Source organism: Pipistrellus hanaki, assembly GCF_964339955.1.
Source record: "Pipistrellus hanaki genome assembly, chromosome: 7".
Classification (NCBI taxonomy): Eukaryota; Metazoa; Chordata; class Mammalia; order Chiroptera; family Vespertilionidae; genus Pipistrellus; species Pipistrellus hanaki.
Genome location: NC_140509.1, coordinates 71,431,626 through 72,008,341, shown reverse-complemented (window position 1 = coordinate 72,008,341; position 576,716 = coordinate 71,431,626). Strand labels below are relative to the sequence as shown.

Here is a 576,716-nt window from a genome sequence, read left to right as displayed (position 1 = left end):
GCAGTTTTCTCCTCTTATTTCTAAAATCTTGATGGAGTACCTCACAACTATTCCTATATTATCACTCATAATATTTATATGATACACTGGTAACTAAGTATGGGTTCTATATATGAAAACACTATTCTATATTCATTTACTAAAAAAAAAAAAAATGATTAAGCTTCCATTGTATGTCAAGCATTGAAATAATTTGTCCATTCATCTTATCATTTATTAATTCCTTAAGGCATGCTGTATTTATTGAGCAGGTACTGTTAGTATATATTACCTTAGGAACTATGATAGAAGCTTAGTATTCCACAGTGAGTAATCAAGTGAAAAATAATCACAATAGTACTGGTAAGAGATAACACAGATGAAGTAATAGGGTCTTATGATAATAATGATGCACAAATATAGTGGTTTATATTTTACATTTCAGTGGAAATCTAATTTGAACAAAATGTACAAAGTGACCCAAATAGATGAAGTAAGAAATTAAAATGATAGCTAATAATAAAATAATGAAATAGTTTAAGTCATCTGATTGCAATTGCTGGGCTGAAAATTTTGCCAACTTTTTTTTAATGAAAGAAGAAAAAAAAACTTTATCCAGCTTTGTTCCCTAAGAAAAGGAAAACCAAAATTCAACAACAGTCTATGGAAAATCAGTCAAGAATAAGGCTAAAAATTATAACATTCCTAAGTCATGTTGGAAATGTGGAAATCAACAGTAGTTTGGCAGAAAGACAAATATAAAAATTATAACCTACAACAGAAAAATGAAGTCTAGATATTCATGAAACAAGGCCTTAAAGGGAGAGTGTTAATGTTATAAAATCACAGAAAAGCCTAAAAGCTTAGAATGTTCAGATTCCTAAAGAATATATAGTTTCCACTGAAGCCGGTTTGGCTCAGTTGTAGAGCGTCAGTCTGCGGACTGAGGGGTCCCAGGTTCGATTCCGGTCAAGGGCATTTACATTAGTTGCGGGCACATCCCCTGTCGGGGGTGTGCAGGAGGCAGCTGGTCGATGTTTCTCTCTCATCGACATTTCTGGCTCTCTATCTCTCTCCCTTCCTCTCTGTAAAAAATCAATAAAATATATTTAAAATAAAAGAATATATAGTTTCCATCATAGAGATTTTATGGAGCATTTTGTTTTCACCATAGTTGGATACTGAAGATTATTCCTCTCCCCACCACCCCACCCCCAAAAAAAAGAGAGTCTACCATATAACAACTTGTGAAATAGCAAGTAAAACAGGTAAAATTGGATAAAAGACTCCAGCTTCTAGCAGTCCAGGACTTTACCCTGTAATTTGTCTTTAAGTTTTTTTCTTAGCCTGTTCCTGAGTGTCTCACATAACAATTGGTTTGTAGATCATCCTATCGTTGAGTAGTTTGTTCCTGAATCATAGGCCGGGAATGCTTACAGAGAGTCTATTTTCCTGACTCTAGGCCCAATAGCATTAAATATAACCTAAAAAACATCAGTCTTTTGGTTCTCAAAATCTTTCTTGAAAGAAAGGCCACAACCTTCCCTTTATAAGCCCTGTAGGAAGCATCTAATTATTAGGCTATTTTTCTATACATTTTCAAAGATTATGCTTTTTTCCAAGTATCTTCTTAATACAGTACTAGCACACATGCCTACAGCCCATGCTATTATCATGCCACGCTAGTCCTTTAATCAATAAGCCCCTAGGGGGGAGTACAATGAGTTTATTAATTTTTTAGAAATACCTATATTTTCTTTCTTAATTTTATCAAGCATGCAAACTTATATACCTAGATTATGTCCTTTTTTTGTATTATACATAGCACTCTCTTTCCTGTTAGGCAAGATTTAGAAGAACATAATGAAGAATGTTTAAAAAGGTAGTAAAATTCAAGCTGAACGAGAAATTTGGGCTGAGTGTAGAAGGGCGTGAGCAGGCAGTTGCTGAACTAAGAGGAAAGATGGGACTTTGTCTTCAGAGGAGGTTTCTTGGAGAGGCATTGTAGAGAACATTCTGGAACATCAATTCAGACTGGAACAGGACTTTGAACATAGCTGTGATTATCTGAATTTGCAAATTGAAATATCTCTCTGTGTGTTTTTTTTCCACTCTCCTTAGGAAGATAACATTATGTTTGAAAATACTCATCTGAATATGTCTGTTGCTTGAACTCTGCTACCTTTGCCTATAAAAGCCTCTTTTACATAATCCTTTCTTTTGGAAAACTATCTTGCTCCCACATTTATGGCTTCTATTTTAAAATAGATGACCACCAACCTGGATTCAGATAAGGCTCTGATACATGACTAGACAATGGGCTTTATTCAATTTCTTTGATTATAGAGAAGAGTTGATGAGGCCTGGGTTGGGGGTGAATCATACTTTTCAGAGCACTCCTAAGGTTTGAACTATTTCAAAGGATGAGCTCTTTCCACTGTGATTGCTGATGGTAGAAGATGCAGGCTAGAGCTGTCTCTGCTATCTTGCTACTCCCTGTGATAAGTCTGCCTGAATGAAGCCCATACAGAGAAAAGCAGACTTGGGAGAAGATACACCAAATCCTTATTGATGTAATTTGAGCCACTAAATCTAGTGCCTTCTAAATATTCAGCTTCTTGAGCATATAGATCACCCTATCCCCCCTTTATTCTTTACAAACTAAGAGGTGCATTTTTTTAGTAACTCATATTAGAACAGTCCTAGTAATAAAATGTATTTTGTGTCCACACCCCTAGAAGGGTTTGGGGCTTCTATATTTCCCATGCTGAGAATGCTACATGGAACCCACTTCCTTTCTGTCTTGTTTTACCATCTGAGGAGAGGACCATGAAGGCAGGCGTGAGTGGCCAGCCAGCCAGGCACATTACATAAATGGCTGCCATGGGTGACATCTCTTAAGTAGATAGCAAAATAATAAATACTTCCTTTGTTAGGAAACAAAATGGATTTATCTTCATCTAGAGTTTCTTTTGTAGCACGTAGCAGTGAAAAGCTGATATTTTACAGAGAGATCCCTAGGATGCCCAACTAGAATCCTAATGTTGAAATTGTTGCCCTGAAACCCTTTTCATCCTATCCAGCAAGGCTCGAGTTGCAGAGGATCACGGACATTAATCACCCGTTCTTGCTAACCTTCAAAGAAGTGGGATAGAGAAAGAAACAGCACAGAAATGGCCTATAATATCAACAGCTGAGTTCTTGCCCTGGAGGAGAGTGTTATTATGAGATACTGGGATTTTATAATGCTATTCCGGTGGCTAAAGACCCATAGCACTAGATATTAATTATATTAGATGACATGCACCATTTGTAATACTAGGATAGAAAAGAGTCTTATTTTCTTTATTAATTTTCAAGTAGTTACATCGCTTCTTTCTTCTCAGGACTTATACAGTCCATTTCTGTACTGGCAGATGAAATGTCAAGTTGAGAAGGCTCCAAGGCATTTGACAGTTGGGAAAGTGTTGGGTTTTTAAGTTGGCAGCAGATTTTATTTTATTATTTTTAGAAAACTTAAAAAAAATATATATATATAGCACACAACTTGGAAAATTGCACACATTTTAAGTGGGAAACTTGATGAATTCTCACAAAGTGAACATGTCAGCATAATGAACACCTAAATCAAGAAACACAACATGACCAGCATCTCAGAATCCTTAGTTCAGTCATTGTCTACTTTCTTCTCTCCGAAGGCACCTGCCTTCCTGACTTCCAAAACCATAGATGAATTATTGACATATTTGGCAGACCATCCTCCAGAAATGTGAAAGAAGTTTCTCTGAGGGGATTAAACCTAAAACTATATGAATATCAACAGTACCTGTTTTCCTTCAACCCATACAAAAAGCCATCCGTGTCAATTCCACATGTCCTCTGGAGTATTTTTCAATAGCAAATTTTAAATCTTGATATAAAAGGCTTTTTCATAAAGAGCTATATAACATTCAATGAGGTTACCATGGGCGTGTTCAGGTCAAGGAAGCTCCTGTAATAGTGCTTGGAAAAAAGGGCTATGGTGGAGGCAGCCCTGTCCTCTCCTCCCCACTCTTTCCGTGCTCCATAATGACCATGATTTTCTCTTTAAATAAAAGAAAAAGGAAGAAACCAAAAATGCCATTTAAAAGGTTTCAATTTATGGTTCTTCATTTATTCTTAAACCCTGCTTAATCTCTCATGGTTTCAATTTAAGGAGTACGAATCTCTCTTGGTGATCTCTACCTTCCTTTCAAGGGACCAAAATTGGGCACACCAGTTCAGATAGTCCAGGAGTGCTGGCCACCCTGTGCTCTATAAGTCTGGGTTAAGTGAAATGGAAAGATGGCTTGCTTTGGAAGAATAATGGTCATTTCAATATACTACTGGTTGTTCTTGGTTTCATAATATGATATTTTGTTAGGTAAGTGAATTTCTTGGTCATTTACCAAAGGCAATGTCAAATGTTTAAGAGAACATAGTACTAATGCAGGTTTACTCTTCCCAAACTGGTAGGCGTTACTGATCACACTGAGATACCAGGAAAATTTGACTTTTAGAAGCATAGAAATTTTTTTTTTTTTGCTGTTGTTTAAAATCAGAAATGCTAATTACTCTAACATTAAGCAAATTCAGAATTAAAAGAATGTGCTTAAGTAATATTTTATTCTTTCCATTGAATAACATCTCAGTAATGCTGACAGTGAGGCTCTATGAATTTAGCTCTTTTCAGAGTAGTCATTTTTAATTGTATTTTAAAAGGATATTATGCTGTATAAAACCCTCAAAATATTTTTATGCAGCAGTGCTGTGGTTGATTATGTAGAACTCACTTAAATACCCACATGCAACATATTATTACATTAGATTCTTATAATCATATAAATTATACATATTTCTTCTTGCAAAGAGTGATTTCTGAGAAATAATGAGAACTGTTGAGAGCCTGATTTTGAGAGTTTAACAAAGAAGGTCTCTATCCTTAGTAGCTTATAATCTTCTTGAAGATAAGGATTCAGAGTCTGTGCTTTGGCTTAGTGTCATCATTGCCTGAAATAGTATGTGGAAAACAACAATAACAGGAAGAAGCAGAGTGTGTATTTGAGGGAGGAGTAGGCAGGTCAGTCCAATTGAGTGCTCTGTGTGTGTGTGAATCAAGTGTAAAATAAAGTAGGAGTCATAAAATTGGACATATAATAATCTTGCATAGTAAGAGACACAATCATACTCAATAAATGTTGAATGAATGAATGAAAAAGAGCCTTGAGTACCTAAAAAAGATCTGAGTCTTCATCCTGTAAGTACCAAGGAGATATCATGAGTACAAAGCCAGATCTATGACTCTTAAAATGTAAGCCAATTTATTTTATTTTGTTTGATTTGTTTGATGTGATTAATTGTTAGTAATGAGTGCTATCAAAATGGCTTTGTTCATGGCACAGATTATGTCAGCATATTACTAGCCAGATTTGGAGGGCATCTTGATCTCCAGTCTTATCATCAACATTGTTACCAAACATAAGAGGGACAATGAGAGTTGTCCATTAGTTTCTCTTCATTACAGACTGTATAACTTGGATACCCCCTAAATACAAACTTTGTAAATAGTGTTGGATTGTTGAAAGTAGATTGGGCAGATGGCATATGGAGAAAACATTTGCCAATTTTTACCCACGTATGTAACAGATTCTAGTATAAGATTTGGAAGTTTCTATGGCCAGCATGATATTTGCTTACATGTTTCCAACAGAATATAACAAAACTTAAAATAGGTGAGAAAAATAAAGCTTTAGCAGTGTTTCAGCTTGCTCTTTGGAGGGAACAAATGGAAGACTGGTCATCATTTCATTTGGCATTTTTGGATTATTTTAATGGATTATTAAATTCCAGATGGGTATTAGCATATTGCTAGGGCATGGTCAAATTCTTTTAAAAAGCAACAGCTACTGGATTGGCTTGAACTGTTTCCTTAAAATGGCAGATTAGTTTTACGCGTGGTGTTTTTCATACAGCTTCACAGCAAAGCAGATTTGTGTAATTTGGCCACCTGCTATAAACATCAATTTTAATCAATCATGCATATCCTTGCCAATATAGTTTATCAGTGGTAAAACGTTTGAAATTTGGAGATAAATTTCAGGATAAAATTAAGCAGCCATCTGGAATTGTAATGTAGTTTTTCTTTAAATGATTTGCAAGGCACATATTTGAAATATTGTGTATAGAGAATACACATAAAGTGTACAACTATTGTCCCTCTTTATGATGCTGTTCGTGAGGACATTTTATTGTGAATAATGCATAAAATTTACCTACTTAATAGGCCTTTACACAGCCATGGGCAGAAAGATGCCTGGGCTCTGCTGGTCTAGCCTGAGTGCTTAGAGCATGAATCCATCTGCTCTACCCAGAGTCTCGGGGATGACGATCCAACCTCTCTCGCTTTTCAGTCTGTGTAAAAGTATTGCAAAACACACAATCTGTTTTCTGCTATTTATTTTGAATAATGTTTGCTTTAATAATATAGCCCCAATCCAAATACAATTTATGGGGAAAATGACAAATTTATCCTGCATATGCAAGTTAGATTCACCCCTGCCCCCATCCCATTCTCTGTAGAAGAAACTTTTTAAACTGTTCAGGAAAGACAAATGCAAAGAATTTGCATAAAGATTATATTGCAATCTGGATCTCTGAAAGCGAAGATATTGAATATTTAAATCAGTAACAGTTTCTGCATTTAACCCCTCTATCCACTTATTTTCAGGGACATAGCTTACTTTCGGTTTTCTCATTCGAGGCTTATTTTAGGTTTAGTGATTTATTCATCACTAGTAGTAAAGAATGTGGGGGTTGGTTAACATATTTTCTGTTTCATCTTTTTTTAATACTCCTTTTATTACTCATTTGAGTGGGCCACAATATGGGGGTTTTTCCTTAAAATAACTAGTATTGCTCCAAATAAGGACATATTTTATTAGTTTTACAGCTTATCCTGTCTTTAATTCAAAATTATAGGTCTCAGAGAAGACTGGATACAAAATTAAAAATATGAAATCTGAGCAAAAGTATGTTTAAAAAAAAGACAGGATTGCTAGTAAAAGACCCATTATTACCACTTAAAAACAAAGTATTTTTAAGCCATTAGGGGTAACATGTTATACTTTTAAAAAAATTCAATTTATTGGGGTAACATTGGTTGACATGATGTGGTCTACTTTTAATTCCTATGGCATTAGGGTCAATATGTGAGATATAGAATCCCTACTTTATAGAAATTAACCTTGAACATGTAAATAAACTGAGACTCATATAATCACTCTTGTGTGTTCTTTTAAAAACTTTCATTTAAAAGTAAAATATTTTACACTAGGTTATCACCTCATATAAAGAGAGGCCAAAGTGTTTATGACTTACCACATAATGGGCTGGGTACTTACCTACATCATCTGATGTAAAAACCCCGTGAGGTATCTTAAGCTGACTCTGGATGTCAAACTGTTATCAATATGCCACATTACCCATCATGTAAACAAATATTCATGACCCAACTTGATACACATATAATTATATTCATATAATTATGAATAACTATTTGAAAAGCAAAACAGGAAGTAACTTACTCTTCCTTGAATAGTAGGGAATGATTTCACAGAGGAAGTGTCATTTATATTGGGCCTTGAGGGATGCATAAGAGTTTACCAGGCAGCGGAGAGCATTCCAACAGAAAAATAGTATGAAAAAGTAGAGTGTGGTAAACAATGGCTGAGAACTTGAAACCCATAGAGTTTGGTATGGAACAGAATAGTGAACTAGGTTAAAGGGCTTGGAAAGGATTAGTCACATTATTAAGGCTCTTATTGTCATGATAAAGAATTATTCTATAGGCATTAAGAGCTAGCCACTTTAAAAGCAGAGGACTGATAGAAAGGCAATGATTTTTTATAAACATATATAAAGTGATAGTGTGAAGGCTGTACCAAACATAAACAGACCAGTAGCAGAGCCAATTGTCTAAAAACTAGAGGCCTTGTGCATGAAATTCCTGCACTCTGGGTTGGGGGGCCAGCCTGGTCTGCTCCTTTTTGCAGTCCAGGAGCTTAGGCCCATTTCTTGCACATCCTTTGTGCTGCTATGGAGACAGGAAAGGCTCCCGCCACCTCGCCATCTCCTCTTGTCAAGCCCAGATTCTGGCTGAGCAGCGCTCCAGCTGTGGGAGTTCACAGACCACAAGGGGGCAGCTTTTGCATTGAGTGTCTCCCCCCTGGTGGTCAGTACATGTTAAAGTGACCAGTCATTCCATTGTTCGGTCAATTTGAATATTAGCCTTTTATTATATAGGACTAGAGACTCGGTGCATGAAATTTGTGCACTTGCGGGGGGGAGGGGGAGGGGTCCCTCAGCTTGGCCTGTGCCCTCTTGCAGTCAGGGATGTCTTCCTGCTGCTCCTAGGGGGATCGGGCCTAAGCTGGCAGTCAGACATCCCTCGCACAGTCCAGGGCTCTCATAGTCCGGGACCCCTTGCTCCTTACCATCTACCTGCAGTGTAGGCAGGAGAGGCTTCCTCCACCACTACTGCACTAGCCAGCTGTGAGCCTGGCTTCTGGCTGAGTGGCGCTCTCCCTGTGGGAATGCACTGACCACTAGATAGCATCTCTTGCTTTGAACGTTTGACCCCTGGTGGTCAGTATGCATCATAGCTACTGGTAGTTCTGCTGTTTGGTCAATTTGCATATAGGATGAGCACAAACAATTGGCTTGTGTTTTATTTCTTTTACTTGACTCTTCTTCAAAAGCAGACATAATGTAAATTATTAGATAAATATATAGTAGATGGCTTGCTGAAGAGAATAAGAAAAGAAAGTGTATGAATAAGGAACACACCAAAAGATAATTTAATTCTTGCATAGTTGAAAGTTGAAAATGTAAGATATCATAGGCCTTGGAAAGTAGGAACTCTTATTATGAAGAAAATTATTATTATTGCTGTAAACAATGTCTTCATTTTTCACTCTATTATTTACATTGTTTGACTGGTCACTCTGATGCGCAATGACCATCAGGGGACAGACACTCAATGCACAGGATTGGGCTTCCTCCTGTCTGGATTGGGTCTGTGGAGATTGGGCCGAAACCGAGTCCTGGATTGTGAGAGGGCACAGGCCAGGCTGAGGAACCCCACCAGTGCATGTATGCACTGAGCCTCTAATAGATTATAAAACAGAACTCATATGCCTGGGATTGTTTGACAATATCAAGTATTATTTAATGCTTTTGATTTAATAGGTTAGGTCAATCAAAACAATGAAACAAGCTCTATACTATTTCCGGTCTAATTATAATATAAACACATAGCTGTTTTGTAATAGTAAAGCATATTAATTGTTTGCTGCAAGGAGTGTAGGCCCTTAGCTGCTCTTTTAGCATGTAAAATGTTCACTTTGGCAAATATGTAAAGGAATAGTTGGATTAAATTTTGAGCAAAGCAATTTATTTCCTTACTTAATGCAAGACTAGTACTAATGATTCTTGTAACAATTGTCATAAAGATGATTCATATTTTTCTATGTGGCTTTATAAATGCACCATCTAGCATAAGATAGAAAATTCTAGTTTAATTGCTAACATTTATCTTTTGGGTCTCATTTTCCCCCTGGAGTAACATTCCTAGATATGTTAAAAAAATAAATCATTACTTAAAAGATTGGGCTTTAAAAATGAAAGTCAAGGCTATTAGATAAAAGTTTTTTATGGATCTAGGGGGAGGTACATGTATTATTATATTTTTTTTTGTTAGTCCACTGATATAATTAAAGACTTAATTGTTATAATTGTCTTTTGAGGGTCAAAGTTCAGACTAAAAATATAAGAGCAATAGAAATTTGCTTTTGGTTTATCCTTGTAAATAATACCTTAAATGAGTATCTCTTTCTATGTCATTCTTCATTTCTATTCCTCTTCCTCCCTTCACCTCCATTACTTCTTCTTTACTTCTTTTTCTTCCACAAGGATTTACTGAGAGCTTAAGAAGTGAGTATAAAATGTGTTAGTGTAATACCAAATATGTTGCTGTATAAACAAATGCAAAGATTTCTTAGATTAAAAGCACTATTAAAATTAGTCTTCAGCAATATTTGAAGAATGTAAAAGCCACACTATTAGATGATATCATGAGTGGGCAGTGACTGCATAAGGGCAAAATTAGCTCTTTAAGACCAGCTCTAACATTCTAGGTAGGAGAGCTCTCCCAGGCATTGTAGGTCTAGCAGCAAGAGGTCATGTTCCAGCTAGCAGAGAGACAGGTTCTAATGACTCATGCATGGATAAAACAAATTACAATTCTACGCGGCCTTGTAGCAAACCCTGTGGGGGAAAGTGCATGGTGCAGAAGGAGAACCTGGGTAGTCTGGAGGAAGGAGACAAAGTAGTGGTTTGGGTCATAAAAAAAAATAATTCATTATTAGAGAAACCAAGTCATTTTGTCTTCATCAGTGAGCAGTATCTTGACCATAGTGGGGCTGGCCAAATAGGGTGGGCCTGGGTCAAAAATATGAATTTAGGTTGATTGGCCAGATTTTCCCCCCCTCATTGCTCTTTCTCTATAGGGAACACTATGACAATTAGAGAATCAAAGTGGTATCTATGGGGGATAATTCCAGAGACTATAGTGATTATGAGCATGTACTTTGGAGTCAGACTGAATTCAAATCTCAACTTCTCTACTTAACAAACTATTGTGGCCTGGAAAAAATTATTTAACCTCTTTGTGCCCCAATATTCTTATTTTTAAAATGAGGAAAATTACAGAACACATGGGTTCTACTGGACAATGACTCATGTAAGGATAAGACAAACAAATTACAATTCTACATGACCTTTATCAATGTTTTGCAAAAATTCAAGAGCACAAACAACTGGCTTGTGTTTTATCTCCTTTGAACTGAATAATATTTGCACAGTGCTAGACTAACACTTGGATGAGAGTAAATGGTTGTTAAATACATTTTATGAATTAGGTAAAGCCCCTATGCATAAATAGCGCATAACAGAAGTGATAAATAATACCATTATGAAAATAAAAGGCCCATGTGAGGTAATGGCAGTTTGGACTAGAAGTATGGCTTGTGGTTTGTAAAGGAAGGAGTGGACCTAGAATGTATTTCCTCTAGTTTTACAAGGCCCAGCCAGGTTTGCCCAGACATGTAAAGTTAGCCCAGATGTCTTATAAAATCAGTCATCTAAGTCTTAAAATAATCTAAGATTTTACATTCCAATCTGAAGAGACAAGAGCTATTCAGACCCCAAATCCATTATTCAGATAGCAAAATTTGAACCAAACTTCTCCTTCCTGGAGACTTAATAATCTTCAGGCCCAGAAACCATAGGCTTCTTAGAAAAATACCATACACCAGTCCACATGAATCCAAATATTGAACAAACAGGTCAAACACAATCGCTAGAAGATTTTAGCGCTGGTTCAGAGGTAGTTACACATACCGGGCTCATTCGTGGCTAGCTGGTTCTTTTTGGTTTGTACAGTTATTTTGTGTTTGTGAAACTGGGTATCATATGAGATTTTTTTTTTTGAGATTTAGAAGTCTCAATCCATTTTTCAGTCCATAAAGTATCTATTTGAAGAGTCCTCAAAATGTAAAGACACTTTGTAGAAGCTGAAGGGAATGCTGATTAAGAAATGATTAATTGTCCTATAGAAAGATGATTCCTATTTTCTACTATTCTAAGGGAAAAGTTCTATCAAATGGCAAAAAATGTGAATTTCTATGTTGCTTTGTGTGGTCTGTTGGGAGCAAGGGATTATTCTTTGCAGTATGTTTTGCAAAGATTTGTCCAAACTAATTTCGTATTCCATATTGCTCTTGAGTTTTTCTCACCATATTTCCCCCTAGTGGATTATTTATACTTTAACAAAATGATGAATGGTTTTTTTGTATATTCTAAATGTGTTTATTTCCTCTGGAGAATCTGAGTGAAACAAGTACATTCTTGCAAATGAATGCTAATATGGTTACCTATTCCTTTGAAATTGGCTTTATCTTTGATTCTAAGAATTCTCTACAAATTGAATGCTATATATTAAAAAGCTACAATATTTCATATTTCTAAGAGTAAAGATAAGATAATATGGAAGGGATTTTAGTTTCTTCTAGAAAAAAGTATTTCATAACCTAAAATAAATCCATTTCGGGATTTAGAAATGTATTTTCTTTACATTAAACTTAAAGACATGAAATTATTTTCTCCTTCTTGGAGATCCTTTCTTTCTCTCTCTCTCTGATTTCCTTCTCTTGTCCTCTTTACATTTTTTCTCATTGGCACTTAAGCATTTGACTAGAATTTTTACTTTAAAAATATGTATCTATTTGTTTTTATACTGTACACGCACACACACACACACACACACACACACACACAAACACACACCACATGATGGTTGATTTTGGAGAAGAAAGAGTAAGTCATCAGGAAAATATGGGGTAACTAAGGCACAATATTTTTCCAGAGAACTGTTTTGTTTTGTTTTTAATCAAAATGTTATAAAATTTTTCTAATTTCTTAAATTGGAATACTATTAAATATCATTTGGAGAGTTTTTATAATAAAGTTAAGAGCACATGCATAAGTAATTGTGCAATACGTAGAATGATTGGTTATTATTGATCTTACTGAAAATTGTTTTTCTCATAAATAATTGGAAAGGTCTTCTCAGCTAGATGTGTGGATATAGGAGCTATAGATATATTCATTTGTCCAACGAAAAATGATTGAGTGCCTATACCATGAGCCAGGCACTGTCCTAGGCACTTGAAACTGATCAGTGAACAAGGTCAAGTTACTGTTCCTGAGATGTTTACATTCCAGGAGATTATACAGAAATCCTAGTGAATAGGACAATTACGGTGGCCCAAAATGCTAGCTGTGAAAGCAGAAATGATTACAGAGTAGTGTAGCTATTTATAAAATTTTACAGAAAAACAGTAGGCAAGAAATATACTCATTGGAATTTTGAAGAAATAATATTATTTGTTACTTAAATTCCATTTTTAACTAAATTATAACTTATCTAAAGAAATAAACATTTATTTTATAAAAAATCTTACATCATTTATTTGAATGTTCTGCTCGGGGCTGGGGGCGGGGGGGGGTAGTGGAAAGAAAAAAGAGGGAACGAAAGAAGAAGGAAGAGAAAGAGCTAGAAAAATAGCAGCATTGAATTACTGGGTATTAAACATACAAAACAGTCTTAAGTATATGGCCCTTTCCATTCATATTCATAATAGTGAGACTTAACCATGAGAAATATATTGCCCTCAAGAGTATTTCTGTCAATGAGGCGAACTAGTTATAGTCTTAGTAAGCTCTGAAAAGGGATTGAAATTAAGGTGCTATAGTTCCCACAGGACACTAGCTCTATAATGATATTATAAATATTCTTTGGTTGGTATAGATTTATGTGCAATTCAGAAGTTTAATTTAGCAAATATTTAATAAGCACTTTCTATGTTCAAGGTACGGTAAAAGACAAAAGAAATTAAGAATAAAAAACAGGGGTGTGGGGGCATATGTAGGGAGGGGTTGGGATGGGAATGGGGGATAAGGACAATTATGCGAGACCATAATCAATAAAATAAATTAAAAAATTAAAAAAATTTTTTTTAAAGAATACAAAACAGAATCCATGTTCAAGAAATTCACCATCCAAAAAGGAACAAACATGTCAAAGAACCAAAACAAAGTTATGATAAAGCATGGTTTAAAAAGCTTAGAAAAAGGGTGTCTGATTTTGCTTGAAGCTCTCTGGCAAGCTATGCTCAAAGGTAGAATGCTTATGGAATTGTCAAAAGGCATTACATGACCCTGAAGTGTGGCAAAGGCCAGTAAATGAAAGTCCTTATAGCACCACATCATGTGCCACATAACCTTCTGAAGTAGAAACCTTTGAACCCCAAATTCTAGGAGAAATAATTTTATTATAACCCCCAAACCTAATTTCTTAAGCAATAATGAATATCTATATAAAGTATTATGAAATAGGAATGTGTAGTTTAATGGGATTTTGTTAATGTAATACAGTTTAATGAAAGTGGTCATTGTTGCAGGATGAATCTAGAATCTCTGGGGTGAAGGAAAATCAGACCATAAATAGATCTAGGAGATTTAATGAGTTTCCAAAAGGCAATTTTCATCTTGTCAGACTGTAGAAGAAAATCACAAAAAGAATAACACTAATTTATTAATTTATCCAATAAATCTTTATTAACTGCTCATAGCATATCACTGTGGGAGATGAGTCTTGCTCCTGAGGAATTTATAAGGTACCACAAATATCATGATCTTGGAGTCTGAAGAGCTAAAGTAATAGAATCTGCTGAGTGATGTTGTGGCTAGTTCCTGCCCCCCTCCCCCCAGGTATCTTCAGTGAATTATGTTGCTGATCTTCAAAGATTAGGAAGGTTAATGGACAATTGCTTTTCTTAATGTGCTGGTAAGTGCTTCTTTTGTGAAATGAAGGCTAGCCTATTTATAAGATATGCCACAAAGTGGTCTAGTGGGAACTCTTTAAGCCTGTGCTACAAAATTGGTGTTGTGAAATATAAAACAAATAAGTCAGTATTTTAATTATGCTATGAAAGCAGGAAAGAAATGAATGCATGAGCAGAACAAAGAGATTGCAGTAGGGAGCATGACAGACAGTGTTGGTTGGTGGCCTACACACAAGCATTCACTGATTTTGCTCATGCTCTGCCTTGGGACGATGAGCATCAGGAGAATTTGGCTTCTTTTCCAACTCCAGGGGTGAAGCTTGATTAGTCCAAACCAATTATGGTCATTCCATACCCCTGCCGAGTGATTCATTCTGACATAGGCATGTGACAGATATTTGGCAAGTGAGATGTGAAGGGAAATCAGACAGCTTCTAGAAGGTTTAACCAGTCTTATTTAAGGATACAAGGAAGTTAATATGACTTCCATTCATCCTGGCTTTTGGATATTGCTGTGTGAGAATATAATGTTTGTAGCTACCACAGCAACCTTGCTATCTGGAAAGGACAAGATAAGGACATATGCCTACATTCAAATTATGGCACTATGGGAGAGATGGAAATACCTGGGTTCTTCATTGTATAACTAGAAGCCCAGTGCACTAGGGGTTGGGAAGGGTCCCTCAGCCCAGATTGAGAGAGGGAGCAGGCTTCTCTGTGAGGTTAAAGAGACCTAAGGACCTAAATCTGGAGTCCTTGTAGATTGAAATTTTTCTCCTTTTCTTCTTCTTCTTCTTCTTCTTCTTCTTCTTCTTCTTCTTCTTCTTCTTCTTCTTCTTCTTCTTCTTCTTCTTCTTCTTCTTTTCTTCTTCTTCTTCTTCTTTTTTTTTTTAAAGATTACTCTCTCCTATTTCTTCATGTGTTGCTGCATACTTTACTGATTCATAGTGCCCATTGATCTTCTAAAGCTAAACCTTTAAAGATTAGACTCTGGCCAAAACCAGTTTGGCTCAGTGGATAGAATGTTGGCCTGTGGACTGAAAGGTCCCAGGTTTGATTCTGGTCAAGGGCATGTACCTTGGTTGCAGGCACATCCCCAGTAGGGGTTGTGCAAGAGGCAGCTGATCGATGATTCTCTCTCATCAATGTTTCTAACTCTCTATCCCTCTATCTTTCCTCTCTGTAAAAAAAATCAATAAAATATATTTTTTTTAAAAAGATTAAACTCTGTAGATCTTGAGCTTCCTTCAGTCTAGCTAGCTCCATGGTACATTGAAACCAGATTTGATATTACGTATTTCTGACCTTTTCTAAGCAATCATCAGAGGTACCTAATAGCAAAGGATAAAAAATAAATTGAAGAGGTAGTCTATGACTTTTTGTCATTCTCAAACCACTCAAAATTGCAATCTATTTCAAGAAGGAAAAAAAAATCCTAGAGCTCCCTGTTATCCTCCTTCATATCAGACAAGCAAATGCTCTGACATTCTAGGTTTTTCAATAACATAACACAAGGAACTGAAAGGTTCTTTTGATAGAACTTCCAACTGTGATATTTATTTCATGCCTACACATCACTCTCAGCAGGTCAAAAATTATCGTATTTGAACATCTACATTGGTTCTTTAATATGTTTATGGTGACAGCAGCACATCTCTTGAGAAGCACCACTCCATTCTATAGATATAAGGGCAAATTGGCATTGACATCTGTCAGTCCATTAATTGCTAAGGAAGATTTGGCTGAATTAATTTGTTTCCTGGTTAAACCCTTCTCCTCTACTGCTCCATTTGTGTCCTTTACCAGGTTGCAATTTGGGCAGTTTAACGATATCTTTCAAGGTAGAAAATGGTTTTCATAAAATAACATGAAGCCCAACCAGCATGGCTCAGTGGTTGAGAGTCGACCTATGAACCAGAAGGTCATGGTTCCATTCCTGTTCAGAGCACATTCCCAGGTTGCTGGCTCAATTCCCTGTGTGGGGCATGCAGGAGGCAGCCAATCAATGATTCTATCTATTATTGATGTTTCTTTCTCTCTCTCCCTCTCCCTTCCTCTCTGAAATAAATAAAAATATTAAAAAAGAAAAACAATGAAAATCAAGTACATAAATATAATACAATTTAGTGCAGTCTCATAAGTAGAAAACATCATTAGACATAAGGAAGCTTTTTGTACGTAGCACTCCAAATTTAAGAGCATTTCTTCAGACACTTACTGACAGTTTGCTCTATGCCTCTCTGTAACATCTGAGCTCAGGCTGGGAACTGGGGGTGAGGACATGACAATGAAAACAAGTGCAGAAACACACAAAGAAGGCACTTTCAGGTCCTTTTAATTCCTTATCATTTGCCTGTATTTCTATTCAAACATGAAACATTTTTTAATCTTTTTTTTCGAGAGGAGTAGTCTGTCATCAAATAAGACTGATTATTTTCTCCTCTGTACTCAGAACGATCTTCTTCTACAGCTGATAGTGTCCTATACTCTACATGCTTGTTTTCTAAGGGTTTCCCACCTGGATATCCTTGTCTCTTTTGTGTTTTCAGACCATTTTTCTTTTCAGGGAAAATTGAAAGAAAATAGAACAGAACAATTCTGTATTATTTGTGCTCTGTGTTATATCTCATATTTTCATCGCTTTTTTATACTACTTTGAAAACACACATGAAATAACCTGTATTCATTATTTTCCTTCTCTTCTCAATGCCTTTCTCTTCTCTTTTGTTTTTCTTGTCTTAGTTAACTGTATGAGCTTTCTAAAGTATTTTTAAAGAAGTCCTGCTATATTTGTATTAAGTTTCTCTTCACTCCTCCTGTTATCCCACCTTCTAGATGACTTTAATATGATCTCTGCCCAAACAACTAGAATAAGTATAGCTATTATTTCTGCATAGCTTCCACAGCTTGAAAAAGACTCTGTCCTTGTAATTCTCATCTAAAAACTTTTAGATGTATTGCAATTTATGTTTAAGTGTACCAACACTGTACATAGAGCTTTATTTCAGAGTTTGCTTATTTACTCTAATTCTTCTTTATCTGAGTAAGGAATCCATCTTGTGACTCCTTTCAGGGTTTGGAGACATTGGAAGACTAACTCAGCTGGAAAAAAAAGTGAGGTGACAAGTGTTGACATTTGGATTTCTGAAGAAAGCACTTAGTTGTGTTTTTTGTTTTGTTTTTATTTATTTATTTTTTTCAGAGAATAAGGGGGAGAGAGAGAGAGAAACAGTGATGAGAGAGAATCATTGATTGCCTGCCTCCTGCATGACCCACACTGGATATCAAGCCTGCAACCCTGACATGTGCTCTGACCAAGAATAGAACCATGACCTGTTGGTCCATAGGTCAATGCTCAATCACTGAGCCACACCAGCTGATTGAAAGCACATAATTTTTATCAAAAAATGATGGTGCCAATTAATATTTTATACATATTGGTTCATTTTCACTGATACAAAGAGGAAAGCTAAAAATTGAAGGTCTTTGTGAAAGTTATCAGATGATAGAACTTGGAATTTATGTAAGAGATGAAGCAACCAAAATTTAATGAAAAAAAGAAAGCTGAATTTGGCACTATCAGAAATTCTACACTGGAAATGGAAAAAATGAAATGATGGGAAACGCCTTTAGTTATTCCAACTCCAAACTCCTTATTTGAAAGTAATCTTTATTACATATGTACAAATCTTGATATAATGAAACCACTGTCTATTTTATGTCAACTCTATCAAAAATGTCATTATCACTGTGATCATCAGTTCTTACTATGTAAGATTATTGTCATTGAACACTCATTCTGTACAAAATAGGATGCCATATAATATTTGTAGATAATAGCTGTGATCACAAGAATGCTATAACCTAGGAATGAAGGAATGGTAATCAAAATTATTAGACATTTAAAGAATCCCCAAAATTTGCCCAAATTGTGATTTTTTTATTTACATTTTTATATGTAATTCCTCTAACCTTTGTAAATTGATTAACATTGAGTTTTTATCTACTGGTTTATATTTTTAAAATCTGTAATTCCAAACATGATTTACCCTCTTTAAAAAGCAAATATGCTATGGAGTATATTTGAATCACTAAAGAATATAGTGATTCCTTAAATGATTGATACCTGTTTGTGTTAGTGTAATTAGTACTTACTACTAGAACAAGTAACCTTACAAATATCTTTGGATTAACTTAAAGTCTGAGTGAGGTTTGTTTGGGCAGAGGTCTTTCTTGGGCTATTCATTTCTAAGCAATGACTCAGGGATGCATCCTCCTTCAGTTGTGTAGCCCTGCCATCTTGGAGCTCATTGCCTCCTGCCTCAGATATAGAGAAAGTGAGCTATCAAGTGGGACCTAATAAGAATATATCACCCTAACTGGTTTGGCTCAGTGGATAGAGTGTTGGCCTGCAGACTGAAGTGTCCCGGATTCAATTCCAGTCAAGGGCACATGGCTGGGTTGCAGGCTTGATCCCCAGTAGGGGTCATGCAGCCGATCAATGATTCTTTCTCATCATTGAGGTTTCTATCTCTCTCTCCATTTCCCTTTCTCTATGAAACCAATAAAATATATTGAAAAAAGAGAATATGTCACTTTTGCCAGTGTTCCAATAGCCTGAATTTAGTCACATGGCTTTAAGTTAAGAGTAAGGGAGGCTGGGAAATGTGTTCTTCTAATATGACCCCCTCCCAAAAAAGAGAATGGGTTTAGTTAGTACATGGCATTGTCTCTGTTGTACTGTAGAATATCCAAGGAGAAATGAAAATAGGATTTGGAAATCAGGAATTTAGGAGATAAGGCTTAATGGTGTATGTATACTTGGAAGATAGTGGCAGTGATATAGGGTTGATTAATGTTGGATAATGAAAGCCATTGTACAAAAAAAGAACCTATAATAGAAAATAAGTAAAGGGATTCAAATAATGGTTTTAAGATTGAGGGATCAAGCATGAGCCCTGGTGTGCTATAGACTTTTAGTCACCTCTTAATGACCATTTCTTTTTCTTCTTTTGTAACAAAACTCTGATTTGCTGCCCAGATAAAAGAGTATTTTGCTCCCTTCCTTATAGTTGGGTATTGCCATATGACTAATTTCTTTCCATAGATATGTAAGTGAAAATGGTATGGGGGATTTCTACAAAGTCTCCTTTAAAAAGAGAAAGTATGCATTTTATCATCCTTTCATCTTTCTTGAGCCAGAGTTGACCTTTAGTATGAGAAGCATGTACTAGAATGGCAGAGAAGGAAGATAGGAGAAGTCTGGGTGTCTCAAAGCTCTGGATGGCTTCCTCCAGAATTCTTTTTTTCTGAGAGAAACTTATATTAGTATTATGTTCAAGCCACTGTTAATTTTTGTTTTCTCCCTCATGCAGCTGGTCCAAATCCTAAATAGTAAGCTAAGGCATACCAATATTTAACACAAAGACTCCACAGCACACTGAATCTAGATTTAATGCTTGATACTTCTGGTTCTTTCCAGATAAGCATTAGAGTTTCATGATAACAATGGCACACGAAAACTCATAGAAAATGTAACTTTTGACTTTCTGTCATTCTCAAACCACTCAAAATTATAATCTGCTTTAGTAATGAACCTTTTAAAAATCTATAGCTCTCTGTTATTTTCCTTTCTATAAGTTAAGCAACCTATCTGACTCTCTAGGTGTTTAAGACACCTATGTCTTTAGAAAAAGAACAATTCAAGAAAACAGAAATATCTCTATTTTTAAGTCTTTATCTATGAAATGCATAGATATTATGGAAGATGAAACAAAAGGAGTATGTGAATTGGAATTTGGTAAACCTGTTCTTCTTATAAATTGCTATCAACATAACATCTTGGAGAATTTAGAGGCCAATGAAATTAATGAGCAATAATTAAAATGGTCTTATAAATCATCAAGGATAAGTCATGTTTAGATTGATAGCTTCATGTAGAATTACCAACTTTGAGGATAGAGGAAAGGCAGTAGATACAATATCTATTTCCCAGAATTTAATAAACCATTAAAAGCACCTGAAGAAATATGTAAAAAATTAATTTGAATTCGCACTGTCATTTTGGTTGACAAATGAGTGGCACTGAATGAATTAAAAACTGCCTGATAGTAATAAATCTATGGTAAGATTAATGACATTGCACTGAGTTATGGTAGGGCTGTCCTCAAACAAATCAGTGTTGTGATGATTCTTTCTTTTTCCTTCCTTCCTTCCTTCCTTCCTTCCTTCCTTCCTTCCTTCCTTCCTTCCTTCCTTCCTTCCTTCTTTTCTTTCTTCCTTCCTTTCTTTCTCTCAGCATATTTTTATTAATCTTCTGAAAGAATAATATTACATAGTATTCTAGCCAATTACATAAATCTGTATTGCATGTTAGACTGTGCAATTCAATAATTATTATGAACTACATGAATTGATTATATATTGGTTGTTTTGTTTTAATGTTTTTGCTTTTCATGAAGCTGCATTTCACAGGTCTGGTGATTGCAGGGTACTTTCACAGACTCCTGATCTACTTTTCTTTTCATTCATTTTTTTTAATCCTTACTAAAGGATATTTCTTCCATTGACTTTCAGACAGAGTTGAAGGGAAGGCAGAAGAGGGTGAGAGAGAAACATCAATGTAAGAGAGGCACATTGATTGGTTGCCTCCCACATGATCGAACTAAAACCCAGGTATGTTATGTACCCTTGACCTGAAATTGAGACCGGAGACCCTTCAGTCCCTGGCTGACATTCTAACCACTGAATAAAACAGGCCAGGACTGTGTTCTTTATTCTTAAAATCTTTTGGAAAGGGCACAACTTTCTTCTGGAACCTCTCTCTTGCTCTCTTTGTTGAATGCTTTTGCCCTTCCCCCACTGTTTTTTCCTTTGCCATTTTTTCAATGGCTTCAATGCTCTCACTAAGATATTAGATTTTTGTGTTTTCACTGTCAAAAATGAGTAATAAGATATTAAGATTGTGAATACAGAAAGGAGTTCCACTGAGTTAGGTCTCATTTAAAATTACTACTCAAATTAATCAGTTATTCTTGGGCAGTTTGCTTTAACAGTTTCAGGCATTCTTTTTTATTTATAAAAAATGGCATACAAATACATCTGTTATAGGTAGGTTGTGAGAATAAATGATTAGACACATATAATTGGGTAGCAGGTGCATCTTATCCATTTTTCCAGCCCTCCCTTTTCCCCTTCATCTCTTCAAAATAAGATGTTTGTACTTTAAGAAAAGCAACAGAATCCTAATCTAAGGTTTACTTTTAGTATGCCTCTTCAGTCACACTTGACTAAAATTTTATTTAATCAACAGAGACTGAGATAACCTCTGTAAGAAAACAAAAGGAACAAACAATTATCTCTGATTGTATTTTTATTCTGGCACATTCAGTGAGAACTTGGGGGAAATGTTAGCGTTGGCTGTTTTCTGAATCATCTCAGAAGTATTTTCTTATTCCCCTCCTGATTTCACTCACCCACACATTCTGATTAATGTCATAGCAGAGACAAGCATGCAAATGACTAAAAATGTATAAATAGTAAGAAAGAGGCTGTTGCAGGGCAACATTTTGAAGTGGCTCTTTATGTGGAGTTAACAATCTCTCTCTCCTGCAATAGTTCTACACTTCCCTTATAGTTAGTAGCTAAGAGTCATCCCACAAATGAAGAAATAACAGCACTGGCAATAGTTCTCCTAAAAGTCCTCCCTGCTACTATAGAAATGCCTAGTGCTTCCCCTCATGTCCCTCCCTTTCCCTGACCTTCCTTCACACCGAGTGGACAATCTTTGTTTGAAATGGTAAGCACCGACACAGTTCCCCTCTCTCCATTCACTCTCTTTGCTCCCTTCCTTTCCTTTCCTAAATGCTTCCTGCATTGTAACATTAAACTATTAAGCAGCTAATGGAGACAATTAAAAACTGATAAATTAGTTCATATTTTCTTAAGAAGTAAAACTAACTATTGTGGGTTGACTTAGTTTGTAGAAGTAAATGCTACTCAGCAGAAGGTCAGTTGTGATGGTAGGAACTGGGTGTTTAGAGAGGAGTTGCTACTTAAATGACCACTTTGAAAAGGAGGCACAGAAATGTTTGCCCCTTCCAAGGAAACACAGGTCCTTTTGTGTTGATGTGCAGCTACAGATATCATTTTAAATATCTATGTTATGAGTAGGTGATGTGGATACAAAGACATACCCATACTCAGTATGGAATTAAAAGGACAAGCACTTTGTTTTCCAAAAATCTATGAATATACCCTATAATTCATCAGAAACAGCAAGCTCACAAACACAACATTGACAGACATACGTAGAACGTTTCCAATAGTTTACTTTTGGCTACATTCTAAAATATGACAGAACATAATAAATTTTGTGTCATTTTATTTTTCAAGGGAAGTGCTTTATTGTAAGCCCCAGATTATCTTCAAAATATGTTTTGAAATTATTTCTTTTTGAGCTAGAATTTTGAAAACATTACATGTTTTCTTGAATATTTTCATCCAGTTATTTAATAAGGATGCTGAAGAAATGAAAACATAATTTTCTAGGAATCACTTATCACTTTTTAAAGTTTTATAGCTCTTGAACTAGAATCTGAAGATTGAAGTTGGTTTAATATTTAGTAGAAAGAGGAGAGTTTATTATTTATAGCTCTGATATTAGAAAAAAACATATTTTATAAAATGATTCTTAAAAAAGGTTTTAGGTGAAAAAAAATTTATGCTGAGAAAAATTAGACCTTTCACACTATAGCTGACCTAAATACCTTAGCTAAAAGTTCTTAGACAATTTTATTTCATTTTCCCATCAATAAAGAGAGTGATAATAATACTTAATTATTTATTGCACAGGAGTCTTGCAATAATTAATTAATGTCTTAGAGCACTTTGAAGATAAAACAATTTATAGGCCCCATTATTAAAGGTAAATGTTTATGGTAAATATTAAACAACCAAAGCCATATATTTGGTCCCCTCAATATATTTTACATGCTTCATTTGGATCCCTATATTAATTAGGAATTTAAAAAAACAATTCTTATGAAAAGGATGTGAAATACTTCTTTGAATCTTGATGTTTACACTGTAAAATCATGGATACCTTGTGTTTCTAAACTTTATTTTTCCCACAGTCATAAACCTCTCATATTGCAGCAAGTGAGCAAGTATTTTTCCCAGTTCTGTATTACAAAAAGAGATTTGTCATGTTAGAGCCATGTTGATTCATCTTTTCCTAAATATCTGTACTTAATACAAAGAGAGATCATGCCTATATGATGACAGTTCTGCATATGGAAAATAAAGATATTTATTTATTTAAAAATTACTTGTTGATATTATACTGTGGCCTACAAAGATGCATCACCAGGTACATTGGGGAAGATGCAATGTTGTCATTCTCATGGTATTTTCATCTAATGAAAGAATTCAAGAATTTAAGAATTTAAATTTGGGCTGGAAGGTGAAAAATGCTATAGAAAAGGTTAAAGTCATTCTTCCAGTGGCTGATAAAAGGGAGACATCATATATAGTTTCAGGAAAAATATAATCCATGTAAAGTTACATCTTAGAGGTTCCTTTATATTTAATTTAAAAAAGGGAGACGTGTTATTTATTTAATTTAATTTTTATTGAATTTATTGGGGTAACACAGGCTAATAAGATTATATGGGTTCAGGTGTACAATTTTACAACACATTATCTGCACTCTGTAACACTGAATTGTGGGGGAAGTGGTATTTTAGAACAGTGGGTGTCTACAGGGATAACCACCCTCGTTCCTACCCTCTGGGGACATTCAGCAATGTCTGAAGACATATTTTGTTGTTGTTTTTCACAGCTGAAAAAGTGCTTCTGACATCTACTGGGATGTTGCTAAATATCCTACAATTCAGAGGAAACCCCCATAATAAAGCATAATTTTGCCTAATGTCAAGTAGACCAAGCTTGAGAAATTCTGTTCTCTTTTTTAAAATATTTTTTATTGATTTTTTACAGAGAAGAAGGGAGAGGATAGAGAGTTAGAAACATCAATCAGCCGCCTCCTGCACACCCCGCACTGGGGATGTCCCTTGACTAGAATTGAACTGGGGACCCTTCAGTCCACAGGCTGAAGCTCTTTCCATTGAGCCAAACCAGTTCCAGCAGAAATTCTGTTCTTGATAGAGAACACAGGACTATCAAAGCTACCACATGGAGAAAGTGTCAGGAGTAGAGAAATAGATATAAATAATATTGGAAATATTAATAAGAGAGCCTTGGATATTAGATTACAGCTGATTCCTTCTTCTAGCTTAGTAAATGTTTATATCTCAGGCAATGGGAACAGAGAGATGAAAGATACAGTTCCTACTCCCAAGCGTACAACATGGAGAGAATCAGGCAAACTGTACATTGTACCTTTAGTATATCTTTGCTCTATAAGCACCTGTGTCTTTAAAAAGTGCTGATCAAAAATGAAGTTTTAAAAACACTACATATTATATGTTTTCTCATACCCTGGAACTATGTAAAACAGATATAGATGCATATATCTATGTCTATTAGGCTTTATTTCAACCAGCAATTATTTTTTCGGCGTACCTTTCTTCTCATATAACAACTATTAGCAACCTATGATGGGTTGGATAGTTTCCATTGCTGGTCTCTCCAGACTCACTCACCACTCTCCTCCACACAGTTCCATACCCCAGATGATGATCTTTATGGATTTTATGTCCAAGTGCCCTGCGTTTGGTTTTGGTTATGTTCGGCATCTGAGGAGGGAAGATTGAGAGGATAGAGCAGTTAGGGCATTTATTCCTTAGCTCCTTCGTCAAAGTTAGAGGTCACCACAAATTGACTGCATCCCTCAACCTAAGACCACAACTAATTTCTGATGGCCCTTTCCATAGAGAGACCCCTCTGCATTCTAGGGCTGGCAATGCTCCTCACCTGTTACAAGTCTTATGACTCTATACTGTTTCTCTTTATGACCCTATCTACACATGTATAAAAAGTCCTTTAGTTAGCTCTTCTCAATTTACCCCTCTTCGACCTCATTGTAGATGTATGTAACACATGACTTGTAAAATGCTCACCTGAAGTTGCTTAAAGAAAGAGTTTTGCATAGGAAAATGTGTAGAAAAGTTTAAATTTCATATTATGGTCCATGAGAATCCATTGAAGAATTCATCTGTTAGCTTATTTATTTTTACTTTTACTTTTGGTTTGTTTATTTTTAAATATGGCACACCTCAGAGATTTGGCTGTATCTCAGAAGCATTTTGGTGTTCTCCAACTAATTCCACTTTTCGTGTATTTGATTTCAGAGCAAACTTAAGGTTTTGGAAAAGTGACATGGGTCAAAAACAGTTGTGCTGCATTCTGGCAGGTGGATTGCAAAGGAGGGAAGGAGGCAATGAGGCAAGGAAACCAACTGAGATGCATAGTCAATGCTGAGTACTTACTATTTTATTAATAGAGACTAATGTAGAAAATTTGATGCTAAAATCACTATTGCAGCATCAATATAATATCTGATATTCAGGCAGGAGCACCAGTGGAGGCTAAAATCTTTAGCTGATAGATTGTTGTGAAGCATGATAGTCTCACGGTGATAAAATATCACCACATAGATTGCTTAATAATTGTAAAGGGTAAAATGTACCTTTGCTATGGAAAGATCTGTCAGTCAATACCCAACCCAAGCAGGCAATTATAGCAGATGCTAATAATAGGATGAGCTGACAGCTTGAGTTACCTCTGCTCTGCAATATAAAATATATAAATCATTACCAATAAAGTGGTCTTGCCAATAATGTTTATTCTAAATAAAGCATCTACCGAACTTGTTGCTTACAATATTGTAATTAGAGAAACAAGTTAAATGGCACTATTATGAATCAATCAGACAAGTTTGTACTTTGAAACATTCTCAAAGCCAGGACTTTTTCAAAAGTCAATGTCAAGGAAAAAGAAATAATACTCTCTAAAGAGTAGAAAGACTGTTTCCCTGGCCGATTTGGCTCATTGGATAGAGCGTTGGCCTGTGGATTCAAGGGTCTCAGGTTTGATTACTGTCAAGGGCATGTACCTTGGTTGCAGGCGCATCCCCAGTTGGGGGTGTGCTGGAGGCAGGTGATTGATATTTCTCTCTCATTTATGTTTCTAACTCTCTATCCCTCTCCCTTCCTCTCTGTAAAAAAGTCAATAAAATATATTTTTAAAAAAAAGTAGAAAGACTCTGGAATAAAAGTAATTTTGAAATATAACAATATTTCTGGCAATATATATCTCTTTATATGATATCAGAATTTTAAAAAAAACTATATATTTTTAACATAATTGGGAAAATTTGAGTAACGACTGAAATAGCTGACGTTATGTCTAGGCAGAACTAACAGAAGTCGGCTATTTCCCACCACTTAGATGCCATTAGGTTGTAGTCAATAAAATAAAGATTGTTCAATAGTCTGAAAAGATATAATTTTAAAATATTTATTAAAATGTATATATTTACAGACATATATACAGTATATATGTATAGTCTGTTTGGTTTCTTTTTAGAAATTATATATTTTATGTAATAGCCTACATTAGCATATGTAATATATTACTACATTATTTGAAAATAATTCAAGAACTTTTTTAATTTCTTAAAATATCTTTGCCATTTTGTACTTGCTATGCATTGTAAGAATTTCATGAACATATAAAGTAGCATATTATCTAGAGCTGTGGTTTGCAAACTGCGGCTTGAGAGGCACATGAGGCTCTTTGACCCCTTGAGTGTGGCTCTTCCACAAAATACCAAGGCCTGGGCAAGTCTATTTTAGAAGAAGTAGCATTAGACGAAGTTTAAGTTTAAAAATGTGGCTCTCAAAAGAAATTTCAATCGTTGTACTGTTGATATTTGGCTCTGTTGACTAATGGGTTTGCCAACCACTGATCTAGAGTAACTCACTCTCCTCTCCTCACTCCATCCTCCCATTGGGGGGAAAAAAAAGTGATTTACTGATGGTGAAAGATTAGGGTATAACATCATTGCTCAATGTTGTTGGCTGTTAGGTTACTTACCTATTTGACATCTACCTTTGCAACACATTAAGTCAGGATTCTGCTCCCAGGCTGGGCAAGGTTGTCTGTTTCCAGAGAACAGAATCACTTTCAGTGGAGTCTCAAGGTCCATACTTAGGACCCATAGAGTTACAGGTGTAAATCATGTCCTCCAATCTAGCACTGTTGACAACCGTGCTGATATTTTGATATCCATCTTTTTGATAAATGCTTCAATGTCTGAATTATTTAGAACTTGAAGAAGGAGCCAGTGTTTAATTTAGTGTCTACATTCCAGTCTTCAATATTTAGTAATGCAGAGATTTTATGTCTTTTTAGAATGTGTTTTGGTAGCCAAAAGAACCCAGAATGGCTTCTACAATATTGTTTATTTTAGGCCCTTTAGTCTAAAGCCAATTTAAATCACTCACAATAGATTTGTTTCCTGCCCTGCATGCTTTTTGGCCCCTAAATAATAAAATATCCCACCATTTACTTTAAAATCCGTATTCTGTAGCATGATTTTTGAGCTTCATGAAGGCTTAGGAGAAAGACACAAATGTTAGTGATATGGTGGTTAAAGAAGCAGTTCATAGGGTAAAGAAGTTGGCTTTAAATCCCAGCTCGGCCTATATTAACTGTGTGAACAGGTTGAAGTTACTTAATCTCTCTGTACTTCAGTTTCTTTATATGTAAAATTAGAACAAGAATAGTATGTAACTCTTAGTGTAGTTGGGAAAATTCAATGAGCTAAGACATGTGCAGTGCTTACCATGGTGCCTGCCATATAATCCTCAACAATTTAACTCTTACTTTACACACTTGGTTGATACAGAAGAATTAACGGGAAAGCTGGAAATTCATTCTTGCAATAATTATAGTAAATGATGATTCATTTTTAGAGTTTGTGAAGAAAGTGAGGCTATATATATTCTAAAACAGAGAAGTGAAAGACCATGATCATTGTCTTAGAGAATTAAAAATAAATGGGACTGACATTCCACTAATAATCTATATATATAAAAAGCTAATATGCCAAGTGTCCCTCCGCCTATCCAACTGGTCACTATGACAAGCACTGACCAATAGGGGACAGATGCTCAACACAGGAGCTGCCCTTCACTTGGCAGTGGTGGTTCTAGGGTGATGCACTACAAAACCAGAGAGGAGGAGCCCAATTCCTTGCGGGGTTGCGTCATTGAACCTTTGGTCGTGGGTTATGTTGTTGCTGGGGCATTCTAGGCCCTGAATCTGGTTTATTGCACACTTGCATTTATGTTCCACACCCTGTATAATAGCAACTTCGCAGAGTGCCCTCTTGTACTCCAGGACACCTCAGGGAATGTCTGAGAGGCGGTTTCGCAGACCAGGCCCAGGGACCCCACCTGTTGGAGGAACCCTGCTCACTCTGCAGACCAGGCGCCTGGGACGGACCATGGAAGATTGGTTTCAGGGCATCCTGCCCTGCCAGCCACTTTCTAATTAATTTCCTTTCAATATGCACAAATCCATGCACCAGGTCACTAATAATAATAATAATAACAACAACAACAACGACAATATCTGAGGGGAAGGAAAGAAAAAGTACAAATTATCATTTATGTGGGGGAGGGAGGGGAGAAACAAAAAGAAATCTCAAGAAAGGGACTAAAGAAATATAAAGGTGATTATTTTTAATTGATCCACCCATCACCAGTTTGATTAAACAGCATCTGTAAGATTGTAAGGTAAAGTATGCGAATTTTACGAACCATTATTTACTTAGGTGCTTCCTCTGCTTAATGACAACTACAATAGGCAATTGGAAGATGCCACTTAGCATGCCCAGCTGGACCTTTCTTAACTTCCATGGAAAAAGCTTTGTCTATATGGAAACCACATATTTTATCCTAGATATCAAACTGATAACAAGTAAGGCATGCATGTGCTTTGGAGTTTGTAGTTTTCTATCTAATTTTTTTGGTTGGTACTTTGTAGATTTGGAAGGACATTTGATGACTAAAACATTAGTGTATAGCAAGAATCAGCTGCTACCTTTAATATAAAAAGAGTTTTGCTTTTGAATTATTTTAGTGGTAATTGGTTGTACCTATAGCATTTTAGTGGTATTTAAGTCTCTAAGCCTGACAGTTCACTTGGAAAAATGCAAACAATAGTGATCAGTGGTTTTCAAAGAATTAATAAAAATAATTTAAATAACAAATTAAATTTTTGTTTACAAAAATCTAACATTTTGGAAATATTTATTTACATATTACAATGGCATTTCTTAGAATAACATGATTATTTTCAGAGGCTTATAAGGATACAATATACATAATTCTGTTTATTTCTTTTTTAAATCCTCATCTTAGGATATTTTTTCATTGATTTTTAGAGAGAATGGAAGGGAGGGGGAGAGAGAGAGAAAGAAACATGGATGTGTCTAGATAGGTTGCCTTCCACACGTACCCCAACCAAGGCTGGGTATCAAGCCTGCAACCAAGTTACCTGCCCTTGACAGGAATTGAGCCCGAACCCTTTAGTCCATGGGCTGACACTTGATCCATTCAACCAAACCAACTAGGGCATGATTATGTTTAATATGCATAATCCTTCAACAGACTTAACATTGGAAGTTAAACACTTTCTTTTGGAATTTGGATTTTTATTTTTTCTCTCTATAACAAGACAATTTTAAGATATGTGTGAGAAATATAGATTGAATGGCAAAATGCTATGATCTGAAGGGAAATTTGATGAAAATATAATTTACTAAAAGATTTTTGTTGGACAAATGAAACCAAAGATTTTTTTTCCTCCCAACATCACAAAGGAATTGCATTTTTTCCTGATTTCCTTGGAGATACATATGGAATGAAATGTAATAAATACAGTACTTGTGTGTTTACTTGCCAGAATGTTCTTTTCAGAAAAAGTAATGATACCCTTTCATTGACATCATCCAAGAGATAATATGCTTTTGTTTCTGTCATTGGAGTAATAATAACCTTTCAACCACATCACTACACACTGCTTCTTTCTTTTATTGTATATAATGCATAAAAATAAAAAGGCTATATTATTTCTAAGGGAAAAGATTGTTATTTAAATAAATCTACAGACATCTGAAAACTAAAGATTCTTGTTAATGTGTACTAAAATTTCTATAGATACTTGTAACTTTGTACAAAAGTTTAATTTTAATATCCTTTTAGTTGTCATATAATATGTAATTGCAGGTCTCTGCTGCTTCACATCTCAAAAACCAGTTTTAGTTGCTTATATCACAATGGTAATGAATTAGGCTTTTTTGTTTCAAACTTCTCAGACTGTTTCAAAGTTAGGTTTGCATACATTATTATTGGTAGATTAATTGTATGTTACTCAATGAAAGAGATGTCCATGCTTGTGTTGATGGGTAATTTTAATTCAGTAAGGGTTGATACTACTCATGATGAGAATTTAACTTTTTCTTTTAAATTATTTTAATCATTTAAATTAACTTACAGCTTTAATGTAAAGCATTGATACATTTAATAGAGTCCTTTATAATTTGCTTCCTATCATAGTAAATTATATGCAGTGTGAAAAAAATTGTTACATTGATCTTTTTTCTTATTAACACTTAAGAATGTAAATTATTTGTTTTTGCTTATTAAATTTACTTTACTTAATTATAAATTGGAAAACAATTATTTATTTATTTATTTATTTATTTATTTATTTATTTATTTATTTTTGCTAGATGAAGGAAATCCAAACAGCATTACCTATAATAATAAAAGCATAATATGCTAATTAGGCCGGACAGCCAAATGCCTTCCAGATGTCACTCTGGACATCCTTTGCGAGGCATAGAGGTTAGGGGTGATCAGGCAAGCAGGTGAGTGGTTAGAGGCAATCAGACAGGCAGGCAGAAGCAGTTAGGGGCGATCAGGCAGCAGGCACAAAGGTTAGGGGTGATCAGGCAGGCAGTCAGGCAGGAGAGTAGTTAGGAGCAATCAGGCAGGCAGAGGTTGTTAGGGGCCATCAGGCAGGCAGGCAAGTGGCTATGGGCCATCAGGCAGGCAGGCAAGTGGCTATGGGCCATCAGGCAGGCAGGCAGGACAGCGGTTAGGAGCCAGAAGTCCCAGGTTGTGAGTGTGTTGTCTGACCTCTGTGGGATTGGGCCTAAACTGGCAGTTGGACATCCCCTGAGGGGTGCTGGATTGTGAGAAGGTGAAGGCTGGGCTGAGGACCCCCTCCCAAGTATGAATTTCATGCACCTGGCCTCTAGTTTTATATGTAAGAAAAATGAACCATATCTTCAATATTTAAAATAAAGAACTAATCTTAATTGTAACAAACTAATCAGAAAGTTTCCTCTATGCACACCTGAGTCCAATAAATAGGTGAGAGGAATTTTATAACAATTATTACACACACACACACACACACACACACACACACATATATATATATAATTTTTTTATTTAATATATATATATATTTATTTTTATTAAATATATATTTATTTTCTTATATAATATATATAATTATATATATATATATATAATTTTTTTAAAGAAAAAGGAGAGAAGAATTTTAAAAAATGAATGTGGTCAGAAGACCAAATATTAAAAAAAAAATTATAGTCTAAAACACTTGCCAATTAGGCATTAAGTCCCGTGTTGGTCAGTCTCTCACCTCTAAATTTATTTTTTCTCATATTTAGTTTGTTCCTGAATGATTCACTAATATCTTCACAAATCCCTATATTAAAACTATTTTCCCATTAGACCCAAAAGGGGAAATGCTTAGAATATAACATATTGCTGAATTCATACAGCAGTAATATTTACTATGAAACTCTTTAAACCAGACATAGTTAGAAAGTTTGAAGCTTTGTAAAAATAACTCAAACAAGTCATTACATTGGATTAAAAAAAAGAAACACCAAAAAATTTGCTGATTGTAATGGATGCTTTCTGTACAAAATATTAAGTATGAGTCCTACATGTCTTTGTAATCTCAGCAAAATAAAATATTTTAATTTACTAGCTCCCAGGTAACTAGCTTATGAGCAAATAATATAAAAGTAAAAAGCTTCAGGCACATACCCAAGCCTTCTCAAATAATAGTTTAAGATGCTATTAACTCTGACCCAGATATAGTCTTCAATCTGAATAAATGAATCATTGCCTACCATTTTTGGCTTTTAAAAATGATAATAAGTTAAACCTGTCCTCAGATCTGACAATGAAGCTTGTTTTTATTAAAACAAGCCTACTCCTTCATTATGAAGTCTGATTCTCTAAAGCTGTTGATATATGTTTTTAATCATATCAGCATTAAATTTTAAACAGCCCATTTTCTTTATTGTTTTATTTCATTTCTTACATCTTTTCAGGCATTAAGTTTTGGGGGATTGGCTGTTGGTAATGCAATAGCTTTCAATCATTGCCTTGTGAATAATATTTTAAAATTTCACTTATGAAATCATCATTTAGAAAATTTGGAAATAATTTCCCACTGCGACAATACTGAAAGAGTGGAACTTGGTCCAAGAATGATCCCCAAATTGATTTGTTTATCTCATAATAAAGTTGAAATGCAGAAATCTAGACTCTATCTTGAATGCATTGTTTTCAGACACACACACAAAAAAAATATTTGAAGAGCATTCTTGATTTTCTAATTTACCATGGTTTTCTTCTGCCTTTGAAATTTGATTTTTTATCTGTGGCTGCGCAACTCTATACGGAGAACACAGAAATTTCTCAGATCTTACCAAAATGTTATGCTAATTTTAATGAAGTCCTTAGTAGTGTTCCACAGCCCTCCCCTTTAAATATCTTACTGGTTCTCTAGAGAAATATTCAGAAGATTAGCTATTATGCATATTTTGTTGTCTTTTCCCTTACTTTCCCAATTCCATATTTTTCTCTTCCTCAAGTGTTATTCTTATTCCTCATCAAAGATTATTCTTCCCATTTATTTGAGATTCAGGGCACTTGCCATTCTCAGCTTGTCAATTTGGGATTCCCTTCAATTTTAGGGGGGGAAAAAAAAAGAAAAAAGATGTTTCTATTATAAAACAAAGTTGTCTCTTTGTCCTTGACCCAGCTTTTCCTGTTATATAAGTGATATTATTCTCAAAGATATTATTTTCCAGTCTAGAATCTCACATCCTGCTTAACATATACATCTATTCTCATATCCTATTCTACTTCTCTCTGTCCTTTTTTTCCTTTATTGCCAAACATCTTTAGTTCCCCTTTCATCTTTATCTATGTGGTTTTAAATCCATTAATTGTTTTGTATCTTTCTCATTCTGTTGAGATTACCCTCGTAAGATCTACACATTGTCAACTTTAATAGCCATTTATTCACTCTCAATCTATTTAGTTCTTTAATAGATTTTACCCTTGAAATTTCTTCTCCTTGACAGCTTGGAATGCACATTACATTGCTCTGAAATACCCAAAGTTGTCTCCTATTCTTATATCCTAAATGCTCAGTATTTTATAAATACTCCTTTTCATTTCTCTGTTGTTCTCTTTATTAAACACTATACCTCAGAAATCTCATTTTCCCCAGGACTACAACTCTCCCTTCTGTGTGAAAAATTATGGAATGGCAATGGTTTTGTGTTTTCAAACAGTTTTTGCTTGCATAATTATATGTAATCTTTAATATGAACTTTTGAGGTAAATATGCTAACTTTATAGGTTCCTAAATTTATATTTTTCAGCCTTTGGCTTTCTGCCTTCTTTCCAAAAGTCAACTAGATATGCACTGTAGGCATTCCATATAGCACAATAGATTACAAAATTAAATTTACAATCTATTTTATGTTCCAGTAGTGTTCTCTTTTGACTTTCCTATTGAGGTTAATAATACAATTATTAGCCAAGTATCTAGTTAAAAATCTTAGGATTAAATTTTATTTCAAACAGTAGAGATTTCCAATGGGTTTTAAATGGATCATTATATTTCACCCCGCCCCCTAAAATTTTAATTTAATTTAATTTATTTTAAAATCTTTATTGTTAAGAATATTACAAATATCCTATTTTCTTCCCCCATTGTTCCCCTCCACCCTGTTCCTACCCTGCCCCAGGTTTTCATCCCCCTATTGTATGTGTCCATAGGTAATGCATAAATGTATATAAATTCTTTGGTTAATCCCTTTTCACCCTTCTCCCCTCTTCTTTCTGAGATTCATCAGTCTGTTCATGTTTCCATGCCTCTGGTTCTATTTTATTCATCTGTTTATTTTGTTCATTATATTCCTTGTTTATTTTTATTTTTAGATTCAATTGTTGATAGATATGTTTATATTGCCATATTATTGTTTATATTTTTATTATTTCTTCTTCTCCTCCTCCTCCTCCTCTTCCTATTCCTTTTCTTCCTCCTCCTCTTTCCTCTTCTTCTTGAAGAATACTCTTCAACATTTCATGTAATACTGGTTTAATGGTGATGAACTCCTTTAGCTTCTTCTTGTCTGTGAAACTCTTTATCTGACCTTCAATGCTAAATGATAGTTTTGCTGGATAGAGTAATCTTGGTTATAGGTCCTTGCTATTCATCACTTTGAATATTCCTTGCCACTTCCTTCTGGCCTGCAAAGTTTCTGTTGAGAAATTACCTGACAGTCATATGTGTGCTCCTTTGTAGGTAGCTAACTGCTTTTCTCTTGCTGCTTTTAAGATTTTGTCTTCAATTCCTGGGATTTTAATTATGATGTGTCTTGGTGTGGTCCTTTTTGGGTTCCTCTTGTTTAGAACTCTCTGTACTTTCTGGACTTGTAAGTCTATTTCTTTCACCAGGTAAAGGAAGTTTTCTGTCATATCTTTAAATATATTTTCAAATAAGTTCTCTCTCTTCTTCTGCTAGTAACCTCATAATGCAAATATTGGTAAACTTGAAATTGTCCCAGAGGCTCCTTATACTGTCTTTATATTTTTGGACTTCTTTTTTCTTTTTGCTCTTCTAATTGGTTATCTTTTTATTTCTTCATATTCCAAATTGTTAATTTGATTCTCAGAACCCCCTACTCTACTGTTGAATCCCTATAAATTATTCTGTATTTCAGTTAGTGTATGCTTAATTTCTGACTGTTCCTTTTTCATGTCTTTGACATTCTCACTAAGATCCTTGAAAGTTTCACTAAGTACCTTGAAGCTTTCATGAATATCTTGAGTAACCAACCATATAACCATGGTTTTGAACTTTGTATCCAGTAGTTTGCTTGTATCCATTTTTCATTTGTGACATGTTTCTTTGTCTCCACATTTTGGCTGCTTCTCTGTGTTTGTTTCTCTCTTTTTGGTAGATCTGACATGTCTCCTGGAATTAGGTATCCTGTAGGGCCCAGTGGCTCAGTCACCTGAGTGGGGCACTCTTGCTGTGCATGTCTCTGTGTGGGCTGTGTGCACAGTCTTGTTGTAGTTGAGCCTTGATGGCTGTTGGCATCACTGGGAGGAATTGACAATTGGATCATTATCTTTCGTTAGCTGCTATCATGTTTTTACCCACAGCACTTCTGTCATCAGATGTGTGGGTTCCCCACATCATGAAATTTCCGATTTTCTGAGGATATCAACTGGCTGTTCTATAGTTTAATTTTACCTCAGACACTGATAACCCAGAGTTAACAGAACTAGCAGTTTAAAAGTTCAGTCCCACATGACTGCCCCTCACTTTAGATAGCAATCACATGTAGCGGGTCTCTTAGTTTTCCACACTTTTATCCAATTTGACTATAAAGCAGAGGTTCTCAGGATCCCCTTCTCAGGTTGCTATTATGGCTCACAGAACTTAGGGAAACACTTCACTTACTATTAAGGTAATTATATTTATCAGAATATTATAAGTAATACAAATGAACAGCCAGATGAAGAGGCACATAAGACAAGGTCTGGAAGGGTCCTGAAACAGGAGCTTCTGATTTTATGAATTTTGGGGTATGCTACCCTTTTGGCACACAGATGCATTCATCACGCTGAAAGCTCACCAAACTTTTTTGTTTGGGTTTTTTTATGAAGGTTCCACTATATAATTATGATTAATTAAATCAGTGACCATTGGTGATTAATTCAACCTCTAGCACCTCACTCCTGCTGAGAGTTAGGGCATGAAGTAGACCTTAAAGCCAAACCCTTCAATCATATATTTGGTTCCTCTATCAACGAACACCCATCTTGAAGCTACTTAGGAGCCCATCAAGAATCACCTTATTGCCCTAGCCAGTTTGGCTCAGGGAATAAAGTGTCAGCCCATGGACCAAAGGGTTCTAGGTTTGATTCTGGTCAAGGGCACCTCCCAGCCCAGGCCCTGGTTGGGACTCATAAAGGAAGCAACCAATTGATGTGTTTCTTTTACATGGATGTTTTTCTCTGTCTTTCCCTCTCTTTTACTCTCCCTGAAAAGCAGTGGAAAAATATCCTCAGGTGAGGATTAGCAACAACAACAAAAACCAAAACAAAAAGAATCATCTTTTTAGCAAAACTCAGATATTGTTGAAAGGGACTCTTTATGAATGATAAAAAATACTCCTCTCACCCTTATCTATCAGAAAATTCTAAGGATTTTCAAAGCTCCTTGCCAGGAATAGGAATGAAGACATTATATATCTTATTATGTCACAGTATCACAAATATGATTTATTCTTCCCCCATTTAAATTTTAACTCCTTCACAAAGTCTTTACGTGATCCCAGTGTCAAGTTTTTCACTGGTCTCTATTCCTGTAGTACTTGTTTGAACCCATGCTGATATTGCTCAATGTTGTTGCTATCAGAGCTCAGGTATTTTTGTCAGGCAGACCTGTTCTCTAATCTTTCTGTTGCTATGTATAAAGTAAATGACTTGTTATAAGTCACGTAACTTCAATTTTTCATAGTGGTAAACAATGTCAATAGTAATAATGCCTAATTTGTGGAATGCTTCAAAAGATTAAATGAGGTCATAAGCACATAAGCACATTCAAAAAATGTCTGGCTAACTCACCTTTATAATATTGTGAAAAATATGCGGAATCTGGAGTTCAAAGACTCACTTCCCAGTATTGCGTTTTGGCTTTTACAGGACTGTGCCCTGATCATAACACATAAATTCATAGTACTTTTATTATCTCTGCTATACAGTGGAATGAATTATAATTCAAAAATGTATTTTTTGGATGAGAAATTTTTCTGTAAAGATGTTCATAGCATATAAGATTTTTGGTAAAATGTAAACAATGATTAAAATCAAGCAATTCAGCCGAGACCGGTTTGGCTCAATGGATAGAGCGTCGGCTTGGGGACTGAAGGGTCCCAGGTTCGATTCCGGTCAAGGGCATGTACCTTGGTTGCGGGCATATCTCCAGTAGGGGGTGTGCAAGAGGCAGCTGATCGATGACTCTCTCTCATCAATGTTTCTAACTCTCTATCTCTCTCCCTTCCTCTCTGTACAAAATCAATAAAAATATTAAAAAAAAATAAAATAAAAAAAAATAAAATCAAGCAATTCAACAGAGGATTCAGGTTTTATACATCTTTGCATTCATACATCTTTGCATTTTTAAATTAGGTAAACAGTCATGAATTACATGAACAAACATGAATAACAGAGAGGCTTATATGTAAAAAGCCTTTGAATATTGGTCGATAGAATTTACTTTGATATCAATTCTCCAAATCTCACATACAGACACTTTCTAAATCCTAGTGATTAAAATACAAACAAACAAAAACAATCCACAAATATAAACCCAAACTTCTTACCTATTTCTCCCCCACTTAACCCAAAGCTACTCTCCTAATCAGGACTCAATTTTCTTTGAGGAAAACTATAAGTACTACCTAATTGACTGTCCTGCCTTCAAGTTTCAGCTCCATTAATATATTCACTACAATGATGTAGGATAATCCTCCTTCAACATGCATCTGGTCATACCACTCCCTTGTTCAGACCTTCAAAGATTTGCTTTTTCCCAGCACAACAAAGCTAAACTTCTCCCTTGAATTTTAAAACCTTTCATCTGTTTCCACTCTTCCTTTGCAATATCATTTTTCGTTATTTCTTAACAAGCATCCTATGTCCTACCGAGACAGGTAGATTTTTTGTCTCGAGTAAACTAGACCCCAAAGATAAAATTTGGGTAAAATATTCAGTAGCATGTTCCTTATTTTCTTCTCATCTTCTATGAAAATACCCATGCTGTTTAAGTCTCCTAGAATGTCTTCTTCTCTCCCATCACCTTGCATAAATCTGCCAAAGCTCCATGACCTATAAATCTTTCTTCCAGTTCTCATTAACTTTCCCCTCTCTCTCTTAATGTCATTACATAGTCTTTTAACATAGTGTAAAATTTGGTCATTTGGGATAAGATTCAGAAGGTAGTATGGGACATATACAGTCTCTGCCCCTCAGCAGTTTTCCATTTCCATACTCTCAGTTGGGTTCCCATCCCTTCTCCTCCCTCTTTGAAATGCAAATAACAGAGACAACAAGGAAGCTTTCCCAAAGGAAGTCCCATTCCAGCAAAAACCTGAATGAAGTGGTTGAGCAAGTCAGACTGGCATCTGGGGAAAGCAATCCTAGGCAAAGTAAACAGCAATTGCAAAGTCCTCCACTTGGCAACAAACTTATGCTCCAGAAAAAGCAATCTGGCCAGTATGGTCTGATTGGGAGAATGAAGATGAGATCACAGGAGATAAGGATGGAATGGTGTTGGGCCAAGTTGAGGGGAGTGATCTAAGTCATGCTAAGGAGTGAGGAATTTATTCTAAACCTGATGATAATCTATTGTAGGATTTTGAACAGAACATGCCTATTAATATTTTAAAATGCTCATTATGGATACTCTGCTGATATATGAAAATAGGAAAGTACAGAACACTCAGGTAAGATATTAAGGGTCTCAGCAAAAGGAAAGGTATGAAAATGGGTCTTGACATCGCAAATTAAATTGAAATGACATGCTATTTAGAAAATAATGACATTACAGTATATTAAAACCCAAAGGCATAGTGCTACTTGAGGGGAAATTCATAAGAGGAAGCACATCTATTTAAAATATTGAAAGCAAACAAACTAAATGATCAGGATTAAGAAAATAAGATAAAATAATTTATGTGGAAAGGATGAAGAAATCAATAAGCAGAAGTGATATATAATAAATTAAAACTAAAAAGTGGTTCATTAAAAAAAAAAAAAAAAAAGTGGCCGGAACCGGTTTGGCTCAGTTGATAGAGCGTCGGTCTGCGGACTGAAAGGTCCTGTGTTCGATTCCAGTCAAGGGCATGTACCTTGGTTGTGGGCACATCCCCAGCAGAGGGTATGCAGGAGGCAGCTGATCGATGTTTCTCTCTCATCAATGTTTCTAACTCTCTATCCCTCTCCCTTCCTTTCTGTAAAAAATGAATAAAATATATTAAAAAAAATAAGTGAATATGAGAAAATTGTCAAGTTTGAAGGAAAAGAGAATAAACATTAATACCTGTTATAGATAACTTTTGTGAGGGTGGTACATCTCATAATTCCAGCTTTTCTAGAGTTGTCTTGAAGTTGAATTTGGGTGCCCACCCTCCATCCCATCTATGGAATGTGGTCCTGTCTTAGTAGCTGCCATTCATTGAGCAAGGACTGGAGAATTCACCCAAACGAGACCAATTATGTATTTTTCCTGGAAATTTGATATTTGAAATTGTGAGATACACAGATTGAGTGGTTAGAACATAGAACAGTGGTCTTGAATGTGCTTCTACACATATGTGTAGAGTCTCCAAAAGTTATGTGGACTCATAGATAAAGGGTAACAATTTCCACATCTTTATCATCCATATGTACTCAATTATACTTTTCTGATTTTTATTTTCAGAATAGCCCTTTCTTCTTTACAAAAAAAGGCATACAATTCACTTGGGCTTTCTGAGTAATTGCATCAGTGAATTACACCAGTGTGTGAAAACCACCAAAGCTGTCAAAGATCAGTTGGAAATATTGATGCTGGTGTTAAGAAAGTGAATGCCTAATGATTGGGTAACAAATTCTTTTACAAATCAGGGGACTTCTTTCTCACTGAATCAAGTAAAATTTAAGGAGAACCTAATAAAATTTCCATTGTTTAATCATTAAAAATAACTTTAAAAACATTACTAATTAATTTCTGGCATATAAACAATGAGTTCAAAGAATTTAATTACATTGCTATATTCAGTTATTACTTTACTAGAGGCCAAGTACACAAATTCATGCACCAGTGTAGTCCCTCGTCCTGATCTATGGGATTGGGCTGAAATTGGCTCTCTGGAGAGAGACATGGAAGGTTGGTCAGCTGGGGAGGGCTCTAGGACATGTCTGGCCCATCTTGCTCAGTCCTGATTAACTGGACTCCAGCAGCAATCTAACCTACCAGTAGTAGCATCTGCCCCCTGGTGACTGTCTGCACCTGGTGATCAGTGCATGTCATTCAGAGTGGTTGAGCAGCCTTAGCATATCACTAGCATTTTATGCTTTATTGGTTGAACCGATGACGGGATGACCAGACACTTACCATATTAGGTTTTTATTATATAGGATATGAATGAGCTTTCTCAGCACTTCTATCTATGAAAATTAAAATAGGAATATTTGAGCAATAATAACATTCATCTTCCCAGCTGGTTTTGTTCAGTGGGTAGAGCATCGGCCTGCAGACTGAAGGGTCCTGGTTCAATTCCAGTTAAGGGCACATGAATGGGTTGTGGGCTTGATCCCCAATGCAGAGTATGCTGGAGGTAGCCGATCAATGATCCTCTTTCATCATTGATGTTTCTTTCTCTTTCTTTCTCTCCCTTCTTTGAAATCAATAAAAATATGTTTTAAAAAATAATAATAACATTCATCAATGAGTATATAAATTAATAAGAATAAGTAAATAAAAACAGAAAAGATTTGGTCCCAACTCTTTCACTATGAAATGCATTTTCAATTAAATTTTATATTTTTAGAAGGATAATTGTAAAAATTAATGATTTTGTTATTAAATCAACTGAGAACAATTAATGATAATAATTCAATTAAAAAATAATTTAACACAGAAACTTATAGTGAAAAAATTAAACATTAAACTAACAGTTATATTTGTTTTATAGAAAAATATTAAAGGATAACAAGGATGCTCAAGCATAAAAATTGAAGCTTTATGGTGTCAAGTGAAACATAAAAAAGAAATGATGCAAATTTTTTACTTATAGAAGCTTTTTTAAAATATAGATTGTGGTAGGTGTCCATCATTATGGTGTTTAGATTCCACTGGAAGTGATAGAACAGTTTCCTTTATAAGTTATATATTTACAATCAACAGAAAAACATCTCTTTGCAGCTACTTAAATTTACAAAACAAAACTTTAACTTTCAACTTAAAAATTCTTCACAAATATCAAATCATTATGATGTACTTCTGAAAAAAAACAACAACACCAACAATGTAACTTGTAAATTATATCTAAAATAAATACATTCCTATGGATATATATAAGTAAAATACTTGATTACCTCTATTCTAGGGAGAAGACCCAGCCCTGAATCCTGTGCTGCTCAGGTCTGGGAAGAGCTTCCTCCTTTTACAAAGTAAGTTAAATTTGCTACTGAGAAACCTTAACAATTGCCAGATTTTTATAATGTTCAGTTTAAAAGCATAGACTTTGAACTTGAACCCTTGATAGGCCATATGTTCTCTGCATGATATTGGACAAGTAACATACTGATTTATGCTTCAATTTCTTCATCTGAAAAATGAGGAAAATATGTTACCTATCCCAACCAAACATTGTCACAAAAATCTCTATAATACCAAAGGCCTTGGGGAAATAGCTTAAAGCACCCTAGCAAATTTCTTTGCATGTCCCATGCTTTATCTCTATAATGAAGCATTGCTAAATTCCACTTCATAATATGTTTATTTTAATATAAAATTGTGGCTTCAAATATGGAATAAAATTAATTATGTGTTCCACCAAATCCTTATAAAATTGATTCTCCATTTCCAAAAAGATGTGTTCTGCTTTTATGATCACTCTGCAAACTTCCTGCACAGCACCTCCCAATGCTCAGTATTTACTGCTTGGCTTCCATGTAGGCCTGGGCTTGGGCATGTATGTGTGTATTTGAACAGGGCCTCATTTTGTAGTATTATTTGGCAAGGAAAGACCACCTTCCCAACATTTCTTAGGAGCCTGATCTGCTTACTTGTAGGAGTTATGTATGAAGGAAAGCATAATGTGTGCATAAGCTCCTTCCTAGTATTCTGTGCAGCTTTCAAAAAAGGTGCATTTCAAAGAAGCCATTTCAGTATATTGTGAAATTAGTCACTGGAAGGAATTGATGCAGCTTTTAAAAGAAATGAAAGTTTCCAGAGAGTGTTAGTGCTCTGCTAGAATGAGCATCAGTAGGCAGGTAAGTCAGTCATACAAAATGAAATTATATATGCACCTATTAAAGATTACCCTCTTGCTAAATAAATGAAAAACTTGATGAGACGTATTGCTTGTAATTGAAAGCCCTTGATTGCAGGGGTATAATAGTAACAGAAACTTGAGGCAACTTGGCCGAATTAATTCCTTTTACAAAAATAATGAAAATGCAGATTTAAAGGGGTATTTTACTTTCTTCCAAATGTTTGAGATCAGAAATATGAAAGGAACGAAATGAATCTTTTAGTACTAAATCATCTTAGAGGGTAAAATCTTGTTCTTTTGTTAATATAAATGCTATTTGTTCAAAATAGTGTTTTAAATAATTTAGCCTGTGTTATCTAAATAATTTACAGTTAGATGACAGATGTTTATTAGGACCATTTATATAAAACAAAGAAGGGGTATCTTTCTTGTAAAGGTGAAGGGCAAAATCAGAGGATATACAAGAAAAATAAAAGGGAAATCCACAATGAATAAAATTTCAGGACTTTGAGGCTTTCAATAACTGGTAGAATTTATTGACGGATAGAACTGGCACTTAGAAAGTTTAAGAGGCCAACTGTGAAGGTCCCACCAAGCCAAAGTTTCTCTATTCATGGAATCATTAGAACAGTTGCCAAAGTTCTGTTGTCCATTTAAGTTCTATCTCTCCTAGTAAACTGGCAGTTTCATCACCATATTCAGTTTTGTTCTTGTGCCTGTATCCCCATCAGTCTGTCGTTTTCTGCAGTGGGCTGTTTCTCTGTTTTCTGTGTCCATCATGGAAAACAACAGGTTCCTGAGTGGAGGAGCTGGGGATTAAGAAATTAGAGAAAGAAAGAGACATGGAGGCAGAAATAGATTCATCAAGCTGGGCACTGGGTGGGCGCCATCTCTCTGATGGAGCGGCAGCAAGGGACCCCCCCTAAGCCACGCAGGTTTATTTACAGGGTCCAGGGAGCTTATTTGCATTCTTAACTAGGCCCTAGCATTACTGGATTTACATATCTAGACTGGCCCCTGCTGACACCTGGACAAAGGTACTCTGCCAGTGCCCTGGGTTCAGCTAACAATTTAAAGAATGTCCATGTGCCTTCTCAGGCGGCCCTCTACAGTTATCTTCATCAAGTCCGCATGAGAAAAGGAAGTGGCAGAGCTGTCCTCAGCACAGACTTTGTCTAGGCAACTCTTATGTCACTTTGGCACCTGCACCTTAAAGGACAGCATTACATGTCTAGTTTTTGCTTAGCTCTGTGCTGGTGCCGAGCCAACGCCAGTCAAGGGCTTTAGTAAATCAAGGCAATAAAACTTAATAGCAAAGAACTTCAGGGCTGTATGTGTTTTTTTCTCCAGGAAGAATTCCCCTTCACATAGAAGGTGTCCCTTCCCCAGCATGTCTTCTTTTTACCAAAGCCCCCTCGTATTGAGTAACAATGGGTTCACATGATACAGTAAGTCACTTTTGACCTCTTGCTTCATTTCATTTTGTCACGAGTGACAGGTGTTTCGGCTGAACTGATTCCCTTCTTCCTTGCAGGACTGGTGACTTTGAGTTTGCTGAAGGTGAGCTTTTCTGTGCAAGAAATGGTAAGGAGTGTAAATGATTATCTTGAGATTTCCTTACTAAATACTTCACACAAGTTTAATGCTGTGATTTAAGTATAATTTGTCATTTTCAGTGCAATGCGAAGTTAATGTTTAGGCTTTATTTTTCCCTTGGCTAGTTTTCACTTTGCTCATTCAAGCAAATCTCGTGCCTTTTCCTCTTTATTCTTTTTTAATTTGAACACTTACCGTGAGTGAAAGGGAATTTATGTAGAAGGAATTGTGTTGTCATTGGAAATATTTTCTTCAAGTATTTTAATAATATCTGAAATAATATTGATTTATGTGTCTACAGACCATGAAGGTGAGTAAATTAGGCATTTTGACTTGTTTTATAATGCATGTTATTGAATCACCCCCACCTTTTAGAAGCTCTGTGTTTTACATGAATTTGCTTTCTGAAGGCCAACACTAGGGGTCACCCTTCCTTATTTTAAAGTTTTAGTCATTGCCCAGAACCCGCTGGCAGTCCATTAATCTCAAAAGTAAGCAACATTGTAAAGGAAACCAAAAGGCTCTTGGCTCCAAGAGTGCTAGGAACTTTGCTTTTTGTCTTTGCCCTGCCCTAACAGGTTTATAAATGAGGAAATGCCATTGAGTTTTGGGGGGCTAAAATTATTTTGAGAATGAAAATTAACTCAGTTGGTCTGAAGCAGGACTCTTTGGGGTATAATATATAGGGTAACACTTAAAACCCGTAAGTTTAAAAATGAGTTTTTCATGTGACAATTTACTTACTGAGAGGATAATGATTTTGCCTAATAATAGAATGCAAATATTTTCATAAAGTGAAATGGGAAGAGTTAATTAATGTTAATATATATCTTAGCTATGAGTTTATAAAACTTATCTGAGATTGAAGTTGTAGATTAAAAACACATGCTGAGCTACATAATGCAGCTTGTTCATGTTTTCTTTGCTGTGTGCTTCAGTATCTGATTAAAAGAAAATTTCCATTTATAATAATGCAAAGAATTTGTAGGGTTGCAGTCATTAGTTCATAGATTTGCTGCACAGTTCAATTTTTGTAGATAGTTCTTATAGTTTTATTAGGAAGCTTGTATCTCTTCTCAGTTGGAATACTTTAAACATAATGTGCCTCTAAAGAAGATCACTCAGAATCCCAGAGAGCTCCTTCTTTCAATAATTCTGATCAACGGCCCTCAATTCTTTTTTTTTTTTTTTTCCTTTACACACTCTTACTCTGCCTCCTTCTCCCTTATACATTTTCCTGGTTTTTAATAGATTTTCCTTGATCCTTCATTTTAGACATCCAGATAAGAAAGATAATACTTTCAGTTATTGAATGCTTAGTGTGTGCGAGGCATTAAGTCTTCACATCATCTTTACTTTCTAGATAAAGAAATGAACCACAGCGTTTTAAGTAGAAGTGCCAGAGGCAGGATCTGAACCAAGGCTGCCTGACCACAGGAAACATAGTCTGGGCTATGCCGAGGTGGCCAGCTGACCATAACTGTATGTCAGTTACATGTGTAGAGCACATACTTAAACATGAGATTTACGTATGATTTTCTGTAGCCCCCTGAAGGTGGTGATGCAATGTCAAAGAAGTGGTTCTAACAGTGGCATTTTGGACACAGTGGTGAGATAGGTAGGGCAGCTCTTTGGGCACAGTGAGGATCACACAACACCCTCATTGTCCCCACAAAGAGAGCCGCATCAACTTTGAGGGAGAATTTCATTCAAATGATGAGGGTGGTGGTGGTGAGGGGCAGCAGTCTCCATGCCAACGTCAGGTGAGGCATCCCTGCCGCTCGTTCACAGCGATGATGTTCCAGTGCACTGAACAGGAAGACGAGGAGTGGTTAAGTGGGGATTGAATTACATTAAATTAGTTCTTTAGCTAATTTCCTCCCTGTATATGGGTTTCCCCACATGGAGAAGAAGAACAAATTTCTCTTTTCTCTGTGTTATCTCAATTTGTATATATATATATATATTACTGTAGTTTTTTCATTACCTCATGATTCTATTTTTTAGCTTCCTGTTTCTGTGCCTAATCTACAAGAGCACTGAAGGTGAGACAATGTCCTATTCTTTGTAGGGTGTCCGACATGTATCACAATGTTAGACATAGGAGGACCAGAAAGATGCTTGTGAAGAAAGGAGCTCCCCATTTTTATTTATTTATTTTTTTAGGAACTGTCAATTTTTAAAGTACACTTTATTTTGCAATACGAGATTTAAATATTGTCCAGGACTAGTTAAGATGGAGATTAGGGCTGGGAGGTGTGAGTATCATTTGCTAGGAAGATGCAGCAGGTTGTAGGTGATTAGGGAAAAGGGAGAGAGAGCGAAGCAAATTGAGTTTCCAGAAACGAAAGGGAAGAGATGAGGTTTGCACTACTCATGGGCCAAGGTAGCTGTTCTGTGTCAGTTCCTACATGGCATTACAAGGTTAGAATAATATTTTGCAAAATTAAGTTTGGTGCCAGCAAATATCTTTCCCTCATATTGTTTTCAGAGCTGACTGAGACTCGGTTTGGAGCCCAGGGAAGCATCCTCTTGCAACCTAGAAGCCCGTTGAGGATCTGTGTCACTGCACCCGCAGGTGCTGCTGACAGCTTTCTAGTTTAGACCTCTCCTTAGGGCTGACGAGCCATAGAGGGCAATCAATGCCCACCTCTGTACTGGCTCTGCTATCCTCTGAGCCCAACCTCTCTCTCCTCTTTCTCTAAGTCAATCCTTCTTCCTTCCTCACAGCCTAGGCACTAGCTGGTGAACAGAAGAAATGAGTTGGGAAGGTCTTACCTGACTGATGCTTTCATGACCTGGCATTGACCTTCTGGGACTTGAAGACATTGTTTCAAACAACCTTTTCTCATAAGGCACTTTTGTGGGTGCCTCACAGACTCCCCTCCTCCACCTTATGCTGAGGGTCTCACCCCTGTGGTTTCCTTGTGAGGGAGAGTTCTTTTATCACCATCATATCTAGACAGACATCATTCTCTCTAAATGGTTTCTTCAAAGGCTCTCCCTTTGGTTTTGACATGAAAACAAAAGAACCCCTAGTTCCCTTTTCCTTTCAAACAACTTGAGAAATGGGCAAAATTATGAAAATAAATTAGAAAAGTCAAACAAACAAATAAAATATCAGATCCCTATTTCATGCTTGCCACTAAAAACAAATGACTGAGCCGAAACTGGTTTGGCTCAGTGGTAGAGCGTCGGTCTGCGGACTGAAAGGTCCCAGGTTCGATTCTGGTCAGGGGCATGTACGTTGGTTGCAGGCACATCCCCGGGAGGGGGTGTGCAAGAGGCAGCTGGTGGATGTTTCTCTCTCATAGAGATTTCTAGTTCTCTATCTCTCTCCCTTCCTCTCTGTAAAAAATCAATAAAATATATTTTAAAAAATCAATAAAATATATTTTAAATAAATAAATAAATAAATAAATAAATAAAAATAAAAACAAAAGACTGAGATAAGGTTTTAAATATAGGGAAAACAATCAAGAAGAAAATATAGACGTATGTATATTTTTTCTAATCTTGGGGTAGCAAAGATTTTTCTTACCATAAGAACCATAAGGGAAAAGAGAGTCAAATTTGACTACCTGCAAATGTAAACAAAATGAATAATAAATAATACTTAGGATACATTTTTAATACTTAAAGACATAAGTATAACATTTAAAGAAAAACAGAATTCAATAATTGGGAAAAAGGACAACAGGCAAGTACTAGAATAACACTAAGGGCAATAAATAAAGATTTAGCCTCAAGATAATCAGATGCAAAAGAAGATAAATTAGCCTCATTTTTACTCTTCAGGCCGATAATGACCAGAAGATGTAATAACCTCTAGTATGGCATCTATAAAACAAAACAGAACTTTTTAATGCACTATTGGTAGGAGCGTGAATTGGTAAAAAATAAAATAAAAAAAATTTGAGGGTTGGGCAGAATATTTTTATGCATTCAGTAAAAAATATTCATTGAGTGCCTACAAGATGCTCAGTACTATGCTAGTCCTTGGGGTTAAAGCAGTAAACATAATAGACAAAAAATCTGACCTCACAGAATTTTGTTCTATCAAACATAATGTGCAAACCCTTTGACACAATAATCACATTTGCAGAAATTTATTTTTAAAAATGTTTGCACAAAATACACTGAGGTTTGTGTAAAATTATGTTCATTATAGTGCTGTTAGTTATAAGAAAAATTAGAAACAAGTTAAAAATTCATCATTATAGGACTGGCTGAATACATTATGGCATTCATTGTGTAAAAAATTTCCTGTAGCTATTAAAAATAATGAGGTAGGTTTAAGCTTATGTGTTTAGGCATAAAATATGTTTATTTTTGTATACATGCATATTTGCATAGGAGAAATCCTGGAAGTATATACATAAAATGGTTTCTTTTGAGGTGAAATTATGACAGACTGTCCTTTTTTGATACATTTCTAAGTGGTGAATGTGTTTTCTAAAGATTATGTTTTGTTTGTGTAATCAGATTTTTAAAATGAAGTATTTAAAAAAATATACAACCTCTTTAGTTATCAAAGATGCCCTAATTAAGACAACATGGGATACTATTGCTGCCTTTCAAATTGGTTAAAAAAATAAAAAGAAGAATTAACGGTGTTAGCAAAGGTGTGGAGAAATTGACACTCTAACACACCAATGATCTATAGACACCATCTTTGCTAGAGGGCAGGCAGTACTTAGGCAGAGTCAGCTGTCAGGCTGCCTTGTGGTTTTAGACAATACTGTCCCCTAGTGGTCATCATTATCTGGTCATATATATTTTGCAACTTCCAAGAGACTAAAAAAGAACTAGGGAGCCGAAACCGGTTTGGCTCAGTGGAAGGATCGTCAGCCTGCAGACTGAAGGGCCCCAGGTTCGATTCTGGTCAAGGGCATGTGCATTGGTTGCAGTCACATCTGCAGTAGGGCGCGTGCAGGTGACTGATTGATGTTTCTCTCTCATTGATGTTTCTGGCTTTCTACCCTCCTCTCTTCCTCTCTGTGAAAAGTCAATAAAATATATGTTCATCTAAGAGTGTAGTCCTATGCAGAGTCCATGCATGGGCAGGCTTAACCATTCAAGAAGACATACATTTGTCTACTTCCAAATCCTGAATTTGTTGAAAGAAGAGAACTATCTTCAGGGGCCCAATGCTATGAAAGAGTTAGAGGAGAATTCTTTTGTTGATTAAATGAAAAACACATACCAGTGTTCAGAGGTCAAGAAGAGGGTGGGGCCTGGCTCAGGGTGGGCCTGGTTCAGGGAGGAAGAGTAGGTGGACTGCAAGATTAGAAGGTCACCACCAGGGGACCTATAGAACTGTCCACATCTCCTTTACTCTTCTAGCCCAGAAATTACAGGAGAGTAAAAGGGAAAAAACACCAACTCCTTCTTGATTTGTAAGGTAGTGTTATCACACTATCTTAGATTTGTATTACCAGCAGGAGACCAGTGAAGTAAATCCACTTATCAAGACCAAAAAGTATATCTATTCACCTAAAAACTCAACTTGTAGGAATCTGCCCTAAGGAAATGTACTTGACACAAATTTATGCACCAGAATGGTTATTACAAATAGTAGATATAATCTAAGGTGCAATAATAAGGGATTGCTGAAAAATATTGATGATATTATCATGTGATTGAATACAGGGTAGCCTTCAGAATCATCTTGAAGAAGACATACTGTCAAGGCACAATATTAAAATATTTTTATTAAGTGAAAATATCAGGTTGCAAAACAATATATAATTAATTTTGTAGGAAATCTAAAAAGCATGCATATAATCATATGATTGAAAGGATACATGTACCAAGATGTTAACAGTGGTAATCCTGGGTAGGTAGGATTATTTTATGATAGATATTTTCTTCTATTTTTGTATATTCCTGAATTTTTAAATGAACATACATTACTTTTATAATGTCTATATAAAATCTTAATATGCAAATAGTCTGAATGGTGGAACAACTAACTGAACAACTGATTGCTATGACATGCACTGACCACCTTGGGGCGAGTGCAGAACATAGCAGGCATCAGCTGCAGGTGGCAGAGCACATAACATGGAGGGCATCAGTTGAGGCAGGAAGATGGAGCAGGTGAGCAGGGTGCCAGACCAAGAAGGGGTGCTGGTCGCTGTCATTGGGGCCAGCCTCAGTGGTTTCTGAAAATTCTTTACTCCCATGTGCTGCAGTCCCACTGGGCAGTCGAACCTGCTGCCAGCAACTGGCACAGGCCCAGATTGCTTAGCAACATGAGTGGGTGCGACCAGTGGCTGCTGGCCCGAATTGCCCCTGAGCGCTTCTCCACCTTAAACCCTATTTCAGAGGGGCATTCAGGATATCAGCTGCTGCTTGCACCTGCTGACAGCGCAAGCCCAGCTCACACCCACTCCTGGTGCCAGCCCCAATTGCTGTGTCTTCAGCAGGTGCGAGTGGGATTGGCACCATCAGTGTGAGGGAGCAGCAGTGGTGGGAGTGGGGCTACCTACAAATGGGACTGGGGTTGCAATAGAAGGGACCATGTGAGGATGCAGAGGGTGCCGAGACCTGCCCCCATGCCCACTGCAGCCTTGTGGCCCACAGTTTCTTTCAAGGTGCATGAATTTGTGCCCCTAGTCTAGATCATAAAACTCTAAGTGACCTTTATGGCAGAACAGTGCATTATGATATGCAGTGACAATCAGAATGCAGACACTCAGTGCAGGAGCTGCCCCTGTTGGTCAGTGAACTCCCACCAGGGGAGCGCTGATCAGCCAGAAGCCGGGTTTTTGGCTGGGGAGTGCAATGGTGGTGGTGGGAGTCTCTCCTGCCTCCATGGCAGTGCTAAGGAGCAGCAAGCCAAGGAGTAAAGAGTAGCGAGCAGGCAGGCAGTAAGGGGTGAAGGATCCCAGACTGCAAGAGGATGTCCTACTGCTGGCAGGCAGACATCCCTCGAGGGGTCCCAGGATACAAGAGGGCACAGGCTGGGCTGAGGGACTCTCCCTTTCAAGTGCACGAATTTCATGCACTGGGCCTCTAGTAAGAAAATATTTAATCTAGAAAACTATACCCTCTTGAATTGTAAGTGCAATTCAACTTCTTTCTTTTAAGTAACTTTTATCATAATAGATTTTTACTGGCTTAATTTATGAGTTAGTGATTTTCTTAAAAGTGTATAATCAGATATGTTTTGACATATTTGCATATGCACCATGAAAACCAATACCACATCAAAATACTACACATATCCATCACCCCAAAAGTTTCCGGGGGCCTCTTTGTGATTCTTCCCTCCTACGCCCTGTCACTCATCCTCAGGCACCTGGTAATCTGCTGTCTGTTTATGCAGATGAGTTTGCATTGTCTGGATTTTTAAATATATGGTATTATATAGTATTAAAGAGTCATTGATTTCAGTTGGGCCAGTGTGGTTCAGTGGTTGAACATTGACCCATGCAGCAGAACATTATGATTGGATTTCTGGCCAGGGCACATTCTCTGGTTTTGGGCTCAATCTCCAGTTGGGAGTGTCCAGGTGGCAGCAAATCAATGATTCCCTCTCATCACTGATGTTTCTATCTCTCCCTCCCCCTCCTCTCTCTGAAATCAATAAAAATATCTTAAAAAGAGTCAGTGATTTTATGTAGACTAAAATGTATCTTTAAGATTGTTCTCTTATTATTTAATCACAAATAATATCATGATATGTATAATGTGGTTTTTTAAAAATAATTAAGTCTTTTTTAACTAGGGAGCATGACCTGTATAGGTTGGAACTTTTTCTTCTATAAAAATAGAAGAAAAATAGTGTCTATCCCACTGGCTATTTGAGATGTAAATGAAATTGATTTATGAGAAAGGCCTGGCTCATAGTAAATACTCTGCAATTATTATTATCATCACTAGCAACTAGAAACAATAATATGATAGATGTAATATTCTATATTCTATGTGATATTGTGATATCATATCTATTATATTTTTGTCTCTTCCTTTGCTTTTAGCATTTCACTGATCATATATGCGAAGAGTTCTAGCAGAACCATTCAGAGAAAGAAATCCTCCTTATCTAAGTACTCTTAAGGCCTGACAAAAATATATTTTTGATAAAACTTTAGTCAAGCTCCTCTGAATTCTTTTCCCAAGTAGGCCTTAACTTCCATGTCCTTCTTTGCACTGACTAATATTAGCAAGAATCCTGATAAGTTGGCTTATCCAGAATCCCCTACTCTCAGTATCCCATTACCCTTGATATCTGATCAGGTTCTTCATCTTCCACCATCTCTCAGGTTATATCGGCGATACCTGTTTACCCCAGCCTGCCTTCATGAAGAATCCTGTTAGGTCAGTTGAGCTAAAATCCTTCCTTGTGTAACTCTCATGTTTCCTCTTAGTAATTTTTTTATCCACTGACCATCCCTCACCCCCACCCCAAGCTCCTTGGCTATACTAGTATGAATGTTATATTTGGAATTGAGCCCACTTCTGTATAGAAGTATCTTTCCCTCTATTACAATAATTCTGAATAAAATCTGTTTTTACCACTTTAGTGTCTAGGTCTGGATTTCTTTGACAGTCTCTTGTTCGTTTTTTTGTTTAATTTAAACATTATAAACTGCTGTGGGGGTGGGGTGGGATGGAAGAAGCTAGTCTCACAGTGCCGTCTTTACAACCCATGTTGCAATTTGCTGTGGGCACAGACAAGCCTCTAACTTTCTCTTTCAACCTGGACTTTATGAGTTGGTTCATTTTGTTCTAGCAATGGTGTAATTGCCTGGTGTGTTCAGGGGATAGAACACTATATCTGTTTGCTTGACTTCTGAGTCATGGGTGGTATGGTTGAAAGCTTCTGAGTCATGGATGGTATGGTAAGAGGCAGTGATACCTTATATGACTCCTTCCTCCTCCACCTCTTTTTGTACAGTGATAAAATAATTATTTAATGGCAAAAGTGATAAATGTTTATAAGCATAATATGGATGCATTACTAACTTTTATAATACTTCAGCTAGCAGGAGTTTTCTAGTTTCCTCTTTTCTTTTTACATTCTCTGTTGTTTTTATTTATTTTTATTTATTTATTTATTTATTTTTGGCAGGGAAGTCACATTGATTTCTCCTATAGAAAGAAGGCTAAAAACTGTCAAAAATGACTAGACAAGGCAATTTAATCTTAATAATCAGCTAGCTGAATGGCTATCATTCAGAGGCAAAGGTACCACCAAACAAATTCTAGAGCATTTAAACCCAATTTATTTTTAATTTCTTAATAGGCAAATATTGAAACTGGGCACTAAAATCTCTAAAGTAAAAGAGAATGCTTTTCATGGCTTTTGGGAAAAGAAGAAAAAAAAGCCACTGGAGTCCTTTGTCAGTTGTTTCTTTTTATCCTTTCAATTGGCTTATTGTTTTAGGCTTTGTACCTCACTCAGAGGCCATTTAATCAGAAATTTTTCATTTGCATATTCTGTTGAAGGCTCTGAAGCTTGTTTCCTTGGAAACTTTGATTGCATGAACAGTTATTTACATAAACAATGTTCTCATCAAAGCTAATGATTCCAAAGGAATATTAATAGTTGGCCCCACATAAAGCATGAATTAAAACTAAAATATTTTTTATGTTGAGATTCATTATGATTAGCAGAACTTGGTAACCTTCATCAATGACATGAAAGAATTACACACTCAGAAAACTTGCCAAAGGATGTACATTATATAAAGACTAGAGGCTTGGTGCATGAAATTCGTACACAGTGGGGTCCCCTCAGCCCAGCCTGCACCCTCTCCAATCCAGGACCCCTGAGGGGATGTCTGACTGTCAGTTTAGGCCCTATCCCGGGGCTTAAAGCTACAGTTGGACATCCCTCTCACAATCCTGGACTGCTGGCTCCTAATCGCTCACCTACCTGCCTGGTCACCCATAACTGCCCCCCCTTCCAGCCTGATTGCCCCTCTACCTCTGCATGCCGACCTGATCACTCCTAACTGCCTCCCCCCAGCCTGGTCACCCCCAATGGGCCCCTCTGCTAGCCTGGTTGCCTATACCTGCCCTCCCTGCCAGTCTGGTCGCCCCTCACACATACCCCCTTCAGCCTATCAGGTGGCCTGGTCATCCCACACAGCTGCTGTTCAGTTATTTGGTCATCCCTCACTAACCCCCCTGCTGACTTGGTCGCCCCATGCAGCCTGCTTGTTCATTTGTTTGGTTGTACCTCACTAACCCTCCTGCTTGTCTGGTTGTAAGCAGCCACCTGTGGGGGCGTAATGGTCAATTTGCATATTATTCTTTATTATGTAGGATATCTCTTTTACTCAACTCAGGTCTTAGAGGTGAATAGTTATTTGAATTAGAATATAAGGGGGGGGAAATTCAACATTTAACACTATTTGTATTTGTTTGTTGATGGAGGCCCAAGACCTCTTACTTTGATGGGTCAGCTGAGAGAAATTATACTTTTCTTACTAATACCATCACATATATAATGTATTGTGGATCCAATACTCATTGTGGGGCTTGCAGAAGGAAGCTAATCAATGATTTTTTTCTCATCATTGATGTTTTAATCTCTCTCCCTCTCCCTTCCCGTCTGAAATCAATAAAAAGATATTATCAAAAAATTGAGTGAAAATGCGTTGTAGAATTTTTTCAAGTTTCCTGTCAACTTTTTACAGTTTTTTTTAAATTTATACTTTATACAACAGAGAATATGTTAGTAACTCATAATTACTGAATCTTTCAAAACATTTAACTTAGGTGAAATAGCATACCCATCATCAATCACATGCTTTCAATTTGCATAAAATTTATTGACGTAATTGTTGGACAAATATAACTGGTTTAAAAAGGAAATTCAACTGAATATTGGAAAGCATAAATACTGCTTGGGAGCATATGCACTCAAAATTTACTGAATACTACAGGGGAAACACTTTATACTTTCTTAGACTCTGTGACTGGCCTGAAATTATACTGACATGGACATATTAACAGGAGAAAAACACATATTTTAGCAATATGTTTACATGCACATGAAAGTTTTCGAAGGGGGAAAAAAAAGACTCAAAAAGCTGTTAGGCCCAAGAACTCATATATGTCTCTAAACAAAAAATAATAGCCTTAGCTGGTTTGGCTCAGTGGATAGAGTGTCAGCCTGAGGACTGAAAGGTCCCAGGTTCGATTCTGTCCAAGAGTACATGTCTGGGTTGTGGGCTCGATCCCCAGTAGGGGGCGTGCAGGAGGTAACCAATCAGTGATTCTCTATCATCATTGATGCTTATATATCTCTCTCTCCCTCTCCCTTCTTCTCTGAAATCAATAAAGAAATATATTAAAACAAAAAGAAAAAAAAGAATAATAAATTGTGGGTTGTGACAAGAAAATGAGCCTTCGGCGAGGGGCAAGGGCAAGAGTGTTGCTGTGACTAGGAAATGTATGGAGAAAATAAATGGAAAAAGGGTTGTTGTTTTTTAAGTAGGTTTGTGTATATAGGTCCAATTTGGTGTCTGGTGATAAGAAAGTTCTTTACTTTCTATAAAACAAAGAACACCTTTGTCCTGGGAAAATTTATGACCTGCTTTTAGGTAGAAAAGGGGAGGAGTGGTCAGAGAGCCCTCCCTGCATCTATTTCTCAAGTGCCTTGAGCTCCAAATAATCACTGTGCCACATATTTTGGGATTGCATGCTCTGAACCGTGTACCAAGCTGTGTGTTTTGTGGTGGAGCTACAAGAGTAGGTAAAACAGATGATAATCTCTGCCAGCAAGGAGAAATAAATTAGTAAATAGGTTAGTAAATGACTATAACTTGTCTTTTGTCAAATCAGAGATGCCCTCTGCCTGAATACCTTTTTACTGTCACAACGCCCGCCCGTGGTCCTTTCCCTGCCTCAGGTCCATAATACTGAAGTCGAAAGCTTATGGCCCTTCTCACATTCAGTGCATTCAGAGGACTTTTCTTCAGTGTTAACTCTTTGAGGTTGAAAAAGATATGTGATCTGTCTGAAGACATGACCAAGTTTTTTGAAACCGGAGGCCAATTGAGTCCAGAGCTCGTGGTGCCTGTCACCACCCAGCCAAATAGCAGAGACAGGGATTGGATTATCAATGCACATTTAATAATATCAGATGCTGGAAATCTGGGAAGGAGACAGGTAAAAACCCTATCAGCCACCGTCCCCTTAAACTTGTTTGGAGAAAGATTATCTAGGGGAATCAGGGGAAGGAAGAGAGTATGGCATACAAAGGGGGTTCTGATGATTTACGGCCCTGGAATTTAGCCCCTGTGGGGATCTTGGATCCTATGAATGTTTTCATTACTGGTTCCCCGAACAGGATGGTCATCGTTCTGAAACCAGTCAAGTGGTGATTGGGTGTGGGTCTTCCCAGTTTCTGAGACCTAATCGATCAGCCTCTGCCTTCCTGGGGGCCAGGCATGTAAGTTCAGGGCCGGGTTAAAAGTCTCGTTGTTCTTGCCTGGTCAACTGAAAGCAGCAACAAAATCTCAGCCAGAACATAAGATTAAATATATATAATTAATTAGTCAATCACACATTCTGTTAGTAAAAAGGTAGCAAAGGAAAAATAAAAATTAAAAAAATCATATTTTTAGATTACTTTTGTATCCCTTTCATTTTCATTCACCTTTTACATCAACCATGACTTTTTGTTCCTCGTACTTTGAGCAAAGTATACACTTTGGCTGAAGATTTTCTCCAGCATGACCTCTTTGAGTAGAAGTTTAAGAACCCTTAGAGAATAGTTGGCCACATTCAGGATGTAGTAGACATCAGTCAGGATTTTTATGGTAGAAAAGGTGAGAGTAACTTACTCTGTTGAGCCAATCAAATAGACTGAATCTTCCTTATATATTTGTTAGTGCATTTGATATTTGGCATGAAATGCAATTAAGCATGCTATCATATTTTTTGTCTAATTGGCACAACGAATATGTTTTCTTGCAGAAAATATAAATGTTGAGGCTTTAACCCTATTTTGATATATTAGTATCATTTTATCTAAAGAGCAATATTTTAATAAGGATTATGTTTACTTGTAACAATTTTTGTTAGTACCACATACCAACTTTCAAAACATTTTCTTTTTCTTTTCAATGGCAGGTTTATTAAATCTTTTCAGAACTTAAAAACAAAACAAAACAAAAAACCCTATTATGAAATAGTACTTCAGAGAGAAGTCCAGAAGAAATAAAAAAAATAATAAATTTTGTTTTATTTTACCTTGTGAAGAAAAGAAACAAAAAGACTGTGGCTCTTTTTAAGTAAATACTAACACTAAACATATATAATGTGATAACTAATTCATTAGAATACTCCCGCTGTGTCAGTAAATGAAACACTATTTTTCAACTTTGCCTTTTCCTATTTGTTTACCAAAAGCAAATTCAACTTAATTGCAGTTTTCCTTTTGTTGCTATTGTGATTTCTTATGAAGCAATTTTAAGCAAGGAGAATCACTTGTATATATGAAAATTAAGTGATGGGACAATCTTGGAATTCAAAAGAAACAGATATTACATGCTGTGTGATGTCTCTTGATCTTTTTTCTTTTTGGATAATAATGAGCAATTTAAAATTTTTCTGTTTTTTAGAAAATATTTTGATAATATTTTCAACTTGAAGTGAGCTTTTTTTCATGTACTAATAATGTGTTTAATAAACATTAAGTGGCAGGCAGTGTTCTAAACATTTGGGATATAGCCTATATAATAAAAACCCAGGTGGCATCACACCCTAGCATGACATCATCACAAGATGGCTGTCACAAGATGGTTGCCACAAGATGACCACCCTCACGTCATCACATGATGACCACCCTCATGTCATCACAAGATGTCCACCACAAAATGGCTGGCACGGGAGGACAGTTGTGGATGATCAGGTCCAAAGGGGAGAGCAGTTGGGTGTGACTAGGTTGGATTGGGAGGGCAGTTGAGGGCAACCAGGCCTGCAGGGGAGGGCAGTTGGGGTGACCAGGTCAGCAGGGGAGGGCAATTGGGGCCAATCCAGCTGGCAGGGGAGCAATTAGGGGGCAATCAGGCTGGCAGGCAGAAGTGGCTAGGGGCAATCAGGCAGGCAGCCAGGTGAGCTTTTGGGAGCCAGCAGTCCCTTATTGTAAGAGGGATGTCTGAGATTGGAGAGGGTGCAGGCCGGGCTGAGGGACACCTCCACCCCTGTATGAATTTCATGCACCAGGCCTCTAGTCTGTAAACAAAACATCAAAGATTCTTGACCTTTCTGTGCTTTCCTTCCAGCAGGGAAGGCATTTGATAAAAAATAAATAAATAAATATAAGAAATAAGTGAGTTATATTTTGTTAGATGAGAAGCACTATGGAAAAGGAAGCAGAGGAGACTAGGAAGATTGGGTGTCTTAGGGGAATGCTGGAGTCAGATAAGTCCCATTTGGAAGGTGATTTGGGGCAAAAGCCTGACAGAGAAAGGAAGTTAGTTTGTAGGTATGGTGGAGAGAGGAAATTACTAGAGCTTCTGAGGTAGAAGTGTACCTGGTGGGATGGAGGATGGAAAGAGGGCCAGGAGGCAGGATCTGAGTGATTGAAGTAACTATCAGAAAGGGAGTTCGAAGCAGTGGAGTCATCTTATATGAAGGTTTAAAAGGATCAGCCTGGGTTCTGTGCTGAGAATAAAATTTATGTGGCCAGAGGATGAAGTAGAAAGAATGGTTGGGAGACTATTGAAGTAAAACAGATGAGAAATGATGGTGGTAGAGACCCTAGGTTTTGCATGGTAGGATTCTGGATATCTGTTAAAGGCAGAGCCCTGAAAACATTTTTTAAAAGGTGTTCTGTTTCTCTGCATAGAATAGAAATCATTTATAGCACAGATTCTATCATTGCTTTATAATATTTCTAGATGAAATTTACTACTCTTCCTTATCATAAAAAAGTGCTAGAAGTCTATCTGTCTTATACTCACCCACAAAACATCAGGGTTTTTTTTGTTTGTTTGTTTGTTTTTTAGTGGGAGTGATAGATGCTTGGAGATATATTTCCCAGATTGTTTATGGATTAGTTTTTAAAGATGAGCTTGGCTCTACCACTGTGTATCATTTCTTAGTGCTTTGAACATAAACACATCTACTAATTATAGAAATACTCTAATTCATGCCATATTTTAATTTTAAAATTTATTTTCAAAATAAAAACCATAGATAAGAAAGATGATATAGATATACATACATCATATATATTCTGTCTTTTAAAATGGACATCCCTAAACTAATAATAACTTTTTCTTTTCTTACCAACTTATTTGAAATGAAAAGACTGACCTTTTGAAATGTTCACAGGTGTATCTTACATTTTTCCCCTTTTCTCTAAGTGCTGGTTCTGGTCAGAAATTGAAAAACAAATCAAGTATCAGCAATCTACTTAACATTGTTGTCAGAATCATTCAACGTCACATAAAGCTGCTCACTAGATCTTTGACTTTCTGTTAAAAGAAGGTACTCATGTTTTCTTTTTCAGTCTTTTACCCTAACCTCTATTTTAGCAGCTTATTTTCTTTCCAAACAACAAAAAAGTATGTCATAACTAGTTTATTGCCCTCTATAGACATAAGGACATGTTGAAATTTCTTAAATTGAAAGAAGTGATGTGATAATGGAAAAGACGGAGATGGAAATGATACAACTGAATACAACTGTGTGTACAATCATGGTAAAATCCAGTCATCTTCTTAGATAAAAATCATATTGTCCTGAACATCTTTTAATCTTTTACATCAATTTGAGTTTGGCAACCTCAGTCTTACTGACAGTTGAAAAATATGTGTTGAAAGTTTCATTTTTCCCCCTTCAATTTGAGTACTGATTAGCTCATTTCTTCTGGCAAAGCCCACATTCTCTTTATTGGAATTTAGGCAACTATCTCAGTTCTTCATGAACAACATGGCCTTAAAATGATAACAAAAATGGAGAAAAAAATATCTCATGATAAATATCCCCAGTTCTCAGTTTGATTCCATGTACTTAGGGTTGTTTAATGTTTTGTTTCAATCAATTTCAGTTGCTAAATACCACACACAAATTTCTCTGACCAGCCAGACCTTTCCCCTGATTATGAGGCTTTATATCTATTTGCCTACAATTAATGAATCCAAAACTGAACTCCCAGTATGTCCTTGTTCCTACAATGTCACTCTTTCCAAACTCCATAAAAGTCCTCTTTATTTTAATTGATAGCACATAATTCTTTCAGTTGCTATAGCCCCAAGTTTGGATTCAACCTTGACTCTCGTTTTTCTCCCTTTTCTCACATTCAGTCATCAGGAAATAGTATTTGCAGTAATTTTAAAGTATACAATCTAGCTCTTTCTCTTTCTGAACCAGCGTATATGGGTTAGATGCTTTTAACAGTCTTCTAAATGGTTTACTACTTCTTGCCTTGCTTCTTTACAATTCATTCCCATTTAAATTGGATTAAAAGTTCTTAAAGTGGACTATAAGTCTCCATATAAGCTGGCCTATCGTTACAGAAAAATTGGGTTCAAGGTCCACCAGCAGAAGAGGCCCCAGTAAACACACCTGGATCCCAGATGAATATACTGAGGGGCTCACTTTAGGAGTCAGTAAAAATCAGAGGTGTCTTCACAAAGCTATAATCAAATGCTACTTAACTCAGTTCCTGTTTAGATGAATATGATAGTTACCCCATTTGACTCTATCTGCTAAGCAGAGAGAATAAAAAAAACCTCGGTAGAGAAAGTCAATATTATCTGGAGCCACTACTTTGCACAACATTTGTGCTATTTCATTATTAACTTTAGGCGTGTTTTGAGATAGGCTCATATAATCAGAAATAAAAGAAAAAAAGTAGATTCACAGGTGATCTAGTCATCAGAGTTAGTAGGTAAGAACATTAACATAACAATAATTAATATGTTACAGAAAATAGAGGAAACAGGTGAAAATAAGAAAAGTTAGAGAATGTTACTTAGATATTAAATGACACTCAACAAAATTTTATCAAATTGCATAAAACAGTACATCAGAAAGATCATACACCATGACCAAGTAGGATTTATACCAGGAATGCAAGGATGGTACGATATCAGCAAATCAATAAATGTGATACATCACATAAACAAATTGAGAAATAAAAATCACTTAGTCATATCAATTGATGTAGAAAAAGCATTTGATAAAATCCAACACCCTTTCTTGATAAAAGCTCTCAGCAAGGTGGGAATAGAAGGATCATACCTCAATATAATAAAAGTCATATATGATAAACTCACAGCCAACATCATACTCAATGGGAAAAAAATAAAACCATTTCCCCTAAGAACAAGAACAAGACATGGATGCCCACCCTCACCACTCTGTTCAACACAGTACTGGAAGTATTAGCCATTGCCATTAGACAAGAGCAAGAAATAAAAGACATCCAAATTGGAAAAGAAGATGTAAAACTGTCCTTATTTGCAGATGACACAATATTGTACGTAAAAAAACCCTAAAGACTCCTTCAAAAATTGTTAGACTTAATAAGTGAATTCAGCAATGTAGCAGGATACAAAATTAACACCAAGTAATCTATGGCATTTCTATACACCAATAGTTATCTTATAGAAAGAGAGACTAAAAAGGCAATCCCATTTATCATCGCACCAAAAAAAAATTAAGATACCTAGGAATAAACTTAACTAAGGAGGTAAAAGACCTATATACAGAAAACTACAAGACATTGAAAAAAGAGATAGAGGAAGACATAAACAGATAGAAGAACATGCCATCTTCATTGATTGGTAGAATCAACATAATTAAAAGGTCCATACTACCCAAAGCAATCTATAGATTCAATGCTTTTACCATCAAAATACCAATGGCATATTTCAAAGACCTAGAAAGAACTCTCCAAAAATTCATCTGAAATAAAAAAATACCCTGAATAGCCACAGCAATCCTGAGAAAGAAGAACAAAGTAGGTGGGATCTCAATACCAGATATCAAGCTGTATTACAAAGCCACTGTTCTCAAAACAGCTTGGTACTGCACAAGAACAGACATATAGACCAATGGAATAGAATAGATAACCCAAATATTGACCCAAACCACTATGCTCAATTAATATTTGACAAAGGAGGCATGAACATATAATGGAGTCAAGACGGTCTCTTCAAAAAATGGTATTGGGAAAATTGGACAGATACATGCAAAAAAATGAAACTAGACAACCAACTTACACGATACACAAAAATAAACTCAAAATGGATACATGACTTAAACATAAGACAAGAAACCATAAAAACCCTAGAGAAATCCATAGGCAGAGAAATCTCAGACATATGCCGAAGCAATTTCTTTACCAATACTGTCCCTAGGACAATGGAAACTAAAGGGAAAATAAATAAATGGAACTGCACCAAAATAAAAAGCTTCTGTAAAAGAAACAACCAACAAAACAAGAAATCCTACTGTATGGGAGAACATATTTGCAAATGTTATCACTGATAAAGGTTTAATTTCCAACATTTACAGGGAATTCATACAACTTAATAAATGGAAGATAAATGATCCAATAAAAAAAAATGGGCAACAAAACTTTTTTAAAGAAGACAGAAGGAAGGCCAAGAGACATATGAAAACATGCTCAAAGTCACTAATTATCTGAGAGATGCAAATCAAAACAATAATGAGGTACCATCTCAGAATGGCTATCATCAAACAAGTATTATCATCAAACAAATCAACAAACAAGTATTGGCAAGTATGCAGAGAAAAAGGAACTCTCCTGCGCTGCTGATGGGAATGTAGATTGGTGCAGCCATTGTGGAGAACAGTATGGAGTTTCCTCAAAAAACTAAAAATGGAACTCCCATTTGACCCAGTGATCCCACTTCTAGGAATATATCCCAAGAAATTAGAGACACCAATTAGAAAGAATATATGCACCCCTATATTCAAAGCAGCACAATTTACCATAGCTAAGATTTGGAAACAGCCTAAATGCCCATCAGCAGATGAGTGGATTAGAAAACTGTGGTATATCTACACAATGGAATACTATGCTGCTATAAAAAAGGACTTCTTACCATTTGCTGCAGCATGGGTGGATCTGGAGAGCATTATGTTAAGTGAAATAAACCCGGCAGTGAAAGAAAAATACCACATTATCTCACTCATTTGTGGAAAATAAAGAACATTATAACCCGATGAACAAAAAGATAGATACAGAGGCAGTAAAGCATCGAACAGACTGTCAAATTACAGTGGGAAGGTTGGGGAATGTTGAGGAGGTGAGGGAAAGAGATCAACCAAAGGACTTGTATGCATGCATATAAACACACCAATGGACACAAGACACTAGGGGAGGGGTGGGATGAGGGCATGCAATAGGAGATAGGAGAGGCTGGGGGAAGGTCTATGGGGGGGGAGATATATGTATTACTACGTATATGTAATACTTTAAACAATAAAATAAATAAACAAATATCAGTAAAAAAAAAATAAGGTGATCTAAGCTATAAAAAAATAAAAAATAAAACAGTCATGCAACCACTCTACAATATGTGTTGAACAAGTACTCATATTTACCTGAAAAGAACTATTTGTGCATTTTAATCTACTTACAATGAATTTAACTTAATTAAAAGACTCTAGAAATTAAAAGAAGATATTCGTAAGAGTGTTTTATATATAGATCTTTTTTAAGTTCTCTTTTAAATCTGCCTGCAATAGCAATAAAGTCCTAAAATTATGCAAACTTTTAAGATTTAGATTAGTCTTTCAAAATGTACTATTCGTAAACATAAGAGGGTATAAAACAAAAATGTGTGTAATTAAAGAGATTGTGCTGAATGCTTAATTGCTCAAAATCACACGCACTTTAACAGTGAAAGAAACAAGTGACAATTATAGTCCTCTCATTTATGACCTCAGTTCATACCTGCAGAGAGATGACTATTTTAACAATATAAATTCAAACTCACCGGCTGTTTGTATGTATTAAGTATATGCTGCAGTCTCAAGCTCCATTAATTGCACAGCATATTTTGTGAGACTCAGTAACAATATAACACATAAAGTATGTCTTAAAATAGTAATTTAAATTAAATATCTTGATAATTTATACTAGCCATTTGATATGAAATCACTATGTCTCGTGTTTTAATTTACAAATAACAACATTTGAAGCAAATACTTTCATATCTGGTTATATTTATTTTCATCTCAGTCAAATAAGATTTCTGTTTAGAAGCTGCCTGATCTTATATACTAAGATTATGCTTTTTATTATTTTAGTGAACCCATTTAGATTTAAAGAAGACCTCTCACCAGTTATCCATTCTTAATATATTATTAAATTAGTGTCTATAAAGCTTTGAGCTTGTTTACTTTTACCTGTTCAAAAGGCATCTTCCAGTATGACACAATAAAGACATAATTAAAAATTTTGATACATATTAAATGCTAATTACATATGATCAAATACATACTACATTTTTATTGTATTTCATTTTGTCCTTGATTTATTATTTAATATAGTAGTTGCATTTTTAACTTAGCAAGTGAATTGATTTTAATTTTATAATAATTAAAATTAAGACTGCAATCAACTGGTTGATTTTGTTTTGTTTGATATAAGACTTTTTATATTCCTTTTTTCTTTAAATTGATTAAGGTATTATATATAGGTCTTATCCTCCACTGCCCCTCCCCCCCAGTCATGCCCTCACCCTCCTGGTGTCTGTGTCCATTGGTTAGGCTTATATGCATGTATACAAGTGCTTTGGTCTCTCCCGCTTGCCCCTACCTTCCCCTACCTTCCCTCTGAGGTTTGACAGTCTAATCGATGCTTCTCTGTCTCTGAATCTGTTTTTCATCAGTTTATCATTCCACAAATGAGTGAGATCATGTGATATTTATCTTTCTCTGACTGACTTACTTTGCTTAGCATAATGCTCTCCAGTACCATCCATGTTGTTGCAAATGGTAGGAGCACCAAATGCAAAATTTAATAAGAACACATTAAACCCAGTTACTAATTCTACAAATTTACTTATACCAACAGGTTTATTTTTTTCTCTTCAGATCACATTTACCTACTGAATACCACAACTTCCCCATTATTAAAGTAAGCAGTAAATCATGAAATGAAATAGAATATAATTGGCATTAATAAAAAATAAACTGCAACTAAAATTATTCATCTAACTAGATGAATTTTTGCATTTGGAGCTAATAGGAACTTTTTATTTATAAGTTTGATTTTAAGTTGATCCTTTCAGAGGATCCGATTTCCATTTTAACTATTGGAGTGGTTCCCCCAAGGGGTGAAAATTTAGCATCTTGGAAAAGAACTAAAGAGGGGCATGAATAATTTTATAAAATCCTCCAAATAATTCTGATATGCTTATTCCTTCCTTAAGAATCTAATATAATGATTTTTTCAATGGGAAATTGAAAGTCAGTTTTATCCAACATTGTTCATTTCTATCTCAGAAATGAAACCCATATTTTCCATTTTCAAATGCATCATTTTACTACACCTTCTTAAAATTATCTTAGTATCAGTAACGATTTATCACTTCAGTTCAAAAGTGAACGTGGATTCTTTGACCCTTCTTTTTTTTGTTTTAAACTGATTTTTAAAAATTATTGTAAAACAGAGTCTCCGGCAGAGAAATACGAAAATATGAATCGACTGAGTTATTCTTAGCTTGATGCTTTTTGACAAACTCAGAGGTATCAATACAGTTCTACCAGTTTTTAAGCAGATTTTGTCTTTTTTTTTTTTTTTTTTTCATCATCTTTAGAATTTGGGACATAGTGTTTGAATGTTTAACCAAGGATGAAAAATGTCAGAGTTCTTTCCCTAATGTCTAATTTTGATGAACTCATCCAACCATTCTGGTTTGCATTTCCATACTGTGGCTTCACTAATTTTATAAGTTCAGACAATGCTGTAACTGGGAGGATAACTTTAGGGGACAGCACATGATGATGGTGCACATGCCTTTCCGGCAGTAGAGATAAGTAGGTAAATAAAGCTGTGTTGTAATGCAGCTGGGATTTGACAGTCCCCACTCAAAGCACCTCCTTGGGTGAAGCTTCAGGATCTTCATTCAGAAACAATCTGATCAGATCAAAATGACTCATCCTCTTTCATTCACATACGCACCATATAAATCCTTTCATGTTCAATTGAATGTCTGAGCTTTGAAAGGTACACTTATTATTTGTTATGTCTTAGACTTTCTTTTTATATATTTATAATAATAAAAGCATACTATGCTAATTAGACTGGACAGCCTAACAACCTTCCAGACGACCTTCCAGATGATACCGGGCCTGCGAATTTTGTGCATCGGGCCTCTAGTTATGTATATAAACTCTTATCAAGAAAATCTTTTATTAGATGGGAATTCATTTATTAAAAATATATTCATTGATTGCCTACTGTGTGCCAGATACTGTCTAAATCATGTGCACAGTCAATCAACAAAGTCTTTACTCTCATGGAATTTATAATCTTGTTGGAACTTACAGTTTTATAGTCTGGTTGCTAAAGATTACATGAGTATACATTTATCACACATATATACATGTTTATATACATATATCTATGTATGTGTGTGCTGGTGGTAGGCACTAATAGAAAATAAAACAAGCAAAGGGACAGAAAATTTCACAGGAGTGCTATTTTAACTTGTCAGGAAATGCCTCCCTGATGAAGGAACATTTCAGTAGAGATATACATTAAGAGATGGAGTGAGCCTGAGTGATATCTGAGGAAAGACATTTCAGGCCAAAGGAGGAACTCGGTTCACATGTTTGTGGAATTAGAAAAAGGTGGTGTGGCTGGAGCACTGTGACAGAAGAGTGACAGGAGACAAGGTCTGATACATTGTGAGGAGCCAGGGTATGTAGAATTTGTGGGCCTTAAGAAGGACTTTGGAATTTATTCTTTATAAAATGGGAATATACTGACGAGTTTTGAGTTTAGGAAGGGCATAATTTGGCTTATGTTAATAAATGCTATATATATATATATGTGGTATAAAGAATAGGCATATAGTGGAACTCACATAAACATAGGCAGACTCATTGAGAGGTTATTAAAGTAGTACAGGAAAGGTGATGATCTTTGCACTGATGAGGGATTGCAGAGGAATCAGATTCACAATATGATTCAACAGTAGAACCTAAGGCTTTGCTGATATTTTCTATATTGAATGTGAGAGGCAGAAAAGCTAAGATGACTTCCTCATTTTGGCCTGAGAGCCTGAAATAATAGACATCTCCATCTCATTGAGAGGGAAAAATGATATCAGGTGAGTAGTGATTCTCAGTCTTCCCTAGATTTGAAACAATTCTCAATGAATATAAGTAAAAACTCCACCAAAAGAATTGATTCAGGACTTCTTTATGTTACTTCACAGGCATTTTTAACTCTTGCTAATGATGAAAGCTTAGGTTGGCAGCAGAGATAAAAATGATTGGTGGAGCTATTTGGGGAAATATTCACAAAGGCTAGAACTATTTTGTTTGACAGGCAGAAACAATGACTACTAAAGTGGCTTTGGGGACTGGGGGTGGCCTAAAAATATTCTAGTTTAAAAGTATATCAATCTTTCCACAGATCCTCTGACTTCATTATCTTTTTGCTGCTGCTAGAAAGACAGGAGCTCCCTGTTGCGCTTAGTTGGGTTTTAAATCAGTACTAAATGTTTAAATCCTGAGATTCAATTCAATTTATTTATTTATTTATTTAGTTTATTTTTTTATTTTCAATTATAGTTTACATTTAATATTGTTCTGTATTAGTTTTAGGCATACAGCATAGTGGTTAGACGATCAGATACTTTACAAAGTGATTCCTCTGATGATTCAAGTACCCATCGGGCCCCTCCCATAGGTATTACAATATTATTGTCTATCCTTCCTATGCTGTAATTTACATCCCTGTGACCATTTTGTAACTACTAATTTGTACTTCTTAATCCCTTCACCATTTTCACACAGCCTCACAATCACCCTCTCCTCTGGCAACCATTAGTCTGTTCTCTGTATCTATGAGTCTGTTTCTATTTTATTTGTTTGCTTATTTTGTTTTTCAGATTTCACATGTAAGTGAAATCATGATGTGGTATTTCTCAGTCTGACTGTTCCATTTAAATAGTAGTCTCTAGATCTATCCTTGCTGTCTCAAAGGGTAAGATTTTAATTTCTCTTATGGCTGAGTAGTATTTCATTGTGCATATGTACCACAGCTTTTTTCTTACCCATCTGCTTGATGGGCACTTGGGTTGTTTCCATAGCTTGGCTATTGTAAATGATGCTGCAATGAACATAGGAATGCATATATTCTTTTGAATGAATATTTTGAGTTTCTTTGGCTACATATGCATTAAATGCAATCACTGGGTCATAAGGCAATTTTATGGGTTTTTTTTTGTGTGTGTGTGTATGTGTTTGTTTTTGAGGAAACTCCACATTGTTTTCCAAAGTGGTTACACCAATCCTGCATTCTCACCAACAGTGAACTAAGGTGCCATTTATTTGTTTGTTTTTTCACATCCTTGACAACATTTGTTGTTAGTTGATGGTAGTCACTCTGAGAGGTGTGAATTGGTATATCACTGTGGTTTTGATTTGTATTTCTCTGATGATTGGTGAGGTTGAGCAACTTTTCATATGCTTATTGGCTATCTGTATATCCTCTTTAGAGAAGTGTCTGTTCAGGTATTTTGCACACTTTTAAATTTGATTGTTTGATTTCCTGGTGTTGAATTCAGTTCTTTATAAATTTTGGATATTAACTCCTTATTGACTGTATCATTGGTGAGTATATTATTCCATTCAATATGTTTTATTTTCATTTTGTTGATGGTTTCCCCTGACGTACAAAAGCTTTTTATTTTTATTTTTTTAATAAGTTTTTATTGTTCATATTATTACAAATGTTCCTTTCCCCGCCCCCCCACCATTGCTCTCCTCCACCAGATTCCCACCCCACCCTCTGCCCTTTCCCCACTCCCCATTGTCCTCATCCATAGGTGCACAGTTTATGTTCAGTCTCTTCCCACGCCCCCCTCTCCCCTTTTCCCCAAGAATCATCATTTCACTCCCTTTCCATACCTCTGATTCTATTATATTCAACAGTTACTATTGTTCATCAGATTTTTTTTTTTTTAATTTCCTTGGTTTTTAGATTCACTTGTTGATAGTTACGTATTTGTTGTTCATAATTTTTATCTTTGTTTACTTTCTCTTCTGAAAGAACCCCCTTCAGCAATTCATATAATTCTGGTTTGGTGTTGATGAACTCCTTTAGCTTTTTTTTTATTAGTGAAGCTCTTAATCTGACCTTCGATTCTGAGTGATAGCTTTGCTGGATAGATTATCTTTGACTGTAGGTTCTTACTATTCATCACCTTGAATATTTCTTGCCATTCCCTTCTGGCCTGCATGGTTTCTGTTGAGAAGTCAGCTGACAATCGTATAGGTGCTCCTTTATAGGTAACTACCTTCTTTGCTCTTGCTTCTTTTAATATTCTCTCTTTGTCTTTTGCTCTTGGAATTTTAATTATGATGTGTCTTGGTGTGGTCCTCTTTGGATTCCTTTTGTTTGGAGTTCCTTGCGCTTCCTGGACTTGTAAGTCTAATTCTTTCACCAGGTGGGGGAAGTTTTCTGTCACTATTTCTTTCAGTATGTTTTTGATATCTTGCTCTCTCTCATCTTCTGGGACCCCCATAATTCTGATGTTGGTTCGCTTGAAGTTGTCCCAGAGGTTTCTTACATTATCTTCAATTTTCTGGATTCTCTTGCCTTCTAGCTTCTGTGGAGGAGTGTCTTCTGGCTCTTTATGTTCCAAATCTTTGACTTGATTCTTGCGATCTTCCCTTCTGTTTTTAGGACTCTGTAAAATATTTTTTATTTCAGACAATGTATTCTTTATTTCTTGTTGATCCCTTATCATTTCTTGATGACTCCTTATTAATTCTAGTTGATCTCTTTTCATATCCTCATAGGTCTTATCCATCTTTTCTAGGAAATTCTTGAAAAACCTTATAAGCGTAGATTTGAACTCTATATCCAGATGCTTTTTGTCCTCCATTTCTTTCGTTTGTGATCTATTTTGTTGTAGCATTTTGCAGTTACAGATGGGACGGGGTTTCAGGGTGGAACCTGCAGCTTTGGCTTCCGTCAGCCCCGCCCTATGCGGGTCCTTCAGTGCTCGCTGCCGGCGCCTCTGAGAGAAAGGTGCCCTCGATTTTCGCCTGCTGCCAAACAGTCTATGCTCTCCCACAAGGAGCCCGGTATTGGGGTTCAGTTCAGTTGGAAGTGGAGTTGGAGGTGCGTTCAGAGCAGTCTGGAACCCCAGTCTCCTACCCATCAGGGCAATCCCGCGGCATAGCCGACCGTCCCTTCTCTGCGCACAGTGTGCGTGCCTCCGGGACCTCCTTTCGCCGCTCCCCGTGGTTCCTCCTTACAGCCCGGCTCCCTATGGCTGAGCCTGAGTCCCCGGGGTCTGGCCTAGAACTGGGGTTCAGAGCAGTCGGAACTGGGGCCCAGCACAGTCGGAGTTTTATCTCCTTTCCGCTAGGGAACGCCCGCCAGGCACTCCGCCTCCCCCTCCTTTCTGGCTCCGTCCTCTCTGTGTGTTGTGTCTCCGTACCTTGGGCTTTTCCAGCTCCTCCGCGCCTCCTTCTGGTTTTCTCCTTGCTTCTCGCTGTAGAATTTCCAGTCAGTCAACCTTCCTGTAGTTCTGGGCAATGTCCGTTTTATATTTTATTGAAATTGTTGTGTGTGGCTGCAGCTAGGTGTTCACCTGGGCGCAGCCATCTTGGATCCGCTTTTTATTTTTATATAGTCCCATTTGTTTATTTTTTTTCTTGCCTGAGGAGATATTTCAGAAAAAAATATTGCTAAGAGAAATGTCAGAGATTTTACTGCCTCCGCTTTCTTCTAGTTTTATTATTTCAGGTGTTACATTTGAGTCTTTAATGCACTTTGATTTTTTCTTGTATATGGTATAAGATGGTGGTCTAGTTTTATTTTTTTTACATGTATCTGTCCAACTTCCCCAACATTTATTGAATAGACTGACTTTACTCTGTTGTATGTTCTTGCTTCCTTTGTCATAGATTAATTCGCCAGGTAGGTGTTGGTTTATTTCTGTATTCTCCACTCAGTTCTATTGACCCATGTGTCTGTTTTATGCCAGTTGATTACTACAGCCTTGTAATATTGTTTGATATCAGGTAGTGTGCTTCTTCTTCAAGATTCCAGTCACTGTTTGTGTCCTATGTTTTCTTAATAGAAATGTTATATATTTAGGTTTAAAGATTATGTTTATAATTCACTTTGAGCTAAATTTTTGTATGCTGTAAGGTAAGGGATACACTTATGTTTTCCATATTTATATTCAGTTGTTCCAGCACCATTTGTTGAAAATACTATCTTTATCCCATTAAATTACCTTGTCAAATTTGTCATAAATCAATTAACCACACATGAGTAGGTCTCACTCAGTACTCTGTTTTTGTCCCTTTGATCCATAGCTTGATTTTTATATCAATGACAAATTACCTTGATTTCAGTAGTTGTAATTAAGTCATAAAATTAATGCATGTTCTTCAACTTTTTTTCAACTTCCAGCATCATTTATTTTCCTAGAATTTGGATACAATTAACTGTAGCAAGACAATGCTCAGGACTATTTAAGCCTCACTTTACATTCTTAAACTACCTCAGCATTTGTAAATGTGAATTCATAGTCTAGTAAAACTGAAAAACTAAAAAAAACAAATAATAATAATATTTTTTTTATTGACTTTAGAGATGAAGGGAGAAAGAGAGAGAAAGATAGAAACATCAATGATGAGAGAGAATTGTTGACTGGCTGCCTCCTACATGCCTTTTACTGGGGATCGAGCTCACAACCCAGGCATGTGCCCCGACTGGGAATCGAACTATAACCTCCTGGTTTATGGGTTGGTGCACAACCACTATGCCACACCAACTGGGCTGGAAAACTAAAATTTGACATACCCATAAATTTATTCAATATTGATATAACTACAAAATTTTATATATAACATGTGAACTTTTATATAACAGAATTTGGCCTTTAGAAACTAGCTTACACATTAACCAAGTTACTCTTTGCTTATCTGTCCTAAACGATTTAATTTTCACCAGCAGACCATTCCCTCCTCCCATAGCTTTTACCATGTACAAACAGATTATTTCTCCCTAGACAAAGTGGGGGGGAAACACAAAATTTTCCACCCAGAAAAAAAGTTAACAAGTTTATTTAATTCTAAAGTATCAGCAGATATAATACTAGAAATAGGACCTGGGCAACTCTGAAGTCTTTTATCTAAGTAATATAACAGAAACTTACAGTGTTGACTAAAAGAACACACAGGTTTCTTATTAAACGTAACTTTAATGGGTCTCAGATTCTGTGACAGATTTTTGGTCAAGTTGTTTCCATGAAAAAGCACTGATTTTAAAAACCAATAATTTAAAAACTGCTGTGCACACACACACACAAAAGAACCAAATGGTCCACAAAACATTTTCCTTTCCTTTTGAAGTTTTTATGATGCATTGTAATCCTTAACCAATCTTTTACTATTAAACTTAAGTGGCCAATTGAGACCAGTTCTGAGACCATTCTTCCACCACTACTTAAAACTGGGGTGGCAGTAATTGGGGATAATATTCACTTAGACTTCTGAGCTTTCTGGGCAGACTTGGTGACTTTGCCAGCTCCAGCTGCCTTCTTGTCTTTGCTTTGATGACACCCACAGCAACTGTCTGTCTCATGTCATGAACAGCAAAATGGCCCAGAGAGGGGGTAGTCAGAGAAGCTCTCAACACACATGAGCTTGCCAGGAACCATATTGAGAATGGCAGCATCACCAGATTTCAAAAACTTAGGGCCATCTTCCAGCTTTTTCCCAGAATGATGATCAGTCTTCTCCTTCAGCTCAGCAAATTTGGAAGTGGTATGAGTTGTGTGACAATCCAGCACAGGTGCATATCCAGCACTGATATGGCCTGGATGGCTCAGGATAATCACCTGAGCTGTGAAGTCAGCTGCTTCCATTGGTGGATCATTTTTGCTGTCACTAGCCACATTGCCACGGTGAACATCTTTGACAGACACGTTCTTGACGTTGAAGCCCACATTGTCCCCAGGAAGAGCTTTACTCAAAGCTTCCTGGTGCATTTCAACAGACTTTACTTTAGTTGTAATGTTGAGTAGAGCACAGGTGACCACCATGCTGGGTTTGAGAACACCAGTGTGCACTCTTGCCCACAGGGACAGTACCAATACCACCAGTTTTGTAGACATCCTGGAGGGCCAGACACAGGAGCTTGTCAGTTGAATAAGTTGGTAGTAAGATGCAAACCATAGCTTCAAGCAGCACGGTTCCATCTTTACGGATGACTTTCCATCCCTTGAACCACAGCATATTGGCACTTGGCTCCAGCATGTTGTTACTATTCTAAACAGAATTATACTTTAGAATCTTATAATGCTATGCCCTTTAATTGGTTTTCTTTTCTTGTATTTGAATATGTATGATATGATGATAATGTAGGAATATAAGCTTATGTATATTCATTTCAATGTCATTAATCCATAAAATTCTTTTTTATTTAAAAATGCAATTTAATCCTACTTTGATAAAGTGTAATATATTATTCTGACTTTAGTTACTTAGTAGTGTTTAGATTTGATGGACAAGAACATATTAATCTGAAGAAATTACTACTTATTAAAAGTTTTATTTTCCCCATGCTATATTGTAGATAAATGGATGAACTTGTAAATCTAAGCTATTAGTAAGAAAACTTGTACCAATTCAAGGTATTATTCATAACTTTAAACATATAAATGTGAAATATATAATTTAGTGGTTTAAGATGAATATTTGACCTAATAATTGAGAATGGCCTTTCTGAGTCCCCCTTTCACTGAGGAAAAAACATGAGATGAAATTGAGAACTTGATTTGACTCAATCTTACAGCAATAAAGACTGAGTAATTTATGTAGGTTATTGAACTGAACTAAGTAAATAAAACTAAATTCCAATAAAAGTATGAACTTTTGAAATAGAATATAATATTGTATAGAGATATAAAATACATATATGGGAGCTACAGTTAAAATTAAATTTTTAGAAACAATAACTATTGAAAATCTTATGTAAATGCAAGAGACATGTGAAAAAAGATAAATTGTTCATTTGACTTGAAGGATTTGTTGAACTGTGATAATTTATTAATTTATTAAAATCTACAAATATTTATTGAAAATCTGCAGTATAGCATATTGCTTTTTGTTCTGGCATAGAGTTCTATAAGATCTTCTCTACCTTCAGTGAAATCACATGTTCATAAAGATCAAATTAATTTGATACAATGTTAAAAGTGATGTTAAGCTAATACAGCACATATGCCCTTAATGAATAGATATGTGAACTATAAATTACATTAATAATAATGCTAATATTATGAGATATGCTAGTGTAATATCAATTTTTAAAACTTTAAAACTACTGCTTTATTATATACACATCAAGCAATCAATGTATCAAGACTAATGACAGAAAAATGTTGTCATGAAGGTCACCAAAGTTTCAATCAATGAGAAAACAGAACCACAGTTTGTCCCTCTGAATTTGCTTTATTTAAACATGAGAAAACAAGTATTTTACCTAGTTAAGGGTTTGAAAAGTAAAAGTTATTGGGTAGCAAAAGAAATTATGAAGGGGTGGGGGAGACTGAAGAGTATCAAGCAAAGTCCTATTCTAAATTCATGGATCCTGTGTATGTCAGGAGTTCAAACCACGACTGCTACTTCACACCCAAGGTACCTACATTGGCCCTTTGCCTTTATTGTGCCGTAAGCATTCACTTTCTCATTTTTTATCCTCATATCATCTCATGCTTCCTTTAGTGAAAATGGGTTTTGGGAGTGCCATTCTAGAACATTTGAGAACACAGAGCATTATGCCCACTGGTTCTCCACTGCAAACCTTCATGGTACCTGTAAGAAACTGACAGATCCTCCATGAGAAATTCTAATTGAGGATTACATGCAGCAAAGATCAGATTTACAGAGTACACCTCTCTTTCTATATATAAAAGCCTAATGTGCAAATTGTCCCCATGGGAGTTCGACTGGGAGACCGACTGCTTGCTAGGAGGTGTGATGATGACCATAGGGTGGTGCAGAATGAGGGAAGGCCCAGGCAGGCAGCTGGCAGCCAGGGAAGGGAGACCCTGATCAGCAGCTGGAAGATTCCAATTGGCCCTGATCACCAGCCAGGCCTACGGACCCTACCCATGCACGAATTTCATGAACTGAGCCTTTAGTCTATTATAAGTTCTTATTATCAGTAAGTTTGTATTTTATTCATTAGTAAGCATTGGCAGAAAAAAACAAGTATCCCACTGTTCTAGATTATGGAGTCACTGCCGGTCTGGTACCTGGGTTATTTATTTGTTGAGAAAGTTTAACTTACTCTCTTATTTAAATAAGTCTCTGAAGGAACTTTACTCTCACCTTCTCCCTTCCAAACTTCAGTATTTTTGTTCCCATCTTCTGGGACAAATATTGTGACCCTTCTCAGTGTCTTTTTGGTGATGATAGAACTCATTCCAGCCCCAGTAATCTTGAATACCCTCGTATCAAACTACAAAATCTTTCCTGATGCCTTTGAAACAATATATATATATGAACTAACAAATATTTAAGCCTCTAGCTTCCTGGAATTATACCTCTCACTGATTTCTAAGTCAATTCATATATGTATTCTTCATGTGAGCAGCATGATAAAGGCACAATGCTGGTGCCATGCAAAAATTCTCCCACTTTCAAACTAGGAAAATAATATAAATGGGAATTAACCATAAAGGAAAAGTAAAACTGATTTTTATGGAATGAATTTTTATTTCTTGAGCCACATTTTCTAAAGCAAGCCTCAGAATATCGTGTGAGATGATTCATAAAATACAAAGGGTTTTATGGCTTCATAAATTCAGTGTAATAAATATAAACTATATCTCATGTTTTATATTCAATACATTTTAACATAATGCTCTCTCTCTCATATGTCCTATTGAAGAAATCTGCTTGACATAATATTTCCCAAGTTTATTTTGAAGTGCATTAGTGAGGAGCTCAAGGTCTGCAGTCAGATCATATCCTGACTCTGGCAAAGCTATGTGACCTTGGACCAATTATATAATCTCCTGTTTCTAAATTCCATAATCTACAAAATGGAAATAATAATAACAATAACTGCCTCATAGTTTTCTTCTGAGGGTTGAATAAATTAATGTATATCAAGTGCTTTGAATAGTCCTTATAAGTAGTCAAAATTATGTGTGATTTAAATTGACTTTGATATTCTTTTTTACATATAGCATCTACTTTATATATATTATTGAGTTCAAAGAGGAAGAGAGAAGGAGATGGAAACATCAATAATGAGAAAGAATCATAGGTTTGCATGACCCCACTAGGGATTGAGCCCATAACCCAGGCATGTGCCCTGACCAGGAATTGAACCCTGACCTCCTGGTTCATAGGTTAATGCTCAACCACTGAGCCACGATGGCTGGGCTACAAGTAACGCCTATTAATAACTTGTTATTAATAATTTATTTATTACTATTAAGTAATTATGAAATGCTGGTTATGCATTAGCTGTTGTTTTATTCAGTTTGAGCTGCTAAAACAAAATACCAGAGACTGAATGGCTTAAACAACAAACATTTATTTCTCATAGTTATGGATGCTAGGAAGTCTAAGATTAAGGTGCTGGGAGACCCTGTGTCTGGTGAGGATCCACTTTCTGCCTTGTAGATGGCTGTATTCTTCTTGTATCTTCACATGGTGGGGAGCAGAGACCAAGTGAGTGAAATTCCATATATTTTTTAGAAGGGCACTAATCACATACATGAGGGCACCACTTTCATGACCTAATTACTGCACAAAGGCTCCACCACCTAATATCATCACATCAGAAGTTAGAATTTCAACATATGGATTTTAGGGGAGGGCATACAAACATCCAGTCAATAACAGCTATACTACCAATTATTATTCTAAAGGTAAACAAACAGACATAGATTAAATCATTTTATCCAGTCAGCCAATATTTACATAGCAAGATGAAAATAACAGACGTATTTTGTAGGTAGAAGGTACACAGCATAGAAACTTTGGTCAGTCTGTCTGACTTCAAGGCATTGCCAGCAATGGATGGACTTAACAGTATTCTTGCATTTATTTAAGATACTTGAGGTATTTAAACATGACCGTCAGCTATCAAAATCTTAATTGCAGAAGGCAAATCTATTAAGTTTGGCAACTTGGCACATATAAGAGTACTTATTGTCTATGAACAGATTTCCATAGCTGATAGCATCAGGATAAATGCCTGCCCCAAGGATGGATGGTCAGCTGCCCGATGAGTTCTTTCAATAGGGTTAATAGTGATAAAACAAACAGTTATGAACTTTCCCTTAGGGCATCTGAATATCAGACATACTGAGAAGGAATCTTCAACCTCATGAATTCAGTATGAAGAATCAGAACATTGCCAACTCACCACAAGGTTAAGTCACATGCTAAACACACTCCTGATAAAACAAAAAGAGTCAGGTGTATATGATTTTTACTAGAGCTACTACTATATTCTAGAAGATTCTATGAAATCTGATTTGTTGATGTTCATGTTTTTCTTTTTGCCATGCATGCTTTTGGGACAGGGAAGTTTTGACTAGCTAAGATGGTGCAAAGATGCTAACACTTTCTCTGATACTGCTTATCACAAATATCAGTATTCATATATGTAAAGTATCTGTTTTTTAATTAGAGAAGAAGGAAATAATTTTAGTTATGGGTAGGAATTTTTTGAAAGAAAGAGGATAGAGAAAAAAGCTTCTTTAAGTTTGAGCTCATTACTATTTAACAGGGAACTAACTCAATGAAAGGGGTTTTAAAGACATATAAATTCCTCCATCCTATTAAAAGAACTATGTGGTATCCAAGGTAGGAAATTATGATGAAATTTGATGGAACTACTTGTGTAGGTGCCATGAGTCTAGGGGCACTGCAGAGCAGGGCCGATGCTCACAAGTTGTTAGTGAAGAGGTTATTTTTCCCAGATCTGCATTCAACGCAACATCCTTCTAGTCTTTAGAAGTCAGTTCTAAAGCTTGGGGCATTGGATTATAGTGGCTAGAAGCTGTGGCTCTTTTCCAAGGCTTTTTGCGGTCACAGGTATGGATATCAAAAGCCCAAAGGAGAACTGAAGATGAATATAAACATGACATACTGACTCCGGTTGACAGACTGCTTCCTAAGCACAATGGAACTTTCTTTGAACACTTCCAAAAAACAGTTAAAAACTTAGAGAACAAGAGGAGGAGAGCTTTCTTCTGATTAGGCAGAAAGGACAGAGGATGATGATTAAATAACTTTCCATTTTTAAAAATAAGTCTGTTAAGACTTGGGAATACTAGTTATAATTAAAATAAATCCCTATCAACTGAGATAATATCAGCATATCCTAAAAGATTACTTCCAACCTGAAAGAGCTTAACTAACATAATTATATGGTACATTGCCTACAAGAAGTGACTACAGACAGCAGTATTGAGAGTATTTTTCTACTAAATTAAAATGGGCATTGAAAAGACGGAGAGTTATTCATTGATTGATTGCTATTCAAACCAGAAAGAACGGCAATCAAAGAAATAAAAAGCAAAAAATCACGTGATAGAAAGTCTCATAGAAATAAACATTTGAATTTGTACAATTTAACAAATTAACAGTTGCTATAACTTCTTTCTACTTACCCTTTTGTTTTGAAAACAACAACACTGTAGACTCACTAGAAGTTGCATAAATGAGGGTCCATGTATCCATCATCCAGCTTCTGTCAGTGGTGACATCTTACACAGTCCAGTATCCAGACCAGGATGTTTATACTGGCAAAAAAAAATAACTAAATCAATTCCTCAAATACCACAAACCACTCAAGCTGACCAAAGTGTAAGTAGAAAATTTAAATGCTTCTGTACATGTTAGAAAAATTTATGTGTAATTTAAAAGCTTCTGGAAAACAGATTTTCAGATGATTTTATTGAAGAATTCTACCAAGTGCTGAAAGAAGAATATCGGTTCTACACAATCTTCTATAGAAACAGAAGGGGACAATTCCCAACACTTTTTATTGAGGCTAGCACTACTCTAATACCAAAAGCAGAAGATGTACAAAAAAGCAAAAAATTTCTTATGAACATAGACACAAAAGTTCTCAAAATGTTGGCAAATTGAATCAGCAATATACTTAAGAATTATACACAATAATCGGTTGGATTTTATTCCAGCTGTGCAAGTCTAGTTCAACACTCAAAAATTCATCAGTGTATCTGTATGCTAAAAACTACAAAACCATGTTGAAAGAAATAAAGAAGATCTATATAAAGGGAGAGGGAAACTATGTTCATAGATTGGAAAACAACGTAATAAAGTTATCGATTCTTTACAAATTGACTTATAAACTAAATACCATTCCCATCAAAGTGTCAACAAGATTTTTTTTGTAGACATAGGCAAATATATCTTAAAATATCTTAAAATAAGTTTGGAAAGACAATGGAACCAGAATAGACCAAGCAGTTTTGGAAAAGAAAAAATAAAACTAGAGGAATCACATTACCTAATTTTAATATGCTGAAATATACATATATATTATATATTATATATTACAAATATAAGGGTGGGCAAAAGTTTATTTACAATTGTTTCTATAAAAATAATACAATAATCAATAAATAATAAAACAAGAATAGCTGTTTATTTTTACTCACTACTGTAAGCCTACTTTTGCCAACCCCTATATATATTTTAATACACTGTAAAAATATACATATACTTTCTGTGTCTCAACCTAACTTGCTCAGTCTTTCTAGATTTTAAATATATAAAAATACAATTATAATGATGAATGTGTTTCATGTTCTGTCTACTAATTTTAACATCTAATCCAGTTCTGGGTCAGTTACAATTGATTGCTTTTTCTCCCAACATAATTTCTTGGTTCTTTGGGTGCTTGTTGAATTTTTTAAATTGAATGACAGGAAACATAAATGTTATTTGGAAATATGAGTATTACTTGGCTATATACTTCTGTATTTTTAGAAAAACTTGTGCTTTTTATTCTCAAGCCAGTTAAGATACTTGGACACAGTTTGATCTGTTCTGGTCTTGTTTTTTAAAATTTGTTTATCAAGACAAGAGCAGCATTTTTCTCCATTACTGAGTCAAAACCCTTCTGAGTACTCTTACACAATGCACCTTGAGATTTTCCAGTCTGGCTGGTGGGAGCAGGCACTACTTCTGCTCCTGGCTGAGCATCAAGTACTGGTCCCTGTAATTATCAGATGTTTTTGTTCTCCTGGGCCTTGGCTGTCTCCTCACATTCATGCACCAGTGAGTCCTTGTCAGGATACTAGAGGCCAATCCTCCACAGTACTCTGAGGTTCACTCTCTGTGAAGTTACCATCTCATGGATACTTTTTCCTTTGACTCTACATCATCTTGATCTTTCTGGATTTTCAGCTCTGTTTCTCCTCCACCCAGGAGGGTGTCAGTCTCCTTCTGTGTAACCCCTCCCTGCACAGAAGAAGCCAGGAAATTGGTTCAAGGCAGCAAGCTGGGGCAGTAGAATTTATTATCTTCCATCTCTCAGGAATCACTGCCTGATATATTGCAATATTGTTTCATATATTTTTGTTTGCTTTTATAGGTTGTTTTAAGTAGAAGAGTGAAGTCTAGCCCTGTTACTTCTGGTTCAGATGGGAGTCAGTACCACCATCCTATTTTTTACCTAAACATTTAAAAAATATTGTTTTATTGATTTCAGAAAGTAAGGGAGAGGGAGAGAGATATAAAATCAGTGATGAAAGAGAATCATTGATAAGCTGCCCTGATTTGTCATCAAACTGCAACCTTCCAGTTTATAAGTCTTTGCTCAACCGCTGGGCCACACCAACTGGGCTACCTGAACATTTTTAATGTTTTTTACATCCACTCCCTTCCTCTATTTATAATCTCTTCTAGAAAATTCCTTTAGGTGCAACCAAAGTAATTTTCAAAAATATGTAGTTGAGCAGAACTCTGCTAAAATATTCTTCATGGCTTTTCATAACATTTAGCATGAAGAATAAGCTCTAATAAAAACTTAATATGATTTAGAGGTCTTCCATCCAAATCCGGCCTTATTCTTCCCAATCCAATACCTCCCACGACTTTCTTTCATACCCTGTCCTCCAGCCATTTACCTTGGAGCTCTTCAAAAGTGTGAGACAGCCTTGTATCGTTAGATGATGACACATTTTAGTCCCCTTCTCCTAGCTCTCCCTTACTCATTATTTGCTTCTTCAGTTAAAGTATACATTCTCTAGATTTAACTCAGTACTTAGCACATAATAGGCATTTAATATTTCCTATAGCATTTTAGTATTTGGGGTTGCTATGGTGAGGATTAGGTTGAAAACAGAGAGCAATCCTCGATACTTTTGATATTTTACTTTTAAAAATTAAATGAATTCTAAATAAAATTATGTTACCTAGGCTTATATTCTAAGTGTCTTTTATTTCTACTGAATAGTTCTGAGTATAGCTGTTTTCAACAACTCGGGTTTGCAATGGGGTTTATCCACCTTCTTTCTCATCACTCCTACTGAGTCATCTGGCCTTTTCTCCAGGGCTTTTTATTTAGTTCCAGAATTTACCCAATTCAAGGTTGGCATAGCTATTTAATTTTATTTCAGGAAAGGTCCTTTTACTCCTTTTCCAGGCCAGCTGGCATCTTCTTAAAATCTTTTCCAGCGTTCCTGGCCTATCTCATGTTCCAGGTTCCTCTTCCCTTGGCTTCTTCTCAGAACACGCCAGATTCTCTAATGAGGCAAAGGCTATTCTGTCTTGCCTGGTGGCGGGCAGAATTCCTAGTCTTATTACAAACCACCAAGCAGAAATTATTTAACGAGAAAAAAGAGATGGCACTTACAACTTAAAAAAAAAATCAAAGGATCAAAATAAAGCACGAATATTTCATTTCTACACTTTAGATAAGAGGCATATTCTTATAAAAACTATAATGTTAATTATTGACATATAAAACTATACTTTGAAACCTGTTTCAAAGGTATTATTTTTTATTTAAGTGATTTTAAAATATGCATACAATGATGTTTGGGATTTTTTTGGAAAAATTGTTATTTTTCTCTGTGTTTAATATTTGAATATAATCTAGATTAATATTTGAATCAAATATCAATTTATCATGAAATATTTGATAAGTATTGCTATCTGCAAAGCACTGGGATTAATTTGGGGGGCATATAAGGGTCAACAGTTGATCAACATGGTCTCTGCCTTATGTACTTACGTGTGAATAGATCACCAGAAGGTCAGTTATTGGTACAGAGCTGAACTACAAAATTTTCGAACATCTATAATACCTAGCTATGTTATATACCTATTAGGGGCCTGATGCATGAAATTTGTGCAAGAGTAGGCCTTCCTTCTCCCTGCTGCTGGCACCAGCTTCCCTCTGGCACCTGGGACCTGGGCTTCCCTCGCAGCCCTGGCTTCATCCGGAAGGCCACCAGAAGGATATCCTGCCTAATTAGCATATTACCCTTTTATTATTATAGATCATATCATTTCTTACTTTTAAGAAACTGATATATTAATTAAAATTTGTCTTCATTTGTATCCTTTTGTTTGTTTGTATTCCAGGGTACAGATCGGATTGCTATTTTTCTTTGTTTTATCATATATCATCATCCCTGGCTCTTGCATAACTTGTTTGTTTTTCTTTTCAAGCAATCATATAACAGATGCCAGTTCACCTAACACCCAGCTTACAAACCAGAACATTGAATGAACTGGTTTCTGCCATCACTAACCCCTACCTAATTCTCATTACCTTCTAGTCACTATTATGTTGGACCATATGTGGATATTATCTTGCTATTAAAAAAATGTCTTAATCATCACTAAGTATCCTAGCAAGTAGATTTTTTTGTTTTAATTAAATTTTATAAAAATACATTATATAGTATTTTAACTTTTGCACTTACTTTTCCCATTTAAATTTAGATTGTTTCCATTCATTGGTGTTGTTTTATGTAATATTTATTCATTCATTATTTGACATTATGCATTGTGTGAATATACAATTTGGCTATCCATTTGCCTGTCAGTATACTTTTGATTGTTTATAAGATTTGATATTACAAACATTACTGATATAAATATTCTGCATATATTTGTGTTTTACCTTTGCAATAGATATCCTTTGGTATAAAATTATCTGAGTTAACCACAAGTTTCCTAAAAGTAATCAGGAAAAATAGGAATGCTTTAGATTGAATTTTGCTATTATAAGAAGTAATGTGTATCAGATGAATTCTATTTGCTGTGATGTATATATGTATAGAAATGTAATATTAATACTTCCTTTGGAAAGTTATTTTTATCAGAAATATCACATTTGCTTTCCATGGATTAAACTTACCCTGCAAATGTTTTGTTGTTTTTAACTTACTTTATTTTCAAAGCTACACTTAGTGCTCTTTTACCTATTTTTTTTTTTAACTTAAATACTATGTTGTGTCTCGATATCAGTTGATGTGAACACAGCGTCCATTTCTGCACAGGACAAAGACATCTCTTGTTCAGCTAAAAATAGTAAGGCAAGAGTAGTGACTAGATTTGATAAACTGAGAGAAATGAGGAATCATTGTTCAAACACCATTTTTTCATGTGATAAAGCATAAGGGTTAAGCAATTTGGTGTAAATGAATTCAGTGATATCTGGTTAATGGTGATATCATTTTCCATGGCCTGTCTTATAAACTTAATTTGAGATTATCTTTTTGTTCTTACCTTTGTATTCAAATCATTTATCTTGTATCTTCTTTTACAAATTAAACTCACTAAATTTATTTCTCATGATCAGGTAGGACATTTCCGGTGTTTCCTGAAAGGACTGAACAGATGCTTCCTCTAGGGCTGGCTTTAGGCTCTGAAATTTTTAAGGTTGCATCTGTAACATTTCTTTACCACAAGGGTGCACTAAGAAGCCCATTAACACAAGAATCAGTTATTTAGTTTTCTATAACTGCTTTATCCAGAGCAGCAAAAAGTTCCTGTTGGAATCACATGAAGGTGTTCATACTCAAAGAACTTTTCCTGCATTGTTAGAGATACTGGGCATAGGAGCAAAAAATGAATTCCCCTCACAATTAAATGCACCAGAAAAGAATTTACTTATAAGAATTAATTATTGTTTTAAAATCTGTTTCATAGATTGTTTTATGCATGAAAATGAATTTAGTCAGGCTTTTTTTTTTTAATTCTTTGGTACTTAATAGTTTTTCTCTCTAAAAATAATTTTTAATTATTTGGGAGAAATAGTCATTGGATTTTAGCATATATTCTAATTGTGAACTGCAAAACTTCAATATATTATGTTAGCATTGTTGTTTAATTTTTTTTTTCTTATTTAAACATAATAAAATTGTATATTGGGTTTTTATGAGCCTTTTATTAGCCAAGAGACACTTTACATACTACACATACCAGCCTGAACTACTGGAATTGAGATTTGTTTTGTTTCTCAAAATAAACAAACAACTAAAAAATTATACCAATTTCCCTAGCTGATTTTGCTCATTGAATGGAGAGTCAGCCTGCAGACTGAAGGGTCCAGGGAGGTGGACTCTAGTCAAAAACACATGCCTGGATTGTGGGTTGGATTCCCAGTAGGGTGGGTGCATGCATGAGGTGGCCAATCCATGATTTTCTCTCATCATTGATGTTTCTATCTTCCTCTCGCTTCCTCTCTGGAAAAAGAAATTATACCAACAATAGTGTCCTATACTTAATTATGTCAATATATTAAAAACACACCACATTGACAAAAAGTGGCATTTTGCTTTTAGATAAATCTTTGCATTTATCTAAACATATAGATCTGCCACATCCTTTATTCTCCAGTGAGCATTAATTAGCTGCCTAGTGTATGTCAGGCACTGTGAAAGAGCTTGGGGAATAATCATGGTTAATAGCAATAGCAGATACAAAGGCTCCTTTAAGGCATTCACCATACATTAGGGAAAGATGGAATTATTAGAAGAGAGTGTAGGGAGTCAAAGCTTTCTTCAATATTCATTGGAGAGTTTTCATTAGTAACAAACAGAATTATTTATTTGAAAGATACGCTATCTTATTGCATATTTTTTAGGTTGGGCAGTAAAGAAGCACTAGGCTGGAATGGGGAAGTTCTGGGTTTTAGTCTCAGCTCAATGAATAATACTTTGGGGGGAAAAAAGTCAAAATATTCTGCTTCTCATTTGTTAAATACAAAAGTTAAATGACTTTTGAATTTGTAAAAAATTTAACGCGCTATGATTCTACTAAGGTGACTGCACAGTTAAGAGATTTTTTTCTACTAAAATGCAAAACAAAAACAAAAACAGCAAAAAAAACAAAACAAAACAAAAAACCCTGGATTGCAAGCAATATTTGTAGTAATATATTGTGGGCTTTGTATTTTGAACATAAAGACATTCATTTTTACAGTTTAATTCAGCAGTAGGCATTCTTCCAATGTGATAGGCACAAAATGACCCTTTATATACAAAACAATCCTTTGAATATCACAACATTCCAGTCTACTGCTATGCATCACTGTAAATTTCTTGGTAGGCTAATTGGGTTGATGATGAAAAATAAGGAATATCATTCCAAGAAATTGTATTTCATGTTGAAGATTTAATATTGTGGGATTTTATCAAGGACTTTCTTATTTCCTGTCACCTGTCATCATCTTTAATTTATAATAAAAATGTTTATTATTAAAAAAGTCAAACACTAAAACAGAGAGAATGATAAAATAAATTCCCATGTATTCATCATACTGTTAATAATGATCAATCCATGAGCAGTCTTCCTATCCACTCATGATCATTTGAAGTAAATCCCAATATTGCATCATGTCATCTATATAACTCAAGAGAAAAGCCTTAATGGTATTATATAGAGTTTACATTACATTTATTAATTAACTTAGGGAGTACTGATGTCTTTATGGCACTGAGTCTTCCTGTCCAAGCTTACTTTTGTGGCTTGAGTGATTTCAGTTTGTAAGGTTTTGTGTATTTCTTTTCTTTTCTTTTTTTAAAATATATTTTATTGGTTTTTTACAGAGAGGAAGAGAGAAGGATAGAGAGTTAGAAACATAGATGAGAGAGAAACATCAATCAGCTGCCTTCTGCACACCCCCTACTGGGGATGTGCCCACAACCAAGGTACATGCCCTTGACTGGAATCAAACCTGGGACCTTTCAGTCCGCAGGTCGACACTCTATCCACTGAGCCAAATTGGTTTTGGCTTGTGTATTTCTTAATGCCTTGATACTTCTTGATGTCTATATCTATGTGAATATGGGAAAGTATATTAATATACTGAGTGGCCATATTATTATGATCTCTGAATGCATAATAATCTGGCCACTCAGTATATATCCTATATAATAAAAGACTAATATGCAAATTGTCCCCTTGACCAGGAGTTTGACCAGCAGGCAGGCCTGCCAACCACCCATATCTCCTCCCGCTGGCCAGGCTTGAATTAATTCTTGTACCGGGCCTATAATACACACACACACACACACACATACAAATTACATCTATTGTATATGTAATTTGTTAATCTAAGTATGCACATTTGCTATAAATGGGATCAGCTAGTTCTTGTTTGTTTTGTAATGTTTTATTCTCTTATCTAGAAATAACCTTGTACATTTTCTCCTTAGCACAAAAGATATAGGTATTATATACAGATTTTCCTGATCTGGATCTTAAAATTAACCTCACTTTCTTATGCTATATTATCTTTATTTTTATTTATTTTTTTATTGATTTTATTTTTTTTATTTACATATTTTATTGATTTTTTTTTGCCCCCCTCCCAATGCTATATTATCTTTAATACTAGAGGCCTAGTGCACAAAATTTGTGCACTGTAGGGGGTTGTCCCTCAGCCTTGCCTGGGACCCATTGGAGATATCCAACTGCTGGTTTAGGGAACTGGTGTAAGCCAGCAATAGGACATCCCTCTCACAATCCAGGACTGCTAGCTCCCAACTTGTTGTCTGCCTGCCTATCTGATTGCCCCTAACCGCTTTTGCCTGCCAGCCTAATCACCTCCTATAACTGCTCCCCTGCTGGCCTGATTGATGCCTAACTGCTCCCCTACCAGTCCAGTCGCCCCCAACTGCCCTCCCCTACTGGCCATCTTGAGACAATGTGGGGGCAGCCATCTTGTGATAACAGGAGGGTGAGACACCAACTAGGCTTTTATTAATATAGATGATTTATATTTTTTTGATAATATGTTTATTTCTTATTTTCTTTGCTTAAGTATTTGCCATTGAGATGCGTTGTAGTGTGTGTGTTTTAATTGTTGCTGTTGGGGAATCAATTCTATACTTATTTTATAAAATTAATTTAGAAGTTTTCCCCCCTATCATATGAAATAGTTGCAATAGAATAACTTCATGTTTTAAAGAACTGGTAGAATTCCTTGTTTATTTTTGTTGTTTGTTTTTGTTTATTTAGCTTTTAATGGGTACCAACTGAACTTGAACCATTTCTCTTTTATATTTGACAAATTATATGTTTAAGCTTTCTAACAGGGTCAATTTTGCTAAGTTGAACTTTTGGGCAAGAATTATTCTTCTCATCTAGAAGAAATACATTAGCTCAGAATTGTGCACATTAATCACATTATTTTTTTAACATCCTTAGTTTTCACAATATTTCCTCTCTTATCTATGTGTCACTTATGTCTCTTTTTTTCTTTGGTTATTTCAGCTAGTGTAGTGGCCCTCGCTCTTTCACTTCTCACTCTTCCACTCCCCCCTACTGACCTTCTTACAGGTTATCCTACATGCCACTCTGTGTTTCCATCTGTGGCTTTGTACATATTGTACCTGCAATATTCATTAACTACCCTACCCTCTATTTGATTGGGTTACTATTTTTTCCATCTTTCACATCCCAGTTTAAAGTTTTAGCTTCCTTTAGAAAGCCTCACTGGCTTGGCCTGTGTGGTTCAGAGGTTGAGATGGATCCAAGAACCAGGAGGTCACAATTTGATTCCTGGCACATGCCCAGGTTGCAGGCTCAATCCCCAGTAGGAAGCATGAAGGAGGCATCTGATCAATGTTTCTCATCATTGATGTTTTTTATCTCTCTTTCTCTCTCCCTTCTCCTCTGAAATCAATAAAAATGTATTAAAAAAAAAAAAAGAAAGCATCACTGAACCCTGAAATCTTAAAGCATTGTCCTGTCCATGTGCTCTTATTGACCTTTGTACATTTTCTAATGTAAGAGTTAACACTATAAAGTAATTGCTTCTATCATCTCTAAAAGAATGGAAACGATGGGAGAAAGGACTTTTTACTAATTTTTTGGGGGGGCGGAGGTCTGGCCTATATTTATCACCTGAGTAAATAATTATTGAATAAATCAATAAATAAATGACAACATAGGATAGCTTTGAACCCAGGTAGCATGCTCAAAGAAAGCTTTATGAATATCACAGTGACACTGATTATTTTCCTCTTCCAAAAGAACTCCGTGCCACATTTTCTGTTTAGCCTGCATTATGTTTTTGAGACCCACAGTTACTGTGCACTTCCTCTAACATTTCAAAAAAAAAAAAAAATCATGGAATCATATTACAAAAAATTCTTTTATAAACATTTGTGAAATTCACCTTCCTTCTGGCACAGCAATATGGACTTCTGCCTAGGACCTAATTAAAGCCAGGCCCTTCCAGCCTTATGATTTTATCTTAAATGAAAATAAAATGTATTCTATTGACTGATATGCTAACATAGGAGGCCGATTTCCTGGGCTCCTTTCCCAGATCAACCTCAGACTTTTTTGTATAAAAAATGCGGCCCAGCTTCTTCTATTTAAAGTGGGGAGACAATTACTTTGCCCATAATTGCTTAATACGGTTGTTGAGAGGATTGGCATCATGCAATATGTTCTCCTCTTTTTATTATTGACACTAATAAAAAAAAATCAGGACTGTCCCTGAGTGTACCTTCACATTAGATGGAAGAAGAGCTAGCATAGCCAAACCTGGCTGGTGGAAAGGGTAGGTCACAGCAACTGGGTAAAGGAGAGGACAAAAGTAATTCCACTTCTGTCACGTAACAAAGTACTGTATGGGTTTTGAAAGTACAGAAATGAAGTTGCTTTAAAGTGAAAACAAAAATTAAAACGAATGTGTGATGGAGACAATTGTAGTTCATTAACAAGTAAAAGTGATTTGCCAAAGTTTTACTCGTAAAAGTTAAAAATGAAACCTTGAATGCAATTATGAGATCAAATAGCCAGTTACCAAGTTTAACCTTTAGAGAATTTGACCCAAAACAGCTGCATTTTGACTGGGAGTGGGAGGCTGGGAGTGGGACAAGATGGCTTTAATACTAAATCTTTGGCAGTCTGGTTTAAATACAGCAGGAACAACTTGGAAAAGCTAACAGGCACACAACGAGGGAATTATATTTGAGAAGGAGATGCATGCTCATTAATGAGACTGAATAGCTAGAAGGGGTGTCAGACAGAAGTGCTTATTTTTGATTAAAGATTTATGTCATAATTATATATTGAAATTGAACTAGCACGCATTTCAATATAAGGTGACTAGAAAAAATACAAAGTAACATCAGTCACGTTGCCCCAGAAAAATAATGCCCTAAAAATCTCTATTTTTGTCATAGTACCTTTGCCCCCCACCTGAGGGGAAGAAAAGGTGATGAGCAGAACCTGCTATCATCCCCCGCAGAAGATTGGGACTCAGCAGCTCAAAGTGACAGATCAAGTTCCAGAAAGTTAGTGGAGATACAATTGGATAAATAAAAGCTGTTTGTTCTTTCAGAACTTAAGAGTATGTAAACTAAGAAGCAAAATTTTATAAAGCCTAAAATCTCAGCCAGAGAGGAGAGGTAAACAGAAGCGGTTGATTTAGAGTAAAAAATAAAACAAAAAGAGTATAAAGAATGAACACATAACACGATTACTGATGTTCTTTGTTCTCTCTGGGTCACTTCTTAGCTTTCAGAGATGAAAGACTGATGTGTTAGGAAGTAAGCAAAATAACAGCAGTAAGTAAAAAACTAGCATAGCCACCAACACCAAACAAAACAAAACAAAACAAAACAAAAAACCCAAACAATTAAGTTGATATGATTATATATAAAGAAAATACTTGAGAGGGAAGACAGAATTAAATAAATAAAAATTAAGAAGCAAAAGATTTATGATTTTATATAATTAATGAAGTATTTATACAGGGAATGTATCCTTAAAAGAAAAATAGTAAACTCGTTAGTGTTGGGTTTCAGGAATAGTGTATTATTAAATTTTGGAATATAACAAGAGCTGGTTTTTTAAAAGATGCTATCATAATAATAAAATCCTTTAGATATATGAAAAAGTCAATTTATTAAACATTGACTGATGATACTACTACTGCCCTTGGGTGTCAAATAACAGAACTATGTTCCATGCACTATGCTAGGCACTAGAGAGTCTCAGGTGATGGTCTCATATCTCCTATTAAATTGCTTATAATATAGTGATAAAGAGACATAGAAACTAAAAAAGCATGTGTGCATGGTACAAACATAAAACATTGATTAAACAACTCTTAAGTTGTGAATTTTCTGAATGAATGCTTACTTTGTAGAGCAAAGAGATACCTTACTTGTTTAGTTCAGCACTATATTTTTAGCTCTTAGAATAATGATTAGCATAGAAGAGTATTCAGGATTTTTAAAAAGAATGAGAAAAAAATCTGCCTTGCAGATTGTTAGGCTAAATTTCATAGTGAAAGTGATGCATAAACTGCTTCTTTAGAAAAAATAGACATACCTATATGTCCAATGATATAGAAAGATAAGGATGCTTGATTGTTTGGTCCCTTGCCAATGTGGCTGCCAGCCTTGTAGGAGATGAAGTTTCTACAGGCTGACGAACCTGGAGAGGAAGGCAGGATCATTTTGGATGCATTAGGAGGATATTGAAGATTTGCCGAGATAATGGGGTTTTGAAGTTCTTTGCTGAAGGAAATGTTTCAATAGTTTATTAAATCTGGTTTGGACAGGGTTTGGACAGGTACCCCAACTAGGGCAGAGAGATTCTGAGACTGAGATGCCTCAGATGCCAATTCTGAGGATGGAGTCCAGGTTGCCTCTGGACATGGAGAGGAAGGCCCGTAGCTACTCTATATCATAGTGTAAGTCACTGACTGATCAAGAATTCTCCTCCACTCTTACCCAGTGCTTAGTGGGAGATATATTCAAAGTTACAGCCTGGTCTTGGTTGACTATGGAACATGAACACAATCCCATGGATTACTATCGGGAATATTTGGAAAAAACTGCAATAACGTGATTGATGCCCAATACAATTGTACTGTGGTAAGACACTTAGCACTTTGCTTCAGCATAAGAGTGGTGCATAAATATTAGTTGACTTTATCTCCTTTGTTCTGTATTATTGAATCCTATCATCACAAATATTCACTTGTCTCTCACTAATCTGTATCAGTGAGCTTCTCATTTAGTGTTTGAGTTTTCTCTTTTCCTCTGTAGACATTTATTCATCTCCTTTGTTTCCTAAAATGCTTACCCACATTCTCTTGAATAAGCTCTGTTAATCAATTCCATAAAAAAAATCTGACTATTTTTCTTTTAGCAGAATAACTAGCATCAACCTAATCCTATGTGTTTATTTCCGGTACTTAAAATTAAGTTGCCTTTAATCTCACAAAATCTTAGCTAAACCTTAAGTCCCACCATGGACCCTACTTAGTTCATGAAGATATACCAAGTTTGTTTGGATTCAAACTACTCTTGCCCTTTTTTTTCTTTTTTTCTCTCTCTTTTTTTTTTTTCCTCATCCAAAGATATTTTTCCATTGAGTTTTAGAGATGGTGGAAGAGAGAGGGAAAGACAAAGAGAAACCTTGATGTGAGAGAAATACATCGACTGGTTGACTTCTGCATGCACCCTGACCAAGACCCAGGCCAGGGAGGAGCCTGTAACCAAGGTACATGCCCTTGATCCAGAATCGAGTCTGGGACCATTTGGTCCATATAGGTTGACATTCTATGCATGAGCCAAACCAGCTAGGGCCAAACTACTCTTGCCTTTAGATTAGTAGCACTCCTTAGGTCTTAATGATTGTATGTGTTAATGTAACTATTGCACCACGAATAGGTTACAAGCTCATTGACCATCAGACCTTTATGTGTTTTGATATCCCTCACAGAGCTAAATCCAAATCTAAGCACATGACATATACTTGCTAAATGCCGTGTGCTTGCTGACAGAGAGGCCACGTGTGGGTGGAGAAAGGATTCTTGAATCTCTGGACAGTACTAACACTTGCACCTTTCCTAACAAGGAGTAGCTATCTGATTATTCAGTGTGGAGAGGTGCCTCTTCTTCTTCCCTTTCTAATCAGGCATCTTTAAAATCTCTCTTCTGTCATTCTATGTTTTCCTACTACCATCAAAGATTTGCTTGCCTTTGCATCCATGGTATCTTTATTGTTATAAAACAACATGAAGTAAGCATGGAAAGAATTTGTTGCATATCACTGAATAAGAGGTGTTGCTCATCACGAGGTAATGTGATATGGCAAACCCCTGATCACTGGAATGTTCTGGGTATATTAGTGAACACAACAAAAATGGAATAGTTACACCATGCACAAATGACTGGGCAAATTTATTCTCAGAATTGGTGAAGCAGTAACCATAAATAGCTGCTTATATTTTTCTCTGCAATATATAAATGGACCAAGTAACTGTAGACCTATCTCTAATGTCTGGGCTAGTCAACTGGTTATCAAATAGCTAAGGATTTTTGCTGTTACATAAATACAAGATTGAATAGTGCTTGGCTGAGCTTTTCTTTTTATGCTCTATAAAGGTAGAAAAAATAAGCAAGAACATTGGAACATTAATTTACTATATCAATGTTGCACAAAAAATATCTGTACAGTAAATGGGACCGTTGATATAAAATTGTTATTCTCAATATTTTTATTACAGAGTTTTGTTTTTTTTTAACACATACTTTTCTATTATTCTAAATAGCAAATACGAATTATGTACACAATGAATTGACAATTAACTGAATTATGGTAGTATTTTTCTAGCGAGTAACTTAGAATATTAGAAAAGGCCAGGTGATGTATTTCCTGCATGTGTTCTTCAAAGAGCTGTGTTTTTACTTTTATAGCCCACAACAAAGTCTTCTCCCTGAGTTGTGACAGAGAAGGGAAGACAGTCATTTTTCTCTAAGAATCTCTCTGGTTGTTATTCTCAAGAGAAGTTGCCTAAAGGGCCTCTCCTCCAGTTATAAGCTTTCTGAAAGATAAAAAACAAACAAACAAAAACACAAAAACACAGTCTCCTGAAAGCCATTGGGAGTTGTGAGCAAATGAAGCCATTCCCGTGGGCTTGCCGCAGTTTCAGGTCTACTGCCTCAGCTGTGCCCTCTGAACCTTTAGACTCTTCTTACTTCCAAGTTGAATGTGTTAGAAATTGTTAATACTAGCCAGACTACTTGTAAATCCTTATTGAGATCAATTTTTAAGAGTGACCAGTATGCAGTCACATGCTCTCTAAATGTCAACTTAAGTTGATTAAATAAAGCAAAGCGAGGCAGAACTCTAAAAGGAAAAGATTCAGTGTGATAGACATACACTGAGTGACCAGATTATTATGATCTTTGAATGGTGAGTTTTTTATATTGGCAAAGAGGATGAAGTGAGGTGTATGTGGAGATTTTGTGTCGTGCATGTGCACGTGCTTTGTAATGTTCACAGTTCACTCTTCAATTAATTATCAACTATTTCCTTTTTAAAAAAATATATATATAATTTTATTTATTTCAGAGCGGAAGGGAGAAGGAAATGGGAGGGGGAGAGGGAAACATTAATGATGAGAAAGAATCATTGATTGGCTGCCTTGTGCATGCCTCACCCTGGGGGTGGAGCCCATAACCTGGGCATGTGCCCTGACAGGGAATCGAAGGTTCCAGGTTCTTAGGTCAACAATCAATCACTGAGTCATGCCAGCCAGGCTGGTCCTTTTTTCTTTTTTCTTTTTTAAGAACAATCACATCACCTTTCTAATGGCTGACTTCCTGTTTGTGGATCTATTTTAAAAAGTCAGAAAAGAGCCTTTTTTTAAAAATATATATATATATTTTTATTGATTTTTTACAGAGAGAAAGGGAGAGGGATAGAAAGTTAGAAACATCAATGAGAGAGGAACATTGATCAGCTGCCTCCTGCACACCCCGCACTGGGAATGTGCTAGCAATCAAGGTACATGCCCTTGACCGAAATCGAACCCGGGATCCTTGGGTCCGCAGGCTGATGCTCTATTCATTGAGCCAAACCGGTTTCGGCAAGAGCCTGTTTGAAATGAGGACCACATTCTCTAAGAAACAAGACTGGTGCTTGTAATTCATTGCTAGACTATGGGGAATTAATTCTAAGACCCCAGTGGATGCCTGAAACCTTGGTTAGTACTGAACCCTACATATACTATCTTTTTCTCTGTACATACACACATACCTATGATAAAGTTTAATTTATACATTAGGCACATTAAGAGATAAACAACAATAACTAATAAAATAGAACAATTAACATTATGCTCTAATAAAAGTTATGTGAATGTGGTTTCTTTTCTTTTTTTTTTCAGTAAACCATTAGAAATTTCTTTTTTCCTTCTTCACAATTTCACTGCTAGAATCATACCTTAGCATATGATTTTACTATTATTATTATTAAGTCAAGAACCTTCACCTTTTTTCCACTTAAAGGAAAGACTTTATGTTTTCCAGTTAGTATATGTGAATTGCCATCATCACTACTCTTGCACTTTGGGGTGAGGTGTGGCAAAGAGGTGTCCATTATACCTTCTCCAGGAGCTTCATCATCAACTAAACTAGGTTAAATTTCTACTATCTTAAGGGCTTTTGGCAATTTTTCATCTTTAAACACCTAGTTATTAAAGGAATTCTGAAATCAATGAAATGATCAAGGATGGATCATGTTAAAACCGTGTGCCCAGTTTTAACAACTACCAATATTCTGTTATTCTTATTTCATCAATCCCCTTCCCCTCATTTGAATCCTGGTGTATTTGAAGGCAAATCCAAGGTGACATGTTACTTTTCATCCATAATAAATTCAGTATATATCTCTACTACAATAGATGGGAATTTTTAAACTTAACCATGATATCATAGTTCTACTTAGGAAAATAAATTTAATTTAACCTGGTTGAAGTTAATTTTTCTCTTACTGTTCCCAAATGCATTTTAAAGTTGAACGATTTGAATTGAGATGTTAACATTGCATTTGGCTGAATGTCTCTTAAGTTTAGAAATATCTGTTATATATCATATATTTTTTGAAGTTATTGGGGCATATGTCCTGTGGAATTTCCCACACTCTTTCTTGACTGATAACTTCATGGTATTGTATATCTCCCCATAACAGAGTGCTTAAATGGGTAAGGGATCCTTGATTTACATAACTCAGGAAGTCTGTTAACATGGACTGGGCAAAAAAGACATCTTTGTAAACCCTAACACTAACAGAAATTTAGCATTTCCTTCATGGTAAATATAAGCAACAAATTACAAAAGTATTGCAACAGCTATACAGATTTTTATTTTTATTGCTCACAAATAAGTCTTTATATCATACTAGAGGCCCGATGCACAAAATTTGTGCAAGGGGCTTTGCACTTGCAGCTGTGGCAACTTGCCTCAGCCCTCGCAGTCCCAGCTTAATCTGGAAGGTTGTCCAGAAGGATATGCAAAAGATTGTTCAGCTGTCTGGTCTAATTAGTATATTATGCTTTTATTACTATAGATTATAATTACAAAGAACTTGAAATATTGTTTTAATCATTACTCTAAAATTTTACTGTGGTTATTAGGTAATCTACTAGACCCCAAGTAATCACAGTCTTCTTGTCCACTGGCTGGACAATTAGGAGACACATCTGGGCCTCACAATACTCAGATGCACCGACTTTATGTGATCTGGACAGGCCACATGGGAAATCTCAACTCTCAGTCTGTTATGTAAAGATTAGAGGCCCAGTGCACAAATTTGTGCACAGAGAAGGTTTCTTGGCCTGGCCGGCAATTGGGCTGATTGGGGATAATCAGAGCTGGCTGGCTGGGGGGAAGGACCATGGGAGATTGGCTGTGGGAATGTACTGACCACTAGGGGGCAGCTGCTGAACATCTGTCCCCAGTGGTCAGGGTGCATCATAGCAATTGGTCATTCAGTAGCTTAGGCTTCTATAAAATAAAGAGGTAATATGCAAATTTACCATCACTCCAACACACAAGATGCCTGCCCCATATGGTTAAAGATGGTCTCCCCATGTGGACACAAGATGGCTGACCGGGGAGGGCAGTTGGGAGGGACCAGGGGAGGGCAGTTGGGAGGGACCAGGCCTGAAAGCAAAGGCAGTTGGGGGCAATCAGGCCTACAGGGGAGGGCAGTTAGAGGGGGGACCAGGCCTCAGGGAAGGGCAGTTGAGGGGAACCAGGCCTGCAGGGGAGGGCAGTTGGCAGGGACCAGACCTTCAGGGGAGGACAGTTGGAGTCAAGATCAGGCTGACAGGGGAGAGCAGTTGGGGGCGAAATCAGGCCAGCTGGGGAGCAGTTAGGTGTTGATCAGGCTGACAGGGAATGATTAGGGGATGATCAGGATGGCAGGCAGAGTGTTTAAGGGTAATCAGTCAGACAGACATGTGAGCGGTTGGGAGTCAGCAGTCCTGGATTGTGAGAGGGATGTCTCAGATTGGAGAGGGTGCAGGCTGGGCACAAATTTTGTGCACCAGGCCTCTAGTTTAAAAATACAGATGCAGCCATTTTGTAACACAAAGAAATACACAGGCTATGACTGCAGACCAAGCAAGTTTAAAACATCTTACTGTTGAGATAAATACAGTATTTGCTATTTAATTTAATTTATTATGACTATAAGCAGATGTAGTAGATTATTTATTGGTTCTAAGTTCTGTAATAGAGGTTCTTTTGTTTTTAATTTTCTACTACCCTTTAGGTAGTAGAAACACTGTTTATATTATGAATTAAAAACATTCACATACTGAAAAATTAGTAGTGCAACGATTTCAGAGAGGCTATTTACATACGTGAACTATTGGGTCGGCAACTAAGTAATTGCGGGTTTTTTAAAGAAAATCAAAGACAATTTTTTCATGGAACTAAATAACTTTATTCTGTAATGTATTGCCCATTTTGATCAATGACCTTTTGCCATATTTCAGGCAGCATCATAACCCCACGTTCAAAAAACGTCTGGTTTTTATTAGCAAAAAACTGAATCAGGTACGATTTGACATCATCATCATTATTGAAATTTTTACCATTCAAGGAGTTTTGTAAAGATCGAAACAAAAAGTAATCAGATGGTGCAAGGTCAGGACTATATGGTGGATGTGGCAAAACATCCCAACCAAGCTCCATTAATTTTTGCCGAGTGACCAAAGATGTGTGTGGCCTTGCATTGTCATAATGGAATACAACACCTTTTCGATTTGTCAATTCGGGCCGCTTTTCTTCAACTGCATTGTTTAATTTCGTTAGTTGTTCAATGTAGACATCAGAATTGATCGTTCGGTTGGGTGGTAAGAGTTCAAAGTAGACAATTCCTTTGTAATCCCACCAAACTGATAACAAAACCTTCTTTTGATGAATATCAGCTTTTGATGTTGTTTGAGTTGGTTCACCTGGCCTGCTCCACGATCTTTTCCGCTTGATATTGTTGTAAACAACCCATTTTTCATCGCCAGTTATCAGTCGTTTTAAAAATGGATCATTTTCATTACGTTTCTTTAGCAAATCGCAGCTGCTAATGCGTTGCGTTAACTGTGATTCTTTAATTTCGTGAGGAACCCATGTATCGAGTTTTTGAACATAGCCAAGTTGTTTTAAGTGATTTTCAATGCATGTATGTGATACATGAAGCTTCTCTGCAATCTCACGTGTTGTACTGTGACAGTCTGAATTGATTATTGCTTTGATTAGGGCGTCATCAACTTCAACTGGACGACCAGAGCGTTTTTCAACTTTGAGTGAAAAGTCACCAGAACGAAATTTGGCAAACCAATTTTGACACTGCCGTTCTTTTAAGGCTTCATCACCATAAACAGCACATAACTTTTTATGAGCTTGCGATGCGTTTTCCCTTTGCGGAAATAAAAAAGCAAAATATGACGAAAATGTTCCTTTTGATTTTCCATTTTTCAACGAACGCCAAACGAAAACTACAAAACAGATCAAAAAACTTTTTTTACTGATTAACAGCTGAATAGCCAACTATCAAATAACAAAATGTGTTTTACATTTGTACTACGTCTGCAAACCTAAAAATTCAACTGAAGCCATATATGTGTGAAACCCGCAATTACTTAGCTGCCGACCCAATAATTCTTAAAAGTGTGTTAAAGTGAGCCAAAACCTGTTTGGCTCAGCGGTAGAGCGTTGGTCTGTGGACTGAAAGGTCCCAGGTTGGATTCCGGTCAAGCGCACGTACCTTGGTTGCAGGCACATCCCCAGTAGGGGGTGTGTAAGAGGCAGCTGGTCGATGTTTCTCTCTCATCAATGTTTCTAACTCTCTATCCCTCTCCCTTCCTCTCTGTAAAAAATCAATAAAATATATTTTAAAAAGTGTGTTAAAGTGGATTCTTATGTATTTTTTTTTTTCAAGTCTAAATCAGTTAAAAATCAGTGCTCTAACCTCTGTATCTTGTAGATGAAGAAAATAATGAACAATGAAAAAATTATGTTAGAAATAATGATTCTTTACAATTTTATTTTAAGGTTAATTAAAGTTCATAAGTGGTTGAGGATCATTCATTGAATTATAGGTGACAAAAAGCATTAAGAACTCACTTTGTGTTTAAGTTTTTATGTAATTATATGATGAGTAATATTGGATGAACTTTTAATGTCTCATAAGTGCTACTAATGGTACACTGTATTAAGTGTGACATATTAACTTGTATGTTTTTTGAAAGAGCACCCTAAATATTTTAAATGTTACTTACAATTATATTTTAAATAGTTTTAATTTATTAATATATTATTAATATTTAAGTACTATAATATTAATAAGTTCCTATTTGCAATACTGTAAGATTTAGGATTCAAATAATAATTACTGAAATACTTTCCATTTTAATAAATATCAACTGTTAATACAATGATATTTGGAGGAGATAATTCAATTTGTTTCTGAGATTGTGTACTTTCTCCCTACATACTTTTCCAAAGGTATTATTTTAATGTTGTAATAGTCAGGTTTATAGTAATGTACAATAGTGTTTCTCTAACTTTAGCTGGCATCAGATTCATCTCAAGAGCTTTAAAACAGATTGAAGGCCCTCACAATTTCTGATTCAGTGAACTATGAGTTTAATTCTTCCTTCCTTCCTTCCTTCCTTCCTTCCTTCCTTCCTTCCTTCCTTCCTTCCTTCCTTCCTTCCTTCCTTCTTTCCTTCCTTCTTTCCTTCCTTCCTTCCTTCCTTCCTTCCTTCCTTCCTTCCTTCCTTCCTTCCTTCCTTCCTTCCTTCCTTCCTTCCTTTCTTTCTCCTTCCTTTCTCTTTTTATATAATCAGTCCCTCTATATCCATATATTTAGGGATGGCAAGATTTTCAGGACTATAGTAGAAGCAAAGCTAATAAAGGGAGCTTACTTTGCTTTTAAATTTAATGGTTATTTCGCAAAATTTATTTGTAAATTTGTCTATTTGTAAATTGTGACACATAGTCCTATAGAAACAATACTTTGGTTGAGGGTCAATTTCCTAGAAGAATTCAAAAATTCAACTTAGTTTATATTGAGATTGAACAACTGTGTAATCCAAATGTAAATGAATCTAATTCTAATTTTCTAAGTATAATTCAGGTAGTCTATTTTTAAAATAATTTATGTATATTTTTATTTATTTTTAAATTGAATTTATTGGGATGACATTGGTTCACAAAGCCATACAGGTTTCAAGTGTACAACACAACAAAACATCATCTGCATGCTGTACTGTGTTCCCATCCCCCCAAGCAAAGTCTCTTTCTGTCCCTATTTCCCCCCTTTGTCTACTTCCCCCTCCCCCTCCCCACTCTCTCTCTGTCTGTCATCACACTGTTGTCTGTATATTTGATTATATCTTGCTTTTGCTTAATCCCTTTTTCCCTTATCTCATCCAGTCCCCACCTCCCTACCCTCTTACAGCTGTCATCAAATATTCTGGATATATTTAGGGTCGGCAACTAAGTAATTGCGGGTTTTTTAAAGAAAATCAAAGACAATTTTTTCATGGAACTAAATAACTTTATTCTGTAATGTATTGCCCATTTTGATCAATGACCTTTTGCCATCTTTCAGGCAGCATCATAATCCCACGTTCAAAAACTTCTGGTTTTTATTAGCAAAAAACTGAATCAGGTACGATTTGACATCATCATCATTATTGAAATTTTTACCATTCAAGGAGTTTTGTAAAGATCGAAACAAAAAGTGATCAGATGGTGCAAGGTCAGGACTATATGGTGGATGTGGCAAAACATCCCAACCAAGCTCCATTAATTTTTGCCGAGTGACCAAAGATGTGTGTGGCCTTGCATTGTCATAATGGAATACAACACCTTTTCGATTTGTCAATTCGGGCCGCTTTTCTTCAACTGCATTGTTTAATTTCGTTAGTTGTTCAATGTAGACATCAGAATTGATCGTTCGGTTGGGTGGTAAGAGTTCAAAGTAGACAATTCCTTTGTAATCCCACCAAACTGATAACAAAACCTTCTTTTGATGAATATCAGCTTTTGATGTTGTTTGAGTTGGTTCACCTGGCCTGCTCCACGATCTTTTCCGCTTGATATTGTTGTAAACAACCCATTTTTCATCGCCAGTTATCAGTCGTTTTAAAAATGGATCATTTTCATTACGTTTCTTTAGCAAATCGCAGCTGCTAATGCGTTGCGTTAACTGTGATTCTTTCAGTTCGTGAGGAACCCATGTATCGAGTTTTTGAACATAGCCAAGTTGTTTTAAGTGATTTTCAATGCATGTATGTGATACATGAAGCTTCTCTGCAATCTCATGTGTTGTACTGTGACAGTCCGAATTGATTATTGCTTTGATTAGGGCGTCATCAACTTCAACTGGACGACCAGAGCGTTTTTCATCTTTGAGTGAAAAATCACCAGAACGAAATTTGGCAAACCAATTTTGACACTGCCGTTCTTTTAAGGCTTCGTCACCATAAACAGCACATAACTTTTTATGAGCTTGCGATGCGTTTTTCCCTTTGCGGAAATAAAAAAGCAAAATATGACGAAAATGTTCCTTTTGATTTTCCATTTTTCAACGAATGCCAAACGAAAACTACAAAACAGATCAAAAAACTTTTTTTACTGATTAACAGCTGAATAGCCAACTATCAAATAACAAAATGTGTTTTACATTTGTACTACGTCTGCAAACCTAAAAATTCAACTGAAGCCATATATGTGTGAAACCCGCAATTACTTAGTTGCCGACCCAATAGTAGTAAAATGAGACTTTAATCATAGCAACAACATTTTATTCCTTGATCTTTAACAAAAACTTCTACCCATTCATTCAACAAACATTTTATTGGACCTGTTCAGGGTACAGTCTCAGAGCTTAAAAGACAGCACTGAATATATAGGACAAATCTGTGACAGACATAGGTTATAGTAGGGGATGATTAGGAAGTGAATGTATAACAGTAGAAGGAAATGAAGCTATGCACCACAATACTGGGGAGAACAGCCTAGGTGAGCAAGTGGTCCTGTCAGGAAACAATTAACCCCAAATGACTTAAAGGAAAGTTCCTCTATAAAAGAACTACTTAGGGAGGTGTGGGCAAGTTTGAACAAAGAAACAAGGTGTATTGAGATTGTCAGAGCCTAGCCATTGCAATCTTTAAATTTGAAGGGTCCCCAGAAGGGAGTCCTGGTATGGACCCCAATGAGAAATGAATTCATGAAGGGACATACAGTGGGAGCTTAGAAGATTTGGAGATGGGGAGAGAAAGCTACTGACAGGGATGTCGCCCAAAGTAAGTAAGTCGTGAGAACAAAACATATCAATTTTCCTTTCCTCTGCTCTCTGTTCTCCTGGTGATACCTTTCCTTGCCCCAATCCTACATGAGGCCAGACAGAGAGGGAACTTGAAGGATATGGTCCACTGGCATTGGCAGAGAAGAAGGAGAAAGGATGAGGTTGTGGGAGGGAGGGTCATCTGAGGGATAAGAGCATGTAACCAACAGAGAGGCTGCAGTGGGACTGAGATTATAGTTAGACAAGCACTTGGACGTGCTTTTTACAAATAAGAACATTTGTATGGCAAGCACTGTTGTCATGAAATAAAGTTCATATTTTGCCTCTGAAATGAAATAATGAAGACTAAGTAACATGCAAAAACTCAGAACCATAAAGAATAACAAACAATCATGAGCTTAGTAATGCACCACAAGTGGAGGCAGACAGAAAGATCACTGGGGGGTGAAAATTTACATTTTATCAAAAAATCAGTATTGAGCAACTGACCAATTTATTCAATGATGTCCTAATTATTTTTCCTGAGCTTGTGCTCAGTAATTCCACGGCTGATGCAAGTTACCCTTCCAATCTGTGCGGTAGCTATGCCCTACTGGAATCTATTTCTTTGAGAAGATTTTGACAGGAAGGCCTTGGCAGTATTCCCAGGGTGACAAAGTCTTTCTATCTTTGGAAAAAGTTGTACAATTTCAGAAACTGCTAAGGTAGCTGGTGGTACTTGGATTCAATATAATTGGATAGTATTTTTAGGGCATTGTGTGAGCATGAAATATATTAAGAGAGAGGGTAAGCGAATCCTTATAAATGATAGAAAATCACCAGATATTTATGTACACAAAACAGTTAACGCTATACATAGTATTATGAAATATTTTATATCATTTATTAAAATAATTGGTATAATTATAAATAAGAAATCTAGCATCTGATCAATCTACCCCACCTATGTATAGTTTCTTGGCTTTTAAAAATGCAATATATTAGGATTGATGAGAAAATTCATCTTTTAAATAGATTTTAAAACCATATCAACTCAGAAAAAGATTTCTAAGTTCAACCTATATGAACGTATAAACTCAGTAACTCGTGATTTCCTTTGTGTATCATTTGCACATAATATACATCACTACTGAAAATAATTAGCTTGCTTACTTGCAAGATTTAATTCTGTTCATTGACTGTTTGTCAGCTATGTCCCATATATTTGCATTAATTTAAAATTTTTTATATTACTAAACTTAAAATTGGAAAAGATATATGCTGTGGAGAATCACACAGTGATGAAGTCTATAGGCTTGAAGTTATAGTGTATGGATTTGAGCCTCAGCTTCTCTGCTAGTTTTTACTTTGACCAAATTATTGAGGTTCTATACCTCAATTTCTTTCGCTATAAAATGAGGAATAATAACAGTATCAGCCCGCAAAAAATATTATGAATACATGAAACTGAATTGCTAATTAGCAACCAATTAAAATCTTAACATATTATTGTTAGTAGTAGCAGTACATATATCTCATATTATAGACATTTAAAGTAAATAATGACAATATTGAGATTTGTATAATTTAATATTATGAATCACAATATAATATACAACATTCTTACACTTTTGAATATGGCATGGTTATATAATTCAGTGTATGATATTCCTAAGAATAATAGTAAATTAGATATTTTAAAGAATTACAATTTCTCTTTTAAATAATTGGTCTCTTAAAATAATTTATTATTGATAACTTTTGATAAATAAGTTTTTAATATTAAGCAGTCCATTTCTTTATTGCAACACATAATATCTTAGTAGTTTGGAGAAATAATATCCCTAAATGTTTGGAGTTGTGTCTAGTAAAATTCTAAGATATTCTAACTTCTCCATCTGTTTTATCTTTCATTAGTGAAGCAGGTGGTATATTTAATCTCCAAGGTAAAGCAAAAGTCATGTGGCTTTCGACAACTCTGATATGAGTTTAAAATATAGTATTATCATTTCCATTTATGGAAATATTTCAAAAATTGAAGATATATATATATATATATATATATATATATATATATATATATATATATAATAGCCTTAACCCCCTTCCATTTTTATGGTATACATATATATACCATAAAAATGGAAGGGGGTTAAGGCTATTTTTACCTAATACCATATTTTAAAATTAAAAGCTTCAGAGAAAGAAATGTCTAGAGATCAGAACTCCATATCTATAGCGAATATGCCTTGGCTTGTCTACTACACTATACTATATTTTTTATGTTGCAGATAACAAAAACAATCTGAGTGAAAGTGGCCTAACCTTTAAAGAGGACTTATTGGATTTCATAAATATATAAATATGGAATCATGCTTAGTTCATCTTGATTCAGCAGCTTAATCATCTTTAAAAACCCAAATTTTCATTGTTCCTTCCATGGTCAAGGTCATTTTAGAGATTTTTCTCATACTGTCCAAACAGCAGCAGCAATTCCAGTCTTGGTAACCACATATCATCCAGAATTAAGAACGTTTCTTTCTCAGAGTACTAAGCAATAGTCTTAAAATTTACTTATTGAAAATCAATTTCTGGTTGGGTAAGCAAAGGTCATATCCATGTGCACAATCACACATAGAAATGTGCCCAGAGGCTTGGGTCAACTGGATGCTATTCTCTCAAAGTTAACTTTCCCCAAAAACATAGGCTGCAAGGTGAGATTATAGATACCCAAACTGAAATTAAAATAATACCACTGAAAGGAAGAAGCAGCCAGTAGATGCTGACTGGGTGACCAACAAATCCTCTGCCGGCACTTTTATCAAAGTCAGCAAAAGAATTTCAAAAATCCTGGAAACTAGTCCTGGGGAGTTTGTAAATATAACTATACAACCTAAATTATAAATACAAATAAATAACAGCGCACCTAGAAACCATATATCCAGATATTACAGTAATTGCTGAACTTTTTCCTCAAATAAAACCTCTATTCCCAAAGGTTTTATCTCTTTTCCTCTACAGATTTTATTGAAGTTTATGGATCTGAAATCCAAGAGTTATAAACGACTATGGCTTTGTATATTGCATAACGTGTCCCAAACAAAAAACATCCATTATAAGAAATGAACATTTGTTTTAAAAACATACCTCTTCCTAACTTAGCTCTTTTAAAATTTCATGTTATTATTTATTTATTTATTTATTTATTTATTTTTATTGAATTTATGGGGGTGACATTGGTTAATAAAATTGGTAATTTAGCTCTTAACAACATCTTATCTTATGGTTTCATCTTGTTTATTTCAGACACCTTCTTACCTGGAAGAATAAAAAATAGTGCATTTTTAGACCTCATTAAATGCTGAGAGATTTAAGAATGCTAGAGTACAGAATATATAACAGTTGTAGATGGTTTTATCTCTCTCATTTCTGTGATTCTGGCAATAACCACACTTTCTTATTGCAAAGAAACTTCTAGAACTGACAACTGTGTCTGAAGAAAGAAGAATTAATGTTTCTCTTCTATCTGTTGGTTTTAGCAAATAACTGTGGGTGAGCTGAGGCCCAACTCCAGTTAGAATGAGCTTGAGAAAACTAGGCCAGTATTACAATATAAGCTCAGGATTGTTTGTGTTAAAAGTTGGCAAATAGTTTAAGTTCTTTAGGGACTGAAAAGGCAATTCTATTTGCAGTTCAAATGCATAGATATAAGAATTTGTTCTAAACTACTTAAGGTCTTAGAGTCAAAATTTATCATTTTTGTATACATTTTTATTCACATGTAACAACTATACAGAACAAATAAACATGGATTTGTATATGATTTTCTTGGAGAAAAATATTAGAAGGATCAGGAATATAGTAAACATTATGTAGCCTACATAAGAATTCCAGAGTACCTCTATGATGTACATAATTTTAGGCTAAATCACACCATATATATATATATATATATATTAGATTCTACTGGACTAGGGTGGGGGCTTAATTCAATGACCGGTGACCTTGTCAGGCAAAGCAGGAAAGAATCCTCCCCTCCAGGCATCAGAGTATAGCCCTGGAAAAACAATTTCCCTCAAAAGATTATGGTTCCAGTATTTCTTAAAATCCTCCGGAAGAGCATGCTCTGCCAACAACTCAGTAGTCAAAGTACTGTATCCTATATGTTAAAGGAGTTACTACTTAGGCCATTCATTACTTTCTTTACATGAAGTAGAGAGAGCACGGAGGTGGTTGTGTCTGGTTGCAGTGGGAATGTGGAGAGGTGCAGAGAGAAACCTATGGATTCTTTTCATAAAGGACTTTGTGAGATGAGTGGGCTTCATCAATGTCATTTCACTGATCTGGTTTAAAATGTGACACAGAGAGATACATTCCACTTGCTTATTTTTTATGAGCAGCACATCAAGAGGGAGACGTAGTGAAGACTAGAGGCAATCAGTGTCATTTTGTACTCCACAAGTTTGTAACTTTTAAGCAACAGGAGAAGCTACCCTTCTCCTGAAATTATATTTTCATAGAAGGCACAGACAGCAGGAGCAGTGTGAGGGGCCACATTCAGAGAGCCTAGGTAGATAGAAAAGTTCAGGCAAATGTTGAGCTAAACCAGAAAATTGTCCTTGAGCATCTATGAGATGAATAACAGGGTGCGGGGTGCTGAACGTTTTTCAGACATAAGGAATCATAACCCAGTGATAGTTGAAGTATTGCTAATAAAAATATTTCATATTCGTAAGTGTTGCAGACAATAGCTCATTTATTAGCTCTGTGATCTTAAAAAATGAAACAAACTAAAAGAAATGATCAAAAAAAGATGATTAACAATTAAGAATGCTATTCCACAAATGCTTTGTCTTAAGAGCCATTTCCCTTACGGATTTTCTCTTTCTAGAATGACCTTAATTGCATTGCCTGAAAAACTCCCATTCCTAGTTCAAGGCCAAATTCACCTTGGCTGGTAGCTTTTCTAGTGAATGTTCTTGGTGTTTTGCCCACATTCCCTTTATTTTGCTATTTATTTCTATGCCCGATGGCCTGATTTGCAAGGGTCTAATGGCAGCCCTTGGGCTTTGAACCCATTTTGTCATCCTGCTACTGAATCTACTTCACAAAAAAAAGAGTTGGGATGAAGAGATGAAGCACAGAGATACTTGGCAATTGACATCGATCTGGCTGTGCGTCTTATTTACTAAGTATCACATTAATGCCGTGCAGTGCGGGTATGTTTTTCTGGGATAATTTTGAGGCATGTGTTTTGCTTTGTTTCATGGAGTTTATTTTTCCCCCTCTAGGGTGATATCATAACAATGTACCCTTTAATGGCTCTTTTTCCTTCCCTTAAAAACTCCTTCATATGTTTTTTCCATAGTACTTTATACATGTTCTATGGTTTTGTTATAGAACATTTATTAGTTTTTGTCTGTTCTGCCACTTCTTCTGGACTCTGAGATGCTCAAATCAAGCCATATCTCATTTATCTTTGTACTTTCATGACCTTGGGCTGGATTTCGCCCATGATGGCCCTTCAATAAATCCTTGGCTACTGAAACAAACAGAGATTATCTTTTGTGTCATCAAATTCCTTAGTCCCTCTTTTTAGTCTACTGGCTCCTCTAGGATCTTTGGAGTGTTTGACCTTGCTGCTATCTTAAGTTCCCTTCAGAGAATGGAATCTGGTTCCTTGTGACCCAAACTTACAGCTTTGACTTCCATTTGACACCAATTTTTTTTTTTTTTTTCTGGTTCTGCTTTCCTGAAGAAAAAGAAAGGAAGAATGAAGGAGGAAGAGGGGAAGGGAGTGAGAAAGAGAAAATGCATGTAGCCAACACTTGATTTGGAACAATGAGATAATGATGCAATATGTGTATATATGTGAATCTGTTTGGGGTAAGAAAGAAAGACTAAAGAAACAAAAGGAGAGAGGAGGAAGAGGAGAAATTGAAATAGAAAAGGATGAATGTTGACAGTTTATGTTATATGTCCTTCCTCCTTTTAATAAACTTGAAGAGGAAATCAACTACTGAGATAAAGGAACTAGAAAATGCAGGATTGAGTGAGTAGAAAAGAGTCTTGGGAAACCTGATAAGAATAGGGTAGCTAGCCGAAACCTGTTTGGCTCAGTGATAGAATGGTCTGCTGACTGAAGAGTCCCGGGTTTGATTCCGGTCAAGGGCATGTACATTGGTTGCGGGTACATCCCCAGTAGGGGGTGTGCAGGAGGCAGCTGGTTGATGTTTCTCTCTCATCGACTTTTCTGGCTCTCTATCCCTCTCTCCTCCACTCTGTAAAAAATCAATAAAATAAAAAAATAAAAAAAATAAAAAGAATAGGGTAGCTAGAGGATCAGTAATGAGTCAATGTATTGACATTCCTTTAATTGATGAACAATGAGAGCACTTATTTTGTTTCATGTCTCTTACTGGGCAGGATTGAGGCCATTATATCTGACAAATAATACAAATCTATTACCTTATATTTGCCTTTTTATTCTAATTATTTTTTACTAAGCTACCTGAAAAGCATATAAACAATGCTATTAACCTAAAATATAAAAATACTCATAAACAGAAAAAAATATGTGAAATAAATTATTTAAACCTTGCAAATAGGCATTTCTCCATAACATAGCTGCTACCAATGTCAGAATTTATTTTGCTATTTTATTGTCCAGTGAAGAGAAAAGTATCCTCTGGCAATATCACTTTCTTTATTATCTTTGCCAGTGTTATCCAGAAAGCAGGATATTGAGTCATTGTCCCAAAGCAGAAAAATGCCTGCCGAGGTCTACACAGAGGTTTACAATATATTCTGAAGTAGAATTTTATAACTGGAATCTTCTGACCCAATTTTACAATCCTGAGATTTTAAGCCTATGGCAAAAGTCTTAATCTAAAGAGTCAGGTTTTAAGTTCAGCCACAATTTTACATTCAACTAAAAATTCTTGACTTTAATATACAGAAGCTTAAATGACAAGTATTCGTGATGCTTGCATATGTGGCTTCTCTGGGGTTGGAATTGGATACCACATGCATGTAGCCAACACTTGATTTGGAACAATGAGATAATGATGCAATATGTGTATATATGTGAATCTGTTTGGGGTAAGACAGAAATAATGGTAGTAGCAACAATCACCTTCCAGGGGCAGCAGTAGCAGCAGTCCTGACAGTGACGTCCAGAATTGTAGCAGTGTTTCTTGTGGCTTTCATTCAGCAGTAGCAACAGAAGCCTAAGGAGTTGCAAATTTGTTGAGTATAATTTGGCTTCTGCTCTGGTTGTGTGGTCTCTGAGTCTGGTTGGTCAGCCCCCCTTGGAATTTCTTTTAAAACATTATTTTTTTTGGACTCAGCCAGTGCCAGTGTTTGTTTCTTTCAGTGAAGATCTGGGACCAATGTAAAATTAGACCAGGAATGTTTGCAACCAACAAGCCTAAGGGAAAACGGGGTCTGAAGAAAGCAGGTAAATACGCACACGTTGAGAAATCTGGGGTTGTTAACTGGCCTAAAGGCATAAAATTCTTGCAAAAATTAAAGATTAGATCTTTGGTAGCCAATGGCATGCGGTACCTGAGCCATTAATTAAATTACCTCCTGACGTCATCAACTGTAAAATAACAATTCAAAGCAAGGCTATGGGGACCAGTGGCTGGTTTCAGTGGCATAAGGAGGTCAATTCAATGAATATGAGAGGTTCTTTTCTTTTTCTAAATGCATGGGCATCTTAAAAAAAAGAAAAAAAAAGAAAAAAGAATGCTTTGATAAAATTGTAATTCTTGGTTTAAGGCACAGGCTGTAAATGAGATAGATAATATCTATGTTCACATTTTTTTAAAACTATATTTTGCTGCACAGAGATAGGATGCTGAAAGTCTAATACAAGTTTGAGTCTGTGCATTGCTAAATTATGTTGGGTGAATTTATTGCTTCATTGATCTTCCTAGATGAAAACTAGAGTACTTATTAGCAAATAAGTACCCCTGATTGAAATTGAGATATATGACAACTTCAGAGAAGCCTGCATTTCCAGTGCTTTCTGAACCTCCTTTGCCTCCAGAAAGTTGCTGCTGGTCCCTTTGGGTGAGATTGCCCATCTTGCTTGGCTCACTTAAGAGAGTTATTTGGAGGAAGCCAATTCTAACCATGCCTTACTCCTATAGTTTCCTCATCTCCAAGCCAAAAGGAAGCTAGATTACAGCATTCTTTAGGGGCACAATTACAAACTCAAACATGGTAAAGTACATGCACACACACGCACACACACACACACACACACGAGTTCCAAGAACTTACAAATTTATATGAGTAAAAATCTGAAAAATATATGTAGGATTGTTTTTTGAGGGACTATATCCGGGGTGGCCTTTGGACAAAATCTGCTCAACTTACTGTTTATCACAAAATTTTATTGGAACACAACTCTGCTCAATCGATTACAATTATTTATGACTGCTTTATCATTACCATGGCAAAGTTTAATTGTTATGAAACAGATTGTCCCATGTTGCAAAGCCAAAAGTATTTATTACCAGATGTTTACAGAAGAAGTCTACTGCCCCCAGTCTAGGCCAGGGAAGAAGGACTGAAGTTTTGAATCAGTATAAACTTACCCATTTGATTTGAGCATACCAGCAATTCCGGAGCCCAGGTGCTGTTTGAGCTGGTGAAAGTGATTGGAATTTCTCATTTTTACTTTGTATTAGACTCAGTATTGTCACTACATTAATTAAGGTGCAAGAAATTCCTTAGTAAGATACGGAAGAAAAAAATGTCAGTATAGAAGTTAGACATTTTGGAGTGGATTTAATGTATACGAAGCACCGATTTCTCTTCTTAATTTGTCACATCCTTCACTCCTTAATCGATAGAGTATTTCATTTTCAGAGGTAAAATAAGGGTGGTTACCATAAAAGCATTAGGGCTATCTTGGAAATTATATGCTCACACACAGAGGTGTTTTGGTGTTGTTATTGTTGTTTTTCAGTGGCTAATTGACCATAGAATTTCTAGCATTTAAAGAGATAGATTATCCCTTAAGGCCCTACTTTATTAATACTATACACCAAAAACTATGGGTCTGAAGAACAGAGGCCTGGCTTGAACTCTAAGACCTCAGTCTCTTCCCAGGTCCTCAGCCCCTGGATTAAAGGTGGCTAGACCCCAGAAAGAAAGACTTCTCAGAAAAAGTACAAATACACAGTGTACCTTTAATCAGGATAAATGTACCATGTGAAAAGAGAAATTCCCTTGTGAATTATCAGGAATGATTGGACAGTAGCCTGAATGAGCACTGGTTTCAAGGGAGTAAGTATGATGATGAGCCGCTGGTAAGAGCTAAGACTTAAGGTTAGGTGATAAATAGAATTCTCACCCATGTGAGGCTCCCATAAGGCCCAGATGAGCCCATCTGTATTCATTAGGATTATATATGCCTACCAGCAATAGAAAATCCAACTAGTGTGGTTTAAATAAGCAAGAATTCTTGTTGCATCTATGCCAAGAGGTGTGGAAGTAAGCAGCTGTCAATGAGTCCAACTGCTCTGCAGGGTCAGAGCTATGTTCTGTTTCTCTCTGCCATTCCTTCATGTTAAATGATGGTCATTACAATTCCTGTCTCTACATTCCTGTTCAAGATAGGGTCAAGGTAAAGAAAAAAGGCTAAATCTGCTGCCTATCTCTCTTTTTACAAAGCAATAACATATATATATATATATATATATATATATATATATATATATATATATATATATATATAATTTTTTTTTTTACAGAGAGGAAGGGTAAGAGATAGAGAGTTAGGAATATCAGTGAAAGAGAAACATCAATCAGCTGCCTCCTGCACACCCCCTAATGGGGATGTGCCTGCAACCAAGGTACATGCCCTTGACTGGAATCAAACCTGGGACCCTTCAGTGTGCAGGCTGATGCTCTATTCACTGAACCAAACAGGCTAGGGTTCAAAGCAATACTTTCATAAGAAATAACATCAAACTGACACATTCTACTAAGATATCATTGCTAGAATTTTGTCATATGTGTCCACCCTGATAATAAGAAAGTATAGGAAGACAAGGCAGGTTTGTCATGATACATTCACTTGGGCTGGGCACAGTGCTCTCCTGAATTAAAGTGAGAATATTAGCAAGGATGGAGTGGGGAATAATCTTTGTCAATCAATAAGGTCTGCCATATCATCTCAGGTTTATCCTGCCAGATCTTGAGTGTATGATTAGAATGCATATATTGCCAAATACATATGTTTAGTACTAGCAACAGATGCTATTTACTCATCTGAACCATGAATATAGGATACTGTGATAGGGCCAAATGAAAGAGGGGGACGACTCCTTTCCTGGCAAGAATACCAAGAAGCTCACCAACCACTGTGCTTTCTTTTTTAATGTTGGAGGTATAAGATGCAATGTCTATCCAATGACCTTCCAATGTCCTTGGATTTTCTGGTATGTTGCAGACAAATGACCCCTAAATTTAACTCATATAGTAGGCCACTGAATTTTCATAGTTTATTTTACCTCTTCTGGAGCTTATTTGTCATACAAGATTTCCGATGTAGTTGTAGCTTATTTCCTTTGTGGCCCCTTTGGCACGATGCCATCAATAGAGAGGGGAACATTATGCTGTTCTGTGGAATGTCCAGATGCTCCAGATCCCCTCGAGCTATATTGTAATACACTGTATGTGAGAGAATTACTATAGATGAGGGGCATGCTTGTAAATGTACATGCTAAGAATTAGACCAGTGTCCTTAACTAATGCTCTTTAGATCTGAAAACCAAATGAGTCTTAACACTGTGTGTGTGTGTAAAGACAATTCCATAAGAAAACAGATTTATTTTTAACAATTCATTTATAAATTATTTTTTTGGATTTCTTAACAAATTTGAGAGAAATTAAATAAAATGAATGTTAAGTTTGATTATAAAATTTAAAATTTAATAATAGGTAAATACCTAAAAATTTAGAGCAAAATAAGTATTTGTTTTTTTCATTCAAAGCTTGATATTTTACAACAGCATCCTTATTCTACCATTTTCTAGGAATGTGAACTGGATAACTGTCTTGAATGCCTTCATCTTTAATTTCCTAAATTATATAATAGAGATAAGTGTATATACTTAGTGGTTATAAAAAATATGTGTAAGACATTTAAAAGATTTAGGAGAGTGACTGGAAGCTAGTAAGCTCACAATATAAATTTGTAATAATTGTTATTGCCTATATTGAAATCATCAATTCTATAACTACTTGTTTTACCACTGAAAATGTGAGTAAATAATTTATAAGACTATAAAAAGAAGTAATGAAGAAAAATTAGGACATCGAGAATACTTTAAAGTCAAAACACAAAAAGGGAAACAGATGGGCAATATCCAGAAAGAAAATTTTGCTCAGTATTTCCCATCTGTTACTCTTTGCCTGCACGCTTTGCAGTAATATAAAATTTCAACCAGCCAAGCAATATAATATCCAATCTCGTTTAATTTGTATCTGCACCTCATTGGCTGCTGGCAAGGGAATGGTTAGATTCAGATTTGATGATAAAACCCCACAGTCCTCGTGTTTATCCCATGAGAAGCAAAGTTGTACAAAAGATTAAAATTAGTGGGAAGCAATTATTCTCATTAATAAATTCCAGACATATTTGGCAGTGTTTCTCCTGCAACAGAAGTACAATTCAAATAAAGGTGGTAGAGACGGTTTTTAAGTGTTTCAGTTGAAAGCATTGAGCTCTTTGTAGTAGGCCATAATCTTCTTTGCCTAAGAAAGTGTTAAGATTAGTGTTTCCATTTAAAAATGACATAGTTTTCTAAAAACACCATCATTCTTCATTCTCATAATTCAAAATATGCTTGTTCACAGTAAAAAGAAATAGAAGCTTCTTTGATTCAGAATCAGAGAATAATGCATTTTTCTCCTAGTGGGAAAAAGTGGGTATTATTTTGTTTTCTTTTAATAAAGAAATCCAGATCAGATATCAAATGGTCGTTTTTTAAAAAAGGCAAGTTTCTATATTTAGTATGCAATTACCAGCTTTTAAGAAAAAAAAAAAAATGGTAAGGGATTCAGTCTAGAGATTACTAAATGAGATGATCATTTTTCTGTTTTAGTCAATTCAAACACTTAGGAATAATTATTAAAAAGTGTTTTCTTTCTTACTTTTTTTTTTAGACTTACTTTTAATCTGGAGGAGGAAAGTAGACCAGAGGCTTTTTTTTCTCCTTCCTCTTGGGATTCCCGATTATCTGTAAGGATAGGTATTCCCTGATGCAATCAGCAGCAACTTCAATTTCTCAAAACCATGGTCTGCAAATGAGCCACAGGCGGCTCTTTGGCCCTTTGAGTATGGCCCTTCCACAAAATACCACGGCCTGGGCAAGTCTATTTTGAAGAAGTGGTATTAGAAGAAGTTTTAAGTTAAAAAAATTTGGCTCTCAAAAAAAATTTCAGTCAAAACCGGTTTGGCTCAGTGGATAGAGCGTCGGCCTGTGGACTGAAGGGTCCCAGGTTCAATTCTGGTCAAGGGCATGTACCTAGGTTGCAGACATGTCCCCATTGGGAGATGTGCAGGAGGCAGCTTGCGATCGATGATTCTCTCTCATCGATGTTTCTAACTCCCTATCCCTCTCTCTTCCTATCTGTAAAAAATCAATAATATATATATATATATATATATATATGAAATTTCAATTGTTGTACTGTTGATATTTGGCTCTGTAGACTAAAGAGTTTGCCGACCACTGAGACTCAAGATATTATCACACAATGTTTATATCTTATCTACATTATGTATCATTGGAAGAACCAGGCCTGCGAGTGCTCCACGTTGGGCTGCCAGTTGTGAGTGTTCCCCTCCACATCTCACATGGTTCAGGGTTTGGGCTCTGGAGGAGGCCGCACACAAATGAAAGAGACTAGACAAGAAAATATTAATTTGGGAATTGGAGGCCAGGCGGAAGCCCAAGAGAGGACTAAGCCTTACTCTGTCCTTGCCATGCCTTTTATTTAGGTCTGGGGTACACCCATAGCCCTTTGGCAGGCAATTCCAATAATAGCTCAATGATAAGCCATCAGCAAGGATTTACATAAGACTAAAAGGTGGAAGTTGCTTCAGCTCCCTTTGTCTCAACTAAACAATGGGTGTATGGCTCTGACCTTTACCAGAGCCTCAAGGTTGACCCTCCTTGTCCACCTCTTTCTGCAAGTGAAGAAAATGGGCAGCTTCCAGCACAGGCCCACAGTATCGAATTCTCTGGAATATCGTTAGTCCTTATGACAGAGTGGGGGGGAAAGCAAGGTGAGGCACACAGAATGACAAATATCAAATATTGCATTTCTTGTTTTACTGGCTAAAGTAAGTCACAGGGCAACCCTCAATTCAACACAGTGGGGAGGTGATTCGCCCACTGGTAGGGCCTGCATCTGAAATATGCTAGGAGTGAAGATTTTTATTAGTTAAGTTGTTTATTTCTCTAGTGTTGGAACAGGAAGGAAATATCAAATAAGTAAAAAAGTTAAAGTTGAGGCTTTTCCTGAGTATCACCGCTAGCCATCCCCCAAATTAGTCCAGTTAGAGTGTTCTGAGATGTGTGTTCTGATAAGAACAGGGTGTTTGAATTATGTAAGGGCATTTTGCTCACTAACTGAAAATTAAGAGAGTCTGTCGAATCATTTTTCCTCACTATCTCTTTTGATGTAAGGGCTCCTTCAGTTGAAAATTACCGTAGTACTACATTAGTTACATAATGAATCTACAAATACTTGGTCATACTTTTTTTTTTTTTTTTTTCAGTGTAAAATTTTTATATTTAGAATTAGGCAGCTGGACTCAGTTTAGATGATTCCAATTTTGTTGGCAACATCCAAAGCATCATAGTCAGGAGCCAGTCGAACATATGCCTTCTTCTCGCCATCAGGCCTGATCAGGGTGTTGACCTTGGCCACATCAATGTCACAGAGCCTGTTTGATCTGGTGCTTGTTGGCCTTGACATCCACAATGAACACAAGTGTGTTATTGTCTTCTATCTTCTTCATGGTTGACTCTGTAGTCAGGGGGAACTTGATAATGGCATAGTGGTCAAGCTTGTTTCTCCTGGGTGCGCTCTTCCGAGGATATTTAGGCTGCCTCCGAAGCCTTCCTGTCTTTGGCCGTCGGAAGGTAGGTGACCTGTGGATCTTCTTTTTTTTTGTGGCTGTGGACGCCTTTCAACACTGCTTTCTTTGCCTTCAAAGCCTTTGCTTTGGCTTCGGCTTTGGAAGGGGCAGGGGCTTCCTTCTTCGCTTTTGGGACCATCTTCGTCCTTGGTCATTCTTTATATATTCCCTTTTATAATTTTTGCCTTTGCGTAGATCACGGCAACATTTTGATCTATTAAATTATGATATGATATATGATATGAAGAAAATAGATTGGTGGAATATTTGGATTCTATAGAACACTATTTGGCACGTAATATAAATTTCAGCCCTGGTTTTCTCCTTCAGAAGAGTGCTGATTGGGGAACATTCTATATTCTTAAAACTCTAACTCAAGGTTAATGATGCATTTTATGTTTCATATAAGGGCTTTAAGTTTATCTACTGTAGAAATTCTGTAAAATAATCTGAAAGGAACAAATTTTCTTTAAAGGGGTAGAAACTGTCTTATCGTATGCTTGATAATTTATATTAATAACTGCAAATTAATTGTTCTTTGAAATTTTGTTATCTCTTCTGTGGTAGACTGACCCTGAAGGCTTTTAAATATCCAGTTTTTTGTCTTCTTGTCTTCTTTGTGTAAGAAGGGGGGGTGGGCCGCCTCCTTTCTCTTGTCTTCTTGTTCCCATATGAGGGACATGGTTAACACTCCTGCCTCTCTCTCTCTCTTCTCCATGGGAGGAGGAGTGGATTATCCGGGTGATAATTTGCGGAGGATGAATTGGAGGTGATAATTTGGAGGTGTATGAAGCTAAGGCTTTTTTCTATTTTAGGTATTTGCCTGTTGCTCAGGTTCTCCATCCCCCATAAGTAATTTAATTGGGTGGGCTCTGTGAGGATGCTTCCACTTGTAGTTCCCCCAAGTTGACTGTAAGTAGGTGGATAAATATTTAACTTTGGGGTTGGGAACTAAGAGATTCCCATGGATACACCATTATGTAGTAACTAGAGGCCCAAGGCCCAAAATTCGTGCAAGAGTAGGCCTTTCTTCCCCTGCTGCCAGCTTCTCTCTGGAACCTGGGGCCCAGGCTTCCCGTGCAGCCCCAGCTTCATCCGAAGGCCATCCGGAAGGACATTTGGAAGGATGTCCAGTCTAATTATCATATTGCACTTTTATTATTATAGTTAGGTGATATTCTCCAACAATACTATCAGATAAGCCAGTCTTCATTTAATGTTGTTGATAGGTTCTTGAAACAAGATACAACAAATCAAATTTTACAGGATAAGTGTATAAACAAAGTTAAGTTCCTATGGCATCTCATCAATGTTATAATGAAATGACATTGGACAAAATGACGTTATTTGAGGACATGCTGTGTCTCCTCTACCTGACTTCTTTGTCTATCTTTAAATGATTCTGAACAGAGACAAGGAAAATAATGCTCTTCTTCCAACTTTAGCCATATCTCCCTCTCACCCTCCCACCCCAACACACCCCTTGCTCACTGCCACTGGTTAATCACCCTTCACCACCGTGTTATTCTATCCTACTTTTCTACTTCTATCCTACTTTTCTGTTTTCCTCATCAGATTGAGAAAATGATCTGACCCCAACCTGTCTCTTACCACTTTGCCTAGTTCTTCCTCTTTCTGTCACTGTCTTCAAGTGTGCATTGACCTCAGTTTATACACTCCCCACATCTGTGCACATGCTCTGCTTTCTAACCAGAGTAGTAGCTTGCTCTGTCCTGTAGGCCTGGAGCCAGCTGGGTTATGGCTTTGACAGCTGCTTCTGCTTAACATTGGAGTTTCCACTGTATCTGCTGCTCCTGATCCCTCTTTAATGTTTTGGTGCAACCTTCCTCCCTCTTGCCTCCTGTTTTGAGGTTCCATGTTACCACCGACCTTCAAGATATGGGCACAGCTCTCCATTTTACTAAGCACCCGCACATGTGTACCTTGGAAGTGTGAGAGGCTAGTTCCTAAATGGCAAACATTGACTAAAAGGGATGGGAATGAAGGTGTAAGTTCTTTTTTTTTTTTCTTCTTCTTCCTTTTGGAGGCAGAGTAGCTTCATGTGATCTCTCTGAAACTGTCTTGCATGTTTTTTGACAACAAGCTGTGTCCAGCTCAAAAACACTCTGCCCCTGCTTTACTCCATTTTCCCAGTGTTCCTGTTTCCCTGGGATTGGACTTCCCACTAAAATGTTAGCAAAAACATCTGTTCTTCAGAGTCTGTTTTTTTTAGAGACACAGGGATAAGACAGATCTCACTTTATTTCTTATTTTAAATCTTTATTGTTGAAAGTTTTACCTATGTCCCTTTTCCCCCATTGACCTCTTCTAGCCCACCAACCACACCCCGCCCCAAGCCTTCACCACCCTATTGTCTGTGTCCATGGGTTATGCATATATGCATGCAAGTTCTTTGGTTGATCTCTTCCCTTCTATCTTCCCTCTCCAATCAAATCTCACTTTATATGTCACATTTTCACAGAGGGTTACCCTAGGCACTCACTTCCAGCCCCAACCCTATATCTCTTTGGGCACTGCATTTATTATTGCATCTGTTATCTAACATATTGGGTCGGCAACTAAGTAATTGCGGATTTTTAAAAGAAAAAGACAATTTTTTCATGGAACTAAATAACTTTATTCTGTAATGTATTGCCCATTTTGATCAATGACCTTTTGCCATCTTTCAGGCAGCATCATAACCCCACGTTCAAAAAACTTCTGGTTTTTATTAGCAAAAAACTGAATCAGGTACGATTTGACATCATCATCATTATTGAAATTTTTACCATTCAAGGAGTTTTGTAAAGATCGAAACAAAAAGTAATCAGATGGTGCAAGGTCAGGACTATATGGTGGATGTGGCAAAACATCCCAACCAAGCTCCATTAATTTTTGCCGAGTGACCAAAGATGTGTGTGGCCTTGCATTGTCATGATGGAATACAACACCTTTTCGATTTGTCAATTCGGGCCGCTTTTCTTCAACTGCATTGTTTAATTTCGTTAGTTGTTCAATGTAGACATCAGAATTGATCGTTCGTTTGGGTGGTAAGAGTTCAAAGTAGACAATTCCTTTGTAATCCCACCAAACTGATAACAAAACCTTCTTTTGATGAATATCAGCTTTTGATGTTGTTTGAGTTGGTTCACCTGGCCTGCTCCACGATCTTTTCCGCTTGATATTGTTGTAAACAACCCATTTTTCATCGCCAGTTATCAGTCGTTTTAAAAATGGATCATTTTCATTACGTTTCTTTAGCAAATCGCAGCTGCTAATGCGTTGCGTTAACTGTGATTCTTTCAGTTCGTGAGGAACCCATGTATCGAGTTTTTGAACATAGCCAAGTTGTTTTAAGTGATTTTCAATGCATGTATGTGATACATGAAGCTTCTCTGCAATCTCACGTGTTGTACTGTGACAGTCTGAATTGATTATTGCTTTGATTAGGGCGTCATCAACTTCAACTGGACGACCAGAGCGTTTTTCATCTTTGAGTGAAAAATCACCAGAACGAAATTTGGCAAACCAATTTTGACACTGCCGTTCTTTTAAGGCTTCGTCACCATAAACAGCACATAACTTTTTATGAGCTTGCGATGCGTTTTCCCTTTGCGGAAATAAAAAAGCAAAATATGACGAAAATGTTCCTTTTGATTTTCCATTTTTCAACGAACGCCAAACGAAAACTCCAAAACAGATCAAAAAACTTTTTTTACTGATTAACAGCTGAATAGCCAACTATCAAATAACAAAATGTGTTTTACATTTGTACTACGTCTGCAAACCTAAAAATTCAACTGAAGCATATATGTGTGAAACCCGCAATTACTTAGCTGCCGACCCAATATAATTTATTATTCATTATGGTTATTATTTTTGTCTTTTATCCTTCCCCATTATAAAAGTTTGAAACCTATAGAGAAACAGATCTTTGCTCGTTTTGTTGACAGCTGTATCTTCAGCACTCAGAACAATGCTGAGCACATAGTAGGCCCTCAATAAATATCAGCCTAAAAAATGAAAGACTGAGTGTTTGTAAAAATTTATGGTGAAATGAGGATATTAGTTTGTATACTTCCACTTGTTTCTAGGCTAGCTATGTCTTCTTATTATTTCTTTTTATTCCTCAATAGAGAAATCTATTTTCTTGACTCTAGTTTGTTCATGAGATGATTGACATGCATGCCTTCAAAAGAACTAGAAATAACCAGCTGAACATCTCCCATGGCTATTACCTCAACATATCTAACTCAGACCTGGCAGTCATCCTGTATTTCCTATCTCAGTGATTAATACTGCCAGACTGCCAGTTGCTCTAACCTGAAACTTTAGAATACATAATCCTTAAATCCCCATATCCGGTTGGTTAGCAAGTCTCATTAATTCACTCTCTCAAGGATCTCCAAAATATTTCTCTCCTCTGTATGACCCTGATTCATGGGAGTCCTGTGCTCTGTCATATCTCAGCTTAAGTGTCACCTCCTCAGACAGAGTTTCCTGACACCCTATTTATAGAGCCTTCACCTTGCAATTACTGTTATGTCACCTTGTTCGTCCCCTTCATAAGTGTTATAACCATTTCTAATGACTCACTTAACATTTTATTACTTTATTATTTGTTTCTCCACTGGAATGTAAGTGCTATGAAGCAAGACTTTGTCTACTTTGTTTTTTTATAGTAGCCACACTGTCTAGTTTCTAGCTCATAGCAGGCACTCTATCATGAGCTGAATGAATAAATGACACAATACTCTTTTACTAGATTCATTTGATTCTACTTTCCTTACTCATCTTTTTCAGTCAACCCTTTATAGTTATAGTATTGTTATAAAAAACAGAGAACTGATTATATCACTGCTCATTGTAAAAACTTTCAGTGTCTTAAGTATATAATTACATCAATTCCCTCAACAACAACAAAAAAAAATTGTAGAACTAATTTCAATAAACTTTAAATGAGTTTTTGAGTAGAATTGAATGTGTAATACTAGGTCAAAAATCTTAAATTTTATATTTGTTCTTAAATTCTGCATGGATAAAACAATTCTCTTTAGAGATAGAGTTTAAAAAACCCATAAATTATTCTACATTATTTTTATTATTCATAGATTATTTTAATTCTTTTTTCCCATATATTAAATTTTATATTTTTACTTTCAATATTTCTTTTGTTTTATTTTACATTCTAATTTTTAATTTTTACACATTTTAAAATATTAACAGTTAAAAACTACCTTTTTCTAGATAGAGTTATAGAAATTTCACTTAAAATAATTGTATTTTGTGATTAGCATGTGGGGTTGATATCTCATGTCATTTACTCTTCCAAAGATTCTATGTTTTTGTATGAAAGTACTCAGGAACTTACATTTTAATATATTTTTCTCACTAAATAAAAAATAATTTTAAAATGACACATAATTGACTTTAAAATTATGTATTGACCATGTAAGTCATTTTTTAACAGATTTTTATAATATATGTACTGTATAATACATTGGAAATTTTTTTTTTAAACTAGTACATTTTTTTAAAAAATATATTTTATTGATTTTGTACAGAGAGGAAGGGAGAGAGATAGAGAGTTAGAAACATCAATGAGAGAGAGTCATTGATCAGCTGCCTCTTGCACACCCCCAGCGGGGATATGCCCGCAACCAAGGTACATGCCCTTGACCGGAATCGAACCCGGGACCCTTCAGTTCCCAAGCCGACGCTCTATCCCTTGAGCCAAACCGGTTTCGGCTAAAACTAGTACATTTTTATAAAGTTTAATAATGTAATTATTTTCTCATAAGGTAAAATATAAAACAATGCTTCAAAGTTTTTGCTCTTTTTGCAATAAGCCAGTTTTTTAAATTACATACATTTTTTATATAAAGACAAGGCACTCTTTTTGGGGGGATTTTCTACCTGTGTAAATAAAATTTTTAATTTTCTAGTCTTTAATAATGTTTTAAAATAAAAATTTTGATGTTTATTGCCAAACTAAAATTTTGTGATTAATTATTTACAGAATGTATTTTAGTAAATATGTCTCTTTTTTATTAAGTAGTGCTATGACATTGTCATTATTAAAAATGTCAATAATAACTTAATCTGACATAATTTTATAGGTTTGTAAGAACTGTTAATTGGATTAACAAAAATTATTATTCCTGTTCTTAATCTCATATTTCCTGAAAGTACCACTTGTGAGGACTTATTAAAATATAAAGTATAATTGGAAAATTATTTTAAACACTGTAATCCATTTCAAAGGTGACATTATTAATGTGAAGAATAATAGAATATTTTAAGCCCATGATTCTCAAAACTGCTCTAGCTTATTACAGCTCTTAAATCCTTAAGATAAATTATCACTATATCTGTATCTAGTGTTTTTTATTATTACTTAAAGTGTATAATTTTGAAACTTTTACTCCCAGCCATGAAGAACTAATTGGCACTGTTTCTTTTTATGTAAACTATTAGAACACTGCAAAAACATATAAAAATGCTGTTTTAAGATATTGGATAATAGTACAAGTTTGTTTAAAAAAATCTAAAACATTAGATTAGTCCAGAGATTTATCCAACTTTCTGCCTGGAGACAGCTTATAAACTCAGTGCAAGGGGAAAAATCCCAAGCAGAATATAGCAGTTCTTATTAGCTGCAGAGGTGGAGATGGGTTTGGGAGGCAACTTAAATTTATGCAGGATGATATGGGAGGAGGGTAGTTATGATGGACAAAGCTCCAGGAATCTATGTGGGGGTCCCCTTGAAGCTTTATGAAACCATGTCAAAATAAATATATAAATAAAGGAAATTGAAGTTGAATGAAAGGACTGGGAGATATATCATTTCCAACCAGTTGCAGTGAAAAGATATTATTATTATTATTATTATTCTACAATCCTGGAGGAGTCATTAATTATGTAAGTCATCCTTAATAGAAGAATTAAACTAGACCCAGAGTAAAAGCTACTCTAGTTATACACTAACAGAGTTTAAACTAACACTGAAAGGATCATGCTAATCCAAAAAACATGATCATCATTCTTGAAAGGAGGATAACAGATAACTCAACACATAAAATTTATAATATTTAATACTCAGTAAATAATTGCTAGATACACAAAGGAGTAGAAAAATGTGACCACTATTCAGAATAAAATATGTCAATAGAAACAGACCCAGAGATGACAAAATGTTTGAATAATCAGGTAAGAACTTCAAAACATTTAACTATTGTAAAAGAGTTACGGTTAAAGTTGAATATGAGAAGGGAAAAGGAAACCATAAAAATTGAAAGTAATAGAATTTCTAGACTAAGAAAATGAAGTACAAAAAATTTACTGAATGGGCTTGAAGGCAGATTAGACACTACAGAAGGAAAGATACATACACGTAGTGGTACAGACTAAATGTTTATGCTGCTCACCCCACTCCCCAAATGCATATGTTAAAGGTCCACCTCCAGGTATCCAAAGGCGATGGTACTTGAGGTGGGACCTTTGGGAGGTGCTTCGGGCAAACCCCTCATGAATGGGATCAGTGCCCTTACAAAAGTGACCTTGGAGAGCTCCTGCCTTTCCATCATGCAAGGGCACAGTGAGAGAAAGGCAATCTGTGCTTGAGGAAGTGAATTCCCAGTGGCCATTGAATCTGCCAGTACCTGAATTTAGCCTCCAGAACTGTGATAAGTAAGTTTTCATTGTTTACCTGTACATGAATTCGTGCATCAGTGGGGTCCCTTGGCTTGGCCTGCGGGATCAAGTGGAAACTGACTCTCCAACATTCCCTGAGGGGTCCTGGATTGCCAGAGGGCACAGGCCAGGCTGAAGAACCCACTGGAGCTGTGAAAGGACACAGGAGGTTGGCTAGCCAGGGAGGGACTGTGAGAGGGCTCCAGGGCATGTTCATCCCATCCTGATCAGCCGGATCCCAGCAGCAAGCTAACCTACCAATTGGAGTGTGCCCCTTGGTGGTCAGTGCATGCCACTGCAAGCAGTTGAGTGGCCTTAGCATATCATTAGCATATTATTTGATAGGTTGAACTGATGACTGGACAACCAGATACTTAGCATATTAGGCTTTTATTAAATAGGACTAGAAGCCTGGTGCATGAAATTCGTGCACAAGGGGGGGGGGGGGGTTGTCCCTCAGCCCAGCCTGCACCCTCTCCAATCTGGGACCTCTCATATCCCTCTCACAATCCAGAACTGCTGGCTCCCAACTGCTTACCTGCCTGCCTTCCTGATTGCCCTAACCACTTCTGCCTGCCAGCCTGATCACCCCCTAATCACTCCCCTGCCAGCCTGATTGATTCCTAACTGTTCCCCTGCCAGCCTGGTCACTTCTAACTTCCCTCCCCTGCAGGCCTGGTCACCCCCAACTGCTCTCTCCTGCAGGCCTGGGTCCCTCCCAACTGCCCTTCCCTGCAAGCCTGGTAGCTCCCAACTTCCCTCCTCTGCCAGCCTGATCATCCCTGACTGCCCTCCCCTGCAGGCTTGATTACCCCCAACTGCCTTCCCTTGCAGGCCTGGTCACTCCCAAATGCCCTCCCCTGCTGGCCATCTTGTGGCATTCATCTTGTGTCCACATGGGGGCAGCCATTTTTGACCACATGGGGGCAGCCATCTTGTGTGTTGGAGTGATGGTCAATATGCATATTACTCTTATTAAATAGAATTAGCCATCTAGTTTATGGTAATTTGTTGTAGCAGCTCAAATGAACTAATAAACATACATATATCAATGGAAACTAAATAGACTAAAGCACAGAGAGAAAAATAATTTAAAAAATGAACAGAATAAGAACTGATCATAGCCCTGTACATGGAGGGCTAGGAGAGACTAGAAAAAAAGGCAGACAACTCTGTTTTGGTAGATGGCAGATTTAATAAGCAAGGACACTTATCTAACAGGCTTGTCATGTGTGGCCACAGGACAAGTAAATCTCTGTACCTGCCCATACAGAGAATCTTAAGTTTATATCAATGCCTTCACTGGGTTCTGTCACAAATACTGTGCAGATGATTTCAACAACACACTGTTCTCTCAAGGCTGTGTCCCAGAAGCAGCTTCTAGTCCAGGAAGGACTAGAGAGAGTGTGGGGAGGGGTCTGGCTCACAGGTCAACCTGCAGTCAGGTCCTCTCCATGACCTCCTCCAACAGCTGTCGAGGAACTGAGCACTGAAGCCCCAAACTGAGAATATGCACTGTATAAAGTATATTTCACAAAGGACTTTTCTTTATAATAGATACATTTAAATGTTCCAACTTACAACAAATAAAACAAATAGGAAAATGAGCAAAACATCTGAGCACATAGTTAGTTCACAAACCAAGTAATAGACATGCCCAATAAGCCTATGAAAACATTTTCAGCATCTTTGGACAAATGCAAATTACAATACCAGTGAGATATCATTATGCGAGTTGCTAAAATTAAATCATGTTCAGTGTAGGTAAAAAATGTGAAGCATCTGGAATTCTCATATTATTGAGGGAATTTAAAATGATAGCCATATTGAAAAACAGTTCCTGATAATTATATATCCACCAAATAACCCCATATCATTCTTAGGAACTGAGGGCTATACATATATGTCCACACACACTGTATTCAAATACTCATAGTAGCTTTATTCTTAATAGCTCAAAACTGGAACAACACAAATGTACTTCACTAGGTAAATGTATAAACAAATTGTGATATAGCCACACTATTCAGCAGTGAAAAGGAATAAGCTACTGATATAAAGCAAGAACTTGGCTATACCTTCAAAGCATTGAGCTGGAGTGAAAGAAACCAGGCATAAAAATGATTATTTTATTATTCCACTTATATGAAATGTATGAATATCTAAAATCTATAGTGACAGAAATCAGAACAGTAGTTGCCTGTTTTAAGGGGTGGAGTTTGAGGGAATTACTTCAAAGAAACTTTGGAAGAATGATAGAAATAGATTATTATTATTATTATTATTTTTTATTGATTTCAGAGAGGGAGAGGGAAATAGAAATAGAAACATCACTGATAAAAGAGAATCATTGATTAGCTGCATCCTGCACGTCCCCTACTGGGGATTGAGCCTGCAACCCGACATGTAGCCTTGACCAGAATCGAACCTGGGACCTTTCATTCTGAAGCCGAGGCTCTATCCACTGAGCCAAACGGGCTAGTGATAGATTATCTATCAATATTAATTGGGGATAGTTATCAAATGGAAGTTTACATTTTTTAAAGTCATCAAATGGGTGCATTTGTTTTGTGTCTATTGTGCCTCCATTAGGTTTATCTGAAAAATAAATATAGCTTTGATAATACTTATTCTGTATCTTACTTTTGGTTAAATAATTTTGTGATTTTCCCCTGTGTTGAACCTGATAAGTAGAGTTGACAGTAGAGATTATAGTCTTAGTCTTGAGTCCTGGGCCAGATTTTGTTTGGCAATTTCCACAATAAAGGAGGAAAATGATTATAAATTTTCCTAGGACAAGCATTAACAGAACTAAGGAACATAAATACTATTGCGATATATTTAATCACTTCAGCAGCATCTTGCCAGTGGTTCTCAATCAATCTCATAATGAATTTCCTTTCAATAAAATAAAGGCAGTATTTTAGATAATTACCGAACTTCAATATAATATTTTAAAAAATTGATATGATGTATTCAGTATAAATAAAAAAGGAAATAAATCACCTATACAAAATAATTTGTATTTCAATATGTAAATACTTGTGCAACATGATCTTAGTAGGTGAAATGAAATAGAAGCCCAAACCTATTCCCAGAGTCACCGTTAATGTGACAGATGGGGTATTAATTGTGTCCTGGAGACAATGCCATGGACAGAGTTGTTATTAGTGATGTGATTTTCTGAAATGATAAACAAATCTAGGTAATGTTAAAAAACAAGTACTTGTGTATTATTTCCTCAATGTATATAGTAGGTGCATCCTAGAAAGTAAAATCCATGCAAAAGTTTTTATGTGCAAAATAGACTTAAATTATGCTTGATGAAATATAATACATGTTTTAGTGTTTGTTTGTTGTTTGTTTGGTTGTTGTTGTTGTTGTTGTTGTTGTTTTTTAATAAATGAATGCCCAGGGGCCCATTCAGAAGTCCCCACAGGACAATTTCTGGTGTGGAATTGTCCCACCCATTGTGACACAGCTAGCACTCCGCCCTCACAGCACACTAATGCCAGTGGTCCTGTCAATCACGGAATAAAATGAAAAGACAGCCTGCCTGCAAGTCTCATAAAAACCCAGTAAGAAGCATTTTCAAACCCTCTGCGAATCACAGACACAACAAACAAACGACCACACATCTAGGAAGGAGTGTCAGCTGCTCCTGGAGTGACAAAACATATTTGCAAAAATTACATTGACTAAAGGGAAGAAATTAGGATTGGAAGGGAGAAATTTTTTAGTCTGAAAGGGAACACGTGCAAAGATCCCTTTATTTTCTTTAAATAACTGGAGATTGAGCTGAACGCCTTAATCTTAACATGCACATTGGTCATGAGAACGGCAGTGGAGCCAGGGACTCTGTTTTGTCCCCCCTTTGCTGCTTGGCCAGCATTCTGCGAAGCAGTAGCCCCCTGGCCTGATTTGCAGGGAACCAGGGACTACCTGGGGCCCTCAGGTAAGAGGCCATCTGCTCTTTGTCTCCTGGACACAGGGCTCTGCCAGGCCTTTCCCAGGAGCCACATCCACCGGGCCTCGGTCAAGTTCCCAGCTGCGCAGACTTTGCACAAAGCACGCTTTGCATGCGCAGGGATTGCACAGATCACGAAGTTCTTCCACATCAATGCCTTTCTTGACCCTAGAAGTTCAGGCAGCAGAGCCCGAAAGGAAGGATCCCCTTCTCAGAGGGCCAGACCACAGCATGGGAAAGACCTTTGCACCGGGGACCCTTTAAGTGCCTGCGCCGGCCCCTCTGCTGGGCGAGGGCGCGGGGGAGGGTGGGGAGTGTCCTCCTCCCCCACCCCCCCTCCTCTGCTCGGGGCTGGGCCCCGCCAGTGGGGCTGTCTCCTCCTCCCCAGCAGCTGCAGCGCCCTGGGCTCACACGCCGGGCAGGGGACCGAGCAGCAGGGACTCCTCCGGCTCCCCGAAGTGGATCCGCTCGGGGCCACCGCGATGCCTGGAGCCGCCGGGCTCCTGCTGGCCCTGCTGCTCAGCGGGGGGCTCGGGGGCGGCCAGGCGCAGCGGCGGCAGCGGCTGCCACAGGCGCATCAGCAAAAAGGTACAGTCGAGGCACGGGCTGGGGGTTCCATCCTTTGTGGGGCAGGGCCAAAGGCTCCTCACGGGTCCCAGAAAGTTGCTGGCCTGGGACCGCTTTCTCCCTCTGCCACGGGGAGCGCGCTTTGGGGCGAGAGGGGCCAAGTTTGGAGCAAGTTCACTCTGCGCGCCCTCCCCGGAGTTGGGGAGAGGGGTTTGCCTGCCTCCCCTGGCCAGAAAAAGGACGTGCTTTTCATTGTTCCTTCCTTTCGGAGAGACCTTGCCAGCACTGGACATCCTGCAAATTGAGTCCCAAAATCTCCCCAAGAGGCAAACTTTTCACCAATTGACAAAAGTTTCTTCAAATCAGACTCCTTCCCTGCAGAGAAACGTTTCTCAAGCAGTGAGTGGCTCATCCTGGAACTTGGTGGAAGGCAGCTGATATAAATATATACAAAGTCCCTTTAAATACATATATTTAAAGGGACTTTGTATCTATTTGAGCAGTGCTTATAAAGTAGTGAAGTGTATGGATTTTTTTTTCTTTCCTGGCAATGGCCCCTCCAGCCTCATATTTTCTTTACCCACATCCTATCTCAGGTAACTTATTATATAGTGGGATTTCCCCTTTTGCTTAAAATGCAGGGGAGACTGCTGGGCCACCCTCTTTTAATTAAGACCACAACGGCCAGACTTATGCTTCAGGGGACTTTGGAAAACAGTTGTATTTTAATGCAACTCAAGCTATTCTCTTCAGAGAGCCTTAATGTTTATATGCATATCATTTCTGAAACTCTGGGGAGCCTTTGAAGAGTTACTTTATGATCATGAATTTTAAAAGAAGCACAAAATGCAGTATTTTAAAAGACAATTTACAGTACATTCTTTCAGCAAACAGTTCTGTACGTTGGAAACTATGCATCAAAGTAAAATAATTAAGAAAAAATTAAGGTTTGGTCTCAGATATCAAAGTATTTATCCAGATGCACAAAAGCTGGAGGTTAGCAGCTTTTGAAAATGTTGATGAGGCTGAACCTGCCAAATGTTTGTAATGTCCTGTTTCCTCTTTGAGTTAACTGTAATAAAGATATGTCTAATAGTTCTGATAGTTTTTCCTCTGATAATATAATGGTATTTCTAGCAGTGCTACTTCATTTAAAAAGGAATAAAAAATACCCTATGCCTCTTGCTACAATAATAACTCCTTGATTAAAATGCCGAGAATAAAAATGACCTAAGTTCACTATATGATTTTTTTCTTCTTCTATTTTTGCATTTCCTTCTCTGAGAGGTAAAACGAGGTCAGTGTGGCTTAATTAATAGAATGCACGAGACAATGCTTTTGAGAATATCTCTGACAACAATTTATAAACATGTGACTTTTCAGTATTATCTGCTCAGTTATATGATATATTTTAATAACACGCAATACTTAATACTCTTAGGTAGCTGGGCGTGAAGAGAGGCCAAGAGTACCACTCCTTCTGTTTCCTACAGCGGGGCAGAAGCTCAAAGCATGCAGAGCAGGGACCAAGTGGGTTCATGAGGATTTTCCCTAGCTTGTCCCTATCCCCTTTCTCTCTTATTTTCCACCACCCTCTGACCCCCTCTCACCTCTCCTCTCCCCCTTCCCCATCCCTTTCATTCTTCTTTCCTTTCTTTAATCCTCCCTCCCTCCTTCTCCCCTTCCTCCCTTCATTCCTCTTTACCCCTCCCTCCCTCCCTCCTTCTTCTCTCTCTCTCTCTCTCTCTTTCTCTCTCTCTCTCTCTCTCTCTCTCTCTCTCTCTCTCTCTCTCTCTCCATCATCGGACAAAATTAACTGACTTCTATGGTCTAGGTACAGGTTGAGGTGGATACAGAGGGAGCGTTTATAATGCCATTCTGTTCAGAGAAAACTTGGACACTATATACCTAAGAGATTCTATGCAAAATAACTACAGCACTGAGAGTACTAAGAGACTGTTATATTCTTCATTCTAGAATATGTTGTGTATTTCATAGCTCATATATAGTATTTATAGGATTCATTCAAGGATAAAATGCTTAAAATCTGCTAATATTAAAATATGTAAAATTTGTTTCATAATATCATAAATTTGTATAATGCTTCATGATGTAAAAATGCCTTACATACATGAGCTTATTTAACCTTCAGCTGTAGTTATTCCCACTGAACAAACCTGAGTCTTGGAGGAGCTGTGACTTAAGTGGATGCAATTGACAATAACCTAATTTTTAACAACTGAAATAATTTAGTTTTGTTTATGCTATGCTAACATTCTCTTTTTATGGTACCAAGATTTCTTTCCATTTATTTTTTGAGGCCTGTATTCTTTCCAATGTTATAGGCTAAATCAAGTTCCCAGTAAAAGTCATTGGCTGTGAGTTCAATACAAGTATTTTCTTGGTTATCTGACCTTTCTGGCCAAGTATTAATTATTTAGAATGAGTTCCTGTTTCCTCTTTTAGTACAGTGCCAATTTATTAAGAATGTTAACATAAAGTAATAATTTTTAAATGTTGCATTGAGTTAGAACCTTAACCAGATATTTTATTTGTTTTTTAAATCTTGTGTAGTTTCTATAGTATGCAGAATTGAAGTATGAATAATGCTGATTCAGAAAGAATGATATTCCAAAAAAACCCTTTAACTAGTTTTAAGATTGACAAAATAGGAGAATGATAGTCAAAGTGGTTTTGGAATTCAGTAAGGCCATACATATAATCATTCCCTGACATGCTTGTGAATAGTATGTGGAAATGGAATGTGGTGGTAGGTAAATCACAACTGATTACAAGTAGCTACCAAAGAATATTGCAGAGTGGATCAACGTTAATCTGGGAAGATGTCTCTAGAAGTGTGAGAGAGGTTTCCTTATGTTCATTTGATTCGGTAATGGCTTGATAGAAAGCATAAAATCCAAGATTATCAGAACTGCAGGTGGTCTGAAATTGATTTGGGTAGCTAAGCTGGTTTAAAAACAGATTCAGGAACTTCAAAGGACTCTGTAGCATAGACCATGAACAGGACATACTGAAGTTGCTTAATATTATTTGTATCTAGATGTTAAATAATATACCCTATTCTGGAAATTCGTTGTTTCCTTTATATAAATATATTAGGGGCTCAGTGCACAAATTCATGCACCTTAAAAGGAACTGTGGGCTATGAGGCTGTGGTGGACACAGAGGCAGTTCTCAGCCTATCCTCCATGCCCCCACTGGCAGCCCTGCTCCTGCCACTACCGCTCCCATGTGCTGATGGCACAGAGTGATTGGGGCCTACACCATCAGCAGTACAAACGGAGGTTGCTACCCTGGTCACCACTCAGGAGCAGGGGGAGGTGGAGAACCCCTCAGGGCTGATTGGGCTAATGTCAGACACCAGCAGTGGGTGCAAGTGAAGGCTTTGGTGCTGGCAGTGGGTACAAGCACAAAGCGGGATCGCAGTGAGCAGGAGCAAAAAATTTTCAGTAACTACCAGAGGCTTGCCCCAATGACAGTGACCAGGGCCTTGCCTTGGTCTGGCACCCCCGCTCACCTGCTTCAGCATCCCTCCACAGCCAGTGCCTGCCATGTTCCACACATGCCCCCTGGTGGTCAGTGCATGTCATAGCAACCAGTTGTTCCATTGTCTGATTAGTCCACTGTTTGGCCTATTTGCATATTAGGGTTTTATATATATATATAGATAGGAATGACACAAAAACAGGAATAGGAAAGACAAATCTGAATTGCAGTAAGTTCAAAATGAATAGATAGTGTGACTTGGGGAAATCTGAACTGGCTTACTTTTATTAAAACTCATAGAAGCAGAAGGGTCTGGTTGTTAAAACACAAGTGCTTCGTTGACAAAGGGATGTAAATTCTGAGGAGGTGGAGTACACTTAGCGATCTGAAAATATTGTTAGAGGAGGGCTATTCCAAGAAGAGTCTGTAAGTTTAGAGAAAGACCTAGGAAATCATAACAGATATTCTCAGGGTTTTGTGAAGATTGTTGTATGGAAAAGAGACTAAATGCCTTTCCTAAAGCCTGAACTTAGGTAGAAGTATTTGGCTATGAGGAATGTCCAAAAAAATGGAGAAAACGTGCTCCCTCTCTCCATCCTGAGCCGTTCAGAAATAGCTGCGTTGAGTTGGAGCACCTGGCTTATGGAAGTGTCCATACAGTGAGTAGAGATACAGTGGTGATTTGGTCTGAAATGCCTCCACAGAGAAGTTAGAACTCATCAAGTCTCCAGTCTTTTTCCAAGTCCAATATTCTAGGATAGCATTCTAATATTTTTTGGAGTTCAAACTTGCATTTAAACTTTTGAATTCTTAAAAATGTCAAGAAAATATTAAATGTATGTAAGTGTGTTTTTAGATGCCTTTTGGGATTTAAAATAAAGACATATTTGAGACAATCTTCACATAATTTTGGCACACATGTTTAAAATGTAATGTGGAATTTCCACTTCGCCATCAATTGCAGTTCTAAAACATCCTGTGCTATAAAATGTGAAAACACTTTATAAATTACCTGAGAACATTTCAGGGGATTTACTATGGCTGTAAACCTGAAATGAATTTTTGGGGGTGTCTTCTTTTGCTTCATGTGTAACTTGTTGGTTTGTTCACTACACACTGATCTAATAGTTTAGTAAAAATTATTCATAACATATAAATGTATGGCTGAGAATAAAAATTTCAACATTGATTAAAATGTTATAGGTGTAGTAGAACTTTTTAAGTGACATATTTTATATATAATATTTATTCTTACACATCATTGTATACAAATTGCTGCTATATCTCATTTCTAGAACTTTTCTATGCTAGGATTTCATGCAAAGTAATGAACTCAAAAGTTGTTAGGGATTATGTACATGTTCTACCAATTATTCTATAATTCACTTCAGTTGCTGAAGCTCCTAAAATATGGAATAATTGTCACCTACACTAATAACTACAATGTTTACCTCCTTTATATGTAATTATCTAAAAACTCAAATAGGTATCCCAGGAGTTATTCCTAGGTATCCACACTAATAAAAGAAAAATGTGAAAATTGACCATGCCTCCACGATGCCCATCATCCAATCAGGAGTGAGTATGCAAATTAACCCAATAAAGATGGCGAGTTAATTTGCATATGCAGGTGCCGAGCTGCCAGCAGGGTGGGATGCCTGCTATGAAGGGGAGGATTGGGGTTGGAGGGAGCTGGCGCTCAGGCTGGAGTGGAGAAGACTGAAGGCTCCAACCAGAGCGAAGACAAGGCAGTGACCAGAGTGAAGGCTTGGGTCCCGTGTGCCAAAGGAAAACCTGTGCCGGCAGCCAGGGGAAGGAAAGCCTATTGCACAAATCTTCATGCAATGGGCCTCTAGTTGTGCTATAAGAGGGCATGAGTCTATATTTTATAGGAAGGATTTAGTTAAATAGGAAGAATTTCTGAAGTAATAGGATTTGTAATTCTTATAACTTTCAATTATATTGCAAAGGTATGATTCAAAAAAGTTTACTTTTTGCTAGATTTTACTTTATAGTGTTTCCTCAGTCTCTATTTATATAAAGCAGATATTGTCAGTTTTTTATTCATACATTTATTAAATACTGATTATTCATTGACAATGACTAATGTGCTAGACATTTCTACTTGGACCTCAAAGACTAAATCATTGTGCTTTATTTCAATTCAAATAGCTTTGGCAATGAACCATAAGAAAAAAATTCACTTGAACTTTATATAATATCTCACATCTCCTTTCATAATCTGCTTTACAGTTATGGGGCCACAATTTAGACCACAATGGAAGAGGAGGAATTGGGACCCAGTGGGCACCAGAATAGGGAAAATTAACTTTAACCCAGCCTATACATACATGGCATGATCAATGGGATGACTAGCTGTCTAAATTACAAGGTCCAAAGGATGTATGGACTGTAAGGTTATTTCTAGTCAACATAACTCTCCAGTAGGATTGTTCTATGTGGGCACAGCATGGCTGGAAGAGTTTCCAAGCAGGGTAATAATAATAATAATAATAGTAATAGTAATTATTATTATTATTATTATAAAGAATGGCAACCCCAGGTCATCTGTCTGGTTTGCAATAAGTCCTTATTTAGCAACTGGTGTCTGTGGAAAAAAAAAATGAGAAAGAAAGTGTTGTCAATGGCCAAATTATTTAGCTTGTAAAACAAGATTGAGGTTTAGGATTTGTTTTACAATCACAACTTTAAACTGGGAAGTTAAGCAGGAACTTAGGTAAAAACCCTGTTGTAGCGAATGAGAAGATAATGGAGAGGTTAGAGAAAGGCAGAACTCAATTGGTTCTCAAGACTAATTCCAGGCTCAGTATATACTAGGCAGACAGAAAGGATGCTAATTCTGGGCTGAACCAATTAGTAAGACTCAGTTCAAAGGTCAGAATTCATGCAGGAAATTGGTGGGGTTGGGCCTATGTGTATTGAAATGTGGTTAATGAATGAATGTGTTCAATGAGTAAAACAGAACAAAGAAGACCCTGCTCTTGTGGAGTTTACATTCTAGTTAAGGAGACATAAAATATGATGGATCTATAATGAATCAGTAATGTAACGAATACCTATGTTCCATATAAAATGTACTTATATGGAATATAGACCATGAGATTCCTGGATAATCAAGAATAGCAGGAATGAAGAGTCAGGAGTTCTCAGAGTGGAGGGAGGTTGGCTGCTATTTTCAATGGAGTGATAAAAGTTGACCTCATTGAGCAGGTCACGTTTGAGCAAACACTTGAAGGTGATGGCGGAGTGATTCACACAGATAGCAGGTGGAAGATAAGTACTCTCACATGGAGAACAGGCTTACACAGGTCTAAGGCTGACACATAGTGAGAAGGTCAGAGAAATAAAGGAGAACGGGAAGAGCTGGGTCATTGTAAAGATTTTTCCTTTCAGTATGAGGGAGATGGGTGGTATTGGAGAGTGTTGAGCAGAGTTAATGAATGAATAAAATACTACTTAATATTTATTTTTTTTCAAGCAGACTCTAATCCATTGGACTATACCAATAGATCAAATGTAGGGTTATTTTAGATTTATCTCCTGGCCCAAACCTCTCATTCATAGACCATATTTCAGTAATTGCATTCCAGAATATTCTACCTCAACTGTCTTATCATTGGAAAGCTCAGTTGCATCTTTGTAAAACCTTTCTTTTCTTTCTTTCTTTTTTTAAAATTTAATTTTGGTATCTCAATTATATTCCACAAATAAAAGATCACCAATACCTGAAAACAACTCAGGGCACTGCTACATATCCTTTTATATTTCCTCATTGTTCTTAGGAAAATGACATAGGTTTCTTTGAGAAATTTAAATAAATGTGCATATTAAAAAAATAAACTATTCATAATTCCATATGAATATGTGTGTTTGTTGCTATTCTCTTTCTTATTGTTCATTTCATTATCAAAGCTAAAGTTTAAATACTGTGTTGAAAATGACACAATGATGTGTTAATCTGATTACTTCTTTTATGAAATAAACTTTGAAAGGTTGCCTATTTTTTAAAAATATATTTTATTGATTTTTTACAGAGAGGAAAGGAGAGGGTTAGAGAGTTAGAAACATTGATGAGAAAGAATAATCATCGATCAGCTGCCTCCCCCTACACCCCCCCACTGGGGATGTGCCCGCAACCCAGGTACATGCCCTTGACTGGAATCAAACCCGGGACCTTTCAGTCCACCAGCTGACCCTCTATCCACTGAGCCAAACTGGTGTCAGCAAAAGGTTACCTATTTTTACAATCAGAACTTAATCTGTGCTCTGTTTCAATTTTTATAACCTTTGGAGTAAGGTAATGCAATTTTGGCCTGACTAAATTCTATTATTTAAAAACTAATTTTAGGCCAAAGCCGGCTTGGCTCAGTGGTAGAGCATCAGTCTGCAGACTGAAAGGTCCCAGGTTTGATTCCGGTCAAGGGCATGTACATTGGTTGCGGGCACATCCCCCGTGGGGGGTGTGCAGGAGGCAGCTGGTTGATGTTTCTCTCTCATCGATGTTTCTAGCTCTCTCTCTCTCTCCCTTCCTCTTTGTAAAAAATCAATAAAAATATATTTTTAAAAAAATAAATAAATAAAAACTAATTTTAGGTGAAGAAGATTGCAGAGTCTCTCTCTCTCTCTCTCTCTCTCTCTCTCTCTCTCTCTCTCTCTCTCTCTGTTTCTCTCTCCTGGCATATAGAGTGTGCACACTAAATAGTGAATGATAGAATGACAGAGCTAACTTTTAGAAAAATGCATATACTTTTAAATGTTGAAAAGTATGGACAAAGTTAAGAGCATGATGCTATCCAACTCAGGCAGTTAAAATCTCTACTCACCTACCAAAAAAAGAAAGCCAAAGATAGAATTAGCCAGGACATGAAGAAAAGGTATAAGATCTTAGAATGCTAAAACATGATGTTCCCACTGAATGTTTCAGTATAAGTGATGTTTCCAGGAGACCACCAGCTGTCGTAGAAATAAATATATCATACTGTGTTTCCCCGAAAATAAGACATCCTCCGAAAATAAGACCTACTTACAGGTTTCCTTCTGAGTGAAATATAAGGCATCCCCTGAAAATAAGGCCCCCCTAGGCTAAACATGAGAGATTTGGTCCACTGATTCTGAAAGAAATGGAGTCACAAGAAATTCACCAGGAAATTCAGGAATTGGATTGTTATGATGATGTTCCAGAAGATGATGACATGATTGTCATTGAATAAATGAGTAAATTCTTGATACTGTAGGATTCACAGTTTGTCTGGTTTGTGTTGACAACTACCGTACTACCGTACCATATACAGGTAATAAATTTCCTTTATTTTCATTTAACAATAAATGTGTACCGTATTCTTCTTCATGGAAAAATAAGACATCTCCTGAAAATAAGACCTAGTGCATCTTTGGGAGCAAACATTAATATAAGACACTGTCTTATTTTTGGGGAAACAAGGTAGAAGCTAATATTCAAGACTCCCCACCAGTTTTCTTCCTCCTGCCTCCATACATTTCAGGCTTATAATGTGAAAAGGATTCCCACATTATTAACTAATACAACTTTCAGATAGAGCAGAGTCTATAAACTAAATATGTAAATTTAAATTATTATAAACATAGTTATCTTGATTTCCATGGAGAGAGAAAATCAAGTCCTATCTGATTGTCTCAATTACAGCCTCTTTTTTTTCACCATGCTGCTATCATATGTTTTACATTTGTGTAACATCTGGCATTCTAGGAAGTTTTATTGCCTTTACCACCATTTCCATTCCTCTATGCAAAGTTTTTTTTTTCTTTTTCTTTTCATGAAGCACTACAGGATACTCCTGCTGTTGGAGTAATGGGTATCCCCTGAGTGGCTTAGCCTGATAAAAATAGGAAGTGATAAAATAGAATCCCGGGTTGTCTAAACCCAGACATGCATTCTAGTTTTACATAAATTATCTCTAATATGGAAAGTAGCAATTTTTATTTAGAAAAGGAGAGAGCTAATATAAAAATAACAGTATTATAACAATATGTAGGGATGGTAGGGTTATAGCTGAAATTTGAACTGTAGGTTATGTAACATGGTTTTTTATTTAGTAAAAAAAAAAAATAATAATAATAATAAACGATGTTTCTCATGTTTTCCAGAGGAAAACATCCATTTATTTTTTAGTGTGTTTCAGTAATTCTTGCTTCTTTCTCCACTTAATTGAAGTGTATAATTAATTTTCTATTCTACTCATAATTAAGACTAGACACAACTTAGAATTTGCATGTGTGTTGTTTTATATTAATAGCACAGCTATTTTCTTTTTTCCTTTTTTTTCTTTTTAAATATATTTTATTGATTTTTTTACAGAGAGGAGGAGAGAGGGATAGAGAGTCAGAAACATCGATGAGAGAGAATCATCGATTAGCTGCCTCTTGCACACCCCCTACTGGGGATGTGCCCGCAACCACGGTACATGCCCTTGACCAGAATCGAACCTGGGACCCTTAGGTCCGCAGGCCGACGCTCTATTTATTGAGCCAAACCGGTTTCGGCTAGCACATCTATTTTCAATCTTTTAGATTTTATATGCTTTTATCTATTAGGGACTAAAAATTTAATTTATTATAATGCAGTAATTCAAATATTGCTGTTAAAATCTAATGTTATTTTGAATACTCCGTTTAAAGAATCTGGGAGACTTACAATGAAATCCTCATTTCACCAAGATTTCTTTCTAATAAGACATTCACCATTACTGGAATTATATTTTGTGCATTACATTCCATTGACGTAATTTCAAACTTCCATTATACTTCACTATAAATGGAATTTCATTTTATCCAACTCCATTCAAAGTGGTTTACAGTACTGTTGACATTTACAGATCTTAGTGTCTTGGCATACTCTGCATTATAATGCATTATGTGTGCCTTTATTTCTATTCTAGAGAAAGCACTATTGATTTACATAGTTGTGCAGAAGAGTTTTGTTAAACTCCATTGCTTGATTTCATGGTGGCTTTCCCCCCCTCTCTGATATCATTTGAAAATATGTCTCAGTGCATTTTGTCCAATAGTTATTGGATGAAAATGAGAGAAAACTTATGGATTATAAATATGTTTTTGTGAGTTTTCTCTAACTCTTTATAAAGCCTATGTGGATCTTAAGCGATAATTGTAGCTTTCTCTTACAACTGTCATTTATTCTGTTTTTATTGTGAAGCTCTTGTAGAAAATTACTTTAAATAGTACTTAGGACACCTTTCTCTTTTAAATAGTGAAATTAACGGGACTACATCAAACTGAAAAACTTCGGCACAACAAAAGAAACCATCAACAAAATGAAAGGGGAACCCACTATCAAGGAGAACATATTTGGCAATGATACATCTGATAAGGGGTTAATTTCCAAAATATATAAAGAACTTAAACAACTCAACACCAGGAAGTAAAACAATCCAATTCAAACATGGGCAAAGGATCTGAATAGACACTTCTCCAGAGAGGACATGCAGATAGATAGCCTATGACATGAAAAAACGCTCCATGTCATTCATCATCGATATAAATTAAAATCACAATGAGATATCACCTCATACCTTCCAGAAAGCCTATTGTCAATAAGTTAACAAACAAGTGCTGGCAAGGATGTGGAGAAAAGGGATCCCTGGTGCATTGTTGGTGGGAATGCAGATTGGTGCAGCCACTGTGAAAAACAGGGTGGAGCTTCCTCAAAATATTTAAAATGAAACTGCCTTTTTGACTCAGCAACCCCACTTCTGGAAATATATCCTAAGAATCCTGAAACACCAATTAGAAAGAATGTATCCACCCATATGTTCATAGCAGCATTATTTACAATAGCCAAAATCTTGGGAGACAGCCCAAGTGCCCATCAGTAGATGACTGGATAAAATAGATCGGTACATTTATATAGTGGAATACTACATGGCCATAAAAAAGAAGGTGCTCTTACCTTTTGGAACAGCCTGGATGGACCTAGTGATTATTATGCTAAGTGAAACAAGCCAGTCAGAGAAAGACATATACCGTATGATGTCACTTACATGAGGAATCTAATGTACAAAATAAACTGACAAACAGAATAGAAAAAGAGGCCTGGCTACATGGAATAGACTGACAACTGTTAGAGGGAAGGCATGTCGGGGACTGAATGAAAGAAGGTGAAAAGATTAACAAAAGAATATGTATGCATAAAGCCCATATACACAGAACAACTGTGTGGTGGTGGCCAGAGGGATGGGGGCTTGGGGACATCTGTAATAGTGCCAACAATAAATATAAAGTCAAAAAAAGAAAAAAGAAAGAAATGCCCTTTGCAGCAGTTTTAATAAGCATTTTTAATTCAACAATAAAGTTATGTGGAGCCTAATTTTTTGTTTGTTTCTCTATAAGAGTACTGGAGGCTAGATTTCCTGCTAAGTTCCTTAGCATTATTGCCAGGTCAGAACCCAGGCATATTAACATGAAACATGTTGTTCAGCATCTGGAAGGCAGAATACAATGAGCATTGTTAATTTAGTTGAAGAAAAAGACAGCTGTGTAAGATTAGCTTTCTTGTGTGTGTGTGTGTGTGTGTGTGTGTGTGTGTGTGTGTGTGGGAGTGAACAGAATAATGTCTCTTTCCAAAGATGTGTGTGTTTTTCTTTTGCTTATATGCAAATTTTAATTAATGAAGGAATTCATCAGCTAAATGAAACAATAAATTGTTTTATTGTTTAGATGGAAATTGGTTGACAAGTTGTCTTCTGAGAATGATATAAAGTTCTAGAAACTAGATAACTTCCAAAATCTCTCTAGCCTAGGGATTTTCAACCTGCGTGCTGTGACTCACTGGTGTGGCACAGAATTTCCAAAGCGTGCAATATCTAACTATTTAATTTAATCAGGGGCATGACCTCTTTTCCCTTAGATTTTCAAGAAAAAAAAAAAAAAGACAACAGCCAACACAACAATAGCAGTCTGGTGTGAACAAATCAAAATTCAACCCTGTTATTGTCAGATTGGCAAAATATAGCATATAATTTTTTGTTGTGTCACAAAATTTTAGCAATCTATTTGTGTGTGCCATGAGGCGAAAGAAGTTTGAAAATCACTGTTCTAGACTATGCACTATATTCTGGGTCATAGTTTCCTGTAGAACAACTCTTATTTCCAAAATCAACCTTTATGGTAACCATTATTTCGAGCCCTGGCTGAACTGATGTCTTGCAACTAAACTGCCATGGTTCTTCAATATGTATTTCTATCATTCTCTAGGTTACCCACGTTTATGTAGATGTGTGTAATAAGATTCCTTTGGAAAATAGAGTATGTACATTGAATTTAAACCTCTTATTTTTATTTAGCAATTATTTAGCTTTAACTGATTTTGTGTTCTTTTACAAAAGGGGTACCAAGTCTATGTGAGACATTTATTCATTTTGTTTCTACTTTTCCTGAGACCTCTGAGGACCGATACTATCATGGCTGCCATTCTATAGCTGAGGAAGTGAAGCTCCTCCTGGACTGTAAGATATTTACAGCATCCCATAAAGGCAACATTTCTTTTTTTAAACAATTTTTTGAATGATAACTTCCATACAATAAAATGAACATATAAGTATACATCTAGATGACATTTAACAAACATATGTACCCCTGTAAGTTCCACCACAATCAAGTAAAAAACAAACAAACATTTCCACTTGCCCGGAAAGTCCCCCACCCCCCTTGTTCTTTGCAGTCTCTTTTCACGCCCCACCCCTGATCTGATTAGTTTCATCTGTTCTAGAATTTCCTTTATACGAGTCACCAACTATGTGCTTTTGAATTTCTGCCCTTTTATGCTCAGCCTAATGTTTTTAGAAACCATCCTTGTTTTTGTGTTTATCTATGTTTTGCTCCTTTTAATTGTCAGGAGTTTCCAACCCATGACTGTATCTCAGTTTTTAATTTAACACCTGTTGATGACATTCAGGCAGTACCCAGTTTTTAAGCTATTATGAATAAATTTGCCATATTGCCATATAAAAGTCATGTACAAGTCTTTCTATGGAATGTTTTCATTTCTCATATTTACCCAGGTGTAGAATTCTTGGATTGTATGGAAAATACTCTCCATGTAATAGTATAAAAAATGGGGAAAATTGTTTTCCAAAGTGGTTGTTTCATTTTATTTGCCCAAAACAAAGGTATCATATGATCTTAATCTAGTGATTTCTTCTAGCAACATAATTTTTTGACGAGCTAACTTTTGGGATAAACAGTGATGATATAATTGGTCATTTTTTCTCTCTAATCCTTCTTTTTTCTGTGTCTCTCTTTTAGAGAAGTAGAAGATTAATAATAAAAGCTTGTTTTATATGGGATGATTTTTAAAATATATTTTTTTAATGATTTCAGAGAGGAAGAGAGAAGGAGACAGAGAGATAGAAATATCAATGATGAGAGAGAATCATTGATAGGCTAAGAAGCTTTCTGGCCAATTTTCTATTAAAATTTTACATATGCAAACAAAACAGAAGAAATAGACTGTTCAACTTTTAGAGCAGATTTTTAGTCACTTTTTAGAGAATTGTTCTGTTGTAGAACTAACATCATTTCTTAATAAAGCAACCGTAATAATAATGGGGAAAGAAAAGTCTCAATTTATTCATCAAACAAGAATGTGTTGAATACATACTATGAGTAAGAGTTTTCTATACTGTATTTACAAAAATGAACAAGACATTTTTTTTGTCTGAGCAAGAATTGAATAAATGTAGACTAAAGTAATGCATATATACAATGAAATCAATATAGGCAGTCTGTATGTGGAAAGAGAGTTTTACTCTGTACAGGCTTCTTGTTATAACTTTTCATATTGGAGAAACATCTACATAAACTTAAGTCATTTCTGTACTTTAGTTGTTTGGCAACACTAACAATTTTGTTTTACTTATTATTAACTAGATGTATTTAATGCAAAATTTTAAAATTTCTTTTAAAATTGTATACTTGTGGCTTGTTGCAACATAGTAACTAAAGCTACTTTGCTTCTATATCTGGAATCTGATTTGCAGGCATTGTCTACAGGATATTTTATAACTACAGTAATAAAGCAATCAGAGTTAAGCTCTCATAGCAGATTAGATGTGCTTATTAGCAATAAAATATAGTCAAAATATGCCAGGCATACACATATTTTTAGGTAATGGAATTGCTTCAGCACATAGTCAATCCAAATGAAATGAGTTTTTAATTGAGGGTTATGTGCAAGAAAAGAGAAAATTTATCTGTTATGTACACTATAGATGCTTTTAATATCATAGTTGTCTTAAGAGATCTCCTGATAGTGAGTGTAAGTACCATTAAATGCAGCTGTTCTCTTCTGCTGTGGGTACAAATATATGGCAAAATTAGACCAACATTAGGAAAATCAGAAGGGGATTGTGGGGAAGTGGAAGAGAAAAACAGTACAAGAGGAAAGCTAACTTCCTCAGCCTTTCTTTTCTCAAGGTTGTTAACCAAGATAGTTTCTAGCCCTAATAGTGACGGAAACATGGGAAGGGATTTTATTTCTATTTTAAAAATAGCTTGATATGGCTCAAGGTTTCCTTTGTTGTTTAGCTGTCACGACTCCCAAAAGCCACATGTTTTAGGATGTTACGTTAATTTGATACTTTAAACCAAGGCTTGTGCTCCGTGGCTTTCTGGTGTACCTAGGGAGACAAATGCTGCTTAAATAGCATTTAGGTACATTTAATTTTGCTCTTTAGAGAATACATGTTTATTACAAAGGGAATGTGGAAAATAGGAAACAAAATGTGAAATGAGAGAAGGAAGGGGAGGGGATGAGAAGGGAGGGGAAACATAGATTGGTTGCCTCCTTAATACACCACAATGGGAGATGGATCCTGCAATCTAGGAATGTGCCTTGACTGGGAATTGAACCCTCAACATTTTAGTGTATGGGATGGTGCTCCAACCAAGGAGCCACCCATCCAGGACAACCTATATTTACCTTTATCAAAAGACTTTATAAACATTCTGCTTAGATGAATGAATAAGACGGAAAAGATGATGGAAAAAACATTTGCTTTCCTTTCAAAAAACCACACACACACACACACACACACACACACACACACACACCACACACACAATTCCTTATGCAAACATACCTACCTACACACTCACATATTTCCCCCCTTTGGATGGCTAATCTATTTTTTAGATTAGTCTGTGGTTGCGTTGTGGGAGTGTAGGGTTAAGAGCTAAGGAAGGAATTCCACCCAGAGCATTTCTGATTTCCTCAGTATTGTGTGGAATGGCATGAGAGATCTCTTCTAATTGTGTAGGATAAATACAGCCCACTGAACTGCTTAACAGCAGTTTACCACAAGCCAGTTATAATGTCAAAGACATCGGAACATTTTCTTCTATATTTGAATAATGATAAACGCCTTCGCACTCTGTGAGAACTACTGAAGTGTGCTTCTCTGCAGGTAAGCTTGGCAGTATCTTACAGAACTCCACTTAGAGCATTTCTTAAACAGTGTGAAATACATTGTCTGACAAGAATTGCATCGCAATTTGGAATGATGTGTATGCAAGTGGATAGCCTGCCAGTTATTTGTAGTTTAAAAAATGGACCTCTGAGGCCACAATAGAAAACCATCTTTATTTGGATATTTGCAGTGAAAACCATAATTGTTCCTTGTGGAAAAGTAAAGTAAATTCAATCATTTGGCCACAGTCCATCAAATATGTATGGTGAGAGACATCTTGCTTACTCTTTATTTCTAAAATAAGATGTATAATGCAATATCTCACCATTATTAAATATAATTTTCATCGAAATTGAAATACTTGATTGCATGTGTATCTAATGCTTAATTAAGTCTTTTTTTGTCTGTTTTATTTATTATCTAATGATTGTGCTATTATTATTTGCTGCTACTTTGTCACCATCCATCACCCTTGGTAATGATAGTTTTTCTTGTCATGGAAAATGGCAGTAATGGGTTCATGGTCCTAGCTGGTCAGCAAAATAGCCGGGTAACCAAAGAGCTATTTGGCTAAATGGGGATATGAAAATGGTGGCCAAACATGTCAAAGTCCTTGGCAAATTTTTGAAAGACTCCAATTCTGTCGATTCATGTTCTCACTCAGTGAGTCTGTAGGCACTCTAGAATAAGTGCTGCAATCAGAGCGAACACTAGGTATAGGTACCGATTTTAGCAATTGAGCAATTGGTATTTGAATCACTGAGTTTCTGATATGTGAATACTCACTAGTTATATGACTCCATTTGAATTGGAGTATGCAATGCTCTTTAATTTTATTTTTTGAGTTACACTTTTTATTGACTGTGTTAAAAGACGTTTAGTCAAAAAGAACAAAGCCCGTGTCATCATCAGATTCCTCTTTCTTTGCTTCTGCTTTCTTCTCAGCTGGCGCAGCAGCGGTGAAGGGGGAAGGACCTCCTGCAGGGGCCACACCAGCTGCTGGGGCAAGAGCACCAGCCTCTGTATTGTAGATGAGGTTCCCAATACTGACACTGGCCAGAGCCTTTGCAAACAGGCCTGGCTAGAAAGGGCCAATACTTACCCCAGCTGCTGTCTTATCCTCTGTCATGGTCACTGCATCTTCATGCAAGATAAGGGCCCAGTAGATGCAGGCAACCTCCTAGACCAAGTCCATGGTGTGGGCGAGTGCTAGGCAAGCACTGCTGCTGCTGGAGCCCTGCTAGTTGTAGGTGAAGTGAGGACCTCACCCCCAAGCAGCCTTAGCTTCTTTGGAAGGACCGAGCACCTTAGGGGCATCTAGGGAAAGGGGTGAGCATGCAATGCTCTTATAATTGTGCTTGGCAATTGAATGCTGAAACCTGAAAAACCTCAACACTCTGGTAATCTTTCCATAAAGAAACTAGCCGTTCAAGTCTATCTTCCCTTGTGAATTATTTTTCTTTTATCCAACAATTGCTTTTAAAGTTAGAGTCTGGATGCATACAACTTTAAGATCCTTCCCAAGAAGGGTGGGGTTTCTCAAAAGTGTGGACATAGAGAAGTCTAGGAGGCATCAACTTGGAGAAGCTGTTGTGTTCTGTCAACAGTGGCTTTGATGTCAGCCCGTGACTTCGAGCTAGAGGTGATCCATAGCCTTTCCACCCAACGTTTTTTTTTTTTTTTTTTTTTTTTTTTATCTGAGCAGTCCTGGAAAGTTGGACACCCATTGGTCTTCAAACTGGATTTTTTCCTCTGTTTTAATAGGATCGACATAGGTAAGTTATGATGCGAATGGTAAGGTAGGATCTGATAAGGTGGAGTTTGGGGGAGGTAGAACCTCTAAAACATTAGTTTTAAGAGAAAGCATTTTGACTATTCCCTTCCCAGAATTATCTTTACATTTATGTTTATTATCCCCCCTTCTTTATTGCAAACCACCTATTCTTGTTTTTTCCTTTCCTCAGTCTCTTTGGTTGCACTTTTTAAATTTATTCTATCTCATGATTTCTACTCTATCTCAGTGCCTTTCCTTGTTTCTCCCCTTCCACAGATAGAATGTGGAATTGAAGCCCTCCCCTTTAAAAAAGCTTGATAATAGAAGCAGTATATGTTAATTACTTTCTCATTACAATTAAAAACTACATGGAAGCAAAATCAAAGTGAAAAATTATATCATTTAACAGCAGATGTTGACTGAGCATCTTGGATAATTGTAATTATATATAGAACAATTTATATTACCTTATTTTTCTTAGCTACTGAAGAGTTTGGTCTATGCTCCCAATTTTAAAAAGCCATTTTTTAAAATTTTACTTACTACTTTATCCCTTTTTCCATGCCACATAGGAGAAATTTTATTTGCTTTATGTATGGACTGTTAACCTCAGTGGAGAAAGAGGTTTCCCTGACCTCCTTTAGAATTTATGTGTTAAAATATTTAGTTATAAAGGTAAGAACTCAGTATTACTTATTCTAAAGGGAATTTTCAACCGACCATAACTTCTTTATTGATTGTATACAATGTTGAGTGTTATTTAATTTTCGTACAGCTATTTTCTTTTACTTTATCTCACTATATCTGTTTTCCTTTATTTTTATCTCAATATTCTTCAATTTTCCCCTTTATTCATTTTTCTCTTAACTTTATTTTTATAGGTGTGGGTCAACTTGGAGTGATAGAAATGTTAGTTTTGTCATTTTCTGCTGAGTGAAGGTTTGCAAGAAGTAAACGTAATTATTTCCCCCAACTTGATATTGTTTGCTAAAAAACAACAACTGGTATTTATTATTATAAAATTTCTAAATTTTCAACTCAATTTAGTAAGGTAGAAATCCTGGACTTGGTGTTAGACATATTGGAAACATACACTCAAAAATCTAAGTAAACTTGCTTGAGTAAATGTACACACATTTGCTGTAGTAATAGTTTCATTTATCTGAAAATTTAATAATTTTTCCAAAATTCTCTAATCATAAAAATCTACATAATGCTGAATTATCTAAAGAAAGGTTGGAATTGATAAAAAGAAATAAAAGAATGTTGGAAGTTAGAATTTACGCATTTATTGTCTTCTACTTTTCTTTAAGCTCTTCTTCTCCAATAAATATTTAGAAAAGCACTCTCAGCCCAGTGTCCAACTAGAAACCTAGCAGTCATCCTAGTCTATGTTTTATTTATTTTCTCTGTTACGCCCAACATTCCCTTTTGTAAGAGGCATAATATTCCAGTGTTATGAATTCTTCCAGGGACCCTCTCACCTCTGCCAATTCTTCTGTCATCAGTGGTCCAGGGGCTGGTCTAGTCTAGGAGTTGGTTATGGTGGATTGTGGAGGAACTAATTCAGTGGCAAGCACATTCCATTTACTTTCAAATACCCCGATGGATTCTTAACTGAATTCTGACCTTCTGGTTTCAGAAATCATAGATTTCAGATCTTTATTTGTTGTTCTCTTCCTCCCCTGCCTCTACTCTCTGATTCCTTACAATAAAAGGATACCCTCCTAGTCTAAGATTCAACCAGTACTGGTCACATGAGAAAAAACATAACACATAAATATTTCAAATTATTAATTTGTCTAGCACACACTAAAGTCTAGTCAATCCTATTTCGTGCAAACCTATTAGTTGAACCTTTTGAAATGGTTTGTAGGTTAAAAATGGTGAGCATCAGCAATTTCATATAGTTCAGCCTAATATTACTTCATCAATTTTCTTACAGATTCACAATTATCACAGTGATTCAGGCCACAATTGTCTCACATGTAAGAGTCATCACAGTCTTAATGGATCTTCCTGCTTTCCACTCCACCTTCTCCCATTTGTTTATTATACTTTAGCTGCTAGAGCAAGCTTATTAAATGCAATAGTATTGAGCCACTCTTCTCTATAAAATTTGTAATGATCTTACTATTTGTGGTTTAAAAGTAATGTGGCTACAGTTACTCTCTTATAGCCAAGGTTTATACCTGCTTCCCCCACCTAATTATTAAAAGTGCACCTTTTTATTCTCATAGGTGGCCTGGCTGGTAGATGAATTTTATTTATAAGGTACTTCCTGACCTGGCCTCTGCATTTCTCTCTGGCCTCATCTCTCACATTTTAAATTGCAATCTGAGCTCTAGCCATTCTGAACTCCGTTGGATTTATGGAACATGTCATGCATTCTCTCAGTTCTGAGCTTGGCCCCATGATGGTGTCACTGCCTGCAACACCCTCTGTTAACCTGAGTAATTTCTGCCAATTTGTCATGATTGCACTATGTACTTCCTGCAAGAAATACTTTCTGATCTCCAGACCAGCTTGGATCTCCCTGTTTCTGTGCTCATGTTTGTTCTGTATATCCCCACTCAAATCCTCTTCCAACTGAACATGTTTGTATAGATGTCCTATGCTTTCTTCTAGACCATCAGTTCTGGTAATACAGGACTTGGTTTACTCACCACCAATGCTTATTAATAAGCATTTACTACCTCATTGGTGTTACTAAAAATACACATATGTATTAAATGAATTTGTGAGACAAAATTAATTTTAGTATGATGTGGCACTTTGACATCTGCTCCTGACTTTTTATACTGCAAGAGGAATGTTAAGAGAGTATAAAGCACTATAATGAGGGAGAAAAAGGGGCCAGAGAAGAACAAATGGGGAAAACATGGAGAGGCTTTGAACTGACAGTTTGGGTGGACACCTACATTCTTTTTCTATCATCTTATTCTGTCCGCACTGCTGCTCCCACTTATCCTACCAGGGGCACTTAGAAAGCCCGAAAACCATTATATTTTGCCTGCAGTGTGCAAACTTATTAGAGTATTTTACATAGTAACATAATTTTCAGTAAGTGCAGAAAGTAATTATCTTTGAATTTGAGCAAGTATTAGACTAAGATAATCTCTCCATTTTAAAGTTGGCAACAGTTATTATATATTAAATAAGAACAAAATAATTTCTGAAATGGTGTCCCAAAGTAAGGGCTATTTCAATCCATTTTATAGCATTTACTTCCAGAAAGTGAAAAATGAAAAGCTGTTTGCAAGCTATTGTGGGTTGAACTGTGTCCTCCAAAAAGATATGTTGAAATCCTAACCTCAGTATCAACGAATGCAATTTTGGAAACTAGTGGCCTGGTGCACAAATTTGTCCACATTAAAAGGAAATTAATTGTAAGAAATATTTTAATATCACTGTTCGCCCTTTCTCTATAATAGAAGTGTCAACCAAATTCATGATCGACAATAACAGATCAAAACACACATGTGCAATTGGCGCCAGCGAGAGGTTTATATGTATTACACATGCATGAGTCAACTTAGCCTTTTATAGATACAGAATAAACTTACTTAATTAGACCTGCTTTCTGATTCCTGCCCAGTGAAGCACCCCAACTTCTCTTTCAGGTAATTGTTAGCAACATAGCGGTAAATATTAACATGAAGCAGACTATTATTGTAGGTCACTCAGGGAGAACAAAGGGTAAAATATTTAACTGCAGTAGTGTTTGACTATATTCTGTGCAGTAAGAAAACCTGAAGTCATTTCCAAGGTCCACCATTTATTACTTTTTTTTTTTCAGTCTTACTTCTTTTCTAAGCTTTCTACATTTCAGTTTTCCGGCTAACAAAAAGAAAATAGGATTTCACCGAATCTCCTATCTACCCACTCCAGGACTTCTGCTAGGATCAAATGAGCTGAGGCACAGGGAAACGCTTCACAGACAACTGGTTAGAGTGTGAAATGTTTGCACCTGGCTATAAAGCAAGTTGTGTTCCTGGGCTGAAGAAACTGCAGGAAGGCTAGTCGTCGCTAGGGAGAGGAAGCTGGGCATTGCTACATGATGTCATTACTGGGCACCCACAGCCACTGCTTCTGGCCTAGGCTGTGGGCTGCATTTTGTACCATGGGGTCTTGGCAGCATCAGCTGCGATTTAGTGAGGTGTAGCTCCTGGGTGGTGATGGGGCCTATGTCCCACTGAGGGAAAGCCAAGTGTTGCTTTGTGGGAGCCAGGTCTGTGGTGCTGTGTCTCTGTAAATGTCCAGTGTGTGTCATGGCAGCTCCTGCATTGAACGTCTGCCCCTGGTGGTCAGTGTGCATCATAGCAACTGGTCAGACAGTCTGACACTTAGCATATTAGCTATATATATATATATATATGGATTCGGTCTTTGCAGATATAATTAAGTTAAAATGAGATAATACTGTGTTGGAGTGGGTCTTAACTCAGAACCATTGGTATCTTTATAAGAAAAGGATAGAGACAGAATCAAGGAGAAGGCAATAAAAAAATGGAGGTAGAAATTGGAGCGATGTCTCTACAAGTGCAGCAATGTCAAACATTGCTGTGTACCACCAGCAGATCTTTCCTCACAGTGCCTAGAAGAAACAACTCTTCTGAGACCCTGATTTTGAACTAGCCTCCAATATATGAAATGATGCAGCAGCTATAAAAAACACACACAGTATGTCAGTTTCTCAAAACATTAAAAGTAGAATTATTATATCATCAGCAATGCTTATTCTGGGAATATACCCCAAAGAATTGAAATCAGAGTCTGGAAGAGGTACTTGTACACTCATGTTCATAGTAGCATTATTCAGAGTAGATAAAAGGTGGAAGCAACCCAAATACCTACATATGGATGAAAGGATAAACAAAATGTGGTATATACAGAAAATGGGATTTTATTTGGCTGTACAAAAGGATAGTCTGACACATGCAACAACATGGATGGATCATTGTGTTAAATGAAATAAGCCAGTCAGGAAAGACGATACTGTGTGATACCTGAAGTTAAATTTGCAGAGATAGAAAATAGAATGGTGGTTGCCCAGGGCAGGGGGAGTTATTGTTCACTGGGTTCAGAGTTTCAGATTTTTAGTTGAAAGAGTTCTGGGGATGGATGGTGGTCATAGTTTAATAGCAATGTGACTGTGTTTCATACTGTTCAAAGTGGTCAAGATGGTACAATTTAAACATAATATCCTCACTTCTACTATTCTACCCAGAGTAAGTCTCTCTTCTTATATGTTTACATAAACACACATTTTCATATGGCAGATCAACAAATGGTTTATTTTTTGATGCGTTTTTCATATAAATACTATCTGACTGTGCATCTTATTCTGCATGTGCAACAATGTTAGTTATGAGAGTTGGAGGCAGAAAACATCCTGGGCTCCAACAGAAGTGGCCTTTCATTCCCTTGTCTGCCTCATTCTTTTTAGTCTTGATTCCTTTGCACTGAGACTTTCCATCAATCCTTCACTAATGAGCCATTCTTGAGGAGTTTGTAATTGTCCAGCAGATCTAGGATTTCTACCGGCCCCTCATCCACTTCCATGTAGCTTCTTCTAAAATTCCCTATTCTCTATCTGGATATGAGTACAGTGTTGGACTTCAAAGGTAAAGTCACAGCTTTCCACACACAGCTCTTCAAAGTGTATTAGCTTTGAGTCTGTTTGGAATGTCTTTAAAAATCCTTTTTTGTGGTGGTGGGAATGTGGGGTGGGGGTGTAAAAATATTAACTCTCCTCTAGGTACCCAATCTTTAGATATGAGAAGTTTACAGTTTTTAGAATCAGCATATATTGTATCCCAAATTTATAATCCCCAGAGGTTGCTCAGATACTTCTGTGATACTTCAATAATATGATTTGTTCTCAATATTTAGGGTGAAACAATGATGAAGAATTGGGAAGAAAAGTTTTGAAACTCAAATGCTTTAATAGGCTTCCAAACTACTGACAGCTTAAATCTTGTTTCAACATAGAAAGATCTAAAATAACAACGTGATATTTTATATCTAAATAGTGTTTTATAGTGGTATTGTGTCTTGATTAGTAATTATTATAGGCCATAGTTAGAATATTTACACTCCTTTTTTAAAAATGGTAATTGTTTCAAGCTTATAATTCTATTGAAACCTATATAATTTTATTGACCAATGCCACCCCAATAAATTCAATAAAAATTTAAAAAGTAAATGAATAAACTGAAGAGGAAAAAATGTTAAACCTCAACAGGACCTGATATTTGTGAAGAGATATGTCCTTATAATGTAAAGTGATGTGGTCCTTTCTGTGCTCACTCCCTCCTTTTGTTCAAATAAAATCTTGTCAAATGCCAAGATTGGGGGTGGGGGGAGTGGTAATTATTTTCTGAGATAATTCACAGAATCTGACCTATTTTCTAAGCCCCTTTCTTTGTCTGAAGCAGATAAGACTACTTTACCAATTAGAACTATTTAGTATCATAATAAATCTCAGAGCTGATAAAGTGGTTTAGTATTCAACAGATGTAATGTTGTAGTATTATTGGTAAGACTGTGAGACATATCCCCGTACACTTAAGCTCCGCTAACAAAGAGGAAATGGAGCATTAAGTGTGTATATGCTGAATCTGATTAAGGCTGACATCCAGTTTGAATACATTCATTCTCTAAGGTGCAGTTTTGGGTATAAGCCATCAACCAAGCACAAAATGGTAAGGTTGAAAGCAGCGGGACTCAAAGACGTGGCGGGTTTTAAGGGACTGAGAACATTCTGTAGCTATTGAAATGAGATTCATAGCTGATAATTTGTCTTTAACTTCTAAAATGACTAAAGCATTCCCTGGTTAACACACCAGTCTCCCTCCTTTTTCCTCACTCCAGCTTTCAAACTCTTCTCTTGGTAAGACACATACAGGGTGGGGCAAAGGTAGGTTTACAGTTGTGGGTACACAAAACATGGGGTTTACCATTAATGTGTTATTATTTAGTAAATATTGTATTTTTTTTATATGAACAACTGTGGCCCTGCTTTTACCCAACCCTGCATTCAATTGTTACCAGTTTTTTTCTCCAACCTACACACACACACACAACATGCACACAAATGATAATGTCATAAAATATCTTCAAACAATACTTAGACTTATTGCATTCAGTGCATTTTTGTATTTCTATTCTATATTCTTAATTTTCAATACTAGTTTTTTGACTTTCTAAGTTGATTTCAGTATCTATTTTCAGACTGTAATACTTTGAAAAATCCTCTCCAGAGGATCTTACTTTTACATATTTAACTGCATTTTGAGAATAATTGAAAGTGTGTTGACTAGAGCCAAGCCTGACAAGATCAATGATTTTCTTGTTTCATTGCTGTTTCCTTATGGTGGTACCCAGTAGCTATTCAATAAATAATGTAGAACGAAAGCATGAATCTATTTATAACATCCTGTTCTTCAAGTGACTTTGAGTTTTATAAGGGTTGTAATTCCTTTGTCATTAGCAGAATATCTGATACACATTACACAACTTAAATATATGAATAAGCAAGGAATTAAATGCATGAATATTTTTGAGGGAGGCAGAAAGAAGATTTCAATATTGAAGAAGTCCACCCAGAGATGAGGAAGCAGGGGAGTATTGTGGTTACACATCCGAAGTGTAGCTTATAATCAAGAGCAGAAAGGAGCAGAAAGGTCAGCAAGAAGGAAAAGATCTAGCGGTTTCAGTCAGAGACTTAAATACCCATTCCTCCATTACCTTATTAACTAACGCCTACTCTTCAGGAGACAATTACCATGAGCATTGTCTTCTAGAAACAAGTGTTTCTCCTGTGCAGACTGAGTGGTCCTTCCTGGTTTTCCCTGAACACTCTGCACACTCTAATCTGTTCTCTTCACCGCAATCAGAGCTGTTTGTCACTCTCTACTTTAGAGTTTATAGTGATCTACCTTTGTTTCTATAATAAAGACCAAAGAAGTCTCCATCATTCTTGTCCAGTGTAAATTTTGCCACTATAGTTCAAGTTATCTTTTGTCTATACTGATTCTTTTCTTTTCTTTCTTTCTTTTTTTTTTTTTTTTTGCTTAATATGGTTATAAGCTCTCAGCAGCCCGCTCCTGAGCTCTGAGGAAGCTTGCTTGCTTCTGAGCTACCTGATCTTTCTTCTGGGTAAGAGACATTTTGGGACGGTTCCACCTCTTCTTTTTAACTTCTTTCTTAGGCTTCTTTTCATAGACTGGATTCTCTCGTATAGCAGTGTGAGCTTTCTTATACATCTCCTCCATCATGTATGGAGTTATGTTGTTCTTTATATATTGAGAGAACTGTTTCTTGTAAGCATCTTCATCTTCTTCCATAAGATAACGCATATAATCTGCAACGTTCTGACCCATGATGTGCTTCCGATGTACTTCCGCATTGAATTTCTTGCTTTCTGAATCGTAACCAGGGAATCGTTTGGTACTGTGAGGGATAGATAGGCCTCCATCCACAGCTCCCTTCAGGGCCCCAAAAACTTTATTTCCAGTAGTAGTTCTGGCAAGCCCTGCATCCATATAGCAGGTGAAGGCACCAGGTTGACCATCGATGCTTTCCACGTTGTATTCATTTCCAGTCACCACCTGGCCTTCATAGATCTTGTCCAAGCCAAACCTATGGAGAAGCCTGCGGGCCAGCAGCAGGCCAGTACAGTATGCTACAGCATAATTTGTCAGGCCAACCTTCACAACATACTTTGGGAGTTCATGAGCCTAAGCTGCACAAACTATCATATCTCCTTCTATACGGGCGTAAGCGATCTGACAGATGATATCTCTGTTGGTTACTCGAACTATTGATATCATACTGTATTTAGGTGTGTTGTACTTATTTTTATCCTGGATTACCAAGCGTTTCTGGGCATAGTAATCAGTTTTACCCTCTCGCCGTCTCCTGAATTTCACTTGGTATCGCTTGAAGTAGGCCTTGTTCTTGACAACTTTCACAAACCCCATCCTGCGGAGGAGAGCCCCACAGCCACGGCTTGCCACAGACCTCTATACTGATTCTTTTTGATTTCTTGAATGTGTTCTCTTCGCTCCACTGTGTTAAAAAGCCCTTATCTCTGATCCTTTTTTATTACTTTAGATCATTCCCATCTAGCCTACACTAATAGTGGATTATAATTGTTGACTTTTTGTATTAAAATATATTTTATTGATTTTTCACAGAGAGGAAGGGAGCGAGATAGAGAGCTAGAAACGTCGATGAGAGAGAAACATCGACCAGCTGCCTCTTGCACACCCCCTCCCGGGGATGTGCCTGCAACCAATGTACATGCCCTTGTCCAGAATCGAACCTGGGACCTTTCAGTCCGCAGACCGACGCTCTACCGCTGAGCCAAACCGGCTTCGGCAATTGTTGACTTTTTGAACAAGTTTAGTATCGCCTCTTTCTCTATTCTAAGCACCATAAGGGAAATGTATTTCTGTTTTCCTTATATTCTCTCTCTCTCTTTCTCCTCTCTCTCTCTCTCTCATGCTTAGCACATTATTTGGCACCGATTGACATCCAAAAATATTTGTTGTAATGAATGAATTTTGAGTGTGGGAATACATGGATAATGCAGTCAAGAATGAATAAAGAGTGTATCACATTTTTGTGGTTAATATTTTGTTTACTTCCATGGCTAAAACTAAGTGTTATATCATAAAATATGACATGAAAGCCAAGGAACCAAAAGGCATTTTTTATAATGCAGAATGTTATTTTTAATACTAATTAGAGATACTTAGTATTTACAGGGGTACAGAACCATATATTGTATTAAGGAAGAAGCCAAGAGAAATGACATAGAATAAGCATGAGATTTTTAAAATAAATATCCTGAGCAGAAGGTTTTCTTTGGTCAGTGTTGAAAATTAAGGCTTACTAGGGTAGAGCACGTGAATGGAAAGCCTTCAGAATCAGGAAGGACAATTTAGACAAAATTGATTTATCTCAAACTTTCAACAAATACTAACTTAATATCTACTAATTACGAGCCATATAATATTAGGTGCTAGGGAAATTAAGGTACAATGAGGAGGGAGAGATTTATTATGATCTATTGAAAAGTAAAGAACGTAATGCTGAAACCAGTTTGGCTCAGTGGATAGAGCATAAGACTGCAGACTGAAAGGTCCCAGGTTTGATTCCAGTCAAGGGCATGTACCTTGGTTGCGGGCACATCCCCGGTAGGGGGTGTGCATGAGGCAGCTGGTCGATATTTCTCTCTCATCGATGTTTCTAGCTTTCTATCCCTCTCCCTTTCTCTCTGTAAAAAATCAATAAAATATATTTTTTAAAAAAGAAAAAGAAAAGTAAAGAACATAAGCAAAGTTTGTGTTAAGAAGATTAATCTGAAAGCTTTGGAAAGATGGATCAGAAATAGGGAGGATGTATATTGAATGAATGAATGAATGAATCAATCAATCAATCAAAGAAATAAACCAGCTATGCTTTTTGTGACTATTCTGTGCATTCCCCATTTAATTTGGTTCTCTTGACTGTGAGATTTGACTTTACATTTTACTATTTATTTGGTTCTCTTACATTGAGTTAAAGAGATTAAAAAATAATTTTCAAGATTCAGAAATAAAAAACAACATGCTAGATAAACAAATGAGCTTAGAACTAACAAAAAATAAAGATGGTAAAAATATGTGAGAAACATGATAATGAGTTTCATTACTAATTTACACTATTGAAAGCAAACATCATCTCATGTGGTGAATGATAGTTTTATTCTCTGCTCAGTGTGCTATAATCTACTGATGATGATTTTTAAAATATCCCATAGCAAAGGGCCATCACATAGCCCACATGCACCTCTGCCACTGAGAAGTTCAGAGGTAGAAGAGGAAGGGGGATAGGCCAGCCTCCGTTCATCTGAGTCTGAAAAGAGCGTCTCTGGAGAACCCTCTGAAAATTGCGGTACGGTTCAAGTGCTCCACCACAGAAGAACAGCAAAAAACACTCTCATTGTAATAAGCCCAGAAAACAATCCCAAGATATACGATTAAAAGCAGACCAAACAACTGAAGCACAAGTAGTGTGACCTTCTCTTGACTTCTACGTTCACAGCTCTCCTTATCCGAGTTCTGTTTTGAACATGAAGCACTGTTCATAGCCATAACTCTGGTGCTTATTTGCCCATCCTATCTATTATTTTCCCTTTCTATTTTTATTGAATTCTTTCAGGAGAAACTTGAAAAAAATCTTTATCCACCAAGGTTTGCACTCAAGTGCTTTTAAAAATATGATTGCATGTTAAGTACAGAAGCATTTAAAAGCATCTATTCCATTGTCATTCAGGTTACTGTTTATGGAAACGTCATTGAAGACTAGTGCAATCCTTTCCTTCCTGTTCAGTTTAAAATGAAAAAAAAAAAAAAAAAGATGGCCAGCAGCCAGAAACATTGAGCAAATTATCCTTTTTATTAAATTTTCAGAACTATTAATTGACTCATTTAAATAGATGTTAAAAGTTTGCATATATGTGTCTGAACACTGTTGTCATGGAGATTAAAACTTTTTTTTATACTGGGAATGGCAGATTTTTCTAGTTGATGCTTCTGGGGAATAAAATAAGAGTTTCTGTAAAATTCTGTGGAATAAATCCTTTTATAGAACAAAGTTTAGTTAAGAAAGATATGTCTAAATGGGCTTATTAATAGGCAGTGCTATTTTGGGTAACAATTTTAAAATTCTATATATAGTTTTACGTACATAAATATATGTATATATGTATATATTTGTCTGTGTATGATATTGAACAATTATTAATTCTATTGGTCACTGCCTTGTCTGCAGGTAAGCCAAGTACTTACCGAAGGGTGTGGGAGCTGAGGGACCGTCCTGGTGATCTGTGGACAGGGTACTGGCTGATTGTAGACTGGACCAGGAGTCCACCTCCACCAGTTTTCCTCAGATAAGCTCTATAGGACCCTCATTGTCAAGCCTTTATACATATTCAGATCATTTTTCCCTTAAAAAACAAAACAAAACACACTATTTTTTTTAAGTCACATAAGTTTTATTTCTGTTTGATCAGAGAATATGTCTTAAGCAATTTTTGCTTTTCTAGAAATAACTATTATTTTCTATGTGGATTTGTATATAATACATTTTTCCAAATGACCAGATAACAAGGAGAATTTCATACATTTTTTTCCCTACATGCTAGTTTATCAGAGAAAATGGTGTAAATAGCATGTTTAAAAAATTACTATTCATGAATAATGTAGAAGAAAGTGGTGTGATTATATGGCAAAGGTAAAGAAGAAAAGGAGAAAAATTCCTGGTTTGTGAGAGTACCCCTCTAGGTCAAGTGAGAGGCTCTGGGTTAGAGGCACCTTGTAAAGACTGAGCCACTGACATTTAGAAAGATTTACAGAGACCACTTATAAAATATATCTGATGGGAGGGTGTTTTTTTTTAATATACAAACATGTATGACAAAAATCAAGATTTCAAAAGATCTTCATAGGTTAGAGTGCTACATCTGTTATGATGTAATTTAATAGTGATAAGTAAAAGATCTTGTGATTTGTTACCCCAAATCTGATAGTCTGGGAACTCATATGTGTAATCTCAAGGGTTTACTGAGCAGGAAGTTCACTAGGTGTCAGTCTTCTGATAGGATTTCAAAGTAGCTAATGGGATCTTAATAATTTTAATAGACATGGCTGCTCAAACAGTGGTCCATGGCTCACTAGAGTCTAAATCACCAAGGGTGTTGAACATTTATTTGTGAGAGTAAATAAATTACTCAGACTAAATAAATTAATCAGAATCTGTGGATTAGGGTCTAGAAATTTGCATTTTTATAAAAATACTGACCCGTACCCCAGAGTTGGCAAACTATTGACCTAAAATAAGAAAGGTGATAGCCCTATTATAAGTTCTATTTGCAAAGTTAAATCTGGAAAAATGTGTATTTCAGGTGCCATAGTTTAGATGAATATAGGAAAGCAGGTTAATTTTTGAGGAAAAGGGTGAATGTGCCATTGAAGGTTTGTGGGATAATGGCAAACATTTATCATATATTAGAGCAGGCTCAGAAAAGATATACCATTTGTCTTCAAACACTTGAGAAAATATCAGTAAGAAAATTATTTATAAATGTGCCGTATTTACCCTAAATCTTTAATAGATTTATTTGTGCTTTTTTCCTCTAGTGACCATCTGTTATAATCTTGAAACCTTAACATGCGAGGAAAAAATTATGTCAGTAAGGCACATTTGTTACAGTAAATTTCTCACTTCTGAAGTTTTTAATCATCATAGCTGCCATCAGACTGACCAACCAGTTGCCTGATAATCCATCTGATCCGTGTCATACTAATCCAACAGCCAGTGGAGAACAGCTGCTGTTCTTATTTTATTCGCCTTCTTGCTTTCCTAACATATCAGTGCCAATAACTTGGTAGGCATTGTACCAAAAGCAGTTGTTCCAACAGCTTGAATTTAAATCCCAACTAATTTCCCACAAAATAAAGATAAAGTTGAGTGTAAATTTCAATAGTGGCATATAGATGAGATATTTGGAGTTGGTAATTACTTTTAAACCATGCAAATTTATTTTCTCACTTCTGAAGGCCAAATTTTAAGCGTATCATGGGTCACCAATGGATATGATCATTTCTGAAAATTCTGTGGATAAATCCACTTCCAAACTCATTCAGGTTGTAGAATTGTTTTATATGTTTGTAGAACTGAGGTCCAAATTCCATGCTGATTGTTGGTCAGGGGTCCTTCTCTGTTAGAAGCTACTGTAAACTTTGGCTCCATCTTTAAGTCACTAAGTTTGTACTAATTTATTACACAGTAATGAAAACAAAATACTTAAAAAAAAATAATACCATCAGCTAACAATCCATTTCTCAAACATTTAACTTTTTCTCTCTAGTACATGTAACTTCTATTTATATGATATATGATTATTTATTTAAAAGAGATTCAGATGATAACATAATAAAAAAGTTTGATTTTATATATATTAAATTCTCAGGTTGTTAATTGTTGAAGGTTGAGGTTTACTTGTTGATAATTCTCTAGTAACATTTTATGAGTGTGTTTGTCATTGAATACCAAGATTAAATTATTTAAGAAGTTTGGAAGACATACTTTTTAGGCATAAAATGATGAATCATGGAAATTAAATAATCATTTAATGGTCTGCACTTTCTGTGGCTGGTTAAGTTGTTTGACATGTAGCTGGAAAATTCAAGTGTCTTGTCACAGATAGCTTTTCAAATGATAAGCTATCGATTTCGTTTATTCATTTATTCATCAGTCATCTTAGCTTGAGCTAGATGTGGGAATACAAAGATAAATAAGATCCCTGACCTACATAGAACCTTTTAGTGTAATGTTGAGGAGAGAAACATAAGTGAATGTACCAAAGTATTTTAGCTACTAGGTTTGCACATTTTTTCTTTATGCTTTTTATTTTCTGAGTCTTCAATGGTCCCCATTTTTGTGTAAGATCAAGAGTTAATTCTTTCATTAAGATTATTGTTTCTGCCTGGCCACTGTGCCTCAGTGGTTGAGCATCAATCTATGCACCAGGAGGACATGCTTCGATTCCTGGTCAGGGCTTTTTCTTGAATTACCAGCTTGATCTCCAAAGAGGCAGCTAATCAATCATTCTCTCTCATCATTGATGTTTCTATTTCTCCCTCTCTCTCTCTCTCTCTCTCTCTCTCTCTCTCTCTCTCTCGATTTGATTACAAGGTTAATAGATTTTATCCTTGATGAGATTATGGATGATTTTTAAAAATAATATTTTCCTGTATATAATATTATTATAATAAAAATAAATTTAAAAATGAATTTAAAGTGAGAAAATACCATGTTCTTATGCTTTTTTTTTTTTTTTCAGCTTGATTATGATGGGGAGAGATTGTAAGAGACAGAGGGAGAAGTTGACCTGAGGAAGTTATAATATTATGAAAGAAAATGCTTAAATATTATTATAGTACTAGATGCCTGGTGCATGAATTCATGCACCTGTGGGATCCCTTGGCTTGGCCTGCAGGATCAGGCCAAAACAGGGTCTCCAACATCCCTCAAGGAGTCCTGGATTGTGAGAGGATGCAGACCAGGCCGACCCCACAAGTATAATTGGGGTTGGGGAGGTACTGTAGGAGGGCTTCAGGGTATGTCTGCCCTGTCTCACTCAGTCCTGATAGGCCGGACCCCAGCAGCAAGCTAACCTACAAGTCAGAGCACCTGCCCCTTGGTGGTTAGTGTGAGTCATAGCAACTGGTAATTTCACTGTTCGGTTGATTTGCATATTAGCCTTTTATTAAATAAGAGGATGACCTGAGCTTTCTCCACCAGTGAACTTGAGTGCAGAGAAAGGGAGTGAGGGCCTGCAGCCAGGGGAGAAGCTTTGGGATTGACATGCCAGGAGGCACATGTACAAAGCAGCTGGGGAAAGGCCAAGAAAAACGATGCTCTAGGAAAGACCATAGTTTCTAAAGTAACTCATCCTGAAGGAGCCAGGAAAGGAGCATACGGGATGGAAGATGGGTGAGGAGCCAGGCAGAGCAGTGCCTCCATGGAGGCTGTAGGTGGAACCTGATTATTCGAATGTTCCTCCATCTAATTGTGAGAACAAACAAGTAATCTTTTCTGTCAAAGAATAGTTTAGGCAGCTGCCATTTTGGCTGCATGACTTGTAGCTCCCCTAGGGGCCGCCATCTTGAAACAGCAAAGGTCAACCCCTTCCTTTGAATTAGCCAATTGCAAAAGACTGTGAGCTTGAGCTCCAATCAAGAGGAAGGGACAGGTCACCTGTGTCAGGATTAAAAAGCCGAGCAGAATGCCTGCTCACTGTGCCTGTGTTCCCAGGCCATGTGCTGAACACCCTCCTGCAGGAGTAAAGAAATTTGCCTTGCTGCTTGGCTCCTGAGCGTGCTTTTTGTTCTACCCCTAAATTTGGGGTCTCGCCTTATTTCTAACATAAAAATCTAGTAGCACTAGGATTATTATAAATCCTTCACATATTTCATTCATTTAATTTCCAGTGGAAAGTTTTTAGCTTTCCAAATATTGCCCAGTACTTGGGCAAATAGTGACCCGTGGAGCCACGGTTGGGATTGAGGTGGGCTCAGGAGCCACCTTGCCTGGGGTTGAATCCCCATTTCCCACAGAGTAGTTCTGTGACCTCAGGCAACTTGCATAACCTGTCTGTACCCTGTCTGTAAATCAGGGTAATAACAGTGCCTACCTCATAGAGCATAGTGAAGATTATATCCACATATATTGCATACATGCAGATTTATAGATATATACATATAAGGTGATTAGCAGAGTCCCTGGCTCCAAGCAAGCACTGAATTAAATATTAGATGTTACCATTTGGCTCACCTGGAACACTCATGGTATGGCATTAAAGGCATGCAAAAATAACATAAAGCTCAACTATTGAAATGATACCAGATTTGTAGGTAACTATGATGGAGGAAGGGAGTAGGAATCTAGTAGCACAGTTTTTGAGATTTACCAAACTTTTTCAACAATAATGTGACTACATTTTGTTATCTGTGTGAAATTTCACTGATAGTAATTTCCATCGAGTCAGTAAAAAGCATCAACTTTGGAGTCAGTCAGGTATGAGTCAGAACTATTAGTTTTTCCATCTTCCAGCCGTTTGACCTTGTGCAAGTGCCTTTAACTCTCTCTGTTTTTTAAAATCTATATGATAGAGACTCTTTCCTTGTGAGGTTGTCAAGAGGATTAGACATGATAACAGGTATAAGTGCCTAGCAAGTGACTGGCACAGATAAATCCTCAATGAATGGGAGCTGTTCTTAGGAGGAAGATATTAGAGGAGATAAAGCATCATTTCCAAATAAAAATCCTGGTTAAATCTTATGAGGAAAATCCTTTATAAGAAATCTCCTTCCAGCATGATATCTAAAATTAAAAGTATTCATTTGTAATGCATAATAAAGGAATTATTTTAAATGAGGTCACTGACATATCAAGCAAATCCACCAAGGTAGAACTTAAAGTCTGAATTACAAGTAATTTACTGTGATTCTAGGGAATGATGCAAACCCTAAGGCAATGATTGTAGGATAAATTCTACTGGTGTTCTCAATCTAGTGTCATCAAAGTTGGTTCTCCTATACAGAGGGAAATCTTATTTCCCCAAAGTTGTTGAGATTGAATTTAACTCAGCATGCCCCAGAAATGCTGTTTATCCATTTTGGCTTTTTCATTTAAAAAATATTTCATCCGTTTTCATTTTTAAAAATTCCTGTATTTCATAAACAACCCTAAACCACAAACCCAGTTAAAAACCATTTCAAATCCTGAAAATTTAATTTTCTGAGATGGAATAAAAACATTTCTTTAAATATATGGAAAAGTTAATGTCTTTCCCATAGTGCATTATATTATATCCGATCTTGAATATTTACTTACTAGTAAGTAATCTAGTGCTTGTGGTTATCTGGATATTAGCTAGCAGGAGTAGAAATTAATTTCATACACTATCAATAACAAATAATGTTTAAACATCTACCATAAAGAAAGCACTGTATTAGATGCTCAAGATATAAATATTGTTGAGATATAATTTCAACCCTTGGGGATCTCAGTTTATTGAGAAAAATAGGCTATTGTTGAATTTAACAAAATTATCCAGAAAGCAATTGCATTTATGTTTGGCAGATGTTTATAGATGCTGAGTTTTACAGTGCAAAATCTGAGCACACTCCTTATAGAAGTAAATGGAGCACCCTCTTGTATTAATACTCATTACTAGAGGCCCAGTGCGTTGGCCCTCACAGCCCCGGCTGGCTTCGTCCAGAAGGTTCCCCAGACAATCGTTCACTGTTCTGCCGTTCCTTCTATTTGCATATTACACTTTTATTAATATACATAATTATTAACATTGTTGTATATCTTTTATGTACTGGTCTAGACACTTATTCCTCTATGATTTAGGTAGTTTTTCTTAGTCTTCAATAGCAAGTGATAGAAATCCAAATTTAGCCTCACTTGACTCCTCTGTTAATTTGTCCAGAGAGTGCAAAGAGGCTGATAGCTATTAGATGGGAGGGGTGTTGAGGGGCTGGGTGAAAAAGGTTAAGGGATTAAGCAACAAAACAAAACAAAACAAAACAAAACAGCGTTTTGTTATGATTACCAGCGTTTTAGGAAGGTGGGAGCGGGGAAGGCAGAAGAGGGTAAAGGGGGATAAATGGTGATGGAAGGAGTCTTGAGTTTGGGTGATGAACACACAATACAATATACAAATGATGTATTGCAGACCTGAAACTTACGTAATCTTATTAACCAATGTCACCCCAATAAATTCTATAAAATTATTTTTTAAAAGACCTTACTTAGTCACCTGTGACCAGGAGCTGCAGTCCCTTAATCAGGACTCTCCCCAACTTCCTTTCATTTTCCCCCTTAGTTGTTTTTAATTTCACTTGGGCTTTGTCCACCAGGTCTCTAAAGGGGGACATTAGAAGTTACAGGGTTAGATAGTCCTCAGTGCTTTAAATCTCCTCTCCCAGAGAAAGACCTCCTCTTCCAGGATTGCCATTAATCTCCCATGGCCCTGAATGGATCATGTATCCAACTATGTGTTCCAAGGGCCCAGACATCCTGGCCAGCTTAGGTCACATTTTTCTGAGGATTTGAGAGGAGAAGTTGCCTGATATGTATTCCACAACTGGTAGATGACAGCAGGATTGGAATCCAGGCTCCTTTCAAACAATCCCTCTGCCTTTACTTGTACTTTTCTATTGAAATTGCGTCCTGGTTTATTTCTTTAATTTGCTGTGAAAAACCTATTATCCTCACTTTTAAGTAAAAGCAATAAAACAAAAAGGCCTTGTAATATTTTTTTTTCCCTTCCAAAGAAACTAGCTTTTACATAGAGTGTGTTTTCTTAGTAGATATAATCTTTAAGGAAGAAAAATGGAGTTGTATAAAATAGATAGTAGAGTATCTTGTATTACTTAATGCCTTCTAAACCCTTATGAAAACAAAACAAATGAAATACACCACAAACCTGTGCCTGTAGAGTGTTTGCATACAGAATGCGTATGCATATGTTGTGTGAATGTACCAGTATATATGTATGAGTGTGTAGTGTGTGTATGTGAGAGGCAAGGGAAAGAGAGAAAAAGAGTAAAATGTTAGCTTATTGAGGCACTCTGATAATTTGGTTAAATGTTTCTTTTTGACTCTTCCAGACTAATAAAAGTACACTTTTCAATGTGATGTTCAAAATCCCCCCCTCCCTTTTTCTGAGGGTGATTTTAAAAGAAGCTCAATTTTTCAGATGTTTCTGGTCAAAATGACAAACCTGCAGAGTACATTTGCATAATTCCAGGTATGTTTTATTGGCTCTATCCTTTAAATCTTGAATCCCAGTTGATTTTTCTTGTTGATCTTTAAAAAGTTCAGAGACAAAATATATCCTGCAGGTCTTTTTGTCATTGTGCAAAATGTTGGGTCTCATCTCTCCACTTCAGTGGTACAGGGATGTTAGATGGAGCTTGTCTGAAGGTAGACTTGAGTCCTAAAGTTTGTCTCCTGACCCTGGGTGATTTTCTAATTTTGAAAACATGTAGCGTGCACATTTAAGAAGATGTTTATTTTGAGTATTGTGTGTTGTCACTGTTAGTAGCAGAACACATTCTTCAAAGAAAATATATGAACTTCGTAATGATGCCTTATAATATTACTTTTGAATGTGGCTCTTTTTTTAGCTGTTATAAAACAGAAGAAACATCGCAGAGCATTAAAATATAATATCCATAGTCTTCATAGCATACCATTAAACAAAATGAATAGAAGAATATTTAAATTAGGATTTGTTTTTTATGCTATATTATTTCAGGAAGAAATTGCAAGCTCTGGAAAGTCTTTGTATTCTAGTGAAAGAAGATTCTGTGTGTGTGTGTGTGTGTGTGTGTGTGTGTTTTAATAGCTCTTTAAAAGGATTATCTACATCAGCAGAAGAATGCTAACAATCATTGCATTTAATTTTATTTAATATTTCTTAAACACATACTGGTTGTTTTTATGAAGGGGGTTGCTGTCATTTTACTTTACTGGTTCACTGATTTAATTTTTATTTTCAGTGCTGACTTGTCATATGGGATAAATCTACATAACAGCATAACTCTGTTGTGTTCAACCATATAGCTAGATATAACAAATTTAAATTTAAAAAATTAGAAAATCACAGAAGGGGGGTTTACTTAAAAACTTTAAAAATAATCCTTTGTTTTAAGGAAAAAAGTATTCTACTATCAAACACAGGATTGCATAAGACGAATCTCTGTGTGTTCCAACTTAATTTTCTTTATCATTCGTAGTACTCACCACAGGAATTTAAATCCAATATTAATGAGCATTCTTCAGAATATTATCATGAACTAGATAAAACTATAAGGCATAAGTATAAACAAGGAAAGTATTATGAATAAGAACCATCTTCTCAAGGAAGTACTAAATTAAAAAATTATTTCACAATGTATTATCTATTATCTATGGGACTCTTGGTTTTATAGAACCTCTAAATTTTTATCTTTTCTCTAATATTTTTTTTTCTTTTTAGTCTGTTTCTTCCCCTGGGAGGCTTTCTCAACTTTATCTTACAATTTATTAAATCACCATGATTTTATTTTTTAAAAATAATAAATATATCATTCTCTACTTTACTTATTTCATACATGCCATACATTTTTCGAGTTCTCTGAAGGTACTGAAGATTTTTAAAAGTTTTTATCTTATCTTTTTTTATTTTCTGGGTTTCTGTGCATTTCTCTGTTTTGTTTTCTATCTTTAATGGTACATGAAAAATGTCTGAAGAAATTTAGCTATCTAATCATATTTATCCAATACACTTTAATCATTAACTCTGTGGGTGTCAAAAAATCTTAACTTATGAGAGTATTATCCAGCTGTTCTATAATTGGGAGATTCCCAAATATACCTTCTCTATAGACTGTTATCATGGACAGGTATTTTCCAATCATTTGTCTGTTTAGCCTTTCTGTTGGGAATGAAATAAGGGTTATAATAAACACAATCACACTATTCAGTAGGACACATTTTGCTTTTTCTGTTTTCAATATTGCATCCTACCCTCCCCCTACACTTTGCTTCATAAGAATGGAGATTTTCTGTTTAATTTCTCTGAAGATTAAACCTCTGACTCCTTCCAGGTATTCATGGGGTAGTAGTAGAGTTAATAGCATTGGTGAGGGCATCCAGTGATCTAACTTTTCTTTAAAGACAGATATGGAGCTTCAATCCTTACTTGCCTTTTAAATTATTTGATGCCTCAAATTTTAGAGACTTTCTGGGGCTCAGTAGCTCACACTGTCCTTCAGGCTATAGTTTCCTCCTCCCTCTTGCAGACACATGCTCACTCAGCTTTCTCTGCTCTTGGGTAATACCACTCACTCTGTTTTCTCTCCTCTATGAGGTAGTTGACATTTCTGCTGTCATCTTGTGGCTAGTTAGCTAGAGATTATATATCTTTATATTACTTAACTCTAACTTTAGAAGATTCTATAGGTTAAATAGGATTAAATGTCAATGTTTGTGGCCATCCTTAAACAAAAACCTTGATATGGGTACTTTAATGTGAAATACAAACAGAATATATTGCTTCCATTCATATTATTTTTGAGAGTCTATGTTTGTAATCAGATTACATACTAATAGTGTTAATTTGTTTGTTCAACTCTATGTGCATTACATTAATACAAAGAATTATATTGTAGATTAATAGATATTTCAATTTTATGACCATTGTGTGTGGAGGAGCCTTTTGAGTGATTCTTCTTTTGCACAGTTACAAGGACAATGAAAATTTAGTATAACTATGTTGAGTTTTGTTGGAAGTTAGGTAGTGGTTTTTAATCACTAAACAATAAAATTTATCTTTAGCATCTCATATAATAAAAGGCTAATATGCAAATTGACCAAACGGCAGAACAACCAGTTGCTATGATGCACACTGATCACCAGGGGGCAGATGTGAAACACAGGAACTGCCCCCTGGTAGTCAGTGTGCTCCCACAAGGGGAGCACTGCTCAGTCAGAAGTCAGGCTCTCAGTTGGTGAGCACAGCAGCAGTGGGAGGAGCCTCCCACCTTCGCAGCAGCACGAAGGATGTCCGACTGATGACTTAGGCCCCCTCCCCCAGGGAGTGTCAGTCATACATCCCCTGAGGGGTCCTGGACTGTGAGAGGGTGCAGGCTGGGCTGAAGGACTCCCCGCCCCAATGCACAAATTTCATGAACTGGGCTTCTAGTATGTTTATAAAACCACAGTATTCTGAGTGACTTAGTCCAAGGCTTCACCATTCATGTGATATGGACCTCTGGGTCCTATGTCTATAAATCTACATCATACCCAGAGTTAACTTTTAAGTTTTTATTTAATTAATTTATTTAGATGATGGCAGAGGTAGAATTGATTAAAAATTAGTTCAGGTTTAATAGTTTTATTTCTCTTTACTTGAAAGCACAATCTTCAGTATTGGCAAAGAGAGTTTGTTATTAACGAAAGGTCAACAAATACCCACATTTCCCTTCTTCCTGAATAAAACTAAATGACAGGAGATTAAGCTAATTATTTTAGTGTCTTTGTTGTCTTTCAAATTGTCATTATAACTTTTTTGAAAAAAAAATACATGGTCGTTTTAGGAGAAGAATATTGACCCGAGAAATGGCCACTAATTGTGATCTGAAGTATGATCAGATCACTATAGGACTAGGTCATCTTCAAAGTCCCCTTCTTCCTGTTTTCCCTCTTTTTCTGTGTTTGTTTTTGCCTTTCTTTGCTTCTTTATAACAAGACATGACTCTTGTTCTCAACTGATTCACATACTAAGAGCGAAAATGTTGGTGCACATTGTTGACAAACATTCAAATAATAATAATACCATATGATCATATTACTACTATAGAAAAGTACATACATAATGTTGGGGAAATGTGGACTATTTTAACAGTCTTATTTTTTAACCTAGTAGACAATTAACATTTCCAGTCATGGAAATGGTATTGAAACAGTGTCTCGCATGATAGAGATCCTGCACATTTCTTTAGACCCTATGTTATATAAAATTCACAGAGTATTTTTCACTAAGTTCTTTGTTTGATCTCATACAATTTTAAATGAAAAGGTTACATCAAAGGAGAACTTTTATCAAAAGAACCTAAATGAAGCCTCAAAACAATCAAACACTCCACTCATCTGTTTAAATCATTAGCAAAGACAGAACTGTTATCCCAGCTTTTAAGCTAATTACACTCATCCTTTTGGCCCATTCATATATGCTTATCCCATGGCCAACATTCTGCAAATTACCAATAAACACTGGCAAGGAGAGAGGTTAAAACAGGCAGGCTATTGCATTTTAACTGACAAAACATTTATTGAAACGCTATCTGTGTGAAGCCCTGGGAAATTCATCATCTGAATAGTCTGAATGGCCCACCAAGAATGTAATCCACTTGGGGGCCTTACCTTCAACATTCTTCTAAGTTAATTTAAAGCGATGGTTTGCATGTGTAGATTACGTTTTTATTTTGAACTTTAAATATGCTGAGACTTGTATGCATGCATATAAGCATAACCAATGGACACAGACACCAGGAGGTAAGAGCATAAGTGGGGCTGTGTGTGAGGGGGCAATAGAGGGATAAGGACACATATGTAATACCTTAATCAATAAAGAAAAAAAATTGAAAAAAATACTGATCACCTTTCATAAATAGTGCTATTCAATGCTCTTTAAAAATAAATAAATAAATAAATAAAATCTGTTTCTTTGGCTGTGGGCAAGAGAAATCATTAAAAATTGGAGTGTAGAACCATTACTAATTCAAAAGATGACAAGTGAGTTGAATGTTTTATATTTTTAAAGTGGAAGTGATCTCTGTTGTGACTAAAACAATCTGCATTTTATGCGATACCTGACATGGGAAAGGAATGCTTGATGAGTGGCCAGTGATGTTGAACTTGCTGTATTTTCCAACTGACTTGTTTTTCTAACGAAGGCGGCATTTTAGTGAAATTGTGTTTGTTTTTCTTCCTGATAGGTCCTAATTGAAGTTTGAAGGTTCATTACACAATTCCTGGGAATATGTTGTCAAATACAATTCGCCTCTCCCATGGTTAGCATAATTTTATAGGACAGGAGCTCCAGAGTGCTCAGCTGTCATCGTATTTGGCTCCAATTTCATTCATCATGGACAGAATTTCTAAAGTGTTTTGAATCTCTACTTTCGATGTCAGTACACTGAAGCCACTACTAAATACATTTGAATCTAAGTAGATGAACATTGGCATTCAAACAATGCGTTATAGGATAGGTCTTATGTCTCTTTCAATTATGCTGAAAAATACAACCTTAAATATTTTACAGATGTGTTACCTGAAATCCAAAATTCATGCTACTTCATCAAAATTCATGCTACTTTATCAAACTCATCTTCATTGAAGTTTAATAAGAAAAATCAAAATCAAAACTGTTTGCTGTTATTACAAATACACACACTTCTCATATGGTTGGTCATTTCTAATTTTTGGAAAATCAAATATATCTTGTGTAGGTATGGGCTACTTTGTTGATATGTCTACTTCAGTGTGAGAACTGTTTTTTATTAACAGATTTTATATACTAGCTTGGTAGTTTTCAGCTCTGTGGCAAGAACAATTTATCATAAAAAACCTGTAACATAAATGTAGAGGATACACTCTTATTTCAAGAGTCTATAAGAGGAGTCCCCTCATGAACAATTTATATGAGAGGGTCATAAAATGAACGTCAGCAGTAGCACAAACAACTGCAATGAATGGTGTGTTGTTAATATCCTTTAACTGTTGAAAAAAATACTTTTAAGGATTTATTCATCTTATTCCAAATATAATATTTTTTATTAATGACCATGGGGAGGAAGGGTTTATATTTTCTAGGAGTACAGAGCTGACCATATATTAGAAAACAAAGTAAAGGAGGGCAGTGATCTCTGTTCTGAGTGAAATATTTTGTTCAGTTTGAAATTTGGATGCAATGATAGCTGAACCTGTATCATTTTTTTTTCTTGTGAAAGATTGATAAAATGCATTACAAATTAATTTGCATTGTGGGAAACACAAATCATGTTATATTACATCTATAATAATAAAAATGTAATATGTTAATTAGACCAGACGACCTTCTGGATGAAGCCTGGGCTGGGAGGGAAGCCTGGGTCCTGGTGCCTGCCAGCAGCTAGAGGGAAGCCCAGGTCCTGGTTGCTGGAGGGAACACGTTCTGGGTGCCAGAGGGAAGCTGGTGCTGACAGCCGGGCGAAGGAATGCACAAATTTCATGCATTGAGCCTCTAGTTTAGAATAAAATTGGCCTGAGGATATGAATCAGCATTGATAGCATGGTCATCAGTTGTACTGTGCTATTTATTTAATTATTTGAAATTGGTACCTCTGTGAAAGAAAATTGGGATTTGTCAATTTTTATCTTACTATCATATTGTTTCTTGTTTATTTGAATCCATTCATTCTTCTTTCAGCCCAGAGGGGCTAATATTGCAAAAGCAAATGAGAAGTCATTTCAAGTGTATGAGATTTTTGAGTGTGGGTGTTTGTAAACAAACAATATCAGTGTCATTATTTACGGAACCTTAAAAATCTGTTTAAACAGTTTAAAAAGTCTCTTATAGTGAGTTACATGTATTGTATAATGTTTAAAAAAGAATCTTTGAAATGACTTCCAGTATTACTCCTTGTGATAGCAATATTTGATTTTATCCGAAGTTATCTTTTATTCTACTTTCCCCCTTTTTAAATTTAGAGGCAACAAATTAATATGCAAAGGCCTACACTTCTAGTCCCATAGTTTTTCTTTTTTGTTGAAATATAGCTAGATAGCTTGTTCTTTGGAAGATTAATATGTAAACCAGCTTTGTTTTGTTTTTATGTTTAGGACAGTCTATTGTAAAAACTCTTTGTAGGATATTTATTGTCAGTAAGGAATGTTGAGTTATTTTTGACATTTAATAGTAATAGATCAGAAATAGATTAAAAAAACAAAAAGACCTCTTCAATGAGTTGGATTTCACACTGGGTTCAAACTGGTATCTGAAATGGAAATGCTTTGATTTGCTTTTTTGTTGAACAGTAGTCTGTGAAATTGGCCAATTTTAAAGTGTAACTGCATTTATGTTCTGCTTTATATTCTGTGTTAGTATACCGTTAGAGGTTAGGAACTTATTTAAGAGCAATTGAATATCTGAGTTAAATCATTCTTAGGAAATACAAGTTTGCACTGTAATTTTTACCTTCTACCCTGTTTCCCCGAAAATAAGACAGTGTCTTATATTAATTTTTGCTCCCAAAGATGCACTAGGTCTTATTTTTAGGGGATGTCTTATTTTTCCATGAAGAAGAATACTGTACACATTTATTGTTAAATTAAAATAAAGGAAATTTATTACCTATATACGGTATGGTAGTATGGTAGTTGTCAACACAAACCAGACAAACTGTGAATCCTACAGTATCAAGAATTTACTCATTTATTCAATGACAATCATGTCATCATCTTCTGGAACATCATCATAACAATCCAATTCCTGAATTTCCTGGTGAATTTCTTGTGACTCCATTTCTTTTAGAATCAGTGGACCAAATCTCTCATGTTTAGCAATAGCATTCTGAGACAGAGCCTAGGGGGAAGGGCCTTATTTTCAGGGGATGCCTTATATTTCACTCAGAAGGAAACCTGTAAGTAGGTCTTATTTTTGGAGGATGTCTTATTTTCAGGGAAACACGATATGGACAAGTTCTTGAGGTCTCTTCTTTTGTTCTTGTCCTCACACAGGCCCTTCAATAAAAAAAAAATAAATAAACTAAAACAATACATAAGAACAAAAACTGAAACATAAAAATAATTTGAACTCAAGGTTCTTGGGCAAGGCCTCAGTGAATGTTCAAGCTCTTTTTTTTTTTTTTTAAGAAAGGCATTGTCTTTTAAGGGCACATTTAACTGAATAGATTGAAAAATCCTTGTTATTTTGATTAGTGTTTCCATTGTTATCTCAATGCCAAATCCTCATAAAAAGTATCTATTCACTCACATTTTAAAGTGAGGTGAATGAAAGAAAAATAGGTCAATGTGCTGGGAAATGGGCATTTCTTTATCTAATAGTTAATTCTGTATTCCATAAGAAGAGCAAGGATCTGCTCAGAAATTAAGATACTTGTGATAATGAAAGTACAGTGCCCAGAACAACTTTCCTTTTGTTTTTAATCTAGAATTGATGGACTGAATTTCATTGCTGGCGCATTGCATAAAGCACATTTCAAGGTAAAACTCTACCTCATTGCACACTAGCGAAGGTCCAAACTTCAATGACTCACTCAAGTGTAGGTGGGGAAATGTGCTCACAAACTTTATGCAGATTATTAGAAAAACTCACTTAGGATCCTTGGAAATACAGAGCAGAACAGGATGTGCCCAGGTGTCAACAGCCTCTATCCATTGTTGTTTCCGCAAGCTTTCAGGCCCAGATGCTGCACAGAGAACAAAAGAGGCATCAGGGAAGTTTCATTACCGCTATGTCTCCTGCGGCTTGTCTTACCAGCTGCTAAAAAACACATCAATGCACGCTCTCTACCTTCCCCCCAAATACAGAATAAAACACTCATAAGAAGAGAAGTATTAATGAAATCCATTTTTTAAAAAATATATTGTATTAAATTTTTACAGATAGGAAGAGAGAGGGATAGAGAGTTAGAAACATCGATGAGAGAGAATCATCGATCAGCTGACTCTTGCACACCTCCTACTGGGAATGTGCCCACAACCAAGGTACATGCCCTTGACCGGGATCAAACCTGGGACCCTTCAATCTGCAGGGCGACGCTCTGTCCACTGAGCCAAACCGGTTTCGGCTGAAATCCATTTTAAAAGAAAACATAGAAATGCTATTAAAGGTACCAAAGAAAAACACAATATCGATTATTTTATTATGTACGTATTGAGTAAAATATCTACCTGGACACTGCTAGATTAACCTCATGGCTTTGCCTGGACACCCACTTGCTCTGAGTCACACCCCTGACCACTCTTCATGCTTCTCTGATTCCTGTCTGATCTTGTACTGAAGAGACCACCAGAATCTGTATTGACCAATGCGTGAGGGGTGTATTTGCCAGACTTTTCAAAACTATCTCTGCCCAGGAATGTAGCGGAATCCCTGCCAATCAGAGGCAAGTTTGCATGGCTCCACAGAGGGAGACCCCATTCTCTCACCAGGGAAGCATATAATTTAGTGCTCAGTGGATGATGAAAACTTGAGTCTGAGCTTTGCATCTCAGGTTATTTCTAAATTACTCAATCTCTAAAGATTTTAAGACTTATATAGTGGAGTTTGAGTTTAAAACAGCCCCAGGTCCACTGTTGCTCCAGGATAGATCCCAGACCACATGCCTGCATTAGTTTCCTCCAGCCCAGACTGTGAGAGGCAGTGTTACTCCTTAAGGATTCGCATTAAACAAATAATTCATCCTGTTTTCTTTCCCCAGATGAAACTAGGTTTATTCAACCCAATGAAAGGAAATCAATATGAGGCAACTGCTTAAGAAGGGCTTTCTCTCCAGCCTGGCGAGCAGCTGCTGTGCTGGCTGTTGTGGGAGATCTTTACATAACCAAAATGAAGTTGCAGCAACACTGACTCAGGATATCACTGTCTGTTCTGGGGGAATATGGCTTAGTAAACATATTGGGGTCTAAAGCATATTTATTCCTTTTTCTTCATTCATTCATTCATTCATTCATTCATTCATTCATTCAACAAATACTTCTGAGCTTCTCTTATGTGCCAGTCACTGCCCTAAGCAGTGGGAAAACCAGAGTGGACAAGTCTCAGTTCTTGAGATGTCTTCATTTTAGAAGGGAGATGCATCCAGGAAAAAACAAAACAAAAAACAATGAACAAGGAAAAAAATTAACAATTTTACATAGCAATGAGGAGTCAGAGGAAAAGAAAACAGGTGTTATAAATGGCAAATAGCTAGCATTATTGGAATTACAAGTTACCAAGTTTAATTTTTATTAAAATGGAAATAATCATCTGAATACTATTTTATAGTTTAGCCATGTCTTTGTTTGCTTTGTTTAATAATCCATTTTTGAAAGAATGAAACTTACAGTGACTGTTATTATGCTGTAAGGTATTTTTAAACATTTCCGTTTGAATAAAATATAGTGGAGTTTGAATTTAAAACATAAAAGTAGAAACTAAAATGGGAAGATCCTTCAAATACTCTGTCACTTTTAATAGTTCTCTTCTATATTACATAACCTACTAATGTTTAGCATCTGCAAGTTTTTTTGCAGCTGAATTTGTGTTTATCAAACCATATCGCTACACTTAAGAAGATGACTTATTTGGAGGTTTGCAATTGAAATTACATAAAGTTCAACAGTTATAAAAACATTTAATTAAGAATAAATAATTCATATTTAAATCGCTCAAGCAAAATCTCTTTAAAATTCATCACTTAAGGTGAACAAGTAAACTTGCATCAGAAAACAGCGAATTAGGTTGCTGGAAATGGTATTCTGTTTTATTAGGGTAACTTGATTCTCTTAACTTGTCATGATGCTCTGTCTTAAAATGTATTGTATGATCAGTGATAAAATTATCATCACTAAGTCGATTATTCCCTATTGGGTTGTCTACAGTGGCTGTCTTTGGTGAAATGAGCTAAGCCGTCATTTGGAATGACTGTGGCCTTTACCCATGAATGCTGTTAGCTAAATGTGCCTCTAGTGAGAGGTGCTAGTCTCCTTCTGTGTGTCTCTCAAAGCAGGATTCATTTGCCATAGGACTGGTTTATTGATGGCCACATGGGAACATGATAATAGACTCCCAGCTGCTCCTGGCATGTGGTATCCTCTTTTCCTGCTCTGCACCAGTCTTTCATTTGACTGCAGAAGGATTAAGTGCCCATGGCTTTCTCAATCAGAAAGAGCCCATCTTGGTTGCCCTCCTGGGCTGGGCACTGAAATGGCACAGTGTAGACTGGAGGAACAAAGACATATGTTCTTACCAAGAGGAAGTGTTTTCAAAGCACCTGTATTTATAATTTAACACGGCACTTATGCTGGTAACTTAAACCCCAATGTATTATTTTTGCAGGTGATTATTAATATTTTGTGTACTTGGTGTTGTTATAGATATAAATGAAGTAGAACAACTTTCCCCAGAAAAGTCTATAATCTTATTACAAATAGAAATAAAAAATGAATGTTTCCATAGAAAAAAAAAATCTGCAGCAGCTGAGGTGGGAGTGCTCAGGCCTGGTGAAGAGTTCTGGGCACAGCACCAACCGAATTTCCTGCACAGGGGAAATAAACGTTGGGAGCATAGAAAGTTAGGTGTGAGAGACGAGACCAGCTTGCTGGGCGGTATTCATTAATGCAGATTTGTCAAGGCTCCTAATTGGTAATACTTTATTAACCATTAGACACTGCTCCTTTTGGGTGTTGAATCAAGGACACTTTTAAAAAACCTGACTTTGTAAAAGATCTACCTTATTCCTTTCCTTACATATAGGACAGTGTATTGATTAAAAACATTTGATATGGATTCAGACAAATCTGACCTTCGATCCTGGCTTTGCACCTTGCTGTTTAAGTGGTTTTGTGAGTTATTATATTATTCACAACCTCAGATTCTATCTGTCATATGTGAATAATCATATCTGCCTCATGCTTGCAGTGAGTATTAAATTCAGTAATTCATGCGAAGCATTCAGCACAGTGCCTGGTGCACAGTAAATGTTCAATGAATGGTATTTATTACTTCATTCCATATGAGGAAGACTTTTACTCTTTCAATACAGAGTATTTGGGAGAATTAGTATTTGTTGATTCTTTTTGGGGATTTATTGATGGGGCTGGGACCCAGGTGAGGGGAATGTGATACCTTGGGCACACTTTCATTTGCTTGACCTGAGCCTGAGTACATTCTTCAATGTTGTGCCCTAGGGTACCTCCTTCACCTCATCATTGGAAAGTAAGTCTTTATACTGAATTAGAAAATATGATATTGGAAAGGATGTTTATTGATACACTGACCATCAATAAAATTTATTACAATAGATATATTAGTAACAAAATTATTTTAGTAATACCCCAAGAACAGCTCTAATTCCAAGTGATTTTCATGTCTCTTGTCATGGTTTTCCAATATTCTATAAAAAGTATTAGCATCATTTTAGTTATGATATTGGTATTTCAATTTAGTTTTAATATCCTTTTAATCTTAACGTGCAAGAACTGAAAATACATAGGAAAACAACAAATTAGAAATCTATCAACTTGCTTATTAATTTAAAAGCAAGTTACTATTTGCAATGGATAAAAAAAAAAAAATTTCTAAGTCTGATAATTTAACAATTGCTGTCCCAATAGATGAAGTCATTTTTATGTGGGACAATCCTAAATCAAAACCAATGTAAGAGGCTACAGATCTCTTAATAGCTTGACTCAGATGCTAACGAGCTCAGGACATTAGAGCTCATTTGAGGGAGGATTTGTGATTCTTTTTTTTTTTTTTTTTTAAATATATTTTATTGATTTTCCACAGAGAGAAAGGAAGAGGGATAGAGAGCTAGAAATGTCGATGAGAGAGAAACATCGACTAGCTGCCTCCTGCACACCCCTTGTTGGGGATGTGCCTGCAACCAATGTACATGCCCTTGACCGGAATCGAACCCGGGACCTCTCAGTCCGCAGACCAACGCTCTACCATTGAGCCAAACCGGTTTCGGCAGAAATTATTTAAAAAATAGAAACTTGATTTGAAATATATTGTTTTATGCCTTTTTATTATTTTCCTCAGAGCACTTTTAAAAATGACATTGATAATCAAACTATTGAATTTATAACAGTATTTATGGCATGCTTTTAAAAATACTTCTTTAAACGATGTACTTCTCTAGCTCTATGGATTATATTTTATTTAATTACCTTTAGACAATATTAATTATAGGAGTTTGTCAGGTTTCTTTGTGGGCGTTTTGAGGATAAAGGAGTGAGGGAAAAAGAGGTGGTGGAGGAAGAAGAGAAACTGATTTTTTAATCAGCTGAAGGGGCTTTAGATTGCCAGAAGGCTGAAAATTAGTCACAGAGATAAGACTAATCACTTACAGAGTTAACCCTGTTGCTTTACCTGTCCCATGAATACATACGGAGATAACACTTCAGATGGTCAGCCACCATAGGAGTGGATGGGGTTCTTCCTTTGTGGTGACCATGCTGTGACACCTTGTAGCCTGTGTCTCCTCCCATAAACAAGCCTGGGACTTTCTTTCTAGCACAAATGCAGGTGCACATCTATAATAATGAAAGCATAGTATGCAAATTGATCGAACAGCTGAACAACCGTCTGGACGATCACTCCAGGCCAGCCAAGGTGGGTGCAATGTAATTGGTTGGAGGCCCAACCATTGCTTCATGATCGCCCTGTAGAGGGAGGTCCAGGTCACTGGCCAGTGGGGTGACCAATCCAGAATAATAAAGGATGACTACCATGTGTTGCCAAATAAGAGATAATCCCTATTTGTCTACCTTCTCCTCTTTGAGTGTACTCATAGGTGGCCTTTATTCTGATGATATCTGTGATGGATATCTTTTCTGGCCTGTAGCCTTTTTCTCTATGATCACCTTTGGTTAGATAGAATGTCACACAGCTACATGAACAACATGCAGCCTCTCCTCTCAATGTTCTTCTTTTCTTTTGAAAGAGCGATTCTTAAACTGTATGAACTAAATTGTACTTATGCCGGTTACATGCTGGTTCATTAGCTTCAATGCTGCTGTCAGCCTCTGCTACTTCAGAGGAGTGATTATATATATATATTTTTTGCATTTCACCTGAATTAGGTTTCTGTTGAAACGAGTATTTTCTGAGTATGTCTTCACTTCACAAAATTAATTTATTTTCAATCTCTATCTAGTTTTACCACTGCTTTGATAAATAGTTTTATAGTAGAGGAAAGCATTTGAAACAATTTCAAGACTTTTTAAATTTTCTCTCTTTTTTTGCCTCAGAGAATATGGTTGATTTATTTTTCTCCCTAGATTGAAAATACTGCAAAACCAATGTATTACTTTAAAAAGAATTGAAAATGTATACATTCTAGCTATATTAGTACCTTCAGCTATATTAGTTGAATTTCTTTTAAACTTGTTTTTATTAAAAAAACAACAACAACAACATTGCAAAATCATTTTTCTGAGTTTCTCTAAAAGAGAAAAGGAATATGGAGCACCAAGCCTGCAATAAAATAAGTATCCAGGGTGCCCACCTGATTTACAGACTGACTAGCTGACTCAGATATTAGCCACACAATTTTGAGATTCAAAGCAGTCTGAAGAGAATTACCAGTGCATATTTGTAATGAATTTTGGGAGCTTCCAGTGAATAGTTGAAAATTCAAATTTAAGTCTCCATATGCCAAGAATCCAATTATCATTTCAGCGTTTTTTCCTGACCATCTATTCTATGCCTTAGGCACAGACACTGGACAAATACAGACCTGTGCTGTCCTTAAAGACACTCGCAGTCTATGAGGAAACAGACTTTAATCAAATAATCAAATCACCAAGCTAACTTAAGTCTAATTCATCATGAGGGTAGGTAAGGCACGGGCTTCTCCATAGTGTGTCATCAAGGAACTCAATTTTTGGGACAGACAGCAGTCAAGAGACACTTCTCTGAGACACTGACACTTGGAAGGTTGAGTAGGAATTAGGCTGGTAAACTGGGGTGGGGCAGAGAGTTGGGGAAAGTGTTTAGAGAGAGAGATCCACATAAACATAGTCCTTCTCCTGGAGAAAGCATGGGCCCTCAGAGATCTAAAATGTCATTGTGAGCACAAAGGCGAGGGAAGAAAGTTGGCATTGAGGAATGGGCCAGATCATGCAAGGCTTTAAAGGTTATATGAAGGACTTGGTGCATTATAGAAATGAAATAATCGTGACTATTTACTTCAGGAGTTGATAAACTTATTTTGTAAAGGGCCAGATAGTAAACATACTATTGCAGCTCTTCAACCCTGTGTTGTAAGGAAGAAGCAGCCAGAGATAACATGCATGTGAGTGGGTGTGGCAGTTTCAATAAAACTTTTTATAGAGACAAGTTAAGGGCAGTATCTTGCATCAATCCTAAAGTTTCTGCCTGATTTCCAGATTTCTCCACATGAAATAGTACAAGAATATTTGGGGACTCTAAAAGTGCATAGTCAGCAAGCAAAAATTGGGTTAAGAAAAAAAGTTGGATCCTTTGATTTTTTTCCCCTTTGAAGTCATGTCACAAGAAAAGCAGCAGGCTGGTTCATCTGCCAAGAGAAAGAGCATATAAGACAAAATGAAATGCCAGGAACTGGGTTACTGAAGGAAATGGGAGCTAAGAAAATGTTAAAAAGGTTTCTTATAAAGCAAGGATCACCTGGGAGGTGAACTTGTTCAAAGCATGCATTAACTTGCCTCTTGCAGAACAAACTATTACACAGTTGTGCTACAGCCCGCCTGATAAAGCACCTGTGGTCTCTGTAGACAAGAGACTGTCTATTGGAAAAGCATTGAGCCCAGTGCTCATGCTGCAGAGGATGATGTACTGTCATAAAAGTGTTCGGATGGAATCTGGAAAAGCTAAAGGGACTTTTAAAAGTGGATCAGGCTGCTCTTTATGATCATTGCATTAACTTATTTGAGTAATTTAAATTTTTTTATGCTGAAGTGACCTGTTTGTCAAAATCACATAGTGTATTGGGGATTATAACACTGGACACAATTTGAAGAAGACATTCAAGATGGGCTAGGAGGTTATGCTGTAATAATGAGCAATCCCAAATTACCAGGGGTTGTAAACAACCAACACTTTTTTCACTCACAAGTGGTCATCAGTCAGCAGGGGCTCTATGAATTGTAGGCACTGATGAAACAGTCATCACAAGGTTAGTGGTGGCCATCTTAGAAGGAAAGAGATAGCTTTGAAGCAATTAAATGCTTGGCCTGAGAATGACATATATTCGTTTTCTCACAAAGCGTTAGCCAGAACTAGTCATAGGCAATGGCCTCCATTCACCCATAGTGGGCCAGGACATCCAGCCTCACCATCCATGTGCCCAGAAAGTAGAAATCTGGGGATACTTGGCAAACAGGCAGTTTTATATTTGCATGTATAATTGTTTTATTAATGCTTACTAGTACTTCGTCAATTTGATGGGGAGAAACATAGAGCATGAACTGTGATTGTTTTGGTTCAGCTTTCTCCACTCAGTGCCTAAAACATTGCCTGGCTCCATGAGAGACTCAAATAAATATTTGTTAAGCGGATGAAGCTATCTAATCTAGCTCTCTGATGATAGGCCCTGCAATATAATGTGCACCTTCTTGTGATCAAGATCTTTAGGAATGTGAGTTCTATATAATATTACTTTAAAAATATATATATTTTATTGATTTTTTACAGAGAGGAAGAGAGAGGGATAGAGAGTTAGAAACATCGATGAGAGAGAGACATCGATCAGCTGCCTCTTGCATACCCCTCACTGGGGATGTGCCCGCAACCATGGTACATGCCCTTGACTGGAATTGAACCCGGGACCCTTCAGTCCATAGGCCAACTATTCACTGAGCCAAACCAGTTTCGGCTATAATATTACTTTTGAAGTTATGTAAAATCACTATTGACAATTACAACCCCCCAAATTTCTCTTTGAAACAGATACAGTTTAGACGGAGCTGAGGCTAATTTTTTTTTGTTTAATGGCCACCTTTTTCCTACTGTAACGGGAGAAAGTGTGAGGAGGTACACACTTGACTTGGTGACACCCTGTTGGTTCATGTTGTACGTAACAGCCTCCCACAGACCTGGTGGCTTCGTACAATGAGGGGTTATCTCTCTCACATTACTTGCCCAGCATGGATTGGTATGGAGACAGAACAGGGGACCCTGCTCTAAACAGCCACATTAGGGCAGGACCTAAAGGGTGCTTTGGCAAATTGCAGGTCACCTTGACTGTGGTATAGACACCTGGAGGCCCCCCTGCATCCTTTCGTGCTTTGGCCTGGATAACATATGCCAGTGTTACTTAAAGGTCATTGGCCAGAACCATCACACAGCCTCACCTAGTAAAAGGTATATGAGTGATGGGAAGAGCAGATGGGATGTTTGAAGGGCACCGCTTTTTCTATCGCACAGATAATCTGAACCGAGATCATTGAAAGGCCTAAATATTTCTATGTAGATAATGTAGGAGTGCCTCTTTGCAACGGTGTGTGTTTTATCCTGAATATGGATTTTACTAGAAAGCAAAGAATGTTGAGACCATGTGGGATAGCATAGCTCAGTTATGGTTTGAAAAATCTACCAATGTAACTGAGATGATGATAAAATAGTAGGAAAGAGTATCAGAGAAGAGACATATTGGAATTTTAGCCTCTGGATCCAATAATTTCAGGCTGTTTCTGCTTTTATAGTGCAACACAGGGAAGGGTTTATCTACTATTAGGAGGAACATTTCATGAATTGATGTCAAATGCCATTTCTGGTATCAAATATTAGAACAGTGCAAGAGAAAAATGGTCATTTCACTTTTTCTACACTGATATTGCACACACTCTAATTTGATGTATATTTAAAATTTTTTTTTACTGGTTGTCCTGTAATACTTTACACAAATGAATACCCTGGTGACCATAAGCCATCAGGGTCTAGATTTTCATATAAATTGTCTTAGCACAGTGGTCGGCAAACTGCAGCTCGTGAGTCACATGCGGCTCGTGAGCCATGGTTTGCTGCTCTCTTGACTAATGAGTTTCCCAACCACTGACCTAGACTCTTGATTCCAATAATTACAGGCTGTTGTTGTTGTTCCTTGTGATTAAGCTCCTATGCAGAATGTCTAGGCTCAGATTTTGTAGGGTATGCATGTTAACACTCACAGGAAGCAAGAGGTTCTCTTTAAAAGTTAATTTTTCGAGGGGCATTTCTCACTGGGTCATATTAGGTTAAGTTTAGGAAAGTTGTGTTCATTGAACTGTCCAGATGCCTATTAAAGGAATCTCCCATTTATAAATAAATAGACTTAATTTTCCATGGTGCCAGAGATAATGAGACCTTTGTATAAAAATATTTCTACTAGCTGAAATATCATGCATAATTGTTATTCTAATATTTCATCCCACAAATACTTAGAAAACTGTGTGTCTGTTTTAAAAAGTTGGAATAGATATTTTAATTTTTTTCTTGCTGCCTGAGAACTACTTTCAACAACTGCAAAATAGATTTGATTTTGATGAGTGTATCTTAAGATATTTTTGGACCAATACTAATAAAATGAAAACGTATCTGGAATATCAATCATTTGACAAATGTGGGCTTTTCAAATGTAATTTAAACTTAAGTCAGTGTAAAAAACATTGTTCAAAAAGTTTTAGTACTTATCTCTCCAGTTCCATTGAGATTGTCACTGGCTCCGAACTGCTTATTTTTTCCCATTTTTTCTAATTATGTAGATGGCTAAGGCAGAAGCCCAGAGTCATCTTTTCATGTTTTCTGTTCCTCACAATCACATGTAATGAGTCCTGTAGTTTTCAGTCCTCAAATACTTCCTGATTCTTTTTTCTCTGTTTTATTGTTTCTCCCCTAATTCAAGCCATCATCTCTTTTCTACTAGCCTACTGCAAGATCAAGGCCTTTGGTCTCCCTGCAGTGTTCATTCTATAATTCACACCTGGTAATATTTGCCTAATTGCAAGTCTCATGGCTTCTCATCACCCAGGATAAAGTTCAAACTCCTAAGAATTGTATATACTTCTTTTCAGGATCTTACTCTTGCCCGTCTATCTAGTTTCATCTCTCCCTAGTCTAACCTCTGAACCTAAGACATTAAACTTGACTTCTAGTTCCTGGAAAATAGCATGATCTCTCTTGCTGGCTTGCTTTGTAAAGACTATTCTTAATGTGTTCAACACAGAAACGCAATCCTCAGCCCCCAGTTCACTGTCCTCTACTCATTTTTAATTACCAGTGAATCCAGTGGTCAATTAGCCAACCTCTCTGCTCTCACCACAGTCTATTCCTCTAACATAGCACTAGTCATACATTATCAGAATTGTTGCTTTACTTACTTGTTCTATTCAAGGCATTTCTCCTTGAGAATAGTAACTGTTACTCATTTTATTCTACTGAGAATAACTTTAAAATACAGAAAAAAAGATAAATTCCCAAATTCCTCTCTTAGCATAACTTTCAATGTGTCATGTTTTATCTTTCTTACTATTAACTTCTACTAACTTCTATCTCTATCCTAAGTCCTACTCTTCTGACTCTTTTATAGGAAAATGCCATCATGGGTTTGTTATCATGTTCCTTTCATTAAAAATGCTTTTGTATTCATATTATGTATCTATAACCAATATTGTTTATGTTGTATATCTATATTTTTTCCAATTTCTAAAATAGTTTTATACCCTCCATAAGGTACTATACATTTTATGCCAATATCTATATATATAAAAGCCTAAGAGACTGTCTGATTGGTAGCTATGATGCACACTGACCACCAGGGGGCAGACGCTCAACACAGGAGCTGCTGAGCTGTGGTGACTTGGCAATTGCAGTTCTAGGGTGATGCACCTGGAATCAGAGAGGAGGGAGCTCAATTCTGGGGTGTGTCACCTGAGAACTGCCCTCTTGCAATCTGGGACTCCTCAGGGGGGTATTGAAGAACCGGTTTCAGCCAAATCTTTGTAGGCCAGGCCAAGGGCACAAATCTGTGCACCGGGTCTTCAGTGTATAGATAAAAAAAAAAACATAATATTGAGTGAATATGTCAAGAGGTAGAATATTATATGAACTTTAATTTTTGTCAATTTTATGAGTAAAAATGGTAAGTTGTTGCCTTTATTTATCTTTTAAAAAAATTAATAGTGCTATAGAACTTCTGGAGGGGAGGAAAGAAGGGGATGAATTTTCTGTAAATTCATCCCACCCTCGCCCCCCTCCAGAGAATGAAAGAGTGAATGCCCAAAGGCTTGAGGAAAATGGAGTATATTCTTTTAAAAATATATATATATATATTTTATTGATTTTGTACAGAGAGAAAGGGAGAGAGATAGAGAGTTAGAAACATCGATGAGAGAGAGTCATTGATCAGCTGCCTCTTGCACACTCCCTACTGGAGATATGCCTGCAACCAAGGTACATGCCCTTGACCAGAATCGAACCCGGAACCTTTCAGTCCCCAAGCCGACGCTCTATCCACTGAGCCAAACCGGTTTCGGCGAAAATGGAGTATATTCTAAGATTCATGGCAGGCAGTGTGATTAGTACCCATTTTATTATGAAATAGTGGTAGAAGCATAGGATGGAGAGGAAAATGGAAGAACACAAAGCTAAGAAGCTTGGATGTTATCCTCTGGTGATGGAAACTTATTGATGGGCTCTAACTATCGAAAGGAAGCAATTGCTTCAGAGCTGAGTTTTAAAGAATCAGCTTGTGAAGGATGCTGAGGAGGTCAGGGCAGTAGAGAGGAGAAGATTTGAGAAGGGAAATGATTCAGAAAAATACTATAGTAGCCAGACAAAAATAGTAATGGTTGGAAATGAGCGGGGAGGGTGGAGATGAAGAGAAGTGGCTGCATTTGCCATTTATTTGGGAAATTGAATTTCAGTGATTTGGACTGGATCAAGGACAGAGTTAGGTATTTTATCCACATAATGTAAATGTTAATGATGACATTTATTTAATGTATACTGCTGATATTAGTTATTTTTCCTTCATTAGACTGAAAATTAAAGCTAACTGATCTAATTAAACATTGTTCTCTGTTAGCCGTTGTATAACCAGTGCTAATGCCTAAAAAGTGTATAATGAATAAATATAATAGACATCTTTATATGACTGCCTGCATTTGGTGTAGTGTGGTCATTCTTGCAAATCCCACCCTAATCCTTTTTATCTTTCAGTCATTCTCATTTTCCCATGCCCCAGATATGATTTAACCACCTTAGCTTTTTGTTTCCTGCTGTGATACTGCAGTTCAGAACTATTAACAAATTCTCCTCTTTAGTTTGATGTGATGTTTTCCTGCTTATCAGTGACTGATGTTCTTGCTGTGCTGTAGTCACTTATGTATAACTGAGTTGATTAATGCCTCTTCATTCATGGTAGATTTTTGAAAACTTACCTCTCCTTGGGGGCCCATTCGGATGTATTTAAACATGAAGATCGTTAGAGACAGGTATCCTGAAGTGAACTCTCCTTATCTCTAAATCTCTCATTGTTACTGTTCAAAACTATGTCCTGTCTAACTTTCTGGACACCTCCAAAGCAAACAAACAAAAGGCTGTGATTTACAAATTCTGCAGGATCTAATTATAGATGACTCATGCTAAAAGGCATTTTCCATCATAGCTGGTTTGGCTCAGTGGATAGAGTGTCAGCCTGAAGACTGAATGGTCCTGGGTTTGATTTCAGTCAAGGGCATATGCCTGGGTTGCAGGCTCGATCCCCAGTAGGGAGCATGCAAGAGGCAGCCAATCAATGATTCTCATCATTGATGTTTCTATCTCTCTCCCTCTCCCTTCCTCTCTGAAATCGATAACAGTTAAAAAATTTTTTTTGAAAGGCATTTTCCTATGGAAGAAACAATATTTCTTTGTAGAGATAATAATTTAAAAATATATATTTCTATTGATTTTTAAAGAGAGAAACATTATTGTGAGAGTGGAACATTGATTGGCTGCCTCCTGCACACCCCCTACCAGGGACTGAGCCCATAATATAGGCATGTGTCCTGACTGGGAATCAAACTAGGAACCTCTTGGTGCATAGGATGATGCCCAATCAACTGAGCCTCACCAGCCAGAGCAGTAGAGATGAGAATTTAAAGGCAGTTTTTTTTTTTGCAATGGGAAAGGAAGATAGTGCTCATTGAGTCTTACTGGTTTTCATCTGAATTGCACTATAACTTGGTCTTGGTTAGTCACTTTGGATGGCTACAGACACATGTTTTAGTTAAATTTTATTACATGTCTAGTTTTTCTGAGGGAGTATACCTGTAGCCGTGTTTGTATTCCAAATGAACATAAGTTGCCTGTACACACCTTGGGAATCACTTGACTGCATTGAATCAAGATAGAAAGTAAAATAAAGATTCATGAATATTTTAGTTTGCTAGAACTCTCAGTTTCTTACCCTTCTGTGTAGATCTGCAAATTAATTAATCGGTAAGTGTGCAATGTATGACTTTATTATGTATTCAAAGACTGTATTACTTTTTATTCCTTTGATATAAATTGTAATATAGTTTCTTATAAGAAGAGCTAATAATAATAATTAAAAAAAACCTCTTGCGCATAGCCTGCTCATTCTTTTTAGATTGATGTCTATGATGTGCGTGGTCCTGAATGAGGAATGGGTTTCTGTGAAGCAAAGTGGGTCAGAGGGTTGCTGAGCAGATTGAGGAGAAACTGGTAGCTTCCTGGGCTCTTTGGAAGGACACTGTTTAATATACAGATAGGTCAGGATTTATGGTGCTGCTGCCAGCCTGTAAATTACCACCACATAATTTCAAACGATTCAATGCTTCTGGCAAAACTCCGGTCTTTTGATATTGGGGCTGGAGGAGGCATTTTATTGGAAAGTGAGGCAAAAAAGAGACACAACATTGGATGGTGTTTTTGAAGGTGTGGACTTTCCTTCCACTAGAAGTTTGTACTCCTTTAAGGTCTATCAATGTCAAACAAAATGGGAAAAACAAATTCAGTTTAGAGTCCACTTATGATTAATCCTCCAGTATTTTAAAAAAATTATTATGGAAAATTTCAAACTTATATAAAACAGAGACTATAGTATAAAGAACCCATCGAGTACACATTAGTTTCTTCAATAATTTCTAACCATTGCCTAGTTTTTTCACCTGTAGTCCTACTGACTCCTTTCTTCCTCATTAGATTCTTTTGAACCAAATCTAAGGTATCATATCAAATAATCTGTAATATGCAAGTATACATCTCTAAAAAAAAAAAGAATTCTTGTTAAATACATAACCTCTAAATCAGTATACATTAGAAAATGAACAAAATTATTTCATATTACCAAATACTCAGTAATGATCTAATATTTTCTTTTTACTTATTAGCTTGTAACCTTACATAAATAAAAGCTTTCCATCATTAACTGTTATTTACCCCCAGGCACAATTCACACAGGAAAGCAGAATAAATATTTATTATTCTGCCTTTATTTCCCAGGTTTTTGAACAAAATGAAGTGGTTCACTGGTATCTTTTAATGATACTCAATTTATTTTTGTATCTTTTTGAACTCATGGATATTTAGCATATTTGATATGCTTCATTTCATTGCAGTTATTATTCTTTTCATTGCTCAAATTCTCCCATCTTTGTCTGGTGGGAGTGCCTGCAACTTAGTTTCTTAATCTTTTTGACTCATTGTTCCTTCATATTGTCTGTGCTTTTTGGTATATAAAGATGTTGCAGGATTTGCCTTGCATTTATCCTACCTTAGTTTTAGAAACAGCCATTTCACCGAAAAACTCTGATTCCTTGGAGTGGAAAGTGAGGGGAAACCACCTCTCAGCCTGTAGGGCTACTCACTGTTAATAGGGGATATTTCTTACTGGCCAATCATATTAGGATTAAAATTATTTGGGTATCTAGTCATCAGCCTATATCCAATGATGAATTCTGGTACCACTTCTAAAGGGTAAACATTCATGTGTGAACAATAATTATTATAATAGTTGATATATATTGCATTCAAGCCAATATGCCTAGCACTTTACCTGCATTAATAATTACATAATTATAATGATAGAAAAAACTATGACATAAGCATTTTTACATGCTCTTTATCAGATAAGTAAACTAGGGTAAGAAAAGCTTAGTAACTGCCCAGGATTATATAGCTACCATGGTTAAGTGAATATTTGGAATGGGCAGTCTGCAAGCATGTGTGTGTGTGTGCGTGTGTGCTTGAGTGTTCGGGTTGGAGTCAAAACAAGTTCCGTGCTTTATAGATAGTTTGAACTATCTATTCTCATATGCCCAGGTTACCCTTGCTATCCTATATAATTGCTGGTAGCACCAACTTTCATTTTAGGAAGTCACCCTGCTTGTGGGTAAAAGAAAGCTATAACCTGTAGGCAATTAATGAAGTTATTTAATGTTATTGATGTTCAGTGTTTAGTGGGAACATCTTCTTTTCTCAATTAAAGAATGATCATTTAAAACAACACTCTCCTGGTGTGTGGTCTGCCAAATTCTTTATGTTAGCAAGGGACTGCGCTAGCCTGTAGTTGTGGTAAATACCAGTATGTGGTCTGGGGCTGCTCTGATTCCCTGCATTTTAACCATCCATATGTTTGCAGGGCCAGAAGAGTGCCTGGCACTAACTGGTCACTTATTATTTTCCAGATGAGGGAATTCCCCCTGATTGGTCTATTGCCACTGTGGCGGAGTAAATAAAATTAGCTTAACCAGAGGACTCACCTGAGTTGAGTACTCAGCTAAACGTTTGTGTTCATATTATTTTACCCTTTTCTTTTTGAGAAAAATATCACAGACTTGAACTGGGAACTTCTTTTTCAAATCATATCAGTGTTTTCTTGTGTGTGTGTGTGTGTGTGTGTGTGTGTGTGTGTGTGTTTTAAGTGAAATCGGGTAAATGGTCTATGGACCTAAGTCATATCTTGGTTTTATTTCATTTATTTATTTTTGATTTGTGCACATGCTGCTGAGCATTTGATCTGATAATCAGCACCTGAGATCTTCATCCAGATAGCACACCATGGGGGCACAAATTTTAAGAGTTGGTAAGGCCAGTACAAATTTACTGGGGAGGGAATGCTCACTTGACATTAACAAAATAGGCATGCTAATGTCAAACCAACACAAAGGCTATGAATATGGGCAAGTAGCATTTTACTTTTTCTAGCCAGAGTTTTTCAGTGAAAATAAAACATATTAGGTAAAAAAAAAAATACTTGTGGACAAATGTTGTTCTAAGGGAGTTTTAGTTATTAAAACCTGCTGAGCCTGTAAAAGACGAAGGTATTAGAATAACATGAAGCACAAATGCTACTGTGCATGAGGAAGGTTCAGCGGGCAGGGAGCCCAATCCTGGGTAAGCATTTCCTAGACAATTCAATGGTCTATTTATTGGGATTCATAAATTATTAGAATTTAGACTAAATTAGGAATATTTTTTTCTTTAATTCTTTGACATAACAGGACTGAAAAAAGTTTGGTTCTTTACATATATTTTCTGTGCTGATGGAAAGAGTTTCATCTGAGACGGACCAAATAAATTAAAGCTGAAGCATTTGATTTAGAAAACTCGGGTATTTCTTCAGGCTAAGATTTTTCATTTAAACAAGTCTATTAGATTCAATTCAAATTAATAGGATACGGAATAAAAGTGAAATTATCTTCTCTCAGACAATTAAAGAAAGGAGGACAAAATTATTTTATAAAGTAATACATTGAGTTCCTAGAACAGCAAAGATTATTTGTCCTCATTAAATGCACAATAAAGAATGGCTCTGGTGGAGGTATGTGGATGTAAGTTGCTTAAAAATGATTATCTACAAGATGTTTTGATTATGTTTGAGTTCAGCTACTCTAATTCAGTGATATTTAGTTGAATAGACTTATTGATACTTTAGTTAAAAATTATTAAAAGTGATTGAAGAGAGAGTTACATTTTTTAAAGTTCTAACAATTTAATTGTAGTAAAGAATATGCAGGTGAAACATTTGCTTTTATGTTTTAAAAATTATGGCCTGGCCAGGTGTTTCAGTTGGTTAGAGCATCATCCCATACAATGAAAGGTTGTGGGTTCAATCCTTGGGTGGGGCACATATGAGATGCAACCAATTGATGTTTCTCTCTTGCATTGATGTTTCTCTCTCTCTCTAAAAATCAATAAAAACATCTTCAGGTGAGGCTTAAATTTTTTTTAAATTATAATAGTGAAATCTCTATATATAAAACCATAACATGCAAATAGACTGAACAGTGGAACAACCGAACAACTGAACAACCAAACAACCAAGCAACCAGTCGCTATGACATGTGCTGACCACCTGGGGTGTGTGTGGAACATGGCAGGCATTAGCAGGAGGCATTGGCAGCAGGTGTCCAACTTGGCAGGATGGTGGGACAGGTGAGTGGGGGCGCCAGACCAAGGCAGTGTGCCAGTCTGGGTTTATAAAACATTAATTTACAAAATAGCATTGGAATCGCCTACATAGACTGTGTAAGCATCAGCCTTTGAATTTGTGATGAAATTCTTGATGTACATTTTCTACTGGAAATCAAGACACTTTCCCCTGGTGCCTCAGGTGCTTTATCTACATCTCTGCCTTGCAGAGCTGCCCTAGTGATGAGAGATAATGCATAGAAAGGGCCTGGCACATAGTAAGTGCTCATGAACTGTAATTTACTATTTTCCACTTCATCAGGCTTCATTGACATTTATAAAACCCATTTTCCTAGATAATTTGCTGAATAGAACTAAGGTTAGCTATAAACATATGTTATTTTAAAACGCTTACTATTTATTAGGGCCGCTGTTAAGACAGAAGCAAACAGAAAGCTCCAGAACCAGCCAGGATAGCTCTCATAGCTTTGTTCAGGAGGAATCTTTATCAGGCTTTGGCTTCCGCAGCAGAAAACATGTGGTTAGCTTTTTCAGTTATTCAGGATCCTGGCCTGCGCTATTTCAAAAAAATATATTATTATTTTCTTTATTTCCTATTCATTCTCTGAAGGAAGCAATTGTTTTAATTATTGATTATTTATGGGGACCGTTTTATTCCAACTCATAGAAATAAAACAAAAATAAATGGGATGCGTGTGAAACATCTGATAAATGTGTATCTAACAAGGAACACATACATCTTCAAACATGAATATGCATTTAGAGATTTAGAGCCTGGCTTGCTAGCCAAGATCCTAACAAGTTGTTCTGTGCTTCAACGTCCTATTAGAATAGATTCCACAAATGGAAGCTCTGAGCCCACAGCGAGAGGTAGCAGCACCCTATAAAGTTTTGTGTTTGGGATGAGGTGGACTTTTTTGTGGGAAGGTGATTAAATATTTATCAGTTTCCCTTAAGCCAAGTACATGGTGAAAGACTAGTTTGTATTTTTGTTTTGTTTTGTTTTCAAGGAGGCCACTTTGACTCTTCCCTTGCCTTAATCAGATAATTCATTGTCTGTTGAAAAGATTTCATCTGAAATAACTTTTCATTGTGCTATGTTTGTTACCTAAAACAAATGAGCTAAAAATATTATTTTTAATCAACTTCAAGTCAGTACACACGTCAGTACATACTTCATACAGTAGTGTATATTTCCTTATATGCATAAAGGTGGTATTTTAATCATTAGGTGTCCCTATATTTAAAGGTTGAAAGAACTACTCTTCAGAGCTAAGGATGCAGGTATTAAATGTTTTCATTATTGTATATGGGATAATTTCATTGTTATTTTTTTATTGTTGGATAGAAGATTGTGATGCAATCAATTTAAACAAATATAAATATAGAGATGATCTTTTGTATTGAATTTTGATTCAAAGAGTGCATTCTTGGGATTTGGAGTATTGCACAATCTGTTCCCTTCAAGGGAAAAAGCACCTTCTTGTGATTTTGTTTATTTATTTTTCCCCCCTGTGAGAAAGATGTTCTGTTGGGAAGCTTATTTTATTCTCCTTGATTTGCTTCTTTCTATTATTTCCCCCTGACGATGATGACTGATTTACGAATAGAAATTTGTATAATCTCTCACAGTCCTTTTCCCTTCTATTGCTGATCTCAAAACTGCTCTGTGGTCATGAAATCTGAAACACTATTGCTGTTTTTTGGTATAGCTAGTTCCCCAAAATGTAAATGGTTGAAAGTGCTACAATCTATTATGGAAGCAGAAACATCTTTATAATTGCTTTACAATTTTTTGAAAGTAAAATGCAGTCATGTTTGTAACTGCGAAAAACCCATTTTTGAATTACTTACAATAAATTGAAGAAGATAAAGCAATCTGCCTCTCACTAAACAGTGAAGTAAAAGGAATGATTTTTAAAGAACTAGTCCTGTTTTGTTAGGAAAGAAGTCCATGATAGTTGCTCCTTTAAGAAACTTTTTAGGTGAAACTTATGGTTGGCTATTAAATCAATTTGAGGACAAAACAAAATTATATAGAATTATGTATTTAATTAAATGATGAGATATTTGGGGACACTGGCCATTTGAGTTAAATTTTCAGGGGTATTTCCTATGTACACCTGATGTCTCTACATGTGATAAATTCCCAATGAATTCGAAATCCTGTAGCAGTCTTGTTTGAGTATCAACTTAGGAGATATATTCGTAGGCTAGTAATTTTCTTTTATGTCTATCTTATTTTAAATCGGAGCACAGAATTGCCACTGGTTTTATGGCCAGAGCATATTTATTTATTTATTTATTCATTCATTCATTCATTCATTCATTCATTCATTCATATTAAACTGTTGTTATATTATATCATACAAGAGACCTGGTGCACAAATTCGTGAATGGATGGGTACACCCCCTGGTCGAACTCCTAGTTGAGGGGATAATTTGCATATTAGCCTTTTATTATATAGGATAGTATAAGACAATGGATATGAGCCACAATTTAAAAATTATAATGTAATCATAGAGCCTTGGCATTCATAGATTTAGTATTTACAGTTAAACCTTTTTTGGTTTCAGACATTTATGAGAACTCATAGGTGTGTGATACAGTTTGAAATTTGTAAGGACAGAAATTTGGACTCTGATTCTAGTCGAAAGCAGCCAGTAAGTGAGCCCAGCTGACTACCCAGTACCAGCATCCTAATGTGGTAGTCTATTAATTGGTGCTTTATATTAACTTTTATGAAGTGCTAAAACTTTATTTTATAGCAGCAACTGGTGCCTAAAATGAATTTCAACTGTGAATCCTTTTGGGTTTTTAATGTATTTGGAGATGTTTAGTCTCAAGATATATCCCTTGAGAATGTCATTGTTTTACTGAAGTTAAAGACATTTCTTATTTCGTGGTCAGATTACTTTAGTAGTTAAGATGTAGTCTCCCATGAAATGAGAACTGTTGCAAATTAGAAATAGTTTGTAATTGACATAGCAATCAAATAGTTGTCATTTTTGGTAAAAAATATATATTTTTTTAATTCAGGTCATCTGAGTATGGGACCAGAAATCAGAATTTAAAAATTACACACACACACACACACACACACACACACACACACACACACCATGCTTTCACTTTTAAATTTAAATACATGTCTATATTCTATAGCAGAGGTGGGGACACATAAGGCCTACAAAACCATTTGGTCTGGCCCTGCCAAGGCATTAGGAGTGAGTTAATTAAATGTTTGACCAAATGTAGCAGGCTAATTCTTAAGCTGAGAAAGTTGTATGGCCTGAGAATGATATTATAAATATCCAAATGGCCCTTGGCACGAAAAAGGTTCTCCACCCCTGCTCTGTAGTATCTAATGTTCACTGTATAGTGGGGGGGGAGGGGAGGAGGAATGAATAGTTGGATTCTTAATTAGTTAGGTGTCAAGCTAGGAGGAGACCAACTGGATATTCATTTTGTGCAATGACATTTCCCTGTCCCACATAGTTTGTCCTTTTGATTTTCACTTCTTATTGGTGGTTTTGTTGTAGATACTTTATGTATGTCATCTCATTGAATTAATCTACTGGTTTGAAGATGAAATGATAAAGTTGGGACAATGTCAGTGTAGGGTCCAATTCTCAGTTATGTACAGGGTTATTAAAATTAAGAATGAAAAATTTATTTATGATAGTTAAATCTTTTGTTCTGAGTAAAAATATTTAGAGTTTCTATGACCGATACATCACTGGTGCTATTTAATTTCTCTACCTGTCAGTAAAAACTATCCCTGAGATATATTGCAAAATATTGCTGTGGATGAAGTCACTTAACCCTAAGAGTGAATGCTATATATTGGATTTATTTTAAATGACAACTACAATTCTATGCCCATACAATTTTAAATGACAACAACTACAATATATATTGATCATGCCCAAAACATTCTGACTGGAAAGCTGAAAAGAAAAAAAAAAAGAAGCACTCTCTTTTTTCATATGAAAACATTACTGACCACAGAATTATCTAAGAAGAACTTAGATATAGCCTGGCTGGTGTGGCTCAGTGGTTGAGTATTGACCTATGAACTGGAGGTTGCAGTTTGATTTCTGGTCAGGGCACATGTGGGCTCCATCCCCAGTGTGGGGCGTGCAGGAGGCAGCTGATTGATGATTCTCTCTCATCATTGATGTTTCTATCTCCCTCTCCATCTCCTTTCCTCTCTGAAACAATAAAAAGTATTTTTTAAAAAGAGTTTAGATATAATGTAGATAGGTACTGACTTAACAAGGAATGAGCAGTTACTTCCTGCAAATTTTAGTAACAGTATCTTGACAGTGATTCCTGGTGCCTCTGTGTTGCTAGGCAACTCAAAAGGGGATGGAAAATTTACACTCAATTTTACTTATATGTTAGATTTTATACATATTATATTGAGAATGTCTTCCACACATTGTTACAGTGTAGTTGTACATTCCTATTCTGTCTTTTGTGTGAGCTTCTCAGGATATATGAAAGACTCCATCTGCATCCTTGCTTCCCTTTTTTTCTGAAAATTAATATAGCCCTAAGATATGCATTATTATGGTTGACTGTTGTAGGTACATGAAAGAAAATATGTAGCCTTTTTGACACAGAAAGAATGATTGTTTTAAAATATATATAAGTTCTCTGAGTATGAGTGTGTGTGAGAGTGAGCGAGCAGAAGAGAAAACATATTGTAAAGCTTATATATTATTTGAAACACTCATTCTTTCTGCATCAAAAAGGCTGCATACTGTGTGTGTGTGTGTGTGTGTGTGTGTGTGTGTGTGAGAGAGAGAGAGAGAGAGAGAGAGAGAGAGAGAGAGAGAGAGAGAAAGAGAGAGAGAGAGAGAAACTTTCTAAAAGAAAAAATCTGAAAAAATGGAATAGTCTTTTAGTACTACTTGGTTCTTCTCATTTAATTACTATAATTAACAGATACAGAAGAAAAATTAATTGGATACTTAAATCCAGTGAGATATTAAAGGTCCAAACTGTGGATATTTGAATTAAAGACTAATCAACTTGGGCTTTGAACAATACCCTCTGATATTAAAAAAAATCAGTAGCATAATTTCAAGTGGGAGTTTTATAATTGAGAACCAGAGAGGTTTTTTTTAAATCAAATTTTAAGAGTTAATGTTATGTCAGTGCCACAAACCAGAAAATTAGATATGTATAACAAAGGAGCTTTAGTGAATGATGGGTGATGTATTGTTATGACTGAGATTGCTTGAAAATTCAAATCAAAAGGATGGATGAGAAGTCTTTGTGAATAATGACACACCTGTAATTTTGCAATAAGGGCAAGAGGATAGGTACCGGGTTAAGAATAGTTTTGGTGAGTTCAAGAAGTAGCTAGTATGTCTAGGGTAAAGGAAGGGAAGAATAATATATGTCAAGGGTGGAGCTGTAGACCCAGTCTGACTATTCAAGAATATATACTGGTTATATGCATTCCATTCCCTAATGAAAAGTGAGGGAAAGGAACCTCTTTTGCCAGTGTTTTTCTGATGGAGGAATACATCAGAAATATTAAAAACCTGCTTTCTCCATTCTGGGCTGCCATTTTTTCCCTAAGAGCTGCAACACATTACACATCCCCAAATTGCCTTTCTGAAATGTGGGACCACAAGTGCATTGTCCGTAAAATGGTCTGTGCTGATTAATTTGTCTTTGGTACAGTTGATTCATCATCACATGATGGAAATCCTGCAACCTGGTATGGTATGTAGGCTTTGCTGGCTTCTTAGCAGCAGCACTGACATGTAGTGTCAGATTTTTATGGGTTTTTAAACACAATGAAACACATCCTTGAGAAACTTCCTTCCCTATTTTACTAGCTGTACAACTTGAAAGAAAGGAACCAATGCACACAACACAGGATAGTTCAGGACTGAAATCATGGGAGATGATGACAACATGTTTATTTTGCTCTTGCACATGGTGCCATTAACTGCACGGTGGGAGCCTGAGGCTGCCTTGGAGGCTGGTATTAATCTTCGTGCCAAGCCTGCGGAAGCCCTGCATGCATTCATGGATGTAAGTGGTGCTGTCCGTCTTTTTTATCACAAGTTTATTCCTTTGGGATATAAGGTAATGTAAGACTGCTGAACTTAAAAAAAAAAGATTCAGAGTTAGTGACTGTAAGTGATGTTCATTTCCTTGCAGTACTGACAAATTAAGAGTACAAAGTCACACAAGAGACAGGAGTCCTATCACTGTTGGTAAATTTACATATGGCATCTAATTCAATCAGAACACTGGGAGAGTAGAAATAGCATTAATCCCATTAGGCCAATGAGAAACTAAAAGATTTGCTGGCATTTGATCCCAAGCCTACCAGAATCCAAAAATGTATTGATTAATACTTTATAGAGTCTCCTATCAAAAAAGTTTTACTCTGCTGAGACCGGTTTGGCTCAATGGATAGAGCGTCGGCTTGGGGACTGAAGGGTCCCAGGTTCGATTCCGGTCAAGGGCATGTACCATGGTTGTGGGCATATCCCCAGTAGGGGGTGCGCAAGAGGCAGCTGATCGATGACTCTCTCTCATCGATGTTTCTAACTATCTCTCTCCCTTCCTATCTATACAAAATCAATAAAATAAAATATTAAAAAAAAGTTTTATTCTTTACTAAACCTAGATACAAAAAATAAGTAAAATCTTTCCCAAGTAAAGGAATGTTGACAAAAATTTGTGTTTAAGAACGTTTTATTCTTGCACTTTTTACCTCTTTATTTCTGAAATGGTGATATAGTCAGGATCTGTATATTGCCAAGAACTTGGGTAAGAACAGATTAGTTTTTGGATAGAATCCCTTGTAGGAATTTTCCAGATGATTCACGTAGACTCAACTTAATCTGGAAAACATTTTTGGGACCACAAATACACACTGTACCCAGGATAGAGTGCTTACTGCAGTACAGTCTGTGATCTCTCTCTTGGCATGCATAATCTACATCTAAAGACCTAGAGAGAAATGGCTGATTGTAGCACTTCCGATATAAAACACTTTCCTACAAGAGACTATCCTCATTCATATTAAACATACTTGTGTCTCTTCCAAATACAATTGAGAAAGACATTATACCATTGGGATCTCACCGGGTGATAGTGCGAAATGATCCTCTCCCTTGGGTGTCTTTAGAGACTGTAGATGTTAACTCTTTAGTAACCTAATTATTTAATGAAAAAAAGTCTATAAAATGCTTGAGCCACTTTGTAGATCATAGTTAACTATCTTCCTACTCAGACCATAATCTCTCAAGGAAGTATTAGGTATTTTTTTTTTTGCTTTCAAGAACTTTGGAATTATGGCTCAGATTCTTTAAAAATTGAATGATTGGCTTTTTTAAAAAAACACCTCAAAATATAGACAAATATTCCACATTTTCCTGTAATTAGGATAGTTATTTTTTAAAGTCACAATGTGCTTAATCCTTAAATACAGGAAGAAAGTAAACATTAGAATGAGTCCAGGAAAAATATATATTTTTTAAAACAGAAAGTCTTCCATTAAATACTTGACCTTTTACAACATCTCAAATGTCCATTTTCAAAAAGATAGAAGTAGTTCAAAAGCAAAGATGTAAAAGTAGATTCAGGGCCAGAAGACAAAAATGGCTTAAATCGCCTGGATAGATGTTCATAGCTTGCAATTGAGCACTACTTAACAGCTAAACCCTTGAATATGATATCTCAGGCACAGAGTGAGTTCTGTAGATATTCGATGTGATTCTTATTGCCTACCAGCTGTGTTCTGATTTCAGAAGATGACCTTCCCTGTAAGTTTTATATGTAACTCATACAATGTATGGCTCAGGAGAACAATTATCATGACAGGGAGTGTGCTTTCTTGATTATACAGTGGGGTCCTGTTCCCACTCTGTTTTTTGAAGGATATTAAAGGTAAGATTAAAACTGCTCCAGTTCTGCTTTGCTGATTATAACAGTGAAGAAGACAAAATTGATTCTGGCTTCTGGCTGGGTGTTCCAGTGTTATTCAGCAGCACCTGTTGGCCAGCAGCTGCTAGGGATTATGGCAGATTTCTTTGTCAGGAACAGTGTGGCAACAATAATAAATCACATTTAAAGTAGTTACTGAATGGGATTTATTTAAAAGACTTAAAAGTATTTTTCTAGTCAAAATCTTCATTCTAAGCGGTGAATCGGAATGAACCTGCATGTACCTTGGGACCAACTTAAATTTTCTGAGTCTGAGTAATGATCATATCTGCACTGAAGCTGGGATAATTTTCTCCCAGAAATACAGCCACATTGAAAGCCTCCCTTTTCAGGTCTGAAAAGATAGGGAGGATGCAATATGCTCTGGCTTTTGGTCCAGTTGAAATGGAGGATACAGCTCTGATCATTAGAATTTCATATGGCAAATGCTCACATACATGGTGGATTTGAGGCAATAAATTTTCACTAATATAAAAAATATCCTCCTCCAGAGAGAAGTGATTTAAAAACTCCTATGATCTATTTAAATTCAACGTCTCAGTCTCCTACTTTGAACGGGAAAAAATGACTCTCAGGTCATAATGTTGGATGGACTTCTCCCTTCCTAATATATGACATTTCACATTAAGGACAATTAGTGAGAAATATTCATGGATGAGTAGGGAAGAGAGAAATGTAGTACTTTATTATTTTTCACGGCAATACATATTTTATATAATACATAATTCCTGGTTCTCTAGATATGTGTTTTCTCCCAGGTAAAAGATCAAAAATTCAGAAGGTGTTTTGGGGGTTCGGTCAAGGAGGTGAATGGTATAGAGCTAAAGCAAGGATAATGTGACTTTTTATTCAATCTTTTACTTTCTATACCTATATCTTTACTTGTGCATACATATACATTTCTATCCATATAATTTGAAGTTTTCATATTCCAATTTTGTTCATAAGAAAAGCAGATTCATTCTTTTAAAATTAAATTTATTGTGGTGACATTGGATAATAAAGTTACATGGGTTTCAATATATAATACATCATTAGTATATTGCATTTTGTATTCACCACCCAAAGTCTAATACCCTTCCTTCACCATATATTTGACCTTTTTCTACCTCCTTCCCATCCAGCTTTTCTCCTGGTAACCACCATATTGTTGTCTGTGTCTATGAGTTTTTATTTGTTTGCATTGTCATTTGTTGCTTCCAGTTTTATATCACACATATGAGTAAAATCATACGGTTCTTAACTTTTTCCATCTGACTTATTTTGCTTAGAATGACATTCTCAAGATCAATCCATGTTGAAGCAAATGACAGTATCCCATCTTCTCTTTTGGCTGAGTAGTATTCCATTATAAATCTGTACCTCATCTTCTTAATCCAACCATCTATCAAAGGACACTTCAGTTGTTTTCATGTTTTGGCCACCATGAATAATTCTGCAATGAACATAGGGATACATCTATTTTTGTGAATAAATATTTTCCAAACTTTTCAGATAGATACCCAGAAGAAGGATTGCTTCTGAACAGATACTTCTCCCAAGAAGACATACAAATGACCAACAGATATATGGAAAGATGGTCAACTTCCTTAGCTATTGGGGAAATACAAATCAAAACTACAATGAGATACTGCCTCACACCTGTTAGAATAGCTGTTTTCAGTAAGACAGGTATAACGAATGTTGGAGAGGTTGTGGAGAAAAAGGAGCCCTCCTTTACTGCTGGTGGGAATGTAGACTGGCACAACCACTAAGGAAAACAGTATGAAGGCTCCTTCAAAAATTAAAAATAGAGTTACCATGCGATGCAGATTTATTCTAAATCCTATTTATGTGGAGAATAGCCCATCTTGCTTTGTAAATCCACTCATTATTCTTCTTACCACCCCCCTTCTCTTTCATATTATTCTTTACCTATGGAGCCTCTGGCTATGAAGGCATACAGGACCATTTTATGAAGAGTAACTGACATTAACCACATACGTCATTTGGGTAGCAAGCTTGGCATCACCTGTCATTTTTAACACCAAGTTTCTACTCTTTTGGTAATGGGGATAAGAAATGCCACACAAGCCGAAGTCGGTTTGGCTCAGTGGTAGAGCGTTGGTCTGCGGACTGAAAGGTTCCCGGTTCGATTCTGGTCAAGGGCATGTACATTGGTTGCGGGCACATCCCCAGTAGAGGGTGTGCAGGAGGCAGCTGGTCGATGTTTCTCTCTCATCGACGTTTCTAGCTCTCTATCTCTCTCCCTTCCTCTCTGTAAAAAATCAATAAAATATATTTAAAAAAAGAAAAAGAAAAGAAATGCCACACAAGCTCCTCATTGAGAAAGATCTGGTGGTTCTATTTGGAAACCTTGAGCTCATCCTTATCCCCTTTATAAAATTACTGTGACTTGTTCTTTATGTCTATTCAAGCATTCATATAATGAGGGGCTCTTGGCTAGGGGTTGCTTCTACTCTCTGCTGGGGGAGGAGGGCTTGTCCATCACTGAGTCTTCAGTCATTGGAGGCGGTAGTGTTCTTGGCATCAAGGTTGAGCCAAGAAAATACCCTTAAAGAGATTACTCCCGAATCTCCTATTCTGAGAGCACCTGTTTCCCCCAGAGCTGTTTACTTCATGACTTTAGGGGTCAACAGGAAAGCTTTTCAACAAATCTCGTTTCTTTTTGAAATTATTTTCGGTAGTTTTGTACATGTGCCCTGTGATTCATGTTAAGTGGTAAAAGGGCGAGGATAATGGATAGGTAGAATTCTAAATGCTGTAAGGCTCCTTTGTCATCCAAATGTTTTCATAAATTTTGTCTGCTAATATACAAAAATTGTAAAAACAAATATAAGCTTAACATTGATACATACAATTTGTTAAAAAGGGCAAAGGCACTGGGCTCCTCTAATGTTGCTTATATTCTACACCCTTTTGCTCCTTCTTACCCAGGATTCAATTGTAAACTCTCAGCATTAATTTTAGCCATTTCATGCAATTTCATGCTATACCTGTCTTTCTGTAAAGCAAAGATAATATTGTAGTTCAAAACTCAACCATCCACAACCCTTAGGGAATTTTGTAAAAATTTTTTCTCAGAAGGAACATTTAAAATTTCTTTAGCTAGATTTTGCACTTTACCTGCATTCTTAAACATAGAATATAGATAATAAATCTGCCTATTATTATAACTCATCATCATTGTATAATTATAGTTATTATTTGAATACAATGAAATATAACTTAATGCTAATTTATTTAGAACACCTCAAACTCCTATACTATCACCTTTAATTTGTTTCTTCAAAACCACTGCAATTTGGAATTAAAATTATTAAAAATGTAATTATTTATGAAATAAAAAGTATTGTCATAAAATGCACACTTACTTTTAATGTTAAGAAGGCTTTTTGTTTATTTTCAAAATACTTTCTTTTTTTTAATATATATGTTTTTTTCAGAGAGGAAGGGAGAGGGAGAGAGAGAGATAAAAAAATCAATGATGAGAGAGAATAATTTTTTGGCTGCCTCTTGCACACCCCACACAGGGGATCAAGCCTGCAACCTGGTTATGTGATCTCCTGGTTCATGGTTGATGCTCAACCACTGAGCCAGGCCAGCAAAACCAGAATACTTACTTTTTTTGACTATTCATTGGAAATATCAGTTATCATTTTTACATGTCTCTCAAAATTATTGTAGTTTTATAGTTAATGGGTTTTGTCCTAGGCAGTGGTCAGCAAACTCATTAATCAACAGAACCAAACATCAACAGTACAACGATTGAAATTTCTTTTGAGAGCCAAATTTTTTAAACTTAAACTTCTTCTAATGCCACTTCTTCAAAATAGACTCACTCAGGCCAGGGTATTTTGTGGAAGAGCCACACTCAAGGGGCCAAAGAGCTGCATGTGGCTCGTGAGCCGCAGTCTGCCAATCACAGTCCTAGAGGAAATAAACTATTGAAAATAATACTTGTTCACTGGAGAACAAGGATATGCTGTATTGTTGTTTTGGTTTATTAAAGTAATGCTTCATAAAGAATAAATAACTGTGCCTTAGCTGGCTTGGCTCAATGGATAGAGCACTGGCCTGTGGACTGAAAGGTCACACATTTGATTCTGGTCAAGGGCACATGCCCAGCTTGTGGGCTCAATCCCCAGTGTGGGGCATGCAGGAGACAGCCAATCAATGATTCTCTCTTATCATTGATGTTTCCATCTCTCTCTCCTTCCTTCTTTGAAATCAATAAAAATATTTTATTAAAAAAAGAAAGAATAAATAAATGCTCCATTGACAAAGTTTGCCATATATTTTAGCTTATTAAGTGAATTAAAAGACAATGAAAAGAAACCCATTGTCAAACCCGGGTGCAGCCCTCTTTAATTATGTTTTTGCCTACTGAATATAGATTTTGGAGTCTGTATTTAGAATCAGTGACACATACATCTTTGATATATAATAAAATGTAAAATGTTTATCTTAAATAGGAAAATTCACTTAATATAATAGTATTTACAGCATTTTACAATGAGAAACATTAAAATTTTTAAATACAGAATATGAAATATACCCTCTTTATAATAAGTTTTGTTGACCATATTCTTGCAAGCTCATATATTAGGGAATGCAATACCCTAACACTCTAGAATTTAAAAAGCTATTCTATTTTTTACTGCCCAAATGACTTTTGATGGAAGGTATTACTTTGAATAAATATAGTATTCATCATTGTTCCTAATCAAAGGATTTCTTTATATGTAGTCTGCACAAGAAATTGGTAATGATGCATAAAAATACAGCTTTGTAACTAGCAAAGTTGTTTATGCCTTTTGAGTTTGCTTATTTTTGCAGTTCTGTGCATTTTTAAATCACCATTTGTACTTTGTATTCTGCAGTAGAAATTTGGATTGGAGACAATGGGAACTTTGATGTACAGAGCATGTGCTTGTATTCAACTGAGAAAAACCACCACTTTTGTGTGTATTTCAGTTGGCAGGAGGTTTTCTTTTACTTTGCTTAGAAGAATCAGGTACTGTCATCTGTGTGGCATACAATATTTAACAGAAAATTTTCCTTTTACCTTTTGTGGCTTAAATGCTGAATGCCACAGAATCCTGCTTAGCTGAAGAACAATTTAAGGTTTCACTTGTGGACAATAATAACAATAAAATCAAATACAATTTTAAATGATTATGCTTGATAGATTAAGAACCATTATCAGGCTACCAAACAGAGCCAAAAAATTCTCTGTGATTAAAATTAGACATAAAAATACTTAAAACCAGGTATGTTTTATTTATTTTTATTTATTTACTTTTTAAATCCTCACCCGAGGACATTTTTTCCATTGATTTTTTTAGAAAGAGTGAAAGGGAGAGGAAAAGACAGAGAGAAATATTGATCTGAGAGAAATACATTGATTGGTTGCCTCCTCCCTGGGCCAGGGAGGAGCCTGAAATGGAGTTATTGCCCTTGACCAGGTATGTTTTATAAACCACTTTGGAAAACTCTTTGGTTTACTCTAAGATGCTGCAATTTAACTTGTAATTATATACCCAAGAGAAATGAGGACACTTGTGCACCATTCACTCACCTCAGAATTCTCAGCAGTACTATTAATACTATTGATATTAGGTTGGATAAATACTTTATAGTATAGTCATGTAAGGAATACTATCTATAATAAGAAAAGGATAATATGCTAATTAGACTGGGGCCAAGACAGCCACCATGGCAGTGGGGGCCAAGCCCCTTGCATGAATTTCATGTATCCAGCCTCTAGTAAAGCAATAAAAATGAACAAAATATGGCAACACCTGACAACAGAGTGAATCCTCAAACATAATCTTGAACAAAAGAAAATAGACATAAAAGAATACATGATTCTATTTATATAACATTCAAAAATAGATGCAACTTAACTGTCATGTTAGATATGAGAACAGTAGTTTTGGGCAGATAGTTGGAAAATTAATTGAGAAGGAGGTTTCTTGAACATGGGAAATATTCTCTTAATTTGGATAATGATTATATGGGTTTTTATTTATAACAATACATTGATAATCTATAATAATCCTAGTAGATAAAATCCCTGGGTCATAATGACCAATAACAACTGAGGCTTGACCAACCAGAAGTCAGTCCTGACTACTTCTGCTGTAGGCACAGTACCCCAGCACTGACTGCGGAGGGGGCTGTAAATTAGGGCCAAAGAGAGGCCTGAAGAGAGAAGCAGGGACTGATCCTGCCTCTATGGCAACTTTTGATCAGCTCTTGCCTCTCTTTCTCTCCCAGTCTGGCCAGCAGCCACAGCTCCATTTCTCTTCAGGTCTCCACAGGGGCTGCTGATCAGCCCCACCTTTCTGATAAGGCCCTGTTGATAGGCCCAGAGTTGCTGACTGGCATAGGACCTGACCAATCAGAACCAAATCTGGGTCAACTGTGAGGAGCCAATGGTTGCCTAGGAAGTGGAGCTTTTAACACTGACTGGTATAGAAAACTACCAGTCAGAACCAAATAGGCCGGCAGAGGAGGGCAGCTGGGGGCTAGATCAAGCCAGCAAGGGAGTGCAGTTGGGGGTGAGATCAGGCCAGCAGAAGAGGGAAGTTGGGGATGACATCAGGCTGGCAGGGGAGGGCAGTTGGGGGCAAGATCAAGCCTGCAAACGAGGGTAATTAGGGGTTGTCAGTCAGGCAGGCAAGTAAGCAGTTAGAGCCAGTGGTCCCAGATTGTGAGAGGGATGTCTGACTGCCGGTTTAGGCCTGATCCCACTTAAACTGGCAGTCAGACATCCCCCAAGGGGTCCCTGATTGGATAGGGTGCAGTCTGGGCTGAGGGAAACCCCTCCTAGTAAAAGCATAATATGCTAATTAGGCCGAACATCCTTCTAGACGACCTTCCAGACAAAGCCGGGTCTGTGAGAGCTGAGCCCTTTGAATGAATTTCTTGCATCGGGCCTTTAGTATTATGATAACACATTAAGATTTTTATTTATGATTATACATGGAAATTTTACAAATATAATAAGTTTATTCATTTTTCTATACATATATTATGTACACACAGTACATGGCATCTATAATGTATAATATATTGGTTTATAGCATATATCATTTTTAAAAGTATTTTTTAATGAAGAAGAAAAAAATTCTGGAAATAAAAAATACTCCATTTCCTCTTCCCTAAGAGATAAATGACTCAATTATGTAGAAGCTGAGTGTGTAGTATGTAATGCATATGCTAAAATATATTTAGCCTTTCCTATGGATGACAAAACACAATTATGTGTAGTTACATGTTATATAGCTACTTAAAAGATTAAAATGAAAACTGTTATCCTCCCCCAATAATCTTTGAGTGTATTAACTGTAAAGTACAGTTAACATGAGTCATTATTTTAAAGATGTCAAATTTACATTTTTTATTGAATTCATAATTCACTTCAGTTTAAACATTTTATTTTGCTCCTACTCTATGTGAGTCAATATGTTTTATATAATAAGTGTTCCTATGATGGTTCCCAGTTAGAAAATTTTGTACGTAACAATAGTATTGATTTCAGCAAGTGCGTGCATGTATCAACCTACAGATAACTTACCTATGGCCAAAAGAGCCTTATGAAAGATAGAAGAATTAGCAGCAGCTATGCCAAGGAAAGTTAGGGGAAAGAATGCCCTGATCATCCCTTTGAATAGTTTAGGCAAGAATAGGTGTCATTATCCCAGGAGGAAACTATAAGTAACTTTTTTTTTTTTTTTTTTTTTTTTTTTTTTTGTCATTGGAAGTATGCCCTGCTCTGATAACTTGTGGTTAAGGAACTAAGGAATAGCAAACAGCCAAGGGGAAGAAAGCTGGTAAACCTTCCTTGTTCCCCCACTCAGAAGTACTTTTTAAAAAAAAAAATATTTTTATTGATTTTTTACAGTGAGGAAGAGAGAGGGATAGTCAGAAACATCAATGAGAGAGAAACATATATCAGCTGCCTCCTGCACACCTCCCATTGGGGATGTGCCCACAACCAAGGTACATGCCCCTGACCGGAATCAAACCTGGGGCCCTTCAGTCAGCAGGCTGATGATCTTTATTCACTGAGCCAAACTGGTCAGGGCCAGAGGTACTTCTTTAAGGACTGCGGGTTTTAGGAAGAGAAGAGGACTCATTTGGGATGTTTCTTACCTCTGCAGACTCCTCTAGAATGTGGCTTTACATAGGCTATGGACCAAAAGTAGTCCATAAGACATATAAGAGCTTTATAAACTTCAAGGTTTTAGACAATTTTTCCCATTGGAGAGTGCCCCTGTGTTTTCAACAGCATTAGAAGGGAAACAGCATAAAAATTAATCATGCAAGTAAAATCACTCCCATAAGAAATTATTGGAGTTTTGCTATTTTCTTGTTGGTTTGCACTGGATATTTGCTTACTTCTTTGCTTATTGATTTTTACTATATAAATGAAGCTTTGCAAGGCCAAAAAAATCTTTCAGGAAGTTTTAGATAATATACCATTTTGAGGTTTCTATTTTGTATTACTTAAAAGGAATGTTATAAGGCTCCACGGTTTTGCTTATTCTACATTTTTGCTTATTCGTGAAACTCAAGAAGAAATTGTGTCCACTGACAATCTCTCATTGTGTATTCATCACCACTCTAAACCCTCATTTACTCTAAAATTAAGTGTTCAATGATATTCATGTTATAAAGTCATTCTCAGTTGCAAAATGTTCTTGGTGCTTATGAAATTGTACTTTAATCACTTCTAGTCAAAAGTTTAGCAAAAATAGTACTTTGACATACAGTGTCAGCATGTTCTTAGATTTTGATAAATGTGGACAAAATCAATAGATGGATACACAAGGAGAGCCCAAATGAAATCCTCATACTTCAAATGCATTTCTTAACATCACTCATAGCTCTAGACTTTCTCTTTCAATAATAAAAGAAAATAAATAACTCATGGAAGTGTAATGTACAACATGATGACTATAATCAATAATAACACTGAAAAATTGAAATTTGCTAAGAAAGTAAATCGTAAAGTTCTCAGCACAAGAAAAATATTTTGTATGACTTTGTATGGGGCAGATGATCTTTTTGTAGTGTATACAGATGTCTAATCATTATGTTGTACACCTGAAACTAATATGAATCGATTACAAGTCAATTAATAAAAGGGGAGAAATCTATTTTGATAAGTAGAAAGCCCCTACCTAACTTTCTATTCAAAGAGGACTTCTCTGGTCCTAGCTGGCTTGGCTCAGTGGGTAGAGCATCAGCCTGCAGACCAAAGGGTTCTGAATTCAATTCCAGTCAAGGGCAGGTACCTTGATTGCAGGCTCCTCCCTGTTAAGGGGCGTGAAGGAGGCAACCAATGTGTTTCTTTCACTTTAATGTTTCTCTTTGTATTTTCTCTCTATTCCACTCTATTTAAAAATCAATGAAAAAATATCCTTGGGTAAGGATTTTTTTTAAAAAAGGATTTCTTTGCAGGAGGCAGAATAATAACTTTAATAAACAAATAGAATCAGTAACTTTAAAATACAGTTGTACTCAAAGGTAATGTGAGTTTTAAAGTTATTTAGTACTCCCTGTTTAGATATTTGAGAACACTATATGCATCATCAACAGACACTTTGAATTTGAATATAGCCCATAATGGGTCTCACTTCATCCATTTTCTTTTAATATGCCATCCTACTAACTCTTTCCCTTCAGCATTTCACATGCTTAATTCTTTCCTTCTTTAAAGATAAAACAAACAAAAAAGTGTATACTATCCTCCAGTGTATCCATGCCCACACCTGTTGCCTTATGTCCATTCTCATCTCACCTGGTGACAATCTGCACTCATCTTTCATCTCTCTGTGAAGCTGTTCTCATGAAATTAGCCAGTAAGACCCTGAGTTCTGAATTCAGTGAAACACATTCTTTATTTTTCCTGAATTACTTGTGACCTTCACCATGTCTGAACACTTCTTTTTCTTTGAGAACTCTCTTTCATTGACTTCTGAGACAACACTTTTCCTAAATGTTTTCCGCTCTCTTGGGTTTGTTCTTTCTTCTGGGTAACTTTTATCGGTGCCTCTGTTAAATTTCATGTACCAAAATACTTATGAGTTCCATACTGCTTCTCTCTCTTTTGATTCCAAAGATTTTCTCTATGCATCTGCATTTTCCTGGCACTCATTCCAAGTGTATGTTGGAAATTCTGAGGTCTAGACCAGTGTTTTTCAACCTTTTTTGGGCAAAGGCACACTTGTTTCATGAAAAAAATCACGAGGCACACCACCATTAGAAAATGTTAAAAAATTTAACTCTGGGCCTATATTGACTATATATAAAGTAATCCTCTTGAATAGGAATCAAATAAACACAAAGAAAGTATTTTATAATTACTTTATTATGAAATATTAAGTAAACAAAATAGTGAAAAATTATAAAATTCTTGTCTTGTCTGCACCTACGGCACACCAGGCAACATCTAGTGTGCCACGGAACAGCGGTTGAAAAACGCTGGTCTAGACCTTCAACCTGCCCTGTTTTCATTTTATTAATCTCTACCTGAGTGCCAGCAAAGCCACCTGGGATCTTCAGTGAGCCCTGCTTCTCTCTTACCCCCAGGTTTAAGGAGGTATTAATCTCTTTTGACTTTTAGCTTTTAAACATCTTTTAATTTTTTCCTCTTTTCTCTATCATTATTGTCAGTACTCTTCAGTCATGTTATATCTTGCCTGCAGTGCAAGAATAGCATTCTAATTTGCTATGTTGCTCCTAGTCTTGCCAACCCCACTTAGTCTACTCCTCTAAATTCTTTCCCTTTTAACATTTACCATATCAGTTATCAATTTGTATTATAATGTGTCATGATAATAATGGCATGTGCAAATGCCTTCACTTGTTTTGATTAGGCAGAAGTGTGCTTAAAGTTAGTCAAAAAATAAAAAGTCAAGGGCCGGCCCAAACTGGTTTGGCTTAGTGGATAGAGCGTTGGCCTGCAGACTGAAAGGTCCCAGGTTCGATTCTGGTCAAGGGCATGTACCTTGGTTGCAGGCACATCCCCAATAGGGGATGTGCAAGAGGCAGCTGATCTATGATTCTCTCTCTTCGATATTTCTAACTCTATCCCTCTCTCTCCCTCTGTAAAAAAAATCAATAAAATATATTTTAAAAAATAAAAATAAAATGTCAAGGGCCATAATGAATGCTTTCTTTTAATATCAAACAATTTAAAAAAATAGTGCTATGGATTTTGGGAGTTCACAAAGCATAGAAACAAACCTTGCAATTATAATTATTTCCCATTATACATAGTAAATGTCCATAATGGAAAAAAAATCAGTTGAGGAGTTTAATTTAATTTGAATGAATGGGAAAGGAGAGAACTGAGGTATTATAAAGTATGAAAAATTAAATGTGCATCTCTGCTATTTTTGCATAAAGTAGACCTTTCACTTCTAATTAAAAAAAAAAAAAAAAAAAAAAAGGCCTTTTTTTCTCCCCTTACTCCTGGGTTGCTTGTTTGTATAGTAAGTAAATTTCTGAGAAAAGGGATTACTTTGCCTTTGCATTTGAAAGAACCATAATTTCACTCATATGTGGAATTTAAAACTCATAGATAACAGTATGATGGTTATCAGTAGGTAGTGGGTAAAGGGGATTAAATATTTGGGGCTGGAATATTATTTTACTTAGGGTAGTGGACACACAATGCAATGTACAGATCATGCATCATGGAAATATACAGTTGAAATCTAGATGATCCTGTTAACCAATGTCACCCCAATAAATTAAATTTTACAAAGAGTATGTTCTAATACATAGTCTACTATTTTTAAAAATTCAAAAGTTTAAATCATGAATTTTGTTTATCATTAAGAGTTTTTTAAAGAAATAGTTATCTGAGAAGTTATTATTTTCATAAAGGTGGAGGTATTGGAGATTTCATATTTTGCTTTAATATAGCTATAATTACTTTTTTCATGAATTGCTTTGTTAGTAGGTCAAGGAGAAATCATACCTAAGAAGAGTCCATGGAGAAAAGAGACCAGAATTAAAATTAAATTGAAAAAATTTAAATCAAGGAAACCATTTTTTTTCTGCTTTCAGTATATTGTGCAAATTCATACATTTTTAAATGGGAAATAGGAAATGTCATAGCTGCTGAACTATAGCGATGTGAGTTCTGTGGTCAGGGTGGAGGCAGGGTCCAATATACCTGCGCAGCATTCGCTCAGGAAATTACACTTAAAACAGTCTGATGACATTATGGAGCCACCAGAAAATTTACAGTCATTTCGTTTTAGTGGAACAAAGTATCTGCTCTTTTTCAGCTGAAAATCCTTTTCCAACTATGCCACACTTACCAGGCAGTGCAGGTTCAGGCACAGAAATGAGTTTGCCCTGCACACACCTGCACACAAACTCACACATACAAAATGTTGCCAACTATCTATTATTTCTTTGTGTGTATCAAGTTAGCCATCAATTACATTTGTGTTTTAGTTTGAATATTAATTTATCTTATAAAAATGCCTTTCACTTAATCTCTCTGAGCACTGCTTTATCTAAAATGTGTTCATAATTTCATATTTAATATGATATGGAATAGGATAAAAACTAGTATGAAATTAAGATTATATCAATTATGTTTCATGCGAAGTGAAAAAGGTATTGTGACCAGATATAAAAAGTATCTATGTAAATAATACTGCAACGAACAAAGGGGTGCATATATTCTTTTGAATCAGTATTTGGGGCTTTCTTTAGCTATGTAGCCAGAAATGGAATCTCTGGGTCATAGGGCAGTTCTATTTTTAATGTTTTTGAGAAACCTCCGTACTGTTTTCCACATGGCTACACCAATTTGTATTCCTACCAATAGTGGATGAGGATTTCTGATTCTTCACATCCTCATCAACACTTGTTGTGCATTGATTTATTGATGGATAACCATTCTGACAGGTGTGAGGTGATATCTTATTGTGGTTTTAATTTGCATTTCTCTGATGATTAGTGATGTTGAACATCTTTTCATATGGTAGTTACAAAATAGTTATGGAGATATAAAGTACAGCATAAGAAATATAGTTAATAATCCTATATACAATAATAAAAGGCTAATATGCAAATAGACCAAACAGTGGAACAACCGAATAACTGGTCACTATGACATGCGCTGACCACCAGGGGGCGTGTGAAGACCATGGCAGGCATTGGCAGCAGCAGGATGGTGGAGCAGGTGAGGTGGGGCATCAAGGCAGGGTGCCAGTCACTGTCACCAGGGTGAGCCTCTGGTGGTTACTGAAAATTCTTTGTTCCACCTGGCGCTCACACCTGCTGCTGGCACTGGCCCTGCTCATATCCACAGCAGCACCAGAGCCACTGCTCACACCCGCTTCCAGTGCTTGACACCATCAGCAGGTGTGAGCAGTGGCTGCTGGCCCTGATCACCCCTGAGGGCTTCTCCATCCCTCACCCTGCTCCTGAGGGGCAATCAGGGCAGCAGTCGCCACTTACACCCACTGATGATGCCAGCCCTGCTCATGCTGCTGCTGGTGCTGGCCCCAATTGCTCTGCATTATCAGCAGGTGCAAGGGGGGCTGGCACCTTTAGTGCGTAGGAGCAGCAGCAGCAGGAGCAGGGCTGCCAGAGGACCAGGGGCAGTGGTGGGAGGGGACAGGCAGGGGTGTGGAGGATGAGCCTAGGCCCACCTCTGTGCCTACTGCAGCCTTGTGGCCCACAGTTCCTTTCAAGGTGCACAAATTTATGCACTGGGCCCCTAGTATTATAATAACTATGTAGGGTGCCAAATGGGTACTGAAATTATCAGGGGGATCACTTTGTAAAGTGTGTGATAGTCTAACCATTACGCTGTACATGTGAAACTAATACAAAATAATGCTGAATGTAAACTGTATTTGAAAAAATATAAATAAATAAATAAATCCAGTCCAATAAAAGTATCTAGACTAATCAAATACAAACTGAATTAATTAAATTTGTAAAATATTGATTTCTCTGTTAATTTATGTAGCATTCTAATTATAATTCATATATTTTAGAGTTGCAAGTAGCACAGTGGAAAACATTTTTCATTAGGCAGTTGCATAAATGCCCACTAAAATTGAAACAGCAAAGATGAATGTAGTAACTACAAACTTAGGAAAAAACTTCAATAATATAGCTGTTTACAAGCAACTAGTATACATGTGCTTTGTTAGAGGAAGGATAATACATTGTGAATGGAGGATGCATTAACTCTTTCAGACATAAAGATTATATTTTTCAAATAACTTCATTCATATAGATGATTCACTTTGTGTACATCAGAATTCAGCTTCCAGCTGTTTTCTAATGTTGAAAAGTAAAACACGGAGGTTTAAAATGGTTCTGGGGACACAGCCTTCCCTGTCAGGGATTCTAGCAGATGCTGGTATAATTTAATATTCGTGGAAGACAGAGCAAATATAGAATAGCATCAAATTGCTTTTGCAGAGTTTTCAAGCCAGATGTCCCTTGGCATTTACATGGAAGAAGTCTACTGTGTAACAAGTTGCATAATTTTGTGTGCAAGTTCTCTGCTATGGTATGTAGTCACTGGTGTTTTGACAGCCATCTGCTCAGGCCCTATTTTCTCTACTTAGCCATAGCTAAATTAGAACATTTTTCAAAGTGGAAAAGTCCAGGTAGTTTTGAGTATAAGAGAACATAAAATTAGTACTTACTATTAAAAAATTTTAAAATAATACACATCTTCTGTTCAGTAATAACCCTGTGTTGAAACAAAATATCTTATAATTAGCTTTCCAAATAAATAAGGTCTTTGAGAAGAGAGACCTCATCCTCTTGTTGACTGAGTTTGTTTTAATTGTGAGCAAGGTTCTAGCTAGACACTGAGGGAGTTGCAGAAATTAGTAACTCCACAGTGACTGGTCTAAGGCTGGCCTTCTTTGTATACACTAACCACTTTATAAATTTTGCTGAATGAACAAATGAATATATTAGAATCCTTACATAGTAGCCTGTTTATTTGTAGAAAATTTCTGCTAACAGCTAAATAGGTTTTAATATGTTGAGATGTGCACGCACACACACACACACACACCCGTGTGTGTGTATGATATATGTATACATATGTTTATACACTGTAGGTGAATAAAGAGTTTATTAAAACTTTTGAGCATTAACTATGCAATTACTGATATGTTAGGCATTCTGGAGTTTCAAAACAACATCTACATAAAAAGAATAAAATAAATAACATTTAAAAAATTTATATATTATTAGATTAATTGGTAAATAGTAAAAGATGGGGATTTTTTTTTACCCGGAGGATGTATTTTGAGCTGATTTAGAAGGAAACATTAAATTTAGACCAATGGAGAATAATTAAAGTAGGGAGGTTAACACAATATAGATGGGGTGGGTAATGTTGTATTTGTGCATTAATTGAGTCATTTATCAAATTATTTTAATACTTCTTTTGGTCCAGCATTACATTAAAAAGATATATTATCAAACTAGCTTTCAATTTAGCTTACAGAGATAGAGACATAAACAAATATTATGAGTATCTAGAAATCTTAAAACCCTATAGCTATCAGTTTCATAAGCATGATTTACCAGCCTGATCCATTACTCACAGTGTCAACAAAATATATATCTCTAAAAATAACACTTTACTGGGCATATTTATTGTAGCCAAGCAATATAAAACACTCTGAAAATTTTATTTGACTCTCTTATTCAACAGGCTTGGGACCAGTTAATGTTTAGAGTATATATAAGTCTATATGCTGAAAACATTTCATTCAATAAGTTGACCTTGAGTTTTGGATAAATTTTATAGCCTGAGGGCATCAATATGGTCCTTAAATTTAATATTTTATGTGTGTCTTAATTTAACCTCTTAGTATTATCAACTCTTTATCAGTAATTTAATATTTTGAATGAAATCATTGGCTTTTGGGATATTTTACTCTGACCAGTATTTTTTAGCCATAAGCCAACCTAATGGCACTCACAAAATAAAGTATCGATAAGAAAAAAAAATGACCAATCTTTTACTGTCTTGTCATGATTGAATTCACCAAATATATAGTTCACTTCCAAAATAATCCACGATATACTCTCTAGATATGATTTTAGATGATACACTGCATTGTTAAATTAACCAGTAGTGCAAAAATAAAATATTATTTCAAATACAAGGAGAGAACAAGTTAGAGAAATGGGCAGACACAAATCAGAAGCTTCATGTATAAAACTGAAGAGCAATTTGCTCTGGAAGCAAAAACCTTATGACACTAAAACAAGATGATGAAGAAATTACTCTGCATGCAATTGTGGAGAAAAAAATAGCTTGTGATACCCTCGTGATCTGGGAGCTCATTATCCAGCAGAAATGAAGAGCTCTAACTACCATGCAATTAAAGTACTAGAGAGTATAAATAAGAGTGTATCGTGTGGTGGCTTATAAAAACTCAGAAGTGGGTAGAATTTTAGTAGAGTGATACTCTTAAAAAGGAAAACTCATTAGGAATATTTAATTAGAGAGCAGTAAAAGACCTTCTGCAACATCTTTCAAGAAAGAATGTTGAGCCCTAACTGGTTTGGCTCAGTGAATAGAGTGTCAGCCTGTGGACTGAAAGGTCTCAGGTTCAATTCCGGTCAAGGACATATACCTTGGTTGTGGGCACACCCCCAGTTTGGGTGTGCAGGCGGTACCTGACCCATGTTTCTCTCTCTCTCATTGATGTTTCTAACTCTCTATCCCTCTCTCTGCCTCTCTGTAAAAAATCAATAATATATATATATATATATATATATATATATATATATATATATATTTTTTTTTTTTTAAAGAAAGAATGTTGATTCTGGATATTATACTTATTGTAAGACTGGCATCCCAAAAGCTTATCATCCCTGGACATTATGGAAATATTCTCCTTCATCCCCACTAATACATAGCCTAGACTCCATCAACTTGGTTGCCAAGCAGGAATGGGAACTGGGTAAGTTTCAGCATGGACAGCTAATAACCACTCCAAGTTACGAAGAATTATATTCTCTATTTGTGTCTCAAACTCATTGACTTTAATGAAGATAAAACACTTTTTGAAGATATGGAAACTGTTGTAATAAGGATACTTATAATGGTATTATTCTGGGGAACTTGAAAGAAAATTAGGAAATTTAAAGGGACTGAAGTTATTAAAGAACCTAAAAGTGGCGATGTTACTTCCTTAATGCCTACAAATGGTTGGAGAAAAGAGAAATGCTTTCAAGTACACAAGTTGTGAGAAATTACATGAGTTGTGAAAAAAATACATAAAGTTGTGGGGCTGGGGGCAGAGGCGGGAGAAGACCCTTCAAAATCAAGGGAAACTTTTGAAAATGGTTTTAGTGAGAAGTAGTAACTTATTTTGTTCCCATTTTGAAAGTAACTGCATAGTAACTTACTTTTGACCACATTTGGAAAGTGGTTTCTCAAAAATTTCTAGTTTTAAAAATCATAAGTTAACTTTTAGGAGTGGAATGGTTACTTCTTCCTCATATTTCTAGGGCAACCAGGTATAGAGCCTTCTTGCCTTTGCCATTGCCTCAGAGCTGCTTGCTAAAACCCACCACTGGCTCTTGGCTAGAATATAGAATTTTCCCCTATGACAGCAGTTGACTCGGCATCAGATCCTTTCTCTAAGACCTTATCTTTAATTTATCTCCCTACCTAGATTCTAGATCTTTGTGTAGGCTTATAAGGTAAACATTCCTTGAGTCTGGTTTCTCTGGACTTGGACCCACCCTTACCTTAGCTCACCCACTGGACTTGACCTCGGGCCAGACTTTGAGTGTCTCTCAATTTTTCTCCTGCTGCTTACTATCCACCCATACTTCTGATCCTCTATTTACTCTCTCCAATATTTTATCATATAATTCTCTTGCACTCTTTTAAGCTCTGTTAAGACAGGGCCCCTAACTGCTGTGTTCATTCTTGTATAATTACTGCCTAGCCAAGTGCCTGGACAGTTAGAGGAATTCAATGAATATGTGTTACATATAGTCAAAGAAGAACTGGGATTGAATTTGAAAAACACAAGTTCCAGATTTAGGAAATGATCTGTCATTATTTATCTTTAATTTTTTTATCTATAAAATTTAGGTAATAAATGTCTATCCCATCTGTCATAGTTTCATTGTGAGAATCAAGCTAAATGGAAATACATTTATTTGTCAGTGCTACACATTTATTATGATCAATGAATTGCACTACTCAGACATTTACAATATATACCCTGTAACAAAGGCTCCTGGTTTTGGTTTTGATTTTGTTTGCTTGATACAGATCAACTAAATTAGAATAAATATATTTACTTGCAGTTTTTTTTTTTTAAGAAGTTGGAATTGGTGACTAAATTAATTCACAGAATCTCTGAGGTCATTTACCTTTTTTATGAATATTTACTGAGCACATATTTGAAGTCAATGACTCTAATCCACCATGAGAATAAAAAGATTAATAAATTATGACCGCTATCTTCAAGGAACTTAGAGGTTAGTGGTCATAATAGAAAGTTGGTAAGAGACTAAAACAAAATTATGATAAAAACTCATTATGTCTGAGAGTTTTATATATTTTTGGTAAATGGAAATTATTATTAGCAACACTATCCTAAATGACTATAAAATGCTGATTTTTCACATCAAGTATTTATAAGAACAGAATATTTGTGAGTTTTTCTTCATATTTATGTGTGTGTTCAAACAGCTGCTAGAGAACAAAGTGTTTTGCTATAAACACTGTCAAATCTCACTTCAAAAAAATATTTGTCTATAAAACAAGTATTTCCATAGATATATTGAAGCTTCATAGAATGTGCTTTCAAAGCATAAAACAGAATTAGATGCTTGAGTCAGCTGTGGAGTATTCTTTTTTATGTATCTCTCATTCTAAGTCTTCACTCTGTGGATCAGGCTAAGACCTGGTACAATTTGAAAGTAATAATGGGATATAAAAGTTCCTGAAGCAGTCCAGCGGTGAGGATGACTTTAACATTTTATTTATTAGAACCATACATTTATATCTTCCAATGTTTTATTTTTTGAGGGCTCTTCTGGAAGAGAAGTGTGTATTAGGAAATCCATCCAAATACATCTAATGTTTGATTTATCAACCAAACCAACTTAATCACAGAGAGAATTCAAAGTGACTCACAACAAAACACAGAAGACATTTTTATATATTTTCCAAAACAGAAGATGAGAAACTACTCAGAGGGTAGGGATTTGGGCTTAAGAAGACGATTAACGATAGTTTTAAGAAAATATTGGTTTTAGTCATTAATACTAACATTATCTTTGTTTCTCAAGCCACTAAAACATCAAATAAATATATCTGTGGGGTTTTTGTACGCATTTTTTTCTTCATATTTTAACAAAAGGAGGTTTTCCACTTCTTCCAAACAGGCACACAATTTATGTACTGAATTCTAAAATGAATTTCTCATTGGAGAATATTTTTAAGCACCTTTATGTGTTTAGCCCTGGCAAGGCTCCGAGAGTACAGTGGAATCCAAAATTAATAGAACATCCATGGAGTTCCTATTCCAGCAAGGAACATAGTCTTGGACACATGATCATTATACAAAACTAGAAGCCCAATGCATGAAATTTGTGCACTTGGGTGGGAGGTTCCCTCAGCCTGGCCTGCACCCTCTCATAGTCCGGGAGCCCTCAGGGGATGTCTGACTGCCATAGAGGTGGGAAAGGCTCCTGTCACCCACACTGCACTCTCCAGCCATGAAACCAGCTTCTGGCTGAGTGGCAGTCCCCCTGTGGGAGCACACTGATCACTATGGGGCAGCTCCTGGGTTGAGCATCTGCACCCTAGTGGTCAGTGCGCTTCATAGTGACTGGTCGTTCCACCATTTGGTTGATTTGCATATTAGCCTTTTATTATATAGAATTGTGCATTGCAATCAGTGATACACAAGAAAAGTGAGGCATAATTAGGGATTGTGATGGGGGACTATTTAGAAAGGGTTAGGGAAGATCTGAGATGAAATATGATATAATGAAGAAACACTTGTGAAAGATGTGAAGGAAGGAAGGGGGGAGGAAAGTTAAGGAGCAGGGATTTTAGGCAATGTCCCGAGGAAGAAAAAGGAAGAACCTTGTTCTAGAAACAGTTCAATAGCAGTAGTCTTTGAATGTGATGAGGATATTGTCAACCAGGATAATAATTCTGAATTTTAACCCAGATGCAATTATAATCCAGTCAAGGATTTTGATAGGAGTGACCTGATCAGATTTACATCATAAGAAAACCCATGTTGTTAAAAATGGACTGAAGAAAGGCAAAGGGCAATCAGGAGTCTGTTTAGTATGCTATTGCAGAGTCCAGATGTTAAATACTTGTAATGTGGACCCAAGTTTTGGCTGTGGTGCTGGAGAGAAGCAGATGGACAAAATTATTACAAAATAATTTTGGAGTTAGAATAGTATTTAGTGATAGACTGGCATCCGCAAAGACTCCTAGTTTTCTGTAGGGGATCCTGTGTGGGTAAAGTAGAATGTGTTGAGCCAGAAAGAACCTAGGAGTAGTTTGTTTGGGGGTGGAGTGGGGTGAGATGGGAGAATGACAGTGGTGCTGGAACCTGGAAATCATTAGCTCTGTTTTGGGTAGATTAAGTTTGAGATGCTCAAGAGACATCTAAGTGGAGGTGTCAACCCAGCCGTTGGATAAGTAAGCCTGGAGCATCTGAAAGCTATCTGGCCTGGCGATATAATTTGGGAATTGTTGCCTATGCAGATGGTATGTAAATGGTTTTAAAAGTGCAAGAGATTATCAGGGGAGGAGAATGAAATGAGAAAAGGATCTGAGATTATGCCCCAAGGAACTCTAAATCTAACTGATAAAAGCAAATGAAAAAGAGCAAGTTAATGAATATAACTTCCCTTTTCCCTTTTGTCTAGGCCTTTTAAACCAGGGGAAAAACAATGTAAAGCATTGTTGTTGTCCTTGTTGTTCTATGTGTGTTTCATCATAGGAGATAAGAAATTGTCTAGCAGTCCTTAAGGTGCAGGGCCCATGGGGACAGTGTCTTTTCTGCTGCCATTGCATGCACCAGAGCTTACATGGGCCCCTTCTGATATTTTTATTTGAGGGATGTAAATATAAGCTCATGCTCCTTGCATAGCAATTAGCTTAGAGATTTATTACAGGTTTATTTTCATATTTTCGATTGTGAGCAGACACGGCGTTTTCGATGTATTCCTATATTACAAACAACTCTGTTGTAGAGTAATTGCCTAATTAAGACTATGATTTCATTTTCAGTGACTTAAAAAAAAGTGTTTTGCATTTTCTCTCCTTTGCCTTTTTTACTTCTCATTTTGAGTTTTCAGGCAGACCTGCCAGAGACACATCTAGCTTATAGGCTGAGTGTTGGAAGCCAGGCAGAAGAGAGCAGATATTGAACATATGTTCTGCTGATATTGATGAAGTGAGGGTGGAGAAGCTTGGAAGCAGTCTATTTCTCCCCTACTGCCACCCTCTCAATGCATCTTCTGGGTATTCTGATGTTAGAGCATTTTAAATAAGGGCTCATACGGTATTGAAAACCTTTAGGATGCCTCAAAATTGTTTTATCAGTGGTACATAAAAAATTATAAAAAGCAGTTTGACTATTCTGATTTTAAATGGATAATGGATAAGAGTTCCAAGAAAATTATAAGGATTGAAAATGTTGCCTAAACTGGTTTGGCTCAGTGGATAGAGAGTCGGCTTGGGGACTGAAGGGACCCGGGTTCGATTCCGGTCAAGAGTATGTACTTTGGTTGTGGGCATATCCCCAGTGGGGGGTGTGCAAGAAGGCAGCTGATAGATGACTTTCTCTCATCGATGTTTCTAGCTCTCTATCTCTCTCCGTTCCTCTCTGTACAAAATCAATAAAATATATTAAAAAAGAAAAGAAAAGAAAATGTTGTGACTAGAGTGGTGCCCATCAGATAATAGCAATAATGGAAGTAAGAGTAGTGGGGACCTGTATTCTGGGAGATGCATCTGAAATTAGATGAATAATCTATTCAGTCTAGCCATAGAGATAATGTTTTTGCAAAACTTGTTTGTTTTTGTATTGTTTTTCAAAAGTGTCTATTGGTCTTCCTATCCTTTGTGAGAGGTAGCATGGTCAACTTCAATTTAGCAAACATCGGGTGGTGAGAGTTGCTTTCAAAAAAAAATTTGGAGGAATTTTGAGTACAAATGCCTACCTTGAATTCACTGCTATAGAGATGCACTATTATGCTCTTCTTGTACCAGAAATATGGGTTATAATGGCACTTATTTTCTTATGTGTGTTTAAGTTTTAGGTCACTGCAAATTTATAATGTAATCCTGTTATAATAAGATCAATGATGTCAGGAATTAAATAAAATTTATTTGTCAGGAATTAAATAAAATCGTACATTACTTGACTGAGCAAGTGGCTATGATGCCATTTGAGTTCACAGTGGTCCTCATAGTCCTAATTTTAGTTAGAATGTCTGCTGTGTAGAGTAAGTATTGACATTCTATAGGCAAACCCCGATTAAGATCCATTGAAGTATGGTTACGTCTGGTTTGTTTCTGATCATAATAAAAAATACCTAAGTATTCATCTTAATCTGTTTGGAAAGAACAAAGTATTTTAAAAACTAGTTCCACAGAAGACCACTTTTTCCGATTACAAAAGAAGAAAGGAGACCGAACAACCCATAAACTCCACCCCTCCTCCCCCACCCCAAAAAAATACCCTTTTATTTTGGAAACTGAAAAGGGCAGAAAGAGGCAACAGTAGGAGACAAGTTTGAAAGGCCTATAAACAGGAGTTAGGAGCAGAATATGTGCTCTTCTTGTAGCTCTTTGTTATTATTTCTTTTTGCTTCTGAACAACTGGATCCAACATTATTTTTTTTTCCAGCTTACAATCATTGTTGTGTCTGGACGGCTATTAGTTCAAATTGGACTGATTTTCTAGTTCTATAAAACTCTTCGTCTGCATCATGGATCGAGAGCACGGAGTGACTTCCTGCAGTGCACAGCTGGGAACGAGTCTCGGCAGCAACATTTTGTTTTGTCCCGTTTTTGTTTTATGCGGATGTGTTGTGCCTACACACCCACATAGCTCAGAATTTCAACAGACAAGTATCTCCTTTTCTTTCTTGATGTGTCTTAGACCATTTTAAATTGGCAGGTTCTCTTTTGTCTTTCGAATACTGAAGAACGTGCAAACAGCTCTGTTTGCTTGCATGATTTTTTTTTTTTTTTTTTAATGCTCCACAGACAGAGAATGCTGAAATGGAAAGTTAGAAACATTCAAACAGACAGTTTTTTCATTCTTTTGAGAGGTGATAGCTGCTTGGCATGAACAAGCAGGAGAAATATTGTGTACCAAAACTAGGATGACAGAAGGAGAGAGAGAGATAGAGAAATAAAAAACAGAGAGTGAGGGAGAAGTGTAGTGTATTGTGAACAATAGATATGATTTTTAAAAGTTATTAAAACCACATATACTAAATAGAATTGTGTTATTGTCTGATGCCTTTCCCATAGCAAGTCTTCAGTATGATCTGTTATTAATTCTATGAATGAGGGTCTTTGCATGCTGGATGATAGATATTAACCAGAAACATTATTTGTGATATTATAATAAGTTTATTGTGTATACCAATATATATAGACATATATCATTATCTATGACAATGAATAAAAAATATTATAATATACTAGGCACAGACAATGAAGACAGATACTCCACAATGTTCATTTAGTTTAATATTTAAATAGATGAAAATAAGAAAATATATTTATAAATTCTTCTTGCCAGACTACATTAAAATATTTTCTTTAAATACATGAGTTAAATCATGGTCATTTTAGAAATAGTGATTTACAGATAAAGGTAATCAAAATAAAAAGTCCAGTGAAACAAAAATTCAACTATAGGGAAACAATCACTAAAGAGGAACATAATTTTTAAAGTGACACTGTGGCCACTTCTGATCATTATGTAGGCATTGGGTCTTCATATAAGAAGTTGTGATTGTTGCTACTACTATTGTACCTTCACATTTTACCCTCAATATGTATAAAAGAAGCAACTGTATACATATTTATTCTTTATTCAATTATAATAATGTTGCCTTCTCAATCTTCCTCTCTTCACTGTGTAGCTGTGTGTGTGTGTGTGTGTGTGTGTGTGTGTGTGTGTGTGTGTGTATGGCTCTGTGGATATAGTGGTATGATCTTTATATCCATCTGGCTAATTGATTCCAAGCAACAGAAATCACCAATGGAAGAAATATATTTAAATTATATCACATAACTTTCAGAATCAGTGGGAAGATTTGAAAACCAGGCTCAGGACATGACAGACCACAAGGCCATTTCTAGGTTTCACTGTCTGAATAAGCTAGTCAGGGCTCCTTTGCAGACATTGCTGTCCCCTCTCTCTCCCACCCCAGCTGGTTCTAGTTATCTTTCACTAGCATGATCTTAGTTTCCTTATCTCCCCAATCTTGTACTTCAAGTACCCAACATTCTGAGTCTACAGCAAAGTCAGGTGTACATGCTCACCATGCAAAAGGGAGCGGAGGAGAAAGTTCTCTTTACCTCTATTTCTTTGGTTAGGAGGTGGGGTAGTGAATACCCTCAGTGCTATATACAAGGCCAATTACCCAGTGATAGAAATGGAGGCGGGATGTCTGGACTGCCAGGAAGTGGTAAAGCTCTACTACATTTTCAAACAGTTTAGTTGGTTGTTTTTTTTTGTTTGTTTGTTTGTTTTTGTTTGTTTGTTGTGTTTGTTTTTTGTTTTGTTTTTTTGTTTTTTAATAATTACACTGATCTATAGTACCAAAACAGAGCTCTACATTTTCACTAAATTAGTTTAATGGCTTTTATGTGCCAGATTTCTTTGTAGAAAGATTACACAAATGCATGTATTTACTCTTATTCAATAAAGTTAAATTTCAGTGCTATTAGATGTTAGCTGGTATTATTTTTATACTCATTAATGTTATAGATTAGATGTATTGAAGTTTCTGTGTGATGAGAATTATAATAAAATATCAACTAAGTACTGTGTAGACACCAAGAGGGAAACAACCAATTCTGTGTAGCAAAGCCAGGGAGCCCCTTCACAGAGCAGGAAGAATTTTAGCTGAGTCATGAAAGATGAGTCGATGACCATGTTTGAAAAAAAAAAAAAAAAAAGGAAGAGAAACATTCTATAGAATGGACAAGATAATATTATGACACACACACAAAAAAAAATTTCAAGCATCTGATATATTTGTAAAGAGTAAGATATCACTACACTGAATATGTAAGACGACATGAAAGATGTTGGAATCAGATGAGTTTAGAGAGGTAGATGGAGGACCTGATTATAAATGTTTAGATTATTGAGGAGTTTGGCTGTTATGTTATAGGCAACAGCGAGTGCACAGAGGTGTTTAAACAAGAAAGTGACATGATCAAATTTAATTTCTAAGAACATAATTTCTCTGGCAGTGGGAAAGATGAACAGAAGTGGATTCATGCAGGGAAAACTATCAATAGGTAGGATGTCTTTGCAGTAGAGGTAAATTAGAATAGGACATCCTTATATAAAAGGATAGATAGATAGATAGATGATAGATAGACGATAGATAGATAGATGATAGATAGATATTGTAGATAGATAGATAGATAGATAGATAGATAGATAGATAGATAATGTTAAGCTAGAGATTAAAAGTTAGGAAGCAGAAATCTTAGGATGGTGAAAAAAGACATAAAAATACGCTTTACCTTTTCTAGTTTTTGTGGAATAACAATTTTTAATGCTGGGTTATATTCACCTGTTTAGTAAGAGTTGCAGAAATTTAGGGGATAAGGCTGGCAGTGAATCAGTTACCAATATTTTTGTTGTTGGTCTTCATGAAGCCAGTCAGTAGTGGACATGAGCATGTGGTGGGTGATTTGGACTTAAAAAGAGACGTTATGATTCACAAGAGGAGCTGATTATAAGCCGCGAGTGGAAGCCAGAAGATCACTCCACCCCTCCCAGTGATTCTAGGATCCATTGGGGAAATCTGCAAAAGTGTCACTGTGCCATTTAGGTTCTGGGGATTATTTTCTTTATTTGTAAAATTGTAGCCGTGCTTCTTTGAACTGCATTCTTTGTGCTGTCAGACAACCACCTCCGAGTTCATCACCTTGAGAATCATTGCCTACAGCCCAAGGAACCCTCCACACAGCAGATCTCTTACTCTTAGGTTAGACACGGTTCTCTCTGACTCACCTGTAGTTCTTCAAAAGACAACCCTTATGTATTAAATATGACTCTAGTCAAAGTTCTCCATTTTTACAAAAAAATGGACTGAAAAGCTGTATCAGGAAAATAGAACCGCCTGCTGATTTCTGGCCTGCTGGTGTCTTGAAGGGACTTCAGCTGTTTTGCTTACCCAGTGCTTTATTATGCCTCCTTCTTCTGACTGTGAATGGGATTGAAAAGATGGGGGTTTTTTGGTAGAACTTTTTCACATTTGATTTAAGAAATGTGAATTTAATATATTATTGCTACTGATATTGGTAATTTATGAAAGCCAAAGAATGAGATAACTTACATATATGCCCATATATGTGCACATGTGTGTATATAACCATACAACAGATTTATACCTATACATATATGTGTAATATTTCTGTAGATTATGTGCCAAATTTTATTTAAAAATGTTCTGGAGTGGCTCAGTGGTTGAGTGTTGACTTCTGAGCCAGGAGTTAATGGTTTGATTCCCGGTCAGGGCACTTGCTCGGGTTGCTAGCTTGATCTCTAGTGTGGGGCAGGCATGCGGTAGCTAATCAGTGATTCTCATCATTAATGTTTCTATCTCTCTATCCCTCTCTCTTCTTCTCTGAAAAAAAATATTTATAAAGTTCCTGCATACAGAATGTTGAATCATATAATAAATGCCCATATACTTATCACCTATATTTAAAAATTAACATCTTGCTGTATTTGCTTTATCAGACATATGAACATCTGTAGGAAACTACCCTTAAGTCTATCTTAAACTTTGATCCATTGGAAACTTCATGCCTAAGCACCTCATCAGATCATTAAGTAGAGTTCAATATTTTTTTTTTTTATGGTAAAATTTGCCTACAATGAAATACTCAAGTCCCTACTGAGTGTAGCATTTACTCATTGAGTGTAACATTCAAGTTTTAAAAATGAGTATATTTGTATTACATAAACTCCTATTGAAATATTAGCATCATCCTAGAAATTTTCTTTATGCCTCTTCTTAATCAATCTCTACCCTTAAGTAAACTATTCCCCCCCATTATTTTCCCAATGGATTAGGTTTGCTTGTTCTAAAAGTTATATAAATGAATAATAGAATATGCATTCATTTTTGTAAAATATTATTTAGCATCACGTGTTTAGGAGTCATGCTGTTGTTGCATGTATCTGTAGTTTGATTCATTTTAGTGTTCAGTAGTGTTCCATTGTTGAATACATCATAGTTTCTGTATCAGTTCTTCTGTTGAAGGAAACATGGGCTATTTTCATATTTGACTTATTATGAGAGAAGTTTTTATGAACATTGTAATGTTATGTACTGTTGTTTCTATTGGATAGTTACCTTAGAATGGGATTTTGGGGTCCTGAGGTAGGTCTCAGTTTAAATTTATCTAAAAATGCCTGTTTTCTAAATTGGTTATATTAATTTGCACACCTAAGAATAAAGAAGTAGAGTTTCAGTTGCTCCACAAACTTTTAAACATTTGATGTTGTCACTCTTTTCAATATTGTACCACTTAAAGCATAAGAACCTTGTAAATTATATATAATATATATATTTATATATATTATATATTATATATATAATCTCTCCACCCTCCTTTCTTTTGTTACAATTGCCATATGTATTCAATCAACATACATTGCTCCCACCACCAAAACAATGTCATACATATTTTTTGTTGACATTAATATGTATTTAGAGAACATAGAAGAAAAGTTGAATGATTTATATTCATGGTAATTTACACATCTGCTAACTCCAATTTTCTATTAATCACATGCAGTACATTTTTTGTACCTTGTATTCCTCTACTGAGATTTCCTATTTGTCTTTTTATTATAAATATATTTTGAGTTATCCTGGATCATAGTTATAAAAGCTGCTTAAAATATTTCTGTGCTAGTTCCAAAATCTGGGTGATATTAATGCTGATCTCTAGGCACTGCCTCTCTCCTAAATATGGGTGGCATTTTATTGTTTCTTTTGTATGTATAGTATTTTTTTCTATTGCATTATGGATGTTGTGAATGATATATTGCAGAAACTTGGGATTCTGTTATGTTCTTCTGAAAAATAGTTAGCCATCTTTCATTTTTGTGTCACATCAGTTGATTAACTTATCTGAATTCCAACTCCAAACTATTGTCTTTCCTGTGGAATACATTAACCATGATCTCTGTTTTATCACCAACTTGGGTACTTGGAATCGGGCATAGGTAGGTCTGGCATCTGTGAGGGGTTTGGGAAAAGTTTGTACATATATTGAGGCTCCCTTTCTGTGGCTTTGTTTCTCACAGTATTGTTTCCTCATTTTATAGCAGCTCTTAGTTCTGTTTTCTGGTTCTTCAAGACATCTTTCTTTAATAAACTAAAACTGTGGGATTCTATTTGAGTTTTTAGCCACTTTGCACGGTACAGTCTGGAGCACTTCCACTACCTTCATTCTTCTAAGCGTACACATTCCTCTGGCTTATCTTCTTTGGGTTGGTCTTCAATGTCTTCAGCTACTATTTGGATTTTTAACAAATATATTTTGTTAATATTTTATAGCTGTTATCAGTGAGAGGTCTGGTCCAATAAAAGCTACTCCACAATTACTAAAAGTAGAACCTTCATATGCAGTTTTAAAAATGCTTCTGTCATTTGTCAGGTTGAGGGGTTTTGAAAATGAAGATCATTGAAATCACAAAAACTTGTATAGATATACTACAGTATTTGAGCAAGCTTATATAGAATAAAGACATCCAAATAAAAACAATAAAAATGTGCTGAATTTTTAAAATGTTTGCTGTATTGTAGCAAAATTTTCACTTTTTACATTATGTAGACTTAGCCTTTTTGTAGATCATCTATTTACTAAATATATACATATTATAGAAACAACTATATTATTATCTACATAGTGTACATATTTTATTAATCTTTAATAAAAATGTATAACATGGAAAATAAATATTATTTATGCTTTCTTTAGACTTTATTCTTTAAGCCTCAGATCTAACAGTTTATTTAGTCTAGGTACTATTCAGGAAAAAAAAAAAGTCAATTATAATTGTATGGATAATGATGACTGACTTTTATGTTATTATCATTACATGACCTCAAGTTGAATTAAGAGGCTGTAAATCAATACTCTATAAAGGTTCTCCAGCTATTTGTAATTCTTTTACACTTGTAATGTTTTTATAATCTTAACCAAATAACCCAAATTGCATATGGCAATAAGTATTGCTCTGCTGCTTTTGAAAGTGAATAAATAGGCACAGCCTAATAGATCTAAAATATAATGAAAATGGGCTGCAATCGATAATATACTCTGCTTAAGATTCAATAAAAACTCAGATATTGACTAACTCTTCAAATTGGTCATTAGCACCTAATTGGGGCCCTTCCCTGACCCAATACATGTTACTGATTTTTAAAAATAAACAGCAAAATAGCTGATGAAATTTCAATAAGTAACTGTTTTCTGATCACCAAGCAAGGCAATTAAATTAAGAAAAGGTTATTTTTAAATACATGATCAATAAGCATAACAGAAACAAATCAATGGAAAGACCCAGAAAAGTAAATATTGGTAATGTTTTTAGTTTATGAGTCAAGAACTCAATAAAGCAACAAATGGGTGGGGACTGAGTATTTCTTTTATGAAATATTGAAACTAATAAGCTTCACTGAGAATTAAGTTTTGGCATCTACTTCTTCATGCCTACTAAGAATAAATCTGAGTTAAAGAGCTGAGCTCAAATTTTAGTTATCAATCTAATTCATAACTTTTATGCATTTTGTTTGTCTTTTCTGAGCTGTGCTTTCTTCATTTGTAAAATGGGACTAATAAAACCTGCCCCCTGGGGTTACTTTCAGATTACACCATATTATTTAATGAGTATGAAATAGCTTTGAATCAATGTTACTTCCATGCCTGTAATTCTTTTATAACTTTGTCACCTTGCTCACATTTTATTTATCTAATTCTGTGGGGAAACCAGGATGTCAATCAATTCTATGTTTGTGGGACATACAATATAAAATAAGGTCATTTTCACCATCCATTGATTTCCTACTTTTTGTCCCCTCCCATGATTACTCAATCTAAGAAAGTACAGGCTTGTTCAAGTCCCATCAGATCCAACAGGCCTGCATTAAAGCAGGGCATAGAGGCTCTTACCCACACCTACAAAACAGATTCCAAGGTCAGGGTCAAGGTTAGGACTAGTCAGAGTTGACGGGGGAGACAAAGATCATAGAGCAAAACTGGCAGTGTCCTGGTACAGGGTGAGAAATATTGGCTCCTGCCTGAAACAGTGTTTGTGTAAGGAAGTTTGCTTTGTTTGAAGAGGCTGAACTACTCACACTGATTCCACATGCCAGCAAGATGGGAGCTAAAGTTTTTGCCTTTTAACAATAGGATTCCCAGCGTATCTCATTCTTCTTACTACCAATGTTTTTTTTTTTTTTTTTTTTACACTATATATTAAAATTTTATAAACCTAGAATAAATCCTAGCTACACAAATTACTAACAGTGACAAATAGGCAGTGAGGTGTGTGTGTATGTGTGTGTGTGTGTGTGTGTGTGTGTGTGTGTGTGAGAGAGAGAGAGAGAGAGAGAGAGAGAGAGAGAGAGAGAGAGAGAGAGAAACATCAATGTAAAAGAGAAACATTAATCAGTTGCCTCCCAACAGGGGATGGAATCTGCAACCTAGATATGTGCCCTGACCAGAAATACATTTTTGGTGTAAGAGACGACACTCCAACAAACTAAGCTACCTGGCCAGGCCTATTGATATACTATTGTTTCTTTCAATTAAATTCTAAGGGTAGCCATGACCACAGAGTGGCATAGATTTACATCTGTTTCATATGGTATTTGTAGAAACCATGTAGTGTAATGATTAAGAAGATAGACTCTGGAGCCAGATTGCGTGGCCTTAAATCACAGCTCTGCTGCTTGCCAATTGTCATCTTGACAAGCTGATGAACTTTTTAACAAAGTAACGATGATAATAGTGTGAATCTCATATATTTATGTTGTGTATAGCAAGTTAATCCATGCAGATGTAGAGTATTAGAACAGTCCCTGACAGAATAGTATCGGGAACATTATAACATTAATTAATGCTGGATACTATTATTGTTACTGCTATTTTTAAAAAATATATTTTTATTTATTTCAGAGAGGAAAGGAAAGGGAGAGATAGAAATATCAATGATGAGAAGAGAGAGGACATTGGTTGGCTGCCTCCTGAATGCCCCCGCTATAGATCCAGCATGAACCCCACCATGCGCCCTGACGGATTCAATCCATGATCTCTTTATTCATAGGTTGACACTCAACCACTGAGCCATACTGGCTGGGCATTATTATTATTTTTAATATGATTACTATTCAGAAAATGCAGAAGAAAATATTCATGAGGCCAGTATTTATAATTCATTTATTTTATAAATATACCAGAGGCCTGGTGCATGAGATTCATGCACTCGATGGGGTCCCTTAGCCCGGCCTGTGCCCTCTTAAAGTCTGGGAGTCTTTGAGAGATGTCCAACTGACAGTTTAGCATAGTCAGATATCTTAAGCACTGCCACGAAGGCAGGAGGGGCTCCCGTCACTGCTGCTGCACTTGCCAGCCTTGAGCCTGGCTTCTAGCTGAGTGGTGCTCCCTCTGTGGGAGCACACTGACCATCAGGGGCAGCTCCTGCATTGAGCGTCTGCCCCCTGGTAGTCAGTGTATGTCATAGTGACCGGTGGTTCTACCTTTTGGCCAATTTGCATATTACCCTTTTATTATATAGGAATGAGTGGTTACTCTGCACTCAGCATGTGCTTAGTTTTGAAGATAATACAGAAAACACTTTATGAATTAAAAAACTCTAGGTTTCTCAGTAAAACATCAGGACATGAGTTTTAGTCAGTAAAAGGCTTTTTTGTCAGAGGTTGAACTGATATAGACCCGCTTGGCATGTGCATAGAACAGAAACTTTCTAAAACGTTAGCATGTTCCTTATATAACGTGGGTCAAATGATCTGTAATCTCAAATGCTCCAAGATGAGTCTTTCAGTTCAACAGTGATTTATGATGAGTGACGTTACTATTGAAAAGAAGTCTGTCAAATACAAATACTAGACATGTAGGAAGTGGAATTGACAGTAATTCACAGAAAATAAAGGGCCTAAATGGCTTCTCATATGGCTTGAAAAGCCTCCCATCCCTGAACTGAATGGGGCTCTCAGATTGTTTCTAAGGAAGCCAAACACTTTCATTTTATCTAAAAATGACTTCTGGTGTATGATCATGGATGACGATGATTGCTTGTTTCTGGTAAGATACTGCTATATAATGATGCTGTGTAGTACAGAAGGCAGTAAAGAATGGTTTTCCAAAATCTTTAATCATTCTCTATCTTTCCCAGTTTGGATATAAAGAAGTTACAGTAACCATTTACATTAAATGATAATTGGAGCATAAAAATTGACCATGAAAAACAGACGCATGGTTGTATAAAATCTTTACATATGGTTACAGTTCACTACTAGATAAGCACTTTCAACCATTTTCATCTCATGGAACACATTAATTCATTACTAAAAGTCTGCAGCACACCAAAAATATGTAATTTTTGCTGATCTGACAAAAATAATTGGCATTATTTTGATTGATCAAAAAATAATAATAGCAATTACCTTCTCTTTTTTGCTCAATGTGGCTTTTTAAAAAATTAGGTGCCTATCCTTGTAATAAGGATATATGATGCCAAGAATTAACCAACCAGACAGAAACTTATTATGCAACATGACCAATAAGATGCAACTCTCATATAACCTATGTATTTTTGGTTCTACACAGGGTATTAACATCAAATGGCAACTGTTGTGTTGTCTGTTGTCTTTGCATATATTTATGAGTGTGTGTGTGTGTGTGTGTGTGTGTATTTTACAATCTAAGGGAAAAGAGATCAGTGCCCCTAACTAAATAGTCAGGCAATACATGCTTTTAAAATTCTTATGGCGCACCATGAAAATCACTATACTAGACAATAGCTTAACTGGAAGATGGATTATTCAATGAGATTTTTGCCAATAATAACAAAAGCTTTTTTAAAGAGTGTGTTAGAGACAGTACTTTCTAATTAAGTATTAGAGGTTAATAAATTAAAAAGATTGCTTTAAATTCCATATTAAAGATGCAAAAAGAAAAAAAATGTTCATTTGATAACACATGTTATTTGTATTGTACTAAAGTCAAATATTTATCATTGATAATTTCTTTTTGATTGATTTCCTGTCTGAAAAATGTCCTATCTTAATTTTATTTTTAAAATGCAGCAAAATCATATCATATTGTTTCTGGCCCACACAGCTTCATTTGTCCATCTCTTTCAGGTTTATTTCCTGCTGTCTTGAATCTTGCTTCTAATGCTATCATCACCACGAATGCAACATGTGGAGAAAAAGTACCCGAAATGTATTGCAAATTGGTAGAGCATGTACCTGGGCAGCCTGTGAGGGACCCCCAGTGTCGAATCTGCAATCAAAACAGCAGCAATCCAAATCGTATGTATTTTAATGTTTCATTTGGCAATTGGCAGTACCTTTAATTGAGAGATTTTTTTAGGAGACGTTTAAAAGTTGAAGGGCTTGTGGTCCCCCAAATTTCTAGAACTTCTTTTTCACTCTAAGCTCTTTCATAGCCTTTCTCCATCACTTGACAAACATTGGATTTCCTTATGTTAGAACTAGGAACAGTCTTTGACCAGGGTTTTCTAGCTGAAGACCTGTGGCAGGTATTAGGTTTACTACCTCCAAAATCATATTCGAGGATGTGGTTGCTAATTTAGTCTTTAGTCATTCATTGATCACTTATGTGCCAGGTACTGTGGTGGGGATCCAAAAAGAATAAGGTGTAATCCCTGTCTTCAACTAATGAAGAAATGGGCAAAAGTGGACTATTACTAGATAGTGTGGTAGATACAAAGGAAAGAATGAGTATAGGGCCCCGAGGGAGAGAGGAATGGTCACTAATTCAATCTTGGTGTAAATGATGGCTTGTCAGATAAAGTGATATTTATGCTGAGATCCAAGATTGGACTGAGTAGGTAAAAAGGAGAGAGAGGGAAGAGAAGAAGAAATGCCAGAAAGATAAATCAGAGTAAGACAGAAAACCTTACTTCCTCTGGGAATGGCCAGTAGTTAGGAATGGCTAGAACTGAGCATGTCAGAGGGCAGAGGGTAGAGAGGAGTCTGGTGCAGAGGCAGGAATCAGATAATGAAGGTGAATCAGATAAGGACAGGCACCATGCAAAGCCAACTTGGTGGCCTCTAGGAACAGCTCTGATATCTCAGATTCATTCATGTATTTATTGGGCAAGCATCTGAACACCTGCCATTAGTGATGCATTTTATTGAAACATAATGTGAAGTCAAAATAGCCCTTGACTTTGGGGGTTTCAAGGAGAACAGAGGAGAAATGGAAAAGTAAATCAAGTATTAAGGGAGCATCTAGGGATTCCTGGGAGAAAGTGACCCATGCACTGAAAAACTAAAGTTAGTAAGATGAAAAAGAGAAAAGTATTATAAAAGAAAAAGCAAACATGAATCTTGCAGGTATAAGACAGTATGATATAGTCAGAGAACTGTAAGTAATTTAGTTTAAAGAGTAAAGCATTTTTATGGAGAAGGGGAGAATGGTGGGATATGAAGGCTGATTAGAAATGTGCATTGGGGAATCATTAAATATATATATTGGGGAAGTTAATAAAGTGAATACTTAATGTCAATGAGGTGAGTTATAATGGGATTAAACTTCACAGTTATATTACTTTTAAATTTTCTTAGTGTTCCTTCTCTTTTTGTTTTAAGTTGTAAAACATATAAAATGAAAAATAGCTTTCTTCATAATTTACATTTTTATATCAAAAGAAAGTTGGGAGGCATTGAGCATTCTTTCTTGCAGCTGGTTTAAAGAAAGAATGCTGGTCCCCTCTCTGTTACTAATTTAGAGATGCTAAAAACAGTATATCTGGACTTTTGAGATTACAATTGCTGGTTTTATATACGAAGGAATGTTAAAAAAAAAATAGTTAAGAAATCAAAGATGGCAACCACCAGAACCTTCCTTGCTTTATAATGATTCTGATTCTGTTCTGTGATGTAGACTGTCATGGGAGGGTGTGGGATAAGAGTGATGGAACACATCCCATCTGTTTGCTATTCCTCTATAGTGCAGGGTTCTGGTTCCAGCACTAAGAAGGGTTCAGCAATCTGGAGAAAGTGCTTAGAGTAAGTAGGAGTCTAAAGACAAAAGATAATTTTGAAAGGCATAGGAAGTCAGAGTAGCCTAGCTGAAGAAGCCAAGTTCTCCTTGTCTCAGGACCCTTGCTTTTTATTAACACATTTTTTCCTAAGGCAAGGTGGAGATAATACACTTCAAAGGGTTGGGTATAGAAGCATTGTCAGATTGGGGAATAGCCTTCGGCTGTTTGGGTGTTTGGCCAGTAAGAGGCAATAACATGTAGATTAAGATGCCCTGGGCTGTCTGGCAGCAAACAAACATCCTTTTAGGTATGAGGGAAATACCCTCAGCCATTCCAACAGGTGATAACACTTGTGACTCAGCCCTTGTTGACTCCCCAAGTTCCATCAACCTTTTGATGAAACTCTTGCAATTATGACATGATGGAATTGGCTTCTGGCAGTATAGCATGGTGAGAGCAAAGGATCTAACTTGAACCATGGGAAAATATCAAAAGCAAGAAAATTGAAGAAAAAATAAAAAATAAATCAGCTGATGGACTACCATATTTTCCAGAGTATAAGGCAACCCCCTAATTTTACAGTTAAAACATAGGTTTAGGCCTATATTTGCTGTATAAGACTACCCGCCACTTCCGAGTTCTTTTTTTAATAGACCGCCTCTCTGACTCTGGCCAATCTGAGCAGGCTTTTTACTAGAACACAGTGTAGCTTCGGGTACAGAAAGTGCAAAGATAGGGCTGGAGGAAAAACTGATTGGAGACTTGGTTGGAAAATGAATAAGATGTGTTCACTAAATTTAGTCCAAGAACAGCTTTTACTTCCCTCTTTAAGTTCCATATTCAGGGTCTCTTTGTTTCAATGGAAGACATCCATAGTTAGGCAGTCTACTCCATATTTTCAAACTGGGACAAAAAAGCAAATAAACTGCTTCAGTAAAGCAGGTATAGATGAGGTATGTTTTGTATTTCCCATTTTAATTTATTTGTAGTGCTTTTTAAATTTATCACAGTCTAGATTTAATTTGTGCAATTAATTGTAAATTCCTAGCTACATTATATTTTAAAATCCTGTTTTAGAAATGGACATTTTGAAAGAATACCCTACAAGAATAAAAATCTAACAATTACCCACATGACTATATTTTAGCAAAAGTCGGAGCAACAGATGATAAAATTCCACAAATTCAGTGAACAGCTAGAATAAATGTGGAAGCCTCTACTTAATCACCATACAAAGGAGAGGAAACTCAAACTTTCTACTATTAATAGAATATGCTTCCCAATTAAAAAGAAATATTGGAAAGATTTACTTTATTAACGATTTCCTCATCAAATTTTAGGTGCTGTTAGCTTTGGATTGACTTGTGTAGCTATTCCTGTTAAGAATGTTATGTTTCCATCTCTTTCAAAGAAGGGAAGTATGCCAACAATTAATCAGCTTTTGCAAATAAATTATGATTAAACTTTCATAATGGGGATTATGGTTAATTATTCATTCAACCCCCAGACTTCCTTTTTTTTGTGTAAGTCTCATATCAATTTGACCTGAAGTGGCAGATATCAAAATTTCCAATTAGACAGCTCCTCTCACAATTACTTAAGAGCCATGAATTTGATTTGGAAATGTGGTTTTGTGTGGGTGTTTTTCTATCACACATTAAACCCACAGTCTGTAGAAGATTCAAGAGGATGTTGAGGAAATGTTTGCTGTGTTATTTATTTTTCTTCAGAAGAAATGCCAGTAATGATTCATTTATGAATTCTGATTCCTATGGGCCAATTACATCACTCATTCACACCACCAAGAGCATTTATTTAATATTTAGTTATGCTCTCGTATTTGTCATTATAAAGAACTGACACCTTTCCTAGCTTCAGCAGAGCAAGTTAACTAGCGTTAATTATTCAGTATATATAGCAAATTTACTTTTCATTAATAAGATTGGGTGCCTCATCTCAATGGATTGCTTATGTAAAAAGACCTGATACAAAACAAAGTCCATACAGCTATTTAGTTGAATTAAATAATTTACCAATAAAAATTATTTTTGTCCTGCCCTATAACTCATTTTAACATAAGTTACTCAAATATATGTCTTGGTTTTCAGTTTAACAGGTTTTAGCAGATTACATTAATAAAACTATTATGTAATAAAAGTGTTCATAATCTAAAAAAAGTGTTCATAATCTGAAAATAGCGTATTTATTGAATATTCAGCATTTAATATTTCTTTCTTTTGAAGATGATTTTACTATTACACTTCTATTGCAATAAGGACTTCATTTGGCTTGATTTTTATGTTAAAATTTTTTGTTAAATATAATTTGTCTCTAATTAAAATTCAGAACAGTATACATTTTGAATACATATATAATTAGTTTTATGTGTATGCATATTAATGTTAATAATATCAATAGTTGTCATGTTTCTCAGCTAACTCCCCAGTAAGTTGAGAGTTCCCATCCAAGATATTTTTACTAGTCAATGGCAAAATGAGGAAATGAAAACCAAATTCCAAATTTTCTATGAAAAAAAGGAATACCTTAAAAACTATCTTTTATTTTAGTATGATGGTTTTAAAAAAATCTTTTGTTGCTTTTAGATGTCCTTTATTTTATGAAACAATAGTAATGTTACATTAAATGATAGTAAAGTAGACAAGAGGCTATCATAACCTGGAGAAATAAAGAGCTTGAACTCATCTATCTATTACCCAAATCTTTCTCTCACACATTTTTTAATTTGTTTTTTCCTGAAAATTAAGAATGTGGAACCACTGCTATGAATGGACTTTTGTTATTCCTACCTCAGATATGGCATACAGAGTTTAGGTGCCTTGTTCATGGCCAGTTCAGTACTGTATGGTGGAACCAGGTGGACTGTCTCACTTCTTATTCTCCAGCTCTTCATATGCCAACCTGGGTGCTTTTTCATCACGTTGTCTTTGGAACACCTGGTGGGATTACTGTAGGCCCACCCCGAGTCCAAGTCCATGTTCCTCCTAGTGATATGGTTTGTTCTTTTTTATGAAGTCTTTCTTGAATTTACCAAAACAACACATGTGTTCTGATGTCCCAAATAGGTCCTGGGAAAGGATCCAGGGTGTTTATATAAGTCATCCCTTGAGATAAATTTGAACCGTGCAGGTGTGGGACACTGAAGTAGTTGCTAGCGAAGAGACTGCTCTTACACAAGCAGTTCCAGAGTGGCAGGCTTAGGACCAACAAAGACCAGAGGCTTTAATTTAAAGTTTAAGCATATGCAAATTAATTCAATTAACTGCTGGAGAAATTACACCATGTGAAACGAGAGCTTCTTCATTCATCTGGCAGGAAGAGAGAGGAGCATGGAGTGGAGTAGCTTGTCAGACCCACAAAGGGACGAGCCTTTGTAATGTCTCCACAAGACAAGCATCATTGGCTGGCAGGGGTCCATATTTAAGGCTTGTTCCTACTGCAGCAGCAGCCCAGGAGCTATAGATGATTTTGGTCAATGCACATATGTTAGTCTTAAACACGGCGAGGGGGCTAAGGAGAGTCCGTCACTGAGGCAAATGTTTATCTTGACACAAGTCACTCTGCATCAGTTCAAGTCCTTATGTCTGGGGTACACACACTTCAGGACAGTGGGGAATCACACTTTAAGTTTCAAGGTAATTTAAACATTTTTAAAACCTTCTTAATATGCATTTTTAGGCATTTAAAAACATTTCTATATTTACTGTGACATCTGATCTAAAAGGTTATTGTTAGGTTATTCATTAGAAACATCTTTGCAGAGAATTAGTGTCATAAATGTTCTTGAGACTGAAACCCCAAGGCATCTTATATTCATAAAGAACAGAAGAGCAGCAAGGAAGGTAACCCCCACTTCCTTTACGTTTCTATGGGAAAATAGGCTGACTTCTAAAGGAGAGATTGGGATGCTAAGTACCTTTAATTAAGCCCTGGTGATAGAAATAGAAACATCCCACAATCTCCACTCCTGCCAGTCTGACCTGTGCACAAGCTGGGCCTCTTTAGAGGAAGAGAGGAACAGAACTTTTGGGAAAGGAGAGGCACAGATTTGAGACCAGGACCAATGATAGAACCCAAAGGGAAGGAGGGCTGCTGTGGTGAGATGCCTGGAGCTCAGTTGGAGGAGATGAGGAATCTAAGGAGGAAGGACTGTAAGAGCAGCCTGTGGGGGTAAGGGACAATGATTGTCCACACCTTTTATTAATTTCCTATCCTCAACCTCCCCTTTATCCTCACAATAGGTCCTGTCCTCATATCGGAGTAAAGACAAGAGAAATCCATGGTTTGTTGGCAGGATGTAGTTTCATGTGCAGTCTTCTTCCTGCTTGCTCTGATTGTATGGACTTCTCCACTGAGTTAGGAATCATGGGGACGGGTGAAAGCTGGCTGGGAGGCTTGGAGTATCTTTCATTATACTCTTAAATAGCAGTAGAAAGTTGGCAAGTTAAGAACCGCATAAGATGGATTTGACAGCCTTTTATATTAAAACCAGACACACATTGGATTGCCCAAGTCTCAGTAATGAATGTGTCAGAAGGACAAATCTTCAAGTACCTTGAAGCCACTATTCAGGATTTTGTGTTCCTGTTAACAAAGTTGATGGCATACGAGAGCCACTTCAAACAGTGGAGGTTTTGTTTCTTTGAAGGATTGACACATCAATTAGATTTCAATATTATGTATTTACACTTAACTTCTGTAGTTATTAAATTTGCCGGTTTGAATTGATGGCCAGAGTACTGAGCAGCTTCTTATTTTATAGCCTCAGAATTTAGCCATTTCACTTTGTAGAAAGTGTTATGAAAACGCTGATGTTAAATAAATTATGTTTGAAAATATATGAATCTTCATATGATGATGTTTTAACTTAGTTTTTACTTTTTTCTTTAAAGAAACAGCTATGCATTTTTCATATGATCTTTTCTCCTCCTTTCACATGCTGCTGCTGATTCAATAGAGAGACACCCAATTACGAATGCTATTGATGGAAAGAACACTTGGTGGCAGAGTCCCAGTATTAAGAATGGAATTGAATACCATTATGTGACCATTACACTGGATTTACAACAGGTACAGTGCCTCCTCCTTTAAAAAAAAAAAATTCCCTATGCTGTACTCTAAATCCCCATGACTATTTTAACTAATAATTTGTTCTTAATCACTTCACCTTTTTTTCTACGTTGGATGTAAAACTTCTTCATCTTTTCCGTAATTATTTTCCACTTTGAAATTGTATCTTGGATTTGCTTTTAGGATCACTAGTAGTTCTTTGGTGAGGAAACACTCCTTTTTTTTCTAATCACTCTCCATTATTTTCTTGACATAATGAACAAAGTGGCCTATTCATTTAGTATGTTGTTGTTTTAAAATTTGGGGCACTTTTTTTTTTTTTCTAAAGCACAACTAAAATGAATTCACAGAAAGAGTTTAGCACTGAATTGTAAGGTTTGAGGCGCAGGAAATGAGTCAGAGACTACGAAGACATATTAAAGGAAGGTTTATTTCCCAGTAACGAGCAGGACTCATTATGGAGGTAGAGAAATCAGAATTAAAGGACGGGGGAGAGGAGAAAGGACCCAACGGGCTGACTCCACAGACGGAGATGGAGAGCAGCAGCATGTGGAGAGGTGGGGAGCCTTTTGAAGGGAGGAACAGGAAAGAATTGGACCCAGAGCTGAACAGGAAGGGGTGGGCTCCAGGGCATTTCAGCATGCGCTGATTGGTGGTTCAATGTCTTGGGGATGTTTTGGTGGCAGATGCCAGTAATGTCATAACTCCGCCTACCAGTTAGCAGGAGGGAGGATCTCACATGAATAATGAGCTAATTCTGTCCTGACTAATGAGAGTTAATGAAGAAAATATAGATCAACAACATTTTACAGGGTCAAGATGACTGCTGTGGAAGATGGTTCTTGAAATCAGGAAATAAATTAGAGAACTGTTTATTGAAAAACAGAAATAGCAATACAAAGAAAGAGATCAATTCAAAATCTGTGGGGAAAAGATCTGCTAACATTTTCATATCATGCAAATTCTGTTATGGAAAGTCTGAACAGCACAGCCTGAAATAGATAAAATGTGGGCAGTTTTTCACAACTATCCAATGGCTTCCACACATAAATCACAGCTGCATTTCATTATGTAGGTGTGATATTGTGTATTCTCCCATTTTGTTCTTTCAGTGGTCAACTGTGACTGCCAAAAAAAGACTAACTAAACCACTTAGTTATTGGAAATACCAGCATACAGCAAAAATATATTCAATTTCAATGAGTGGCAGTATTGTTTCTTATAGAATATTTAAATAAAAGATGCATGGCTCTAAATACTGAGATTTAATTTGGAAGCTCCCACTATGAGTTTCAGTTTATTCTTTAACTTGCAAATGTTGATTTTATAATTTTCAAATTAAGGTAACAGGTTATAATAAAACTGTACAGACAAAAACATCATTCATCCTTATTAGCCAGATTGTGTCTAAATATTGAAAGTAATATATTTCCTGTCAAAATACCTCAGTTTTGTTTATTCCTAAAAATAGTTTAAACTAGCTTTTCAGCCAAGTTTGCTGTCAGGAGGTTTTATAGATTAATCTCAAATTGACTGAAACAATGAAGAAGCATTGGCCTTGTAATGTAGTGCAACCAAGAAAATCAGGCTCAAATACTAATGAGCAGTTTTTCTCTGCATTGGGTCATTATGATTATATTAATTTAATAAGTCAAGTTAGGAAACAAAGATAAATAATCTTCAAGATACAGAGTAAATATTTAATTTAGCCTTCTGTCTTCATACTGTTTACTATTTTTGTGCTAAAATCTTGCAATATGGCATAGATATGTCATTTTCTCTATCATACAATTTAAACAAATTTTTCATTTTTGCTTTATTATCATCCTCACTGCCTCTTACCTTTATGAATGCATTTCAGATGATCAGCTTTTCCATCATCAATGTTGTTATTGTTGATAATTGCCATCCCAATAGGTGTGAGGTGTTAATGGTTCAGATTTTCTTTCATGATTTTCAAATCTTCCTTGAGATAATCTGGGGTGAAACATTCTGAGAGATATATAACTTTTAGACCATATGCTATTGAAAAGAATAGCAGTGAAGAGTGCCTATATAAAATCTGAGAATCTTGAAACATGACAGATACAAGCATTACATTATATGAAGTTAAATTCTGGACAGTTTTGCTCAGCTTGCTAAAATGTATCATCAACAAAAAAGCCATGATATGTAGTCAGGTAGGGAATGAACTGCTTTATTTATATAAATTATGTTTTTATAATATAAATATATGTTGAATACTAGTGTCAAGAAATTCAACAGTCATTTTTGTCTCTAGGGAGTTACTAATGACACTTTTCGAAATTTATTTTGTACTAGGTACTGGGCAAAATGTTTTACATGATTTATCATAAGGAATTTTCAACTCTCTTAGAAAAATATAACAGATGAGAACATTTTGCTTCAGAGAGATTTAGTAACCTGCTTAAAATTTGCAATTGGTAAGCAATAGAACCAAAGTCAAAACCCAGTTCTTTTTTTTAATTTTTTTATTTTAGAGCCTGCCCTCTGTATTCCAAATAGACATTCATGCAATTTAATTAATTCCTTGCCTGAATGCTAGAGTACTTAAATTCTTATGCAACATATATTGTATAGTGCTTCTCTGCACTATACAATATATGTTGGCATATATACATGCTAATAATTGTGCTGTCACTAAAAATTAGAATGGATGAATATAAAAGCATTAAATTAAAAACCCTACCTTGAAGTTAAAATTAGGACTAACCTCTAATATATATGAATAGGAATAATTTGAAATACTGACTTGACTATTTAAATGTCTCCTCAAAATGTCTTGGAGAGAGTTATTGCTTTATTAAATGCTAATCATCAGTCAATTTAAGTACTTTTGTTTTAATAAATCATGTAGCTTGTGGGCCTTTGATAAGAAAATTTTTTTGGACAATTACAAATGCAATTGACTAAACACCATGCTAGAAGATTTGACAAAAATTATTATTGATCCAAATTGGTCAAAAGGATTTTCAGAGTGTAAATCCTTATTTCTTCATTTTTAGTGTGGTTAATTGATTTTCCTAAGGAAGCACATTTAACTTTTTTCTTGTAATCATAATGAAAATCTTGCCTGAATATTTACATATCAACACAACCTTTAAAGTCCTATTTACTCATAGATATTAAATAGAATTCCATTCTTTACATAAAAGAAGCATTTCTGAAGACATAGAAAATAAGCATATTTTTTAAACACTAAAATTGTGTCTTTTAAATAGCATTGCCAAATATAGATTCATAATGAAGGTTAGGGTGTTAAAGAACTTGTTAGAACAAATGGTTTATTGTAAACTTGTTTATTCCATGTTAAATATCTGTAGTTTTTAAAAGTTTTTATATCTTAGTCAAATATATATAAAAATAGTGAGAAATTTGATAAAATAAGATTTTTTATTTGAAGTAAAATTAGCACTGCTGATTGGATTAAAAGTCATAATTTCATATTTTGCTATTTATATTATGTATTTATTTTCAATTTTAATATTTTAATTCTTTACTATTTTCCCACTTAAATGTAGAAATATATAAGAGCTGTTGGTAATTTCTTTTCAAATTTTATTACTTTTCCAGCATCTATGTGGATACTGGTGACTGGCAAATAATAGGTGCCCAATAAATAGCTATTGAATAAATGGGCACGTTGGCTGAATCTTCTTCTCTCTGATCATTCTTCTTGCTGCTATTATAGCATTACTTTATCATATTATCTTTCTCCTCTATACTATGATTATATAAATGATTCCTTGCTCAGAACAGTATAAATGGCTAATCCAACCCTCAAACTTAAATCAACTTTTTAGTAATATTAGTTTTTTAAACATCCAATAAAGTTAAGATGGAATGTGTGGCTTCTCCATTAGGAGCCAACTTCCAAGTTTCCAAAAGGATTCAGTTTCAACGAAAAGCACCTTTATCTATTGATAACATAATGTGGAGATTCTGTTTTAGCAATACATGAATTACATGTTGACATAAAATTACATTTTATTAAAAATCTTATTGTAAAACTGACCACCAAGGAGTTTTAAAGTAAAGTTTATTCCCCAGTAATGAGCAGGACTCATTACGGAGGTAGAGAAATCAGAATTGAAGGAGTTGGGAGGGGGGATGGACACAGCCGGGCTGCCACCTGGACATGAAGGATCAGCAGCATGTGGCTGGTCTGGGGGTCCTTTTAAGGGGAGGAACAGGAGAAGGCTGGACCCAGAGCAGAACAGGAAGGGGTGGGCTCCCGAACACTTTGGCCCAGGCTGATTGATGGCTCAATGTCTTGGAGATGTCTCTGTGACAGATGCCAGTAATGTCATAACTCCGCCCACCAGTTGGGAGGAGGGAGAACCTTATACTTATTATTTATCTCTTTAAAATCATTGCATTCTATTTCCAGTATGATTTTAAATGAGTACTTTTAAATTTTATTCTTGAAACATTTAGTTTGTCCATTGGTACTTTCTTTTTTTTAATATTTTTTTTATTGATTTTTCACAGAGAGGAAGGGAGAGAGATAGAGAGCTAGAAAAGTCGATGAGAGAGAAACATTGACCAGTTGCCTCTTGCACACCCCCTACTGGGGATGTGACCGCAACCCAGGTACATGCCCTTGACCAGAATCGAACCTGGGACCTTTCAGTCCACAGACCGACCCTCTACCACTGAGCCAAACTGGTCTCGGCATTGGTACTTTCTTATTGGTTGTTTTTGCCATATACATCTAGACATTTTTACTTGGGTTAAGTAGCAAAAACTACCGTATTTATGGATTTTTTGTGAACTCACTTTTTGATATAGATTCTACTTTATCTTATAAAAGTTCACAGCATTAACATTTGGGTTTATTGCAGTTCTTTTCAGCATACACACACAAATACACATACATTTTAAATTGTACCCTAAACAAAGTTTTATGTTTTTTTTTAACTTTATGTTTGGAATCATCACAACTTTATGATGGAAGTGTATTATTATTTTATTGTCCAGATGGAAAAATGAGGTGCAGAAAGGATATGAAACTTTCTAAAGTGGCAGAGGCCATTGAATATTGCACACTGCATTTGTCCCTCAACCAACATACTTGCACATTTAATGGAACATTGCAAATCTTATGGCTTGAAATAAAAGTCCTGATGATTTACCTCACCCAAAAAGGGACTTCTCAGCAATAGCACCACTCTTAATCCAGTTGTCAGACAAAACAATGTAAAGAAACAAAAACCTTGGGAGTTATCCTTGATTATTTTGTTCCTGCATGCCCCTTATCTAAGTCCTGCAAACTGAACCTACAAAATATATCCTGAATCTGACACTATTACCTGCATCATCACCACCACTTAATCTAAGACACCATTATCTCTCACCAGGCTACAGAAGAGCCCCTGACTAGTCTCTCTGTATCTTATCCCTCTTTCTGGCCTTCTCACCAAACAGCAGCCATAACAATCTTTTAAATATATATATTGGGTCTCACACCATCTCTGCCCCAAATGCTCCAATAGCTTCCTACCATGCACAGATGAAATCCATACTCCTTGCTACATCCTGTATAGTCTGCATAGCCTGGCCCTTGTGTGTTCCCCCAACAGTGTAGCTGCTACTCTTATTCTAGACATTGACCTTCTTGGGATGAACAGAGTTTGTTCTTGCATCGGGCTGTTTACACTTACTATTCCCACTACCTTAAATGCTCCTTCCTAAGATTTTCCCAATATCATTCCTCATGGAACTAGTAAGTGAGGTATCTGCTCACATGTCACCTCAGAAATTTCTTTCTTAGTCACCATCTATTTTAGAAACTTCTACCTAAAATTGCACTATTTATTCATTTACCTAGTTTGTTGCAATGGGAGACCTAGAAAGTATTTAACAACTGGCTCTCCAGAGGGTAAAACAAAACAAAACACCCTGATTTGTACTGTTATCCAGTTTTCATGGTGTAAATATTCCCACAAGGGCTGATTTTTAAGTTACCAACATGATGTCATTCAAAACAGGATTGGGAAGAGATACACCAAGTTGGTTTTTTGAAAGCCATTGCAAGCTGGTTCCAGCACACCATTGGTGTATTGCCTATTTTTCTAAATATAATCCCCATGAGAGAGTCACTTTCTTATCTTCACTGTTGTATTTCATGACTTAGTTTAAGCACTGGCAAAATAAATAATGCATTGTGCAATCATATTTGTAGAATAAATGAATCAGTGAACTAACCGATATATTACTCAGTGGTACTTAAATATTCTGTAGAAGTGCAGACTATTAGAATCTGTATTAGGAATGATGAAAAACACAAAGGTAAGAGTAGTACTAGTAAAGCAAATTTGACCAGAGGTATAACTATCCTTCCCACCCTTCTTAATCCTGGAGCTGCCTCAGTCCCTATTTAAATATTCCCCTTCAAACTGTCCTAAAAAGGTTATTAAGCATGTGAACATTCTTCTTACTTCAATAATTTCCTGCATGCTCAGGCTGCAAAAATTGATCTGAAGTTAGTCTAGTGTGCTGTGTACTTTAAACATTTGATGCATGTCTAAATTATTAATGTCAAGAATATCTACAATTTAAATTATTACCTTTTATGGTTTGTATTATAATAATAAAGTTTATGACCTAGACAAAAAAAGGACTACATCAAGAATTTGAAAACTCATGCTACAATTCTGCATTTCCATCTGTGATGGTACTTGGTAGTATATTATGCTGAACAGGCAAAAACTCGAGTGTCTCATCCATACAAAATATAGGTTCAATGCTTTCAACAAGTGACTATACTTACTACATTCTGTTTATGGTCACTATTTGTAATACCATTCTATACTGATTGCAGATAGAAAGCCTGGGATAAGAAAAAGTTGAACCTCCATCTTTTATACTTCTTATAATACTTTGTCAGTAGCTGCAGTTCTCTAACAACAATCCACAGTTTCTTTGTTTATATATTTATTTTTAATACTCACCCAAGAATATATTTTTATTGATTTTAGACAGACAGAGTGGGTAGGGGAGAGAGAGAGAGAGAGAGAGAGAGAGAGAGAGAGAGAGAGAGAGAGAGAGAGAGAGAGAGAGAGAGAGAGAGGTGAGAAACTCAATTTGCTGCCTCCCATATGCGCCCCACTGGAGATCAAACCAGTAACTCACAAGATTTATTTATTTTTATTCAGAGAAAACCAATTAGTCCTACATGGAGAACTTTGGAAAGTGCAGGAGCAGTCAGACCCACTAACAGTGCACTTGTTTTTGAAGGCCACACAGAGGAGACAGAGACACTAAAGTGTCCTGTGTGTACTGCAGATCCTTCTGAAAATCTAGATCTTAGCACCTCATAAATTATTTGACTTGACATCACCACCAAAATTATATTATGACTTGGTGGGTTTCTAGCAAAAATAACCAGGAGAAATCTAGGCAGACTACCAAGAAGGTAGAATTTGCAGGGTGGTTATTGTAAGAAGTTGATCACATCTCCTCCTAAAATAGTAGCCTTTCAAAATAGTCATCATAACTATTTGGCACTCAGTCCTTAGGAAGTGTTTATATATTATAGTTATATGAGTGTTGTCTACTATTCTTATTTTTAAATTGTAGCCAGAATGACATCAGATTCTGAAACTTTCTCATTGTTCATTTTATTTACACTCCTCACCTTCACTGACAAGTGAGGGCACCTCTTTGAAATTTAGGTGTAAAGGCCAGCTTGATAAACCTTGGCACAATGCTCTCATTTGCAAATTTTCATTTCAGAGGGAGAATATGTGATTTAGACATATTTAGGATTGTTAGCTCAGTAGAATTTCCCCTCTGTCTATGATGAGGCATGTGTCATCTGTACTTATTAATGTTGCATGGTGTTTAGGTAGGTTCACCCTTTAGCTACTTGTAGAACACCTCACTGAGATAGATTGACTCGGTAAAAGATCCATAGACATAAGTCTACAGGGGCTAAGCTGGCTACAGATCATTGTGGATGTCACTCATTCACAGGGTTGTCAGGAGTTGGAACCAACTCTTTGGTGCACAGAACATGCATAGAAATTACCTTGAGGTTTCTTAAGTCATTTCTGAGTTGGCATTCTATTTTTTATCACCTATCCAATTAAATTTAAAAAAATTTAATTGAGAATCTATTATGTGTTAAGACATTAAAAGATGTTCATAGAATATTCTATAGTTTCTAATGCTAGCAACTTATAACTAATTTGATGGTAAAACAGGCAGAATTCCTTCTTTACAAAGCAAAATTAAATTGTTATGAGATGTTCAGTTGTTTGTTTGCAATGTAAAATGGTATATAAGAATGTGATTAGGTTAGAAATTAAGATGTGCGAAATCCTAATATATAAAAACCCTGGGTTTGTCACATCCTCAATGACTGGGAGGCTCAACCAACCAGAAGTCAGTCCTAATGTTAGTGCCATGGTGACCCAGCACTGACTGCTATGGCTGCAGGCACAATGACCCAGTATTGACTGCTGAGGGGATTGCGAATCAGGCCCAGAGAGAGGCTTGAAGAGAGAACCAGGGTCTGATCCGTAGCCTCTGTGGCAACAGTTGATTAGCACTTGCCTCTCTCTCTCTCTCTTTCTTTCCTGCCTTGGTCCACAGCCGCACCTCCATTTATCTCCAGGCCTCTGCTGGGGCTTCTAATCAGCCCCACCTTTCTGATCAGGCCCCATTGATAGGCCCAGAGATGCTGACTGGCATAGAAGCCAACCAATCAGAACCAAATCTGGGTCAACTATGAAAATCCAATGGCTGCCTAGGAGGCAAAATTTTGACACTGACTGGCATAGAAACAGACCAATCAGAACCAAATTGGCCAGCAGAGGAGGGCATTTGGGGGCAATTAGGCTGGCAGAGAAAAGCAGTTGGTGGTGAGATCAGGCCAGCAGGGAATGGCCATTGGGAGGCAACCAGCCTGACGAGGACAGTTGGGGGCCATCAGGCTAGCAGGGGAGGGCAGTTGGGAGCAATTGTGCCAGCAGGGGAGCAGTTAGTTGTTAATCAGGCTGACAGGGAAGTGGTTAGGAGGTGATCAGGCTGGCAGGCAGAAGTGGTTTGGGGCAATATGGCAGGCAGGCAAGTGAGCAGTTAGGAGCCAGCAGTCCCAGATTGTGAGAGGGATGTCTGACTGCCAGTTTAGGTCCTGTGGAATGTGGGATCAGGCCTAAACCCACAGTCAGACATCCCCTAAGGGGTCCTAGATTAGAGAAGGCATAGGCTGGACTGAGGGCACTCCATTCCCCAGTGCACAAATTTCATGCAAAAAGAAAAATTAGACAAAACTAGATCTTATACTGCTCTCTTAATTTACTAGCCATGTGAAGTGGAACAAGGTACCTTGCATATTATGTTCCATTGTAGCCATAAAAGATTACCAAAAATTTTATGGCTTAAAAAAAAAGACAAATTTATTATTTTACAGTTTAATAGGTTAGAATTCTGACTTGAGCCTTACTGGGCTAAAATTCAGTTGTGGATATGGTGGTAGTCCCTCTGTAGGCTATAGAATTCATTTCCTTGATTTTTCTAGCTTCTACAGGCTGATTGCATTCCTTGGCTCATAGCCCCTTCTTCCATCTTCAAAGCCAGAAATGTACTTCTCATGTTCCATCACTCTGACATTCTCTTTTGCTTCCCTCTTCTATGTTTAAGGATGTTTCTGTTTACATTGGCATCACCCAGCATTATCTTCCTATCTCAAGGTCTTTAAATCATATCTGCAGTCCCCTTTGCCATAAAAGGTAACATATTCACAGGTTCCAAGGATTAAGATCTGATCTTAATTTTAGAGGGACCATTATTCTTTCTGCCACATTTACCCTCTGTCATTTCAACTTTCTAATCAGTTCCTACTTATGTCATAATTTTTGTTAGCAGAAATAAACCTCTAAATGCTGAACTGCCTGGTTAAAACTAGGCACTAAATAAAATGTTTATTTCCGTATGGAAAAGAATATCAGGAAATGAAACATTGAACACATCTTTGTTAGGGAAACTTGAGTTGTGAAGGACCAGAGCCAGCCTTGGGGAGGAATTCAGATAGTGCTATCTTCTGAATACTCCTGCTGTTTTCACACCTTCCTCTGCCACTGTTTACTTTCCATTTTAGGCAAAAGCTGTATTAAGAAAACATATTTTACTTTAAAAAAAATCCCTGAATTATAAATAAATACAATTTTTCAAAGGTAGTTAAAGTTTCAGAAAAGGGGGGAGCAGCATAGTCAGAGACTTCAAAGAAGATGGAGATGGATGTAAAATATGAATTTTTCAACCATGTTTCTTGTAATTCTGAAAGCAATTAGGGTGGTGTGTGGGCTACAGGGGTGGTAAAGTAATAGACAATAGTGGGTACAAACTATTTTTAAGAATGTCCCTAGAGAAGGACAAGAAAGTGGGGCAATATATAAACATGGAAATAGCTGATGCTATTTCATTTGTAGTAGCTGAAATTGAATAAATGTTAAGTGACTAATCTGTTGAAAAAATTCATGAGCCAAGATCACAAAGTTTCATTCTGTCTTTGATTTGCTATTCTGCACTGTTAACATTATATGTCTGACTCTTCCCGTCACCACAAATCTTTGCTATTATTCCCCAAAAGCTTTGAACTAGAGTGATTCATTCATGTCTGCAATGTCATAAATTGGAGGACGCGTAGGTTTTTACCCTGGTAACTATAGAAGCACAAAAACAAAGGCAATGCCAGCTATTTCTCCAGGGTGAATACATTTCACAAGGCAAGCTTTAAACCGTCACATTTCTGATTGTCTGTGATTCACACCAATATTGTGCTCTGTGATGGCTTCATTGAAAGGACTGTCATGTTCTATGGGGGACTCAGCCTACCTGCTCTTTTCCCAGTAGCTGGTGTGAAAGCCCTGCTGTGCCAATGGCTTGTTCACAGAAGACGGGCCAATCTTTTGAACCATAGATTGTTTCAAATGGGAGAGAAATAGGTGAGGCTAGAATAGATGTCAAGGGCAATGCTAAAGAGATGGAAAAGGCTTGTCTGAGTTTTACCTGCAGCGAACATTGTTAAAAATGATAGCTGGGTAATGAAGCATGGAGGACTAAGTGCATTAATAAGCTCAGGGAGGACTTTATTCATACCAATTTGGATTCGATTCACTTCTATTACTAGTTTTCTTAAGACTGGACTGAAATTTTGATACCTTCTGGGCCAGCAATGCCCTTAAGATTTTATAGTTAATTTGAAAGAATTATTGAGACCTATTTTCTTCAGCTCAAAATGCAGTGTGGCCACAGTATTAAGCAGAGTAAACCATTTATCAAGATAGTAAAGAAAAGGCATTAAATGTTTTTAAGAGCAAGCACTAAATTACCAGTAGTGGTAAAATCATTATGTCAAAGAGATTTATTTATTTATTTATTTACTTATTTATTTATTTAAATGAGATGTATTAATGATCTTTTTATTCTGATTATGAAAATTTCACAACATACATATGTTATAGAGAGTACCATATATTCAGATGTACCCAATGTCTACCTGTATGAATTAACTCATGAACCTTCTTGTATGGATTCTATACTTATCCACACCTCCAGATAATTTACAAACAAATTCCATATATACTCCTTTCTCTTTAAATATTTCAGTATGTATCTCTGAAAGATATGACTCTTCTGTAAACAAAATTATTGTCACACCTAAAACTTAACACTATAACTACTACTTTTTTAGTACACAGAAAATATTCAAATTCATTCCATTCACTTCTAAATTGTTTCATAGTTTTCCAAATATTTTAATGGTTGATTGAATCAGGATGCTCCTGAAGTCATATAGTGCATTTATTTGATATAGTTCTTAAACCACTCTTAATATATAATCTCATTACTTATTACTTTCTTGCAATTTGTTTTTTTGAAGAAACCTGATTTGTTGTCCAATAGAGCTTTTCATATTCTGAATTTTATATCCCTGTGACGTATCCTTTACTACTGTATTTTGTGTAAATGATAGTTTTATTTAAGAGACTTGCTCTGATTTGGCACACTGCTTTATAGCTTATTCTGTGTGGATCCATTACCCTGCAGAAAATGTCCAGGTGTCTCTCTTTTGAAGATGTTGGTGGCCATAGGACCATCATTTGAGAGGTCCCATTCATTGTAAACAGTGGCATGCTATAGAACCGCAACTTTTTCCATATTTTTTTTTTAAATTTAATAATAGAACCCTCTGCTCATTTCCCTTCCATCTCAGATTTCCTTGGCTATTCTTGCTTATTAATTCTTCCAAATCAACTTTATAATAAACATGTCCAGCTCTAGGGGGGAAAAAGCTAATATTTTTAATGGAAAATGAAATTGCTTTATATCTATATATTAACTTAGAAGAGCTGAAAATTAATGATATTTTTCAGAAATAGAAGTTGAGATTTTTTTTTCTTGTAGAGTAAGGTAGGGAAACCCTTCAAATACTTTCCCATGAGTAGTTAGGCAATGATTGAAACACTTAAAAATATAATTTCACCAAATTATTGAACATTTTATCTTCCAAGCATTATATCATTAGTTATCCAGTTAGATTACTGTTTCTTAGAAATTCTGGAGTGGTAGAGCAATTCATTTTCAAATGTATAAACTTCACATGAGTTTAATGTGAGCATAAAAAATCTTTTTTAATTGAGGGCAGAATGTTTTTGTTTCTCTGGCAACACGGGAATCATTTACCCTGAGGTGAAATATCTCGTTTGCTTACCTGCAACTTATTAAGTTCACACTCAGCAACTGTAGGGGTGAGGAATAAATGGATCACATGTTATACCTGGGTGACAAATACAGATCATTTCAGTATATGAAATGATTGCATATGGACTTATCTGGAAGAAACTGTGTTTCTTGATTCCCCGTTACATTATTCTATGTTTTTCGAAGCAAGTGTAAATTTACAAAGGGCCATGAAACTCACCCAGAAAGTAATAATTGGATCTATTTCCAGGTTATTTTTTAAAATTTAAATTCTCATTTAAACACTTGTTATTTTGGAGCCAGATGTAAACTTAGCTTCCAAAATAGTATTATTAAACTCTGTACAATGATCTCTTAAAAGAATTTTTAATATTATAATGACCTATTTAGAATTCTAATGAGCCATGTAAGATTATAATGAGCCCTTGCTCAGAAATGTTTGCTGGGAGGAAGAGCTTGCCTACATTCAGCCCACTGCTCAGCCCTGCTTCTGGTCAGACCTGCTGCTGTGAGGTCCTACTGGACTTCCTCCCAGGCAGTGGCTACTTTGAGTACTTATTAGGCCATGACCACTGCTCTTCCTCATTAGCCAACTCCTATGGACCTTCCAGAAAAAATGCTGAACTCTCCTCATCCTCTTCTCTTTGTTAGTGGCTTCTTCTTTATTTCTTTATTCTCTCTTTCGAAGTCTCAGGTAAAAGAACAGATAATATGAATTACATCCATCAACTCAAACACGGAGGTTTACACACATTTCTGTAAAGCTCCCCTGATTATTCCAATGGATAGAGTGGGCTTGAAAATTAGCATTTCTAGGATCCTTACTGGTTCTGATATTGTATAACTCTCTTTACTTTCCCAAAGCCAATTTACCCTTTTGGTTAAATATGAGAATTTGATAATGCAATTTTAGAACTAGGAATACAGATGAGTTTTCAATGTATATTAGAGATGGCATGACAGCACTTGAAAATGTTAAAATTCATATTATGGATAAGAACAGGTGTTAGAATATTGCCAACCCTCTCAAAATGAAACAGTTTTGTTATGTGGACTTGATATAGGAAATTCACAACAGCCAACCATGTGGGGAGAAGGTAGAGCTCAACAGTGGGCAGAATTAGATGGCCACATAGGCTTTGAGAGATTAGGATAGAAGAAATAGAAGAGATAATTCATGTCTTATGTGAAGGATGAAGTGCCATTTTCCATATAGAGTGGCCTTCATTAATATTCTCATGGTTGGTGTTTTTTTTGGAGATCAGCCTATAGGAAAGAGATTCCATAGCTTTGTTACATCATTAAGGAATCTTATTTTGGCCTGGCTCTCTTAACTGCATGCTAGTGACACTCAAAAAGCCTCAGTAAAATCTCTAAATCACAATCTATTTTGGTAACATTTTTCTAGATCTGCAATTCTTCTAAAAACTAAGAAATTAGGATAAAGTGGGTTCCTTAGAGTCCCAGCAGACAATATATATATATATATATATATATATATATATATATATATATATATATATATATATTTAATCTAGATCTAACAATACGTGTGAGAGAAATTGGTTCTGGGTATGGGAACCAATTGGTTATAGGTGAGCCAAGATATTCCGCCCCTGGGCACTAGACAGGCCAAAGCCTCTAGGATACTCACTTAATGCTATGAGGTCTCCTCCCTTTACTCCAGCACTGTGCCAATATATCACACTGTGCCATGATGTAAAAAACATTAGGAAGCATCACTCTATATGATGGTCATTGTATGTAACTTGTTACTTTGGGACTCAAGGATTCTTTATAAAGACTCTGTTCTCCAATTCCACCCTAAAAGAGATTAAGTTGTTAATGTGCTGCTTAAGTATAGCAGGAACATCTAATTCAGTTCTTTATCAGTGAACTAATTACATAATATTTTGTTAGGTGACATACGAATGGATTATGAAAGAGAAAATTCACTTGTTTATGTATAAGATGTCAAACTTATTTCAAAAAGTCATCTTGGATTTTTTTCTTCATGCATCAGGTTTGTAAAAAGTACCTTCCAACAGAGAAATATTTGGGAATTATAGGTTGATATTTAAGGTCCATCAAACCTAGATGTTACATTTTTGTACTTCTCATTATGAGTTTTCTTTTCTTTTCTTGTTGCACCCCATACTGATTAGGGTTTTATTCATCTGGAAATATGACTACATAACTACTGATTTTGAAGAGTTTTTATGCTGAAAACAGAAGACATAGTTAATAAAAGTAGCATAGGTACCTAAAGAGAATTATTCTATTATGGTCATTAAAATTGGAACACTTAGAAAATCTCTGTTAAAATTTTCACAGCCGTTCTCTGATGTCTTCAAAGAATACTTCTATTCAGTGTGATTTCAATAATGCTGTCTGCCACATTTTTAACAGTTTATTCAAAATAATACATGCCAATTAGTTTAATTAATTTTGCATGGAGTGTGAAAGAATCCATAGAAAATAAATGAAAGAGGGATATTGTTTTGAAAAGGGCCTCTTCTAATCTCTTGGGCAGTGGTTGCTTTTTCATGTCACTTAATGCTGACCATTATATTGAATTACAGAAGGAGTCTGTGGGGTTTCTAGTATGACTTTATTTCATGGAGTTTATCTATTATTCCGGAGCCTACACAGAAATTCCTAAGTCATATATATATCCACATTCTAACTCGAGAGAATTTGGCCTCTTATACTGGTTTGCTGACCTGCTTTCTAAACAAAATTCTGTAGCCTCAGTGTATCTTTATTTCTCTTATTGCGTACATATGACCTCTAATTACTCTTTGTTATATTTTTTATTTATTTTTCTATAAGGAAAGATACTAATATGAAATATTTATGTAGACTCTATTTTTCCAGAGAGCATGCAGTGTTTTGTATTCATTATCTTAATATCTCTTCCAGGGTTTTGGCTTTGAAAAAGATACATTTGGATAAAATAAAGGATAAAAGGTTTAAGTAATTTTTTCAGTTCACAGAGGCATAATAGGACAAACACTATATATGTCTTATTTCTTATAAGTGATAAAACAGGCTAGTGCTGACTGGGATTGAAGCTCAGACAAACAGGCATGTACACACACACAAACACACACACACACAGTGTTATGCTAATAGAAGTAAGAAGGAAGCCTATTATAATGATTTTTATTATTCAATTAAATCTAATAAATATTGAATACCCACAGTATCAAACAAATTATAATAAGGATTGTAGCATCTATGCCCTTTAGAAGCCCTTTTGTTATTTGTATTCTTTATCATTTTAGTAATGTTGTCACAAATACTGCCAGAAATTAGGATCAGAGTGTTATACTTATAATAGAGACATCTCTCTGTGTTTCAGATTAATCAATAGGCATGTTCTTCAGTGAATTTCTTTATAAAGAAATGTCATGTGAATGAGTTGTTGAATATGGAGTGTCTAAAATATTTCTTTATGGATAACACCTTAAAAATGTAGAAACAGAAAATATTTTGGATAATGATTGATGAAGTGTATATATATATATATATTAAAACAGAACAAAATACAGACCAATCAGAAGAGATAAGAGATATCTTGGCTAATTTTTGCGATGCTGAGGTTAATCAGCTGGTCTCAGGGGACAGGAATTATTTGGGAGGCTTGGGCTGCAGCAATTCACCAGCAAATTCAAATATTTCAGTATGTTTACCACTGTTTTTGTTTTTATTTTTTGTTTTTTGTTTTTACAACTGTGTCTAGAAAGGAAGCAAATACCAGCCTCCTTTCAGTCATTTGATGGCTGGTGTTCTTTTCCTCACTATACATAAGTGTTCCCACCTTCTAGTAAAGATCTCAGACCATTTCAAAAGACCTGCATCACTCCTATTGCCCCTCTGAACCAACCTTTCATATTTTTAAATTCAGTCCCTAGAGTTTACCATAAAGACTGTTTATGTATTCATTGAGGTCTCATGTCAAAACTGAAGCAGATCAAGTTTATTTCTAGAACATTTCTTGCAGTATTTTCTCTGCAGCCCAGCAGAACCTTTAGTCACATTAGCGGTTGTACCTTTCCAATGACCTCAGTTGCTTAAAGCTTAGAGCTATTAAGCTTTCCATATCTCAGAGCATAAACATATATTGTTGCTTTATTAATAGTATATTTTTTGTATGTCTCATTATTATTTTATCAACCCATGGATGATGGGACTGTAAATTAAATTAGTTTGTATGTATCTTTCTACCCAAAGCATTGCACATAAATGTGACTCAATGTTTGCACATGATTCTTTTAGACTTTGGGACTGCATTGGTGAATGCACACATATGCACTCTCACAAAACATCCAAGGCATTTTTTTTTTATATCTCCAAATTTGATTGTCACTCTGACGCCCCTTTATTTTTATACATTTACCTCTGAGTTGGTTTTACTGCCCCACACTAACTTTAGAGGATTAGGTAATATAAATAAGCATATCTTTTAAAACATCAAGCACTATCATTCACACGTGGAATTCTAACTCATACTTTATACTCAGTAACACAGCAAGATGAGTAAATTGGTATGTAATGAATGCTTTAGGTGATCATGATTATAATGGAGCTTTAACAATCGGGTGACATGATGCCAATGAGTTGTGAGAAAGCTAAAATCCGAGCTTCATTCGTTTCTTTTAAATGCATGGCTGTCAAAATGAAACATCCCATCTTTGCAAGAAGGTATTAAATATGAACAGGTAACAGTAATATCATTTCACAGAACATAAAGAGTTGTGGAATAAAATCTGAAATAAAATCCACTGTAGCATCAAGCCTCCTATTTGATTTATAAAATGTGAGAATACTTTGGAATTCAGTTACACACTGTTGTCACCCTTCCCCAGGTGTTCCAGATTGCGTATGTGATTGTGAAAGCAGCTAACTCTCCTCGGCCTGGAAACTGGATCTTGGAACGCTCACTTGATGATATTGAATACAAGCCCTGGCAGTATCATGCAGTGACGGATACAGAGTGCCTGACCCTCTATAATATTTACCCCCGCACTGGACCGCCATCATACTCCAAAGACGACGAGGTCATCTGCACCTCATTTTATTCCAAGATACACCCCTTAGAAAATGGAGAGGTAAGATGAGAAAACTCACCATACCTATATTTCAGATGGCCAAACAGGCTTGTCAGGAAGACTTGAGTATATCAGTAATTAATGTCAAGGGTATTTTAAAATAGGATTTCATAGAAGTACATTAAATGAGTTATTAAATAAAAAGGAAAAACCCAGGGTGATTAGAATTTTAACTACCTTCATCTAGTATATACCTCCCATCTCCAATAAAGATCAGAGAGGAGGAAATGGGTTTAAGTTGGAAAGTCAATGATTAATTTTACATATAAAAAGACTTTTCTGACAATGAGAATTGCTAATGATTAAAGAAGGATTGAGACCTTAAAAGAAGTCTTAGTTCTGTGTATGCTCTGGTCTGAAGATGGGGACAAAAGAGGTGAATTTGGAAAGAAGTAAAATTCACACAAAGGACCTAAAAGAAGAAAATTATTTTATGGTTTTTTTGTTTTGTTTTGTTTTTTTTTTTGTTTTTTTGCTGTCACCACATAGGGCTACAGTGCGTTTCTTTTCTTTGGTCAAACTTTGCTTATCATATCCTATATAATAAAAGGCTAATAATGAAAATCAACCAAACTGTGGAATGACTGGTCACTATGATGTGCACTGACCTCCAGGGGACAGACACTCAGCACAGGAGCTGCTCCCTGGTGATCAGTGTGCTCCCACAGGGAGAGTGCCTCTCAGCCAGAAGCCAGGCTCTGCAGCAGCAGTGGCGGAAGCTTCTCTTGCCTCCGTAGCAGTACTAAGGATCTTTGCCTGTAGGCTCCTCTGTGGGGAGCAGGTCTAAGCTGTCAGTCAGACATGCTCTGAGGGCTCCTGGACTGGACTGCAAGAGGGTGCAGGCCAGGCTGAGGGGACCCCCCCCCCAAGTGCACAAATTTTGTGCACCAGGCCTCTATTATTTAATATATGCTGAATTTGAAGTATTCTTCTTCTTGGTGGCATCTTTTATCCTGTGATTAAGATTCTAGATTTATTCATTGGATTTAAGCCAGAGATTCAAACCATGGCATTACCTGTGTGATTTGAGCCATCTCTGTGCCTCAGTTTTGTCTCCTATAAATTAGGAATGGGATTATAGTTCTTACTTTATATGATTGTCAAAAGATTGAATGGATTATATTTAACACATTAGAGTAGTGCTGGCATATACAGTAAGTGCTCTGTAAGCATTAATTATTTTTGTTATTACTGAAATAATAACTATTGTGTAGTTACTATTATTGTTATTGTTATTATTTTTATTTTCCTCTCAAATACCCAAACCTTAGCTAAGTGACTTGGACTCTCATTATATTTCCCTAATTTATCTCTCTGGCCTGGCTGCTTTTGTTCTACCTGCTATGTACATCTCTGTTGATATTCATGTCTGGTATTCTCCCCTCAGTAAGCCATATACCCAAAGCTAGTATCATTTTTACATTCACATTATCAGAAAACCCATATTCATATTCTCAGCCAATGTTATTGTTATTGGAGAATTAAACTCCCGGTCACTCTCTGGCTTGGTACCTTCTCAGCCCTCCACCCCACATCACCTGTAGGGATCATTAAATGTTCATTGTGTAGATATGCCAGAAGGTGTTTTGAGGCAGTACCCTAGCCCCTAGATAACTAGGTTCAACTTCTTCCAGGAAAGGTTACTCCTGCAGTCCAGCATCCGGGGCTTGCACTCAAGGGAAAAAGAGATGGTACACAGAGCTATGATCAAGTCTCAGTGTCCGCCTGGCAAAGGAGGGGGAACGGCGGCAATGCAGGGATGATAGCATGGCCACTGTGCTGTCATCCAGCCTGTGGACAGAGGAGGCTTTGAGCTGAAGTCTTCAAGGAAGACGTTCATTTCCTATCATTACTGGCAAGAGAGGGCTCAGCAGGGACTCTGCCTTGCCTTGCTCTTAGAGGATGATTCTAAGATCCCAAATAGGAATTACAGGGTGTGAAGCCACAGACTGCAGGGGGCCTCCATCACTTTGGTGGAACAGATACATCAGTAATTCCCAACCTTTTTTTGGCTATGCCCCACCTAACCATCTCTAAAATCCTGATGTCCCTCCCCATCCCCCCCACCCAGTGACATATCATTCTTATTATTCAAAAAGTGAACTCCTATTCACGTGGAGGAAGCCTAAAGACCATTAACTTGGTCTAAACAAGCTTCCAAAGAACATGGCATCCATGAAAGAGAAAAATAAAAGAACAAAAGAACAGTTGAAGTACTGAAGAAGAAATCACTAAGAAATTGTTAAAAAAAAAAAAAAGAAGTGATATGAAAAAGTAGCAAATAAAGTTTCAAAACATATAATAGAGAACCGAAATGCATAAATATGTGACAATGTGCATTTATATACTGCTTACGAGGCCCCTATAACCATAAGAAATGCAAAATATTCACTGTTAGTAACTCATTCTCAAATTTCCCCTCTTAAAAAATCACATTGCCCCCTGTGGGGTGTGTGCCCCATGTTGGAAACCACTGAGCTACATAGACATCCCTCTCTAGCTGTTCTGCAGGGAGCCAATTCCATCTGGGCTTCCATCAGCCCAATTGCTGCCTCCACAGAAAGCAGTTGCCCTGAGACCTGCTGACAAGAACTGCCACTTGGGGGCACCACTGAGAACTATGCTTGCAATAGGGGTTCCTCCCAAACTTGACTTAGAAATCACAAGGGGCCTTTGAGAGATAGCTATTTCTGGGAACAGGGCTTTTAATTTAGTAGAATTGGGAAAGGCTCAGGAAGCCAAATGAATGATTTTAATATACTTTGATTTTTTACAGAGAGGAAAGGAGAGGGATAGAGAGAAACATCAATAGGAGAGAAAAATCAATAAGCTGCCTCCAGAACACCTCCCACTAGGGATGTGCCTGCAACCAAGGTACGTGCTCTTGACCGGAATCAAACCCTTCAGTCAGCAGGCCAATGCTCTATCCACCAAGCCAAACCAGTTAATTTTAAATGTATGTTTTAAACAATTATTGCTGGGGATTTTCATGTCTCTCCTTTCAGCTTATTGTTCAGATATTTTCAGCCTTCCCAAACTTTGGAGAGGACCAGGTCATCAGTTATTAAGAGAAAGAGTATCACTCATTCTAACTACTTGCAACTGAAAAAAGAGACTAGCATTTTTCTGTCAAGAAACACGATTGGCTTTGGCGAACTGAATATCTGAGTGGGCTTAGTTGAATAAATAAATGTTGCGCTTTAACTAGGTTATCAATGGTATGAAGAAGTGGCTTTAATAATGTTAACAAGGATGGGATGTATTAGTGGCACTGTTTTAAGGGTCCTGGAGTTAAAATTGTAATAAATGTTTTGTTTTTCTGTTATATGAGATTCTTCCCTTTCTGTGACTGGGATTATTACATTTAATTTCTTTGGCTTATCACTAGACTGCTAAACTAAGCATTCATGATTGCCATAGTGATTTTTGCTGCAGAGAGACCTTTAAGTTATTTACATATGATTTCCTTTCCTTCTTCCCACAATCCCTCACATTCTATTTGACTGTCTCTCAAATGGAACCTAGAGATTCACTTTGATTCTGCTTCTGAAACATGGCAGGCTTATATCAAATTCCCTGGAGAACCCATCATTAATTCTTGAAGACACCCTTTTTTCTTTAAATTTTACATAGAGCTTTGATATTATTTTGATTTCCTATGTGACCGGATTTTATAGAGAGAGACAGGATTTTTTTTTTCTTCCTCTTTTTATCACCTGGCATTATGGCGAATCTTAGAATTGAAAATACTGGAGCATGGAGAAATAAACCCAACACTGAATTAATAAATGTTCCTGAGATCCTTCTTTGATGTAATATTGTTAAGGGGCACAGCGTGATCGCCTGTGTGAGTATATGTGGAAATGTGGGGATGGCGATGAGGAACCAGCATTTCTCCATTACCTGTGGAGTTGTTCCTCTGCAGAGAAGCAGCAGGGTAGCACTAATTTGTATCCATTTTGAAAAGAGAGTGAGGGAAATAATTATTTGGGGTTTCAGGCATTCTTTCTCTGAAAATAGTTCTTGGATTGACCAACCTGGGGCCAGAGAATACCAGGAACAACAGCATGAAGTGCCTCATTACAAGGAAGTTCACCTGACATCCTCCAGAAAGCAGAATGCTTAACTCCAGTTGAAATACACAGAGCACTTGATGTATTTTGGAGACACACACACACACACACACACACACACACACACACACACCCACATTCATTTAAACTCTCTGTATTTGAAAATGCCCCTTTATAAATAAAATAAAGATAAAGTTAAGAGGATTTCTGTTGACCAGTTTATAGATTTCCTTCAACAATATTGTGTCTCCAAAGTATCAATAAATCCTTGTTAAATTAATGCAACATTGCTGAAAAATCATGCAGGCCACAGAAACCAAAGGAGAAGGGAATCTTAAGGAGATGGCACTAGTATGTAAGACCTGTTAACTTTGTGTTGTAGAATAAGATCTACCCAAATGTACTAAACTGGAACACAGGATAAGCTTCTGTAGAGCTGGGTATGGAGCACAAAGTTGTTCTAGAAGGCCAGAGGCACAGCTTGCTGTCTTATAGGGTATTCAATCAAATATAGCTCTGCCACTGATTATCCATGGGACATGGACAACAAGTAAACTATCTATTTTACTTTCCCCATATGGCGATGAAGATCCAATTAGGTCACTCATGGCAATGCATCCTTATGGGCTATATATATGATAGCAAATTCTCTGGTTCAATAGCTAGCATTGGCTAAGTCCACCCTTATTGCAGGATGATTGAGGCGGCTTTGCCTGAATTGAGATTTGGGCCACATGAAGTGGCAAAGCCATGTCATGGTGTTTTGTGGGGTCAACAACCCTAGGGAAGGTTAGGGTGACTAGACAGGACTGAAGGAATAAGCAAAGCAAAAAACCATGAGCTTGCTGATGTTTAAAGAGCCAAAGGAACAGATGAAAGTTATGGGTTAACCCGGGGCCAGGAAGGTATTAGTAACCAAAACTAACATTTATTGCACATCTGTTTTATGGCAAGGCACTGCCAAAGAGTTTACAAGTATAAATTCATATTTAAAAATACTTGTCTCATTTTACAGTTGAGGGAAAGAAGTCAAATAACTTGTCCAGAGTTCCACAAGCAGTAATTTTTGGAGCTGTTGTTTAAATCCAGCGTGTCCTCTGAATACCAGAAAGGAACAAGGACACAGCTTTCTGCTATGTCTGGGGTTTTCTGGAAAATCGGCTGGGCAACCCAACTCACCTTGTTCGTGACTTAAAATCAAGTCTGAAATCCTGAGCAAACATCCCATGATGGAATAGCAGGTCATGCAAGATTTGAAGTTGTTTTGTCATTTCCCCTCACCCCCCACATAACAGCCTTTCAGTGAAGATGCAAATCTTATGAAAATGAAGAGGATTAGTGGGTTAAGTATTGTGATTGTTATAGATATCATTGGTGATAACCCTACTGTGTACTATTTGTCTCATCAATGACAAGTCACATTCCTACATTCTTTTATCTTATCGTTACCAAAGTTTTGGAGGCCCTTGAAGCTGAAACATTTATCATTTTACAGACTGAGGTTATATAACTTGCCTGTGGCCACATAATAAGAGATGTTCAAAATAAACCTTTAGTCCAGGTCCAATTCAGATCTCCTAATGGCAAAGCTTATCATCATTTCACTTCATAAGCTGAATCCCATAGGTCCAATCCTACATCTTCTAGATGTGTATTTACCACTGCTCTCAAGGGCTGCTTGACACTGGGTGGATAATTAAGTGCTACCCAACATCTCTACTGCGGAAATCCTGAGGGTGTCAGTTAATCAATCTCACACAGGAAAGATAATGTCCCAGTGTCTTTATTGCAGAAGTATACTCAAAAATACAACAAAGGATCTTGCAGCTATTAAAATAAGCTTCTGATCTTTAGGGAAACTCTTAGAACACTAGAACTATCATCAAAAGTCCTTGAGACAAGTAACCCTGGAGTAGAATGGTTATGATTATACTTTACAAGCAAACTTAAAAAGATATCAGGAGCTGCTTTGATTGGTTCCCTGCTAAGAAATGAAAACTGGGGGAAATCTACTATAAAGTATTCTAGCCTGAGGCTGTGTACTAATATGCACTGTGGCAGACCAACTGCAGCCAAATATTTTCATTGGCAATACGAAGATGAATGACTTTGCTGGATTCTGCTACCTGGGAACCATGTAAGACATACAATTTAAATTCTAATTGTGTGTAGTAAAAATCTTACGATACTCATTCTGCAAAGCAGAATGGCAACCCTGGCAAGATTACAAGTTGGAAAATTGCATTCCTCTTGTGTAAATTTGTTCTTAAGCTTTGTGCAGTAATAAGAATTATTTATTTTCTTATTCAACAGATAAGTGCCTTCTAAAACTAAACCTACCATTAGGTTGAGCTATATGAAATTGCCAATATTTGACAATTTTTAGTCAATAAAAATGCAGCTTCCTATGACTTAGATTAATATATGCCAAGGCATGAATAGAAATATCTGCTGGAATTTAAACTGTTCTAAACCTAACCTCAGCCCTAACTGGTTTGGCTCAGTGGATAGAGTTTTAGCCTGCAGACTCAAAGGTCCCAGGTTCTATTCTGATCAAGGGCAGTACCTTGGTTGCAGGCACATACCCAGTAGGAAGTGTGCAGGAGGCAGCTGATCGATGTTTCTCTCTCTCATCGATGTTTCTAACTCTCTACCCTTCTCCCTTTCTCTTTGTAAAAAAAACAAAACAAAAGTCAATTAAATATATTTTAAAAAATAAATAAATAAACCTAACCTCACGTGTACACATTATTTTAGCAAAACCATTAAAGGGAAATCAAGTTTCTTCACTGAAACAACAATCCCAATATATAAAGAGCCAGGGTCTGTAATATCCAAAATGACCGAATGGACAACTGAATGCCAGGCTGAATGCACAGCAGGCTCGGCTGAGCAGGGACTGGTGAGTGGGCTGAACTGCTGACCTCTCGGTCCCTCCTGTGTTGCAAGTACCCAGCACTGACTGCGGCCGCCAAGGCAGGTGCAATGTACAATGCATTTGGTTGGGGAGTCTCACCATCACCCTGCAGAGGGAGGCCCAGGCCATTGGTCAAGGGGCTCCATGATCGTCCCAAAGGGGAGGCCTAGGCTACCTGGCTGCTGGTGGTGGGCGGGGCCTCCCTCTGTGGGGTGATCAATAGTGAGGCTCCCAGATTGCGAGAGGGTGCAGGCTGGGCTAAAGGACACCCTCCCCGCCCCCCCTCAGGTGAGTGCACAAATTCCATGCACCAGGGCCTCTGGTTATAAGTATAATAATTTATACTAGTCATTTTGTGAAGGTCTTGCTTTACTGTGTTAGTGATATTCACAAGCTAGAAAAGAGCATTTGACTGCATTTGTTTTTAATTTTCAGTGATGGAGAGAATATCAAATAGTCTTTTCATATGAATAATCAGGCATTACACCAATGTGGAAGCTGCAGGTATATTGGTTACTAGTCATAAGCCTGGTAACTGTGTTGCTCTACATGAACACATTCCAGTACCCTTATAAATGCAGCATAGTCACTGGTGGATGTTAACTGGATCAGAAGTGAAAGCTGCTGTCTTCATGAAGGCATTTCAAGTAATTTTAAACCTGGCAGCCACTTTCAGCAGCTATCCACTACTCTTCTAATTTCCTTATTGAAAGGCTATTGGTGAACATCCTTAAACATTATGTTAAGGAAGGAGGAAAAAAACTTCTTTGATGCTTTTTTAAGAAAAAAAAAATTATAAGCCCACCTAGGGTGGCTAAGTGGTTGAGTGTTAAACTATGAACTAGGAAGTATGGTTTGATTCCCAGTCAGGACACATGCCTGGGTTGATCCCCAGTGTGGGACATGCAGGAGGAAGCCAATCATGATTCTCTCTCATCACTGATGTTTCTATTATATCTCTCTCTCCTTCTCCCTTCCTCTCTCAAATCAATTCAAATAGAAAAAAAAAAAGTAGAAAAATATAAGAATGATTTCATGTTGTTTTCTTATCTCTACATTTGTCCTTTTTATCATCAGATGAAAAATACTGGGCTCTTTTTTACAAATTTTTATGTTGCAACCATTTGTCTTATAACAAGATAAACGTTTGTGTTGAATTAGAACAACTCCCACATTAATCACTACTAAGCAAATGCATTGCCCCAAAGACAGGACATCAGAAATACGGCCCAGATATAGTCTTAGTTCATTAACCAATGATTTGATATTATGAATACATTTTATGGGTTTATATTCTATATGGCCATTGAGTAGTCCTCAACATAAGCTGTATTTTTCCATTAACAAATATTGAAAGACATTATATTTTGGGGGGATACGAGATTAAATAAATCAGGGAAGATATCTTGGAGTCTTGGACACGATGATAAAGACATGCCTAGCATAGAAAAGGAGAGGGGGGGTAGGTGGGAGACACATAGTAGTGACCTTTTTTGGGAACTGCATCATTGCCACACAGAAAATCAATGCGGGAGGGAGTGATGGGAGATAGGGTGCCTTCACAGAAATTGCTTTGACTCACCATGATTACTTCAGCTACTGCATAGCTGAGTAAATTGAGTAGGGAGGCTGTTTTTATTGAGTTATAAAACAGTTTTAGGATGAGAAAATTGAATTTTAAGCTTACACCTAGGAAAAAAATTCCAAGCACCAACCTGGCAGAAACATGTCACAGAAACAGATTTTAGAGGAGAATGCTTACCCTGTACAATAATTATGATTAAGGGCTGCTTAAAATAGAATAATAGGGCTGTTTATCAGAGTAAGGCATGGAAGCATTTCCTTTTGGGTTCCTTTTGCTTTAATTTAGTATAATATTTATTGTTTTGTAATTTTTTTTTTCTCAACAAGAGTCACTTAACAAAGAGTTCACTCTTTAACATGATGGAACTGTTACCACAGTTGCAATGTTTTAGCCCCTTATTTTTTTCCTAGTGATTTTATTAGTCTTCCCATTGAGAGGTGAACAGTGGAGAGAAAAGCCAAAGGCAAAGCAGCCTGTTTTGTCAGCACTTCTGCTGTGTTGTCCAGGTGCTATGACCTAGTCTGTACTCTGCTAGTTAGCCCCATTAAGCATCCCGGTGCTTGCTAACAAAGCTAAACTATTTACAGGGACTAAGTTCAATGTAGGCAAACAAGCAGACAAACAAGCACACCTCTCTGAGTGCAGAAAGTATTTGAACTTGTATAGAAAATTGTGATGTTCTCAGGAAGCCAAATTATTAGGACAGTAGCAATATGTCCTAATTTGGAGGAACCGGTGTCTTGGCAACATAATGTGTTTACACCTATCTTCTTACCCAAAGAACCACTCTTAACATTAGCCAAGGCTCCCCAGTGTCAGAGGCGCCCCAGGGAGGGGAGTTTAGGGTGTGAGTCATGCTCAGCCAGCCTTAATTAATGCCCCGAATTAGGGCTGAGAGAAGAGATGGTTCAGGGCATTTTATTCCTCTCCCTGGAAAAGCAGCACAGTTGGTGTCTAACTTTCCTTTCTGCAAATAGCACAGGTAATTTTTACCAAAAGAGGAAACAAAGGGAGAATGTGAAGAATGTGAAGAGCTGATGTCATTGTTTCTGATGACATTAAAATTTGTTTTAAAATATTAAACAGTATCTCCAGGTGTGTTAGTGTCTCTCTCTCTCTCTCTCTCTCTCTCTCTCTCTCTCTCTCTCTCTCTCAGCATAAGGTCAATTCAAGAGATATTGAAAGATATAAAATAATTAGGTCAGGAGCGATCCGTAAAATATATGCCCAATGGAGCAATGTTTTGATATTCTGGCCTGGAATGAGGACTTGGGGTTATTTTGAAAAAATAACGTCACCATGACACTCTGTCCAGAACTCGCAGCTGCAGAAAGAGAAGTAAACAAGTGATCCTATTAGAAGACTGCAAGGTTAAAGAACAACCAAAGACTCAAACCTTAATGAGATTTTTGCTAGTTCCCAGTGATATGATTATAGCTCATACAATTCCCTGAAGGAAAACTACAAAAGGATGTTTCTAGAGATAGGAATACAAATACCTTTTGCTTGTTTGTTTGCTTGTAAGTCAGAAAACAAGAATTAAGATTAGGTAAGATATGTTTTTTATATTTGCTTTTAAAATCATCTGTATATTTTATATGCAGTCATTTAATATGAAATCTTTACCCACTGTCTTTTCATAGAATATTACATAGTTCAAAGATGCTGCTGTTTACTGGGCATTGATAAAGGCTATTGAATTCCATGAGTTATGGTTTTTGCATTCCCCCACTCCTCATTTTACATCACACAGACATATGTGTAAGGACTTCCATGCCAACAGCCAAATCATATCACTCTTGCCTGAGACTTAGCAAGTTTGACCATCCTAATCAATGAACCAGCTAGCTTTCAAATTTGTGACAGGAAGGTCACACCTTAGAGTTTGCTAGTGTTTGCATGTGTCATTCAGTTATGTGCTAGAGCTATACCAACCTCCCAGGAAAATCAAGGACAAAAAGGTAATCAATTATTTTGAATGCAAATTTAAACATTCACATAAGAATATTATTAGGCAAAATATATTTGTATGACAATAATCATTATTTTGGATATCTCACCTTTTGGGGTACCTAAGAAATTCCTACATTTTCAATCCAAAAGTAACACATAAGCAGAATGTTCTGTGGGCCCCAGAATATTATCCTTCAGACAGTGCATTAGTCACTCAAGTCAGGAAACACTTAATTTTGCAATCCTATGCCATTAAAAAGAGAGGACTTTCTAAAAAGTTGAGACATCACCAGTCTCTGGAAACTTAGCACAAAACCAAATTGGTGTTTCCACTTGGAATTCTCTTTTGAAATTATTTTCCAGTTTGGTTTTCTTTTGCCTCTGGCATTCTGGGTGATCATTTTGTAGCATATGGATAATTTTATGTTAACATCTGGAATTGAGATTTTTAAAAATTTGCCTGATGCATATAGAATACTTCTGTAATACTTGTATTTTTCCCAGCTGCTGTTTATTCATTTCAAAGAGACATGGTTAAGTGAGTGTAACAACCTCTAAAATTCCTGAGGAAACACAAAGCATGTTTAATACAAAGTCCCGTCAGTCTATTTTCTCTCCTACATGCTTTTCCCACGGCAGTAGTTGAGTCTGTCTGGAAGGAAGAGCTTTGAATGGTAACAGGTGGTGTGGCTGAGCACATGGGCCTTTGAAATCAGGCTTGGTTTGGAACCTCGGTCTGGCAGTCAATAGCTCTGTAACCTTGGCCACCTCTTTGAAGTCCAGCTTTCTTATTTCAAACTGGAGAGGTCTAAATGCATCTCCCAGCGCTGATCATATTAAATGAGATGATTTATGTAAAAATAGTTGGCTTAAGGTGGGAACTCAATACATGTCAACTGCTATCATTTATTTCAGTGTATTCAGAATGCAACTAAGAATTTCTCTTCCTGACATCATTGTATGCAACTACCAGTTTGGTGATTTGCACAGTTTTTTAGAGATCTGACTGAATCTTGTCTTTGAAAAACTTGTCCTGTGTGTGGAAGGAGAAGGAAGGAATCAAGCTGGCTAAAGACATTATACAGGAAACCAGAAAATACTTCCATTCTGAGCTTCTATAGTACAGCCATGGCAGTGTACTTGCAAAATAATTTGAATTTTTAAAATTTATTTTTTTTAGAATTACATTTTTATTTATTTCAGAAAGGAAGGAAGAGGGAGAGATAGAAACATCAATGATGAGAGAAAATCATTGATCAGCTGCCTCCTGCATACTTCTTACTGTGGATTGAAGCCACAATCAGGGCATGTGCCCTGACTGGGAATCGAACCGTGACCTCTTGGCTCATAAGTCAACGCTTGACTACTGAGTCACACCAGCTAGACATAACTTGAACTTTTAAGCAATGCTTAAGAATTAACACACTAAGTTAATATCTTTAAGTCCTAGCTATTGTGTTGGCAAAGATAACAGTCCTACATTTTTTATTATGAATGAAAAGTTATTCATAATGTTTTGGGATTTCTTAGAGTCCATTGTTTTTATGTTGTTTACTTATTCACCAGTCTTAACTCTAAATGATTTTTGTTCATCCTCACCCCAAAATTATTCACCTTAAAGGATGAAATTTTACAATATTGAGTTAGAGGAATGTACTAAAGGTTTAGAAAACAGCTCTAATTATTTCAAAACTCTCTTGCATGTTGTTGGGATAAGTGTAAAACTAAGGCAATTAATGTAAAGGGTTTTTCATGTATTTTTCATGTAATCATGTTTTTGATATCTTTGTTAAAAAATTAGAGCTTCATTTTATATTCACCAATTAAAAGGTATTTTTCAAAGGAACATGAGTGAACAGAGTTTCAGAGGAATGATTTTAAGTACATGGATTTTGCACACTGATTCTGAAAACCCAATAATTTTCTTAAATATTCGTTATTGAGCACTTGTTACCGTAATAAAATTGAGGGTTTGAAACTTGTCTAGTTTTTTTTTTCTTTCCCCAATACTTAACAGGATTTATGATCAATAATACTAGATGAGTGAATGAATGAAGAGATGATAAAATGAATGCATTTATTACCATTTTTTTTTATTAAAGAGATATCCTTTCTTATACCTTCAATTATTTCCAAGAAAATTGTCAAATATAGTACATAAAAAATTATATTAAATTGACAAAACATGAAAATTCAACTGAACAAAAAAAAAGAAAGAAAGAAATGAGCACATTTACTGCTCATCTGGAATGAGTTATTTTAGTTGAACTCTTAATTTATTTAAAAAATTTTCAGACAATTGGGGCAAAAAAGGAAAATGTTAAATTATATAGTTTCCTGTCTGACAAAAAAAGCTTCCAAATTTTTAAGACAAACATTTTCTTGGCAATGAATTCTCAGAGAAAAATTTAATGCAGTCCTTATGTAAAGACTTCAGATAGCAAAAAGTATAAGATTTTCAAGCTTAACTAGTACAGAGGACAGTATCACTTGTTTATTTCTACCACATAAGAAAGCTAAGGTTATAAACTTCAAATTTTTACTCAATAATGATATATGTGTCTTTGGGAAACTAAAATAATATGATTCAGTCTTATAATTTTGTGACAATCTACTTAACCCAGGAAGGAGCCCTGGGGATGGATGTGTGGTGTGCATTGATGTTACTTGTTGCTACTTTCAAATGTCAAAGGCACAGGCAAATTCTTTTGTTTGAATTACTTGGGGCGCACTTAAACATTAATATTTTGTTGTTGTTGGGTAGTCATCTGTGTGATCAACATAGAATATGTACTACTAACCAAATGGAGAGCTAGCCTGCCACACAAAAGTGTATTATCAGATGACCTGTAATTAGAACCAATATATTTTTTTCCCAACTTACAATTTGAGTTATAACTAACATTTATTGATATCTTACAATGAGCTATGGTAGATGTCATTCTAAGTGCTTTGCATTTGTTAACTCATCAAACTTTCACAGTAATCTCATGCAGTGGACACTATTCTTGTTCCTATTTACAGATGAGGAAACTTCTGGGCAATATTAGCCCAAAGTGATACAGCTAGTGATTGAAACAGTCAGTTTGAACCCAGGTTGATGCAGTAGCCTATGTTCTTAGCACATCATGAACTTACCCTCAAGCTCCTCATGAATTTGTATTAGCATGTGGTTTTACAGATTGAATATTTAAAAGGCTTTCATATAATATAGAGGGACTATTGATATGAAGAGTGTTGAGGAGAACAATAACTAAAATTTGCTAGCCTTAACCTTGAAAGAACATCAATGTGACTTCCTGCCAAGTATCTGATTATGAAGAGAATTGCATTGTGATAGCAGGCTAAAAGGAAGAAAGTAAAAAAAAATGTATCCTGAAGTAATCCAATGAATGGATTAACCTATTTCAGGGCATCAGGTTAGAAAACAGTGCTCATCTTATAGACCTGGTCTAATGAAATGCACACTGGATTTGAAGTAAGAATAAAAAACAGAGTTTTATACCCAGCCCTACCACTCATAGTCTCTTTAACCTCCTAGTGTTTCATTTTCATGGGATCTTTAATGAGTCATCTTAGAAGCTCTATTTTCTTAATAAATTGGTTAAGGTTTCTGTTTTTTCTACCTTCCAGGTTTATTGGGAGACCAAATAAAATACCATATGTGCTGTAGATTCTAAAGCAATCTACAAATATACATTATCCACACATACTTACCATAGGGAAAAGACATGTGTCCAATTAATGCACAAATTATACCAACCTATTTGGATGCATTCCAAAAAATCACAATGACATTTAAATATACAAAAATCCATTCTGTTTCTTTTTCTCAATCCTTAAGAATCTCTATGTAAGAGCGATAACATGGATACAGAAAAGTAAGGTAGAAAATTGAGTTTTAAATGTTTGGGATTTCTGAGCACAATTAGTAAAAAAAAAAAAAAAAAAAAAAAAAAACAAAAAAAAAAAACCTATAGTGTAACCATTTGTAAAATCTTTGAAATTTATCATTAAAAAGAAAAGTCAAGTCCAAGTGAAATAAAACAGATACGTTTTGCTTTGTGGAACACCAACATGCAGAAAAATTGGCATGATTGGATTAATACATTTCTGGATTTACAGTATATAATGAGGATGATTCTTACTTAAAAATGAATAATTATTTTGTAACTAAAAATACTATGGGATTTCAGATTCAAAACTCAAGAAAAGTGAAATAGTTTTACAATGTTTACTTAAATATACTGTGATTATTATGCCATAAAGTATCTGGATTTTAAATATAACCTTTATGGCCTTGAGAAGTCAGACATTTCTTTCACAGATAACTTCCTTTTTGTCGCCAGAATTATTTTGTTTAAAGCCCTATTTATCCTCCATTAAGTGATCTTTCTAAAGCTTTTCAGCATGTCTCTTCCAATTGCATTAAAATATATTTAAGGAAATTAGTATCCTCAAGAGTTGGCATGGTCTTTTGCTATTGCATTTGCTATGATTTCATGTGAAGGCAAAATATACAGGAAAATCTAGAAGTGAGCACTCTAGATAATTCCAAATGCACCTAATGTCTTCTCATGCGGCTCCCTTATTGCCTTTAATAAAAAATAGCTTCTGAATGGCAAGGGTATTTTAAGACACATGAATCACTATGCCCCTTCAGCTGGATTTCTCAAGGAGACTTTTCAAATGCAGAAATGATTAAAAGTATCTGAAGTGAAACTGCAGACTGTGTGGTGTGGTCCTAGTGGGTGGGAATGCCTGTTAGTCTAGAGGTCCCTGCTGTGTGCAAGACAGACACTGCCTTCTCCATTGTCCCTCATCCATGGTGGGCCTGGAGTGGATTTTCAGAAATTATTACCTACAGAGCACTTATAAAAGCTAATGAATTATCTTCTTCACTGTGTTTCTTACATTTTTTTTTGAAAGTCTGTCTACTAGGCTGTAAATTGGGAGATTTACCAATTTAATAAAAAAAAAAATAACTTTATTTGAAGACCTTAGAGTCTTCTGCAATTGCACTTCCAATTTTTATTTCAAACCCTGTTGATGCTATTGTTTACCATGTGATTTTACTTAACTTGAGTATTTTAATTTAGCACAAGTCAGCTCTGTCGATTAAAAACTTTTCATTCTAGTTATATCTTTCATATATTTTTAGTGGTGTGTCTGCTATTCCAAAGATCTCCTTGAATATTATACACATTAGAACTGGCAGAGCCTCTTGACACCTCGAGTAAAAGCTGGAAGCTCTGGAAGGAGGTGCTAATAAATAACCTCAAATCTGGAAATTGTATGCTTTGAAAAACAAAATTATCCTGTAAGTGGAGCTAGACTAAACTTCCTAATACCATTATTAATCAGTTTTAAAAAGATATATTCTGAAAGCTATGGGAAAGGCTGCTGTAGCTCAAAGAAACTATTAGGCAGCAGCAAATTGTAAACAATATATTTTGAAAGTATAATTAAAATTATCCAGAGTCAATTTTCTAAAGCATTGAACTATTAAATATTTTTGAGTTACCTAAAATCTCAAATTGCCCCTGAGGTAATCACTTCAGATGAAATAAAGGTATCTTATCTGCTGCTTCACATGAAAAAAAAATCAGCTTGAGAAAAAAATTAAATTTATAGTTTATAATTTTTATTAAAAAATTATGGTTAATCAAAATTATTTGCAAAAAGACCACTAACTGTTTCAGGCTTTCCTTAAGACTTAAAATAAACAGAACATACACGTCCCTAACTCTGTTAATCTTCCTTTGAGTATGTATCTAAATGCCCTATGAAAAATTTAAAATTCTATGTAAATCTTTCAACATGTTATGGATGGTAGTGGAATCCTTCGGGTACCAAGAGGAAAAGAATGTCCTGAGGGTCCCACAGGAGGATGGGTTTCGTTAAAAGGTTTATTGACTGTGTAAAAGTAAGAGGGTTCCCCTCAAAGGTCCCATCTCTGTCCATCTTGCCATGGAAGAAGTCCATTCTTGTCTTCAGTAGCACCAGAATTAAGGCCACTGCCAGAGTTTCTGCTTCCTATTGAAGCACAGTCCAGTCCAACATCTGGCTAGCTTAGCTTGTGTTCCCAGCTGCTGTCCATGTGTGTGGCTGCGTAAGGCCACGTGGCTATTGAGGGAGTGCAGGTCACAAGAGCAAGAGGGAACAAGAGTGAATAAGAGCCAGAAAGCTTCTTTGCTGGGGTTTTACTAAACAGGAGCTTAAACAATTAACTTTTTAGGATTCTGCACACTTCTGATGGGGTCCACCCCCTAGCCAATACAGTACTCCCCAGACTAGACTGGCAGGCAAGCCCCTTCCCTGCCCCATCTCGATTTCCACTGTGCTTGTGTCTATCGCCCCCCTACAATCTGGTACCAAATGGGAGAAAGGAGGCGTGTTAATCCTTTTGGAGGGAGAACACTGTGTGAAGCTGTAGCTTCCTGGTGAAGCTTCCCAGGTGACCATGCTTACATTGTCTGACTCCTTTTTGCTCCCTTTCTTTTTATTAATACTAACTAACTAGTTATGATGATAACAATATCAATTGATGATTTATAACTGGTTAACAGAATATTTTTCTAGCCAAGCTGATGCAATCAACATTTATTTTTGGGAAAAAATCATATATCAGAAGTCTTGCCAATAAAATAGTACATATTCAGAAAAATAATGAAGCAACCACCACACCATTCATATTACATTCCTCTCCACTTTAATGGGCCAGAACTCAAGAAATATATATTTTTTTTATGTCAAACTAAAGTGCTGTCTTACATGATGACAAACATCTGGGTGAAACTGAAAAGTATAGTGTGTTATCAATGTTGATTATTATCTGGATATTTAATGTCATCAAAAGGATAAATCATAATTGGCTTTTCAATTTATTGAACAGATGTTCATTGAAACACAAACACAATCGATTTCACAAGCTGGAAGAACATGTGATGATCCATAGTTGTTCTGCTTATCAAAGTTAAAGACAAACAAAATCTATTAGTAACATAATCCCTTCAATGATGTGTAAAGATAAGGTATATAATTTATAATTATGAGAATTTACACTAAAATTATAATGTGTTGAAATTTATTTAACTTGTGTCTTAATGATATTAATGATTGAAAACAACAGCAGTCAGAATTATAAATAATATTTAAGATTCAAGCATATTCTTTTACACAGTTTTTAAAAATATGTCCTTTTTTATAAGTGACATTGACATGGTGAATGATTGTCTTCAGTGGATAAAAGGATTTAACTTTATAATGAGTGAAAAGATTCTTAAAGTAATTTATCTTTGGCTTCCAGTTCCCCTCTCAAATATTTAATATGTCCCAATATCACCTTGTAGTTGATTCTTAAGGAATACTGAAGCTTAAAGGAGACTTGGATAAAGTGGGTGTGCAAATTCTTTTATCTGCCTCTGTTTCCAGCTTGAATTTTTCTATTTATATTCTGATCTTTAATTTTCATGACTTCTTTTTCCCCAAAACATTTTTTTAAAAATAGCCTTCCTTCTACCACTTAAGAACATTTCAGGAAAAATGAAAAAAACACAAATAATATTAAAAAGGTGGAAGAAAAAATAATATTGTTCTCTCTACTCAGAGTACCCCAGAATAATGACTATGAGAAGACACACTCATGTGGATGTGTAAACTGTGGAATGCTTGTTTTGAAATTGCTCATTAGTTGACATGCTTATTTATATTTTTTTATGTAGAAAAGACAAGATTGTGGGTGGTATACTAGTATGTGTATTCTGTACAGATTGTAAAAATTTATGATGATGATGTTTATGCCATTAGAGAATGTTTTCCTTTCTCTTTATCAGTACCATCCTGTTTTTAAATATACCACTGGAAGAAAATAGAAATATAAATGTGAGGGAAGAGATTCATGTAAAAATAAGGTGGTGAGTTAAAATTAAGAGTAATTTAAATTTTATTTTAAAATTTAACATAGGAGACCCAATAAAGGGATTTTAGAGAAGCAGGGATATAGATATAGCCATTAAGAAAAAGGATTATTTTTATTTATTTTTTTATTAAATATATTTTATTGATTTTTTACAGAGAGGAAGGGAGAGAGATAGAGAGTTAGAAACATCGATAAGAGAGAGTCATCGATCAGCTTCCTTTTGCACACCCCCTACTGGGGATATGCCCGCAACCAAGGTACATGCCCTTGACCGGAATCGAACTCGGAACCCTTCAATCCCCAGGCCGACGCTCTATCCATTGAGCCAAACCGGTTTCGGCAGAAAAAGGATTATTTTTAGCTAAAGTGCAATACTGGAGGACAGGAAGGTCATGAGATAGACCAGTGAAAGTGCTTGCTTATGATAGGGAAGAAAGGGTCAGGAACAGAAAACAAGATATATTATCAGGAATGAAGTTAAAGAAGGGGCTGAATATTGATCAGATTTTCAGAAAAACATACAAACAGATCCCAGTCCATACTAATGTTAGGCATAGGCCTTAACGTTCTTAAAACCAACTTTCTAAGGATGTACCCCTTTTAGTGTGTATAACGGTGGGTTTTGGAGCATGGCTATTGTGGTCTCTAGCCCTGGGTGAAATGATTGGGTTAAAAATGTCTGTACATCATCTTTAAATGTAGGTAATAAGCCCTTGGGGATGCATATAACTAGGATTTCAGAAACTCTTGTCTTTCTCAAAAGACTGCTATACCTAGCTATCTACTAGGGAACTTATTGAGTCTGTGTCTTTAAATAGCAACATATCAGACTGAAGGAGGCAGAAGACAGCAGATGCTGATAGTGATAGGACATGAGAGGGCCCAGAGGAAAACTACAGGGGAAGCTAAGATGAGAGAGAAAAGGTGATTTTAGAAATTAGGGAGATTGGAAACATTGCTTTCTGGCCAGTAAATACTCACTGGACTTACAGTGTACCTCCCCCCGCGGCCCCCCCCCCCCCCCCCCAAGGAAACAAGTTCAGGGCTGTTATAAAAGCATAGATACTAGTAATCACCACATATGCTTTTAAAAATATTTTTATAGGTGTTATTAGTATAAACTGTTTCAAAATAGACATTATTGTTAGCATCTTATTTTTAAAATAAATACCCTGAGAGGGAAGAAGAAATGAAACAGTTTTATTGCCGTTTCTCATTGGAATCAGTTTAAAATGAAAACAAACCAACCAAAAAAACTCTTAAGCCCAACAGCAACGTTCATAGCAATTTTCCTAATTTAACTCCTTTTCTTTTTGCTAAGGAGGAACAGTTGTATTTTTGTCATTAGTGAAAAAGGGACCGGTGCCTAAACAGCCCATTATAAATTCTTCTGGGAAAGCGTATTACAAATAATTGAAAACAAACCTGATTCTGTGAACTTGGCAGCAAATGTATAACAGCAAGCAATTTAGCCCTGGCCCCTGGATGACTGATTAAATGTTTTCTTTCCTTTACCTTTCATTCACGCTGTGTTTGTCAAGAGGAAAGGGAAAGGGGAATGTGGGGAAACAAAATCCACTTTAGACAAGTAACTTACGATAATGATCAATGACTTCCAATCCGCTGCTTATTTATTTTCCCCAAGTTTTCATGTTTCTAAATATTTGTTATGTGCATGGGTCCCTGCAGAAAATGAGGCCTTGAATCTCAGCATGTCCTTCAACCCCCAACCCCCCTCCAGCTAATCAACAACACAAGCTGTATCTGAGCTTCTTTGAGGGCAGGCCCTGCAGCTTCCTGTGGTCAGTTACTAGTGTGAGTCCAGCAAAGGAGCAAGAACACTGTGTACTCAGTAAATCGACAGATATCATCTTCTCTGGTGTGGGAGGAGAGGTCCCTTGGTGCACTCTGATTCTTTGAAGCAACTGGAGATCGGCTGGTGCCGTACAGATGTCAGGGGTGTGTAGAGCTAACATCCTACAAACCTAATAAATAAATGATTACGATCCAAGTCTGTACTGAAGAATGCAGGACGCTGAGCTTAGAACACTATTCACATGGCTCACATTTGCTATTGTCACATAAAGCATGTGAAATTAACCCTGAACCTCAAGGAACCACTTCCTTGAAACCTTGATATGTTTAATGGTATTTAGCCATCAGTGTACATCAAGCGAGATATGCTTGCAAGCCTGGTGACTCAAAAGAAAAAAAAATTATAAGTATGAAGTTAGATTTATAGCAAACCCCATCCCACATCACATTCTTTTTTTAAAATTAAATTAATTGGGGTGACATTATTTAATAAAACTATACAGGATTTAAATGTACAAATCTATAATACACAAACTACTGTCCAGATGTCAGTTCTACAGCATCCTCTTCCTGCAGCCCTGTGTTGGCATTTGGTCACTTACTCTGTCCTTTGTCCCAAAGACTGTCATATAAGGGAATGGGAATATAGATCATCCCCAGAGCAACAGCCCCAACACAGAGCTGGAGGCTCTTGAGCTAGGAACTCCTCGGATCTTTGCATTTCTTAATTGCTTTCTGAAAATGAACATGGATTAGAAGGTAAAACCCAAGCACAGGTCCTTCTTTCCTGATGCATAGTCTCCCACTGATGCTTAACCTTCAAAATATTTTCAGAATCATCTCCCCATTGTGGATGGGAACTTTGTAACTGCTACTTCTGTCTTCCGAGGCTGTCCAGGTTGGCAATAGATAACTATTGTATAGGCTGCAGCACGTCTTGCTCAGCAGAGAAACACGCAACCACTTGTAATAGTTTTCTTGCTCTCTCAAGACTCAAGAGTAACAATAACAACAGCTAACCCAGTATTTTTTCCTGTGTGCTAGGCATTATTCTATGCAGTTCATGTGAATTATTTCTTTTAGTCCAGCAAATGGCATGATAAAATAAGTATTATTATTAGCAGTCTTTTACAGAGGAAACTGAGGCATGGAGAGATTAAGTAAATTGCTAAATTCACACAAATAGTAAGAGGCAGAATTTGAACCCAGGTAGCCTGTCTCTAACAAGTATGATCTTAAACTGTAATTAACAAGTACACACCTACATGCACACAATTATATAAAGCATCAGGCACAGAATTAGCCAAAATTAGAAAAGCATATGTGTATGAACATCTTTGCAGTCTTACACACAGACCCATTGCTACTCAGACTTACGAACCCACTGAAATGAAAATTCCTCAGTTATGGAAATATAAAATTTTGCTCTCTAAAAAACCCACATTTTTATTTATTGATTTATTCTTTGTACAATGAAAAAATTAAGTTCAGAGAGGTAAGATCTATAGTTTGCTTTTACAAAACTATAGAGGTTATATTTACAGTAATGGAACACATGATTTCACTTAAAAGCATAGAAACTTGATCAACCTTAGATGTACTATTGCATTCTAAAGATTAAATGAAATAGAGCAGGATAGATAAGAATGAAAAAAACATTAGAGGTGACTGGAGAATAAGTAACGGTATCAAAGGAAACACTAAAAAATTATAACATAAAAGAAAAGAGAGAGAGAAAGGTGGCAAAAGAAGGGAAAGTGCAGAGAATGAGGGTGACCTTATATTGGTGAGAGTAGGGAGTGAGTAGACACCTGCCAAAAGGTAGAAATGTGTGGGGCACTCTAGTTTGCATGCACATGTGTTAGGAATATTAGAAATGCAGGTAGCCCAGGATCATGCTCAATCATGAGGACCTTGTGTCTAAGAATTAGTATGTCTTCATAATTTAAAATTTCAGACATCTTGTTTTAAGTTGAACTTTTGTGAAAATTAAATTAGTTTAGTTTGCCAATGGCCATCCCAAAATGCTATTCTACATAAATGAGGGGGAAATCAAGATAATGTATTTATCCAGATTTTTATTATATACTTACAACACTTTCACATACACACAGAGAGAGACTTTTTCTCTGAAGAAACTTTGAGTCAGAGAATGAGAATGAGAGACTGATTTGTTCCAATCTAATGACACAGGATCTGGCACTGTATTTAGACCTCATGCTCCAAGATTTTATTTTAATTTTAAACAAGTGTTCCCACACAGGGACTAAAAACAAAACAGGAAAATGTTGCTTAAGTTTTCCTTTGTGCTGGTGTCATGTCTTTCAAGTGTACTGATTGTTCTGTCCTACTAATGTAGGTCAGTTACTTTTATTCTTATTTGAGGCTGAGGAAGAGCATTTAGTTTCACAGATATTTATTTTTGGTATTCACGTATTATTTCCCTTTCTCCCTATAATTTGAGGTTTTAGTATTTCCTTTAAAACTTGAATTTTAGAAAGAGAAAGAAAGAGAGAGAGATTTATTGTTCCACTTATTTATGCATTCCTTGGTTGAATCTTGTATGTGCCCTGATCAGAGATTGAATGTACATCCTTAGCATATAGGGGCAATGCTCTAACCAACTGAGTTACCCAACCAGGGCATAGTATTTTCTTTTTAGTAGAATTTTCCATAAGTATTCATTTTTGCACACCAGTGAATGATTTTTACTTACTAAAGTAATTACGTATTAAACCCATTATATTATAACCAATTATGAATATTATGTTGTTACTAAGACTTTAGGGATTGTTGGTTCTTTTAATGTTAATTGATGCTTTAGCCTTTTTGGACATGTTCCAGTTCTGGTTTTGATCAATGTAGAGCTTTGATTCTATTTATATGGAAGATCTCTGCTAATATGGATCAATGCCAAAGAGCGTTAATCAGGTCAGGGACTCTCCCTTGGCTTAGGGCCACTAAGTGGCCCTCTGTGCTATAATATAGCTCACACCTGTTCTCAGGGAGCCTCGTCACCATCTGATCTGGTGCTTGGTCCTGTGTGGTGACGTTCAGGCATGTTAAGCAGTTTACCCAAGGAAGTCTAGAATGGATAAAACTAGTAGGATAAGTACTACCAAAATTCATGAATAAAATCCAAGAACCAGGGAAATCAAACCATACAAATAATTCTAGAGCAAGAGCAGGATAATGAAGAAAAACTAAAGTTAAACTACTAGGGTTAGTTACAGACAAGGTTGGAATGGAAGAAAGGCAAAAAAGAGAATGAAGGGAGGCTGCATGGATAAGGTTCTCTCACTAGTGCTGAGCTTCATGATGCAAGAAATCTTCAAGCAGTGCCTAAATGACCCACTGTTACTCATTCACACATTTAGCTTACTAAAACCCTCTTCTATGAGGCAGTGTGGTAGTACTGAGCTCAGCCAATGCAGTAAGACTCAACTTGGAACATGTCCTAACTATATGAACTTAGCCATATTTGTTAAAATTTTTTATGTATATCACTTTTTTAAAAGGAGATAATAATAACCTATGGGATTGTTGTAAGCATGAAATGAGTTAATGCTGAATGATTAATCTATTTATTTTAAAAATATTTTTATTGATTTCTGAGAGGAAGGGAGAGGGAGAGAGAGATAGAAATATCAATGATGAGAGGGAATCATTTATCGGCTGCCTCCTGCATGCCCTACACTGGGAATTGAGCCTGCAACCCTGGTATATGCCCTGACCAGAAGTCTAGTCGTGACCTTCTGTTTCATAGGTCAATGGTCAGCCACATCAACTGGCATTGCTAAATAATTTAGGACACAGAGATCACATGAAAGAGTATCTGATATCCAATAAAAACACAGTAATAACCACTATTGTTTTTACATGCCAGGTCCTGTGTATTGCACAAAAATTTCTGAAATAACTATGACGTTGGAATAGATGACTAATGATTCTGTTCTCTTAGTCTGTGTCTGGTTGAGTCACACCCAAAACAAAATTTGGAACAGTGGAAATGTGTGAGGGGAGTAAGAAAATCTGGTGATTTCCCCTCGTGATCTATTCTGAAGCTATTTCTCTTAAATTATTTCCTGCTGTGAATTTCAGATGATGTTTATATCTCTATAGTGTCTTAGGTGACAGCACAAAGATTTAGAAATGACATCTGCATTTGATAAAATTTACATGAGAAGCTCCCAAAAGAGATTGAGAAAACCTATTTGACAACACTTCTTTTATCCCTGCAAATATTATATACTTTACCTGGAGAAAGAAAAACACAAGTGATAAATGAAACATTTTCAACTTGGAGTACTTTTTAAAATTATCATTTGAAAATTAAATTTTAAAATAGATTTAAAATGAGCTCCCGTGTGTCTAGGTCCTTTTAGAGAAAAGAAAAGGGGGAGGGGGGTGATATTTGTATTTAGAAATGATTTTATCTTTTTTGAAATATCAGGGACTTGAAATATCAGTTATCATTGTTCCTTTTATACATCATGACCATTGGGAATGATACAAGATCTTCTGTTCAATTATGATGGATTATAAGTCACCCATCTGGGCCTGTTCTCTATGAAACTAACCTAGGCTCAAGGGGCTTAGAAATAAATGGTTTGCTGATGGCTTTGACTTGTATGAAGCAAGAAGACCACCAGAGCTTTTTGAAAAGAAAAACTGTAACAAGCTTGAGGTGTTGAGAAAATCAAAGCCCCTAAAGCTCTATGACTTCACTTCTATTTTTGATCTTTTCAAAAAACTTAGCCTTTCTATGTGTTAATTTCATAAATGTTAGAAAGCATATTTCATGAAATCTGCTGTTGGTACAAAAATAAATAACTTTGATATAAAATGAAACAGAGAGAGGGACAAGGATGCTCTTATTTGATCAAGAGAGAAGCTTCACAAATCTTTGAAATAGTATTTTAAGTATTTCTACTTTGAGAAAAGAAAAAAACAAAAAGACAAATAGTCTTTGAAGAGAACTGATTTTCTTATTACACTGCAATTTATTAATGACTTGTTTTGACAGTGAAGAATATGTTTAAATATTATATAGAAGGAAAAACTTTCAGGAATGACAAAGGCAAGAATTATAATTCTAAAAAGCAAGAAAAACAATCTAAGTTTCAGGGACAATGGGATGATGTGGGTGTCAAAGTGAAATACCACCTTATAGGAGTGTCAAGTACCTGTTAAGACAAGCTCAGGGTAGAGTTGTCAATGATACAGTCCTATTTGTTAAGTAGTTCATTAGGTTGACATTTTATGTATTATTGGAATAATGAACTTAAGGTCACTCAGAGTCTTTGATATTTTATTAATTAAAATACTACTTATTAAGCAGATCAGTAATCATTATCCATGAAGGAGAAGTTAATTTAGTTGGGTTTGTATACTTCTAATGAGAGTGCAATATTTATTAAGGACTTTCCAAATGAATTCAGTGCATTCTGCATAAAAAGAATGTATTTCCAGATTTGGTAAGTAGGAATACTGAGGCACCTGAAAGAATGTATCCATTTATACAAGTATATTGCATTATTTTTTATCTTCAGAAATGACCCTACTAGTGTATGAAATACTTTTTTGTTTATTCTTCCAAATATTGGGACTACCAAGATCTCCATAACATGACCCTTTAAGTCAGGGGTCCTCAAACTTTTTAAAGTGGGGGCCAGATCACGGTCCCTCAGAGAGCTGGAGGGCCGGACTAGATGAACTACTAATTCCTACTGTAACACCTCGGCTGCGCTCACTGCCCAAAAAACCTGGCAGGCCGGATCAGACTCCTCTGCGGGCCACATGTGGCCCGCGGGCCGTAGTTTGAAGACCCCTGCTTTAAGTACTTGAATTGTTACAGCTGTAGTGAGATTTAGTTAATTATTCTATATAATAAAAGACTAATATGCAAATTGTTCCCTCAGAAGTTTGACCAGGAGCTGGACGTTTAATTGCTTGCTAGGATGTGTGCTGACAACCAGGGGTTGGTGAAGAACATGGAAGGCGACTGGCAGCAGGGAGCTGAGGGACTGAGGGAAGGAGGAGATGGCCCTGATCTCTGGCCAGGCCTAGGGATCCTACCTATGCACAAATTTCATGCACTGAGCCTCCAGTGGTAAATAAAATTCATGCCAAAGTTCTTGTGTGCATCCAATCAATAGAATTAGAAATATAGGTAAAATATATTTAAAAATATACAAAGCCCTTTTTTGAATGATATATAAAAATTGGGAATATTGATTGGGGACAATAGTTAATTTGCCAGAAGATCTATCACAGCCTATAATATTTGGACACTGATATTGATTTATTCATTCAGCTAGTAATTATTAAGAATTTACTATGTACTATTCACTTTGTTGAGCATTAAAATATATTTTATATAAGGCAAAGTTTCTATTCTCATCGAACTTACAGTCTAGTAGCAGACACATGCAAGTAAATAGGCTATGATAATAGAGGAGCTCAGAGAATTCATAGGAAGAACTTCTGAACAGAACATGGATGTATTCATGGAAGGAACGAATTGACATCTCAGCTGAGGACTAAACGCTGTATAAAGTGCAAACAGTGCAGACACAGAAAAGATGCTTGACAATGAAGCCCTGAGGTATGATAAACCATGACACAAAAAAGAGAAAGTGAGCCCTGGATGGTTTGGCTCAGTGGATAGAGTCAGACTGTGGACTAAAGGGTCCCAGGTTCGATTCTGGTCAAGGGCACATGTCTGGGTTGTGGGCTTGATCCCCAGTTGGGGGCATACAGGAGGTAGCCAATCAATGATTCTCTCTCATCATTGATAATTCTATCTCTCATTCCCTCTCCCTTCCTCTCTGAAATCAATAAAAATATATTTTAAAAAAGAGGAAGTAAAAATGATTCAGTAAATATTTTTGATTGAATGGGTGACTGATTAAATAAATGAATGGATAAAAATATTCAAGTATGAAGAGGCAGACCAGAGATAAAGCTTTCTATGCATGTGTTTTAAGCCTTCCGAATACTTCATTTTCTGGATGTGCAAAGGAGCAGTATTTGAATTAATGAAAATAATCATAAAAATGACAGCTGTTAATTTGGAGAAAATAAAATAGGAGGTGTAGGAAAATGCAAAGAAAACTTTAATAAATTATGTCTGATATCACTGAAAATAATGGACTGGAAAAATATTGATTCTGTAATACCCAATTTCCTCATTATGGCTATAAAATTGATTGGTTAGGGAAATATCTAGTCTGAAATGTTTACATATTTAACCTGTATTTTAAATGACATATAACTTTTATTATTTATCTAGTTATTTTTATTGCTCATGCATTAATATTTAGATATGCATGTATTTTTATATTTTTAATACTTTTAAAATTTCCATTGATTTGAAAAATTTAAAAAATTGCAGTGGAACTTTTCTGATGAGGTAAGGAAGCTTATTTTCCAATAACTATTCTGTTACATATAATAAAACTAATGACTGTCCATAAAGATGATAGCTTTTGGGAAAATTTTTTCTTCTAGTAGCAAGATACTCTGTTAATTAGCCTTATTGGTAGTTATTGTGTGTCCATAGAATTTAAGAAATTTACTCTATAATTTTAATAAGCTTATTTTTTATGTACTCATGCAAATAGTAGCACATCTAATTTATAGATTGGACACTGAAATAGCCAGAATATGATTTGCACAAAGATGGAGCTAACTATGGGTAAGGTTCACTTTGGTCTGCTTAACAAAATTAATTTGAGTAGTTCTTAAGTTCAAATAAAATGTCTTATAACTGAGAGAACACATTTATGTGTTCTTCTCAGCTGAAAGTAGCCTGTCAAAATGAACGTTGGTGTAATAGAGAATAAAGTTAACTAATGTTTAACTAATATTAACACGCATAGTAGACTTGGATATAAGGAAGTCATGGATCCAAGCTGTTAACTTCCTAATTTTCTTTAAATCAACTTAACTCAAAATTCTTGGATAGAAAATGATATGAAGGATTACTGACTTTAATTTCATTTTGTGGAAATAACATACTCAAAGATTTGCTCATATAATTAGAGAGAAAAAATTTGATTAACTCTATGAAATAGCTTTTAAAGTAGAAAGCTAGTTGAATTTGCTAAATAATTTGAAATAGATGATAATGTGAGCATTGCAAATCTGGGAGGGAAACATTCTGGTCAAGGGACCCCAAGTTCAAAAGCTCTGAGGGAAATGAGGCAAGAGAAAAGTGCCAAAGGAGAACTGCATTTTCATCAAGAAAACAAAAAATAAGACTGCAGGAGAAATATGCAACTTTAGGCAATGAAGATATCAAAATTGTTAAAGATTTTGCTTAACTTGATTTGGACATCCATTTAAATGGATGCTGCAGCCAAGAGATAGAGAGATGACAGAGAATCAGAAGGGTAGCAGTGAAAGAACTAGGAAAGATCACCAAGAGCAAAAATGTGTCATTGGAGATCATCCACATTCTCGTATTCCCAATTCTTAAGTATAGATGAAACATTTGGACATTGAAGCCGGGAAGAAAATATTCTTCTGAAATATGATGTTGGAGCTCTATGGATACCCTGTTACCAGGAAGATGAACAAGTATGTCCTCAAGAAAAGGGAACCTAAAACTTTGCTAGAGGCCAAAATGACAAAACTAACGCTGCCCTGCTTGGGCATATCATGAGAAGGCAGGATTCTTTGGAAAAGATAAGAATTCTGGGGTAAATTGAAGGCAGCAGGAAAAGAGGAAGACAATATATGAGATAAATCAAGTCTATAAAAGCAGCCATAGGCCTGGGTCTACATTGTGGACCTCACTTATTCATAAGGTCACCAGGAGTCAGAGCCAACCCAATGGCATGTAACACACACTTGAGTTGGAATGGACCTCCTTTGCTATGGTTCACACTATTTTCATAAAGTTGCTAGCCATCTTTTAACACTCTTCCATATAATATATTGATGAAGAATCTCTTTGCAGAAATTACTAAAGATCATCTGGCAAGCAGAAATAAAAGAACATAGACCAACTTGCAGCATGAATGAAAGTTGGCTTTTTTTTGGGGGGGGGGTGTCTAATATTTTAAATCTTTAATAATTATGATTTTTATTTTAAGGAACACTGAAACTAAATTGATGGAAACATTTACTAATTTTTTTAAAATCTGCTATATTACAAGTAGGCCATAGGGAGTTAGGTGTGGTAGCATGAAGACCTGTTCTGATCCCAATGTAGTGCCCAGGCAAAGGATGATGAAAGCTTGGGCTAAGATGGTTTTAGAGAAGTGTTTAGATGCTGGATATATTTTGAAGGTAAAGCCAATAAGATTTTTAGACATTTCAGATATAGGAATAAAGAAAACAAAAACAGTCGAGATGACTTAAAGTTGTTGGTCTGAGTAGCTGAAATAATGAAATTATTTAGTGAAATTGGGAAGACTGTTGGGATGAAGAACAGGAACTCAACTTGAGATATAAATTTGCAAAACCTATTATATAGGCAAATAAATGTGGGCAAGAAGACAGTTGAATTCTACATTCTGACCTTCAGAGGAGAGATCTGGCCTGGAGACATAGATGTGGAAGACATAAGTATAGATAGTATTTAAAGCTGTGAGTGTTAATGATATCCCTAAGTGAGCAAGTATAAATAGAACAGAAGAAAAGACCAAAGAATGAACAACATGGCACTCTAAAATTAGAGTTAGAGAGGAGAAAGGGTGTTAAGTAGTGAAGGAGATAGCCAGTGAGGTAGGAGGAAAACAAGGACAGTGTGGAGTCCTGGAAGTAGGTGGAGTGTTCAGTTTTTTCAGATGCTTTTAGTAGGTCAGTTATGGTAAGGACTAAACAGTCATAATTTGAGGGTTACTATTGGTGATATACTGTATAGACAGGGACAGAGCCTTTGCCTGGTGTCAGAAACACGATGACAAATTGTTGTGCTGTCCCTTTTCCTAAGATTCATGCAACTTATCCCCTTTCTCCAAATATATGATATTTTCCCTATTCACACAATAAAATAGAATTTATTTGGCTAATTTTTCAAAGTTACTCTCCAACTAACATGCGAATTGACTGTCACTACAACACACAAAGATGGCCGCCCCCATGTGGTCAAAGATGGCTGCCCCCATGTAGACACAAGATGGCCACCACAAGATGGCCTGCAGGGGAGGGCAGTTGTGGGCAATTGGGCCAGCAGGGAAGGGCAGTTAGGGGTGACTGGGTTGGCAGAGGAGGGCAGTTGGGGGAGATCAGGCCTGCAGGCGAGGATAGTTGGGGATAACCAGGCTGGCAAGGGAGGGCAGTTAGGGGTGACCAGGCCAGAAGGGGAGGGCAGTTTGGGGTGACCAGGCCTGTAGGGGAAGACAATTACGGGTGACCAAACTAGCAGGAGAGGGCAGTTAGGGGTGATAAGGCTGGCAGGGGAGGGCAATTAGGGGCAATTGGGCTAGCAGGTGAGCAATTAGATGTCAATCAGGCTGGCAGGGGAGTGGTTAGAGGTGATCAGGCTGTCAGGCAAAAGTGGCTAACTGTAGGCAGGCAAACAGTTGTCCTGGATTGTGAGAGCAGTCAGACATCCCTCGAGGGGACCCAGATTGGAGAAGGTGCAGGCTGGGCTGAGGGACACCCCCCCTACCCCTTACATGAATTTCATGCACTGGACCTCTATTAATATATTAACCATGATTATATTTAAGAGACTCCCACAAATCTCAATTACTCATTTATATATGTAATTACATATACACCTATATGTTATTTGGCTGCACCGACATATGTGGATTTTATTGTTTTATCTCCTGGAGACACCTTACATATAAGTTGTTTTACATTCTTAATTGGCAAATTTAGAGATTAAAAATTCAAATGGGATTTTAAAATGCTCTAAGGGAGCACACCACACATACATTGTCACCTCCATTTGTTTCCACTGCTCAATTCAAAATTTCTAAAACTTATTAATGATTTCTAAGCAGCCTACATTCTCCCATCTATGCACCCACTCAAGAAATTTGTGTAATTGAGCAGGGTATTAGGAGTATAGCTGTTTTAGAAATCTAAAGTAGTTGTATTAATATAATTAGAAAAACATCATAAGGGATAATTATTTATACTAGAAATCTGTGGGAAGAGACTGAACATAAACTGTGCACCTATGGATGAGGACAATGGGGGGTGGGGAAAGGGCAGAGGGTGGGGTGGGAACCTGGTGGAGGGGAGCAATGGAGGGGGGGAAATGAGGAACATTTGTAATAATATGAACAATAAAGATTTATTAAAGAAATCTGATTATTTGCTGCATAAACCATTTTAAAATTGTATTCTGATTATAGAAGTAAAACTGCTAGAGAGTCACAAATGTTTCTCCATCTGCAGTTGGAAAATGATATATATATAGTATGATTACTAATAAAAATGGAATTATTTGGATGAATAGAGGGAAATATTGATTTGGTCATTTGATCATAAACAAGGTATTTTCCTCTTTATTTTTCTGCGAGACTAATTTCAAAGAAGAGGGTAATTTAAAATTCTACAAGACCGTTTGTTAATCAGGATGATATTTTCAGTTGGAATGAATTCCTTTGACAGAATGAACATACACCCACCAACATGCCTGTAATAGAAATCATTGCAGAAGATTCTAGACTGCCACAGGCTTCCCGCAGCCTCACAGCAAGGCAGTGGCGGTCTTGAGGACTGACACTTTTCATCTCTTTTTGAAGATAGACACCCTCCAGTTGTCACCCCACAGGAAACCGGGAAGTATGCTAAGCTATCCAGAGGACTGGGAATTACACAGCGTCATGTCAGTGGAAATATCCTAGCCAATATTATGATTTATTTTGAAGGGGGGTGAAAAAAAGAAAAGAAAAGAAAAAAAAGAAAGTGATGGAAAGAAGCTGCTCACAACATGGCCAAACAGCTGGCTGGTTTTATAATCCAGAAACAGCTTGGGACGAACTCTGCTCACAAGCTCTCTTGGCAGAGTAGCTTGATGAAAATACCAAAGCTGTGAGAAGTGTTCTTTTGCTGAATCCTTTATGTGGCTATCATATGGTTTATGAACCTAAATGAGAAACATGTATAGCCATTCATTTTAAATTTCCCGTGTGTTTCAAAGAGGAACTTACTGATTTTATTATATGTACAACCACAAATAATGGTTCGCCATAGAATAAACACCAAATAAACCTTAATAATTTTCAGAAACTTGTATCCTAGACATGCAGTGATTTCCTCCTTTCTTTCAAATAGCATTTTTAGGAGCACTCAAGGGAGAGCTTGATGAGACAGAAATTAAGCATGAATTCAAGGGCACTTGTGATTTTTTGGATGCCAAAATCAATCGGCAGGGGGAACTAATTTTAATTGCTTCATGTATCTTTTTATTCATCCTTTTAACATTTAATTGATACCTTCTTAAGTAATAGAGACTACTTAAACGCATTTCTGGTTTACCCGCTAGATGCCAGATCTGTGGAATATACAAGATCCACTTCACTCCTTTAGATTTTTTTTCTTGACATTAGAAAGTACCCAGCATTTTCAGATTCAGTATATTTAGCAGACCTTGAATTCTATCATCTTCAAATGTGGTAAATGAATTTATTCTTATTATGTATCCAAGGTAGACTCAATTAGCTGGGACATTTCATATTTTTATCATGAGGCATTTTGAGCTTATGGTTTGTGACATCAGAATTAGTTTCTCATCTCAGAGTTTGCTATAATTATTTCTCTAGTGACTCAGTAGTTTATTGGCAGTCAGTTTGTAAATGCTCTCGGAGATTATCTAAATGCAGGATGTTCAGAATGGAAACACATACCATTGCCTCTCCTGTCAAAAAATGTAATTAACACACATGATATATGATCTTGCAAAAGTAGGTGAAAATTCCAGTGGTGACCTCAAGTCAGTTTCCCAGTACATGCATGGACTGTTGTGTTACTGGACAGCTTCCGGCCCAGCACAAGAATCCTTTCTTTTTACATTCCTGTGTCTTTAGCCTCCTGTGCATGCATGCACAGGCTTGAGGGTGGGGTGAGAGTGAGGGGGTGATTCAGTCCAAAACCTACCACAGATTAATTAATTTTATTTAACAACTTTGATTTGATGTAATTTATTGCATAGGCCATAATGTATTTACAAAGTACAAAGAGTGAAAGTACTTTTTCCTATCAGTATATTCAGTTGCCTCATTCTTTTTTATGGTGTACTAATTCAGTATGTAGATATTTATTTAACCAGTTGCACATTGATGGATATTAGATTAAAAATTGTATGCATTTGTAATTTTAAAAAAATATATATTTTTGTTGATTTCAGAGAGGAAGGGAGAAAGAAAGAGAAATTGAACATCAATGATCAGAGAGAATCATTGATTAGCAATCAATGGTTGGCTGCAATCATTGATTGGCTGCAATCACTGATTGTATGCCCCACACTGGGGATTGAACCGGCAACCCGAGCATATGTCCTGACTGGGAATCGAACCATGATCTCTTGGTTCATAAGTCCGCACTCAACCACTGAGCTTCAATGGCTGAGCTGCATTTGTTGAACTCACTTTCATAGGGGTTATGCCATTTTGCACTCACACTTGTAAGTATATGAAAATGCTTATACCTCTTCAGTCTTGCCATCAGGGAATGTTATCAATATTTTGGGGTTTTGACCACCTGAAGAAAATGGAAAAAGTTTATTGTAGATTTAATGAACAGCCCTCTTTTAAATAATTGGTGAGATTGACTATCTTATAAAAAATTTAACAGCCATTTTTATTTTCCTTGAATAGTTCCCTTGTATCTTTTGTCTGCTTTTTATATTATGTTGTTGGTCTTTTTCTTATTGGTTTATAGTTCTTTAGGAATGAGGGGTAAAAAAATCATTTATCTGTAATAGGTGTTCTTTTTATCTTATCAAACTGGTTTATTTCTCATTAAAATGTTTTGCTATTGTGAAATGCTTGTGAGAGTATGTGGGATTCATGCACCTTTGAAGGATAGTTTCTTTGCAATTTCTCTATTTTGATTTTATTAGATTTCATTTCTTTTAGTGTCAATTGTGCTAAATTATTTTCCTAACAAATCTACCATTCCAACCAAGTTTTCATGTACTTTCATAGCCTGGGTTATACCTCTGATCTTATCGATCTAGTTGCTAAAAAAAAACAACTAACTGACAACAAATGAACAACTGATTGAAATCTCTTACCGTGGTTGCAGATTTGTCTAGTTTTCCTTGCAGTGTGTCATTTTTTGTTATTGTTGTTTCCCACTGTGTACTAGATTCTTAAATAATTTCAGACACAATAATTTTCAGATAAAAATTAGTGATTTAAACATTTATGTAACCCCTAAGAAGGTCAAGTAGATGCAATGCCTTAGAATAGAGGATTGTGGGTAATTACAATATATAGAGAACACCTAAAATGTAAACAAACATATTGCATATACATGTGTTAAAAAGTCCATAAAGTCCCCCAATTATTTTATTTCACTATACATGAAGCTGTCTAATTAATTAAGAGTAGAGAGCTTATCTTGATTTTCCAAAAGAAAAAAAAGACACATACAAATATTTAGTATTTGGTGAGTTTAATCGTTAAATTTTCTCTCACTTTGTGCAGATTCACATCTCTTTGATCAACGGGAGACCAAGTGCGGATGACCCTTCCCCTGAACTGCTGGAATTCACCTCTGCCCGCTATATTCGCCTGCGGTTTCAGAGGATCCGCACCCTGAATGCGGATTTGATGATGTTTGCTCACAAAGACCCAAGGGAAATTGACCCCATTGTCACACGAAGGGTAAGTTATGATGTATCATATTGTAGGCTGTGAATGATATTGCACCCTTCTTTTTAATCTTCTGATAAATAAGTTTAAAATATATCTTTCCATGATTTGTAACAGTGGTTATCAAAGACTTTAAAATTTGGTAGACCTTTTATTCAAATCTAAGCTCAGCTACTTGTTAGATGTATAACACTTATCAAAGTTTTGACATTTCTAAACTTTGATCCTCTCTTTTGCAAAATGAAGATCATAATGCCTAGTTTATATTCTGATTTTTGAGAATTAAGTTTTGAACTTTGTGTGATCAGCACTATTATATTGGCTTTGAAGAGTTACTGTAGGAAATTGAAACATTTTTGGCTGCAATCAATAGTAAGAAATACATTTTATAACATGACTAGTATACACACACACACAAACACAGAGCAATTAATCATAAACCTTAACGTGCACAGAAGTAGCTGTTGATACTGTGAAAATGCAGGTTCTGATTCAGGAGGTCTAGGGCTGAGTTGAGAAACTGCATTTCTATCAAGTTCCCAGTAATGTCAATGCTGCTGGTCTGTGTGCCATTTTGTCCAATTAAATAATTTAATTTTATGCTTTATTAACAAATCAAAAGCCATAGTTTTAAAAAGTACTACTTACTGTAGGGAAAAACTGATTTTATATCTTTTATTTTCCTTCCTGATAGAATATCAGAAAAAAAATGCTTATGGCATTCTTTCAACAAATCTTTAAAAACAGGAGCTAATAAACTGGAATTTATGTGTATGACATAGATGGTCAGTGGAGGTTGCTATGAGCCATAACTGTGTTTCTTTCTATCTATCCCCCACCACATGCACTGGATTGTGCCACCTCCCTTACACACTGTTACATAACCAACTTTATTAGCAAGAGGGGCAATTCAACTATAAACCCATTAAACAAATCCATGCTAAGAGAATATCTCCTGTGTGTCCAGAAGCAGAGGTAAAATGAGCATTTAGGAGAAGCTAAGATTGTGGAACAAAACTCTTAGTTCTAAGATGATCTTCCTAAGGTCAGATTGTTGTCAACAATTGCTGAACATTGTGCTGACTATGGAAGGGCAACACTTTTCATGGTTCATGAATACCCTCATAAATTTTCTCTTCTCTACTTAATTTACCCTTCCCAAATCTCTCCATCATAAAATAACTTTTAAAGTTTTGTTATCCCCATACAATACATGCTTCTTGTATTAGTGCCCCGTATTTTCTAAACCTAAAATAATTTTACCATATGTTACATATCAGCCTATTGTAAATTATTTTATACAGAAGTAATGATTATTTCATGGTGATGTTAGATTCTTGTTTTAAATAATCCCTTTTAATTTTAATTTCAGCATGACTTAAAATATATACTGGGAAAGACTAAATAATCTTGAAGGGAAATTTAATCTTTCTTGACAGTATATCTATCAGATGGGGATGGGGAATCAATGGCAATAAATGTGTTTCTTTTATCATCTTTTAAGAAGGCAAAATAAAGGTTGGGGTGCCCATTAATTATTTAAAATTCATTGGACATGAGCCTTTAAAATCGTGCAATAAAGTTCAACATTTATATGTTTACTGAAAGTAATGTTAAGTAAACACTACATGTAAATTTAAATATATAAAACAGGGACATTGAATTTTAGCTCCTTTCAATGACTCAAAAGTGAAGCATTATATATTTGTATTTAAAACAGATTTCCCAATTTAAAAGCATCTACAAAAACTACTGTATCAGCTGGGCAAGCAAATATCCCTATTTGTGTCTATATTACTACGTGATGAGGTTAGTGAAAAGCAGACTTTTAATCTAAATTTCCTAGCAAGTTTCATAAGTTCGAAGTTCAGATATATCAAGTGAGGTGATACAACAAAAATATTATAAGAGATACTATGTATAAACAAAAGCAAGCAAAGAAAAAGAAAAAGTAAATGAAAGGGAACTTTGTCATTGGGGAATTCAGATTTTTGTTTACCTACTTACTTTCTCTAAATCTGTTTTTATAATGGGAATGATTAGAATAATACAACTATATGCCACTGCGACAGTTATTTGGATTGCACATGACAATGTGAAGTACTCTCAATTATACAATATTTTATATATATATTAATTAAAATATAAAACATAATTCAGTTCTATAGTTATAAATAGTCTTTGAAAAGCGGGGTAGATTCAGGGACCTAGCCCTATCCTAACTTCAGAGAGGGAAATGATTGCGGGGGCTGGTTAACATCCTCATGAAAAGAGGCCGCTGTTCTGCCCATCTACTTTGCTCCTCACATTGTTAGCTCAGTCCTGCAGTTAGTCCCATTTCACTTCCTTCTGTGTGTGTGTAAGAAATGTATTGTTAGGAGCACATTCCCCTAAATTTGCTGATTCTTTTCAAATTCACCAAACAAAACATTCTCCATATGGTTCGTGGATACTGAGGTTTCTCTAATGACAATAAAGGAGGTTTTCTTGCAAGAAACTAAAACAATTTTAATGAAGAGTTATAACAACTTGCCCTCCACAACAGATGCTTCAGCTTGGCCTTTGTATTGTCTGTGGGAAAGACATTTCTAGCATGCCCACCCAACATAAATCAGACGCGCTCTTTCTCTGGGCTATTGTTAGCCCTCGGTTGTCCTGGAGAAACACAGTGTGCTTCACACTAAGGACAAAAGCGGAAAGTACAGTTTTTAATTGAAGGTTCCCTTTGTTACTCTCACCTTGCAGTCTTCTTGACAGGATGTCTCTCTGATTGCTTTTTGCAGTATTACTACTCGGTCAAGGATATTTCGGTTGGAGGGATGTGCATCTGCTACGGTCATGCCCGGGCTTGTCCACTTGATCCAGTGACAAATGTATGTATATTTATAGGATGCTGAGGCAAAACGAAGCTCTGAACTGAGAATGTTTCACAAGAGGCTTTGCTGAGAGGGACCCTGGGAGCGGGTGTCAGGTCTCGGCTTAAACGGTGTAACAGGAAGCTGTGCCAGGGTGAAATAGAGCTGGTGGTTAGGATGATAGACTTTGAAACAGCCATCACTGTATCATAAACCAAATTAGTTTTTCCCCCTTCCACTCCCCCAAAAAGGGGATAGGGGGCTCCAAACAGGTCTTTCTATTTTGAAACCTCTTTAGCTATGACAGCCTACTATATGATTTAGCTTTGGAGAATGCCTGCCATCAATCAACCAGGCCATTTCTTTAAAAAATTTTCATCAAAAAAGTTAATGAAAACAAATGAAAAATGTCCATGGAAGTGAATATAAATGGCATGGAACTGGAGACTGAGGTGTGGCAGGGGCAAAAAGGAGTGGGGTGGAAGAGGGTATTCAAGAGAAAATTGAAATTGCTAGGCCAGAAAATGTTGCCATGCTTTTGGGTCAAATTTTTCATTAATGACAATGTATTAAGTGAATATAAACTAAAAGGAAGATAAATGAGCATCATTCTTCTCAATCATAACCAAACTGGTGAAATATAAAATCATTTGTTGATAGTATATGGAAGAAATATATTGAGTAGTAAGATTGGTGAACATAGCTAGCTAGGCATAGATTTTTTTTCCTCCTACCCAAATTGTAATACAAATGGCATTTCTCTAAAAGCCAGTTTTCTGACCAATGTATCATAATGTTACCTCTTGGGGGAGGTTCAAATGCCCTGGTACATTTATCTGGGCACATTAAAGGTGCTGCTTTTAGTAGGGTGTGTGTCTATCAGGTGTCATGATGACCAGTGTTTCCCATGCTTTGGGAGCCCACAAGGCAGTCTTGGAGGGTCAGCTCCATGCAATGAATGAAGACTGAACTCAATAAACTAACAAATAAAATAGAAATACACTCTTAGATACAGAGAGCAGACTGACAGCTGTCATAGGAGATAGGAGTTGGAACGCTGAATTAAGCAAAGAAAACAACCCCATAGACACAGACAACAGTATGGTGATTACCAGAGGGAAAAGGGAATGGGGGAAGTAGGAGACAGTAAAGGAGGGGGTAAATGGTGATGGAAAGTGATGGAAAGTGTGGTGAATACACAATATAATATAGAGATGATTGTAGAATTGTACATCTGAAGTCTGTCACCTCAATTCAATTTTTAAAATATATTTTTATTGATTTCAGAGAGTAAGCAAGAGGGAGAGATAGAAACATCAATGATGAGAGAGAATCATTGATTGGCTGCCTCTTGCACACCTACTACTGGGGATCGAGCTCGTAACCTAGGCATGTGCCCTTGACCAGAATCGAACCCTGGACCCTTTAATCTGCAGGCCAACGCTCTATCCACTGAGCTGAACCGGCTAGGGCAATTCAAAATTTAAAAAAAGAAACAAACAAACAAAAAAACTGTACTTACAACATAGAGACAGGACTGTGTTCATGTGTGCGCGCCCGGGTGCATGCTGGGACATTTGATTTGTTATAATTATGCCTTTCAGTGCCTAGGGAGCAACTCTCTCCCTGTGTTCACACTCCCAAATGTTAACAATCCTCCGAGGGAAGCCTTAAATTCAAAGAAGAAGGGATCTTAGTCTTAGGCCCAAGATTGCCCCAGCTGGGGCCTCTACTCTCTTCCAAGCTGAAGCCCAGTGATCCCAGAACTGGACTGGACCTCCAGAATCTGGTGCCCATCAAATACCTGCTTCCAAGACGAGCACCTCTTCCTTCCCAGGCTGACAGGACTGTTGTGTTTTGTCCATAGTCTGGGAGTTTTCTCTTCTCTTCACTCTACCTTCCAGGAAAAACCTTTCGTTTGTGGTTCCAAAAGCAGCTGAAAGCATGTTTCCCCCCCCTTTTGACTAGAAATCCCGCTGTGAATGCGAGCATAACACGTGTGGTGACAGCTGTGACAAGTGCTGTCCGGGATTCCATCAGAAGCCTTGGCGCGCCGGGACTTTTCTGACCAAAAGCGAATGTGAAGGTATGTTCCCGAGAAGCCAACAGCATGTGGAACTAACTCTTCCTTGTCTGGGACATGGGTCATATAAGCATGTGGCGATTTTAGGGAAGCACTGCTTCCAATTTCTATGTTTTATCCAAGGCAATAACTGGTCATCTCTTTTACACTATTTCGTTTCTCGGCTTTTTTGTGGTGTTTTTTGTTGTTTTGTTTTATTGGTAAATATTTACCAAACACCAATGGATTTATCACTATGTTAGGATTATGATAAATAAATAAAAACATAGTATACACATATTGTCACTAGCCATGTAGATCTTTAAAACCATTGAGTCATAGCAAACTTTAATCACAAAATATTCCCAACCATAAAATACTTTCCCCCCCCCCCCCCCCCCCCCCCCCCCGTTTAAGATTCTGTATATGCTATCCATCCATGTCTGGAGTCCCTTCATTTTTCTGCACTCACTTTTTTTTTGCTTTTTGATTTGTCTCTGATATCCTTTCATGCAGTTATAATTACACCAGAGGTCCGGTGCATGAATTCATGCACTGGTTGGGGTCCCTCAGCTTGGCCAGTGATCAAGCCCTAAGGGAGGGAAGGGGGACTGGCTGGCATAGGAGAGGGGCTGTGGGCAGTTGGGAGGGGCCAATCGGGCCCAGTTCGGGCCAGTTAGCAGCCACAGAGGGCGTTATAGTGACTGTCATTCCATCTAGAAACCCTTTACCACTCTCCACTTGTGTGTATATGTTTAGACAGGAAACAAAAAGATTAGGTCAAACTTGTTAGCAACAGGGATGGGCAAAGCAACGTGAAAGGAGTTTTCCACTTGCTACTGGACATATTTTTTAAAAATAGTGCAATTACAAAAACAGTTTTATCTTCCTTTATGGGACAAATGAGAAGTTGTATTTCCAAATAGAAAAATAAATGTATTTTTTAAAACCTAATTTAAAGATAGGGGTCTTAACCATAATACCTTACATAAATCAAACTTTGGGCAATGTATTGCATCCCTAAAAGCTTATACGAAAATGTTCTTTTCCAAGTTGCATTGTGTTCCAGTCGCCTTAGTATTTAGAAAAATCCTTTCATGGCATGACAAATCCTTCTATAAGAAGAATAATCACCTTTTAATTCATTTGAATTCAATTTAGACTTTCATCAGTCTAATTTATTTAAGTCATGATAAATCTCTATAGAACAAAAAATATTTATTACATTGCTGGGCCTGTGCTAAAGGGCAGTTTCAGTTTTTTGTCTTGGGCATTCTGTGAAATAGCAAACTGCTGATGGCAGAACAAACATGGCTCTTTGGAAGTAGGTGCTATGCACATATGTTCTCTGCGCTGTGCAGGCATGGCCTTTAAACAGCAGCCAGGACTGCAGGAAGAGGGCCCGCTCTGCATGAGCTGTGAAAATGACCACTGCTCCAGCCTTGTGTGTTACACATTAGTTCATGGTTATACCGGTAAACACTCTCAGTAGCATCAATGCCAGTTAGTGTGAGAATAAATTTGCATTACTCTCTATTTCCCTCTACTAATACCGATAGCAGAAATCTTGGCTGTTTCTTGCAGTATATTTTTTACAAGATTTTTAAAGAATTGTGCATTATCCTAAAGAGATAAAACTTTTTAATGCCTGCTGATGTGTGTTTATTACTGCATGTTTTCTAGAATAAACTTTGAAAACTCTACATCAATATAACAAAAAATACTATATTCTAAATCAAAACCCAACAGCCTTAGAAAGCATTGGCAATAAATGCAACTATATTAAGATATCTTGCCTAGTTATAATAAAATGTCACTATACCTGTTAAAAATGAGAAAAAATGAAAAAAGACATTTCTCAGGAAAATGACTTACAACCATATAAAAAGATCAGCACACTTACTCATAATTAAGGAAGTACAAATTATAACAATAAAAACATGCTAATTTTTCAAAATGTTCATTCTTTCTTTCACTCAACAAATGGTTGAATGCTTAATATATCCAGAAACTGAATTAAAATATTTGTTAATATGCAGTGTTGGTGAGGATTATGGGAAAAGAGTTCTATCATATCTATTGGATGGAGAATAATTTGACACAGCATTTTAGAAGAATTTTTCAAGCTCACTAAAATTTTGTGTGTCCTTTGACTAGAATTTAGGAATCTAGACTATAGATATACTCATAAAGCTGTACAGGGCAGATGATCATAATCCTTGCCATTAGTATACAATTGCTCACTCTACTTCTCCTCAGGCAGCGTGCAATCATAAGAGATAAGTACTGCAATGATACCGGGGCTTGAATTTTCTGCTCAAAGTTACTCAGCTGGCATGTGAGGCAGCCTGATACTATGAGAACACTACTGCTACTCCCACCTCCGAGTCCTCCTAGTGTGTACCAGCATTATTTATAAAGGCAAAATTTGGAAACAATTAACTGCCCATTAGAAGTGGCCTCATTAGTTGTGACCTGACTGCCTTTTAATAAATAACATTAGAGGAATCATATGTTTTTTTTTTGTTTGTTTGTTTTTAATATATATTTTATTGATTTTTTTACAGAGAGGAAGGGAGAGAGAGATAGAGAGTTAGAAACATCGATGAGAGAGAGTCATCGATCAGCCGCCTCTTGCACGCCCCCTACTGGGGACATGCCCACAACCCAGGTACATGCCCTTGACCGGAATCGAACCTGGGACCCTTCAGTCCGCAGGCCGACCGGTTTCGGCATAGAGGAATCATATGTTAATAGAGAAAGAGCTATGATATTTACTGTTGGTAAAATGAAATTATTTAGAGCAGTATTTAAACATCTCCTCTAGCGGAAAAACAAGATTGAGCGTGGGCATACACACACACACACACACACACACACACACACACACTTATATATGTGGAAATCAATGTAAGGATACCTATGAAACAAAACATCTGAGGAAGGACATTCAATCTACTTGTGTCTTATACCCCTACTCTGCAAACTGTGTCTCGTGAGCCACATGCTGCTCTTTGGTCCCTGAGTGTGGCTCTTCCACAAAATACCATGGCCTGGATGAGTCTATTTTGAAGAAGTGGCATTAGAAGAAGATTAAGTCTAAAAAATTTGGCTCTCAAAAAAAAAAAAATTTCAATCGTTGTGCTATTGTACTATTGATATTTGGCTCTGTTGACTAATGAGTTTGCCGACCACCGTATGGAAACTGACCCTTACTGAAATTAAGAAGTTCCCTACACCACATGACTGCTAACTATTGGAGAGGTCACCCAAACCCCAGTCTGGTGAAAATAGCTTGATCTCAGCCACTATGCAAACCTCTCCTTTTGCCCTGATTGTTTGGCAGAACTCTCTATCTCTCTCATCGGATGGAACTTGAGGGGAATGCAGCAGAGGTTGGCTCTGCAGAGTCTGGAGCCTGGTTTCCCAGTAGTTGTCAGTACTGATCTGGTTTCGTTTTACAAATTATTTCACTTCTCTGTGCCTCAGGTTACTAATATGTGCAAAAAGGCCAAAGTACCAGACTCATAAGCTATTTGAAAATTAAAATCAGTGTTAATAAATATAAAACACTTAAAAGAAAACATGTCATTTAGAGAAATGCTAAGTTTTAACTATTAATAGTAGAAAAGGAAAAGAACTATATTCTAAACATCTGTTTTTACCCAGAGGATGTAACGTAGAGATTATAGTAATTATTCATTATGGATTCACTGGATCTTAATCATCCAATGTCACAGTTCAATACATTTATTTTTACCACAATAGGAAATTGTATGTTTAATCATATAATATTTTGGTTTTGTGAGATCAAATCAGTCAAATACTGGCATTTCATATGACTCAGTTTAATTTATATGTTTTGATAATTTTAATCTCCATTAAAAAATGTGAATTTACTAATATAACCAATAAATCCAAGTAATATTAGATACTTTTATATTGATAATATGCATAATAAATATATTTTCTCATATAGTATAAATATATAATAGAAATTATATTTAATTATCTCTGAAACTGGAAAACAACATCTATGAAATTTTTTCTTAATGCAGCATGCAATTGTCACGGGAAGGCCGAAGAATGCTATTATGATGAAAATGTTGCCAGAAGAAATCTGAGTTTAAATATACATGGAAAATACATTGGAGGTGGTGTGTGCATCAATTGTACTCAAAACACTGCTGGTATAAACTGTGAGACATGTATTGATGGTTTCTTCAGAACGAAAGGGGTAAAGTATGCCTTTTCTTTCACAAAGTGTTTTTTTTTTTTCATACAGAGTTGTATATATAGAAAAGTAATTTTGATAACTTCAAATTCTTAAAGATGACCAAAACATTTCATAATGAAAACATACAAATATTTAAAGATAAAATATAAAGCAATTCTATCTCTTCAGAAAGTTCCATAGTGCCATATTTCAGTCAATTCTACCCCCAGACAAACTCTAATTTTTATTCTTATTTTTAGAACACAAATTAATTTTGCCTCTTAATGAATGTCATAAAAATAAAATCACAAAGTAGATACATGTGTGTGTCCTCCTCCTTTTATGCAACATAGCATTTTAAGATTTATTCATGCTATAGGCACAACTAATCATTTTTTAAAAAATTGCTGGATAGTGTTCATTTGCATAAATGTACAATAATTTTTAATCCATCCTCCTGTTGGTGAGTATTTGGGTCATTTCCAGTTTTAGGTTAGCTCCTATAATACAATTTTATATGCATTTTTGTGATCATGCTTTTTTTTTTTTTTTTACCCTGTGTAAATATCTAAAGAAAATAATGCTTTTTTTCACAGAATAGGTATGTTTTACTTTATAAGAAACTGCCAAAATTTTGACAAATTAGTGATAACATTGTACATGTTCACCAAAAATGTATGGAGGTTCCAGGTCTTCCATATCATCCCGATATTTGGTGCTGTCTTTTAAAATTGGATCTTTCAGTGGAAGTGGGTGTAGTGGATGGGGCATGTAGATGTTCGCAATCACTGAGCAATCCCACCAAAGCGTGGTCCCAGAGCAGATCTTCTATTGTGAATTCATAGTCAATCTCACTACAAATTTAATTTCCATTGTGTTTATTGGCTAATCCTATATCTTCTCTTGTAAAGTGTCTGCTACATCAAGATGGGGGGAATCACTAATTTTGTAATCTATTGTAATTTAAAAAATAAAACTAGGAAGATTTTACTAAGGAACATATATGGAGAATGTTAAGCAAACATTACCTTTGTTTGTGATCATGATACTGTGGTTATAAATGAGAGATGCATACTGAAATGTGGAGGGATTGAAGTACACTTTACTTGGGATATTCTTTAATAACGACAGCAAAGGATAAGAATTGATGAAACTTACATAGCAAAATCTTGGTAACTTGCTGAATAATTAATCTTGATAATTATTAAACCTAAGTAATAAGCATATGAGTTTATTGTACTGTCCTCTTTACTTTCATTTATCCACTTAGAAAAAATGAATTTTAGAAATTATAAACATATTGAGGGTAATATCTTATATCATAATCTTCCCTATATAGTTTATTACTATATATTATACTAGTTAATTTGCCAAAACTTTGATGAATTTAAAACTATTGGAATTTTATTACACTTGATTAAAAGGATTTTAATATTTTTGTTAGGTATCACCAAATAATGCAAGACCTTGCCAGCCATGCCATTGTGATCCAGTTGGTTCTTTAAGTGAAGTCTGTGTCAAGGATGAAAAACATGCTCCACGAGGTAAGAGCCATTGTACAGAGTTGTTGTTCAGATGAAAGAACAACTAAAAGACAAATATAATTTTATGAGAATATTTTACAGTAAATTTCACTCATGTAATTAATTTATTCTTATATCTCTCAAATTTCCCTCCAAGAAGCAGTTTTTTATTTATCTCAGTAATTAATTTTATGTTTCATTGTAATGCTTTAAAAGCAAGAGTTGAATAATTTGTTTTGCATTACATATGTACATACATATTTCTTTATCTATACATATGCATCTTCTGTTAATCAAGTCAGTGGTATAGGTCACTTTTTATGCCATCATTTATTAGACTGTTTTGTAGCTTCTTTCATTTTTATCATGAAATGACAGCATCCACTGAAGGATATATATGCTATAATGGGGAAAGATTAGGGAGATAAGATGGAAAATAAGATGTGTACATAAAAGTGTTCATAAAAAGTATTCGTCCTGATTTTATGAAGGGAAAGAGGCTGACACCAATTTGACCCAAATACTTTCTTTGAGGATTGAAGTTCATGATGAACTCCAAACATTAAGGAATCAAGTGCTATGATAACTCCTCATTGTAAACAGTTGAGGAGCCACTGGAGAGGTTAAGTAGAAAATTCATAGAATATATCTGAAGCAGTTTCTTTATATTTTTAATTCTTCTCTTCTTTGAAGGATTAAGATAGATTATGGCTATAATATAGGATTTTCCTACAAAAACTTTCAAGTTAAAGGACTGGTAATGTTTCACTGGCACAGTTTAGCTTACCTGCTTTCCTCAAAAAACTGTAGGATTATCAATTTAAGCCATATAGTTTTAAATGCTAAATGATTAAAAATATGATTATTTTAACATTCAAATAATGAATTATTAAGGTCATTTTATAGTCTCTTATCTTTTTATAGTCACAACTAACTCACATTATTTTCAGTAATATCATAACTTTCTCCCTGTTTTTAAAATGTGTATTATTGTTTAAAAGTTTAAAAAAAAAATAAAAAAGTAGAAAAATAAGTATGTAATGCAGTGGTAATTCAGCCCAGATGTTGCTATTAACTTTTTTTTGTTAACTTTGCATAATGAGATTTCCCTGATATGTATTAAAACTTTCAATGAAATTTAGTTTGAGGACCTGAACAATGCACCATTATGAGTGTACAATACATTATGTACCCATTCAACTTTCTATAGACACTAGAGGCCCCATGCACGAAATTGTGCGGGTAGGGTCCCTAGGGCCTAGCCTTCTGTGATCAGGGCCAGTCCCCAGGCCAAATGCCACTTCCGCCACCCGGCTGTTAGGCCATTGGGATTGCCAGCTAATCCCAGGCTGCTCGGGGGCTCAGGCCTGTTGGAAAGTGGGTGTTGGCAACTTCACTTCCATGGCATGTGCTGGGCTAGCCGCTGATGGAATGCACTGCCCACTCGGGTCTGACCACGTGGGCCGCTGCTGCTGGAGCTTGAGGTGCTGACGGAACGGTGGGGCGCACTTGTGACCTATCCACCCAGCATATATGGCCCCGAGTGGGCAGCACATTCCATCAGCGGCTGACCCAGTGCATGTGCATGGAAATGAAGTCACCAGCACCCACTTCCCCACAGGCCTGAGCCCCTGAGCAGCCAGGAATGTGCTGGTGATCCCAATGGCCTGACAGCCATCCTGGTCCTCCTGCCACCACTCCGATTCCCCCATTCACCGTCACTGTTACGTCAGAGTCTGCAGACTGGGGGCAGGGACCAAGAGGTCAACTGTTCAGCCTGCTAGCCAGTCCCGAGTCCCACCCCATCCCACTCTTGGGGTGGGGTGGGGGAGGGACCAAGAGATGCTCAATGCCCTTCATGGTGACATGTCATTTGGTCATCACAGTCGTCATGGACACTGGCTTTTTATATGTGTAGATTAAGACTGTTACTAATTTTTATTTATTATAACCAATGCTTTAATAAAGATCTTTGCATAAATCATTTTTTTATTATTATAAAAATTATACATAATATGCTACAAATTTAACAATATGTAAAGGAATAAAATAAGTATCAGTAGTGCCCTCTTCCACCTATTCATTTCAAATCTCATTTCCAAATTTAACCACATTGAGCCTTTTCTCTTAGTAAGTTCTTTTGGAAGAATTTATCTTCCAAACAATATCTACCTAATATTCCTAACAATATTTTTACTCACTGTTAAATATTGCCTATTGACTCTTCATCTTTAAAGACAGAGAAGTGTCATCCATACCACATCTTTTATTCACATATTTTTATTCTGTATTTGTTTTATGGAGTCGTTATTATGTTAAATATAAAGCTTAAATCTCTTTCATGATCTAGTAAATTTAGACACCATCTCTTGAGGTCATAACATGCAAGCTAAGAGAAAAACCCTCCCTATACTCTCCACTGATTTTTCTAATTCATGTGGCAATGTCTGTCAATTTCATTTGTATGTTTTCAAGCTTGCACAGTTATAATTGGTTCTAGACCAATAGTTTTTTTCTTTTAATTTAAAAATGGAAATACAATAATAGAAAATTATATTATAATTATGCACATGTTATTCAGTATAGACCTTTAAACATGTTAAATATATTTTATCTTCTGAATCTCTTAGAAACACTGTGTTATCTATATGAATATGAATCTGCAGTTTGATTTTTCTGCTCCGATTCATTGGGGCCTTGTTTTCTTTTGTGTTTCATAAGTATGTTGTGTGTGTATACTATTATGCATATTTTCTAATTTACCCATTTAGGAGCTTTGAATTTATATGAAGTTCTTTGCTATGACTTTCCAACCTGAGCAGTACCTAGAATTTGTCTTTTGATTCGTAAAACCATACTCCACATTCTAGCTTATCAGAATCAGTCAACTCCAGGAAAGATACTGACATAAGGGCTGGAATGTTATTCTTTTGCAGTTTCTAGTCTCTACCAGGGGTCTCTTTATTTCATATTTGCACAACTCTTTCTTGCTTTCCACTTATCTATCACATCTATCTATTATCTATCTATCTATCTATCTATCGTCTATCTATCATCTATCTATCTATCTATCATCTATCTATCTATCTATCTATCTATCTATCTATCTATCATCTATCTATCATCTCTCTAACTTTAATTTTTTACTGATTGTCAAGTGTTCTGAACAAAGGAGGGGGTCTTTAGACATCTAATTCATAGTATTTCCAGCAACAAAGTTTAAGCTAGATATTTGTTATTACATGGAGTACTTCTACACATAGTCCCAATGTCTGAAGACTTTAACATGAGATGCAAATGCTAATTTTTTTGTAATGACTTTATATCCTATATTGAAATAATCAGACTTCTTTTCCATTTGACCTATGAGTGTGGTAAGTTAAAATAAATGTATTAATATTAAACATATTTATAATAAAATCATCTTGGTCACCACTGAATGTTCTTTTAATGTATTTCAGGATTTAGTTTGGTTCACTTCGGTGTTGTATTTAAGATTCTCTCATCTGAATTTGATTGATAAAATGGTGTGGTTCTGACACGTGTCAGCTTTGTAAATTTAAACTGCTCTCACTTTCCTGCTCTATTTTTTATCCCTCAAATACTCATTCCCATGGATGCATGTAATCTTTTCTCAGTTGTACTATATATTGTACTTATGTTGTTACTGTTACTTTTTTTTAAGTAGCATAATTTTATAGCGAAGGTACTTTTTCATCTTGTGTTTGTTTGAAGGGTCATGAGTCAACAAGTATACATAGGTTACATATTCTTAATCTAGTGTCATCGGTCAGAGTTATGGAAATTCTTCCATGATCATTGCAGTGGTTTTTCTGTAGCTTTGATTTTGGTGGATTCTATGAGATTTTATCTTTTAAAAAATTCTTAAATATTAAAAAAAATACTTAGGAAATGCTATGTGTGCATCATAGCCAGCTTCTAATTAAACCTTATGTTCTTTGGTTTTTTTAACTGTTCTTTTTGGATGTACATCATGAATTTTATTTGTGTGTGAAAATAGACTTGCAAATGTTACTATAATTAAAAATGGAGGAGCTAAATTATATATTTCTCTTAAAAAGTTGACATGTGACCCGGCCAGCATGGCTCAATGGTTGAGCATCGACACCTATGAACCAGGAGCTCATGGTTCGATTCCAGGTCAAGGTGTATGCCTGGATTGTGGGCTCCATTGCCAGTGTGGGGTGTGCAAGGAGGCAGCTGATCAATGATTCTCTCTCATCATTGATGTTTCTATCTCTTTCTCTCCTTTCCTCTCTGAAATCAATAAAATATACCATACTTTTAAAAAATTTTAAGAAAAAAAATTGATATGTGGCTCACCTTTTCTTAGGTCTGGAACCTGGGTCCTGTCATTGCAAAGCTGGCTTTGGAGGGGAGCGATGTGATCGGTGTCTCAGGGGCTACACTGGCTTCCCGGACTGCAAACCCTGTAACTGCAGCGGTGAAGGAAGTACAAATGAGGACCCCTGTGTTGGACCCTGTAACTGCAAGGTACATTGTTTATTCCAGTAACATCCCACTGTCAAAACAGAAGGTCATGTTCCTTGGCTTCTCTGATATGTCTGCTAGCATTAAGCAAGCGTTACAAGTTCCGCAGTACATATCCACTACCTATTCTGTATGTGGCAGCCTTATAAGTGTCTTTAGATACCTGGTTCACTGCAGCAAGTCACCTGCCATTTGTCTAAAAATCCATAGATACACAGAGGACAACTCACCTTAAGAATCAGTGTCATTTTATAACAATAAAACTGGTTGCCCATCATCATTCTAGTGTAATTTCAAATGATAAAAGTAGCAACCCTTTAAAACTACAGCACACTCAGAAATCTACTCTAGCTTTGTCTCTAAGTCTGAAAATAGTGCCGTCTAGGGTTTCATTTTGAATTTTTAATCTTCTGAAGTTTGATCCCAGATAGGTCGGAAAATACCATCTTCAAACTCTTTCGTTTAATTACTAAAAATGTTAGAAGCCCTAGTGGAATTGATTAAAGGCTCAATATTTCCTCCCAAGAGTACTTTCAGAAATGCAACTTTATTTGCTGTACATGCTCAGCTAATGGTTCATCATGTTAACACCAGAGGGTGAATTACACCTGCAGTTCATACGCATAGAGGAAACAGGGACATGGACGAGTCTTAAATGACAAAACTGATTTCCCTTAGCTATAGTAATCAGTACCAAATGTTTGATTCAGGCAGTGTTAGCTAAATTAGCTGAGAGAATAAAAACGTAGCATGCCATCTTGATGTAGAATTTTTTTTTTCCTTTTATTCTACATTTTTCTTTGTTCTCAATCATTATTAATATATTTCCTTTATTAATTCAGTTGTCTTATCTAACCAGTATGTATGATATGATTATATATATGTGTGTGTGTGTGTGTGTACCACTATTAACCATAACACAATAAATAAATATTAGCTTTAATGTTAAGTGTATATTCTTGGGACAAAAAATCTAAAATATTAAGCTAAATATTACAATATAATATAGTTACATAGTAGGTATATGCTATATACCAGGGGTGATTTAGGTACTTACCTTGGACAGTAAACAAGCAGATGTCCACAATTTATGTTAAGGAATTGTCATATATTGCAACATAATACATTTTTAGATCCAGTACATTTCATTCAGATATTACCTGATATGTAAAAATTGCTCTAGTAGAACCAGACTGCAGCTGTCTGTAGGTGATGGCTTGTTAGGACACTTACCCTCTTCATCCTCTCTGTCTTTTGGAGGAATCTTATAGGCTCCTAGTAAATCTTCTCTAGTATTTACCAAAATATATCCTGTGTGTGCTTTATTCTTTTTCCAAAACTCTATGAAAATCTTGAACCTTTATCATTTGCTCAAATAAAGGACAGGCCAAGTTGAGTGTAAAAAGGAAGATAAGCTTTCCCAGGTTCTAGAAGATAGGGAATCAAAATGGAAAAACAAAAAAGAAAGAAATGTTTTTAAACACTTGCCATTTATATATACAGTGGAGATGCCTGGAATTGGCAAGGAAAGAGTAACATGAGTGAGGGAGGCAGGCCTCATTTGGCTCATTCTCTTGGGTAACTGCAGTGAGAAAGGTTAGAGCAAGAGGGCTGCAGCCATTAGCAGAGCAACGAGGGAAAGCTGCTGAGCTCCTGCCTGTGCTCTGCCTGCCTCCGTATTGCACAGAGAGTGATTACAACCCTAATAGGAAAAATGCCTCCTACAAAGACACTTGAAGCTCTACACAGATAATTAAAGCACAAAGACAAATAGCAATTAAAAAATCATAAAAGAGAAGGAAAACGAGGTAATTATGATTAGTTACATGTTTACATGTGTATACAAACATTAACCATAATATAAGAAATAGTTGCCCTTCAAGTGTATATTTTAAATTAGTTCATATAAACTAATTTTTAGAATAAAAACTTGCAGAACAAAACAGATTTTATTAAATATCTACATAATTTTAATAACCATAATTTGTACACATACAGCAAAAGAATTATATCACAATATTTGTGCATCTAATATGCTATAATTAAATGGCTATAGCCCCTTATTAACAGGAAAAATAAATATCCAAATGTTCAACAAAATACTCATATAATTAAAATACTGAAAAGACATTAAAGTAGAGTACAATGTGGTAGCTCATTCTGTTTTACAAAAACATGACTTGGCATAGGTGTCGAATGATTTTATCAAACAACATGGGTCAAAAGCTACTTAATAAGCAAAACTTCATTGAGAAGCTAAGATACTGGAGATTTAAATTGAAATAAAAGATATCCATATAAGTGTTTATCTCTAAAAATATTAAAATAAATAATTGGATTGATAAAAGTTGCCCATTTTAAATGCTGAGAAAGAGAATATATTCACCATTTTGTTTAAAGCTTAAACAACTTTTAAAAAATGTATTAAGTTATAGGTTAATACAACTGATTCTTGAATAATACAGGGGCTAGGGGCATTGAACCCCTCATGGTTGAAAATTTATGTCTAACTTTGAGTCCCCCAATATTACAGTTATCCCTTGGTATCTGTAATATATTGGTTTCAGAAACCCAGCTAATACCAAAATCTGCAGACTCAGTACAACGAAGTGATAAAATAGCAGATAAAGGAGAGAGAAATCTCTTAATGAGTAAAGTAGCATTTGGTCTGGAAGCTACAAACTCTCATTATCATTATTAGATTTTTAAGATCAATTATTTTTACATTTGTTCTTTACAAACTGAGTTGGATGGTGACAGGTTATAAAATATGATATTTGCCCTTGAAAACCTTATAATATAAGTGACAAAAAGTGATGTAAAAATGATCATCTTACTGTATATATTTACTTATTTATGTTAGTAAATGACCTCTGTTAGGCACTCTTACATCTGGAAAATTACAATTGGAGAGAATAATGCTGCAGCAGCCTACTCCCTTCATGCAACCCTTGGGATACATCTTTTTCTTTCAACCTTATGGCCTTTGTTTTATTTTTCCTTGAGAGGAAAGGAGGACTGTGTTATGAATTTGGTGTTAGACAACAAAGAATGTACTCAATGACTTCCTCCTGCCTTGTATTATTCTTATTTACCTATACTTGCACTTCCTTCTGTGCAATCCTCTGGCATCTCCTATAATGCCTTGTATTAGTAGCTCAGCTGTGATTTGATGAATGAATAATTATAGAGAATAAAAAAAAACTGTGAAGAATAATGGAAAAAACATTTACTAATAATTTGACATTGATACCAAAGGAAATTGCTCTAAGAACCTACCCATAAAGCAGAAGGTTCACCCTTGCAAATTTAAATTCTTGTATCAAGATGATTTTCCAAGAGTGAATCATGAACACAGTATGGGGATGTTTCATGGATGACAGTTGTTGATGAGTCACAGAGAAGTTTTGAAAAAGCAAGTATCCACCTGGGTATCCATAAAAAGAATTGATACCCGAGCTGCCAAAGTCATTAGCAAACTAGGTGGGAAACCTTTGTTTCTCTGAATGTGCAATTAAAATCCTGACTGCTGTGCTTGTGTGCTTGAATTGTGCCACTCTAAAACATCTCAAATATACTATCAAATTGTAATGTTATCTAGTAATCACTGTTTTAAAATTACTCTTTATGTGTTACCTGAATCAATAAAGAAATTAAAATACTCAAAAAATAAATAAAATAAAAAATAAAATAAAAATAAAACTACTACTTTTTTTCAGATACATTTTGGAAACACAATCCTAAAATAAGAAATTGCTTTGATATATATTCTCTCCAGGGAGGTTGTAAAATGAAATAGGAAGCAGAACCTGATATCAGTAATTAATTCTATAAATGTTGAGACATGTCCAGAAGCAGGGATTGAATGGGCTAAGCAGATTTTCACTTTCCTACCAGCATCAAAAGGCACTTTGACTAGGGCATAAAGACAGATATGTAAGTAGGTACTACATCCACCATATTTGCTATTTAGTTTTGGCTTAATATTTGTCTGTGGTAGAGCCTGAGGGAAAAAAAAAAAAGACCAAGCTCAAAAAAGACTCAATCGAATGAGTCTCTCAATCTGCTTAGGTGCTGCCACTCACTAAAGAAAAAATATGGTACAGACTCAGGACTGAAAAAGTAGGAATCTAGAGACTAATTGTTGTGACTTTTAGCTGACATGCTTTGCAATTGTATGTGAGGTTATAAAGTCTATAACAAATCTTATGAGTTGATGATTATTTGTGAAGAGGCGTGCAGTGAATGGGGTATGGGAAGGTAGAATAGGATTAGTTTGAGGATTTTTCACAGGATCTAAAATATTTTGGCTCAAAGGTTGTCATAATAAACAAAGCAAAACTACCACTTGTCTAACTTGTATGTATAGCTATGCACAGGCATTCTGTTATCTTTACCATGGTGTGTTGGGGTTCCCCAAGACCACACTAGTTTTCAGTGATTCACTGGAAAGACTTATAGAACTTTGAAAAGCTGTTATCTTCATGGTTTTGCTTTATTAAGTGTAAGGATACAGATTAGAATCAGCAAAGGCAAATGGTGTGTAGGAAAGAGTCCAGGAGAGGCCAAGTGCAAACTTCATTTATCCTTTCCTGGTAGAATACTGGTAGTACAAATAGTGCTTAATTTTCCCAGCAGCAATGTGTGGTTACATGTGAAGTGTTGCCAACCAAGGAAACCCACCCAACTCTGGTGTCTAGAGTTTGGGGTGTGTGTGTGTGTGTGTGTGTGTGTGTGTGTGTGTGTGTGTTTTCCGGGGGGAGGTTAGTCATATAGATAAGGAGCAGTCTTATGATTGACCCTAACTATTCAGTATCCAAACCCCCCAGAGGTCAAACTTATACAATGTGGCCAAGACCTCAGGCAATCATCATAAATCACATTGTTTGCATAAAATATCTGCTATGACCCCCTGGACCCAGGTATAAAAAGATACTCCTTTCAGGCAGTATAGTCTAGGTTACCTTCCAGGAAAAGGACAAGGAACAGTCTTTCAGTTTGGATTGTGAGAGTTTGAGCAGTTCCGCCTGCTGTATTAACCCTTTTCTGCACCATGTGGTAATGAAAGATTTCCTTGTTCCTGTGTCCTACATTTCATGGACATTTTAACTACTACCATCAACTTAAGTATCTCAAGTATAGTTCTGTTTATTTATCTCCTGCTGAATAATCTTTAATGATTTACCAATTGCTAAGGGGGAAAAAGCCAAATCCCTGGTTCACTATGTGAAGTCAGAGACCCTGGAACCGAAGTACCAAGTGAAGTTTCTATTAAATATTTTCTAGGAAATTTAATACATGTGTTATGAAAAAAAATGAATGAATCTTCTATTATTTGTATTATTTCTTGGTCCCAATATCTTTGCTAGCATGGCTCTTTCATTCTATCTCTTGCTACAGATTGAATCCGTTAACCATGTTTTAAGGTTTTGTCATAAACCCTTCTCAAGCTTTCCTAGCAGGCATTAGTCTCTTCTCTTCCGTTCTTCCCTAATTTAATTTTATTTCTGAGATGCACTTATCATGGCCCACCTTGCATTACCGTTGATTATGAGTGTACTTTTTTACCTAACTCTAGATGCTGGCTTTTAAATACAGAGACCTTGTCCCATCATTCTTTATAGTTCCTAGAATTCCTATCCTAATGTGTTACTTCAATCCATTAGATGCAATTGAATGTTGCAATTATTTAATCATAATTTTTTCAAGCTCATATTGCCAGGCTAAAATGAGGCTAAGGAAAATGAAACTACTGTCCAAAAATGTCTTGTTGTTGAACTCAGTCTGAATTTCAGAAAAGATGGCATTAAAGCTTTCAAATTAGAGTAAATGAAAGGTACATTAGACCAAAAACACAAGAACACAGTGTACAAAACAGCTGTACTGTGTCCTCAACGGGCTAAGCTAAATTAGAATTATAAATATGTTTCATCTTTCCTGCCTGTGTACTCTTCTGAAGATGCTTTCAACTTCAGGGCTTTGGGGATTTACTTGTCACCACAGGTCTGAAATTAGTTTGATTAGTTTTGCTGACACATATTATCTCAAAGTATCTGAAATCTACCTAATAAGGAAGAACTAGCAAGAATTTCAATGACAATAAATGAATTTGTGCACATATCAGGATGCCAAAGTTTGACATGTAAAACAGGTCTGGAGACACCCTTTGTTTAGGCTCCAGTGGATCATAGAAATTAAAGAGTCCAAAAGTTAATTTCAAATAAATTATTCTCTCGGATATAAGGAGAACCTCTTTATTTGCTTATTTTTGTATATTTATTTCTTTTTTCATGTTATTCTTGCCTCTTTTATTTTTTGTCTTATATTATCAGACTTTATCATCCCTATCTTCTGCCCAATATTGGTTTATTATCAAATATTTTTATTAAACATCCACTATGTGCATAACATATTACTATGCATAAAAAAATACAACCACTAAAAGATTAATTTAAACTTAATAAACATTTATAAGCTGGTGTTCAATATTCTACCAGGAGCACTGCCATTTCCTGGTACTCAGAGATAAATAAGGTTTCTACCTCTGGATAGATTATGGTATACTAGAGGCCCAGTGCATGAAATCTGTGTACTCAGGGGGGATCCCTCAACCCAGCCTGTGCCCTCACACAGTCCAGGAGCTCTCAGGGGATGTCTGACTGCCAGCTGCAGGTCTAAACCAGCAGTTGGATATCCTTAGCACTGCCACAGAGGCAAGAGAGGGTCCTGCCACTGCTGCTGTACTCACCAGCTGTGATGAGCCCAGCTTCGGACTGAGTGGTGCTCTCCTTTGGGATTTGGCTGAAACCTGCTCTCTGAAACCCCCGGAGCAGTCCCAGATTGCGAGGGGATGCAGGCCAGACCAAGGGACCCACCGGTGCATGCTCGGGGCCCGGGAGAAACGTGGGAGGTTGGCCAGCCAGAGAGGAACCATGGGAGGGCTTCAGGGTATGTCCAGCCCATCTCACTCAGTTCCAATCGGCTGGACCTCAGCAGCAAGCTAACCTACTGGTTGTAGTGTCTGCACCCTGGTGGTTAGTGCACATCATAGCAACTGGTTGACAGGTCAACTGTCTGCCAACTGTCATAGCAGCCTTAGCATATCATTAGCATAGTATGCTTTGATTGGTTGACGGCTGACCAGTGGACCACACACTTAGCATACTAGACTTGTATTATATAGGACAGCTGGAGAGAGTGATCTGAGAAGAAATAGCTATGCTTTTCCTGTGGTTCTAATAGAGCAGTCTATAAAGGACTAGGAAAACAGTTGAGTGAGAAGTTCTCTAAGGAAAAGGAAAGTTTCTGAATTGAGGTAATAAGGGAATTCAGCAAAGAGGAAAAATGTGGAGCAAATGCATGTATAAGGGATATTAAGAATCTGTTTCTTGGAAAGCAAGGAACTTTCATTTAGAAGTTATTAATCAAGTTTAACCACTCTTTAAATTGAAAGATTGCATCATTCCCAGTCTTTCATCTCATAGCTTTCCCTAGGCTGAGTTCACACTATAGGCCCACCTATACACAGATAATTTCTCAGTATACTGGGACTAGGATTAGCGAAACCATTTGGGAGAGCAGTCACCAAATGAGAATTATTTTTTCCCAAATATCACCATATGATTAAGTGACTATCTACCATTGTATTAAAGAAAACACTGTGAAAATTAAGTAGGGAAAACTTTCCTCCTTTTCTATTTTGTCTCACCAGGGTAATACTATGACTATTTGCCTGAATTTCTCTACCTGTCTTGTTCTTATGTTTCTTTAAATATATGTACTTCTAGTATATAATGTGAAAAGCATTTTATCACCTGTAAAATATCAATGTTGTGTTATACATTCTTGTATTATTTTAATACCTTTAATTTTTGTCACATATCATGTGTTCTAAGACAAAGTAGTTAACAATGGACAATAAAGAACCAAATGGATTTTAGTTAGTTTAATTGCTGTATTTATCATAGTATTATATTTACTGCATGTTCATGACATTCAGGAAGATAAAATTGTAACTTTTACTACAGCAGATTAGTGTCCAAAATTCTCTCCCATCTGTGCGATTAGAAAGGATATAGTTTACTAAGGAGCTTTCAAGCAGATTTTTAAAAATATCATTATATTGATATTTTAAAGGTTTTTGAGTGGTAAAATGAAGGATATACAGCTTATATTTTTCTTAAAGAGAGAGACAGTTCTTAAACTTAAAGGGCACCTCTATTTCTAACACACCTTTCTATTTATAGGAGAATGTTGAAGGAGGAGACTGCAGCCGCTGCAAATCTGGCTTCTTCAATTTGCAAGAGAAAAATAAAAAAGGATGTGATGAGTGCTTCTGCTCAGGGGTTTCCGACAGATGTCAGAGTTCCTACTGGACCTACGGCAACGTAAGCAGCAGCCTTTCCATTCTGTATGCTGTTCCACGGGCCTTCTTGATATTGTTGTTGTTCTTTTTGTATGAAATTATTATTTTTTTCTTACCGCGAGCTTCTACTTAAAGTTATTATACAGAAGCGATGTGATTTTCTTTCAATGCTATATGCGTTTTTTATCAAATCCTTTAACTTTTTTTTTTTTTTGTAATAGTGTATAGATGCGAACTTCTTAGAATAAATAAACACTAGCCTTTCCAGTGTCCATGATTAATATGTGAAGCAGTAATGAAATTAATGCTGTTCTAGCCCAAGGGACCATGATTCAAGAGAGAAAGCATCCGATTGGGAAATGAAAAATTATATTGTTCATTCACCAATATTTTCGATAAGTTATATGTTGCTTTATTACTTCTTTATAAAATGCATATTACCCACCAACCTTTAGCTACTCTTTGATGCTGCATGGGCCCTTTCATTGTTAAAAGGGGGCCACTAAATTTGAACAATACATTTATTCTTAGTCAATTTTTAGAAACGTTAAATTATTGCCTCCGTAGTAGTCGCTGGAATTTTCTTCCTCTACTATAAATGTAAACATGTTTGCCATCCTTCCTCCAGTGCCTCCCTTACTCCCCACTGCCTTTTCCACTCTGATTTGTCTCCTTATAGAAGAGGAATGAAAGGAAAATCGGGGCCTTCATGGATTTCAAATAGCCTGAATAGCCACTTTTGACTACAGAAAGCAGGAAACAGGCTAGAGAAAGAGAGGCCAAGAGGGGAATGAGAAACTATGCCAGTCATCCAGGGCTGGGTATGCTAAAGAGGTTGGGGTCTTATACTTAGAGAGTCATGAAGGATTTTAGCAGAAGTGTGATGAGAGTTGTGTTTTACCAACATCACTGTTTCAATAAACTATCTTCTTTCCTTTCAACTTTAATCAGCTAACTAATCCTCAATATAATTGTTGTTTATTTTTCTCTGCCTATATTGCTTTTAAGTCAAGTCTGAAATATCACGAGCAGTTTCTGATTATTCTGTCGTGTCTAAAATTGGACCTATACATACTTTATCAAATGCATTGCCTCTGGAGCTGAATACATAGAACCAACAGCACATGGAAATCTAGTCTAACTTCCTCCTTTTGATTCTAGTACTCTTGCCCCCCACTCTTAACAGCTCCATTAACATATCAAAATTGAATAGTTAGCAGGGGAGGCTCTCAGCCTGGGTCTTCAGAAACCAGGTCCAGGGATATTTTCAGTTCAGTGAGTCATCTAGGGAGAACTTCCTCTGAATCTCACTGAGCTGTCACAGAATTTCTGGAGGGTGGTGTTGGAAAGGGAAGAAAAGAAAGTAATATATATCTTATTGTCTAGCTACCCAGTAAGTTTTTACCTGGTCTCTCTCTCTCTTTTGACCAGCGCAGTCCCAGCAATCCCCAGCTCTGGGAGATACAGAATCAAATGACTTCTACATAAAGAAATTAAAAAATATATTTCATCTGCAATAACCATTACCATTCTGCTGTTTATCACCCCCAATACCAAGCTGCTCACACAGGTCTAGTGCTCCCCTGGTAGCTGTAAACCTCAGTAGCCAGTGTTTTATCCTAACCTGACAGTTTAAATTACAATTTCAACTGTATGCCCACCCCTGCCTGGAGTATAAAGTTGGAAAAGCAAATAAATCATCATGGGTTCCCTAAGTCCTTCTTTAAGACTTCTTCCTTTTCTGGGACAAGGAGCTAAGCCCTGGGTTCCTGAAGTACTTCAGATGCCCTGGGAAGGAGTAGGTACAATATTCTGAGCTGTGGCCATAGCAACAGGCTAAGCTGGTGGATTAAAATGTTTTTAAGTCTCAGTGTTGAACTTTAAATAAATAGGAAGAGAGGAAACATTGAATGAAAAACCCTCTTTCAGACACTTGCAAATTTTATTCTTCTTCAGCTTTACAAACGTGAAGGCAACACCTTTTAAAATAATTTATTCCATAAACAATAGGAAATTACTAGTAGAGTGAAAAATATAAAATTCAAAGTCAGATTAGTTGATGTTAATATAACATTATAACCATTGTATAATTTTGAATGAATTTCTATTTTTAAGAAAAGTATTTGGAATCATGATTTTTTTAAAATGAGCTTTGAACCAATGAAAACAGATTTTCGTGTAATAAGTATCATCCAAACTCCTAGAAACATAAAGAAAAAAAATAGGAATCTATGAGTACATATGATAAGTTTAGTAATATTGAAAACTCTCATATTTTTGTAAACTTGTGTAATTTCTAGTGGTTTTTTGCTGTTGTTGTTGTTGTTGTTGTTTTTATTTCCAAATACATGGACTTTAAGACTTAAGGAATAAAAAAGAGAACAGAAGTGGGTGGATTTTATTCTCCCTACATAATGATGGTTGTGTGCTTTTGTTTAAGATAAAAGACATGAGTGGCTGGTATCTGACCGACATCTCTGGCCACGTTCGAGTGGCTCCCCAGCAGGACCTGCAGCCACCTCATCATATCAGCATCAGCAGCGGGGAGGCCCACCGCGCCCTGGCCCAGGACTACTTCTGGAGCGCACCGGCTCCGTATCTAGGAAACAAGGTAAGTCCATATGCTGCTTGCTTCTCGCCACTTTGCTTTAACAGATCAATAAAGGAATGGGCTTTATTTAGTATTTGTTTAAAGAATGATAAGCATATCAAACATATGCCGTATCAGATTGCCTGAAACAACTACGGTAAATCAGCTTGAATTTGACATTTTTCCCATGTTCCATGGGCCATGGCATACCCGGTTCACAAATGCACATAGCTGACCATATATATATATATATATATATATATATATATATATATATATATATATATATATATTTAATCAGCAAATAAATTAATGAAGGTTTGAAATATGTCTGCAAAACAAAATTGTAGACATCGGAAGAAACCGTGTTGGGTTTACTTGAAATAGATGTTTTTTCATGAGTTGTCTATGGTGGAATACTTACTGAAGTTTTCCTCATCTGTTTCTACTTCATTTCAAAACTGACATTCAAGAGAGCTCCTTTTTCTATCTGGTATGAATGTTAATTGGAAATGAAATTTATTACCTAACTAATGTAATGCTTGCCATGAAGCTTATGTAAACAGCATATTTCCCGGAGCTCAGACAGAGCGCTGAACTATAAGAAGTGCCAGATTGAAAGCACATGTGTGTTTTTAAAGCCCACTCACACACGAAGACAAACATACACAGATAAACAAATCTAGGAGCCTCAGAAGGGCGCCGCTGTTTTTTGTGTTTTGTTTTTTCCTCCCAGATGTGGATGAACGCCAGCTAGACAGGTGCCTTGGTTTTTATCATTTTATTTTGCACAAAAACTTGTTGCCAACAAATTTTAGTACACTGATTCCACATGTGAATACTTGCTGGTTCTGTGAAAGTTAATACCTTGTCATCTGATATTAAAATTAACCTGATCAGATCTCTTAGCAAATTGATGCTACTTAAGCCTAGTTTTTCCCTATAAGAACATAGTGTCACTTTTGAAGGCATCTTCACTGGTTCAACAAGTAAAAAATATATTTATAGTTAGTGGTTCTCTCACTACGGCATGTGAGTATTGGGATAGAAAAATTTAATAGCAGTTTAGATGTTCCTTTGTGAATGGGAATTAGTGGTTTTCACAGATTGAAGAAATTTTAACTCATGGCCAGTTTTCTTAATTTTAACAGGCTTCAAAATGCTACTATGAAAATTGTATAAATGATTCAAGTGTTTTCAGTGAATATGTATTTTAAAAGAGACAGTATATGTTGCACAAAATTATACAGCTGCAATAAAAATCTAATTAAACATTTATTTACAAGGCCCATTACAATAAGAAGTCATTCTATCCCATTCTACTTAGGAACCTCCTGTGTTCCCAATAAGAATAGAATAGCACATGAAATGTGAATGCCTACAGCTTAAATTCGCCAAAAATAAACTGTCAGGTGTTTTGTTGTGTTTTCTTTTCTTTCTTTTTCTTTTTCCTTTCTTCCTGCTTTGAGGAGTTTAGAAAAGAGCTTTGGGTCAATATTGGATGGGTTTCAGGGGCCTTATTTTTCTTGCTATAGTGAAGTTTATTTTAGGTTGGCTTATAATAGAATACTCTTTACCATATTTTTGATAATTTCTTCCTTGGTCATATGCTTTTTCTTTCTCTTGGCTGAAAATCAAACTGACAGAAGGAAAGCAAGCAAATAGGATATTAAATCGCATCAGAGCAAAGAATTTGGACATCCTGTTCATAGCTGTTGGTTCCCAAAGATAACTTTCCTTATCCTGGCTGAACTGTTGCTTATAACCACCCACAATGAAGCACTTCATGCTCCCCCGCAGACCATTTTCACATCAAGAAGCTGCGCTCGCCTGTGCTTCGATTTCCATTCAATGAACAAAATAATGGCAACAGGGTGTGCAAATTGTTTGAATATGGAAGGCATTTTTTAAATGTAATGTGGAAGCCCTCGGTGGTTTCCTGTCAGATATCTCAGTATGAATGAAACAATTTGCCTTAATAACTGAACCATATAAATTTTTGATACTACCAATAATACTGCAAGCTCTCACAAATTACCACAGTACATCTTAACTGTCATGTCGGATCACGTAAATTATAGTCGTGATGACACGCTTAGCTTGGCTGATTTAATATCTTGCTAAGGAAATGGAAAATTGTAGGGACTTGTTTGTAAATTCAATAAAGCCGCTTTTCTAAATAGTTGAGGCTAAATTCTTTACCAGTAATTGCTGTTCGAATCAGAGCCTTTGTCAGAATCTGACAGAAATAGTCTATCAAGGAGCTCGTGCATCTGCTTAGATGCTGAAATTCATTTGCATCCATGACCAAGAGGCTGTGGGTACATAATTCCTCCTCCGCCTTTTTAGTGTTAATTCCTAAGTCAGAAAAATATTTATGAGATGCTATTAGCATTTCTTAAATATTTATATAACCAGTTTTCAAACATTTTTTTTTTAAGTCAGTCCCTTGGTCATAAGGCTCCTTATGACAGAAAGGGGCCATATTGTGCTGTGCATGTTCTATTGTAATGAAGATGCCACCAGCCATCCTTCCTTTTTAAAGGAACCTAACCAAAAATAATAAACCTCTCTGACATGGGATACACTTTGCTAGCACAGAGGTCCGTCTTATTGTAATAAAACTCAAGAACAGTAGGCAGTTTATCAAAAGAACATTTTTTTTGTCCTAAGAAACATTTTTATTGACTGCAGTTATCTTTGGAGTAATGAGGATTCCCTAAGTGAATATGTGTGTGCGTGGATAATAGATGAGACCTAGCAAAACTTACCAAAGTTTTATACTACCCCTTTAAAAACTTTACATGATCTTAGCTATGAGTTAATTCCCCAGTGGCAATCTTGAAACAATGTGTGTTTTCTTCTCCCATGTGAGTGAATCTTTAGCACCATTGGCCCAATCAAGGGCTGATTTTCTCCCCTCATCCTAGATAGTCGAAGAGAAAAGAGTCAGGTACCCACAGGGCTGTACTGGGCAGCACTTCCTTTTCAAAATGCTTGGCAAATGTCAGTGCTTGGCTTTAGGAAATTGGTTTAAGCATGGAACTGGGCTGGGATGGAAGGAGCTGGAGGACAGTCCTGCTGGTTTGCTACAGGCTTCCGCTATTCAGACTCAGTTTGGTACTTTGGAGTTGGGATAATTTACTGCTTTAGTAAACCAAGTGCAATTGAAACATTATAATAATCGCTTAGGTTACCCTAGTGGTCTGAAATAGCGCAGCTTCCAGAAGCAATTCTCAGCCCGTCTGTAAAGCTCCCAGAGAATCTGGCATGGCCTGTCTGCTGTTCCTGTCTCACCATTAAGGCTGGAAATGCTGTCTCTGGGCATCATTAAATTCATCCTGTGTGATTTGTTCTTTATGAAACAATGCTTTTTCCCAAAAACATTGGGTTGTCTTCTCCTGTTTCCAGTGTAAAGAAGCGTTTAAAGTATGCCATGTGGTTGCCAAGTGTACCTATAGCCTAGCTTAAAATGCACATTAGGCGTCTGCTCACAAAACAGCATCTGGCTCCTGAAAGTAATCTTGGTTGTGCTTGCTTGACTTTCCGTTCTACGTCTCAGATCTCAAATGAAAGCTGTGGACTTGAAGGAGACTGATGTTTGAGGTTTTATGGGACAAGGTAGTTCTTATCACATAAAAGGAGCATAAACATACTTTGTGATTGGTGCTGCTTACTTAACAACAACAAAAATGGTTTTAATAATGTTGCTCAGGAAGGATTCTTGAGATGGGATTTTTGTGGAAGCTGTAAGACGATTTCAATCTTGGCTTAAAAAAATAAATAAATAAACAGCTGGCCCCGCCAATGTGGCTCCGTGGTTGAGTGTGGACCTATGAACCAGGATGTCCAGGTTCGATTCCTGGTCAGGGCACATGCCCGGGTGGCTGGCTCTATCCCCAGTAGGGGGCATGCAGAAGGCAGCTGGTTGATAATTCTCATCATTAATGTTCTGTCTCTCATCTTTCATCTCTCTCACATCTCTCCCTCTCCCACCCTCTCTGAAATAAATAAAAATATATTTTAAAAATAAATAAATAAATAAATAATCCACTAGAAAGCATGATCCACTCTCCTTTAAGCAGTAGAATTTGTACTTATGACTTGTTTCTTTTACATTCCTCGAAATAATACAAAAGTAGAAGTCAAAGCCTCTCTTTCATCTTTAACTTCTGCCAGTTTAAGACTTGGATTAATTAAAGTGTCATGTCTGCAGAGAATGGCATGAAAGTAAATGGCCATAAAAGTAAATAGAAAAAATAAACTAAATGAATTTCTATTCCGTGAATCAGATCTCATCAAGAATGATTTGGTAATGGAGTAAAACCAAGAAAAAGATCTGTCATCTACAACAATCCAAATGATTTGTTTAGAGTAAATGAGAAAATATACTTATTAAAAATAAGCAAAATACCCAAGAACCCATTTATTGACAGTAGATTTGAACTGCATGTCAGAGCAAATCCTGTTACTATTTAATTAATTACAACAAAATCCAGCACCCAAAAATGTAAAAAGCATCACTTTGGGCTTCAAATAAAAAGTTGCAAGGCATGTAAACAAGCAGGGGCATAAGAACCATAGCCAGGAAAATAAATTAATCAAGTAAAACAGATAAGAAACTCAGCCAAAGTACATCAAAATCAAATTATTTAAAATAAAGGAAGAAAAAAAGAAAGAAAACAAGTAGTGGTAGAGATAAAGAGAAAACCCTAAAAGCATCAGAGAAAAAAGAGGCATAACGTGTACTGAAGAAGAAAGAAGATTCTTGTCAAACGTGATGCAAGTCCAAATATAGTACAGAGATATTTTAAAATATGTTTAAGCTGGGAAAAAGAAAACAGCAACACCCAGAAAAATACTATCAGTCTAGAATTCTTTACTAGGCCAAAATGTCTTTGAAAAATGAAGGCAAAACAAATAGTTTTTAGTTTAGAGAAATAAATACTGAGATACTTTTTCATCAGCACATCTACACTAGAAGAAATGTAGAAAGCTTTTTCAGTTAAGGGAATAAGGTACTAGATAGAAATTTGTTCCTAAAAAAGAGAAACAAAAAGAAATTAAGAGAATAAAAAATGCTAAATAATAATGTTTTCTCTACTGATTGCCACCTAACACAGGACTTCAGACTGATCACATCTTTGGGTCTAGGATTTAACACAGTAATTATTGAATGAGTAACAAAACAGCCAAGCTTCAAATAGCATGCAAGGTTCTTTGTATTAATTTTTCTTTGAAATTGTAAAAAGGAAGACTATGCCATAACAAGAGGATTAAAAGCCCTTCTTTCTATAACCTCTATTCCTTACCTCAAAACTGAAGAAAGCGAAACCAGCACCAACGTAAAAGAGTTCCAAACAAGTCTTAATGTAAAACTTTTTTTTCTGTATTCTTTTCAGTAACAGTTTATAGTCATGTTCCATGTGCAGATCACCTTAGGGAACCCATGTATTGCTGGTTCTCGTGCACTAGCCAAAGTCCTTGTTGAGACAAACCCCCAATATCTAGGCCTCTGTCTCTTGCAATAGGTCAGAATCAGTACCTATCGTAGCCAGAGCATTCTTTGTGTGCTGGTGTTAGTTTGTTTGTTTTTAAGTTGTTAATAGTGGGAAAAGAACGAGGTGGTAGGAAAGAATGGGACACAGGTAGGGATGGGGATAATAGGGCCTGAAGACAGACAAAAGACAGCCAGCTATAGCCAAGCAAGAAGCCTGGCACACACCCTTCCCTCACAGCCCTCAGAGGGGACCAGTCCTTGGATACCTTGATCATGGACTAGCAAACTAATACATTATCTCCTTTAGAATTGATTGAATGTCATTGTTTATGCAAGGGGAGGCCCTGGTCATTTATTTTTGCTGTTTTGGTCCTTATGTCTTTTACAGATCTGATTTAAATGCTGAATTGCTAGCTTATTGGTTTTGTGATCTTGGACACATTCCATAATTTTGTTGAGTGTTACTTTCCTTATCAGCAAAATGAGAATTCTAGCATTCCCCCCAGAATGTTTAGAATTCTCCAAATGCCCTTAGCACACAGACGCTGTTCAATAAATGCCTATTGCGTTGTGAATTTCTCTAGTTGTGTGCTGCGATAATTTATATTGTAGATAGTCTCATGTCATTAAAAGATATTTATCAAAGAACACATTGGCCCCTGCCTATTTTTATTGCTATCTGACAGAGCAACTGGACAATCACAGAGAGTTAATTTTAGCAAGTAACTAGAGTAAATGACTCAAATAGTAGCTTTGCAGAAATGTAAAAAAAATTAAATCAGTTAGCCAGTTTTTGAGAAACCTGCAGAGTGTTTTGCACTTTATCTTGCAGCTGCTTCATGTCTTTCCAAGCAAATGATGTGATAAGTATTTCACTATTCCTGCTTCACTGAAGACCTGGTATCTAAAGGAATTTGAGATTTCTGCCCTTCAGTAACTCATTAGAGAAGTCAACATCATAAGCATAATAAACATAAGCAATACCCTGCAGCTATCATGTAGCAAGTTAAAAATAAGGTCATGAAGGGGGAGACCAACCTAATATGACTGGTGTCCTTATAAAAAGTGCAAATTTGGAGACTATGTTAGGAAGAATGCCTTGTTTTTATGAAGAAGGCCGTCTACAAGCCAAGGAGAGACTAAAGCGAATCCTTTTCTCACAGCCCTCCTAAGGAACCACCACTGCCAACACTTCGGTTTCACACTTGTAGCCTCTAGAACTGTGGGACAATGACATTCTGTTGCTTATGACACTCAGTTTGTGGTACTTTGTTTTGGCAGCCCTAGAAAACAAATATAAATAATAAACTATCAATTCTTTTTAAAATCCCATATGTCTAGTTGTTGTTATAATCAATAGCAAATGAAAGGCTAATCTCTCTAGTACCTAAAGAGGTTATTGAAATTGATGAGATAAAGGCCAACTGTCCAACAGAAAAATGGACAACACTTATGAATGAGCCCTTCACAGAAAGGCTCTTTAAGAAAATACAATGGTTCTTCAATATATGAAATTATGTTCGATCTCTTTCTTAATATGATAACACCAAGAAATCATTTGTAATCTATCTTAGGAAAGTCAACAAAATGGATAGCATACCATTACTAAGACTTTAAAAAGACCAAGATGCTTACATGTTAATAGTGGGGATATACTTTGATGCAATCCAAGAAAATCAATTTAGAAATCAAAGTTACAAATACACATCTGATTACATATTTCTCTTCTGGGAACTTATCCTACAGGTACAAATAAATATGTAAAATGCAAAGTTATTCATTCATAAATGTTTGTGATAGCTGCAAAAATGTCTATCATTGAGAGACTGAGTTTGGGGTATATACATGCAATCTAACTCTATAAAACTATAAATCAATAAGAAACATTCTTGGTATACAAATATGGAATAATCCAAGGTATATGATTAACCTAACCTAGAAGCATCTGTGTAAAAGATAGTGAAGAAAAATAACATAAATTTGTAGTTAATAGGTTATTTAGCTATTTAGAGTAACAGCTAACATTTGAATTGTGAGTTTGCTTCAGAGACTATCTACTAGTTCTCTCAAGAACGGAATATTATCAACTTTGTAGAATAAGATATTTTAACTAGAACAGTCTTTATTTTTATTTTAATATATTATAAGCTATTACAAACTTTCATTTTCTAGACTTCATTGTAAAAATCATTGCTTCATGTGATGTAATTGAGTAATTATGTGATTACTCAATAATTAGTAAGTGCTCCAATCTTACAAGCTAAAAATTGGTTGGCATGCATAACTTATCACAAGGATACAAATAATACTCTTCCCTGATAGTTTCAGGAAGTTTTATTATTGTCAACAGATCCTGTTGGGGAAGCATAAAGTTTAAATGTTTATTCCTGAGGTCTTCTCATCACTTCCAACAGGAGCATTTGAGTCAAAGCAAATGGTCTCTCACCTTATTTTTTTCTGAAACTCTCCTTCTATTACCTGGATCTAATATCTGACATTTGCCACATGGAAGAAGGAACTATGTGATAAGGCCTCAATCAAAAATGTGATGAATTATTAAACAGATAGTTTGTTGGGTGATTGAAAATTACCTGCAAAAGAGTGCTTATCTCCTTGAGGCATGTCAAAAGCTAATGGAATTGAGCCAATTAGACTGACTGTCTCTTCAATGAGTTGTGACCTCTCGATGGTAATAGCTTATTATGAAGATAAATGAACCCATCTCTCCAACTGAAGCCTAAGTACACACTTCAGCAGTTTCCTTGAATCATGAGGCCATTACCTCTCAACTCCGGATCGACAGCAGTGACAGCCATGAGAGCAGAGAGCATGCATGACTAGACACAGATGATTGTTTTACTCAGATGAATATATTTACAGCTATTTCCAAAGAAGCAAGACCTCCTCATGCATTGTGTGCTCAAACCCAAAATACTCACCATGTGACATCTCACTCCTTCCTGGCTACATAAATCTGAGATAACTCCGCCCCCCCTTCCCCTCACCTCCCAACTGTGAATTTGTCATTCTTGTTGGTCTCCTGATTGAGTAAAATTTAAGAATAAAAAATATTTTCTTACGTTGAATTTGTAATATATAAACAAGTGCATCTTTTAATGAATTAATTTAATCCTGTTAAACTCCAGAGGATTGGGGGAGACACTCAGATACTTCCTTTTATTTATAGAGAACTTTTGTAAAGATTATTGTTTTAAGAATCACACAAGTGCTTTAGTTTTTGATTTTTTTTGTCTTAAGGAAATGTCAAAATTATTTATCTAAGTACTTACTGAAGTTTGATATCAACTTTCCTATTCTGCTATAGTGGTACAATTTTTTATTTGAGGAGAATTAGAGGATAAAGAGTTACTTAAAATATAATCTTTTATTTCCTCATAAGTACTAGACAGATATCAGCTACCAAATATATTCTGGAAATAGCCTATTGACCAAGTAAAACTAAGTTTATGAAGTTACTTCAGTAAGAAGAACACCAGCCACCTTGATGGAGTCTTAGTAGTGTCTTGGAAAGTCAAGATCAGGGGAAGCTACTCATGGGTTTTAGGGGCAAGGCTGGGTGATTTTAATGCAGATATTTCATTGCAAGCAATTGGGCTGAACTTATGAATACCATAGCCTTGTATATGTCCCAAGTATAAGGCAAAAGTCTTGGATCGGTTATTGAAGAACAAGCAAGTCTATACATAAGTTAGTTTACACAGATCACAGTCCAAGAACCAGCTTTGCTCAAACTACATTTTTAGAATTGTTAAAAATAGGGGTTGAATCTATGATTGCTCCCAGCATTGTTTAACACTGAAACAGGGAATTGTGTTGACTTATTTCTCATAGACAATAGCTATGTGATTATAGTATGGTAACTTAGTTTTCCCGTGTCACTGTTTCCTCATGTGTAATGCAGAGATAATACTGAAAGGAATTTTAGAGATAAAATAGCAGGTTGTGGGAGTCTTGGGAATAAAGAGTCCATGGGGGAGGAATGCATAGGTGAGGGCTTGGAGCCTCCAGAAGGTATACATTCGCAAAGAATAGCAAGGTTCCACAGGATAAGGGGCAAGGAAAGCAAACTTTCACAGCGGATAGAGAAACATGGACAGATGGCAGAAAGAGGGAAACAGATTTTCACAGGAGATAGAGGAATGTTACAAGATAAGAGGGAGAGAGAAAGGAAGGCACCATGTGGGTTTGGACTTTGAAGCTAATATTCTGCAAAAGAGTGACCAATCAGAAAAAAGCACAGGGTCATAAAATGGGGAAGGGGGCCAATTGGAAGGGAGCATGAAGACACAAAGAACTACAGCATTTATAAACCTTAAAAAGGGGGGCTTAGTGGGTTCCCCTTGGGAACCCTCTCCCTATGTGGGAGTCTGTATTTGCTTCCAATAAATTTACACCCTTTTACGAACACATCCTTTTAGTCCTCAAATTTTATCCTTCAAACTTGGTGAGGCAAGAACGTGCAAGGGGGAGATCCGCTCCCTGCTCCCCATGCTTCAATACTAATACCCACTTCACAGAGTTATCATGGGGATTAATTGAATTCATAGATATACAGCATTCAAGACAGCCCCTGATACATATTAATTAGTTATCATTACTAATTCCAACTGGATCTAATTTGAGGTCAGGCATTATCCCATTGAAATTTTAGAAAGGTTCCCCGTACACAAGAATAAAAGAAGGAAGGAAGGGGGGAGGAAGGAAGGAAGAAGAAAAGAAAATCAATAAATAGATCAACAAAGAGAAAAGGATAGGAAGAATCTGCTCCTATCTATTAAGTTTTTATAGTACGTATTTTGACTTAGAAAGTAACTTTCAATAGGACCCTCTCTCTTTTAGTCTAAGGTGTGTCTGGTCAGGGAGTAAGTGCCTTTTCTCTAGTGTTCACCTGCGGCTGGGTGTGAAGTAATCAGCCTTTGTGTTCTGGAAGTAAGTTCTTTATAATGAAATGGGACCGGAAATAACCCACAAGCAAAAAGCTTTGCAGGCAGTTAAAGCTCCTTAAGGCCGCTTACTGCCTTAAACCTTTTAACTCATTATCACAGGGGGAAATGAATAGGGCATATTTTTCTTACATCCAGTAGTTTTAAATTAAGTGGTGATGACGTTGTATAAAAGTCAAAATGCTTTATTTTGCTTTTATTTTTTTTCAAAACAAGTGTAGCAAGAAAATTTGATTGTTATCATATAATACTAAGTTTGCACTTGGTTAAAAACTATTTTGAAACTTTACACAGGAGACAATAGGACAATTTAATGTATCTCATTATCTAGCAGTTATTTAGATGATGGTGGTAGAATCCGTGTTTGAAAAAAATAATTGACTGTTCTGCCAGAAAGACACATGAACTTTGGGTCTGGTGAAAGACATTTAGGATAATATAAACCAGGGGTCTTCAAACTACGGCCCGCGAGCCACATGCGGCCAGCAGAGGAGTCTGATCCGGCCCGCCAGGTTTTTTGGGCAGTGAGCGCAGCCAAGGTGTTACAGTAGGAATTAGTAGTTCATATAGTCCGGCCCTCCAGCTCTCTGAGGGACCGTGATCTGGCCCCCACTTTAAAAAGTTTGAGGACCCCTGAACTATGCTTGGAATGAACCCCATGACAGCTTGATCCCATAAGACTTAGTAAGGCTAAAGATGGATTCAATGTTCCTGGCTCATGTAGTGCAGTATTTTTACTTAAAGGGTACAAGCTATGGTAAAGGGTTCAGCAGAACCATTAAACTAACCCCTTCTTTTAAAGTCTACTTCTAGCTACAATAGTCTCATTTAGAGTCACCCGGTGACTTTATTGAAAATAGAGATTACTGACTCCTATTTGGGATTCACTTAGTCAAAAATCTGGAGGAAATATGTGGAAATCTACACTTTTAACAACCTCCCCCAGTGATTTTTTTTTTACCCATATAATTCTGAGGGCCACTTTTTACTCTTACTTTTTTTTAAAGTAACTGATGATTGAGAATTTGTAGATGATTCCCAGAAGTTAAGCTTCTCAACGCAATATATATATATATATATATATATATATATATATATATATATATATATATATATATATTTCTACAGCATTTCTTAGCCTGAACTCAGAATTTGACTTTCTTATTTTTTTAAAATTTTTTAAAATATATTTTATTGATTTTGTACAGAGAGGAAGGGAGAGAGATAGCGAGTTAGAAACATTGATGAGAGGGAGTCATCGATCAGTTGCCTCTTGCACACATCCTACTGGAGATGTGCCCGCAACCAAGGTACATGTCCTTGACTGGAATCGAACCCAGGACCCTTCAGTCCCCAAGCTGACGCTCTATCCACTGAGCCAAACCGGTTTCGGCAGAATTTGACTTTCTTAATAGTTTAGCCTATACCAAGGAACCCTAGAATAACCCTTTTTTAGCCACTACAAAATACATAAGTCCAAATCTACCCATCCATCTCCTGGCAACAGAAACACAAAGCACACAAATAATACACATTTATATAGGAAGAAAATGAATCTTTTTAAAAATAAGAGGTCTAACATGCACGGTCATTCATATCTGGAGTAAGGACTCTTGGCAGGACCTGCGTATTACATGGGGGTTTGGGCCAGTTTCAGATTGTAGAAGAGGTTCCAGCTCTTTCTGAATATGTGTCAGCGGTTTTGCCATTTGGGCTCTGCTGCCCTCTATTTAAGTGTAAGTTCAGCCAAGACCCTTAACTTCACTGGGCCTCAATTCTTCATGGGAGAAGATTGCAAACAAAATCTTAATTAGAACATGCAAAAACAAGAAAAGTGGTTCATGTGGGCGACAGGGCCAGTGTGCTTACAGCGGGAGAAGGCCTGAAAGAGAACAGTGGCTTTCAGGGCTGGTTCTTGTTAGGCTGGGAGTTCTTGTCTCTATTATCTCCCCACAGCCTCATTTGTGGTAGGGTTTGGAAGAAAAAAAAATCTGGTATGAAAACAGATCACATGATTTTAAAGTTCTCCTACAAATGGCAATCTTATGATTTTAACACAAAATACCATCAGCTGACAACTAAGGATGAAATGATAACATGGCAAAAGTATGGCAAAGTGACTGCTTGCCTCTTGAGAAAAAAATGTTTCTATTGTCCGTAGTTGATGCTACATCAGCCCAGCCATAGAAAGTGAGGATGTGTCAGAGCAAAGGAAATAAAATGCATCCAATCACTGAGCAGTTGGTGTTCAGCCAACACTTCTCCTTACCTAGCTTTCATGAAAAGCCATCTAACTTTCTTTTACCTCCCACCTCCCCAACCAATACTACTTCATTCCATACCTGATGGAGGAATATCTTTTTTAAAGCTCAGCTTTGATTTCCTCAGTCCTCAGTTTGAAATCCCACTGTCTTGATGCAGTGAAATCTCTGAGGACCAGCCATAAGTATGTCTCCCATATATTCCTATCTCACAGTTGCCTTTTGTCTGAGAACATATCTGCCCTTTTCCTGAGTGACTTCTATTCAACCTCCAAAAGGATGTTGACTTGATATTTGAAAACGTGTTGTTACTTTTCTGATTACCCCATCTCCCAGAACATGCAGAGTTTGGCCTCCCCTGTGCTCTTCCCCTGAGACTTGGCCAGCCTCCTGAAACAGTGCTCCCTGGTCTGGGATTTCCCGAATGCAACGGGTTCTGTTCAACTTTGTACCTCTAAGGCCTAGCACTCTTCTGGACAACATGAGAGCTTAATAATTTTTCTTTGAGTGAATAGATGGACGCTCTGTGTGAATAATAATTATCTCTGTTTTTATAGAAGATGAACAAGAGGCATTATAGGTAGAATTCTCCTTTAAAAAATAAAAATAAAAAAGCACCATTAGAGCAATTGCTTGGTTGGGATTTCTTCAGAAGTGCCTGTTTGTATTTTCTAAATATTAAAATAAAATAATTCTAGGAGCATTTAAGGCCACATCTATTCAGAGTGAGGCAGACAGACTAAATAGTCTGCCAAATTCTTTTCCAGCCCTCAAATTTTATAAGCCTGAGCAGCATTGTTTGGGTAAAAGTCTTGTTCTTTGTGAATTTGGAGGAAGCTAAGATGTTTTGGATATTTACATAGAAACAAAGAATTTCAGAACTGGAGCAGCATTCTATTAAGTGGTTTTCACACTGTGTTCTGTGTGGTCCTCCTGTGCTCGCACAGGAAGTGGGATAGAGCAGATAGAGAGCCCCTTTCCCTCTTCAAACCAGTGTCTTTATCTGTTTTGCATGTTGAGAGTACCGGCAATGGAATGTAGAAACAGACCATGAAAGATTAAGTCACTTAAACAAAGATATACGGCTTCTCCAGAGACCAGGCTAACGTTAGATTTATGACACCCTGATCTGTGCTGCAGATCTCTTCCCATTTTTTCTGTGCAAGACATTCAAAAAAGAGTAGGCTATTTACTTTACGGTCAAGGTAAGTTAAAATCGTGTCACTTGTTTTCAAACATCAATGTAGAGTTCATGCCATCAAATTAAAGAAGTTTGTTGACTACGTTTAATTTGCTTTTACTTAGGAAGCAGCTGCCTTTCAAGATAATAAAACAAACAGATACAATACTATTTAGGCAGCTGTGGCTTTTAATTTAAATGTTTGACTTAGTGCTGTTTAGTCTGCTGGATGGCAAAATGTTCTCTGCGAAAAAAGTGTATGCATTTTAAAGCATTTCTAGTGATTATTGTGATGTCCTAGGTTTGGCTGTCTTTCTGTCATTAAATCCCCTGGGCAGATATGACAATTTAAAATTAGAGTGACAAAGATGGGTTGGGCCATTTTCTGCTTTACCATCTCCATAATTTTGCCTTTTGCAGAATGTCATGTACTTAGACTCATACAATATGTAGCCTTTTCAGCCCTAGCTGGTTTGGCTCAGTGGATAGAGCACCAGCATGCAGACCGAAGGATCCCTTGTAAAACTCATCATGTAAAGACTGAATAAGCCTCTGAGGGGTTACTCAAGTCAGATATTTTTATTCCAAATGAATTCCTAAAGGGTTATGTATAATAATTTAATTATAAATATAATCCAACACTAAAACTTCTGATTCAGACTGTCTCCTTATATCTAGAAGGCTCTTTCTTTCCTCCCTCCCTCCCTCCCTCCCTCCCTCCCTCCCTCCCTCCCCTCCCTCCCTCCCTCCCTCCCTCCCTCCCTCCCTCCCTCCCTCCTTCCTTCCTTCCTTCCTTCCTTCCTTCCTTCCTTCCTTCCTTCCTTCCTTCCTTCCTTCCTTCCTTCCTTCCTAATAAGAAGTAATTAGAGATACTGCTTTCCCACTCCATGTCATAGTCATGCCTTTCTGGAGAATGCTAGGATGCCCAACACATATATATTTCCCATGGCTGTGTGTTATAATATAAAAAATGATGTCATCAAATAGACCTGATTATGATTTCAAACCTATAACACTTACTAGCTGTGAAATCTTAGAGAAATTCTTTCACCTCATATTTTTAGTCACTTTAACTCTGAAATAGAGTCTGAAAATGCTACTTCATAAAATTATCATGATGATTTTGCTTAATAAAACATAAAACATCTGGTTTGTAATGGGAACTGTATAATTATTTATAGCCTTGTTTTTTTATATTAAAAAAACTAACTTCATTCAATATCCAAAATTATATGATAGATTCCATTTGTTAACTGAATACTGGTGTTTTATAACTTTTTCCTGTTGGTTTTTAAAAACAGCCTATAGAAAAAAATAGAATCAGTGACTACAGACAAATTTCTGCCTTCTGTGCACATGTGTCAAACACAAGGCCCGCGGGCCAAATCCAATCCGCCAGGCCTTGGAATGTGGCCCGCACCGCGCTGTCATCACTGCACTCCGCTGTCAGTTTATGACATTGTCAGTTTATGACTGTTCAGTAAACCATTCGGCCCACGATTTAGGCTGGATTTTAGATTTTGGCCCCTTCTCTGATTGAGTTCGACACCCCTATGTTAGAGTATGAACCACGACAATAATGGTCGATTATGCCCTATTGTCTAGAGCAAAAATTCGCTCAATATATGATAGAAACCAGAAATCAAACTTTGTTTTATAAGTAATGGATAATCACAAAGCAACTAAGAAACACAGTGCCAGGTTATATAACTAAAGTCACCAGTAGCTCTCTATCACAGATTAAACACCATTGCAGAGACGGAAACTTTATGTTTACACTAGAGGCCTGCTGCATGAAATTTGTGCACTGCGGGGAAGGCCCTCAGCATAGCCTGCACCCTCTCTCAGTCCAGGATCCCTCAGGGGATGTCTGCCTGCTGACTTAGACATCCCTCTTGCAGTCCAGGACCCCTCGCTCCTTATTTGCCCACCTTAGACCCTCTCCTGCCACTGCCCCTTTGCTCGCCAGCCATGAGCCCAGCTTCTGACTGAATGGCACTCCTTCTGTGGGAGCACACTGGCCACCAGGGGGCAGCTCCTGTGTTGAGCATCTGCTCCCTGGTGGTCAATGTGCTTCATAGCAATTAGTCATTCCTCCGGTCATACTGCGCTTGAGTCCATTTACATATTAGGGTTTTATTATATAGAATTGTGAAAACTGTTCTCCTTTGTTTTCATGTCAATTGAGGAGAAAATGATATCCTTGAGGGCATAGAATGCTATTCATACAATAGGGCTGCCTAGAGCATATTCTGGAACATTGTATAAATGTTAAGTAATCCCTATAGTTAAAATGATGTTCCTTGTAATGAGCATAAAGACACATGCTTATCTGAATAGCTTTGAACTAGTTTTGCAATAAGTAGATTTTCAGTTTTCAAGAATATGTTATGAATAATTCTATTGTACAAGTAGGTATTAACTAATGGTTAAAATACAAAGGGCATTTTCTTGGGATTATGTAATGATCTACATGACAGCTAGAGTTATTTATTATGACAAATGTTAGCTAGTATTGAATCATTGAGGGATATATGAGATCCACATTCAGTCTTAATAAAAATTATTTTATTTTATTAATACAGTGAATATTAAATTAATAACACTAATAAAATAACATTAATATAAAGTACAGTATTTAATATTCTATTTATGATGCATGATTTTTGTTGCACAATTAGAAAATACTTTAATGTTATTAAGAATATTTTGAAGAGGTTGTAATTATCAGAAACAAATATTATTCCCAAACACATAATAAGGCCTTTGTTTTAAAATTAGATTTTGAATCTGGAAAGTAAGCAATATAATTATGTTCTTAAAATACAGAGAGTGTGATTTGAATACAAAATATCTATTTTGCATAGGGAATACAGTCAATAGTAACATCACAACTTTGTATTATGATGATGATTACTAGATATATCAGAGTGATTACTTCATAAGGTATATACTAGTAAATGTCGATTAATATACTCTATACCTGAAAGTCATATAATATTGAATATCAACTATCTTTTAATAAAGAAGACCTGGGAGGGGGTTGTGGGGTGGGATATGTCAATGTGAAAACAAATAAAGCGACATCTGTAATATTTTCAGCAATAGAGATAAATTACAGATATATATATACATATATATATGTATATATATATATACATATATATATAATCTTAAACCCTTAAATTACTTCTCTTCATATGCAATATCCAACATCTGGTTTTTATAATTAGTTTATGTTTGTGAGGTTTGTAATTATGTTAATTTGCAAATGCACATGACTAGCAAATAATTTGGTCAATTTTAGAAATCTTATTGGCAATTAGCTATTCTCCATGGGGTTGAATTTAGCCTTTCGTTTAAATGAGATTATGAGTGTCAATGAACTACGTTAAATAAGACCACCATAGTAATATGGAGAGCTATCTATTACTATACCCTAAGAATCTTTCCCCTGTAAATGTTCCCATAATGCTTTCCATGATAATCATCTGTCCCCACGTTGTTAGTAAATTCAAACCTTCCTTTTTAAAAATTATTATTTCCTCCCATGGACCAAAATTGTTAAAAGATCTAATTGAGCTAAAACCAATTTGGTTCAGTGGATAGAACGTTGGTCTGTGGACTGAGAGGTCCCAGATTCGATTTTGGTCAAGGGCATTTACCTTGGTTGAGGGCACATCCCCAGTAGGACTTGTGCAGGAGGCAGTTGATTGATGTTTCTCTATCATCGATGTTTCTAACTCTCTATCCCTCTCTCTTCCTCTCTGTAAAAAAATCAATAATATATATATATTTTATAAAAAGATCTAATTGATATCCTTTTAAATATCTTTCATAGAGAAAAATGAATATAAATTTAAACAAATGTTACAGTTTCTGAGAAACTTCAGATGTGATCTATTCTACACTGTCACTTATGGACAAAGACAGCTTCAAGGGGATCTTGCGAAGTTTCACAACATGTTTGTGAAAGTCCCTTAAGAAAAATAAAGTTGGGCCAGGAGCCAGTCGTTTGTGTTTCAGAAAACTCCATGTAAACCTAGCAGAGTCAAAAAGTGTCTTTCTTTTTTTTGTTCTTAGGACTACACGAAGGAAGAGACTTTTGTTATATGTAGGCCAACCAGCTCCATCCCAAAGCCAAAAGTTCTTGGCTCACATCCCCAGCACTCACCAGATTTGATCGTTTTTGTTTTTTCCCCCCAAATATCAGAAACACTGAATTTCCATTGCCATGGGGTCATGACATCTTTTAACGAATCAAGGCTTAAAGCACTGAAATGTAATGTGTAATGTGTGAACTAAATTAAGACAGATAATATCCCCAAATTTATTACTGCAAATGACATTAAAAACAGCTTTGCATGTTTTTAAGTTTGAATTTACTAACAACGTGGGGACAGATGATTGTCATGGAAAGCATTATGCGAACGTTTACAGGGGAATGATTCTTAGGGTATAGTAATGGATAGCTCTCCATATTACTATGGTGATCTTATTTAAGGTAGTTCATTGACACTAATACTCTCATTTAAATGAAAGGCTAAATTCAACCCCATGGAGAATAGCTAAAAACCACAAATGGCATGACAATTGACTCAATGTATCTAAACCACAAGTATACTCTATAAAAGCTGTAATATGACAGTCCAATGGAAATGTCTTATTTTATTGTGAAATTATTCATTTGTTCACAGTGTACACAGTGTTTTTCCTCCTCACCACTTTAAACTTTGTTACTGGAGGAAGAGGATTTTATTCATCTTGTGCTGAGCCCCCCTTCCATGCTGCCTTAAACTTAAGCTGTTCAACCATATTTAGTGCATCCAATTGAATTGTATAAATCTGGGTTTAAAATGTTTGATATACATTCAACATACTGGTGCAAATTATAAAGCCTTTAAAAAAAACTGGATAGAGCATATTTAGTGATTAAAATTCTTGGGGGGTGGGTAATAATTAGGTGTGAACTTCCTTTATAACATAAAACATCAATAGGCTCTAAGTTAAATTAATTATTTTCTCATTTTTGCTAACATTTATTAAATGCCTGTTATAATTTGGTACTTTTCGAGAATTGCTTATAATGAAAAGATCTTGGCCATTATAAAATTGTCATCTAGTTTTGGTAAAATAAATGAATTATATTGTATAGGTAAAATAAATGAGAGAGAAAGATAATATTTTCATTTGCAGATACTTAAATTTTTATATATATCTAACACTGTAATCATTTTTATTAAATATGTCAGGTATTTATATGTAAGGCCTCAAACACATATAACTTAACAGTGCTAGTGATAAAAGTATAGTAGATATTTGCCAATTATTCCATTAAGAATTTCTAGTAAATTGCTAGTTTGCATGACTTTGAGTTCAAACTAATAATTTTCTAAATCATGGATGTCAAAAACAACACTTTAAGTCTATAGTCTTCAAGAACCCAGGAGTATGCGCTCTCTAGAAGTGTCTGTAGGAGGAACCCTAGGACTTCTGTATATGTTTTATTTAATCTAAAAGATAAGAAAGAATAAAGTGGGAACCAGGCTTAAGATGTTCTAAGGGAAAAATTAGCATTTGCAAAGTGGCTGGATTTATAACATCACTTGTTCATAAATTGAGGAAAAGTACATTAATTTTGCTTAGCCAAGTTGATTTACGAGTTACATCATAGTTCTTTTCAAGCAATGAAGACTCACCAAATAATCACATGAATTTAATATATCCCTTTAAAGAACTACAGTGAAGATGGAATTAACAATGTATGTATAAGCAAAGAACAAGAAAATGCTAATGCTTAACATTTCTCTGTGTAAGAGCTTCTCCCCAGCCACAAAACAAAGTGCAAGTAATAACATCAAACCTGAAATAAAATGGGCCAATGAGTGAGAAATTAATTGTCTTGCAAAAGCAACTTTTATTACACAGAAACAATTTTGAAAGCAATTGCTCAAAAAGTTTCTATCATTTTGCGGCTCAAATTAATGTTAGTCTATCAACCAAAAGTACTCTTTCCTGTATTTTGGAAGTAGAAAACAGAATTATTAACCTACTTACACAGACGCAAACCCCAAGCCAATCACCATACAAAAAAAAAAATATGCCAAGGAAGAAAAAGTTTAATAGTTTGAAATTATACTTTCCTGGACACAAAATATATTTTACAAATGATTTAAGAATTGTCTTATTCCTCAAATATATTAATAACAACATTAATTGAACTACATTTAGTATCCATATGTATACCTGGAATGTCTTAAGTATTCTCATGTATACCTGGCACAGTGCTATTTGTTTTATTTACATTATTCAGTTTGGTCTTTACATAGTGCTCTGACGTACATATTATTAGGCCTATCATATAGAAAACCATATAAAAACATATTTATTACTTGGAGAATGAAGGAATGTTTTGCAGTATTACAGTACAGTTGTTTACTTTCCATCCCTATGTGTTGACATTGAAGAGTTTCAGGGCTGCTACGGAAGCACTATAGCATCCACCTTCCCTCTCTATCCCCCCAGACATAGACACTTTTCTAGTATTCCTTTGTCCTTGAGTTCCTCAAACTGCCCATGAACTTTCTTCTCCTTCACTTTTACATTTATGATGAAAACAGAGAGCTTGGACTTTTTTTTTTTTTTAACAAAACAGCAAGCCAGTGGAACATATGCTCTCCAAAATATTGGTTGGTACATTTTATGCATGAAATGATTCAACCACTTAAAAAAAAATTTTTTCAGCTCCTGAAGTAGCATGCCATTAGATGTTAGTGACATCTCCAGAAATAGATGGCCTCTACCTCTATGTAGTTACCATTGCTATATCGACACAATATAGATGGAATTCCAAACTTTATTGGAAAAAATGATATAGAAATAAAAGTTGTCACTAAGGTCCTCTTGATTGAAACTGCATTATGCGATGTTCTTTCTTCTCACTCACTAACCTGAAAAATATAGCTGTCTATTTAAAGAAGGCATTTTCTTGTTTGGCAGAATATTATCACCATTCAGCATACGTACAGGATGGTCCTAATTTGTGTCTATATGTGCTAGGCTTAGAAAAGTCACTTTAAGTTTTCCTTAATTTATTTTGGAGCTTAACTATTACTTTTGACATGATTTATATTCTAAGGAAAGCTGAGCTTCTTCCTGCTTGAAACTCAGCAGAATGGCACTGGCTAGATAGAGAACATATATGCTCCTATTATAGCTATGTCGACTAGGCCTACAGTTCTGTTAGAAACCTGTCAGCATATGGAATGTAAGCCTTCCTTTTCTGGATGTGATGATTTAATCTGCTAATTTCTGTCACTCTCTGAAAACTGCAGCCATCCTGATTTTAGAAAAAAAAATCTATATATGCAACTCATTTTACCTTCTCTATACCTCCTCTCTCCAAAAATGATCTATTTTTTATTATTTAAAATTATTATCACAGCAACTGATTCCAAATTAGAATTCTGGGTCTGTTTGAAGAGGTGGTAGCTGGTGACCCCTGAGGAATTTATTTATATTGATTGATATATGTGATAACTCCTTTAAATATGTCCATGTTCTAATCCCCAGACCCTGTTAATATGTTAGCATACATGGCAAAAAGGAGGAGGACGGCAAGCAAGGGAGATGCTTTTGTCAAAAATGTGAGACAAATTGTGACACAGGGTGGAGAAAAGGCTATTTTATCTTCATCTGACCAAGAGCAGGTTTGAAATCTGAGGGGTGAGGGCAGCTTTGCATGAAGTTGTATTTCCCATTATGAACACCAGCAGCCAATGAATGATGAAATGTCTAGATGAGGGACCAGAACAGATTTGCTTTGGAAATGTAAATCGGCTTAAGAATGATCCTTATTGGCCGGGACCGGTTTGGCTCAATGGATAGAGCGTCGGCTTGGGGACTGAAGGGTCCCGGGTTCGATTCCGGTCAAGGGCATGTACCTTGGTTGCGGGCATATCCCCAGTAGGGGGTGTGCAAGAGGCAGCTGATCGATGACTCTCTCTCATCGATGTTTCTAACTCTCTATCTCTCTCCCTTCCTCTCTGTATAAAATCAATAAAATATATTTAAAAAAAAAAAAAAAAAAAAAAGAATGATCCTTATTGGATACTGATGTCAGTGGGACTTCATTTCTATCCATAGATTTGTGAGGGCTGGGATTATGTGTTTTGTGTTTTGTTTTGTTTTTGTAAAAAGGCTATATTTATTATTATAAAGGCCGGAAGTAATCAATGTCCAAATATTCAGCCATTTAAAATAAAATATGCATAATGCCACACATATACTAGTAAACATGAAAACTCCCCAAAATGAATAATTTATCATAACAATTCTACCCATCTAGCTGTTTCTTATTATGTAGAAGACCCTAGTTTTGCTGACTTTTTTTTTTTCCTTTGGCGTTTTTCTCTTAGAAGAACACAGTCAGGATGTTCAAAGTATAACAAAAATGAAAGGTAAATTGAAAAAAAAAATGTAATGATGCAATTTCTTCTCCATTCACATGTTATATTAGAGCTATTTTATAACAAGAAATCCATTAACATTAATATGTTTTAAATTGAATAAGTAAATTTTATTAAAGCAACAAAATGTTTATTTGGGGGGATAAATTTATGAACAGTTACAAAATCAAATAGCATTTTTTAAATTAAGACATTTTGATGTAAGTCAATATTAATATGCTCATTCTTAATTGTATATGTTCTTTTATGCTAGTTCTAAAATCCAATTACATGGAATGTGTTTTAAATATCCGATGTTATACCACCTCAGTTATATAAGAGGAAGCATAAAATGAATCATCAATTGTGTGTCTTTACGAAACTATACTCTGAGTGGCCAGATTATGATCTCTGAACCCATAATAACCTGGCCATACAGTGTGTGTATGTGTATATATATATATATATATATATATATATATATATATATGTGTGTGTGTGTGTGTGTGTGTGTGTGTGTGTGTGTGTGTGTGTGTGTGTATATATATATATATATATTTTTTTTTTTAGAGGCCAGGTGCATGAATTTGTGCATGGGTGGGGTTAGGGCAGCCTGGCCAGGGGGAGGGGACATGGGCAGTTGGCCAGCCTGCCTGCTGGTCGAACTCCTGGTCGAGGGAACAGTTTGTATATTAGCCTTTCATTGTATGGGATATACACTGAATGACCAGATTATGATGTGTTCATAATTCATAATAATCTGGCCACTCAGTGTATATAGAAAAGAAAAAGATGTCTATGAATTCAACTGAGTTCATCTCAGTAGCCTACTACAAATTGTGGCCTGTGTAATTAAGTGAATGAAATGCAGTAGATTAAGTTATTATTATAGTTGCTTTTAGACAAATGTATGGTTTCAAAGAGCTGGAAGTAAAATCTTAAAACCCTGAAGTGTTAAAAAGGTAATTTCATAATTTGAACCTTCATAAGAACTTATTGAGTCATCTGAGCATGTTGTATAATTGAATGCTCATGTTAGCATGAATGACAAGCAAGGAGATTCCAGGAACTGGGAAGCCTAGAACCACCTGAACTAGAACAAAATAAACATTAAGTATTTAGATGTATAGAGTTTGTAGAAAAAAAGAATGGGATCTTCCCAGTTTTTAAACTACTAGGGTAGGGTACCCAGTGGTTGGATTTAAAAAAATATATATTTTTTACTTAATATATATATTAAGAGGAAGGGAGAGGGATAGAGAGTTAGAAACACTGATGGAGAGAGAAACATCGATCAGCTGCCTCCTGTACACATCCTACTGGGGATATCCTACTGGGGATGTGCCCGCAACCGAGATACATACCCTTGACTGGAATCAAACCTGGGACCTTTCAGTCCACAGGCCAATGCTCTATCCACTGAGCCAAACTGGTTAGGGCTATTTTTTTTTTTGAGGGGGGGGGGGGGGTTGAGTCTTTTATCAAGTCATGGTAAGGAGCCAATGAGCTTTAACAAGATTCAAAGACCCTTTGGTGCTCTTTCTGAGCATGGTCAGCACCTCCACAAAAGAATAAGCTTTGTTTTACCCTACCTTTCCCATCTATTCACAAAGCTAGCTACAAGCTTTTCTTTCTCTCTATATATAAAAAAAAGATATTTGTATTTGTGTAAATTATACCAAAAGGAGAAATATGTTATTCTCTTTGCTATATCTTTATATTTACATTTGTTTTGCATAAAGGCAAGCTTAACACCAAGTCATATATTAAAATATGCTTATTGAATTACCTACTAATAACTAAAATTACATCAGAATTATATTTGGTTCAAAAAAATGGTCAAATTTTCTTGAATGTCAGGTGTATAAAATAAGATATTAGAGAAAGTTAACAAAATGATGAATGTTCTTGCCTGACGATTATGATACACATTAACATTTCTTCAGTTCTCATTAGTTAAATATAGTGTAGCTCTAAAAATGTCTATTATGGCATTAATTTGTTGAAAATGTATTATGCAAATTACCTAGCATAAAGAACACTTTTCCTGGATTTTCTTTTTACTCTTATTTTTGAACTTTCAATGTATTTTAAAATACACGATTTGATAACTTTTTTAAATAGTGAAATTCCTTGCTTATTTTATGTTGTTTAATTTATTTAATTCTTAATTTATTATATTAAATTACATGATTAAACTGGGATACAAACTTTTCTTATTAGTATATTTTCTTAAAATTAGTTGCTAATTAGAAATGCTCCAAATTCTGCCTGATAGCTATGAAACGATTCATACCACTAGTTCTCCCCAGCCTGTATTTATTATAATTAAAACCTATGCCAATTTATCATGAATTTCTTCTTGTGTTTGAGGAATACTCATTGCAAATTCCATGCTACTTTTGTGTCTATGTGCAAGCAAATAGTTACAGTAATGGTAGACTTTAATATATGAAGCAATCTTTGAAAGGTAAGAAAAGATAATGTAAACATCTACCAAATAAATCTTATTGAAGATATAAACATAAAAAATACATTAAGTGGCCAGATTAGTATGATCTCTGAATGCATAATAATCTGGTTGTGTGTATATATATATATATATATATATATATATATATATATATATATTTAGAAGCCCCGTGCATGAATTCATGCATGGATGGGGTCTGGCCAGCCTGGCCAGGGGGAGGGGACATGGGCTGTTGACCGGCCTGCCTGATGGTCGAACTCCTGGTCAAAGGTACAATTTGTATATTAGCCTTTTATTATATAGGATATACACTGAGTGGCCAGATTATTATGTGTTCAGAGATCATAATATTCTGGCCACTCAGTGTAATACTTAAAAATCCTCTTTATTTCATAGTGATAAGCAGGACCTATCCCAACACAATATTTAAAAAATTAGTCTCACAACAAACAACACAAATACACTCATGTATATACACATATCATATATAAATTCTAATACCAGAAAATGTTTAGTTTTTGTTCTCTGACCATGTCATAGTCAAGTGTAAATTTTAAATAATAAATAAATAAACCACTTAAAAACTTAAGAGCATGCTATATAATAACTGTTATGGCAAAAAGAAATTAAAGTTACAACTATAGTATATAAAATCAAAGTATCATAAAGCAGAACTCTGAGATGAGGCAACAGTAGTATTCAGGTGTAAATCTAAAGTCCTAAATGTTTTCTTATAAATGAGAAGAGGAGGAAAAAGTAATCAAATAGTTAACTCAAGAATCTAGAAAAAAGTATGACACATAATAGTTATCACATAATTTGTGACTAATGACCCCTTCTCTCCAGTCCCCTGGAAAGCAATTTTTAAATTCTCTTTATATCTTTCACATCGATCCATTTTTAAAACATGGATTATATATTCAATAAATATTTAGTAATGAATGAATGAATAAAATTTTAAAATGTAATTGTCCAGAGAAAGCAATAGCACAAAGACACTTTATTGTGTTCTCATAAAAAATAATATGTGAAAAGATGAAACAATGGTATGTTCAAATAAAGATCATTTAAGGTAAGAAAAGTAAATCTATAAAACAACATAGCTTTTGACAGGTAGTTGCTAAACTGATCAACTTAGCTGGTATACTGAGCTCATATGGGAGAAAACGAAGATCAAAGAATTTTTCACTTATCTTTGCTAAGTTACAAAGCACTTCAAAATTAGTAGTGTAAAACAACATTCAATACACCAACAAATTTTTCAAATAAGGAATTGGGATAAGGTATTTCAGGGATGGGTAGTCATTGCTTTGTGATATCTTAGGTTTCAGCAGGCATATTTGAATTGTTGTGGGTGAATTGAAAGTCTGGGGTCTGGAATGCTGTAACTCAGAGGCTGGACTCACCTGAGACAGACATCCAGGTACTCTCTGAATGACCAATATATTTAGGTTGGGTTTCCTCAAAGCACGGTGACCACAGGGTAGGGAGACTTGCTTCATGGAAGCTCAGAACTTCAAGAGAATATGTACCCAGGAAACAAGGCAAAAAGTTCAATGGCTATTTTATGACCTTCCCTCAGGAGTCTCACACAATATTGCATTGGTCAAAGCACTCATAAACTCACCCAGATTCTAAAGAGGGGACAAAGACCCAGTGACACTCAATGGGATTTTAAGCCATCGTATATCCTATTTTAAAATGATTAGGACATAATAAAGTAAAATATGTTTCCCTAAGCAAATGGTCAGTTGTAGAGATGTAGGACTGAATACCAGGTCTCAGGATCTCTGCCATTGTTTGCAATTTGGCATTGGGCAGATAGTATATATTCTCTGGCCCCATGTCTTCTTTTTCTTTTCTTTTTTAAAAATATATTTTATTGATATTTTTACAGAGAGGAAGGGAGAGGGACAGAGATTTAGAAACATTGATCAGCTGCCTCCTACACACCCCCTATTGGGGATGTGCCCACAACCAAGGTACATGCCCTTGACCAGAATTGAACCTGGGACCTTTCAGTCCACAGGCCAACACTCTATCCACTGAGCCAAACCAGTTTCAGCTGGCCCCATGTTTTCTTAATGATAATATAAGTGCTTTGGGGCTAAAAAAAATGTCTATAGTTCTTTGATAGGTGAGGGAATAAATGAAATATTTAAGGTTTTCAGTCAACTTCATTCATGATAACTTTGAGAAATATTGCTGTAGACTCTAAAATGATGGAAGGTTGTTCATATTATAAAACTTCTTATTAACCATTAAAAAAGGACTATTAAAGATCAGGTGGTGGTGCATGTAAGCTTTCCTTATTATCTAGTTTTAGTGAATTTTTAAGAAATATCTAATATTCTTAAATTAAATCTATCACTTCCAAGAATTACATTACTGACAAAAATGGTTTGGTTCAGAAGAGAAATAAAGATCAATATTTTTATGTCTTAGTGTTCAGGTATAGACTAACTTCAAGATTTTATATATATATATATATATATATATATATATATATATATATATATATATATTATATTTATTGGAGTTGGGTCTTCTCTACCCCACTGGATTAAATTAACTTTTCATAAGCATGGTTTTCACATTTTCTGGGACCCTTAGAAATTTGCTGTTCTTTCTTTTGTATGGCCCCTCCCCAGGTGGCCAACCTCCAGAGTCCTTCCCTGGCCTTGATCGTGCACTAGTGGGGTCCCTTGGCCTGGCCTGTGCCCTCTCACAATCTGGGACCCCTCAGGGGATGTTAAAGATCTGGTTTTGACCCACTGCTGCAGGCCAGAACGAGGGACCCCACTGGTGCACAAATTCAAGCACCAGGCCCCTACTTTATATATAAATAAAGAGAGAGGGGAGTTTCTGGAAGAGTGATGCAGAGAAAATACAAAGAAAAGGGAATTAGGAAACTGAGTGTTAGTCAACCCTGCTCATACTAGACTTGTGATTTTACAAATGTTTCTCTCTTTTTGTTTTTAAATATATATTTTATTGATTTTTTTACAGAGAGGAAGAGAGAGGGATAGAGAGTTAGAAACATTGACGAGAGAGAATTATCGATCAGCTGCCTCTTGCACTCCTTGTTTTAGATATGTCTTCGCTTCATTTATTTTATCTTTATTAGGTAAATCTTAGACTAAAATAGCCTCACCAGAATCTATAAATTTCATCAACTACATATTAGAAGTAGGTCAGAATACAGCCTCCCTAGCTAAAAAAACAAAAACAAAAAACAAAAAACACACAAAAACAAACACCAAAAAAAAAGAACACAAAACAAAACAAAAACACACAAAACCAGAAGTGAAAACAAAACACAACAAAAAGTATAAAGTTTCAAAATAAAACTGAACATTTTTTATAAACTATAAGAGTAAGTATTTTATTTTTCTACTAAGTTCCCCAATTCCCCAAAACCACAGGCACCCTTTCATAAGAAAAGGAGTACAAACAGTATTCTTTACTATTTTCTAAGAAAACAGAGTTTCTGCCATAGAAAGGCGGACTGACCCTCAGGAAACTCCAAAGTTCCTGCTAAGAGTTCAAAGTGGTACATAAAAGCGTCCTATCAATCACCACATGAAACACATACATTCTCACTCTATCACAAGGGAGCAATATTTATGTAGCTTTGGAGACTTATTTTCTTTAAAAAAAATATTTTTATTGACTTCAGAGAGATAGGGAGAGGGAGAGAGAAAAACATCAATGATGAGAGAGAACCATTGATCGGCTGCCTCCTGCATGCACCATACAGGAGATTGAGCCCACACCCGGGCATGGGCCATGACTGGGAATTGAACCATGACCTTCTGGCAAGACCTGTTTTCCTCATGCATTTTCACATCAGCCCAGCAACCGTATACTTCTTGGGGAGGGGAAGCCTTCATGCATTCTATAAACTTTAACATTTTGTATTGAATTTTGTAATATGTACTTTTATATACTACTTCTTTAAAGTTTTAAGATTTTGCTTTTGTTTTGTTTTTTTTCTTCTCAAACATAACTAAACATCTCTCCCACACAGACCAGCTGTTTCTTTCCTTAAAAGAAGGCAAGTAATTTAACATCATAAATACAAAATTGCATCTCAAGATCACAGTCAAAAGCTTTTATGTTTCACTAATTTTCAAAGCTCCTTGTCAGCCTTTCTCACTGAGCTACCATTCAGATGCTAGTATGTGGAAATGCATGGGAGCTGTGTCAACAGTTGAAATACAGTCTATCTCCCGCTATTAATGACTAATATAAAATATTTCCAACTCAACAAGCAATACTTCTTATACTTTGTAAATGGCAACAGAAAAACGTCCTAGGATTTCTGGTCCATTTAACAGCTCCTTCCACCAGAAGGGAAGAATGTTTATCCACAGGAGTCACAAAGAAGATGAATGCAACTTTCCTTACCTGGGTATCTAATAACACGGGATATACCTGTTACAGGTGGTCTGTTGGCTACATGTACTAACAAAAGCCATACAAAAGAAAGAACAGCAAATTCCTAAGGGTCCCAGAAAATGTGAAAACCATGCTTATGAAAAGTTAATTTAATCCAGTGGGGTAGAGAAGACCCAACTCCAATAAATATAATATATATATATATATATATATAAATCTTGAACCTGGGACCTTTCAGTCCGCAGACCGATGCTCTACTACTGAGCCGAACCGGTTTCAGCGAGAGCCAAATTTCTTAAACTTAAACTTCTTCTAACGCCATTTCTTCAAAATAGACTCGCCCAGGCCGTGGTATTTTGTGGGAGAGCACACTCAAGGGGGCAAAGAGCAGCATGGGGCTCACGAGCCGCGGTTTGCCAAACACTGTTCTGGTATATAGAAACTGGCGAAAAGTAATGACATATAGTTTCTTTATGTGTGCAAATGTCTAAAGCCTTAGAGATTGAGTTTATCTTTTAATTGCAGATCTAAATTCTTAAACGCTAAAGGTTTCTTAATTTCAAACTAACACATTTGTGATTTGCCAGTCAGCAGTACAGTAATTTCCTGTAGTAAATTTAAATAACCGAAAAGCTCAACTAGACATTCTTCCTTTAGGCTGTTTTTAAGGTAAGAATAGAGAAAGCCAATCAAGACCCATTTTAATAAAACCACAAAGTATTTCATGGGGGTGGGACAAATTTGCCCCAGGTTTTTATGCCCTCTCCATCTATAATTCATTGAAATAATATGTAGTGTTGCATTTGATTAACGATCAGCAGATATTTATGCAACATATACTGTTTGTAAGATGCTTGTGCAAAGTACCTCAAGGAAGCATTAAAACACGAATAAGATGTGAATTTTGCCACCACTGGGATCTCTTCCAGAAACTCTTAAGTCTTTAAACTGCATTTAGAATTTTGAAATAAATATCGTTATGATTGGTTTTGTGTGAAGCATGCATGGTGTTTTTTAAGTTTGCAAATGATCCTTATTAAAACCATATAACTTAACACATTTATTGAATACTAGAGGCCTGATGCATGAAATTCATGCAAGAGTAGGCCTTTGCAGCCCCGGTTTTGTCTGGAAGGTCTGGTCATTCCGCTGTTTGGTCATTCAGTCCATTTGTATATTATGCTTTTATTATTATAAATAGCCTATGAGTTAGGTACTAGATGAGGAATTTTATGTGTATTTTTTCATTTCATCCTCAGTGCAATTCAGCTCATTTTAGTGAAAATTAACTTAGACTCTGAAAAACATAAATCATTTAAAGGCAGAAACACAGTCGAAATTCAGGTCTTGAAAGTCTTCAGGTATGAGCTTGATCTTTTGTGGGTTTTATATGTGATTCCTTTATTAATAGACATGTCAGAAAACAAACACAACTCTTTATCTGTTCCTTATGAAAAAATTAATTGGCCTGTTGATCCTCTTCTGGGGTGAGATTTGGTTTCTATTGTACATTTGGGAATTTTTTTCTTCTGAAATGTACAACCAGCTTCCACTGCTGTAATAAAGAATCACCTGCAGAGTTCATGAATGAGAGGAGAGAGGAAAAGGAATAGTGGCAGGACCATTTAGCATCAAATCAAAATAGTATTCCAAGATTGGTGTTCTGGCCACTGCTTTTGTGGAAAATAGTTGGCTGCTATTTCAAAATAATCTTTATTTAAATAATGAAACCTGAAATTAACTGACTCATTTAAACATACAGCTCTTCCAGTCATATTCAGGGTCCTTAAGGGTATAAACATTGAGAATTGCCTCCGGGCAAGAAGAGAACTCTGCTTTCTACACTCTTTTTCATACATTTTTTGCAGTAAGAGAAGGAAAGGCTATACACTAGCTGCATTCTATCCCAAGTAATGAATATCTCTCTAAGGCAAAATAATTAAGCAGTAAGAGAAAGATTAGTTAAAATTCTCATTAAAATAGAAAATAACAACGCTGGTATCTCTTTTTACAGTGTCCTTATAAATTTCCCATGAGAATAATGTATTTTGTTTTTATTCATTTGTCATTAATGGGAAAATAGTTAAGTCTGTTTCTCTTTAACTTACTGGAACTTGGATTAAAATGTGTCCTGTTATTTTAATCATCAATATGACATATCATGAACATGCAGTTTTATTTTATTTTTGGCAGAGAACTTAAAAAAATTTAAGGTCTGGTCAATAAGAAACATATGTATATATAAAATCATAATTTATGATTTTATTAGATCATTGTTTAATTAAGTATACATGTGTTATTTGTGCTGAATATTTGCACATAAATCAATACAACCCTCAGCAAAAGTAGTAATGGAATGTTCTATCTAAACATAAGTTAGTAAACAGAAAAGAAACAGCTGTTGCAAAGACCCTGTTTTTGAGCCTGGGCTTGATAACAAATAGCAATTCTGAGAATTTGGCTGCTGCCATTTACTCACATCTGTTGAGATTGTACTATGTTTATGTGGTGTTTTTAAAAAAAATATTTTTAATTGATTTCAGAGAGAGCAAGGGAGAGGGAGGGAGAAATAGAATCAATGATGAGAGAGAATCATTGATCAGCTGCTTCCTGTATGTCCCCTTCTGAGGATTGAGCCCGCAACCAGACATGTGCTATGACCAGGAATTGAAACGTGATCCTCCTGGTTCATAGGTCAACACTCAACTACTGAGCCACTTTGGCTGAGGGCAACTGTACTATTTCAACTCAATACTTGATAATACAAGTCACAGAGTAGCCCACAGTTCTCTAAGTCAGAAGACCTACAACAAAACACTAACTACTAATTTATTGTATGGGATGTTGTACTTTTAAGCACTTTATCCTCTTCTTTTTTAGCAAATCTATTCATGCGGTGTTTATATACTTAAGTGCCCCAAAAGGATCTAAGTGTTTGTAAAAAAAAATACATGAAATAGTAAAAAAAATAATTATTTTGTTATATCTTAAAATTTGATCTGTCTAGCTAGCTCTGGACCACTTATTCCTGAGAAGTTCTCATTATCTGATTTTCTGTTGCAACATTCTTATCTGATCAAACCCTTGTAATTCCATTTGCTTTGAACCATAACTGACTATAAGGAGAGTATAATTGGAGATAGAAACTTATGTTGAAGTTTTTGGTTGGTGTGATTCAAGAGAATAAATAATTGATTTAAACAAAAACGTATATAGGTAACTCATGTTGACTTCTCAATTCCCCTAGATATGTCTCTCATAATGACTTTTGTTTTCATTCTGCCAAACAAAATACTGTAAAGGATATCTCTTGGCACTTCCAGTAAGAATCATTATGTATAAATATTGGCTAGAAGGCCAGTTGTGAGGATTTGAAAAGTCATGGTGAAAGTTAGGAACAATAAATAAGGTTGAGAAATTTCATACGCAGGAGGGCCAGGCTGCAAGACACTGAATGGTCAGTTAGTGTTACACTGAAAGACTGGCTGCCACAAAGCTCTGGCCTTGGCCCTGTCACATTCATACTTTTCATCACTACTTTGGATACTTATGAAATTCAGATGATAAAAATGCCAAAGAATGCAATATCATCGTGTCAGATTAGAAGTGGCCAAATCTAAAAGGGAAAAAATCCTGAAGATAGCCCTTTCCTTAACTTATTTCTAATAGTTGCATGTATGAAAAGGACATCGTTGTTATTGCAAAGTAAATACTGTCAAAACTCTACTTAGAATACTAAAAAGAAAGAAAAGGAGGAGGAGGAAGAGGTAGAGGAAGAAGAAGAAGAAATAGAGGGGGGGAAAGGTGAGTAAAAGGAAGGAAAGAAAACAGGAAAAGCAGGCAGAGAAGGAAGAAAAAAAGAAAGGGAGAAATGAAGGCAGGCAAGCAGTTGCATTCTTCAAGATTTTCTTTGTATCTCTGTACTATGGAATCTTTCACCTTCCAAATCAACCTTCTAGAATGCATTGTCTGTTTGACACATACAACTCCCAGTCCATTTTCTATGCATTAAAAGTGATAGAACTTTAAGATCTCTCATGTAAATTCTGCCTATTCACTAATTCACCATCACCTTGCATCTGTTCTATTCAAATAGTTAGGAACAATAAATAAGCTTTGAAAGAAGAGAAACGTGCTCTTATTTCAGTGTTCTAAATGTATAGAAAAGCATGGCCTGAAATGGAACGCTGTTTTAAAAGAGAGCGCCATGAATAGATGCATTAATAAACACTTGTGTGGGAGGAGCATCTTTTCAGAGTTTAAGGCTCCAGGGGTTTGGAATTTAAAGAAGAGAATCACTTGCTCTGTTTGTGATGCTAAATTGAAATTGACAGGTATGTTTTATTTATCTGGCTCAATATTACATAGCCTTTTTCTCGTTTGATTTTAGTATATTCCCCCTGAAATATTTACTCTGGTAAGCAAAAGCAAATATTAGGTTTTAGTGCAGTAAGAGTGATGATGTCCTGACATCAGAGAACCAAATATTCCAGGCTTTTTTTTTTTTTTTTTATAAAAAGATTTCCCCCCAGATGTATTGTCCTCCATAGATCACTCATCCTTTTCCCTTCAATTCATGATTTTTGAGAATGGCAGGGGGAAAAAGAGAGAGGCTAGAGCACAAGTAACCTAATTCTAGTACTTTTATAAAGCTTGGTTTTATGAATTACCTTTTGTCTTTTCCAATCATGAGGGAAAACTTTTCTGCCTCATTGAATCTTTAATGCAATATGCCACATGCACACTACATTACTACATGTGACATTAGGTGATATATTGCAGAGTAACTATAATATTACGTGCAAACAAGCTGTTTCTTTCCCCTGAAGGTAGAATTAAACAGGTACTCATGGGAAACAGCTACTTGTATTGCTCTTTTCTTAATGGAGTAAATTGAGGATCGGGATAGTAAATGGCTGAGCTCTGAACCATCTTCAGGAATGAATGGGTGCTGCTACTTTCCCTGCAGTGTCTTCTCAATTTGATATATGAATCCCTCTGAAAAGAATTTTGCTTGATGTAAGGAGAAACGTAAAAGGCTGTGTCCTTGGGGACCCATTAGAATGAACTATTCTCATTTAATGCACTTTCTCTTTGTATTGAAAAGGAACACAACTTCCATTTCTAGTAAATATAGTCTAATCTATTCCGTAAATGGAAGGATTGCCTTAAAGGGACCTGGAATTCCACTTACTTTTACTTGGGGAGAACCATATTTCTCTAGCCAATAGAATGATAATAGTTTAGTTTCAAAAGAGCACAAGAAAATGAAACGTTCTATTGGCTGTACATGCAGTGCTCTGTAAAATTACGGTAATCAACATTGTCCCCAAAAGGGAGGAATTTGAAAGTCTCAGTGATAATATTAATAAACAGAGTCTACAAAGTCCAAAATTGTGGCAAATTAAAGTTATGTGTACTGCACATACTCTAATGTCATGTGCTATATTGTTAGACTTCTTCAGTATTAATGGCTAAGTTGGTTTATACAGAGCTCTACCCATATGTAACTCTCTTGTCTGTTATGGTTGCCACTGACTTCTTGGTAGACTTTGGGAATATTACTAGAAAACCTATTTTTGCCCCCTCAATTTCTGACCAGTGGGACATCAGCTGGGCAACAAATAGCATTTAAATAGTCAAAGCGCTAACCCTAGCTGGTTTAGCTCAGTGGATAGAGCACCAGCCTGCGGATTGAAGGGTCCCAATTTTGATTCTGGTCAAGGGCACATGCCTGTGTTGCCAACTTGATCCCCAGTAGGGGGGCATGCAGGAGGTAGTCGATCAATGATTATCTCTCATTATTGATGTCCCTATCTCTCTCTCTCTTTCCTTTCTCTTTGAAAAAAAAAAATATATATTGAATAACTGGAATGCTATGGGAATGATAGTTTATTATCATTCCATAAACAAAAACAGCTCAACATTTTGAGAACATTCTTAAAAGGAATATAGCATTATCTAATGTTAAAATTAGGAACTAACTTGACTAGTTGTTTGTGTGGTGTCTAACAGATGTAGAGTTCTGCTGTATTTCTTTTGAACATTTATAGTATCCAACAGTGCCTTTGTGAACAAGAGGCTGCATAGATCATAGAGGATATTTAAACTGCACAGGAAGTTGAATTGTATTATAGATCCCAGACTTCTGGAGGTTCTTCATCAGGGAAGTATAAAAACAGAAGTAATAATACTAAAACATTCCCCAACAAGAAGACTGAGGTCAGAGAATTGAGTTCAAAGCTTGATGGGGCATAGTAAATGTGATGTGGCAAAGGAAATAGCAAGTTCAATAAGAAGCATTTCAAGAGAATAGGATTGAGAAAGTAATCTGATATAAATAACAAAGTGAAGATAATATTGTATTGCACCTATGATTTCCAATTTGAAATAGAGAAATAAAGCAATTGGCTTGATCAGATCATGGAAGTTGGGGAAAATAATCAAGTTTGTTTCCTAGGAAGATCCAAATAATGAGATTAGCTTTGAGTACGCTGAGTGTTTGAGACATTATTGAACAATCACTCAATATAGAACTGTTGAAGGCGGAATTGTATCTATCCATAAATTTATATGTTGAAGTACTAACCCCCAGAATCTCAGAATGTGACAGCATTTGGAGAAGGGTTCTTTAAAGAGGTAATTAAATTAAAATGATGTAATTAGGAGAGTCCTAATTCAACATTCTGGTGTCCTTATAAGAAGGGGAAATTAGAGCACATACAAATTCAGAGGAAGAGCATTTGAGGACACGGGTCAAGACGGCCATTTCTATGCCAATGTGAGAGGCCTCAAAAGAAACCTACCTGCTGATACCTTGATTTCTGATTTCTATTACTTAAGCCACCAGTCTCTGGTACTTGTTATGGAAGAATAAGCAAACTAATATAGGGACATAGCAAAAGATGGAACAAGGAACAAGGTATAGCCATAGACGATGAAAGGACTGGAAAAGTCAATAAGAAAAAATAACTAAAAGGAAGCAGGAGTCTTGGAAACATCTGTACAATGAGAATAGGATAAGAAAGAAAAATGTATTTATAAATGAAATGGGGGTATAATCAGGGTGAGGCAAAGGAATCTCTGGAGAGTTTAATGCAGTAGAAGACAAAGGAGCTAGGAATCTTAAGAACATGTCACATAAAGATTAAGAATAAAACTGAACAAGAGGCCCATTAGTGGTTGCTAGATAGAGTTAATAAATTACCTTTCAATGAGTATTTTAATGGAGTAATAGGGGTGAAAGACAGGTTGCAGTAGATAAAATAAGAAAAGGTGAATGGGTAGGAATGAAGAAAATGAGTGAAATACCCCATGTCACAGAGTTTGACAGTGAAACTAATACATAAGCACAGGTAATACCTAGAGCGGGAAGCAAGGACATGGAGGCCAGCAAAGGTGGCATTTGGGAGATGGAGTAAGAGATCTTTGGAAAGAAGAGGCAGAGGATTCTTTATCCAGAGCTATAAGAAGGGATAGTTGACACTCTGAATATTCTCAAAGTTGTTTGTCTTCCCCTCCCCATCCCCAAAAATCACTATCCCCCAGAAAAGAGGTATTATAACTGACTGTTACAAAGGATCTCTTACAATGGTATGTATTCACTGGGGAAGACAGATTAGCTGTAAACAACAGCAAATATATGCTTGCTTTTATTGCTTATGACGAAGTTATGGAGTTAAAGGGAAAATAGAGGCAAAGGAATTTAACAGAGAGTAAGTGATTATTTCTAGGAATACAACCTCTAAATTGCAGGATGATATCTTAAGCAATTATTTTTTAATTACTTAATTAAATATTTGACTAAGTAGTTATATAAAGATTAACATAAATATTTGCCTCTAGGGTGAGTAAAAAAAAGATGATTCTAATTTAGAAATGCATACTTGTGGCTTGAGAAGAAAAAAAGTCTGGGAATAGTATGCATCTTTCAAAAAATTGTCTTTCACATAATTTAGGAAAAAGAAGAATGAATTCAATCATGAAAATTGTTAGATGATACAAAAACTGCTTCCAATAATGCCAAAGTATGAGTATCAAAGATGAACAAAGGAGTTGGGGGGATTGCTTTATGAAATATGAGTGAAAAAACAATTTTTAATTCTTATTACTATTATTATTCTAAGTCCTCAGGATACTAGATTGAATTAGTCTTACCCTTAGTTCATGCTTTATATTATTATTGATCCACATGATAGGAAAGCAAGATCATTTCTAAGGACAGGAATCATCATTGGAGCCTGAGTGACAGAGTCAATGCAAATGCTATAGTCCCTTTAAAAAAATTCCACTGCAGCATTGAAAATGAAGATATTCATAAAACAAAGCTGATGATTTGTATTCTGCTGTTTCCTCCATGCTGTCAAAGCAGAGAGACCCAGCTTTGCAGCCTTGGCTCCCCGTGGCCTCCCAGGGCAGAGCCTGATCACAAAGCCCTTCCCGAGATGCACTGGATGGAGGAGGAGGAACCTGGTTCCTCTCAAAGTGGTTCCGCTGGGAATCACACAGTGCTCCCAGTGGCTGATTAAAGCAAGGGTTTTAAATTGAAGCTCTGCGATGTCTTCTAAGGGCTCATTACATGGAGCTCTGCAAGGAACTAAAATTCAGAAAACTTTTATTCCCCAGCGCCGCTGAGAAATAGCCTTCCTCTAATGCCTCCTCACATATAAAACAATAAATATCTGCCTGGACTGGCGCACTTGGCATTATTGTGAGTAATGAGGGGTGAATCTATGTAAAAGGCTTTTGGTTCTATTAAGAGAAGCAGCCACAATACCACATAGCATGCTTGTTCAAAATCATCCAGACATGTTCTCAATGCGAGGAGTCTAGAAAGGCAGCAGAAAAAGGGACACTATACATTTCAAAGAGGACTTTAGAATTTTCTAAATTGATAAAATACCTAGTAGGAGCTAGGAATTGAGTTTGGGAAGGATATTGGGATATAAATCTATAATGTTGAAAACTTTTGAGCTTCCAATGTTACTATCAATGTCAAGAGATGTAAACCTCAAGCATACACTGTATGGGGCTTTGCAGGCATATTGGAAGAAAAGAAGTTTGTTTGATGAAAAGGGATAACATTCATTCAAACTAAGCATATTTGATGTTATGCAGGAAAATGTATTTTCTTTGGGAGTTTTGAAGAAATTTTATCATAATATAAAATTTGATGCTACTTTTTTATTTTTCTTTGACCAGCAGAATTTCTCATCTTAGCGTATAGTCTATGTAAAGTGCCTGTCAAATGGAGTGATGTCTTTGTTAAAAGCATTTAGACCCACAGAGAGTGAGTGACCCTCGGGGATGGCTAGACATCTCCCCATTTTGACAAAGATCCTTTTCTGTTTGGAAATTATAAAGCTCAAGCTATAGACTTGGAAACTGACAGGAGAGGCTGTGTTTGGTTTCTTGGAACCTAACGTATTTTTGCAAGCCTGTGATACTGGGGAAAATAATACCTGAATTGATATTTGTGTCAGGCTCGTCCTTGATTGCTAAGGTTCGTATAAAGGTTACTTCTAAAGAAATGTCTGTCATTCTTACTCTGTACTCTTGGAATTTCTGCTTCTTCCAAATCCTGCCCTCTAAAACAATGAAATTATTTTAAAATGATAAGCAAAATATGATATAACAGCCCATCTCCTGTCCTGTAATGATTATATATCTCCTCTCTTATAGCTCACAGCGGCTGGAGGACAATTGACATTTACCATATCATATGACCTTGAAGAAGAAGAAGAAGATACAGTACTCGTACTCCAGTTTATGATTATCTTAGAGGTAGAGTATGGAAAGGTTCATTCACGTTCAATTGTTTTATGCTTTTACTAGAGGCCCGATGCTCGAAATTCGTGCAAGGGGCTCTGCTGTGGTGGCTGCCTCCGCCCCCTCTGCTGCAGCTTTGTCCAGAAGGATGTCCCAAAAAATGTCCCGTCTAATTAGCATATTATGCTTTTATTATTATAGATTTAATTTGAGGTTATTCCTTACTTGATTGCTTTAACATCAATATTTATATAGTACGATAGAAAAATGTTATGTCTTGGACATTTGTTTCTATGTCAGCCTTATGTTTCATTCTGAGACATACCTAGAAGACTAACTATTTTCATTGGGTTCTAGGGATAAAGCAGACCTTTAGACCTGGCTTGCAATTTGAATTAAAAACATAATGGCCATGTTCCCAAGGGAATAAGTATGATGAACGTGTTTGGGCAAATGCTGATGTACATGGTTGTGTATTTTCCATCTCCCCTTGCTTCCAAGTAGAATCTGTTCTACTTTTTTGTTTGTATGAGGCAGAAGCAAATGAAAAAACTTGTTTATTTAGGTGTTGGTAAATAATTTTTACTTCAAAATTCCCATTTTAGGTAAGAAATATATGGGAAAAGCTGCTTTCAGAGTTTGGAGGGCCATGGGCAATTCTAAAATGTTGGAATCTTGAAGGCTTTGTCCTGCCCTTTCTCATACCCCTCCCTCCAATACTCACAAATAGTCAAAGGCACACACTTGCATGCACAGTTGTGATTCTGAATGGGTCAAGGTTGATTCAGCCCTGGGCTCTGTTTTTCTTATCGTGTGAGTGTGTGTGTGTGTGTGTGTGAAACTAGAAGTATACCTTGGAATACCTTTGAGATAAAAGGTTTCTATAAATCTAAAATGGTGAGAAATCATATGTCATTAATATGAATGAACTTAGATAAGAAGGGTAATCTAAATGTCATAGCTCAGTCATTATAGTTCCTATTATTTTGATGCCATGATTTTATTGTGAATATGAGAATGCAGGGTTTTTCTTATTTGTTTTTTTCAATGTAGAAAAGTTCTTAAAAACAATAGTTTTGAAGTTTTCTTCCCTATTTTTATATACAACCCACATTCACCATAAAAATAATATATTTGAAATATACAATTCTTGTGCACTAGTATAAACGCAAAGGATTTGAATCACATACATGTGTGAGTGTCCAGGTGTTTATTGTTTTAGTTATTTGGGGGTGGGGGTGGAGCAAGGTCATGCATAACCAAGAAGCTTATACATTGCAATGCATCTGGTTTGGGCTATTATTGAAATTGCCTTCTCTGCCTTTCACATATACCAGAGATATACTGAGTGACAGGGAAAGCCAACCTGAAATTAAAAACCTACTGAGGATAATCCAAAGTGGATTAATAAAATACAGACGCATTGTACCCTTTTATGCTCACTTTTCCGTTTTACTCTTTAATACTTTCTTTTTTCCCTTTAGGGCAAAGACTTTAGAATCAGCAGAGCCCAAGATAAGGTGGAAATGCGACCATCTGAAGACTATATTTATGTACTTCCACTCAAAGAAGACTCATTTACCATACATGGCACAGATTCTCCAGTCAGTAGAAAAGAGTTTATGACAGTACTTGTGGATTTAAAGCGGATCCTCATACAAATCACAGACAGCCTTGGGGTGGATGCCATCTACAGGTAAACTCAAGAACTGCACCTCCCAGTGTTTGCACATTTTCTTTGGGGCATGCATGCCCCTTAGAAGAGTGCCTTTGAAGATGTCCAAGGTTCCTTGTCTTCAATTAGTAGATACTAATGGAGCACTGGTGTTCTAAAAAGTGTTTCTATTAAAGATGAAAATTACAACACCTAGTGTAAATCTGTCTTAGCCCTTCATTAGTATTGGTGATTCGTTGGCAATTCTGCCAGAACATGTGATAAAAATGATCCCTAGACGGAGAAGTGCTATACTGGAAACTAAAGTCTCCTTTATGACTCAGATAGGGGGACACCAAATAGATGTAATTTCAGGATACCCATATTCAGAATCTAGTTTGTAAAGTATTTTCTTCTATTAATTAACTAGTTTCTGACTTAATAGTATATAGTTCATTTGTTTGTTTGTTTGTTTATTGTTAATCCTCATTCAACGATATATTTTCCCATTGATTTTTAGAGAGAAGGGAAGGGAGGGAAGAGGGGGAGAAAGAGAGAGAGAGAAACATTAATAACCGGGACCAGGGATCAAACCCACAACCCAGGTACATGCCCTTGACTGAAATCAATCCAAGACCCTTTGTTTTGGAGGCCAATGCTGTAACCACCTAGCAACACCAGCCAGGGCAGTATCTATAATAATAAAAGCATAATATGCTAATTAGGTAGCCAGGTCCTGGGTGCCTGCCGGGGGCCAGAGGGAAGCCTGGGTCCTGGGTGCCAGAGGGAAGCCGGTGTTGGCAGCAGGGGGAAGGCCTTCTCTTGCACAAATTTTGTCTCTTGGGTCTCTAGTATAGTTTATAATAAGAAATATAAGCACCTTCATTTAAATGGCCCCAAGTTTCTTTATAGAACACTATAAGACTATAAAGTTTGCATGGTACAAAGAAAAGAGGAAGAGCTTTGGAGCCAACCAGAATAGGAATTCAATAAATTCGATTGCTGATTATATATGTGACCTTTGACAAGTGATTGGTCCTTGTGGAAACTTGATTTCTTCAAGTATGAAGTGGAGATAATGGTGCCCACCTTTCAGGGTCATTGTGAAAATTATGTGATGATTATGTAAAGTGCTCATTACCTAGAACACTTTCAAAAGTTAGTTCCTTTTTTGTTCTCCATTTATTTTCCTTAAAGAGAGAACTCCCTGATGCGAACCAAATGTGCCCATGTCTGACTTACTGTAGGCTGCTATGTTTTTTGTTTGTGAAAAATGACATCTGCCTGACAAAATGTAAACTTCACCTGTGTTTGAATGAGCTCTGTTCTTCCTCCTCTTCTATTTTAATAACAAACAACAAGCTATCACGGCAACTACCTTTTTAAATCAGACTAAGTTAAATTATCAAATTGGACCCCAAACTGACAACTTGGCATACCCATCATCAAAGCAATGTCTCCAATACTATTTAATTGAAAAGAGGATTTTTTTTCTGATGCTCCCCCAGCTCTGTCATTTGTGTGTGCTGCCTAGTTTGTCTTTCAACTAAGTGTAATCATCATTACCACCTCCCAAAGGAGGGATCTGCGGATTCATAAACAGAATCACTGCCAAACAATGTACCTCTTTTGCAGAGGCAATTCTGCTAGGAGCTGGGTTAAAATGCCATGAAGATGAGAAGCAGCACTCAGGAATTAATTATGTTTTTCCCCATTTAGTAAAACGAGTTTGTTGTAATGTTTAAACAGTATAAAGAGACGAATCCTCTGGCTCTCAGAATGAATGATAACCAATTTGACAAAAACTGACTAGGGGGCTTATTTATTTTTGTCAGCACTGCTTCTCAGACTAATTAATCCAAAGGCGTTTCCCCCTGATTTATGTCAGATGATTTCAGTGTCTGTCCATCTTAAAATCATCAATTTCATGTGAAGTCTTTTGAAGTGTCCCCAAACCCAAGCGACATGTTCACAGAGCGTGGCCATGTGAACTGACACAGAAGCCAATTCAAGTAGGTGTCAGGTTTCTGGTTCAAAAAGTAAAAGCCAATGTCAGGTTTGAAACTCCTACCCATGTCAGGTGAGCTGGAAGTCAGCATTGAATTCCCGAGTCAGTGAACTTGTTATATTTTATTAATCTCTGACCTACTCGTGGATTGATTCGTATTTGTGAAACATTACTTGAATTGATTTCAACTTGTCTTGCACAGTAGGCTTCCGACTTGGTATACAGTTTGTATGCAAGCACAAGTAAATTGAAATGATCTCAACAAAAATTCGTGTTTGAAGTTATTTAAGGAGGACTTAATTCTCTGGTAGTTCTCTCAACAAATGGGTTTCGATCATTTCAAGTATGTGGTTACAACAGTCCTCCCTTGTCTGGATACATTTCAAGACCTACCATGGATGCCTGAAACCACAGACAGTACCAAACCTTATATATGCAGTACTATGTTTTTCCTATACATACACAATGACAAGGTTTCATTTATAAATTGGACCCAGTAAGAAATGAACAAGAATGATTCATAATAATAGAACAATTATAATAATAGAACAATTATAAAATGCTGTAACAAGAGTTATGTGAAGGAAGTACCTCTCTTTTCCCAGTAATTTTTGTATTTTTTAATTCAAAACTATTCCTTCTATCTGTGTAACCATCCCTTACTTGCAGTACATGGCTTGGTGTCCCTTGCAGAACATGGCTTGGTGTCCCTTGTCTTCATAAGATTCATTGCTTTCTGGCACAACACATTGCCCCTAGGCAAGAACTTTCACCTTTTCACTTAAAGGAAGCACTTTGCAGCTTCTCCTAGGCACACCTGAACTGCCAGTTTCAGTCCTCTTGTGCTTTGGGACTATTCAGGAAAAGAAAGGCTACTTGAACACAAGCACTGCCATCCTCTGCAGTCAGTCCGATACCCACAGCAGCTATTCTGTGACGACAGGGTAGGTAGTGTACATATGCATCCTGGATAGACTGGACAAAGGAATGATTTATGAGGACAGAGCTAGAGGGTCTGAGATTTCATCATGCCACTCAGGTCAGTGTGCAATTTAAAACTTATGAATTGTTAATTTCTGGAATTGTTCATTTAATATTTCGGACTGTGATTGACCTCCGGTGATTGAAACCTTGGAAACTGACACCAAGAAAAGAGAAACTGCAGAAAAGAGAGAGTGATGTGGGTGGCGTTGGTAGTGAAAGGCAAATTGGGTGCCGGTCAGGATTTTGACTTTTATTCTCAACCCAGCTATTTCATAGTTTTAGCCATAAATGTACCTTTGACTCCTTTGGATTTAAGTCCCCTCCTCTGTGAAATAAGGAGGAGGACCCACCTCAAAAGATCACCATAAAACTGGAGTTAGAGGGCCACAAAAGCAGAGCTAATGGCCAGTCAGCCCACAAATCTGAAGCATTTTTATCTGGCCTGCATTATTCCAAAGAATAGCATTTTTCTCAAACACTGTTAAGACTTGGAGATATCTAGAATAAAGCACATACTGATATTTCTAAAATTGTGACAGTTTTGCTGTCATTTTTTTTTCAGGATTCTGAGAGGCCCATACAATAAAATTATTCAGTTTCTTTCTCATTGTCCTCTTTTATAAGATGAAGATAAAACTAGAAAAATTTTCATCCTTATTTCAAGGATGTAAGAGAAATAAACTTAACCTAACAGCTTATTTTACTCTTTTAATTTCTCTAAACCTTAGCTTTTCAGTAGTATCTTTGATATTTAACTCAAGCAGGAAGCCCATACAGCTTTTCATTAGCACCTATTCAGTGTAGAACTTAACAAAAATATATATATTATTTCTTTCACTTTAGAATAGACATGAATACCATTCATCAAATTTTCAATCTCCTTTTGGAATATTTTATTTCCCTAACCTTTGAGGGTAGATGTGATCATGTGACTGGGTTTGCCCAATGAAGTGTGATCTGAAATTATGTATTACCTCCTATACCTCCACCCCCAAACAAAGCATTGAATTGCCAGTCAAAGACTCTCTGTATCATATTGATCTAGCAGAAGATGAAAAGAACCTGAAATCTTGATAGCACATAAAGGTCAGCTACCTTGAACAGTCATCAGCTGTGGAGGATTTTACACGAGTCAACTTTTGCTTTCTGTGAATCCACTGAGAATTTGAGCACAACTAGGCCATCATAACCTTTTTGGGATGCTCCCATGAATCTTTATTGCTTCAAAGAAAATGCAGAATATTTTCAGGGAAAGATGTTTTCACATGACTTTTAGAGTAAATTTGGGGGAGTTTTTAGTATCAGAAATACCACTCATAATTTATATAATAAATAATCTAGAAAATCCTTATAAACAAAGGAGTCTTGGTGATTATAGAAATAGTATCAGTAGTATCTTTTAATTTTGAAATTAATGATGCAGGTGACTATCTATATAATTTGAAGAAATTATACTGATAAGGACTCTGGGACTTAAACAATTTATGCAATTGCCAGTAACAGGCTCAGCCAGGATTTAAACCCACATGTGGTTCCTCCCCATAATCTTTGGCTGCCTCTCAAATCTATTCTGTAAATATTAGATTCATTCCGTCTGCCAACATTTACTGAGCACCTTCCCTGTGTATTTTTCTAAGTCTCAGTTCCCTCTTCTGTAAAATAGCAGAAACAATATTTAACTTTCAAGATTGAAGGCTAAGTGAGAAAATGATGTATCCAAAACACCTGACAAGCTACTTAGCATATGTTGAGAGGCAATGCAAGTGACAAGATGGTCATTGCTTTTGGAGTTGCACTTGGGTTTGAATTTGTGCTGTACCATTGGCTAACTGTATTATATGGACAAGGCACTTGACCTCTCCGAGGATTTTTACTTGTAAATGTGGACAAAGACATGATTACTACTTTGGGTTCATTGATACTTAAGTGAGATGTCCATCAAATCCCCATTATAATGAATAGAAGATAGCAGACACTCAGTACATAATGATTATTATGATATGGTAGTTCTAGGCTAAGCAAAGAGGATTCAGATATGGATAAATGATCACTGAATTCAAATAAAGCAAAGTCCAGTATGAAAGTCAGACAATAATATAACAGTGTAATAGAAGTTTGCACAGTACCCACTGGTAGAACTAAAGAAGGAAGAGATGAATTCTGATATTAATATTTAATATATTTTAATGCCTTTATTGATTTTAGAGAGAAAGGAAGGGAGAGGGGGGGAGAGAGATAGAAATATTGATGCAAGAGAAATATCAATTGGCTGTCTCTTGCATGCCCTCCACTGGGATCAAGCCCTGCCCGGGAATTGAACCAGTGACTTCTTGGTGCATGGGTCAATGCTCAACCACTGAGCCACACCAGCTGAGCACCATTTAATGTATTTTTGATGAATGGCTGCATCAGTATAAAATTATGTCTGTCATTTACCTTAATTGATATGGAATTGAAAATATTTGGGGGAAAACGTTTTGCTCTTTCTTAGTTGGCCTACTCAGACATTGACTGGGCCACTGAATGATTTTGTTCCCATCTTACAAAAAGAATGAAAATGATCAGGCTCCTCAAATTTAGTACCTTGTGGAACTTCTTCAAGACAGAGGTTAAAAAGAGTTATGAGTCATCATCTTGTTTTAACAAAACAAAATAGAACAAAGCACCTGAAAAGCAAAAAATAAAAAAGTTATATATGGTTGCTATCCTAAAATCACATTTATTTAAATAGAATTAAATGGAATTCAATATAAGAAAAAGTAGAGAAAGGATTCAGGGTCTGAGACCTGTAAACAAGGACAGTTCAGCTTATATAATTATGCATTTTCTCTTCCTCCAAGTCATAATATCAGTGAAAAAAAAGCCAGCTAAAACATTTGACTTAGTTGGAAAATCTTCGATAAGTTCACGCACCTCCAAATATCAGTACTTTATTATTGCCAGTGTTATGTATTATTTAAATGAATGCAGCCTGGTTTTAAGAAAGAAAATGACCATATTGGAGAAGAGGGAAAAATAAACCCCAAACTGCAGCCTTCTTCATGAGTAACACTTAAAACTGTTAAACACATTAAAATCCCATTTAACAAATAGCAGAACCTAATGAACATTGGGATTGCTCAGTGAATACTAATGTGGAGTATTGCTGGGAAAGATGTTTGCGTGATAAAATTTCTAATAGCTCCAATGGTTCCATAGATTAAGGAGAGAAACATCTGTTGTTCAAAGACAAATGAAATTTGACAGTTCACTGAAAATATTTTTTGTTTTATTCACTGTATGTATGTATGTGTGTGTGTGTGTGTGTGTGTGTGTGTGTGCTAGTGTGTGTGTTTGTGTTTAGTTTAATATCCATCCATTCATTCATCCATGTATCCATGTATTCCCCATTTATCTGTTGTTCTCTCTATCCATCCATCCAACAAAAGTGCACTGAGCATATATTGAGCTGATCACACCAGGCACGTAGTTTAAATGACAGGGTCTCTGTTCTCAAGGGATAGTTCATATGCTCATGTCAACATAAGCAGAATTATCCTTAGTTTAGTAACTCTTCCAAAGCTTATCTTGTATTAAGAAAAAATGCCAGATACAGAAATTCCACTCCTACATGTATTCCCAAAAGAATTAAACACAGGTACTTATAAATTACATGTACATGAATGTTTATAGTGGTACTATGTTCAATAGATAAAAAATGGAGATAGCCAAACATCCATTGACAGGTGAATAGGTAATAGAAATGTGGTATATTCATAAAATACAGTATTACTCAGCCATAAAAAAGAATGCAGTACTGATACATACTAAGACATGGATGAACCTTGAAAATATTATGCTAACACAGAGAAACCAAACACAAAAGGTAATATATTGTATGATTTGATTTGCATGAAATATCCAGAATAGGTAAATCCATAAAGGCAGAAAGCAGATTTTCGCCTACCAGGGGTTGGGAGAAGAATGACATAGAAAATGATTATTTAGTAGGTGGGTTATTTTTTGTCTAATAAAAATGTTTGGAATTAGACAGATGTGGAGGTTGTACAACATTGTGAATCTACTAAATAACATTTTAAAGTGGTTAGTTTAATGTTATGTGAATTTCACCTCAGTTTAAAAAAAGGATTTCCAATGACACTTTAAAAAAAAAAAGACCATTTAGAGGTTTTCTAAAATTCTCTATGTACAACAGTGATTTTTAATGCTTACCACTGCCAGGTTGTCTAAGCTCTACTCCCAGAGAAGAAAGCATTTAAGAAAGAGTGTTGGAGGAGTTCATCTGTAGCCAAAGATAATCTGCTTGTCTGTAGAGGATGCCAGCTAACAATTTTAGCATCTGGCTTCCCTGTCCAAATGCCTATTTTCTGGGATTTAAACTCGATTTTCCTTTTCTACTTCCTGATCATGTATGGATTATGCATATTTCAAGGCACTATCAAAGGACTGATTGGTAAATGGAGATAAAAACAATAAAGATTTAGAAACTTGTTGCTGAAAAATTTACAGCTTTGTGAAAGGTTGTCACTTTTAAAGAAACACTTACTTTCCTAAAACTGGCAAGCTTTTTGTTAATTATGAATTGCCATTCAATTAAAATCTACCACCAGTCTTGAGAAAAGAAGTACAAATGCCTGCCATAGCAAGAGTCAGTGGCATCCTTCTTATGCTTAAAGGATGCCATATTATGTGATATGGAGGTCTATCAATCATTGTAAAAATCAGTATTATCATTATGTATCAATAGCAGCCATTTAATAGTGCTCTTAAGTTTGAAATTTATTTAATTTGTTAAAATGATGAAAAGCTAGTTTGAGGGATACAAATAGTATTTCTTATACTACTCATTCAGTCATTTCTATTCTATTTCTGCAGTTAATGAAAATATAAAATGCCTACTAATTAATAATCAACTACATGTTTTATATTATATCAAGAACTTTCTATTTATTACTTAATTTAATCCTTTAATCAAGCTCATGATTTATAGACTCATATTATCCATTACATAGATGACAACATCGAAACAGAGAGATTAAGAACTGGTAAATTTCAGAGAATATATATATATATATATATATATATATATATATATATATATACACTTGTGTGTGTGTGTGTGTGTGTGTGTGTGTGTGTGTGTGTGTGTTGTATACAACTTATGTAACAGCAGTTTTTCAATTTAGCCAAACTAGCTGTGACCCAAAATAACAAGTGACATCAAATCACTCTGTTAAAATCACCAGACTCTAAAGGATTATCAATATAATAAAACCCATAGACACAGAAAACAATGATTTCCATTTAGGCCCAAAACAAATTAACTAATTCACTGAACTTTGAAAATACTAGACTTTTACCTACCAATGTACAGATTTATTTTTGAGAAAAATAAATCAAGATTATTTCTTTTCCCCTTTTTCTTCTTCTATATTTTCCAATTCAATGGTTCATACTGAATATATATATATATTTTTTTACTTTTTCCTCCATTTTTAAATCATCTGTACCATGTTCTTTCTCTAATTTATTCCTATTGCCTCCTGATTTTCTAGTTTAAACGTTAACTTAAATCAATTATATTAATGTTTTCTGTTTTAAAAACCTTTTCAAATATGTGATCTTCAACTCTCTCTAAACAAAGAAACAAAAAATAAAATAAAAAACGGACTAAATCAAAACACAGCCAAAAAAAAAAAAACAACAAGAAATGAGCAAGAATGCTCTCATAACTTTTCAGCATGTCATGGTGGTAGTGGTTGTGCACACTATTAACTGAGCAGACTTTACTTAATACAACGAATGACTAGAGCTTCAAGTTATGGATATTCTTTAGCCTTCTTTATAAAGGCAGATAATTTGCTTATATTTGCCTCACTGTTACGGTACTATTCCTTCAGCTATATAATGCATAGGAGCTTGTTTACCTATTTACCATCTCTTTTTCCTTCTGCCCCAGGTTGAGCTCTGTTGGCCTTGACTCTGCTGTTCCCTATCCTACCGATGGAGGCTTTGCGTCAGCTGTGGAAGTCTGTCAATGTCCAGCAGGGTACACTGGATCCTCTTGTGAAGTAAGTTTGCAGGAATATATCCTCAGTGCATTCTAAGTCCCTTCATCATTTCTTTCAATAAATTGTTCTAAAAAGAGTCTAGTCTTTTTATGTCAAAGATTGCAGAATCAAATGAAAGTATATTACTTAAAGAAGAAATCTGACTGTCTGCCAAAAAGTCATGGCTTTCAACTAGAATGCAACTCACATAATGTCTTCTTGAAATTGTTTCTTCATTTTTTAAATCTTTTTGTGCCTTCCTCTTTCTCTACTGTATTCCTAAGAATACAGCAAAATTGCAATCATCTAAAGGACACCATCTTTAAAATGTTAAGAACACAATATATGGAAGAAATTACCCACAGGTCTTTGATTTGTTTAGTAGCTAAAGATTGAGGTTTTTATTGTTGTCTCAATATTCTAGATTCACAATAATATTAATGTTTCTTACTTAATACCAGTATGTCATTTTAAGGTAATAATTTTTAGTTACTTCTATGTATTTTATTTAGGTAGTTTGAAAATTGATTTTATTTAAAACCTGGTCAAAAACTGCAAACACCAATTCCCTGACAGAGAGCATGGCTTGCAGATAAATAGGAGCTTAAGTTCTTTAAAAATGAAGCCCTTAAGGAATCATTTGAGTGTACCAAGATGTTCCACTTCAGCACACTACCCATTATGCCATTTATAGAAATACTCTAGGCATGGCCTGCCTTGACAGTTCTCTTGTGCTCTGAAATAATGTGCTCTTCAAGAGGATACACAGGCTTTAGATTCATATTTGTGGCAAAATGTGTTTTCTTTAACTGGACTCCTATTTACCTACCTAGAATTAAACGAAATGTAATTCATGCAAGTACTCCCTTTTCTAAAATTCATGTCAAGAGAGAAAAACAATACTTGAATTGAATTAACTCTATCAATGCAAATTTGACTTTGCATGTAAAAGACTTGCTTGTATTTGATGAAACATATTCTTTTGTTAAGAGCCTAGCAGTTTTTTATTTCAAACCAGAAAGCTCTCTTTGAACCTTAAAGTTTCTATTTCAATTGGAATAATAAATTCCTTGATCCTATTCTTGCTTTAGTACTTATTCCCACATTAGTAATTCTCAGAACCCTTCATCATCCTTTATACAAGTGCCAAATGCCTATGGAATATAAAATTGTCTGAATATTAGAGTTGTTTAATTGGCTATACTTTTCATTTCTTATTTACTCTCTTCTAAAAAAAAATATTGAGAATCTTTGGTAAATTATGCATTAGATGCTGAGAGGATTATCAAGAAGATTACATCAGAATCCCTATCCTTCAAGACCTAACAATCTGTTTAGGGAGAAAGAATAAATACTTATGAAAAATTGGATCACAGCACTATATAATTAAGAGACCAGTAAGTGGTGCAGAACATAAGTGCAATAATCATTCAAAGAGGTGAGCAATTCCAGTGGAGAGAGATGTCACCGAAAGTATCCTGAAGTGAAAAAAACCTCAAAATTGCATGTTAAATAATGATAACTATTAGGTAGGAAAAGAGAAGTATGCAAGCATCAGAACAAAGAAGAGGAGGGATAATAAAAGCTACCTGTGCCTCTCACACAATAATTGTTCAATAAACAAAGTTATCTTTGAAGTCTACAAAATAATAATTTCATTGAATCAGAAGATGATAAATTCTGGAGCTCTAAAGTTTCTTGCAAACTTCCATATTTCATCTCTAATAACACCTTCCTATCTCTAGATTCACTACTATTTATTCCTATTCTTTTCTGACTTTATTTGCTTTTTTTTTTTACTGAGTTCATAAGGCCAGACACTCTAGTTTTGTTAACACTAATATCCACATACCCCTTAAGAACTTAATTAATTCTAGGTTGATAAAAAAAAAATTAAGTGACTCCATTATAATATGACCCTCATTTATTTCACTTGGGGTCACAATGTTTTTTCAAAATAACTTTTTCTCATTTCTACTTGAGTTCTATGTTACTCTACAGTTTGTTTTTCAAATATTTTCTGTTTTCTAAAGTATCACCATAATTTATTTCACTTGACAGGTGGGCCAGGTGAGGAAGTGAAAGCAAAGTGGGATACTGAATAAAAAGAAGCATTTGAACTCAGTTTCCTCTTGTGTAGAATGGAACAATTAACCCCCTCATTAGAAGTGTTCATATATGGGAGTGGGGGTGGGGATTGGTAAGGTATGTACACATATAATACCTTAACTTAAAAATGAGAAAAAAAAAATAAAATAAAATAAATTCAACACAAGAAAGCCAGAGACAAAAAAAAAGTGTTCATAATTTCATTTAGCTAGCACATATTGGTGACCATGCATTTTGAGACAATCAAGGTCCTAGACATGGATGATACTGTGATGAGAAATACAAATATGGTCCCTGTCCTCCGGGGCATTACATTTAGGGGAAGGCTAGATAACATGCCAGAAAACAGATTTAAACACAAGTGATAAATTCCACGAAGAAAATAAACATGTGCCTCATTAGAAGTACTGAGAATGGGTGTCAGAAGATAAAGATGGAAGGGATTACTTTATAAATGGCTCTCAGGAAAGGCTCTCTGAGATGGAGATGTAAAAGGAACTGATGAAAAAGTGGAATAGAGCATCTGAAAGGATGCAAGTATGGCTGGAGCTGAGCAAGCAAGGGGAGAGAGTGGCACAGATGTGATTGAAGCAGCCAGGCCATTCAGAGCTTTGCATACATGGGACTTAATTATAAGTGCAATGGAAAATCAATGAAAGGCTTTATTTAGGCTGAGTGGTACCATGATCTGAGTTATGTTTTTTGAAAAAGTTTCTATAACTACAGTATGAAAACATAATATAGAGGGCAAGAATAATTGATATGCTTTTGTGGCAGAAGAAAGTTATAGTAATAGTTTGTATTGGTATAATGGCAGGCAAGGTAGAAAGAAGTGTTTATTTTACAATATGTATATATTGATAGCAAAACCAGTAGGACTTACTGATACACTACATGCCAAAGGAAAGTTAAAAGAAGTTTAAGAATGAGTCAGATTACTAGCTTGGGGAATTGGATGTAATGCCATTTACTGAGCTAGAAGGTAGCTGAAATAAGCAGCCCATTCTAGAAATACTAGGTTTTGAGAAGCCTGTGCAGTATAGATTTCAATGTAAAGTTGGAATATGTAGCTCTTGAACTTTGCATATCTGTCTGCTCTAAAGATATGCATTTGGAAGCCTCGTCAATGGTGGGACTGCATACAATTGGCTAGGAGAGAGTGTGATAAAAATGAAAAGAGTGACTCACTCTCCAGGAGCTTCTGACAAGAAGTGGAGTGGAGACAGAAGAGACAGCAAAGGAAAAGCAGAAACTTGGAGACTAGGATGTCATGAGAGTTACAAGAAGAGGGTGTTGAGGGAGAAAGGAATCGACTAAACCAATGTTGACGAGAGGTCAGATAAAATGTAATTGGAGACTTGTCCCTAGGATTTGGCTACCTGAAATTTGGTGACACAGACAAGAGCAGTTTTCAATAAGTGGTGGCAGCACAAGATGGATTAGAATGGGAGGGGCTGGGGAGTAAGCAGCATGAAAGGGAAGTGAGGAAGAAAAACAATTTAGAAGAGTTTTACTGAAAAAAGTGGCAGGCAAGTAACTGGAAAGCTATTGTATATGAAGGAACTAATTTTGTCGTTTTTTGATATTTCTGTTAGTTAAGTTTTGATGAGGATACTTGATCATTTTTTGATTTGATAATAGCGATCAGATAGAAAAGAAAGCTGTTACTGATGCAGCACAGAAAGAATATTGGGAAGACAATATTGAACTTTGCATATCTGTCTGGCCTAAATGTAGATAGATAATGGGATACAGATTGCCAGTGGGACGATTTTCCTTTGAGAGGATGAGAGATCCTGCATGCCCTGTCCCACTGTTCTGGAGGGGGATATGGCCAATGGCAATTTACATCTGTGCTTTTGGACTTAGTAGTGGAAAGATGGCTCCCAGTGGCTTCCAGTGCCTCTGCGGCTAATGCAATGAAATCACTGGCTAAGGGAGAGGTGAGGAGTTTGGAAGTTTAAGAGGTTTGGGTATGAGTATAAAATAAAGCTTATAAATAATAATTCCATGATTATTTGTCCTAAACGCACTAGATCAGTTCTCTCTCTGATATCAACACCCTTAATTTCTACCCCTTTTTGGATATGTAGCTTCCCAGTTTTTAGCAATATATATCACAAAAGAAAATCTCTTCTACAATGAATCTATAGGGTCACAAAAATTTAACAGAGAGAAATTATTAGAAGGGACAGAAAATTAACACCTTCTTTTTTGTACTGCCCGATTAAGAGGAAGGTTGCTTTTGCTTTTCTTTCAGATGTGAAGTATTGGCACATCATTTTTTTTTTATGTGTTTGTTATCAGTGTTCAAATTTAAGAGTCCTCAGCTCCTCCAGCAGAAGGAACATTTCTACAATACAGTTCTATATACTTTATTACTTCAGTGATTTCTCTCTTGTTTTCATTTCAACTGGGGGAAAAAGGTCTTTTCATGAAATATTATGTTGTAGTTAACCATCCAGAAATAAAGTAAATCACACACAGAATGCAGTTATAATTTGAGGGAGATCATAAGCTCCTAGAGGACAGCCATGTTGCCCCCTATTTTATATCCCACCCAGTTTGTAGTAACCCCGTAGGAGGGAAACTTAGTTAAGGGAGATGGTGGTCTTAGAGCTGGCATGGACACACAGATATTCTAAGACCCAAATATCCTTTTTAAATCAGAATTCTGGCTTTATCTGATAAAGTGTTTCATACTTAAAAAATAATGATTATAAAGTTTTAGTAGGATACTACCATAAAACAAAACATGAAGGGAGTGTATAATAAATAAATCATAGACTTTTTTGTGTAAAATTGAGAAAGGATAATAGGATGAAGGAAATGGGAATTGAAATATATGATTTATGTAGGTGGAGAAATTAGCAGTGTATGTAATCAAATGTAAGAGTGGGTTGCCTTCCAAATTATTGCGAAGATTTTCTGAAGGGGACCGAGTTAAGGGTAGTTAGTATGTGGGAAAGGTAGTGCATTCCAGCGAATCAACATTCCTTGGGTTGACATGAGTTGCCAAGGTAGGCTAAGGTTCTTTTAAGAATCCTTTTATGTTGGCTGCTTTTATTTCCGGTACTTTTCCTTCTTTTTTTTTGGTCTGTGCTTTTTACTTCAAGACTGTCACATTTCAATTCTTTATATCTCTGCTTTATTTTGCTATTTCAGAAGAGACTCCAAGCTAATGCTTCCTCTAATCTCATACCTGCCAATAACGCTAAGGTCAGTACGAAGCTCCAATGTCAGGAGGAATAGCTCTGTAGCAATGTTTCAATAACTCAGCAAAGCTTTGACAAGCACATTTGTTGAGTTTGCTGCCTAAATATTTTTCTTTACCCATGAAAGACCAAAATTAAATAAATAAATAAAAATAAAAAATTCCCGAGACTGACTTGAAACGTTATCTTTGTTTTAGTCTTGTTGGCCTAGGCACAGACGAGTCAATGGCACTGTTTTTGGTGGCATCTGTGAACCTTGCCAATGCTTTGGTCATGCGGATTCCTGTGATGACATCACTGCAGAATGCCTGGTAAGTGCTTTCTTCTTTGTGGATGCTGACTGACAAGGCTGGAATCAGCTCCACAGGCCCTGCACTTCAATCAATACCTTCGTGACCGAAAGCACTTGAGTCAAGAAGTGATTTGACAGAGATCTTTATATTGAACAGGGTTGGATGTTGAGAATGCTCTTTCATATGTGCTCTCCCTGAAAAACAGGTATTAGGAAGTGTTTCTTCCTATTCAGCGAAAAATTGAATTAGGATCAGGTACATCAAAATAAAATACAACTAATGACTGAGGTACACTTCTGTCATGAAAATGCATGGTTTTAATCCCCTCCATAAATCTACCAAACATAGACCGTACTTCTCCAACAGGAAATGATTTGTATCCCCTTGGCATGGAAAGTAAATGATAACCTATGCAATAGCTGCAATTTGTTTGTTTGTTTTGACATTGAAGATGAGAGCATACTGCATGCATGTTTTATTTTTAAATTGCAGCATTTAACTAAATACAAGGCATCACATGTAGATTAAAATAATAAGTATATGCAATACATATTCATCAGAGCTGTTTACTCATACAATTAAGTCTACACATTTAACAAGAAGAACAGCTCTACAGAGAGTGAAGCACTTCCTATCCTTCTAAGAAGGCTTTGGATTGGAGAATTGCACTGAATAGACCATTCTGATCAACTCTAGGGCATGTCAGTTTTATATTGTCTGACATGGCACGAAGCTTGAAACAACACTTCTCATTTCATTAGTCTCACAGAAACACAATTTGAAACCGTGCCAGTGTAGGAGGATATCATACTCTCATTTCCCTGTAGAATTTCAGGCAGACTCGGTTTTCTGTATTTCTTAATGTTCTTTCTCTTACTCATTTCGTCCCTTTTTCTTCTACTTACAAGCATCTGGGAAAAATCCAAAATGAAAATTCAGGGCTTTTGTTTCTATGTAACTTGGCATTTAGAACTATTGATGCTCTTTCTGTTTTCTTATATTAGATTGTTTAATTGCATTGCAGTATAAAACATGATAGTCTTAATTTGTAGAGCAGTAGGTTTTTAAAATGGCATTTTTATGAATAGAAAGACTAAGTGATTTTGATTCTAATTATACCACAAGACTTTTAAAATGTACCTGGGGGGAAATATTTTTACCTTTAAATACCTTCACTAACTTGCAATAGGAAATTTCAGCTAAAAACGAATACGGATTTGTTTTCTTTAAACCTAGAAAGACAAAAATAAAAATATCGTATTTCCAGGCTTGGAATGTTCCCAATAGTAATATTTCATGTTGAATTCATTAGTATTAAATCAAATCATTCTGTTGGCCCATTTGGTTTTGTGATATTTCCAAGGATGGAAGTCTTTTTTTCTTAAGAATAAAATAGTTTCATTCAACATATTTTTAAAAGGGGAAAAGGGGGGAGCAAAGGTTATTTGAGGCTTTCTACTAATGAAATGTTTCCCGGACAGAGAGATGGGAGCCCACCTTCAAAAACAGAGGGAACCTTAGGGAAATGGTAGAGATTCTGATAGAATCTGGTGTTTTTTGGGTTTTCTGTTGTAGCTAATAAATAGGTAATCGTTAGGTATTTTCTGGCAGCTTTCATCATTATCTAAAACAGTATTGATAGCAAAGTGCTGACACCCCATTTTGAACACATTGATTCTAATATGATCCACAGAGAGAAAAATATTTGAATGTTGCATATCAAGGATATTTTTACTATTCAGCTGATCATCACTTTAGCTTCTTTTTTTAAATTATTATTTACTAGTGGTCTGGTGCATGAAATTTGTGCATGGGGGAGGTTCCTTCGGCCCAGACTGCACCTCCTCCAATTGGATTGGCCTAAACTTGACATCCCTCTCACAATCTGGGACTGCTGGCTCCTAACCACTCACCTGCCTGCTTGCCTGATCACCCTTAACTGCCTCTGCCTGCTTGCCTAACTGCTTCTTCCTACCTCCCTAATTGCCCCTAACCCCTTTGCCTGCCTGCCCAATCTCCCCTAATGTCTCTGCCTGCCTGCCTGCCTGAACACTCCTAACTGCTTCTGACTGCCTGTCTGATAGCCCCAAACTGCCCTCCCCTGCTGACCTGATCTCACCCCCAACTGCCTTAAAACCCCTCCTCTGCCCCCACCTTAGGCTCTGCCTTTGCAGTTCACCCAGATTTGGTTCTGATTAGTTGGTTTCTATGCCAGTCAGTGTAAAAAGCTCTGCCTCCTAGGCAGCTATTGGTTCCCCACAGTTCACCCAGATTTGGTTCTGATTGGTTGGTTTCTATGCCAGTCAGGGTCTTTGAGCCTGATCAGAGAGGTGGGGCTAATCAGCAGCCCCTGTGGAGGCCTGGAGAGAAAGAGAGGTGTGCTGCTGGCCAGATCCGAAGAGAAATAGAGAGGCAAGGGCTGATCAACAGCTGCCATGGAGGCTACGGATCAGACCCTGCTTCTCTCTCCAGGCCTCTCTCTGTGCCTGATCTGCAGCCCCCTCAGAAGTCAGTGCTGGGTCGCTGCACCCGCAGCAGCAGCAGCAGTCAGTGCTGGGCGCCACAGGAATACAGCACTGACTTCAGGACTGACTTCAGTGTTCTGTTGAGCCTTAGGTCATTATGGTCACTGCCTTTATATATATATATATATACACACACACATATACATACAGATGTTTTCCCCTAGCATCAAAAAAGATGTTATGAAATTTACAGATAAACTACTTTTTAGTTACCTTGGCTTTGAAATCTGATTAGAAATTAACTAAAATATATTTTGATATTAGTTCAAAATCCAGACCTCTGTTATAGTGTGGACCTATATGAAAAAGTCATTTTAACTCAAAGTCCTTTTGAAGTGACCCAGGAAACATTCAGAGCCACATGAGAAGATTGTGTACTCTCCCCTTCTCATTGTTCTTGTGCTATGTGATGTGAACAGACATTAGGAAACCACTTGTGTAGCAGGACATTTGTAAAAATAACCAGAGTAAAGTCATCAGGAGCAAACCATTTTATCTTTTACAACTTGATTTCCAGTATGTTGTTATCTAAGGCAATTTTATAGTTACAATTGCAAAGACACTTGGGTTTTAAGATTGATTTTATTATTTCCATGAAATGAAATATGACATTAGGAAATATAAGAAGCTGCTACATATTATTTCTCTTTTAAATCAGTAGTTAAACAGGTTATCTGTGTTGTACAGGTTTTCAGTGAAGTTTTGGAAATACCATTTTCAACAAGGTTAAGACAATCAGTTTCACGATTTTATTTTTTAAAACCTCTAAGTCTTTGAAGAGATCATTTTGATCATGTCATTATGATAATAGGAAAAGATCATTGCAAAAACATACATTTTTTTCAGTAATAGACAATGTGAGCTAAACCTAGAAACTGAAAGGAACTAATAACGAGATGAAATCAAAGAAGAAAGCCTTCAAACTGAATCATGGTTTGCACATTCCATCCAAATATGCTTATTTAGACAACTGTTGATAGTGAAGTTAACCTCTATGCTATCTTTGAAAGAGGGTTACTAAATAAATTCAAGACAGAATTTAAAATACCTTAAAGAAAAACCTACTTTCTAGTCTAACCAGATACTAAAGAATTACCTCTTCACCTGTGGTTGTGAAACTGTGATGGGATTTCAGAGTTTGAAAACTCCATAAATCCTGGGCTTTAGCTTCCTCATTTTGCAGAATGAAAGTGAGAGGTTCAGAGAGTTAAATGATTGGATTTTCATTTAATATCTTCTGCTCGATAAAGAATCTGTTTCTCTCCCTGGGGAACATAACAAGCTGTGTTCAAAAGTGTGTATTTCTGTGTGTTTTTATTAAATCCACTCCTTAAATATAATTAAAATTAAGCTTTTTTGAAATATATACTTAAAAATATACTGAAGTAAATAATAATTCAGGATTTTCACTAAATTAAGGTGGCTATCCCAATGGTCATTTTACTTTAGTTTAAAATGAATTTATATTTTAGCTATTTCCTATTTGGTTATTGGTCATAACAATAATTTTTTTACACCCCTAAGCTGTGAGGAACTCTTTTCAACATGAGAAAAAATTTAATCATAAATGTTTATAAAATTAAAAATGTATTTTAGACATAATGAATCCATAATATATGATATTTAATAAGCATTAGATATGTTTTATTGTACTATTGGAGACCGAAGAACTAAGTTATGTCTGCATGATGCCAAAACATGATACAAATTTATCAAATTTTGCTATTGAAAGTTTTGTAGCTAATTCCACTGCTTGATTAACTCGATTGTTTACCTTTAAGCCAGTCTTGATGAGTTTTGTTAGCACAGCCTGAATTGATAAATGTATTTTAGTTAACATGAAGAAATAAAGATATAAATTATTATTTTTCTTATTTTTAAAAAGAACTTGGGTTTAATAACTGCTAGTTGACAGAAAAATGCTGTTTTAGTTTTTAAAAAATTGTCTTAGGGAAATTGTTATGTGCCTTGTGGTTTCAATATGTATGGGAATATATTTAACTTTTTTTTTCAATATTCTCATTGTTTAGTTTGCATCAAACAAGCTCCTCACAGATGTAATACATTAATGCATTGTGCAATTCATCAGAGCCCACTGAGGTCCAAGTTAATCTCTGAAGTAAGAGGGTTATAGTCCCAGAGGATTTGTTTGATTAGCCACAGTTCTCATTAAATCAGCAGTTTTAAGCTGAACAATTGAATTTGTACCTAGAATCGGCTACAGTTCTCATTGAACATATTTTATTCAGTCTCTATGACTATACATACTTACATGTGCATGAACAAGCACATGTATTTCCTCAAGAAAAAAATGCATTCTGAAGAAAGAAGGACATAATATTTGCATTATGGCAAAAAACTATAATTAATTTCAGTCATCTTTTCATAAGTTGCATATGCTGAAACTAGCATGTATTAAATTAACTTCTAATGCTATTTCCCAGCTGTAAAATTGACCATTTAATGTGGAAAATTATTATTCTTGGCAGGGAACAGACTAATGACTCTGCAGACCTATTTTTGGTAACACGTTGCTTGAGACCAAAATAATAAACTTTGATGTGCATTTCTTTTTCAGAACTGTAGAGATCACACAGGTGGCCCATTTTGCAATAAATGTCTTCCTGGTTTCTATGGCGATCCTACCAAAGGAACTGCTGAGGATTGTCAGCCCTGTGCCTGTCCACTCAACATCCCATCAAATAAGTGAGTAACAAACTTACCTCTCTAAAGAGTTGGGCATCCAGTTCTGTAAGTGCATTTTTATATGGAATGTGCCCTCTCTCTTGTCACACATAAACAGTAAATATGTGCATAAGTTTCTCAGGAATGTAATATGTTTAAAATATAAAATATTTAAAGTTATCATTATTTATTCTGCAGAATTTTGAATACTTTAGCTATAGTTTAGTTGATTTAGTACATAAAGATGGAAGTCAAATAGAATTTCAAAACTAACTCCAAAGAACAGATATATTTTATACAAATGCCCACATGCACATTTATACACACACAGAGTTTTTGTGAGAGTTAGATCAATTAAAATACACAAAGCACCTAAAACAGTCGTTGGACATGGTGAGCCAAAATAAGGGCTTACTATTATCAAGTAATTTGCTCAGTCATAAAACACTAAAGTACCAGACCTGGGCCCTGGACAGTGTAGCTCAGTTAGTTGGAGCATCATCTTGTACACTGGAAGGTCATAGGGTAGATTCCTGGGCCGGGCATATGCCAAGCTTCTGGGTTCTGGGTTCAATACTCCAGGGTACATTCAGATGTAAGAGAGATACAGCCAATTGATGAATCCCTCTCTAAAAAAAATTGAAAATGTTTTAAAATAAAATATTAGAGTTGGAATTTTAAGTCCATGTGTTTTCCTTCCTCTACAGCCTACATTGCAGACTTCTTTAACAAATACAATGTATTTAAGAAATAACATTAAAAGTAGTTAAATGGGAAATTGAGTTAATGTATATTAGTGATCAAATCATTTCCAAAGTTTAAGGTATGAGCCTGAGTGGACACAAAACTGAGGAACCTGTAGCAACAAAGGGTGTCATAGAAGAGGAAGAAGGCAAAAGGGAAAGCTACTGAAAAATAATGAATATAGGAGAACAAATTAAATCCTTTCACAATTAATGGTTAGTGGCCTATGTTGACTGTAGTTTGACACAAACCTTGCTCTCTGGCGTATTTGTGAATGGTTATATCATGCAATAGAGAACCTATTCATTCACTATGGCTGAATGAATTCTGCAGAACCATCTAATATAGACGAAATCCCTTGTTCAACACTACCTTTCAGGAAGAAAGCAGAGGGATTGCTTTTCTCCACTGATTTGTGTTGCACTTCTTCTCAGCCAGAAGTCATATGAACTAGCACAGCTGTCAATCCAGCAGAGCTTATAGCACCATATGAATCTTAGCGTAATACATTTTTAGAATTACATAACTAATTGAATATGTAGAGTTTATGGATTAATCCTCAAGTCTGACCAACATGACTACAAATGCGGAGGGGCCATTAGGGAAAGAACTTTGCGCAATTGTTGGCATTCATAGCTCGTCCTTCTCTGTTTACCATGCTTCTACCTTAAAATGGGCTCTAAGTGTTTCTGAAAGGAAAGAGAAAGTCAGCAAGCATTAGAGCACCATTCATCAGTGTCAAAGGGATTGAGGTACCAGCGCCCAATGAATGTATTTCCTCAAGTCTGTGTATTTCAATTTTGTATGATTATACAGATTTTTTTAAAAAAATCAATAGTAGCAATATCAGTTATACCAAGTATTTAAAGAACCTTCATTTTTCAACGTGGCTACATGTACATACTTTTACCCTTATAAGTAGAATTGGGAATAGAGTAGTAACCTATTTTAAATTCCAGCTTTAAATGTGGTATTTTTGGGAGACAGTGATAATTCACTTATTTATAAAATCCTGCAAGTTTGTATCCAGTGTTCTAAAGTCTTAAATTTAGAACAACTTGGAAAATTAACATACTAGTTTACTGCACAATTGTAATGGAAAGAAAAAATTTATTTTAATCTAATAACCTAGGTTTTCTTTTAAAATCATTAAATAATGGGACACAGTACCTTAGAGGAAGTCTCCTTTTTAAAATAGTCATTACTGCTATTTTAACTCTGAAGACTAAATTGAACATAATATTTTGAATATGGATATATTTATATAAATATTATTGTATGCTATATCAAGAAGAAAAAGAAATCAGCTAGAGATTGCTGCAACCTTTGTCTATAAGTTAAAGCTTAGTGATAGTTTTAACTTGGAGACTTATCTATTTAATCTCTGATCATAAATCTTATGGATCACAAGCGTTTTGGATCTAAATTTCTTACATAACATTGCTAAATAAAACAGATGTGTAGGGAGATAGAGATAAGTATTGGTATACTTATTTTGATGTGTAAATACAAAAAAAGCATGTAATATTCAAATTATATATCCTATATAATAAAACCCTAATATGCAAATTGACCAAATGGTTGCTATGATGTGCACTGACTACCCGGAGGCAGATGCTCAACACAGAAGCTGCCCCTGGGTGGTCAGTACGCTCCCATGGGAGGGTGCTACTCAGCCAGAAGTCAGGTCCAGGACTGCGAGAGGGCGCAGACCAAGCTGAGGGAACCCACACCCTCTAGTGCACTAATGTAATGCACCAGGCCTCTAGTGCTCTAGTGTGTGTGTGTATATATATATATAAATTTCATCAACTATTTACAGTGTCTGCTCTTTACTTAGCCTCATCTTGGTGATGTATATATTATAGCTATGGATTGAAGCTAGATCATGAAATTTATCTCTAGATAAGCAAATCAAATTATAAATATGTCAAATGTTTTATATTAATTTCTGATATCACATAGCTTAGAGATGAAATATTTTATGAAAATAACATATGATTGTTTTTCCTTGAATATCCCAGATGAGTTTGAGTAGTTATTATAATCATAGATTTTCATCAATTAAATAATAAAATTAGAGACATTCTTGGCACAAAGCTGGACAGAAGGCAGACACTCAGTACATTCTACCTACTAATATTATGAATATGTACTTCTTTGAGTGCATCAGGAATGTTAAAATTTATCTTCCTGAAAAAATGGACCACTTCTAGAGCTGACTCTTGGATTCACCCCAGGGCCACATTGAATTATTGTTGAAATTAATAGTTCTAATATAAAATATTATTTTCTAACATTATTCTGAGGCAAAAGGTAAATTTAAGTAAACATTCAACAACATTCTTTAGACATTTTAGACTGTGTTAGATAATTTAGAGTACTTTCCTATACCAAGTTTTATGTCCATATGGGTGATTATGATCTATCATATTAATTCCATAAACCAGAATGGAAAACTGGACTCCTGAGAAATTAAATAACCTGATCATGATCATACAGCTTGCTTGTGGCAGAACCAATATTAGAACCCATATATTCACCTCCCTGTTCTTCTTCCAGTGGGGCCATAGAAATAGAAACAATTTCAGAGACATTGACAAAAAGCAAAGAAAAATAGTTAATAAAACTCAAGGTTAGACAAACTGTAAATGTTCATTGTAAAAATGACCCTGGGGTTTGGCAACCATGATGCTAACTCAAATGTAAGGACTCGGGCAGTTTAAAAAAATTTTTTTTTTCATAGAAAGTTTATTTTTTATTTTATTTTATTTTTAATTTTATTTATTTTTTTATTTTTTTTTATTAAATTATTATCTGTGTACATATTTTAACATTGCCCCCCCCTCCCATACATACCCTCCCTCCCCAGAGTTTTGTGTCCATTGGTTGTACTTATATGCATGTATACAAGTCCTTCGGTTGATCTCTTAGAGATAGTAATGCTTATCGTATGGTACAAGGACTTCTCCACCTTTTCCAACCTATCTTGCAATGAGGTTGTGGCTATATCACTAGTTCTGGCAAATGGTTAGGTGCAGTTAAAAATTGCCCATGCTCTTTCTTCTCTCATGAGAGTCCATCTTGAGGGGGCAGCGTGGCACAGTGGTAAGATGCCCATTCTTTGCTATTTGAATGAATCTGTGGAACAGAGTTCCCTACTAATAAGTATTAGCTATGTAGCATAAACTTGAAATAAGCCTTTCTTGTGCTAAACTAGTAAAATATTGGAGTTTATTTGTAACCATGGATATCTTTTCCTATAGTGATTAGCTAAAAGTTGATCTGTGTGCCTTCCTTGTGTTTACACCTGCCTCCTTTCTCAGAAACTGCAAGTTTAATTATGTAACGGGTGACTAAGTACCTTAGAATTTAAACAAATTAATCTACTTTTGCAAAACATTTTAAAGTATTAAATCACAGCTATGTTTATTGTGCCACTGTAAGAGTTTTCTTCCTACATTTTTAGCATAAAAGGCTTTATTAAGTAGATCATATTACCTCATGTTGCAAAATGAGAAACCCAGGTTTAGAGAAATATAATATCCAAAGACAGAAAATAACCCAATTCTAATTACAAAACCCAATTACAAACATTAATTCAAATTTCATAGTATTTGAAGATAATTAAAGAAACATGTGTTTGCTTAATGGTTTTCCTAAGAATATATAAAACAGAGACCACTGAACTGAAAGAAGAAAACACTTATGAAGAAACGTCAAAAAATCATGTGGCCCAAACCGAAATCATGAAGCAAATGAGTCTTTCCTTCAATTTTCTTCTCTTCTTCTCAGGCCTCTGTTCCTTCTCATTCCCTTGCAGGTTCTAATCCCTTTTGGTTTCTCTTGCTCTACCCAAGTGTTCCAGGTTACAATTAGTTAAAAGGAATTCTTCTTCCTTATTGAATCTACAAACACAGAACATGCCCTGATTGTCTAACCCTAATGATGGAAATGTTAAGCCAGTGACCAAGGGAATGTTAGTCCCAAAAGATAATTTGTTCTCTCTTGCAATAGGTGTGAGATAGCTCAAAGCCATATGTTGACCGGCCATTACCAAGTGAACATGATCTTACAAAATAAAATTTCTACTTTGATTTGATTTGATTTTTCAGGATTTTTTTTTTGTTTTTAACTTTATTGATTCATTTTATCTTTTTAAAAATATTTTTTATTGATTTCAGAGAGGAAGGGAGAGGGAGAAAGAAATAGAAATATCAATGATGAGAGAGAATCATTGGTTACCTGATTCTTGCATACCCGCTCCTGGGAATCAAGCCCGTAACCCAGGCAATTCATTTTATCTTAATGTACATCTGTTTGTAGGTAGAATTAAATTATTTTTGGAGCAAATTCATACATAGCGTGTACGCGCACAAGAGCACGCAAGTGCGCGCACACACACAAACACATCATTATAAGTATAAATTTCTATGTTCAGCCATTAATAAAAATGATTTCCATGTGCATATCTTTACTATGCAGTCCAAAATTAGCTTCTCTTCCTCTTCGTATTTGTGGAAATGCTTGCTCTTTTTGGGTTCTGTGGCATGTAGTAGATACTTCAGGAAGCAGAACACTCCCTCTGCCAATGTAGAACTGGCCAACTAGAGTCAAATGACATAATCTTGGAAGCACTTGAAATCAACAATGACCTTACAGTTCAGTTCCCTTGTTCTGTCACAGAACAGTTAGCTTCAAATTTTGGCCAAACTCAAATCCATTTTTTTGCATTTGCCAATCCAAATTCTATAGACATTTTTTGTTTTCCATGTTTTGTTTTTTTTCATTCTCATCTTACTTTTGGTATTGAATGCTATTTTCTTCATAGCTATATATTCAATTATAGTTATCAGGGAGTGAACCCTCAGTTTATATTGATTAAAGAACACTGAAGCACAAAAGCAGTTATATTTTATGAGGACATTTTGTTTAAATGTATCCTGTCAGGTATTTATATGATTAAAAGTTTACACACACATTTTTTTTATAAGTAGATTTAATGCTGGTTGGATAAAGAAGACAGCATAAGATTAAAATTCAGAAGTCCTGGATCCCATGCTAAATTCTCCTAGTTATAACCTTGGGCAAGAAAAAGTATGTCTGCCAGAAGCAGCTCATAAAATTTGAGAAAAATGCAATAAAATTATTTGCAAAAACCACTCTGAAAATGGAAAGAGCTAATGAAATCTTATGTATTATTATCATTGCTTAAATTTTTCCTGGGAAATAAAAGTACTGACTTTTGTCAGTGACAGCATTTTGCTTTACTTCTGTCAGCTTTAAGCAATGCATGAATATATTAGAAATTTGAAATCTATTTTATACATGGTTTTAAAGTGTCAGAAGCCTTGTCAAGCACCTTTAACATGACTTATGATAAACAGATTTAGGGTTTTTAAAAATAATTGGTGCGTTTTTCCTTCAATCACTATAGTCCCACATGGATGGGAAACGTTTTCCAGAGATGAGGAGATAGTTATAGAATGCCAATCTTGAAAGAAGGCATGCACACATTTTTTAAATTTGTCAAAATCCAGTCCTTCCTTTTATGTGTAAAAACAATAGCAAATCACGGGGTGAGGAAGGGAAATCCTGTTTCTTTTCGCTTTTACATGTGCCTCTTCTCTGCAGTGCAGCCATACTCCTGCCAATAAACTCACCCACAGTGAGCTCCCTGGGGGTCAAAGGTGGCAAGACACAGGCTGCCTCTGAAAGATGTTTCTCCTCTCACAGAGCTCAGGCTGGGTGTGTCTTGATCCTGCTGTTAATGGCAGTCACCATAACCCCTTAACGTGGAATATTTTAACTGGGTAATATTTGTAAACTCAAGATATCACAGACCAAGCTCCCCACCCTCACCCCACTGATATCTCAACAGATTCGTTTAGATTTTCCACTGAGTGGAAATGTTTAAATGATAAAACTACTTGGTTCTGATAGCTTGCTACTATCAAAAACTTAGGATTATTAAATCTTTGAGGGCTACTGTAAGTTAACCCAGAAGAATATTATTCATAATAGTACTGGTGATCTGATCTGCACAAGTGAAGAAAGTATTCCAAAGTCATGCAAGTGTCAGGAGTGGAATGAAGCCGGGCCTTGCAATGTTTAATTTGTTGTTCTCTCTCTAATTCAGTTGGCCATCAAGAAAGCCTCTACTGAATTATCCTGTCATATATAATAGAAAATAAATCTATTTAGGGAAGACAGAATGGGAGAAAGATTAATTGGGGGCATTTCCTTTTATAATGGTAGAGCAGCAGAATTTACAGAATGTGAAATGGTTGATGGCTCTTCAGAGAGCCATCTGTCAATTTGAGGGTAAGGGTTCATGCATGAGAGGTGTCTCTCACAAGGCAAAGAAATGTGGCCAGAGTTGAATGCATTGTTGAAGGCTAAAGCTAACAAGCAATTAGCTACTTGGCTGGTTTTAGACTCAACTCTGTTCCTTCAGACCCACATGGGAAACACATGCAGCAGGAGAGGTAAACTTTGGGATATGCCAGAAGATGAGAAATGGAAATGTTGTTTTAGTTCCTTTGGTTTTATTATTGCACACTTGATCTCTTGTGAAAGCTTTTCGGAGGCTTCCTTCTGTGTTAAGTACTTATGGGCAGCAGCCTGCACACATGCATGCACACATGTGCACACACAGGCATGCACAAAGGCATGCACACATGTTCATGCACACACCTTTGGTAGCAGTACCGAAAGTAGGAACCCCATTCCCACCATTATTCCCACCACCACTTCCACTACCATGTACTGAACTTTCCAAAAACCTCTAACATTTTTCTGGGCGGCTTCAGTTTCAGAAGGCTTTGGCTGGAGAGAAAGAATGTGAGGCTGTATTGTGCCAGGCCTGGGAATCCCTAGAAAGAAGCAGCACAGTCCCACTAGTTACTGGTGATCACGGGCCCAGAACAGTCCAAAGTCAGTTAATAACATGTCACCGGGATATTGCTCTCTATTGGGCTATCTTCATGTCTGCAGAAATAGCAGTGCTATTTCATCCTCGATTGGCCAGACCCTAATCTCTCCATCTATGAGGCGAGAATGACCGGCCCGCATCCTGTTGTCACCGCAGTACAGGAGGAAGAGAAATGAAAAGATACCACTAATGACTTTGTGTCTGTGCTTCTCCCTTGTCCCTGTTGTTTCCCAACAACATCAATGTAGCTTCAGCCCGACGTGCCACTTGGACCGAAGCCTTGGATTGATCTGTGATGAATGCCCTGTCGGGTACGCAGGACCACGCTGCGAGAGGTAAGCGCAAGCACCACTGTCTTTCAAAATGATTTCTACCCGGGGAGTCATAAAACCACAGGCATTATCATCCCGGGCACTGTCCGCCGCCACACGCAGTGCAATGAAAGGACGTCTCTCACCACACTTGTCCAACAGATACATTATATTTTTATAGTTTATTTATTCTCTAGAAATGTCTCTGTAAATCCCTGCTCAGAGGATGTGTGATTAATGTTTTAATCTTAAAAGGTAAGCATCCACCTACAATCTTTGGAGAAAGTATTGCTCAAGTGGAAAGTCTAAGATTTGTCTTACTGCCTACATGGCCACCATTTCTTTTTGGCTTTCTAATTAGTTTTTTTTTTTTTTTTTTTTTTTTTTTTTTTTTTTTTTTTGTCCTTAAATTGTGGCTTAACTCTGTAGTTCATCGTTTAGCAAATAGTTCAGAATTTACCTTAAATATAATTTGAAAACAGAAATAAAATATAATTTGTTATCATGATTGATATCCTCCTCTGAGTGGTTTGGAGTCAGCATTGTGATTCCTGTTGATTTCACTAGGCTGCTGTGCCGTGCAGCCATAGATATCATTGTATGGAATTTGTGTAATTATTTTCCCTCCTGAAGTTTTTCTGAAGAAAAGGTTCTTCTGGATTTCAGTTTCAGTATGAAAATGGTACAGAATTCTCCCTTGATGCCACTGACAAACACAACAATACCTCTCTGGTTTTAGCACTGAAAACAGTCCCCTTTGCTGTCATCCCAGGGAGCGGGGGTAGGATGGGAGGCAGAGGACGTGACCTGCTTTCCCCATCATCACAGAAGCTAACACCACAGAGGGCTGTCTCCGCCTGTCTTCTCCTGTCCTCCTGCCAGCCATCACCCCTATTGCAAGCACGGTGCATAGATGGAGCAAGGGCCATTCTCCCAGAGAGCATTCAGCTGGCAGCTAGCAGTCCATGGGCAAAGTGCCAATGACAGTTCCTAGCAGCAACAAGTACTATTTGTGACTATGGCAGCGTCTGTAAATTAGTAATGGAATAACAGAACTGAAGTAAGAAGGATTTGTTCGCCATCGAGAAGTGGAAGGTCTTTAATTGTGTTTAAAATAAGAGGACATGTGTAGATCACTTATGATAATAGCAGAACATACCATTTCTAAGACAATGAAGAAAACTCATGGAAAGGAGGATAGCAAAACAAGATATGCCAAAATAGTAATTGCACGTCTGTTACATGCAGAACTCTAGTTTTAGGAAACTAGCATGTGGCCAAAGCACCCATACTTTAAGATAGCACTGCTTTGCCCTTGCCGGTTTGATTCATGGTTAGAGCATCAGTCTGAGGCCCAAGACTTGTGGGTTCAATTCCCAGTCATGGGCATGTACCTCAGTTGCATGTTCCATCCCTGATCCCCTTCAGGGGCTCCTGCATGAGGTAACCAATCAATCAATGTGTCTCTCTCATGTTGATGTCTCTCTCTTCCAAGGCTCCTCCCTCCCTCCTTCCCTCCCTCCCTCCCTCCCTCCCTCCCTCCCTCCCTCCCTCCCTCCTTCCCTTCCTTCCCTTCCTTCCTCCCTCCCTCTTTCTCTAAAAATCAATGTAAAAAAATATCCTCAGGTAAAGATTAATATGTATATCACTGCTTTCTTCTGGGGAATATTTTAAACAAATAAGAGAGTCAGGAATGATGTATTTATCATGGCACTTTGCTAAGATTCTAGTCTTTTATCATCTGGGCAAGAGAAGAAAAATTGAAAAGCAGGGCAAAAAGGGATGGATGTTGGAGCATCAAGAGAAATTAATGAGATACACAGACCCTTTAAACCCTGGCCCCTCCCTACCTGACCAAATTTTAATAACTCCTCACTAAGTGAAGAGAGAGGTCAAATTTAAGATTAATTTCACACTTGCTACTAAGAATGCAGAAGTTATTTGAATCTAATTGCTTCATATTTTGAAAATTCACAGATAATTTATCCACATGATTTATATTCAATGTCAAAAAAGTTCTTTTTTTGTTTTTTAAAATCTTAACTCCCAAATTCCAGTTAGCTATTCTCTGCTTCAGAAATGCTTGAGTCTGAATCAAGGCTAACTGTCATTTGATCACCATGCTGGTGAGATTCTACTTGTGTTTCAGTCAGCTTGAGCCCCTGAGTCCTGGATGCCCTTGAGAAAGAGTTGCAGAAATAAAAAAAGAGGGACATTTATACTTACTTGGTAGTACTATTAGCAAAACTATGGCTCCATGTGAGGTTTCAAAGGGCTGCATATGTGGTTTCACAGTTTGTATATTGCATAAAAGGACTTAACCAATGGACAGATTAGGGGATCAAATCCAGTGTGCTTCCTTCTTGCTGTGCCTATTATTTCCCCCCTTTTTTGCATATGCCCAGAGAAAACCATTTTTTTTCTAATTTGTAGAAAGGCACCATATAAACGGTAAACTACAGACATATTGCACAGCCATTTATATTCCAGCCACCCTCCTCTGTGCTTTTGCCAATTCTGTTCCCTCTGCCTGTTCAACTCTTAAAATTCAGCTCTATCTTCCTGAAAGCGTCCTTAATTAATCATAATATGAGTTAGTTGCTCTTTTCTATGCTTGCAAAACAGTATTTGCTCAGCTCTAGACATTCAGTGCTACAGTTTTAAGTATGTCTTTCTTCTTCATGGACTGCAGTACAAAGACTGTGTCTTATTTGTATTAGTATTATGTAATAGTGCACAGAAGATGTTTGAGGAAGGTCAGGAGCGGGGGGGGGGGGGGGGGGGCGGGGTGGAGCAAGAGCTTGTCTAATTTGATTAGGGAGATTTAAGCATTCTTTTCAGTTCATATTTAATGGAAACATATGCTGCAATTTTAGCCAAAAGCTGTTGAAGAAATGATGGAGTAGAGTGGGATAACAATCTCACTAATGTTACTTTCTTCTTCTTACTGTTATCTCTATCCACCTCTGCCAGTCTTTCTATCCCTATCTCTATCTCTATCTCTGTCTCTGTCTCTATCACCTCATCTCTCTTTCTCTAATCTTCATCTCCATCTCCATCTCTGTCTCTATTCTATCTCATATTTCTATCTTGGCCTCTCTTCCTCTATATTGCTTCTAAGTCATTACATAACTGCATGTGTTACCTGGAGTATCACTTATATTTAAAGTGTCTCTTTCTAAAATACTGCAACTTTATTTGAAAAAAAGTTAGAAAATATGGAACAAAACTGTGACTTTGTTATGTCAAGGTGTTCCTCTCTAGCAAGAAATTCAAAAAGCTCTTCGTTTTGTTGTTTTTTTTAAATCCTCATACTGTCTTGCATATGAAAATGAGAGGACTTCAGATTTTTAATTACAAGTAATGTTGGTAGGGTGAAATTCTGAGAATAAGAACTTGGAAAAGTCCAATGGACTATGATTTACACCAATTTTTATTAAATGAGTCCTAGTTGATCAGACTATACAGACTATTATTATTAAGAAAAGCTATATGGTTAACAGTATTGTTTTCACTGACCCTAGAATCGCTTCTATTGAAACAGTTTTATAAGTCTCTAAGAATACTATTCTATGTATAGGATCCCATATACATATTTATTAGTAATAAAACTTGAATGCACAATTTTCAATAAAGTGACATATGGATTATCTATCATGCATAATTAATTAGTAAGTATATGTTCTACAATAAAAAATAAAAGTTTGATACTTCTTCAGTTACTCTAATTTTCTCATGGACAGAGGTGTGTTTTTTTGTTTGTTTGTTTGTTTGTTTTGTGTGCATGTGTTTATTGTGGGAGAATTGTAGACTTATTAATTGGTATCTGTTGTTGAGAAAAATTTCCAGATCTTGTTATAGAACACCATCTCTCCTGAGGGCAGTAAGTCATTTTGAGGAAAGTGAGCCGAAAATAATGGGTTTTTGTTGACTGTGATAATGATCATTGTATATTGTTATTCTAGAGAAGCAGTCACTCTCTTAATAGTAAACTAAATGAGATACATTTGGGTGTGCTCATAAGCTCTGAATATCAAGTAAGGCAAGAAGAATTGGGTTAAAATTCAAAAAGATTTTCCTATTATGTTTGTTAAATTCCACCCTGAAGGGATTGTGGGGGAATGTTAAGCACTGAAACATTAGTTCACCTTTTACAAAAAGAATTAATAAGCAATTGTCTAATTATATTTATATCTGTGGGTGGCAATGTTTTTCCAATCAATATTTATAATAATTATATAAAATGATTTATAAAATATTTTATAAATATAATTTTAAAATTAATATAATTAATATAATTTTAAAAATTATGATAAAAGGTTAATTCTGCAAGACTTATTGCATCAATATATGTTCTAGAAAACTTGGACTGAATTAATGACTTTGCACCATAATTGTGATATTATTAAAGTATCCTCCTATGATGTACTGGATTTAAACCATTTCTTCTTCTACTGGTAGAGAGCATTTCTCTACACAGTGACTTACACATCTGTGGTTAGATGAACATAATAGTAATGTACTATAGAAATTATATTCTCCCACATGGTTTTTGTTCCCCTTTAATTTTGAACTTGTTGAAAAAGTCATTTTATGTTGCTAATATAGTGCAGATAACAGAGCTGCCCGACTGTTATATTTTAGATACACTGTTTTGCTTCTCTTTTTGCAAGTGTGGCTTAATAGGAAGCAAGAGCAAATGTAAGAGAAGACAGAGCAGAATATAAATAGCTGCTTCCTATAAAGATGTATTTGTGCATCTGTAGCATGAAGTAACATTTTTAAATATAATATAGGGGAAGAGGATAATTTTATACTATAAATTTTTAAAATCTCTGCCATGCCTTATAAAAAACTTGTTTTTCCAATAATATATAAAATAGTGATTAGTCCTTTTTTATTTATTTTAAAATATATTTTATTGATTGTTTACAGAAAGGAAGAGAGAGGGATAGAGAGTTAGAAACATTGATGAGAGAGAATCATCAATCAGCTGCCTCCTGCACACCCCCCACTGGGAATGTGCCCACAACCAAGGTACATGCCCTTGACCAGAATCGAACCTGGGACCTTTCATTCCACAGGCCGATGTTCTATCCACTGAGCCAAACCGGTTTTGGCCTATTAGTCCTTTTAAAAACAAACAAACAAAACAAAACAAAACAAAACACTAGAGTTTGCTAATACGAGTTGTGGCACAGTTAGGCATCACCTTTCAGCATGTTAACATAGTACTAAGTATAAGCACATGCACTTCTCAGTAAAGACTCTTTCATGAAAATCTGCCTTTGTTTGGGTATGCAAACACATACAAACCTATTGTTAATGTAGAGATACCCATAGCTTCCACCCAAATAATAAAGAGATCCTTTTGAGTTATAATTTTCTATTTAATACATTTTGGAATTCTCACTACTGAATTTCCTTGTGAGCCTGTTTTCTTATAAAAAGTTCTTGCTGAACAAACACCAAAAAACATGAACCTTACACATTTGTACAGAAAATAACCAATTGGAGTAGATAGATATACAGTGTTGTACTATAATACAAAGGCTTTCCAACATGGATGTGGATTCCTCTAACATGCCAGGAGCAGATTTCTTATCATGCTTTGGTCTCGTCTTCAGTGCCAGTAACAAGATTTCTTTTTTTCTTTTTTTTTTTTTTTCTTGCTGAAATCTAATTACTAGTGGGACTGGCAGGATTTCATCTTGTATCTACACTACAGTTGTAGAAAAACACTTTTAATCATCTTGCATTTGAGAAAAGGAACACTTAGAAAGAAAATGTGTCCTGAGAGAGGGATAGTGTGGAAAATATGTAGTAAGTATTACGCAGATGAGTTTCACTAATTCCTCCCAAGTACTCACTGGTGAATTCTTTTGCCTTAGGTGTGCAGAAGGCTATTTTGGACAACCTTCTGTAGCTGGAGGATCATGTCAGCCATGCCAATGCAATGACAACCTTGACTTCTCCATTCCTGGCAGCTGTGACAGCTTGTCTGGCGCCTGTCTGATATGTAAGCCAGGTACAACAGGCCGGTACTGTGAGCGCTGTGCTGATGGATATTTTGGAGACGCAGTTGATGCAAGGAACTGTCAGCGTAAGTTTGAACTATTGATGCCCCTGACAAAATTGATGCATTGCACCTCAGAGTAGCTGATGAGTTCTTGAGTGAGATTGGAGAGTAGGAAATTATGTGTAATACATCTATGATAGACGCACAACCTATACACAGTCTGACGATCCTAAAATATTTTCCTACTAGTAGAGTAAATCCCTGAGAAATTAATGCATTGTTCAAGTGCCATTGTTTTTTCAAATGATGCACACATTTCTGTTTACATGTGGGGCAAATATTCTAAAATAATGTATGTCCATAGCAGAAAAGAAAATGTTGAAAAATAGGTTGGACCTACTTAGCCTTTATTGATTTATCTCAGATCTAATTATTTTCTTGAAATAAATGTGTCTTCCCACATTATTAAATTAGTATCTCAGTAGGTGTGAATCTATTCCTTTCATATGTGAACTTTACGTTCTTGCATTTCATCATAGTTGGAAGATTCTGCCAATATTTTTGCACACTGTCATTTGTAATTGTTAAATGAGTAACCTTCACCTTAGGTCTATTCATAGAGTGCTGTTATCTTTCCACAAAAGGAGCTATTGTAGGGCCTCATCCATAATGGTCAGTATATCCCTCCCTCATCTTTCCCTTCTTAGTTCTGTTATAGTGTTGCAGAGAAGTTGCCCATTCTTTATATTAGTACTAATATAAATGCAAGGGAGATCTTGTGGAGAGTTAAATGGAATGTTAGTCCATATTAGCCCTTGAGTGGTTTGCACTGCCATCATCAGATTCATCTGTTGTCACAATCCTCAAGCAGAACAAATAACAGCCCAACAATTTTATTCTGCCAGTTGCACTATGTAACAAGAGACTCTTCCAATAATTCAGTGGCTCCCGGGAGCTGCAAAAATATAGAAACCACTGGAAATCTAATATGTTAGTGTCTATGTTGTAAACACCCATTTCAATAAGAGCGGTGTCTTTCTCCTCATAGATTTGTAAGATGAGTGTCAGTTTTTTGTCACTTGAAAATGGCAATTTGTTGAATCAAAACCAAATCTCTCTGGGACAATGACATCTATTAGTTTCATCTGTCAATTAATAATTTTTAAAGCAGATTTTCCAACAGCTCTGGAGGGCTTTTAAACACTGTGGGTTTATGGCATCTTTGAAAAATAATCAGGAGCTTTTAAGAAATGTGTCCATTCAAGCACATCATCTATGATCTGCACTTTCTAGCTGTGTGATCTTGGGCAAGACATTTCACCTCACTGAGACTCAGTGTCATCATTTACATAAAGGGTCACCATTTTCTGTGGGGACGAAAGGATCTACCCCACAGAAAGTATCCAGTGAGCTGCCTGGGATCTGGCATGTTCACACATGGTAGCTCCTTTCGTAGAAGTGCTGTGGTGGTCGTGAGTTCTCTGAGCTCTGTGGGATGTTCATTTTAGGGCTGTATAAATCATTTAATGACCTTTTTTTAAAAACTATTTTCCAATAAACCCCTCCAAAAATTTTGAGGAGATTCCTTCATTCATTTTATTGTGGTAAATCAAGGGTCAATGGCATCAAATCTTAAGAACACATACAAGAATAAGGTATGAAAACGTTTGTGAACCATCACCAATTTTTATATTACTTGCCATGAGCAATAGACATGATTAGGGTTTTTAATGCTTCTTGGCATGTCATTAAGAATAAAACTATAAGAAACTAATTTATTATCTATTTTGAAGCTAATTTTTCACAGATGCAATAACTTTTCTCTGCATAGGTGATAAACCCTCAAGAGAATAAAATTCACGATAAACAATGATTTACTTGCCTCTAAATTTCTTCATGGAAAGTACACTACTCCAAAAAAATATATTTTGCTTATCAAATTTATCTATAGTGTTCGTGCCATACATTTCTTTTAAAATGCCACTTTATTTTACACTGCTTTTGTTATTTTTAAGTTGACAACAATTGTCATTAATTAAGAATGACATTAAGGTCATACATTTCATTTAAAAATGCCACTTAAAAATTCTACATTGCTTACATTATTTTCAGAATGACTTTAATTTATTGTAAATTTAATCTTCTCCTCCCCCTCTAAGAAAAAGTGGATTCTAAATTATTAATTATTTAAGATTTTAAAAACATTTCTTATAATATGCATAAGAAACATACATAAAGATATTTAAAAGGTCTATACAGTAATTCTAGTGTTCAAATGAAATGAATAAAGAAAATATTTTTTCAGCCTTTCCTCAGACCCCAAATATAGACTGTCCTTGGACCATGTCCCAAGGAAAGCGACTGGCTGCAGATGGGGCTGGGCCCTTAGCATCAACACCCACTCAATTGCTATCAAGTTGGCAGACACTGAAGGCCAAACTACTGGAAGAAAAATCAAACAGTTTTTAGAAAAGCAATAAAACTAAGTGGAATCTGGAGCCAGATGAACAGAATAATAACATACGCTGATGGAGTAGCTATTTATAATGTATTTATAAGCTGTGCTCAGATCAAGGTATCCAGAAACATGAAATATTGTGTAAAATTTTACAAAACCATTTATGAATAATCTAAATTCCCATATCATCTTCCCCTTATATATTTTTTTTTATTCTGAAATCAATGAAATTGTATATACCATTGAAAATATACTCATAGAGTTCAGAGTGAGCCAATAATTAGGGTTGCATTTGTAAAAAGACCACTTATTTTTTAAACTGATATATGGGTCAGGATGATATCAGACAACTTCATAACACAGAAATGACAAATAATTACTTAAGCCAAATATATTTTCTATCTTCAGAGATAGTAAGTTGTAAAGTAAAAGTTCTTCCTGAAAATTGTAATGCTATATTCTTAGTATAATTGAAACAATGCTTTTATCTTACATACTTTCTAATCTTAAAGGTATGTATGTGTGTCAGTATATATATTTCATATATATATAAATTTTCCCCTCAAACTCATGATTTGAGCTTAACCAAAACAGGCACTTAGTAAATAATTACTAAATTTTATAAAAGTAATGTTGCTCGATTAATAATGGCATTAATATTATACCAGGGGTGCTATTAATTTTGATAATTTCTCAAAAATATTTTAGTTCAATAGTTAATATGCATTACTTAAGATGGGGATTATAATATTTTTAATGTTACTCCAATGTGCCTATAAAGAAGTGAAAGAGCTGAAGAAGTGATGGAAATACTATTCACCTGGAGTCTGGGGACTGAGGTTCTGGACTCAGCTATATCACCTACCAACCATGGCCTTGTATGAGTTATGGCTTCTTTGAATTTCAATGTCTTTATTCTCAACATTGGAATAATCATGATGATATTAATATTTCAGTAGCATATCGATGTGCCAGGTACTGTGCTAAAGCTTTTTGCAACTTAATCATACAGTTTGTAGAGTTGTAAGGATCAAATGACATAAAGCTTGGCAGGTCACCTAGCACAGAGGTGGAGAACCTTTTTTCTGCCAAGGACCATATGGATATTTATAATGTAATTCATGGGCCATACAAATTTATCAACTTAAATATTAGCCTGCTCTATTTGGTAACATTTAATTAACTCATCCCTAATGCCTTGGCATGGCCAGACCAAATGATTCTGTGGGCCTCATACAACCCCCCACCCCTGATCTAGCAAGTCAGAAAACATTCTCTTCTAAAAAGTTAGTTGTCAGTAGTACTACCTTGGGGATATTATTATTCAATAAGCCTATTTAGACTATTACAAAGCGTTTCCCAGTGACTGATCTCTCTTTTCTTTACAGCTTGTCGCTGTAATGCCAATGGCTCCTTCTCTGAGGTTTGCCACACTCAGACAGGACAGTGTGAATGCAGACCCAATGTGCAGGGCCGGCGGTGTGATGAATGTAAGGTAAGGAGTATGAGCTTACTTTCTCCCTGAAAAGTGTCATTAGCTTTCGATGATGCACATTTTAGTATATTAAAAGAAAGGTTCGGGATTATCTAATTCGACATGTGAAATTACTGGGATCACTGAAATAGTTTCTCAAGATAGGACAAAATTTGCTGTACATTAGCATTTGACCTTCAACCTGTTATTTCCTTGGTTTTGTGTAATATTTACTACACTTCAGATGTTTCTGAATCAGATAACAGAAATCTACTCTCCAGTCTACAGAGACAGAAATATCTTTCCTTTGCCTTTACCTTGTTGGCAGAATGAAATGTATCATACCGTTTGCTTTTAGCAAACTCCTTGTTGCAGTTCCATCATTTAGATGTCAGTTCCAATGAGCACTTTACTTAAATGTTTTCAGTAGAGAAACTCATCGAGGTAGTTTTTGGATACACCCTTTGGCTAAAGTGAAACATTCATAAAAATCTCTTGCTCTCAGTTCTGAACCCATTGCGGGCCCCCCTTCCCCTCCCCCCCCCTTCAATAGGGAAAGACCTTGAGATCCCTCTGTGAGAGCAGGTGGGTTTGCACCACCTCTCACATAAATATATATTTTTGGTGATAACAGTGGTTAAATAGGAGCAAGCACTTCTCAGAGGTCATCAAACTGACCTTTCTGTAGGAAGCTTGAAAATGTCACCTGCTTCTATCTCCTGAATAATATTGTATGCTCTCACTTTTGTTTGTTTTTCTTTTTCTCTTGGCCTTTAAAGTCCAATATGTGGTGGGACCCCAAGAAACGATTCTGTGTGTTATGTGACTGCAACCCCGTTGGCTCCCTGTCAGCACAGTGTGATCTGACAGGAAAATGTGTCTGTAAATCAGGCTTCGTAGGGAAGCAGTGCAGCCTGGGCAGGCAGGTGCACCGACAGAAGGAGCCTCCACGAAGAACGCCACCGGTTCTGGGGTCTCCCCAGAGATGGGGTCCCAGCAGCTCCAGAGGCTGCCCTCGGGGGGCCTACTGGCCCGCGGCTCGGGTAATCCCAGCGGTGCTGCATGGCTCTAGTGTGGCATGTTGTGTTCTGTGTGCTGCGGCTGACAATCCCTGATGCCATTTTACAAAAAAAAAAAAAAAAAAAAATGGTTGCTAAGTGTGCAAGTTGCAAATGCAAAAACTGGACATTGATGCCTTGCCTTTTGAAAACAGCTATCCATGTTTCCAAAGATATATTCAAGATCATAGGTTAATGACGTTTTGATTAACCATGGATATGTAGAAAACAGAGAAAAATATAAGTGTGGGAACCTTAAATCTTAGAAGTGGAAAGGTTCTCGGGTATCCTTTGGAGCAAACTCATCTCTTTGAAGGAACAAATAAAGGGAAACCTAGCAAAGTAAGTAAGTTGCCCAAGAAAATTGAGCTCATCGACCTGCCAATTTCAGCATAATGAATGATTTGATTACATGTCCACATCGTAATTTTGCTCTAGGTTACAACCAACACAAGAAACACATTGTACATGCACAACATACACAAAGTACGGAAGCGTATTCTCTGTTACAAAAGGTCGGACCCCTTCTCATAAGGCAAAACAAAACAAATGTTGGGGGAAGGAAGGAGGGGAAGCGAGGCCCACAGCCAGTCTGCAGAGTAGCAGGGGACGATGAGGCTTGCCAGTGTAGAATCGGATCCTGTGGGAGAGCTGAGGGCAGGGGAATGTGAGAATGTACTACAAAGTAAGGAAGTGAAGGGATGGCTCCTATTGACATTTTAAGAAAACTAGTTCTCCTTTCAGACTGCCTCAGATCAAATCTCAGCTTCACCACTTCCTAGCAATAAAACAGTTCCTTAAATCTTCCATAACTCAGCTTCTTCATCTCTAGTAGGATCCACTTCAGGGTTTGCATCTGTTAGGGTTTTCCAAGAGGCAAACGCCAAGAGACTTACTACTGCAAAAAAAACAACAAAACAAAACAAAAAAAATGCCCATGAAGGATGACAGGGGAGGGAGTGTAGTGTGCAGGGAGCCTTCTGCTGCCATGCAGGTCTGACTGTGAAAAAGGAGAGAGGGAAGGAAAAATAGGAAGAAAAGCCTCCATTCGGTGCATTCTGCCCAAATCCCAAGTTCTTGGCCAAGCCAATGGGAAATGCTGAAGCAAAATTTGCTCCTTTGGGGAATCCTGGTTTGCACAGAAAGGTCATCAGTTATTGACTAGAAGAAGTGATACCTGCGGTGAGCTCCTCCTGTGGAAGCTGCAGGCTGTCCCTCAGCGACACTCCTCATGGCAGGCTCTCTTGCAGGAAGCTCTGTTGAGACACCCCCATGCCTGTTTCAGGGCAGTCATGAGAACAGTGCATAAAGGATGGACACATACGGAGAATTCTTTGTACATGTTAGGTATTAATGCTATTGTTATGAAAATGAAGAAATCTTTAGAAGAGATCATGTTTTTAAATTAAAAAAAAAATACATGCATTAAGTAAAAAAAAGAAGCACTAACTCAGTGGTCGGCAAACTCTTTAGTCAACAGAGCCAAATATCAACAGTACAAGGATTGAAATTTCTTTTGAGAGCCAAGTTTTTTAAACTTAAGCTATATAGGTAGGTACATTGTTATTAACTTAATTAGGGTACGTCTTCAATCGCACTGTACGTGTGCTCCCGCACGTGGTATTTTGTGGAAGAGCCACACTCAAGGGGCCAAAGAGCCGCATGTGGCTCGCGAGCCACGGTTTGCCAACCACTGCACTAACTGATCAAAATGTCTCCAGTATATAAAATTAGCAGAAATTCAATCCTCATTCATGTCCTTTTCCTACAAATTTCACAGCACAGCTGTATGGAGCGGTGTCTGTTCTCTGTGGCAGTATGCCAGAGTTAGAAGCACCAACTCTGAGGGCCGCTGGCTAATTGGAATCCTGACTGCTCCATTGGTGAGCTGGTTACCTTGGGCAAATTACTTGACTTTGCTCTGCCTTAGTGTCACTACCCTGTAAAAAGGTGATAATATTTATCTCCCAAGATTATCTTGAAGATGAAATGAATTGCTATTTATAGAGGACTTTAGAACAGTGCTTGGCATACTGTAAGCACAATATATAAGTTCTAGCTGTTATTATTACCCTAAGTAAGAATAATTTATGGGAGCGCAACAAACTTCCCAGTGAAACTGACTGACACTCTCTCCCACATTGTTTTGCCTCATTAATTTCCATTACTGACTAAGGATGTTTGCTCTTTAAGTTTGTTTACATCAGGGGTTTTCCCTAGTCTCTGAAATACATTTTTGAACAGCAAACTTGTTAAAATTGTGTTACTGAAAGTTGGCGGTATTTATTTTGGTATAACTTAGCCTTTAAAACTGCATAATATAAACACTAGAAAAATATGGTAGAGACATGTCTTCTTGTAAATTTCTTTACATGATCAACTTTGGAAATTTTAAGTGATAACTATTATTTGTAAGCTAATTTAATATTTTATTATTTTTTTGATTATATTTATGTGTGTATACATGTATATGTGTGTGTGTGTATGTATATGTACACTGAGTAGCCAGATTATTATGATCTCTGAACACATAATACTCTGGCCAATCTGTGTGTGTGTGTGTATATATATATATATATGTATATATATTATCAATATATATATTACACACACACACACACACACACACACACACACACACACACATATATATATATATATATATATATATATATATATATATATATATATATATATATATATTTGAGGCCTGGTGCTTGAATTCATGCATGAGTGGGGTCTGGCCAGCCTGGCCAGGGGGAGAGGACATGGGCGGTTGGCCAGCCTGCCTGCTGGTTGAGGGGACAATTTGCATATTAGCCTTTTATTATATAGGATATACACTGAGTGGCCAGATTATTATGCATTCAGAGATCATAATAATCTGGCCACTCAGTGTATATGTAAATATACTAAGTAAAAAAATATTTGGGAAATAAAGATGAATATAAAGTACTATCTTTATAATTCAGATTTCTAAGTGAAGAATATTTAGAAAATAAAAGCAAATGCAAATACAATTCAGATATTTTTAAAAACTATTTTACTATATTATGTTTTAGTCTTTTTTATATGTATATCTTTTCATTTGTGTATATCTGAGTGGTAGGTATATCATTTGAGGTATGTAATTAGAATCACAGTGTATATATAATTTTGTATTCTGCTTTTTGAAATTTTACTTAATGTTATATACTAAGCATATTCATGTCATTAAAATTGCTTCAAAACAGGATTTTTAATGACTGCATATCATTTTTTAGCATGAATGTATCATAATTTATTCAAATATTCTCTAACATTGAACATGAATGTTTCTACAGTTAATCACTATGATAAATAATATTGCAATGGGCATGCTTGTACTTTAACCATTTCCCCAATTTCTAAGTATTCTCTAGGCCAGGTATTTAGAATCTTATAATGAAGTATTTTTATGAATAAAAACATTACTATATGCTTTAATTTTTTTCTATAATTGAATTTAATTTCAATATCATGTGGTAAGTCATTTATAGAACTGATACACATGTCATTCTTTAATTATGTAGTGAAGTTTGAGTTAGAACAAGAAATAAAAGTAAAGTCAGCAGTGAATATAAATAAAATTATTTTTCAAACTCATTCAACTTATTTTATGTTTTAAATATAAACCTATTCTTAGCTACAGTCATTTTGAAAGAATAATTTTAGTGTGATCTTATTTTCTAGGACTTATTTTTAATACTGTTAACAATAATGGCAAAAATATTTAATGCAGCTTACATTTCTCTTTGAGTGGCTCACTTTAAGTAGCAAGATTTATTTTTACCAAGAAGTAACTATTAAGTCTAATTTTCCACAATGGGAATTATTTTTACAAAGAAGTAATGACTGAGACTAATTGTCTAGGTTAAAATATCATAATAATTTGACATATTTTATATTTAAAAAGACAACCCTGACTTACTTTAAATAGGATATGTGGTTCTCATTTTTCTAGTGGGTGTAATTTTTAATCCATCAGAATTTTCTTAAAGTCACTCTAGATCTGTTGGCATGCATTTCAAAAAAGTCAGCCAAAGCTAGCAATGAAAACTTAACCATAGAAACTTACTTGTTATAAATAGATAAGGGATGTGCATATAGATAAATCTCAGAGTATAAAAGTTTTCCTTCATTTACCTAATCTTTGATGTCTGTTTTTATAAATCAGCTAGAGGCCCTGTGCATGAAATTTGTCCATGGAAAGGGTCCCTAGGCCTGGCTGGTGATCAGAGCTGATTGGGGCCATCCAGCTGCTGGCGGGGGCCTTTCTTCATTCCACACTGTCCCCTGGTGGTCAGCACACATCAGAATGAGCGATGGAACTCCCCATCTCCTTGTCAACCTCTCGAGGGGACACTTTGCATATTAGCCTTTTATATATATAGATTTTTATTGTTAAGATGAAACCCAAGAACTAGATGTTTGTCAAACCAATTATTTGTCAGTGTAGGCAAAACCTGTAAATTATAATGTGAGCCCTATAGTGGTGATTAGAAGTATTTATGGATATATGAAATATGTTAGATAAAATATTTGAGGAGATCATGTATTTTAATTTTAGGCTATGGGTAACAATATTGAAAGCATTATCAAGTAGAAGGAGTTCATAAGATCTGAAAGTAATCAGTTCAGATTATTAGGATTAAAACAAATAAAATTTTTAATTAAAAATACCAACCATAGCTTATTTCCACAGTGCCATTAGAATCTTGGGACAAACAGGGAACAGCTAGTGAAAATATATCAGACTGGATAATAACGCCCTAATTCTGCCTTTATCTGGATGAAATTTCAAAGTAATTGAACTTCTATCTTTGGATATTACAAAAGGTTTCTATTAAATTGAATGACAACTCAGTTGTCTTAACATCAGTGAAGAAACCTTAGGCTCTTTTTTTCCTGCCTGATCTTTTAGTGCTGTGCATCTGGCTCTATAGTGAATTAAGTTGATTTAAATTTAACATTTCTCTTTCCTTTCCTATGCCAGCCCGAAACCTTTGGCCTAGGGTCCACAAGAGGATGTGTTCCCTGCAACTGTAACTCCTTTGGGTCCAAATCATTCGACTGTGAAGAGAGTGGCCAATGTTGGTGCCAGCCTGGAGTGGCAGGGAAGAAATGCGACCACTGTGCCCATGGCTATTTCAACTTCCAAGAAGGAGGATGCACAGGTCTGTTCCTCAAGACTCAGCAGGGCACATTCATTCTCTGGTTCTTGGTGCTATAAAAGTCTGTTCCACAGGGTTTCCAGAAATTAAAGGACAACAAATAAGTGATATAAAATATTTAACCTAATAAGAAACATCTATTTATTTTAAATAAAATCAAAAGAAATACACTGCAATTTGAAACTTTGCCTTATGCAAAACTGTGCTTGCATAAAGTACTCAATATAAATCCATCAGCAGATCCCAATTCCACTGTCCCTCTCCTCTCCGACTGTGACCTCCATTCAGCCAGTCTCTCAAAGGCTACTTCAGCTAGAAAGTCAAATGTTCAATTTTCCTGGTGCCAACGTTGTCTTAGTTTAAATTTTACCCCCAAGCTAATACAGCTCAGCTTTTCCTTTTCCTGTTGCAAAATTGGTACAAGGATTACGGGAGTTAATATATTTTTCTGCTACAAAAAAATATGTTTGCTTTTACTTTCAGGTGCCTTAAAAACTGTGATATTCTGAGAAAGAAATGGATTGGCTCTAGATATTTGTTAATTCATGGGAAGGTGCAGGTGGGGGTTTCTGACCATGACTTCCTCAAGCAGTATTCTCATATATCCAGCCACAACCTTCTGACAATCATGAGATAGAAAATAGGAAAAAGCACAAAATAACTGAAAGTAAAGACTTAACTTTAGCATTGATTTATGTGTCACTAATTTGGAATTGACCCTTACTCCAGCCTATTAACCTTTGCTTACGAAACTCACTGATTCAATATTGATGATACTCCCATATCCTCAGCATCATAATAAATACATGGTAAGATTTTAAGACGTTATTGTGGACTGCTGTAGTGAATTTATGTAAGAAGTGCCAGGAATGATATAGGAAATTATTTTAAAAACCAGTACCTTTTAGATATTCTCGAACACCTTTGATATGCAGTTGTGATAGTAAATTAAGCCATTATAAATTATTTTAAATGTTGTTATTGTAGACCCTCTAAGAGTCTAGTCTACATGTGATCTCTAAGTCAATATCTGTACACACTAAAATACTAAAGATGCATTTTAAAATATACTCTGTTATTTAAATCTCACTACTTTTACTTAATCTGAGTTCATGAAATGGCACTATATATTTAAATATATCCACTACCAGAAATTATAAATGAGAGCAAGAATATTTTTTAAAATTCTGAAGTAGTGATAATATTTTAGAACTCCAGACTTAGTAACATTTAACACAGAAAAACAGAAAAGAGAACAAGCACAAAACAGGCAGGATAGCATTATGTTTGAGAGCATGATTTGCTCCAAAGAGCTTGGATTTGCTTATTGGCTGCACAAGTATTAATAACAAGTTATGTGACTTAACCGAATGACCTGGTTTCCCTGTCCCTCTACAAAATTCATCAATTAAATAAAGAAAATAATAGTATATACCTTGCTGGGTTTTTGTAAGAATTAGTTGAGTTAATGGTCATACAATATTTAGAGGAATTCCTGGCACATAAAGTTCTGTGTATGTGTTTATTGTTATTGTTATGAATGGTATTTCTTTATTAATATCATTAGTGTGGTAAACATTCTCTTCTAACAAGGAAAAGGTAGTTAATTACTCAAGTTTTCCTATTCAGTCAGTGTTTTTATTCCTTTGAAGAACTACTTAGAGAATTTCTATTTGCAGGTAATTATTTGAACCATCTCAAGACACTTTTTAGTATATTAATTTAAACACAGTATGTACTATTTTTCTTCTTAATCAATGGTATATATAAACTAAATCCTTTGGCTGAAAATTAGCAGCGACATTAATAACAACAAAAACAATTGCTAACATTTATTTAGTGTTTTCCCTATGCTAAGTATTGTGCTAAACATTTTTCACAGCTGGTATGAAATGCTGTGAGCAATGATAATTATGATCCCTTAAAATGCGAGCTTAATCAAATATCCCAAATGTATTTTGTTTAAAAGATTTAATCATCATATAACCAATTAAAAGGTTTCTTATAATATTGGTCCTCTATTTTAATTTTAGTATTTGTTTTTTCTTCTCTTGCTTTCTCCTCTTTAATATGGGACACTGGACCAAAGTATTATCAGTACCTAGGTAAACTATAGGTAATAAAATGCATACAGTCCTTGTCTTGGATGGCTTTGAAAATATCAAATATTATTTTTGCATTCTTTGAGATAGTGTATGGGTAGGGTTGAATTTGTACTCTTCTTATATAACAGCATGGAAAATTCAAAATCTATTGAAAAGAAATAAGGCAGTTGGTAAATAAAGCTCAAAAGCATTTATATATATATATATATATGTATATATATATATATACATATATATATATATATACAATTCTGTAATTTAACTATTTTTAAATATTCGCAAAACTGAAATGTCCTGATGTATGTTAGTATATACTGAATTTAAAAAAGCCTATTAAGCTTACGGATTTTAACTACAAATCAGAGTCTTCAACAGGAAGGAATTGTTAATCTATACAGTGTAGAAAATTAATTATGAATTTAATTATAGAAATGAAATTCAGACCTTTATAATGTCTAGATATAAGGTAACAGAGTTAACATGGAATCTGATACACCAATTCTTTCTTTCCTTAAAGCTTATTTGAAAAGTTTAAAATGCTTTACCTTTTGAAATTATTAAGTGAATTATGACATATATGTATTGAACAACTGTACTATGAAGAGTATGTGAAGTATATTGTATTATGATATTAAAAAATGAGTTAAGGTTTTACTTTTAAGAATCCTTAACCATAGTATAGAATTACTCCCCAAAATTATGAAGAATATGTGAAGTACACTGTACTATGATATTAAAAAATGAGTTTAGTTTTTACTTTTAAGAATCCTTAACCATAATTTAGAAAATAAAACAACATAAATCACAATATAAAATCAACATGTAGTATCAAATGTTTACTTTTTGTTTCTCCTTTCAACTGTGAAGCTTGTGACTGCTCTCATCTGGGTAATAATTGTGATCCAAAGACTGGCCAATGCATTTGCCCTCCCAATACCATTGGAGATCAGTGCTCTCAATGTGCCCCTAACACCTGGGGCCACAGCATTGTCTCTGGTTGTAAGGTGAGTGAATTGATTTATTTCATATGAAAATGTTTTTTTAAAAAGAATTGTCTCTGTTGGTAGAACTATATAGTTGGGCATTTTAAAATCCAATATTATATTGCAAAACAATGTGGAACTATCATTATGAAGTGATTGCAGCTATTGAGCAGTGTCTAACATTTTAGTTGTGGGAAAGATAAGGAAGTAAGTACACATTTTTGCAGCCTCATCCATGATACCATAAAGGGGAGGGGGGGGGCAGAGAGAACAACAAAAAAAATCTAATAAAATAGAAACAGCTAGAGCCTAATACACACAAGGAAATATATCTACGAAATACAAGGAAATTGGAACTAATTGGAGGAATTTGCCAAAAATCTTTATGAATTATTCTCAAATTATGACTAAGTTTCAGTTTCCAGAAAATAATTCAGAAGTGTGAGGACCTGATGCAGCGGGGGCTAGACATGGCGGGGATCTCCCTTTTCCACGTCCCGCACAGAAAGAGAGATGAACGAACGAGTTCTAAGTGGAGGGGGCTAGGGATTGAGAAGTAATAGAAATAGGAGAGAAGACACAGATAGATTTTAAGCTGGGAGCTGGGTGGGCTGCCATTCTCTCTGATGGAGAGGCAGGAAGACAATGATGACAAGGACAATGAAGACCCCTCCCAGCGTATTTATTTTATACCCCCAATACCAGGAAGTTATCACCAACTTACTATTTGTATTCTTAAGTAGGCCCTAGCATGCCTAGATTTACATATCTAGACCCACCCCTGCCGACCCCTGGGCTTGATATAAAGGAAAATTCTCAGGCGGCCCTCTACACAGAAGAGTCATATTATCAATCTTTAGCTTAGAAAAATCCTCAGTTTTTTCCATGGATGGACCTTAGAAAGTTTCATGATCAAAGTCACATTGAGAGACATATACCCAGCATCAGGGTGGAAGGAACTATCCAGTTCGTAGATTCATGGAGCTACATATTTGTAAACAAAACGAAAATTCCTCCAGAGTTTCAAAATTTTAGATGACTATGAACAATGCTGCAAAATTCTATGACGGACTTTTTGCATTTTCCACTTTGAATCCATGCATCTGCCCCATCCCTAGACTCATGAATAAGCCATATGAAACTTATGAGGGTTCCATTCCAGCCACAAAATCCAATGATGTGTCCAAACTCTAATGAAATTCCTGAAATAGAAGCGGATACCTAATGTTCAGTATATAAGTCAGGATAAAATATAGACTATGTTAATTTTTTTTTAAAGTAGTTGTAGGGCCATAACCAATTTGGCTCAGTGGATAGAACATCGGCCTGCAGACGGAGGAGTCCCAGGTTCAATTCCAGTCAAGGGCACAAGCCCAGGTTGTGGGCTTGATCCCCAGTGTGGGCCATGCAGGAGGCAGCCAATAGATGATTCCCTCATATCATTGATGTTTCTATCTCTCTCTCCTTCTCCCTTCCTCTCTGAAAACAATAAAAATATATTTTAAATAAATAAACAAACAAACAAACAAACAAATAAATAAATGTAGTTGTAAGTTTGATAACATTATATAGTGATTATTAAATAAACATTATGTGGTTTGAAGTGGTTTTGATTACTTGGAACCATTATTAAAAATATAAATTTCTGAATACATATCTCATCATGATGAGCAATTACAAAAAAAAAAAAATTCATAGAGCCCTCACAAATATTTATGAGCATGTGTTCTATTTTAAATACTTGGATGACTATACTCCAAATCTGCAGTGATTTGAGATTTATAGCTTTCCTTTCTTTGCAGCATGGGTAATTTCTCAGTGCTGAGGTGTGAGCACACACATCATTTGAGCTTTTATCAGAGTAGAATACAAAGCCTGCCATCTCTTGCTAGCAGGGAAGTCATGTATAAATCCTCTGCTGCCAAAGAAACATTACATCTAATTATGATTTAAGTTTGATATCGGTTATAGTGTTATATAAACATATGGTTAATGGTCTCGTTTGTCTTTACTCTGACTTCCTGGATATACTTTCTGATTCGGAAAGGTCCCAAAATCTGTTTGTACTGCCAATTGGCCTTTAAGAATTATGTGAATATTGGGTAGCACTTTATATTTTAGTTAAATGATAAGGATGTCTCATCAGACATTTTTAAAATGCACTGCATGATTATAGTTTCCATTCATATTGTAATTTTCCATTTCTGATTGTAGCCCATTTTGTTTGAGTCAATGAAAAAAATATTTACCTGAATAAGCCAATCATCCTTATTTTGAAATCTCATTCTACCCTTGATGTTCTATCAGGATGAGTTATTTAGAGTTGATGACAGCGGATTATGCTATGCCTTAGAAACTATATCCATGTTTGTAATAGAATATTACAGTTGGTGTTTAAAATAGCTTTTAGTAATAACTCTTATGCAGCCCTTTTTACTGGATAGCAATGAAGACATAAATACTTAATCATAAAGATATCCAAAATAAGGCCTGGCAATTATGTTAACATCAGAATCTGGGAAAATATTTCACAGAACACTTGGACAGGAAAGAGATGACAGATTGGAAGCTGGTGATTGTACATCACATTCTAGAAAGAGTAGTCCCATAAGTAAACTGCTGTTGGCAGGAGCAGGAGAGGGAATATCCCCAGTAGTGGTGGATATGAGAATTAAGCTGAGCAATGAACGTGTGAGAAATACAAAGTAAGATCCAGCCAGAATTAGATCTGGAAATTTGGCAAGTTGCTAGGCATATGAGTCTGCCACAGAGCTGTACGTCTGAGAATAATAGTACAGTACCAAAAAGAACCAGGTGACTGACTAGGAGTAAACACTGTGTGGTGACAAACTGAGATACAGAAAGAAGTGATACTCACTTGGATCCTAAGTAAGGACCTACTTAGGAGATAGAAAGCATACCAGTTATTTAAGCCGGAAAAGTAGGCTATGAAGACGTGTTAACTTTATAAAGGCAGTTTAAAAAAAAAAAGTTACTGGAAAAGAATAAAAGATAAGGGATACCAAAGTATCAGATACAAAAGAGCAGCTATTATTTCCAGGCTTATGGAGGGTGGACCATAGAGGAATCAAGGGCTAGGAGAGACCACACACTTCCCTCTCCCCAATCCCAGCAAGACTGAGGTTCAGAAATGTTTAAAGAGGGGGTGGCTACCACAGAAACACACAACCTTCCTGTGGTATGACAACCAATAACAACAAAACTGTCAACACAGTTTGTGGGCAAATGCAAGTCTATGGAAGCTGCCCACCATTGTTGAAGGCCACGGGCCTGCTGGAGCTACTTAGAAACAACCTGTCATGGTCAGAACTCTATGCAAACCAAAGCAACTCAGATAGCTGCCTATTGGAGATAGAGGTTTTGAGGGCACAGCTGGAATCCTTCTGAACTTCTGGGCTCTCATGCTACGCAATAAAAGAATGATAATGATGACAGTAATGAAGACAGAACCCAGGACTGAAGTGTCTTCCCACCACTGTGGTTTTATTGAGTCTCTCCAGTGCCCTTGGTTGACGAAACTTAACATTCCGCAACCTGTATGTGGAAAAATGTGTACAGGTTCTAACTACAGTAACCCAAATGGGGCAGGGGAGAGTGAATTTAAAGCTCAGAGACAGTAGATTGTTCATTGGCACAGCTGGTCTCTGAGAATGATTTATTTATTCCAAGATCCTAAATGACATTTTAGAAATATGCTTGGCACTTTTATTACAAAGAGATATGAGCTTTGTAAATCAAAATCCACAAGATTTAAAAGAATATAAGAAAGAAAAAGACACATGGATGAGCAGAAGTCAAAGAAGAGATAAAATGAAGAAATTATATTGGAGCCTAACTGGCATGGCTCTGGTTGAATGTCGACCCATGAACCAGGGGGTCATGGTTCAATTCCCGGTCAGGTTTCTCTCTCATCATTGATGTTTCTGTCTCTCTCTTCGTCTCCCTTCCTCTCTGAACTAAATAAAAATATATTTTTTAAATATAAATTATTGGAAAGCGCTAAGCATGCAATAAATTGTGTAACTAAAATAAACACTGGTGGTATTCAATACATACTATTGAATTTTCACTGTGTAAACTGGGAGGTATAAAATAGAGTACAAGTTTGAGAGGCATGAAGGTGTTATAGAGTTGATTGATAGGCATAAGTGGTGTATTTTAAGAATTATAAGTGATCCTAAAGAACAAAGCTGATAAATTAGAACAGAAGTAAAATTCAAAAACAAATTTGAAGAAATAGCACAAAATCAAAAAATAATTTTTTTATTAAACTAAAGTAACTCACCATGTTCTGGCAAATTAATTAAAACAAACTCACACTTTAAAAAAAAAATCTAGCAAGATTTTGAATGGCATAAATAAAGAGAAAGTCATATTTACATATGAATGAATGAAAAAAGTTACCAACAAAGCATCCTAAATCAGGCTTGTCTGGAAAACAAAATGCCAAACACATGACCCTCGATATCACTTTCTAAATCCTCCCTGACTTCCCCACATCCAGCTTGGTGCTCCTTATATGTCTGCATAGCATTCTGCATCTCCCCTATTCTATATTTACTTGTCTCTCTCCATTAAACTATATGTCTCTGTACAACTTAAATGCTATAAAAACTCGATGATAAAGCAAAATGACTTTGTCTAAAGTCCGTCTTTGAAACAAAAAGGGTTTGAAGAAAACCCATACTTAATTCCTCCTTGCCACAAAAAGGCAGAGAAAGTGCATTTTCATTGTTACTCAATAGCATTATGGTTTCTGGACACTCATATATTTTAGTAAACGCAGGAAGCAATTTTAGTGTTATGTTCACTGATGTTTCCCAAGTGACTAAACTAGAACAGTTCAAAGCATATAATAGACATATGATTAATATGTGTTTAATAGGAGCATAGAAACATTAGAATTAAAATTTTAAGGCATTTCCCAGGAAATGGTGTTAACAGTTGCTGTTTTTATCTGCTCCGTAGGCGTGTAACTGTAGCACGGTGGGATCCTCGGATTTCCAATGCAATATAAACACGGGGCAGTGCAACTGCCATCGAAAGTTCTCTGGTGCAAAATGTACAGAGTGCAGTCTAGGTTACTGGAACTACCCCCACTGTGACCCCTGTGACTGCTTCCGGCCTGGGACTGATGATGCAACCTGTGATTTCATGACCAAAAAATGTGCCTGTGTGGATCAGACTGGGCAGTGTACTTGTAAGGTAAGCACTGCCAAAATACATTAAGGAGAACTGGCCTCAAGTTTATTTTCATAGCACAGTAGATTTAACTTTAGTCAGTGTTCATTATTCCTGCTCCATTGAGCTAAACAAACAGAAAAACCAAAACTCATTGATACACACAATGTTTTTGTTTATGTATGTTCATTGGCATATAGATAAACACGGTTTTTTAAGAACTTATATTTAACCAAAGGCTTACTCTTTTTCTAGTTGGAAGATGGGACATATTTTCAATAGTAAACTATTCTGTACATGTCCACTTTGCTTAAATAAGAATAATCTGGAGGAGAGAGAAATACACTCTCTAAGCATTATCAGAGAAAAATCACAGCTAAATAATAAGGCTTATAAAAAGCCATTACTCCCCAAATTAATCTGCAACCACTGTACACTAAAAAATATATTTACTGCTGTGAGATTTCATAAAATTTCATCACATATAAACACTGACATTACAAACAGTGACAATGTGGAAATTTCAGCCCTCATTAATATTGTTAAATGGTCTAGAAAAACAGCCAATTAAAAAGGATGAGAGAGATTTTATTTCCCTCTTAGATATATCTGAAAAATCAATTTCAGGATAAATGCTAAGACTGGGTCATAGATATCTTTTCAGGAAAAAGTCATTCCAGAGAGGACAGAGAAACAAGAGGTTGAAATCCAGGGAGTAAGTGTTAAAATTATCTTGAGAATTTAAGAAAACAGCAGCCTCTGCCATTGAGGGCCCTGAACAAAACCCAAAGTACAATGCTGCCTTATCCCATCTAATAAGGAGGGAATATGCTAATTGACTGTCATACCCTCAAAGATGGCGGCACCCACAACCACAAGATGGTGGTGCCCAGTCCCCTCAGCCCTGCTGGGGTGGCAGGCGCATGGCACAGCTGGGTCCGCCCACAGGCAGGTCTGGCCACTCCGTGTACCTGCCTCAGAGTCCCCAAGTCCCCTCAGCACCCCAGCCACCCAGGGCCAGCTTGAGGGATGACCAAACAACTGAACAAGCAGGCTGAATGGGGTGACCAAGCCAGCAGAGGGGCAGTAAGAGGCAACCAGGCCACAGGGTGGGGGTGGGGGGGGAGCAGTTGGGGGCAACCAGGCCAGCAGAGGGGGGCAGTTAGGGACAACCAGGTTGGCAGGGGGGCAGTTAGGGGTGCTCAGACCAGAAGGGGGGGCACAGTTAGGAGCGACCACATCAGCAGGGAGGGGGCAGTTGGGGGCGATCTGGCCTGCAGCGGGGGATGTTAAGGGTCAACCAGGCAGGCAGGCAGGTGAATGATTACGAGTCAGCAGTCCAGGATTGTGAGAGGGATGTCCCAGATTGGAGAGGGTGCAGGCTTGGCTGAGGGGGCACTCTCCCCACCCTCCTGTGCATGAATTTTATTCACTGGGTCTCTAGTTACATATAATAGTGACTACACATTTTATTTAATATACATTATATAAGTATGTATACATTTCATAATAATCATTATATAAATCTACATTTTAACATCCTGTTTTTGCATCTATTTTTTGGATCATACCCCTGGGAATGCACAGGGATGTTCTTTAATTATTATCAGCTGAACTCAAGGCATAGGCAGAGCCATGCCCTGGGAACATGTTTCACCAAAATGTGGGAGACTGTTATCAGTATTGATTTCTTATCTTTATCCTTGTGCTTGGAATGAGGAACGAATAGGACCTTGACTTAACCAGGTCTTGATATGCTAAATCCCAGGAATGAGGGAATGAATAGGACCTGGGCACACCCAAAACTTCTTTGACCTTAAACCCCCTCTTTGGAAATTAATAAATGCGCCGTGTTGTCTGTGGTGCATGGTTGACTGTCTCTCCATCAGAGTGACAGCACCCCACCTGGATCCCAGCTTGAATCTATTTCTGTGTCTTGGTCTCTTTCTTTTTTCTTTAATTTCTTAATTTCCAGCTCCTTCACTCAGGAACCTGTCTCGGAAAACAGAGAAACAGCCCCCCCCCCCACACCACTGTTTAGAAATTGATGTTTTATTTCGCTATTGAAATTCTCATGACTCTTTCATATTGTTAACAGCAGGATAGTAGAAAATAAAAAATAATTTTTTTTATTTAGATTTAAAAAAACAAAACAAAACTAATAGGTAATATCCTTGATTATGTACTTATGTATAAATTAAGCATTTTTAGACCCATGATTTCATCCCTTCATGAAACTATCTACATATACCATTTGAGCTGCGAATCTAATACTTGGTGATCTTTTTTGTTTGTTTAATTTTTTAAAAGTGTGCCCCTGTTATTCATTCTCAAGTTTAATACTCTCATAAACTTCACCATTAAAAACACTGAGGAGCTCTCCTCTTCCGTCAGGTGAACGTGGAAGGTGTCCACTGTGACAGGTGCCAGCCCAGCACATTCGGACTTGATGCCAATAACCCACTTGGCTGCAGCAGCTGCTATTGCTTTGGAGCCACTACTCAGTGCTCTGATGCGAAAGGCCTGATCTACATGTGGGTGAGTAAGGACCTGCTGAGCCATGAAATGGTCAATGTTAGCCCTGCTGGCGTCTTTTAGCCAGCCACGGAGGGCGAGGAGGAAATGGCAAAACATTAGAGCAACCTTTTCCCCTGTACACATACAGAAATGCTGGAGGGGCCATGTGCCATTAGAGGGTTGATGTAAATGCCTTTTTTAATATTCCTTAAAAATAATTGGTTTATCATTGATACAGAAATAGATGCCAAGTGAGAAAGGGAAACATTGTAAGGGAAACATGTTTGGGATGGGAAGAAGCTACATTCTAAAGAGTGAGGGCACCAGAGCATGAACTTGATCTGTGCTAGTGCCTCACCAATGAACACCAGCTTGCACATGTATTCCAACCAGACTTAGAGAATCATAGATTTTTAGCATGGAAGCATGTATGTTTTTTCGTACACATCCTTTTTTACCTTTCCTACCTTTCCGTGTAAAAGGCTCCAATTTTCACACATGTGATTTTCCCTGTGCAAACAAGTCAGAAAGATGTATTTTCTTGCCCTACTTGCTCACTAGGCACTAGTTCGATTTCTTGTGAAGACAGCTTATCAGCGTGAGATGTCCATGCAATCTGTAACTTGGTTTTAAAGGAGTGCCCCGAAGACTTGTGCTCAGCCTCCTGCTGTGGTCTGACCCCTTGCAGGTGTTTCTGAAGCCTGAGGAGACCATTCTGCCCCTGGTGGATGAGGCACTACAGCACACAACTACCAAAGGCATCGCTTTTCAGAATCCAGAGATTGTCGCCCACATGGATCTGGTGAGACAAGATCTCCATTTGGAGCCTTTTTACTGGAAACTGCCAGAACAATTTGAAGGAAGGAAGGTAAGGACAAGAACTTGGAAGTCACACGAGAACAAAATAAAACATGTTTTTGGAATCACTCCATTTGGAGATTTATCTAACGCATCGCTCCTCGTTTTATTTTGTCAGTTGATGGCCTATGGTGGAAAACTCAGGTATGCCATCTATTTTGAGGCTCGAGAAGAGACAGGAGTCTCCACATATAAGCCTCAAGTTATCATCCGAGGTGGGACTCCATCGCATGCTAGAATTATCATCAGGCATATGGCCGCTCCTCTAATTGGCCAACTGACGAGGCATGAGATTGAGATGACAGAGGTAAGGATATTAGTTGTTTGGAGCAAGGATGTCGGTGGTTTTACAGTCAGTTTCATCAGTGGTTTGTTTTCTTGTTAACAGAGAGAATGGAAATATTATGGTGATGATCCTCGAGTCAGTAGAACCGTGACCCGTAAAGACTTCATGGATGTACTATATGACATTCACTATATTCTTATCAAGGCTACCTTTGGAAATGTGATGAGACAAAGCAGGTAAACTATACTAGAAAGTACCCAAGTTCTTATTCTAGAGTCTATAGGGAAGATAAGACATCAAACAAGAAAGATTTAAAAGCATTTGTTTTTGGAATGTGGTGATAGAAGACAAAGTTTAAAAAGGCTTTTAGGTCACCTGATGGAAGTTACTGCTATTCCCCAAAAAGAGGAAAATAGATTGAAAAGCATGTTTAAGGGGGAAAATGTTGAATTGACCTTTGACACATTGTTTTAAATGCCAGTCAGAAATTCAAGAGATGTCCCTTCGGGTAGAGATAATTAACTGTTGTGCTATAAATAGGCTGCATGATTGCTGAGAAAATAACCTCGTTAAACCCTCAGGGTTACCAGGCAGAGACTAGTTGGTCCTAACTTCTTGACCCCTGAGCATCCTCATCTCAGCACAGTGTACCATATGATATTGTCATTTACCCTGTGCATCATGATGTGAAAAGACTGGAAATCACTCTGAATAGAACAGCAAGAATAAATGATGGAAGCCAAAGGATGAGAATACTATAAGGGGCTATAATGTTCTCCTATGATCCAAAGAGGTCATGACAATGAGGTTTGCTGATAATAACACTTAGGATCATACTGGTGACATTCTTTATACAAGTGTTAGTGGGATTTTAAGTCTCAAAGTTTTGAGGAATAAATGGAACACATTGAACATAATATAGTGAATGTAGACTAATGTTTTCCATAAACGTAATTGCAAAAGGGAGGAATGAAATGATATCAACGTTCAAGGGTGGTTGTTTACTTTGAAAGAGAAGTAAGCATGTTCACAGACCATGGGAAGAGAAATTAAAGCAAGGAATACGTTTAAAAATTATGTAATAAAGAGCAGACAACTGATGGAGACGCCATGAGATTTCAACATCATGAGCACACACACTCATGCTCTTTGCTCCTTGGGGCAAGTCATCCAATAAGGTAAAAGGAAGAACCACCCAGAGGTAATTAGGTTTCATACTAGGGAGGCAAAAAGTTGAGTTGGCTTCATATACAAATTTTCAGGTCTCTGGCACTTCATTTCCTCTCTTATGCCCTGTGAGAATATGGAATCAATAGATATTTGAAAATAGTCTTGTATAATAAATCTGTAGACCAGTCCAGGGAAATAAAACAAAACAAATCAAAACAAAACAAAAAAAATTATGAAACCTCTCAATGACAAATCAACGAATATAAAAATACCATTATTTCAAATATTTACACTGAACTAACCATATAACCCAAAAATCATTTTCTTTCATACACCTGGAAGATGGCAAATAACTGTGTGGAGTGTGCAAACATATTATTTTGCAAATTGTGCTGGGCTGCAGTAAAAGAGGTTGGTAGTACATGGAACGTTTGTTAGTGGAAATGATAGAAACAGTGTTGTCATGCATTTTTCATTTTAGTTCCCTTGCCTCTCTTCCACAGATTCCTTCTTCCTATACTGTGAGGTTGCCTTTTTTCCTCCTAAGTCTTTTCTCCTTATCACCTTCTTCCACATCCCTCACAATAATATCCTCTGGCTTAGGAGATCATTTTTGAAACTTTAGGCTAAACAAAAGACTTCACTTTTCTTCTGGGCTCAATCAAAACGAGAGTCATCATCTAGCAACAGTAAGGACAAATAAACCTGTGGAGCAGCACTTGTTGTCGTAAGACAGTGGAATTGTGACAAAGTTCAAAAACGTGCTTGAATCTTCCCCCAAAGCAGTTTAAGACATAGCCCTGCAGCTTTATTCGGTTACAGACTTAAGTAGTCTCAGAAGTGGAGCACTTGAGTTATTTATACATGTGGTTTTGAGATTCAGATTTTGTACATACTGTCAAGGCTGTTTTTCCCCTCTTTGCTTTTGTCTTTTCTTACATTTGTTTGAAGGACATAACAACTTTGCTTTTCAGTATTCATTTGGATAAAAGCTTGAGTTTGGCCAAATCCATAATTCAGAGAAAGCACTTGCTCTCTCATCTCCTGAGAAGGAAAAAAACAAGAAAAAAAAAACAATGTAGAAATATCTGTTGTTGACACCATTCAAGTTCCACTTGGCTTTTAAATACTCACTAGCCTGTTGTGTTGAAGCATGTGCAAAAGAAGGAAAGACTGTTCTAGTAAATCCATAGTCATAAAACACCATGAGGTTTCCAATGGGGATGGCATGTCCACAAACAAGTTGTCTTTTCCTCCCGCAGGGAATCCAGAGGCCCATAAAGGTGGAGCCTTTCTCCTAGGAGGGGAGTGGTTTGCTTACAGGTCACAGCTGCTATGTGTCCTATAAGGAGGGGAGAGGGAAATCAGAAGGTTAACTGAACGTGTGTTGCACAAAGGCTGTCTGATCTTCCAAATGCAGGTTACAATGCCAGCGAAGTCAGAATGTGCATGCATAATTTAGTGTCAATAAAACGCACCTATGCCTGTTGTAAAGTTTATGATTCAAGCTCTTTAAACTATCAAAGGTGCCTTTTGTGCAAGCAAAACTATTCATTGTCTCATTTAGACATCTATTTGCAGAACACTTCGTGTTATCACTTAGTCGTGAAATAGTCTGAGTTTATGAACTGCATATATTTTAATGCATAATTTCAAATTAATAAAAAGGGCACCAGTGTTTTTCACTGTGAATCCTTTTTTTTTTTTTTCAATTATAAGGACCTTTCCACCAATAGAGAGCAGAAAGTTATTTGAAAGATTCATTTAATAAAGCTAACAAATACTAATTTGAAAATATTTTATCATCAGAAAAAAATGTCAATATTATTCTATTATGCTGAATCATTGTTTTCTAAAGTTTAAGAAAGGCTATTCAGAGACTCAAGAGGAAGAAATCACAGCCAGTTGTAAAATTAAAAGCAATTTCGCTAGTGACTATGGGAGATATTCTAACAGGGAATGACCATGGGTTCTCTGTCTGAAAGAATGTAAATGTCTAATTAATTGGTCAAGCCTATCTGAAGCCACTCACATTTTAAAAAGTGGAGGGGGAAATCTTTATAATAACTTCTCAACAGGCATCAGACAACTAATTTATGAAATTCCTTGTGATTTATGTGAATGTTTTGCTAATATGCAATCTCAACCTTTGAGGAAGCATAGATGCAGGAATAAGGTGTGGCACATAAGTTTCTAAAATGTAGGCAGCTTCAACACAAGAGCATGAGCTTAAGGTTATTGGAAAAACGTGAGAGGACACTTCTCGTAGGGTTGACTGTTTGCTAGGTGATCTTAACTTGCTCTCTGGTAATATGGCATCTGCTTGCTGTGTCCAGGATTTCTGAAATCTCAATGGAGGTAGCTGAACAAGGAACTGTAACAAGACATAATCCTCTGGCTCACTTAATCGAAAGATGTGATTGTCCTCCGGGCTATTCTGGTTTGTCCTGTGAGGTAAGTTGGTTCTTAACTTACCTGTTTAAGCCCAACTCTCTCTTTTTTAAAAATGTATTTTTATTGATTTTAGAGAGGAAGGAAGTGGGGGAGAGAATCATTGGTCAGCTGTCTCCACACCCCCCACTGGGGATCAAACATGCAAGTTGGGCATGTGCCCTAACTAAGAATCAAACTGTGATCTCCTGGTTTATAGGTTAATGCTCAACCACGGAGCAATGCCGGCAGGCAAGCCCAACTCTCTTAACTACTCACCAAGCTACCTCTGCTGCAATCAGTTTTACTTTTATGCATACTCTTACCCTATTTTATTTGATTTTCCACTCACAGTGTGAGACACAGTAAAAAGATGATGCTGTTGTTTCCTATTAGTAGGGATCATATTGGAAGGGAAATATTTTATAAAAATTGAAAGATCTGTAGAAATATGGAGTAGTCAAGAAGTAATGATTTCATAAGGCCCATTTATTACACCTGATTTATTTTCATGGCAGTTCTTAACAGAGATGCTAAAACTGCATTAGGTGAATATTGTTATTAATGGAGGAAGTAGTTACAGATCCATGTATTAATTTATTTATAAATAACTAGAGGCCTGGTGCACAAAATTTGTGTATGGGGGATCCCTCAGCCTGGCCTACAATGACGCAGATGTTCCGTGCCCACTGCCCAGAGGCCCTCCATGGCCGGGGTGGAACACTAGTTGCTCACACTGCCCACTCTCAGTGGCCGCCCCCCTGGGACTGGGTGGTTCCTGCACAGCTGAGAGGACTTCTTGTGGTTATGGACGCTGCCATCTTTTGTGATGAAGTGACAGTCAATTTGCATATTCCCTCTTTATTAGATAGGATTGTATGCATCTTTTGTAAATAAGACTTGAGAAGTTTTACATTAAGTATGGTACATGAAGCATATGATGTGTAACCAAGTCAAAACTGATGTGTAACTTAAAAATGGCCCTAGCTGCTTTGGCTCAGTGGATAAGAGCATCCACCTGTGGAATGAAGGGTCTCAGGTTCGATTCTGGCCAAGGGCACATGCCTAAGTTGCAGGCTTGATCCCTAGTAGGGGGCATGCAGGAGGAAGGCAATCAGTGATTCTCTTTCATCATTGATGTTTCTATTTATCCCTTTCCCTTCCTCTCTAAAATCAATATAAATATATTTTAAAACAATGATGAGTATAAATCTCTCATGGGGTAATGAAAAGAAATGCAGGTTGGTTTTGCTAAATCCTACATAAGGGCACTGTTTCTGCATCTCAGTTTGTTTACCTATACAGTCATCATGAGGATTTATTTAAATGAAAACATATGTGTTAAAAACCCCATTGTAAACTGAAGTGTCATTTCACTTAGTAACCGTTATTTAAACTCCAGGTTTTTCAGAGGGCAATTTCCTAAGAATAACTTCAAATTCCTTTTGAAACATCCTTGGAATAATATTATAGCTTTGCTTGTGACTGCTCTAAAGGGCGGTATTTGTTTGAATGTGTTCATTTGGTCTAATAACATCAAATAACCCATCTCATTCTTAAATTGAATCTTCTACATACACAGTAATGGATACACAACCCACCCAAATACACATAGTGTATATATAAAAATGACAGTGAGTATGGCACATATAAAAATGCTATCTTTTTAAATATCACATGATCTCACTCATTTGTGGAATATAATGAACAACATAAACTGATGAACAAAAATAGAACCAGAGTCATAGAAGCACCAAACAAACTATCCAACCTGTGAGGGAAGACAGGTGATCAGGGGGTTAAAGGTCAACCAAAGGACTTGTATGCATGGATATGAACATAACCTATGGACACAGACAGTAGGGGGGTGAGAGCATGTGCTGGGGGCATGAGGGCTTCTAGGAAGAGGTCAAAGGGGGAAAACGTAGACTTATGTAATATTTTAAATAATTTAAAAAATTTTTTTAAATATGCTATCTTTCCAATGAGCATGAAAGATTTAAAAGTAGAAGACAGAAAGAGCTTAAGATTTTTCTAGAAAACAGGTGATTTTCTTTTTCTTATCCTAAGGAATGTTTGGCTGAACTGTTGACTACTATGTAGTCTTAATTGCTAAAGGCCTTAGTTTTTATGTAAAAATTATATATAAATTATATAAAAAATTAGAGATTGGTTTTTGAATTTCTAAAATGTGCCCTGATTCTGCAATATTATTTTGGTGTAGATGATATTCAGTAAGTAGTCAAGATAGACCTTTAACTATCTTGAAGAGAAAGTTACTACAGCTATATATTTTTCTGCATTTATATAAAATAATACTACTGTTCACTTATTAAATAAAAATGTTAGTGGAGCAGTAAATTAGTTTAATGTTATCTACTTTCTATTCCATGTTTTTAATGTTAAAAACTCTCCTTGTTGTGATCAGTAGGCTTTTAGATAGTATATTCTAAAACATGCTTTCCCATTAATCTTAGTAATTTTCTATCTTTATATTAAAATATAAGTTAGCACAAATGAAGCAAGTGAGAAATGAAGAAAATCAAGAAAAACTAGGACCACATACAAACTACCACCTGTACTTGTGGCTTCACCTATTTCTCATAAATTTCACTTAAGCTCCTATTTACAGACAATAATTACAGTAATACCTTAGTGGAGAGATTATGGGGATAAAGACCTATCTCTTATAATAAGGTACTTGAGGTGTTCTCCACAAGCCATTGCCTCTAATCCATTATATATCTTATTTATAATTCATCATGATTCTAAAGTGTAATTACCCAGGCATAAAATCCAATCATCAAAGCAAGAGCTAAGGACATTTTTGAAATAATGCATCCCATTCCGGTAACATATGCTTTGGGTCACGAATACACAAAGCAATTCCTTTACCACATTTTCACCAAATGTATGGTATTCTAAAAAGTCTACAATTACAAGCTATTCATTTCATGTTTTACCCAAGATATGGTGAAAATAAACAAAATTAAGTGTTAGTTACCACTGAAAATACAGCCCGTTGGGAAGACACGTAGCCTTTGCCCGGACAGGATAAGAAAACTGCCCATGATCCCACAGCTAAAAACAGCAAAACTGCATTTAAATCTATGCATGTCTGTTTAAAGTACCAAAATATGCTTACATACAACTATTATGCTGTACAGCACCCTTATGTTCCAGAAGAGGAAACTGAGGCCCAGGCTATTCAAGACCCTCCCAAAACCTTATGTAGTAAGTGGTGAGCAGGAATTAAGCTCAGGACTGCCTGATTGCAAAACCCATGTATAGATGCAAGGTAGTGTTTTTATTGTCAACAATACAAATATCTATTTTTATTGTTAAACTCTGAGCACATAAGGGGGTGTTGAGATCTCTGCACCTGGAATATATTGGCTCATTATTTTCTTTGTCTCCCGTTCCCTTCTGACTATCCCCCACATTTTTGTGTAAATTTGAGTCTAATATTTTGATGAGATACTATATTATCCAATATTGTATTGACCAATGAATAATTTCATCACAAGGAAACTTTGAGTTTGAGTTAGAGAAACAAAGGGATAAGATTAGAACAGTGTTTATTTGGTTTTTTAAAATTTCTTTATTATGTTCTAGAAAGGTATTAGATAAGACTTTAGGAAGCAGCTATTAGCTTTTCTCTCTTTTTCTAAACTTAAATATAATCATTCTCATGAATTTGCCCCAGTTCTCTGAGAAGAAAGACATCTGCTATTGAAAAACACACTTAAGCTTTGTTAATGGAAAAATAAATAAATACAAAGAGGACGCAGAAAAGGAGGGGATTAAAGAGAAACAAATGTCCCATTTCTTTAAAAAAGTTTGTTTTAAAGTTTCTCACTTGCATCACGGAAGTCTCTTTCTCTTTGCTAACTCTTAGAACTTTAATAAGGGCACAAAAGTAATCTTATTGGTTAGAACTAAAAGAAACTTCAGAAATCATTTGGATTCATCCACCTGCTCACTCACGGAAGGATAAAACTGTGTCTTAGTGACACCAGGAGACTTGTCTGTATCCTTCAGACCAGACTAACTCCTCAAGCCAAGGATTCCATAGTCACAGGGTCTGCATGCCATTTAAAGACATGCATTTCCAGCCAAGAAGAAGGAACATGTGGGCAAGTCTCTGTCCTGTGCTTATTAGATCCTCCTAGGGTTTTGAAACAAACCCTGGCTCTGCTCTCCACCAGTTGAATGTAAATCTCTGTGGTGGAGCCACACCAGTACTGAATGCTCCTCAGATGATCTGTGTGCAGCCAGGGTTGAGAACCCGGCTTGGACTCTCACTAGGGGTGCTTTTCTACTTAGTCCTACTACCTTTCCAGGAAAAACTGGGAGTGTATTACAGTAAACTTCACCTGTGGCACTCACTTCCAAATTTCAGTCTCCCAGATTGAATATCATATGATTCTTCAATTAAAGTGTCATTTCTTAACTTTGTTCTTTTTCTTAGACTTGCTTTAAACTTTTGCTTGAGACATAAAGTAGAGCTAGAAACTCTTACTATGTACGATTTTTACACACACACACACACACACACACACACACACACACACACATACACAGTGCACATACTCCACACAAATATACCAAAAAATAACAATAATTATATAGGTAGCCAAGGATAAATTCCATATAAAGGAAATCCAATTTTACTCTACAGTCAGCATGCTAAAGAATTGGAACAATCCACACTGTGTAATATTTTTAAATACACTTTGGATTGTTTCTTCAGTTTCTTTGTTATGCTCAAAAGAATTCCTCGGTCATAATTTCTAGACCTTATTTGGTAAAAAATGGAAAAATCAACCATGATTTTTAATAATATGAATAAACTTATTAAAATAGAATAATACATCCACCATGGAACAAGTAAGGCTCAAAATATTTTGAATACCATTCCCGATTTTATCAGCTGGCATTATTAAATCTCATTACACTTTCTTATAGGCTATGATAAAAGCAGGTACTCTTAATTGAGGTACTTTCACATTATCTGAATCAAAATAAATGAGAGTGCTGACTATTGATCATTTTCTCTTTGTAAGGCACTTTGCCTCTTCCACTAGGAAGGATCTAGTCCAGAACCAAAAGGATGTGGAGGCATGATGAAGTTCTTTTTAAAAAAATATATTTTATTAATTTTTTACAGAGAGGAAGGGAGAGAGATAGAGAGCTAGAAACGTCGATGAGAGAGAAACATTGACCAGCTGCCTCTTGCACACCCCCTACTGGGGATGTGCCCACAACCCAGGTACATGCCCTTAACCGGAATTGAACCTGGGACCTTTCAGTAGGCAGATCGATGCTCTACCGCTGAGCCAAACCGGTTTCGGCTGATGAAGTTCTTAATCCACTAGAATTTCCCCTGCTGATTAAGCAGTCACTTTTCTTTTAACGATGGGAACAAGATAGCCTGTGAAAAAATCCTACAGAGCCACAGTGATAAAGCAGTCCTTTGTAATCTTCAGTGGTATCTAAAAAACTAACTCCTGACTCTTACTCATAAATCAGTGTCTGATAAAGGCAGCAGCTTTACATACGGAGAGGACTGAGCCCAGAACATAAAGACTGTTCTCATGCTCAGAGAATGAGAGCTGTGGGTTTCTCTCAGGTTTTTATTGGGGGGGAAAAAATAGACCAGGGAAAGATAAATTTTATTAGCAGCCTAATAGTCCCAAGACATGTAGAGCTTTTATTACTCTGAATTTCTTACTTTTATAATCTTTCAATTATACTGATATAAATAATGCAACCTTGATACTATTTTATTTATTTGATTTTTTTTTTTCTGAGACTTGTTTGACTCTTGCTAATCATCCATCCAACACAATAGGAGCAGATTTTAGATTGTAAAGGACATTGGAATTCTCTCTTTACTTCATATGACAATTTTATTTAAAATCAAACCTCTTTCTCTAGAAAAAGATGACTATTTGAAGCATTTTCAGGCTGAGTGGTATATGGAAATGACAGCTTTCTGTTACAAAAATCTGATGACATGGATGCTGCCTGTATACAGGGACCAGGCAGAAATACACTTTAGGAATCAAAAGTGGCACTTGTGTTTGTACGTGATGTTGCCTTTTAAAGCAGGTGGTGGGGGAAGAAGTCCCTCTTTGGAATGACACTGAGAACCCAAGTGTTATTAAAGCAAGATTTCTCAGGTGGCTGCTCTAATTGGCTTCTTTTTCTTTCAGACATGCATGCCAGGATTTTATCGACTGCGTTCTGGGCCGGGTGGCCACCCCACTGGGCCAACCCTGGGCACCTGTGTTCCATGTCAGTGTAACGGACACAGCAGCCTCTGCGACCCTGAGACCTCCATATGCCAGGTATTGCCCCTGAGCCTTTCTAAACACGGTTCATGTGTTCATTTCTCTTTACACATGCTTAGATACCATGTACTGAGGCCCGCTAAATGGCAGGGAGTGTGTGTGTGTGTGTGTGTGTGTGTGTGCGCGCGCGCGTGTGTGTAACAAAACATGAAGCAAAAGTGGCATTTATCACATTACACATCTTTTTAATAATTAAGAAAAGACAATTGGGAAAACCACTACTCACATCAAGAAACAGAATATTAACAGCATCTTAGTATAACACCCAAAGAAACAACATTTTTTTATGTAAAAAAATCACAAGGTTTTTCTGATTATAAACAAAAATAAGCCTTTTATAAGAAATTTGAAAATTATAAAGAGGTATTAAGAAAAAAATTAAAGTCATCCAGAATTCATCTTAAGATAAACACTTTATATTTAGGTTATTTCCTACCAATGCTATGCATATGTTTGTAGATAAGATTTATATAAAACATAGATGCAATTTTATGTTCTGATTTTAAAATATAGATATTATGAGCATATTATGTTGCTCAAAGGTACTCTAAAATCTTTACAATCTTTGATAGGTTATTCTATAATTTCACTATTTACCTTAGAATTCAAGCTGCTCTTATTAGCTAGTTGGTTGGTTAGTTAGATAGTTAGTTTAGTCTTTTCCTACTAACAGCCTACTCCACCACCACTGTACTGCCTTGGAACAATCAGGACTATTAAGAAATTCAGCATCTAGAGTTCCCCTGACTCTCAACCCCTACACAGTTCTGTATATCTCCTTTGTTGAACCCATTTCCCACCTCTCTTCATCTTCTGAACTCTTTCCATCAAGCCTGGTGGGACTCTTGCTCACACATCAGCAAAATTCTCTGCATAACCTGCCTTTTCTTAGTGTTGTCTTCTCTTTCCTTGCCTGCAACACACTTTTCCCTTGCAGTGCTTTCAAGAGGGAGCCATTGCATTCTCTCACACTCCCTCATTCCCCTAAGCCTGATGGTGGGGCCGTTGTACCTGCTCCTCATTGCCATTTTTGTCTCATCGTCCTTTTCTCCTCCATAACAACACCCATTATAATGTCAAATTCATCAGAAAGTGTGATACACCAGACATTAAATTCAGCAAAAATATTGGCGGCTACCATGCGTCCAACTCTATGTATGTTCCAGCACCAATGAAGGCTTCTGTAGTTAGATTTTTCTCAGGTATTCAGTTTATGGGGAAGATAGGATTATTCTTTCTTTCTTTTTTAAATATATTTTTATTTATTTCAGAGAGGAAAGGGGAAGGAGAGAGAGATATAAACATCAGTTATGAGAGTGAATCATCCATTGGCTGCCTCCTGCATAGCCCACACTAGGGGTTGAACCCACAGCACAGGTATGTGCCCTGGCCGGGAATTGAACCATGACCTCCAGGTTCATGAGTCGATGCTCAAACACTGAGCCATGCCAATCAAAAAGATTATTCTTTCTTTCATAGTTTATGAACTGATACTGAGAAAAACTAAATAATTTGCTCAACTCATAAGCCAATAAGGGTCAGATCTGTGATTCAAACTGGTGCATTTAAATAGTCATGACTGAATGTTTCATGATATCCTCAAAAAGGATAATAGCAAGAACCAGATGGTAATCAGTTAATATGTTTGATGGGTGTAGAAGTTGTTGATTTGACAGGGTAATTTCTAGAGATGTCCCCAGTGATGAAGCTTTGTGTTTGACCCTGTCATATTCAAAATCTGTATTGGTGATTTGGATGAGCTCTATCAAACATTCAGATTACATAAAGCTGAAAGTGTTATCTAGAATCAAAATGTGGTCAAGAATCAAAAAGAAGATGATGGCGGAACTACAAGACGAGTTTTGAACTGTGGCAGGTTCATGTTTCTATTCATTCTTGAGGCATTTGTTAATCAGTATTTGCAATTCACAGTCATTATGATAGGTGGGAGGAAAATAAGGATGAGGAAGGGATTCTTGGACCTTGCCCTCAAGGAGATTATATCTGAAATTTAAAGAAAAAACAAACAACAACACAGGAAATGACACATAATAGCAATTGCTGTGAAATAAAAGTTTTTACTTGACTTATAGATTCATTTCTATAACTCCAGATCAAGGATGAAGTACGTTCATTATATTTGCAAATCACAGGTAGAGACTAATAGTCTCTATTTTAAGATAAATCCTGAGTAACCAGGATTGTTAAATGTTTAGCTTAAAAAGAGATATTTAGCTTGAAAAAAGATTTAGAGAATAATAGTATCATTTAGCTATTTAACACGTTAAGCGCTAGGCCTGTTTTGTCTTCCTTTCCATTTCAGTCACCTGTGACTGACATGGTGCTTAACGTGTTAAGGACATTTCCTGGAAAATGGAAATTCGATTTAATCTGCATGGCTTTAGACATTAGAATTTGGATCACTGACTGAAAATTAGACTGAAACTAACTTTTATTCATCGTAAGGGAAATTTTATAGCTTATAGTTATATGAGATGAAAAGGGCTGCCTTATAAGAATTCATGTATTTAATAATATATCAAGGAAAGTGTGGAGGTAACTCTAAAAGAAAAGCAGGTTAGGTTAGGTAACTTCTAACATTAGGTCTAACATATTATATCATTAATATTTATCTCATTTGATTTAGTAGAAGGAATATATATTTTCAATTTTCCCATGTGCAAAAAATACAAATATTATATTTTAATCTATTATTGAAAAAAATACTAGCACATATACTCTTGAGAATATAATTGAACTATTCACTACATACCTAAAACAGAAATTTTTTCTAAAGATTAATTTCTGTACAAGAGAAGTATTATCAGAAATATTATGTCTACTATTTCAAAACAACCAGGAAAATCATATAAAAGATGTATGTCAAAAGTTTCAAAAAGAGCATCATGCTTTATGTGCTGTGTTTGTGGACCCAACCAGAACATTTGATTCAGTTAACCAAGTTTAGTATGTCAGCAACCCTTTAAAAGATTGAATGTCCAAAGAAGGTCAAAATATTTGTTAGCTATGTAAAGAAATTATAGGGTAGTAATGAGAGGAGAAAACCATATTTTTTAATCTATATTTCTAGTAATGGTTATCATTACCTTTGAGTGTTTTTGCTATTAATGTTCCATTAGTTTACACAAAGTATTTATGCAGTGAGATTTTTTTTTTACAAAAGCAAAATTTTGATAATTATTGTTCAAGATCCCATGTACTTTTGGGCACATGTCCATTTCTATAATTGTAAAATATGTGCTTAAAACACTCACTTATTCATCCTTTGACACTTCGATGAAAGATTTGAGACTGTAATTCATAGATAATTATTTTGTCTAAGAATCATTATTTTTCACTACGCTACTGTTAAATATGGAATGACTATTTTATTGCTAAAATATAATGGTTCCTTTGGATGGCTGAATAAAAGAGGATTATGGTACTTAAATCAATATGAAAATACAAATCATCTTGCCCTGCTAGCCACCTTTTCTGTTCAAGTCATTAGAGTTGAAACTTAGCTTTTTTCATCGTAAGAAGCCTGACCAGTTTTATCTATACTTCCTAGAAAGTACATTCATTCATTCAGTCAGTCAGTCAAAGTAGTCATTGGATACCCACCATGTTTCAATATGAAAAAATCCCAGAGGTGAGAGAGAGCATTACATAATTTGAGAATCTTGTACAGTCACATATGGCTTTGGCATAGTGGGCAAAGGTTACAGTTGCTAGATGTAAGCCTAGAGGGGTAAGTAGGGACTGGATTATGATCTTTCTTGCCATGATAAAGAGCCTGTCATTCTTCCTAAGGTCAATGGGGAACTAGTATAGGCTTTCAGGCAAGAAAGTGGCACGGTTTGATATGTTCTTTAGTATTATCGCTCCGATTTTAGTGTGAGGGAATTACTGGGTGAGAAACATTGAAGGCAGGATCTTTAGCTAAGAGGTTGATATAAAAAGATAAAAGATGATGGTTGCCAGATATAAATAATAGCAGCAAGGAAATAAAACACACACACACACACACACACACACACACACACACAAAATACTAGATCATAGAATCATGGAATATGTTGATAAAATATAATCCTGGGGTGAGGAAGGCCTCTAGATTGCTGGCCTGGGTAATTAAGAGGGTGAGAGTGACCTCAAATAAAATTGGAAATTCAGAAATACTTGCAGGTTTTAAAGAAATGAGCATAGTATTTGTCACTTCAAATTCAAGGTGCTCTTATGTTATGCAATACGAGCTATCCAAGAAGCAAATGGAAATGTGAGTCTGGAAATCATTAGAGATATCTGTGCTGAATATATAAAATTTATAGTTTTGGGTGCATAGATGATAGCTGAGGTTGTAGTAATGGATGAAATCACCAGGGTAGAATGTAAAGGAAAGGAAGAGATGAGAGCCAAAGTTTGAATCAAGGACACCAATCTTAGTAAACAGAATGAGACGCAAGATTTCATGAAGGAGGATAAGAAAAGAGAAGCCATAGAAGTAGGAGAAAAGTCATTAAATTTACTATTAAGAAACCATAGGAAGAGATATTTTGATGAAAGGGTGGCCAGAAATATCAGCTGCCACAGAAAGTTTGTATATCATGATAACTGACCATTGTCATTAAATTTTAATTTAGCAACAAAGATTTTATGCATGAGCCTGGATATGTGTTATTGCTGAAATCAGAAGCCTATTTAAAGGATGAATGGGAGATGAGGAAGTAGAGACCTGGAATGTAAACAATGCTTTTTAAATACTGTTATTTTTTCAGATAGGAAAACCTTGACCAACCTCAAATGTCAATAGAAAGAAGCCAGTACCCCTAACCTGTTTGGTTCAGGGAATAGAGTCTTGACCTGAAGACTCATGGGTCCCAGGTTCTGGTCAAGGGCATATACCTTGGTTGCTGGCACATACCCAGTAGGGGGTGTGCAGGAGGCAGCTGATTGATGTTTCTCTCTCATCGATGTTTTTCTCTGTCCCTCTCCCTTCCTCTCTGTAAAAAATCGATAAAATATATTTAAAAAGAAGAAAGAAAGAAAGAAAGAAAGAAAGAAAGAAAGAAAGAAAGAAAGAAAGAAAGAAGGAAAGAAAGAAAAAGAAAGAAAGCCACCAAAAGAGGAGACAATGCAGATGCTGAAGAAAATGGGAGGCAGGAAGGCAAGGAAATCAAAGTTTAGGAAGAGAGTAGCTTTAGACAAATGACAAAATACCATTCCTTATACATAGAAATAAATATTAAAGCAATGGAAAGTAATGCAGGCAAGATGGTGAGTCATTTGGCTGTGAGGAAGTATCTGAATGAGGACTTTTTCTTTGAAAATAGGAGCTGTCCTCTGCTGAGGGTGAAATAGAGAATTAGAATATTTGAGATTTATATTTCACTATACAGAAAAACTTGATTTTACATTAAGATATAAAGTGTATCTGTAAGTGATACAATATGTTTTCAAATGCATCACTAAGAATGTAAAAGAAAACTCCAAAGGTCTAAGATTCATTGAGGTAATGTCAAGGTTTCTCCCCCGGGGAATAAAGTAAACTCTCAAAAAGAGCCAATAGAAGTTCTAAAAACTAATTTTAATTCCATTGTAATTTCTGTAGAAAAAGTTATTTGACTTACTGTTTGTCATGAATGACCACACATACCATACTGAATATCGTCTATCCACTAGAAAACACATGAAAAATATATATGTGGCTGCTTGGTTGACTGAATGAAGCAAAGAGGTCAGCATATAGGATGTGGTTTATATTTAATACAGAGCCCAGAGGTGTCTCTGTGGCTCCAGCTGAGTTGATCAAATCAGCTCATTATACATCTATTTTTTAAATGACTTTTTTTCTCCCAATTTTTTATATTGTTTATGTCATCCTTTTGACCACTCCAAACCTTGACATAAAATCAAGCTAAAATCCAACTCAAAATTCCTCTGTTTTCTCCTGTTTCTCAACTTCCGAAGTCAAATGTCACATTTCCACTAAATAGCAGTCAATATTGCATTCTCTATGTGCAATCTAAAGAACAAATTAAAGGAACAAACAAAATAGAAACAAAGACAGCCTGAGGGTTGCCAGAGAGAAGGGGTTTGGGGGACTGGGTGAAAAAGTTGAAGGGATTTAAAAATACCAATATAGTCATAGGGATGTAAAGTACAGTCAACAATAGTGTAATAACTGTGTATCATGCTAGGTGGGTAGGATGGTATTTTACCTTTTTCCCTCACTTGATTCCTCTCGCTACTTGTCTCAGTGCCTGGCATGTAGCTCTTCTTCAGTCCTTATTGCATATATAAATCCTATGTGTTAAATACAGTTCTACTTCATGAGAGTTTTTATTTCAAAACCATTTACACACTATTCTGAAACTATTCTAATTCCTTATGTAAATGTCTTAAAGCATATTACCCTGTGCCTCTTCTGAGGCAAGCATGAAAAGAAAATATTGACCTGAGATTCCTAGGTTCAGATTGGGTCCTCTCTTTCTCTAAGGAACCATTAACATATGGCAAGAATTACACGATCAACATTCTTTAGGTGGTAACTAAACTGACCTTTTTTTTTTTTTTCCTATTGTTGTCTCTTAAAAAATGTATGCCTGATGGGCATACACCAAGTCCCAGGATTATCACTTTTTCAGCGCTTTGTCAAGAAGAAATATCAATGGCCAAATGATATAATAAATTTTAGAAATTTCTGAAGTTTATTCCTGGCAGAGAAAGAGAAAAAAATTAGACCTAGATTCACAAAGGAAAAGGAGAACAGAAACTCTTGTCAGTAGAGTTATAACAGCCCAGTATTAGTTTCTCAAAGGAAAGAGTTTTAAGAATATGTATGTATGTCAAGAATTGAGTTTTCTGTCAATGGTGTGTGTGTGTGTGTGTGTGTGTGTTCATAAGAACACGTGACTTATAGGCACAGAGCTTTGTGATAAATTCCATTAGAACTCTCATTACATTAAAAACAAATCCCTCCCTTTACCTTTACAGGACTGTCAACATCACACTGCTGGTGACTTCTGTGAGCGATGTGCTCTCGGGTACTATGGAATTGTCAAGGGATTGCCAAATGACTGTCAGCAGTGTGCTTGCCCTCTAATTTCTCCCAGCAACAAGTAAGATGGAGAACTACTGCCATGTTTCCCAGTCAGTAACCCCATCTGTGTAGCACATGGGCTTTCAGATTTGGCTATATTTCTCCTGTAGACAAAAATCTCAATTTAAGATAGAAATTCATTTAATAGTATTAAAAATAAGACAAAGGTAAGCACATAATACCTTTTGGTTCATTTTTTCCCCCTTTAAAACCTTGTCCCAAGTAAATAATATTTATTAATTAAAATATAAATGTTAACGTAGGTCTTTGAAATAAATGATATATGTACAAATGTACATAATTTTATATGTTTTTATAAAGGTTTAATGTTTGTATATAACTCTGCCATAAAGCTATGAAGGATTGTTAGGTATGTGTATATCACATTTTTTGGCTCTTTCTCTTCGTTTAATTCATGACTGGTAAGAATTATCAATAAAATAATTTAAGCCCTACCCGGTTTGGCTCAGTGGATAGAGCAGTGGCCTGCAGACTCAAGGGTTCCAGGTTCGATTCTGGTCAAGGGCATGTACTTTGGTTGCAGGCACATACCTAGTAGGGACTGTGCAGGAGGCAGCAGATTGTTTCTCTCTCATTGCTGTTTCTAACTATCCCTCTCCCTTCCTCTCTGTAAAAAATCAATTAAAATATATATTTAAAAGAGAAAGTAATTTAAAAATGGTCCAATTAAAGCAAGGTGACTTAGTGCTATGCTCCAAAATAAGTCAGTATCTCCCAGAAAAACAGCCCCCTTCTGTTAAAATGGTCCAAGTTTGATACCATGGAAACACATCCATGAGGGGAAGCAAAATCTGGAATATTTTATTTCAGTGCTGTCTGAACATTCTGCATTGGTTGTATATTGTGGGTTTTTTGTTTTTTTTTAAAGCTTAAGTATTTTCATTTACATTTTTGCTAAGGATATCTACACTTTCTGCTAAGTGATTTATAGACTTAAGTCTCTACATAGTAGGGCAGTGTTTCTTTAAAGAATTTGCTGTTGAAAAGAAGTAGGACAATTTGTTCAGATACAGAATCTTTATCTTGAATTTATAAGAACTGCAAAGAGCTCAGATGAAGAGATCATTCTACCATTGATGACTTAGTGGATTTTTTTTGTTTCTGTCTCTGTGTGTGTTTTCATATTTGGCTTTATATACATTCTAAAAACTTCATTTAAATTTTCTCCCTTTACTTTGCAATCTCCTATTGATTGTTTAACAGAATCATGGGTATTTATAGGGAGTCCAATGTAAATGTTTAGGGAATTTGGATATTGATGAGGATAATAATGTGATTTATTATTTCATCTAAGCATTAAGTGGTGGATTGTTTTTATTTTTTTAGGGTTTTTTATTGTTGTTTTTTTTTTTTGGGGGGGGGGATGCTTCTTATAAAAGGGCAGCAATAACATGCAGAGACTTCTGTAAAAATGACTTGTTTTTTCTTAAAGTGAAAGAATGGGTGGGATCCAAGGAATCAAAAGCAGTCCATGAGACAACTCAGGAGCATCTCCAAGTTATTTTCAGGAAACAGTAACAAAATTCAAGCTAAATTTTTCAGTCAAGGAATTCTAACAATTTAGCTTGTCTTGTGAATTACCAACCCAACCCTCCCCTCCCCGCCGTCAGTGGGAAAGTGTAACTTATTACTACTGCAAACCAATGACTCCACTACAAGAAACATCTTAGAACACAGTTTTGAATCACATCTGTCTACTTCCAAAATACAGGGATGGAATAAGGCACATACCCACAAAAACACAATAATTTTATTTTCATTTTTTTTCTAATCTCCCTTGGGTGATCAAATTTCAAAATAAGAGAATGTTATTTAATCTAGCGTTTATTAGAATGTAAACCAATTGGCCCAGCCACTATGGGCAGTGGTTGCTTGTCAACCTATGAATCAAAGGGTCATGGTTTGTTTCCAGTCAGGGCACATGCCCTCATTGTGGGCTCAGTTCCCAGCAGAAGGTATGCAGAAAGCAGCTGATCAATGGTTCTCTCTCATCACTGATATCTGTATCTCTCTCTCCCTTCTAGTCTGAAATCACTAAAAACATATTTTTTGAAAATGTGAATTATTTGGATTAGAAAATTTCAATAATAAATTGATAATTTACTGTTGGACGAGCTATAACAAAAGCTGTAGGACATATAAAAGAGAAGAGTGGAAAGGGTCACAAAATGTGTCTTAAGAGAAGTCAACTTAAATGTAAAGAGAATTCAAAGTCACAAAATATTACACTTTATTTTGGAGGTTTCAAAACACAGTAAAAGAAATAGTAGTGCCAAAACTGGTTTGGCTCAGTGGATAGAGCGTTGGCTTGTGAACTGAAGGGTCCCGGGTTTTATTCCAGTCAAGGGCATGTACCTTAGTTGTGGGCACATCCCCAGTATGGGGTATGCAAGAGGCAGCTGGTCAATGATTCTCTATCAACGTTTCTAACTATCCCTCTCCCTCTCTTTAAAAAAAATCAATAAAATATATTTTAAAAAAAGAAATAGTAGTATTCATAATAGATCCTAAAACAGTGGATTGAAGAACTTTTATTGGTGGAGATTGTAGGAAATTATATAAGCAAAGACTTAGAGGACAGAAAATACAAGGCATGTTTAAGAACTAGTAAGTAAAAATTTGGACCATGATTTTCAAATAGAATTTCATAATTGTAGATGAAAATGAATTGGAAAATGAGGATATATGGGAGATATCCTTGGATACCAGTTTAAGAAATCATTGTTTAATTTTCTATGTAAGGAAGAAACACCACAAGTTTTTATTATTAATAAAAATTTGTTATGATGAGAGCCACACTTACGATAGAGTTGAATATAATGAATTGAAACAGGCAAAGAAGAAAAGTGATGAGACCAATTAAAAAGCTATTGCATTAGTTAGGCAAAAGATAATTAGAACCTAAAGGTAGATAATAGTAACAAGAATGGAGACAGGTGGGTGAATGTGAGAAAATTGTTGAGTGCAGTTCTACAGAACTGATAACTAATTAAATATGAGGGGTGAGAGCTGGGTAGGTCAGAGTGGAAGCCAGGGGTTTATAGAAAGGTTGACCCCCTATGGTGGTGCTATTAACTGAAATAGGGAAACCGACCGAGAGCTGCTACAGAAGAAAGACAATTTATATTTCAAATAGGTTAAAATTGATATGAAGGGTCTGTCTAAATGGAAATATGCAAACAGCTGCAGGAAATGGAAATCTGAAAGTGTGAAGGGCACATGAAGGAAGGCATATGTTAATAAATGAATCAAAGTCAGATAAGATTTCCTGAGTTATTATTACCCAAGTTGAGCACATGGGAAGGAGGAAACTTAAGACTATCTACATTAGGGAAGCCAGAAGCGAAGGAAGAGCCAAGACAGGCTGTCAGGCAGACAAGGGAAGTAAGGTCACTGCCATGGGCACCACAGAGAGAAGAGAGTAATAGAGCATCTGATTCTTGTTGCAAGCAAGACCCAGTACATATGCTGGTGATTAACTGGGGCTCATTGTTGAATTTTGACATAAAAAAGAAAGTGTCCCACCTTGATTGCTTAGCAGAATTTTAATTAATAAATAGGAGTTGGCAGTTTATATAGCATATAGAATTTTTAAAAAGTGTTTTCTTTTTCTTATATATGATTTTTATAATTTTCATATGTTTTTATTGATTTTTAGAGAGTTAAGAAGGGAGAGGGATAGAGAGAGAGGAACATCAATGATGAGAGAGAATCAACCTCCTGCATACCCCCTGCTGGGAATTAAGCCCCCAACCAGGGCATGTGCCCTGACCAGGAATCAAATCTTGACCTCTTAGTTTCTAGATCAATGTTCAACCACTGAATCACACCAGCTGGGCTGATTTGTATGATTTATGAATACATTTTTTTTTATGCAATGGGCCTTGTAAGAATCAAAATACCAAATCAAAGGGCTAGTTTGGTGGCTTCCAAAGTTTATTGGTCACAGCCACAGTAAGAAATACATTTTTTACATTATAACCTACTACTCAGAAGTTTGCATAGTAGATATCTGTCTATCTACTTATCTCATACCTGTCTCTCTTTTTTTAAAATATATTTTATTGATTTTTTACAGAGAGGAAGGGAGAGAGATAGAGAGCTAGAAACGTCGATGAGAGAGAAACATCAACCAGCTGCCTCTTGCACACCCCCTACTGGGGATGTGCCCGCAACCAATGTACATGCCCTTGACCGGAATCGAACCAGGGGCCTTTCAGTCTGCAGACCAACACTCTACCACTGAGCCAAACCGGTATCGGCTCATACCTGTCTCTTTTTTTTATGATGACAAAAAATAATAATAATAAAATAAACTTTTTGGATAACGAGTTTGTGAATAGAAGATTGATTTATTTATATATTTTGCAAGGTTAGAGTTCATTACTCATTCATACATTATTGACTTAATGCATTACAAGATAAGTAAAATAAGACCCTAAAAGTATATAATAGAAGTTGTGACCCTCACCTATACACTTTATTGCTTATTTTACCATCCGCTGGGTTAGCAGACCAACGAAAAGAAAAATAAGGTGTTTGCAGCATTACCATCTCGCAGCAAATATCTTTGTTTTGTTTTTTTATTTCAAAGATTCTAGTACCCCATGCAGTGGCATCAAGTGGAAATGCAGCACTCTTTACCTTTAAAAGAAGTTGATAACACCCCCCAAATTACATGTTAATACAGCTTAGTTTTCATGTCTTGTCAAGTGTGTAGGATAAGATGCCAACAGTCCGGGAGCAAGCCTGACTGGCTGTGGTCCACCAGTGTTGTAATAAAAACAGAGCAGGTTAAATAAGACCTACTTAGTAGTAAAACTTATAAAACTGTCAGAAAAATCTTATGCACTTCATGCAATTTAGTGTGAGAAAAGCTTTCCTTCTTTTCTCACACTAAATTGCATTACTTGATGTTTCAAGTAAAATGGAGTTTGAAATTTCTATGTAAATTAGAAAATGCATTCTTTTATTTTAAGTAAAACATTTATTCATACTTCATATGTTGAAGTGCCAGTGGCAATTTGAGCTGAGTTTTCAGAAAAAGTTTAATACAGCCTTTATTACCTGAAAGTATTCAATAATACTTATTCTACTGTCAGACAAACATGGTTTTTTTTTCTTTTGATTCATGAAAAGTGGACACTTTTGCTAAATGTTTCATATTTTATAATTGTATAATTATTAAAATTTTAACGTAATCACTGTGATGAATTGTTAATTCATTAAAAACCAAACATATTTATTTGTTGATTATTATTGGTACTGTTTAGATGTGATATTTTACCCTTGTATAAGAACTTAAAATTATAAATAGGCATTTATCATCACCAAAAATAAGTTCCAAGCATCTAGATCAGGCGTGAGGAAACTTTTTTCTGCCAACAGTTATTTGGATAGTTATAACATCATTTGTGGGCTGTTCAAAATTATCAACTTAAGGGGGTATAGCTCAGTGGTAGAGCATTTGACTGCAAAATTATCAACTTAAAAATTAGCCTGCTCTAATTGGTCAAACATTTAATTAACTGCTTTGACAGGGCCAGGCCAAATGATTTCTGGGGCTTTGTGCATCCTGCGGGACTGATATTCCCCACCTCTGATCTAGATCATGGAGAGAATTACTTAAATTTGTAAAATAAATCGGTGAAAGTGTTTTTTACAATGTTTCTCTGACTCAGTTTCAGCCCTTCTTGTGTCATGGAAGGCCTGGATGATTACCGCTGCACAGCGTGTCCACGTGGATATGAAGGCCAGTACTGTGAACGGTACGAACAGTCATGCTGCGTAGAGAGTAATGATGCGTAGAGACAATATAATGAAGGATCATAATAGAAAAGTATTCATTATTTTCATAGCTTTATTATTTTCATATTCACTGGTGGTTTATATGCTTTCAAAATTATTTTTCTATCTTTAGAGTTTATCCTAAGAAACAAATTATTTCACAATTTTCTAATCTGTTTTAGTCTATAAATATATATACATACTAACATATACATGCATATATACCATTGTGTGTGTGTGTGTGTGTGTGTGTGTGTGTGTGTGAAGAGAAAGAGGTGGGGGGAGCTTTATAAGAACAAATAAATCAATTTCCAAAAGCTTATAAGTAGTTAATAATAACAAAAAGCTGGCCACACATAATTCTCATTTTAGTTCCATAGAAGATATTGGATAGCCCTAATTACATACACATCACTGTTCTGAACACTATGGCACTACATCAGCAAGTATATATACATAATTCAGAATATAAATGGTACCAAGTATTCTTAATTAGAACAACTCAAACAATAAAGTGTTGTTTATTCAGTTCTCATTTTCAACAGGCAAACAGTATTTAATAAATGCTTCCTCTCACCAAGTTTTTACAAAATCTGATAATAGATGTATGCCATTATTAAATTAATTCTAACTATAATATAAATGGTAAATTAAGAAGCACAATTTCAGACTGACTGTCTAGTGAGTTTGTCATTAATATCTCCTGGAACCATAGTTTCTATAAAATCTGTATTCTGGGTATTCAAGTGTATCACTGCCATTTTTAGTATATTTTAGGCATTATCTCTAAAGTAACAAATAGTAACTAATATTAACTATTAACATAATATACACATAATTTTTGCATAATCGATAACAGTATAAAATTTTATGAAGACCCATGGACATAGCCTAGCTCCTCTAGTTTATTTGGGTTCCATTGTCTTACCTATAATAGCCAAATAGATGATGTTCTACCTACTTTAAATTAACATTGTGAAGATCAAGCGTACAGAGGGTACTGCTGATGCCTTGCCTAAGCCCTACATAGAAGCTGCTTCTCCCATGGGAGGGGCTACAAGGCCTGAGAATTGACCCACGCTCCTCCAGCAGTTCAAAGTCCTTGACTAACTAGTATGAGTTAGTTTAGCTTCTTTGACCCTGATTTTAACAAAACGTGAGATGTTATTTATGCTACAGAGCAAATATAAACAGATATTAATGTTATCATTACTCATTTAAGAATCTTCTTTTAATATTACTAGCAATGGTTGTATTAATAACAGACATAAGTAGGTAACTAAATAATTAAATTTGTTTTATAAATTCCAATGCAGTTCCTATATGTTTGCAAAACGTATTTGCAAATAATTCTATGTGGTAACTCTAAACACAGTATTTGCATATATATATATATATAAAACAGTGCATTTACAATTTCCATGTCCACAGAAATTGGCAGCAATTAAAAAGCTTAAGGCAACACAAAATTAAAAAAGATTTCCATTTGTTTTGGAGACATACACATCACCTGAATAGATATGTACTTTAACATCCACCAGTGTGCTTTGGTATTCATGCTTAGTCTAAATTCATTTCATGCCCTTGTAAACTCCAGCAGGATGATGACTGAAAGCATCCCTGCACACCCAGGAAATTATCTGCAGTAATTTATGAAAAGAAATGTTTGATAGCATAGCTACATTTATAAATTGAAGTTACCACTATCTGCGGAAGCATGTATATAGAAAAGACCAGAGGGTACACTGTAATGTCAATTATTGTCTTCAGGCAGAGTGATTATAGAAAATTTATTTCTTAATATCCATTAATAAATAGGAGTTGGCAGTTTATATAGCATATAGAGGAGCAGGGTCATACACTATCAAATGTGAAAGGCTTGAATTGTTTTTGCAGTTATCCAATGTTGTTACAGCTTTACATTTATCATCTCTAACATAAATGGTCAGGTTCTATTTCCCTGAAAAATTGCTTTTATCTGGCTAAATTAAACCAAAGGTCCTGGTTAATTTTTTACTATAACCTTCCAAATACATTTTTCCACTTCTGAGAGATCCTTAAATTATTTAAATCACATTATGACCTGCCCAAACTCATCAGCTTCGGTCTAGAACTGCTTACACGTCTTGAGGGTCTGCAGGAGTATAGAAAACGCTACCATGCTCTTTCTTAGTTACTCGTATAATAAACTCTTTGATCATTTAATCAATCTGAACCAGCAAAGAATTCTTTCACCTAAATTTGTTAAGAAACAATTTAAGTGGATTTATATAAATGACACTTTTATTGATCATATAGTGGAAATAAAATAACAATTTTTATAATAATATATAAAAGCCTAATGTTACAGATAATTTTCTTCTTGCTTTGCCTTTTCTAATCAGGCCAGGATAAATTAATTTTCACTGTCAGCCATGCAAATTTTTACAATACCAGGTCACTGAAAATGGTCCAAAATTATTTGATCAGTGTTAGTAACTTTTGGCTTCAACATCCTATTATCTCTCAACTTCCTCCCATACTTGCCTTTTGAACAAAAATTCTGATTGTTGATTAATTTTAGACTATATATAATTTATTGTCTAATCTGGAATACTGGAAGGAGAGACAGGAACTATAATTAAACCAGGAAACAGGTAATCTGGGATCATTCTGGGTAAACCAGAGCATATGGTCTTGCCAGGATCTTGTAAAGTTGCTACTTCTGGTAATATAACCGAGGTAGCATCATTAACTGAACGAATGTATGGATGAGTGGAAGAGTCATTGAGTGGATTGCCTTTTGGGTTTATCCAGTTGGGTTTTCCTTGTAATTTCTCAGGTAGATGTTATGTATTTTATTTACACAACATTAGCCTACTTCCATGGACACACAGTGAATGAATAGTTCATCTTGAGAAAGGAAAGAGCAATAGAATTAAATAAAAGACCTAGTTTATTGTCACTTAACTTACTTCTTGTCACTCAATAAAATTTCATGGTTTTGGCACCAGTGGAGGGCTTCTTATCCCCTCTTCAGGGTAGAAATCAAGAGAGGAGGTTAAACAGTTTCAAAAGGGAAGAGATTTGCTAAAACCTGGGTGATAGGTGAAAGGCAGAGGGCAGGAGCTTGAAGCACGAAGGCAGCACACACTCAGAGTATGGCTGCCCTAAGGGCTGCTGAGGTCTGGATTACAGAGCGCTGGGTTTCTTCACGCAAGGACAGAGTAGATCTCTCCTTTCTCCAGATTCCCGCCATTGGCTGGCAGTGACTGGCTCAGGCACAAACACATTGGTTTGAGGAGTACCTGATGGGAAACCTTCATCTTTACGCTAATAGATTAGTTTTACTTAGTAGATTATTATTATAAAATAATTTGTACCAATTATTTTCATTATTGTTATATCTTAAATTCTATCAACCAAAAAAAAAAAATCTTTTTGGAGTTATTTTTTCTCTCTTCCTACATGATTTTGATTGTTGTCTCTTGACCGCCAAAGCTTAAATATTTATTACCTGGCTCTTTATAGGAAAAGTTTGCTGACCCCTGACCTATTGACTCTTGCTATCAGTTTTGTTTCATTTAAAACAACACACACAGCAGCAATTTAGAGACATGAAATCATTAATCCCCTTTGCGTGTCACTGTTTCGATCCAGGTGTGCCCCTGGCTATACTGGCAGCCCAAGTAGCCCCGGAGGCTCCTGCCAAGAATGTGAGTGTGACCCCCACGGCTCAGTGCCTGTCCCCTGTGATCCGGTCACAGGGCTCTGCACGTGCCGACCTGGAGCCACGGGGCCGAAGTGTGATGGCTGTGAGCACTGGCATGCACGAGAGGGCACGGAGTGCATTTGTACGTATACTAACGTCTCTCTGAGTCCTGGGGGCCCTGGTTCCACTTCTGTCTCATTTCCAGCGAGAGACTTCTTTTTGCAAAGTTTGGGCTTCGTTCTTTCTGACACTGTCTATAAGCCTTCTGCTGTTTGCCTGCTGTTTTTTTGTCTCCATCCTACTGAGCCAAGACCAGCTGAGAAAATCCTCAGCATGCTTTAGTCAGTGCTTTGAAGACCTACAACAACATTTCTGGAGGCAGATTTTATTTTTATTGTGTTCACCTCAGAGGTGGCATTTGTGACCGATGAAAGGCCTGAATATATTACATTTTTTTAGAATCTTCCTGATTGTGTAATTGGCTGGACAAACACTGGTTAGCCTTGAATTACAATGGACTTTTTCTTTCCTCGCTTTCATAGAAACCCATGGGCTTACTGCTTCATAACTTTCTCTTGCACTGCAGAACCTGGAAGCATTGGCAGTGAACTTGAGTATTTTTATTCTCATGTATCATACAATAAATGAAGAGCAGTTGGCTTGCTCTTTCTCTTATTTTTTTTCCCCACCTGCTTCTGGATTCAGTAATGCCATATTGAAAGTAAAACAAATATTAATAGTTATATAATTATTGGATATTATACAAATTCTAATCTAAAATAGGTCACATAAATTTAGAGAGAGACTGTTATGTTATGGCATTCTTTTCCTTGAAGGAATTTACATTAGCGGTCTTGATTCTTTATAACAAAGAGAAATATAAAATATTTCAGTATCTACCTATTTTAATGTATTTATGCATGCTAATATTTCTGGTTTTAACATATTATGTGTATTTAACTCTTAATGGCATCTTAATTAGAATTTCTATGCTCTAGTTTTGTAACCACTACCTCAAAAACTAAGGATGGCTTTAAAAACATGCACACAAAAAAAGGCTGGGTGTGTTTGGGAATATAGATTTTAAAATTATCTTTCTATGTATTTCAAACATCTTTAATGAAAATGAATTAAAAATAAAATAAAAGTTAAGTTTTTGGGGAGAGAGATTGAATGTAATAGACATTTACATTATTATATTCAGCTCATGGTATATACATATTCACTTTTCTCAAGTATAATTGCATACTTTAATGATAATTGAAGTGGACTTCCAACATAATCCAGCTTGTTTTAATATTGTTTCCAAGTTAACGTAACATAGATTTATTTAATTAGATAATTGATAGATACTCCTAATGTGAACACTAAAGTCTTTTAATTTTAAATCATCAATTTTATTAATTTTCCAGAAGTAACTTAAAAGAATCACATTCAATGTGAAGCACAAAAAAATTACATAACATTAAAAATCTGTGAGCAATAAAATGATGGGATTATTTTCTGGACATTTCTTTTAGAGGGAGTCGTCATTCTGCCCATCAATAACAATGGCTCTAAGTTCTTATTCTGATGATGATCAGTATTTTATATACATTTAGATAAATCTACAGTAAAAACAAAAACAAAAAAACTCAACTCATTTTTTCCCCTGTCACATCTGTGGATTTTAAATCTACCCAGTGACCCATAGAAAAATAACGAAGTGCCAACCTTCCAATTATGAAGTTATCCCAGCCTGATAATGTTCATTTGCACTATTTTTGTCCCATAGGGAAATGTATTTCCAACTGCTGTGCATGACACTCAGGTCAGTTGCTATGTCCAGAAATTTTTAATATTCTTCTAGAGGGTTTCTTAAATACTAGATACCTTTTCTAAAGTCTTTACAAGTATTTTACAAATAAATACATATGTCTCTTTATTTATAAAATACTTATAAAAATATTATCACTTTATAAATGATGTATAGATTTTTTTCTTATTCTGCGCTTAGTGATTTCCATTTACTATGTTATCTTTACCCCTGAATTAGCTTCACTATAGGAAATGCTACATAGAGTATCTTCAGATATTTTTTTTCTCTTTTTATAAAATTTCTCCTATTATGGAAAAATATGCCATGATTCTAATATGTTGACCTTTCCCATATTTCAGGTATGGTTCTAGTTTTGAAATGAGATAATAAAACAAGACACTGTGAGGACATAACTGATTTATCCTCAGTTCTCTTTGTATTACTTTTTAATATATTTCTTTATCCATTAGCTAGATGAGAGCAAGACACCAAAGAATGGATTCACCTGGCACATTTTACCTGCAGGGCCTGTTTTATAGCATGTGACTATAGACTCTATAGTAGAGAGGAATTTTTCTAAGGTCTGTGGGAGGGAGAGGATGGAGGTAGCCTGGTTCAGGCAAGAAAATATCTTTGTAATAAAAGAAATGTCTTCTGAGAGAAGCCAGTTCTGAGCATAGAGCGCATGCTACCTCAATTAAGAATAAAGATAAAATGGACTAAAAATGAAAAATTTAAATATATATAATGTCAATATGATAATTATGACAGAGCCTTATCCATCAGATATTGTTAAGTGAAGTCCTACCTTCTATGCAGGTGAAAAGATATAATAGCTGGTGCTCACATTCCCTTCAATGCCTTTCATTGTTTTCTAAAAGGAATAATTTGAAACAGCTCTCTACAGTGTGAACTTCTACGCATGTAGGTGATATCTGAATAGATATTATTCAACTTCCGGAATCAGGACTTCTTCCTAGTAAGCTAGGTTAATGTAAATTGAATCTCCTCTTTCAACTCTAATTCATAATTTACATATAATTTTCTAAAATGAGAACAACTGCCTTCCTCTCTGAAATTGGAAAATGAGCAAGCTATTATTTACTTAATACTAAAGTTTGATATTGTGAAACACAAAACTTGGCTTTGTTCATGTCCTATTTTCTGCAGACTAATAATTAACACAGGACTCACAAGATGTTTAAAATAGGTTATGAGTGGCATAGTAAAATGCATTGCTCTCTTAGAGAGCAGAAATTAAAATTAGTAGCTGTTGGCAAGATGTTCCCATAAAGAGTGCCTAAAATAGCATTTTATAAATACCAAATTGAAGCTTCCTATTTTATTCATTGTAAGTGAAATATTAGGAATATATCAGCTTTATTATGTATAATCATCTCAAATATAATATTTAAGATGTTGTTTTGCTTTCCAATGTTGCAAAAACAATCATGATTTTTTTTTTTTTACCTGAAATCTAAGGTAAACCTAGCTAAATGTGGTAATGCACCTGTAAAAGCTTTGTTAAAGAGCCCTAGCCAGTTTGGCTCATGGATAGTGTTGGCCTGCAGACTGAAGGGTCCTGGATTCAATCCTGGTCAAGGGCATGTACCTTGGTTGCATGTTCCTGCCCCTATTTGGAGCCATGTGGGAGGCAGCCAATTGATGCTAGAATGTGTCTCTCTCACATTGGTTTTTCTTATTGTCAACCTCCTTAGCATAGGTCTAGGCTAACAATGTTGTTGAAGAGCAAATACTCTGAGTCTAGATGATTTTCCTGGTTATTAGCTATTAGACTCAGTAGTTTGTCCCCATTGAAAAAGCTGTTCTATCAATGGACTTAAGGAGTTGTGATTGAATTGTCATATAGAGGAGGCTGATCACAAGTTCCTTTATTTTCAGTCAGACTTTATTTTAAGAGTAAGCTCCATTTTTTAACATATATATATTTAAATATATTTTTATTAATTTCAGAGAGGGAAAAGAAGAGAGAGATAAAAACATCAATGATGAGAGAGAATCATTGATCAGCTGCCTTCTGCATGCCCCACCCTGGGAATGGAGACCACAACCGGGGCATATGCCCGGACCAGGAATCGAACTGTGATCTCTTAGTTCATAGGTCAAACACTGAGCCCAGCCTGCCAGGCAGGAGTAAACGTCATTAGATTACAATTTTTACTCTGCTAGATGCAAGAAATTTATTGACTTCATAGAACAATAGAATTACATGATTTTACAGTCAGAAGCAAATTTTCTATTTTTTTGAACACTTAAACCCTTACTGGAACCATATTGAACTTATTTTTCATATGTATTTATGTACAGGATATTATTTAACATAGATATTAAATAATGTTTATATAAAGTTAAACCACACAAATTTATATTATATATATCATAACTTGGTACATGAACAAATTCATCAGCCTCACCTAAATCTTACAAAATACATTCTCTCTATTCAAAGAAATAACAGTTTAAAACCAATTTTTTTTTCATCTTAGAAGCGTTTATTTATATATAATAATAAGCTCTAAATTCATGCTAATCTAAAAGTTTCTTTTGGAAAGTGAAAATATAGAAATATAAATCATATTCAAAGAACTATCAATGGCCTTAATATGGAAGAGTTAAACGAAAATATGAATATTAACACAAATTTTATCTTTTGTTGGAAATGTATGTTTACTTATCCCTTCTTGATTAGAGCAGACAATTTATGTATCTTTGGCTAAAATTGGTTAATAGGTTTGGCCTTTTCAAAAGTACTCAGTGCATCATTTCAGCTTCTTTGGATTGGATGCAGCATGTGAATTTTTTGTGACAGTAAGCCAGTACTTATTATGCATGGGGGACTCTAGTAGAAGTGTAGTATTTTGTACTAATTGCTAACAGAAAGATGGGTAATATCAGCAGCATGATTTTCCCCTTACATATGCCCAGCTATAACAGTCTGAATTTAGTACTGCATTTGTTCATATTAGATACAAATTTATCCTGACATTTTTATAGGCAAAGTCTCAGAAACATTTAGTCATATAAAATATAATCATAGTCTTGAAATATTTGCTTTTGCTCCCATGCATTTTAGGAAGGATCTCACTTTATAAATCTAATTTCTATTGCACAGGAGGAGAATGGTTTAAAGATGTTTGTTTGGGGGAGGGGGGCTTAAGGGGTCCTGATTATTAAATGTGTTAATTTACATTGAACAATTATTGCACCCTTATGAAAACATACTCATTTACATAATTTGAATATTCCATGTCTCTATACACTCTTCAAATCTCCCCTATCATAGTGAATTAAATGTGGTTTTCATTTGCATCCCATTTCCAGTGTTTGTTGCCAGACATTTCAGACTTTTTGAGGGCAAATAAAAGTAGCTTGTGGTGTAAGTAAAATATTTTGTGTCAGAACAAAATAGCAAGTCATTATGTAAAGGGCACATTTCTCCATGTGTTTATCTTATAACTGCACTAGACTTATCCAGAAGCTTTGAAAAAAATCCCCATGGCTGTCGTGTTCATAAGTCTTTCTGACCCCTTTGGACAGATGTTAGAATATGACTTGGAGCATAGATAAAACTTACCCTTCACTGATGGAAATGTGCTTGCACTTTGGGCCCCAAAAAGCAAGTTCAGAGACCATAAGACATGGGATAATAATAGACCTTTGGACACAGAGACATAAAATGGAATATATGAGTCCTTGAAAGAGCAATTAAATACATTTTCATTTCACAGCTGAAGATGAGAAACCAAAACAGATGGGCAGGGGGTAGAATCAATGAGAGAAAAATTACCATTCATTATGCCTCTTGGCATTCTCCTTCACCAATTTACTCGATAGTATATTACAGTAAATCAGATCTAGTTCTGCATTACGGTCCCTGAATTCTTTTTGTATGAAATAAAAACTGAGAAAACTTTTTCCTGGAAAATTTTGGAACCATCAGTAAGGAGCCTCTAGCCATACATTATCAATGAGCTGACTCAATTCCTTCTTGGAAATTGGTAGACTATAAATTAGGATAAATTAGAAATTGAACTAGCAAAACATTTCTGAAGAACACAGGGCCCTAAGAAAGCATGGTCAGATATTATAGTATCAAGTATCTTTCAAGATCTTAAAATTGAAAAAAGAGCATTTGCTTACTTACCTCCTGGGAATATCTGCCCAAAATACATCTTCACTAGAAGTTAACTGGGGCTTTTAAAACAGTGATGAACTTGGACTCAGTGGGAAACGATATTTCATATTCTTCATAACTTGTAATATAATTAGGATTTGTAACTAATACTTCTTTTTCGTTTCTGTTCTAAATTTACACTCTAGAGACCATACATACAAAATTTGGGAAGGGATATCAATTCTCTACACTGCCACTTCAAAATGCAATAGCCAAAAATAACACTGTATATATTCTCAGATTCTATGGTTGGCAATTTGATTGGGCTCCATTGGATAGTTCTTTTGTTGTCATGCCTGAGGAGGCCCAGATGGGAGTCCCAGATGGCCTCCTTCACTTGATGGGGCCTCAGCTGGAGTGGTTTGGCCTGCCTTTCTCAAGATCAAGTTGCCTCTCTTCCCCAAGCAGGCTAATCTGGGATTGTTGACAAGGCAGTAGGGAGCCAAGAATGTGGAAATAGAAAGTGCAAAACCCCTTGAAGCTGAGGCTCTGGAGTCACACTCTGTGAGTCAGAGTGAGTCATAGAGCCAACCCAGATTCAAGGTAGGCAAACAGACTCTACCTCTTAGTCTGAGGTGGAGGCGCAGCAAAGAAATGGCAATTTTTACTGCTCCCCAGAAATGAGCATCGTCTTTATCTGTTCAGTAACCCTTCTTTGTTGTTTCTTTCTTGATAATCTTTCATATCTCTTTGCTTCTCCTCCATCCCTCCATTCCAATAACTCTTTTCCTGTGTCATAACTGAATGACCTCATGAAGATATTTTAACAGTCACCTCACTGACAGCAGTCAGTCTCTGCCTTTTAATCTCTCTAACCATGTTTTTATTCTATTCTCCTGTTACTTACACACCTGTGTAATTCCCTATTTTCTATCATTGATCATTATGTCCTCACTTTCAGACATTTCCTATTTGGACTCTCTCCTTCCTATTCTCCTCCCTCTCTCAATTCTTTTCTTCTAACTCCCTGGTGGTATTCCCCAAAATATTGTCTGCTCTTATTTCACAATGATATTAGTAAAGAACTATTTATTAATTGTTTACTATATGGAAGACCATTTCCTAGATGCTATGGTCAAAGATAATGAAGGTCCCTCCTCTAGTGAGGGAGAAACAATAAATAAAGTAATAAGATGGCCGCCACACACATGAGTGTTAAGGTAACAAGACAAAGGGAATGCTGTAGGATTGGTGGGGACAGTAATCGCAGAGTCATTACAGCCTTCCCCTCTGAGGAAGTAACCCCTGAGCACTTGACCTAAATATCCAAGAGCCACATAGGGGAAGATAGAGGGAGAAGTGTTATAGGTAGAGGAGGCAGCAGGCAAGATAATGTCTTCCAAGTCCTTGCTCCCTCTAGGATTGAGTGAACACCCCTAAAGTTTGTTGCCTGGTCCAGTGGTTCTAAACATTGGCAGCATGATAGAATCATCTGGAGTCTTTTAAAAATACAGATGCCTGGGCCTTAGCACTGACCCATCAAATCAGATTCTTCGAAGGTGAGAAGGGGATTTACCTATTTTATTAATCCTCACACATTCTAATGTGCAGCCCAACTTGAGAACCACTGACCTACAGCAATGCTTTCCAAACATCAGCATGCCCAGGTCACAAGGGACTGTTTCTAAAATGCAGATTCTGATTCACCAGACCTGCGGTGGGTCCAAGATGATCCATTTGTAACAAGCTCCCTGGTGATGCCAATACTGCTGACCGGGTTGCTCCTCCAAATGTGGTGCATGGATCGGAAGGTTCAGTGTTCACCTGCAAGCTTGTTAGAAAAGCACATTCTCCCTCAGAGAAGCAGAAACCAGGTGATTCATTCACCTGGAATAAGAAACCCTGAGGTGTGGTCTAGCCTTCTGTGAATTAAGAAGGTCTTCCAGATGATGCTGAGACCCACTCCAGTTTGAGAACCAGCCTGTGTCCTGGTATTTAGACAAAGTCAACTCGGTACCTAATTGTGCTCCAGGTTGTGTTTTTGTAATTGTTTCATGTAGACAGGTCTGTTGAGGCTTCTCAAGCACTTGCATTGACCTGAGCGTGTGAAGCCACAGTGCTCTTCCTTTCACTCACTTCCCGCGCAGAGCAAACTCTCTGTCATTCTGGTTAGAAGAGGAAGAGGTGCAGCCCTCCCTCCAGACTTCAGCTGCTGCCTCTAATGCCCCTTGCTTGCAAGGCCTCAGGAGCTTGCAAAGTCCCTGCAGGTGATGCTCCACAGATGCAGGTGTCACCTACAAGGGTGTCATTTATTGAAAGCCCTGCTGGGGCAGTTTAATCCCTAAGAAGGGGGAACTCACCTTTAACTGCTGTACTATCAAAAAAAAAAAAAAAAAAAATCACCCTCTGAGCTGCTTCTCTTTGTTTACAAGCTTCCGTTAATGGTTTTCTCTCCATTAGGCAGCTCAGGGGAGTGCTGTTTAGAGAACTAATTGAATTTTGACAGTTTGGGGCATGATCCAAAGCTGCTCCAAATATCCATATTATCTACTATGTATTTTTCTCTCATCTAACGTGTGTAATTTTGATACTTCTATCTGTAGAATATAAGTTAGAAATTATGATTCTTTACATGAATATAGAATATGAATATGGCAGGTAAAGAGTAAAATAAAATTTTTGAACTATGTTAAAACTGAATATGTATATTTTTAAATCTTCCAGAAAAATCAATATATTTTAATTTTAGAAATTATACTATTTTTAAGAGGTTAATTTGATATTGAAGAAACAATCCATTTTTTTTCTCCACCAACTCTACCATTAGGCCCGTTTCACAACCACCAAATAAGAATAGTCCTCCTTTCTAATCATTGAAAACATTATGAGCAGAACATTAGCACTTTTGGTACTTATAAAATATTTTTTTCTGTTCCTTAGCAATTATTTATCTACCAGACTGAATTAGGTTAATCATCAAAGTAGAAATTTGTGGGACTGCATCTGATCATGCATGGGTGGTAATGTGCTGAGAAAAGGTTGGCAAAAAAAAAAAAAAAAAAAAAAAAAAAAAGTAAATAGGTAAATAAGTATCGTTATGAAGGGGGAATGGAAATTATAAAAAGAAAAATTCTTTCGTTTGCATTTAAAGAAATCTTCTCAATATATGTAAAGCTAGCAATTTATACAGTTTTTGGATATGTAGTACATGAAGCATGTGGAGACACAATTGCTATAGATACTCCACAGTGAAGTCTAATGTAGCGTCTCATACATTCGCAAGCATTTTTATTTCCTAATTACAGATTTTCTCTAGATTGTTCTTGTGGAAATTTCTGGGGCATTATAATGCTATATTTCAAATCTTACTTCTCCTTTAATGCTCCTGCAATACACTTGTTCTCCTCACAGTCCCTTTGGTTCCTCAGTTTCTATCAGGTTCTGGGCGGCCGTTATGTTTGCTCATTTGTTGTTCTTTTTATCCTTTTCCAACAGTCATTCATTCGAAAGTGTTAATTGTCTGAGATGAGTAGCATCATCGTTCACAGAATTATACTTGGGCCATAAAATATTTCAGGGCTGAAATCTTGCAACATCTGCCTGTGATACTTTGCAGCAGTAAACAGTCTTCATTGCTTCCTTTCTGCAGTTTGTGGAGATGAGTGCACGGGCCTTCTTCTCGGTGACTTGGCTCGTCTGGAGCAGATGGCCATGGGCATTAACCTCACGGGCCCGCTGCCTGCTCCATATAAGATGCTGTACGATCTGGAAAATAGGACTCAGGAACTAAAGGTAGGTTGAGGTGGGAACAGCAAGGGCCAGGGAAAAGATGACAGAAGTTTCAATATAATTGCTAAATGTAGAATGTTAGGGACATTCAGAAGCTGTCTTAACCAGTGTTTTTCAAACCTGAGAACTAGAATATACAAATTACTATTAAGGAAAAGAGGTGCATGTTCCCCCAGTGTTTGGCTTAAATTACTTTTATGATGTTACTTAAATATGTGCAAACATAAAATCCGGTATGAACACCTTATACTTATAACTCAATAAATCAAAACACACTAATTCTTACAAAAGCCTCAAAAGCCAATAAAATTCAAATTAAAGGCATTAATATAAAATAACAGGTAAGTTTTACTAAAAGCAAGTTGCTGCTGGCAACAAGATCATGTGGACTGCTTCCACATGGGCACACACCATGCAATAACCACAGCTCCCTCTCACCTTTCCACAATTTGAACTGGAGAGCCCCTTGCACGGGGTCCTAACATGGCACTTGGCATCACTTGACAAGTCCGAATGATTTATGTGCTCAGTCTGCCCTATGATTGACCATGCATGCAAATGGAGGTACTGAAGTCACGTGGTCCTTCACCTCTCAGGTGCCCAGTAAGGTTCCAGAAATTCTTACATTTCAATTCCATATCAAAATGAAAACATAAGATTAAAACTTTGTGCTAGAGAACAGGTAGACCTTTTAAAGTACTTCACTAAAAACTAACTTGAAAAACACTATTCTAAAACACCATTAAAACATTCACTATTTAATGGAATAGGATAAATAAAATGTTTAGGAAATTGGGGTTCATCTGATGAAAAAAGATGAATGAAAGGGGTCTACATATACAAGGTTGGTCAATTATTAGGTATTTTTTGAGAAATTCTACAGTGCACTTGGTTCCTTGGGGGCTTCATGACTCCTATAATGTAGTCATTACTCTCAAGAAGCTTAGAGTCTATGATTTAAACAAATAATTAAATAATACAATGAAACAATTAGCAAAAGTACATAGTTAACATGTGCTTAATAAAAATTTAACATAAAATAGAGTACAAAGATTGGCAAAATGGGTAAGATTTATAGTAACCAGGGAAGGCATTATTAATGAGTGTGTAGTTTATGTTGGAAAATGAAGCATTGACTTAATTTTAATAGGCAGAGGAATATTGGTGAGGACTGGAGAGAAAAATCTAAGATTAATTTAGTAGGCACTGACTGGCAGAGTCTCTTTTAGGGAATGTATGTGTTGTTTTTTTTAATTTAGATCATGGCCTTTAAAGTAAATGTTATTCCTGCTTTCCAGAAGAAAGCAATAACAATGATAGCAAGAATAACTAACATTTATTGGCAAATATCTCTGTGGTAGGCAGTTGACCCACGTTGCTGGTCATATTATACATAAATCTTAAAGAAACTCCAACAAGTAGGAAAGAAGTACTAGATCATCTACACTTTTTTTCAGGTAGGGAAACTGAGACACAGAGAAGTTACATGTGAGACCCAAGGTCACATGGCCAGTAGGCATAGAGCTTGGATTTGAATAGAGGCTATATTACTTTAGTGCCTGTGAGAAGGGAGCCACCTTTGCAAATCTCAGAGAGAGATAATAACTCACTTGGGGGAATTCATTCCACCATAGGTGAGGTCGCCCTGACCCCAGGCCCATACAAACTCTTGCCACCTAATTTAAGAGAGCCACATAAGCAGAGACAGGTATGAATTAGCTAAGCCTGTCAGACAGACATCAGAAGTCAGGCCTACTAATAAAAATTAGCGCTTAAGATTTGAGTGGGGCATGCTGACATAAAGGGCAACCTTGAAAGCCAGGCAGAGGGATCTGAGTTTACCTTGGTGGCCCAGTATTCAGGAAATGGGAAGAGTTTTAATAGAGAAGATGCTCACCAGTTATTTTTCTTATACGTGGAGTGAATACAAAGAACATTAAACTAGAAAAGCGAATACATAATTTAAAATAATAATAATACTTAAGAAATAGATGAAGTACTAAAGGGCCTATGAAGGGCTTAATTTGCAGCCATGATCTAAGCCAGGGGACTTAGTTAGCTACTTCCTTAAGGCTGGGTGTTGGTCAAAATGACCTTGATTTTCCTTAAATTCCAGTCTTTCTTGATTCTGTGTTTGAGTTCTTCTACCTAATCCATTTATTATCTGCATACTTGGGATCCCATTTTGATATTTTTAAACCTTAAGCAAGTTATTTACCCTCTTTGTTTGGTTCCCTGAACTGTGTTAATGCTCCCTGGGTTCCAGCCAGAGACTACTGGAAACACACATTTTATGGTCCAAAACTGGCTTTACTAATTCTTTGCAACAAGGAATACAACAAGGAAAATGAAAGCAAACATTACAAATAACTTAGTATTATTTAATTATTAGTAGTATTAGGGTTTGTGCCAGGCAATGTGGGGCACGTTCAAGGAAGTAGGACTTTGTGCTGAATTGGGTGCTATTAGGAAGTGGGATTAATCCCATAATTGAGTATTCTAATGAATCTTATCTAAAAGAAGGGAAGAACAAAGGGAGGCTAAAGCTCCAATTAGGAAGGAGGCAGTGGTCACTCACATCAGGCAGAAAGTGGGATTTGGATATTTCTGTGGTCTGTAAGAGACCATGGTTTTGTCTGTGCTTAGACAAGATTATGGAGTCGTCTTATTTTGTTTCATTCATCACTGTCACAGAATGCCCTGTCTCACGTTAACATCCTGTGAGATTGATTATGTTCAATGGGAGAAAAAATGGCCTTGTTGTGAGAGCCAGGCCAGCTCCTACCGACACTCAGGTCAGGCCAGTTAGCCAGTGCCTGGCCAGTTTCCTTGGTCAAGGACTCCCGTCCCCTTTTCACCCTGAAGTGGAATCTTGGTAAATTGAAATGTGAGCTTTAAAAATTCAGCCTTCATCTTGACTCGCCCCTTTACTGGCTATATGATCTGTGTAAGTTTTTAACTCTCTTCAAGCTACAGTTTCCTCCTACACAAAATGAAATAACACTTACATCATAGAACTGGCATAAGCATTATGAGGAGGGAAAAAAGCCTGAAGTATAGTCATTTCTCAGTATACATGCTCAATTGAAGTAGTTTTTTTCTCTTTGCTTCGAAGGTGAGAAGGCTAAGTTTTTGTACATAAAGGGAAATGTTCTGTTAAATGTTCAAGCTCATAATCACTGCAAAAGCATTTACTAAAATGTGTAAATGAATGAAATCTTTTTCAGCACTTGCTCTCACCTCAGAGGGCGCCAGAGAGGCTCATTCAGTTGGCAGAGGGCAATGTGAATACACTGGTGACAGAAATGAATGAGCTTCTGACCAGGGTAAGTTGGCAAAATTCTAAATCTTCTTAAAACAGATAGATCATGTCAATTAAGGAAAATTACTTCAAATTTCTGAAATGCAAATCTTGTTCTGAATTCCCATTTTGGTGCATGAAATATATGTATTTTTGAATTGTTACTTTTGCCTCAAATAAAACCTGAGAAAACCACTCTGACTTGTTTGGCTCAGTGGATAGAGCATATGCCTGCGGACTCAGGGGTCCCCAGTTCGATTCTAGTTGGGGGCATGTGCCTTGGTTGCGGGTGCATGCCCAGTGAGGAGTGTGTAGGAGGTGGTTGATTGATGTTTCTCTCTCATTGATGTTTCTGGCTCCCTATTCCTCTCCCTTCCTTTCTGTAAAATATCCAGTAAGATATATTATTTAAAAAAATAAAAATAAAACAAAACAAAATCCTGAGAACCTAGTAGCACACAAAAAGTTGTGAAGTATCAGGAGCAATAGCTAAAAATACCAGAATGGCAGTATTATTATGAAAACTCTATCTAGTATATTCCATGGTGAAGATTTTTTTTATTAATTCTGAAATTCAAAAGCACTGTCTTTGCCTCTGTAAGGAAAAAAGAGAAACAAATGAAAATACTTGTAGCCTCTTTGATCTCCTCATGGGATTTTTGCATTTGTATAGAAATGTAGTCTCTATCAGTATTCCCACACAAAAGGAAAATCTTCTTTATTGTGAAAATTCAAGGCATTTAAGACACCTTTTAGAATAAGAATGTCAAGTCCATGTTGCTTTTATCGGGCTCAAAACTGCAAGAAGGCTAAGGTTCTCTTTTGCTGGAAGAGAATGAGTAAAACAACATAAAGTTCGCCATCTTGTGGCCAGAAAAATGCATGAACAGGAAAACTGGCCTGTAATTGAGGGATTCAGTTTTATTACCTACGAATGTTAAATAACAAAGGATATTGGTACAAGAACGTTCTTACAAATTAATTAGTCCTTTTTTTTTTTTAAAAGAAGACATACCTCAGGCCATACTGGGAAGTGAATTATTAATGGTCATGCATACAGTTCTCTAAACCCAGGTGTTATAAGTGGAAGTGGTGTCCTCTTCCCCACTGGTGCTAAGGGTGGGGTCCTTACAATCCTCTATAATAATAAAAGCTTAATATGCTAACTAGACTGCACTTCCTTCCAGACCAAGCCTGGCGGGTGGGGGCCGAGACCAAGGAGGCTGGGGGCCGAAACCCTTGCAGAATTTTGTGCATCGGGGGCCCCTAGTATTTCAAAAAAGAGGGTTTTCCAAGACTTGCATGGGAGGATGAGCGATTTTTATTTACATGGAATTACATCTCTGGGTTCCCAAAGTCCCATTTCCCTTAACCCAGTCCCAAAAGATGTACAACTGGGGATCCAGCAGAGCCAGGAGCAGAGCCAGCATCCGAAGTTTCCTATCCATGGTGGAGTTGGGTTCAGGTCAGCATCAGGCTAGTTGCACTCCATTAGTCCATTGTGTGGGGTCCACATGTCCCTGAGCCATGTGGGTGAATGCCGTGGAGCCAAGTGAGTGTGCCCCCTACAACAAGAAAGCCAGGGGCCAAGAGGGCAAGAGAGTAAGAGCTTCTGTGTTCAGGGGATTAAATACCTCAAATCTTCTTATGCTTGCAGTGGCCATGACTACTCTGGCCAATGATCTATTCCCTGGTGTGACTAACACAAGTACCTCTCCTGTTCACCCAGACTTTACTGTGCACATGTTTATTCTCCTCTCTGTCCAGTCCCTTCCCCCAGCCATCTATGGGGAGTGTTAAACCACAGATTCCTGTCAAAGCTGCATAAATGGCATGCCTACGACATTTGGTCTTCCCTTCCTCCTCTCCAGTTATTCATAAGAAGGTTAGTTGCAATAGTATCATTTCACAATGGTATGACCTAAGTAGGCCCAGTACCCAGCTTCCTACTAGCCCAGTATTGTTTCCACCTCACATGATGCTGGTTTAGAAAAATTTCCACAGCGACATCAAATGGACTTCTAAACAAACAAACAAAAAAATCTTCTAAACAAAAAAATGCTAAACCATGACCCTGATGTCACAAATAGCATGCAGAATGCTTTTTTCATCATCTCATACCAGCAATGTGGAGTGTACAAATACAAAATAGAGTTTCTTGCCAAACGTAGTTAGACATTAATTAGGGTGATGAGTATATTTATCTCATATTAATTGAATATTTAATGATTTTGTATTTGCTATGTGAGCACAACTAAATAAGAAATTGTAAACAGGTCATCAGCAGAGTAAACTCAATTCAACAAGCACATGCAGAGCTAAGCTAGGTGTTGGCAGATGAAAGATACAAATGAGGCTCAGCCTCTTTCTTCGAGGAGCTTGCAGTGTTGCACGTGTATGTTGTGTACGAAAGCATTTAGATGTGTGGAACAACTGCAAGTACATAAACAATAAGCCTTGAAATAAAATAAAAAGATGTACCTGAGAAATCCATACATATGAAATAAATCTTGATAAAGGTAATTAGGGAAAATGCCATGGAACAGGTGGCATTTTATTCATTCATTGAATGAATACTTATTGGGAGTCTACCATGTTCTAGACACTAAGACAGTATGACAGATGCTGAGGATAGAGGTATAAGCAAAACTGACACCTCATTGTCCTCATTGAGCTGATTCACTCTAATTATCTCAGCGGAGAGACACAAGAAACATTTCACTAGGGAGAATCAGATCTTCATTATGTCTTAGCCTTCATCCTTGCATTTTCCAGCAGACTCTCCCATTCTACTTTTTTTTAAAAAAAATAGACATTATATTTTAAAGAAGTTTAAGATTCAAAGCAAAACTGATTGTAAAATACCAAAAAGTTCTCATATACCCCCGACCCCTATACAAACTTAGCCTCCTTCTTACTAACATCCCTCACCAGAGTCACACAGTTGTTACAACAGATGAACCTATATTGACAAATCATTATCAACTCAAAGTCCATAGTTTACTTTGCTTGCTAGTTTTTTTGTGTGTTTTTTGTTGTTTGTTCGTTTTTGCAGCAATGAATAATATTTTCCATTGTCTGACTGTACCACAGTTTATTTACCTATATACCTATTGAAAGATATCTTGGTTGTTCCCTAGTTTGTATATTTAAATTTATTTTCATGATCTCTTGACAGATACCTTTCTGCCCCCTCAGACCATTAGCTTCCAGTGGACAGGAAGTGTATCTTTTCTCACCACAGTATCACCAATACTATTCACTTAATAGGTGTTCAGTTAATATTTGTTAAATTAAGTAATTAACTAATTTGAGTAACTTAAATAATAGCATTCAAACAACCAGACAGAGAAACCCAAAATAAGTACTAAAATGTACTAAAATCAAGAATATATTTACAATTCTATTGAATTGGATTTTTTTCTTTAATAAACATCTCTTGAATGTTTATTCTACAAAAAGAGAATGTTATTTATATGTTAGACTGATTATGTAAACTATCAAAGTTTAGCTTTATTTACTTTGTCTTTTACTACCTATGTACAATTTAAAAGCAAATTTAAATGAAGATTGAACATTTCCAAAATGATTGTTAGTTTTTAAATGATTTAAGTATCAATGATATTATATGTTTACAGTCCTTGTTTTATAGTTTTAAAAGGTTTAAGTTGCCAAGAACCTGTTTTATAATTTCTGCTATTAAATTGAGAGAGAGAGAGAGAGAGAGAGAGAGAGAGAGAGAGAGAGAGAGAGAGAGAGAGGATATGCAATAAATCATACTTGTTTGATTTGGAACTTTCAAAATTGACACCTGCAATTTTAGGGGGAAATTCCACATGGAACTGACTTATCATTTCACAAGGGCAGTTGGTTGCTCCTTGTCTTTTTCCTCGTGTGTCTATCCTAGCAGCATGCCTGAGGAGTACTTCATGACATACACAAAATTGGTTGTTTTTGAAGATGACCCTTGAGAATATTATATAAATTATTAGATCTAAAATTTAATTTTAGCTGGAAATCCACATAAGCCTGAACATGCAAAAATGGATGGCATCTAAGCAATGTTTTCCATTCAGTAGTTAGATTTTTCCCCCATTCGATTCTAGTTGTAACATAAAGAAGGCAGAAAAGGAGAGACGCTAGTAATATCCAACCAAGAAAATGATGTGCAGATTTCAAGAGGCACAGTGAGAACTGCTCAAGCTAAAAACAGAAAGTAACAGCTACATTGTTCAGAAGCAAATGAATGTGTGCCTAATGGTAATGCATGCTGCCTAGAGAGAAATACTCCAGAAAAAAAAGAAAAGAAAAGAAAAACATACCTATTTGAGTAAGCTTGAATGTAAAGAAGAAAAGGTAATCAAAAGTAAGACAGATATGTACAAAGTACTACACAAGGCTTCATTTTCAACGAAACACTAGAAAGGTTATAGGACAGAGGTAAGAGGATGTGAAAATAAGAAAATCAAAGATAAAGAATGAAAGGAAGATTGTACAGCATATTAAGATAAATGATAAGACATTTGTCAAAAACTCAAAGGACAAGATAATAGTGAATAAGAGGAAAGATGATTAAGGGATGGAGATGGTAATTTAATAAAACACAAGAAGAGCCAAAGTGTACCAGACAGATAGCTCCTATCATGTACTATTTAACATTCATCTATAACATTATCAATGGCCTTTCCTGGGTGAAGCTGACTTTTGTGGATTGCACATTTTTACAGTGATCCCACTATCTATCACCACTTCCCATTTGTCAGTGCATTTGTCACAGGCTTTCTTTATGGAGTCTCTCATGGGTGGTTTTGACAAGGGTGACTCTTCAACTAAATTACTGTGTAATGAGACATGACACTTAAAATATATATCTACATACTGTTCTGATATGGATTTTTAAATACGACAATTTACTTAAACCTAAAGCTTTAGGTGCATAAAGTTGTGCTAGGGATCTTCAAACTACGGCCCGCGGGCCACATGCAGCCCACAGAGGAGTCTGATCCGGCCCGCCAGGTTTTTTGGGCAGTGAGCGCAGCCGAGGTGTTACAGTAGGAATTAGTAGTTCATATAGTCCGGCCCTCCAGCTCTCTGAGGGACCATGATCTGGCCCCACTTTAAAAAGTTTGAGGACCCCTGCTAGAGCAATGTCTCTCTTCCCACCTGTAGAATGTCCCACTTTTTCTGTGTTTCCCTAGTATTCCTGGATACAGACAGCACATTTAGGGGGAAATTCTGTCAGAAAATGTGTGTTTTGTCTTCCATTCCCTGTGTATTAAGTTTAGAAAAGTCACTTAACTGCTCATATCTTTATTTTCACCAGTATAAAATGAGGGATCATGCCTTCTTCTATGTATCTTTAAAGGCAGGACAAGTAAATGAGACACTTGGGAGTACTGTAAGCCCATCTGAATACACATATCCATCTAGGGTATAGCTGAGCCTGACTGGATCACCCATCTTTTAGAGTGTTATTACCATAAGTCAACACTTTTGGTACAGGAACCTCATAACCCCCTCTCCCGTGCCTCGAGGACATCCAAAAGAGGCAGCTCTTCTTGTCTATGCAGAGGGAAGGTTGCCTTCTTTCTCGGTGAGCACTCTGCTGGCCCTGATCAGTCCTGCCCACCCCTAACCCTGCCCCCATCCTCACCCACCAGCAGGTTCCTCGGTGTGTAATCACAGGCTAGTTTTGAATTGCCATGAAGCCAATGACTAGAATGCAGTGTGTTGGAAATGGAAGGCTCTCCAGCCTGGCTGTCCTCCTAAGCACTAAGCTTCAGCCCTTTAGCATTAGCTTTTTCGGAGGCTCTGAAAAACGCCCAGAACACTGCCCAGCCATCCACATTCACTGGCAAGCATAGCACCAGGCATATGGCCAGTTTGAATGGTATTGAGAAGGCATATGGAGAGAGATTTTATTTTCCATCAACAGGCTTTAGAACATGAGAGGGATAGTTGATTTGATTTTCATTATATCGGCCAAGCACACAACAACATTGACCTTCTATACTTTGCCAGATGCTACGCCTGGCACTCCGAGGAACAAAGAGAGATAAGACATAGCCCAGGTCCCCAAGGATGAAGATTAGATAGATATGGCAAAACACCTAACAAAGTAATTACTCAAAATAGTCATGAATGGTGGTAATGATCATTGTCTTTGAATATCTAAGAAAGAGGAGCATGGGCAAAATAGGGATGGCTTCACAGAGCAGGTAATGTTGGAACTGAATCTCAAAGGCTGGATTGATTTTGGAGAAGAGTTAAGGAGCCAGAGTATGAACAAAAGCTTTTTACAGGAATGTTCATAGAAAGGTAGGCAATAAGGATGGTAATAAGGTTGGCAAGATTAGTTAAGAAAGTATTGTTTAGTCAATATATTTAACAACATTCACTCAGTATTTGTTATAAGGTAGGCCATACCAGGAGCTGGATATATGTGATGAGCAAAACAGACCAAGTTCTTGCCCTCTTAAAGCTTACCGTGTAGTCAGGGAGGTAGCCAATAAACAGGTAAGCCAACACATTATAAGTAATTACAGTGCAGGTGCTATGAAGGAAATGTTTTGTTGTAGGAAGTACAGAAATAGAGATAGGTGCCCTGGAAATGGCCACACCAAGAAAAGACACTTATTAAACTGAACACTAATGGACGGCAGGGATCCAGTCACTGGAAGTATAGAGGAAAAGCTCCTTTGGGGCAAAGACATCAGGATACACCAAAGCCCTAGGAAGGGAAGAGTTTGTCACATTTTATATACTATAATACAAGGAAGCAAGGAAGTTGATTACATAGGGTCTTATTCATAACTCTTTTAACTTGTTTCTGAGCATGTGCCATGTGGAATTATTATCTTAATATCAGAGTTTATTAATGATTATGCTTACATCTTACCATGTAAACTAATTAGGTAAGTAGAAGTCAAGGCAATGAATACTATCTTGATTATCTAGAATTTAAAAGGGACAGTGTATTGATACACATGTATTTTTTTTAAAATTCGATGCTTTGAACGATTAAGAATTGTTAAACTCAAATGTACAAATATTTATGTAAATTTTGATATTTTCATAGTATAGGTAAGATGTTGATAAAGAAAAAAATTAAAGTTCAAATTACATTTTATCTATAGTAAGAGATCCTAGTGCTGTTGATATATTAATTCTTACGAGATATTATAAGATGACCAGAATGTAGATCAACTCCCATATTATAGTGTTCTATGACATGTGAAAATAGGAGTGATATCATAAAGTACAGCCAAGTCCAGACTAGAGAAACATCTAAAGCAGTTCAGAAGACCAACATCTTACGTTGTTGGCCTTCGTAATTCAAAAACAACATTTAAAAAATTATACCTGTGTATGTATGTGTGGTATGGGTGTGCAAGAAGTTTTTTGACCCATCTGTGCCTTGAATCTAAAAGCTAAAATAATTTCGTTATTAATGTGTTAGGAGTTAATCCAGAGCATTCTAATACATGGACCAACACTCTCCAAATCGTTGGATATATATACTGTAAACCATAAAGAGGAATTTCCAAAGCTCCCACTGGATTCTTATCCTTGGTTAAAAAGATGATAATAGTTGAGCTTTATATGCCACCATTTTTGCAAAGCTTTTTTTTTAATTTTACTAAAGTTCACTTTATCTGTGCGTTGTGTGTGTGTGTGTGTGTGTGTGTGTGTATGGGGTTGTTTGTTTGTTTTTATTAATCCTCACCTGAGGATATTTTTTCATTGATTTTTAGAGAGTGGAAGCGAGGGGGAGAGAGAGAAAAAAATTGATGTGAGAGAGACACATTGATTGGTTGCCTCCTGCACATGACCCAACCAGGGCTGGGTCCTGTAATCCAGCCTGTAATTGAGGTACGTGCCCTTGACAGGAATTAAACCCAAGATCTCTCAGTCCTCCAGCCAATGTTGTATCACTGAGCCAAACCAACTAGGGCCATTTTTGCAAAACTTTGAGAACTTTCATAAATTAAACCTCTTACTGCCCCCTGGGAAATCACAAAATGCAAACACTTTCTCTAGCATCTCTAACCATGTTCTGTCCTGGCCAGACATTTAGTTCTATTTAAAATCCACTTTAATATTTTTTAAAATGTAGATTCTTTGCGCATCTAGAGTGTAAGCATTCTGGTACAAGATTTTAGAGCATGAATATAACTGCCAACTTGGACCTTATTCAAATTATTTTGAGGCAATTTGTGATTCTTTGCTTCATTAACTATAGCTGGATTATTGCAATCTCTTTATTTAAAAAGAAGTCATATTTATTAGCATATGCATACACATTAAAAAATGAACTATAAACCTATTTTAAGTTGCTCTAAATCTTATAGTATCTTTTAAGAAACTTTTAATGAAGCAGGTGCCATTTTTATTTGACTAAACATGGTATATCTTAACTATGAACACATGAAATTGATCCCATTGTGTATAAATGGTATCTTCAAGTGTGAATAAGGTGAAACTGTATGCGGATTCTCCTTGGGAGGTAACGCTGTTCTGGGTTCTGTTTTATTTTGTTGACTGTAATGTTTGGTTCTGTGATTAATGCCCATCTTTTTTGGTGATGATGTATGGGAAAAGTTAACATTCGCTTTCTGTAATGTTTTACTGGCATCTTTAGAGTGTTATATAAAATAAGCATTTACTACTTTGTAGCTAAGCATTTCCCCCACTTTGTTTCTTTAATTAACGTATTGATTTAAACCAAATCTATAAGATCAAGCTGATTGAGACAGACTGCCTGAGCCTCCGTTATTGCTACACTCCACACTTTTTCAGTAAATAAAATTTGCACAAAACTGAAACATATAGAGACTGAAGAATTCATTAAAGACTTCTGGCAACAATATCTTAAAAATATTTCAAAAATAATTGTGCTTTATCGCTTCTTCTGTGCCATTGCCTGTAACGAGGGTTTCAAAAAGACCAAATACAGCTCTCTGATTCCCATTTAATGGAAGAAGTAATAAAGTTTAATTGTATATTTGAGCACAGGGCATCGCTTCCAGTACATCTGATCAATAATTCATTGATTGCCTTTGGCTCAACATAATATCTGAAAGAAGATGTAGCCAGAGGGAGTTTATCTAACAGTAGCTTCATCATCTCTATTAATTATGCCTTTCCCGAATTTGGATCATTAGGCTACCAAAGTGACAGCAGATGGTGAGCAAACTGGACAGGATGCTGAGAGGAGCAACACAAGAGCGAACTCCTTGGGAGATTTCATTAAGGGACTTGTCCGGGATGCAGAAGGTATGACAATGGCCACAATTTAATCATGATTTCTCCCAACAGAAGAACAGAAGGAGGGATTATACAGGACTGGACTTCCTCTAGCAAGCGATGTCACTTCTAAGTTGGAGAGTTGGATTTTTAAAAATATGTTGGTCAAGTTACTCAAAGGCGTTATCTGCTGAGTGTTAAAGAAGTGACAACAGCCTGTAAATTTGTCTTGATGAGTGCAGATAGAAGTAAATTGAAGGTACTCCTTTAATAATGCTTCACATGTTAAGGAGTGGCTATGATGATTAAATAACTAATGGGCAAATTATGCTTTGCGGTTGCTTGTATTCAAATCTAGTTAATAGATGTTTAATTTTTAAGCTAATTTTGTCAATCTGCTCGAACATTAAAGCAGCACTCTAATTTCTCAGAATGCCTTTAAAAGCACTTGGTGTGGTTTTAATGAACATCTGTTGCTGGGGATTTGGAGGTGCTGCCTTCCCCGGAGCTACAGTGCACTGAGCCCGCAGTTCTCTCTCTAGGAGTCAGTTCTTGGCATCTGCCAATCTGATGGAGAATCAAAGTGGAAGCCACCTTTGGGCAAAAGCCCAGATTGAAAAACTCTTAAAGAAAACAGCTAATAAAAATAAAAAATTAAAAAGCCCACTCTTTCTGAAATACCTATTAATATATAATAAACATGCCCTTATGTTTAGAAAGTAGAAAGGGGCTTGGATCATTTTTGTGGTTTGGATTTTTTGAAATGGAAACATTTTTATTGCTCTACACTGCTCTGCATTTTAGGTAGTTTGCTTTGTAAGGCAGCCAAAGAAGACAGCCAGTGAGATAAACCTGCAAGGCAGGTCCTGACAGGTCATGCTTAGGGATCACCGGCCCACAAGAGACAGAAACTCCTAAAGATCCCCCACTGCTAGAAGCAACAGCATTTTAATCTGAGGCAAAACATGTCAGGATCTGAAAATGGAATTGCTCAACTAGAAAAATCTCAGTTAGCTCCTGTGGCTAATCCCCTGTCTGATGAAGTTGTTGAGCTTTTCCTGGTTTTATTTTTCACTGATCCTACTTGAAGTATCTACCTCCCCCAAATGAAATATATACATCCCATTGCAGGCAGAGCTTTTTCACTGTGCCTGGGTCTCTGAAGGCACTCGTCGATACTCCAGGAACTTTCCTTCTCCTTCTGCCTCAATCTCAAACACTCAACACCCAGAAGCCTATCCTGGGAACCGACTTTATCATTTCAATCAGACATTGGTGCCTAAGAGTGAACATTAATACATGTATCACTACTGATTACTTCTCTACCTTGTTCCCCTAACCTCCCAGTTTGTGCCCCACACTAAGGCCACCAGCAGGGGGTGGAGTGAAATGATATTTACCGCAGGCTTTGCTCACCATCCTCAAGCTGTCCATCAGAGAAAAGGGCTCAGTGTCATCAAAGGTGTCTCCCATGCCCTAAACTGGGCATCAGTCAGGCGGTCTGGTTGTGACTGTCCCAATTGGGCCCCTTTTTCTAAATCAAATGAAGTGCCGTGTGGGATAGCCATGAACCTGTACCTGGGGAATATGTGAACACTGCTCTCTTCTTCCAGCAGGTACGAATATAAATGGTTACAAACATCATAACCATAGTCCTTCCTAAAAGAACTTTGGCAGAATTAATACAACTGTTAACATTTCATGAAAACTTAAATTTGAATATCCTAGAGTTGAACGAAACCCCCACTGGGATGTATATATGTACTTGGTAGTTTAGGGGGTTTTGTTAAAAAGAAAAGGAAACTTATCAAAAGCTGTAAGTGGGTAATGCAACATATCCACACCCTTTTTTTCTCTTAAGCTGATAATTGGAATAATCATCAGTACTTTTAGGGTTTTTTAGTGGCAGCCAATGTCTGTGGGAGAAGTGAATGCTTCGGCCTGGCCTTATCTTTTTCTGTTTCATTTTTAGGAGGAATACCTTACTCATCCTATCTTCTACCATAAGTCATGGCTTCTTCACAGTAATCAATCTCTATTAATCTAGAACATTCCTATCTCAGTATAATTTTTAAAGTGTGCTAAGCTATGACTTCTGATTAGATCATGGATTAACTATGTTTTATTCCACACACTATTAGAATTAATGAGTAAACACATATAAACCCATTAGTGTTATGTCCTGATATATAATGGAATTTAATAAATGCTAGACACCTCTATTTTCTGTTTCTCAGATCACAGTAGTATTTGCCATTTGTGTTAAATTTACCCATCAGAGAATACTTTCTTTTTACATTCATTGTGAAAAGTAGCTTTGCTTCTCTTGAGGAATTATTTTATTCGTACAATGCATATTCTGTGTAACTCTTAAGTACCTCATTTCTGTCCTCTCCTATGTCTTGGCTACTAAGATGCTTAGCGCTAGATTTAGGATCCTCTGCATTAAATATCCTGGTATGCTTTTTTGACCCATTATAGGAGCAGCCAAATCTACTATTATTTTTCTTGAAGTCTAAGAAGTAAAAGCCTTCTTAAATTTAATTACCAGCATTCTAGTACTGTTCCCACATAGTCTGCTGGACCAAAGAGCTTTCAAATCAGTCAGTCCATGGTTAAACATGACACAGCCTCGGTAATATGTTATTAACCATAGGAGTGGACTCTTGAGATGGTTCTTTGGCTTATGTCAAGGTATAAGTGTGAACCAGTTAACCAAGATAGAGCTACCCTCACTACCTTCTAGAAATATAGCACCTAAGCAATAATGTCTACCAGAAGGTTAGGAATGGCCACATTTGTTTTTTTAAAACACCGGATTCAAATTGCTCTGCCAATTAAACTGTGGCTAGTAAGGAATGAGGGTTTGACCGCAGCAACTTTCTAACCGAAGACATGTATCATGAAAAAAGAATTAGAAAGTTACCTTTGGAAACTTGAATCAGAGGTAGAAATTCAATCCCTTCTACTAGCCCAGTGATTGTCAAACTCTCTAGCATGCATCCAATACTTCTGGAAGACTTGGGGAAACATTGACTGCTGGTCTCCAGCCCTGGAATTGTTGACTCAGTAGGCCTGTGGTGGGGCCTGCATTTCTAATAAGTTTCTAGGTGATGCTGATGCTGCTCATTTGGGGACCACATTTCAGAGCCATTGTACCTACCCTCCTTGTGACACTCACCACAGCTTGTCTACTTGGTCTGCTGAGGTGCACCTGTTTCAAGAGCTCTGCCTATATTATTCTTGGAATAGCTCTTACCAGTGCCAATCAGAAGAATTTTTCTAGAAACAGAAATGAATTTCAGGACTCTTTATGTCTTAAAGAAGTCTTAGGATACAGCCTTGAATGGTAGAAAATGCCTCTTGGCCAACCCAGAGCCCTCATTCTAGGGATTTTCATAGGTAATATTATAGAAGTAAGACTCTGATGGACAAAGGAATTTAAAAAAAAATTTTCAACTTGTTAATGTTCTATAGAAGGCACTTCAGGGAAAGTTGGTCTAAAACTTATGGTAGAACTGCAAGAAAAGTTTCAATTCACCAGTTTTTCAAATTTTTATTTGACATAGAATTCGTTTTTCAAGTGAAATTTCTCCCAGAATACCAACCTATAAAAGAAAGTCTTGGCAGAATAGACATCATTTGTAATACCTGAAGCACATGGAGAATCCTAAATTTCCGAAGAGCACAATTTGAAACCCCATTTAATGCATAATAAACACAGACTCTTACGATGGGTTTTCTTGCTGGAAGGTATCTTGGAGCCATAATCTTTAACACTTGTCCCTAGACCAGGGCTCCTTTCCTCGCCCTTTAAAATCATGAACACAGCTGTGTTAAAGGACAAAGGCAGTTTTGTGTTCAGGTATCTCATCACCGATAGTATTTCTGTACTCAGTATTTTAAAATAGACTGAATATGGTTGTGTCTTACCAGCTATGTAGACCTTTTGTTTTCAGCTTCCAAGTGTTATGCTACGTTTCATTTTTTTACCCTTTATTCTGAAAAGAATTTGAGCCACTTCTTTTTCTCCCTTGTATTTCTTTTGAGGTAAAAACAAAATACTGCTTTAATTACCTGCTCCCAAAAGAAGCATATTATGGAGAAAAGTATCACATTCCCCTGTTTGTTAAGGGTTGCTGTGTTAACTGCCTCAGTTTCCCAGCAGGAACCAATGGCAGACCACATTTCATTCGGAGCAGATGTTGAGTGGCATTTTTGCAAGTGGCAGTTTTGTTTATTAATTAGCAAAATTTGTTTTACCCTCTGTAGCTGTAAATGAAAAAGCTAAAGAAGTAAATGAAACTCTAGGAGTTCAAGACAAGGCTTTTGAGAGAAATTTGCCCCGGCTTCAGAAAGAGATTGATCAGATGATGAGAGAATTGAGGAGGAAAAATCTAGATGCACAGAAAGAAGTTGCTGAAGATGAGTTGGTGTGAGTAAATTGTCTATTATGTCTTCATTTCATAAACTGAGCTTTCCAAATTGTTTACCATTTTATAAATTTTTTACCACATATATGATACTTTGCGTGGTTTTAGTTTTTATTTACTTATAATTTATCTTGCTCTAAAATGGCTTGAAGCCCAGACCAGTTTGGCTCAGTGGATAGAGCGTTGGCCTGTGGACTGAAGGGTCCCAGGTTCGATTCCGGTCAAGGGCATGTACCTTGGTTGCGGGCACATCCCCAGTTGGGGGTGTGCAAGAGGCAGCTGGTTGATGTTTCTCTCTCATCGACATTTCTAACTCTCCGTCCCTCTCAATTCCTCTCTGTGTAAAATCAATAAAATATATTTAAAAAAATAAATAAATAAATAAAAAATAAAATGGCTTGAAAATATGTTTTAATTTAGCCTATACATAAATAATCAAGTAATTGATCATTTCTGGTGCTATCCCTTCTATAGTTAGGCATATGGGCTTGCTTTATTAATTGCTTTTGTTTGGAACTTTTAAACTATCAATAGTTGTTTTTTTATTTTGATGAAATAATCTTTGAATCAATAAAGGTATGAATTTTACAGGCCATCCTATAGGTTTTGTCATCTCACGGAATGCTAAATAAGAGTCATTAAGTAATAAATACTTGATACTTTGAAATCAGGGTTGGGAACTTGAGGTTGGAAATAATAGTATCAGTGATTATATTGATGCTAATTAACTCATATGACCACACACTAAATAAAAAAAATACATTTTTACATTCATAGCTAATGTCAAAGTGATGGGATTAGTAATACATAAATAATGAATACTAAACTAACAACATCTGAGAACTTGTTAAAAATCAAATGATCAAATTTCATCCCAAAACTACCAAATCAGAAACTTTGGGGATAGAACCCAGCAATGTTTTGACAAACACTTCAGGGAACTGTGATGCCTATTACAATAGTTTTGGAAATACTGTTTTTCAAGGACTTAGCTTTTCGTAAGGGCTGATAGTTGCCACTTTAGGGAAATTATAGTGTTAAACCCAGTAGACTCCCCAGGTTACTTAGAAGAAAAAGAAAAGTAGATAAAAATCATGACTTCATACTTTATACCTAGAGTTCTATTCACAGTTTCTAACCAAACATAACAGTACTAGTATATTCATACCTTATATTCAAAGTAACAGAGGAAATCCTCATTATGTTGAATCAGGTAGTGTTTATTTTTTTGTATGTGAAATAAATTACAAAACTTATTTTATCAAATTATGAGAAGGAGATTCTTTCCAACTGAAATTTTGTTACTAACTAACAAATCACAATGTGTGGGGATTTTGGAGTTTAAATGTAAATGGTCATGTCACTTGTCAGGTATCAATTTTCAGTTTGGTTGAGCATATAGTCAGTCTTCTTTAAATATTGTCTTACTAGAGGCCTGGTGCATAAAATTCATGCATGGGGGGTATGTAATGTAATAGAATCTAAGATCCATAAACCCTGAGGAGATGGCAAGGCTCATTGTCTGGGGGTGGTGCTTGCAGAGCTGCAGAAGGCCTGCTGAAGAGGGTGCAGAAGGTGTTTGGAGAACCTCGAGGGAAGAACGAAGAAATGGAAAAGGATCTCGGGGCAAAATTGACAGACCACAAAAACAAGCTTGATGATGCTTGGGATCTGTTGAGAGAAGCCACGGATAGAACCAAAGAAGCTAATCGCTTATCTGCAGCAAACCAGCAAAACATGACTGCTCTGGAGGTGAGTCTGAGGGCTCTTTCATCTGTCTGTGGAGCCGTGGGGTGGGGTGGAGATGACCATGGCTGGCCAAGTTGATGTGTATTTATATAGATTAGCAATGATAACTCTGAAAGGAGCAGAACAGAGAATGATGTTCTTTCTTCTTTTTAAATCATCAATCACTGTCCATAAAATGTAGATAATTTAAATGATTTAAGATTTTTAAAAATAGTGTAATACAGTGGAAGGGGCTCTTCACTAGTCTTAATGCCAACCGTGCCACCAACTAGAAGTACAGGCATGGGCAAGTCAATTACAGTCTCTAAGCACCAGTCCCCCAACACTACAGCAAGTCTCAGGTACCTCCAAGTACTAATGCACGATTTTATAATCTACCCAACCTAACCCAAACACCATTTTTTAGATATCTGAGTGCCATAAATCACAGAAGTGCAAGTATTTTCTCATAGAATTTGGATGCATGGAACAGCTCACTAAGAGACTAGAGCTTTGGGAGATTTTGAGTCCCTTTATTTTTGCAATGTGTTCTATGAATATCTCTCTCTCTCTCTCTCTCTCTCTCTCTCTCTCTCTCTCTCTCTCTCTCTCTCTTAACCAATTACAGCATGTAATAATTACAAGAGTTCCATCTAAAGGTTAATGGGACTTGGGCGGCTCAACAAGGGTGAGCCACATATGTAATTTACCTGTTGGAAACGGCTAACCGGCACTTCCCCCAAACCTGAATTGGATTGTTAACTGCCAGGCAGCTGAGGGCATTTTATTGCCTCCTGTCTATTAGTTTTGGAAATACTGTTTTTCAAGGACTTAGCCTTTCTTAAGGGCTATAGGCTATTCCCCAAACTGACAATTCCTGTAAACCCTTTGATACCTTACCCTTTGAAGTGTATATTTCCACCTTGGGACAGGTTGTGTTGAATAAAGCACGGGTCCTTGGTCAAGGTAGAGTCTTTAGTTCCCTTCAGCTGAAGCTCCTCTGACCTCCAATGCCTTTCAAAACTATCTTTTGTCTTTGGATTCTTTAATCATCTACACATAATACCTTTCTCCAGAATGCTGAGCCCTTTGTAAGGCTGGGAAAAGAACCCAGCAATATGGTGCCCTAATGAAGGCCACCAACACTCTCTCATCTCTATCTCATCCTCTGTCTTACTACTTACCATGGCAAATTGGTCACTTTTCCCAAGAGTAAATTTAGTACATAGAATGCCACAAACCTGTATCTGTGTGTGTGTTTTTTTTAAATCAACAACAGCTATTTTCTCCCCAGAAACAAACTTAACCTTTTCTGTTTTCAAAACACTTGATCCCTTGCAGATATGAAAAGACAGACCACAATCTTAACATACAATCTCACCTGCAGCTGTAACTAAACATGCCCTGGCATATATGTGGAATGCTAATTGAACAAAACTAATCTGGATTTTTTTTTAATCTACTCATTTCTGTCCATTCTACTTTAGATTAAGCAGAGGACAAATTAAATTTTTAAAGGTTTTTTCTCCCCAATCTATCTCCTGGGACTTAACTTTGTCATTTTGGTAGAAGATTGAAGAGGCTCACTTTTCCTTAACTGATGTATCTAATCTGAACCAATTTGGAGTCTACTGAAGTGCTGGCAGTATTAAAGAAAAAGCACCATCTGGTGAGGCAGGATGCTAGACCATCTTCATGTCAGAGGCCCCAGCATGATTCATGCCACTCTGTCAAACATCAGTGGTGTGACTAACCCAGAGGTGCACCCCTTCATTTTATGGCACCAGTTTAAGAAATTAAAATTACCTGTGTGGAAAGTATAATAAGCATCTAGAAAGTATTTCAGGAAGAGTTATAGTGGCACAGTAAATGGTGCTTTTAGCTATTCTTTCCTTTTAGTCATGTTTAAAACTAGGAGCCATAATTTTTATTTCTCCCCTTCCCCCCTGCACCCCGAGATGCCTGGAGCTTATATAGTCAGTTCTGTAGTTATAAGTGGTCCTTTTCATATTTTCATTTTGTATGCCATGCTTAGGTAAAGGCTTGTTCAAGACATACTGGAGTAATTAGAAAAATTGATGCAATAAACATGGGAAGGCACAATTTATTTAAGGCTGTTTGCCGAGGCTGATTAGAGGAGATTTCCAAGGTTGGTGCTAGGCTGACTAGAAAGGAGTGACCTGGAGAGTTTGTGAAACAGACCAGTTCTGTGGACTCTCATTCAGACTGAGTTGGCTGGTCTAGGATGTGGCCCAGGGTCCATATTCCAAAACTTTCCCTGGGTTAATTAGATGTGCACACAGGTGTGAGAACAACTTACACATTGTATCCATTTGATGGAATAATGAGCTGATTTTTTAAAATAAATAACTTTACCGCTAAGAAGGTAAAATACTCTTAAGACCCAGCTCAAATGTGTGTGTTTTTGTTTGTTTATTTGTTTTTAAAAAGGTAAGCGTGTAATTTTTATTATTGAAAACATTTATCAAGCTCCTGCTAAATTCAGGAGATGTCCTGAATACAGAAATCATTAATGCTAAGTACTGGTCCTCATTGTATGGTCCTTGGAATGGCAGCATTAGCATCAATTAGAACCTTATTCAAAGTGCAGCATCTCAAGCCCCACTCAAAACTATCAACAGAAACTGTGAGTAGGACCCAGGAATTGGTGTCTTAAAATTTTTCCAGTTATTCAGATGCAGTCTTCAGTTTAAGAACCATTGATATTTAGAATAAAAACCATTTTTGATGACTTTAGGTGACTCTATACACTAGAGTAATTATAGAGGCAAGCAAAGGAAGGACATCTCCATCACACTGGGCTAGGATGGGCTTCGCAGAGGACCTAACATGTGTGTTAAGTCCTAAGGGTAGGCACTAGCTAGTCAAAATAGAAGGCGAAGAACATTCCAGAAATAGGAGAATACAATACCAACACATGGAGGGAGGGAGGAAGACAAAAAATTCAGTGGTTTGATAGGGTTGAAATGAAAACTTATGTGAACCAATGAGAGGCTAGAAAGCCAGAAAAGATGAGCCAGACCTTGATTTGAAAGAGAATTTCATTCTAAGACTAAGCCAAGGAGTTTTGTTTTTGTCCTAAAAGTTAGTGGTACACTGAAATAGTGGAGTCATGGACTAAAATTACAGTTCTGGGATTTGTGAGTGGTTCATGTAAACTAGAGAATCGGTTTTGTATTGAAAAACAGTGTGGTATAAGGCTGGGAAAATGGGCCAGGGTAGGATTTAAAATCTGTCAGACATTTACTATGTGATGGTGCTGTTGGTAACCAGGGTGACTGAGGTTTCACAGAAATGACTCCTGGCCTCAGAAAATGTACAGTCTCCTAAAAATTCAGGCATTTTAACCTTTCACTACTATGATTAATAGAGGCTGGAAGAATCACATAAATGATGTCATCATAGCACAAATAGAGAGAAGTTGATAGAGCAGCTTGGGTTCAAACACAGGGATCTGAAAGTGTAAGTTGTCTTAGGAAATGTCAGAGAGAGCAGTACAGCTCTGTTATATGCTGCATAAAAGTCTGTAGGAGATGATGGTTCTGGAAACAGTATTTGGAGGCAGATCATAGAAGGCTTTGAATACAGCCTTCTAGAAGACAACTAGGGTAGAAGGGCATTTCCAGCAATGGAGAGAAGGCAGAGGGACTTTGTGCCAATGGGCAAAGAGAAGGTGAGAAATTCAATTAAACAAAGGAGCATGTCCTTATAACCTTATTAAAGGAAGGATTGCAAAGAAAATAAATAGTGACTTGCGAGATAAAGGATTGACTGAAAGACAACTTTTGTTGGCTTTTAAACCAACCCATACATGCATCATCCCTCTCTCTCACACACACAACACATACAAAAGGTGTTTAATTTACTGAGCTCTGGAATGAATTCAGATCTAATTATATAGAAGTTAAAAGTAGAACTATAATCAACTTTAGTATTCAAACAGAATCACTCAGTTATCCCTATGGCATACTTTTGGGGGATAATTCTGTATACTGGGGCCTCCTTTTTGTTCCTCAACCACTCGAATCTTTCTACAATATTCTCTATTCATTCCTTCTATTTATTTACTTTTATGTCACTCATCATTGCTTAAAAATATACATTTATTCTCCCATTCATTTTCTCCCCTTTCCAGATAAGCCATGAGGATTGCATCTTCTAATCTCTATTCCCTTGGCTCACAACAGTGTCTGCCATATTTTTTTTCCCCAATGAATAAATAAAGTGCCATGAAACAAACACACAAAAAAGTCATATGTTGGCATGGCTGGTGTTGTTCAGTGTTAGAGTGTTGGCCTGCACACACAAGTATTGTGGGTTCAATTCCCACAAAGGCACGTACCTGGGTTGCAAGTTCATTCCCTGGCCCCAGTCAGGGCATGTGAGAGGCAACCAATTGATGTGTCTCTCATATCAATGTTACTCTTTTTCTTTCCCTCCCCACCTCCTCCTCTTTCTCCTCCTCCTCTTCCTCCACTTCTTCCTCCTCCTCCTCCTCCTCCTCCTCTTTCTCCTCCTCCTTCTTTCTCTCTCTCTCTCTCTCTCTGTCCTCTCTCTCTCTCTTTCTCTCTCTCTCTCACCTTCCCTCCTTTCCATTATCTCTAAAAAAATCAATGAAAAAGTATCTTCAGGTGAGACTTAACAATGAAACAAATAAATACACAAAAAATTATTAAAAAGTCATATGTATACTTTTATTAATATTTAAATCCTCCAAATATGCATTTTTTTTTCCCTTGGCTTAAAACTAGATTCTATCAGTGTCTAATCTGAAAGTTAGCCACCTCTGAAATCTCCTGACTCTCTAGCTCATTACTTCTGCTTTAGTATGATAAAGAACACATTCTGATCTTGCATAACAGTTGGTTCCCTAAAGTGACTCAAATGGAGCTTTTACAAAGATTCTAACTCACTGCTTAATTGAAACCAAAATGTGTGCAGCTCTTTCTAATGCACATGTGGAAATATTCTCCCTCCCACTGGCGCAGCATGGGCAAGTGCCTTGATTCATTAGTATAAACAAGCCATGTTGGAAAAAAGTCCTGAATGTCTGTACATGGTATAACTTTAAATCAGTGCATGCAAAAGCTAAGGGCTATAGTTATGTAAAAAATGTCAGACCCTTGGAAGATAAAATATGACTGACTTGTTATTAGGAACATTAGGACTACCCCTATATTTATTGTCCCCAAAGAGGGAATGCGTATCAAAACTTCCCTCTGTTTTAGCCAGTGATGAGCCAAGTGTCACCGTTCAAGTTTCAGGAATGGACCCTAATTTCATTTATTCATTCAAGTATATTTATTGAGGAAACTCTTCCAGGTATTAGAAATGCAATAATATATAAGAGTATTTTTATGGAATTTCTACTCTAGTGAGGAAGATAGTCACTAAAAATCAATAAGTGAGTAGTATATAAAATGGCCATAAACTCTGGAGCATGGGCTAATATAATAATAAGTGATGTGATATGTTTAATGACATTACATGATGCACTAAATATGTTAGCTACCTACAGTTCATCAGGCTGTGGTTTCCATTAGTCCCTATATATGAATATTGTAATGAATTGGTGTTGCTGATTTTCATTAAATAATATGCACAATTAAGATGGTTTAATCTATTTAAATAAAATTATATTATCTACCTTTAGTTGGTTTATAGGCATCCACTAGAAAATAACTCAGATAAATGGGTGCTAAGAAGAAGAACGAAATAAGATAATATAATAATAGTCAACAATTACATCATGTTTACTATATTCCAGGCTGTGTTCTAAGCTAGTTCTCAAATATTACAGTGTATATCACCTGGAGTTCTTATTAAATGCAAATTCTGAGTTGGTAGTTCCCCAAAGGCATTGAGATTGTACATTTCTAACATGCTTCTGCATGATGCTAATGCTTTCAATGGGCCACATTTTGAGTAGCAAGGAACAACACATTTCACATGAGGCTAAGTAACTTGCCTAGGTTTCATACCTTGCAACAGTGGGCAGGGCTTGGATCCCAGCCAAAGCAGGCTGTAGCATGAATAACTGTCCGCTAGTATATAGAAAATAATTGAGATAAAGATGAGTGCTATTTTAAATAGGTGATCAGGGAAATAACCATCAGCAGAAAATGAAGGAAGAAGCAAGACAAAGAACTGGGTAAGGGCACAAGGTTAAGGGAACTGCAAGTGTAAAGGCTCTGAGGCAGGGGCAAGGTGTATATACCTGGTGACACACCAAAGTAGTTGGTGAAAAAGCAGGGAAAGAAGGGTGTGAAATTAGTACTTTACCAGTGCAAATAAGAAATGCCATTTCTACAATTAGAGAGTCAGTGCTTTCACAGCTCAAGACCCAGGCTGTAACATTATATAGTCCAAGGTTGGATTTTTACTACATTGTACTAACTGTGTGGCATTGGGAAAGTCATATAACTTGTTCAACTTTCTATTCTCCACCCCCCCTTTACTTTTTATTATTAAATTTATTGTGATGACATTGGTTAATAAAATATTGGTTTTAAATGTAAAATTCTATGACACAACATATGTATATTGCATTGTGTTTATCACCCAAAGTTAAGTGTTCTTCCATCACCGTATATTTGACCCCCTTTATCCTTTACTACTCCTCTACTTCCCTTTCCCTCTGGTAACCACCATATTTTTGTCTCTGTATGAGCTTTTGTTTTTTCTTATTTATTTCTATTTTTTTAAAGGTGATAAACACAGTACCTATAGAGTTAATGTAGAATTAAGTAAGAAATGCTTATAAACTACCTGACACATTACTAAGGTCAAAATGAATATATAAAGTAACATTATTGTTAATGTAAAAGAACATAAATGGCAGAGGCTTAAAATTATAATTGATGCAGATAAATCCTCAAGTAAAAAGGTAATTAGAAGAATACAAAGGAGTCAGAAGTAAAAGAAAAGAAAAAAAGGAAAAAAAAGAAAACAGGCAAAGTTATGCTCCAAATAAAGAAATAGCACTATTTCTCTCTCAATGATTTTACTCTTCTAAGTTCCGAATGAGTTTCATGTAGTGTTGAGACAAACTATTAGTTTCAAAGAAAATTTAGAGTCTGCTCTCTTCTTATGAGAGTTTTCATTAAGTTTATTCTTCCATGTGATAGTTTCTCTTTTTTTTTTTAAAGTACTTCTCCTAAATTCCCTTAAAAATTCAATTTCTTTTTATTTTTTACAGACCTCCCATAGAATAAATCTGCTTATGTATATGCTCACAAAATACTCATTGGCACATAGATTCTGGAATTCAACATCTAGTTTCAATGTAATTCGTTGTGCTACCACATGTTCAATAATACATATTTGGCACTAATATTTTAGCTAAAAAATAATGTTCAGCCCAGCCAGCATGGTTCAGTGGTTGAGCATCAACCTGTGAACCAGGAGGTCACTCACTATTCAATTCCCAGTCAGGGCACATGCTAGGTTGCAAGTTCAATTCCCAGTGAGAGGTGTGCAGGAGGCAGCCAATTGATGATTCTCTTTCATCATTGGTGTTTCTATCTCTCTCCCTCTCCCTTCTTTCTGAAATCAATAAAAAAATATGTTTTAAAAAATGAATGTTTATCTTGCTTAAAAAATAGTTTTTAGTTCTTCATCTACTATCACATAACTTTTTTTCTCTCCGGTGACTTTCTCACAATGGGATGAAGAAAGTATTTTACAGGCATTTCAATGAAACAACTCTTGGAGATTTGGCTAAGTAGTTCGTATTACTCTCAACCAGCCTCACTGTCAACATGGCATACCTTATTTGCAATGCCTTTGTTCAGACAGTCAGGGAGTCAGGAATATGGGGCTGGATAGGGTTTTATCTAAAAGCATGTTGATGGTATGTTCATGCTGTCTTACAGGAAACGAAAGAGGCTATTGAAAGTGGAAAACGACAAACTGAGAACACTTTAAAAGAAGGCAATGACATACTTGATGAAGCCAGTCGTCTTGCAGATGAAATCAACTCAGTCATAGACGTGAGTATTTGATTAAATAAATAAATAAAAAAGATGGTAATGGCATAGATTTTCACAGATGGGAATCAATGAGAAGTCCCAGTAATATAAGCAAATGCTAACGTTTTCTTCTTGTGGGTGTAAAATTATTTTTGCATTTTTCTGTTGCTACTATGTCATTTTTCTGTTGTTCTGTTGTTACATTGGCAACAATTAGAACTTCAAAAATTTCAGCCAATAGATAGTAATGTCTGTGTGAGGGTAATCATCCACTCCCACCAGCCTGAATTTTCTTTCACACTGAAGAAGGACGTTGCTTGTTGCTAGGACGACACTTACAATCTTCAATATTCATATAAAGTTAGTTAAAAGAGAAATTTAAATCTACAAACAGACTTTTAACATACCATCTAATGCAGTGGACACTGTGATATATGGTGATATAAACATAAATGAGAATCATTTATGCCTTTATACCTGTGAAGTAACATTTTTTTAAAGACACTTTGGTTCTTCTTGGTGTAAATTGGCTTCCTATATTTCCTAATCTCTTTCATTAAATAACAGCTTTTGTTCTCCATTTTCTTTTTGCTATGTAAGTAAATTTGACGTTTCATAAAAAACTAAGGATGCATAATTATATCTCAGAGAGTAATTAGTAAATGAGTGAAGACTTGGATTCACTTATTTAAAACATAACAGTATGTTAAAGACATTCAAACTAAATTACCACCCATGTCTTTTCTCTATATAACAGTATGTTAAAGACATTCAAACTAAATTACCACCCATGTCTGAAGAGCTGGCAGATAAAATAGATGACCTCTCCCGAGAAATGAGAGACAGGAAGCTTGCTGAGAAGGTGTACCAGGCTGAGAACCATGCAGCTCAGTTGAATGCCTCATCAGCTGTCCTTGATGGGTATGTCATCTGTTGTTGGAAATGTCTATGTAACTTGACACTTGCCCAAAGTTTTGACTAACAAAAAACGGTAGACGGTTGCTTTCAAATTTTGATTTCTGTAATTATGAATGTAGGAGCTACATGGCCTATCTGTGGAAGAGCCTAATTAGAAGAGCTCTCTACTGGAGCCACATCAAAAGTCCAAGTTAAAAGCAGATTCAAATATGGCCTGGTAGGGAGTGAGCATAGCCCCAGGCTACACTTAGAAAAAGCGGGTTTTGTTCTTTATTGGAAAGCACAGCGGTTGCCTTATTAGCATTTTAAATAATAACATATAAATACACATTCTGCTTCAAATTTCAGTTTTATATTTTTAATGGAATCCAAACTATACATTGTTAAAAAGGTGGCTTTTGAAAATGTGGCCCAACATAAAGACTTAAGTCTTTTTTTCTTTTCAGACTCCAGGGAGACACTAATTCTTATAAGGGTCAAAGGAGGGAGGGGCAAATGGTGAGGTGTGTTTGACTTATGGACAGCCTTCTAGGTAAAACTGGGATGCGTCTCTATAATTACATAGGTGCTGTAGCCCCAAGAATCATTTTCCCAAACGTATCTGTATTTAATATATGACATGTGCAAAATTCTGTTCCAATATGTAATGCTCATTGATACAAAGGAAAATGTAAATGTTTGAAGACCCAGGGCACGGTGCATGCACAGTTCATTTTATAACAAACTTTTGCCAATTTAGCATGAAGGGCAGTAAATGGAACAGTAAGCTAGAAAACTGTAGATGCTGGCTCCAACTCCTTAATTGGCAAGGATTTGGAGCCCACATGTTGGACATGTGACCTGAAACAAAGTTATTTAACTTTCTGAGATTCATTTATTTCCACCTTGAAATACACCTACCCCAGAGAGATTCTGTGAAATTCATTCCAGGACTATGGTACAAGCACTCTGAAATGTGCAGCATGCTTCACAAATGATGAAAGCATCATCTCACTGCACATGCTTGCCTGGTGCACATGGTTATAGGAGCTGTGGGGGGTGCTATGGGTATTTAACAATATGTTCATACTATATCATAGCTGAATTATTTAAGAAGATGAGTTTAAATTGAAAACTATACCATACTACAGTAATAGAGAGCCCACTATGCCTGGAATTATCATGATTATATTGGCCATGGTTATTTGGAAGCCATATGTTTTGTAAGTAGGATGTTCTTCATTTGACTATCAAATGCTTTTTTTTATTGGGTAATCCCAACAGAATCCTTGATGAGGCTAAAAACATCTCCTTCAATGCCACCGCAGCCTTCAAAGCTTACAGCAATATTAAGGACTATATTGATGAAGCTGACAAAATTGCTCAAGAAGCCAAAGGCCTTGCACATGAAGCTACAAAACTGGTAAGAAACAAATAGAATGATTTATGCACTGACACTGGAGGTCCAAGTGTTTGAATAAGTACCTACATTTCTCTCAAGGTGACCTGGAAAATCCTAGAAAAATGGAATCTTTGTTTTGAATTATTTTCAAAAGCTCCTTTTACATTTTACTCAAAACCAACTCTCAGCGTACTGTAATCATAGCAGAACTCTTTGCCACCCACCACTTACTACTGATAAAGGTCTTGAAATTATAATACCACAGGTGTCAAGGAGGTCTGTGCCACCAAGTCACAGAAGAAAAACAGTCAAACATAAGAGCTTGAGCAGCACTACTATCACTATTATTCCAAATGTCATCAACAAGAAGGTGCTTTGAAAATTAACACATTGCTGATAGTCGCACACAAGTTGGTTACATGGAAAGTTTGACGACAAAGTGCATTTGTTGCAAAACACATCACATCATATGGTTCTAAACTATTTACACTGTTTTTTTTCCATTGAAACCTTTGCCTTCAAAGCAACCCTTGCCTGCTGTTATTGTTCAAAATAAACTTGGGTCTCCAAGTATATTTAACACATTATCTGAGTATCTTCAGGCAAATCTTTATCTTTGACATGGAGCGACATTTTGAAAGCATGTTATGTGATAAGCTGTGGAACTACTATTTTAGGTTTTTAAAAAAGTGTTTCCTAGGAAGCATATGATGAGTTTAAATATGCAGGACCATTATTTACTCTTTGGTTTCACATAAAATCTCTTCAATACAGCAAAATTTCAGAAAAAAAATAACTCAATTCAACATCTAGCTGCAAATTAATCATAAATAATTGGTATTAAAGAATCAGATCAGCTTTGGGTTGTTTTGTTTGTTTGTTTGTTTGCTTGCTTGCTTTGATATTGGGTGCAAATGCTTTCTTGGATCTCAGGGATTATAGAGATATTCACCACAACCTTAGAGGGTTTATTTTGTGGTCATATCTATCAGCAATTATTCCAGTTTGGTTTTCTCTGGAATGAGTTCCACTAATGCCATTATATTGTTCATTTTTTTTTTTACTCAAAATAGTGATACAATTATTGCAGAAACTTTTTTATGTTTAGTCATCCTCTTAAAATGAACCCATCTTCTCATAGATAATTTTCTACTTTAAAAAAGACTAATTTCTAAGGTCAGCATTTTCATTTGATCTATGTTTTACTAAATAACCATTTACAGCATCAAACACAGTGCCTGGCAAATTACAGGTACTCGTGAATGGATTAAAAAAATGAATGGGTGAATGTCATTCTAATTGATGTTTTTCATGCCTTTTATAATCTCTTGTACCGATAAAAATCTCAATCTTGCTATTGTGATTGCATTAGCCTTATACACTTCTATCATTTTATGTTATAGAGCTGTTTAATTTCACCCAAATTTTATACTATCACTGTACACTTAGGAGACTCTCAATTTTATGCTTCCGTGAAATACGTGCATTTCCTCAGCATTGTGTTTATATATGATAGGCTAGCCTACCTCAAACATAGAGCTAGGATGAGTTGTAACACATGGCAACGGATCCCCTTGTTACCAGAATTCCTTCTCTCTTTCAATAAACCATAAAAAAATAATCAAATTTCTGAAAAATTCTAAAGTAAGTGCTAAAGAGAATCATTGGGTTATTAAAGCGCTCACAGCAAGCACAAAGACTGATCTGTCGCCTAAAGTGATGTTTTCCATTGGAAAAAGTTGGGGGCACATGATATCAGGTTGCCAGTTGCTCTGCGCAAGAGTGAAGGAGTGAGGGACACTCAGTGAATTATCCATTTTTATTCCCATGAATGACTGCCACCCTCTTCCTTACCCGTTGTTTCTGAGACCTGGTCTTCTTCAGGTTCTCTGTGCCTTCTCCCTGGCTTATGCCCACTGAACAATGTGCGGCTACAATAAGTGCAAAGACGGAGGGGAGTAAGTGTGTGAAGACTCATGTCAGGTGTTTAGGGGAGGTGTCCATCCTGCTAATTGAAGACTCCTCTGCTGAAGTCACACATTTTCTTTTCTCTTCTCTTTACTCCATCGGAGTTTAGTTTCCCACTGAACTTCCCTGCACAGCAACTCTGTTTTATTTAGTCTGTTGATGCTGTTTTCTGAAAACAGTCCTTTTGCTCAAAATGCAAATTTTAAATTAAATAATCCATATTTATGAGGAGTCTTCTGTTTTTTTCTTGTATATTTTACTTCCTGGTGAAAAGGTTATGTTCAAGGCCTCCACTGACTCATGTAGTTATTGAGTGAGTGTGGTGAGCAGTGCTCAGGCCATCGCTTTTCAATGGGAACCTTTGGATCAGATCTGAATTCACTGTCATACATCTTCCTCTGGGAAAGATGCTGAGAATCTCTGCTTGCTCCCTTCTCGTGCAATCTTTCCCAGGCCGGCTGCCACCCTTTCACTGCGTGGTGACTGTGGAGCTTCGTTTTATTTCTACTTCCATTTCTGTAAAAAGTGCTTAACTTAAAGACAGATCTTCTAATTCCCAAATTCTGACCTGCTATCTTCTTCATTCAATTCAGAAAAGAATGCCTTTAAAATTTAATGTCACAATGGACCTCCACCGGACAGACACATGACCCCCTGAGTATTTCCCTCTCACTATTTCACACACTAGTCCACACCGTTCATAGAGGTAACACGTGGTATATAGCAGCTGATCACTAAGTTGGATAACCCCTGCCATCTCCAAATCCTGATGCTGGGATTTAGAATGGCAGTATGCTCTACATTTTCAGAACTGGTAAGAAATTTGAACAGAGAAGAACATTTCAAAGGAAAAAGAAAATTATTTTCTCTAGTTAGTTTGAGATAATACCTATACATTTGTTTGACTATGGGTGTCAATTAGGATTCTTTTTTCAATTGATAAGAATTAAGTTGTAGTGGTATGCTAGAATTTCTGAAATAAAATTTGAGAGAGAAAATAGCAAGTCAGAATTTGGGAATTAGAAGCTCTGTCTTCAAATTAAGTACATTTTATAGTCTATTTTGATTCCTTTCTTGGCTTAATTCCTAAAATATAGTCTCACAAACTTAGAACTTAACTTTTTAATCTAATTTTATCTTCAATCTTCAATTACCTCAGATGATATCTTTCTCTTATCATTGACACAGTTAGGATGCTAATAAAAGATGCTAATGAACTACTTATTGATAACTATGAGATACTATTCATACCCACATTTTCAATTTCTCTTTAGAATTTTTACCCACATAGTTAATGTACTTGATGTATAAATAGCATTATGAAACCCAATTTATAGGACAATCAGAGATGAATAGAATATTAAGCTACTGTCAACCTGTGATAATCATTTATGTTTGTTATTTGTCATGCTATTAAAAATAATGCTTTCCAATTTTACCTGCATAACTCATTTTTATAGGAAATGTTACTTTCCTTCCTATTACTATTCTTTCCTTTAATTTTATTAATACCATTCCTAATAATTGCTTTTCCTTATTAGTCTTTGAGTCCTTATAATAGCAAGATTCTTTTGACACCACTACTATTAGTTAGCAAATCATATAGTTAAACAATGTAAATCTTGCAAAAGTGTCATTAAACATTAAGGCATTTCTTATGCATGTTCAGCTAGAAATATGGTAATGTATTCTCTCAGCCTGTCTTATTTAATATTTGCTTTATGTAATTGGATGAACCAAAATACATAAAGAATACTTGCAAGGTCATTTTTGAGTTTTTATTTCCTACATAAAAAACTGGGCAAATATTAGCAAAGTACATATTGCATTCAAAAGGCCCAATAAAATATAGTCAGTCAAATTGTAAACGTGTATACCTTCTATTTCAGTCTGTCATCCACTACTTAGAAGTCATCCACACTGTAAATTTGATTTTTATTAATATTTATAAACATTGGAATTTACATTTTATACCAGTGTAGTACTGATGGAAAAAATGATATAAAGCCATAATTGATATAACTGAATTTTCTAAGAAAACTAGTTAGCATTTTTTTCACAGCAATTCAGCAACTTAACTACAAACTGAGTATTTCACATGATGGTAAATATGAAAAAGTCAGTGAGGCTCTAAGTAACCCCCCAAAATTATTGAATCTGTGTGTAAAAGTAGTGTTCATGAAGCCATCCTAACTTTAGTAATTTTCTTTGTACAGGATACATTCATTTGAATCAATTTTAAAAAATCTTTTGGAAACAGAGAAGCAAACTTCTATTTATGATCCAGCATTTGGCATATCTAAAAATTCAGTGCAACAACTATTAAAAATAAAAGTTTGTATCATTACTCAGAACTCATAAATTCTTTGAGATGCTGCTATAATGCAACATTAGTCTGAACTAATATTATTCACGGCATCAGTGCTCTCAGGCTTGCTGTTAGGTTTTCCACCTGCGGTGGAAAAAGTAGGAGATAAAATTGCCTTGTTGAGTTTGATTCTACACATTAACTGGAAAGAAAACCTATGACCTCTGAGGATGTTCTCTAACTCAGTAGATACTTCTCTGTTGCCTTGACTCAAAATCAAAAATTCTTGGAAATCCTGCCCCCAATAGCTTATCTCTTCCCAGCCTCTTGGCCACAAGCTGGTGGCCCCCATGTGTGCTGGAGCAATGGCTGTCACACAGCAGTGGGTGAAACCTATTCTCACTTAGTGACATATTTTTAAACCCTCTTTTGATTGTCTTTCTTGGTGTTCTCATCCAGCTGAGTATTCAGTCCCTGATTCTAAATTTTTATGGTTTTGAGGATTTCCTGTTCTATCCCTGAGTCTCCTTGTGTGCTAATTAGCTTCCAGTCTTCCAGAGACTCATCTACGGTAATTCTTCCTCCATGTTAGGACTCATTGTGCAAGGCCAACACTAATAGAACCTTTCAGCAGATTTCAGACCAAGACCAACACTTTTTTTTTTTTAATGATAATAAATTGGGGTAATTTTTTTATTTTACCAAAGTGTTTTAATATAATTAGATGAAGACAGATGCTTCAAATAACCTGCCTTAAATTATATTTTTAATACAACTAAAGGGTTTATAATAAAAAAAAAACTGGCTTGTTTCTTTACTCATTTTTAATCACTATTTTATTTTACTATCCTGTAGTACTTTTAAAACATAGGTTATAGTAAAATACATTTAAAATCAATATATAGTGATTTTTATATTTTAAATTGTGTGACCTTTTTTAATCATTACAAAAGCAGTTCATGTCTATTACAAGAAAATAGGAAATACAGACAGTAGAGGGAGAAAATATAAAATGTGAATAATCCCACCAATCACAAATAAACATTTTTATAATGTTTTTTATCTGTCCATATTTTTCTCATGCAAAGGGTAATAATTATATAACTGTTTTATAGCTTAATCTATCAATTAATTTGACATTTTTATATTCTCAAAGCATTCTTAAAATGCACATAATCTAGATTCCACCATTTCTTCTGAGAATTTATTTTATTATAGCAAAAAAGTTATCTCTGACTTTATCAACAGTCTAATGTACCAAATGTAAATTTATTTGATGTATATTATACATAAACATATTGCAGCTAATGGCCAGACCTTACATATACCCATGCACATTTTGAACAGTTTTCTTCATTAAAAATATTTTAAATTTAAGATCATATAAGTGATATATTATCTCAGCATATTATCCCTTTTGGAAATGTTTAAGACTTATTCTGTAAAATAAATTATTTGATAATAGAATAGGTCATAAACCATGCTGTTGAATTTTCTTTATAAAGAAGAAACAAAAACAGAAATATTCTGGCCCTGGCCAAGGCACGTGTGTGAGGCAACCAGTTTCTTTCTCTCTCTCTCCCTCTCCCTCTCTCTCTCTCTCTCTCTCTCTCTCTCATCAATTAAAACATAAACATGTTTTTAAAAAGGAACATTCTGCATTTCTCCTTAAGGCCAACTCTTTCAATGAATTTAGAAAATTTAGCTCTAATAGATTATTTGAGGAACAATTTAAAAATAATAAAATATAATATAGAAAGTGATATAAACAATAACTTTTCAAATTACTTATTTAAATAATAAATCACTAGGGTGCAGGTTTACCAACCTGATAAACTTAACTTCAGGTCTCTTCTCCAGATCTTATTATGCCCCTAATGGAGCCCCCTCTGACAGCAAAACACTTAGATGTTTTCATGTTCCATATGGCAGTAATCATGCTCTTTATAAAGGGTTTTTTGTTTATCTATTCATTCCACTCTAGCACCATTAGGAGAGGCAGAGTCTTTGTATCTCTGAGTAATCAGCGCTTGCTCTGGTGCTTGAGGCAGCTATACACTTTTATTGGGTAAATTAATCAGTTCATTCATCTGTTAATCAATGACATGATGATTTAACAGGAGTTACTATAAATATTTAACAAACAGTAGAAAGAGTAAAACTAAGATATATCAAAAGCCAGTTGTGTGTCGAGCTCTCTGTTAAATCTTTATAGACATGTTTTTCTGTATATTTTCTTTTCTAATGATCTTACATTAGCTCACATTTTTTATAAATTATTATTAACTAATAACATACAACAACCTACATATAATCATATTCTATTATGTGTGGCATAATGAAAGTGTGTATATATATATATATATATAGTGTATATATTGCATATGTACACTCAGAAAGAACTTATGAAATACAATCTCTAAAAAAAGAAACAGTGCCATGCAACTCTAAAACCTCATTTATATTTTACATACACTACAGACACAGCTCAGAAACTCAGATGTGATGCTTATGAATATGTATGAAGCATAATTAGCTTGGAAAATGCTGCTTCATCACCTCTTCTGATATTGTTGATGTGCTTCAGTGCCTTACTAAGCATTGTTGGAAAAGGAGCTCTCCAAATTCCAATGAGCTGAAACTGTTCTGTTCATCTATCACGTTAGTGTTCTCCATTCTGTGATCATATGAAAGGCTTGTCTTTTAAACCTGGATTGATGGCTGTATGCCATCAGCTCTTTAATGTTTTGAAGTGCTTCTTAAAACATTGAAACCTGTCTTATTCCTCCAGGTCTCTTAAACCCAAACATCATATGTCCACTGCCCTTGCCTGAGGTTACAACTCTCTTTTTCTGTCCTATACCAGTGATTTTCAATATTTTTTTATCTCATGTCACACATAAACTACTGGCACACCAAACACTATATTTTTTGCCAATATGACAATAAATTAAGTATGATTAATTTACACCAGGTGGCTGTTGTTGTGTCCACTATTGTCATTTTTCTGTTTGACAATCTAAATTGGTCAGTGACCCTGATGAAATAGTTGGGTGTTGGGTGTTTTAAAAATTCTTACAAGACACTAGGGTCCCATAGCACATTGGTTGAAAGTCGCTGGCCTATACTATGAAAATAGCCAACTGATCTACCCTTTTCCTCTCACACAGCTGCACAATTCATCATCCTGGAATAACTTTGTTGGTACACACCTACTCATAAACTTTCACTGGCTCAACATTGCTTATTGTCCAGTTTCCTCAGTCTGACATTTAAACTGTTTTGATATTGACTCTAATCTACCTAATAGCCTAAACCAGTGATCGGCAAACTCATTAGTCAACACAGCCAAATATCAACAGTACAATGATTGAAATTTCTTTTGAGAGCCAAATTTTTTAAACTTGAACTTCTCCTAACACCACTTCTTCAAAATAGACTCACCCAGGCCGTGTTATTTTGTGTAAGAGCCACACTCAGGGGGCCAAAGAGTCGCATGTGGCTCTTGGGCTGCAGTTTGCCAACCATGGTCTAAGCTCTACTACATCTTGCCCTTTAAAATTCCTTTGCAATTGAAATACTTGTCTTCCATCCACACATCAAAATTCCCTGCCTTCCTATCTTTTCTGACCTTGTTGCTACTGTCCCTTATATCTGAGCAAGGAGTGATTAAATAAGGATCCAGGAAGAAAACACTGGCTTCCTGAAAAAAAAAACAAGAAATACAAGAAGCATGGACGCAAAAAGGCAGGAGATGTTCATAAATGCTAGAAGATAGGAACGTCTGTCAGCAGATGGGCTTCAGTCAGAGCTCAGCCATGTTGTTGGATGAAGGGTCAAAGGTCCAGTGGAAGATCAATAAATTGATAATCATCCCATCAGACTAATCAGGAAAATCAGCTATATCTAGTATCAGGAATAAAAGGTGTGAAATCACCACAGCTTCTGTACAGTAAAGGTTAATGAGGATATTATAAACAATTTGATGCTAAATATTCAACAATTTGAGTAAAATGGACAAATTCTTTGAAAAGCACAAACTATCAAACTCACTCAGAAATAAATAACTCAAATAGCCCTGTATTCCTTAGAGAATTTAATTTGTACTTAAAAACCTTCACACACACACACACACACACACACACACACACACACACAGGTCCAAATTACTTCACTATTAAATTCCAGTAAACATTTTTAAAAAGAAATAATTTCCTCAGAGAATTGAAAAGGAGAAAATGTCTCACCTCATTCTGTGAGGCTAGTTACTCTGATACAAACCAGACAAAAATGTTACCAAAAAAATGAAATTTATAGACCAATATTCCAAATGGACATAGATACAAAAATGCTTGACAATGTTAGATCAAATCCAACTACTTACTAGCTACAAACTAAGGGATTTTTTTTGTGTGCAAATTACTTACCTGATAAAGGATTTGTATCAGGTCATGCATAAAGATCTTTCAAAACTCAATAAGAACAAGTAACCCAATAAAAATTTGGACAAAAGATTTAGACAATTCACCAAAGAAAAATGGTTTATAAGCACATGGAAATATGCTCCACATTATTAGTATTAACAACAAAAAAGAATTGATGGAAATGTTCTTTACCTTGATTGTGGTGATGGTTCCATGTTATGTCAAAAGTTATCTAATTGTAAATATGTAAAGTTTGTTTATGCATCAATGAATTTTTTTAAATGTAAAAAAAAATAAGAGAGAGAATATTAGTCACATAGTCCAATAATTTCCACAGTTCAGAATTTAGCCTCTTTCTAGATCGTCTAGTTCTTCTCCCTCTCTTCTCTCTTACCTCATTGTGTTAATTTTCTAATGCACAGCAAATCAACTCTCTCTCCTTTTCCCCTATGTCTCAATTTGCACAACTAAGATTAGCTTTAAATTTTTGGATGTTAAATGCTTGCTAGGTTATGTTTCTGTAGAAAGGCATTTATACCTCATATCTGTAAGGAAAGATTTCTCTCTCTCTCTCTCTCTGGTTGATTTAGTATTATGAATGACCCACCTGACCTTGATGACTCGGGATCATCATGTCAACATTAGTTATTTTACTATAATAGTATTGGCGTCTACTGAAACTTACTCCATCCCTATCAAATTGACTTCAAATTCTGAGCTTCAAAAACCCTTCTCTCTACTTAGTTTTCTCTCTCCTCAGTGTCAGACTGATAATCAGCTGTCAGTCCTACTGTTTTCAAGCGCCAGTAGGAGAATCTTCATCCCACTTTTTTTCTAATCTCCTTTGATTCAGAAAATTTGTGAATAAGGAAGTAAGAATGGCATGTAAATTTGAAACAAATATAGAACCTGAATGGGTAATTGAGGCTTATTTTTTTAAATAAGGTACACTGGATGTGTGCCATTTACATTGACACTCTTATTTTCCCCCAAGATAAATGACATGTGATGTTATTATTTCTAATTCCCAAGGTATATACACAATGTCACTTTTTATTTATTTAGATATTTCCCATATGTTCATTTGTAGATAGCATAGCATTATATAATCAAGCTGTTCTGTAAACAATAGATTATTTAGATGAAAGCTATTGGTATAACACCTTAAAATAAATTTTATTACAACAGTATGATGTGTGTAATCTTTCCTAGTTTAATGCTCAAATAATGTGATTGATAAAGAAAAAGTTATTAAGTTGTTGCAATTGTCTTTGAAGAATGCTATGTCTGGGATAGCCTGCATTCAGATTTATAACCTCAACAGTAAGTGTTTAGCTCTTCCTACCCCTGCAACACTTCTCCAATTTAAAATTTAACAAGATCTCATTTTACTTATCTCTTGGTATAAGGTATTATGCAATGATTGCTGAGGAGCAAACACTATTGAAATGGATAACTAGACATTCAAGTTAAACAATTCCTTCCCATATCATTCTATTATCTTTGTGTCACCTCTTTAACCCAAGCCTTAATAAATACCCCTTTCCCAGGAGATGATGTGGTTCAGAGATTGTCATTTGGAAGACTTTGTTTTGTCCTAGTGCTTTGAGATGCGTTTATAAAAAGAGCAGTATTCTTCCTCATTTCAACAACGAAGGGAAAGGAAATGCCCCACCCTCCCACCCCACCCCTCACTCCATATGTGCTAAGGAATAAAGTCAGTGGATGTACTTAGATCAGTGTTTTTCAACCTTTTTTGGGCAAAGGCACACTTGTTTCATGAAAAAAATCACGAGGCACACCACCATTAGAAAATGTTAAAAAATTTAACTCTGTGCCTATATTGACTATATATAAAGTAATTCTCTTGAATAGGAATCAAATAAACACAAAGAAAGTATTTTATAATTACTTTATTATGAAATATTAAGTAAACAAAATAATGAAAAATTATAAAATTCTTGTCTTGTCTGCACCTACGGCACACCAGGCAACATCTCGTGGCACACTAGTGTGCAGCGGAACAGCGGTTGAAAAACGCTGGTTTAGATGTTTATTTGCTTACCTGTTCTACAGCCCTTGATAATACTGACCAGATATGTCCTTGCAACATTGCCAGTCCCCTGCTTTCAACTACTTTCCCTCTTCACTTCCATAACATTATAGTATCCAGGTTTCTCTCTGTTCTCTCTGGAGCCTCAGTAACCTTCTAGCTCCACTTTCCATACTTGTTTCCCTTAAGTTTTGGGAACCCAAGGGTTTTCTTCTAGGCCTTCCCTTTGCCTACTGATCGACTGACTTTAATCACCAATATGTGCTGTTAACTTATCATTCTGAATCTATAGCCCAGAATGCTTTCCTAAAAGTAAACTGTAAAACGGCAACCTGCTAAATACCTCTACCCCATAATTCTCTGGTTTTTATTGTGACTCCTCTTTTTTTGTCTCTAGGCAACAGGTCCTGAGGGTTCATTAAAGGAAGGTGCCAAAGGCTCTCTTCAGAAAAGCTTTGGGATTCTAAATGAAGCCAAGAAATTAGCAAATGATGTAAAAGGTGAGTGACCCCTTTTTATTCTTATTTCCAGGTCAACTATAGTTGCAATTGGTAAAACATTTTGTCACGTGATCGGAAAAGTGCAATAGTTTCAGCATGTTTTTTATAATTATTTTATTGCTTGGGTTTAATGTAAGTAATCTTTCTTACCAGTTTTATAGTATTCAGTCTTTACTTTCATTTTGCATTGGATAATATTTCATCATTTTAAACCTAATTTTTATAGTATCCTTTCACCAAATCTAAAGTTCAGTAACTTTTAAATAAATGTATGATAAAATGTTAACCACACAAAACTCCACTTTCTTCTGCCTTCAGAGGGATAATCACAAAGGAATGAATCAGGAAGATAGCACAAATGTCCTTGTGAAACTGTCAAGTTTGTTAGTAGGTCAGATTTCTGAAAAACTTGTACACCTTTTAAATATATTTTATGTATTTATTTCTAATTCAAGGATCAAAATGAATAAAATATCTATGCTGATGTAGTATGGGTTTTCCATTTAAAATATGTTATTCAATTTAGCTGCTCTCTAATTAAGCTATTATATTTATTATTTCCTTCAAATATCTCTTGTTTCTCATTTAAATTGCCTTCTCTTTCTCTCTCCAGTCTCAGTTTGCTATTTTCTGGCTTGTATCCAGATTCCCAACCTTCCTGAAATATCCATGCTCCTTCCAAAACATGCTACCACTTCAAACCTTCTTTTTTCACAGCATTCACCCTTCCCTCTGGGATGCCCCATCATCCCTCTTTCTTTTCATCTCACTCTACCAGACCTGACACCCGATGTGAATTGCATGCCTCTTATGAGTGCATGCCTTTCTCATAGACTTTTCAAACCACTGTAGCCATGGGCTTCAATTTCATCTTTTTGAGGACAAACACAATATTTGTTTTCTAACTTTGTATATCTAGTGAATAATATTGCAATTACTGCTCAAATCATAAAATAAACATTTTTAAATAATTCTTTACCAACCTTAGAAAGAGAAGATGCTTTATAATCCTATATATTATAATAAAAGGACAGCAACTGTAATGGCATAATGACTGGAACTGATTGACCAGTCACTATGAGGTGCATTGACCACCTCTTAGTCCCTCCCCCTGGCCTATGGGCTCCTATTGCTCCGGATGGTGAATGGGGAACCACGGGGAACCAGAGAGGGCTGGGAACTGGCAAGCTGGTGGAATGGCCTCTTGGTCCCTCCCCTGGCCTCCAGGCTCTGATCATCTGTCCGACAAATGGAGGACCAGGCTGGATGATGTCAGCTGGGCAGAACTGGGAACTGGTGGATGTGCAGAAGAAGGCCCTGATCACAGGCTAGGCCTAGGGACCCTACCCATGCACAATTTCATGCGCCAGGCCTCTAGTCACTTATATTTGTCATGCTTTCAACTAATAGTCTGTCGTCTCCAATAAAAGTTGGTATGGAATGACACATTTTATCTCCTATATAGATGGTACTTTGATAGTAAAGTGCTTTTGACTGTGTATCATGGGTGAAATAAGACTCCATATATACATAATTCTAGTCAGGAGATTGCCCCTATAACTAAAAGATTCAAGACCTGTTTTCTATTGGACAAACTAAGTTGATCTCATTAATTTGGGGTCACTATTTGCTATCCAATACTCTTACTGGAGTTGGAACTAGGGTGAGGTGAGCAAGGTGAGTGATGTGAGCACAGAGTCAGATCCTGTTTTTATTTCAAATTTTAATGTTTTGTTCATTATGGATATTTTTATTAATTTTTATTTTTAAAATATTGTATTAAAATAGTTATATCTTGAATATAGAATTTTTTGTGCTCCTTTACATTTCATATCTGAGGTTAATGCCTCAGTCACCTCAACCTCCTCCCAGCCTTGCCCTTGCCTCTACTTCCCCATAAACTGGTATAAAAATTAAAAAATAAATTCAATTTTAGGGATTTTTTTCATGGGAAAAAAAATCTAAGGGTAGGCATTGCAGAACAAGTAAGGAGAAATGTTCATTAGTTTAAATGTCTATTTTTGTACTTCAGGTAGTACATTATTTAAAGTAATGAAATCCACAAACTACTCAAGTAATAATTCCCCCGAAACCCAAGCCAGGGCTCTGATGAAGATGGGAATGTTTTCTTGCTACATTATGACATTCCTCTGATTTGTGGCCAATTACACAAGTTATAAAATGGCTGTTAATCAGGGAAATGCCATATATTACCACCAGGAACTGCTGAAATAGGCCCTACAGAGCAAAACTCTTGACAGCAGCTATTAAAATAGAGATTTAGTAATTTCTCTTTCTATGGTGCCTGGAGTTAGAAGGAATAAAAATTGTGAGGGCAGTATAGCCTCCATATTTCTAATGTGTTACTTGGTTCAATTCAGTAAAATCCAGTGAGTCTGTAAGCTTCAGTCATGAATGACTTAGTGCTGCTCTCTGCCATTTTTATGCTGTCCTTGCCTTGAGGGAATCTGGACTTGCCAGGAGCAATTTGTTTGGCTCTTTAGCTTTTGAATATACATTTGTTAAAAGCAAGTTTGCCCTTGTGCACATTTCAGATTTGAAGCCAGCCTACATGGCACTGACTGAATGTCTATTGGAGACAGAAATAGTTTTGTTGATGGATATGAGGCTTGGTTCAAATAGATGATTGAAAGAGTGCAAAGATAAATTAATACCGTTAGGTGAATTAATAATAATTTTTGGATTGACAAGAGACTTTTATTAATAAAGTAGCCAGTTGAGATTCTCATGCAGTGTGCACAGGATAAGAAATGAAGTTGAGGATGGTATATTACAAGTCTGAGAATACTATAATTTTATAATTATATATCTTATTGCTTGTAAAGTAACTTTTCAATTTTATTTACTTCTCAGTTTATCCCTAATTTTTGTCTTTGCCAAAATTAAGTTAAATTATTTAGTTACTTAGGAGCAGATAACATGTCTCTGAAATGGAAGATACTCACATGAAATAAAAGGATCAATTCCCAAGCCCAAGAATATTGAATCAGTGGATTGCATGGCATGTGGTGCTGTTTAACATAGAACAGTGCCACAATTATTCCAAACATTAATTTCTATCCAGCTAGTCAGTACTTTCCGATTATACTGTGTCTTCCAAACACTCAGTCACTCAGTCAGACAATTATATCAGAAAGGTTATACATGAACATACATAATAAAGTAGGCCTGGCCCATGTGGCTTAGTGGTTGAGCACCAGCCCAGAAACCAAGAGGCCATTGGTTTAATTATGGTCAGCACACATGTCTGGGTTGCAGGCTCAGTCCTCAGTAGGGGATGTTTCTCTCTCATTGATGTTTCTATCTCTCTATCCTTCTCCTTTCCTCCTCTAAGAAACAATAAAAATGTAGATTTAAAAATGAATATAATACACATTCAATTACTAACATGTTAAATTTCTATGTTATTATTTTAGATTAGAAAGAGATTAAACAGAAATATAGGAACATAAAAATGCAGTGATGTTAAACCAAAATATGATACAGTGGTTAGATTTTGTCCAAAACATTCTCTTACTATTACAGGTACCTCCTTTTAAATTCACATCTGCCAGAATCAGCCTTTCCATAGGAAGGATGTGAAAGACAAACATAACTGCCCCATTGATTAAAAAACAAAACTAAATAATTTTGAGCCATATGGGTTGAAATCAAGCCTGGATCCTCGAGCTTACCACAGTCTGGGTACAAAGCAATCTTCTCCTGTAGAAATTGATGATTCCTGATACAGAGAGGCATTCACGTTTGGAGGGTGAATAGAAAAAATCAAGGAAATAAAAACACTTTGGTCTCTTTTTAGTAGTGAAAATGAAAGGTGGCAAAATAATGGCCAACAGGGGAGCTATTGGAACCAAAGGGTAATGGTCTTGCTTAAAGGTGTGCAAATTCAATTTCTTTACGAGTGCCTTGCCGGCCAAAACCAAGCAGGCCTGCAGGCCCTCCGTCAGGCTGCAGGGCTTGGAACTACATGCAGCTTTGATGTCTGGTCATTTAGGTTTGTCATTCCACGGGCTGAAGAGAGGACTCCCCTCTCTCCTAATAACTTAAGTCTTGGAAGATCCTGCCACCAGACAAGTGCCCCTTCCTCCTCTCCTCAGGCTTCCTACTAGGACCCTCCAGTGTGGGGAAGAGCATATTCAGCTGCAGCTAAATAGCTATCAGAGGGCCTATCAGGCTCTGTGCCCATGTGGAACAAGATGTAATTTGGCACTTTTGGGTCAGAGCAGGGTTTCTCAGTAACATGCCTCTGTATAAACACAGGTTCCATCAACAGAGGTCCCCATGCATGATCAGGGAAAAAAGAGGCAGTCAAAGATAGGACACATCCCAAACTCGTGACAGTGACTGGGGAAAGGGAAGCATGGGAATAACATTATAAGAGAGGGCTAGAAGTACAAAATAATGGAAATACTGGGGGTAGCAACCTCAGGAAACCTATTGGCAGGAGTCCAGGCACAGGGATGCCAGCTTTACTGCATGCACAGCTGCTCTTGCTTCTGCTCAGGCCTCCAGAGCCTGTGCTGGGCCTTAGGGTTGACATAGAGAGCAGGATCTTTAGACATGTCAATATTAAGATGACAAAGGATTATAGAAGTAGATGAAAAATTATAGTAAAGTGACTTGAGGGAAATTGTACCTCTTTTATGTTCTTAAGATATCCAAAGATAAAAAGATAATGTAATGGAACATAATAAAATTAATACGTTATAAAGAGTAATCATAGTATATAATTAATAAAATTGGCTGTTTCCAGTATATAAAAAAATTATGTAAGTCAAAGGAATAGTAACATTTGGAATAAATTGCATGTATTTAAGTGGAGCCAATGCTTTAGCCCAGATTCATCTGGCTCCAAAGTTTATTCTTTTAACCACTACTGAACAATAAAGATGGATTTCTGCCATAGTCCAGAAGGTGACACATTAACCTTCATAGCCCTAACAAATGTTTGATAAATGAATGAATAAGTAGATGAATACCTGAGAGTAGAAGGACTCACTCACTACCAGGAAGGTCAAAATCAAGGTTTCTATATGACCTTATTGAGATTGGTCCCTTGCCTATTCCAGACTGTTTGCATCAGAACTACAAATACTATCACAGCAGAGTTTAACCTATTTTCTAATTCAGAAAGAGCCTCTAGAATAAAAGATGAAGCACATTTGTAGGAAACAGGAGTTATGTGTATTAATTAAATTTTGTTTTACAATGCATTCCTAAAGACAGGATATCTCTTCAATTTTTGATGAAGGAGCAAATAAGAAGTGATAATGAGTGGTAGTTCATAATAAGACAAATGTCATGGGAATGAAAAAATTCATTGCAAAATGTTATCTAGATGGCAATTTGAACAGGTGATTATATTTAACCAGAAGCTTTCAAAATTAATAGCAGGTCTACAAATTTCACCCTTGTAAATGAAGCATTCTTTCAAAGTATTTATGCCCTGTTCATATTAAGAAAAAAATAAAATTTGCATTTGAGGAACTTAGCTAGATGATTTTAATAGTCAAATAAATTATTTTCATTAAATCTGAAAATGTCATTCTTGTATTTAGTTGAAAATGAGGGCTATATGCATATGTTTAGAGAATATAAAAGGGAAATAAACAAAATTAACTCTGGTTCTTCTTAAATGAAGAAGACAGTGGATTATAAATAACATTATTGAGAACTGGCAAACACACCAGAGCAATTATCAAATCAATGTAAATTATCGAACCAATATAAGTTATTTTGTTTCTGTTTACTAACTAACTGCCTGTGATAAATCCAATACTTTCTCAAACATCAGTCACCTGAAGGAAGGTGTTATTTTCTTCTTGTGCAGGTAAAAAGTAAGGGAGAGAAGGTAGTTGAATGCACCTTTTCCAAGTCTGCAACCTATAATGATTTCATGGCACACACTGCCTTTTCTAAAGGCTAGAATTTTGGAAAAGAAGACATTAGTAAGGACCAAAGAACTTACTTATAACAGCTTTATTTTGAGAAATATATGGCGTAGTTCAATGTTACTAGTTCTAATTTAACTAAACTCTAATTCAGATTTAGCACAGTGTCTGAAACATGGAAAACATGAGTGAATACATATTATAAATGGAAGCAACTTCCCACTCTATCTACTGAATTGCATTCTAAATATGTTTATCTAGTGCCATGTCAGAGATCCTGCAACAAAGGGAAATGATATTGTCAAGCATGTCCACTGTCCACCCTTGCTGCCCAGTTTTCCCCCTCACTTGATGGGCTTTGTCTTTGTCAAACCCAGTGCTCCATGTTGGTCTTCCAATGTGTGAGGGCAGGATGAGAAAGGGAGAGCCAAAGCTGAAGAAGTGAGTGTATGTATTCTCTGAGGTTTGGTGGTGTGATACCTGCAGCGAAGATAAAGAGAATAATATGGCTACAGCTAATGGGCATGAGAGCTGAGGAAATAAGGAGAAGAAACCCTACAAAATGTCAATGGATTATAAATCAGATCCTTTTCTTGTTCTCTATAAATGCAAGTAAAGCATTGGGTTAGATTCTCTTTCAACTCTCAGTAATTCTGTTTCTTTGGCTATGTTACAATCCAAACTGGACCTCATGTATTTTTCCTTACATCTTGGTTATAGCTACACTCTACCTCATCTATCTTTTCATTTAAGCCAAACTGAGTGCTTACTTTTTAGGTTTTCATTACTATAGTTTTACTAGTTTTCCTTTTTAAAATCTGAAGTTCTCTATACACAACTTATACTCACCTATTTCTATTGAAAAAAACTATTAAAGTGTTTAGACATGGCTTGATAAACTAGAAATTACTTTGAAAAATATGATCAGAATGTAAGAAAGGATAGATTAAGAAGGAATCAAAGTTAAATAGCTAAAACATAGAAATCAGGCAGGTCAAAATATTCACATTTTTACTTTTTAAAAACAATATATTGTTGTTGATTTTAGAAAGGAAGGGAGAGGGAGGGAGAGAGATAGAAACATCAATGATGAGGATCAGCTGCCTCCTGCACACCCCACATTGAGGATTGAGCCCACAATCTGAGTATGTGCCTTGACCAGGAATTAAACCATGACCTCCTGGTCCATAGGTAGATGCTCACCACTAAACCATGCCAGCCAAGCTTACATTTTGGCTTTTTAGTACAGAAAACAAAGGATCAAAATTACTGTTTTGGTACTTGAAGGGCAGCAGTAACATTGTTCTTCAGACCAGTCTTTCTTCTGAATAATTGGCATGATGGCCCCGCCAGTATTGGCTATCAGTATGCATAAAATGATATAAACCAAGTAATGCCCTTTATTTATTTACTAGAGACCCGGTGCACAAAAACCGTGCATGGGTGGGGGGGTTAGATGAGGGGGAGCAGTCCCCTCAGCCCAGCCTGCACCCTCTCAAATCTGGGACCCCTAAGGGGATGTTCAACTGCTGGTTAGGCTCAATCCCTGGCAGTCAAACATCCCTCTCACAATCCAGGACCACTAGCTCCTAACTGCTCACTTGCCTGCCTGCTGATCACCCCCAACTGCTCCCCTCTGCCTCTGCTGGCCTGGTCGCCCCTTACTGTCCCCTGCCTGCCTGGTCACCCCATGCAGCCTGCTGTTATTCATTTGGTTATCCCCTCACTAACCCCTCTACCAGCCTTGTTGCCCCACACAGCCTGCTGTTTGATCATTACTGTTACTGTGATTGTGTCCCAGACAATTTGCATATTCCTCTATTATTAGTATAGATTTTTAATATTTTTCTTTATTGATTAAGGTATTACATATGCGTCCTTATCCCCCCATTAATCCCCACACTCCTCCCCACTCATGCCCTCACCCCCCTGGTGTCTGTGTCCATTGGTATTAATGTTTTTTCACTCTACACAAATATCTTTCCTGCCAGAATATTTTGAATGCTTCATTATTTTTTTTAAATCCAATACAATCAAGAAGCTAAGGAATGAAATTTGTATCATTCCATTTCCTTAATTGACAAAGACTTTTCAAGCGAATATCAAAAGAGCAGTCCTTTAACTATTTTCAATAAATTCATATAGATATCACAGTTATTAGACTGGCTTAATTTCTGAAAGTATACTTGTAATAACCTATCCAAAGATTTCATTTCAGTACAATGAAAATAACAGGTGTTTAAAAAGATGAATTGTGATTAACATAGGAGAAAATCAAAGTATATTTGGAAGAACTACCATTAAAAATAATATCTGAGTGACTGAAATAGATATACTGATATTTTTAGAGCCATGCTTTGCTGGAATGTTTTATGCTTTGTTTTTCAGTGAGGTCAGGTCTTTGGCTGAGAGCTGAAAAGTTGATGCATTAAACAATATCATGTGCCTGTATTACTCTAGGATAACAGTGGTTTAATCTATCTGTCTGCAAAACTCTTATATGAAATGAAGTGGATCATTAATTAAGGACTTCAGAATTCTTTCACACCCAGAACACTGATGGTTAAGAGTCCTCTATCTTCCTTTCCCTTCCCTATTCTTCCCAGATGAAAGCCAATAAATGAAGATTGTTCTCAGGGTGCCAGAGGCCTGCTCAGCCCCTCTAAGAACTCAAGAAAATTTAGCCAGCACATTCAAGTATAAAATAAAAGGTTTTAGTACACTGCCCTTCACACCACCATTAACTCCCTACTTGTTCAGTTCCTAGTTCCTGTCTGTTATAAGTCAGGCTCTCTGATACATTCTTCTCCACCACCCTGCCTTGCTTCTTTTCATATTAAGGACTTAAGATTCTTTCTTTCTTTCTTTCATATAAGCACCTACTCATCTGATTTTTTCTAAAGACTGCAATATATACCATTGCATGGATATGCCATGTTGATATAAAAAAATCCCCTAATACTGAGCTTATTTGCTATTATAAATAAAGATCTTAGGAATATCCTGGAAGATATACATTGATATACTTTCACAAGTATATTTGTAGGGTAAATTTCTGGCAGTAGAATTGCTGAGCCAAATACATGTCTATTTAAAATTCTCATAAACTATTAAATTGCTCTTCAAAAAAATGGCATCGATTTGCACTTCTACCAACACTTTTGTGAATACTTGGTATTATCAGACATTTAACCTTGACCAACCTGATAGATGAGAAATGATGTCTCACTGTTCTTTCACTTTACAGTTCTTTAGTTTTGATAATGTTGAGTGCTTTGTTTTAATTTGGCGGTTGGTTATTCTTATTTATTTTATTATGAACTATGATTTCTATATTTTGCTCATTATATTTAAAAATGTGGAACATTTTGCACATAGGCATTGCTAATCCTCTCTGAATTATTCCAATTGGCTTATTCCAAGGCAATTTGTAAAGTAGGATTTTTTTTCTATTAAAAAAATATGACAATTTAACAGAATTTCACAAGAAGATGTTTCTCCATTCTTTTGATTTATATTGGTTTCAAATAAATACTAATAAATGATGTGTACTGAAATTGGGATATTCTGCTTAATCATCCTATCTATTTGAGAGTTTTTAAAAGCTAATCCAATGTTCCATTTTGGCAATATTTTTTTAAGTAACATTAATGGGAGTGATGTCGAGAAGACATCATTACAGATAGAGATTGACTTTTTCAAGTTTTTCTCTATAGAAAATTATCAAATTGAGTCAGATACCAAGAAGAAGACATAATTGTTGAACATGTGGAAGTATCAAATGGTCATATAAACACATTTTATATTATGCTCTGAAATACATATATTTATGGTTAGATACCAATAAAGTAAATTAATTAAATCAACTGTCTTTCTTTTTATAAACTTTGTATTACAATAACCTGAAATTGTAGGTCCAGATATAAACTCAGATGATTAAAATTGTTTTATCCTTGCTTTTTGTTTTGCTCTCGGTTCACAGAAAATGATGACGATTTAAATGGCTTGCAAACCAGATTAGAAAATGCTGATGTTAGAAATGGAGATCTCCGGAGAGCTCTGAATGACACTTTGGCAAAGTTATCAGCAATTCCAAATGGTAAGCTTTCAAGACACTTCAAATTGATGCAGTTGTTCTGAACTCTTAAAAACATTCTATTTTTTACACTTTTCCCAATATTACACTTCTGTTATAATACCCGCCAGGGCCCTCTATGCTGTCTCCAAGGGTAAGAGCTCCTTCTTTATTGTAGCTGCACTGTATTTCCATGGTCTAAATGTACCATAGTTTTTTATCCCCTTATCTACTGATGGGAAACTTAGGCTGTTTCCAAATTTTAGCTATGGTAAATAATACTCCTATAAATATAGGGGTACATATATTCTTTTTGATTGGTGTTTCAGGATCCTTAGGATATATTCCTAGAAGTGAGATCACTGGATTAGGTGGAAGTTCCATTTTTAATTTTTTGAGGAAACTCCATGCTGTTTTGTACAGTAGTTGTACCAGACTGCATTCCCACTAGCATTATTATACCCATTTTACAGATGACAGGTTGAGAGGTAGGATACTGGCAGTCACTGTTAAAAGTGACATACCTGAAATTTGAACCCCACAGTTTAACTTCAGAGCTTGTGGTCTTAAAGTACTAGTAAATATACACTAGTAAGTGTCTAAGTCTGCAGTATATTTTTATACAAATAGGATCAAGAAAACAAATGAATATATTTATACAGTGCTATTTGTACAGTGCAGAAAATACTAAAAATAATTACTTTTACTTTTTTAACATGAAAAACATCTGAAGTAACACTCTAGATTTTCATATCACCTCTTTGGTAGTAAGGATGTACATAGAAAATATCTATGGGTGAAAACAAATGTAAAAACTATGAACACATAGTCTTATATGCCTGAAAAAATATGTGATCCACCTATACACTTAAACAAAAATACATTGATCCCCCCCCTTCCCTTTGAATGTGCAGATTAAATTTTAAGCCTACTTTTTATGAAGCTTTAAGACAGGTGGATAAGTTGTTTTTTTTTTTCTCTTTAATATGTTTAACAGCAAGCCACAATATACCCTTCTACAGTGAACATTTGGAATAAGTACTTTGCTCCCCTAAGAACCAATCAAGTATTCATAGCAAATTCAAGGTCCCTGAGAAAATTTCATTGGGCCAAAATTTTATTTTGCTACAACTGAATGAGACAAAAAGTCAGCCTTCCTCTTCCTCGGTGTGTTCCCGAGGTCTGCCCGCAGAGACCTCGCTTTGACAAGCACGGACTAAACCCCTAACTCCCAGGGGTCCTCAAACTTTTTAAAGTGGGGGCCAGATCACGGTCCCTCAGAGAGCTGGAGGGCCGGACTATATGAATTACTAATCCCTACTGTAACACCTCGGCTGCGCTCACTGCCCAAAAAACCTGGCGGGCAGGATCAGACTCCCCTGGGGGCTGCATGTGGCCTGCGGGCCGTAGTTTGAAGACCCCTGCTCCAGACCCTTTGTTTTGTCTCTCAAACGCTCTTCTGCTGACAGACACAGCTGCTAAACTGCAAGCCGTTAAGAACAAGGCGAAACAAGCCAACGACACAGCCAAAGATGTGCTGGCCCAGATCAAAGATATCCACCAGGACCTGGATGGCCTGAAAAAAAGTTACAATCAACTAGCAGACAGCGTAGCCAAAACAAATGCTGTGGTAAAAGATCCTTCGAAAAACAGTAAGATCCCCCTTTTTCATTTCGATTACTATGTCATTTGATTATGTCATTTATTTCTTCACACTGAAAGAGTACTGTCGTTAGACCTGGAGAAGACCCTCGTGGTGATGGAGTCTGGCTTCCTCTCTCCAAAGACGGGGCTCAGGAGCTGAGTGTTCTGCAGCTCAGAGCTAGAATCCAAGCCTCCCCACTTTACATCAGGGCTTCTTCCCTCCCAAGTGTATCCAATGGAAAGGAAATTAGGAAATCCCAAAGTCTGGATGGTATTTGGCATTGGGATTCCAAATACTTTTTAATCCACTGTAACTGAAAACGCATTTGAGGAAAGTAATATCCTCAAAGCTGGTGAGGTTCCATGGAGCACAGAGGTCAAGGAGCATTTTAGCAGGAATGTGACATTAAAATGGCATCACCCTGAGATACTTTCACATTCAAAAATATGCATGTTTTATTATTCAGATTTTTTCAGTTATTTTACATTTTGAGGAAATTAAAGCACTTACCTAATTTACAAGAATATGTCTTCACATCTTTTGTATATTGCATCAAATTATAGTTAGTTAATAGGGATTTACTGAGAAATGTGGAGGAGCTTAATATACCAGTAATGGTAATTTAACTGATTAAGTGTAGTCAATAAACATTAGGATATATATATAGGATAATTTTCTTTCCATTCTGTAAAGTGATAAAATATCATCATCATATGTGATACTTGATTTTTTTGGACTTGTTACCCTCAAGAGAGTATCCCTCTTTATATACCAACATTTGCATTGGTATCAAAATATTTGTAGAGTACAATTACATAAACCCTGTTATTGACATCATATGCTATGTAAGTCAGAGCCTGCTTTTTCACACCACAGCCTTGAGTCAATGCTAATGATGCTGTGAAATAGTAGGTACTTCAGGCATGACTCCTTCATAAGCAGAGAAGGGTGCAAACATATAACATGAACTTCAGAGCGAGGGAAAAGTATCTATTCCTCGCCATTTCTTCAAGAAAGGAAATAAATGAGATACACTGGTTTTGTTCATGTATTCTTATGTAAGCCCATGTAGAGCTCCTCCCTGGACTTCAAGTCTCCACCTGAATTAACGGTTCAGATGCCTCCTAAGTCACATTTAAAAAAATGAATGAACTTAAGTTTTAAAGTAAATAGAATTCTCTTTTACTTATTTTATAATTTAAGATGTCATTTCATCCAATTTCAGATTGATTCTCAGATGATAGCAGCCTTTTCATAATATTTATCTCTAATTTTTTTCATATATTTTATTGATATTTTACAGAGAGGAAGAGAGAGGGATAGAGAGTTAGAAACATCGATGAGAAAGAATCATAGATCAGCTGCCTCTTGCACACCCCCTAATGGGGATGTGCCTGCAACCAAGGTACATGCCCTTGACTGGAATCAAACCTGGGACCTTTCAGTCCACAGGCTGATGCTCTATCCACTGAGTCAAACAGGTTTTGGCTATCTCTAATTTTTTATCCTATCCTCTATCAAGATAGTTATCTGTAACATTAATTCAAATGGGCCTGTTTTCTTTTAGAACATTATAATAAAATTTCTCTTAACATGAATAGTGGCCTCTAAGTGATATGTTTTTGTGTACTTTTACTTGATAACACTAGTTTGACTTAAAATGGGGTACATTTGTAATTAGTACCTGTTGTGAAAAGTAACCTTTTGTGATAGCTATTGGTTTATAATATGGATAAAAAATATTTCCTCGTGAATTTTCTAATTCTTTTTGTTTTACTTCCATATGAAATCACCTGCAGAAATCAGTATGTATATGTTTACTTACTTATCATTTAATAACTTTTATGTTTAACTGCCTATTGCAAAAATCTTCAGCTTTGCATGTTACCATGTTTAGGTGTTGCTTCAAACATTGTATAGCTGTTCTTTCCAGTGTCACAGTATTCATGTGAGATATGTAAAGGGAACCTTTCCAAAAAGTCAGTATGTGAATGCATTTGATGTACTTCTAGAGAAGTTTATTTAGAGAAGCACATAATAAAATAAAATGAAATCTTAACAACTAAGCAACCACAAGAATATAAAAATACTCTCCTTAAACATCCTCTGGTTTAAATCTAAAACCAAAAATAAAACTGCAGAATACAAAATAATAATAATAAAATCCAACATATCATAACCTGAGAAGGCTTTCCTCAGTGGAAAAATGAGTGCAATTTATTAAAAAAAGCACTGAAACGAACAATTTAGACAATTCTATAAGTAAAACAAAATAAACTAACTGAAAGAAAGAAGATGAAAAAACATTAATGAATTAGAGGACAGAAACATAGTGGACGTGGTCAATCTGGGAGGTGGATCTTTAGGAATATAAAGGTAAAATGTTTTAGATGCATGGCAGGTTTAATTTAAAAAACAAACACACAAATAGGCAAAGTTCTCTAGGAGACATACCTAACTAGATAAGAGAGAAAATTTAATACATACGAGGATACTTGGCAAAACTCGATGCTTATAAATTTTAAAGCTTAAAACACATTGTCATCAAAATCTATCTTAGGATCTTATTTTTAAATCTAAAGCTAAATAATTGTAGAAGAAATAAGTTTTCAAAAACTACTGCAGACTCAATATCACAGACGATTTAATTTTAAACCTTCAAGAAGATCATTTCCATTTGATTTAATCTGCTTCAGAAGATAGAGAAGAAAAAAGGGAGGGCGCTGGGGAACCTGCAGACCCATTTTGAAACATTTGATAGAAACTTCAAAAAGCATTAGAAGAAAATGATCCATTAATTACCTAAACCTAAGCCTTTGCTTAACCCCTTTTTTCTCTTTCTTATGAATTTACTCTAAAGCATTTTTTCGTAAATTCTAGAACAATTTGAAGTAGTATTATAGAATTAAAGAAAGGAAAAATGGACAAATGCTTTATTAAAAATTACAAGATGAAGGGTAACTGTGCTTATGTTGAATTATCTAAAAATTTATGTAACAAAGGCTTTGATCCCAATAACCTACATCAGGAAGACAATATTCAGTTCATGATCTAGCAACTCTATTGAATAATGTTAATAAGAAACCTATGTTGTTTTAAATATCACTAACAATGTAACTCATAGTTATGGCTAGGAGTTCAAAATACTTAGTTTAAACCTAGTTTCAAAACAATAATTTCCTTCCTTTTGAGCACATTTGATTAATTTCTGAGGATTTGTTCCCAGTGGTGCAGTGTCAGCCAGAGAGCAGATCATTCATAGTTGAGCAGAGCATATAGCCTTGGACTTTACGCACTTTCACTTTTTCATCAAGGTCCCCATGACAGAAAACAGAACAGCACCTGCTCCATCAAATAATAAACTATACATTTTGGATAAGACTGCCAGCATCCTTCAGATAGAATAATTGGTTTTCCATGTGTCATTTGCCCTCCTTTTGAAAAGCACATGCTGGATGTCTATGGATCAGTGAAAAAACACCTTCAGTTATTTGAGGGTTATATCCCTTTTGAAATTGGGACCATCCAACCTTTTTTTTTTTTTTAACCTACAACAATTGCAGTTTAATATTGTTCAGTGTAAAAGAGAGAGCAGGATAATCAACTGTTCTTCAAAATGAAAATGAACTGCAGCATGATTTAATTAAACTCTAAAATAGGCCTTTAGTCTAAGGGTTGTTCAACGTTGAAGGGTTTCCAGAAGACATTTAATAGCTTCTCTATTTCAGATGTGCAAATAAAGAGAGTGAGAGAAAAAAAGAAAGCCAATTTTTGTGTGGCAAGCCTGATTTAAATACAGGTCTGGCTTGGACAGACTTAGGTGACATTTTAAAGACACTTCCATTTCCCTGATTCTATGACTGAAATCCTATTTTGTAAAGGTTAGCTTTTTGGCTGAAGCTGGAATTAAACATCAAATTAAATTTATCATATTCTCAACCTTCAGTGCTAACTTTCACTTTAATCTCAAAGCCCTCATTGGCCTAATCTCAAAGCCCTCATTGGCCTCCTTCTCTAACAGCCCCTCTGGCTGTGCTTGAGTCCCAACTAAAATATCCCCTTTTGCCCTCACAAGCTGCTTCCACAGTCATGGCCTAGCTTCTGTCATGTGAATAAGATTACATTCTTTTAATCTTTACTTAAGCATACTGCCATTTTCATTTGGCTTTGTGTGCATGTGTGTCTATATGTATGCACATGTGTGTTTTCGCATGTGTGCATGTATCTGTTTGTGTGTGCATGTGTTGTATGTGCTAATCTTGTTCCGTGCAGTTGCAGATGCAGATGCCACAGTGAAAAATCTGGAACAAGAGGCTGATCGACTGATTGACAAACTCAAACCCATCAAGGAACTTGAGGATAACCTGAAGAAAAACATCTCTGAGATAAAGGAACTGATAAACCAAGCCCGGAAGCAAGCCAATTCTGTAAGCTGTTTTGGTTTTCAGCATCAGTAACTGGTTGTATTGTTAGTATTATTTCCAGGAGTATCTTCCCCCTATGTGTCCTGTTGAATGATCTTTGGTTCTTTTTCTTTAACTTTAAGTTATTTTGGGGGGTGTTTAAATATTTTGTTTTGTTTTTCATAAACTTCAAGAGGTTCCTTGCGAAGGGTAATCAATTACTAATTGTTTTATAAATTGAAATTCTGACATTTTTATTCTTTAAATGGAGTAATGCAAATTTCAAAAATGGAAATTTTATTTTTGTATACTAAAAAAGGGTGGATGAGAGTGACTTGGTCTTAATTAAAGCAAAGGGAAAAAGAGCAGCCCATCAGGGGGGTTGTGGCAGGAAATAATGAACAAGGTTATAGGAAGCAATAGCAAAAAGGAACCACTGTTTTCTATATATTCTTTTTCCTGAGTATAAGTAACAGAAAAAAACTATTTTTATTACAATTTTTATTGTTTTTTTATTTTTTATTTTGGAGTAAGAATTGGAAATACCTGGCTGGTCTCAAAATGTTGGTCTTTATTGACAACTAGAAGACAATTAGGATTGAAGCAGAACTTTATAGAACATAGCATCCTAATGAACAAGGACATAACTGTTAATGCCAACATGAATCTCTCTAGCCGAGTAAACTTATTTCATGCTGGTTTTAGAAATAGAAAGGAAAAAACAAATTTTCATGTTGCCATGTTTAAATGCAAATCTTTTTAGAGACCCAAGTCTTCCACCTCAAAAATTTTGTTTTCTCAGCAACATTCAATAACCAGGAATGACCTTCGTTAATCCATCGATTTATATGTTTTGGTAGTGGCCAAGACTATAAAGCCCAGTGACAATAAATCCGTTTTCCTGCTTTAGACTTATCTAATGCCTCTAAGGAAGGTCAAGTCAAGACAATAAGTTCAATGTGTTCTTTAAAAAGGAACTCATAACTGACTGAAGAGAAACTTAGAAAATGACCAAAAAAATATCAGTGAAGATGATGTACATAAGCTCAGAGGGGGAAAAAGTGAGTAGGGTTGAGAAGATTTGAAGTTTTATCTAAGATTGAGCCAATGTAGAAAAACCATCTTCTTTGTACAAGGCTACTGGCTATGAAATACTCAAAGATGAATGAGGAATGTACCAAGTTAATACTATAACTAGAGGCCCAGTGCACAAAATTCATGTACAGAGGTTGGGAGAGTCCCTCAGCTTGGCCTGCACCCTCTCGCAATCTGTGATCCCTCAGGGGATGTCTGGCAGTTGGACATCCCTCTCACAATCCAGGATCGCTAGCTCCTAAGTATGGCCTGCCTGCCTATCTGATCGCCCCTAACCACTCTGTCTGCCTGCCTGATTACCCCTAACTGTGATCTGCCTGCCTGATCATCCCTAAACCACCTCTGTCCAACTTCCTGATCACCCCTAACCACTCTGCCTGCTGCCTGATTGCCCCTAACTGTTCACCTGCCTGCCTGATAGCCCCTAACTACTCTGCCTGCCTGATCACCCCTAACCACTCTGCCTGCCTGCCTGCCTGATCACCCCAACCACTCTGCCTGCCCACCTGATGCCCCTAACTGCTTGCCTGCCTGCCTAATCACCTCTAACTACTCTGCCTACCTGCCTGATCACCCCAACTACTCTGCTTGCCCACTTGATGCCCCTAAATGCTTGCTTGCCTGCCTGATTGCCCCTAACAGCCTCTGCCTCACTGCCAGCACTGCAGCTTTGTCCAAAAGGACATCCAGAATTACATCCAGAAAGTCATTCGGCTGTCCAGTCTAATTAGTATATTACACTTTTATTATTATAGATAGAAATAAGACATGTACACAAATTACTCTCTAAGATAATGCAGATGTGCTACACTGTATGAGCAATGAAAGTGCTATAAACTTCTGAAAGGGAAGATCACCTCTAATTGAGGCCAGATTTCCTGAAGTGAAGGATTTGAGCCAGGCCTTAAAGTGGGATAGTCCTGGACATGGGAAGGGGTGGAGGGAGAAGGGAAGACAGCATTCTGAGGAAAGGGAATTGCTTGAGTCAACGCAGAGAGAGAAGAAAGTTTCAGGGTTATTTTATGAAAGAGTAGTCTGGTTTGCCAAGATTATTGATAAAGTGAACTTTAAACTGGAAATGTCAGTGAAGGCCAACCTTGTCAGGCCCTGAATAGTAAGATAAGCAGTTTCATTTAGCTGCAGTTGAAATAGACCTCACTGATGAGGAGAAGCTGAAAGTTCTTAATTATAAAATGTAGTATAATCAGAGCTGAGCATTTTGCATATGAACCTGAGAGTAGTTTGTGATATAGATGAGAGAAACTGGAAAGAAGGAAGCAAGTTTTGTACAAAACCCAACTGTGTCAGTGTCAGAGAAAGCAAGAGATTAACATACCACTCCTTTATTTTGCAATATTAAGTTTGAACAGGCAATAACAGTACGTGTTCTATTGTGAATCACACTCTTAGCCACATATTCTGCTTAGTTATCAGGTGGTAAAATCTGAACATTTTTGCTATATCTTCATTTCAAAGAAATTTTGAAATATGCCCAGATATTTATCAGTTATGAGAACTTTCCCACATCACCACCCACCCCCTGAAGAAAAATATAAAATTCTGACATTTAATTACATAAAACCTGTCTTCAGGTACAAAATGAAAGACAGGTATAAAAGTAATTCCAGAAAAAGTGACCATTGCCTATGCCTTCTAAGGAAATTCTCAATCACCTTTGGAAATCAAAATTACAACAGAGTGCCTTACTTTCTGTAAGATGTTAAGAATATGAAAGCACCGAAATTTTCTTTCAAGTGAGTTTTATGCAAATTGAAGGTGACATTTGCCTGATTTATAAACTTATTTGTAGTTGGGCATGAGTATGTGGATGTGGCTCTAACACATACTCAATGTGATCAAGAAATCAAAGACATTTATTTTATTTTTTTGTTTTGTTGACTTTGAAATTGAGTGCCATTGCACTCTTTTTAAATGAATGACCTAGTTGCTGGATGAAAAATGCAGTGAAAAATCCAATAGATATAATAATGGGATCTTCAATAATGTTGGACTGAGTTCATGATGATAAATTGGTAAATACTGTGCTTTAGAGATACCTAATGCTTAGTGACTTTTGTTTAGAAGTCTTACTGAAGATTCATATTAGAAATAACAACAGTTGATAGAACCAAATATCTTAAGAGGATGTTTGCTTTTCAGAAATCCTTTCCCTCTTATGAGGGGTATATCCTAGATATTTCATCTAGTGAAACTTATAAATCCTGTACTTGGAACTGCCCGTTTTAAGTTAGTTAAAATAAATATCTATAATTATAAATAAAAACAGAAAATGTTTAAATGAGAAATTAGTAGCTATGGACTAGTTATCAACAGTTTGAGCTGCCTAAATTTTTCAGGTATTGTGCATATATTCAAAACTGTTAGCCAGAAAACAGAAATCCAAAGAATTTTGCATATGAATGTACAAGAGTTGACCAATAGGTTACTTTTTAAGATTAACTGCTGACATATTTGGTATAACAACATTCTTTTGTTCAGAGAACCATATGTTTTAGATATGTAAAGTGTGCTATAAAGTAGATAAATTGTAATTCCTAGTGCTATTAAATACCCTTAGCTTGAAAATGGCTGCCTTCCTAAACTTCCTTTCCAGATGAAGTTTCATCAGCTCAGTTAGGTCCCAGTGCTCTGTCTCCTGCACTCTGGTTGCTCCCTTTTGAACATCCTGATCATGTAATCCCCTATCATTTCTCCCAGGTGTACCTAAGCAAGGGCAGACACTCCACCTGCTGAGACCCAAATGGACATGTATTCCACCCACAGTCAGTCATTTCTTCTCTTAACATTAACCAAGGAGGATTATAATACTGTGTTCTTTCAACAGAATTCAGTTACTTACGATTAAACTAGCCGTACGTTTAAAAGCATATACTGGTATGAAATAAAGATAAGATAAACTGCACACAAAGTTACTCTTGATGACTACCCTAGCCCCTCTGGGTATGATTCCTGCTAGAAAGAGCTGGTTCTGCTCTGTTCGTGAAACCCTGGCAGACCGCAATGTCTTCTCTTTGATCTTGTGATGTCAGTGACACTTACAGCCTGCCTCGGCCATCAGATCTGCCCAGTGTCAAGCTCTTCTCTGATGATAGTTTTGGTTCACTTGCTATGAATTCCTAAAAACTCACAATCTCCTATAGTTTTTCTTAAACACGAAGACATCTGAAGACTGCATTTCCCCTCCCTGACCTCTACTACAGTCTCTTTCTCTTGCTTTACTTCCCTTTTATCTCCAAGCCCTTGGGTAGCTCTTTGTATAGCTGCTCCTCTCTCATGTAACCTCCCCTGACTACTTCCGAGGCACATCTGTTTTATAGCATTAACATCCAGAAGAAAAGTGATACATTTCCTGGTTCTGTTTTTTTGACAATTTACATATTTTTAAATATATTTTTATTGATTTCAGAGAGAAAGGAAGAGGAACAGAGAGAGAGAAATATTAGTGATGAGAGAGAATCATTGATCACCTGACCCCTGCATGCCCCCTATTGGGGATCAAGCCTGTGACCAGTGTGTGCCCTTGACCGGAATTGAACCCGGGTCTGAGCTAAACTGGCCAGGGCAACAAATTATATTTTGGTTCCCCAGTTCTAGCACTTTAGGTAGAAGGAAAATTCCATCATTTGTGGAACAAAGAGCTAACTTCCTGGCTGAAATCAACACAAACAGAAAGATTATCTTCTCCAGAACATAGACCAAACACTCTGGAAACCAGAGAGGACCCCAATGCTGTGCCCTCAGTTAGCTGACTGGGCCCCACCCTCAGGGAAGGCAAGGGCTAGGAAAGCAGGCTGAACTGGGGCTTCCTGGATTATTTCAGCCCCAGGCCACCACACAGGGCTCCATTAGAGGGAGCACCTGTTTTTTTTGAACACTAGATCTCCATTTGGAGATGCAACTTGGACAGCAGATTAGGTGATGTAACAGTATATGAACTCACAACTCAAGCACAGTCCATAGGAGATGTAACACATCTGCCTTACCACCAGAAGTTCTCACAAACATACATGAATTTACATATTTGTCACAACCCAACCCATCCTTAACTTTCTCTTTTCAGTCCAACCAATGTTGAATCCTGCACCTCTTCGGTGTAGTCTATACCATCCTCTGAGAGGAGTCCCATTGCTGCCTACCTACACCCACAACCTACTTAGACCCTTGAAAACACTGCCTTGTGTCGCCATGATATAGAGACTGGTTTGGCATCTAGGCTATCTCTGCTGGAGTCGGCACAGCCCTTTCATGAGGGTAACAATAATGCTTGTGGGCTTTCTTCCAACTGTGAAAACTATGTGAGTAGCACAAAGTGCTAGCAGAGGTCCTCAAACTTTTTAAAGTGGGGGCCAGATCACGGTCCTTCAGAGAGCTGGAGGGCCGGACTATATGAACTACTAATTCCTACTGTAACACCTCGGCTGCGCTCACTGCCCAAAAAACCTGGCGGGCCGGATCAGACTCCTCTGCGGGCTGCATGTGGCCCGCGGGCCGTAGTTTGAAGACCCCTGTTAGAGGGAATGAGAAAATGGAAACTCACTGCAGGTGAGGACCCAGAGGCTTCCTGAAGGCAGGTGTGAGAATCAGCTTCCCCTGTCTCAGCCTCCTCCTCTGAGCACTTTCACTAACAAAGTAACAGCTGCTCTCTGAGCCCAAGCATCGCTCTTGCTGTCCTGAAAGTGCTCCTTTGATGGTGCACCTGAACCAAAGGGAATTAAATCAGATCATCAACTAGTGTTACTTGCAATTGAAGAAAGGCTCCCAACATGAAAATAAAAATTGGTGTGAACTGTGTCACTTTTATTCGCACAGGCATTCCTTTCCTAGCAATTTATAGTAATTTTTAAAGGACTAGTCAAAAGAAAAAGGAGCTGTTAAGTACATTAGCAATGATAGCCACTGAAAATTATTCCTGTTACATTTCCTGGAAACTTAATCAAGAAGATATAATTTGTTCTGAAAGGTACATTCTGAGTGGAATGATTAGTATTCCTCTTGCTATTAGAACATCTAGAACAAAATCTATTTGGCCTCTTTCAACTGTAAGAACATGGGAGACTAGATAAATTCCTCTTGAAAAATCAAAGAAGGATGGTTTCCCACTTAAGTGATACCAAAATCGCTGAAATTTGAATTGCAAAATTTTATTTAACAACCTTAATAAAGATATTACCATTAGCTTCATGGAAAACCACCTTTTGAAAATGTTCTTAAAGGAGTAAAGTCTGAAGGTAAGAATTTGTTAGTGGGCATGCTTCAAAAAATACTAGTGTGCTAACAAATTGTGTGACTGTGAGCAGCTTATTGTCAAAATGCTGGTGGAAAGCTGCTCTTCTCGGCCATCATTAATGAGTATAATAGTGTCGGTATATGGGCATTTAATGATAGCATTTGATAATAGAAAAATAACTTCAAAGAAGAGATGGTAATGATGGCTTTGCTGTTGTTTGGGAGCTCTTTAAACTTTCTGAGAGATTTAGTTTTGGTTCTTTGTACCTTGTTTTTCTTGAAGATCAAAGTATCTGTGTCTTCGGGAGGTGACTGCATTCGAACATACAAGCCAGAAATCAAGAAAGGAAGCTACAATAATATCATTGTCAACGTAAAGACACCTGTTGCTGACAACCTCCTTTTTTATCTTGGAAGTGCCAAATTTGTAAGTCTAATATTCAGCATGTCTTGGCTTACTGTATATATGTTCAGTCAAAGGTTAATCCTGGTAGTGCAGGAAATGTATGGAATACAATAACATGGTCCCAAAATTATGTTATGTAGCCTTTCAGACTTGAAAATCTCAGGATCTTACCACACAAAGTTAGAAAGCAAATGAAATGAACAAAACCTTTTACAGCACTTAGGCACATGTGCTTTTATGAGTGTAAGAAGCACTTATTTTGAATTATATTTCCAGATCCAGTTATTTAAGAAAAAAGACTAATAAGAATAAAGCTCTTTTTTGGTTTTTGGTTTTTTTTTTTACTTTTCTCTAACTGAGAATTACAATGAAAATAGCAACTTGTGTACTAATTTTTGGCCAGTGAAAAATTTTCTGATTCATGTTGAGTTTCACCAGAAACTTCTAATTCCTTTCATTTTCTTTTTTAACTACTTGGCTTTGCATGCATGGGGACCTTCTAAATTGAACATGACTTCCCAACAACCCACTCATTGCATAAGTCAATACTTGGAATTCAAGTGAGAAGTTTGAGGTCACCTTGAGTAGAAAATCATCATAGCTAGTCCTTCAAAAATGTCAATGCTCCTGAAGAAAACAATGAATTATGATTATTTTCCTTCACCTCTTTTACAAGTATCAGAGTAAGAAAATACTTTGTCTCAAAAGTAGTCCTAACTAGAGGACTAACACATATACCTCAGCAGTATGGACATTTGTGTTGCTCTAAAGATACAATAATAAAATATTGTTTAACCATACATAATAATAGTTCATATTTCTTGGAAAATTTTTCCACATGGCTTATAATTATTTCACATATACCTCCATGGCACCTGTTAAGGAGAACTCTGCTGGCCTCCTCTTGTTAGGTGTTTTATATCTGAAATGTATTTTTTTGTGTGTGTTTCTCTGAACTAGATTGACTTTCTGGCCATAGAAATGCGTAAAGGCAAAGTAAGCTTCCTCTGGGATGTTGGATCTGGAGTTGGACGTGTGGAGTATCCAGATTTGACTATTGATGACTCCTATTGGTACCGTATTGAGGCATCAAGGTAATTAACTCAATAAAGATTAAAATAAATTACAGGCCGAAACCGGTTTGGCTCAGTGGTAGAGCGTCGGTCTGCGGACTGAAAGGTCCCGGGTTCGATTCCGGTCAAGGGCATGTACCTTGGTTGCGGGCACATCCCCGGTAAGGGGTGTGCAAGAGGCAGCTGGTCGATGTTTCTCTCTCATCGACGTTTTTAGCTTTCTATCTCTCTCCCGTCCTCTCTGTAAAATATCAATAAAATATATTTTTAAAATAAATAAATAAATAAATTGCAGAATTTTGAAGTAGTTCCTCAGTTTATAAGAAAACTTTTTTTCATTTCAAGAAGGTATGTTTACAAATTTGTATGCATACTTTCTTCAAATGTATGTATAGATTTGTGTATATATGCTATATATACACAAATTTTAATATTATGTGAATATGTATACATGTGTGCAATTTGGAATCTTTGCAGTGCCTATTAAGATCTGACAAACCGTTGAGATATTGACCAGAGAGACCATTTATTTTGGACCCCTTTCCTGGCTATCCCATAAGAGTTTTGAGTTTAAGTTGTTTTGCGTCATCCCACCACACCTGAAGAGTGTTGGAATTTGGCCTTATTCAGAACAAGCCAGAGCATAAGAGCCGCCTTCAGTGCCTGTCTCACCTGTGCACAATTCCTCTTCTAGTCTGCATAGCAACCTTGCCTACCAGCATGGCAGTCTCTAAACCAGTGTTTCCCAACCTTCTCTCATGATGAGAATCACCTGGTGGAGTTGTTAAAACACAGATTCCTGAATCCCAACTAAGAAGTGCTAAACTAGAATTTTTGAGAACATATAGGTAAAATTGCATACCTAACTTAGTGCTCTGTATATAACATCTGTCTTAGAGCACTAGTTAAGTATACAATTTTACCTATATGTTCCCAAAAATTCTAGTTTAGCACTTCTTAGTTGGGATTCAGGAATCTGTGTTTTAACAACTCCACCAGGTGATTCTCATCATGAGAGAAGGTTGGGAAACACTGCAAACGACGGTGTGAATATATGTCAGGTCCACACTACTTAAAATGGGAAGTAACAGAAAATTGATTAATTCAATCTTTGAAGCTTTAATTCAATTAACTTCTAGCAGTGTAAAGATTCCTTAGAGAAACCAGTCTTATCCTCAATACTCACCCCCCTCAATTTCTCTTATTTTCCTAACTTTTAACTGTCTACTACACTAAAACAGCTAATAGTTAAGAGGTATTGTTAAGGGCCTAGGCCTACAAATAAAATTGATCTACAATCTGGAGAAAGCTTAATGAGCTCAGCCAGTGTGGCTCAATGGTTGAGCATCAACCTATGAATCAGGAGGTCATGGTTCGATTCCTGGTCAGGGCATATGCCCAGTTGTGGGCTTGAGCCCCAGTGTGGGGCATGCAGGAGGCAGCCAATCAATGATTCTCTCTCATCATTGATGTTTCTGTCTCTCTCTCCTTCTTTCTTCCTCTCCAACATCAATAAAAAAAATATATTTTTTAAAAAGAGAAAGCTAAATGAGAAGCAAGATCAGTTCCTTTGCATGATCTTCAGTAGAACTGTGTGTGTGTGTGTGTGTGTGTGTGTGAGAGAGAGAGAGAGAGAGAGAGAGAGAGAGAGAGAGAGAGAGAGAGAGAAAGAGAGAGATAGACAGAGAGAGTAAGAGACAGAGAGAGAGAGACAGAAAGAGACAGAGAGCAACAGTTATGTTTCCATATGTGATGTTGGGGGGCAGGGGATTAAGTACTTCGAAAACTTAAAAATATATTTTTATAAAGTACAGTTCTTTTATTAGAAGAGATATATTCTGTTAAAGAAGAATCATATTTGATAAAGTCATTTTATTGATTCTATGTGTTTCAGTTAATACTGCACCCTCAAAGATAAAAAGATTACCAAAATGAGACAGCAGGGAGAGAAATATGACACAAAAGTTTTGTTATGACAGCTTGTCTCAGAGAAGCGACCAGATTTTCATGTTTAACAATTTATGGAAATCAACCACTTAAAAAAAAAGAAAAAAAAATTAAATCAAATATAATAATAATAGCTTTCAAAACCATACTAATTGAATTGAAAAGCAAAGGTCTTTTATACGATTTGTATACACAATGCTGAAGACTAGATATTATACAATACACATTAAGATGTATGCCAAACAGTAAAAGATGCCAGTTCCAGGAAGACTACTTCAGCAAATATGGCCCAAACTATAATAAGGGGTTTTAGGAGAAATGATGCAGTTTATAATGCAGAAGGGTGGGTTATTCAGGAATTAAATTAGTCCAAATGCTGAAGGAAGTACTATGAACTTGTTTAAGTAGTATGTGTTGGTAAATAGCAAACTGTTTTTGTAAAGGAATGGGAAAAGGCATTTTATTTAACCTATAGCAATCTCATCAGCTAATTGCTGCTGTGTCACTTCATATCAATGGACACACAGAGTCACGGTTTGATTCTCATTGGTCTGGCTGACTCTGATGGCAAACATCTAGCAAAAATCAGACTCTGGGTTTTGATTCGCAGTTTAATGAACCTGGAACTTTTGAAGCTAAATACTCAGTAATCTCTCAAATATTCCAAAACAAATCTCTACATTTTATACCTTTTCAATCTGAAGCTACCAGCAAGGTGATACATGATTCATTTCCTGTTTTTCCTCCCACTTCCTTTCAACACGTGCCCTGGAAGAACTGGGAGAAATGGAAGCATTTCTGTGAGGGCCCTGGATGGACCCAAAGCCAGCATTGTGCCCAGTACATACCATTCAGCGTCTCCCCCAGGGTACACGATTCTAGACGTCGATGCAAATGCAATGCTCTTCGTTGGTGGCTTGACTGGGAAATTGAAGGTAATGTGTTTCTTCCCCATCCTGTTTACCTCATCTTTGTGAACAACTCCTGACATAATTACATGATAAAACTCAGCAAAAACTCAGCCACTTTTACTAAATTTGTATTTTTGAAAACAAGAATTTATGTTGATTAAGAATTGTCTACTTCCACTATTCAATACAGGAAAGACAGTAATTTAAATTTGTGTATATATTTACTTAAACAGTTGTTTTGCCCTAATCTGTGGCATCAATTTTTTGAATATTCTTGTTTTAGTTGCCTCAAAATCAAAGTGATTTTTAAAGGTACTTTATTTTCCAAATCAACTTGTGATTTCTTAATAGTAAGTGCTATAAGGTTCAAACTCACATCTAATTAAAAGATTTATGAATACCTTGGGAAATATCATGGGAGTCGTAAGCTTTCAAATCATGATCTAATTTTAAAAGTTTTCAAGTTGCTCTTCTCCTCATTCTTATAGAGCAACGCACTTAATATTCATAACTGCTCCGTGGCAGGTCCTTGTGCATTTGAAATTGCAGAATGCCTGCATTTTAAAGAAGCCCGTGCTGATTAAATGGAATTAGCTGCTGGAAAACGACCTGTGGGTGAGATGTAAGAGCACAAACAAATATAATGGTTAATCCTGGGCTTGACAGAATCATCTTGGGATGAGATTAGTCAGAAAATGTGAAAAGTCAGGGTTACCCCAAATTTATGAGAAATCAACTTTCTTACAGAGTGAGGTCGTTTTATTTGCTTTGTGTATGAGGTGTGACTCTAAAGCATTGTAACTGATTCCTCAACTGCACAGTAAAATCATTCTCATTTCTTAGAATGGCATATAAATATATATGGTACATAGTAGTATATAGTCATAGTGCCAACTTTTTCTTCTCTCCAGGAAGATAAATATAGGGATAGTGCAGAGCAGTATGAAAGCCATGAATTTTGAAAGCCAGTCCCGATTAGATCCTCTGCTCTAACACTTACTAAAATATGACCTTTAGGAAAGTCACTTCATCCTTGAGAATTCAGATGTCTCAACTAGAAAAGGGAAATAAAAATATCTACTTTGTCTGCATATTAATAATCTGTAATAATAAAAGTATAATATGATAATTAGATCAGACAGCCAAACGACCTTCCGAACATCCTTCCAGACGACCTTCAGGACAAAATCAGGGTTGCAAGGGCCGAGCCCTTTGCATGAATTTCATGCATCTGGCCTCTGTAAATTTTATAACATTTATATAGTCCTTACTATGTGCTCAGTAATATTCTAAATCATTTATATGCATTAACTTGTTTTTCACAACAACCTCAAAAGGTAAGTAATATCCTTCTCAGAGTAAAGGAATCTAAGTAAGAGAGAAATTCAATGACATGACAAGGGTTACACATCAGTTAGTGGCAGAGCTTCGATTAAACACAGGTTTACAAGTGTCTCCACTCTCAATCACCGTGTTTCATGGCCACAGTGAGTAGTGAGATTACATGCATTCCATTTATGACAAACTAGAGGCCCAATGCATGAAATTCATGCACAGAAGTGGGGTCCCCTCAGCCCAGCCTGCACACTCTCCAATCTGGGACCCTTCGAGGGATGTTCGACTGCCTGCCAGTCTAGACTGGCAGTTGGACATCCTTCTCATAATCCTGGACCACTGGCTCCTAATCACTCACCTGCCTGCCTGCCTGGTTGCCTCTAACTGCCCTTTTTGCCAGCCTGACTGCCCCTCACTACTTCTGTGTGCCAGCCTGGTCACCCCTAATTGTTCCCCGCTACCAGCCAAGTCGCCCCCAACTGCCCCTCCCTGCCGGCCTGGTTGCTTCTAACTGTCTCCCCCCCCTTTAACCCTCCTTCCCCACTGACCTAGTCACCCCCTAACTGCCCCCTCTGCCAGCCTGGTTGCCCCCTCAAGGCCCCACTCCCGCCAGCCTGGTTACCCCATGCAGCCTGCTTGTTAAGTTGTATGATCATCCCTCACTAATCCCCCTGCCGACCTGGTCACCCCACACAGTCTGCTTGTTCAGTTGTTTTGCCATCCCTCACTTACCCTTCTGACAGGCTGTTGCCACACGCAGCCTGCTGCTCAGTCGTTTGGGCAGCTGGGTGGCTGAGAGGACTGGGGGACTACGGCAGAGCAGCTGTACCCACTTGGGGGCATGCCCAGTCATGCTGTGCATCTGCCAGGTTGGCGAGGCTGAGGGGACTGGATGCCGCCATCTTGTGGCTGTGGGTGCCACCATCTTTGAGGGCATCACAGTCAATTAGCATATTCCCTCCTTATTGGCTGGAGGCGTCACCATCTTTGTGAGGGTGTGACAGTCAATTAACATATTACCTCTTTATTATATAGGATGCCTGAGGCATGATGTTCTCACCTTAAGTCACCCCTTAAATAATTTTTATGATTATCTGAGATCACTGGAACAAAGCAACTTTCTTGGACAATCTCACGGGACAATAAAACCTATAGAAAATCTTAATGATTTTGGCCAAGAGTCTCAAGAAAACTGCCACACCAGAATATGAACTGAAAGCTAAAAACAAGTAGCTAAATCAACATGCTGATGAAAACTCACAGCGGCAGGAAAATATAGGTTCTTTTTAGGATGCAAGAAGGCAAAGCAAAAAGCAAGTAGCATCCACAAGTAGAATAATCAACCTCTGGAAAATTAAGAGAGGCTCTGACTGATGGTGGAGAATCCCAAGGACTGTCTGACCCACAAATGCCATCATCTCTGATGAGCATTCTTTCTACTTGTCAATGCACCTTCTTCACAGCAGTAGGAAGATGTGTATTTTCATGAGTTTAACCTAAAATTGTTGCTAGAAATTTTAACTATTCAGTGACCAACTTCCTACATTTGTTCTAAAACCCAAACACTCCACTTCCCCTCAGCCCCAGATTATTTAAATAAATGTGGAATCATTTGGACAAAGAGTTTCTTAAATTAGAGGCATCAGAATATAGTATTTCTGTGTAATATGACACTTTTAAAACAAACAGGAGTTTCGATTACAGCAAGGTTTTCTAGCATGAACCCTGTCATTCCCCTTCTTTGTGACTGTGTTATGTTCCATGTGTATGACCTTCCCATGTGAGAAGGACCCAGCGTTGTCATTCCACAAATATTTATTGGCCCCCTACTGGATGCCAGACCCAGTGCTGTGTACACCGCACCAACACAGTCCCTTCTCTTACAGATTTACCCTTTCCTTCATTCCCCTGCCCTGGAAACCTGCTTGGATCTAACAGGGAATGAAAAAATTGGGGACAGCACTATCAAAGGGTGATTCATATGTAGTCAATATATGCCCCTTCTCATGATCTCTAGAAGAAATCTTCTTAGTGGCGTGAGAGCACTAACATTCATGAAGTACCTTCTCTGTGTCAGTCACTGTATGTGGTACCATAGTAAATTATTTAATTTAATTCCCCTAGTAATCCCATGTTAGAGACACAACAATAGAATCGCAAAGAAGATAAGAGGCTCACCTCAAGTCAGAAGCCAGGAAGTGTTTGTTTACCAATGGTGTTAAACTGAAAAAGCACAAAGTAACCAGAAATCTAATGTGATTAAAAGATGAATATGTGCATAACTAAGAGTATACAGGTTCTGCTGCTAATAAATCTACAGGTACTCGAGGATTTTTAGTAAAATTCAAAATTCTAACTAACATCATATTTCTCTCTGCAGAAGGCTGATGCCGTTCGCGTGATTACGTTCACTGGCTGTATGGGAGAAACATACTTTGATGGCAAACCTATAGGGTTGTGGAATTTCCGAGAAATAGAAGGTGACTGCAAAGGGTGTACTGTCAGGTGAGTGGTGATGGTCTGGCCTGAGGGTCACAGAAGCTTCCTTTGTATTGTGCAGGATTCTATTCTCATGTGGATGAAATGGAACAGGCTCTAAGTGATTATGTGCAGAGGCGGACTTACCGTGATGCTAATGAAAGTTCAAGCCCCTTCCCCAATTTGTGCAGGCACTTTGCAAGGCCCAGGGAGGTGTTCTAGCAGTACATTGGCATGGTCATATGATTATGTAAAATTTCAAAAGTCACACATTTTAACCTCAATCAATTAAGACAATTATCTCTTTCTCCTCCAACCTCCCTTCATGTCAGGAGCTTTTTCATTTCTGTGGCTGTTGTGTAATTGTAATGTTTTTTTTTTCTTTTTTTATTTTATTTTGCTTTTTATTGAATTTACTGGGGTGGCATTGGTTAATAAAACCACAACTCTATAACACGTTATCTGTATATCGCATCATGCACTCACCACCCAAAGTCAAGTCTCTTTATGCCACCATTTACCCCTCTATGCCTTTTTCTACATCTCCCGCCCCCACTCCTTTGCCCTCTGGCAAACATCAAACTTTTGTCTGTGTCTCTTTTTTTTTTTCCTTTGCTTAATCACTTCACCCTTTTTACCCAGCCCCAAACCCTCCTCCCCTCTGACAGCTGTCAGCCTGTCCTCTGTATCCATGAATCTGTTTCTATTTTGTTTGTTAATACATTTTGTTCATTAGATTCTACATATGAGTGAAGTCATATGGTACTTGTATTTCTCAGACTGGCTTATTTAACTTAGCATAGTGCTCTCCAGGTCCATCCACACTATCAAAAAAGGTAATATTTTTTCCATTTTTACAGCCAAGTATTATTCCATTAAATAAATGTATCCCATTTATACAGCTTTGTTATCCACTTACCCACTGATGGATGCTTAGGCTGCTTCTGAATCTTAGCTATTGTAAATAACACTGCAATGAACATATGAGTGCATATCGCCTTGCATATTAGTGATTCACGTTTCTTCTGATATGTGCGAAGAAGTGGAATCGCTGGGTGATAAAACAGTGCCTCTTTTAATTTTTTGAGGTTACTTCATACTGCTCCCCATAATGACTATACCATTCTGTGTTCCTACCACCGCCTCACAAACACTTTCTGATGATTAGTAATCTTTTCACTTGTCTCTTGGCCATCTATATGTCCCTTTTGGAGAAGAGTCTATTCAGGACCCTTGTCCAGTTTTTAATTGGGTTGTTTGTTTTCTTGGTGTTAAAGTATTTTAACCCCTTATTAGATGTATTATTGGTAAGTATGTTCTCCGATTCAGTGGGTTGTCTTTTCATTTTGTTGATGGTTTCCTTTGCTGTGCAAAAGCTTTTTAGCTTAAAATAGCTTAATTTTCTTTTTGTTTCCCTTTCCCAAGGAGATATAGCCAAAACAAGATTGCTATGAGAAATACCTGAGATTTTCTTGCCAATGTTTCTTCTAGGATTTTTATGGTTTCATGGCCTATATTTAAATCTTCAATCCATTTTGCGCTTATTCTTGTGTATGGTGTAAGGCGGTGGTCTAGTTTCACTATTTGGCTTGTATTGGCCCAATTTTCTCAACACCATTTATTGAATAGACTGTTTACCTCACTATATGGTCTTGCTTCCTTTGTCAAATATTAATTGACCTAAAGGCATGGGTTTATTCCTGGGTTTTCTGTTCTATTCACATCATCCAGATTGCCCAGAGTGCCCGCCAAGAGCTTTGCCAGAAAAGCAACACACAAAAGTCCCTGTTGGGTGCAGCCAACAGACCTTTCTGCAGGACTTGAGCTTGGCAGGGTAGTGTCACCAGTAGCTGGAGGTCTGGGTTAGTGCACTCCCTAGGCTGGTACTGAAAGAATAGGAGTGCTGGGCCTTAGGAAGATGGCAACTGCAGCTGAGGGTGGTGTGGGATAGAGACTCAGCACAGAAACCTCAGTGTCTGACCCTCCAGATCTCTCCTTGGGGCCACACCACCCAGATCTTCTCTTTATGACTCCCACATGCCCTGAGTCAACTTCCCTCTACTGGAGCCCTGGGTGAGCGTCTGAGAGCAAGATCCTGTGTATTGCCCTTTAAGAGAATACCTGGGTTTTTAGCAGACCCCCCTCTTCCAGTGTCCCCCTGATTTTCAAATTCCAGATGCTATGTGGGATCCTTTTCCTGGCTCTGGGGCTCTGTGTTCGGGACTTGACATAGGGTTGAGACCCCACTCTCCTTAGCAGGGGCTTTTGCAGAAGGCACTTCTCAGCCACACGTAGGTGCTGGGGCCAGCCCTCTCCACTTCTCCAGTAAAACGTTACTTATAATATTCATGTTCAGCTGTCCTCCCATTGGTTATTCAGGTTGATTGCTCTATAATTTAGCTATAAATCAGTTTGGCACTAGGAGGAGGAGAGTGTCGTTTCCACCTACTCTGTAGCCATCGTATAATCCTAAATTCTTTTTTCTTAAAGAGAGTTTTTCCTCAAACTAATTAAGCTTCAGGCCTCACAAAGTCTGGATTCGCTCCACTTATGTTTCTACCAAAATAGAGAATCCTAGTGCAAGTTTTAGCTCCTGCAGGATTTATCAAATAGCACATGAGGTTTTGTAAGTATTTCAAGTGGAAACCCAAGGGCTTTAAAGATTCTGCTTAAGTGGAAAGGAGAAGAAAGGGCCAAGATAAGCCAGGAGAAATTGCCAGAAAACACATCATCAGTTATAAGGGAGAGATTAGGATGTAGGCATTTTAAAATACTTAAGCAAACAAAGCATATATACAGAATAAACATTCTTAGATAAATCTGAATTGATAATATACAATAATTAGCTAGCCATGGAGGATTTCTCGGCATAAATAACTTAGAGCCCCACTAATCAACTGAGCCTATAACAGTTTTAATTATATTAAATTAAATACATGAGAGTTTAATATGTACACACAGCAGCTCTAAAATCAGTAGATGCTAAGGAGTTTGTATTTTTTTTTTCAATTTGCCAGGACTGAAATCCCCCATTAATGTGGCAAGGTGCACTTCACATATTTTTCTCAGCATCTCTGAAGTTTCAGAGAAAAAAATAGTCCTCCACAGAATTCCCTCTCGAATAGTTTTAACTTACAATGTCCCATTTATTCTTGTCATTAAAGAATTGTCAACGTGGCATTGAGGACAGTCTGAAAGCCTAACCTATTTATAGTTAAAGTGGTTTGCTCAATAACCTTCAATACAATCTAATGTGGAATGTTGCCTATAAATTTCTTTCGATACAACAAAGACAATGAAGTTCATGTTAATATTCTGCTACTCACAAATCAACACTAAGATTCTCTAAACATCTCTTTGGTAAATTTATCAGTAGGATTGTCGAAAGCCTATTTATCAACAAAACATCCAAAGCATTCAGATGTCTATTCAGCAGTGCATATCATGTATCAAGATAACATTACTAAGTATCAATTCTGCAAAGATTTCCTTGCCTTCGGTATATAAAGTACCCTGTTTCCCCGAAAATAATTCAGTGTGTTATATTAATTTTTTCTCCCAAAGTTGCGCTAGGTCTTATTTTTAAGGGATATCTTATCTTTCCATGCGCTAGGTCTTATTTTCGGAGGATGTCTTTTTTTCGGGGAAACACGGTATTAGGTGAATTAATACAAACATAATAGTGCTTCTACATATATGGGCAGGGGGTTTTTCCCAAGTTACAGAGATTTACACTTATAACTTGCTGATAGTAAGATGAATACAGCCCAGTTCTAGCCGTCAAGAAACTTATAGCCAAGAAGAAAGAAAAAGAGAAATGCTAAAATAGTCAAAATAGAAAGCATAATAAATATTTCTTTTAAAGAGTACACTTTGAGTATACTACAGTTGTTCACATGATATTAATAAGTGTAGTAATAAGACATCAAGATATGCTCCATGGAGGAGGTGACATTTGACATGGACCTTAACATAGAATAAGAGTCCAAGAGAAGAAATGGCAGGTAGACTGTGGAGAGCATTTTAGTCCCAGGGATGAGTGAGAGCAAAGTGGGAAGGCTGGAAAGACAATGTGTTTGTAGAAAAGAGTGAGTAAAATCTGTTCTACTATATCACTTGCTTCATAAATGTGAATTCACCCATACAGGATTGGCAAATGGGAAAATGATTTCGAAAAGGGGTAGAAGTCACATAGGTTCGTACACAGTTCTTCCCAGTATATTAATGTCTGCACCACCAAGTAAAGGCAGCTGAATGCAAAGTATACTCCACAGCTGAGGACACCAAGTTTAGGAGTAGTGGACTCACAACATAACCTATTCAGAAAGCAGGGATCTATCAATATATTCCATTCTGTTATTGTTTTTTTCTTACACCTCTAAGTTTGTACACCCGTATCATCCAACCCCTTTCTTGTTATGTTATATATATTAGAAATGGAATAATGCATTCTTAGTCCATCCAAAAACACTAGTTCACACCACTGACACACTTAAATACCAATATAATCATCCACTAAATACTTTAACAAAACATAAAGCATTTAAAACATCAGTGGCCTAGTTACTAAATACTTAATAAAGTCCAGGTAAGTGATGGTGGGTATTTGGTCCAAGATGATGGCAGTGGAGATGGGAATAGATATGGAAGTATAGAAGATAACCGTATATTTGTTATGGTTCCTGCCTTTGACAGGTTAAAATGGAGTCTCAGAAGATAGTTTGACATATTGAATAATAATAAACCAAGTAGACAGTTTCTGATTCATGTGAACTCTCTTTCTTTAGCCCTCAGGTAGAAGATAGTGAGGGGACTATTCAGTTTGATGGAGAAGGCTATGCAATGGTCAGCCGACCCATTCGCTGGTACCCCAACATCTCCACTGTCATGTTCAAGTTCAGGACATTTTCTTCAAGTTCTCTCCTGATGTACCTTGCCACAAAAGACCTGGTAAAGCTATACACAGCTCATCTTCCATGACTGAAAATATCTTGTTTCTTTTCCATAGTATTCAAATACAATCATTAATTATTGATAAATCATCAGTTATTGTTCAAAGGAGTCTGTGATGGCAGTGTGATAGCCAAGAGTGAGTGGTGCGCTTATTTCTTTTCATTGATAACTTTAATTATAGGTATAATTTAATTATTCTTTATTTTTAATATAACTCCTCATATAATGCTTTAAGAGAAGCACACAGTAAATATTACCCAGAATTATGAATCAGAAAAACTTCTTCCTTATTCTTCTAGAGACCTAAGTTGCATTTTTTTCCAGGTCAATATTTCTTAGTAAATTCTTTCAGAGAACATACATACCTTTTAGTTTGCTTAATATGTTTTTAAAGGAACCCACTTTATACTCCTGTCATAAAAGGATATATCCCAATAATTTGGTTGTGACCATTTGCACTATAACATCACAGCCACAAATATTCGCAAAATGGTAACATCAATTCTGTTTTCAAAATGGAATTCAATTATAGACCAATACCATCAGTAATTTAGCCATAAGACCCTATTATCAACCCCACAAAAGAAGTGACTACCATATATTCTTCTGTGTATCTAATCACTGTCATATTTTCACTCTATTAATAGAAAGATTTCATGAGTGTAGAGCTTACTGACGGGCACATAAAAGTCAGCTACGATCTGGGTTCAGGAATGGCTTCCGTTGTCAGCAATCAAAACCATAATGATGGGAAATGGAAATCATTCACCCTCTCAAGAATCCAAAAACAAGGTGAGTTTCTATAGTAATAGTGCACTGTGAGCCTTAATCATGTTCTCCAAAGCTCTCGTGGGCCTAATCATGAGGAAGACCCTGTCTCTCTGTAATTTTAGGTATTCACCAATTCTGTGAAAAATTGATACAGTCATTTCTTTGGCTTATATTATTGTGGTTTAGGTTAGACAGGACTGATTGAAGAACTAAAAGGTTCTCTGTCATTTTCTTTTGAAACTGAGAGCTTAATTTGAAAGAATAAAGCTGTCTTATGATTGTAAAATTATATCCTGCAGTAGGTTTTAAAAGGTTGTGTGATTTTCTTTTCTTTCTATTTTGCTTTAGAATGGCCCACAGGTAGAATTTCTAGGGGATCTTAGAGCACAGCTACTGGTTCTTTCCTTTTTAAAAATGCCAACAATTTGTGTGTGAAAATAAATGATTAAGAATGATGTAATATTTTTGTGGTTCCAAGACATTTTAAAAATACATTCACAAAGTTTATTTAATTTGTTCATATCAGTGGGTATTCCCCGTCCCCCCCCCCCCCGGTATTATAGGAAAGGAAACATAGATTCAAACATCACAAATTTTATATAATAAAGAGGTAATATGCAAATTGAGCATCACACCCTCGCAAGCAGGCTGCGTGGGGCAACCAGGCCAGCAGGGGCGTTAGTGAGGGATGACCAAATGACTTAACAAGTAGCCTGTGTGGGGTGACTAGGTCAGCAGGGGGGTTAGTGAGGGGCAACCAAACAATTGAACAGCAGGCTGCATGGGGCAAGCAGGCCAGAGGAGGGTAAGTGAGGGACAACCAAACAACTGAACAGCAGGTTGCATGGGGTTACCAGGCTGGCAGAGGGGGGAGGAGGAGGCTTTGAGGGGCAGTTAGGAGCAGTCAGGCAGCAGGGGGTGTAGTTGGGGTGACCAGGCCAGCAGGGGAGGAAGTTGAGGGCTTTTAGTCTGGCGGCAGCGGATGGTGCAGCAAAGGGTGACTAGGCTGTTGCGGGAGGCAGTTGGGGGCAGCCAGGCCAGCAGAGAGGGGAAGTTGAGGGTGACCAGGTCCAGGTCGGTGGGAGTGGTGGGGGGGAGTAAGTGGTGATTAGGCTGGCAGGGGAAGAAGTAAGGAGTGACTAGGCCAACTGGGAGGAGCAATTGGGGGCAACCTATCTGGCAGGGCCCTTAGGGGTGACCAGGCCAGCAGGGGGGGGGGGCAGTTAGGGGCAATCAGGCTGGTGGAGGGGGGGTGGCAGTTAGGGGCAACTAGGCAGGCAGGTGAGTGATTAGGAGCCAGTGGTCCAGGATTGTGAGAGGGATGTCCGACTGCTGGACATTCCCCGAGGGATCCTGGGTTGAAGAGGGTGCAGGCTGGGCTGAGTGGACCCTCCTGCATGAATTTCATGGACAGGGGCTCTGGTATGTATATACGTATATGATCTCATAACCAAGACAGAAATCCAAGTCTATTAGGTCTTAGTGTGGTGCTATTGTTACTTAAGTATAATTTCCCTAATTCTGTGTACAATGGCATGACCAATATCTGCAAATGAAACTGTGATACTTCTATTTATATAATTAGCCCTAATTAATTTTGACCATGCCAATGTGACATTTCATGGAAATTTAGGTTTAACATTGCACCATCCTTCATTCCTGCATTTAACAAATACCTGCCAAGCATCTCCTAAGTACTATGCAGGAATTAAATGAAGTCTATGACAGATTCTTAACTTCAGAGAGCTTGTAGTCTAATGGGGTGATAGACAAGCAGATCAATGGTTAGAGCAGTGGTCAGCAAACTGCAGCTCGCGGGCCATATGCGGCTCTTTGGCCCTTTGAGTGTGGCTCTTCCACAAAATACCATGTGTGGGCGGACATGTACAGTGTGATTGAAACTTTGTGGCCCATAAGCAGAAGTTGGTTTTCAGCTCTCAAAAGAAATTTCAATCGTTGTACTGTTGATATTTGGCTCTGTTGACTAATGAGTTTGCTGACCACTGGGTTAGAGGACAGAAAGCTAATAGCTGTGTGAAGATAGGCAGGTGAGGAATCTCAGAAGAGGGAGACATTTAAGTCCAACAGAGAGGTTAGCTCCCTAAATGGAGGAATTTGCTAAATAAAAAGCACCTTTGCCATTTCAGAGAAGTAAAAGTAGGGAGTGCGTCACAGAGCATAATACAGGATACATCATTTTCCAACTGCTTTTCTTTGAAATGTGAAGCCCTAGAAGAACTCCCCAATTTGGATAAAAACTTGTTGTGCACCAAATAAATTAGAATACTGCTGAATATATTGCTCCATGTAAGAGAGACATAGCAGGTCACATGCTAGATGCTCTGCACAATAGTTAAGAATATTTAACTCTGGCCCCAAAATTCTTTGGTCACCAAAATCCTTCCATTCCTACATTACTAGCCTACTGAACATAGTTTGGGAAATGCTTTCGTAAATATTAGTAAATACACAGGCTAACAAGATGGATGTGGACATAAAATTATCAGATGGGGCAAGAGAGATACACAGCTGGTTCATTAAGGGCCTTATGAAATAAGCTAGTGAGTTTCAAGTTTATCCTAAAAGCTATGGGGAACTACTGTTTTAATCAAGGGTATTCATACCATCACACCATCAGATTTGTGCTTAATAGTTTCTTTAGCAGCAACTCAACTGGTAGATTTGTGACAAGTTCAGCTGCTGCTGCAGTCAAATGGGTGAAGAATGTAGAGAATAAAACCATGAGAATGGAGAGGGAAGGATGGAGTTGAAAGATATTAAGCATTTTCAAATTGAGGAGCTGTGTGATATACTCAATGTGAAGGCTAAGTTAAAGAAAAAAAAAAAAGAATATCAAGAGTGATTCCATTTTTTCTTTGCTTTGTTTTGTTTAAATAAGAATATGTCCGTACCATTTACCAAGCTATTGGTTACAGGAAAAAGAACAGGTTTTCTAGGAGAAATGCTGAGTTCTCTGTTGGACATTTTGTGTTAAAGGTACTCTGACAATCTTCAGCAGTCTAGGGAAGCTCTGTAATTGGCAGGCAATTGGTTGTGTGTATCTGAGGATCAGCAGAGCTCTAGGAGAGAGATGAATCACTAGGAACCATCATCATGTTTGAAATAGTTGTAGCTGAATAGGGAAAAACCCAGCAGTCATATCTAGAATAAGATGATCCAAAACCCTGGAGCAAACAACAATATTGAAGCGATATAGTAATGGAAGACCCTACAAATGGGGCTGAAACAAAATAAACAGAGAAAGGAGGAAAAAAAAAATGAATTTTCAGTAGATCAAACTGGAGACAGAGTGAGCAATTAGGTTCAATAATAGTCCAGGCCGGAGATGAATGATGGCTTCAAATAAGTGTTGCAGTGTGATATGACACCAGGGAAATGCAAAATAAATCCCCAATGTGATAGCACTGTACAGTTATTAAAATGCCTAAAATGAAAAAGACTGACATACCCAAGGATGTGGAGCAGCAGGAACTTTTACACACTGCTGATGAGGATGTAAAATGGTACAGCCACATTAGAAAACAGGTTGGCAAATTCTTAAAAGGCTAAAGACACACCTACCATATGAACCGGGCATTCCACTCCCAAGTATTTCCCAAGACATATGAAGGCATATTGTCACATAAAGACTTGTACCAGAATGTTCAGCACTTGTATTTGTGATGCTCAAAAAATCAGAAAACAACTTAAACATCCATCAACAGGTGAATGTATATACTAATTGTTGCATGCCCACACAATGGAATAATATTTAGCAATAAAATGATAAAACTGTGATATGCACATAGCATGGTTGAATATCAAAATAATCTGGCTGAAAGAAAGCAGACAAATAAGAGAGCATTCATGTGAATTTATATAGAAAATGCAAAACTAACCTATAGTTCCAGAAAGCAGATAGAGGCTACTTGTGGGTGGGAGGAACAGGAAGGAAGGATGGCAAAGAGGCATAAAGAATCATTTGGGTGATGGATATGTTCATTCCTCTGATTGTGGTGATATGGATTTCATGTATATATATATATGCATATCTCAAAAATTTTTACACTTTAATATATATACCTTAAAAATAGGCAAATTATACTATGTCAATTCTACTTTGGTAAACTGTTTTTAAAATAGGACAGATATTAGAGTTATTTAAGAGCTGAAATTAATAGGACTTTTTTGTTTTTCTTTATTGATTAAGGTATTACATAAGTGTCCTTATCACCCCATTGCCCTCCACACACCCCCACTCATGCCCTCACCCCCCTGGTGTCTGTGTCCATTGGTTAGGCTTATATGCATGCCTACAAGTCCTTTTGTTGATCTCTCCTCCTTACCCCTACCCTCCCCTACCTTCTCTCTGAGGTTTGATGGTCTTATAGATGCTTCTCTGTCTCTGGATCTGTTTTTGTTCATCAGTTTATGTTGTTCATTATATTCCATCAATGAGTGAGGTCATGTGATATTTATTTTTCTCTGACTGGCTTGTTTCACTTAGCATGCTCTCCAGTTCCATCCATGCTGTTGCAAATGGTAAGAATTTCTTCTTTTTTACAGCAATATAGTATTCCCTTGTGTAGATGTACCACAGTTTTTTAATCCACTCATCTGTTGATGGGCACTTAGGCTGTTTCCAAATCTTAGCTACGGTAAATTGTGCTGAGATGAACATGAAGGTGCATATATCCTGTCTGATTGGTGCTTCTAGTTCCTTGGGATATATTCCTAGAAGTGGGATCACTTGGTCAAATGGGAGCTCCATTTCTAGTTTTTTGAGGAAACTAGTAGGACTGTTTTGATTCATGAGGAGAAAGTCAGGATAAGTATAATTTAGAAGATTGAATGGGGGTTATAGTGTCACCAAATAAAATAAATCATTCAGATTTGGGAGTAAAAAGATCATCATTTTTATATGGAATATGTTTGTTTTTTTTTTTAAGTATTGAAAAGGTATACAGATGACGATGCCTCACCTGTTGAAGGTGGATTTTTAGGCAAAAATCAAGTTTGGGTATATATTTGAGTTGTCATCATATAGCAGCAGCTATAAATTTGAGGTTCCCCTGATAGTAACACCTAAGAAGTGGCCAAATGAAGGCACATTAGGAAACATGAACACTTCAGAAGTGTTAAAAAAAAAAAAAAAATAGGTCCGGGATGGAGACTGAGAATGAAGTTGGAAATGGTAGAGAAGCAGGAGAGTTTGGCATAGTGGAAGCCAAAAGAGGAAACTTCCTAGAAGGAAGGAGATGTTAACAATATCAGATACTGTGTAGATGTGGACCAAGATTAGGACAAAAGGATCCCATTGGGTTTGAATGTAGGGAGGTCACTTGGATTTTGGCAAGATCACATCCCACAGGTAGGGTAGAAATAGGAACTCAAACAAGGCGCCAGATGTGTGGGTCATTGCTCCTGTTCAGTAATCAGATTAGTTATTTTACATGAAATACTCTCAACTAGTTGTTAAAAGTACTATCCCTTAACATTCAAATGCTTCCTTCAGTAGGCATTCCACACCTTCTCTGAGAGACAGAGAAGGTTAATAGAACCACGGTCTACCACCAATGAAAGTTTGCCAGATCCCCCAAGTGCATTGAGATGCATACAAGGTTGAGAAAGATCATTTAAATTTCTACTGGACTCACAGAGGAGGAAAAAAATATTACCAAAGAAAAAACAACTCTCTTATAACAACTCAGCATTGACTGTAAAATGCTGGTTAAGCCTTTACTCTGTGTCTAGTAGTTAATAAAACCCTTATTTCCCCGCTTACCCATAAATGATGTCTGAACTCATCAACACTGAAATTATATGTTAATAGCTATCCTGTGCAGGAAAGAAATAGGGCAGCATTTGGTTGCAGTAACCATTTCATTGCTATCACTCATGGAGGATAGAGGAAAGCCTTGCCTTTAAATCAGTAAAGATATGCCGTCCTATGTCTCTCCACCGGAGTTAATGCTCGGGCCAGTGAGTTTCAATTCAATTGTATTTCTGCTCCTTAATCAGTTTTTCTTAGAATGTCTTCTAAAAATGTATATATTCACTCAGGGATAAGGAGAAAAACTACCTCCAGTCACTGGCTTGCCTGAGATAGAGGCAGAATCTCATTTTCACAGACACTATTAGAATATGTTCCAGGTCTGTAGAAAGAGGCTATTTTTATGTTCCAGTCAACAGCCTCATTGGAAAACATCTTTGCAGAGCTGAATCAAAAGGAATATGTGAGGAAAAGTCTTGAAAACAATTATTTATTTATTTATTTATTTATTTATTTATTTATTTATTTATTTTAGCCACTAGTCAGGTCAAAAACAGATGTGCGTATGAAATGTATATGTATATAAAAATAGTTAAATTTTAAAATCTTAATTTGCTAAATATTTTTAACAAGACCATTATTTTTTTAGGGTTTGTTGTTGTTTGTATGTTTTTACAAAACTCTGCTTTGAGCATTTGAGTTCTTCCTAAGTTTTATTTTATTTTGGCCATTTTGAAAGGCAATTGTTTGGTTTTATCAAAGATATTTCTGTTTGGAATGGAAGAACAACAGATACAATGGAATTTGGAGGTTGATATTTTGTTTCCCAAAGAACACTATTCTAAAGGATGAGGGGTTGAGGGAAAACACTAATGTTCCCTGGTCAAATAAATGTAGAAAATACTTTCGGCTCTGTGTCCCTGTTGGAGCATTACCTTGCTTATCAGCGTGTTGAAAGAACTGGGTAGACTTAAAACCAAGATATATGTTTAATTTTTCCTAATCCTGTGTTTATCACATTTATTTGAACCAGGAACATTCAAGAAACTAGCTTTCCAAAGAACAAGTGTTTAGAAATGTCATTGTAATCCATTTTGTTCAAATTGCCATTTTCAGACCTTTGCTAATTCAGATTGTATATCCAGCAAAAACGAGGAGGCCAAACCTGTCATGTTAGTGAACTAAGGTCTCAGTATGCATCCAGGAGCCAAAATGTGAAGCAGTCTGGGCCTGAGCAAACACTGTGGTGAGAAACCACATCATCCAGAAAGAGCCTTGCTTGACTCTTCAGACTAAAAGGAGAAAATAAGAGAGAAGAGGTTCCCATTCACTTGCTGAACAAAGGGCCTCTCTTTTTTTCCTTTCTGAATCCTTATGCTAATCATATTCAAAATACTTCTAAGGCCTGAGAGAAAAGCAATAAGGCCTGAAGACCGTACCCCTCTCACAACACTCAGCAAACTTCATCTAAAATGTAATTTACAATGAATGTGGACCCCATTATCTTGAAAAACCAATGTTCCCATCTCTCTACATTCGTACACAACCATCCCTTCCACGTGATTTTGTGGATGAAATGAAGCTCCGGGACTTGTGTGGATACTGAAACATACAGGAGTAGCCACAGACTCTAATTAGATGTTTAATTAATTATCTAACTCCTAATTAGATGTTTACCTATTATTAGTTAATTATCTTCGTTTATTTTCTAACTACTTATCTATATTACAGAAAACTATGTCAGATGTTTATGTGATGATCATTTATCTAAACTTCTGTCTTTTCTATTGATTGGTTTGCCTCCATTTGTGCTCAGGATATTGTTTTCACACTCTGTGAATAGAATAGTGTATTTTATTGATGTTTTTGTTTCTGCAATTATTCAATAGTTGTATAAAGTACAAATGTTTGAGAAAGTCGATGTTAATTTGAGAATCAAAGTAAATTTATCTTTCCCAAGTGACAGTGATGATATATAAAGATGTGGTTGGTAAGGCTCAACTAAAAGCTTAAACTTTTCTCTCTTTTACAGCCAACATATCAATTATAGATATAGATACTAACCAGGAGGAGAACATAGCAACTTCATCTTCTGGAAACAACTTTGGTCTTGATTTGAAAGCAGATGACAAAATCTATTTTGGTGGTCTGCCAACATTGAGAAACTTGAGGTAATTTAGTGTATCTTCAGAGCTAAGGATTACTTTTTAATTAAGTAGCCGCCATGCTCACTCAAGTTCCGAAGTTTAATTACAACAGAATGTCATAGAACCTTAACTGCAGAAAGGCCTAATCATGTTGCATGTTAGAACAACACCGGGATTTAGAAACCAAAGGATTAATTTGATATCTTAGTTAAAAGGATGGAAGGGAATCACTGTTTCCCTATGAAAAGAATTATAGAAGTAATTAAAGGTGGAAATTACAGTTGAATGTAGATCTCGTGATTGTTCTCCTTGCATATTCCCTGGAGATATGGCATATTGACATTGCTTAGTGTTCTGAAAATTACTCTGTTCCAGGATGCTGGGAGTGTCACCTATCTTATTGCTCAGCATTAGCATGATAATGGGTATGTGAGCTAATAATGCTAAAGCTATATTAGTTATTCTCATGCCCATGTCCAACTTTTTTTTTTTAATTTTACATGATTTAGATTGCAGGATGGGACGATATAATGATCTCATAATTTACTAAGATCAAAAAATAAATACAAGTAACTAAAAAAGTTAGAAAATATTTCATATGGTACTTAGTTAATTTATTGCTTGTCATAAAAACATTTTATAAGAAATATATATTATGGAGTAATTGGTGCTTAATAAATGTTAAATGAATTCAATTAAAATGGGATAAATTAATCAACAAAAGACCTTATATGGGTAACTCATGGACACAGACAATAGGATGCTGAAGGCCTGAGGCGGTGGAGGGTGGCAGGCCTGAGGGGTCGATTTGGGAAAAGGGGAACATATGTAATACTTTCAACAATAAAGAATTATTTGTTTTTTTAAAAAAAAAGAAAGAAAATGGGATGAATTATTGTGGTTAAAGCTTAAGAGTTCACTACCAATACATACTACCATGTTTCTAATTGTTGTATTGCTTTGTTTAGTCTGTTTTTAATGGCTAAACAGTCCTGTTTAGGTTTTACTATTCTACAAAGACATCTTACAGTTGGAAAGATCTAAGAATAACTGAATGTATGGTGGTCAATTGTTTACATATTGTACAAATGGGCAATGGAACTTCAGTCTCATTTTATGATAGCTAGCATGCAGACCAAGGCTTATGCTTTTCCCTGTATCGAAACTCACAAACAAGGCAACTGTGTAATTACCAGTCTTCTAACAGTACAACTTGATAAGCTTTGTGGTACAAATAAACTGGTTCCTCAGACATCTATATTATAAGGTTTTTGTGTCTGGTCAGAAACATCCTTGCAGAGCAAATGTATTTGAATAGTGTCATAGTTATTAGTCATTCAACAAGTGTTTGTTGAGCATCCCCTATAGCATAGCAACATTTGTGCATTTTTCTACTCATAAAATTGCATACTTTAAAAATTCATATTTCAAAATATGAATTTTCTAAGAGAATAGTATGGGACATGGTCATCTTTGGATTCTAATTACACTCTGGTCAAGGGCATAAGTCTGTTTTCTGTTCTGATAGTTTTTAAATTCCTTTCCTTTGAAGATCCCTGTTAGATGCTTTTAAGAAAGATTTAAGATTAAAGTTTATATCATTAAATGAAAATGCAATTATAAGTAAATTGTGTTCTTTTTTTTTCCCCCTTTCCTTTGACCTAGTATGAAAGCAAGGTAAACTTTACATTTATGCATGACTTCTTCAAGTGCATGGGTTGGGTAAATGTGGCTTCTTAGATAAAACCTCAGTGCAGAAGCAGAGCGACAGCTTTACTCATGGTATATTTCATGAGCAAGTAGTGCATTCTGAGATAGTTCTCATGCTGCTCTTTGCTCACAAAGACGCTGCTGCTTACCCACCATCAACTGAGCTACAACTGGACTTGTTTTCACCAGTCAGGATGATGGGATTTGCTCTGCTTATTTGTTCAACCGCCGGCGCACAGCGCCCCCTTGTGCCCACAGTCAGCAGCGCACGCGCAAAGGGCAGCTAGCTGGTCAGGTTTATGGGTAGTATCTAGCTCTGGGGAAGAGTCAAAGCAGTCTCTTGAGTTGACCCCAGACTCTTACTCTCTCCAGTACCACGCTGTCTGCTGGACAATCAGCCCATGCTCCCACATGCTTAGCACTGCCTTGTTGCTTTTTGCCAGCCTGCAAATATGCCAACGTTTACACGGCCCTTGCACCTCTTGGCAAAGCTGCTTATGTATTGCCATGTTTACTTAGAATTAGTTCTGGAGCCGGATAAAAGGAATCTCTGGAAATAGTGTTTACTACAAGTGTTAGCATTAATGGTGAGGATGTTTGTGAGCAGTCCCCTTAGCTTCTCAGGAGCATTTTAATTCCTGTTTGCAGAGAGGCGGTAGCATGAAAGCTGTTAGCAGCAGCCCCTGTCAGTGGCCAGTCAAACCCCGGAGAGAAGAAGGCTGGCTCATGCTGGCTAGAACTCAAAACTTGGCATTTCAGAGCTGAACGGTGCCGCCTTTCTGAAAAGAAGATAATGAAGCCAAACTGATTGATCCAAGAAATGTTGAGGCGAATTCTAGACTTTTAATTCCAAAACTAAACATGTAGAAATGAAAGTGTAAAAATGAGCAATCCAAGTTGTTTTATGAAGATGCAGGAATGAGACCAGTGGAGCTGTGTGCTGAGATGGCTAAACCGCAAAGGCTGGTGTTTAGTGGAAATGCACGCTAATAAAACTCCGGAATGACACCATGTCGCTTTGTAATTTTGCCTTTGAGGCAAACAGACGAAACAGAGGCCTGTGGTTACCATTAGAAGTCTGATCAACATATGTGATGGTTTATCCCCTGAGATGTTCATGATATTGAGCTTGCTAAATCAGTGCATTTCGAAATGGTTCTTTGTATGCCCGTGAAACAATGAACTCCATACCTTGTAGGAGTGATTTTCTTTATTGATAAGACCTCTGAAAACCGGTGATAATCAATCTCCCTCCAAAGGGGAAATAAGGAAACAAATGAATATTGCCAACGAAACTCACCCATTTCCTCTCTTTATACAGTAAGAACATAAGCAAGGTCCTCACCCTCCAGTTGGGCATGTTCCACATAATAACCAACTAACTGAACAGAGGGGAAAACCTTAGGAACAAGGGGAAATGATCAAAAGAAATAAAGCAGTTCCAAAGAGAGAGAGAGAAACCAGAGCAAATACCTGGCATGATATATATCACCTGATCTACACTGCCTGGTTCTGTTTTACTTCTCCACCTATTTTTCCTCATGCCCATTTGTTTTTAATAAAGATTTTTTTTAAAAGGAAATCATAGGACCTAATATGTTTTAATGTTGAATGGATGCTTTTACAGGTACAAAAACTTATTCTTTTTTTTATTATTATTATTACTATAGAGCTGCACCATGCAATATGGTGACCACTAACCACAGTGGCTATCGAACTGTAAATTAAGTAGAATTAAATAATGATATTCAGTGTCTCATTCACGTAAGCTACATTTCAAGTGCTGATAACGACTGGTGGCTGGTAACTGACTGACCAATGCAGAACAGAGTGCTTCCAGCATCACAGGAAGTCCTATTGGCCAGCACGGCTATAGGCTAAGTCAAGAAGTTTCATTGTTTTTTGACATACTACTAATTGTATTGAGCACTTGCTGTGTGCTAGCATGTTTATTCCTTTTTTAAAGTAGTAAGCTAAAGGTAAACATCCAGGTGTCATCTGGGTATAGAATCCATTTTCAACTTCACTGGAAAAAAATTATAGAAGGCTTTGTGCCTTTGGTTGCTTTTTGTTATTGTTTCAATGTAGAAAAGAACTTTGGGGTCAGTTTGCAAAACCAAGTTTTAAGTGTCTTTTTTTAAGACTATGTGATCCAAAGAATGTTTCTTAAGCTTTTAGCTAAAAAGCATTCAAGACAAATATAATATTTTCTTACTCTTTAGGTACACCCCCACCACTAAAAAAAAAAAAAAAAAAAAATGTATCAATGAGAGATTTTTTTTTTAATAAATGCTTCCAGATTTTTCTTCCTAAATTTTGAGCAATATTTTATTTAGCTTTTTTGGTTATGTGGTTTGATTATGCCACTTACACAACTGTCTGCTCTTTGGTGAAGAAAGAAATGCAGTTCATTATGCATAAGAAAAACATAAGAAGTCAGTTCATTCCTGTACCTTGTGGTATTTAAAGGCCATGGGTAAGATTATTTTTCAAAAGGAGAAGAAGACTGATTACATAAAGATTGCTTCTCAGGATGGCGTTAGCATCCACTTACTCCAACCAGTAGAAAGAGGAAGCGTGGGTTGCGAAGCACACATATGCGTGTGTGCACGGTTTGACAGACAAGCGCCTGCCTGTGCATCAGTTTGCTCTACTGGCTTGTGTCCTGTAGTCACAGACGCTACACTGCCCTCGCCCTAATAATGCTGCCTTTGTTTCCCATGTAACTTTTCAACAGGCCAGAAGTAAATTTGAAGAAATACTCTGGCTGCCTCAAAGACATTGAGATTTCAAGAACTCCATATAATATCCTCAGCAGCCCTGATTATGTTGGTGTTACCAAAGGATGTTTGCTGGAGGTTGGTTTGTTTTTATTGGCTTCCTAAGTACATTCATATCAGATTTCACTTACTTGGTTTGGGTGCTCTTTATAGGGACCAACCCCTTGTTAATGTGTTTTAAATTCCTACTGACCCTGGTCTTGTCTGTGTGTAGATGGTAAAGCAAGATTGAATAACTTCTATAAATAACTGTAATCAACTGAGTTTAGGAGATGATATTATTCAGTCCCTAAACTGTGAGCCAATTTTCTACATATCTATACTTCAGATAATGTACTTTTAGCATTAATCTCTTTTCTGGTTCTTTCTTCATGTCCAATGCTACTTTCCCCTTTTCCTCATTTTTGTCATCTATTTTAGATTTATTTTATCTCTATGTGTTGAATACAGCTTGTTAGGAGCTTACACAAAAAGCTAGTAATAATTTATGCCACCATTATTAGTGCATCGCATCTTGTCTGCAGCTTGGAAGTCAAACCTCCTTTTCTTTGAAAATGGCACAGACTGGAAATAGCCAAAAGTCTTTATCTTTGACATGACTGCAAAGTCCTTTGTTATCAGCCACCTTCAGTGTCTTTTCTTTGTTGCCAAAGCAGCCCAGCAGCCCCTTGATTCCACTTGACCATTCTGCCCTGATTTCCAATCGGTGCTAACCCATAGGAGAGAGAAACACAGGTCCCAGCTCAGCTCTCTTAAAATATCTACAAGCAAGAGGCCAACATTCATTAGCAAATATTAGTAAGAATTTTATGGGAATTCTAAAAGTGATGAGCCTGTTTGCCAAAACAGTTAAATATGTCATTCTTAAAAAATTTTAATTGCCCTGATATAACACATTATTCATTCAAGCTGCTTCCTCCAATTAAAGTTATTTTAAAGCATTATGATGGGAAATGAAGAGAAAACAGTGGGGAAAAGAGAAGAAAATGGATGCATCACGGAGCCATAAGGTTTAAAGTCTGGAACAGAATCTTCAGGGTCTGCTCCAATTTGCAATTAGCCATCGACATCCATCCTGAGAAGCTTGGGAATAAGGAGAAAGGAGATGCATACAGGATTGAATTTCTAAGAATCCATACCGGCCTCTTAAAGTTTTTCTGAGAGTTTTAATCTTCCAAAGCCTAAGTCTCATTCACATGCAGAAGATATATACCTGAGGATGGAAAACTGTCAAGAAAATGAATGGCTTATATGTGTGGAAATGATGATTCTGTAAAGGCACTTTTCAGTAACCGGGAATTATTTTGCACCTAAAATATGAGGTAGAAATTGGATGTGGATAAATATTGAAAATTCTGCACAGTAGTTTCAGCTGAACTATCCAAAACTCTATGTTTTGAAAATTGACATAGAAAATAGATTATATATTTTGCAATACCTGTGTTGCTTCACTGGAACTGAAACACTGAAGGATAGATACTCTGCCTTAAAGGATTCCTTACTTTTACTCCAGCAAAAAAAAGGACTTTCAAGATGAGCATGTTAAGCACTCTAAATGCCCAAATACCTGGGCTTGCTTAAATAAGTCCTAACATATTCATAAAGGGAATTCCTCCTGCCATTAAAAATGATTAGCCCTGGCCAATGTGGCTCGATTGGTTGAGTGTTGTCCCATGCACCGAGAGGTTGCTGGCTTGACTCTGGTCAGGGCACATGCCCGAGTCACAGGCTCAATCCCCACTGGGGGGCGATCAATGATTGTCTCTCATTAATGATATTTCTCTCTCTCTCCCTCTCCCTTCCTCTCTGAAATCAATAAAAGCATGCTTAATAATAATAATAATAATAATATTTTCTATTTTATATCAAAATTTCTAGAATGAAATAGGCAAGAATTTTTATTTTAACCCAAACTGCTCAGAAATTTTAAGTTAGAGCGAGATATGGGATTTCTTCAGTTGCTCTTAAGCTCTCTATGTGACTATGGGTCTTCCTGCTTTCTAAAATGACCGTAACATTGTATGTACTGAGGAGAGTGCCTGAAACAGATGGATTAATTTACATTTTCTTTCCTTTCACCCACAGAATGTTCACACAGTTAGCTTTCCCAAGCCTGGCTATGTGGAGCTGGCCCCTGTGCCCATCAATGTGGGAACCGAAATCAACCTGTCCTTCAGCACTAAGAACGAGTCTGGGATCATCCTCCTGGGAAGTGGAGCGGCACTTCGGAGAAAACGAAGGCAGACTGGACAGGTATCCTCACACCTAGTTAATAATTCATTTTCCCTAATGGTTGTATAAAACAATTGGTTTATAAAGAGATTAGTGAGGCATTTGGGGTTTATAAATCGCACTTATATTTTTAGATTTGCATCATTTCCACTATCATCTTCTTAGGACAATTATTTCTGCTATTATTTTCCTATGGGTCAATTCCAGGGGTAGTCATGCTTATATTTGCACCTGTGTTTCACACGGGTTTATCATATGCATATATAAAAAGGGAAAGCTTAAGATATATTCAGATGATACTAAATCTTCTCTTGTCTCTAAGTCCAGGTCCTTATCAGATCTGTAGCTACCCATCTCGGGTCCCTTAAATTTAAATTTCTTCTAGGATTAGTTTCCCAGTTTCATTAGCCAACACGATGCAGTCCATTGGAGCCTAACCTGCTTTGAATAGCCATTTCACAGAAGAAGAAATGGGAATAACCCAAAAACCTATTTTATAAAAGTTCAACCTCAGCTGTAATGGGGGAAATGCAATTTCAGACCACACTGGACTTTATACCCACTAGATTGGTAAAACACTTAGAAATATGATAATACCAAGTATTAGCTAGATATGGATCAAAGGGAATCCTTAATCACACTGGTGGAAAGAGTAGATTGTTACAGCCACTTTGGAAAACCATGTGGCATGACCTTGTAAAGTTGAACATGTGCACTCTCTACAAGCCAGCAATTTCACTCCGAGGTCTAGCCCCACATTCTTGCACATGTGCACGGTGAGATGTGAACAAGAATGTTTGTAGAGCATTTTTTTTATAATAGCACAAAAACTAGAAACAACCCAGCTGGAGAACAGATCAACTCTGGCACTTTTGTATTATGGGATAGTAATCAGTATAAAAAAAGGAAGAAATTATAACTAATATAACAACATGGATGAATCCTAGAAGCTAAATAGAATTTTTTTAAATGCACTATATACTGTATAACATTATTTTTAGAGATTTCTAATAGGTTGGTAATATTAACCAGCATATTGTTTATAGATATACATGTGAATTTTCAAAAATAATTTTTAAAAGCAAGGGAATAAAATCCATGGTAACAAGTTTTGGCTAGGATGTAGAGAAAAGGAAACTTTTATGTACTGTTGGTGAGAATGTAAATTGGTGCAGCCACTACAGAAAACTGTATGGAGGCTTCTAAAAAAAATGAAAAATAGAACTACCATATGATCCAGCAATCCACTATGGGTATTTAAACAAAAGAAAGAAAAACAGACATGAAAAATATATGCACCCCTATGTTCATTGCAGCATTATTTATAATAGCCAAGATATAAAAGCAAGATAAGTATTCATCCATAGATGAATAGATAAATAAGTTGTGGCATATATATATATATATATATATATATATATATATATATAGAAAGATATAGATATTCCTGTATATAGATACTCCTATATGTAAGATATTCCTACTTTATATATGTAGATATTCTTATATTCCTATTATATATATTCCTATAATATATATATTCCTATAATGTGTGTATAGATATAGATAGATATAGATATAGATGATATAGGTATAGATATAGATATAGATATAGATATATAGATGTGTGTGTGTGTGTGTGTGTGTGTGTGTATACATATGAAATTTTATCTTTTCCATGGATGGAACTTGAAGACATCATGTTAAGTGAAATAAGTCAGAAAGACAAATACTTTATGATCTCACACATATGCTGAATCTAAAAAAACAAAACAAAACAATGAACTCATAGATTCAGAGAACAGATTGGTGGTTGCCAGAGGCAGGGTGTGCAGGGTAGGTGAAATAAATGAAGGGGGTCCAAAGATACCTACTTCCAGTTATAAAACAAATTAGTGCCCCAGTGCACAAAATTCGTGCATGGAGGGAGGGGGATGTCCCTCAGCCAAGCCTGCACCCTCTCCAATCTGGAACCCCTTGGGGGATGTCCAACTGCCACAGGGATCAGGCCTAAATGGGCAGTCAGACATCCCTCTCACAATCTGGGACCATTGGCTCCTAACCACTCACCTGCCTGCCTGCCTGATTGCCCCTAACCACTCTGCCTGCCAGCCTGCTTTGCCCAACTGCCCCCCCACCAGCCTTCTCACCCCCAACTGTCCCTCCTCCTACTGCCCTGATCATCCCCAACTGCCCCAGCTGCCAGCCTGCTTGCCCCCAATTACCCACCCCCGCCAGCCTGCTTGCCCCCAACTGGCCCCCTGCCAGCCTGCTTGCCCCCAACTGCCCACCCACCGGCCTAACACCCCAACTGCCTCTTCCCTTCTGGCCTGATCACCCATTACTGCCTCTGCCTCAGCCCTACCACCATAGCTTTGTCAGGAATGTCTCCCAGTCTAATTAGCATATTACCCTTTTATTAGTATAGATAAGCCATGTAGATGTAATGTACAACATGGTGACTATAGTTAGTAATACTGTATCACATATTTGAAAGTTGCTAAGGAAGTGGATCTTAAAAGTTCTCATCAGCCCTAGCTTGTTTGGCTCAGTGGATAGAACATCAGCCTGTAGACTGTGGGCTAAAGGGTCCTGGGTTCGATTCCAGTCAAGGGCACATGCCAGAGTTTCAGGCTCGACCCCCAGGAGGGAGTGTGCAGGAAGCAGCCGATAAATTATTCTCTCTCATCATTGATGTTTTTTTCTCTCTCTTCCTTTCTCAAATCAATAAAAATATATTTTAAAAAATAATTCTCATCACACACAAAAATTCTATACCTCTATATGGCGATGGATGTTCACTGTACCTATTGCGGTGATCATTTCAAGTACAGTGTATACAAATATCGTCATTATGTTGTATACCTGAAAGAAGTATAATGTTGTATGTCAGTTACTCCTCAATTAAAAACAAAGAAGAGGAAGAGAGAGTGGTCTCTAAGCACAGGCCCGGGGAAAGGCCTGTGAGAATGCCATGATAGGTGGCTGTTTTTAAACCAGGAATTGGGTTCTCACCACATCATGACCATGTGGTGCCTGACCTCAAACTACAGCCTCTAGAACCTTGAGAAAATACACTTCTATATTTTAAGCCAAACAATAAAAATAACGGCTTTTAAAAAGCAAGGGAATAAAATTCATGTTAGGGGTTACCTCTCCATCAGGGAAGCTGGGAAATGGGATTGGACAGAATCTCAGAAGAGAGGCAGAAGTACTGCTTTTCAACCTAAGTGGTAGATTTTCAGGTATTCGTTGAATTCTAAGTTGTGATGTGTGTCCCTTGCATTGTGAGAAATATATCAAATAGTCATAATAAAAACAGTTTTTGAAGATTAGAGGGAGAAAAAAAGGTGTTAAGCAGTAAATACATAAAAATGTAAGTGCACTCCTAAATTCTTTATCTTTTAATCCTGAAAAATAAAATTCTTTCCTCACTACTCCAAATCATAAGCTAGTTGTAATAAGAGGACCAGATAAAACATTCTGAAATAGACTTCCACTGAAGGACATTTGTCAAATATTTAAGCACCAACTGTTGGTCCACATTTCTCCTCAACAAGGACTAAATAAATGGACTTGAATCACCAGCTTCCAGGATAGTTCTTAAAAGAGAACAGGATGCTATTAAAACAACTTAAATTATTTACGACTATACTACAGAGTAGATTACAGTGGTGCCTCGCATAACGAATGCCTCGCACAGCGAACTTTGGACAGGTTTTTCATGAAACCATCGGCCAAAAAGCAGAAAATGGATGAAGATGTGCAAGATTCGGTAGACACTACTTAGTCTGTCTTAAAATTAAAAAAATGTGTGTTTTTTTTAAAAAAAAAATTATGTTTTTAGATGTATATAAATAAAAATATGTCATCTTAGCATATTTTTTTATGTCATCTTAGCATATTTTATGCTACAGAACGAATTATTTTTTTTAACATGTATTGTTATGGGAAAACAATTTTCACATAACGAACTTTTCGCATAACAAGCTTGCTCCTGGAACGAATTAAGTTCGTTGTGTGAGGCACCACTGTAGAAGTCACATGTTAATGATCCAACATTTTAGTGATAATGAATATTTAGCTGTTAAAAGCTCATTGCAAATGCTATCTGAAAGAGGAAACAAAGTTAAATATTCCTGTCTGTTGTAGAAGCAATGCTGGCTGCATTGACATACTTCATGTTTTTCCAAGCTAACAGTCTTGATATGCATAGAGTTGTCTGTGATTATGTTCTGCTAAAGGAGTTTGAGAGTAATTGAGTGAGTCGTTTGCAATGGCCCTTTGATGGATGGTGAGCGCTGATCCGATCCGCTGGCCATTTTGTGTTGGACACACAGCAGTAGAGACAACGTGGTCCTCCGTGGAGACCCGTTGTGAGGTCACACCGTGTCCACCGCCACAGGTGACTCGTGGAGGACCGAGTGACAGGTGTGCAGCAAGTGCACGCGCTCCACAAGAAAGGGAGCACACGTGGCCTCAGCTTTGGGGGACTGGGGCTGCATTCAAGCTCCCTGGGGTTCCTAATCTGATCTCTAAGCCATCCTGGTTGCTATAGCAACGGCAGCCAGAAGAAAGCAGGCATGTTTGTGGATGGAAAAAATTGTTTCCCTCCTTCCTACATGAGGGAGACAAGTTACATATGGGTGATAGCAATCTCTTCCAGCAGCTCAGGGAACACGATGAAGTCTAAACACTCGAAATGCCATGAGGTTGGGAGTCAGACCAGGTTTCCAGGACCCGGCTGTCCACTCGGGAACAGAAGGGAGAGGGGGTTTGGTCGGCACCCTTTGTTTCCTGGCGGGTTCTGTGAGTTAGAGACCCACAGCCTGCAGACCCGACGCGGTCTGCATCGCAAATCAGCTTTGCAGAGATTTCGGCATTCATACACCCCCTCTGCACATCACCTGGCAGGCAGACACGGTAAATGATTAAAAAGCTGTTTCCAGCTGCTTTCAGTACCATTGCTTAAGAAAATATTGAGTCTTCACTTCTTGGATGAGATCTCAGAGCAGATGAATCTGCCCCCGTCAGGGAACCTGTAACGCTAAGCCAAGGGTGGGATTCCCCTTTAACCTCGGACCACCGTTTGCATTGCAGGCCTACTACGCGATCTTCCTGAACAAGGGCCGCCTGGAAGTGCATCTCTCCACGGGCGCGCGGATAATGAGGAAAATTGTTGTCAGACCGGAGCCGAGCCTGTTTCACGACGGGAGGGAACATTCCGTTCACGTGGAGAGAACCAGAGGGTAACAATCGCCCCGGGAACCTCCTGCCTTACTAACACGCACCCTCTGCAGCGCCGGCCCCGGCTGGGCCCAGGCGTGCAATGCATTGCCCAAAACTCTCCAGTAGCTCCCTTTCTTCTCTACCTTTCCTACTCAGAAACCTCATTTTCCTGGGCCCTTAGGAGTTCCACTCTCAACATTTTTATTCTGTGCCATTCTCCTCTCCACCTTGGGAAAAAGCAAATGTATCTTCTGAAGCTGTAGACGAGACAGGTCCTCCCTCCGCACCGCCCGGCTATTCCCTTTTCGAATAAGGTATGCACACAGCGAACCGCAGCCTCCGGCAGCTGCTGCTGCATTCAGGTTCCAAAGCCGTGATGGCAGCTGCTTAGAAACCCCTCACCGATCCGGAACGTGCAGGGGCTGCAGGGCCCACTGAGCACTGCTGTGTGCATGCCTCACCCCTGTCCCCCCCCTCCCCCTCCCCCGGGGCGTGCGGGATCCCTGCAGAGTGGCTTCCTGAGGGAGCAGCGTGGAGGGGGGAAGGGAAAGGCGGCTGTCCTGCTATCAGGTGTGGAGGCTGCCTCTGTGGATCCCAGGGAGCCCGTGCTTCCCACCGTGAGTCAGGGAACTGGATACACACAATAATGCTGTAAGCTGAACTCTCAGTGTTTCTGAGATCTGATTCTCAAATTATTTCTTTGGAATTTCCTCATAGTTTCTTTGTTGGGAAAGTCACCTGTGTTTTCCATCCAAATATTTATTACATGACAACTCTGAGTGGTAATTTCTGTAGTAGGACACTTAGAGACAAAGAAAACAGAACCCCGGAGATGTTAGACCTCCAAACCAGCACTCCGTGTATTAGATTGCAGACATGGAAAGAACCGGAAATCAAATCTGAAACCTGAGAACACAGAAAATACTGTTAAATGCGACAAAAGTATTTTGTCTGCAGCAATTCAAACAAGAGGCTATTCTATAAAGACCTACATGTTCCAATTATCCTCCTATGTGGATAAGTATTAACAATTTCTTATCTTTGCCCAGCTTCTTTGACTCAGTGGTTGAGCATCAACCCATGAACCACCAGGTCATGGTTAGATTCCTGATCAGGGCACATGCCTGGGTTGCGGGCTTAATCCCCAGCAGGGGCTGTGCGGGAGCCAGTCGATCAATGATCCTCATTGACATTTCTATCTTTCTTCCCCTCTTCTTTCCTTTCTCTGAAATCAATAAAAAACATTTTTAAAGGTTTTCTTATCTCCTAAGTAAATGATTCAGCTTTCCTTGGCTCACATTTTTGTTATTATTAATATATAGAGCCTTAAGTCGTGAGCTGCATTGATGCTAAGCATTCTTCCAGAGTGTCTACTGACTGAGATGTTTAGAAACCATGATTAAGACAAATGAGGGATCAATATTTAGACAGAGTAAAAACTTTTACTAATGTAATAGCCAGATATTGCAGTCATGGTCTCTGAAGAGAAATGCAGACTGAATTTCCTCATTTGGGAATGCTATAAGGTACTGAGTTTGCCAGCACATGTCTTCCGCAGCAGATTTCAGGTTCTTTGCCAAACTGTAATCCTTCTCACTGACGGAAGGACTTTTTAGAGGCGTTAACTTTAAATAATTCTAATAAGCAAACACAGATTTCAGGAATATAGTTGACCCCAAATCATCCAAAATGTCTTATTTTGTAGAAAAAGGATTCTGAATTCCCAGGTGCATCGCCATGTTGCACTAAGGTGTCCTTTTAACAGGTGTTTCTTCAAGACGGGCATTTTATTATGCCAACCTCACAGCTGTTGGCCATCAATCCAACCTTTATTTGATTAAGCTGAGTGTATAGTACATCACTGAGAGCAGATCATTCAGTTAATTGGCCATATAAACAAACAGTTTTGCCATTCTCTGTTAATTAAAGGATAATGTATTGGACATATTAGTGCGGTCGCTGAACTCATTGGCATAACAAGAACATATTTGCTATCCTAACGTCTCATTCAGCACTTTAAGGTCAAAAACAATCATTGCCTATCCAGTAAGCAAGTGCTACAATTAACTGATTAACCAGAGGTCCCTAATGATCCTAAAACCTCCACCTAAAAACATGTTTAATGCTTCATACCTATGCTATAGCATGTTTTGGCTCAAATATAGACAAAGACTATGGCCTTTAATTGTTTTAAATGTGTATTAATATCCTTTCATTATGGATGAGGAAATATTAACTAACTTTCCCAAAATCACATAACTGAGCTAGGAGATATATATATATATATATATATATATATATATATATATATATATATATATATAACTTTAACAGCTCCATCTGTGCTCACCAATTTATTTTTAACACTTTTTTCCTTTTTGTGACCTCAGATATTATTTTGGAAATATTTGTTTTCTCCCAACACTTCTCAGACCATCAATGTCAATTACCATTTCTTTTCCTAAAATCCTAGTAGGGTGGTAATTTTAATATCATCTCACAAAATTATTGGACTTTCACCATATTAAGAAGTAAACTTATCAAGATTGTGCTTGGCCTTTTCTCTGCCTTTACCCACCTCCTCCCTTATTCTCTCTTCTCTTCTGTCCCTTCATCTCCAAGAATCTTTCAATTGCTGTAGTACCCAATTCCAAGATACTCCAGTGAGCTCTGATCCTTCTCCTGAGGTACACTGAAATGGCCAGTGATTCTAACTGGAAAAAAAGTTAAACCCTAAGAGTCTGAAATAGAGGCTTAGGCAAGTAGGTTTTCTCTTCTGTGAGAACATTCTTTGGACAGATATAGGTTTAGGCTAAAGATCACTGGATATTTCAGGTATTCAGGACTATGTTGGGTTTTCCAGAATAGGATCATCATTTGGTCATGGCAACCCAGATATTTCTATCTTACCATCTAAAATAAGTTCAATGAAAAAAAGCTTCAAATTATATTTTTCATATAAATTATAATATTAGGGCACTTCTCTTAATACCTTCTTCTAACATATGCAATCCAATTGGTGGTGATTTAGAAAAACATCTTAGACCAATAACCAAACAAACAAGAAATATAAGCTCCAAGAATCAACCATTGAAACTATAAGAAAATACAGCTGACCTATCATAACACACTTTGTAATATAATTTTTATTATACTGGGAGTTTTTTGCACACATAGTAGATCTTCAGTAAAGAGTTGTGGAATAGATACTTGGAAAACAAGAAACATGTCAGAATCATAATGGATATGTTAAGTCTCTCTTTACCAAAGAACTAAAATGATCTAGATTTGATGCTCATAGTGTAAATTCTAAGCAGAAGTTAGCTATATAGTCTTGTAGCAATGCTCTTATTAACTAATACCACCTCAGTGCAATCCCTTAATTTATGTTTTCCACTGCTTGAACTGTGTATTGGTATCTGGCCCAAGTTCACACACTAATACTTAATTCCATTCTGTTCCTTCTGAAAACTCATGTCATTCTACATCTCCACGCTGTGATCTAGTAAGAAATGACCACCACTATGGTCCTTGGGTCAGAACCAGACTGGAGAGTCTATGTCAGAAAGAGGAGAGCCTCTGGCTCTTTGAAAATTCTAATCAATAGCAGAGATTTTCTTTCCCAGAACAATGTTTAATAGTAGCTTAAACCCCTCATGAAAACTCTTAGCAACAATGCTGTATCCTGTTGGTTAGAGGATGCTTTTAGCAGAAGAACAGACGGTATTTTGGAAAGGAGAGGGGAGGACTCCTCAGTGAGTGGTTTTCTAAGTCTCATAAAACCATCAGCATTCTTAGCAATGAGGTCAAACCTCCTAAACTTTGCCAACACACTCTTTCAGAATTTTGTTTAAATAAATAAATAAATAAATAAATAAATAAATAAATAAATAAAACTCTACCATTTCCCCTTATGTTTTCTTTGAAATGAAAGTCAACTTGCCTCCTCTATACCCTCCTAAAAAATGACATGTTGAGCTACAATGTAATCAATTTTCTTTCCAGTCTATTACATTTGAATTGCCCCAATGAGGACCAATTTCGCAGTGCCATTTCAGAGCCTCTTTGCCCTGGCTCATTCTGTCTAGTTCTGTGTGTGGTTTTTACTCCTGATAAAATCAAGTGAGATGATATTTTAGAACTGGGTTTTCTATCTAGGTACCTTGGTTTTCTCCCCAGATATAAAGTATGATTTCATCAATCTGTGTATGATCCTCGGGCTAGTGGCCCACACTGATGACTAATAGCTTCATGCTGACTGGGACTGAAGTTTAAAAACTGCTTCTAGAACAAAAGGAAAGCCCTGGCCATTGTGGCTCAGTTTGTTGAGCATCATCCCATGTACCAAAAGGTCCCCAGATTGTGGGCACATGCCCGAGTTGCAGGCTTGATCCCCAGGAGGCGGTGGCTGATTATCAATATTTCTCTCTCTCTCCTTCTCCATTCCTCTCTCTCTTAAAAAAAAGAACAAAAGAGAAAATGCTTTGGTCATTTTCATGATCAGAACTCTTTGTCTCCTTCTGATTCTTTGCCCCAGGATTCAAGGATGGTGAGTAAGTAGCATGAGGTTCTCAATTAGTAGTGTGTGAGTTATCTCTCGTAAGCAAATTAGGGAAATTAATGAAACAGCCACTCGGGGGGAAAATCATTACAGGAACAATTAGCTTGGTGTTCTTGCCTGCCTCTTCTATTCAAAAGCCAGCAGCTGCATTCTTTCTAAAATGTCCTATAAGTGTCTGCTGTTGATTCCTGCAATCTAAGCTCTCAGGAGTACAGTTTGTCCCCTAGCAAGAAGATAACAGCTAGCACAAACCAAGAAATAGCCGAATGAAACGTGACCCCGTGCTGTGCTGAGCCCACCGAGCCTTATCAAATTAGACAATGCTACACAGAACAGAAGCTCACGTGTTGGGCTGTAGACCACTGTTGTCAATGCCACCAGAGGCTAATGTGGTAGCTACACCATTGCCTCCTTTAAGTAAACGCTCAGGGAGAGTTAACGAGGGAGGCAGAGGGATACGAGCCTGAGAAGTGGTATCATTTGTTCAATGTGGAATTCCTAATCATCAAATCTGGGCTCACTTGAAAGCTACTGGAGGGAGGGATGAGGATGAAGTGAAAGAGTTTGGTATTCAATCGCATTGGGCCTTCTGTGTTTTATACTTGTTTCTTTTAAATGTTTTACCAGCATCTTTACTGTTCAAGTTGATGAAGACAGAAGGCATATGCAAAACCTGACGGCAGACCAGCCTATTGAAGTGAAAAAGCTTTTCGTCGGTGGTGCTCCACTTGAATTTCAACCTTCTTCACTCCGAAATATTCCTCCTTTTGAAGGCTGTGTATGGAACCTTGTTATTAACTCTGTGTAAGTGAATCTCCTTGCTACAGTTGTGTGTGTGTGTGTGTGAGAGAGAGAGAGAGAAAGAGAGAGAGAGAGAGAGAGAGAGAGAGAGAGAGAGAGAGAGAGAGAGAGAGAAGAGAGAATGAGAATCACTGTTGCATCCACACTGTCCAAAAGTGGGGGTGAAGAAAACAGTGAAGAGTTTCAGGTTAAATTATAAAAATTGCACAGAGGGCCAATAAAAAGGGGGTTGATGAGATTATAAGGAAACAAGACCATGTAAAATAAGAAACTATTTGATTTTAATCCTGTTCCATTAGCCCCATGGACTTTGCACAGCCTGTATCCTTCAGAAATGCAGACATTGGCCGTTGTGTCCATCAGAAACCCCGAGAGGATGAAGATGGAGGCGTTCCAACTGAAACAGTCATCCGGCCAGAGCCAGTTCCCACCCCGGCCTTCCCCATCCCCACCCCCGCTGTGGCTCATGTAAGTGTTTACAGCCCACTGCTTCCCAATTCTTAGTCATCTTAAGAAGGAAAGTCAAAAAAAAAAGAAAAAAAAAAAGAAGGAAAGTCATTCAGAATACTTACTATTCTTTATTGCCAGAATTAGACGATGGGTAACCTGCCTATGAAAACCTATTTTCCTTAAACATTCCTTGGATTACTTTTCTTTCATTCTCCTGTTTATAAAATGGCATATGTTTATTTCAACATCTGTCCTTCTTTCATTCCCCTGTTTATAAAATGGCATATGTTTTCAGACGAAAAGTGAGAAAGCATAGAAATATCTTAGGACTGATCAAGAATAAACTCCACTTATCATACCACCATTCAGAGGAAAACCTATTGACATTTTATATAATAGATCTCAATTTGTGATTCTGATTTTTAAAAATTGTCAATATAGGTTCAAAACTACCTATATAAGGGTGTGTATGTGTCCATGCATGTGCACACACGCATACAGAGACACACAAAGTATTTCAGAGTATGGGAAGTGGAATATCCTTGGTTAGAGCATGGGCTCCAGAGTCTGATGGCCTGAGTTCAAATCCCAGCACTCTATCTGCTATCTGTATGAATTTGGGAAATCTACTTAGCCAGTCTATTCCTCAGTTTTCTCATCTGTACAGTAAGGGTTTATCAACACATACATCAAGGAGCTATTACTCAGGTTTAAAAAGATAGTGCTTGTTAAGTGCCTAGCATATACTAAGCACTTCATAAATGACAAAATTACTATATAGCAATGATCATTATGGCTGCTTTTAAGTGCTTACTATGTGCCAGCAACTACCTAAACAAGTTCAACTCAGTAGTATATATAATTTTTATAACAAAGCTAATATATGTGTGTGTGTGTGTGTGTGTGTGTGTGTGTATATATATATGTGTGTGTGTGTGTGTGTGTATAGTCACATTTTTAATTGTGTTGATAGAACTAGTTAGCCTAAGTAACTCACCCACTCACTGACATGGCCAGTAAATAGCAGGCTAAGAATTTGCTCCAGTGGGTCTGACTCCAGAGTCTGGCTCCTTATCATTGCAACACTCTATCTTTACCATTGGTTTTACTACTTCCCCATTGTAGACCACTTATATTATTTCCAGTTTTTCACTATTAGAAACTATTCCATTGAACACTGTACAACAAACTTCTCTCTCTCTCTCTCTCTCTCTCTCTCTCTCTCTCTCTCTGCTTCTGATTTTTTTAAATAGAATCTTTTTTTAATAGAATCTTAGGCAGTGAATTATGAGGCCAAATGATGAATATGCCTAAGGTTTTCAACACATACATCTGAACTGCTTTTTCTAAAGGTTATACCAATTTACATCCTCCGTTTGTGTGTCAGAGAGCGGGCTCTCACTACACTCTGACAACACATGCATCATATCTGCAATGCTTCCCAATGGATGGGTTGAGCTTTAGCTGGAGTGTGGGTTTTGAAAACTCCTGAATGTTTTATTCTCTTCCTTAGTTTCCATGATGGAATAGGTAGATCTATAAAGAAGTGTGCTCTTTCTCTCTAGAAACACTGATTAAATAAGAAAGCCAAATGATAATCTTTCAGACAAACCAGTCCTTTGCTCCAAGTATCATTTTAATCCTCTGTACAATGTGGATAGTACACCTACCTTGCCTACAATGAGGGATTACTGTAAGAATCAAATGAGATAATATATGTGGAAGTCCTTTGAAAATAAACAAACAAAATTGAAACAGACTCATAGATACAGAGAACAGACTGATGTGTGCCAGAGGGGAGGGATGTTGGAGGACTGGGTAAAAACTGTGAAGGGATTAAGAAGTACAATCTGATAGTTACAAAATATTCACAGGGATGTTAAGTACAACATAGAGAATATTTTCTTTAATGTTGTAAAAACTAGGTATGGTGCTAAGTGGGTACTAGAAATATCAGAAGAAATACTTTATAAAGAATCTGATTATCTAACCACTATGCTAAACTAACCTGTAACTAATACAAAATAATATTGGATGTAAACTATAATATATATATATATATATATATATATATATATATATATATATATATATATATATATATATATATAAAATTAATATGTAAAGTGTCCCCTTGGGAGTTCAACGGGGAGACTGGGAGTTCGATCGCTCACTATGATGTATGCTGACCACCAAAGGGCATCGTGGAATGAAGGAGGGCCTTGGACCACAGCCAGAGGCCCTGATCAACCTGATCGCTAGCCAGACCTAGGGACCCTACCCGGGCATGAATTTCATGCACCAGGCCTCTAGTTGGAAAATAAAATAAGTTAAAGGTTTGACAATTTATTTTATAACAAATAATTATGCAAAGGTGAATAAGATTTCATCATTGCTACCCAGAGAGAGGGAAAAAGAGAGAGAGGGAGAAGCCAAGAGCCAGAGATTTGAGAAAGAGACATTAACATAAATCACACAGTAAACAAATATGTGTGGAGGTCAGTTCAAGATCTGTGCCGAGTGTGAGCTGCAGATAGAGCCCGCTGGCTTTCAAGATGGAACACGGGAAGCATGGCAGGAGACACACTAAACTCCGTCCAAACAAAATGGCCGGTGGTACCTGCAAGTGTGAAACAGGCCCGTCAAATGCAAATTTAAATATGTCACCGCACTCTTATATTTAAAATCTTGTGATTGAAACAATATAAAATAATGATGACATACTTGTGACATTATGTAAGAGAGGAAAGCACTTTAAATCAGAGTTTATTTAAGAATTAAGACTTATGACTTAATTCCTGAAGTGAGAACTGCTTGTGTGTGAGTCTCCTGTTTGTTTTAACACCATTGGTAGAAATTATCTCCTAGTCTCAGTTCCTTCATTTTCTTCTTCTTTTTTAAATATATATATATTTTTATTGATTTCAGAGATGAGGGGAGATGGAGATAGAGATAGAGACATCAATGATGAGAGAGGATCATTGATTGGCTGCCTCCTACATGCCCCCTACTAACAGTTGAGCCTGCAACCTGGGCATGTGCCCTGACCAGGGAGTGAACTATGACCTTTTGGTTCATAGGTTGACACTCAACCACTGAGCCACACCAGCTGGGCCATTTTCTTCTTTTCACCATCACACACCTTCCACCAGCAACTTACAGCATGAGGACATTTCCGACAACAGAGCAATTTAAGAATATCTTGAGAAGTCCCTGCCCTGTGAAATAGATTATGTCAATCCTATTATAAACACCCATCAGAGCACCATAGACCAGAAAGCATTTTACACGTATCATCTCATTGATAGTGTGGTGGAATCTTCCCTTTATACTCTCTTTTACTCGTTAGTCCACTTAGTGCTGAAGGGAACATTTCTACATATTGTTGCTGTGGATGTTTCTCGTGGAAGATGGCAAAGGATGAGGGTAAATAAGAGACTGGACATGTCGTATGACTGATTTTTGTCAAAATGTGGCAAACTCTCTGCAACTATATGCCTGTGTGGCCTGCATGGCTCGGTATACAACAAGCTGACTGCATTTTTTCACTTGGTTCTTATTAGAAAATTGAACTTAGTTTAGAACAGGAGCACTAATAGAGCCATGTTAAGTAGCCATCAAGAGTTCCTGTGCTCTTAAGGGCTCTTGAGAGTTGGAGGGGGGAAAGTGAGCAGAGAGGGAAAGAATAAAGCAAAGAAAGCTATTTCTCCACCAGCTTTGATGCTACAAATTTAAAAGCTAAGTAGAGTCCAGGCTGAAGGATAGATAAATCAATTGGATACTGATATGTATTTAAAGGGGAAATGCACATTTTCTATACTGCAAGCAGTCTATCCAGGCATTAGTGCATAAATGTTACTGCAAATGCCCAGTACTTACCAAAAGAGCTCATGTGCAGGGAACTAGCATATTCGGTTTCTCAATAAACAGCTTGAGTGGGGATTTTATATTTCAGAATGCTGAAGTCAGTGCTTCAAAGAGTCTCTTCCCCTTAGAATTCGTCTGTAAAAAACATGGTCACAAAGAAACACCCAAAATCTCACATGTGGTTTTAGCCCATAGTTGTTACAGGGGTTATTGACTCATGAAAACAAAACAAAATAAAAACAAACAAACAAAAAAAAACATGCTATTTTATGATCATTTGTCATTCGGTGCTTTCAAGAACAAAGGTGCCAGTTGTGGAACCACCAGTCATATACTATCCTGAAGCCAAAACTCATTTCCAAATGTCAGCCCACAGCCAGCAGTTGAATGACCACTGCTTTATCCTGACCCAAAGTTAAATGAGTGGCAAAGGGAGGGTGAAGGTGATCTGCCCCATTGCTAATCAGCTGCACTTTCACCTGGCCCACACGTGGCTTCCTTCATCACCCTCTCCGCCACTGCTTTACCCACAGGACACAGCCACATTAAGTCTCCCCACCCCACTCTTCTCTGTCCACAACTCATCACCTGCCCGACAGAGACAAACAGGAAGCAGGCAGATCCTGTCCTTTCCTAGTGCCTCTTTCCTCATGGACTCGTGGTACTTTAAAGAGTCCCCACTAGGTGGCAGGATGGTAACATGTTGAGATTGATGAGCCTCTCCTGTCAGGGAAATTTTTTTTTTTTTTTTTTAATTATTATCAGTGTTGTTTTAACACATTTCAGAGAACAGTGTTTCCCACATAACACAGGTACAGTATCACACCCATAAAAATGATGCCTCCGCTCAAGCTCACATTGGCTTGGAGGAGAAAGCATCATTATGCAATAACTGGTCTTTAAAATTATAAGACCCTCCTACCCTCTTTCTTAGCCTAGATTTCTATGGGAAACATGTCCTTAATGACAAGGTCATTATATGGTTGTGGAAACCACAAGGCGCTTTCTGTCCCATCTCAAAATTTCCCCTTTAAAAGGTTAGAAAGAAAAAAGACTCTGGAGAGTCAGGGTGAGCAGTTCCGCCCTCTGAGGGGCCAGAGGGAGGAGGAGGATGCAGCAGGCAGACCAACTGCTAGAAGCTTGCTGTTCCTAGTTTCATATTCAGCCCAGGGAAAGTGATGCAGAGCAGACGCCAACCAGGCCCGACTTGCGCGAAAACATTACCAGATTAGAGTTTGGAAGACTGTCTTCCATTTTAGCCTTTAAATAGGTCCATATAAACCCTTTTCGATGACCCCATCTCAGTCCCGTTTTATAAAGGAAGGCAATAGAGGTTTGATTAGAGCAATATCCATACTATCCATCCCATTGCAAACTGATGATAGTAAACATCCATATGGATGTCCTTAACAAACAATGAACATAACGGCTTTAAACTCTGAGGTTCTCTAGTAGAGTGATTCCCACTCTCTGCTACAGCACTGGCCAATCTGAGAACACTGTTATTAGCCTCTGCTTCCATTGCTGCTCAAGGTCCATCTTCTGCAACAGTGAAGCAGGACCCCTCCAAGAGGCATTCTTCTTCCTAAGGGTTTAGCGGTGTATCATGGAATGCTTGCCAAACCGCCATCCTTTTCTGGTCAAAGGTTTTCCTTTGTACTGACGGAGAACTGCTTTCTGCTAAGCTCAGGGCTAGTGTTGGACATGCCTGTCCGGTCTACCAGCAAGCCAGGCTATCTTGGTGCCCTGGCCACAAGGCCCTAAATATCTAAAGACAAAGGGTCTTCATGATGAACAGCTGTGACCCATAAAATACCTATTCTTCACAATCACTGCTTTTGATCATTTAAAAAATTATATTAGAAAGTTATTTCACTTATTTGCAGTAACGAGATGAGTGACCGCGGTGGTTACAAGAACATGGAAATAATGTGCCACTGGTTTTCTTTTAGGCTGCACATTGTTGGTTCTTAATTCCTCAGCATCCATGGACCGTTTTCATCCCTCCGTTTTCAGAGCTGAGGGTTTAGAGATGTGTTAGTCACCTTCTGCCCCTGATGGGCCCCCAGCAGACAGGATGCTGGGAGATTTCTCAGGAGAACTGGGCTGATTGTGTGTGTAGCGAGGTCCTCTGTACAGAAAGTACCGTGAGAGGAAGAAAAATGACTCCGGTTCTACTAATAGTGTCATTGAAGGCTGAGGCATTAAGCTACCAAAGCCTGGCTAGTCATTTGGGCCTGTTTTGCAGTCAGGGTAATAAGAAAGGTACCACACCACACGTTGATTCTGGAGAAGCCATTCCGCTGTGTGAATAAATAATGCTTTGCTGGCCTTCCCACTGGGTTTTTGCATATCTGTGTAAATGTCAGCAACAGTCTGCCCTTTGTCACCGAGCATCTCCTGGAAAGCAAGAAGGGAAATACTACTTCCACGAGGACCAATTTTATGAACACTCAACGCCTTTCCCCTGCTGGGGCAGAGTGCTCCATTTGACTGAGCCCCAGAGCTCAGAGAGCCAGGCCTTTCCTCATCGAGCAAAAATGTCCTGTGTGCGGATGAGTCATCTGTGAGGTGCGCTGCTTGGAAAGAACACTCTGCCTCCGGAGCCTGCCTGGGGCCTTTGGAGAGCCGATGCTGAGTCAGCGCTCACGGGGGCAGTGGCCCAGCCAGAGCGATGAAGTGCAGATCTTAAAAACAGATGCGCTGTTGAGAGAGTGCAGGTTATTTATTTTCTCCTGGACTGCATGTTCTCAAAGACTTCCTGAGCAGCCTGTGCAACGAGCTCTTTTGTGAAAATGCGGAAGAGAAAGGAATGGTGGCTTGGTAATTTGAGGAGCTTTGATTAGCTATTGAGCTGAGGGTTACAGCAGCCAAATATGGTCCACCCTGCCAAGACTGGCTCTGTCATTTGCAGGGACCAGAGCAAAATGGAGATGAGGGCCCCTTGTTCAAAAAGCATTAAGAATGTCAAAGTCAGTGACGGCAGAGCATGGAGGCCGGTGACGTGTGGGTGTCAGCCCTCTGAAGCTGGCCCTGCACCCAGCTCTCCCTCATCAGCACCCCAGGAAGTTGATCTTTGAACAGTGGCAGATGAAATGGTGTTCAGTGGGTTACATTTTTAAAAAAGTGCTGGGTTGCCTAGCAACTGCTTAAGGACCTGAATGGGCTGACACCATCTTGAAAGTCTAAATTCCTGGAAACCTTCTAGTAGACAGATAATTTTCAAGAAAATTTAATGTAGAGAGAGAGAGAGAGATGGGAAGGGCAGACGGAACACGTATTTGTGGCCAGCTTTTCATTTTCCTTGTCCGATCTTCTAAGAATAAAACTCTTCCTAATTGAAAAGGGGATGCCAATTTTCTCAGAAATATAAGCAGTATTTTTCTTCAGAGGGTAATGAAAAGATGAATTAATCATTGAATTTTTATTTGGCAATTCAAGGGTGCAATATAAGAAAATAGATTCCCATTCGGTGAATGTTTAATAAGTCCCTGCTATGAGGCAGGATACAGAGAGGAATGAGAGACTGTTTTTATTCTTAAGGAACTTAAAAAGATTATGTGACGACATTAAACTAAAATATAAGAAACAATTAGCAGTATTACTTTTTTTAAGAACAGAGCCCATAATCTCCTCACTTTCTCTCTTGGTATTTTACAGGGTCCTTGTGTTGCAGAATCAGAACCAGCTCTTTTGATGGGAAGCAAGCAGTTTGGGCTCTCGAAAAACAGTCACATTGCAATTGCATTTGATGACACCAAAGTTAAAAACCGGTATGTATTATTCTGCGGTATGAGACAAGAAGCAATAAGTGGAAGCACTATTTGCATTTATTCAGGTTTAATCAACTACCTTTATTAATAAATGAGGTGAGCTTGTTTGAAATTCACTGAGTACAGTAGAGAATAGAATTCTATTTGTCGATGCCTGAGGAGCCGGTTTAGGAAATCAGCAGACCTGGATTGGGAAAGGTTTAACTGTCCTGTCTGAAAACTTACCATACTCATGCTCAGATGCCACTCTGTCTTAGAATCAGAAGGCTCTCATTCTCCTGTGTGACTTTACATGCCTTGATTTCACAGCCTCACCATTGAATTTGAAGTACGCACGGAGGCTGAATCGGGCTTGCTTTTCTACATGGCTCGGATCAATCATGCCGATTTTGCTACAGTCCAGCTGAGAAACGGATTTCCCTACTTCAGTTATGACTTAGGAAGCGGCGACACCAACACCATGATCCCCACCAAAATCAACGATGGCCAGTGGCATAAGGTAACAGTCCCAGGAGGTTGGCAGTGCCCTCAAAGCGGGTACTCACTGGCAGCCTTTGACGTTCCCCTGGTGCCAGTTGTATTTTGCCAGTGCAGACATTGACTTGGTGCTCCTGGAATTTGGCCAAGGCTAAAAATAAAGCAAGTGCTGTACTTGAATGCCAACCTGGGAAATGTGATCCGACCTGGGTAGGTTTTATTTGACCACTTACATGCCTCATCACGGTGCTATGAGATCCCATCGTTGCTATACAGCTGTGCCTCCCAAACATCTGCCCATAGACCAGGGCCAGGAAGCTGAAGACATTCTCACTGCTGGAAGCAGGAAACCTGGGCAATAAGGCACGTTAATCATAAAGCACTACGAATTCAATTAAAGGAATAATATTTATTTTGAGATTATATTTTTCTACTCTTAAGGTAACAAAATGGCCTCTCTTTTATGAAATTGTATTTGGCAAACTTAAAAACTGGCAATACTAAAATGAGCCTTAAGACTTACCCTCCTATTCTACCCCATACTGGTCTGTAAAAACCCAGAGTCCGGTAATCCATTGTATCATGTTTAAAGGGCTCCAAGGTATCATTTCCACTGACAGTCATTTGGAACAACATTTAAAACGTTGGCCTTACACCCAGAAACTGGTACTATTATGGGCACAGAAGGCTCATTTGCCAGCTTACCTCTTTGTTGGCATGACTACAAATAGATAATATACTGCCTGGTTAAAATGAGAACTCCGAGTTTGTTTCTGCACCTGTGATAGCCTATTAAGTAAAGCTTCCCTAGGTACAGCAATAAAATGTTTAATTTTTAGGGTATAATGTTATTAGATGGTGTATTTTATATGTTGACATACTTGGACTTGTAAAATGCTCATTTAACATTTTGTGTGATTAGCATATCGTATTAAAAGGCAGAAAACCTTCCCGCCAGTATGGCTCAGTGGTTGAGCATCAACCTGTGAACCAGGTGGTCATGGTTCAATTCCCAGTCAGGGCACATGTCCAGGTTGCAGGCTCTGTTCCAAGTGTGGGGTGTGCAGGGAGAGTCGATCGATGATTCTCTCATCATTGATATTTCTAGCACCCTCTCTTTCTCCCTTCCTCTCTCAAATCAATAAAAATATTTTTTAAAAGCCAAAGAACCTAAAAATATATAATAAAAGTGCAATGTCAGCCAATTTGTTATTTTGGAAATAAAAACGTGGAATCTTTATATTTTCTTGGGAGCTTATATCTTGCAAATATTGATGTTTATTAAGGCAGTTTTCTTGAGGTGTATTCTCATCTTTGGCAAATATAATAGAACAATAAAATATAACACTTGAGAAAAAGACATTGTTGGACCACAGTTAGCCTGGGATTAAGAAAGCAAGTTTAAAATACAATAAATAGCCACATTAAGAAGGGATTTTATTTTTGAAGGTTTTTTTTTAATTACTTCTCAAATCAGAATAAGTGTAAAAGGAAGTCCTAAATTCTTCTCATCCAGATATAGATTCACTTTTTTTAAATATTGTTGAAAGTATTACATATGTCCCCCTGTTTCCCACATTGACCCCTTCTAACCTCTCCTGCTCCCCAACCACCCTGCACCCCCCACCCCCAGCTTTTCACAGGATTCCATGCACATTTTTCTTAATTCAGACTCAAGGATCTTATGCTGGAGCCGGTCTTCACACCCCTTTCTCACTCTGTCCCAGAAGATAATTCACTCCACTGCTGCAGTCTCAGCATCAGCCAACTTTCCATCTTCCTCCTGACTTTGCGCTCATCAGCTGCTGCAGAAACAGCGGTGCAGCCTGGATGCTCTGCCCTCCCATCAGTTCCGCGGGAGGAGGGCCTGCTAGGCAGAGGGATGCAGCGTATCTGAAATTGTGCTGGGGAGCCCAGGCTTTGCTCAATCAAACAAATACACTTTTAAAAACAGACATGGATTTTGCAGCTCACGGAATCGTGACAGGGCTCTCAATCTGCCTGGCTCCTTGCAACATGCTTACTTGGCAGCCTCTGGAAGAGTCTTCAATCTAAAACTCACCCAGGAAGATTTTGTGCTCTTTCCCAGATGGCAGTAATGGGGAAACACACACACACACACACACACACACACACACAGAATTTGAGATATTTTATAAAATAGCTTTAATTTCATTTCAATGATGGGCTTAGCACATCTAGGCACTCAGTTATTTTGCTTTTCCTGAGGAATACCCTTCAAGCGCTCATATCTTACCCTCTGCATATTTGAAATGTATCCATGATTGGCACTGATGGCTCCTCTTGTTGTTGTAGATTAAGATTACTCGGGTTAAGCAAGAAGGAATTCTTTATGTAGACGATGCCTCCAACAGAACCATCAGTCCCAAGAAGGCTGACATCTTGGATGTGGTGGGAATGTTGTATGTTGGTGGGCTACCCATCAACTACACTACCCGGAGAATCGGCCCCGTAAGTGTCTAATTTGTTTCTTTGCGGCCTAAATAATCTGGCTCAGTCATGGATGTATTTTTGATTATTAGGTCCCATTGGACAATGATCATTTAAAATTATACAGAAAATCATCTTTTCTGAGAAGTGATGGAAGGTCTTCCAGACAGATTGGACTAGGAGAGGCAATATCACGGGACAGAGTGTGAATCAATCCCCTGGTTTGAATGCCTAATTAACTATTGATTGGCTGTGTGATCTTAAGCAATTTACCTACTTTCTCACTGACATGGTTTCCTCTTTTGTAAAATTAAATAATAATAATACCAAGCAAATGAGGTTGCTGTAAAGGTTGAGTGAGGTAATGTATTTAATGTGGAGGAGTCCCAAGCACAAAGAAAGCATGGGACAACAAGGAGGATGATAGAGATAGTATTGAGGGTTTGTTTCAAAATTAGAGATTTAGCAAACATTGAGAGATGCAGTATTTAGATTACAGTTGTCCAATACGGGATTCAGAATGTAAAGTCTGAACAATTTTGTTAATCAATATTTACAACATAAAGTTTTTGTTAGAATGTGTGTTCTGGTTTGCTTCAGAAAGCATTCATTTAAGAAGCAGAGGAGATTTGTGTTTGTAGAGAACACAGGACATGCAAATGTGATACATTCATTCTATGCTCAAATCAGAACACATGGTAACTTAGAGCTGACCTTCATCAAAGACCATGGTTCATCATGGCTCCTCTTATGGTTGGCCAGCATTGCCTTCCTCTCATAGAGGTTGGATATGCTGCCCAAGCCTATCAGATGAGAGCATCTGAAGTGAGCATGGCCAGGGTGATTAAATTGCATCCCTGAAACCAGATGAAATATAATGGAGCCAAGAATAATTGATTAATTTCTATAATTCCCTAAACTTTGGGTGTTTCATGCAGGCTTCCAAGTTTTATGTGTAGGTACATTTTCTTAGGAAAGAGTTCATGGCTTATGTTAGGTTTTCATAAGGAAAACACACTGAACCAAACCTAATTATCTTTTCAAACAGACTTTCAACACTTATGGCAAAATGTGTATATAGTAAGGTGGAAAATTTATTAGTAAAAATGCAGGCTAATTAGTTATGAAACCCATATGAGTCCATTGCTCTATGCAGTATTTAGAATATCAGAATGATCATATTCCGGGCTCATGCTATGAAGCTTGGGGTGAGAGTGCAGATTCAGGCAATTTGGGGGTGCTTTAAGACAAATGGCTGATGATGACATGCTTAGAACACCCCATAAATGAGTGCATTCCATGTAGAGGAAAAGCTTGATTTTGTTTCTTCTGATCTGACTCCCAGGTGACCTACAGCATCGATGGCTGCATCAGGAACCTTCACATGGCAGAGGCCCCTGTCGACCTGGAGCAGCCGACCTCCAGCTTCCATGTTGGGACATGTTTTGCAAATGCTCAGAAAGGCACCTATTTTGATGGAACAGGTTTTGCCAAAGCAGGTGAGGTGCTTTCATTTGCCATTTGCTTCCTGATGAATATTAATTAGGGACAAATATTCATGTCTTGCTTGTGTGGAAGCATGAACATCCCTGGGATCCTAAACTAATATCCTCTGTTTAATCCAGGAATAAAAGCCTGTAGAAGCAATAAAAATGCCTCTTACAGATGAATGTAACTGATTCTGATAAGAACTAATAGAAAAAGTAAAGTAAAAGGCTATTTGGAAACTTTATTTCATCCATTTCCCTGGCATTCAATAACGGCAAGATAAATATAATCCTGCAAGAAGGTTCATTTGTTTATACCATATAACTTATCTATTTTTAAGTGTTCCCTGTCTACCTTCATAGAGATAACATTTTTAGTTCTTTTTTTCAATTCCTTCCATGGCTCTATTACTTGATCAATGACTGACACCTTTCCCTAAGTATCTCTCATTAAGTATCTCCCTCTCTTCAATGAACATTTCCAGTGCAGGTCTGAATCACTTATGGTGAAGGTACAAGAAAGAATAATATGAAATGCATTCCAAAATAAATAATATTTATTTGGGTGGAAAATAAACCCCTGCATTCTATATAATAACCAAAAGATATGGCATTATATATATTAAGATGTAATATCCAGACCCATGGTTACCACAGTCACATACACTTGTCGTTAGGGGGAAAAAAAAAAATGACTGAGCATAATATGTAGAGGTCATCATGGGCAACAGAAGTAAATAAGATGCTGTTTCTTTCTTTAAGAATATAGTATAATATAATAGTGGAAGTACAAGCTATAATTCAGGGGTTCTCAAACTTTTTAAAGTTTGAGATCACGGTCCCTCAGAGAGCTGGAGGGCCGGACTATATGAACTACTAATTCCTACTGTAACACCTCTGCTGCGCTCACTGCCCAAAAAACGTGGCGGGCCGGATCAGACTCCTCTGCGGGCCGCATGTGGCCCGCGGGCCGTAGTTTGAAGACCCCTGAGCTATATGAAAGTTTGTAACTTAGTTATTTAATTGGCTAACATCTGAATTGAAATCTAATAAAACGGTTCCATTATACAGATCCCTAAACTCTAATCTACAGTTTTTTAAATCTTTATTTTACAGTTGGTGGGTTCAAAGTGGGATTGGACCTTCTTGTGGAATTTGAATTCCGCACAACTAGAACCACCGGGGTTCTCCTGGGAATCAGCAGCCAGAAAATGGATGGAATGGGTATTGAAATGATTGATGAAAAGGTAAGCGGCAGCTGTCTACATAGTTCTGATTTCTTCATGAAGCTTTGTTCTTTAATGAGAGAAAGCTAGATTGTATATTTTCATTCTTCAGGAGCCATCTCAATCATGTGTGTTTTAACCCACTTTGCTGTAGATCAATGTAAACTTTAAATGTGCTAATCCTACAGTAAGCCAATTGTGTTGACTAATAATGGACTGAACAGTTTTAGATCTTTTGCTGAAGCTCTTATTGTTCTTATCCTCTTTGTGAACACAGTTTATGAAACTCTTGATTTTAGTGGAGAAGAAAATAGGGGTCTTTGATTGTCTAAAATCAGTCTTTGCTTCTTATAGTAATAGGTGGATAGCTGGCAAATTGGTGTCTCACTTTCTATTTAAAAGCATCTATATACTATTTCAGAAAAGAAAAAAGTTAAAATAAATTTATATGATATAGTTTGTCAATTTGCTTACAATGGATGGTCCAATTAAAAACCTCTTTACTCCTTGGCTGCCTATCCACAGCCCCTGCAGCGGGACTGTTACCATTGGCAGCGGAGTTCTTGCAATATCAGGAGGAAAAGAATTTCCTGAGACTCGAACAGGAGGATGACTGATATTTATTTGGGTGGAAAATAAACCCCTGCATTTCCAATGGTCCCTTTTCCCTCTGTTCTAACATGGAAAAACTAACCGTGTCTTCAGCAGGGTCAGAATAAAGGCCACTGCCATAGTTTCTGCTCCACAGTCCAATACAGCATCTGTGTGTGAGGTCATGTGGTTGTGGAGAAAGAACGCACAAACACAAAGACTAGTGTGGGCCATGGAACAAGAGAAAACAAGACAGTGAGGGAACCCTAGCCAGTTTTGCTCAATGGGTAGAGCAAACAAAAGGGTCCAGGATTCGATTCTGGTCAAGGGCACATATCTTGGTTTCAGGCTCCTCCCTCATATGGGCTCTGGTTGGAGCCCATGCAGGAGGCAACCAATCGATGTGTTTCTCTCACATCGTTGTTTCTCTCCTTTCTCTCTCTCTCTCCTCCACTCCCCCTAAAAATCAATGTAAACATATCCTCAGGTGAGGATTAACAAACAAACAAAAAAAGATAGCAAGGTAATTCTTTGGGGGATTTTAACTTCTTCGAACTAATAAGTTAACTTTCCAAGATTTCCACTCTTCTGATGGGGTAGTGGGAGGAAGAATGTGGTGTGAAGCTATAGTTTCCTGGTGAAGCTCCCAGGTGACCATGCTTACAAGCTTCCCAGGTGACTTTGCTTTCTTTCCTTTATTCATATTAACTAGCTAATTACAATGATAACAGGGCTACCCGTATGTATACACTTTGTAAGATAGGGGGCAGGTAAAAAGAGGAAGGCAAAGCAAGAAATTTCACACGTTTTCTTTCTGGCTATTCAATAGGAATCATACTTCAACTCTGCTCGTATTTCCACTCATAGTACTGTTGCCTCCCAGGAAGAAACACCACATCATGTCCCAAAATATGCAGTAGTTCTTTGCCTCCTCCTTGCTTCTTCTGGGCCTTCAAACCATTGTCAAAGAAAATAAAACAAAAAGATCCAGGAACATAGAGGCTAAAGGGGAAACAAATAAGCAACACTTAATAGTTTTGCCAGATTTTCAAAACATGCTTTCCCTACCTCTTGGAATAAACTTCACGTCATCACCTGCTTATAATTACAGTTACCATCAATTTGTCAGGGTATCGGGTTCCACTACCATGCCTCTGGATTCCTCACCATGCTCCAGCGACTGCAAACTCCACCCAATACAGTTAAATCTTAACTAACATTTACACCACTGCACAGTTTACAAACTTTTCATGTATTTTCTTGTACTTTCAATCTTCTTAAAACTCCTGCTTCTTTCACCTTGTCAGAAGTGCTGCCAGATGGAGTGTTTTTAATGTTTCAGTGTGTTTCTTTTCTTCATCCGCTTCAAAAGAATTCTGTCATCTCAAATTTCAGGGACCCGTTCTGTGTTACTGAAAACAGCTTTTTCTCATTTAGGCAAGAACTACCAATCTAAGTGCTGCACTGTTGAGAATTGAACCGGCCCTCTAGTCCAAAGTCTTTGGCACCTGTGCCATGAAGCCTGCCCCCCCCCAAAAGCAATTTATGTAACTCTCCATCCTGTGTATGAAATGGGATCCATAAAGGAAAAACACACACACATATGAATAAAACATCAAAAGCTTAAGTTGAAAAAGAACCAATAGCCTTTTAAAATGAATTTGTAAGCCAAATTAAAGAATCGCTCTAAACGTCTTTTAAGAAAATGTTGTAAGGTTCACTAAGAATTATCAGGTTTTAAAAAGATCTATGGTAGAATTTTCCCTTTTATTTGTCAGCTAGTCTCGAGTTATATTTCACATTTTCTAAAAGCAGATGTATTCCTAGCCTCACACATATTGCCTAATTCTCCCAACACTGCCCTAAAGCAAAGAACATAATTTGCGACTCCTGGTCTTTAGTTTGTGTTTCAGTTTTTGTCATTTTAAAATATATTTTTTATTTATTATTTATTTCATTTTATTGCTTAAAGACAAAGAGTAGTATATGTCTCCTTTTTTCCCCCATTGACCTTCCCCCGGCCTCCCCTACCCCCCAGTATCTTTGGTCCATTGGTTGTGCTTATATGCATGCATACAAGTTCTTTGGTTGACCTCTCACCTCCCCCATCCCAATCCTCCCCAGCCTTCCTGCTGTAGTTTGACAATCTGTTCCATGCTGCTCTGCCTCTGTATCTATTTTTGTTCATCAGTTTATAATGTTCTTTATTATCCAGAAATGAGTGACATCATGTGGTATTTTTCTTTCTCTGCCTGGCTTATTTCACTTTGCATAATGCTCTCCAGGTCCATCCATGTTGTTACAAATGGTAAGAACTCCTTTTTTTATAGCAGCATAATATTCCTTTGTGTACATGTACCACAGCTGACACCAATCTGTTCTATTCATCTGCTGATGGGCATTTAGGCTGTTTCCAAATCTTAGCTCTGGTAAATTGTGCTGCTATGAACATAGGGGTGCATATATCCTTTCTGATTGGTGTTTCTGGTTTCTTGGGATATATTTCTAGAAGTGGGATCATTGGGTCAAATAGCAGTTCCATTTTTAACTTTTTGGGAGAGAGAGAGATAGAGAGAGAGGGAAACATAGATGAGAGAGTAACATCAATAGATGAGAGAGTAACGCCTCCTGCATGCCCCTCACCAGGGATCAAGCCCACAACCCAGGCTTGTGCCCTGACTAGGAATTGAACCAATGACCTCTTGCTGCATAGGTGGATGCTCAACCACGAAGCCACACCCGCTGGGCAGTTTTAGTCATTTTTGTTTTTGTTTTTTCATTTTAATGTCCCCATTATGTTCATTTCAAACTACTCCAGCTGATGTCTTTCCTAGAGACCTGCCAATTTTTATCATGTGAAGCATCACATGAAACCATCCATGACTGTTCAATGCCCTCCTTTCTAGATTCTGTTTCACGTGGACAATGGCGCTGGCCGATTCACTGCTGTCTATGATGCCGGGGTCCCAGGGCATCTGTGCGACGGACAGTGGCATAAAGTCAGGGCCAACAAGATCAAGCATCGCATTGAGCTGGCGGTAGATGGGAACCAGGTGGTAGCCCAGAGCCCAAACCCAGCCTCTACATCAGCTGACACCAATGACCCTGTGTTTGTTGGAGGTTTCCCAGGTGAGCGTTGTCTACCCCAGTAAAAATGCCTTTGCTGTATTGTGTTCAGGGTTTTTAAAACATTTATATTTCTATAAATATGCCCAAGAATGTGAGCTTAAGTAGACTTGCTTCCCAGCTTTAGAATCTGCTCCCATAAATAACACCTTCCCTCAAATTTCCAGTGTATAAAATGAGCATAGTACTTACAGAAACCACATGAGACTGAACTTTTCATGATATCCCCCAAAGTTTCATTCGTGGGGTGATGGAGGATAGTGGAAATGAATTCGGCTTATAAAAGATATGAGGCACTTAACAATAAGCAAGGCCAGAGTTGGTGTTCTTTCTGAATTTTTCAAAATTAATATACCCGAGGAATCATAAAAGGTTATGGAACTTATTTCCTCAAGTTCTGGAATTCATTGGGTTAAATGTAGCTCATTTCCCCCTTAGGTTATTTTAGAGTTTATACTTATGTTACAGGGAAACCCGAGTAATAACCGTGCATTCGAAATCCCTCTCCAGCACATTAAAAATAGCCTGTGGGCTGCGGAGAGTTCCCTAAAGTGCCTATAAACTGGAGAGCCCAACTTGATGAGAAGTAAGCCAAGTGCCTCTTAACAAGTACGGCACTGACATAGACTCGTGGAATGGGCTGTCAGCATTCCGGCAAGAAGCTTTTGTCCCCGTTTATGGTTAACCTCCTCTGCTTAACCAAACAAGCAGCATGTATATTCAGCAGTGGTTGACTGCGGAAATGCTACAGGATTCTAATGAGGACCAATTCAGAGCTCCTCTTTCCAAAGTGGCTTCTGTTTTAACAAGTAGGTTTCAACAAGTAGAAGACCTACTTCTGCTTCAATCAGGGTAAACCCTGAGATAGTATAAAGAAAATAGTGTTTTTTTTCATTCACAAGCCTATGAAATGATATCCTGGTTAGCACCTAGTAGGCCTGCTGAGAGACAGGTGTCTCTCCCTAATGAGAGGAAGATTTTGCACAAATTTTCAAGCAATTTTACCTTTCGAATTTTATTTTTACAATGTAAGAATAGAATAAGTCACCACTAAAAGCCTGAATTCAGTAAAGTATCTTGATCCATGGCTTTGTTTTATTCAATAAATGTAATCATTATGTCATAACTTTAAAAGTATTTATTCTAAACCAATGATTTGTTTGATGTCTTTAAATGTTTGCCTCCAAATTTTATAATCTCTATATATAAAACCTTAAGTGACCGTCTGACCATTTGACCATCCGATCAGTAGCTATGACATGCACTGACCACCAGGGGGCAGATGCTCTATGCAGGAGTTGCCAAGCTGTGGTGACTTGGCAGCTGTGGTTCTCCAGTGACACAGCCAGAACCAAAGAGGAGGGAGCCTGATTCCAGGGTGTGTCACCTGAGAACTGCCCTCTCAAAATCCAGGACTGCTCAGGGGATACTGGAGAACTGGTTTTAACCTGATCCTGGCCCGCCAGGCTGAGGGACCCCACCAGTGCATGAATCTGTGCATTGGGCCTCTCGTACATTACTATAAAAAGTTAATATTTCTCTAAAAGTTTAACTCTTAGTAAAGCTAGAATCACTAACTTTAAAAACCTTCCAATTTAATCTCAAACCGGCAGCTGACTTTGAAACATGCTCTTCGTATAGTTGCTGCACTTCAGAACTGAGCCCTCTTTGCTTTGTTTTCAGATGGCCTTAACCAGTTTGGCCTGACAATCAACGTTCGGTTCAGAGGTTGCATCCGATCCCTGAGGCTCACCAAAGGCACGGGCAAACCGCTGGAAGTTAATTTTGCTAAGGCTCTGGAACTCAGGGGCGTTCAACCCGTGTCATGCCCAGCTTAATAACAAAAATATGTTGAACCCCCCAGAGGGTTCTTCAAAACAAGTATATCAAGTAAAACAAATATATTTTACCTGTGTATGTTATGAAAACTAATTTGTGCATGTATATTGAATTATTTCTGTATTCAGATGGTGCTAATTCAGATCCAAGACTGAATTTTAATCCCAGTTCTTTCTCAAGTTCATGAATATTAAGCCAATCATTTCATTCTAAATAATCGCTTGTTTTGTGTGATTTTTTAAATATGGTCTTATTGATTTTAGAGAGGAAATGAAAGGGGAAAAGAGATAGAAACATCAATGAGAGAAACATCGATTGGCTGCTTCCTGCACTCCCATTATTGGGGATCCAGCCCAGGCATGTGCCCTGATGGGGAATTGATCAAGTGACCTCTTGGTCCATGGGTCGACACTCAACCATTGAGCCACACCAGCGAGGCATTTTGTGTGATTTTTAAGGATAAAAGGCAACTAACCATAAACTGTTGAATTTGCAACATGCCCTAGAGTCATCTCAAGAAGAGCTCAGATGTAATTTGAAAAGGTGCCTTTTTTTTCCTTTTTTCCCCCCACTAACTTCTATTAATACTTTTATCATCCTTTTCCATGTATGTCAGCTTTAGCTTTCTGTCCAGACAACTGAAAACAACAGTGGATTTGGCATGTTTTACTGGGAGGGAATCAGCTCCCATACTCCCTGTTTGTGAAAGCATTAGCAAATCATTTCTCTGATCCCGGTTCATTAAAAGAGAGTTCAACTAGCTCTATAAGTGAATACGTTTTTTAGTCTGAAGGTAAAAAATATAGATCAGATTCAGGCCAGAGAGCTTAATTACTTGATTTTCTTGTTTGAGAATGATTTATAGGCTTTGGGTAGATACGAGAACCAAGCTCCAGAATGACAATTAAGCACACATCTTATAGTATTAACTTCGAGCTTTGGGCTCTACGTTTTCAGTAAATATAACACTCTACAATAGGTGGAAAGAGATAATCCTAAAATGAATTGTTTACTTACCAGAAAACAATAAACCAGTAATTTAAAAGGCATATATCATTGAAACATTTTTGTTGAAATATAACCTGCCAAAACCACAGTGGATTGAGAGTCGGCCTGTGGACTGAAAGGTCCCAGGTTTGATTCCAGTCAAAAGGCATGTACCTTGGTTGCAGGCAAATCCCCAGAAGGAGGTGTGCAAGAGGCAACTGATCGATGACTCTCATTGATGTTTCTGACTCTCTGTCCCTCTCTCTTCCTCTCTGTAAAAAATCAATAAAATAAAAAAAGAAATAAAAGAAATATAACCTAAAAATTTTATTTCCTAATAAAATTTTTGTGCTTCGTGTTCATTTTACCCAATATTTCAATTATCTTCTAAGGCAGTGGTCGGGAAACTCATTAGTCAACAGAGCCAAATATCAACAGTACAATGATTGAAATTTCTTTTGAGAGCCAAATTTTTTAAACTTAAACTTCTTCTGACGCTGCTTCCTCAAAATAGACTCCCCCAGGCCATGGTATTTTATGGAAGAGCCACACTCAAGGGGCCAAAGAGCTGCATGTGGTTCGAGAGCCACAGTTTGCCGACGACGGTTCTAAGAGGTCTGTGAGAAGACTGGCCTCCATCTTATTCGGTATCTTAAGAAGGAAACATTTCATTTGCCATCTTCCATAGAAATAGCTGTAGTCTCATAATGCAGAACATTTAAAAGAACAACTTTGCTCACAATGGTAATTTTAGAAAGAATTTTCAGTGGGAAGGAAGGTGCTGTTTCTAATCAGGGCAATGGCTACCACACTGTTAGCATTTCATCACTGGCTGGTTGCTTGGTGTAATTTGCCCACACAGCTGCATTTTATACCAAGCAGTTCTCAACCATGGCTCCATTTTGGAATTACCTATAAAGCTTAAAAACAAACAAACAAACAAAAAAACTAGTGCTCAGCCCAGCACTTCTGATTCTAGGATGTAGCCTGGGCATGAAGATTTTTCAAAAGGCTTCCTAGGTAATTCTAATGTTCCATCAGGGATAAGAACCACTGTTCTAACGAGAAAAATTATGCACTGTGCCAACAAAGAGTTACAGTCATTAGAGCATCCTACTGTTAACTTTGTCTTGGCCACACAATATATAGAGATAGAGATAGAGATAGAGATAGAGATAGAGATAGAGAGATGATAGATAGATGATAGATAGATAGATAGATAGATAGATAGATAGATAATCTAGTTAATGCTTTCTGGACAATCTTTAAATAATAAAACTCTTTGAAAACCAATGTGTTTTGAAAGGGAAGTTATTACTTGTGCACTGAACATTGGCATGACTTGGGCTTATTCTGGATAATGAGGGGATAAACAGGAATAAAGAGGCTAAGTTCCTAAATTAAAAGCTAACGCCTTTCTTTCCTGAATCCTGAACAGAAATGTAAATTGAAAGCCAGGGTACTTAATTGACACTCCTATCAGAGTTAAGCCCAGCTGAAGTCAATTTGCAGGTAAGTGCCTTAGAACGGTAGAATTGGAAGGGTCCTTTAGATCAGTGTTTCCCAACCTTCTCTCATGATGAGAATCACCTGGTGGAGTTGTTAAAACACAGATTCCTGAATCCCAACTAAGAAGTGCTAAACTAGAATTTTTGAGAACATATAGGTAAAATTGCATACCTAACTTAGTGCTCTGTATATAACATCTGTGTTAGAGCACTAGTTAAGTATACAATTTTACCTATATGTTCCCCAAAATTCTAGTTTAGCACTTCTTAGTTGGGATTCAGGAATCTGTGTTTTAACAACTCCACCAGGTGATTCTCATCATGAGAGAAGGTTGGGAAACACTGCTTTAGATCA

The 576,716-nt window shown here is 36.5% G+C and overlaps 2 protein-coding genes and 3 pseudogenes across 6 annotated transcripts; 1 reads left to right on the top strand and 4 right to left on the bottom strand.

Annotated features, from left to right (window-relative positions):
• Nucleotides 1-73,184: 73,184 nt before the first annotated feature.
• LOC311626039 (elongation factor 1-alpha 1-like) lies at nucleotides 73,185-76,135 on the bottom strand (annotated as a pseudogene). Its single transcript has 2 exons — nucleotides 76,001-76,135; nucleotides 73,185-73,974 (listed from the first exon to the last, which is right to left on the bottom strand). The product of its transcript is annotated as an elongation factor 1-alpha 1-like (transcript).
• A 40,468-nt stretch (nucleotides 76,136-116,603) lies between these two features.
• Nucleotides 116,604-117,098, bottom strand: LOC311625535 (large ribosomal subunit protein uL23-like; annotated as a pseudogene). The gene has a single exon. The product of its transcript is annotated as a large ribosomal subunit protein uL23-like (transcript).
• Nucleotides 117,099-128,718: 11,620 nt separating this feature from the next.
• LAMA2 (laminin subunit alpha 2) lies at nucleotides 128,719-575,771 on the top strand. Of its 2 annotated transcripts, XM_084889597.1 has the most exons (64): nucleotides 128,900-129,206; nucleotides 233,927-234,097; nucleotides 240,773-240,885; nucleotides 258,489-258,731; nucleotides 293,617-293,796; nucleotides 296,568-296,657; nucleotides 298,608-298,725; nucleotides 302,760-302,938; nucleotides 304,362-304,461; nucleotides 308,795-308,955; nucleotides 317,199-317,339; nucleotides 319,758-319,928; nucleotides 358,815-358,916; nucleotides 360,386-360,597; nucleotides 369,507-369,618; nucleotides 374,872-374,925; nucleotides 375,119-375,232; nucleotides 380,318-380,445; nucleotides 388,351-388,437; nucleotides 394,305-394,516; nucleotides 398,279-398,385; nucleotides 404,437-404,617; nucleotides 407,587-407,723; nucleotides 412,692-412,928; nucleotides 415,299-415,442; nucleotides 416,110-416,289; nucleotides 416,398-416,586; nucleotides 416,668-416,801; nucleotides 420,072-420,189; nucleotides 426,384-426,518; nucleotides 433,518-433,642; nucleotides 439,326-439,412; nucleotides 443,071-443,264; nucleotides 452,705-452,847; nucleotides 456,072-456,170; nucleotides 465,310-465,421; nucleotides 469,664-469,826; nucleotides 471,366-471,576; nucleotides 479,448-479,564; nucleotides 480,301-480,464; nucleotides 481,725-481,863; nucleotides 492,993-493,095; nucleotides 502,990-503,106; nucleotides 504,552-504,734; nucleotides 509,000-509,154; nucleotides 515,756-515,899; nucleotides 516,839-516,972; nucleotides 519,674-519,833; nucleotides 523,525-523,649; nucleotides 528,410-528,572; nucleotides 529,223-529,367; nucleotides 537,152-537,290; nucleotides 541,714-541,834; nucleotides 543,842-544,009; nucleotides 549,089-549,237; nucleotides 554,406-554,582; nucleotides 554,879-555,047; nucleotides 562,557-562,669; nucleotides 562,979-563,168; nucleotides 565,463-565,618; nucleotides 566,943-567,096; nucleotides 568,201-568,331; nucleotides 571,808-572,030; nucleotides 573,711-575,771. In XM_084889597.1, the coding sequence occupies exons 1-64, from the start codon at nucleotides 129,101-129,103 to the stop codon at nucleotides 573,863-573,865; spliced, it is 9,384 nt and encodes a 3,127-aa protein (XP_084745723.1). In that variant the 5' UTR covers nucleotides 128,900-129,100; the 3' UTR covers nucleotides 573,866-575,771. The 2 variants fall into 2 exon arrangements, with proteins under 2 accessions (XP_084745722.1, XP_084745723.1); XM_084889596.1 differs by lacking the exon at nucleotides 374,872-374,925 and having other exon boundaries at nucleotides 128,719-129,206.
• On the bottom strand, nucleotides 146,049-148,450 carry LOC311625711 (large ribosomal subunit protein P1-like; annotated as a pseudogene). Its single transcript has 2 exons — nucleotides 148,430-148,450; nucleotides 146,049-146,351 (listed from the first exon to the last, which is right to left on the bottom strand). The product of its transcript is annotated as a large ribosomal subunit protein P1-like (transcript).
• Nucleotides 155,033-155,968, bottom strand: LOC311625424 (large ribosomal subunit protein uL18-like; the record flags this gene model as incomplete). Its single annotated transcript, XM_084889667.1, is given in 2 exon segments — nucleotides 155,033-155,689; nucleotides 155,693-155,968. Coding segments are annotated over 2 exon segments (897 nt in total). The 5' UTR covers nucleotides 155,933-155,968.
• Nucleotides 575,772-576,716: the final 945 nt, after the last annotated feature.

What these genes read in the sequence shown, in the direction of transcription:
- LAMA2 (XM_084889597.1), top strand. Translation starts at nt 129,101, where the DNA reads ATGCCTGGAGCCGCCGGGCTCCTGCTGGCCCTGCTGCTCAGCGGGGGG. An exon ending in ACAGGCGCATCAGCAAAAAG is followed by an intron (nt 129,207 to 233,926) that starts GTACAGTCGAGG and finishes CATCTCTTTCAG; the next exon opens with GTTTATTTCCTGCTGTCTTG. An exon ending in GCAGGACCACGCTGCGAGAG is followed by an intron (nt 388,438 to 394,304) that starts GTAAGCGCAAGC and finishes CTTTTGCCTTAG; the next exon opens with GTGTGCAGAAGGCTATTTTG.